Genomic DNA, 461,515 nt, shown 5'->3' on the forward strand with positions numbered 1-461,515 from the left:
CTTCATAATTCTACGAATCCTTTTTAGACCTTTGTATATCGTGAACCTTAAATCTTTGGCATTTGGATAACCTGAACTATGAAATAATCACAGGCAGGATTACTGTCTATTAATGAGTGAAACAGTAGGGACACCCCAAATACCAATTGTGCTTAACTTGGAGACGGTGGCAAAAGAAAATTTTGTGTGAAAGAATTGTGGCAATGAACACCACAGATTTACCACCCTCTGATGACAGAAATTCCTCCTCATCTTCTTTCTAAAGCTACGTCCTTTTATTCTGAGGCTGTGCCCTCTGGTCTTGGACTCTCCCAACAGTGGAAACAACTTTTCCACATCCACTCTATCCAGGCCTTTCACTATTAGATGTTTCATGAGGTCCCCCCTCATCCTTTTAAATCCCAGCGAGTACAGACGCAGTGCTGTCAAACGCCCATTTTACGTTAACCCAAACATCCCCGGGATCATTCTTGTAAAACTCCTCTGGACCCTCTCCAATGCCAGCACATCCCTCCTCAGATATAGGGCCCAAAACTGCTCACAATACGTCAAATGCGGGCCTGACCAGTGTCTTATAAAGCTTCTGTATTACATCCCTGATTTTATATTCTAGTCCTCTTGAAATGAATGCATTTGCCTTCCTTATTACCAATTCAACATGCAAATTAACCTTTTGAGAATCCTGCACCAGTGCTCCCCAAGTCCTTTTGCACCTCCCTGTTTTGATCCTCTCCCCATTTGGAAAATAGTCTACGCTTTTATTCCTCCTACCAAAGTGCATGACCGCGTACTGAGCTGGGTCTTTTTATGACCATTACTAACATTGGCACGGTAGCGCAGCGGTAGAGTTGCTGCTTTACAGCGAATGCAGCGCCGGAGACTCAGGTTCGATCCTGACTACGGGTGCTGCACTGTAAGGAGTTTGTACGTTCTCCCCGTGACCTGCGTGGGTTTTCTCCGAGATCTTCGGTTTCCTCCCACACTCCAAAGACGTACAGGTATGTAGGTTAATTGGCTGGGTAAATGTAAAAATTGTCCCTAGTGGGTGTAGGATAGTGTTAATGTACGGGGATCACTGGGCGGCACGGACTTGGAGGGCCGAAAAGGCCTGTTTCCGGCTGTATATATATGATATGATATGATATGACCAGTTATTCAGCAACCTGTGTCAGTGTCTGGTGGGTTGTCAGTAATTGGCAAAATAGGTTATTCTACATCCTCAGTCTGAACAGTGCTTTGAAGGTTTTATTTGGTTGAGAGGAACTTTCTAAGAGCTATTTGTCTCCATGACAAGTTTTCTTCATCCCTCCATCCTTACTGCAGAATTTGCTGGAGATCGAAGAATTTTCTAGCGTGGCTGTCTTAAGAAGTAATTTTCATGTGACATTTTCCGGACACCATATTTCTATGAATCCTCTTTCTATTCTATCTGAGTGCTTCACAGTCTACCTGATGCCGGTTTTTATCAACTGGTCAGGTGTGAAAGTGCTCATGTTTTCCACCCATTTGTCAGGATTTCTAAGCTTATAGTACAGGCCAAAGTGTCTCAGATGAGATACTCCAACACCAGTGGACATGATGGGGTGGCAGAGTGCGAGATAGGGAGCCACTGCCACAGGAGCTTCCTTTCACTAGAATATTGTTCCAAAAGGAAAGTCATAAAGACTCCAGATCTCAAACATCTCCAACACCACATGCATAGAGATAAGATGCATCCATTGTTAGGGAGCAGAGACTTTGTACAGTCAACACCGAACACAAACAGTGAGACAAGAACCGTGCAATCTTTTCAATGATGTCGGCTGCAGGAGGAAGTTTGCCCGACATGCCTGCAGAACTCGATTTCAAATATCATTCTAACTTAATTCATTTTAGTTTAATTAAAAAAAACAAAAACATTGCAAATGCTTAAAATCTGAAATGAGAATAAACTGCTGGAAACATTCAGCATGGAGGCAGCAGCAAGAAACCATTAGCATTTCACGTTCACAATAGTTTCTTTAGAACTAGGGAAATGTTTCAAGCTGCAGAGAGGGTTGGAGACAACAAGGGAATGTATGTGATGGGTGGTGACAGAGTGGCACAGCGGAAGAATTGCTACCCTACTGCGCCAGAGATCTGGGTTTGATCCTGACACCAGATGCTGTCAGTACGGAATTTGCATGTTCTCCCTGTGACCATGTGGGTTTCCTCCAGGTGTGCTGTTTTCTCTCACACTCCAAAGATGTGCATTTTTGTAGGTTAATTGGCTTCTGTAAATTGTCCCGAGTTTGTGGGATAGAACCAGTGTATGGGTGATCGCAGGTCGGCATGGATTTGGCGGGGTGAAGGGCCTGTTTCCATGCTGTATCTAAAATAAACTAAGCTAAGCGAAACTAAATGACAAAAGTGCTGGGATGCCGTCTCAGAGAGGGTGAAGGCTTGTTAATCACAGCTGGTCCCACATCTGATCAAAAATCACCAACTTCAAACATCTCCTCCCAGGTGCAACCTACATTGCTGAGTATTTCCAGTATTAACTGCTTCTATTGGCAGTTTAATGATCATGCAAAAGATAAAGCTCCTTCACCACATTAGATAAAGTGGTGATGAAATCACTTTTAGCTGACTCTCAGAGTATGGCCAGTTTGCTGCATAGATGATTGTCTCGCGAAGCAGTGAAACCCTTTGTAAATAAAATCAAACAATTCTGTGGAAAACAATTTACTCCAGTGGTAACTTCACTGATACATTATTAAAAACACGCTTACCCAAGGAACATATGGGATACTAACATCCCTTTGGGCAAAAAACATCATCTGAAAGAGAAACAAGGATTGTAAATAATGTGTTGAATTCTTGATACATATCTTTATATCCAGAAAAAGCAATGGAAAAGTTCTGTGTATTTTAAGCTGACCAGGAAGAGAGCGAAATGGTGTAAGTCCTTCTCCATACATCTAACTTCCTGTTTTCATGAATCCATGAAAAGGCTGCTTGGTTACAGATAGATTCCAGGTGGAAAGGTGCTGGCACCTTGCCGAAAGGGGTCATGCTGCAGACAGGCAAGCCTGCTTCACACTCTGTGCCCAGGTGTTGAGGAGTGCAGTGACAGAGTGCTTATCTGGCAGTTGCAGAAGCTTGGACGTCATTGCACGGTGAACCAACTGCAGGAATGGGTTGGCCTCTGCAAGGGAACGGAAAGCAAGCGTTAGTTGGGTCATAGGGGTTTGCGGTGCTACAAGTCACACACCCGCACACTCCAATAGCAAAGAAGAGTGGGAAGACAGAGGATTGGGACTCTTTTAAAGAGCAACAAAAGTTAACTAAAAAGGCAATACGGGGAGAAAAGATGAGGTACGAGGGTAAACTAGCCAATAATATAAAGGAGGATAGCAAAAGTTTTTTTAGGTACGTGAAGAGGAAAAAAATAGTCAAGGCAAATGTGGGTCCCTTGAAGACAGAAGCAGGGGAATTTATTATGGGGAACAAAGAAATGGCAGACGAGTTAAACCGTTACTTTGGATCTGTCTTCACTGAGGAAGATACACACAATCTCCCAAATGTTCTAGGGGCCGGAGAACCTAGGGTGATGGAGGAACTGAAGGAAATCCACATTAGGCAGGAAATGGTTTTGGGTAGACTGATGGGACTGAAGGCTGATAAATCCCCAGGGCCTGATGGTCTGCATCCCAGAGTACTTAAGGAGGTGGCTCTAGAAATAGTGGAAGCATTGGAGATCATTTTTCAATGTTCTATAGATTCAGGATCAGTTCCTGTGGATTGGAGGATAGCAAATGTTATCCCACTTTTTAAGAAAGGAGGGAGAGAGAAAACGGGTAATTATAGACCAGTTAGTCTGACATCAGTGGTGGGGAAGATGCTGGAGTCAATTATAAAAGACGAAATTGCTGAGCATTTGGATAGCAGTAACGGGATCATTCCGAGTCAGCATGGATTTACGAAGGGGAAATCATGCTTGACAAATCTACTGGAATTTTTTGAGGATGTAACTAGGAAAATTGACAAGGGAGAGTCAGTGGATGTGGTGTACCTCGACTTTCAGAAAGCCTTCGACAAGGTCCCACATAGGAGATTAGTGGGCAAAATTAGGGCACATGGTATTGGGGGTAGGGTACTGACATGGATAGAAAATTGGTTGACAGACAGAAAGCAAAGAGTGGGGATAAATGGGTCCCTTTCGGAATGGCAGGCAGTGACCAGTGGGGTACCGCAAGGTTCGGTGCTGGGACCCCAGCTATTTACGATATACATTAATGACTTAGACGAAGGGATTAAAAGTACCATTAGCAAATTTGCAGATGATACTAAGTTGGGGGGTAGTGTGAATTGTGAGGAAGATGCAATAACGCTGCAGGGTGACTTGGACAGGTTGTGTGAGTGGGCGGATACATGGCAGATGCAGTTTAATGTAGGTAAGTGTGAGGTTATTCACTTTGGAAGTAAGAATAGAAAGGCAGATTATTATCTGAATGGTGTCAAGTTAGGAGGAGGGGGAGTTCAACGAGATCTGGGTGTCCTAGTGCATCAGTCAATGAAAGGAAGCATGCAGGTTCAGCAGGCAGTGAAGAAAGCCAATGGAATGTTGGCCTTCGTAACAAGAGGAGTTGAGTATAGGAGCAAAGAGGTCCTTCTACAGTTGTACCGGGCCCTGGTGAGACCGCACCTGGAGTACTGTGTGCAGTTTTGGTCTCCAAATTTGAGGAAGGATATTCTTGCTATGGAGGGCGTGCAGCGTAGGTTCACTAGGTTAATTCCCGGAATGGCGGGACTGTCGTATGTTGAAAGGCTGGAGCGATTGGGCTTGTATACACTGGAATTTAGAAGGATGAGGGGGGATCTTATTGAAACATATAAGATAATTAGGGGATTGGACACATTAGAGGCAGATAACATGTTCCCAATGTTGGGGGAGTCCAGAACAAGGGGCCACAGTTTGAGAATAAGGGGTAGGCCATTTAGAACGGAGATGAGGAAGAACTTTTTCAGTCAGAGGGTGGTGAAGGTGTGGAATTCTCTGCCTCAGAAGGCAGTGGAGGCCAGTTCGTTGGATGCTTTCAAGAGAGAGCTGGATAGAGCTCTTAAGGATAGCGGAGTGAGGGGGTATGGGGAGAAGGCAGGAACGGGGTACTGATTGAGAGTGATCAGCCATGATCGCATTGAATGGCGGTGCTGGCTCGAAGGGCTGAATGGCCTACTCCTGCACCTATTGTCTATTGTCTATTGTCTATTGTCTAAACATTCATTAGCTCCACCAGCAACCAATGGCTGCTGGTGGAGCTAATGAAGCATGGATGTTTTGATTTTTCACCTGTAAATCCCACTGCAGCCAAGTGGAAGAAAATAGCTGAAGAGCCGGCAGTATTATTTTTTTCCTCCCATCAGATACTGCTTTGTCTACAACTTTTAAAATTCAGGTCTTCCTTTAACTTGGGCCAAATTCCTCCTTAATTCACTGATGTTAGTCTTTTTCCAAGCCTTTCTTTAATGCTCAATAATATATTTTCCTTTGGTTCTACACCCAATGTTATTATCACTGTTCCCCAATTGCCTCTTACTGGAAGTAAACCATTTCTCCCACTTCATTCCCCTGGTCCCGTGTTCCTTCCTTATATGTCCTTTCTTCATACAATTTACATGAATTCCTCCCTCTCCCATCCCAATATTTGGTTATCATCCCAGTTGGGTTGCCAATATTTTTATTTAAAAAATAAAGGCAGGTTGCTGGTAGGACAATCTCCCCTCAGTGGTTCCTGAGGATGTGAGGCAGGTTTCAGTCTACTTTGTCAGCCAGAAGGGCTGGTCATGCAGTGCAAAATTCTGGCCACTAGGGTGCATCCAGTATAGATGCTATGGGAGGTTATGTTTCTCTGGATCAGGAGAGGAGGTCCATGGGGAGGAGCGAATGCCACCTGAACACAAGTCGTGGTCTGATCAACCATGGCTGGGTTGTCCAGGCAAGGGTATCTGATGTTGAAAAACCCAATGACCCCAGGTTACATCACTGATGATGCGTTCAGGAGGAACAAGAGATGTATTTATCAATCACAGTCCTCGGGACTTAATGCTGCTAGTAAAATATTCTAACAGATGTTCCGCCCCTGCTTAACAAGTCAAACCTGGTTTCTGTAACTGAACCAGCAGTCTGGCTGCAGTAGTACAAATAACAAACAGCTGTCGATATACAAGAAAGATTTAATCAGCCTGCTGCTTCCAAATAAGCAGGCTGTGATACCTGCAGTGTTCAAAGAGATAAAGGAGACAAAGCATGTTCCTAAAGCAAGTTACGTCTGCAGGATTGTGGGAAGAGGTGACAGCTTTGTGGTCAGCCATGAGGAAATGTAGCTACTGATAACAGACCTATTAAGTTTAAATGCTGCATGTGATGGGGCTGGTAGGATCCCCTTTGGAGGGATGGGAATCTGACTGACTAGTTAATCAAAGGGATATCTTGTTATGAATGGACAGTAGTCTGAGAAATGGGTCCCATCTTGGGTAAGGAAAAGAATAAAAGTTATAGAGTCATATAGCATGGAAACAGGCCCTTTGGCCCAACTTGTCCATGCCGACCATGATGCGACTAAGCTAGTCCCGTGTGCCTGTATTTGACCCATATCCCTCCAAACCTTTCCTATCCATGCACTTGTCCAGGTATCTTTTTTAAATGCTGTTATATTATCTGCCTCAACTACTTTTTCTGGCAACTCATTCCATAAAGCCACCGTGTTACGAGTAAAAAGGTTGCCCCTCAGGTTTGTATTTTGCCCCTCTCACAAACCTATGTCCTCTTGTTTTTGATTCCCCTACCCTGGGTAAAAGTCACTGTGCATTCACCTTATCTATTCCCTTCATGGTTTTATATGGAAGATAACCCCAGCCTTCTGCACTCAACCCCTCAAGTATTGTTTAATTGTTTACTGTTTGTCGCTTTGTTATTTGCGAGCAAAGCACCAAGGCAAATTCCTTGTATGTATACACACTTAGCTAATAAAAATTTGTTCAACGTTGTTCAACTACTGGCAACATTCTTGTAAATCTTCTCTGCACTCTTTTCAGCATAATGTAATAGTTAAATGTTAGTAGATTAGCCAAGAAAATATTTGTCTGTGATGTGTAGCCTTAGAATGGAATGATACGGATAATTAAGTTCAGGATATAACTGGGATTTATATCACTGTAGGGATTGTGATTTTTAAGTCACCTGGACTCTGCATGTGGATGGCCTCCTTGGATATCTTGAATAAAGTGGTGAATGAAGGAACTTGGTTTTTACAATGACTGTGGGGTGTGGAGAGGTAGTCTCATAACAGATACTGTTCTGGATTTATTCAGCATTGGTATAGTCCAGAGAATATTTTTTGCAGGCTGTAGCTTCCCCTGTGGACGCTAGATGGAGCTACCGATTTATTGTTTATGTACGAGCTCTTTCTGAGGCAAGTCTTTTGGCAAACTTCCTCCCATCCTTACTCCTGCAGGAGTACCTATCAGACTTCAAGAACAGATTAAGCTATGCCACAGACTTCGCCAGCTAACTATTGCTGGCATTTAACCAAGGCTGAGTCCATGCCGCCTTTCCTGGCCTCGGACAACCATTGTTGGTTAAAAATATCATACTGGAAATAGAGGAACCCCATTGATTCTGCACGGGACAGATATTTTCTCATAGAAATAACTGTATCCCACAGTTTGGGTTTGTTTGGCACAGTTTGGCAATCTGATATTCCCCCTAAAAATAGTTGCAGTCCCTTGTGTCTTTTTGTATAATGCCTGCAAGTTTGGTCTTTTAACAACCTATTTTGTGGGTATACAGTCTAAAAGCTTTTCTACTGCACCTTAATTCAAATTTCCGACAATTGACATGTGTTCAGCCAAATACATTGACAAACAACATACAAATTAGTGTAATTGATTTCTATTTAGGAATTTGGGGAAAAGGTAAATATTTGAAGTCATGTCACAGATCAGCAATGACCTCACTGAATGGCAGAACCTTGAGGGCTAAATGACTGCCTCTGATATAGAGTACAGGAGTAAGCTGGCAAAATAATGAAACAGGAAGCAAGAACTTCTATGGAAATATAAAACAGATGAGATATTTAGTTCCTTACAGGATGAAAGTGGGGATTTATTGGGGAGTAGAGCGATAGCCGAAATTACAAAGGGAACTGTGTGGCCCTATGCATGAAATACAAAAAGTTAGCATGTGGCTACATCAAGCCATTAGCCAACATTCCAAGCCTTAGGAACGCTAAGGGAATATTGGCCTTCTTTGTAAGGGGGGTGGAGTACAAAAGTATGGAGTTTTGATGCAACTATGCAAGGCCCTAGTGGCCGCATCTGGAATTCTGAGTAGAGTTTTGGTTTCTGTATTTAGGGAAGGATGTGCTTGCTTTCAAGGCAGGGCAGAGAAGGTTCACCAGAATGACTGCTGGAATGAAGAGCTTTGCATATGAAGAATTATTGAACAAGTGAAGCCAAGACTCATTAGGTTAGAAGAATTGAGAGGTGATCAATGAATCACAAGATTCTGAGGGCCATAGATAGGGTGAACACTGAGAAAATATTTTCCCTGGTGAAATTTTAGGAAATCAAACCAGGGCATGATCTTTATCGTGAATAGCAGGGCCCTGAGGAATGTTGTCGAGCTGAGAAATCTAGAGTGCAGGCACATAGTACACTGAAAGTGCCATCCCAGGTAGATAGGGTGGTCAATGCGGCCTTTGATATATAGACCTTCATCAGTCAGGGTATTGAGTAGAGAAGTTGGGAAGTTATATTACAGTTGTCCAAGACATTGGTAAGGCCTTATTTGGAATATTGTTCAGTTTTGGTCACCCTGCCAATCCTCAGACCCTTTTTCCTATTTGTTCCTTGAGTATGTCAGTTACAAATAAGCATGTGTGTAAAATAATGGCACTACAACCACACTACAGGAGACCCATAATTGTACATCCATAAAGGATTGTTTATGCCTCCACTTTGGTAATCAGCAGTCTCTCCAGTCAACTCCATTTTGTAACAGAGTATGAAAAGAAACAACCTAACCCTTCACTTGTTAACTTACCATACTGCTGAGAGTCATCCGTCCATTGTGGGCTCTGGTCTGGGTAGTCAGCTGGAACACTGAGTTGCAGTGGGGGGACACTGGGGAGACTCTTATCATCTGACAAAACAGATCAAATCAATATTAGTTCAAGTCGTGGGAAACAGGCCCTCCAGCTCACCTTGTCCATGCCGATCACGTTGGCTTTGTGAGCTAGTCCCATTTGCCTGGTATGTCATTGGTATTGAAGCCAAGTTCACTCACCCAACTTGCATATGAGGTGGACTGTTCCATTGTTACTGCAATGGGAAGGGTCCAAGTTCACCAGGAATTTAGGATTGAGCCGTGCGACCTCCCCCTGTAAGACATTGGGAATGGTTTGTCTCTCATCATCTTCGTGCCTGCGCTTCCGTGGGGAGATCAGAGGCGCCCTGTGTGGAAGATATCACCGGTCTTTAGCTGAGCAAGATGACTAACATTTTCCATGTTTTGATGTAGAGGAACACAAATCTGGAATGCACTTTTTTTGCAAGATAAATTCAAACACAATATTAGCCATGTTTACCTTGGTCCCATAACCATGTAATACATTACATGCACAGTTACTACACGGACCACAGCCGTGACATGCTATGTCCTACATCTGCCCAAATGTCATTTGAGACCCACTCTCTCATTTACCTTTGCTTTACAGTCACCTCTCCTTTCCATCAACTGAGAATAATGAACACTATTTAGTGTTATTCCCCAATTGGCACCAAGCACTGAGCAGTAAGAATTATCGCACCTTCCACACAGTATGTTACGAGGATGGTGCCAGGATTCAAGGGCCAGAGTTAGAGGGTTGGGCAGGCTAGGACTTTATTCCTTGGAGCCCAGCAGGCTGTGATGGTGCTATTCTAATAGAGGTGCATAAAATCATGAGGGGAATAGATATGGTGAATGCACAGAGACTTTTACCCATTCTAGGGGAATCAAGAACCAGAACCAACAACCTCGTGAAATGTTTTAAGAAGGAGGAATGGAAAGGCATAGACGCCAAGAGAGAAGAATACCCACTACCTCTCCCCTCTGCAATCACTTCCAACCTCAGAATCTTCCAATGTTCCTATCATTCCAGCTTTTTGCACATTCCCAATTTTATTCACTCCAGCTTTATAGGTGTGCCTTCAACTGGCCAAGTCCTCATATCTGGAAATCCATTCCTAAACTCCCCACTCTCTCTTCTTTTAGGAACTGCATAAAACCTACTTGCATAAAGAGAATTGAAAAGTTGTGCAAGCTATTCACAAAGGCAAGTATCTTGCTAGATTAAATCTTTGCATTAATCTGAAACTTACTGGAATGGCGAGGTAAGGAATTGCTGAGATATTACATACGTGATCGGTGGTCCGTGGATGGCAGTCATAGCAGGTCCGAAGGTTCGCTGTAAGGAATGGTTGAAGACCGGGGAGCGTATGTTAGCCAGGACTGCATCCAGGAGGGGCTGGCACAGGTACTGCTGCTTGGTGATCGACATTGGTGGAGGTGGAGGTGTAGGCTGGGGTGGAAAATAAATTTCATTAACCATCACATTTTTCTCCTCACGCACAGAAATGGCAATACAAATGAGGAATGTTACGATCTGAGGAAGATGAAATTCCCGTTTTAATAGAAATATCACACCTTGGTATGAAACTAGGCCACTATGCTAAGGTGGTCATCAATAAAGCACATTTGGCTCACTTGACCCTAAACTACCTCAGACCATTCCATCATCCTATCACCTTAAGATAATTTTTTTGAAACTTTAGAAATGGGAATAATTCTCTCTTTGCAGAATGAACGTAAAGGTCTACAGATTAAAAATGGCTGCAGAATGGTGTTAAAAACAGTGTTTTTGTAAACAGGTGTGAAATTGCCAATTTGACCTGTGGTAATATGGTGCAGCAAAGCTGTTTTTATTTATTTGGCTCAATATGCAACAGTTTGTGTAATCTTGATGTGTTCAATATTTAACGTATTTAACAGTTATTGTAGTGTATCACACAAATTAGCATGCTATTCAGATAAGATCATGGCATTGAAAGTTGTGTGTCAGTGCTGAAAAGTAAGGGAGTCTTTGGGCACCAAGGCTCCTCTGAGCAGACGACAGCACATGCCTCTCCAGCTTAGTCAGAGAAATGGAAACTGAGAAAACACCGGCATACTCGGGAGAAAGAATACCTGGATAGTTGTCTCAAGAGCTCAGCCACACTTATTAAGAACTGCTGGGTTAGAATGCAGTAACAGCATGGGATGGATTTGCCCTCTGGAGCAGGATCGATAGACCCGAGCAGTGTCATGCCTCCTGCTGGCCGCACTGAGGGATATTACAACCAGCTTGAAATTGGAGCAGGAGGGGGAGGATTTTGATCACAGTATAATGAAGACTACTGAGTACTGTCACTGACTAGATGAGCAGTCAAGAGTTCTAGACTAGTGAACTACTGATCCAATGTTACAGGTTCAAATCTCACTATGGCAACTGAGGAATTTAAATTCAAGCAATGAAAGAATAAAGAAATCCGGAATTAAAAATAAACTAGTCCCTATAACGACAAATATACCGATTGTTGTAAAAAATGAATTCATTGACATCCTGTTTAGACAGTACCGGGAGCTCAGATGAATATTAAAGGGCACTTCAATAGCTATGGCAGAAACATTAGCTTAACATAGACATAGCTCGAGGAGTGATGTGGGAGAAAGGAATTTCTAGAAACTCTGACTGGCTATGAAAAGGGGCGAAGAGTAATCCAGTATAATTGATAAGAGACAACTTTAATGGGCCAAGAATGGTGACATGGTAATAACAGATTGCCAGGCTTTAAGCAATAGTCAAAATTTTCCACTCCAGGGGAACGATAGGGCAATCAAAACTAAGCCTCCCTCAGGACATAACAAGTAATCAAAACAATAAAGGTGGGGGATGTGTGATGAACAGAAATGAAGAAGCAGGCTGAAAGCTCGCAAGGAAGGTGAAGAATAAGATGGGTAAAGAGAGTTTATGAGAGAAGAGCAGCAAAATCTGCTGACGTGTTTAATAACATAAACTTGATAAGGCCACACACAAATCATCCTGGAATCAGCTCTGTGGCCATAGAAACACATGGCCATTTCCTTCACTAATGGATCCCCTGTAATACTGTGGCACCATCTACCTTCCTCATTTCCCTCGTGTACAGCTGAAATGACCATGGAGCCATGGACATGACTGACTGAAAGTATGCCCCAGACTTCAGGACTGATACCAGAAATACAAATAAGGAATAGGAGTCAGCCACTCAGCGAGTTATTCTATTATATTATAACTGATCAGAGAGGAACTTTAACATCCCCATTAACCGCAGTAAACATTACTTGTCAAAGATTTATTTAAATATTCAAAGATTCTGATTCCAACACCTTTGAAGAAGAGTTCTCCAAAACCTCACGATCCGAGAGAGAAAAAAAAATCACCATATATTTGTGGAGATATTACAGCACAGAAACGGGCACTACGGCCCAACTCATCCCTGCCAAACAAGATGCCTGTCTACGCTAATTCCATGTGTCAGTATTATGCCCCTATCCCTCTAAATCTTTCCAATCGAAAAAGGCAGGCACGGCTGAGACCTGTGTGAGTGCCCATTCTGTAAGAGGAGGGAGGAGATCGCCAGAGGTGATGAGATCAGAAACAGTTTGGGGCCTGGCGGCATGGTATTCGTCTGTGGGGTCATGGTCAAGGGGTAAGTCTGAGGAGGTGTCCGAAAGCTGGCGCCTGGCCTCAGCACAGTAGAGGTCAGCATATAGGGCCATCGACTGACATCTATTATAAACCTACCGACTCCCACAGTTATCTGGGCTACACTTCCTCCCAAGGGAACACTGCTCCCTTTAGGGGTTCCTCCAAGTCTCACGCCATCCCAACTTGGAAATACAATGCCATGACTTCAATGGTGCTGGGTCAAAATCCTTAACTCCCTCCCACTTTGCCACGGTAACTGGACAGGAGCAGCAGTCCCGGGATGGCAGGATTGACATATGATGAAAGAATGGGTCGACTGGGCTTGCATTCACCGTAATTTAGAAGGATGAAAGGAGATCACATAGAAACATATAAAATTCTTAAAGGATGGGGCAGGCTAGATGCAGGAAAAATGTTCCCGATGTTGGCAGAATCCAGAACCAGGGGTCACAGTTTAAGAATAAGGGATAGGCCATTTAGGACTGAGATGAGGAAAAACCTTTTCAGCCAGAGTTGTGAATCTGTGGAATTCTCTGCCATATAAAGCAGTGGAGGCCAATTCACTGGATGTTTTCAAGAGGGAGTTAAGATTTAGCTCTTGTGGGCTAAAGGAATCAAGGGACATGGGGAAATAGCAGGAACAGGTTATTAATTTTAGATGATCAGCCATGATCATATTGAATGGCGGTGCTAGCTCGAAGGGCTGAATGGCCTACTCCTGCACCTATTTTCTATGTTTCTAATACCTGACACCTGAAATGAAATCAAAACTCACCACTGCCATGTCATTCTTCAATTTTTCCAACGCAATTTCACACTTTTGAAGAGTTGCCAAAGAACACCTGTTAAAATATAGCAGAATTTGAAAGCTCCTTGGAGGTTGCATACATCAGGAGAATCAGACCTTTAGAGTCAGTCATCAGAATGGAAACAAGCCCTTCAGCCCATTGAGTTTTCATCGATCTTCAAGGACCCATTACATAACATATCTTTAATTTCCATCTTTACATCAAACCTGCTGATAGTGTGTGACAGTTACAAAAAAAACTTCTTGTTACCCCTTCTCCCCTCAAAATAAACAACTTAATTAACCAGATAAGGCTTTTCCATAACAAACTAATGTCGTCTTTGATGAATATGCACCTTCCTAATGAAATTTACACCCTCTCTCAAAATTGATTCGAATAATTTCCCCACCAATGTTGAATTAACTGCCTGTAATTCATTGTATTATCCCATTACTATTTTATAGTATTATTTGAATAGTGCCACTACCACAGCGGAAGAAGGAAGTTCCCACAATTTTTTCCATTGATCTTTAAACAGTCTGGAAGATAGTTCACCTAGGCCTGGCAATTAATCTACATTAAACATGCTGAACCTCTTCCTCTATTACTATGTTCATACACCAAATATTTCACACTCATCTCCATTAAACACAATATTTACATTTTCCTCACTTTTATGCAGGCAGCTGCAAAGTAAGAACCTTTTATATTAGATAGTTCAAGGAAATGGCAATGAAGTGCAATTAAGGCCAGCATAAAACAGCCATGAACCCATTGAATGGTGGGTTAGGCTTGAAGGGGCTGGGCCTTCTCTTGCCTCTATTATAGAATCATAGTCATACAGCGCGGAACAGATCCTTCAGCCTAATGTGTCCATGCCGACCCATATCCCTCTAAACCCATATCCCTCTAAACTTTTCCTATCCACGTACCTGCCCAAATGCCTTTTAAATGTTATTATATTACTTACTTCAACCACCTCCTCTGACAGCTATCCATATAAGAAAATGTTTCCTTTCAGGTTTACAATTTATTTTTTAGTCCTCTTAAACCATTGTCCTTCGGTTCTTGATTCCCATTCTGGGTAAAAGATTCTGTGCATTCATCCTATCTATCCCCCTCATTATCTTACACCTCGATAAGATCACCCCTCAGCCTCCAAAACTCCAAGGAATAAAGTTTGAGCCTCCCAGCCTCTTCCTATGGCTGAGTCCCTCAAATCCTGGCAACATCCTTATAAATCTTCTCTGCACTCTTTCCATGTTAAAAACATCCTTCCCACAGCAAGGTGTCCAAAACTAACATACCCTTTGCTTTTCTCATTTCCATTGTCATTTTGTTCCCACAATAGGAATCTTCCTTCAGCTCCAGATAACCCAGCTTGTAAATTCTAGTCAAGTGGAGTTTATTGTCATATGCATACCACTGTACAGGTACAATGAAAATCTTGCTTGCAGCAGCATTACAGGCACATAGACAGCACACAAAATGATAAATCATACTTAAATTACACAACTTCCTCAACAAGTGGAACAATTCTGTGAGCATAAAACCATAAAAATATCCTGTTTTACTTGGTTATAATTGCTTGCACACTCAGAACAATTCCCAAGCAAAACCAAGAGGAACTGCTGGCTTCAAGCATCCACGCAGTGATCCCAATGGTATTCCACTCTACTCTCTAGAATGGCAACAACATAGGTAGCCCTCTGGAACTACTGACCGGGGATGGTGCAAATACTAAAGGAATGCTGACTCCAAAATACCCAGATGCTACAATAGCTAGAGCTTTCGATGACCGAGATAGATTTTTGTTAGAAATAGGGAATTGAGAACTTATGGAGCATAGCATGGTAAACATCAATCACAATGTAAATGAATGGTGGAACACACTTGATAGACACAACGGTCTATCTTTATCCACTGAGACCCAAGGACAGGGAGTAAAATCTATAGACTCAAGCACATAATCTCTGCATATCAATGCAGTGGAGCTCATACCTTTTGTTAGGGTCCGTGAGGATATCCAGGAGGCTCTTCATTTTACTTAGATCTTTCTTTCTGTCTGTCAGAAGAATTAACCTGTTAGAGCTTTTACCTTTGTAATCACACAACAACAGCATGGTCATTATAACACCAAGTGTAGCATGAAGATGGTTCAACAACAGCATGGAGACTGATTACTGGAACTAGAGGGCTGTCCTACAATACAAGTCTGGCCTTCATTTACTGGGGTTTAGAGGGAAAAAAGTAATCTCAGTGAGACATGCAAGGGATTGACATGGTAGATTTTGAAAGCCGTTTCCCCCCTCAGTTTAGATGGCCCCAAGACTACCATTTTGAAGGACCAAAGTTGTTGGTGGTGGTGGATGGAAGAAAAGAACAATGCTGGTGTGCAGGCTTACCTCCCGCACCCTCGGAGGCGCTCTAGGTCAGCTGGGGGAAGCGGCTTGGGTAATGGAGGCTAAACAATGTCCATTGGAGGCGAGGGACAACACGTTCACGGGATGATGTTGAGGCGGAGTGGGCCGCTGGAGCCCTGAAACTGCCTGGAACTACATTGGATCGGATGCCGATCCAAGTGACTGAGTATGCGGGACTGACGCGGCCTGCAGAGGCACGGAGCGGCGGAGCTGCAGTAGAGGAATCGACTCATTGCGTGGGCCAGGACGACACCTGCAACTCCGACCCAGTGTTGTTGCTAGGACAACGGGCCTTTATGGCCATTAAGACCATAACATTTTTTTTTTAAATTTGGACTTAGAAGGATTCAAGATGGCCTCTGAAACGTGTCGACTCTTGTGTATAGAATCAGCATGGTCTACTGTCTTACACTCTTTTACTTAGTATGATTGTACCTAATGTATAGTAGGATTGCCACTGAACTGTATGCAAAAACAAAATTCACTATACTTAGGTACAGTACATGTGATAATAAAGTACCATTTAATATTAACTATTTCTCCCCCTACAGGTGTTACTTAACCCAATGCATATTTCTAGAATATTGTTTTTATTCTTGGATTAGGGGATACTCACATTAAGAGGACTTTTACAACTGAGATAAAGAGAAATATCTTTCTCTAAGGTGTTGTAAATCTTTAAACCTCTCTGCTACAGAGGTTGATTGCTCATCGCTAAGGTCTGAGAAGGCTCTTGTTCATGACATGCTTGGACATGAGGGGATAGCAACGGTATGGGTGACAGGAAGGTGGATGAGGCACAAGATCATTCACGACCTTGCTGAATGGTAGAATAAGCTGAAGGAGCTTCATAACGTGTTCCTTCTTCTGATAAGCTCATGTTCATTCTTGAAACGTTCAAACTCCTTTCGCTGTTCCCAACTTGGGCAGTAGTAAGTTATTAACGCCATCTCCAGTCCACCATCTTTGGCCATCTCAATAAACCCGTCAGTTTTCCTAGTTACTTCCCATCAATGAACCATAAAACCCACAATCAAAGTAATGCAGATGATGGAAATCTGAGACCAACAAGAACTGTCCCACAGCTCCAGTGACTCGGGTTCTATCTGTGTGAAACTTGCTGCTTCTCTCTGTCATGTCAAGGTTTCGACTCAGCCTTCCTGTTTCCTTCCACATCCCAGCTGGTGGCTTGGTCAGCAACTGTAAATTATCCCTTGGTATACGTAAATGCTCAAAGAATTGAAGTGGGAATTAATATGAGAGAATAAATTGCACGTCTATGAGAAAATGAGGGACGAATAGTACTGATGGGACTGCTCTATTGGGAGCTGGAATGGACTCAATGGGATGAATGATCTCCTATAGTAAGTAAACATTCAGCATGTTATACTTCCCACATGATACTGCACTGAGGTGAGGATACCTGTGTAAGCTGATTTCCAGTTTCAAGAGAGCAGAATTATTGAAGGTGGTTTGCCAACTGATGACCTAAAGATAGGGGTCCAATTCACTGAACTGGGGAAGAATGAAAGGTTCACCATCAGACTCACCTTCATTTTTGTCTATTTTATTGATCATCCGCCTCAAAGGGTCGATATACTTGGACAGCTGCTTCAGTTTGTCCAGGTACTGCTGCTCCTCAGTCTGTGTCCGACCAGCTGGGCTTGGAACTGAGCCTGGGTTCACTGTAACACCAAAGGAAGTCACGCAGCTTAAAATGCACGTCCTTTGTAAACCATTGGAAGAACCGGCATCAGAACACAGCAACATCTTCACTGTAGAGGAATGTTTCTGATAGACGTTAAATATGCAACTGGACTCCGAAAGCCTCACAATTGTTCATTCGCCATTGAGAGCAAGTGTCCAGTTGTGGGAGAGCAATATGGTACAGAGAGTAGTGTAGGAAAATAACTGCAGATGCTGGTACAAATCGAAGGTATCACAAAATGCTGGAGTAACTCAGCAGGTCAGGCAGCAACACAGACCTGCTGAATTACTCCAGCATTTTGTGGTACAGAGAGTAGTTCAGTGTTGGTATTTGATCCAGCTGCCTACTGGAGTATATAGAATCTCAGACCTGAACTCAGCTCCAGTGTAGAATGATGAGTGTCAGCTTCGGAAAGGCATCAACAAGTGTATGCAACTTCAAAAGAGAGTGAAGATCACAGCACACATGGAACATTCCAGCTGAGCCTACTGCCTCTCTGCAAAGATCACCATTACTATTCCTAATCAGCCTACCCTGACTATTGGATTCCAGACCATCACTTTGGGTTCCTGCTGGTTACCCACCATTTTCTTCCCCTACTCTCACTCTTTCAGTAGGTTTTTCCACTTCGCTCTCAGCCTCTTGTACTCCCTATCACATGAATCTTGATAGGCATCACATACCTTCCTTTCTCTTTCACTATTTTCTATCTCTACTTTGTCATCCAGGGACCCCTTCCCCCTTGTTGGAACGTAGTAGTCATCTTCAGAAGAAGCATCTGCTCTTTCAAGGTCACACAACATTCTGATACAGTTTTACACTTTTATTCTGCCTTCTATATTCTAAATTTTCCTAAGAAACCCAATCAGGAACAAGTGGGCACTTGCAGTGGCTTCCATTAACTTTCAAAAAGTTTTTTTCAGAATACTGGTCCTATAGTAAAGCATCAATGTGGGTGGCACAAACCTTGAAGTGCTGCTGAGTTAATGACTATCTGAGAATCAATAGAGGGAACACAGTGTCTCTGCATGGCTTTGCATGCCAGGAAATGGGTGTAGTTGTGGTTAAGAAGAACAAAGAGTCTCAACGGACATGCCTTGGAAGTTGAATAGACTATCAATATTACTGAGGTATCAACATTCATAAAATCAAGACTAAAGGAGTAAGCCTAATGAAGGCACCACATCAGAGGAACCAAATTGGAAAGCAATAGAAATCAGGCCAATGTTCTGTCCCAGTTGAAGACCATCTCTGCAGGCATTCTAAATTCTCCTTTCAGTCCTATGCTCATGGTCGTCAGTTCTACCCCTGGCTTTCTCCAGTCGCTGTCTTTGCCATGATTACCCAGTGGGGATGTTCATTGGTCCACCCACAACTCCAGTGTCAATGGCATGGAGACATCATAGGTGAAGGTCAATATCATCAGAATTTTAAAGCTATGACAAAATCTCAGAAGAAAACAGCTTGGAGAACTCTTGCCATTCCACAGCAAATCCATTCTCACCAACTCTATGCAGCAGATATCAGACTCCCTATAGTTAAGGGAGGATATAGCATAGAGAGGATTAGGGCATTTAAGACAATTATTATCCCTCTTCCATGAACTGGGCACCAGCAAACACCATACCTGGAGTGTTGAGAGGGCCTGGGGAAGGGACGCTGAAGTTCTGCGGTGTCCGTGCGGCAGCTGGGCTCTGTGTTGTCTGTGCGGATGGACTTGGTAGGAAAGCACTTGGGGATGGAGCTGGTCCAGAACTGCAAGAGATGATCAGATTGTGGCATGGTTTTAGACAGTCAGTGAAGGTTTCCTAGAACTTATAACCCAGCAAATAGTACGTCAAAATTCTAAGTCATGTAGGAAGTTCAAGAGTAAAATCAACACTTCATAGTATTAATGAATAAAATGAATGAGTCTGGCAGTGAACTGCCATTAAACATCTTGGCAAATGGATATTGTGCAGGAAGCATCTGTTTTCTCATGTTCATGTCTCCCTCACAGTCTCCCTCACAGCCACCATCTCTCCCTGTTTGTTTCTTGAAGTCAATGGCCCCATTCTACTGTATTAATGATAGGCATGCAGATAGCAGAGACAACCACTTTCCATGGTATGGTAACAGAATTAATGTCTCGTCTGCAACATGTCACCTCTAAAGAGGGAGATGGGAAAGGAGGAAGAGACAATAGACAATAGACAATAGGTGCAGGAGTAGGCCATTCAGCCCTTCGAGCCAGCACCGCCATTCAATGCGATCATGGCTGATCACTCTCAATCAGTACCCCGTTCCTGCCTTCTCCCCATACCCCCTCACTCCGCTATCCTTAAGAGCTCTATCCAGCTCTCTCTTGAAAGCATCCAACGAACTGGCCTCCTCTGCCTTCTGAGGCAGAGAATTCCACACCTTCACCACTCTCTGACTGAAAAAGTTCTTCCTCATCTCCGTTCTAAATGGCCTACCCCTTATTCTTAAACTGTGGCCCCTTGTTCTGGACTCCCCCAACATTGGGAACATGTTTCCTGCCTCTAATGTGTCCAATCCCCTAATTATCTTATATGTTTCAATAAGATCCCCCCTCATCCTTCTAAATTCCAGTGTATACAAGCCCAATCGCTCCAGCCTTTCAACATACGACAGTCCCGCCATTCCGGGAATTAACCTAGTGAACCTACGCTGCACGCCCTCCATAGCAAGAATATCCTTCCTCAAATTTGGAGACCAAAACTGCACACAGTACTCCAGGTGCGGTCTCACCAGGGCCCGGTACAACTGTAGAAGGACCTCTTTGCTCCTATACTCAACTCCTCTTGTTATGAAGGCCAACATTCCATTGGCTTTCTTCACTGCCTGCTGTACCTGCATGCTTCCTTTCATTGACTGATGCACTAGGACACCCAGATCTCGTTGAACTCCCCCTCCTCCTAACTTGACACCATTCTAATAATAATCTGCCTTTCTATTCTTACTTCCAAAGTGAATAACCTCACACTTATCTACATTAAACTGCATCTGCCATGTATCTGCCCACTCACACAACCTGTCCAAGTCACCCTGCAGCCTTATTGCATCTTCCTCACAATTCACACTACCCCCCAGCTTAGTATCATCTGCAAATTTGCTAATGGTACTTTTAATCCCTTCGTCTAAGTCATTAATGTATGCAGATGAAAGATGGAGTGAAGCAATATAAAAGCTGTCCAGAACCCACTCTCACCACCAAACACACTCTCCACACATAACAGTTCCATTTGGATAGCACACTTCTTCTAGAAAATCTCTGTTCCCAAATCATGTCTCTTGCTGGCCCTGGTCCAGAACCTTTCTTCCCCTAAAACAGGGATGTAATGCTGAGGCTTTATAAGGCACTGGTCAGACTGCATTTGCAGTTATGTGAGCAATTCTGGGCTCCATATCTAAGCAGGGATGTGCTGGTGTTGGAGAGGGTCCAGTGAAGGTTTACGAAAATGATCCCGGGAATGATTAGGTAAACGTATGATAAGCGTTTGAAGGTACTGGGCCTGTACTCGCTGGAGTTTACAAGGATGCGGGGGGACCTCATTGAAACTTATCAAATAGTGAAAGGGCTGGATAGAGTAGATGTGGAGAGGATGCTTCCATTAGTGGGAGAGTCTAAGACCAGATGGCATAGCCTCAGAATAAAAGGACGTATCTTTAGAGAGGAGACGAGGAGGAATTTCTTTAGTCAGAGGGTAGTGAATCTGTGGAATTCATTGCCACAGACAACTATGGTGGCCGTCATTTGGGCATTTTTAAGGCGATATTGATAGATTCTTGTTTAATAAGGGTGTCAAGGGGAATGGGGAAAAAGCAGGAGAATAGGGTTGAGAAGGAAAGATAGATCTGCCATGATTTTAATGGCGGAGTAGGCCAAATGGCCTAATTATGCTCCTATGATTTATGAATTTACGAACTTATTTATGTCTTCAATGACATGATATTTCTATATTGGTTCATAAGTTCATAAGACATAGGAGTAGGATTTCTTAATCCTATCCCTCTTTAGAAAATAGTCTACGCCTATATTCCTTATACAAGTCCACCGCCGATTTTCCGGCAACTCGTGGTCCGGCATCTCTTTTCATATCATATCATATATATACAGCGAGGAAACAGGCCTTTTCGGCCCACCAAGTCCGCGCCGCCCAGCGATCCCCGCACATTAACACTATCCTACACACACTAGGGACAATTTTTACATTTACCCAGCCAATTAACCTACATACCTGTACGTCTTTGGAGTGTGGGAGGAAACCGAAGATCTCGGAGAAAACCCACGCAGGTCACGGGGAGAACGTACAAAACTCCTTACAGTGCAGCACCCGTAGTCAGGATCGAACCTGAGTCTCCGGCGCTGCATTCGCTGTAAAGCAGCAACTCTACCGCTGCGCTACCGTGCCGCCCAAATCCAAACAAAGTTAAGAGGACACACTTGAAATCCCTGCCCATCGCCAGTCCTCCCAAAAATGTGGCACCATGGCTGCGTGAGCCAGCTGATCTCGTCCTCATCGGGACTTCTTCTGCCGGACATCCGATCAGCGGGTTGCAATTGTCCCCCTGTGGCCGGGGCTCTGGTACTCCCGCCCGGGCCCTGGAACCTGCAGCCCAACCAGAGCGGACTGATCCATCCCCACAGCCAAACCTCCCAAGGCTGACTGCGTTGTATCATTGTTACGTGACCTCCGTGGGTCAGGCAAAATGGTTAATATGGCAAGGGTATGGAACCAAGCGTCCCAGAAAATCGGTGGAGGACCCGTACCAAGTTGCATGACTCCACAATTTGCTACCCTGTTTCCCATCTGCCACTTCTTTGTCCACTCTCCCAAACTGTCCCAAGTCCTTCTGTGGTCCCTGCTTACTCTACATTACCTGCCCCTCCACCTATCTTCGTATCATCCGCAAACGGCCACAAACCTTAAATTCCCTCATCCTAATCACTGATATACAACTTGGTGTAGTGGCCCCAGCACCGACACCTGCGGAACACCACTAGTCACTGGCAACCAACCAGATGGACCCCTGCTTTATTCCCACTCTTTGCCTCCTGCGATTCAGCCAACCTTCTACCCATGCTAGTATCTTCCCTCTAATACCATGGGTTTTCATCTTCTTTAGCAGCCTCACGTGCGGCACCTTATCAAAGGCCTTCTGAAAATCCAGGTAAACAATATCCATCGACTCTTTTGCTTCACTCCCTTCTTGAACAGTGGAGTTACATTTGCAATTTTCCAATCCTCTGGAACCACTCTTGGCTCTAGTGATTCTTAAAAGATCACCACTAATGCCTCCACAATCTCCAAAGCCACCTCTTTCAGAACCCTGGGGTGCAGTCCATCTGGTCCAGGTGACTTTATCCACCTTGAGACCTGCAGCTTTCCAAGCACCTTCTCCTTAACCTCTCCACTAACTTCTGCCCCCTGACTCTCTTGAATTTCAGGCACGTTGCTGGTGTCTTCCACTGTAAAGACCAAAGCAAAAAATGTATTTAATTCATCTGCCATTTCTTTATTCCATTGGTTTTGAAAAGCTTGCCAATCCTCCAGCTTCTCACTAATCTTTGCAATATTATATGCTTTCTCTCTTAGTTTTATGCTGTCTTTGACTTCCCTTGTCAGCCACAGTTGCATCATTCTCCCCGTAGAATCTTTCTTCCTCTTTAGGACAAAAAGATACTGCATCTTCTGAATTATTCCCAGAAATTCCTGCCATTACTGCTCCACTATCATTCCTGCTCAAGTCCCTTACCAATCAACTTTAGCCCTCATGCCTCTGTAGTCACCTTTACTCAACAGTAATACCGACACATCCGATTTCATATTCTCACTCTCAAACCGCAGGCTGAATTTTACCATATCATGGTCAATACCTCCTAGGGGTTTCTTTACCTTAAGCTCCCTCATCACATCCAGTTTGTTACACAATACCAAATCCAGAACTGCCTTTTCCCTAGAAGACTCGACTACATACTGCTCTAAGAAACCAGCTTGTAGACACTTTACAAATTAGTTCTCTTGCGATCCTGTACCAACTTCATTTTCCCAGTCTACCTGCATATTGAAATCCCTCATGACCATTACGATACAATTTTAAAAGGATAGGTCAAAGAGCAAGCTTGCATACTTTCTTGGCCAACTACTTTGGCAATGGCACTAATCCCCAAACGACATGCAGCAGGAATTACTCTTGGAACTTTTATGATTTTTAAAATGACGTGCACCAGAACAGTTCCTAACACCTACAACTCGAACAGGGGGATTCTAGGAAACAGTGCTGTTCTACAGATGAACATAGGTAGCATGGTCTGCCTTATGATGTGTTCACAGATCATCCACAGTTAACAAATAACATTACCTCCTATGAAAATGTGACTACTGAGAGGTAAAGCTAGATAGAAAATAGACCCATATCTCTATTGATAGAATGCATTTAATTAATCTCTCCATTCCTCACCCTAGGTTATCAAGAATTGCTGCCAGAAGCTCCAATCTCGGGAAAGATGGTGTTGTTAGATTTAATACAATTTTCTTTCCTTACCTCACAGAGCTCTGCTGGGATGAAGGAGGCTGGGGAGATGGTTGAGGCTGTGGGGGTGGGAGCATCGGCTGCTGGACAGGAGACGGAATCATGGCAATCATATTGTTAACCTGCTGTTAATCAGACATAAGCAAATTAGACAATGAATATCCACAGCATCAAATCACCTCTGCCTCACCAACCCCCCCCCCCCCCCCCGCTACTTAAGACGCAAAAAATTGGAGGATGCCTCCCAAGAGAGTGTAAATTCTGATAAACTTTATCATTAATTACATCACCACTATTTATCTGTTGCTAGGGTAAAACTACATTGTTTCCCTACTCAATTATAATTTGCTCAGATTCCAAGTCATTCCTGATTCCCATCAACAAAGTAATCGTATTGACTTATTTTGGAATAAGTTAATTTAAAAAATAGATCACAAGGAAACTTTCTCAGCCCCTCCCTCTCCACAATAGACAACAGATGCACTGCTTTGTTTACAATCCAAAACTATTGTCTGCGCGATTTCCTAAGGATGTAAAGGTGGCATATTAGTATTGTAAAGTCAAAACCAAGTAATGTCAAACACAGATTAGAAAAGTCTCTGCAACAGGGGTTGAAGCATGTAGCCTAGGATAGCTATAGGTTATCAGTTAACCATATCAAACCCGCCTGAACGTCCTCACCAATGTCCTATACAACTGCAACATAACCTCAGCTTCTGTATTGTTCATGAGTTATAGGAGCAGAATTAGGCCATTCGGCCCATCAAATCTACCCTGCCATTCAATCATGGCTGATCTATCTTTTCCTCTCAACTCCATTCTCTTTTTGTTTGTAAAAGAGCAAACCATCCCAAGAGATTTTAGGAATGCCACAAAACAATGGTGCACGTTTGAACCTGAGGTGCAACTTTTTCCACATGGAGGGTGTCGGTTGCACGGAACAAGCTGTCAAAAGAGTTAAGACAGGCACTATAACAACATTTAAAAGATATTTGGACAGGCACATGGATAGGAAATGTTTTTTGGGATATGGGCCAAATGTGGGTAGGTGGGAGTAGTGTAGATGGGGCATCATGATTGGCATGGCTAAGTTAGGTCAAACGGCCTGTTTCCATGCTGTAGGACTCTATTTGATTTCTGTGATCATTAACTCTCTTTGGATCAGAATAGTTATTACGTTTGAACAACTAGAAAGTAATTTTATTCCTCTGAACCTCAATTACAATTTTTTGTTTATAAAGGCATCTACCTTTGTGTCAGCTGAGAACTCGAAATGGTTTTTATTACATTATCGGACATCAATAAATGAATTCAATAAATCAGACCTTGTAAGTATGAAGACCCGAATGTTACATTGTTACATTCTAATAATTAAAGAACCCGCATTATGCCTTCTGGCTCTGAAAAAAATCTTGCCTTCAACACTGATTAAAGGAATCTATGTGGGATTTTATCAAATATCTCCTGAAATCTTTATAAATATTAGACATACATTTACCAACATCTATCATATTATTGTAATTTCTTCCAAAAATTATAGTCAGTTCCATCAGACATGACAGTCCCTTTGCAAAATCATGGTGGATTTTTAGTCTTCAGTCAATATCTCCGTAACTCTCAATCTCCTATAATCTCTTAAAAACACATTTTTTAAAAATACAGTAAACCCTCATTATAACGGACCATGGGGGGAGAGGTAAATGGTGTTTATTATTGCCGATTGTCTGCTATAATCGAAATAGGAATTACCAAATAATAGATTATCATTGCACAAACATTGGAAACAAAGAATTGCAGACGCGAGTTAATACACAAAAGGACACATGGTGCTGGAGTAACTTAGCAGGTCAGACAGCAACTCTGGAGATAGGTGACGTATCAGGTCGAGACCCATCTTCAGACTTTCAGTCTGGAACTGGGCCTGGAATCCAGATGAGTTTATGGCCCCAGCCTGCTGGTGGCCTGGGGAGAGGGGAGGATCAGCAGTCATTGGTCATGGGGGGCCAGAGTGCAGGTAAGGGTTGAAGGTGGTGGAGGCAGGTGCTGCCTGGAAGCAGCCGAGAAAGCAGTGTGGCTGGCAGTGGCCGCAGTAGGTCTGGCCTGGAAGCAGCTGGGGAGGCGAAGGGGGCCGGCAGCCCGGCGTGGCGGTGAATGTCTGAGGCGGGTAGGGTGGGTGGTGTGGGTCAGCTGCAGCTTCGGTGGTCCCTGTTCCAGAGGCAGCAGGGAGGCGAACGTTGCCGTTGTCTCCTGGCGTCGCTGCAGGTCTTGGGCTTGTGGCAGTCAGGAGCAATGCAGAGGTGGGTCACACTACAGTGGGAGCTATAACCGAAATCCATTATAAAGAGATCCGTAATAACAAGGGTAGACTGTATATAAGAAACAGAGTATTAATGATCAAATGCACCCATCTACAAAGTCCAAGTACTGGTTCAGCATTGCCCGTCAATAACCCTGCTACTTCTCACTGATAAATGTTGGCCCAAATTTAAAACTGCAAACCCAATTGCAGAAATGATTTGCTCAAGAGAAATATCCCTTGCTCCTGGTTCTATTAAATGATCTAGGGTTAAGTCCTTCCATAAGAAGACATGGTTTTAGAGTCAAAGAGAGATACAGCAGGGAAACAGGCCCTTGGGCGCACACAGTTCACACTGACCACCAATTTACACTAATTCCATATTAAACTAATTGCCCCCTCATTTTCATTAACTCCTTCCTTATTCTACCCAGTCTAAAGAAGGGACCCACTTGAAACATTGTCTATCAACTCCATCCCCAGATGCTGCCTAACCCGCCGAGTTCATCCAGCATTTTGCTCAAGGTTCCAGTATATGCAGTCTCTTGCGTGTCTCTATCCATATTCTACCATACACACCAGTGTAACTGGTCAATGGCCAGTTAACCTACCAACCTGTTTGTCTTTGGAATGTGGAAAGAAACCAGCGGAAAATGGGAAAATCTACCTGGTCACAGAAAGAACAGGTAGATGTTAGCAAATACAGCACTGTGCAGCCCAACTATTCCTTTAACAAAAATTAGAAATCGCAGGCTTAATGCCACCCCATCTCCTCGCCTTCTGGAACAATGGGAGTAATTGGCAAAAATTATTGATATGGCTAACATAGTTTTATTGCGTCTGAGAAGGGTCCTGATCCAAACTGTCACCTATCTATGTTCTCCAGATATAGAAAAAAGGAGATTTGCATATTTGATTAAAGAGAGCAAATCTCAATATCCAACTTGTTCCCTTTTGACGAGCTTGTCTATAGTGATTGGTCTTCCTCTAAATAAATCCTCAAGGAAAGGTTACTGAGGCAGATTTGTGGTGTGGCTGTTCACTCATCCAGCTCATTAACCCAATGGGTTCCAATTGCTCTCATATTAGGGATAGTGATGACTGATCAGTAAAGAATTCCTGAATCCATGAGCTGGCTGCTGTTGAGACAGGAACAGCTGGTGGGTAGGTTGAAGCAACGAGTCTTGGGTTAAGTGGCTTCAAATTGCACGAAAGCATTTAATACAAGAATCTGGCCAGTCCTACAACCTGAGCTAGAATGGGATGGAGTGGAAATCTATCAAGAGTTTGATTGCAGATATATATGAACCACAATGACGATGCAACAGGATTCTGGCAGGACTCATTAATCGCTTGTCTGATTCAAGATAACTTTAAAGCGAATTAAATGAAAATTAATTTCAACTGATGTTACTTATGTTGTACTTGCATGCAATTCATTGTGTGAGCCACATGGGTGAAACAAACCTTTATTAAGCTATATACTGGAAGCATGTTGTAACAAGAACCTAGAAACCTGCCTGGAGATTAACACATGGAGGACACAAGTGCATTCCATATCCTATACAGATGCATTCCATATCCTATATAAATGTTGCCCCAGGCCATCGTCTCAGCTGCAAGAGTATTGTGTTATTGAGTATGGAACGGTCATACAATTACCCACTAAAATGTCTATCAAGAGAGACATACAGATACAAATATTAAAGGTGATTTGGACAATGTTAGCCAGTTCATACCCTCACAATTAAATGTCTTAAACAAATGACACATGTTGTAAAGCACCTACTTTTCACATGAAATTAAAAATAATTGTCATTTTTGCATACCTTTGTGGATGTTTGCTCAGACGGGGTGGGTTGAAAGGGCCACACGGGGTGGGTTCCTGTGCTGCCTTATTCTATTTGTCTTGACTCTACTGTTCAATTTCATGTTTTTATAATGAAATCTATTCAAGCAAAGTTTCATCCACTGGCAATTGAGCAGTGTACTGGCAAATTGTTCTCAGACACCACAACAATACCTATGCCTGATTTAGAGAATCTCAATATGCTGATGTGAGCTTTTAACAAGTTGCAAGAATAAACCAGCCGTAATATTTGGGAACCACCTGCTCAATTTCACCTGGGAAACATTGATATTGCAGTAAAGAATGCGTCTGAATTCTCATGGAACACATCAGCAGCAACAATAATGTTGCACGATAAAGTCTCAAGTGAGCAGCAGAGACATGAACCATGTACACTTGCTCTACATAGAATAATGCTGCAAACAGGCCCATCACCCCACATTGACTGGGCCAAACACGATGCCACATTAATCTCCTCGGCCTGCACATGATCCATATCACTCCGTTGCCTGCACATCTTTGTGTCTCTCTAACTCTTAAATCCCATGATCATATCTGCCTTCACCTGAAGAATCCTTTCCTACAGCATCCCAACCACTGAAGTAAGGCTCACCAGCCTTTGATTTCCTAAATTCTCTCTACTTACCTTTTTAAACAAAGGAACAGCATCAGGCACTCCCTAGTCTTCTGGTCGCTCGCCGGTGGTTTGAAAGGATACAAAGATCGTCATCAAGATCCTTGCAATCACCCTCTTGCATTTCTCAATAATCTAGGATAGATCGCATCAGGCTTTGGGGATTTTTATCCGTGTTACTGCTTTTCAAAAGAACCAATGGCAGGTCCTTCTTGATCTCAAACTGTCCTAGTATATTAGTATATTCTGCACTGATCTCATGCCCTTTCATCATAGTGAAAACGGATGCTAAGTACTCATTTCGTACCTCGTCTACATCCTCTGATTCCAAGCTTTGGAATTTTCTTTAATCTGACTCACCAATGCCCTTTTGGCCTTTCTAATTGCCTGTTCGAGTTCCTTCCTGCTTATTTTATATTAATTAGGCGCCCAGTGTAATTTCATCATCCAAAACCTTACATGTGGTTCCTTTTCCTTTTTTTAAATTTTTTTTAAAAAATCTGTTTATTAGTTTTTACAATTATTTCAACAATGAACAAACAATACGCGTAAAGATACCCCCCCGCCCCATCCCAGACGCAGAGATAAACATTGACATTAGTAAAACAAATACTAAGTTTTTTTTTAAAAATTTAAATAAAAAATTGATTACAGACAAGGGAGGAAGAGTGTAGGCAGACATATAAGCAGTCAACACTTTGGTTTATCCCCATTCTCTAAAACAATCATTAAAGTTTTTGCATAATTTAGAAACGGTAACCATGTTTCTTTAAAGCTTTCCTGTGAACCTTTAAGAGAGAATCTAATCTTCTCTAGCTTTAAGTGATATAACACATCCTTGATCCATCTATTATGAGTGGGTGGCAATACATGCTTCCAATTAAGAAGTATAAGACGTCTAGCCAAAAGAGAAGTAAAATACATAATTACTTTTAGATATCGGGGGGTATTAGTTCCGGAAGGGACACCAAAAAGAGCTGTAAGAGGATTGGGTAGAATATCTATACCGGATATATCCCTAAAGGATTTAAAAATCCCCGTCCAAAATTTAGACAGGCGTGGGCATGTCCAAAACATGTGAATCAAGTCGGCAGGTGTTTGTCGACAACGGTTACATGCGTCACTCGTGCCGGGAAATATTCTTGCTAGTCTAGCATTAGTGTAATGCGTGCGATGCAAAATTTTACATTGTATAAGACTATGTCTAGCACAAATTGAGGAAGTGTGAACAAGTCCCAGCACAGTTTCCCATGTCCGATCCGTCATGCCAAACCCCAAATCCTGTTCCCAAGCTACCTTAAGATTATGGAGAGATTCAGGCTTAATGGAGTCTATTTCAGTGTGTATAATTGAAATCAGCCTCTGCGCATTGGGATTCAAAAGAAGAATAGAATCAATTTCAGAGTAAGTGGGCTGACTTGGAAATTCTGGAAATTGCCTTTGTAAGAAGTGCCTGACCTGAAAATAGCGAAATAGATGTGATCGGGGCAAGTTGAACCGTTCAGACAGCTCTGGAAATGACAAGAAGGTCCCATCACCATACAGATCATTAACAGTTCTGATACCCTTATCAAACCAGGTTTGAAAAGTAAAATCAGTACATGATGGTTTAAACAAATAATTGCGATGTATTGGAGAATAAAGGGATGGCCTTGTAAGACCAAAGTGTCTCCTGAATTGCATCCAGATCTTTAAAGTGTGCGTAACAGTGGGCATAGAACAGGCAATAGAGGTAAGCGGTAAACCTGAACAAACTAAAGAGCAAAGAGAGTACTGGCACGAGGACAGCTCCATTTGTGCCCAAAGAGGAGTGTTTTCCAGATTAGACCAGTAGAGAAGCTTCTGAATATTACATGCCCAATAATACTTAAGGAAATTTGGAAGGCCCATCCCCCCCATTGACTTGGACCGCTGGAGATACTCTTTCCTGATGCGCCATGGTTTGTTTCCCCATAAAAAGGAAGCTATGGTCTGGTCCAATTTTACAAAAAAGCTTCCCCTAATAAATATTGGTATATGTTGAAAAAGGTATAAATTTTTTGGTAAAGTAACCATTTTAATTAGGTTAATGCGACCGGCCAGTGATAAGGGCAGAGTAGACCAACGGTTAAAATCTTGTTTACAACGTTCTAGTAAGGGGAGAAAATTTGCATTAAAAATATGGGAGAAGGATTTAGTGATGACAATGCCAAGGTATTTAAACCCACTATCCTTGCGCTTAAAAGGGAAAAGTGAATGAGGCATTCTTGTGGCTGCGGGGTTTATCGGAAAAAGCTCACTTTTCTGAATGTTCAGTTTGTACCCGGAGAATCTACCAAACTGCTCAAGGATAGATATAATAACTGAAACGGAAGAGTTGGGGTTTGATATAAATAAAAGTAGATCATCCGCGTACAAAGACACTTTGTGGGTGACCCCCCCTCTGACAATGCCTTCGAACCTAACCTCGCTACGGAGCCAGATAGCCAGAGGTTCTATGGCGATTGCGAATAACAACGTTGATAGAGGACAACCTTGTTTAGTACCTCGTTTGAGGGGAAAGAAAGGTGAGTGTAAGTCATTAGTGATAACGGAAGCTACAGGGGCTGAATATAAAAGTTTAATCCATGAAATAAAATCTTCATTAATCCCCATTTTCTAAAGAACAAAAAAAAGATAGGTCCACTCTACCCTGTCGAAGGCCTTCTCAGCGTCCAACGAGAGGACAATTTCAGGGAGTTCAGAAATTGGAGCATGAACTATGTCCAACAGGCGCCTTGTATTAAAAAAGGAGTGCCTCCCCTGGATAAAGCCTGTTTGGTCCGTTGATATTAAATCTGGGACCACGTGTCGAAGATGGTTATAAAGGACTTTGGCCAAGATCTTTTGGTCCACATTGAGAAGAGAAATTGGTCTTTTGCTACTACACAGAAGCGGGTCCTTATCTTTCTTAAGCAACAAGAAAATAGAGGCTTGAGACAATGTTTCTGGCAACAGGCCTTTCTGGAACGACTCATTGTACATAATTTGTAGTTCGGGGCCTAGAAGATGAAAAAATGTCTTGTAAAACTCCACTGTATATCCGTCAGGCCCTGGGGATTTACCATTTTGCATGGCTTTAATGGCTTCTTGGATTTCAATAAGTGAAATCGGTCTTCCGAGGTTGCTGGAAACCATTTCATCAAGTACAGGATAGCGTATACTGTTAAGAGGGTGATCCTGGTCCCAGATATCTGGGGGGCTTTCAGACGAGTAAAGATCGGAGTAATAGTTTGCAAAGGCTTTGTTTATATCTCTTGTATCAGACAGAATAGCACCAGTGGGTGATTTAATTTTAGTAATCAGCCTGGAGGCAGCAACTGAACGAGCTTGATAGGCTAGAAGTTTACTTGCTTTGTCCCCCATCTCAAAAACACGTTGCCTAGACTTAAGCAAAAGTGTTTCAGCCTTGGTTGTTGATAACATGTCAAACTCAGTCTGGAGGTGCAGGCGCCTATTGTACAGAGCAGGAGATGGGGATATCGCATACTGATTGTCTAATTTTAAAATTTCCTCAGAGATTTGAGACAGTTTCTTTGCCTCTGACTTTTTGGCATATGAAACAAAAGATATTATCTGACCCCTTAAATAAGCCTTAAAAGCTTCCCATAGAATTGATTGGGAGACATCAGGAGTTTTGTTAATTTCAAAATAAAATCCAATTTGAGAGGTAAGATAGTCCTTGAATATCTTATCAGACAGCATTGGGGAATTAAAGCGCCACTGCCTCGATGGAACATAGCTTTTTAATAAATTGATCTCCATAGAAGTGGGGGCGTGGTCGGATATAACAATGCTGTGGTACTCAGATGACTTAAGGTTTGATAAAAGTCTGTCATCCACAAGAAATAAATCTATCCAAGAGTATGTATGGTGGGGATGAGAAAAAAAAGAATATGCTTTGGCTGATGGAAAGAAGAACCTCCAGGGGTCGGTTAGGCCGAGCTGTTCAGCATGAGAGGCCAAAACCCTGGCAGAGTTGGAAGGAACATAATCCTTGGTGGATGATCTATCAAGACCTTTTCCTTTTTAACCAAATTTACAACTTCTTAGGTCATCCAAGGTTTTCTTGCCTTGCCATCCTTATTGTTCCTCCTCAGTGGAAAGTGACAGTCCTGAACCCTGAGCTAGTCTTCAAACAATTCCCACATGTCGGATGTCTGCTTACCTATTAACAACTGCTCTCTGTTTACTCTCCCATAGCTCCTGCCTAATAATATTGTAATCAAAAGGAACCTAATGGGACTCGTGCAGTTTGCAACTTTTAAATGCTACAAATGAAAGGCTATGCTAAACACATTCAGGTGTAAATGGAAATATGATTAAAAGAAATTAGTAATTTATATAAGGGTTCCATAAGTTGATAGCCTGAGGCAACCAGTGACTAGTGCAATCACTGACCAAGTTAAGGCAGATTTTTGCCCATTGCTGCTGTGGATTAATTTGTTTTTAATAGCATAAAGACATTGATAAAACAAAGTGCACACTAATCTGAAGCTGCATTTACACTTCAATAAGGGCCAGATTTCAAAGAAACAAAAATGAATCCTCAAACCCCAAACTAACATCAGTTATGGAAGCCTGATGGGGTTTAGTCCAATTCGTTCAAACACTCATTTCTTAAATTCAGTTAATTATTTATAATACCCTTTTAAAAATTTAGATAATTTTCAAAGAAATATTAAATTTAACCCTGGAACATTTTGTTGGAGCAATGTGGATTGTTGACAGTAGTGGAGAGATATTCCTTAAAATACACCTTGTAAACAACTCATCACAGCAAGACACAAATTCTCAAAACTACCGCTCTTTTCTCTCCCTTACTGGCACATAATCAGGTCTGACCCTGACTCCCACTCTCTAGATCCCTCCCACAACCACTTTCCTTATCCATCTCCCCAAACGATCACTAAGTACCTGAAGGTATTTATTCACAAAATGCTGGAGTAACTCAGCAGGTCAGGCAGCATCTCAGGAGAGAAGGAATGGGCGACGTTTCGGGTCGAGACCCTTCTTCAGACTAAGTACCTGAAGTTATTCATCCATGGAGTCACAATCACCATAATTCTGATCCCTGTAGTTGTAAACTCTACAAACTGGTGATTGGAATTTGGGTGGGCCTATGATAATAGAGCAGGAAATGTAGTTAAATTCCCCTCTCTACTAAGGTGTAGTAAAGCTAAACAGTGGATTACTGATTTACAGCCTGCAATCTCCTGGCACATGGATCTCAAGTATCATCTGTGCCTAGCTTCTGACAACAAAATTATCTGGAAATGTGAAAGTCTGCTTTTTACGTGGGGATGAGATGAAAACAATGAATGTTATCTGAATCGACCATATAAATAAAAACATAGAAAATAGGTGCAGGAGTAAGCCATTCGGCCCTTCGAGCCAGCACCGCCATTCAATATGATCATGGCTGATCATCTAAAATCAGTAACCCATTCCTGCTTTTTCCCCATGTCCCTTGATTCCTTTAGCCTACAACAGCTAAATCTAACTCCCTCTTGAAAACATCCAGTGCATTGGCCTCCACTGCTTCTGTGGCAGAGAATTCCACAGATTCACAACTCTCTGGCCGAATTTTTTTTTCTCATCTCAGTCCTAAATGGCCTACCCCTTATTCTTAAACTGTGACCCCTGGTTCTGGACTCCCCCAACATCGGGAACATTTTTCCTGCATCTAGCCTGTCCAATACCTTAAGAATTTTATATTTTTCTAAAAGATCCCCTCTCATCCGTCTAAATTCCAGTAAATACAAGCCTAGTCGATCCATCCTTTCATCATGTCAGTCCCGCCATCCCAAGAATTAACTTGGTGAACCTACGCTGCACTCACTCAATAGACCCTGTACAACTGCAGTAGGACCTCCTTGCTCCTATACTCAAATCCTCTCGCTATGAAGGCCAACATGCCATTTGCTTTCTTCACTGCCTGCTGTACCTGCCTGCTTACTTTCAGTGAATGATGTACAAGGACACTAGGTCTCATTGTACCTCCCCATTTCCTAATCTGACACCAATCAGATAATAATCTGCCTTCTTGTTCTTGCCACCAAAGTGGATAACCTCACATTTATCTACATTATACTGCATCTGTCATGCATATGCCCACTTACCCAACCTATCCAAGTCACCCTGCAGCCTCATAGCATCTTCCTCACAGCTCACACGGCCATCCAGCTTTGTGTCATTCGCAAACTTTGAGATGTTACATTTAATTCCTTAGTCTAAACCGTTAATATATATTGTAAATAACTGGGATCCCAGCATTGAGCCTTGCGGCACCCCACTAGTAACTGCCTGCCATTCTGAAAAGGACCCGTTAATTCCTACTCTTTGCTTCCTGTCTGCCAACCAGTTCTTTATCCATGTCAATACCCTACCCCCAATACCATGTGCTCTAATTTTGCACACTAATCTCTTGAATGGGACCATGTCAAAGGCTTTTTGAAAGTTCAGATACACCACATCTGCTGGCTCTCCATTATCCATTCTACTTGTTATATCCTCAAGAAATTCCAGAAGATTAGTCAAGCATGATTTCCCCTCATAAATCCATGCTGATTTTGACCAATCCTGTCATTGCCTTCCAAATGCGCTGCCATTACATCTTTAATAATTGACTCAAGCATCTTCCCCACTATCAATGTACGGCTAACTGGTCCATTATTCCGTTTTCTCTCTCCCTCCTTTCTTAAAAAGTGGGGTTACATTAGCAAAGTGTAGTATGGTGTCTCATTCCCACATGACAGAAATGAGATCATGGAGGTCGTCTTCAATCACACTCTTAACATGATCCATAAAATATTCAAATCTTTACTAAGATTTGTCCAAACCATATTTTGTTGCTTTCAACCAGATAAAGAGTCTGCCTAACATTATTTATTGCCATTCTCTTTAGAGTTATTCCTCTCTCTGAGAATCTTCACATTTCAAATCGGATAAAACAGGACCTTTCTGATCCCACACATGTCTGTGTCAGGGGAGGAATTGCCAAATTGAATGAAAAGGATACAGTTTGTTTTGGCCCTAATCTTACAGAGCAACAGCAACTGTTTGGCACACAGGAACACGATGAATTAAAAGTATTGAGACAACCAAAAAGAATTTCACAATAGTTCAGTCAAACCTTTAGTTTAAAAGAATCCAAACCTAATGCACTAAAAGCAAGCTATCCACAAGTCAACCTACAGACCAGCCTGCAGTGCAGTTAAATACCTGTGCCATTTGCTGTCCTCCCAGAGGAATGGAGTTTTGAGGCGTGGACGATGCAACAGAGGCAGGTGGGAACCGTGGTCGCACAGTGCGGGTCATAGAAGACATCATCTTTGAGGACAGAGGGACAACAGACAAATAATCGCAAAACAAGAATGCAGTGCTGCAAGGACCAAAAGGAAGCACACACGTCCTCTGTGGGCTCAAAGTCTTCAATGCAGGGCAGCTTGCAGCTGTCACTAACTTCTGTTACATTAAGCATTTCTGTTGTGTGGCATATCTGATAGGGAAAAGCAAAGCTGATCTGAACACACCCAGTATCTAATGGGAGCAATAAAGAGATTCACATTTCTGTTCCCAATGGAATCAATTCACAGACTTGTTTATATCCAAGAAAAAACGTAGCTCAATTTATATCTACTTTTGCTGGGAGATGGAAAGGGATCCAGATTAAACCTCAGTATCTCACACATTTGTTAACTTCTACAATGTTGCTACACATTAGAAATTGGTGGATGATCTCAAATATAGTTACTGCAGCACCATTTAAGTTATATTGGTCTAATTTTAACGGAATTTTTAAAAATCAACTGTTGGGCATATGTAAATGTACCATGCATACATTTACTGAATAAACATTTTGCACCATGGTTAACCAAAGTAAATGTTCAATGGCTAAAAGGTTCGAACAGACACTGTTTTCACCTGAACATTTTAGCAACAAATGCACAGAAAAGTTATAAAGTTTGCATGAGTACGAAATGTAGATGAGAATGGTGACCACATGCCCAATGATCAGGTTGATCAATCATTGTGATTGATAATGTCAGCTATGGGACATCACTGAACTGAGGAATAATGTTAACGTCTGCAGCACGTACATCTTCCACCTCTCCCCAGCAATAATGATGCTTGTTGGAGCCTGGTTTCATTGGTGGTCTCCCATATATTGGTGGTCCAATGAGCCATTCCACATGCTTGAGTTTGTTCTCGTGTGCAGTAGGTTTCCCAGCTCATAAACCTGATTTTCCTTCCCCTAACATTCATTCAAAATCTTTCAGAGGGATGACATTTTAATATTAAATTAAATTTTAATTAAACATTTTGCATCAATGTTGTTGCCTTGGTGATGATGGAGCTGAACCCACACAATGGCTCTGCACGGAGGTAATCGGCCAGTTTTACCAACTGAATTGTGCTTCACCCCTTCCCATGGCTTGATCTTTCATCCCTCTGTGAGATTTTGTTTTTCCACTGACCATTATACCACAGAACAGAAATGGAACGGAGGAAGGGGAAAAGTTATAAAACAAATTGCATCAGAGTGAAATACAGAAAGCATGTTTCCCAAAACTTGCTCTCTTCCAATTTTCTTTTCTTTCAAGGCTGCGGAGTACTCTTGTTTTTCTGGTCAATTTTCACTCCTGACACTTAAAGAAAATTGATGTTATAAAATACAGCACCTTGCAGGTGGAAAATATTTAGATGATAGTGAAACAGAAATCAAACGTCTTCTTTTCCCACCTACTCCTTATTTTTTATAAAGGACGTGTGTGCTTTCAAAAATAAAGTTTATATTCAGCAATACTCAAACAAAAAAGGCAACTCGAGCAGTGACTGCAAGACAGATGATCCAATGGTTCAATTAGTTCACAGAAACACAAACATCCAGCAAAGGGAAATGAGAGGCAATTAAAATGGAAGCATTGCAACATGCAACAGGCTGGAGCTGGATAGAAACTGATCGGGGAAAACTCAGTTTACACTCTTTTATAGAGCTGGCATGAAACAATGGGTTGAATGGACTCCTTTTGTGCTGCAACCATTCTATGATATTATACACAAGTCATAACACATACTTTAAGGACAGGAGATAAGTCTGTCCACCAACCTGGCCAACAGCTCTAGTTGGCGTTATCATGCACTATCCTTGTGTCTAACCACATCTTTGCAGCGTCCACCAGATCTGTTAAGCATGAGGAATATCATCTAATGTTGAACAGCAAGTTCGTCTCCTCAATCTTCCCCATTGGCTAAGTATCTAGGTCACCTTTTTTTCCTCTCCGCTAACTACTTTTTAATTGCCCAATTATGAAGTGCATAACCAGTACCAGTGTCTGGCATCCCACTGCCATGGCAACTGCTCATCAGCCAATGTACTCTCCTAAATGTATAAATAACGCTCTAAAAATACTTTATGGCATGATTTCCAAAATGGACGTGTTCAGTTTGATATTCTGTTCCTGATCTTAGTATCTAAGGGAACTATTATTTCACAAAGCTCCAGCCCTATCTATTACATTATTTCTATGTTCCAATAAACCTTTTCATAAGTTTTTCCAAATGTTGTACTTCACGCCAACCCCAGGTGGTGTGAGTTGGATACTCTCTTGCCACTGCCATCAAAGTCTATCATTAGTGAGTTGCCAATCCCTGTCCTCTTCCATTGCAATTTGAACTTCAGTGAGAACATATAAAATTCCATCTAATGCTCCCGGACCATGGAGATGAAAAACTGCCCAGTGTAGTACTGCAGACATTGGTTTCAGAGAATCACAGACAATTTATGATACCAATAGATCATTCACCCAATTGTGTTTCTTTTGGATTGAAACAAGCTACCAGCCTCATCCAACCCAAACTGGCTCTGTAGCCCTGGAGGCCTCAGTTCTCCAAATATGTAGCCAAGTACTGTTTACACACGATGAGGGGTTCTCCTTCCACCAACACTTCAGGCAGTTAGTTCCAGACCCAATGTTGGAGTGGAATCATTTTCTTCATCTCCACTCGAACCCTTCCATCAATTATTTTAGACCTATGTGTGCTGACTACAAATATGTGAAGCTCAAGCTGAGGTCCAACAAGTGTTCTTTACCTATAACCTTCCTGCTCTTGTATTTTATGCTCAGCAGGAAAAGAATTTCATAAGATTTGAAATGGCTTTTTGGCATCTCCTGTTATTTTGGGTAGACGTATCCTCCAATTTATTCATCTACGTCTCTCTGAATCCTCCCTTTTTATGTAGATGCCCTAAACATTTCACCATTTCTATTTGCCACTTTTCTGTCCCACTGACCATGCTATCTACATCTTCCTGTGGTCCAAAGGTCTACCTCTCACTGGTAACCATATAGTCAAATATTTAAACCATCTGCAATCTTTATTCAGTCATCGAGCCCACTATAATTAAATCATTAAGCATTACAAATAGCAAGGGTCAGAATACTGAACCCTGCGGAGCCCCACTGGATTCAGCCTTGCAGCTGCAAAAATACATGCAAATCATGGCCATTTACCCTTGAGTTCTACCTTCTCCTTGGTTACCCTCTTGTTTTTAATGTAAGTATAAAGAAACTTGGGCTTTTCTTTAATTCAACTCACCAATTACTTTCATGCCCCTGTGTCCCTTCTAATTACCCGCTTGAGTTCTTTCCTGCTTATTTCATATTCCTCAAAAGCCCAGTCTGATTTTACCTAAGGCTTACATATGCTTCCTTTTTCTTTTTCATCAAATTTACAACCTCTTTGGTCATCCGAAGTTCCCTTACCTTGCCATCCTTATCTTTCCTCCTTACGGGAACATGTCATCTCTGGTCAGCTGTCCTTTAAATGACTTCCAAATGTCAAATGCCAATAACAACCGCTCCCAGTTTATTTGCCGTAGCTCTTGCCTAATAATGCTGTAGTATGCCATGCCCCAATTTAGTGCCTTTCCCCAAGGTCCAAGCTTATCCTTGCTCCTAACTAGTTTAAAAGTTATGGAGTTGTGATTACTGTTCCCAAAATACTCTTCCACTGAAACACCAGTCAACTATCCTGGCTTGTTTCCAAGTACAAGGTCGAGTATGCCCCTCCAAGTTGGACTATCCACATACTATTCAGGAAAACCTCTTGGATCCACCTAACAAATTCTGCCCCATCTGAGCCTTTTGCACTGAATAAGTTCCAGTCCATATTGGGGAAGTTAAATTTGCCCTCTAAATTTGCATCTTTCTGTAATCTGTCTACATATCTGTTCCTCTATCTACTGGCGATTGGGACACCTGCAGTATAATCTGATCAGAGTATTTGCACCGTTCTTATTTTTGAGATTTACCTATATTGCTTCAGTGGACAAACCCTTCAGTATGTCCCCTCTGAGTGCCGCCATGACATTCTCTCTGATTAGTAAAGTCAAATCTTCACCCTCTAACTCCTTCCCTATCACATCTGCAACATCAAAACCCTAGAATGTTGAGCTGCCTTCAGTAACAAAGGCTCTGTAATGGCCACAAGACCAGAGTGGCTAGCAGTGATTCATGCTCTAAGTTCCTCTGCTCTATCCACGATACTACTTGTGATGAAATAAGCACACTTCAGACCATCAGTTTCACCATATTCCTGGCCTTCCTTTGAGACTTACTGACTTTAACCTCTGGCTTTCCATCAGCCCTTCCATTTGCTTACTTTCCAACCACCTGCCACTTTAGTTTAAACCTTCCGGAGTAGGACTTGCAAACCTCCCTACAGGATTTTGGTCCCCTCCAGTTCAGGTGCAACCCGTCCTTCTTGTACAGGTCACTTTGGCCTCAGAAGAGATTCCAATGCTCCAAAAATCAGAATTCTAAATGCTCTGTTACCACAGCGTTAACACCAGATTCTAGCACTTTTCCCCACTGCACAGAGAATTTAAACTATATTTTTATTGATGCAGAGTTGAAGCTATGGAATGTATTGGCAAATGAACCGGCCATCATGCAAACATTTAAACAGATTGGCTGCCAGGTTGGCAGGAGTGAAGGGCACACGTGCACAGGTCAAGCACATGGATTTCAACTGCAGTTCATGTGAAAGGTACACAATGATTCATTGGTCTCTTTGTTGTAATGTCTGCCTAATCACCAGCGTGACTATTCACACTGCACATGTTAACTTGTTTCTTTCAGCCAGATAAGCATCAACTGCTGAGATGCAAATCAAACAGTAAAAGTAGACCAGATCGGTCTACATGTGCAAGTAAATTACCTCTCCAACAAGACTCAGCTACCAGACACATCGTCCTTGCTCTGCCCCTTTCAGCACTGAAGGAATCATTTACTTTGTGACTCCCTGGTCTGCTCTTCTGTCCCCAACCCCATCTTACAGTACTTTTCCGTGCAACAGCAGGAGACGCAACACCTGCCCTTTCAGTGCTTCGCTTCTCACCATCCAGGGACCCAAACAGTCTGCAGCAATTCATTTGCACATCTTCTACTGCATTCAGTGCTAACAAGGCGGTCTCCTCTACACTGGAGAAACCAAACGCAGAATGGGCAATCACTTGGCGGCGCACATGGCCTCAGTCTGCATGAGTGACACTGATCTTCCTGTTTAATTCTCCATCTCATTACCAACCTGACCTCTGTCTGCGACTTCCTGTACTGGTACAATGGCATCCAATGGCAGCTTGAGAAACAGGACCTCATCTTCATTCTGGGCATTTTGTAGCCCTCCAGAATCAACACAAATTCATAAACTAAGAATAACCACTTTTCTTTTGGAATCAGAACTGGCCATTTCTGTTGTATCATCCACCAGCACATTTTTCCATCTTCATTATCTCACCCTGACCTGCTACTTGCAAAACATTGCTTTGGCACTCTGTAACTGTCCAGAAATTCCCTACGTTCACCCTCGCTGCAATTTAATATTCTACTTTAGCTCCCTGTCATTATCGGTTGTGATGAATGAAATCCGATCTTAAACGATAACCGTTTCTCTTTCCACAGATGCTGTCTGACCTGCTGAGCATGTGTTTTTGTTCCAAGTTTTCAAATCTGAAACACAAACAGAAAAGCAGGAAGAGTTGACCCAGTCAAGCAGCATCTGTGGAAAGAGATACCAGTTAATGGTTCAGGTCAAATATCCCTCATCAGAACTGAGAAAGTGTCTTCCATATGAAATGTTGAACAGATTCTCTTTCCCCAGATGCTGCTTAACTAACTGAATTCTTCAGACATTACTGTTTGTGTTTTAGCTTCCAGCATCTGCAATGTCTGATTTTCACTGAACCTTTGTTTTCCCTGCCTTCTCAGCTTGCTTGCTTGCTAAAGGTGAAATAAATGTTTTGCCAGCAAAAGCTATCTCTGATTCCACCTCTTACACTGACCATCACCACACCTGGGCCAGTTCTGAATCTGGGGAGTCTGCAAACTAAATCAGAAACAACAAGTTAATAGGGCAAATCTTGCAAAACTGCTGGCCATCTAACCCTGTGCCTAGTTATTGTTCCAATGTGGCCAACAACATGGTCCCCACCAGGGATCCTGGATCCCAGCACTGATACGGCCCAATGCTAAGTTCAGTCAGTCTCATTACAAGGTCCACCTCCGGGTCAGTACAGGCAGACATCACTGAGGCTCTGTCCCTGGGTCAGAATCTCTCAGTACAGTCAGCCACCAATGTTTCCACCCCCAGGCAGACATCACTGAGGCCCTCGACTTGAGTCCTCAACTCCCTGAGTCAGAGACCCTTGGCACAGGCCACCAATGTTGCAATGTACATAAACATCTTGTAAAAAATGAAAAATGTTAAACTTCTTTAAACTGAATTATCTAAACAGCATGACTACATACTAAAAATCATGTAAAATCATTGAAACTAACTCAAACAAATAATAAAACCATATTACATTACTTTTATCCCAGGAACCGATGTCACTAGTCATTGACTAGGGTGGCCATTTTGTGCCAGGTTGAGTCTGGAGCAGGCTCATGGGCAGATTTCCCAGCTCAAGAGCTGAGTACCTGCACAAGATGAAGCTGTCCTGGTGGACTCCATAAGAATTCACCGGAACAGCAGGGAAAGAAGCCAGGAGGTAATGGTGACTTTAGCTCTGGAAACCAAAGTCTGTGTGGGGACACGCAACACATCAGCACTGATTTCAGCAGGAAGTGTGGGATGATCTGCACCCTGGTTCAGAAAAGAACATCAGTGGAATAGCAATAGACCTGCACCAGAAACTAGACCACCTAAAATGTGAAACACATATCTGAACCATGCCTCTATCATTCCTATAGCAAGCTAACCAGCAAGTATTAAATACATTGATGACAGATATACATTTTCTTCTATGGCTGCAAATACCCACATTTGGAGGAGAAAAGAATTGGAGGAAGGGCTGATTTATTATTCAGAAGCAGGTGCTTTACAAAAACGTGCAATTAACAGCCGGGAAAAGAAACCTGCAGAAACAAAGTAATACACCAGAAATCCCACCGCACCCTGATCAATTCATGCACTGAGGCAGGACGACAGACACTCACACTTTCCTTACCTGCCCTCCTGCTCCCGCTCCCATTTGTGCTTGTGCTTGAACCTGGGCCTGGGCTTGTGCCTGAGCCTGAGCTTGAGCTTGTGCCTGAGCCTGGGCCTGAGCCTGAGCTTGAGCTTGGGCTTGAGCCTGGGCCTGAGCTTGGGCTTGGGCCTGGGCCTGAGCTTGGGCCTGGGCTTGAGCCTGAGCCTGAGCTTGGGCCTGAGCTTGAGCTTGAGCTTGTGCCTGAGCTTGGGCCTGAGCTTGTGCCTGAGCTTGAGCCTGGGCCTGAGCTTGGGCTTGGGCCTGGACTGTCTGCCCCTGAGAAAACTGCGCACGGACCTGAAACAAAAACATAAAAGATGTGCCAATTAATTGAATTTGTACTGAAGTTTTGCTCACTTCCACTGATGTACTTCTGTTCTTTAAACCATTTTCAGAATTAAACTGTCAATCAGTGCAGTATCAATGTACAGGAGGAAGTAACATCAAGAGGGATCATTTAACCAGCATAGGCTTGCCAGGTGCTTCAGTTTCCTTCCATGTCCAAAAATGTGATGGTGGGTTAACTTCCCGCTACAAATTGTCTTCAATGCAGGGTAATAACCAAAGAATCAAAGAGGAGTTGACATACACATGAGCGATTGAGTTACTAGACTACAAAGAAGTGATAGGTGGGGAACGGGACAGAAGGGATTGCTCTATTGGGGGAGTGTTTAGACCTGACCGGCTAAAAGCCCTCGTTGTGTGGTAATAAATTCATTATACAAGATTTAAGGTAAAAACTAGATACAAGATGAAACTTAGCCTTTTCACTTGACAAAATGTAATCTGCAATCCACTTTTATTCAGATCCCATAAAACCTTCCAAAAGGGTACCAAATACAGTATCAGGTCCGTCAGGAGAATGGAATTTCTCCTACAGGCCAGGACACAGGAACAATCAACCAGATAGCTCTTATGCAAAATATAAAGTGCTGGAGTAACTCAGGAGGTCACACAGCATCTCATGATGACATGGATAGGTGACGTTTTGGGTTGGGCCCTTCTTCAGATTCCAGCATCTCCAGTTCCTTGTGTAAACCCCTTAAGCGTTGCTTAATTCCAAGATCATTGACAACGTTGCACTGTTAATTCTGCTGCTGTAAATATCCCAGCTAAAGCCAACTGATCAAGGAACAGAAATTAAATTAAGATTGAAATATGCATGTTCTGCAATAACTGAGGTGAGATCATATTGCATGTTGGATACCATATTTGCATAATTATGGCACAAGCCATTGAAACACAGAGGCTCGATTAAGCCAATTCAATGGGCAGGGTTATTCACAGTTGCAGGATCCTCTGGCAATAGCAAGACCTCAGCAGCCATGATCGGTTATGTTGGCTCCAAATGTAAGAGTCTCGATCACACTATTTAGATTAAAATAAAATTATCAGCTGCTTCCTGATTCACTCATTATGTATGCCTTAAGTAGTTTTTATACTGTTAATGCAGCATATTTGGGTAGGGCTCTGGCTTTGAGTAGAGAACCCAAGGTTGTTCACCTTGCAGCAGAGAAGGGCAAAGGCCATAGCAACAGAGCAGATCTAAATTACTGGGGTTAACAGGCTTTGGTAAATGGATTAAACTGTTTACAGTGGTAGGGGAAATGAATCTGCAATTTCTTGAAGAACAAGATAAATATTTTAGAGACCTGCTGTGATCTGACATGAATCTTTTGAAAGGATGGTGGAATCAGATTCAGATAAAAGTTTCAAAAAAGTAGATTAAAAAAAACAATTAACAAGGAAAGATTGGCAAGCATAAGAGAGCTATTTGGAGGGAGCTTTCAAGGGCAGGAACAGATACAGTAGACTAATGACCTCCTGCCTGTAATATCCCAGGATTTTTCACTCCAAAGGTAAAGTTGAGAAGACTAGCACACACGAAAGCTCCACCTGAACTGTACATCAGAACAGCTGATCTTCTGACACTAAATGAAAATCTTTCTGCATCACCACTGAGGCAAGAGATGCCAGTTATTCCACTCCAGAGCTACCCCGTAGCTCAGTACCTGATGCCAACGTCACAGTCCACAGCACGATGATACCCAGTTAATAACACGAGGATGACTACCTGTTGTGGGGCCTGAAGCTTGATCGGTGGTGGCTGCTGCTGCGTCAAGGATGAAGACATGGAAACCTGGCCCGACTGGCCAGGTACCTGTGCAACCATGGTCTGTGGTTGGGATTGTGGTGCCATTTGTGACTGGGGTTGAGACTGAGACTGCAACTGCTGAAGCTGCTGGAGTTGGATCTGTTGATGCTGCTGGAGCTGTTGGTGCATTAATCTCTGTATGGACAAAGAGGATTTTACACTGTTACATGAGCTCAAGAAATTCCTCACACCAACCCTACTTCATTATTGCCAGTGCAATATCCACCAGTTCAGTTCCAAATGCCATGGTGAACATGATTATACCCACCAGCGCCAGATCCAATGCCATATAATGATAGTCCTGTTCCTATCACTACCATGCCTTGCCCACTATAGTGACAGCCAAACCATCACTGGTAGAGATGCCAGCTGTGAATCAACTGTAGCACTCCCATCAGCCCCTTACTATACCCCGTGTTTACTCATAAATATGCAGCCAAATGCTGCCCTAACTCTATGAAATAGTTTACAGATAACACCATCATAGTGGGTCAGATTTTGAACAATGACAAGACGGAGTACTGCAAGGAGATACAGAGCCCAGTAACATGGTGTCAAGACAACAACCTCTCCCTCAATGTCAGCAAGACAAAGTAGCTAGTTATTGACTTCTGGAAACAAAGTATTGTACAAGCTCAGCATCAATGGTGCCTAAGTGGTGATGGTCGAGAGTTAAGTTCCTGGGTGTAAATATCACCAACAATTTGCCATGGACCAAACACATTTTTTCTCTTGTTTATTATATTGTTGACAGTGTACTATGTTTACATTCTGTTGTACCGCTGCAAGTAAGAATTTCATTGCCCTTTCTGGGACATACGACAATCAAACACTCTTGACACTGAAGCTACAGCCATAAGACCATAAGACAAAGGAGCAGAATTAGGCATTTGGCCCATCGTGTCTGTTCTCATCTATTTTTCCCTCTCAACTGCATTCTCCTACCTCCTGCCTGTAACCTTTGACACCCTTACTATTTAGGAACCTCTCAAACTCTGTCTTAAAATACCCAAGGAGTTGGCCTCCACCTGCGTCTGTGGCAATGAATTCCACAGGTTCACCGCTCTATGGCTAAAGAATTTTCTCCTTTGCCCCATTTTAAAGATACATCCTTTTATTCTGAGGCTGCACCCTCTGGTCCTGGACACTCCCACTACTGGAAATATCCTCTCCATATCCACTCTATCCCCGGCCTTTTATTAGTCGGTTGGTTTCGATGAGATCACCCCTTATCCTACTAAACTCCAGCGAGTACAGGCCAAGAAACCGTGTCTCTATTTCCTCAGAAGACCAGAGAGGTTCAGCTTGTCTCCAACCACTCTTACCAACTTCTATAGATGCAACATAGAAAGCATCCTATCGGGATGCATCATTACATTGTTTAGCAACAGCTCTGCCCAAGACCACAAGAAATTGCAAAGTGTTGTGAATGAAGCCCAGTTCATTACATAAACCAGTCTCTCTCCCATGGGCTCCATCTACATTTTGCATGGCCCAGGGAAAGCAGCCAACATAATCAAGAACCATTTCCACCCGTCATTCCCATCAGGTGAAGATACAAAAGCTTGAAACCACCAGATTCAGTAACAGCTCCTTCTCCACTGTTATCAGACCACTGAAGGGTCCTCTCAAAACGTAATCTCCCAAATTGACTTTTTAACATTTGCACTTTCTCTACAGCAGTAACTGTAATGCTTTAAAACTCTATCCAGCACTCTGGTATGGGCAGTAGATCTGGAGGGGACCCAAGGACAATTCCTTTTAGCCACATGATGTTTAAAATCTGGAACAGACAGTTGCACATGCAATATTTCATGATTCTGATGAGCATTTGGCGGCATCATGGCATGGAAGGCCATGTGCTGTAAACTGGGCTATGGGCAGGGAAGTACCTGTTGTTGCTGCTGCTGCAGCTGCAGTTTCATTATCTGCTGCTGTGCCTGGAACTGTTGTTGCTGCTGCTGTTGTTGCTGTTGTTGCTGCTGCTGCTGTTGTTGCTGCTGCACAGCCTGTTGCGCCTGGAACTGTTGCTGCTGCTGCTGCTGAGCAATCTGCTGCATCTGTAACTGGGCTGGGGGATTGGATTGTAAAAAAGAACATCACTAACTTTGTTCCTCTTGTTCAAAGTGCAAGACTGACTCAGGATCTGGCCCGTTGCTTCAACGAGGCAAACTGTGCCTCACGTTACTCACAGGAAGGAACAGTTTGTACAGATCAATCAAAAGTCAGGAATCCCATAAGGCACAAATTTCAGTTGAGTTCTTAATAGCTTCAAAAGAGAACAGTGCCACGCACACTGCACTCAACATGATCACAGGTTTCCTTCCACCCATGTACAATTTCATTTTTATTTCAAGTGACAGCAAGCCATTCTGCTAGAAACCACTGAGAAGCAATGTGGTTCACCAAAAAATTTATAAAAATTAATACCCCAATCTTAAGACCTCATCTGCACCATACAAAATCCTAGAACTGCAGTGATACAAAGTCACTGTGGAGTGTGGAATTGTGAGTTCACAATACATTACCCTTTAGATAGACACAAAAATGCTGGAGTAACTCAGCGGGTCAGACAGCATCTCTGGAGAAAATGAAGAGGTGATGTTTCAGGTCAAGACCCTTCTTCAGACTGAGTCAGGGGATAGGGAAACTAGAGGTATGAAAAGGTACAAATAACAAAACAAAAATCTCCAGAGATGCTGCCTGATCCTTTGTGTTACTCCAGCATTTTGTGTCTATCTTCGGAGTAAGCCAGCATCTGGAGTTCCTTCCTACACACATTACCCCTCAAACACAGTACTGATCCAACCATTAAACCCCATTGGTAAATGAATACATACTGCAAGGAAGCACATGAATTACATCATGACAATATTTTTTTTCCTTTAGTCTCAACAAAGAAGGATTATGAATAAAGCATTAACCTGTAGATCCAGGCTGTAACCATTTCTTCATTATATATTTTCTCTTGCCTCAGCATCCCAACAATGTGACTCCCGCTGCTGCTTTTCCCTCATCTCTAACCTCAGTTCCTCATAATCTCTTTGAACATCCTTTCACACCAGTCTCTTATTATTATTTCCAGTTTCTAACCCATGTGCTCTTATTGCTCCAATTTCTGAAACCAACTTATGAATTGCACCTCCTTCAATCACCAACGCCAGACAATTTTCATTTCCAGCAGGACCTTCTCCGTGTACTCATTCCTTCTCCACCTTCACAATCCATTCCCAGTGCAAAACAGCCTGACAAAAAAATGAGCTCTCCAATCATTGAGTTTCTTCAATGTTCAATCTGCGGTCCTTTATTTTAATCACATTCCTACACAATCGTCTGCTTCCAAAAAAACTCTGAATAAGTAAAATACAAAGTGCTAGCGGTAGCATCCGAGGAGGGAATCCCCCTCACTAATCCCCACCCTCTCCCCCAACCATCCCTGGAAACAGCTCCCCCTCCTTCAATACCCATGCCACTAATGCTTCCAATCTCTTTAATCCACCTCCTTCAATCACCCCAAAGCGTCAAGCTACACAATGCCTCTGTACTCCACAATTTGAGATAGAAAAAAAATCACATGTGGTTAAAGTGCACATTGGCAGATTTCATTAAAGGCCATTTTTATACATTTTGGTTTCACCACGTAGAAATTACAGCTGTATTTATACATAGTCCCCCCATTTCAGGACACCATAATGTTTGGGACACATGGCTTCAGAGCCATTTGTAATTGCTTAGGTGTGTTTAAATGCCTCCTTAATGCAGGTATAATGCACTTTTCCGACAAAGTTACAGAAAGTTAACCGAAGTCTTATCTTAATTCTTCCTGATTTCCCCTCAAAATTTAGCACCTTACCTCTTAACAGCTTAACAGGCGGACAGTTCAAGCTCAGGGAGTCTATTCCAGAACAAAGCTCATCTAATACAGCGGTTGCAGACAACGCTCTCCAATCAATGACTCATTCGTGTGAAGATGATCTTACACTGAACATCCAGAAGACCAAGGCACTCTACCAACATGCCCCCATTGTACAGCACTGCTATGTAAAGGTCCATAACAAGACCTTGGGAAAAACGTGGACTACTTCCCAAAGCTTGGGAGCCATCTCTCAGCAATGGATGATGAAATTCATGAGCACCACAAATGTCAGGACAGCCTTTGAGCATCTGAGAGTCAGGCAGCTATCAGGCAGAAGTGATGCTTCAGAGACAGACAGCCTATCACAAGCACCTTAAAGCTCTGAAGAACTATCACCAATGATGTTGCTGCAAAACTGTTCAATACGTTGGGAGGATAAGGGAATCAACATCAACATCCTCTCCCAGACATCAATTCCAGCTGACCCTGACACACCAAAAACCAAACTTGCAAAACAGGAACTCTTATTCCAAGCTTAGATGAGAGAAATGATTTCACAGAGGGCTGGAAAAACACCTAATATTTTCAGTCTCTTCATTAAATGTATAATTCACATCAACTCGTGAGAACCCGAGGCCTTCGACAACTCCAATGAAAGAGTGCCCAGGAAGGCACTGAGTACCTTTCAAACAACCTGCCAATCAGACCGCCAACCACCTCGTCCCTCTTGTAGCAGTCTGCAGGAAACCCTGAGGAACTGCCCAAAGGGACGGAAAAAGAGTACAACCCAGACAAGGAAATCATGTCAACCATTGCAAACAATAGTTAGGGCCTTAGCCGGAATACCATGTTTCAAATTAGGCGCCACACTTTAGCAAAGATCGCAAGGCCATGGGGAGGGTTTGGCAGAAGATTTGCTCCACGAATGAGTGAATCATTTATGGAAGAGACTGAAGCTATAACGTATTCCCGTTGAAAAGCATAAAGACTTGGTAGAAGTGTTTAAATGCACGAAGCATTTTGCTGGCATAAATAACAAAAAACATAATGTGTAGGAAGGAACTGCAGATGCTGGTTTAAACCGAAGATAGACAAGATGCTGGAATAACTCAGTGGGACAGGCAGCATCTCTGGAGAGAATGAATGGGTGACATTTCTGATCGAGACCGTTCTTTAGAAAAACATGACACTGGCAGAATGAATGATTGATAAAAGATTAAAAAGAACCAGAAGAAGGCTACACTACAAAAGATTGCAGATGCTGGAATCTTAAGCAAAGTAAAAACTGTTGAGGAACTCAGTGGGACAGACTGCATCTGTTGAGGGAAATGGACAGGTGACATTTTGGGTGCGAATTCTTCTGGAAAAACAAGTGACTGCAGATGGTGGAAAATTACGCATTTTTATGATCTGGATTACAATGCCTGAAATAATGCTGGAAGCAGACTTTGATATGTGAATTGTATAAATACTTGGAGACAAAGCTACAGGGCCATGAAGAAAGAATAGACAGTTCATTCAAAAATTCAGCATAAGTACAGTGGGCTGAATGATCAACTTTTCTGTAGGATTCCAAAATAACGGGGAAGATAATTGAAGATTCTTTTCACACATTTTTATTCAGTATTCTCTACACACTGTACAAATACAATGCAAAAACTCATATTTCCTCATAATAGCCCTGAAAGCTTCCTGAACAATCTGAAAAGAGAAATACAAAAGCCTGGAAGGTTCAAATAGACGAGCAGAATGTTTGATAATCTGCTGCAAGACGCCTACTTTGGGCCGACTGGTAAAGTTTAGAAGGCTTCCAAATGGGCCAAAAACTTTCAACTAATATTGGACGTGGGGTGATATGGTGAACAGTAAAATCTACTGTTTGGGACGTTATAATGTCACTGGAATAAGAAGCGCAGTCTACCTACAACTCCATGGTGACACATTCACATGTGCTCTGTAGCCGACTCCTCCAGAACTAGTCAGGCACAGCTGTCCTCCCACAATGTGCCAGAGGTGCACAATGAAGGAACACAATTTCACTCAAGTCCCTCCCACCTTTGAGCATTGGGCATACTGTAATCAATATCAACTCTGTCCAGTAACTGTGTGTTCTAACAAAGACAAAACAAACACAATACATTGTATTTGTGATGATTAATTGAAGAAGGGCCGTGGTACAGAGTAATCTGATTGGCAACAAAATGAACCTGACATTTCCAGACGAAGGTCTGTAATTTAGTCAGTAACTGCTCTTACTGAATTTTTAAACATTTTTTGCCGATGCTCTAAACATATTCAAAACAGTCATTTCAGGTTCATGTGAGCACATTGTATAATGCATAATACATACCCATGTGCTGACAAAAAACAATTTACCACATGTTTAACTTGATTCCATCCCCAATAGCATGTTACTGATTAACTTAAGCTCAGGTCCAGCAAATAGGCAGTTCAACTAAGGAGCTAAAATGTGAAAATGGTAATTTATCCACCGTAATTTATCAACCTTGTTGTAGGACTAAAATAAATGATTTGGTTACTTCCTTCTCACAATCCTTCCCTTCAAGCCAGTGTTCTTATCCAACCCGACACCATTCAAATCAATGGGATACATTCTCTGGGAACTAAGCTACTGACTGATTGGGATATCAGGTAATGGGGTAGGTGTTGAGGGGGAGGTGCAGTCTAGTGAGGAAACTACCATGCATAACGAATTTAAAGTGTTTGCATAAAACGGCGCTACCTACTTCAGGAGTTTGCAACTTCCAAATCCTACTCACACTGCTGCTGGGTGCTTGGCGGGAAGCCAGGCATATGAGGCACCATTCCAGACGTCCCCGGCTGAGGCTGTCCAGGATGTGATATTGATTGATTCACCTGTCCCAGACCTGCCATTCCAGGCAAAGGAGCTCCGGGGGGACGAGTGGCCATCATCCCACTCGAGCTCCCCGTGGGACCACCTTGCAAGTTCTGCAAAGCGTTCATTGGATCTAGGAGGGAGGAAAACAAAACAAAAGTAAAACTTCTGTTGAACTATGAACAAAAGTGCCTAAATAAAAACCAGAAATAATCTCACAGCGCTGATGAAAAACTTTGGCCCAATGTACCCTTGTCAGTGCTTTGAAAGAGATGATTTTTTGTACACTACCCTGCAAGTGTTTGTCCCTTTAAGCAACTCCTTTTTGTAGGCCACAATTAAATCTGCTCCCCTCACCAAGTTAACCGTGCAAAAACAATTCTCATCTCTGGTACTTTTGTCAATGACCTTAACCTTCAGTTGTGTGATTACTCATCCATAAGTGGAAAAAAACACAGAATTACTATCTTTGAGGATGTGAATAGTCAAATAGATATGGAGATACTGGTGGATGTGCGTGTTTAGATTCAAGGAACGGCTTCAATAACGTCCCACCTAGGAGGCTGATTGACAATGTTGGAGCATGTTGAAATGTGCATAATAGTCATGATACAATGTGGAAACAGGCCTTTCGGCCCAACTTGCCCACACCGGGCAACATGTCCCACCGGCTACACTAGTCTCAACCTGCGCCTGGTCCATGTCGCTCCAAACTATGTACTGAGATGGATTGAGAATTGGTTATTAGACAGACAGCAAAAAGTGAGAATACACAAATACATATCATATTGAGTAAAACAAGCTGAAGAAGGGTCTCATCTCAAAACGTCATCTGTCCATTCCCTGCACAGATGCTGCCTGACATCTGAGTTCCTCTGGCAATTTGTTTTTTGCTCAGATTCCATCATCTCCAGCTTTTTATGTCTCCATCTCATGTTGGGAGGCAATTGACCAATATTGTTTTTTTAGTTAGATACATTAATGACCTGGATATGAATCTCAGAGGTATGATTAGCTTGCTGAAATCACAAAATTCAGTGATGTTGTTGATAGTGACAGACATAATCTTCGGCTACAGGACATTACTAACTTGATTAGATGGGCAGAGAAATAACAGATGGAATTTAATCCTGAAAAATATATGGTGATTTATTTTGGGAGACCTAGTAAGGCTAGAATATACACAATGAATAGTCAGAGCTTCAGAAATAGTGAGGAACAGAAGACCTCGGTAAACATGCCCATTGATCCCTGAAGGTATCAGCATGGATAGAAAAAGATAATTTAAGGCGTCATCATCATTAGCCAGGGCAGAAATGTGACAGCAAAGAAGTAATGGTAAAATTATATCAAACATTATTTAAGCAGCAGCTTCAGTGCTGTGTACGGTTTTGTTGCCAGATAAAAAGGATGTGATTGGAATGGAGATGGTATTCACCCGAATGTTGCCTTCAGCTGTGATGTTTTCTTTGGCTTGGTTTATTTTCTTTGCAGCGGAGAAAACCAAGAGTGAAATTGAGGTCTATAAAATTATGAGTCACAGATAGGGCAGATAACAAGCTTTTCCCTTTAGCAGAGGTTTAAGACAAGGGGTAAAAGATTTATCTAAAGCCATTTGCCTGCCAGACTCAGAACTCTCTACTCCTTTCCTGTCTAGGTACCTGTCGAAAGGCCTTTTAAATGCTGTCATTCTACCTGCCTTTGTCATCTCCACTGTTCCTCCGTTGAAAATCTTGACGCTCTTTCAAATTTCCCCCTTCTCACCTGAAACCCATGCCCTCTAAGTCTTAAATAGACCCCCCCCCCACACCTACGAGTAAACTCAGCCTGGAATGTAGGACCTTGAAGGGCGATCTTCAAGATTTTTATAAAATTATGAAGGGCGTAGATTGGGAGATATATACTGGCATTTATTACAAGAGATTTTGAGTATGTCTTTTTGCTGTCTCAAATGACCCCAGTAATTCCATATCAGGGACTGTGTACACCTTGGTATCCTTACCAGAGATAGGATGTGCTTGCTACAGAGGAAGTGTAAAGAAGATTCACTGGACTGGTTCCAATGATGGAAGATCTGCACTATGAGAACACACTGAGCAGACATGGGCTGTATTCTTTAGAGTTTAGGTGGATGAGAGGAAATCTTATTGAAACTCGCAAAATTCTTAAACGGCTTGACAGGCCAGATTCGGGGAAGATGTTTCATAATTCATAGGAGCAGAATTAGGTAATTTGGTCCATCGAGTCTACTCTGTGTTTCAATCAGGGCTGATCTATCTTTCCCACTCAACCCCATTCTCTTGCCTTCTCCCCGTAACCATTGATAATCTAAACTAATCAACAACCTGTCAATTTCCGCTAAATACTCAGACGGCCTCGACAGCCGCCTGTGACAATGAATTCCACAGACTCACCACCCGCTGATTAAAGAAATTCCTCATCTCCATTCTCAAGGTATGTCTGCGGTGGCAGGCAGTAGATAGGACTGTTCAGTGAACCTTTGTAACTTTGTCAACGCCAAAATGCAGCGACACTTGTGTACTGCCTAGGTGAGGTCTGCTATATGTTTTTATCAGGCTGTATGCAAAACAACGCATTTCACTGTACCAAGGTACAGTATCATTGCTCATTGATTGATCATTGATTATCATTTATTCTGAGGCTGTGCCCTCTGGTCCTTGTGACCTGGTGTCGAGTCAACAACCTTTTTCTCAATGTCAGCAAGACTTCAGGAAGCGAAGTGGTACACATACCCTGGGTTGCATTGACTGTGCCGAAGAAGAAATGGTTGAAAGCTTCAAATTCCTAAGAGTAAATATCACCAACAACTTCTCCTGGACCACACATATTGAAGCAATGGCCAAGAAAGCACACCAACGCCTCTACTTCCTTGAAAGGCTTAGGAAGTCCGGCATGTCCCCAACAACTCTCACCAACTTCCACAGACACGCATTTTATCGGGATGCATCACGGCATGGTTTGGGAACGGCTCTATCCAAGACCGTTAGAAGTTGCAAAGAATTGTGGACACAGTGCAGACCATCACACAAACCAACCTCCCTTCAATTGGCTTAATTTACACATCACGCTGTGTCAGCAAGGCCACCAGCATAATCAAGGATGAGTTGCACCATGGCCACTCCCTCTCCCATCAGGCAAAAGGTATTGAAGTAAGAAAATGCACACCTCCAGATTCAGGGACATTTCCAGCTGTTATCAGGCAACTGAACCATCCTATCAACAACTAGAGAGCAGTCCTGAGCTACTATCTACCTCATTGGAGACCCTTGGACTATCTTTAATCAGACTTTACTAGACTTTATTTTGCATTACACGTTATTCACATTATTCCCGTTATCATGTACCTGTACGCTGTGGATGGCTCGGTTATAATCATATACAGGTGCTCCCAGACTAACGATGCTACGACGTACAATATTTCAACTTTACAATGGTGCAAACGCTGGGCAACGGCAGTGACCCTTGGCTCGCTTCTAGCCACGTGATCAGGTGTATTTAAATGCATTTCAACGTACGATATTTTCAGTTTCCGATGGGTTTATCGGAACATAACCCCATTGTAAGTTGAGGAGCACCTGTATTGTCTTTCCACTGACTGGTTCGCACGCAACAAAAGCCTTTCATTGTACCTCGGTACACGTGACAATAAACTAAACTCAAACTCCTGTCATTGCCGCTCCACTATCATCTCTACTAGGGTCCCTTTCCAATCCCGAAGAGACAGACGTTCAAAGGTACCTCCTAACCTCATCTGCTGCATTCGGTGCTCCAGATGTGACCTCCTTTAACATCAGTGAGACCAAGCGTTGACTAGGCAACCTGCCAGCACTCCTGGTTGCTAACTATTTAGACTTCCCTTCTTATTCCCATACCAACCTTTCTATCCAGGCCTCCGTCATTGCCAGAGCAAGCCCATACGCAAAATGGAGGAACAACACCTCATTTCTGCTTGGGTAGCTTACAACCCAAAGGTACTAACATTGAATTGACCAATTGACCCTCCTTTTCCCCCTCTCGTTCCTGAACGCACCTTTCTCTGGTAAACCAACTCAACCCCCCCTCCCCTCCCTCACCTTTATCCCTCCCTCTGGCTTTACATTTCATCCCTCTTCTTTTCTTATATGACACCCCTTTGATTCCTTTTCATCTCTAGACTGTCCACCTATCATTTGTCAAACTCAGACTCGCCCCCATCGCTTTTCCATCTTTTTCCTCCTTCTTACAAAATCAGTCTGAAGAAGGGTCCCAGCCCCAAACATCACATATCCATGTCCTCCTGAGTTTCTGCCTCACGTGCTGAGTTACTCCAGCAGTTTTTGTTTTACTCGCATTCTTTCCATTGCCTCAATAAAGTGAAATTACTCTCCCTTGCCAAGGCCAATGGAAATATGTTCTGTTCTAATTTGCAGATCTGCACCCCCGAATCTTTCAGGTCAACAGTTTGAGCAGCAAGAAACTTTACTTTCCAGGAAAATGCAAAACTTCATGTATCCACACAAATGTTGTAATATTGATGCACCCATTCTTCAAGTTTATTAATTACATTAGTTGAAGTCTTTCTCTGCATGAACCTACCCTTTCAAATGTGATCCAGTTCACAACTTTGAAATGGTACATGAATCAGTGACCTTATCCTGTCCATTTGTGACTTGTTTATCAACAATGTGATTTGACATGATGGAAATATTATAGTTCAGCTGCAGCTCGTCACTGCCCAAATATAAGATAACATGCCATATCCCACCTTACAGCACAAGCGAAAAAACAATATTACTACTGTTTTTTTTCCAGTGCACATGAATCTCTATAGAAAGGAAAACAGTTTGAAACTCATACTCTATGTGTACCCTCAACCTTTCAATCTGTATGAGAAAGGTATAACTGCATTCAGAAATATAGCTTGCTGACCCTGAGCCCATTGGCAACATCCGCATAATGTGTCCTGGGCTCTCTGAACCCAGGTCAGTATTTGAACCTGGGAGATTTCCATGTGAACACGGAATTCTCGTAGGAGCATTCAAATGTTGAGAGCTTTTATAATAGAAATGGAATGCAGTAGTTATGGTACCCTGGTCAAAAAGTTTCATCAAGACATGTTTCAAACTTTGAAGTCCAAACGTAAATAACAAAAGGAAAGCAAATTTTCATTGTCCAAATCACTACTCATGACAAGCACACAGCAAAGTGGAAAGTGCATTTATGTGGCATTTATGCAAATCGTTCTTCAGAGAAGCCAATGTTGTACAAAACTGTACCTACAACTGCAAGCTGTATTTGCATTTAAGCTTTCAGTATCGAAAAAAGAAAAAAAAATCGTTCATCAAAATGTGACAGCAAATCAATAAAGAACCAACTAAAGATGACCAGAATTATTCACAAAATGCTGGAGTAACTCAGCAGGTCAGGCAGCATCTCGGGAGACCAGAAGCTTGATCACAGAGCTAAATGTTATTAAAGAGGAGACAGTATTAGTTAGAGAAGCAGAAGGTGAGGGAAGGAATTCCAAAGACTGAAGCTGCAGCGAAGGTTCAATATCTATCAGGCAAAATAGATGGTCGTAACATTACAAGGAGATGGGAATAATAGCTGAAAAATTAAAACAATGAAGTGCACAAGTCAAACTGAGAGAACCCAAGCTGCCGATGGAGAACAAACTTTTAAAGGACAAGGGAAAATAACAGAGCAGCATCATAACACAGGAGAAGATATAGTGCCAGAGATCAGATGGATACCTAAAATTTATAAGAGAAAAGACTGGCATCCTCCTCTCCAGGAAAACCATCAAATATACCTATTTAAAACCATCATGATCTCGCATGAAAACAGCTTCATCACCTCCCCCTCCCAACCCCACCAAGAACCAATTCTCCATCACCCAGGAAGAAGCACCAGTTCTCCATTCATTCATGAATACCCACTAATTAACATCCAATGGATAACTCCGACCCATTTGAGATCAACCAACATTCACATCTCATATTTTTATTTCCTTATAAAACAGGAAGCCATTGCCCAAATGGAGTCTATGCTGGCTCTCAGAGCAACCTCACTAATCCCATTCCCTGTAACCTATTCATTCAAATGCCCATTAATACCCCACATATTCTCCTCCCACCCACCTTACGGTAGCCAATCAACCCGCAAAATTGTCAGTACACTGGATAACCCCTCAAGGCCAGAGATAGAAGTACAAACTCTATATACATAGCGCCAGAGGTCTGGATCAAATGCTTTCCACTACTAATCCCCTATGACTTTCAGAAATCACCAACTAATGGTGAACACATTCTCACAAGACGAGTTAACAATAATCAGTTGAACATGTTTCCTCACACAAACATTTCAACGAGATCATCTCCATTCTCTAATCCAACAAATCTCCTTTCCTTGGATTTGCCCAAGATCATCCGGGTGTACAGTTTCCCCATCTTCCCTTCCTGTGGGAGAGCAAAGGGTTCCGAAACTACATGTGGAACAGCAATTATTCAGCTGTTAAATTAATGCAAGCTCATCAAAATGAGAGCCATTTAATTAAAAAATAACAGTTCAACTCATAAAGCGTGGGAAAATGTCCTTTGGCCCTCACCAAGTTGCGCTGATTACCAAGCACCTATTTACACATCTCCTGATTTTTTTAAATCAATTTGGAATTTAAATATTACTTACCGCCAGCTCGAGTCTTCTTATCTATGAAAACATAAATCATCAAGCAATTACACAGTGGAAAAAAATTAATTGTGCATCGTCACTATAACTTCAGAGCAACCAAACAATAAGTGTGCAAACTTTTCACCAAATGGTGCTCATTGAACAGTTCCTATGCTGTACAATTCTATTATCTGTCCTCTGAAGTGGAACAAGAGAAAGCACATCTAGATCTGTGCAACATTGGGATATACTGATTGGTACAGATCTAACATTCAGGGTTATGGCAATAATTGATATGATTCTAAATAAGATTGGTCTCAACAGTGTAATGCACCTCTACAATAAAAGCAAGACCAATTAAGGAGAAGATACATAAAAACTGTGTTGAACTGACATAAAAATGACTGCCCCATGATGCTCCTGACATATATTACTCAATAAAACCGACTGAAAAGGCTGACCAATCGTCTGCTGAGACAGATTGGCCTCCAACCACCCAAAATATTTAACACCGATGGGACGCCTGCCCTCGCTCACTTGCCTCCCTCCCCTCACCTCTCCCACGTCCATGCAGCTCCCCACATCCCCCCTTCCATGGAGTCATTAAAGCATGCCAAATTATTTCTAGTCAAGGCAGGGTCGATATAACTAAAAAAAACTCAAAATAAGGGGGCTAGATTTTCAGGGCTGTGACAAGGAGAATTTCTTCACCTGTAGGATGTTGAATTTTTAATTGTCTCACCAAGAAGATAGTGAATTCAGTATAATCATGACTGGGATCATCAGGTGATATGAAGAAAACCAAATATTACGGGGATAGTGTGGGTCAGTGACTCTGGGGTAAATGATTGGCCATGGTCCCACTGAATGGTGAAGAGGGTGGTGAGGGGCTAAATGACATACTCCTGCTATTTCCCACATTCTTATTCTGGTTATCAGCCCATGACTGAATGCTGTCTAGGGCATAGACTGCACATTGCCACTTCTAACATATGATGGGAGGAAGGTCCTTGATGAAGCTGCCTAAAGGGAGCTTAGCCTGGAAAACTGCAAGGAGAAACTCCTGCAGAGACGCCCAGGAGCTGAGGTGATGGACCTCCAATTTGCGAGGGGTCTAACTATGCATTGATTTGTCCTTTGACTAATGACTTCTGTTTTACCAGGACTCCTTGATGTCACGCTAGCTTAATATTAAGTGAAATTGTTCTCTGCTGCAACTCAAGTTTTTGGTGTCTATCTGAACCAAGGCATGATGAGGTATGGAGCCATGTGACCGTTTGGTTATTGGCGAGTAGGTGCCACTTGGATGATAAATAGCCCGTCGTTTTGTTGATGATTGAGAGTAGATAGATTGGGTATAGCCGCTGGATTTTGTAAACAAATTTCCAGATAGATGCTAACGTTGTAACAGCATGAAATAATAGATTGGATTGCTGGAGCAATCTTCAATGCAGAAAATGAGTTGCTGTCTTGTTGCAGCGTTGATGTATCCGGTGCTCACAACCATTTCTTGACATCTCGTGGAATGAATGAAAATGATTGAAAAATGCCTTCTATACTGATGCACACCTCAGAAGGAAGCTGACACTTCTGGCAGAAGATGGTTGCAGATACAGATGCACTGCCTTTGGTATTCACCAACTGAGACCTGCCATTTTCGATAATGGGGATGTTCTTCAAGCATGCTCTTCCCATTGACCCTTTAATTGCTCAATCTGGCAGGTGGGTCCAGAGTGACAATATGGATTTTCTAAACAATCTATTAGTGCCATGGTTTCTAGAACTGAGACCAGTAGATTCCAGATTATTTAACTAATGTTAAATTCTCCATTTGTCTTAGTTGCGTCTGGTGTCTCTGGAAAAGATATTGGTGCAATAAACCCCCTGCTTTGCCTTACTATATAGGGCACTGAGAGAGTGGCGTAAATAAAAGTGCTTATATCTATTAATTAAGTACTTGTTGAAGAGCGGTGGTGAATCTTTGCAGGCTATTTGCAATGAGACCAGATAGTATGGTTTTAAATTGTGAGTTAAATATTAAAAATTCCCCTTACTTGAAGAGGAATTTGGGATCCAGTATATCCACCCGAAAGATTAATATTTAATCTGAAAAATAACATCTCTGGAAGTCCATCAGATTTAAGCTCAGCCTGGATTTTGTGATCAACCTCTAGTTTGAAACTTGAATTCCTGCCACTGGATCGAGACATTGCACTTTTTCCCTTTATTACAATTTCATATCCTTCATTCTTAGCGGAAAAAGGTTTTGGCAAAATATCTCCACACGATTTGCTGTTTGTTCAACAAAGATAAATCCAGCACCTAAGTAACACCAGGACCAGGGATTCCTGTTGAAACAGATTTCTAAATGCTGGGCTTTCTTTAAAAATGGAAAATCTCGTTGATCTGTAGAGTTCAATCATTGTTGCCATTCACTAACTCAGCTCACAAGAGGATAGTTATTTGGAAAAGGCACTAAAATGCAATCATTCCTAAGAGGGCTCCAATCCCACCAACAGTCAGCATCTTCAGAAGAAAGGCAAAAACAGGCAATAAAGCTTCTACACCAATGTTAGGCATCCCGGATTTATACCTAATCGCCCACTGGTGCAGACTGCCAGTTGCTGGAGGTAAGAAATTAGAGAATGGAACAGCATCAAACTGACTAAACATGCTTGGTCCACCAAGGCGGCAGGCACATTTGTAATTCAGTGAGTTAGTTTCTATCAGCCACTTTCACTTCCCGTGATATACTGTCATCTAATGGCCAAATCTATTAATGCATCTTCAGTTTTACAAATATTAAAAGCAAAGACAATGCACGTCTCCACTCTAAGCATTTCCTACACCAAAATCGCACACTTCCTCAAGGAAAGTTGAGAGCAAATTTCTTGAGTACTCACGGATGTCTCGAAAATGCAGAATAAGTCTTGCCACCAGACTGAGATACTCTTCCTGTTGAAACACAGAATAGAATGACAAAGACTCCGCCTGTTCTGATGATATATATATATATATCACAAAATGTTGTTAGTTCCCAAACTGCTTTTCAAGAGTGACAGTGCTAACATTGCCCAATTCCTTTCCAGATTTTTCTGATTCATTTACAAATTCTTGACATTGACATTAGAGACTTGGTTGCAAGAAGGACAAGACTAGCAGCTCAATATTCCAGGGTTTAGATGTTTCCGATACAATTTAGAAGGATGCAAGAGCTGGGGGAGTTGAACCTGTGCTCAGGGAAAATATTACAGCTGCACACAGAGAGGACATCCTGGAGGCCTTAGCAGGGAGGCAATATGGATATAGCTCAAAATGTCCAATCACTATGACGAGGTTGTTCTACAAGCATCACAATAGCTAGTAGGAAATAGAAGAACAAATGTGTAGCTAGATCATGGAAAAACGTAAAGCAGCAGCATTGTAGAGGAGTATTGTAATTTAATTTCCCCAATAGTGCCTGGGACTTCCTTCATGTGAGAGATTTAAAAGGTAGAATTTGATAGTCCAAAGGGAAGGGCGCATACTAATCCTTTTATAGGCACAAAAAGCTGGCGTAACTCAGCGGGTCAGGCAGCATTTCTGGAGAAAAGGAACAGGTGATGTCTCGGGTCGAGATCTTTTTGCAGACTGAAGAAGGGTCTTGATCCGAAACATCACCTATTCCTTTTCCCGAGATGTTGCCAGACCCGCTGAGTTACTCCAGCTTTTTGTGTCTATCTTCAGTGTAAACCAGCATCTGCAATTCCTTCCGATATACTAAATCTTTTGTTGGGAAATGAGCCTGGCCAGGTAACCGGGGTTTTAGTGGGAGAGCATTTTGAAAGTGTTAGTGGGCAAGTCCCACATGGGAATTGTTTAAAGCCCAGCTAGTCAGTATTCAGAACCAGCAGGTTCCCCTGAGGAAGAAAGACAAAGATTGCAGAGTTCAGGAATCTTGGATGAAGTGAGAGATTGCAAATTTAGTCGGCAAGTAAAAGGAAACATCACTGAGCGTTTGAAGCAGAAATCGGACAGAGCCCTTGAGGAATATAAAGGAAGCAGGAAAGAACATACATGGAATCACGAGGGCTGAAAAAAGGGCCATAAAGTGTCCTTTTCAAGTAGGATTAAGAAAAATCCCAAAGCACTTTGAAGATATTCTATAAACAAGAAGGTAGCTTGGGAAAGGTTTAGTCCACTCAGGGGAAAAAAATATGCTTGGAACAAGAAGAGTACGAAATGAATATTTTGCATCAGTATTCATCAAATAGAAGGATATGGAGGACAGTGAGATTAGGTATGATCAGGTAGATCATATTTTAAGGCATGCTAATATCAAGTGTGGTGTTGGATCTCTTGCAGAACAATGGGTTTAACGGAATCTATCCCATATCAACTGAGGGAGGGAGGAGCAGATTACTGGGGGTTGTGACAGAGATTTTTATGTCTACTTTAACTACAATTAAGGATCCAGAGCACTGGAGAATACTTAATTTTGTTGCTTTGTTGAAGAAGAGAGAAAGGGATAATCCAATAAATTATAGGCCAGTGAGCCTTACAATGCAGCAAAGGAATTATTGGAGGAGGTTTTTAGGGAAAGGATTTACTCACATTTGGAAAAACATGGATTTATTAGGGATAATCAGCATGGCTTTGTGTCAGGGAGGTCATGCCTTATAAACTTGTGCTTTTTGAAGAGGTGAGCACAGAGATTGATGAAGAGAGGGAAGTAGATGTTGACTATATGGACTTTTGTAAAGCATTCAACAAGGTCCTCATGGTAGGCAGATTCAGAAAATTAAGTTGTCTTGGATCCATGGTCATTCAAAATTGGTTGCATTCAAAATTGGCTTGGCCATAGAAGGCAAAATGAAGTAGTTGAGGTTTGTTATTCTGCCTAAAGGTCTGTGATCAGCGGTGTAGGGATCAGTGTGAAAACCTTTGTTGCTTGTGATATAAATATAAACAGATAGGATAAAAATATAGGTGGCCTGATGAGAAATGTTGTAGATGACACAACAATTTGCGGAGATGTGGATGGCGAGGAAGGTTGGCAAAGGACACGGCAGGATATAGATCAGTTGGATAAAGAAATGGCAGATGGAATTTAATCTGGACAAGTATGAAGTGTTTTATTTGGGAGGTTAAATGTAAGCGGAGAGTATACAGTAAATGGCAGGACCCTGAGGAACATTGATGTACAGAGGGATCTTGGAATGAAAGTCCACAACTCCCCAAAAGCAGAAACATATGTGGAAAGAGTGGTAAAGGCGGCATATGGCATGTTTGCCTTCATCAGTCGAGATGTTGAGTATAAAAGTAGGCAAGTCATGCTGCAGCTGTATAAAACTCTAGTGAGCCCCATTTGGAGCACTGTTTGAATTCTGTTTGCTACATCACAAGAAAGATAAGGAGACTTCAGAGAGGGTTCTGAAAAGATTCACCAGGATGTTGCCTGGATTAGAGAGTGTTCATTTTCAGGAGAGGTTGGACAAACTTGGATTATTTTCTCTGGAGCTTCGAAGTCTGGTGCCCATTCTGATAGAAGTTTGTAAAATTATGAGGCATAGTCAAAATGTCAAATCTAAAGTTTTAAGGTGAGATGGGGAAAAGTTGAAAGGAGATTTATGAAGCAAGTTTTTTTTTTGCAGAGTCATAGGTATCTGGAATGCACAGCCAGGGAGAGTGGTGGAAGCAGATATGATAGGAACGTTTAAGAGGCATTAAAAAAAACATATACATACAGGGAATGGAAGGATATGAACTACATGCAGGCAAATGGGATTATTGTAAATTGGGGTTATGGTCGACATTGTGGGCTGACATTCCTGCAATACTGTTCTATGCTCTCTTATATGGGTCACCACCTCTCCATAGATAACAAACAGCAGAAGCATGAAATGAGATGTTAATTATGAACATAAACTCAAACACATTTACCTATCATTCCCATTTCCATTTCTCCCCTTTACTTCATGAGGCAATCCAATGTGATCTTGATGCATGATACTGATTGTGCCCCGATATCAGCAGTAAATTTCCCATCTTTAAAACTCTTACAATGTTTCTCCTGCCTTTTATTCTAAGTCTTGGTTCAAAGGCCTGTTGTTGAGGGTCCCTTGGCTTCAGGAAACTTCAAAGAGTTGTATAGACGGAAGTAGGCCCTTCAGCCCAACTCAATTTCCTGTGCACCAGGCTAGTACCATGGCTTGTCTTTCAGCCCTTCTTAAATAAAGGCATAACATCGACATTTTATCTACCCTGTACGAGGGATTGCTTATTTCAAGTCACTCTATCATACTGGCCTTTAATCTTCGTTATTCGAACATAAAAATACCCAAATCCAAACAACCCGAGGCCAGACAAACAAGCTGCTTGAGAAACAGCAGTTCAGGCAGTACACATGGAGAGAAAAGAACAGTCGATGTTGGGTCAAGACCCTTCATCTGAACTGCTTCCAGTGACTGCAGTCTCTTGTGTTCATGGGAACATTAACAGGCTTTGGAAGAAGATGTAACCGACCCAGTGGGGCTTGATAGAAAGTTAAACAGTAACAGATGAGCTATAAGGTGTACAGAGTATAGGAAAGAAACAAGAACAGAGGGAAGTTCAGAAATAGGAGGGATAAGAAACAAGGTCAAATGTGAATCAGTCTACGGTGGGTTTCAACCATACATGTAATCACAGAAACGGGCCCTTCAGCCCAATGAGTTGTGCTGACCAACCAACATTTACCATCCACCATTGTACTGACCATTTACCCTAATACTAATTAATCCCTTCTATTAATTTTCCCACATTCTCATCAACTCCTCCCAGATTCTATCACTCACCTGCATAATTTACAGTGGGCAATTAATTTACCAACCTACGTCTTTGGGATGTGGAGGGAAGCCAGAGCCTCAGGGGGAAACATTGCAGGGATAATGTGCAAATTCTAATTAGACAGAAGTCAGGATTGTCTCTTCCACCTTCTTGTCGATTGGCAGGTTAATTGGCCATTGCAAACTTCCCCTGGTGTGTAGGAGTGGTAGAATTGGTGGATGGCGTTATTGGGAATATGGGACAGTTAAGGAAAAAATAAGGGCGAAAGGGAGTGATGGGGTTGTTCCAAGCGCTGACAGATTCTTAATGAACTGAATAGCCTCCTTCTATGCCTATATAGAAATATGAAAATAAGAGATTGGATTTGCCTTCCAGTTTGTGAACAGATCATATTTGGGCAATGTTGGAGGTAGGAAGACAGAAAGAAAGAAATGGATAACAAATTAAAGAGCCATTAAGGGCAAGGGAGAGGGATTGGCTGCAGAGCGTCATCACAGGCCCACAAGATCGAACAGAGTGTGTGAATCTGTGCTGCCACTGTAATGCTATACAAACTGCCCTCTAAAATTGACTTCCAAGCCCACAATTCATGGCCATTTGGATGGGCATTAATAGCCATCCCTTCCAGCTATGATATAACCAACAAATAAATAACAAAGGAATATAAACCGAAAATGCTGGAAATGCTCAGCAGGTCAGACAGCATCTGTGGGAAGAGAACCAGAGTTTACATTTTAGATCGAGGCCCCTTCGCCTGACATGCTGAGGGGTTCCAATATTTTCTGTACTATTTCACTCTTCTGAGATCAGCAGTTTTGGGATTTTCACTTACCCTGGTCTTTGCCTTCAGGAAGACGTGGTTCTCCATGTCTTTGCTGGATTTGGTGACAGGAGTCCCTGCCGTACGCATAGCTTCGTCTCTGCAAACAGGAAAAAGAGCAATCAGCAGCGCCAGCATGCTAAACGGAAACAGACAAGTCGGGGGAGGCACTACTACTGTGGAAAATGCCAATGCTTTATATTATCCCAATTAAGATCTTCATACATGCAGGGTTTAATCTGGTCGTGGGAAATGGGGCATTTGGTCCAAACTGGGCATGCACGATGTACTGTTAGCCAAGCAGAAGCAGAATGGTAGCCCACCACCATCACAAAGCAATAGATTTAGCTAAACAATCTCATTGCTGAACAGATTAAATCGCTCCTGCCTTCTACATCCTATCGTGAACAATAGCTGAACAATTAATGGTTAACAGAATGAGGTATCTCTCAGAGCATCCCTATCCATAATGCTGCTGAAACTTGGATGTGAACACCAACGACAACATGGTGTCCAGAGAAAACAATCCAAGTTTGTCCAACCTCCCTTTGTATGTTACAACCTAATCCAGGCAGCATTAAGGTAAACATCTGTGCACTCTCCAACGTCTCAACATCTTTCCTGCCATGTGGCAACCAGAACACAATACTCCAACTACTGCCTGACCAGTCTTATAAAACTGCATCATGACTTCCTGACTCTTCTACTCAGCCCCAACCAATGATGGTGAGCATCCCATATGCCTTCTTTACCGCTATCTAATTATACCACTTTCAGGGAGCTATGGACCTGGACCCCAAGATCCCTCTGTACATTAATGCTGTTAAGCATCTTGCCATCAGCCGTATACCCTTAAATTCGACCACCTGAAGTGTAACACCTAACACTTGCTTGGATTAAACTGCATCTGCCATTTCTCTGCCCATTTCTGTAAATGGTCGATATCCCGCTGTATCCTTTGACAGCATTCCCACGCAAATCACAACACAAATCCAGCAATCTTGCTGACGTCTGCAAACTTACTAACCAACCCATTTATATTTACGATAAAGTGATTTATATACATCACAAACAACAACAGTCCCAGCACAAATCCCTGAAGAACTCAACTGGTCACTGACCTTCAGCTAGAATAATTCCACCGCAACCCTGTCTTCTATAAGTAAGCCAATTCTGAATCCATACAACCAAGTCATCATGAAATCCGTGCATCTTCATCTTCTGGATCAGCCTACCATGGAATACTTACCAAATGCCTTATTAAAATCTATGTAGGCAGCATCCATCACCCTACCCTCATTGACTACCCTAATCGGCCCATTAAATGAGTGTAAATTCTCGTGAAGAATCCACTCCAACAGCTTTCCTATCACTGATGTGAAGCTCACGAGCCTATAATTCCCTGGAAAATCTCTACTTCCCTTCTTAACAAAGGGACAATATTGCTACCCTCCAGTCCTGTGAGACCTCGCCTGTGGCTGGAGAAGTTGAAAAGTCCTTCGTCAAGGCTCCTCTAGTCCTTGCTTACTCTTCTTAATAACGTGGGATAGATCCCGTCAGGCCTTGGAGATTTATCCACCATAATGCTCTTGACGTGCCCCAACACCACATCCTGCTTGAACTCAAACTGCCTTGCATATTAATATTACATAAAATATCAAACAGTACAGCAGAGGAATCGACCCTTCAACCCACAATGGTTGCCTATTTAAAAGCCTCTTAAACACCACTAAAGTAACTGCCTCCACCACCACCCTTGGCAATGATTTCCAGGCCCCCACCACTCTCTGTGAAAAAAAACTTGTCCCACACATCTTCATTAAACGTTCCCCCTCTCATCTGAGAGCTATTCCCTCTGGTGTTGGACATTTCCACGTTGGGGAAAAAGGTTTTGACTGTCCACCCTAATTATGCCTCTCGCCATTTTATATACAGACACTCCCCGACTTATGCAAGGCTTACATTTTGTAGACCTTTATGTAAGTCAGATTTTACACAAGTCGGAATCACCCTAAAACGAGGTAGAAACAAAAAACTGTATATGCTGTTTAATACACAAAAGGACACAAAGTGCTGGAATAATTCAGCAATCTGTCTGCGGAAGGGCCCTGCCCAAAAGCGTCACCTATACAAGTTCTCCAGAGATGCTGCTTGACCCAATGAGTTACTCTATCATTTTGTGTCGTTTCACCTTAAAACTAGGCGTTGATGGCACAGGTCTGCACCAACAAGCCCTTCTTCACCAGCTGCCGCACCATCCGATTGACGCGGACATGTTGCTGCCCACATCGTACCCCAGCCTGACCACATTCTTCAGGCCGCCACCACCGACAGGACGTGCTCAGGCACCGTGGGGCTCCCTTGCCATCAAGATGTCCAGAGGAGGAGCAGGAGGTGGCAGTGGAGAGGGGAGCAGACAAAGCGATGGCCGACAGGAAGAAACGGCACCTGGGGAGAGGGAGCCTGAGCGCACGATTAAATCCTCTAATCCAGGGAGCATTGTTGTAAACCCCCTCTGCACCTACTCCAAAGCCTGCATGCAATACTCCAAATCAGGCCTAACCAAATTTTATCGAGCTGCATCTTAATTTTCTGACTCTTATGCTCAATGCCCCCAGCAATGAAGGCAAAAATACCATAGGCTTTCTTTACCACCCTATCTACTTCAGTGAGCTATGAACCTGGACACCTAGATCCCTCTGCACATCAATACTGCTAAGGGTCTTGCCTTTAACTATATACTCTCCACATTCAGTCAACCTCTCAAAGTGCAACACCACGCACTTGCTCGGCTTGAACTCCATCTACCATTTCTCCGCCCATTTCTGCAGCTGATCTTTCTCCTGCTACCTTCTGACAGCCTTCCTCACTGCCTACCACTCCTACAATCTTGGTGTCATCAGCAAACTCACTCACCAAGTCATCTACATTTACGTACATCGTTTATACATATATATCACAAACAACAGAGGTCCATGCACAGATCTCTGCGGAACTTCACCTGTCACAGACCTTAAACCAGAATATCATCCTTCCACCACAACCCTCTGTCTTCTACAAATAACCCAGTTCTGAATTCATACGACCAAGTCACCGTGAATCCCATGCAACTAATCTTCTGGATCAGCAGATCCCTTACTATGAGGGATCTTATCAAAAGTCTTACTAAAATCCATGTGTACAACATCCACCGCACCTACCTTCATCAATCTCCTTTGTCACATCCACAAAACACTCAATCAAGTTAGTAAGACATTACCTGCCATGTACAAAGTCATGCTGGCTATCGCGAATCAGCCCATTCTCTTCCAAATGGGAGTAAATCCTATCTTGAAGAATTCCCTTCAATAGTTTCTCTACCACTGATACGAGGCTCACCAGCCTACTGTTCCCTGGATTCACTCTACTTCCCTTCCGGATCCCAACAGGTCCGGGGATTTATCTACCTTAATGCTCTTCAGGAGCTCAACATTACCTCCTTCTCGATCTCAAACTGCACTAGCATATTTGTATTCTCCACTCTCATCTCACTCTCCTCCAAGTCATTCACCTCAGTAAATACACTGCTCTCTAGTTGTTGGTAGGATGGTTCAGTTGGCCGATAACAGCTGGGAAGAAACTGTTTCTGAATCTGATGGTATGCATTTTCACATTTCTGTATCTCTTGTCTGTTGGGAGAAGAGGGAGTGACTGGATTATGCTGATGACCTTGCCGAGGCAACGTGAAGTATAGGTGGGGTCAATGGAAGGGAGGTTGGTTTATGTGATGGTCTGAGCTGCGTCCACAATTCTCTGCAATTTCTTGCAGTCTTGGATGGAGCTGTTCCCAAAACATGCCGCGATGCATCCCAATAAAATGCTTTTCCACAGCGCATCAGTAGAAGCTGGTGAGAAGCTTTTTTGTGTATTTTTGGAAGGAGATAGAAATGGGCAGTATAGGTCTGGGAAACTAAAAGGCTGGAGGCTGTGGAGGGGAGATCACATCAGAAGGGATGAGATCAGTAACAGATTAGGAGATGGTGTGCTGGTGTTCGCCTGTGCGGTATGAGGAAGTGTCCAAGAGATGGCTCCTGGCCTCAGCATGGTGGAAGTCAGCTTCCAGACTCTGACGACACTTCCCTTGCCGTTGGGTTTGATAAACAATATTTGAACGATGTGCGTTCAGAGGGGGTGAGCTTGGAGCAGATAAAGGGAATACAGAAATAGAGAAGGAGAACCCGGTTCAGTCGAAAGTTCTTATTCCAAAGGTACACTGACACCATCCCCCAACTCTTTCTCCGCTATAATGACTGCATTAGGGCTGCACTCGTACTTGTTGATTCATTATCTTTACCACTATCTTCCACCTTGCCCTCAAATTTGACTGTCTTTGACAACCCTCTCTTTTTTTTGAACTCTCTGTCTCCATCACAGGGGACAGGCTATCGACTGACATCTACTATAAACCCATTGCCTCCCTCTGTTATCTGTACTACACCTCCTCCCACCCTGCCTCTTGCAAAGACACCATCCCCTGCTCTCAATTTCACTGTTGCATCTGTTCCCAAGATGAGGTTTTCAACTCTCAGACTTCCAAGATGTCCTCTTTAGTAAATGTGGTTTCCCACCTGCTGTCGTAGGTGGATCCCTCACCTTCTTTGCCTCTATATCCAGTGGGTCAGCTCTCACTCTCAAGGATAGATTTGTCCTGGTCCTCACCTTTCATCCCATCATTCTCTGATATTGCCATCATCCGACCATTAGTCACATCCTCCCATCCCCAACCCTTTCCACAGACTGCTCCCTCCACGACTCATTTGCTCATTCATCGCTTCCCACCCAAACCACTCCTTCCCCTAGTACTTTCCCTGTAACCGCAGGAGATGTAACACCTGTCTCTATACCTCCTCCATCACATCCATCCAAGACCTAACCTCATCTACTGCATTCTGTGTTCCCAATGAGGCCTCCATTACATCAGCAAGACCAAGCATAGACAAGGTGACCATTTCACTGAACGTGTGCTCGGTCCGCCAAGGCCTGCTGGATCTCCTGGTTGTTAACTACTTTAACTCCACTTTCCATTCTCATAGTGATCTTTCTGTACTGGGCCTCCTCCATTGCCAGGGTGAGATCACATGCAAACTGAACGAACAGCACCTCATATTACACCTAGATAGCCTACAACACAATAGTATGAACATTGAATTCTCAAATTTTAGGTACCTAATCATAATCATCATCATAATCATACTTTATTAGCCAAGTATGTTTTGCAACATACGAGGAATTTCATTTGCCACACAGTCATACCAATAAAAAGCAACAAAACACACAAAATACATTTTAACATGAACATCCACCAGTCACTCCTCTGCATTCCTCACTGTGATGGAAGGCGAAAAAAAGTTCAATCTCTCCCTTCTTTGTCCTCCAGCAGCCGGGGGCCTCTAACCTTCCATTGACGGGACGATCTTACTCCCGTAGCCGACGGCGGACCTTCCTCGTCGGGGCAATCAAGCTCCTGCATCGGGGAGGAACCTCAGCTCCCCCGCACCGGGCGATCTACCTCGGGTCGGGGCTAGTTGAACGTCGTGCAGTTTCTGGAGCTTCCCGACGTCGGTCTCAACCCAAGACTGCGAGCTCCTTGATGTTAAAGTCCGCAGGCCGCGGTTGGAGAGTCGATCCCAGGAAAGGAATCGAACACTCACGCCCCGCGGTGAGGCTCAAAGTCAGTCCCGAGTAACCGGAGATACGATCCGGAAAACAATCGCATCTCCGGCAAGGCAAGAGATTGAAAAAAAGTTTCCCCCAACCCCCCCCCAACATAAAACAAACCAGAGAACATTAACACATACTTTTAAAACTCACTAAAAATAACAAGACGAAAAAGACAGACAGACTGTAGGCGAGGCTGCCATCGAAGTGCCACCCTAACCTACAAACATCCCTATTCACCCCCCCTTCTTCCAAATCTCATTCCCGTGTCCCACCCAGATGCACACCATTTCTCCCTTTTTCATTCCCCCCCCCACCCTTCCACCAATATTCCTTCACATTTCACGCCTCTTCTATCATCTTATAACTTTTTGTCTTTTAATTTCTGCCCTTTGTCCAACCTTCTGCCAATCCAATCTCATTTATATCCGCTATCATTTGCCAGGCTTTGTTCCGACCCTATTTAATGACTATAGCTCTGTCTTTAATACCACAATCTCAACCAAACACATCTTCAAATCCTGGTCCTAGGAGTCAGCATCGCGCCCCCCCCCCCCCTCCCTCCCATCCTCCCGAATGGATCCTTGATGTCTAACCCTTAGACCACATTACATAAAAATAGACAACAAACCATCCTCCATGCAAATTCTCAACAGGGGGCTCCACAAGAATGTGTTCTTAGCCCTTTATGAAACATTATACACTGCTCTAACTCCATTTGCAGGTTTGGATGAGGCACCACTGTAGTGGGTCAGAGCGTGAACAATGATGAGATGGAGTACGGGAAGCAGATATAAAGCTTTGCGCAGCTAGGCAGCACAGTGGCCCAGCTGGTAGAGCTACTACATCACAGTGCCAAAGGTGGAATAACATAGAACTAGTATGAATGGTGATCAATGATTGATGTGGACTCCGTGGGCCGAAAGGCCCGTTTCCGTGCTGTATCTTCCAATTAATTGCAATGGCGTCAAGACAACAACCTCCCCCTCAGTGTTCGCAAGATGAAGGATCTGGTCATCAACTTCAGAAAACGAGATGGTGTACACACCCTTATCAGCATCAATGGAGCCAGAGTGGAGATGGGAGAGAGATTCAAGTTCCGAAACCAACAATTTGTCCTGGACCAACTACAATGAGGCTATGTCTAAAAACGCACAGTAATGCCTCTACTCCCTCAGCAGACTAAGGAAGTCCAGCATGTCTCCAACGACTCTTAACAACTTATATAAAAGTGTCAAACTTAGTTTGGCAACAGAGTGTAGTCCGACTGGAACATTATACAATTTTGCACTTTACACCTGAATAAAAATCCTAATGCATAAAATACCAATGTACTAAGTGCCTTCTCAATAGCCAGTCGAATATTAGCTATGAGCGACTTATGAATAAGGATACCCAGGGTCCTTTTAAAAAAACCATTGTTTGGAAAAATATGCTCAGGTTCTTTGAGGATATAAGGAGCAGGGTGGATAAAGATCGGCAGATAGTGATTGAATTTCCATCATACATTGAGAAAGGTGCATTAAAGATACAGGGAGGACGGGGGTGAGAGGACGGGGGGGGGGGGGGGGAGTGAGAGGGGGGGGAGTGAGAGGGCGGGGGGGGGTGAGAGGGCGGGGGTGAGAGGGCGGGGGTGAGAGTGAGAGGGCGGGGGGGGGGTGAGAGGGCGGGGGGGGGGGGGTGAGAGGGCGGGGGGGGGGGTGAGAGGGCGGGGGGGGGGTGAGAGGGCGGGGTGAGAGGGCGGGGGGGGGGGTGAGAGGGCGGGGGGGGGGTGAGAGGGCGGGGGGGGGTGAGAGGGCGGGGGGGGGGTGAGAGGGCGGGGGGGGTGAGAGGGCGGGGGGGGGGTGAGAGGGCGGGGGGGGGTGAGAGGGCGGGGGGGGGTGAGAGGGCGGGGGGGGGTGAGAGGGCGGGGGGGGGTGAGAGGGCGGGGGGGGGGTGAGAGGGCGGGGGGGGGGGTGAGAGGGCGGGGGGGGGGGGTGAGAGGGCGGGGGGGGGGGGGTGAGAGGGCGGGGGGGGGTGAGAGGGCGGGGGGGGGAGTGAGAGGGCGGGGGGGGGAGTGAGAGGGCGGGGTGGGGGAGTGAGAGGGCGGGGGGGGAGTGAGAGGGCGGGGGGGGAGTGAGAGGGCGGGGGGGGAGTGAGAGGGCGGGGGGGGAGTGAGATGATGGGGGGGGGGAGTGAGAGGATGGGGGGGGGGGAGTGAGAGGACGGGGGGGGGGGGGAGGAGTGAGAGGGGGGGGAGTGAGAGGGGGGGGGGGAGTGAGAGGACGGGGGGGGGGGGAGTGAGAGGACGGGGGGGGGAGTGAGAGGACGGGGGGGGGGGGGGGGAGTGAGAGGACGGGGGGGGGGGGAAGTGAGAGGACGGGGGGGGGGGGGGGGAGTGAGAGGACGGGGGGGGGGAGTGAGAGGACGGGGGGGGGGAGTGAGAGGACGGGGGGGGGGGGAGTGAGAGGACGGGGGGGGGGAGTGAGAGGACGGGGGGGGGGGAGTGAGAGGACGGGGGGGGGAGTGAGAGGACGGGGGGGGGGAGTGAGTGGACGGGGGGAGTGAGAGGACGGGGGGGGAGTGAAAGGACGGGGGGGGAGTGAGAGGACGGGGGGGTGAAGAGGACGGGGGAGTGAGAGGACGGGGGAGGGGTGAAAGGTACGGGGTGGGTGAAGGGGACGGGGGCTGAAGGGGACGGGGGTGCGTGAAGGGGACTGGGGGTGATAGGGACGGGGGGGTGAAATGGACGGGGGGGCGAAGGGGACGGGGTGGGGCGATGTGGACGGGGGGGGCGAAGGGGACGGGCGAAGGGGACGGGGTGAAGGGGACGTTGGCTGAAGGGGAGGTGAAGGGGACGGGGGGGGGTGAAGGGGGGGGGGTGAAGGGGACGGGGGTGATGGGACGGGGGGTGAAGGGGACTGGGGGGGGGTGATAGTGAGGGGGGGGTGGTGAAAGGGAAGGGGGGAGAGAAGGGGACGGGGGGTGAAGGGGACGGGGGTTGAAGGGGAAGGGGGTGCGTGAAGGGGACGGGGGTGGTGATTGAAGGGGGCGAGATGGGGTGTAATGGGGACGGGGGTGAAGGGGAGGGGGGGGTGAAGGGGAGGGGGGGGTGAAGGTGACGGGGGGGGGGTGAAGGTGACGGGGGGGGGTGAAGGGGACGGGGGTTGAAGGGGAAGGGGACGGGGGGTGAAGGGGAAGGGGAAGGGGACGGGGGGGTGAAGGGGAAGGGGACGGGGGGTGAAGGGGACGGGGGTGGTGATTGAAGGGGGCGAGAGGGGGTGTAATGGGGACGGGGATGAAGGGGAACGGGGGGTGAAGGGGACGGGGGGATGAAGGGGAACGGGGGGTGATGGGGACGGGGGGTGAAGGGGACGGGGGTGAAGGGGACGGGGGGTGAAGGGGACGGGGGGTGAAGGGGACGGGGGGTGAAGGGGACGGGGGGATGAAGGGGGACGGGGGGTGAGGGGGACGGGGGGTGAAGGGGACGGGGGGTGAAGGGGACGGGGGGTGAAGGGGACGGGGGGATGAAGGGGGACGGGGGGGTGAAGGGGACGGGGGTGAAGGGGACGGGGGGTGAAGGGGACGGGGGGTGAAGGGGACGGGGGGATGAAGGGGGACGGGGGGTGAAGGGGACGGGGGGTGAAGGGGACGGGGGGTGAAGGGGACGGGGGGATGAAGGGGGACGGGGGGGTGAAGGGGACGGGGGTGTGAAGGGGGACGGGGGGTGAAGGGGACGGGGGGGTGAAGGGGACGGGGGATTTGGGTGAAGGGGGTGGGGGTTGAAGGAGGCGAGAGGGGGTGTAATGGGGACGGGGATCTGAAGCTCCCGCCGTTTTATCTCGGGACTTTCGCCCGCCCGTCAGTGCGGATTTCCCCCTCGGCCTCAGCCCATCACGCTGACGGCTTCCAGTCGCCTGGGAAGCCCCGCGGCTTGCAGGCCGGGTAGGCCTCGCCCCTCGCCCCCCTTCGCCGTCAGTGCCCGGCCGGGAGCACGATGCGCACCGCTGCGCGCCTCCGCACTCACATCTGCGCCACCACCTTCTGCCGGAAAGCAATGGTCCGCCATTCGCTGTCCGTCACGTTCACATCCATGTTGCGGCCACACGAGCGGCGCGCGGCCTGCCGGGCTCAGGCGGCCAGGCGGGGGCGGAGAGCGGGGGAGTGGCGGAGCGGTCCTCCTGCCAGCGGGCGGCGCACTCTCCGCCCCTGGGATCAGACCTCCTGCCTCGGGTGGCGCTCTCTCCGCCCCTGTCCCCGGTGCTCGCACCCTCCTGCCGGCGGGAGGCGCTGTCTCCGCCCCTCCACCTGGGCACCAGACCCACTGCCGGCAGGCGGCGCTGTTCACACCTCCTACAGTCGGTGCTCGCATCTCCTCTCCGCCCCTGGGATCAGACCTCCTGGCTCGGGTGGCGCACTCTCCGCCCCTGTTCCCGGTGATCGCACCCTCCTGCCGGCGGGAGGCGCTGTCTCCGCGCATCCACCCGGGGACCAGACCCACTGCTGGCAGTCGGTACTCGCATCTCCTGCCAGCGAGCGGCGCTCTCTCCGCCCCGGGGATCAGATGGTGGGCAGGTGGTGGGCAGAAGTTGCACCAGCTGCTGATTTTCTTTCTGTCCCGGAGTGTGAGTAAGTGCAAGACCTGAGGAGCAGGTTCTTCACACAGAGAGGAGATGATGGTGACAGTTAAAATAACAATGTTTAAATGGCATTTGGGCATATGCCTGGATAGTAAAGGTAGGGACACAAGCCTATTGCAAGCAAATGGGATTACTGAAGATAGACATCATGGTCACCATGGACGAGCTGTCCTGTACAGTTCTAAAATGCTTAGTATCCATCCTTTGAATACCCCCTCGCCCCCCTTCAACAACAGAGCTTTATTTGTCATTCGGTACCAAGGTATCGAACGAAACTACATAGCAGTCACACACAAAAAAGAACACAAGACACATGACCCCAACACAAACGTCCATCACATTGACTCCAAACACCCCCTCACTGATGGAGGCAACAAAACTTCCACTCTCTTCCCCACGCCCACGGACAGACAGCTCGTCCCCGACCGACCCGCAGTCCCCGCAAGGGGATGGAAGTCCCCGTGGCTGAGTCGCACCGGGCGCTGAGACGTCTCGCGGCCGAACTGGGCGATGGAAGGCCCCGCGACCGAGCCGTGCGCAGCTAAGTCCCGCGGCCGAGCCGCACCGGGCGATGTTAGGCCCCGCGGCCGAGCCGCACCGGGCGATGGAAGTTTTGGTCACACTTATATAGGAAGGATGTCATGAAGCCGGAAAGATGCAAAGATTTACAAAGATGTTACCAGGATCCGAGGGCCCAAGCTATAGGGAGATTGGGCATGCTAGGACTTTATTCCTTGGAACGCTGGAGGTTGAGGGGGTAATCTTATAGAGGTGTATAAAATCAAGAGAGTAGATAGAATTAATGTAGTCATTTATTCACTGTAGGGGAATCAAGAATCAGAGCACATAGGTTTAAGGTGAGAGGGGAAAGGTTTAGTGAAGGGCAACCCGGTAGTTGAGCTGGGTAGTATAACAACATTTAACAATAATGTCGGAATATATAACAACATTTAAAAGACATTTGGACAGGTACAGTTTCAAGGAATATGGGCCAAATGTGGGCAGATGGGATTAGCGAAGATGGGGCATCTTGGTCAGCATGCAAGTTGGACCAAAGGGCCTATTTTCATGTTTTATAGCTCATCTGAAATACATTTTTCTGAACAATTTCTGTTCAATATGGAGATAATTTCCCATGTACATCCAGTCTCTTTGAAGGCAAGGCGTCAGCTCTTGGACACCTTCACATACTCCCTTGACCATGACCGTACATTGGGTCAGTAGGACCCTCGGAAAGGGTCATCTCATCTAGACACTTCCCAATTGCTGTCAGTGACCCAGCTTTAACCATGCTCTATTGCAGCACATTCTTGGTACTCCCAACTCTGGGTGAACAAAGTGTCCCTCAGATCCCCTCTAAATCGCTTCCTCCTTACCCTAAATCTATGCCCTCGAGTTTTTTTTGTGATGAAGAGTTGTGAAGAAAAAGTGGGCCAAATCATAAGGAAGAGGCAACTCAGCCCAATCACTGAGGGAGCCAATCCTAGGATAATAGAGCACTGTCTACACAGGACCAAAAACACATTTTATGGAAAATGTTTATTGTCAACCAGCCACAACACAATGGACTCCGTATACAGAATTATAAAACAACAAATACATAAAGCTCCTGGAAATCCTTCGGCGAGGCGGGAGAAGGACCTCACCTCCTCTTCTGGAAGATGTTCCCTCGCCCCATACCACGGCCTCTCCCTCGCGCAGCCACTGAAGAGAGAGAAACAAACAACATGAGTCAGACCTTCAGTTTCCACCGGCTTCATGCATAGGGAGCAACTATCCCGCTGACAATGAGCCAACCAAGCCCTGGAGTGACAATCAGAAGCCTTCACACGAACCCAAGAAATAGGAGCAGGCTGATCTACCTCAAGGCGGCCTGTCTAACAGTCCTGTCACAACCTGCAGCTTTCTTAGCATCAACAGGTAGTTCTGCTGTAACACGATAGTTGTGCCCCCAAGAAACCCCGCATTATAGAAAATCATGTTATAAAAATAATTGCCTTACTGGGGAAAAGGGGGATCAGAGCAAGAACATTTTAGACTCGCAATAACAATGTTTTTCCCCCAGCAGGATTTTTAAAAAGGGCAATTTTAATATGTCTGTTTACTATTGTTACTTCAAGTAAAAGTATGTAACATAACTGTATCTAACATTTTTAATAGGATATCATTGCACAAGTGCCACAGAGGCAATGCTTGTCAGTATCAATGGCCTTCCATGGTGAAAGTTGCAACTGCATTAGGAAACAACGGTGTCTGATTACTGCTGGGAGGTTACAGTTATATATTCCGACATTATTTTCCCCAAGACAGCTTTTATTCTGCTCGCCAATTTCCAAAATAACTTTCAAGTGGTTCTCCGGTTCTCGATTGAAAATGCGTTCTAGCCAATTCAACTGGCGTAAGAGAAATATTGTTCCCTAATTCATCAATTGCATTATATTCCATTTGCGATGTGGAAGCACGCATTATAGCAGAACTACCAACACATTTCCAATTTGAATCCTCACAGACTGAGCCTCTATAGACCTCCTCGGTAAGGAATTTCAGAGAAGCATCATCCTCAGATGATATTTCTCATCTCTGCCCCAAAGTGCCTTACTTTGAGACACCCTGGCCACAGTCATCCTCATCCTGCATCCACCTTGTCATGCCCTGTAAGAATGTTGTAAGTTCCAATCAGATCACCTCCCTTCATCTGAACTTGTCAGGCCCTTCTGCTTAATCTCTCCCCATAAACCAATGCTCCCCAATCCATGAATCATTCTGGTGGACCCTCAGTTGCACCCCTTCCTTTGGAAATGCATCCTTTCTTAGGCAGGAGGCTTGGCTCAATAATCCCAGCAGAATCTCACCAGGACCCCAAAAGGTGCTTCCATTTTTGTCTTCAAGAATCCTTTCTTGAAAGACTCACGTTCTCAAGGCCAAATGCTTGCTGTACCCCATTTAAATTATCATATCATATCATATCATATATATACAGCCGAAAACAGGCCTTTTCGGCCCACCAAGTCCGTGCCGCCCAGCGATCCCCGTACATTAACACTATCCTACACCGACTAGGGACAATTTTTACATTTACCCAGCCAATTAACCTACATACCAACCTACATACATAATTATCAATGATCCATGTACAAGAACGCTCAGTTCCCACTGAACACTAATAACCTTTCAATCTTTCAAAATACCCTGCCTTTTCTACCAAAGTGGATGCCCATGTTTCCATGTTACATTCCATCTATATTCGTCCTCACAGCCCAAACCATCACATTGGTTTCTGCAGATGCTGAAAATCTGAAATAAAACAGAATGTTGGAAGCACACAGCAGGGAAGGCAGCATCTGTGGAGAGCGGAACAGGTAACAAACAGGTCAATGACTTTTCAGGTTTGAATTGAAGCTGCTGGAGGAATTCACTGTCATCAGGGACAGTAGCCAGGCAAATGACATCAGTTTTGTGACCCGGGTTGGAAAGGCAGAGTTGAAGCTGGTAGCACACCAACCTTGAGCTTTGAGAATGGCGGCCTTCCCTCGGCCAGCCCCAGTGCCCTGGTTTTTGTTCTTCATGCTCTTTAACATCGGAGCATTCTTCAGCATGTCCGGTAGGATGAGGAAGCGGATCTTACTTCCACGGATGTACACCTGCTCCAGCTGTGCCACACGCCCATCCCTGTAAGTGACGGTGATGTTGGACATCTGGGGAGGGAAGGAGACTGGGTCAGTACAGGTAATGGGATCAGAGCACAACCCACTACAGAAAGACAAAACCAGCCAGTCAGAATGCAAACCGCCCACTTTGAGTAAATATCCCTATCAGTGCCCAGCTGGTTGTTTAGAGATTCAGCATGAAAACAGGTCCTCCTCACCCCTCACTACCCTTTTCCTCCTCCCTCGGTCCCTCTCACTACTCTTCCCCCTCCCTCCTTTCCTTCTCTTCCCGTCCTCCCTATCCTGCCTTCTCCCTCCTCCTCCTCCTCACCCCTCACTACCCTTTTCCTCCTCCCTCGGTCCCTCTCACTACTCTTCCCCCTCCCTCCTTTCCTTCTCTTCCCGTCCTCCCTATCCTGCCTTCTCCCTCCTCCTCCCCGTCTCCCTCCTCATCCTCTTCCAGTCCTTTCATTTTTCTCCTCCTCCTCTCCCTCTCTCCTCATCTCCCTCCTCCCCGGCCTCTCCTCTTCCAGTCCTTTCCTTTTCCTCCTCTCTCCTCCGCCCCCCCCCCCCCCCCCCCCCCGGCCCCTCTTTTTCCCGCACTTTCCCTCCCTCCTCCTCCTCGCCCTCACCTGGCAGTTCATGTTGTCCTCAGCCTCGATCAGCTTGCCCCGGTACACCTCCCCGGTGTTGGTCTCGCAGGTCACCACATGGCCCTCGGCTTCGTGCAGCACTTTGATGGGGACGCCGATCGACATGTCTGCGGCAGCTCACTCACAATGCGCCGCGGCGGAAGTCTGCCGCCGGACGTGACGTCGCCGGTCCCTGACACATCCCCTTCCCCCGGCATTCCCGCTGGCGGTGGGGACAGGGACGGTCCGGGTACAACCTGCCGGCGGGGACAGGCAGAGGGACGGTCCGGGTACAACCTGCCGGTGTGGACAGGCACAGGGACGGTCCGGGTCTGCGCTGCACAACCTCCCGGCCGGGACAGGGACGAGACCGGTCCGGGTCCGCGCTGCACAACCTCCCGGCTTGGACAGGCACAGGGACGGTCCGGGTACAACCTCCCGGCCGGGACAGGGACGAGACCGGTCCGGGTCTGCACTGCACAACCTCCCGGCGGGGACAGGCACAGCACAGGGACGGTCCGGGTACAACCTGCCGGCGGGGACAGGCACAGGGACGGTCCGGGTACAACCTGCCGGCGGGGACAGGCACAGGGACGGTCCGGGTACAACCTGCCGGCGGGGACAGGTGGAGGGACCGTCCGGGTCTGCGCTGCACAACCTCTCGGTGGGGACAGGCACAGCACAGGGACGGGTCCGTGCTGCACAACGTGCCGGCGGGGACAGGCACAGGGACGGGTCCACGCTGCACAACCTGCCGCAGGGAGGCCCCGGCCTGGATGTGAGGGACTTCCCGGGGGCGGCGGGGCTGAAGCAGCGGCCGTCACAATGAAGCCCAGTGGACCCGACATCTTGACCAGTGAGTGGAGGGGGGAACGGCGGAAGGTCACTCGGACTAGAACAGTGTCTGTGCCGAACATGATGCCAACTTAAACTGCCTGCATGCGATCCATCCCCTGTATATCCATGTGTGTCTCCCTCAAAACCTCTTAAATGCCGCTGTCCTGTTTGCCCCTACCACTACCCGTGACAGGGGGTTTCAGGCACCCACAACTCTGTATACAAAATGTTGCCCCTCACCTTAAAGCTCTGCGGCGTAGTCTTTGAAGTGTCCACCCTGAGAAGAAAGGTACTGATAATATCTCTGACTCGCGTCATGTTATATATTTCTATCGTCTCCCCTCAACTACTGATGCTTTAGAGGTTTGTCCAACCTCCGTAAAAGCCCTGACCTCTTGTCCAGACAGCATTCTGATAAGTATCCTCTGTAGCTTCTCCAAAGTCTCCACATCCTTCTGGTAATGAGAGGACCTGACAGCACACAACACTCCAAATGCGGCCTAACCAAAGTTTTATAAAGGTACAACATAACTTCTTGGCTCTTGTACTCATGCCCGGACCAATGAAGTCATGCCTAACATGTGCTTCCTTTACCACTCCACCTGCTTGTGTTGCTGTCTCCAGTGAGCTATGGACTTTAAACCCAAGATCCCTCTGTACATCAATGTTGTTAATGATCTTGCCGTTAACTGTTTATGGTCCCCTTACATTCGACCTCCCAAAGTGTAGCATCTCAACACGGATTGAACTCCATCTGCCAATTTTCTGCCCACTTCTGGAGCTGATATACATCCTGCTATATACTCTGGCAGCACTGTCTGCAACTCCACCAATTTTGGTGATATTTGCAAAGTTACTAACCAAGCCGTCAATTTTTCCGTCCAGATCATTTACATATATCACATATAGCTTGACCTTGTTTGTTGAATTGAGAGGCCTGGGCCAGAGGTCAGGGAGTGAGGCCTGAAGTTGGGGGCTCGGTGAGAAGGCTGGAGATTGCAGAGCATTGTCTGGAGCCTTGCTGCAGTCCAAAAGCCACGAGTCAGGGAGCAGGACCTGAGGTTGTGTTTGGAGGCAGCGCCCAGGGCCTGCAGCACAGCACACTTCCACAGTCTGTAGAGATGACAGTTGCACCCTGAGACTCAGACTGCGTGCACGGTGTGCAGCTCCCGGCCTGAGTCGGCAGTGCAAGCTCAGGGTCAGCCTAGTTGATGCTGCTGCTTTTCTCAGGTTCTGTCTTCTGTGGCCCTCCAGGTGACCTGGTGCAGCTGAATGTTCCGGTGATCCAGCAATCATTTCACTGGGACTGTGGGCTTGCCTGCTCCAGGATGGTGTTACAGTAAGTAGAACCATTGACTAGAGGAGGCCAATCGCCCCATCATCTTCACACTGGTTCTGTACTAGTCTTCTGTACCATCGTCATCACACTGGTTCTATACTGGGGTGGAGAGGTTGGAGAGTTGGGGTGGTGATGGGGGAAGTGGGGTGGGTGAGGGTGGTGGGATGGGGTGTGGGAGGAGGGGTGGGTGCAAGGGGGTAGACATGTTTAATGCAGGTAAATATAGAGACTTTTGTAAGGAGCAGGGGCAGGAAGTTTAGCTGTGGGGATTCATAATCGGTGCAGTGTAACACAATGCAGACTGCTCGCTAACCCACGGTGTGGTCAGGGTGACACCAGCTTAGTCACTTCCACCATTTTTATCGAGCTTGGCACCTTGGCCGTCCCTTTTTCTCCTGCATTCTGGGAGAAGGCCCAAGAGCTTGAAAGCTCGGACGTCCAAACTAAAGAACATCTTCCCCACTGTTATCAGGCTCCTGAACCAATCACCTCTTTCACACTAATTTTGTGTTTCCTCACCTTGGCAAGGTTTCCTCACCTTCATTATCCTTGTTCCTTACTGGAACATGCCAGTCCTGACCACACATCAGCTGACCTTTAAATAACTCCCACATATCAGACGTGGACAAGTGCTCCCAATTTACTCTCCCTTTCTCCTGACTAAGAATGTGTAAATAGAAAAAAATAGTCATAAAGGGAATGTAAATTATGTAAATAGAAAAAACTTTGCATACTGTGAATCTAAAATAAATGCTGGAAATACTCAGGCGGCAATGGTGGGAAGAGAAACAGAGTTAAAGTTTCAGGTTGAAAACCCTCCGTCAGAATGTTGCTACCATTACTCTTCCCACAGTGTGGTGTGACCTGATGAGTGTTTCCAGCTTTTAATGATTTTATTTTGGAGTGGTAGTATGTGGTTGTTTTTCTGATTGGGGCTAGGGCAATGTGATGATTACCTCTTTAAAAAAATTGTTAATAACCTACACCAAATCTGGACATGGGCATAACTTCAATTTTTTCACCTTATAAACCTGTGTTGATCTATTCTGGAAGGAACAATTCATCAAATCGTGAAATGTAAAATAAATTGCAGGAATGGAAACAAAAACAGAAAGACTGGAAGAACCTAGTCAGTTGATCAACATCTGTGGGAAGCAAAGCCAGTCAACATTTTGGGTCAATGACATTTCTTCAGCTCGGGACCTCGTATGATGCAGGAACAGAGTTGGGGCTGTGTGTAAAATCCTGCAAGATGACGGACAAAGTAGGAAAGTTTTAAATCAAAACCAATGCTTTATTTAAAGAGAAGAGTTCTCAGCTGGAATAGTGTTTGGAAAGGATGTTACATCCTTGAAGAGGCACGGGATTGATGTGTCCAGTGCTGTCTGATTTTAGAGCAGGGCCTCGATTCTGTTTTCCTGTTCATTCTCCTGGGTTTGGAGATGTTTTCTCTTATGCCTATCCACTTTCTGTTTGAAAATCATGACAGGACACAGTCTTTCCGGCTGCAAGTTCAGGTTCAAAACAACTCTCTGCATCATATATTTATGCAGCTGCCCTGCCTGTCAACTTTGTTCCATTGTTCCTGAACTATCTGCAAACGAGAGCAGTTTCGCTCCATTGGTACAGTGGAAGCCCACCATGATCTTGCCAACTCAGTCAAAACTTCTCTCAACCTTGAAGTCGGATCCAATGGAGGGTCTTGTCCCGAAATGTTGCTGCTTGACCCATTGAGTTCTTCCAGTACTTTTGTTCTAGGTTCCGGCATCTGCAGTGTGGATTGAGGACGCAGCTCGCTTGTGATCTGGAACACTTGCCCAAATGAAATGGTGGGTGTGGAATCAGTGATAACTCTCAATAAAGTGGATGAACATTAAGGGGAAACAAATGGCAGGACTATGAGGAAAGAGTGGTGTTAACTTGACAGCTCCTTCAGCGTTGCAGTGCCAGTGTTCACTTCCCAGCTGTTCAGTTCTCCAATACAGTGTATGGTGCCTTGCATTGTTTTGCCAGCTGTGTTGGACAGGAGGCTTGGCAGACCAGTAGTTTACTGGCACTCTGCAACAGTATGTCCTATCTGCTTTGGATAAGTCTTTCTCTGCTCTTTCAGTGCTTGAGAAAGTTTAGGTCTTTGCACCCTGTTTAGTTATCCACTGCAAGCTTCCTGCAACAGGTATGGAGCTGGGTTTCACCGCTCTCTGTTGTTCAGCTGTTTACTTCTAATTCAGCTGTGTTATTGCTGTCAACACTTCCACCCCGTCTCTCGCAAACCAAAGAATATGACACCCGAGTTTAAAATGTGCCCAGCTGTCCAAAGTAGTGGGTTAACCCTTTTTCTCATCCGTGGTATGCTGGTATTGATTTATAAAGTCTTGTGAAATCAATGCATATTTTTTTAATGTTCTGCTCTACACAATATAAAGAATAGAAAAGATGAATATAATTTGAGATAATTTGTTATGTATAGCTTATTACAGTCATGCCAGCAAACATGCAAAAATATATACTCAGTACTGACTTCACCTACTATTGAGCTCTTTGCTCCCTGTTCACTGGTGAAAAAGATTTGTGAAGGAAAAACACTGCAGTTGCTGGTTTAAATCGAAGGTAGACACAAAATGCTGGAGTAACTCAGCGGGTCAGGCAGCATCTCAGGAGAGAAGGAATGGGTGACGTTTTGGGTCGACTCCTATCACTTATGACCTAGCTGTAACCTTTGCTCTCCTCACTGTGAAGGTACCTCCACCCCGTGGGTGAAGAGGAGTTCCAGACTGCCTGCTGGAGACTGCAGTTCACTGAGAGCGTCTGGACAATTGACTTGGCTTACCTGATGCAGCAGTTCGGTGTCATGCACAGGTTCTGCACACAGACCCTAGGGGTGGACAAGGGATATCGATACCAGGTGAGCTCCCCATTACACTTGGTAGCACTGAATATACCTTGTGTTCCAGCCATCCCTTTTCTCACCCTGATAGTTTTGTCTCTTCCTACGGTGTAATCAGATGGGTGTTCCTTCATTCCTCAACCATGCAGTTCCGCTGCGTTGTGCCCAGTGGCCCGGCTGGTTTTACGTTCGAAGACAGATTGTTCAACCCTGGGAATGGTGGTTTTGCCCCATGTTCACACAAGCACAGGGATGGCTCCTGTATATCTGAGCTCCTGTTCTTTCCCGAACTACAGCTTGAATCCTCCCCTGACCTTTACTCTGCATTTTCCATAGTACTCCGCATAGTTTCCAATGATCTTGCACTCAGCGGTCCCCGGATGCTTGAATAATTTCCAGTTCATTGGTGTTTCATGGAGGAACATTCCCCTGCAGTATTTCACCTCTACATTTAGGAATAAGGTAGAGGATTCCATGCCTTTCACCTGGGTACAAGCTATCGACTGACCTTTGCAGCATGTTATTGCATTCACCCAGTTTATGGGTGAAATCCAAAGTCTGGGCAAAAACTGACAACACTCACTTCGAGCTGAAATGTTTCCTGCAGATGTAGCCTGATTTACTGAGTGTTCCCAACGTTTGCTGTTTTTATTTTAGATTTCCAGCATCTGCAGTTATTTTGATTTTCACGCCTAGGGTTTGTCTTCAGTGAACTGAGGCTTGCCTTTTCCTTTCCTCAGTCGTTCTATCGGAAGCGTTTTGACACAGAAGAAGACCGGGTAAATCAGTTGTTTGCTTGTGCAGCAGCCAGTTGTGTTAACGTGGAGAAGAGGTAGGTTGTGCACGGAGTACGAGTGTAATGACTGCATGACGAATGATGTCGAAACCAAACCGGTGTTTAAATCTCCCACTCAGGGGTCCAAAGATGCAAGAAGAATCTGCGTTTGCTGCACTTTCTGCTTGTCAGCCCAAAATCTCTCCACACAGGCTGCATCCTAATTACTAATTGGACTTCACTGGCTTTATCTTGCACTAACATTATTCCCTTATCATGTATCTATACACTGTCGATGGGTCGATTGTAATCATGTATTGTCTGTCCGCTGACTGGTTAGCCCGCAACTAAAGCTTTTCACTGCACCTCAGTACACGTGGCAATAACTAAACTGACTAAATTGATAATGGTACTCAGTGCTTAGTCTGGACTTCTCTGAGTGTTTACATTTTCTTGCACAATTAAGAAAATCCATCTTAAAAATTAAGATCTTTCAAGAACTTCCCGGCATCATTTTGGACATCAAAGGAAATTATGAATCTGAATTACCTTTGTCATTCAAAATGAATTGAACGAAAATCATTTGCCACGCAGCCAACAGTACAGAGTAAACGACACAAGACACACAATTTTAACACAAACATCCATCACAGTGACTCCTCCAGACACCCCCTCACTGTGTTGGAATGCAATAAAAAGAAAGCACTTTGTGTACTGATCACGTAGGTGCATTATGGGAACCCATGACGACTAGCCAATACATACTTGCATCTCTGCCTCTCACTGATTGTAGTAAGAACATTCACCATTTGCTCTTATGAAAAACAGCCCTTTAGCCCTTTGACCATGTTTTATTTGGGTGGGATGTGATCTTTGGGGGAGAGCTAAATGTGGGGAACTGAAGACGCCAGGTCAATTGGGAGCTGTTCTGGTGCCGTCTCTCCCAGCAGAGTGAATGATGACTGGAAGCCTGAGTCTGTGGGGAGAGATGACCAGGGCCTTTCCTGGGCTGATAGGTTCTGGTCCACTAAACTGGGTGATGTACCGTAGTGACAAGGAACTGCAGATGTGGGTTTACACCAAAGATGGGCTAGAAAGTGCAGGACTAACTCAACGGGTTAAAGGATGGGTGACTTTTCAGGTTGGGACCCTTCTTCAGACTGAAAGTGGGGGGAGGGGGGGGGACACTTAAAGAGCTGGAGGTGATAAAAGACCAGGACCAAGCAAGGCCGGCCACAAATCACCTCTGGCAGAGCAGTGCCTGGTAAGCCCACTGTTGGCCAGAGAAGGTGTGATCCCAAGCTGGAAACAACGTGGACAACTGTGGAACCGGTAAATGACATGGGTGGAGGAAAGGGGGCGAGGGGGGAGGGGAGTAAGAGGTCACTTAAAATTATAGAGTTTAATGTTCATACTGCTGGGGTGCAAGCTACCCAAGCAAAATATGAGTTGCTGTTCCTCCAATTTGTGTGTGGCCTCACTCTGGCAATGGAGGCGGCACAGGACAGAAAGATCGGTATGGGAATGGGAAGGGGAGTTAAAATGGTTAGCAGTCGGGAGACCCCGTAGCTCTATGCGGACCGAGCGTAAATGCTCCGTGAAATGGTCGCGGAGTTTACGTTTTGGCTCACTGATGTACAAGCGCCCACATCGGGAACACCGGATGTAGTAGATGAAGTTAGAGGAGGCACAGGTGAACCTCTGGCTAACTGGAAAAGACTGTTGGGGTCCCTGGATGAAGTCAAGGGAGGAGGTATAAACACCGGCTGCATCTCTTGCAGTTGCAGGGGAAATTATCTGGGGAGGCAGTGGTTTGGGTGGGAAGGGATGAGTGAACCAAGGAGTTGTGGAGGGAGTAGTCCCTGTGAAAGGTGGAAAGGGGTGGAGATGGGAAGATGTGATGAGTGGTGGGATCCCTTGGGAGGTGATGGCAACTCCTTGGTTCACTCATTTGTGTCTGGTCCAGATTGGTCCTGGTATTTTCTTGCCACCAGTCTTGACTCCACCCTCCCCTCCACCCGATACTTTCAGTCAAAAGAGGGGTTCCAACCCAAAACGTCACCCATCCTTTTTCTCCAGAGATGCCCCTGACCCACTCAGTTACTCCAGCACTTCGTGTCTATCTTTGGGCGAAGTACTGGCTGTGCTGCTGGTGATCTTGGGTTGGCTTGGGCTTCAACGGTTGGTTTGGACCTTCTGTCGTGATTTCTCTCTGCCCCAAAATAGGTCAGTCACCATTCAGGAGATCCAGGAGCATGTGGCCCAGGGTCACGTGGTGGTGGTCCTGGTCAACGCCATCCGACTGGTCTGTGATCTCTGCTCCGCTCCGCTCAAGTTCTGCTGCCTCCTTCCCATTGGACAGAAATGCTTTTGCAGGAAACCGGACTATCAGGGACATTTTATTGTGGTGTGTGGCTACAACAGGAACTCGGGCTGCATCTTCTACAACAACCCAGCATATGCTGACAGTAAGTGGAGCTGTGGGTGGGAGGATCTGGATCATAAATCGGTGGCAGGTCCATGCAACCTGGGCTGCACACAATGACCAGACTGTCATTCCAAGGTCTCGCCCGAGATGACAGGGAATGAAATGTGGAAACAGTTGGAGTTTTACTCCATGATTAGCCTATGCTTTGGGGGGGGGATTTAATGGGGGAAAATGGAAGGGAATTGTGCATCTGTGTTACTCCTTGTGTAGGACATTGAGAACTCCTCACTGTCTGGAGAGTGTCCTGGGATCCATTCATCAGTCTGGACACTGGCCACATGAGATGTTGGACATTAAATATAACAAGTGGATAGCAAGGATGCTATCTTTTTCAGTGATGGTTCCTTTCACTAAGTCTCAGTGTGGGGGAAGGGTTTGCACTCTGCTCCTCAGCTGGCCCTCACTGCCTGCTGGGCTCTCATCTCATTTCCGTGTTCAGTTGCCCGCATTGCAGAACCTTCCTGCAGTTGGCCAGACTCTGGCCTGACTGAGAGGTTTCTGCTTGCAGTGTGACCTCCCTCATCAACAAGGGGAAGGATTAGAGCTGGCTCCATTGTCGCAATTTCTAACTTCAAACCCTTGCCCGGTCTCTACTTCACAGGAGTCTGCTGTACGTCCGTGAGTAACTTCAATGAGGCCCGCAGCAGCTATGGGACGGACGACGACGTTCTGTTTGTTTACAAGGACAGCTGATTGCAATGTGGCCCACAAGACCCTCGCTCTAAGAGCACTCCAAGGATGTAGGAACACGATGGTGCCTGCCTGCCTGCATTGCACAAGTGTGCCCAATTCCCACTGCTGCACGGTACCCGACATTGCTCCCCTCATGGATTGAGTAGGATCTTTATATGACCCTCTTTTGGAAGTTCCTTCTCTTCTATTCCAAATGTGCCAATGAATCCCAGCACATCGCACCGAGGAGATGCGATGAGACCCATCTTGCCCATGTCTCACCACCTGCTTCAGCATCTGGTCCCATTGATCCTGTGCCATGCTGCTTACAAACCAATGAGCTAAGTCAGTGTGAAAGGCCAGAATCAAACCTATTTCCTTGTTCTGTAATCTTTCATTCCGAGAAGGAAATCTCTTGAGATGTGGTAAACACTGATTTTGCACGCTTGGAATGCAGCTGCTTGCTTTGTGGGTGGGGGTTGTGGGGAAGGTAAAGACTGATGGGTCCAGGTGTGATGTGGTGGACAGAATCTGCTGCTGGCTGCTGCGCTCGTCCCGTCCTGGTGCCCTCTCGTCGGGCTGGCGTCCCTGTCACTGGTGCGTCTGAGGCCGTCATACTCCGCAGCCACCGGAGTAACTGGTCAGCGGGAAAACACTGCCCCTGCCCCTGTACACGTGATGGAGAACTGCAGAGCCATAGCCATTGACAGCCCCTTGCTGAACATGGCTGCCCATCCAGAGCAGTCTCCGGTCCAGGCTACCAGGGTGTGAAGAGGAGGCAGTGAGTCTCACCTGGAACAGGGACCCCTAGATCCTACACCTTTTTGGTAGATATAAAGTGCTTAATCAGATGCATTCCCATATGTCCAAATCAGTTCAGTAAAGAATATCTCCTTCCATTTCACAAAGAGAAGACGTAACCTGTGCCATGCTCACCACCACTGTTCAGATTCTGCCACATTCCCCACCTGCCAGTCCTTGTCTCGCCTTGGCAGGTGCTGTTGTTGGCAGGTCCTGTCTAACCACTAACGTGACCTTGCCTTGTCAAGAGACAGAGGATAAGATGATGGTTGTGCTTATGAATTTTTCAGATTTGGTTCTGTGGCTGCAATGATGCCATTTATCCCAAAACAGCTTTTTCCTTTATGATTGTGATTTAGCTTTTTGTTTATAATTACATTTATTTCACTGTCAAAAAACAAACTTCTGGAGGAACTCAGTGGGTCAGGCAGCATCTGTGGAGGAAACCTGTGGACAGATGACATTTTGGGTCAGGACCCTTCTTCAGATTTCTGACCCGAAATGTTGCCTGTCCATTTCCCTCCACAGATGCTGACTAACTTGCTGAGTTCACCCAGCACTGTTTTATGATCAAGATTCCAGCATCTCCATTTCATATGTCTGTTTATTTCAATATTGTGGGTTGAATTAAAAGGTGATTTGATAAATATTCCAGGCTGGATTTCTCAATCATTTATATGCTGATCGTCTCATTTTCAGCAGGGCAAATGGGTCTCGTTTGTACAGGACACTCCCTCAAGATCCTGGACCCCATTGATGTCCTTTCACAAAACAATATGGGTCAATTTTGGAAAGGAATCTATCTGTCTTATCTTTTATCACAATTCTTCGCTGCCCCAAATGAAATGCAAGTCCTCTGCCTCTGATTTCTCTGGCCCTTTGCATCACCTCTCCTTCACTTGGATCTTAATGACCAGCCATTACTGCCCTTGAAGCTGATGGTAAACTGCCATGTGAAGGCATTTCCCAAGCAGGACATGGAGGGGGATGGGGCGTTCTCACTTTGAGGATGCTTTTTTGGAATTACATTCAACCATCATATTCCTTCCTGCCTCGTGAATGGTGGAAGGCTTCGGAGTCGGCATGTGTGCAGACGATTGCCTCTGACCTTAGAGTGAAAATAGATGAGCATAGGCTAGTCTCACTGTGTACAGGTAGCTGACAAGTAGCACCATCCTCCTCTGTATCCAGAGCTGTTGATGGGAGTTGGAATTTTAAACAAGGCAACAAAAATGAAGAATCTTCAGTTCCCACCACACTTCTTTCCCAGCCACCAACTTTCATGTGTTTAATTTAGGGTTGAGGCAGACCATCCACAACCAAGGTGCTTCCAACACCATGTAGTCTCTGCCTTAGTCTATGGTGCTGCATTTGGCATCTTCAGCCCAAACCTTTCCACTTGCTTCATCATTAACTTGCCACCTTTTAATGCGAGAGGCCTGACGCGTAAGGCAGATGAACTCTGGGTGCGAGTAGGTACATGTGACTGGGACGTTGCAGCCATTACAGAAACCTGGTTAAGAGAGGGGCAGGACTGGCAGCTTAATGTTCCATGAGAAATAGAGGTGGGTAAAAAAGGAGGGGGTGTTGCTTTATTGATTAATGAGGATGTCACAGCAGTGGTCAGAGATGACATTACTGATGGTTTGTCCAGCAAGGCTAGATGGTTGGAGCTAAGAAATAAAGGGATGATCACCTTCCTGGGAGTGTATTACCAGCCCCCAAATAGTCAATGGGAATTAGAAGGGCTACAGCATACAGAACAAAGTGGATGAGCTTACAGTGTAGTTAGAAATTGGTAGGTACAACATTGTGGGCGTTACGGAGATGTGGCTGAGAGAGGATCTGAGCTGGGAGCTGAATCCAATTACATGTCCAATCGAAAAGACAGACAGGTGGGCTGAGCTGGTGGGGTAGTTCTTCGGGTAAGGAATGAAATTCAATTCTTAGCAAAAGGCACAGAAGCCTGAAAACTAACATCCAGGTCAAGGAACAGCTTCTTCCCTACAGCCATTAGGCTATTAAACATTACAACCTCAAGCTCTGAACAAGACTGTTATTGCACTATTATTGTTTGTTTTGTGTGTACGTGTGTGTACAGATTATACATATATATATATATATATATATATATATATATATCTAGCTCTCTATATAAACATAGCACAAAAAGTAAGGAAATTTGTGTTTGGTAGATTATTTCTTTGTTGTAACAATGCTTCTTGGCAATAAATCTTATACCGTTGGAAAGCCTGTTTATTTCCCTTTTAAATGGTGTCACATTTGTAAGGAACATGCATTTGTGGGATGAGCAGCAGAGCTGAGTATGTGGGTTGCGCCCATGAAAAATCTGCCAAATCTTCTCTGCCAATGCCAAACAGCTTATTCTGCCATTGACTCTTGTTCGGTGTTGTTTGGTGGATTGGATGATTGAAGTCTGAAGAAACAAGACATATTGGCAATTTAACAATTTATTCATTTAATAAACAGGAGCCACAGTAGCGTGTGGAAGAACCATACACAGCCATAACAGCCTGGCACCTCCTCCTCATGCTGGTCACCAGCCTGGTCACACACTGTTGTGGGATGGCATCCCATTCTTGTCAGCACCTGGGGGTACCAGAAGCTCAAAACAAGAGTCAATAGCAACAGCAGAATAAGCTGTTTGGCATTGGCAGAGAAGATTTGGCAAAATTTTCATGGGCGCAACCCATATACTCAGCTCTGCTGCTCATCCCACAAATGCATGTTCCTTACAAATGTGGCACCATTTAAAAGGGAAATAAACAGGCTTTCCAACGGTATAAGATTTATTGCCAAGAAGCATTGTTACAACAAAGAAATAATCTACCAAACACAAATTTCCTTACTTTTTGTGCTATGTTTATATGATTTGTATATATGCGTATTTGTGAGTATGTGTATATAATACACACACTCTGAACTTTCTTTTCTCGTTTATTCTCTTGTTTACATTGTATTGTGTTTACATATTCTGCTGTGCTGCTGCAAGTAAGAATTTCAATGTTCTATCTGGGACATATGACAATAAAATACATGATTAAGGTAAAGGGGAAAAGATTTAATAGGAATCCGAGGGGTAACTTTCTCCACACAGGGTGGTGGGTGTATGGAGGAGGTAGCTGAGGCAGGGACTATCTCAACATTTAAGAAACGGGCAGGTGCATGGATAGCACAGGTTTGGAGTGATAAGGGCCAAACGCATGCAGGTGGGACCAGTGTAACTGGGACATGTTGGCTGGTGTGGGCAAGTTGGGCTGAAGGACCATCTATCTGTATGACTGACTGTGTGGCTGGACACAGTTCCAACTCCATCTTTAACTTTGCTGACAACACCACCGTTGTTGGACAGTCAAACTTTAGGTGGGAGATCGACCGACCGACTGTTAGATGAAGTGAACAGCCCAAATGGTGCTTTCAAATTGGCAGCTCTTTTTTTAATAGCTTTTTGAACAAGACAGAGTGACCGATGCGCAGTGAGTGACTTGGGGAAACGTCAGGGGAAGGACACTGAGCTGATTAAATCCTGCCCCTCTGGTCCAGGCCTCCAGCTTGTGTCAATACTCAGTGATGATGTTGGGCTGGAAGTTGTACTGCACTGCTTGATAAAGCTCGTCCGCATACGTCTCCAACCTCCCAGTCATCTGAGGATGAAAATTAAAATAAAGGAGTTAGGAATACAAGTTACCCAGAGTGAAATTATCACCCTTGTCATGTTCATCCAAATGCAAGGCAGTCTGAAGCTACCAATGAAGCTCCTTGTCAGCTGTAGTTGCATCCTGCCAGACAATTAACAGTGTGCACACCCCAGAACCTCCAGCTCCCACAAGTACCTCTGAGCGCCAGTCTCTGCGTGCTGGGAAGGTTGGGATTACAGGGCTTGCACAGGAGGGGGCACTTCAGCAAGCCCTGGGACAGAGACTGCACCAAACTAGCCTGTCCCACAGTGTTTTCTGTAGCAGGCCAGGTCCCCTCCACTCAGCGTTGCCCCGACCCTTACACGTCTGGGCTCGCTCAATTCTCTGCCCCAATCTGGGCTCATTCCATCCCCATCTCTGGTCAAGAACACTGCTTCAGTACCGAAGGAGAGGAAAAGTAAAGATGCAGCATGGGAAGGGTCGTGAGGAGAGGGCCGAGAAAAGGAACTGACTGGGGCATTTCAAGCCGAGTAGATTGATTTGAGCTGATCAGGGCACATCCTGGTGTGGGGGGTATATCGTGCCGATGAGAAGGGCAGCAAGAATACTGGTGGAGAGGGTGCAGTGGATAATGCAGGTCACGAGAAAGACCCACATATGCTGGAAATCTGAAATAACAAAACAAATACAGGAAACTCAGTAGGCCAGGCAGCATCTGTGGAAAGAGAATGTTTCCATCAGTACTGGGAAAGAAGTGGCAGGGAGAGAATACCTGCGATAGCTTAGGAACTGGGAGCAGTGTAGAGCTGAGTAGCTAATAGACGGTGACAAAGCAGGTGTGATGTGTTGCACCTAGTAGTCAGGGTTCCAAATGAAGAGGGAATTCTGAAGCAACATCACAGGTGGGCAACAGCAAAGATGAGCAATTCTGATACAAACAGAGTAAATTATCGGGGAGAGTTCGGTGTCCTAGGCCAGAAGGTTGTATCTTGCCCAGGGAGCAAACAGGGGGCTGTTCATTACGTTTGTGTAGACGTAGGCAGTCCAAAGGAAAGTGTTGAATGAAACGGTCGCCTAATCTATACTTGGTCTCGTCGATGTAAAGGAGGCCACGTCGAGAGCACCAAATGCATAAGATGACATTAGTGGAGGTGCATGTGAACCACTGCCTCACCTGGTAGAAGTGCTGGGGTCCCTGGGTGGATGCGAGGGAGGAGGTATAGGACAGATGTTGCATCTCCGGTGGTTGTAGGGGAAAGGACGTGGGGAGGGAGTGGTTTGGCTGGGAAGTGATGAGTGAACTGAGGAGTTATAGAGGGAGCGGTCTCTGCGGAGAGCAGAAAGGGTCAGAGAGAGAGCACCAGGAAGCAGCTCCGCTTTTAATTACCTTGAAGCCCCATTTATCGCTCATCTGTCTGCACAAGTTGAGATCCAGCTCAGCAACAAGCAACCCGTCCCTGGTACGAGACAGACCAGGAGTCCGACTACCATCAGGTGCAGCAACGTAGCTGGAGCCGTAGAAATGTCCAAAATCCTTATGAGCTTTCAAAAGGGAACAGAGAAAAATGGATCAATACAACTATGCAACATCTGTGGACAATACACCTGCAACACCTTCCCAAGATCTGCCAGCCATGAATATCAAAGGCCAGCTTAATCAATATTTTATATCTGAGACTGAAATGCTAATAGACATCATCCACAAGCAAAAATGGACACAAAAAGCTGAAGTAACTTCAATCTGAAGAAAGGTCCCAACCCGAAACGTCACCCATTCCTTCTCTCCAAGATGCTGCCTGACCTGCTGAGTTACTCCAGCATTTTGTGATACCTTTGAAGTAACTCAGCGAGTCAGACAGCATCTTTGGAGAAAAGGAATAGGTGACATTTCGGGTCGAGACCCTTCTGCAGACGGAGAGTCAGGGGAAAGGGAAATGACAGATATAGACAGTGATATAGGGAGATATAGAATAAATAAATGAATGAAGGATATACAAAAAAGTAACAATGATAAAGGAAACAGGCTATTCTTAGCTGTGGGCTAGGTGAAAACAAGTTACAGACAATGAAACTCACTAGGATGACATTGAAATTATTACAACGACTAGGGTGGGGGAGGGATAGAGAGAGAGGGGATGCAAGGATTACTTGAAGTTAGAGAAATCAATATTCATACTGCTAGGTTATAAGCTGCCCAAGCAAAGTACGAGGTGCTGTTCCTCCAATTTGCATTTGGCCTCACTCAGACAATGGAGATACTCTTCACCCAAACACTGAAACTATCCCCCCTTGGCCCTCCCCTCTGCGACCGCCTTTCACCCAGGGCCAGACGGCCTGCTGTGGTGACTGGGAGGTGTGCATGCAGACTGGCTGTGGAAAAGGTATCCGAGAACGGGGTTCAGGTTCAGGTTCAGCTTGTGCTTCCGCTGCCAAATCAGCAGCTCACGCGAGTCTGTAGGTTGGAGTAGTTTATACCAGCATCGGCCAAGAGCCAGTGAGGGAAGGAGTTGGGAGTGGGTAAAGGAAAGAGCTACAGGAGAGTGATGGAAGCTTCCAACAAGACTCGGTGCTTGGACAGGCGAGAAGGTTGTGATAGTCGTGACCTGTGTCCCAAAGTTCAGTGTCAATAAGCCAGTCCTTTCAAGACATTATGTTTTTTCTGGTGCGAGCTACAGATCACGAGCTGGAGTAATAAAGACATCAGATTACAAATGAAACAGAAAGTGGTCCTGCTTACCTTTCTTGCCATCACCAGAAGTGAACTCGTTCTTGAACTGTTCCTAGGAGAGAAGGGCAGAAGATAAGGTGCAATTCCAATGGGTGAGCAGCCTAGGGTTTAGAGATGCAGCACAGAAACAGGCCCTTCTTCCCACCGAGACAGTGCCGACCAACATCACCCTTATCACCCTCTGTGTCCCCGAGGGGATGGTTTGGATGGGAAGGGATGAGTGAACAAGAGAGTTGGAGAGGGAATGCTCTCTGCGAAGGCAGAAAGAGGTGGAGATGGGAAGATGTGAAGTCTTGGAAATGTTCCAAGTGAATTTGAGCGCAGAGTGGAAATTAATAAAGTCAATGAGTCCTGCATGGGTGCAGGAGGTCACCCTGGTGCAGTTGTCAACGTAACGGAGATAGAGTTCGGGGATAGGACCAGTGTACGCCTGGAACAGGGATTGTTGGACGTACCCAACAAAAGGGCAGGCATTAAAGAGGACTAGGAATGTAGTCCTGGTCTTCCAGACCCCATTGCAGGCCTTGCACATTTCCTCTATACTGTAACGTTATACTGTTGTGACACTATATTCTGCACTCTGATTTTTTTCTTTGCTCTCTGTTGTACTTGCGTGATTGCACTAAAGTGCAGTATGATTTGACCAGATCCCACGCAGACAAACCTGTTCACTGTATTTATTCACAAAATGCTGGAGTAACTCAGCAGGTCAGGCAGCATCTCAGGGGAGAAGGAATGGGTGACGTTTCGGGTCCCGAAACGTCACCCATTCCTTCTCTCCTGAGATGCTGCCTGACCTGCTGAGTTACTCCAGCATTTTGTGAATAAATACCTTCGATTTGTACCAGCATCTGCAGTTATTTTCTTGTACAAACTGTTCACTGTATTGTACACGCGACAATAATAAGCCAATACCAATTGTAAAAATTGGCCAGTCACATTGCAGCTTTATCAAGCTTTGGTTCAGCAACATTCAAAGTTTTGTTTTCAGTTCTGGGCCGTTCAAGAATTTTGCTAGCTTGAAATGTTGTATGTATTCAATAATCTATTATTATCCCAGAGAGCAGTGCTGAACCACTATCAATCTCTTTGGTGACTCTCGGACTAGCCTTGATCGGACTTTGCTGGCTTTACCTTGCACTAAACGTTATTCCCTTATCATGTATCTATCACTGTAAATGGACCAATTGTAATCATGTCTTGTCTTTCTGCTGACTGATTAGCATGCACCAAGAAAGCTTTTCACTGTACCTCGGTACACGTGACAATAAACTAAACTGAAAAGTTATTGTTTAGCAGATGATCATATCTATGAATAATCAGAACTAATCTTTTTTAATAGTTTGACAATCCTGTGAAATGCTTAGGCTAGTGTTATACTACAGCCTAGTCATCATTGTGGTTTGATTGGGAGGCAATGCTCTTTGTTAATTTTCTGTGGCATTGTTGACATGAATGACAATGAAAGCTTCCCACCAGGGGGCGCTGCAGCTCCATGTATGTTCCAAACACCACAAGGAACTAGGAAGTGGTGTAGACAGCACAATGGCTCCCACCTCTGGGTAGCTACACACTTCCTCAATGGGGCATTCCAGGATTTCCTCAACAACTGGCTGCAGTTCCACTCCCCCCCACCACCACCACCACCTTGTTTTTTCCTCTTACGGCAGGAGCTTTGCCTTCAAGCACAGCGAGAAGGTGGCACGGGCGATGATGAAAATGATCCGACCAACATGAACACCCAAACCCAGATCTCTTCACAGGCCAGCAATCCCCAGGCCCAGAGACCCTGGCCGACCAGTGTCTGGATGCTGGTCCAGTGCTTGCTGTGTGAACAACAGAGGAAACAGCCTTCAGCAAAACCCAAATCCAAACACCCACAAGTATCAGGCAGCAGAATTATGTGCAAGCGTGTGGGACGTGGGTTTGAACTCCCTGATGGGTTAATGCAATCCAGCTGTACCATGTCCCAGCGGTAAGTGTTTTGCGTTAATCATTAACTACAACATCTCCACAGTGAATCCTCTGTGGAGAAGGAGGTCAGCGTTCTCAGAGGAGTGAAGGAACTCGCACAGCCTTACCACAGCCCTATCCAAATGTGGAGCAAGTGCATGAATTTAAGAGGGGAGGTGAGAGTGACAGCCCTCACCCTTTAGGCAGAATTTGACTGGGCGTGGTATCAAGGAGACCCTGTAAAATTAGTTCAATGGATATCACAGGAGTAACACCACAATGTTTGGAGTCAGACCCAACACACTTGCCTGTACTCGCTGAAGTTTAGGATGAGGGGGGACATCATTGAAACTTACCGAATAGTCAAAGGCCTGGATAGAGTGGATGCGGAGAGGAAGTTTCCACTCGTGGGAGAGTCTGGGACCAGAAGGCATGGCCTCAGAATAAAAGGACGCACCTTTGGAAAGTTGAGCATGAATTTCTTTAGTCAGAGGGTGGTGAATCTGTGGAATTCATTGCCACAGAGAAGGCAGGAGAATGAGGTGGAGAGGGAAAGATAGATCAACCATGATTGAATGGCAGGGAAGACTCGATGAGCCAAATGGCCTACTTCTGCTCCTATGAATTTGAACTAACACAAAGGAAGATGGTTGTTGTTGGAAGTCAAACATGCCATTCCCAGGATATTGGCACAGGAGTTCCTCAGGCCAGTCCCCCAAGACCAACCATCTTTAGTTGTTTCAACAAATGACCAACCATCAGAAATGGGGATGGTCAGTCATGACTGCACAATGGTCAATTCCAGTCACAGCCTCGATGCAGCAAGACCTAGACACAATTCAGACAGGGCTGGTAAGTGGCAAGAAGCATTTGTGCCACTGAAGTACCAGGCAATTAGAGCCCAATTCTTGCTTTTTGAGCATCCTCAATCGGGATTGATCCATCATGGTGAACATCACTTAATTTGGCTATTCACAAACCAACTAATCCTAAACCTTGGAGGTAGACACAAAATGCTGGAGTAACTCAGCGGGACAAGCAGCATCTCTGGAGAGAAGGAATGGCTGACGTTTCAGGTCAAGACCCCTTTTCAGACTCGAAACGTCATCCATTCCTCTCTAGAAAAGCTGCCTGTCCTGCTGAGTTACTCCAGCATTTTGTGTCTACCTTCGATTTAAACCAGCATCTGCAGTTCTTTCCTACCTAAACCTTGGAGTGTCTCTTCAACTTTTACTCATTTAGGCCCATGCTTGAAACATATCCCTTTCTTGTTCTTAGTATCAGCTTGTGGTACTGTGAGAAACACGATTTGATAAGGTTTCTGTATGTGACATCCAAAGGCTGTTGTATTGGTTCTGTGGGACAGTTTCTTGACGTCATCCTCCCGTTTCTTATCTTCCTTGCATTGCCTCTCTTACTCAGCCATTCCTTCCTGTAGTTCTAAGAGTCCCATTCAACATATTAGAAAGCTTTTAAAAACAACCAACTAAAACAACAGATTAATAGCAGCCAAAAAGCAGACCTCCCTTGCTGAGACATGAGTAACATCACCGGCTCAACCAACAAGCTCATATCGCCCAGTAAAGCTCCTGCCGGCATTTCACCAGAGCTGAGAGTAGAGTTCCAACCTCAGCTATGGATCCATTCTGGTCAGATTCACTCGGAGAACCGCGCGAACTGATCGATCAATCAACACTCCCGGAAGCCCCACACGCTGCAGGTTCAAGCACCACGTACGACACACAAGCTGATGTCAAAGCAGCGGGACCCCAGAGAGATTCCCCAAGTCACTCTTCCACGGGGAGGAGGTCACTGGTAGGCAGTTAGAGAATGGAGAAACATGGTTTGGAGTATGATGCAGAGGATGCTGCATGGATACCACATGCGACATACAAGACGTGCGAATGGCTGTAAAACGAGTGAAGGCAGTGTCTCATTACATCATACCCTCCTCAGCTGCAATTGCTAGTTTGCCTCTAACCTACCTCCATGGTCCAGCGAGCATCTTCCAGATGTTGGCAGAGGCACTTCTCTGCACGATTCCAAAGTGCTGCTCAGCTGAAAACCACCTTACCCTGGAGCAGAGCAAACCAGCACTGGCAGGGAATCCAACCCGACTTCTTGGTGGATTTCCGTTTGCCTACTTGCCTTTACTCTAGCACAAAAACTTCCCGAAGTGACCTCTGCGACAGTCCAATGCCCAAAGCTCATCTCCAGAGTGGCCTAAAGCTCTTATTTACTTGTACACAGCCAACCTTGTCTTCAAAACCACATTTGTTAAAGGCACTGATGCTGGAACTCATCCTCTCCGAGGTCTGGAAACTCCAATATAACCTCACAGAGGTACTTGGTCAGCTTCGATAGAGGTCAAGGATGACCTATGCCGCATGTCCCATTCTGCTACAAACATCATACTCATGGAGACTGCATCTTCTCTTCAGCCCAGAGCCTGCAGAATGGGCAGGGACATTTGCCTCAACTGCAGGTTCCTAAAGTGCAGGCACTCGTATCTTTCAAAACCTCACTGGCAACTTCACATCAGGAGAGGCGGCTGCAGTCCTGGCAGTCTACCTGCAGTCCTGGCAGTCTACCTGCAGTCCAGGCAGTCTATCTGCAGTCCAGGCAGTCTATCTGCAGTCCAGGCAATATCTATCTTTGGCCCCTTGCAAGAACATGCCTGCTGATGATGCTTACCTATCCAGCTTTTTCCTGTTATCACAACTCCCAGTCACTGGGGCCACGATCCCCTCCCTGTGTTTGGAGAGCACAGCATGCACCTGGATGTCTCAGTGACTACACTCGAGCCCCGAGACCCAGTGCTGTTGCTGCAAACAATGGAGTGCATCACGCTGTACCTGAAACCTGGTAATTACCACCCAGTGATCCGCAAAGGAACCTCTTGATCATAATGGCACATTGATGAGCAGCACTTGGGTGACTGATAGTGCAGTTTCAATGACATGACAAGGCAGTAAAGCAAATTTAAGACCATTGTCTTAAATCCTAAAATGTCCTTGTTTACTATACGACAGGAACGTGCAGTCAGTGTGATGCACTTGGTTAGTGATATGTTTGACACCCTGACTTTGTGGATGTCTGTCGTCTCTGTAGTGTCGCTATGCGTAAATACAAACAGCAAGGGTGCATCTCTTCCTGAAAGCATTAGCTCTCAACTGATGGCAGTGTCGGGTACAAGGCGTAGCAAGTCGTACCAAGTGGTATAATCAGTATCAACACGTATATAAACTTAGGCAGTGTCTATATCTAGTACATTATGCCATGCTAACCACTAACTATAATCTATTTGTAAGAAGAAACTGCAGATGCTGGTTTAAACCGAAGATAGACACAAAAAGCTGGAGTAACTCAGCGGGACAGGCAGCATCTCTGGAGAGAAGGAATGGGTGACATTTTGGGTCGAGACCCTTCTTCAGTATAATCAGTATGGTTATGTTAGGGCTATCAAAGATATGCATTATCCAATAGGCTTGATCATTACAAGGCTCTCTCACAAGCAGAATCTGCCAGAATAGATCCTTAGTTCCTATATTATTTGTGGTATCATCACAGACGTTGGTTCTGGATCTCAAATATGGTTGAAGGGGAGACATGCCCGGAATCTGGAAACAGTTTGTTACACAAAGGGAGGTGCAAATCCAAGACACTGTGCCTTAACAACATTTGGATGCACGGGGATCGACTGACGCTTCTGAGCTTTGGATGGTGGGTGTGTGCTGAGCGAGGGTATCTGATGGATTAGGGGCAGAGGATTGGCTTGAGTGGCTAAAATGCCTCCTTTTACTGAGTACTTTCATCATCCAGCTTTTCCATTCAAGAACGTTTACTTCACTGGTGCCAAGTGATGGAAATTACTTTTCTATGTTGTTGCATACAATTACTGTGGCAGACGCAAGATCGGCCTTCTTGAGAGTGAGCGGAAAACAACTGGCCTCAGAAAAGCAGACAACATAATAGAAACATAGAAAATAGGTGCAGGAATAGGCCATTTGCCTCTTCAAGCCGGCACCGCCATTCAATATGATCATGGCTGATCATCCAAAATCAGTACCCCGTTCCTGCTTTCTCCCCATATCCCTTGATTCCGTTAGCCCCAAGAGCTATATCTAACTCTCTCTTGAAAACATCCAGTGAATTGGCCTCCACTGCCTTCTGTGGCAGAGAATTCCACAGATTCACAACTCTCTGGGTGAACAAGTTTTTCCTCATCTCAGTCCTAAATGGCCTACCCCTTATTCTTAAACTGTGACCCCTGGGTCTGGGCTCCCCCAAAATTGGGAACATTTTTCCTGCACCTAGCATCTCCAATCCCTTGAGAATTTTATATATTTCTATAAGATCCTATAATCAAAGATTTGTCCCATCCTGATCTTTGCTTCTTATCCCTGCTCTGATCTGGAAGAAAGCACAGAAGCTTGAAAGCATGAGCCTCCAGACTCAAGGACAGCTTCTTCCCCTCTGTTATTAGGCTTTTGAATGGTCCTTCCATAAGCTAAGGTATGGAACCACTCAGAATGGATGTCCAATTCATCTTTATTACCCAATTGTGGACATTGGAACCGATGCGCTACAATGCTGAGAACTATATTCTGTACTCTGCATCTTTCCTTTTGTTCTATCTATTACACTCGAGTTTGACTTGAGTGAATTTATGTAGAGTATTATATGATTTGTTTGGGCTTTTCACAGTACCTCGGTACATGTGTTAAGAATGAACCCAAACCTAAACTAAACATCAGTGATTTCAAATTATATTTTACCATTAATAAGGTTGTAACATAAGTTACATTTATGAAGCAAGTTCCATGACTTTAGGGCAAGCACTCTTAAAAAATGCAGTCCGCTGCTTTAATAACTTATTCCTGTAGTGAGTGCTGTACGTGACAGACTTAATGCATCTTATTCCCATGCTTACCACAGGCAGCTTGGGTCCCTCAGGAGGAATAGTTTTCACTTGTGGAAAGAACCTATGAGACTTGGAATGAAAAGCCATCCAAAAAATTCTTCAGAATGTAGAATCTTGGGGTCAAAAGTTAGCCTGGAACTTCCCACACTTATGAAAAGCAGGGGAGCTAAATAACATACGTGGCCCTGGGGAATTCTTCTGTTGTTTCTCTTAGATCCAAATCATTGATCTTGTTCCAGAGAATCTTTATGAAGTTCTGTGCAAAGGAAAGCCTGTCCCCACATTACAACCTCATGAATTCCCAAAGCACTTTACAGGCAGTGAATTGATTTTTATGTTTAGAGTCTGATGTAATGTAGGAAAAACAGAAGCAATTGTGCACAGCACGGCCCCACAAACAGCAGGAACATAACCAGATACTGATCAAGAAATTCAACTGCACTGGAGTTGTGATGCATAAAGGGAGTTGAATCCAATGGCTTGAGTGCAAAATTCCTGCGTGCAGCTCATGAATCCAGTTGCAATATTCGGGCAATATTAATCACCTTGCTCATTGCACCAGTGTGCAGGCACAAGTGCAATCTCGGCAGTCCGCAAGACTGAAGTCACAGCTGCAGTTAGAGGATGAAGGACCCGTCTCCTCGTACTCACCACCTCCAACTTTAGAAGCTGAATGAAAGCTGAGGCAGAATAGTTAATGAACTTGGCGCGTTGGTTAAAAGATTGGCAGGTTGATGTAAATCGCTCCTATTTTTGGTGGATGGTAGAACTGTGGGGATGGGGTGGGTGGAGGCAATGAGAGTTAATGAGCATGCAAGAGTGAATAGGTTACAGAGAAATAAGTGGGGGGATGGGACTGTTAGAATGAGGTTATCCAAAAATTTCATCCGAATGCAGAGCCTGATTGCCCTGAATGCTGGCATGGACTTGGTGGGCCCCTCCTAAGTCATGAGAAGCAGGAGAAGGAGGGAGGTCCTCCATGCCTTGAGAAGGAGGATATTGGCTAAAGAGATCAGTGACAGAAAGAAGGAACTGAAATAAGGGGCTTCCCATAATGTGGTGATGCCTGGCTGATTGCCGACCTGGGTTCAAGGGGATGCCAAGCTGTTCAGCACCCAGAGGGTGGTAACGTGGTGGTTCTTCATCAGACTCACTGTGGGGACTGGGATCGCTGGCAGGTCATTGTATAGTGGTTATCCCATGCGTTTCAGAGTGTGTTGATGTCACCTTCCTGTTCAGCTGTGGGAATCACGCAGCACACAAACCGACCCTCCCACATCGTCCAGGCCAACTGTGATGTCTATCTACACTAATCCCTTTTACTCACACTGGACCTTGCTACTACATCCCTCGTGTAACGTGGTGACCAGAATGGTACTCAGTACTCCAAGTGCGGCCTACACAATGTGCTGTACAGCTGTAACACCATGTCCCAGCTCTTGTACTCAACGAAGCGGACTATGAAGGAAGCATGCGGAATACCTCCTTCATTACTGTATTCACTTGTGTTAATTATTCTCAGGGAACTGTGGACTTGCAGCCCATGGTCTCTGCACATCAACGCTCCAAAGGTTCCTGCCATTTACTCTCTATGTTCTCCCAGAATTTGATTTCCCCGTTAAATTTCTAGACACTGGGAATTTCCCACAGCGATGCATTGACACGGTTGCGCAACGGTAGAGTTGCTGCTTTACAGCGAATGCAGCGCCGGAGACTCAGGTTCGATCCTGACTACGGGTGCTGCACTGTAAGGAGTTTGTACGTTCTCCCCGTGACCTGCGTGGGTTTTCTCCGAGATCTTCGGTTTCCTCCCACACTCCAAAAACATACAGGTATGTAGGTTAATTGACTGGGTAAAAAATGTGAAAATTGTCCCTAGTGTGTGTAGGATAGTGTTGGTGTGCGGGGATCACTGGGCGGCGCAGACTCGGTGGGCCGAAAAGGCCTGCATCCGCGCTGTATCTGAAATATAAATAAATAATATAAAATATGCCCAAGGCAGCAGAGTGCGAGAGGAGGTGAAAGTAGCACCCTGGCATCCCATTCCTAGACCGATCTGTTTCAGCTAGGCAGGTTGGGCACGAGATATTGACTCAGCACAGTTAGACCACGGCTGCTACTCACGGTTCCCACTCGGTTGATGGGGCAGGTGAAGCAGCTGTTGGCAATAGCTGCGTTTCTGGCTTCAATGGGCCACATTGGTTCACTGCAACGTTTACAAGAAGAAAAAAAAGTTAAGACGATAAAATGATTCCATTCAATAAATAAAAGCTGAAAATTGCCCAGCCTAAACTCTCCACAGGGTGTTTGCTGCTGTTCCACCTTTGGCAGAAAGTGCAGGAGTAAGCAACCAACCAGCACTGCATGTTCCTTCTGGGGTTCCATCAGTAACTTTGGGAGACCACGCAGGGACACGCCTTATTATCTATGATATCAATAAAACTTCCTCAAAGTAAAACATCAGGTAGTGCAACTGATAAGTAAAACAGTTATGTACAAGCCATGCCAATTTACACTAAATAGACTGAAGAAGTGTCCCTAACCCCAAAAATAACGTGTTTTTGGCTTAAAAGATGGACAGGTGTAAGAATGCGACCAACACAGGTTGTTGGCCTGAACCTTAGAGGCTGAAGATATAACAGTGGAAATGATGCTTTGGTTGTATCCAGCATTGTTACAGACCTCCTCTGTGGTTGTAAAGTATATTCGGCTTAGGTGGAGGGGCATCGTTTCTCCAGAATTACAACATTCGAATGAAGGGTTGCAAAAATTTGGCTTATATTCCCTTGATATTTCAAGGGAGTATGAGCCAAATTTAAAGAGGCAACCTAACCAGATTTTAAAAAGGAATGGAGGAGGCCAGGACAGAAAGGTCAGTATGGAATAGGAAGGGGAGCTAAGATGGTTAGCAACCCGGAGATCCAGTAGGTCTTGACAGACAGTGTTACTGGGGCATACCACCAACTTGGTGACAAGGGGCAGGGAGCTGAGGGTGTAAAGAACATGTGAAGGGACATGGGTAGATAGGAGGAGAGAAAGGGACAGATTGGATGGGGGTTGCCCGAAATTGGAGAATTCAATTTTCATGTTGTCAGGTTGTAGACTACCCAGGCAGAATACCAGGTACTCTTCCTTTAGTTTACCTTTGGCCTCACCCTGGCAGTGGAGGAGGTTGAGAACAGGTAGGTCAGTGAGGAAATAGGAACTGGAATTAAAATGGCTGGCAAACAGAACTCTAAATGGCTGTGGTGGACAGAGAGCAAATTCTCGCAAAGTGGTCACCCCTCCTGAGCTTAGCCTAACCGATTTGGCGATGTATTCATCCCGATCATTAAACTTCCTTCAGCTTTGCACCCATGTTTCAAACCTGTAGATGACCGTGCCAACCAGCTGCTGCCGAGACTAGACTGGGTCACAGTGGTGCCCCCAGCTCCCTGGAGAACCTCCCCCTGCCATTTAGTGGCATCTGACTGCCACCTTTTATCCTGGTCTGCAAGGCTTGGACCCGACATTTCCCTCCCTGTGGGAGATGCTAGCCGTGGGTTCTGTCTGTGCCCCTCTCTTGCAGCTGTGCAAATGTATGTTGACCAGGGCCGGCAAAGGCTGGAGCCACAATGCGATGTGTGCAGAGACAACGGTGCAGTTCCGCTCCAGTTCAAATCCATTTGTCTATCAGCACAAACAAATTTCTCCCCATAATTATTCAATTAAAAAATTCAGAAAGAGAACCTATCAAAACACTGCGTTCCTGAATGCACTTTTCAACTCCAGCATAAATTGTTGATCCTTCACAGTCCTTGAGCATTTTATTCCCAGAGTGAGCTTCATGCTGTGAAGCAACAGCTGCATTTCTATCAAGAGCCCTTCATGCTTTTAGTAAATAAATACATCCCACAGTTTAGAAGGAAGTGATGGGTGTGTTTGGATCTGGACTCTTCTGCTATGGGTTTGTTACTGCAAAGGCACGTCCAGAACTGAAGTTTAATGTAGGACTGACGCTGTGGAGGGCAGTATTGTCCAAGACTCGGACAAAAGATACTCTGGTACCTCAGCAAGATGATATGACCTTGATATTTATGGCCCTACCCACAGAACGGTAGAACAGGTCCTCTGGCCTACAATGTCCATGCCCCAACACAACGCCCATGCCCCAACGCAACGCCCATGCCCCAACGCAACGCCCATGCCCCAACGCAACGCCCATGCCCCAACGCAACGCCCATGCCCCAACACCCATGCCCATGCCCCAACACCCATGCCCCAACACCCATGCCCCAACACAATGCCCATGCCCCAACACATTAAACTAGTCTGCACGCGAGGGGTTTATAGGAGATGTGTGGGACCAGGAACGCATTGCCAGGGGAAGTGTTGGAGGTAGATATGAACGTGGCATTTAAGTAATATATCGAGATATCTCTCCATTTCCTGCAACTACCTAATAGTCACTTAAATGCCAATTTCATCTCTGCCCCCAATACCGCCCCTGGCAGTGTGTTCCTGGCACAATAGACAATAGACAATAGGTGCAGGAGTAGGCCCTTCGAGCCAGCACCAGCATTCAATGTGATCATGGCTGATCATTCTCAATCAGTACTCACCAGTCTGTGTAAATAAAGGTTGCCCTGCACATCTCCTTTAAACTTTGCTCCTTTCACCTTAAAGCTAATGAGCATGTAGTATGTTTTTTTTCCATACTGGGGAAAAAGTTTCCGACTGTGTACCCTACCTCTGCATCTCATCATTTTACCTATTTCTATAAGGTCTCACTACAATCTCTGGCTTTCCAGAGAAACAATCCAAGTCGGTCCACCCTTTCCCTTTCCCTCAATGCCCTAACCAATGGACGCAAGCATAACTTGCACCTTCTTTACCACCCTGTCTACCTGTGTTGCCACTTTCATGGAATTATGGTCTTGGGCCTCTGTGCATCAATGCTGCTAAGGGGCTTGCCATTAACCATTTACTTTCCCCTGAAATTCAACCTCCAAAAGTGCAACACCTCACTTGCTGCAACACCTCACCCAATCTGAGCATGATCACAACAGCCTGAAAAACATGAGAACATTTAGCATTTGCTCCTGATGCATGCACGGGGAAAGGGACTTTCACACGGGTGGACACGGACAGTGTCCCAATCAGAGCCCAATGCCAGCTAACAGACCCGAGCTCACACTGGGTGAAGCGTGCACAAAACACCCTCTGCCCATCATCACTGAAAGTGACCTCCACTGGCTCCTCAAATTCAGATGTTTGTTTGTTGTCATATACACCAGGGTACAATGGAATTCCTTGTTCACATGAAGCTCAAAAAACAGTCCAGATGTTTTTAAGATTTCTGTGGATCCAGAAGGAACAACAATATATCCACCACAACCCCTGACCCTCAAGGCTCCTCTTCTGGCTTGACTCAGTGTAGGAATCTCTGGCATTATAACTCCCTCCCTCTCACGTTAGCCTACACCAGCCCATTCCTCAGTCCTGTGATCTCCAACAATAAGCACTAGGCACTCTATTTCCTCAGTGTCACCTCCTTCAGCAACACAATTACCCCAAAACTGTAAGTTTATCCCCCCCCCCCCACCTCACTGCCATGATACACAGCTCATTCTCAATCAGTGAATGCTCCAAACTCTGATCGATTAACTGCCAATGATGAAACTGCTCTCCCAACTTCACCGGAAACAGAGATAAATATTGTGCTCTGTGCTGGATTTAAATCTGACGACAAGCTCAGATTGAATTACAAAGGTTCCATCTGGTGAGGACAACTTCCGTCAGTACTTTGCTTTCCAACAAGGTCTTTATTTGGTTAATTAGGTTTGCATTGCAGGCTCATTAGTCCAGATGCGGTTGTAATTTGAAGTGAAGCATTAACATGAAGTGATTTCCTTCCTGCACCCACACCACACTCCCATCCCTTATTCTCAACCTGAAATTGCCAATGTTTAGTAACAGGAGCCATCAGGAAACAGCACACACCTTCACCACCAAATGACTCATTTTTATATGATGTTTGGTGTAAAGTATCTGAAGAATGGCACCACGGGGGGAAAAAAGTATCCCATGTCTTTTGCCCAATGCCAGCATATTGATGTTAAAGACAAAGCAAACTGCTCTTTTAAACCATGGTTTACTTGGTTAAAACACTTTAGGAGTTTGTGAAATGTGGGGCGTGGTTGCCATTAAATTACATAATACCATTCTCTTACCTCAGCTCCCCCACAGTAGCACTAGGGTTGAAGATAATTTCCGCTCCATTAATGCTGTACATTAACCAATTCAACGGGTGGTGTCGACCATAGCAGATATTTACAGCAATCCGTCCAAATGTAGTCTGAAACACTGTGTGACCAGTGTTCCCTTCCATGTAATATGTAGACTGTAAAGAAAGAAATATAACCGTCACCACATTCAGCACATTGAGCCAGCAATTATGGAAGACCCATTGCCACCTTCTGTAGAAGAACCAGAGATTGCAACCGTGTCAGTCTTGATAAGTGTGGCCACATTTTGCCATTTTAATTCCTTCTGTTGAGATAAACAGTTTAAATTTGTGCCTCCTCTGATGTCTGACGATCTAAATGCTATGTCCTGAGCCCGGCACATTGAAGCAATCACAAAGAAAGCTTACCAATGCCTTAGATTCCTCAGTTCAGTAATTCTAACGCTCAAGAATGCAGGAGGCTACAGAAAGTGGTGAAAGATGCCCAGTCCATCATGGATGGAAAGGTACCCAGTCCATCATCCTTCAACAGGATCTACAGCAAGTGCTACCTCAAGGCAGCCGCTAATATCAATGACCTCCACCACCCTGGTCACAGTCCTTTCTCACTATGACCATTCGGAAGAAAGTACAGGAGCCTGAGAAGCATAGAAACAGGTTCAAGAACAGTTTCTTCCCATCAACCATCAGATTCTTGAAGCACCCTGCACAACCTTCCCTCAGCATGGAACCACTGCACAGTTTGAACAACTCTGGCTGTTCTATGTACTTTGGCTTTTGCATTATCATGGTCTGGTTTACTTAGAATAACTGATAATGTATTGTATATTTATTGTTATTGCTGCATCCAATATGCCTGTGAAGCTGCAGTAAGTAAGAATTTTGTTGTTCCGGTTTATATCCCATGCACATGACAAATAAACACTCTGGAACCACTGCTGTTTTGGATCAGCAAGAATAAATGGAAAGACTTCTGACTGGCCCACCAGGTTATATCCAGCTTTTGCTTCGCTTTTTAGATTTCTAGTTGTGTTTATTTACAGGAAAATGTCCTTTCATCCAAAAGCAAAAATGGAAATTGAAGGCAAAATGATGAACATCCTCACAAGGTCACTGGGCTTCTGCTGCGGGAGACCAAGAGAGCAAGAGTTCACGTCACCTGTCAGTCACCTTTTAATTTGAGCATATCCAGCATTTTCCCTTTTTATTTTATACTCAAAAGAAATCTTTGTTCACATGTTTTAAAAGGTTTGAATTTTGTTTAAACAGAGCTCTGTGAGTTTACGAGAGTGGGGGGGAAGCGCTGTTCCTTCAGCTGCCCTTCCCCCAACATTAATCACCTGGATGTTCCAGCCCCTGCCTATTGCTGACTAAAGTATCCCCGGTTCAGGTTCCACCACTCTGTGCTACATTGGGGTTTGGAAACACAACACTGGCATTTGGCCAACAATGATGCGCTGTATTTGCTAGCAGTCACAGACTGTTATACAATGAAAATCAATTTAAAGTAACACAAGACAGTGTTACCTTTTCTCCCTGGGGCCAAGCAGGATGGCAGGGGAGGATCCATGTTGCCACAAGTTTAACCAAACACAGAAGTGGGGGTGGATTTGCAGGAGATGGCACTGCCCCAGTAGACTCCATCAGGATCCACTGGGTGGCACAGGGTATTGACGGCAGCAATGGAAACTGAGGATATCGTTGAGGACACTGGGCAGTGAATCTGCAGAACATCCTTCTCAAATACAGAGACCAAAACTGTACATAGAGCTCACCATACCTCCTTACTCCTGAACTCACACCCCTGCAGTACAGGCCGACTTACCACTCCTATTCATCGCGACAGGAGCTGCCTGACCCGCTGAATGCCTCCAGGACTTTCTGCTTTGTTTTCAGATTTCTAGGATATCTTGCTTTTTAGTTACCGGCCGGTTATTTTTATTTAGGGCATAGGAAAATTCATGACACAATTTATAGGGGACAACAGAAACCTACATTTATATTAAACGGGGGACAATCAACAAGAATAAAAAGCAGAAAACTGCAGACGCTGCAAATCTGAAGCTAAGAGAATGCTCGAGGTGCTTTGCATAGTTTTTACTAATGATTTTAACCTAAATGTAGGAGAGAAGAAAGAAGTCTGTAGATGATGGAAATGCCGATGAATTTAGCAGGAAAGGGGGCAGGTATGAAACTGTAACAAGATAGAGTTTGGTCAATTGGACAAAAGGAAAATGGCACCTAGAATTTACTCCAGAGAAGAGTAAAGTAAAGCAGTTGGTGAGGTGAAGCAGAAGGGAGGAAGTATACAATAAATCGAGGATATGGCATCGTGTGAAGAAACAGACAACTTGGAGTGCACGTCCACAGATTCTTAAAAATAGCAGGGCAGGGAGAAAAAGTAATTAAAAATAAGGAACATAGGATACTTTCCTTCAGTAAACAAGGGAGAGAAAGGAAGGGCAGGGTGACAATGCTTGACCTGTAGAAAACATTAATCACTGCAGCATGAGCACTGCACACAGTCATACAGTCCTGCTCACCACAGTACAGGGAAGATGCAATTGGATGGAAGAAATTTAGGAAGGGGGAAAAATAGTCGCTCTGAGGAAAGATTAGATGGGCTGGGGTTGTTTTCTTTGGATCACAGGAGGTTAAAAGATTTCAAATTATGATGGGCCTCGATTAAAGCAAATATGAAGGACATAGTTCCTTCGACTGAGCAGAGATTTGAAATAATTGGTATAGAATATGAGCGAGGAGAGGGGAAAAGTTAGAGAGACCTGGAAGTCACGATCTGAAAAAGAGTGGCTGAGACAGAACCCAAGATGGCTTTCAAAAATCAGTTATAGCTCATTATTAAGCCCCATGTGAAAAAATCCTTGCAGCGAAACATGTCCTGGAGTCTCCTTTCCCAAGTTATTTAGCCATGCCTTGTAAATAAATGCGTCTTTATTTAATTGTATATGTATAGTTGCGGGTATGGTTCTTGTGTATTTATACATAACCAGATTTTGTATAACAGGATTCCAGGACACGCAGCCCTTTCGTAATGAGCGTGACTGTTCCGGGGGCTGGACAGGAAAAGCCGTGACCTGCAGGGTATAGATGCCATGCAGGAAGATGGGATCAGCCTGGGTACACACACGATGGGCTGAATGTAAATTTGATTGTAGACTTAAAGTCACATTCCTGGAAAATCATACAGGATGTTTAACAAGTTATGGATTCACAAACTGTATAGCCCCCCCCCCTCTCACCGCTATCCATTTTGCAAATGAATGGTCCACTAAAGAGATAAAAGCATCAAAATCACTTTCTGCAGAGCTACAATTGTCAAGCAGTTATCTTGTGCAGTGGTAGCGACGTCCTTCACACTCATCCAGAGGATTTCACACCGAAGAATTAGTTCGTTTAATTGAGTTAACAACTTCTCAACATAAATCAAAGCATAGCAAGCCAATTTTAAAGTTCAGTACAGAAAATGCAATGTTCCGAAAACTGGTTTAATGTCTTCAAGTTTCAAAAGTCTCATGGACACTCATGGGTGATTGTGCAAGAGCTCCAGCTGCTTCTCCAAGACATCTTGCAGCTGGTATTTCTTGGAGAGAAAATCTAATACATGAAACTATTAGCTTTCTTTGGAGAGAACTTGGAAGCAGAAAGCTTGATCCTAATTACAAGGTCAATCGCAGTATATTTATCCAACATTTTAATTTCACAAAATACATGCCAATTCCTTTCAAAGCAAAGTTAATCATTTTAGTTATCATTGGTAGGATGGTTTGCAAAGACACAGCTCACAATAGTGTCGGAAAGAACTGCGGATGCTGGTTTAAAATCGAAGGTAGGCACAAAATGCTGGAGTAGCTTAGCGGAACAGGCAGCATATCTGAAGGGAAGGAATGGGTGACATTTCGGGGTCTGAAGAAGGGTCTCAACCTGAAACGTCACCTGATTGAGATTGATCAGCCATGATCACATTGAATGGTGGTGCTGGCTCGAAGGGCCGAATGGCCTACTCCTGCACCTATTGTCTCTCCAGACATGCTGCCTGTCCCGCTCACAATACAGTATTAGACCACAGCTGTAGTTTACATTGGCCGACCCATGGTGATTGGCACACAGTGCAGACAGGGTATGATGGGCTGTGTGTGAACAATGGTAAGCAGAAATCAGTCGCTCCCTGAAGGGAGAAGGATCAAGGGAGAAATTGGCCTAATGGTTTGATGTTTTCCCTGAACAGCTGCCAACGAAGACAACAGAATAACTCCAGGCAAAGATGTGGGTGCCTCAGTGGTGCAGATAGTAGAGCCTCTCTGACCCAGTTCCTGTGACCCAAGTTCAGTTCTGACCCAAGTACTGTGTGTGTGTGGAGTTTGCACCTTCTCCCTGTAATTGAGTAGGTTTCCTCCGGGTGCTCTGGTCTCTTCCTTCATCACAAAGATGTGCAGGTAGATAGGTTAAACAGCTGTAAGATTTGAGAAGTTTTCCCTCATTCTGCAAGCGACACCAAACCAAAGAGCTGCAGTTTGGACATTTTAAACGGGAGACTGGGGCTGATAGCGGAGAAAGGCTGCGGTCAGTTTACCAGGGGATGTCACAATCCGTGGGTCCTAAGATGGCCGCGGGACCTCGTGACCAGCCACAAAAGCAAAAACCTTACAGCCCAGTCTCTAGGTTTCTGCAAAGCCACGGCCAGAACAATGGATGGATATTGGCCATGCAGAAACCTGCGAAACCAGGTCGAAGTTCAGACACTGGGGCGCTGACATCAGCATACTCACAATGCCCCAAGCCGACCTACACAGTTAATCTCGTTAAGGGGGCACAATAGCCCATAGAAAACTACCTGGTAGGTGATGGGAAACCAGTTAAACCCATCACCTCTCAACGAAATACCAATTAACATACCGTCTGGCCATCCCCGGTACCCCCGGACATAACGCAGGACAAAAGGAAAACTCAATACATATCTTTTAAACAAAGAGATCCCGAGATCTGGCGGGAGATAGGACGGGCCAGAATTAGTATAACTGGCCACGACTTTTGGGTTTTAAACTCATGCAAGGCAGAAGTCGGAAACTGGAAAACGCATGCAAGAAAACCTGCAAGGAACGCAAGCCAGGAGGAAGACGAAAAGACAGGCAAGAAAGACACGCTCGCAGCAGGGACAGCAACGCTCGCAACGACTGGCCAGGAACGCAAGAAACGGAAGGAAGAAACTCAGGGGACAAGCACGACCCTCACAGAAAGCAGCGGAGAAGCAGCACGAACAGCCAGTAACCCCAGTAATAGCCCCATGGTGAGCATGTACCCCGATCCTGCACATCCTGGACATAGTTTAGTGTAGAGGGGAGGATGGTTTGAATAAACGTGGGTGTGTAAATGAATATGTGTTGGTCAATTTTGCGATGTGTCGTACGTTCCCCATCTTAGTCAAAAATATGTCTAGTAGAACTGTGTCTAAGTATTCGTGTAGTTATGCATATGTCGTTTAGAACTGTGTCTAAGTATTCGTGTAGTTGTGCATATGTCTAGTAGAACTGTGTCTAGTAGAACTGTGTCTAAGTATTCGTGTAGTTATGCATATGTCGTTTAGAACTGTGTCTAAGTATTCGTGTAGTTGTGCATATGTCTAATAGAACTGTGTATAAGTATTCATGGACAATAGTCCCAAGCGCTCAATAAAAGCCTTTTCCATTTAAACCCTGGTCTTCAAATCTGGTCTGGTTGAATTTTTCTGCACTATAAACGCTCCTGCATCTAAGTCCAGTGTCTAGAACCGTAGGGGGTGAGTGGGTCGAACCACTCACGGGGAACCAGTGTGCGCGGCCTGGTCAAGGGATCAGAGCAAGGCATGGGGACCTTAGGTCAGGCGAAAGCTCGGCGCAGAAAACCCTTTACACAGCCACTGTATCCCTAATCTATAATTCATAAGTTCTAGGAGCAGAATGAAGCCATTCGGCCCATCAAGTCTACTCTACTATTCAATCATGGCTGATCTATTTTTCCCTCTCAACCCCATTCTCCTGCCTTCGCCCTATAACCCGACACCCTTACTAGTCAAGAATCTGTCAATTTTCACCTTAAAAATATCCATGGACTCCACAGCCATCTGCGTCAGGTGTTAAAATCTGAGGGGTGGGGAGAATATCTGATGGGAGTGTGCGGAAATTAACAAAGGATTGGTGTCGGATTAGAGTAAATGTGTGGTTGATGGTTGATATGAACTCAGAGGGCAAAGTGCTGTTTCAATGCTGTATCTTTCCATTATTCCGAGTTAACTTTTGTTATGCTGCTAAACGGCGGCACGGTGGCGTAGCGGTAGAGTTGCTGCCTTACAGCGAATACAGCGCCAGAGACTCAGGTTCGATCCTGACTACGGGTGCCGTCTGTACGGAGTTTGTACGTTCTCCCCGTGACCTGCATGGGTTTTCTCCGAGATCTTCGGTTTCCTCCCACACTCCAAAGACGTACAGGTATGTAGGTTAATTGACTGGGTAAATGTAAAAATTGTCCCTAGTGGGTGTAAGATAGTGTTAATGTGCGGGGATCGCTGGGCGGCGCGGACTCGGTGGGCCGAAGGGCCTGTTTCCACGCTGTATCTCTAAAAAAAAAATCTAAATGACAGGCTTTGACACACTCTCAACTACTGTTACACCCACGTGCCCTGGTATGTACAGTATGAAGAAAGGTCTCGACCCGAAACGTCACCCATTCCTTCTCTCCAGAGATGCTGCCTGTCCCGCTGAGTTACTCCAGCATTTTGTGTCTATCTAATTACAGGCTTATTTCCCCAAGGGTCCGAAATCCACCCACTCCTGCAGACGCTGAGATGTGGACGGGCAGGTGCTGGCACCGCTGGCTCCTGGACCCAGTGGGTACTCCATGGTTAAGACTACAAGTTGCCCGATTTTTTACTGTACAAGACCAAATGCTGGGGCTGATCTAGTATTCCCTTCGCATCTGTCAATACACGGGATCTCATATCCCTTATTTGAATATTGGGTAGGAATCTGGCAGGCACCACTGACAAAACCACTCTCCTCCTCAGAGAGAGCTAGAGTCCATTCAGCACAAGTCCCAGTGGAGTTTGGATCCAGTGTGCTGGCAAACTGGATCCAAAATTAGCTTGGTTACAGGAAACAGGAGGTGTGGAAAAATATAACAAGTGGTGTGTGGCAGAGATTGGTGCTGAGCCGTTTGTTGTTTGTGATATATAAATACTTGGATTAAAATGGAGGTGGTCTGATTAGTAAATTTGCAACTGACACAAAACTTGGTGAATCATAGCAAAGAAGGTTGCCAAAAGACGCAGGAGAACATAGATCAACAGAAAAGTTGGGTAATGCGGTGGCAGATAGGACCGTTGATGACGTAGATTGTTGCTGTGTTTCTTGCAACTGACCGACCACATGGAGCAGTCCTCTCAGGGACATGAAAAGTGCCCTATAAAACCCAGACTTCGTTTTAGGGGCAGCTTCGTCCCTGCTGTTATCGGACGACTGAACTGACTTATTAGAAGCTAAAAGAGGAGATCTCCTAACCTATCTTTTTGCACCCCTTGCACTTTTAGGTTATCTGCACCATCTCTGTAGCTTTAATATTATGCTGCACTCTATTTTTCTCTTTGTACTACCTGTTGTACTTGTGTGCGGCTTGATTGTAGTCACATATGGTAGAATCTGCCTGGATAGCATGCAAATCAAAGTTTTCATTGTGTGGTTGACATTAATAAATAGACCCAGAGATGTAATCAGTGGACAACAACCATGAGCAAGGTCCCTCCGTTAGTACAGAGATTGTATCAGTAGCTCAATATCATCATAGCAAGTCCTTGTAACACTGAGCAGGAGCTCCCTTCCTCAGTTAGCTCAGCTCAACATCGAAGCCTCTTAGCCTGTGTCTTAGCCTCAGGGTAACTGGACAGCACAATCTCATTAGTTACATGAATGCTGCCACCTAGTAACTAAAGAGACCACAAATACATCTCCCAGAAAATTGCTGGTGCTGTCATCATACTTTACACATTGAAACATTTAACACTAACTCTGCTCTTACCTCATTAAAATCTCCAATCCTGGGAATGTGGTTCTTCCTGGTCTTGCCAAGAATCTTGCCGGTATTGGAAATCACCACTGCAGTGTTCCACAACGTGTCGCCATGAGACTCATCCCGCTCCAAGATTGGAGAGACTACTACCAGGTTGTACTTCTTTGCAAGCTGCAGGGAGAGAGAGGGAAAGAAGTGAGGAGGGAATGAGGATGGGCAGGAAGGAAACATGGTTTTTTTAAAACACACATGTAATGAGAACCAGGTTTCAAGCCAATGAAAGTCCAAAAAGTTAATTCTACTTTGCTTGTCTTTGATGCTGAGCATTTCCAGAATTCCTGGTTTACTTCAGGCATTCCTACACATGTTTAAATTATGATTTCGTTTTAATTGTCTACTGTATATCGTGTTGTCACTTGCGAACAAAGCACCAAGGCAAATTCCTTGTATGCATACATACTTGGCTAATAAAACTTATTCAATTCAATTCAAGTTTGCATCTCCCTGGCCTTTACAATCTTTATAAGCAGGACAACTGACTTATTGCACTTGGTGTAGGAAGGAACTGCAGATGCTGGTTTAAACCGAAGATAGACACAAAATGCTGGAGCAACTCAGCGGGACAGACAGCATCTCTGGAGAGAAGGAATGGGTTAACATCAGATGCCGTCTGTCCCACCCAGCTAATCCAACATTTTGTGTCTATCTCCACTTTTACTTATGCCAGGTATGTTTGACTTACGAGATTCTCACAGTAAGTATGTCGTGGAGCAAGGACAATGCAGGACAATATCAGCTCCAGTACGAGGGTGAGAATGATGGGACCTTGCGGTGCAGAGACAACACAGGACACTCTGCATAGTACAAGATATCACAGAACACCCCGACCTAGCAGGGCTGAGGTATGAGAGGACTATGAACACTCTCCACATTAAGTTCGCTGTTTGACTTCAGCACTTGTGGGAAGGCAACAAAAATACATTGCGCAGCCTGGAGATGCCTGTTCACCTCCGTATCCTTCTCAGGAGGTCTCACCGGTTTTCACGCAGCCCAGGAAAGTCTGTCTGGCAGATGCACTCAAATAGCCACAGAAGACAACTTGTCAGTGCACCAGACCCAGCAGCATTCCAAACCATCTGGCTCACCAGTTGGTGCCACTCCTAGAAACACAGCCAAGGGAAGTGTCAGATCCCTCAGGGGTCAGGTTTACGAGCACAGGTCTGCTCCATCATGGGGTAAGCTGAAGTTCAATGCTACTGAGAACCTGATGTACACTCGGTCCGCGTTGGCCAAACTGGTCTCCCGGTGGCCGAGCACTTCAACTCCCCCTCCCATTCCCAGTCCGACCTTTCTGTCATGGGCCTCCTCCAGTGCCATAGTGAGGCCCACCGGAAATTGGAGGAACAGCACCTCATATTTCGCTTGGGCAGCTTGCAGCCCAGCGGTAGGAACATCGATTTCTCCCACTTTAGATCGTTCCTGTCCCTCTCTTCCCCTCCCCTTCCCAGTTCTCCCTCTATCTTCCTGTCTCCACCTATATCCTTCCTTTGTCCCACCCCCTGACATCAGTCTGAAGAAGGGTCTCAACCCGAAATGTCACCCATTCCTTCTCTCCTGAGATGCTGCCTGACCTGCTGAGTTACTCCAGCATTTTGTGAACAAATACCTGATGTAGCTGCTCGTTCCAGGTTCTGCTGAGCGACGTTCTGCCTGTTTGCTTGAACAGGACAATTGTGTTGCTACCCTGGATTTGCAGACTGCCTCTATCTAATTTGCAGCCTCTTGTACATTCTTGGGTTACTCAGATACAGTCACTGTGATCTTAACATTCTATCCTTCTGAAAGATTGACATACTCTCTTACGATTTCACTAACAGTTGCCCGAATAGCTGCACAAATCCACTGTGACCCAGTGCTTCTCGAAGTGGCAGAACCTGAATCCAGTCAGAAAAGAAAACTTCCATAATATAAACCTTTGATATTTCATATTTTCATATTTCAGATACAGCGCGGAAACAGGCCTTTTCGGCCCACCAAGTCCGCACCGCCCCAGTGATCCCCGCACACTAACACTATCCTACACACACTTGGGACAATTTTTTTAATTATTTTTTATTTTTTATTTACATTTTACCCAGTCAATTAACCTACATACCTGTACGTCTTTGGATATGCGTTCAAACATCACACAGAAACAGAAGTGAACAGCTGCCACAGCAACTGTTTCAAATAAATCCATGGAATGCACCAGTTTAACAACCTCAAGTGGGAGAATCATGCATAATGCGCAGAAACAGGGAATCAGTACGTCTTGCCTGTGCAAAGATCATAGGACTGTTCTGAGTAAAATCTAAATCTATCTGTGTCCTCTAGATTTATCTACCTCTGATAAGGGAAGTTTCCTGCAGTTTATTCAATCTGTCAGCAGAGTCACACAGGATGAAATCATCTGTGCCAACCAGGTATCTATTTAAGTTGGTTCCATTTGCCGATGTTTGACCCATATGTTATACCCTTCGTCATTTTAATTAACAATCATATCCCCTCTCAACCACCTCTAGTCCAGGGACAACACACTTAGCCTCTCCAGTCTCTCCTCATTACCAAAATGCTCCAAGCGTTCAGCATTCTGCTGAATGCCCTCTGCACCCTCTCCAATGCTATGACCATTTCTATAGAAATCATACTGGCATGCGGCAGTGAGTGTTGGAGATAAGGCAGGTATCCACACACAAAGACCTAGAATGAACCAGTGCAATTTTGATAACAATTTGGTCATTTTAAGTCACCTTAACCATGAAAATCGAGGTGGATTGATTAATAACTTTGCAGACAACACAAAAAATCGAACTTTGGCAGAGTTGTGAACAGTGAGGAGGGTTGTCAAAGGAATCAGCTGGATATTGATCAGTGGGAAATATGGGCAGAGAAATGGAAGATAAAGTTTAACCTGGACATGTTAGATGTGCTGCACTTTGGGAGGTCAAATGCAAGAGGATAGTTTAAAGAAAACAGTAGGACCCACAGCTCCCGGAAAGTGGCAACACAAATGGATAGGATAGCAAAGGAGGTATGCAAAATGCTTACCTTCATTGGCCAGGGCACTGGATACAAAAATTGGAAGCCACATTATAATTTCCCCAAAAATTTTGTTAAGCCACATTTGGAGTATTGTGTGCAGTTCTGGTCACTTCTTATGGGAAGGATGGTAGCTTTTGGAGAGAGTGCAGAAGTGGTTTATGAGGATGCTACCTGGATTAGAAGGTATTAGCTATAAAGAGAGGTTGGATAAACTTGGATTCTTTTCTATGGAGCTCATGGAGACTGAGGAGAGACCTGGTACAAGCATCTGAAGTTATGAGACATGGTTAGGGTAGATAGTCAACATTTTCCCCAGGCTGGAAATGTCACATACTAGAGGGCATAGCATTAAGGTGAGAAGGGGATGTTTAAAAATGTACAAGGCAATTCTTTTCATTTTAAACTGAAGGGTAGTGGGTGCCTGAAACATGCTGCCAGGGGTGGTGATAGAAGCAGATACGATAGTGGCATTTCAGAAGCACTTAGACAGGCTCATAAATAGGCAGGGAACGCAGACAGAATTTGGTCATTTTAAGTCACCTTAACCATGAAAATCTAGGTGGATTGATTAGTAACTTTGCAGACAACACAAAAATTCCAACTTTGGCAGAGTTGTGAACAGTGAGGAGGGTTGTCAAAGGAATCAGCCGGATATTGATCAATGGGAAATATGGGTAGAGAAATGGAAGATGGAATTTAACCTGGACATGTTAGAGGTGCTGTACTTTGGGAGGTTAAATGCAAGAGGATAGTTTGAAGAAAACAGTAGGACCCACAGCTCCTGGAAAGTGGCAACACTTAGATTTATTTGGCATCATGGTCAGCAGCCACATTGTGGGCTGAAGGGCCTATTCCTTTACTGTACTGTCCTATGTCCAATGAACAGCTTATTCAATGCAAATTCTTCATTCGAGACCGACATAATGTAAAAGCAACAACTCGCAGACTGGAGCACAATGGTGGAAGATGTTAAATTAAACAACAATAATGTACAACCCTGGACAAGCCATTGAGAGATCAGAGATCAGAGTCTCAGCAGCAGTGGAATTGGTTAGTAAATCATTGGCAGTAAATAATCAGTCACGATGACCATAAAACCACAAAATCACAAATCATTGGATTCAACGTCCATCAAGGAAATCTGCTGCGCTTATTCAGTCTCATCTATTTGTAGGCACAGGGAACTGCAGGTGCAGGTTTACAAAAAAAAACAAAGTAACTTGTGGGTCAGGCAGCATCTCTGGAGAACGTGGATAGGTGACGTTTCAGGAGAAGGGTCCTGTCCAGAAATGTTACCTAATCATGTACTCCAGAAACGCTGCCTGACCCCATTAGTCACGTCAGTACTTTGTGTCTGGTCTAAATGTTTCAGCAAACACAATGTGCGCCATCCCTAAATGGCAGAGGAAATGGTCTAGCAGTCAGGGAAGGAAATAAACATTGATTTTGCCAGTAGGGTCGCCAGCTTTCTCACTCCCAAATAAGGGACAAAGGGTGACGTCACTGCCCCGCGCCCCATGTGACCTCACCCAGCCAGCGGCCACGTGCTCCGGCTCCACCAATGGCGGCCTCCCATCACCTTTTCCCATATTTGGGAGTGAGGAAGTTGGCAATCCTACTAATATGGGACAAGGGTGGTCCCGTACGGGACAAACAAATTTAGCCCAAAATATGGGATGTCCCGGCTAATACGGGACAGTTGGCAACCCTATTTGCCAGCAAGCCCCAGATCCCAAAACAAATGTAAATAAAAAGATATAACATGCACAATTCCTCTAAAACATTCACTGGCCGTTTTCTCTTTTGGAAAACAAAGAGTTAATTGTCCATTTCAATATTTTCTGTTTGTATTTAATGATGGATTTACATCTTTGAACTGTTACATGTAAAAGGATTTGGACTGTAACTGAACAGGAGCTGGAAAATCAATACCCAGAGTCACAGAGAGCACTGAGGATAAAATGTGCAATTAGCCCAGCATAGACAAAGCAATAAAGGAAACCACCCCTACTGGCATCCACAAAACATGCTCCTAACATTGAGTTTACATTTAACTTGAGTTAGTTTCTAATCTCCTTTACAGTCGAGAGATCAAACTGCAATCACACAAAGATTTAATTTTCTGAAAAAGGAAGCTTCGTACGCACTTTTGTGTTTTCATTTGGCTCTGAGCAAAGGGCGTGACCAACATTCATTATCCATCACTAATTGCTCGAGAAGGTAGGTGTGAGACATCTAGAATGGCTGCATAGTCTAGTTGAGTAATTGCGGTGCAAGTGTAGATGGAACACTTTATGCACTGCTGATGAATGGAGTGACTAAGTTAGGGAGGCTGTCTATCAAGTGCTCTCCCAGATGGTTCTGAGGTTTGGGTTTTGTTGCAGCTGCACTTATTCAACTAAATGGAGATTACTCCAACATGCTCCTAACTTTTGTCTTGTAAATGTTGGAAAGACCCTGACAGGGAATGAGGAAATGAGTCACTTCCCACAAGATAACCAACCTCTGACTTAACATTAGTCATAGATACAGCATGGAAATAGGGCCTTCGGCCCAGCAAGCAACAATCATTTTACACTAATCCTACATTAATCCCCTTTTCTTTCAACTGCCCCACTCCCCCGCTCACCTGCATATTTGAGACAATTCATAACGGGAAATGAACCTACCAAACCACACAGACTGATGAAGGGTCTCGACCTGAAACGTCACCCATTCCTTCTCTCCAGAGATGCTGCCTGACCCGCTGAGTTACTCCAGCATTTTGTATTTACCTTCGATTTACACCAGCATTTGCAGTTTCTTTTTCCTGCCTCAGATGGTCTCATCCGAGGAAAGGTCTATATTAAACCTTAAAATTGTTTCATGGAAGACATGCGGATTATTTAAAAGTTCCATTGTAAAAACAACACTTTTGCCCCAATCTTACCTGTCAAAATAATTTAGGTAATATTTCAGCAGAAAATTCTCTAATTCTTTAACTCAGTCTGATGAAGGGTCCCGACCCGAAAAATAGTTCAGTTTAGAGATACAACCTGTCTATTTCCCTCCAAAAGATGTTGCCTGACTCACTAAGTTCTACCAGCAGCTTTTTGCTCAGGATTCCAGCCCCTGCTATCTCTGGTGTCATCATTCTCTATAATTCATAACAATTTAATACACTATGTGCATTTTATCAGATTAGCAATGTCTGAACAAGTTATCTTCTGCCTAAAGGAGCTACCACAATATCCAAAAATTCATACAAAAACTGCAGATGTTGAAATAACAAATAGAAAATGCTGGAAACACTCAGTAGATCAGGCCACGTCTGTGGAGATAAAAGAAGTTAACATTTCCAGTCAAAGCGCCTTCAACAAAACTGGGAAATAGAGAAAACAACTTTGTTTTAAGCTGCATTTCATGCTCACAATGCAATTTATTCTACAAGGAAGAAACAAAACAAACACTGATTTGCAGAACATCTGCATTATTCCACAGAAGCGACCTGATCCTTAGTTGCCTGACACTTTAAAGCTTCATTTCAGTTCAACCAGTCAGTCTGTGGCCTCCTGACATGTGATAACAAGGCCCGATATAAGTTAGAGAACAGTACCTCATCTGGGCACATTATTGATTCACCGCTCTCTTGAGGTAACTAGATTTCTCCGAATCAGAACCAGCTATGTCATTCATCAATGAAACTGGCTGCCATTTTCACTCTCCGTTCAAACTGACACGGCAGCTGGGCAATTCCTAGAGTTCTGCATTTTACAGCTTTTCACACTTCATTGGATGTATATTCACACTCTGCCTTCATCATTTACCCCAACTGTCCCATTAACAGACTGACTGATGACCTCCAGCCATTAACCCTTTAACAACCCTAACCCCACCCTCAGATATTTCCTCTGCCAAACCCATTCCTCCCCAACTTAAACCAACTTTCTTTATCCGAGTTCCAATGACTTTACAAAAGTGGAAACCTTAACTCTTCCCCTTTCCACATTTGCTTCCCAATGTTTCCAGCATTTCATTGTTATTTCCTTCAAAACCGATTTTCCATTGTGTATGTAAGTATTCCTTCCCTCACGTGTATATAACTGAGAATGTTAATTTGAGGGCATATGCCTGTGCCTAATTTGAGAGGTTTACCTGTTACTTCCACGCGTTTGAGACCTGAATTAAAGTGGATCTACTATTCATTTGCCAGAACAAGATGGAGATAAGGAAGCTGGGAACCAACCAGGTGGTTGAGGATCTTGATCCCAGCCAGAATGCTTGCAGCAGAAGGCACAGAAAGAAATCTGAAAAGATTGTGCGCTGCAAATGGGCCGGATGAGAACTGGCATATTCTTCTAAGACCCTGCCATTACCCCAAACAGATTTACCTGTGACCACAAATGAACACCAGAGTGATAAATTCACTGTATAATCTGTCAACATTCAGGAGCTCAGCCACAGAAGATAAAGTCATCCTTAATGAGTGGTTCTGGGCTTAGCACGACAATGGGCTTCTTTCTGTCAGTCTGAAGAAGGGTCTCAACCTGAAATGTCACCCATTCCTTCTCTCCAGATATGCTGCCTGGCCCGTTGAGTTACTCCAGCATTTTGTGTCTATCTTTGGCTTCTTTCTTTAGCACTACTGTATTCTAACCCCTGCCCTACCTGTTCCCTATCCACCACCACCACCCCCCCCCCCCCCCCCGCCCACCTCCTCTGTAGAGGACTGGTGCCAGCTTGCCAGCTCTACCCACCCTACACCAAGTTTCACTCCTGCCAACCCTCTGGTAGATGCTGTACCCTTGAGCCCATAGTCCTTGGAAACACTGGCACCTCTGGACAAGGGTTATTCCAGAGTGTGGTCAACTATGATTAAAAATAAATAAATGGCTACAGACCCTCAGCAGGTCAGGCAGCATGTGTGGAGAGGGAAACAAAGGTAACATTTCAAGTGAAAAGGTCTTCAGTCTGAAACGTGAAACCTGTTCTCTCCACAAGCGCTGCCTGACCAGCCATTTCAGGTATTTTCTGTTATCATTCCAGACCTCCAGCATCTGCAGTTGTTTTGGTTTTGATTAACATCTATGGCAATATAGATTCTGCAGCAGATATAGACCCCCTGCGGCTAGACACCGAAGGGTCACCACAGCACCATGTCCAGGCTCTCTCAAAGATGCACAGCGTCAAGGTGCACAGCTCCATGTGGTGGATCCTCAAACAGTTGTGGAGGTGGCCCAGTGGGTTTGTTATCAGGACAGTAACTATTTGCAGAGTAGGCTCACATCACACCACAACAGCTATGGGATTTATATTTAGTAAATAAACAGACCTGTATAAAGTGACAAAATGTTCAGTATAGCATAGTTACACAACACAGAAGCAGTCCTTTCAGCCTAAAATTTGTCCCTACGGCCATGCCCATCATGGTCCCTATGACCATGCCAGTCCCATTTTCCAGAGTTTGCCTCAAATCCACCCAAACCGTTCCCATCCATATACCAGCTTAACTCTTTTTAAAATTGCAATTGTACCCGTCTCCACAGCTTCCTCTGGCAGTTCATTCCACATACCCAACTGCTTGTGAAAAAGTTGACCCTCAGGTCCTAGATCTTTCTGCTCTTGCCTTCAACCAATGCCTTCTAGTTTGTGACTCCCATACCCTGGCAAAAGCACTGTGGCCATCCACTATCTGTACCTCTCATGACTTTATAAACCTACACTGTCCTTGGAAAAGTAGTCTCTCCTTTAAACTCAAGCCCTGCAGTCCCAGTGACATCCTCACTAATCTTTTCTCCACCCTTTCCAGCATAATCACATCCTTCCTATAGCTGGGCCATTCTGTTATTTTGTTCATAGCATTGGATTTGTTTGAAGGGTCACCTGTCCACATTCTCCAGAGATGCTGCCTGACCCGCTATGTCTTGCGTCTTTTTTTCATAAACCAGCATCTGCAGTTCCTCGTTTCTTCACTACGTTTATTGTTGTGTTTATAGCTACTGTATGTATACGGCTTCAGTTTCATTTGAACAAGGTATTTCATTGCCCCCTGCTGTATGTGACAACAAATTAATCTGAATCTGGTCTCATCAATGACTGTACAGTTATAATTGCAACTCCTGCACTCAATGCCCTGACTAATGAAGGCAAGTGTGCCAAACGACCTCTTCACCAACCTGTCTATCTGTGTCATCACTTTCAGGGTTGGCGAGGACAGGATCAGCTCTGGCTACAAGGGTATCCTGGCATTCCTGACAGGAGACAACACTGTAGATGGCTATGGATCATTCATACGGTGATGAGTAAACAAAGAGAGGTGGGAGCAGGTGGAAGCAAAGGGCTGGAATGATCCGGAGGTTAATGTACCCCTAGGTCTCTGTTCTACAACCCTCTTCAAGGTCCTACCATTTACTTCTTCAGTTTAACTTACCAAAATACAAGAAATGAATGTTTAAATAAAAAAGGAACTATCAAAAAAAATGTGGACCAGAGGAAAAGCTGTACAAACTGCAACGCTGGGAATTACAAAGTACCAGCTCAGGACATCAGCCTGTTTCATTCAGAAGCTCAGCCGGCAGCACACTATCCCAGGGAGAGAAGGGCAGGGCAGGGCAGAAGAAGCTACTGTTGCCCTCTGCCAGAATCCAGCTGGAATCGTGACTTGTGCTCAGGTGCTCATCATGGGGAATCTTAATGGTTTCACCATTTTAAGGAATGAAATTAAACAGTTTAACAAAATATAAATTTGAATGATAATAGCAAGTAGCAAACTGAGAAATACTGTAAATATACAGGAGTGCAGCGTGCTCGATACAGTCACAAGCACAGAGCCGCAAGGAAACCATCTATAGTTCACTGCTCGGCTGTTTCAGGCACAGCCCGATGATGGATTTGTCCCATTGCTGAACCCGACAGTTTAATCAGAGATTCGTTCACTTCCCATTTCACAATAACGCATGTCCTTGTGATCAGAATTATTAAGGCAGCTGGTGGGAGAAGAGCAACAATTTATGTCCTTCAACTACATCCACAAATCCAGCAGTTTTGTGACAAAGAGAAATTTATCAGAACATTAACTTCTTTCAAAACAGACAGCCGCACATGGTGCATTAACAGATCACATCAACTACTGGACCATTGCATCCCTTTGACCCCCCCTGCCCCCATCCGACAGGCCCTGTCACCCAATCTCTCTCCATTTATTCATCACCATGTGAAAGTTCCACAGCCATCTAGTGTCGTCCCTTATCAAGAGTGACAGGATATTCTCATAGCCAGGCCTGATCCTGTCTCACCAACTCCAAGAATCTTCAAGAGTGATGAGCACAGGAGCCCCAGGTAGCCTCAGCATTAATCCCCAGCACTGTGAAGCTGTAGGTGCCAGGCCTGTTCTCAGTAGAACCTCTGCTTTAGTGTCCAGACTACCTTAGTGTCCAGACACCTACATGGAAGATCTAGTGTACACATTGGTGTATAAGATTTGTGAGCAAAGCCTGGTGAAACCAAGAAATTCATTGCTGGATGTGCAGGTTCTCCAGTAAATGCAGATAAGTGTGAGGTGTTGCATTTTGGTAAGACAAACCAGTGCAGAACGTGCACATGGGAGGGGCCTGGACACTATGGTAGAACAGAGCAACATTGGGGTCCAGATACATAGTTCCATGAAAGTTTTTGGAACGTGGGAGGAAACCAAAGCACCTTGGGAAATAGGATGATACAAACTTGAATTATTCACCTCAACCATTCTTAAACTTTGTTTCTGTACAGAGAGCTGCCCACTTATTCCCTTTCCCTGGACTTCAGTGGATTTTTTTTTTTTTTAACACGCAGCCAGGTTTGACTAAATAAAATACATTCCAATACACTGTCGCTCATGAATCTCCCGAGGCTGATGCTCCCATTTCTGAACTCAATGTGCAAGATCAGGCTGGACATTATGAACTTTAAATACGAGCAAAGTTCACAAAATGCTCCAGAGTACAACAGGAAAACAAATAATGCCGCTTTCAAAATGATTAACAAGACCATCAGGAAACAATCACCGAATATGACTGAGGAAGGACCACACTCAGGCAGCACAGTGGCTCAGCAGGTAGAGCCGCTGCCTTATGGTGCCAGAGAGCCGGGTTCGATCCTGACATCGGATGCTGTCTGTGTGGAGTTTGCACATTCCCCCTGCGACTGCATGGGTTTCATCCGGGTGCTCCGGTTTCTTCCCACATCCCAAAGATGAGCGGCTTTGTAGGTTAATTGGCTTCCGTAAATTGCCCCTAGTGTGCAGGGAGTGGATGTGAAACCTCGTGTGAACAGGTGATCGATGGTCGGCGTGAACTCAGTGAGCCAAAGGGCCCATTTCCATTTTATATCTTTAAAACTTAAAACTCAGCTGTAAATGTCACCAAATGGCAGATGAAGATTTGATGGAGGCATATTCCCAACTACATATCATATCATATATATACAGCCGGAAACAGGCCTTTTCGGCCCTCCAAGTCCGTGCCGCCCAGCGATCCCCGTACATTAACACTATCCTACACCCACTAGGAACAATTTTTACATTTACCCAGCCAATTAACCTACATACCTGTACGTCTTTGGAGTGTGGGAGGAAACCGAAGATCTCGGAGAAAACCCACGCAGGTCACGGGGAGAACGTACAAACTCCTTACAGTGCAGCACCCGTAGTCAGGATCGAACCTGAGTCTCCGGCGCTGCATTCGCTGTAAAGCAGCAACTCTACCGCTGCGCTACCGTGCCACATTAACAACCACCACCAATTCAATAATCAGCCACCTTCACTATTGAATTTGTGAGCATAGATTACAGGGTGGCAAATCTGCACATCTTTGGGACACAGAAAGACACTTGTGGTCAACCCCACAGACGGTTACTGGAAGCCAGGATCAAACTCGGTGCTGGAGCTGAGAGATACTGCACGACCTGCCAACCCACTGTGCCTTTATTGAGGAGGATGTTACTTTCCTCCCACCTTGAATCTATTCCTTTGTTCACCAGGTAATGCCTTCCCACGACACTCCAAGTGGAGTGCCTGATTTAGGAGCCTGGTGTGGAGCAAGTCCCCCACCAAACAAAGGCAAGCAAGTATAATTAGACCCTCTGTGGTGGAGACGTTGGCCTGGGAGAGGACACCAACAATGGTTCACCTATCCTGCCAATGTATTTGGGTTTTTTGATGTAGTGCTGGTGATATCTTTCCACTGTTCTACCAAGACTACTGTGAGCAGTCTAGCTATTAGAAGAATGTAGGAGAGCAGGGCTTACTGCTGTCCAGCAGATTAGTGCTTGGTTTACATGGAAAATAGTCCACCTTTTGCAGGTTACATCGTGGAACTTCTTGGTTTTGGTAGTTTATTTAGTTTTTTCCCCCCTAAAGGAGCTTTATTACATAATCACAGTTACAAAGTACTGAGTACTGCTAAGATCAAAACTGACCAGCAGTTCCAAACATCAGTCGTCGTTATAACATTATTCCCCACCCACATGACCCCCCCCCCCCCCCGTGGCGACCAGCATTCACGGAAGGCCTCCAAAGTCCCAGTGGACACAGCATGTTCCATTTCCAGGGATACGAGGGCTCGGATGTATTGGAGATGGCAGCGTGCAGCTCAGACAAGATGGTGGGTGGATTTAAGGTAACCACTCACCTCCTGGCAAAACCTGGTTGTATGCCCTTCTTCTGCAGATTCAGCAAATTCTGTCCATGGCAACTTTTCTCTGGTGCAAAAGGCAAAGGGCATAGCTACAAAACAGAAACAAAACACTGCATTGAGGTCCAGCACTGAAATAGGATGCCATTTTAAGAAGATAGACACAAAAAGCTGGAGTAACTCAGCGGGACAGGCAGCATCTCTGGAGAGAAGGAATGGGTGACATTTCGGGTCGAGACCCTTCTTCAGACCATTTTCAGATTTGTTCATAGAGATAAGGTGGGATTTGCCCAGGGATTCCAGTAAGCTGTTTCAGAGGAAAAGCCAGTTAATACCAAGCTTATCTCCAGCTCTCACCCCAGTGAAAGTCTCCCTCCTTGGCAGTTTTAGCAACCAGGCAGATTTGTCCCGCTGTGTGAAACGTTGCAATATCTGTTAGAGCTACACAGTGGGACAACTCAATGGCCCATCTGAAGAGGCAGCAGGTGCAAGAGTGCAGCAACCTGTTACACACCAAAGATTCAAACCTCTAGAGTTCCTAGATTTGGCACAGATGAGCACGAATGGAAAATCCAATACAAAAATAAAAACCCAAATAAAAAGCATTCACAAATGTTGATCTGGCTATGTAACTCAAACAGAAAATGTCCCCTATCCAGACCAGCAGTCAGAGTTACCTACTGATGGGCCTGACCCAAAATGTCACCCATCCTTTTTTCTCCAAAGATGCTGCCTGACTCGTTGAGTTACTCCAGCACATTGTGTGTATCTTTGATGATCCATGGATACAGGTCCCACTACACAAAAACTGGCCAACTTAAACTCAAATAATTAAGCAGGATTTTAAAGTTGAGACAGTTTCTGTAACATAAACTTCAAATCACCTAGAATGCTGCAAAAAGAGGCACATGGGTCACTGATGAACTCTGCCATCCGTACCCAGTCTAGATAGACACAAAAAGTTGGAGTAACTCAGCGGGACAGGCAGCATCTCTGGAGAGAAGGAAAGCGTGACGTTTCTGGTCGAGACCCTTCTTCAGACTACCCAGTCTAGCTTGTGTACAACTCCAGAGCAACCACTGTGGCCGATCATTAATTGCCTCCTCAGTTCAGGGGCAGTTAGGGATGGACAATATGTGCAAATCCTACAGGGCTGCTTAAATTCATTCAAAGGATTGGACAAACACAACTGAGCTGTCAATCCAATGTGTACTGGAAAAGTAGTGTGGATTTCCAAACCATGAAAGCAGATTTAATGCTTCCATTTTTCAACGTTACTGACATTAAAACAAATTAAGTACTTATCCCAAAATAAACTAATAGACAATTTACACGTGGATGACAAGAACATGTTTCATTTATCATTCCCATGCTTTTAAATCTAGTCACATAGGCATTAAATCACCTGCAATGCTGTGATCCAGCTGAATGGTCTGCAAAGATTAAGAGAACAATCAAACAAAAAAAGTTTCAAACTATGGGCCCGAGGGTGAGAACAGAATAACATGCTCAGTTAAATGTACAATCACCAGCAGTTTCCAATTTGTGTCACTTTCTGAGAATTGAAACAGAACTGATGGTAGGCTGCAGATGAGACTATCTGCTCGTTAAACCAGCTGATTAAAGAGGTGCCTTTCCAGGAACAGGACGGTGTTCAGCGAGCCCTGCAGCCGAGTAATAGAAGGGAAGACATACAGGCCCACACTGAGGGATTTACATGGTTAGCTACCCCAACCACCGAATGCAACATGATTTCACTGGGGGAAAAAGATTAAATCAAAGACTGCAATTACTGAGAGTTTGAAATAAAAGCACTCAGCAGGTTAGGTGCTGTTCGTGGAATTCTGGCTACATCAATGACATTCAGTTTTTTTTTTTTTAAATAAATGTTTTTTTGCACAACTGGTTTGCCATTCACTCCATTATTTCAGACACTTATCTTTGTCAATTTTCACTACATCTTATCAGCAGAGGCAGAAACTGATCCAAATGTCAGGCTCACAAATGTGGAGATATAGCAGGCCATTCAGTCCTTTGTGGGGACTCTATCCCAGTACCCTATACCTGCTCCCTTCCCACAATCCTTCTGTGTCTGAAGGTTCACCGATCTCAGAATCAGTCACATCCACAGAAACCTTGTGTTGCCGATTCCAATTGCAACAAGTGAAAAGGTTTTTCAGCAGATCCCGTCAAACTCTCATACCCTTCACAAAAAAAAGAGGGAAAACGTTTAACATGTTTTCATTATGGTGAAAAGTTTCTCACCATCTTCCTCGTGGATGCCCCTCATAATTTTGTATACCTCTTTCAGGTCCCAACAGGGAAAAACAAACCCAACCTTTCCAATCCTCCCTCAAAACTGAAACACTCTTCCCAAATATATTCAGACACTTGGCCTCCGCCACCTTCAGATTAACCAATCTCTCAGTGAAATAATTTTTCCTGATCCCAGTCTTAAATGTCCCCCGCAATTCTAAACCCCCAAGTTAGGGTAAACATCTCCGGTTGGCCTAATCCTGTCAGAATTTTCTACCATTTCAATGGGATCCCCTCTCAACTTAATAAATGGAGGTCAGGTGCCTCAGGCTCTGCTGGTACGACAGTCTTGCTTTACCAGGAATTAGCCCCCACAATAGGAAGTATCCTTTCTTTGGTAAGGAGACCAAAAATGCATATACTACTCCAAACTTTTTTTGTTATTGTAGTAAGATATTCTTACTTCTGTGCTCAAAACGTTACCTCGGACTTACAGTACAGACATTGTGGAGCCATGCGACAAATTGTATTGCATCAACATTGTGCTGCAATTGGCTGGTATCCAGAAGAACCTTCCCAGGGTGCCTGCCTGATAAGCCGAGCGTTTCCAGCTATTTATTTTATTTCCGATTTCCAGGACCTCAACATTTTTTTTTTCCAAGTGTCAAGGATATTTTCAAATTATCTCTGGGAAAACAAAATAAATTACACCATCCCCTCCAAGTAATGGGAATCCTTGGCCCGTGACCATTTAAATTGGAGCTTTGGGCAATTCAGCACGACATTCAGCACAGAGAACCGCAAGCCTTTTGGGTGTACAGGAACCGGAGGTAAAATAAGGTGGAGGAGCTCATCATTTCTCAGACTGCCCACTAACCTCGCCAAGCATTGCTCATCACTGAAGCAGAATCAGTAGATCCCACACTCCTTTCAACAGAACCTGAGTGGAAGCCCCAGCAACTGTCCGAGAGAAAATATTCCTGACGTTCAGCTGAACCCCATTTTCTGGTGGATTCAGCTCAAGGCTAAATGCTGTCTATGTCTTAATGCTTGCACTGCTTTGTTATTTGACAATACAAATGGATCAGAACTGTGATCATCAACAAACTCCCCTACTTCTGACCTTATAAAATTGAGGAAAGCACATGATGGAAACAGCTGAAGATGTGGAGACCAGAATACCAGTCAGAGAAAGTTCTGCAGTGATGTCCTGTGGCTGCGAATATTGGACACGTCATGTGTGTCATTCTTTGTGCAACGTTTGAGTTTAAACAGAGTAGAGTTTTCCCTTTCATTGCCCACTGACATCAGTTTTACCATTGTTTCTTGTTGTCTCACACTGTCAAATATCACCTTCATGTCAAAGGGTACACTCATCTCTTGTCCACATCTGGGTCATGATTGCAAAGGTGAATGTTAAACAAAACCTGAGCAGTGACTCTGCTTGCTGGGTGGGCACTGGGTCTGCTCATTTTATTGCATTGGACTGTTTGTGAAGAAGCGATAACTTACTCCAAGCCTCCTGCAAGCAGATGATGTTCACCCCACACATGGCAGCAACTTCCACAATGTCCCCGATTCGTTTGTGAAGAGCGGCAATCTACAGTAAAAAAGTTTACAATGAAAACATTGAACATTAGCTGGATTGCTTCAAACGTTTATATTGTACAAAATCAGCGATTTACAAGACCATCAGCATCAATGGCTAACACTCCTCAAACTGCTTTGCTGAACTGCGAAAGTTCTCACTGCTACAGGGTCAGTGGTCTCACTGCGGTTACGTCATATAAAGTCTGAAGAATCATTTCCAACCTGAGCAACGTGCACTTTCACAAATGTTTGGTAATAATTACAATCGAAAACATAACCCCTCCACAGGATTACTTCCAGGTAATCATTCCTATTCTTTACTTTTGAACAAAAGCTCCTGCATCAAACAAAATTAACAAAATGCAGAGACCAACACCAGAAGATGAAGCCAGGAGTGGGAAAGGAGGATACAGGGGGTAATGGGTTATTTGAAACAAAAAAGGGCACCTATTTAGGTGTCAGTGTTAATATCTTCCTGGCAAACGCAAAAGATGCGGGTCCAAGCCTCATTCCAAAATCTTCATGTCTGCAATCTTCCCCGTCTCTGCAGGATTCACCAGCCCCACAACCCTCTGACATTAGCATTACTCCAGTTGTAGCCTCTGAGAAAGCCCCAATTTTAAATACTCCACCATTGGTGGACAGACCTTCAGATGCCTTGAATGAACATTTGGATTCCATCCTTGAATCTCTCGGCATTTGTTTTCTTTGAAAACACAAGTTCAGATTTTAGGTGACCTGCCCTGATAGTCTCTGGTGTTCAGTATCAATTTTTCTTTTGTAATACACCAGAGATGGATTTTAACACATGAATAACATTAAAGATACAACAGAAATATATATGATTCACAATATGGTTGCTTTGGATCAGATAGGTGCGCTCCTCGCCATTATCTCAGAGACTTAATGGATTCCCCATGTCAAGAGTGACCTGGAGACTATTCTAGGTTGGTCAGATCAGTCTCACCCCAACTCCTGGGCCATGATATTACAACTTGGATCTGACCTGCTTTTTGTGAACATCTGGGCACATCTGGGCAATTGTCCACATTGTCAAGCAGCTGTCAGCGCTGCAACTGCACTGGAACAGCAGGGCCAGAGGTGCATCTAGTTCTACAGTGCACGTCTCAATACCACAATCAGGATGCTGCATTTAGTCCTTTCAGCAGCTTCTTGGTATCAAGTGAAGCATATTGGATTGGTTAGAGACTGCCTTCTGTGATGATGGGGGACTCATATCAGATATAAAGTTTATCCAAATGGATTTAAGATACTGGAGGGTACATTGGGTTAAGTCTGCCTCTTCACTGTTGTCTCATTATTTTCAAGATAAGAGCAAAGCATGAATAGCACAGGAATGTCTTTTAGCGAGACATTCCATCTAGAAATAGTTTCAAACAAACAGGGTACTTTAGAATACTCACCAACTGACTATTATATTTCAACTGCGTTCAGCACAAACATTCAGTATAAGAGCAAGGAAGAGAATTCCAGAGAAAATAATCCAACCTCTCCCTATAGCTGAAACCGTCTAATCCAAGCAACATTATGGTAAATCTCCTCCGCACCCTCTCCAAAGCCTCTACATCATTCCTGTAATGGGATGACCAGAACTGCATGCAAAACTCCAAATAAGGCCTAACCAAAGGCAGACCCATTGTCTCTGCCTGCTCATGCCCCACCGAACTTATCTCTACCTACCTCGACTCCATCCTATCCCCCCTGGTCAAATCCCTCCCCACCTACGTCCAAGACACCTCACACGCTCTCCATCTCCTGGATAACTTCCGGTTCCCAGGCCCCCACTCCCTCATTTTCACCATGGATGTCCAGTCACTCTACACTTCCATCCCCCACAAGGATGGTCTCGAAGCCCTCCGTTTCTTCCTCGACCGTAGAACCAGCCAATCCCCATCGACCAACACTCTCCTCCGCCTAGCAGAGCTGGTTCTTACCCTCAACAACTTCTCCTTTGACTCCTCCCACTTCCTCCAAACCAGAGGCGTAGCTATGGGCACTCGCATGGGCCCTAGCTACACCTGCCTCTTTGTTGGGTACGTCGAACAATCCCTGTTCCAGACGTACACTGGCCCCATCCCCGAACTCTACCTCCGCTACATCGACGACTGCATTGGTGCTACCTCTTGCACCCATGCAGAACTCACTGACTTTATACACTTCACCTCCAATTTCCATCCTGCCCTTAAATATACCTGGACTATCTCTGACATCTCCCTCCCGTTTCTGGACCTCACCATCTCCATCACAGGAGAAAAACTAGTGACGGACATTTATTACAAGCCCACCGACTCGCACAGCTATCTGGACTACACTTCTTCCCACCCGGTCCCCTGCAAAAAGTCTATCCCCTACTCCCAATTCCTCCGTCTACGCCGCATCTGCGCCCGGGATGAGGTGTTTCACACTAGGGCTTCCGAGATGTCCTCGTTTTTCAGAAAACGGGGCTTCCCCTCCTCCATTATAGATGAGGCTCTCACTAGGGTCTCTTCTACATCCCGCAGCTCCGCTCTTGCTCCCCATCCCCACACTCGCAACAAGGACAGGATCCCCCTCGTTCTCACCTTCCACCCCACCAGCCAGCGGATCCAACATATTATCCACCAACATTTCCATCACCTACAACAGGACCCCACCACTGGCCATATCTTCCAATCCCCTCCCCTCTCTGCGTTCCGCAGAGACCGTTCCCTCCGCAACTCCCTGGTCCACTCGTCCCTTCCTACCCAAACCACCCTAACCCCGGGCACTTTCCCTTGCAACCGCACGAGATGCAACACCTGTCCCTTTACCTCCCCCCTCAACTCCATCAAAGGACCCAAACATTCTTTCCAGGTGAGACAGAGGTTCACCTGCACCTCCTCCAACCTCATCTATTGCATCCGCTGCTCTAGATGTCAACTTATCTATATCGGCGAAACCAAGCGCAGGCTCGGCGATCGCTTCGCTGAACACCTGCGCTCGGTCCGCATTAACGCAACTGATCTCCCGGTGGCCCAGCACTTTAACTCCCCCTCCCATTCCCAGTCTGACCTCTCTGTCATGGGCCTCCTCCAGTGCCATAGTGAGGCCCGCCGGAAATTGGAGGAGCAGCACCTCATATTTCGCCTGGGCAGTTTGCGGCCCGGTGGTATGAACGTCGACTTCTCCAACTTCAGATAGCTCCTCTGTCCCTCCCTTCCCCTCCTCCTTCCCAGATCTCCCTCTATCTTCCTGTCTCCACCTAAATCCTTCCTTTGTCCCACCCCCGACATCAGTCTGAAGAAGGGTCTCGACCCGAAACGTCACCCATTCCTTCTCTCCCGAGATGCTGCCTGACCTGCTGAGTTACTCCAGCATTTTGTGAATAAATCGATTTGTATCAGCATCTGCAGTTATTTTCTTATAAGGCCTAACCAAAGGTTTAGTTTACAGATACAGCGACGAAATAGGCCCTTTGGCCCACCGAGTCCATGCCGACTGGCGATCCCCGCACACTAATACTACCCTACGCACTCTCGGGACAATTTACAATTATACCAAGCCAATTAACCCACAAACCTGTACGTCTTTGGACTGTGGGAAGAAACCGGAGATCCCAGAGACACTAGAAATACCAACACAGTCCTGTCTCCATCTTGGGGAAAAGACAAAGAGGCACTAGGAAAGGTGCAACTGAGATTGAAAAAAATAATCACAGAACTAACCTAATATCATGTTCGGCACGGATATTGTGGGCCGAAGGGTCAGTTTCTGTGCTGTATTATTCTATAGAATCATACAACAGGGAAACTGGCCCTTTGGCCAAACTTGCCCATGCCAACTGAGATGCTCCATCTACCCTAGTCCCACCTGCCATGTTTGACCCATATCCCATACCATTTCCTATCCATGTACCTGTCCAAATGTCTTTTGATGGTTGTATAGTATCTACTTCAACCACTTTCTCTGGTAGCTCATTCCAGATACCCAGCGCTCTCTCTGTGATAAAATTGCCCTTCAAGATCCTATTAAATTTGGATATGATTTAGATAAGTGGATTGAAGGCTTTGTGACCAAGTTTGCAGAGGATGATAAGATAGGTGCTTAGATAGGTGGAGGGGCAGGCAGTGTACAGGAAACAAGGACTCTGCAGAAGGACTTGGACAGGTTAGGAGAGTGGGCAGAGAAGTGGCAGATAAAATTCAGTGCAGCAAAGTGCGGAGTCATGCATTTTGGTAATAAGAATAAAGGTGTAGATTATTTTATAAATGGAGAGAATCCAGAAATCGGAGGTGCAAAGGGACTTGGCGCAGGATTCCCGAAAAATTAATTTGCAAGTCGAATCAGTAGAAAGGAAGGCAAATTCAATGCTAGCATTTATATCAAGAGGACTGGAATACAAAAACAGAGATGTAATGCTGAGGCTCTATAATGGGAGAGTCTAGGACTCGAGGTCATAGCCTCAGAATTAAAGGACACTAGACCAAGTGGATCCGTTGGACCCAAACCTCTCCTGCATTGGTACAGCACCCTCTCCTCTTCCCCCCCCCCTCCCCCTCGCTCCCACCCTCCCTCCCTCAACCCACCCCCCCCTCCCTCCCCTCCTCCTTCCCTAGGAGATAAATTTAAATTTTAAAATGTGAATAACTAAAAATATAACACCGATTTCAATGAAACTTCTTCCATTAGCACCAAAGGGCGACAGTGAGTAAGGTGGGCCTAAAATTGTCACGCTATCGTGTACCATTTTGGGTGTAGTTCAGGAACAAACAAACAAACAAGAGTTTTAGTATATAGATTCTTTTAGGAAGGAGATGAGGAGAAATTTCTTTAGTCAGAGGGTGGTGAATCTGTGGAATTCTTTGCCACAGAAGGCTGTGTCGGCCAAGTCACTGGATATTTTTAAGACAGATAGATTCTTGATTAGTACAGGTGTCAGAGGTTTTGGGGAGAAGGCAGGAGAATGGGGTTAGTAGACTTGATGCCTAATAGACTTGATGACTAGTTGACTTGATGGCCTAATTCTACTCCTATTCCTATGACCTTTTAAGGCGCTGGTCAGGCCGCATTTGGAGTACTGTGAGCAAATTTGGACCCCTTATCTGAGGAAGGATGTGCTGGCTCTGGAGAGGTTCCAGAGAAGGTTTACAAGAATGATTCCAGGAATGAGTGGATTAGCAGATGATGAGCGCTTCGCAGCACTGGGCCTCTGCTCACTGGAGTTTAGGTTGAAGAGGGGACCTTTGAAACCTACAGGACAATGTAAGACATAGATAGAGTTGAAGTAGAAAGGATGTTTCCACTGGTGGAAGAGTCTAGGACCAGAGGTTATAGCCTCAGAATTAAATTTAGAAAGGAGGTGAGGAGGAATATTTTTAATCAGAGGGTAGTTAATCTGTGGAACTCCTTGCCACAGAGGGCTGTGGAGGCCAAGCCAGTGGATATTTTTAAGGCAGAGATAGACAAATTCTTGATTAGAATTGGTGTTAAGGGTTATGGGGAGAAGGCAGGAAAATGGGATTAGAAGGCAGAGATCAGCCATGACAGAATGGCGGAGCAGACTCGATGATCCGAATGGCCCAATTCTACTCCTATAACTTGTGAACTTGTAAATCTATCCCATTTCACCTTAAACTTATGTCTTCTAGTTCTTGATTCCCCTATTCTGGGTACCCTATTCCTATGTTCTGTGTTTAACTCTAATCTTCAAGCTTCTCTCCCGAGAAAGCCAAGAGGCAATTTCAAAGCCCTCTTTAAAATTACAGATGAACTTTAAGAGGTAGATGCAGAAAATGTGTTTATTTGTGAGGAGCGGAAGGTGAAAAGGGGTTTATGAGTGTTAAAAAGCATAGAGAAACCATATCTGCCTCAGCAATTAATCTGTCTGAGATTCTAGGCCCCTGAACTAGATCCAATGGTTACATGGGAAAAGAAAAGGTCTACTTTCTATAAATATCCCATGTAAACTGAATGTGGGCCAGCTTCAATGCTGCCTAGAGGGATTGAACAGCACACATGCATTTAAGTGTGGATCAGTGTGGAGGTAAAAGGAACTGAGATTGAGCTGATCAGGTGAAAAGGTATAACAAGGGAAGACTGATGTAGTGCCAAACTCCGAGAAAGACACGGAAAGTGCTGGAGTAATTCAGTAGTCAGGCAGCATCTCTGCAGATCGCGGATAGGTGACGTTTTGGGTCGGGACCCTTTTTCAGACTGGATACCCAAAACATCACCTATCCATGTTCTCCAGAGGCACTGCCTGACCCGCTGAGTTTCTCCAGCACTTTGCGTCCTTTTGCATAAACCAGCATCTGCAGTTCCTTGTTTCTACCTTCCGAGACAGACAAGTGGCGTTGTAAATCCTACACCCCTAGTCACAAACATGCCGATCACCGGCTCAATTTGAACATCAACGTAAAACTGTGCATTCCACGCACCTGGTCAGACACCGGCGAGTCGGTGGGAAGGACAATCTTGTTCTGAACAAGCCCCACTCTGACAATGTGCGGCTGGCGGAGCTGCTCTGGGGCTGCCTCAAAGCCAAAACCACGCAGCTCAAAGTCCCCCTCCAGCGATGCGGCCACAACGGCCTCCGGGAAATCCAGCGTCCTGAAAAACACCAAAGCAAACTGTTGCAATCAAAGGGTGAATGCCCATGTTTTATTTGAATGACTTATTTTAATTAACTTGCTTCATCTTCATTTCTTGAATTATCTCGTACAGATTATTGAACCACATTTCAGATGCCTGCTCTTCACCCAACACCTTGCTGTCGTCACGGATGCAAATACTTGCACCTCACCCCGGCACTTGCACCCATGGGTAAAGACCTGCTGCTTCCATAGACAGAGCATGCATGAAGAGCAGCGTTGCAAATCACAAGGATCAGGCCAGTCCAGAGCCCATCCCCTGCAGAAGCCTATTCTTTTGGAACTTGTAAACCTCAGAAGATTGAGTTCCCAATCCTGGTCTCTGATTAAATCAAACTTATTTGTTTCTGTTTGTCCTGTCAACTCAATTATCTTGTTACAAACTCGGCATTCAGATAAAGAGCCTCAAGCTTTGACTTTTTACAAATATTACTTTCTGATTTAATTTCTGATGTACACTCTTATTACATTTCCTGTCCATTTCTGCCATTTTTTAATATCCCCTTCACCGCCCTGCAGTATAGTTTTATTATTTATTTATTTATTGAACTTCTCACTTGAATCCCTTTAATAATGTACTCTCACTCACCCTCACTCACACACAATCACACACTCACACATGTTGTGAAATTCACCAGGACACTGGTCTGTGCAACAGTTCAAAGGAAGCCCATCTGACAGGACAAGCTCTCTCTTCCCCTCGTGACAGCGGCCCATGAATTGAAACCCCTTTCTCCCACACCAATCCTTGAGCCACATATTTACTTTCTTATTCCTATTTGCCCTTTATCAATTCATACAGGAATCAAGTAATAATCCATACGGTTGGATAACCCTTATGTTCTGCTTTTCAAATTTGTCCCAAATTAGTGAAACCTCATTAAAACCTCAGTCTGAGAACCTCCTACACAGACAGTGACCTATTGCCCACACAGACTTCATCACTAACTCTTAACTCATCCCCTCCCAAGTCTGCACTATGCCAGAAGAGATACCTTTAACCCTGATCCCACCGGGTAAGCTAGTTTTCAGGACTCTATCTTTGTGCAGAGAACAATGTCTGTTCCCCAAACTCTACTGTCTGCCAGTTCTCTTTTCCTCCCACCAGAAGTGCCCTCACGACAGGGCACCACACCCAGTTTGTACATCCTCTCTGCTTCCCCACCCTCATCCACACGGGCAGCAAAAACCGTACCCATTAGTCTACAGCAAAGACTGACATTCCTCTGAAACAACCTTCTGGGCCCCTCTTCTTTCCTCATACCATCCATCCTGTACTTGGCCCCTGATCAAATTTGAGAAAATTAACTTCAAGACAAGCACAACCAGGAGATTAATATTGGATGTAGTTCACCCACTGCGGTCACGCCCCATATATATCCTTATTTTTATGTTCTATGTTTATCAATTATACCAACAATAAGCGAGTTCGGTATCTCGATAAACATAAGGAATCAAGGGATCTGTCGAAGGGCATTCGGGATAATCAAAGAGCATTGCTAATGATCGCGAACGCAGCGCTGTATAAACTGTGTGTACGTATTTGGGCGGAACTTTGTAAAAATAACATTTTCGGTCTGAACAACTGGAAAATACATATGAAACGCAGTTCTGTATACACACACAGTAGCTCAGCTGGCGATAATGTTTATCCTGAATGACCCATGACCTGGGCATGCACAGTTGTAATCCCGAACTCGCTTATTTGGATGTGAATGTACAAAGCAGGGTTGCTGAGCTGCAGAGGACACTTAAATAGATGGCATTGTAGACCGTGAGGGACATTATCAAGAATTACAGCAGAGGCTTCGTCAGCTGGGTAAGTGGCAAATAGAGTTTAATTCAGGTAAGTGCAGGTGTTGCATTTTGGGATGTCAAACTAGGGTAGGACCTTCACAAAGAACAGACCAGTACAGTACAGCACAGCAACAGGCTCTTCAGCACATATTTGTGCCAAACATGATGCCAACTTAAACTGACCTCATCTGTCTGCACATGATCCATAACTCTCTATCCCCTGCACTTTCGTGTGCCCTTCTAAAAGACTAAAAAGCCACTATCGCATCTGTTATGACCACCATCCCAGCCAATGTGTTGCAAGCCCTCACCACACTCTGTAAAAAAAAAAACCTGCTCAACACATCTCCATTAAACTTTCCCCACTCACCATATAGTTATTCCCACTGGTGTTGAACATTTCCACCTGGGCAACAGGTTCTGCCTGTCTACCTTATCTATGTCTCTCATAATTATATATACTTCTATCAAGTCTCCCTACAGCCTCTGACATTAGGACCCTGGGACTGTTGTAGAACGGAGGGATCTGGGAGTACAAGTAAATAGTTCCCAGAAAGTGGCATCACAGGTCGACAGCGTTTTGGCACATTTGCTTTAATCGGAAAGGGCAATGACTATATTACTTCAGACATTATGTCGCAGTTATACAAAAAGGTCCTGGCCACACTTATAGTATTGTGTTCAGTTTCCCATGGAAACATTTGCATTAAGCAGAAAAGATTTGAGGAAGTTGCCAGGACTAAAAAGGGACTGATTTATAGGGATTTAAAGGTTGGGCAAGCTAGGACTTTATTCCTTGGATTGCAGAAGAGTTTTGATTGTAGAAGTGTATAAAATCACGAGGGGCAGAGATAGGGTGAATGCACAATCTTTTCAAAGGTTTACAAAATTAAGAATTAGAGGGCATAGATTCAAGGTGAGAGGGGAAAGGATTCACGGAAACACGAGCTGCAACTTTGCCAGAGGAAGTGCCAGAGGAAGTGATTGAGGCAGGTAAAATAAGAATATTTAAAAGATATTTGGACAGTCACATGAATAGGATAGGTTTAGAGGGATATGGGCCAAACATAACCAAATGGGACTAGAGTGGATGGGCATCTTGGTTGAAATGAATGAGTCGGACCAAAGGGCCTGTTTCCATACAGAATGACTATCCCTTTGCAATAAAGGGCAACATTCCACGTGCCTTCCTAATGCTTGGAGTACCTACAAGATAAACTAAGATGCACTCATGTTACAAACCTATGTTTCATAACATTTTGATAATATTGGGGAGATCTCAAGACGATTCAATGGACCACAACGGAAGAGTCGGCTGTGTCAAAAGCAAGGTCGAAGGCGAGGGAAATCCTGCAGAGGTTCCAATCTGGTCATGTTGTCTCCTGTGCCTCCAGATTATCCTCTAAATTCCATCCCTGGAGAATCCTCAACCAGACATCTTCTATCCCCTTTCCACATTACAATGGGTGCATATCCTCCATAATCCCTGGTTTACTCTTCCATTTCCACCATCAACTCCCTTTCTCATACTTTCCCATACAACCAAACCATTACCTAATCCCTTCCCATCTATCAGGGGCACAAAGTTTCCTGTCTGGAGAATCAGCAATTCACTTGGTTTCCTTCCAGTTTGGTGAACTGCACTCAGTGCTCACAATGTAGTCCTCTTTACATTGGGAAAAACAAATCTAGAGACCGTGACTGTTTTGCACAACACCCATGTTCAATCTGCCATGACAACCCAGAGCTACTGGCTGCCTATTGCTTTATGTCTCATTCACACCTCTCTGGCATGCACATACAATATTCCAAATATGGCCTAACAAGTCCGACAAAGTTGTATCATGATATCCTGACTCTTATACTTATTGCCCTGACCCATGAAGCCAAGCATATATGCCTTCTTTACCACTCTTTCAGGGAGCTATGGACTTGGACCCTTAGATTCTGTACATCAACACTACATTTTGAATGTTATCCGAGTCTATGTGCCTGTGATTCTGCTGCAAACATAACTTACATTGTACCCCTATCTCACCTTACTTGTGCATATGATAGATAATAAAAATCAATTTGAGTGTCTAGGTTGAAAGCCATTTCTCAAATACCCCACCAAACGTTCCACCACTAATCGCAAGCAACAAACTGCTTGAAGAACTCAGCGGGCCAGGCAGCGTCTGTGGAGGGAAGTAGACGACCAGGCTTTGGGTAGGGACCCTCCTTCTTCAGACTGAAGGAACAGAGGGAAAGTAGAAAAGGGGAGGTGGGGGTGGGGGGGAGCTGGCAAGTAATAGGTGGATCCAGTTGAGGAGTGGTTGATTGGCAGACGAGCCAGGTGAGGGAGAAAGTAACCAAGGCTGAGAGGAATGTGGAGAAGACAGAAGGGTACAGAATGGTGGAATCTGATCAGGATTCTCAACAAAATTGGTATGAATTGACAACACTTCCTCCTCGATAACCATCAGCACAGGGGCACCTCAAGGGCATGTGCTGTGCCCCCAACTCTACTCACTACTATGTAGCCGCACACAGTTCAAACTCCATCTTTATATTCACTGACGACACCACTGTTGGTGGACGAATTATAGATAAGGATGTCTCAAGAGTATAGGAGAGAGATCAATCATTTCATTGAATGGTGCCCGACAACCACGTTGGTGTCAACGTCAGTAAAACCAAGGAACTGATTGTTGACTTTACAAAAGGAAGTCCAAGGATCCACAAGCCTGTCTGCATCAATGGGTCAGTGGTACAGAGAGCAAACTTTCAAGTTCCTGGGCGTGCAAATGTCTGAAGATTTGTCCTGTCCCCAGCACTTTGATTCAATCACTGACAAAGTCCATTAACCCCTCCACTGCCTTAGAAGATTGAGGAAATTTGTCATGTTGATACTCTCTTGAACGTCTACATGTGTACAGTAGAGAGTTTAGAGATACAGAGTGAAACATGCCAGTCAGTGCTCTGATCGCCCTTACACTAGATCTATCCTGCACACAAGGGACAATTAACAGAAGCCAATTAACCTAAAAACCTGTATGTCTGGAGTGTGGGAGGAAACCAGAGCACCCAGATAAAACCCACGTAGACACAGGGAAAACGTGCAAACTTTGTACGCACAGCACCCGTAGTCAGGATGGAACCCGGGTTTCTAGCGCTGTAAGGCAACAATTGTACTGCTGCGCTTCTGTGCCACCCAGAAGCATATTGACTGGTTGCATCACAGCCTAGTTCAGCAACTCGGAAGTCCAGGAATAAAGGAGATTTCAGAAAATGGGGAACCCCGCCAGGTCCATTATGGGCACTGACCTTCCCGTCGAAGTGATTTACAAGAGGCACCGTCTCTAAAACCAGCCAACGCCATGCTCTCATTTCACTCCTGCCATCGGGAACAGGAGTCTGAAAGTGTCCAGATTCGGGAACAGCTTCTTTCCAATGATCATCAGGATATTGAACACTACGAACTCCAACCAAACTCCAAACTGCCTATGTTGCACTAGGAACTTCAGGCTTTGTTTTTAAAAAAATCTATTGTACTCTTCTTTAATGCTTGTGTATTGTGTAATATTGAGTAAGGTGTTTACAAACGTTTTGTGTTGCTGTAAGTAAGAAGTTTATTGTTCAGTTCCAGTACATACAACAAAACACTCTTATTTCTTGGAAGAAGGTGAGGTAGACAAATCTCACGGGCCAAATTAGATATATCCAAGGTCACAGTGGGAAACTAGAGATGAAATTATGGAAGCCTTAGCTGAAATTTACGAGTCGTCATTAAATACAAGCAAAATGCCAGAAGACTGGAGAATGGCAAATGTTGTGCCTTGATTCAAGAAGGGCTCCAGGGAAAAGGCAGGGAACTACTCCCCGACTAACGATACTTCGACTTGCGATATTTCCACTTTGCGATGGTGCAAACGGCAGCGACCCGTAGCGAGCCGCAGCTCGCTTCCGGCCACATAATCAAGCGTATTAAATGCATTTCAACGTACGATATTTTCGGTTTACAATGGGTTTATCGGAACGTAAGTTGAGGAGCACCTGTACAGGCCAGTGAGCTGAACATCTGTAGTTGGAAATTTACTGGAGAGTATTCAGAGTGATGGGATATACACGCACTTAGATGGTCAAGGGCTGATTAGTAAGAGTCAGCATGGTTTTGTACACGAGAGGTCGTGTCTCACGAATCTGCTTGCATTTTTGAAGATCTGACCACGAGGGTTGATGAGGGCAGAGCTGTAAATGTTGTATATATGGACCAGCAAAACATTTAACAAGGTTCCACATGATAAGCTCAAGATACCAGCATCTGCAATCTCCAACTATCTCAATCCTGCCCTCTATGGCCATGGACATCTCTGACTGGCATGGGGGATTGTACCTCACTATTGAAGGCCCTCATAGGTGTGAACACCATAATGCCACCGTGCCTCTATAACTGTGATGTTGAAGGGAAGGCATGGTCGGTTGGGTGCGGGTGCTGCCGCCCGTGCTCACCTTTTCCTTCACCCTAGCACCTGTTGGTGACACTGGTGGTGCAGAAGGCGGGTTGCACTCCAAGACCGTAGCAAGGAAGGCATCAGGCCTGGCTGCAGGTTGCCCGCGCACAGCCCGCTGGGATTGTAGTTCCATCGCGCCGCGCTAACCCATGCATTCGGCATGGGGGACTACATCTCCCAGCATCGCCCGGGGCACAGCATGGCACCGCTCACCTGAGCTTTTTTCCGTAGAGAATCCTGCAGAACTGCTCAGAGTTCAAGTCGGGCCCCATGTAGCCGTCGACGTCGTTCTCCCTTCCTGATGACATGTTGTCTCAACTCCCCCCCTCACACTCCGGCCGTCCGGTCAGCCACCCACTCCTCTCCAAATAACTGCAACGGCCAACGGATCCTCCCCCTGCCTGCTCCTGATTGGGACGGAGCAGCCAAGGGGCGTGCCCAACAGGCAGGCGACCGGCCACTCGGCCCCTCACATTGCTCCGCCTTTTGTCAAAGTCAATGCAACCACTGGATTTGCAACGCCTATCTTAACTCTTCTTACCATCATGGGACCCAGACAGCCCTTCCAGAATTCTGTTGATCTGGTGTACTCTACTGCATTCAATGTTCACCATGTGGACTGTTTAAACAGTCTTAAACATAGCAACAGCCACCTTACCCAGAGACTTGGGTTCAAATCATGTCCCTGGTTGCTTCGTGCTCCAGGTTTTTTTCCAACGTCCCAAAGTTGTGCAGGTTGGTATGTTAATTGGCCATTATAAATGTTCTAAGTGTGTCGGTGAGTGATAGAATCTGGGGGAAAAAATGAATTGAATATGGGAAGAATAAAAAGATTAATGTAAGATGCGAAAGAAAATCCTGACTATGGGTGCTGTCTGTATGGACTTTGTATGTTCTCCCCGTGACCTGCGTGGGTTGCTCCGGGATCTCCGGTTTCCTCCCACACCCCAAAGACGTACAGGTTTGTAGGCTAATTGGCTTGGTAAATTTGTAAATTGTCCCTAGTGGCTGTTGGATAGTGTTAGTGTTATGGGATTGCTGGTCGGCGTGGACCCGGTGGGCCGAAGGGCCTGTTTCCGCGCTGTAAACTAAACAAAACTACGAGGTTGTGGCCATTATGGAGACTTGATTGAGAGAGGGACATGGCTGGCAGCTCAATGTTCCAGTGTTTCAATGTTTCAAACATCATAGAGTGGGAGGTCAAAAAGGTGGAGGAGTTGTTTACTAATCAGGGAGAATGTCATAGATTTAAAGTGGTGGAAGGATAAGAGGGGAGATAAGGAAATAAGTATTCATCCAGCGAACGGTATGGATCTGGAATCCGCTGCCAAAAAAATGGTGAATATAGATATCTTCTCCACATTTAAACAGTACGTAGATGTGAGCCAAGAGTCATGACCCACAGGTCTAGGTGCAGAAGGTGCAGAAAACATTTATCAGAATGCTGACTGGATTAGAGGGTATTAGTTATAAAGAGACAAACTTGGATTGTTTTCTCTGGAGCGTCATATGCTGAGGGGAAAACTGATAAAAGTATATAAAATTATGAGAGCCATGGATTGGATGGACAGTCAGAACCTTTTTCCAAGGGTGAAAATGTCAAAAACTAGAGGGCATAGCTTTAAAATCAAAGAGAGAAAGTTTCAAGGAGATGTGTGGGCGTGCTTTTTTTTACACAGAGAGTGGTGGGTGCTTGGAATGCACTGTTAGTGGTTTGTGGAGGCAGATATAGTGGCATTTAAGTGGCTTTTTGATAGGCACATGGATATGCAGGGAATGGAGGGATATGGATCATGTGTAGGCAGAGAAAATCAGTTTAGGCTGGCATCTTGTTCGGCACAGACATTGTGGGCCAAAGAGCCTGTTCTTGTGCTGTACTCTTTTATGTTCCAGGAGAGGGTGCAGAAGAGATTCACCGGGATGTTGTCTGGGATGGAGTGATTTGGTTATGAAGAGAGATTGAATAGGCCAGGTTTGGTTTTCTTGGAGCGGGGGAGGCTAAGGGGGGACCCAGTAGAAACTGACAATAGAGTACCAATGTTGTGCAGAATGCCCAGTGCTGCTATGGTAATGTAACATCAGGAAACATGATAACGAAACTGCTTCAGTCTGACTCCCCTCGGACTTGTATCTCCCTGATGTTGAGGAGCAGGAACTGCTGCTTCCTGTGAGGTCGTCGGAGAAGCGGGAAACGTCTGGCACTGCTGAAACCCCATTCCGATCCTCTTGTTGTGGTGGAAATGATGGTGCCATTACATACCCAATGTGGATGCTCGTATTGCATATTTACATGTAACTTTAAACAGATGAGAATGCAGTATAAATGTATGTAATTCCACATGTAGCAGCAGAATCCCAGGTCAGGTCATTCCCTCAGGGACAACGTTTTTCCAAAAGCACCAACGTTCCTTCTGATCGCTCCGTCATAACATGGTCTGCAAATGTGGCCTTACCAAGAATGTGGATCCTAATCTTTGAGGTTCACCAGCCTTCTGAGAGATCAATGCAGAAACTGTTGGATTCTTTGTGATTTACGTCCTTTGAAAGTGGTGAGAATACCAGGTTGTGTTCCAGGAAATGTTAGTTATTCACAATTTATGTTAGTTAATTTTCTGGGCAAGTAAATACAGTGAGACCCGTGACAGCTTTTCTCCTCATTATATTTACTCCATTTTGTTAATATCTTTGCCTGTAAAGTGCTTTTGGAGCTCTGGGACTGTGAAATATGCTTTTTAAATGCAAATCTTTTACTAATCCTAAAATTAGCAGAATAATCTGTTTTAATAATGAAACAGATGTGCTAGCCTGATATCTCAGCTATCTTCCCAAGAATCTTTATATTTTTAAACATCGCTTTTTGCATGATTTTCTCATCTAATCCTCGTGTGTTCTCTATTTTAACCTAATCTCAGAATGCAAAATAAAAAAAAAATCTTGTTTTCATTGGGTTATTGTGCAATCTGAGGCTCAGCCAAAGGAATGATCAAAACCATATGGGAAAGGTTCCCTGGTGCTTCCACAGTTGTCACAGTGCCTGGTGGGAAACTGGCAGAACCAGTCTGACCGCTGGTCATGCAGCTTGCCCGGTCTGCCCTCGACTAACCTTCAACGAAGTGTTGATGTATAGATTTATCTTTTCTAATCTGTCAGCCTTGTCATGAGGGAAGCCCGCTGTGAGAGAGGCCCAGAAGCCTCCGGTCACTTTGCCCAGAGCCAGTGCTGCTTGGAGAGCAGGGTCACACAGTGAGAAGGAGCAATTGCCATGATGACCGGCAGGGCCACTGGCCTGACAAATTAGATGGGGCTGCAAGAACAGGGTGAGCTGGACACACAGAAAAGTTCAGACACTGGAATCTTGAGCGATAAATAAGTGCTGGAGGAAAAGTGCGGGTCAGCCACCATCTGTGGAGGGAATGGTCAGACAATGTTTCCGAAATGTTGTCTGTCCATTCCCTCCACAGATGCTGCCGGACCTGTTGAGTTTTTCCAGCACTTTGTTTTTTAGATCAGGATGAACAATGGGCTAATAGACGTGTACATCTTTAATGAATAAAGGATAAAGGACCATTACATTTGTTAATCAGGAGGAAATTTTGGCAAAAAGAAACACTAGACAAGAGTTTGAGCAAACACTAAACCCTTAGTGGGGTGTGGGAAAGTTGGAGACCTGACGGTGCTGCCTTCTCAAGTCTCCCATCCTTGGCTGAGTGGGTAAAGCTTTATAAAGGCAGCTTGACCTCAGTACTGGTCAGCATCTCAGGAAGATGCACTTCTCAGGAGAAGCACTGAATAGTTTATTAGAACATACAGAGTTAATGGTCTTCAGTTATGTGGGAGACTAAAGAAGTCTGGATTACTCTCGTTAGGGCAGAGTTTATCTGAATAGTATGCTAGTTTATAAAAATTATATGCGGTTTAGATAGCAAACTAGGGAACAGAAAAGTCAATAACTGAACATGGAGATTGGGAGATTACCAAACTAATCAAAGACAACATGAGGAGAAAACCTATTAGCAGTGATCTTTTACTGTCTGCACTTCATAGATCCAAGATGGCGCCAGAGCATGGGGATTCTTTGCCTGCCATCCCCATAAGGGGATCTGCTATCAACCATTGTAATCGTTACACTCTTTTAAATCTTTACTTTTTTTAATCTAAATTTTAAACTATTTATCCTTTATCTGTGCGCTGTGGAGGTTTAGTTTTGTTTAATTTAGTTTTGAGATACAGCCTAGTACAGGCCCTTCAGCCCATCGAGTCTGCGCAGACCAGCGATCCCCGCACACTAACACTATCCTACACACACTAGGGACAATTTACATTTGTACCAAGCCAATTAGCCTACAAACCTGTATGTCTTTGAGTGTGGGAGGAAACCAGAGCTACCCGGATAAATCCCACGCAGCTCACGCTGAGAATGTACAAACTCTGTACAGACAGCACCCATAGTCAGGATTGAACCCGGGTCTCTGGCGCTGTAAGACAGCAGCTCTACTGCTGCACCACCGAGCCATCCATGCTTGATGAAATCCATACATACAATGTTTACAGCTCTGTGCTTATCAAATTGTTTCATCACGTCTTCAAAACACTCAAATCAGATTTGTGAGACACGATCTCCCACTTACAGAAAACCATGTTGACTATCCCTAATCAGCCCTTGTTCATCTAAATGCACATATTCTATCCCTCAGAATATTCTCTAGTAACTTTCCAACCACAGATGTGTGACTTATTGGCCTATAGTTCCCAGGCTTTTCCCTGCAGCCCTTCTTAAATAGAGGTACAACATTTGCCACCCTCCAGTCTTCCAGCACCTCACCTGTATGTTATGACTATTCATAAATCTCAGCTAGGCCACCTGTAATTTCCTCTCCAGCTTCCGACAGTGTCCTCGGATACATCCGATCATGCCTGGGAGATTGTCTACCTTCATACATGTTAGGACCTTCAGTACCTCCTCGACCATAACAGGAATAGGAATAGGAATACTTTATTGTCACATGTGACTAGGCACAGTGAGATTCTTTGCTTGCATACACAAAATATACAAATAGCAGCCACCTCCGTCACTGACAAACTTGCAAAGCACGCCGGCTCCTCCTTTTGTTCCCCCCCCCAACAATTCACCCCCACTGGGTCCCCATTGTTCTTTATCCCCCCCCCATTGTCCATTGTTCTCCCCGCACCTCCCTCACGGCAGTCCCCCCATGCCAGGTCCTCCATTGTTCTTCCCCCCCTTCACGGTGGTCCTCCACACCGGGTCCTCCATTGTTCATCCCCTCAAATACTGACTGCCCTCATTTTCGGTCCTCATGTTCTCCATGGTAAAAATAGAGGAAAAATACTCATTGAACACCTTGCCCGTCTCCAGTGGCAATCTCCACACAGAGTTGACTGCTTTGGTTACCCTTTTTCCACTAATGTACTTAGAAAATCTCAGGATTATCCCTAATATTATCTGCCAGAGCTGACACCTTTTGGCCACCTGATTTCCTTTTTTTGGGTGCTGCTCACTTCCTGAAACCCCTCCAGGGAAACACTTAATCCCAGCTGCTTAAACCTGCTCATTCTTGATGAGATCCAAACTTCCTTACTCTTCCTTGCCCTTCACTCTAACAGGAACATGCATGCCCTGGACACTTGTCAGCACACTTTTAAAAACATCGTACTTTCCGGACATTCCTTTTCCTTCAAACAACCTGTTCCAATCAACTTGAGTGAATTCCTGTCTCATATCTTCAAAGTTGGCCTTGCCCCAATTTTGAATCTCAATTATGGGACAACCTGCCTCTATCCATAACCATCTTACACCTAATAGAACAGGGGGCGCTGCTCCCAAACTGCTCATCCACGAACACTTCATCCACTTGCCCCTCCCAATTTCCTCAGACTAGGTCAAGCATTACCCTCTCCTGTGTAGGGTCCTCTACATATTGCCTGAGGAAACTTTCCTGAACATATTTGCCAACACCGACCAACATGCCCCATCTACACTTGTCCAACCTGCCTTTGGGCCATATCCCTCTAAACCTATCCTATGCATGTGCCTGTCCAAATGTTTTTTAAACGTTGTGATAGTACCTGCCTCAACTACCGCCTCCGGCAGCTCGTTCCATTTACCCATCATCCTTTATGTAAAAAAGGTTGTCGCTCATGTTCCTATTAAGTTTTTCCCCCCTCACAGTAAACCTTTGTCCTCTGGTTCTTGATTCCCCTACTCTGTTGTAAAAGACTGTGCATTAACCTTTCTATTCCTCTCATGATCCTGTACAGCTCCATAAGATCACCCCTCATCCTTCTGTGCTCAAATGACTAACGTTGCAAGGGAAGAATGAGCGGTGTTTTGACAGGGTGGGTATGGCGGGGATTTTCCCTCTGTGAGAAAATCTGGAATGCGGGATCACTGCAGAAATAAAGGGTCACCCATTTAAGAGTGAGATAAGTTGTATTTTTTCTCTCAGGATTTTTAGAACTCTCTTGTTCAAAGGGCAGTCCAAACAGAGATAGATTGATATTTGATAATTGTGTGGCGGGAGCGGTGCTGAAAAATTGCCAGGTCGATCAGAATGGGATCTACCTGGTCATGATCTTATTGAATGGGAAAGCAGGCTGGAGGGGCTGAATGTGCCACTGAGGCTGCTGATTTGTTGTTTGTATTTATGGTGTATGTTGAGTGACCTCCCCAGGGCAGCCCAGTTGGAGGTAGCAGTCACACCCTATTGGCTTCCCAGAGAGGGGGCCTGGTTTGGATCAGAGGTAGTGCTGCAAGGAGACTCTAGCAAACAGGGAGTTGTGCTTCCATGTTCATCCTATCAATTAGATTTGGTAGCGACCTTTAACAAAACGAAAATCATTTTTAAGATGGTTTCCTTCTCGGACCTATCAAAACTGACTATAGACTTTGGAGATACGGCATGGAAACAGGCTCTTTGGTCCTCTGACTCGGTGATGACCAGCGATCCCTGCACACTAGTTTTATCCTACACACTGGAAACAATTTAAAGAAGCTAATTGTTTCTTTACAAACTCCATACAGCGTACAAGAACGTACAAACTCAATACAGCGAACACCCGTAGTCAGGATCAAACCCGGGTCTCAGGTGCTGAAAGGCAGAAACATTCCCTCTGCACCACTGTGCTACCAGCCAGTGGTCAGGTGCAGTTCAATGCCATGACCTTTGAATAACGCTGGGGTAGATACAGGTGATTGGGGAGCCAGGGATCAGCCTGCCCCAGCTTCCTTTCTTCAAACAGTTCTCACCGCACACAAGGAAGCCTGTTTATCTCCTTGCATTTCTCAGGGTCAATAGCTTCCGTCTGTGCTTCCTGCAGGCAAGTGCAGAGAATCTGAGAATGGAGGATAATGGGAATCAGATTTGGCCCTCCCTCGGGAGAAGACGGCTGGTCTGCCCGTGATCCTTTCTCATCAGATGCAAAGCTGCAAACCTCCTCCTCCTTCAGCAATATCTGAGCACCAGCCCGGAGCAACTGTCCACAGTCTGAGACACAGCCTCGCTCAGTATTCCCAGGAACTCCAAGAGCAGCAGCACGCATTCTGACCGGGTGATGGGAAAGGACGAGCTCTGGAGACTGTTGTTCAGCCGCCTGTTGCTCCCCATGTGTTGGGGACACCTGGATTAAAAATAAATAGTTATGTTCAGAAGGTTCGGGAGGATTTGTGGGAATCCTAAAAGCTGTGGCCTTCCTTCTCAACTCCTTCTCTGGCGGCGGCTCCTCTTTCAAAGTTACCACAAAACCCTTCCACATTCTATGTCAATTCAAGGTTTATTGTAGCAAGTGGCCCCCACGGACTTTGTGGTCAATGTAAATGTGTCAGATCGTCCATGTGATGTGATAGCACATCATCAAAGATGTGACATAACGCACATGAGAGTAGCTGTTAGATAACAATGGCATTTTAGATTTAGTTTACTTTAGAGATACAGTCTGGAAACAGGCCCTTTGACCTATTGAGCCTAAGTGTACCATTAATCACCCACACACTAGTTCCATATTAGGCCACTTTTGCATCCTCCACAAGAGGGCCAATTTACAGAAGCCAATTAACCTACAAACCTGCACATCTTTGGAATGTGGGAGGAAACCAGCGCACCTGGAGAAAACCCACATGCGGAGCATTTGGATAGTAGTAACAGGATTGTTCCGAGTCAACGAAGGGGAAATCATGCTTGACTAATCTTCTGGAATTCTTTGAGGATGTAACCAGGAAAATTGACAGGGGAGAGCCGGTGGATGTGGTGTACCTTGACTTTCAGAAAGCCTTTGACAAGGTTCCACATAGGAGATTAGTGGGCAAAATTAGAGCACATGGTATTGGAGGTAGGGTACTGACATGGATAGAAAATTGGTTGACAGACAGAAAGCAAAGAGTGGGGATAAATGGGTCCCTTTCAGAATGGCAGGCAGTAACTAGTGGGGTGCCGCAAGGCTCGGTGCTGGGACCGCACCTATTTACAATATACATTAATGACTTGGATGAAGGGATTAAAAGTACCATTAGCAAATTTGCAGATGATACAAAGCTGGGTGGTAGTGTGAACTGTGAGGAAGATGCTATGAGGTTGCAGGGTGACTTGGACAGGTTGTGTGAGTGGGCGGATGCATGGCAGATGCAGTTTAATGTGGATAAGTGTGAGGTTATCCACTTTGGTGGTAAGAATAGGAAGGCAGAGTATTTTCTGAATGGTGTCAAGTTAGGAACAGGGGACGTATAACGAGATCTGGGTGTCCTAGTGCATCAGTCACTGAAAGGAAGCATGCAGGTACAGCAGGCAGTGAAGAAAGCCAATGGAATGTTGGCCTTCATAACAAGAGGAGTTGAGTATAGGAGCAAAGAGGTTCTTCTGCAGTTGTGCAGGGCCCTAGTGAGACCGTACCTGGAGTACTGTGTGCAGGTTTGGTCTCCAAATTTGAGGAAGGATATTCTTGCTATTGAGGGCGTGCAGCGTAGGTTTACTAGGTTAATTCCCGGAATGGCGGGACTATCATATGTTGAAAGACTGGAGCGACTAGGCTTGTAGACACTGGAATTTAGAAGGATGAGAGGAGATCTTATCGAAACGTATAAGATTATTAAGGGGTTGGACACGTTAGAGGCAGGAAACATGTTCCCAATGTTGGGGGAGTCCAGAACAAGGGGCCACAGTTTAAGAATAAGGGGTAGGCCATTTAGAACTGAGATGAGGAAAAACCTTTTCAGTCAGAAAGTTGTGAATCTGTGGAATTCTCTGCCTCAGAAGGCAGTGGAGGCCAATTCTCTGAATGCATTCAAGAGAGAGCTGGATAGAGCTCTTAAGGATAGCGGAGTCAGGGGGTATGGGGAGAAGGCAGGAACGGGGTACTGATTGAGAATGATCAGCCATGATCACATTGAATGGTGGTGCTGGCTCGAAGGGCCGAATGGCCTCCTCCTGCACCTATTGTCTATTGTCATGGTCAAAGGAAGAATGTACAAACTCCGCACAGACAACACCTGTAGTCAGGATCAAACCCGGGTCCCTGGTGCTGTGATGCAGCAGCTCTACCGCGGCGCCACCACGCCGCTGCAATGTACGTACATGTGCGGTCTCTAGAGATTACGTCAGGCAACACTCAGCATCACCACTAAACTGGATCTGGGATCACAAGGAATCAGTGAGAAAGATGGTCACAACAACTGTCTCTAACAATGTGTCCGAGCAAGGGGAAGACACTCCCCAAGCACAACTGATTGACACCAACTATCCAGGACCATAAGTCCCACAGTCTGGGAGAGGGAAGGCTCAGTCATCAAGGTTTTCCTGGGTGCACATTGTCGCTGAACCGACACAGGGAGCTGTGTGTAAGACAGGCGGCAGTAGTCTGTGACAAGGAGAGAAATGCCCATCCCAGCTGAATTAAACGCACAGTAGTGAACAGAGTAGAGGGCTTTGTGGGCAGAAGTGTCACTGTCTTGGCAAGAGACAGAACAAAAAGGAGCTGTAGGGCAGAAATGGCTGGGTGTATACAATCTAGCACTGGACTTTTGCTGCAAATGTTGACATTAATCATCTAGGTCTTTGTGGATTCCTGGAGTGTGAGCAAAGTGTCTGGTAATGGCCCTCATATTCACAATGCATGTCTGATTCATTTAAACTCCATCTTCCGAGGACACAAGATAACTGTGACCCCACTTCAGATCTCCCTGATCTGTGAGGAGTTCAAATCTTCTACTGTAAAATAGTCACACTCCCCACCCATTGAGAGTTTGCTCAGTTGTTTTTGCAGAACAACCTTCTGTTTTGTCTCTGGTGTCTGTGGCGCTGAATGCAAAGTCTTTGTCTCCAGCTTGTAAAGTAAGAACTTTCAAATCTTATTGATTGACTGTAAACATATTGGCCCAATCAGTGTGTAAGTCTTCGTCAATCTGTGTATAGTATTATCAGCGGCTTTGTTTACTCCACAGTTGGACTTTAGCTGTAGTAGATCTTGTGTTGTATTTGCTTTACAACTTTAAATATTTGATCAAGCATATCCTGAAGCTGACTACATATGATGAAGGTATATGGTCCCGTTCTCTACATAAAGTGCTGGATCTGAGAGTGTCATCTTGTGCTTGTCTCTCTCAGGAAACAGATGCTGGCTATATCCGCACTGGGTTCCCATTGGGATTAGCCTTCCTCACTCTTTCCCTGCTGATTGTTCCCTGTCTCTTCCTGTCCCGGCAATGAAGTTGGCCATGATGATTAGTTTGCCTCTCCTTGGGAGGCAGCCAAGGAATGTTCAGAGTTGGAGGAGAGGTCCTCCTCTACTTGCGCTCACACACGTTACTCGTTTGTCCTTGAAACTGATTTCCATTCCTGCTGCTTCTTGCCTGCATGTTGAAGTTCCTGTGAGTCGCACCTAGAGTTTCTCAGTGGATCAATGGCTTTATTGCTTTGAGCAACGTCTTCTGCCCTGTTCTGTCAAAGGTTCCTGTGGGTTCCTGGTCTACAGTGATGAACAAAGAATGTGCAAAGTTCACAGCAGGAAACATAGAGAGCTCAAGAAGTGTCTGGTTTATTCAAGGTCTTCGTCACACTGTGTACACATACACAATTACAAAATGTCATAATGTAACATCTTATTTACATATGCTACAAACAGTAGGCTTCCTGGAATGCTGTATGTAACGGAGGTACATAGACTACAGAATATAAAAATGTGGAACAGAGAGCATAAAACATAGAGCACCTCCAGTTTAAATTCCATTTGGAATATTTTGGAGAACCAAGAACCAAGAACCAAGTACAGCAAGGAACAGGCCTTTCAACCCACAATGCCTGTGCTGAACATTAAGCCAAATTTGTTCAGTGTTTGTATGTTCTCCCTGTGATCTGTGTGGGTTTTTCCCGGGATCTCCGGTTTCCTCCCACACTCCAAAGACCTTTGTAGGTTTGTAGGTTAATTGGCTTAGTAAAATTGTAAATTGTCCCTTGTGATTGTAGTTAGTGTGAATATGCAGGGATCGCTGGGCGGCACATACTCGGTGGGCTGAGGGACCTATTTCCGCGCGGTATTTCTAAACTAAAGTAAATCTGCCAGCCTAATTGAGTCTTAAAGTTTGCTATTGTATCTGCTTCCATTACCACCCCAGGATGCGTGAGCAGGCACCCACTAATCTCTGTGTAAAAAAACTTGCCTTGGAAATCTTTAAACTTTCCTCCTCTGACCTTAAAGCTGTGCCCTCTATTATTTAACATTTCTATCCTTAGGAACGACTCTGACTGTCAATGCCTCTCATCATTTTATATACTTTGATCAGGTCTGACACTCCAGAGAAAACAATTCAAGTTTGTTTAACGCCTCCTTATGGGATGCTTACCTTCATTGGACAGGAGAACTGGAGAGTGGCCAATGTGGTTCCTTTTTTTAAGAAAGGAAGTAGAGAGAATCCAGGGAAATATAGGCCGGTGAGCCTCATGTCAGTGGTAGGTAAAGTATTGGAGTGAATTATTCGAGATAGAATTTACTCCCACCTGGAAGAGAATGGACTAATTAGGGCTTTGGACACGGCATTAAAGTTTTGTTAAGTTGATTGAGCTTTTTGAAGATGTGACGAAGAAGATTGTTGAAGGCAGGGTGGTGGCTGTTGTATGTATGGATTTTAATAAGGCTTTTGATAAGGTCCTCCATGGTAGGCTGATCAAGAAGATTAAGATGTATGGGATTCATGACAACTAGGTTGTATGGATTCAGAAGTGGCTTACTCATAAAAGACAGAGGGTTATAGCGGAATGTAGATATTCTGGCTGGAGGTCTGTGACCAGTGCAGTTCCACAGGGGTCTGTGCTGAGCCTCTACTGTTTGTGACATATATAAATGACCTAGACATAAATAGAGATGGGTTGGTGAGTAGGTTTGCTGACAACACCAAAATTAGAAGAGTTGCAGATAGTGAAGAATGCTGTCAGAAGATAGAGATGATATAGATTAGCTGCAGAAATGGGCAAAGAAATGGAAGGTGGAGTTTAATCCGTGTAAGTGTGAGGTGTGGAGCTTTGGGAGGTTGAATGTAAGGAGAGAGTGTACAGTTAATGGCATGACCCTTAACAGCATTGATGTGCAGAGAAATCTTGGAGTCCAAGTTTATAGCTCACTAAAGGTGGCAGCACATGTAGATAGGATGATTAAGAAGGTGTATGGAATGCTTGCCGGCGTCATTGCTAGGGGCACTGAGAATCAGGATATTATAATGCAGCTCTTATGTTAGGCTGCATTTGGAGTATTGCAAACATTTATTTTCACCCCATTACATGAAGATGTGGAGGCTTTGGAGAGGGTGCAGAGGTTTACCAGAATGCTGCCTGGATTAGAGTTTCAGCTACAGGGAGAGGGGGAGGGGTTGTATTGACGGATTGTTTTCTCTGGAACTTCGAATGTTGGAGGTCCAACACTAGAGGGCATGGCTATAAGGTGAGAGGCGGGGAAGTTGAATAGAAATGTCCAGGGCAAGTCTTTTACACAGAGTGATGGGGTCCTGGGAAACATTGACACAGGTGGTGGTGGATGTGCCATTTAAGAGATAGATACATGGAAGTGCAGAGAATAGAGGGATATTGGTCATACAGGAAGATGAGATCAGTTTAGCTAGGCATTATGTTCGGCACAAACCTGTGCTGCAATGTTCTATGTTCTACTAAACCACCTCTTTGGGAGTAAGGTGGAGCAAGTAAAGGCCCTGTCCCAGTTAGACGTTTTTTAAGGTGACTGCCGGCGACCGTCATAGTCGTAGCAGGTCGTCGAAAAAACGGTGGTTGGACAATGTCTACGACAAGCTACAACAACCTACCACCTAGTCGACGTCAAGCTACCGAAAACCGGCGACCCAATCGTCGCAAGTAGAACGTCCACCTACGACAACCTACCACCACAGAGAAGATAACTTACGACAACCGAAGTCAACCTACGTCCACCTGCGACAAGCTACGACAAGCTATGACCCTGAAGTCTGAAGACAACTGAAGACAATTCACGTTTCACCCACCTTCCCTATAAAAGGGGGTGTACGGTAGGGTTTCCAATCGTTCTGCATCATGACTATTTGAAAGTGATGCCATGAGAAACTACTCTGAAATACAATAACCATACATCAATTTTCCGTCAAAATGTCAAGAATTTCCTTTATTGACATACAAACAACATTTTTTAAAAGGTTGATAAGAACATACAACAGTGCATACAAAAATATTGTAATAAACTTCAATTAATTTCAATACACTTCAAACTTCAAACTTTAAAATTCAATAGACAATAGGTGCGGGAGCAGGCCATTTGGCCCTTCGAGCCAGCACCGCCATTCACCGTGATAATGGCTGATCATGCACAATCAGTACCCCGTTCCTGACTTCTCCCCATATCCCCTGACTCCGCTATCATTAAGAGCTCTATCTAACTCTCTCTTGAAAACATCCAGTGAATTGGCTTCCACTGCCTTCTGAGGCAGAGAATTCCACAGCTTCACAACTCTCTGACTGAAAAAGTTCTTCCTCATCTCTGTTCTAAATGGCCTACCCCTTATTCTTAAACTGTGGACTCTGGTTCGGGACACCCCCAACATCCGGAACATGTTTCCTGCCTCACGCATGTCCAATCCCTTAATAATCTTATATGTTTCAATAAGATCCCCTCTCATCCTTCTAAATTCCAGAGTATACAAGCCCAGTCGCTCCAGTCTTTCAACTTACGACAGTCCCACCATTCCGGGAATTAACCTCGTGGCAAATTCTTTAGGAAAGACAGACAATTAGCCAGAACTGCTATTCAAACCAGCGCAGGGGAATTTAAATTCAATCATTTTCGTAGGAAGGCCTTGGTTTTTCAAATTGTTCATAATAAACTGTAAATACAATAAAGTGTAAGAAAATAACTGCAGATGCTGGTACAAATCAAAGGTATTTATTCACAAAATGCTGGAGTAACTCAGCAGGTCAGGCAGCATCTCGAACCCTCGGGTCGACCCGAATCGTCACCCATTCCTTCTCCCCTGAGATACTGCCTGACCTGCTGAGTTACTGCAGCATTTTGTGAGTAAATACAATAAAGATAATGTAGTGTATGTAAAATGAAACCCCCACCCCAGATGGGACTCGAACCCACAATCCCTGGCTTAGGAGGCCAGTGCCTTATCCATTAGGCCACTGGGGCTACCTAGTTTTAGAACACGCAGCGAACACCTTTCATAGCACGGCCACCGGGGGCGCAGTGCACCAAAAGCGCCGCTTGATTGCAGAGCGAGCGCGCGCAATGGCGCCGGGTCGTCGCCGGTGAACAAGCTGCAGGGAAGAGGGCCCGGAGCGACGCGAGGGAATGGCCTCCGAGGTCTGAAAGGCGAGGTGAAAAGTGTGGGTGAATTAGGAAAGGGGTTAAGAAAGGCACCGCCGAAAGAGGGGTCGGGGCCAACGTTGGTCTGATGACAGAACAGTGTGGAGAGTACAGGGTCCATAAACAGGGTCCATAAACAGGAGGGTCAGAGTGTGGGATGCAATACCGAGGCTGATGGCAGGACAGTGCAGGAAAAAGACCTGCAGATGTCGGTTTAAAATCGAAGGTAGACACAAAGAAAGTGCTGGAGTAACTCAGCGGGCCAGGCAGCATCTCGGCAGAGAAGGAATGGGTGACGTTTAGGACAGTGTTGTGGGTATAGAAGATCCAATAATAGGTCCAATGATAGATCAGTGTGGGGGTCAATTGATAGGGTGGTGGGGTGCAACAGTTGTGACCATCTTTGGACACGTTGCAACAGTAAATTAGGATGCAGGGACACAGTATGAGGTTCACGGCAGACTTTGAAATGCATGCCATGTGTCAGCAAGTGATTTTGTAAAAGACTAAGTGTAGAGTGGGCAACTTGTGCAGGGTTCAACAAGGCCTGCTGGATCACCAGGTTGCTAACCGTTTCAACACCCCATTCCCATACCTGACCTTTCTGTCCTGGGCCTCCTCCATTGCCAGTGTGAAGCCACAAGCAAACTGGAATAACAGCACCTCATATTCTGCTTGAGTAGCGTACAACCCAATGGTATCAACATTGAATTCTTCAATTTTAGGTAACTAAACTACAAACGCCACCCCCCTTTTTTCCTATCCAAATGCACAACCATTTCTCCCTCTCCCCTTCCCCCTGTCTGCTTTCATCTATATTCCTTCCTCTGGCTTCACAGTTCGCTGGTCTTCTACCCTAATCTCACACTTTTAGTCTTTTCATCTCTGGCATTTGTCCAACCATCTGCCATTCAAAACCCCCTCGCTCCTGTCTGAAGAAAGCTCCGGACCATGTTCTCCAGAGATGCTGCCTGACCCACTGAATTACTCCAGCACTTGGTGGCTTTTTTTGTAAACCTGCATCTGCAGTTGCTTGTTTCTTCACCTATCACTTTCCAGGTTTTGTTCCACCCCAACCTCTCTTACAGCTTTCTACTCTCTACGACAATCCATCTGAAGAAGGGTTCTGACACAAAACGTCACCTGCTTCTGCAAAGTGAATGCAGGCATCTGCTACCCCGGCAGGGCTGCACCCAATAACACGAAGAGGAGGGATTCAGAGGCCATTCAGCCCCTCGTTCCTGTACTGTTTGAGAGAGCTGCCCAGCTACATTGCACCCACCCCATGGGGTTCCTGGCTTTGCAGCAGGTCCATCACGGGCACCGTTCATCTGTGAGGAGTGGGAGGCCTCCACCACCCTGTCAGGTTGAAGCTTCCAGACCCCACACCCTCAAAGGCATTCAACACACTTTTCTCCCCTCTAATCCTTTTCAGATTACTTTAAATCACCACCAACCCCATTTTTTGCGCCTCTGCTAAGGGATGCAACTGCTTCCCATTTACTCCCCTGAGGCCCCTTGCAATTGATCTGATATCTTGCTGGTGTCAGGACGAGTTCCAGGACAAATGCGATTAGTGCTGAAAGGTCACAGTCTTATGGGTCAGGCATGTTACAGCACTCCCAATACTGCTGCACTGGATAACGAGTACAGCCAGTGATGTATTACTCTGAGGCCCATGGTGAGGGATGGTGCCGGCCGAGCCTGGGATGGCCAGGCTCACATAGTGCTGAGATGTGGAGGCCAGGTCCATGCCCTCGTGTACAGTGAGTGTTGGGGACCTGCAACACCTGCTTTGTGTGAGCAGACCGCCCGTATCCTGCATTCACCCTCCACATCTCACCCCCCCCACACAGAGCAGAGTCGGCTGTCTCCTCAGTTGGAGATTTCTCCATGGTAACAACTAGGTGGACAGAGGGGCAGGCAAAGGGAGGGACGGTTGGATCTAGCAGGTTGTCAACCAGGATTCTGCAGTGGCCTCACTCAGCATGGGTTCCATATCCACCCTGAGTCTTCACTCGGGTATTGACCTCCCCACCATCGTAGGAAGAGCTGCCTCAAGAAGGCAGTTGAGATCATCAAAGACCCATGCCACCATGGCCACAGTCTGGCCCGCTTCTATCGCGAAGAAGATACAGGAGCTTGAGAACTGTTTCCTCCTGGTTGAATAACAGGTTCTTCCCATCTATCTATATTATTATATTATTAAAACTGATCTTGTGTGTGAGTATATATATATATATATATGTATCTGAGATTTGTGGATTGAACTTCAGCCAAAACAGTACAAGATAGCGCCGCAATTTCAGCACCACATTAATCTCCATTGTCCTGGGGACCATGTAAAACAAGTTTCATTCAAATTGGTGTTACATTTTTAAAGTTACGGACATGTTCAAACCGATTTCTTACCATGTTCAGCATGTGACGTCACAACAGGACCCGCACGGGGGGGGGGGGTGAGAGTGCGGGGGTGAGGAGGGAGGAGGGAGTTGGGGTGGGAAGGGGAGGGGGGACTGGAGGGGGGGAGGGGGAAGTGGGGGTGGAGGGGACGGGTGATGGGGTGGGGGGAGGGGAGTGGGGGAGGGGAGGGTGCTACACCAATGCAGGAGCAGGGTTGGGTCCACGGGTCGCTCCGGTTGTAGCGCTGGTGGCACGGGGCCGAGGTGAGTGGCACCTTCTCCCCTTCTTTGTCCCCCCTCGCCTGCCAATGGCCCCGGGAGACACTCCCGGCCGGCAACGGGCTTCATCAGTTGGAGAGGATTGCCACGCCCTCAGGATCGTCAAATTGGGGGAGCGATGCCCCAGGAGAGGTCCGCAGGAGAGATTTGGACCCAACGGGTCCACTTCGTCTAGTTATTCATAAAGCTCTTGAATCAACCACATAATCCTAACCGCAACCCTCCCTCAGCACTGATCCACTAAGGATTTTGTATAAAATTGTACTACTTCGCCTTGCGCTATTACTGTTTGTTTACTTAGTATAACGGATAATTTATTGTATTATAGTTTATTATATATTTATTTGTTTTGTTGTGTTTAATGGACTTTAAGCCTGCAAATAAGAATTGTGTTGTTCCGTTCTTGGAGCATATGACCATGTGGTCAGGGAGAACATGCAAACTTCACACAGACAGTATCCAAGGTCACGACCTGACCCTGTTCTCTGACACAGTGAGGCAGCAGCTCTACCAGTTGCACCACTGTGTCTCTCATTGTTTTCGTTGAGGATTGGTAAATCAATCACTGATGTTGCTGGTGACTCCATCAGGAACAAATTTACTTGCTCACTTCTCAAACTCTCAAACAGCAGAACAGAATGAAACACTCCATCTCTCCTGGCCCTGCTAGGAAGCATACCTTTCAAAAACAGTTTCATTCCAACATGTCTTGAGAATCATAACTGAGATAAAATTGTTGAAGCCATACGTGGCAATTTTCAGCGGCACGGTGTTGGGCCTGAGCTGTCTCCGTGCTGCATCTGTCCATTAAAATCCGCAAGACCCACAGCAGCGGACAGAGAGGCAGGTGGCAAGTGAGCAGAGTCACAACACAGACGCCTGCAGTGTCAACTCATGCAATGTCAACAGCACAGCTTAACTCTGGCATCAGACGTGGGTTTCAGCAGAGAGTGTGTGTACACATTGGTGTGTGCCTGGGTCACATACACTGATCAGCCAAAACATTATGACCACTGACAGGTGAAGTGAATAACATTGGTTATCTTGTTACAATGGCACCTGTCAAGGGGTGGGATATATTAGGCAGCAAGCAAACAGTCAATTCTTGAAGTTGATGTGTTGGATGCAGGAGAAATGGGCAGGAGTAAAGACCCGAGCGACTTTGACAAGGGTCAAATTGTTATGGTCAGACGACTGGGTCAGAGCATCTCTGAAACATCAAGGCTTGTGGGGTGCTCCCAGTCAGCAGTGGTGAGTACCTACCGACAGTGGTCCGAGGAGGGACAAACCACAACACAGACGCCAACACAGGGTGTTGGGCGACCAAGGCTCATCGATGCCCGAGGGCAACGAAAGCTATCCCATCTGGTCCGAACCGACTGTGGGAAGACGACAAGCGGGTGGAGGGAGTATGATGCTCTGGGCAATGTTCTGCTGGGAAACCCTGGGTCCGGCCATCATGTGGACGTCAATTTGACACGTGTCACCTACCTAAACATTGTTGCAGACCAGGTACACCCCTTCATGGAAATGGTATTCCCTGATGGCAGTGGCCTCTTTCAGCAGGATAATGCGCCCTGCCACACTGCACACATTGTTCGGGAATGGTTTGCGGAACATGATGAAGTGTTCACGGTGTTGTCGTGGCCTACAAATTCTCCAGATCTCAATTCGATTGAGCATCTGTGGGATTTGCTGGATCGATAAGTCCGATCCATGGCGGCTCCACCTTGCAATTTACAGGACTTGAAGGATCTGCTGCTAATGTTTTGGCGCCAGATACCACAGAACACCTTCAGGGGTCTTGTAGAGTCCATGCCTCGGCGGGTCGGTGCTGTTTTGGTGGCACACGGAGGACCAACAGCATATTAGGCAGGTGGTCATAATGTTTTGGCTGATCGGTGTATTATACCCAAATAAAGGGACAGAACAAAAACCAGTATGTGCCCTTGTGTGGATCGGTAACTTTAAGTACTGCCTGAGAGTTGCTTGCAAAATTCTTGAATTCTTGAACCAACAGCTAGAGATGGGGACCCAGCAACCTGCAGTTTCCAAGTCCCTGCTATCTTGACTAATGATGACTAGAGTAGTGTAGTGATTGATATTGGTTTATTATACTCGCGTGCATCGAGATACAATTAAAAACTTAGTTTGTGTGCTAAGCAGGCAAATCATACTATATAAGTATACAATCAAATTGTACATTAGAACAGGTAGTGGAAAAAAAGAAGGAAAATAGTCCAAAGTATAATGTTACAGCTACAGAGAAAGTGCAGACAAAAAAAAGGTACAAGGACCGCAGTTAAGTAGATTAGGAGATCAGTTATATACCCCAGCTTATGAGAGGTCCATTCAAGTGTCTGACGACAAGCTGTTATTGAATCAAGTAGTCCGTGCTATCAAGCTTTTGTATCTTCTGCCCGACAGGAGAGTGAAGAGAGAATGACCGGGGTGTGAGTGGTCCTTCATTATGTTGGCTGCTTCCTGAGGCAGCATGTAGTGTAGATGGATTTGATGTGGGGGAGGCTGGTTTGCGTAATAGACTGGGCACATTTAATCAGATTTCCCAACGGAAAGGTCAGATCTTCAGTCGATGACTCACCAGCCTCTGACAGATAGCACAGAAGTAAATTAAGTTGCAAGTATAATCACTGAGTCTCACAGCCCAGAGACAATTCTTCAATAGCATCCAGTCTAACAATAGTCGGTTTCCCTGTACGTCCTGTCTCTGGGATGTGGCTTCAGTGCCACTCACAATGCAAAGATGTTCAGAACAGTGGACAGGATGGAGACAGGAAAGAGAAGTTCATCTCTAGAAAGATTGGGGAAGCCTCACTCTTCTTAGAGTGAGATGATTAAGTCGAGATTGAAAGGAACTTTCTCAATCAGCCAGTTGCACAGCAGGTTGAGCCACTTCCTCACAACTCTAAAGACCTAGGTTCAATCCTGACCTTGAGTGCTGTCTGTGTGGAGTTCGCAGTGGAAGTAGTTGAGTAGAAAGTAGACATAGAACAGTACAGCACAGAAAAACATATCTTTTGGTCCACAATGTCCATGCTGAATGCTAAGTTAAACTAATCTCTGCCTGCACATTATTTACATCCCTCCAATCCCTACATAACCATGTGCCTATCTAAAATGCCACTATCGGATCTGCCTTCACCACCATCCCTGGCAGTGCATTCCAGGCACCCATCACTCTCTGTATAAAAAAACCTGCCCTACACGTCTACTTTAAATCTTGCCCCTCTCACCTTTCGGCTACAGTCTTTGACATTTCCACCCTAGGAGAGAGGTTGTGACTCCTACCCTATTTATGCCTCATAATCTGTCAACTTGTATCAGGTCTCCCTCAACCTCTGACACTCCACAAAAATAATTCAAGTTTGACCAACCTTTCCTTATACATGTATTTCCTAGGTGTATCTCTTAATACACTCTAATCTAGGCAGTATCCTGGTAAGCCTTATAGAAGCCTACACAACCCTAACTAATGCAACCTTGCCAAATGTAAACAAGATGAACAACATTTTTAAAATAGGCACAAAGTGCTGAAATAACTCAGTCGGTCAGGCAGCATCTAGACGTAGTCCAGATAACTGTAAGGGGCGGTGTGTTTATAGTAGACATCAGTCAACAGTCTGTCCCCTGTGATGGAGGAAGGGGAGAGGTGACACAGATATTCCAAGTGAATTTGAGTTCAGGGTGGAAGTTAATGGTAAAGTTAATTAAAGCAATGAGTTCTGTATGGGTGTGGGAAGTGGCCCCGGGGCACTCATTGTAGCAGAGGAAGAGTTGGGGGATGGTGCCATTGTATGCTTAGACAGTAACTGACAAAAAGGCAGGCATAACGGGTCCATGCGAGAGCCCATGGCTACAACTTTAACTGAAGAAAGTGAGAGGAGTCACAAGAGAAGTTGTTGAGGGGGAGGGCAAGTTCTCCCAGGCGGAGAAGGGTGTTACTAGAGGGAAATTGAATGGTTCAAGGCAGCACCAGAGGGCCTTGAGACCTTCCTGGTTGGGGCTGAAGGTGCAAAGGGACTGGATGTCCATGGTAAAGATGAGGCAATAGGGGCCTAAAAATTGAAAGTTATCGAAGAGTTGAAGGGTGCATGAGGTGTCTCTGATGTAGTTGGGAAGGGACTCTACCATTGTTCAAACTTTTCCATTACCCCATCAACCTCCCTTGTAACGTAGGTCACCCACCCACACCAAGGTCAATCTGATCATCACCAACATACCTATTTATTCACAAAATGCTGGAGTAACTCAGCAGGTCAGGCAGCATCTCGGGAGAGAAGGAATGGGTGACGTTTCGGGTCGAGACCCTTCTTCAGACTGATGTCGGGGGTGGGACAAAGGAAGGATATAGGTGGAGACAGGAAGATAGAGGGAGATCTGGGAAGGAGGAGGGGAAGGGAGGGACAGAGGAGCTCTCCGAAGTTGGAGAAGTCGACGTTCATACCACCGGGCCGCAAACTGCCCAGGCGAAATATGAGGTGCTGCTCCTCCAATTTCCGGCGGGCCTCACTATGGCACTGGAGGAGGCCCATGACAGAGAGGTCAGACTGGGAATGGGAGGGGGAGTTAAAGTGCTGGGCCACCGGGAGATCAGTTGCGTTAATGCGGACCGAGCGCAGGTGTTCAGCGAAGCGATCGCCGAGCCTGCGCTTGGTTTCGCCGATATAGATAAGTTGACATCTAGAGCAGCGGATGCAATAGATGAGGTTGGAGGAGGTGCAGGTGAACCTCTGTCTCACCTGGAAAGAATGTTTGGGTCCTTTGATGGAGTTGAGGGGGGAGGTAAAGGGACAGGTGTTGCATCTCGTGCGGTTGCAAGGGAAAGTGCCCGGGGTGAGGGTGGTTTGGGTAGGAAGGGACGAGTGGACCAGGGAGTTGCGGAGGGAACGGTCTCTGCGGAACGCAGAGAGGGGAGGGGATGGGAAGATATGGCCAGTGGTGGGGTCCTGTTGTAGGTGACGGAAATGTTGGTGGATGATATGTTGGATCCGCTGGCTGGTGGGGTGGAAGGTGAGAATGAGGGGGATCCTGTCCTTGTTGCGTGTGGGGGGATGGGGAGCAAGAGCAGAGCTGCGGGATGTAGAAGAGACCCTAGTGAGAGCCTCATCTATAATGGAGGAGGGGAAGCCCCGTTTTCTGAAAAACGAGGACATCTCGGAAGCTCTAGTCTGAAACACCTCATCCCGGGCGCAGATGCGGCGTAGACGGAGGAATTGGGAGTAGGGGATAGCCCGGTGGTATGAACGTCAACTTCTCCAACTTCAGATAGCTCCTCTGTCCCTCCTTCCCCTCCTCCTTCCCAGATCTCCCTCTATCTTCCTGTCTCCACCTATATCCTTCCTTTGTCCCACCCCCGACATCAGTCTGAAGAAGGGTCTCGACCCGAAACGTCACCCATTCCTTCTCTCCCGAGATGCTGCCTGACCTGCTGAGTTACTCCAGCATTTTGTGAATAAATCGATTTGTACCAGCATCTGCAGTTATTTTCATACCAACATACCTATTTCTCTTCCCTTGGCCTACCTTCCCTTTCCTCTTCCCCGCTTGGTTCCATCTACCCATCATCCCTCCCTTAGCTGGTTCCAGCGATCACTACCATCCCCCCTGTCCCCCATCTGTCTCTATCTACCCACCATTTTCCTCCTCACCTGGTTCCATCTGTAGGTCCCTCAGTAGGTCCTTTATCACCCCTTTCATCTCACTGCACTGATCATCTCTCTGCTCTCAGTCCTGATGCATGGGCTTAACCTGAATGTCGACCATCCTTCTGCCTCTGCAGATGCTGCCTGACCCACTAACTTCCTCCAGTAGTTTTGCTTTTTGCTGCGGATGTCAGTATCAGCAGTCTCTGATGTCTACATTTCCAGCATTTATACAACAGCCTTGCTAATTACTCAGCTACAGGAAGGACATCATTAAGCAGGAAATGTGCAGGCATGATTCACCAGGATAATTTCAAGTTTGAGTTTATTGTCATATGCACGAGTATGGTCAGATACAGGTCCAATTAAAAGATTTTGCTTGCAGCAGCGTCACAGGCACATAGACAAACACAAATAAACAAGTTGTTCATAAATTATGTGTCAATTACACATAAAATTATAAAAGTTTTTAAAAAGTGCATAATATAAAAGTGCATAAAAAGTGCATAAACAAGCACAAAAACATAGAAAACAAACTGTCCACCAAGTCTAAAATCTACCAATGAGGTAGATTGGAACATTGGGAATGCTTCCTTAACATTTGAGAAGTCCGTTCATCGTTTGATATCAGCGGGAAGAAGCTGTTCTTGAATCCATTGGTACATGCTTTCAACCTTTTGTATCTTCTGCCTTACAGGAGATGAGGGAAGATCAGGGTGTGAATGGTTGTGAATGATTATGTTGAGCGGTTTCCTAAGTCAGTGAGAAGTACACATGGAGGCGATGTGTGGGGAGGCTGGTATGTGTGATGGATTGGGTTTCATCCACAACTCTGCAATTTCTTGCAAACATGGGCAGAGCAATTGCTATACCAAGCCGTGATACATCCTGATCGGATGTTTTCTGTGGTGCATCTGTAGAAATTAGTAAGTCATTGGAGATGTGCAAAATGTCTTTTTCATGCTCTATCTGAAAATACATTGCCAAATCAAATCAGCTGGTCAACAGTGAAAAGAATGAAGTGGCATATTTGTTCATGGTGTTAGAGGTGATACAATGAAATCATGTGAGGTAATCAGAGGGACCTTGATGTCCTTGTTCATGAGGCACTGCAGGCACATTGGAAAGTCAGGAAGGCAAATGGTTTATGAGCTTTTACAGCAGGTGGATTGAGTTCAAGTGCAAAGTTGTCATGCCGGCATCATGTGGGGCAGGGGTGAGCCCTCAGATGGACTACAGTGGACAGGTCTGGTCTCTCTGCCAGAGGAATGGTATGATTGTGAGAAGAAATACAGTGAATGTACTGGACAGTGATTCCCCTGGAATGCGGGAATTGTCCAATATAGAGAGATTTTGGAAGCCTGGCCCGTGCTCTCCAAAATTTAGGAATATGAGCGGTGATCAGACTGAAATTCACAGAATTCTTACAGAACGGCTGGGTGAGATTTTCCTGCTGTGTTGTGTCAGGCATTATGGACTGAGAGGCGATGAAATGACTTTACCCAGAGGATGGTGAATGTTTGCAATTCTCTCCCCGAGAGCACTGTGAAGGATCAGTTGCCGAAAATGATTTAAGAGCGATAATTTTTTTAATATGAAAGGAATCAATAAATATAGTGCAGATAGAAGACTAGCTCCTGTCTGACTGAAGGATGTGGCTTGGATCAGAGCTGAATGGCCTTCTGCTCTTTGTGACATCAACGTGCAAAGAATATAAGAAGATAACTGCAGATGCTGGTACAAATCGAAGGTTTTTATTCACAAAATGCTGGAGTAACTCAGCAGGTCAGGCAGCATCTCGGGAGAGAAGGAATGGGTGACGTTTCGGGTCGAGACCCTTCTTCAGACGTGCAAAGAAATTGGAAATGTCTGAAATCCTGAAATAAAAACAGATTAATTCAAACTGAAGATGTGTTTGAGGTTCCCAGCCTCAGTGGAGAGGTTCTGGAGCTAGACCCATGTGGCACTTCAGTAGGCCTGGCTCACCAGCAAGGTGGCAGTTGGCATCTCCTGAGCCTTCCCGATTAACGTTGAGCAGGCTGATCACACAGTGAGTGAGCTAACACTGCCACAAGCAGGGGCGGCCGGGGAACAGCGCTATGATGGAGCTAGGGTGGGAAGCTTCACATCACTCATCCTGTGCCAGGCACTGCTCAATGCAGATGTGAGACCCCAGAGCTAATTTTTTTTGCAGTGCAGCGGAAGTACACCACCGATCAAAACTGTAAGTACTTGGGTCAGGTGTTGGCTATCGAGTCTTGACTGCAGACTAATGAATCACAAGACAAGCGTGCAAACATTGGAGAGAGTTAATTGGGCCATGAACACCACCAAAAGCACTCCCCTGTCTCTGACCAGTTGCTCCACCCCATGTGCAAACCCTCGGACGTGACAATGAGCAGCTTTGTTGAATGTGTCCCAAGATGAAGCCTGTATATTAAGGACAGGTCCCACCATGACAATAAAGTGGGTGGTATCGTAGATAGTAAAGATGGTTATCAAAAATTACTGCAGGATCCTGATCAGTTGGGCAAGTGGGCTGAGGAATGGTTAATAGAGTTTAATGCAGATAAGTGCGCGATGTTGCATTTTGGGAAGTCAAGCCAAGATAGGACCTTCACAGTGAATGGCAGGGCTATGCTGAGTGTTGTAGAGCTGAGGGGTCTAGGAGTGCTAGTACATAGTTCCTTGAAAGTGGTGTCACAGGTAGATAGGGTGATCAAGAAGGCTTTTGGCTCATTAACCTTCATCACAGGGTATTGAGTATCGAAGTTGGGATGTTATGTTACAGTTTACTGGATGTTGGTAAGGTCACATTTGGAGTATTGTGTTCAATAAACAATAGGTGCAGGAGTAGGCCATTCGGTCCTTCGAGCCAGCACCACCATTCAATGTGATCATGGCTGATCATTTTCAATCAGTACCCCGTTCCTGCCTTCTCCCCATACCCCCTGACTCTGCTCTACTTAAGAGCTCTATCTAGCTCTCTCTTGCAAGCATTCAGAAAATTGGCCTCCACTGCTGAGGCAGTGAATTCCACAGATTTACAACTCTCTGACTGAAAAAGTTTTTCCTCATCTCCGTCCTAAATGGCCTACCCCTTATTCTTAAACTGTGGCCCCTGGTTCTGGACTCCCCCAACATTGGGAACATGTTTCCTGCCTCTAACGTGTCCAACCCCTTAATAATCTTATATGTTTCGATAAGATCCCCTCTCATCCTTCTAAAATACCCAATAGCAACAACTTGTTTGGGGAAGTGACAAGTGAAACTGAACCAATATAGCATGGTGCTAAAAGAGGAAGATATTATTAAAGATAAAGTAATTCTCATGCTTTACTTAATTTCTGAAAGCAGGCCACTCTGGTGTTTTGCAGCAAAGGTCGGTGCCAGGGTGATAGGTTTCCTCTTCCTTCAGTGTGGGTCTCGGGCTCACCAGTGTGGCTGGACCCAGTCTCCCCAGACTCCAGCCCCAGTGTTGAATGTTCTTTCCACCAGCCCAATCACTGGAACATTCCCTCTTCTCCATGTCTCTGTGATGGTGGCCAGGGGACGGCAGAAATCCGCCAGAGAGTGGGTGTTTTGTGGGAAATGCATATTTCCCCAGGTCTCGTGATAAAATTGTTGAAGAGTTACAATGGACGTTCAAACCCAGAACAACATGGCTCTCAGCTCCGACCCACACCCGCTGTCAATGCACCACATGGTGGGAAAGGATGTGAGGAGTCTGCACAGGGGCACCGATAACTGAGCTTGTGGACAAAGTGTTGCCAGATCAGGAAATGCAGAACATTGTTTAAATGGAGAGGCTACAGAATGGTGTTATACAGAAGGGTGTTGCTGCCTTACAGCATTAGACACCCGGGTTGATCCGGATAAGTTTGATGTACAGAGAAATCTTTGGGGGGGGGGGGGGGGGGGCAAGTCTCTAGGTCCCTGAAATTAGCTACACCAGTAGATAGAGTGATAAAGAAAGCGTTTGGTGTGCTTGCCTTCATCAGTTGGGGCATTGAGTATATGTCAGGAAGCCATGATGCAGCTAAATAAAAATGTGGTCAGCCACCTTTAGAACATTATTTGATGTTCTGGTTGCCCTAATTGTTTCAGTTTATCCTCTGGTCAACAATGACCTCCTATCAGGTTAACATTGCAGGTTTTGGGATCTATGCTGCAAACAACAGCCCATGGGCCCAAAGAGTTCATGCCAATATCAAGTCCCCAGCCCTGACCCCTTTACCAGTATTTGGTCCACAGTTATTCAAGTGCTTGTCCAAATGCTTTCGCAATCCCAAAAGAGTCTCTGCCTCCACCTGTCAGATGGTGCGTTCCAGATTCCTAGCACACTCGGGGGGGGGGGGAAAGATTCTTCCTCAGATCCCCTGGTCATCTGAAGAAGGGTCTCGACCCGAAACGTCACCCATTCCTTCTCTCCTGAGATGCTGCCCGACCCGCTGAGTTACTCCAGCATTTTGTGCCTACCGGCAATGGAAGACTTAAACCCTTCACCTCTTCCCTCTCCACCATCCAGGGACCCAAGCACCCCTTCCAGCTGAAGCAGTGATCCACATGCACTTCCAATAAACAATGTAGTGTACTGCACTCAGTGCTCATAATGTGGCCTCAACAAAGAAGAAACTAAATGCAATTTGGTGATCACTTTGTTCTGTCCACAGGGACAACCTTGAGTACTATCAGCAACCTTCGTTCCCCATCCCACTGCTGCTCTGAGCTGTCGATCTATGGCTTCCTTGCTTTTACAATGAGGCCCAACACCACCATCTTCCTTCTGGATACATCGCAGTGTTCTGGACTCAGTGTTGAATTCTACAACTTTAGGGAACTTGGTTTCCTGGACTGTACCAGAATGAGCCATTTCTGTCTATTTTCCCTTGCTCACCCCTGTGATTCACCCTCTTCCTCTACCCCACCCCCGTCTCACCCTAGAACTTTCCCCTGTCCCCTGTAATTCCCCCGACCGTGCCCACTCCCCAGAACACTCCCTGCCCCCAGAACTCACACCACCCACCCCAGGTTCCAGAATGCTTCCCCTCTGCCATAGCTTTCCCCTCCCCCCACCATCTCCACACTGACCGTTGAGTGTCGAACTGGACTCTCTGTGAACCTTTGCTTGGTTTCTCTAAGAGGGCGGAGTCAGAGGGAATCATGGAGGTCACCACAGGAAACATTTTAATGCGGCATTTCCATTTGATACAACAACAAAAAAAGACACAGTTAGGCACAGTCAGCAACATCTAAAGCATTGCGGTGAACAGTCAGAAACACTGGGCTTGACGCGGGACCATCGACCAATCCTGCTGATCCGGAGCCAAGAGTTCGATCAGCTTCGTCTCACAGCCCCTCCACACACGCTGCCCACCGAGCCAATCTCAGTCAGACCTCTGAACCCAACACAATGTCCCATCCCCTCTCACTGCATCACCCTTCCCAGTCACTGCTGCCCCAACCTCTCTGCATGCCCACCCATACCCACTCCGGGTCACTGCACCCTCACATATCCACTCCCAGTCACTGCATTGCCCCTACCCTACTCACTGCCCTTCCTTAACCCAATCATAACCCCATAACAACCCCCCCCCCTCCTCAATCCTGACCACAGCCGGTCACATCTCCCCTCTCCTCAACCCCACAGACCTCCCAGTCTCTGCTCCCCTTCCTCTCCCTATCACAGCCCTCACCCAAACACTATTCATCTCCAGCCATCCTCAGAAGATCCTACCCTCTGCTCAGCCTCATCGCCTTACCCTCACCCCGTGTAATTGCTCCACCCGCCTTTCACTCTCATCTGCCGATTCACTTCCATTTCTCTAACATGCAGAATCTGCTGCACCTGCATCTTCATTCAACAGAGTCCAGTTGATCCCCATCATCCATAATCCTTCATGTCCACAGCGCAGGTCTTGCTCATCAACCCATGCCCCCCACTCCCATGTCATCTTCCAGTCCGACAGGCTACTTGATCACTCCCTGCAGCTCTGACTCTGGGTAGAGAACAGTCCAACAAAGGGGCTAGGGGGGGGGGGGGGGGGCACACCATTCTAACAAATAACTGCAGAGAACCAGCTTCTGAATTAGAGCCCTAAAGGTGAGAGGTTGGAGAAGGAATCAGTAAAGGCAAGAGCCAGAACACGACCTCCATCTGTAGTGGGAGCTTGGGTCGGGTAGGTAGCAGCCTGGGTCGAGCCAGAAAATTCCAGGCCACCCTCACTGGCCCGGGTCAAGCTGTGCTCGAGACTGCGCCTTTGTGAAAGTCATATTGCCAGGAGAAGATGGAAACGTGAAGTATAATCTTCCCAACCTTTCCCAGCCTCTGTGGCTACCTCCACCCTTCCCTCCTCAACCTGACTCCATCTGCCAGTCAATCCCTCCTTCGAAAAAACGTCTTCCTTTTCGCCAGAGATGCTGTCTGTCCCACTGAGTTACTCCAGCTTTTCGTGTCTATCTTCGGTGTAAAGCAGCATCTGCAGTTCCTTCCTACACACCCCTCCTCACCTGTCTTTGCCCATCATTTACTAGCTCTTGCTCCAACGTTGCCCTCCTTCCCTCACCTCTGTAATACTGACTTCAGTCCAGATGAAGAGTCCGGACCTGAATCATGTGCTGTCCATTTCCCTCCACTAATGCTGCCTGCCCCGCTGAATTCTTCCAGCTGCTCCTTCTTCTTCATTCTTAAAGGATACTTTTAGCTTCCTTAATTTTAAATATTAGTGATACAAATAAATTACAGAATTCAGCCAACGTTTGAGAGCTTGACCTGTGCCGGCAACACTAACAGTGGCACAGTTTTCCAAGAAGCCAGCACCATTTCGAGTGTTGTGTTCAGTTTTAGTCACCCTGCCATAGGAAGGATGTCATTACGCTGGAAAGAGAGTAGAGAAGATTTACAAGGATGTTGCCAGGACTCATTGTCTGAGCTATAGGGAGAGGTTGGCCAGGTTGAGGGGTGATCTTATAGAGGTGTATAAAATCAAGAGGGGAATAAACAGGATAATTGTGCACTCTTTTACCCAGGGTAAAGGAATTAAGAACCCGATGACATAGGTTTAAGGTGAGAGGGGAAACATTTAATAGGAACCTGAGGGGCAACTTTATCCCTCAAAAGGTGGTGGGTATACGGAACGAGCTGCCAGAGGGAGTAATTGAGGCAAGTACCTTGAGGCAAGGGCGGCACGGTAGCGCAGCGGTAGAGTTGCTGCTTTACAGCGAATGCAGCGCCGGAGACACAGGTTCGATCCTGACTACGGGTGCTGCACTGTAAGGAGTTTGTACGTTCTCCCCGTGACCTGCGTGGGTTTTCTCCGAGATCTTCGGTTTCCTCCCACACTCCAAAGACGTACAGGTATGTAGGTTAATTGGCTGGGTAAATGTAAAAATTGTCCCTAGTGGGTGTAGGATAGTGTTAATGTACGGGGATCACTGGGCGGCACGGACTTGGAGGGCCGAAAAGGCCTGTTTCCGGCTGTAGATATATGATATGATATGATACCATAACTGCATTTAAAAGATACTTGGATAGGAAAGGTTTAGACGGATATGGGCCAAATGCAGGCAATTGAGACTAGCTTAGATGGGACATCTTGGTCGGCATGGCTGAGTTGGGCTGAAGTGCCTGTTTCCATGTTGTATGACTCTGTGCCTCTAACCACCAAAGAGGAAACTAACTTAGGACAGTGATCTAGAGGATCGATTTGTTCACAATTAAAATACTGGAAGGCAGCAAAAACAATCTGCCGTAAAGCACTAAGGATCCTGGACAGTTGGGCTTAGAGCACCTGAGGTGCACTGAGTGAACAGTCAGAAGCAATGTAGTGAGTCCAGTCTTAACCTGGGCTATGGGAGGAGCTGGATATTTAGTCATGGGCAGCCAACATGTACAGCCCTCAGAGGAGACACAGCACTCTGTGAGTTGTGTGAGGACTGACACCATCCTCTCTCCAGATGAGAGCAGCAGTTCCCCAACAAATACAAGAGGCGTCCAGCGCTGCGGCAAGCCAAGGACCTGTGCTGAGGTGCTCCATCACACACCTCTGCTATTATTCTTCCTGTATCCCGCTCTCCCTCTCTCTGCGCCATGCAACCTCTCGCCTTGCTGTTACAACAACAAGCTGAAGCCTTGTTTGCTTGCCGGTCAGGAGGCATCAGTCAGAGCACTGCAGGAAGCCTTGTGTGGAAAGGCTGTGTGGAGATGTACATGGCAACAACCACACAAACCCCGCTCCTGCGGCAATCCTTGGCCTTGACAAAGAAACTGTTCATTTTTTGGGTGTCCTGGGCTGTTCCCGTTTGTTCGGCGGATTGGAATTTGCTGATGTTGGACAATGTCTCTATCTGCAACACCTCCTTCCTCGCCACCAGTGTTGAGAAGGTCTAGGCCACACCCGTTGATCTGAAGGTTTACATTGTCTCCACTGATGTGAATGGAGCGCCTCGTGTTCTGCCTTGTGAATGTCTGGTCTGTTTTCCTCAGAACACGTGTCTTCAGAATCTTCCGGAAGGTCATTCTGAATTCTCTGATCCTGTAGGCATAAATTAAGGGGTTGATGACGGAGTTTGCGTGTGAGAGGATGATGGCGAAGTAGAGGACGCTGGCTGGCGGGCGGCACTTCTTGCAGAAGAAGCTCACACTGTTGATGATGTGCAGTGGGAGCCAGCAGGCAGCAAAGAGTCCCACGATGATGGCCAAGGACTTGGCTGCCTGCACTTCCTTCTGCAGGGTGGACCTGCTCCTCTCCGGCTGCAGGCTGTTAAAGTCCATCTGCTTGAGTTGATGGCGAGCAGCCATGAAGATCCTCTGATAAATCCCCAACATTAAAAGCAAGGGAACCAAGACACAGGCAAAGAAGTTATAATAGACCATATATTCCATGGTCACCACCTCTTCAAACAGGCAGGGGACCATGCCATCCCTACATCGTAGAGTCCCATTCATTTGCACCGTTATGTTGTGATTGGATTTATTCCAGCCAAAGATCGGGGTCAACCCAATTAGAAAGGACAGGACCCAACAGATACAGATGACTCCCCTTGCACGAGAACCCGTCACCAGGCTATTGTATCTGCAACAAGAAGACAGTGAGTTAATTACACACCTGTAACCTTGGCAAACAACTAAAGCACGGAGTGAGAGTAAAGCCAAAATCAAAAGGAAAAGTTTCTTCTTTCCAGTTATAGCAAGAGAATTGTAAAATGTCAACTCTTGACGCGGTGCCATTCTTTGCCGAGCCCAGTCCTAACCCCTCCATGACCCTGGCCAATGCCCACTCTGGTACCAGTGAGTAGTGGTGTGCAACAGCGGTTGCTGCCCGGTTCCTTGTTATTTGTCAAATATATTAATGATTTGGATGAGAATGTAAGTGACATGAATAGTTAGCTTGCGGATGACACCAAAATTGGTGGTTGAGTGGGCAGTAATGAAGGTTGTCCAAGATTACAATAGAACTTAGAACAGTACAGCACAGAAACAGGTCCTTCGGCTCACAACGTCTGTGCCTAACATGATGACAAAGCCAACCCTTATTTGCGTGCACATAATCCATATGGCGCCATTCCCTGCATATCCTTGTGCTTATCCAAAAGTCTCAAATGCCACTATCGTATCTGCCTCCACCACAACACAACACACAAAAGCACGTTCCAGGCACACACCACTGTTTGTGTAAAAAAAACTTGCCCCATGCATCTCTTTTCAACTTTGCCACTCTCACCTTAAAGCTATGCCCTCTAGTATTTGATAATTCCATCCTGAGAAATAGTTCTGACTGTCTACCCTATTTATGCCTCTCATAATTTTATGTACTTCTATCCAGAATCCCTGCAACCTCAGAGTTTTGGAGAAAACAATCCAAATTTGTCTAACCTATCCCTACAGCTCATCCCCTCTAATCCAGGCATCATTAGTGGCCTCCAAAGCCTCTACATTCCTCCCGCAACACAAATGCAAATGTAGTCTAACATCAGTCCTATAAGGCTGCATCATGATTTCCAGACTGTCTACCCTATCTATGCCTCTCATAACTTTATAAACTTATATCAGGTCTCCGCTCAGCCTTCGACACTCCAGAGAAAACAACCCGAGTTTGTCCAATTTCTCCTATGCCTCAGCCATAATCCTCTGTTAATAGTAATAGGAATTAGCTATAGGAGGTTATTAATAACTAATACACTGTAATCCAGGCAATGGATCTGATCAAGTTATTGGAAAACTCGTAAGCAGTAGGAACAATCCACACTTGGAAAGTGCTACCCTGAAGTAGCCCACCCTGGGTTGTTCTGTACCCCTTTTGCTGATCGAGATGAACTGTGAATCAGGGGAGGACCGGCCCAGATTCTGAGTTACTGACGGGCACACCCACTCGAGGATCGCTCTCCCACCAGCTTTGAGCCTGATGTACCCAGGCCTGTGATGGAGGAGTCAATGAGGTTGTTGTCGGGCCATTCCCCTCGACTCCAGGCCCCAGATGTTTGTGAGGAGAGTTTGCAAGGTCGACAAGGCCGGGTATACATCTGTTCTGTATCTGAGTTCTGTGTGTAGATCTACACCAGATGTCCCGTGTGTGTTTAGGCTTATCCAGAATGGTGGCGATGTGGAGCAGCTCAACAGCTTGATGTGGGTGAGCACCCACAGGTCCAGGTGAGTGAAGGTCGCATATCATTTCCTTATGAACATAAGCAAACCACACCGCAACACCGGTCTTGTTACCGAGCCCGATGAAAGTGTTTCAGTGCCAGATTAAACTCCCTAGTTAAGGCTCCACTAGCAGTGTCAGCCACCTCCATAGGTGGAGCATGGTTTTATTTGGCTTTCAGCGGCTTGAGATTGTTTCCGGTTGCCACACGGGTGGATTCTCAAGAGGCGAGTGGGAGGCAGTGAACCCTCTGACTCCTGTTCACTTGGCATCAAATTTTACTGTGTTGAGTACAAAAGCTTGGGATTAAAATGGAAACTTTAATAAACAAACTGCAAATTCCAAACGCTCCCTTGGGAAAAGGAAGAGACTTTTTTTAAACAGGCACTGACTGTCTCATCCAAGTGTAACGGAATCCCTGTGTATTTACTAACAACAGGATCAGCTCACACTCTTCATGCAATAAACAGATCCCTGGCTGTCGTGGCAACTCCATCATGATGTTCATGTGACCTTCCTTCAAACCTCGTTTCATAACAAAAGGTCTGCTTCACATTTCCACAAGGTTGTTACAAACTCCTCAATTATGGACACATAACTGTCTTGATGGTAGAAAGCCGAGGGTGAAGATGGAAGATTGTTTGGCGGACTGATCTGGGAAGCCGCTCTGGAGGGTTAGATCGCGAGGCATCCCGGGAGAGGTAGCCCACTGGGTAGAGAATTGGCTTCACGGTTGTTTTTTGGACTGGAGGCCTGTAACCATTGCTGTTTGTGGTTTATATTGATGATTTGGATGAGAATATAAAAGGCCTGATGAGGAAGTCTGCAGATGGCCCTAAAGTCGGCGGTAAAATAGATAATGCTGCTTGTAAAAAATTACCGCAAGACCGTGAATAGTTGGGCATGTGGGCCGAGGAATGGATAATGGAGTTTAATGGAGATAAGTGCAAGGTGTTATGGAGAGGTTTGGAAGGATACGGGGTGATGGGACTAGTGTGGATGAGATATCGTGGGCAAGTCGATCCGAAGGGAACCAGGGCAGGGGCTTCATGGTAAATGGCAGGGTACTGGGGAGGGTTGTAGAGCAGAGAGATCTAGAAGTGTGAGTGGTTATTGAGAAATACAATGGGAACTAAATGAAATGAAAGCAAATGGGCCGAGGAATGGCAAATGGAGTTTAGATAAGTGGGAGGTGTTGCATTTTGGGAAGTCAAATGAAAGTAGGACCTTCATAGTGAATGGTAAGATGCTGGGAGTACTGTGGTGCAGAGGGATCTAAAAGGTGTTGGCGAGCTGAAGAATCTAGTACAAGCAGATAGATAGAGTGGTAAAGAATATGGGATGCTTGCTATTATAGTTCGGAGCATTGAGTATAAGAGTCAGGAAGTCATGATTCAGCTTAATAGCACACTGGTTGGGCAGCATTTGGAGTAATGTGTGCGTTTCTGGTCACCTCTTTACAGGAAAGATGTGGAGGCTTTGGGAAGAGTGCAGACGAGGTTTACCAGAATGATACCGGAATCAGGGGATATTGACTACAGGGAGAGGTTGGCCAGATTTGGATTGTTTTCTCTGGAAAGCCAATGTTTGCAGGGAGACCTGATAGATGTAAATAAAATTATGCGAGGCTTAGATAGGGTAGACAGTCAGGATCTTTTTCTCAGGATGGAAAAATCAAATAATAGAGGGCATGGCTTTAAGGTGAGAGGAGCAAAGCTTAAAGAAGATATGCAGGGCAAGTTTTTTTGTGCAGAGGGCAGTGAGTGCCTGAAATACGCTGTCGGGGTTGGTAGTTGAAGCAGTTACATAAGTGGCATTTAAAAGACTTTTGGATAGGCATATTCGATATGCGGCAAATGGAGGGCTATGGATTATGTTCCAGTAGATAAATTATGGTCTTCGATTCATGTTCAGCACAGACATTGTCGGCTGAAGGGCCTGTTTTTGTTTAGTTTAGTATAGAGAGGCAGCGCGGAAATAGGCCCTTCGGTCCACTAAGTCTACACCGATCAGCGATCCCCGCACATTGACACTATTCTACACACTCACTCGGGATCATTTAAATTAAAAAATATATATTTATACCAAGCCAAAGATGCACAGCCTCTTGCCCAGAGTGGAGGAATCGAGGACCAGAAGACATAAGTTCAAGGGGAAAAGATTTAATAGGAATCTGAGGGGTAACTTTTTCATACAAAGGGTGGTGGGTGTTTGGAACAAGCTGCCAGAGGAGGTAGTTGAGGCTGGGACTATCCCAACGTTTAAGAAACAGTTACACAGGTACATGGATAGGCCAAGTTTGGAGGGATTTGGACCAAGCGCAGGCAGGTGGGACCAGTGTAGCTGAGACATGTTGACTGGTGTGGGCAAGTTGGGTCTAAGGGCCTGTTTCCACACTGGCCACTCAATGACTCTATGAAATAACCTACAAACCTGTACGTCATTTGGAATGTGGGAGGAAACCCAAGATTTCGGTAAAAACCTATGTGGTCACGGGGAGAACGTGCAAAGTCCGTACTGACAGCACCCGCCACCGAGCCGCCCTATGGGCTGTATTGTTCTACGTTCTATGATACGCAGGGAATGGAGACATATGGGTTACGTGCAGGTAGATAAGTGATTGTCTTGGCATCATGTCCGGTACAGACATTGTGGGCCTACAGGCCTGTTCTTGTGCCAAATAAGTACTTTGTCGCATTTACCTGCATTTGACCCAGAGCCCACAAAACCCCTCCTATTCATACATCTGTCCAAATTTATTTTGAATATAGTAATTGAATCTGGTTCTATAGCTTCCTCTGGCTGTTCATTCCAGATAAGCACTACCCTGTGAGTGAAAACGTTACCTCTAAAGTCCCACCTCCTTTCTCACCTTAAGACTCTGCCCTCTAGTTTTAGAATGGTCCACCCTGAGAGCTTCATCATATCATATCATATCATATATATACAGCCGGAAACAGGCCTTTTCGGCCCTCCAAGTCCGTGCCGCCCAGCGATCCCCGCACATTAACATTATCCTACACCCACTAGGGACAATTTTTTACATTTACCCAGCCAATTAACCTACATACCTGTACGTCTTTGGAGTGTGGGAGGAAACCGAAGATCTCGGAGAAAACCCACGCAGGTCACGGGGAGAACGTACAAACTCCTTATAGTGCAGCACCCGTAGTCAGGATCGAACCTGAGTCTCCGGCGCTGCATTCGCTGTAAAGCAGCAACTCTACCGCTGTGCTACCGTGCCGCCCAGTATTGACTGACCCAGTATTACAACACCACACCTGACCCAGTATTACAGCACCTGACCCAGTATTACAGCACTACACCTGACTCAGTACTACAGCACCTCACCTGACCCAGTATTAGAGCACTGCACCTGATAGTATTATCGCACCTGACTCAGTATAACAGCACTTCACCTGACCCAGTATTACAGCACTGCACCTCACTCAGTATTACAGCACCTGACCCAGTATTACTGCACCTTCTGAGGCCACGCGGCATAAGCACTATCGGGCCGAGTGACACAAGGATCTTTGGGCCACTTGGCAGGCACCCGCTATGTTCCAACATGCCAGCTCAAGGCTGAATCCAACCTGCCACATTGTGTACTCCCCAAGCACCTTCCAAAACACAGTCCATTAAATGTTGGATGCATGCAATTCCTGGACAGCAAAGTGCAAATAATTCGATTGATTGGTGTGGGTATGTTGGGGGGGAGATAATATTACTGAGGCGAAGACGCATGCTCATCTTCCAATAGTCATAGAGTTATAATGCACGGTAATAGGACTCCAAAGACATACAAGTTTGTTGGTTAATTGACTTCTATTAATTGTAACTTGTCCTAGTGTGCAGGATAATGCCAGTGCATGGGGTGATCACTGGTCAGTGCGGACTCAATGGTCGAAGGACCCGTTTCTACACTGTATATTTAAAGTCTAAACTAAAGGGTCTTTGGCCCAACTTTCCCATTCCGACCACGACGCCCCATCCACACTACTCCCACCTACCCGCCGTTTGGCCCATATTCTCCCTTTTCCCATCCATGTACCTGTCCAAATATTTTTTAAACATTGTGATAATACCTGCCTCAACTACCTCCTCTCTTAACTCGTTCCATCTACCTACCAACCGTTGTTTGTGAAAGTTGCCCCTCAAGGTTCCGATTAAATCTTTCCCACCTCACCTTAAACCTATGTCCTTGATTCCCCAACTCAGGGTAAAAGACTGTACATTCACCCTATCTATTCTCTTCATTATTTTATACTCCTCTATATGATCCTGCACTCCGAGGAATAAAGTCCTCGTAAATCTTCTCTGCACTCTTTCCAGCTTAACGACATCCTCCCTGTGACCAAAACGCATAACTCCAAATGCAGCCTCACCAACATCTTCAACCACTGTAACATAATATCTAACTTCTCTCTCTTCAATATCCTGACTGTTGAAGGCAGATATACCAAGAGTCTTATTTACCATCCTATCTATATGATGCTACTTTCAGGGAACTGTGTACATGCACTCCTCGATCCCACTGCTCTACAACAATCCCCAGGGCCCTGCCATTCACCGTGAAGATCCTGCCCTGGTTGACTTCCCAAAATGCAACACCGAGTCATACAGCACAGAAAGTCCCTTTGGATCAACTTGCCCATGTGAATCAAGATACCTCATCTACACTACTCCCAGCTGCCTGTGCTTGGCCTGTATCCTTCCAACCCCTCCCACCCATATACCTGTCCAAATGCCTTTTAAATGTTATAGTACCTGCCTCAACTACTTTGTCTGGCAGCCCAATCCATATACCCACCACCCTCCGTGTGAAAAAATTCCTTACGTTCCTATTAAATCGTTCCCTTCTCACCTTAAACTTATATTGCCTGATTTTTGATTCCCCTGGCCCGGGTAAAGGTGCCTGTGCATTGACCATATCTATTCCCCTCATGATTTTATGTACCTCTCCAAGATCACCCCTCAGCCTCCTGCAGAGCCTCATCAAATGCCTCGCTGAAGTTAATATAAACTATGTCTACAGCTTTGCCCTCGTTAACCTTTTCGGTTACTCCAAAAATGTCAATCAGATTCTTAAGACACAATCTCCAACGTACAAAACAATCCTGCCTGTGCCTAATCAGCTCCTGTTATCCAAATACATGGATATCTTATCCCTCACGATCGTCTCCATTAACTTGCCTATCACAGATGTTAGGCTCATGGGTCTATAGTTCCTAGGCTTTTCCTTGCAAGAGGCACAAGATACGTTTCGTACCCACATCAGGCTTCAATGTTAAATCTCTTGCACAGGTGGTCTTGACAACCACCACATAAGCAGTACAGTAAGTAGTAAACGATGAAGGAAGGACACGTTAGAAATGGAGGGAGTGAAATAAGCACAGTGCAGAAAAATGATAAAGTGCGAAAGATACAGGTATTATCTGAATCCTGCAATATTCACAACAGAGTGAATGCATTCTGCAAAATTGAAGAAGTTAACATTTGTGATCTCAAAATTAAGAGCATTTATTTATCCTTTGCCCTGGATATGAATGGGAACAGTTATTTTTTAAATTGCTAGTTTTACAGGCACATTGGATGCAACAACAACACTAAATGTACAAAGAATTATCATTTATTCAAAGTAAACCCGACTCTTTTATTATAAAAACCTAAGTGCGTAGACACTACACGCAGACACGACACGCACACACGGACACGCACACAGACATGCACACACAGACACGCCGCACACAGACGCACACACAGACACGCACACACAGACACACACACGCACTAGGCACACAGACACTAGGCACACAGACACTACACGCACACACACACACAAACACACTCACACTACACACACACTACACACACAGACACGACGCACACACAAACACTGCACACACTGACACTACACAGGGCCCAGGCGAGCAGCAAGGAGGGGTACAGGACGTGACTGATAGGTTTCCTGGACCAGGTCACCCACAGGTCAGTTTCTATTAACAGCTCCGCATAAAACACAGCCTCAAGGCCAGTGATTGTAACGTCTGGAGAAGGCTAGTGCTTGTAACCTACCAGGGCAGAGAACAACAACAGAGGCAAGGCAGGGCAGAAATACAGAGGGCAGGGCAGGGAATGAGGATAGAGGGCAAGGCCGGCCACGAATACAGAGGGCAGGGTAGGGTAGGAATGCAGTGGGCAAGGAATGAGGGTAGAGAGCAGGGCAAGGCAGGGAGGAATACAGAGGGCAGGGCAGGGAATGAGGATGGAGAGCAGGGCAGGGAAGGGCACGAATACACAGGACAGGACAGGACATGAGGATAGAGGGCCTGGGCAGGAATACAGAGAGCAGGGTAAGGCAGGACACTTGTGGTGCAGGCTCGATGGGCCAAATGGCCTCCTCCTGCACCTATTTTCTATGACACAGGAAGAGAAGCGGAGTTGGGCACTGGAACAGGGGGCACAGGGAGAGTTATAGGTACAGGTGAGACTGCTCACGTACGAGACCCTCTCACACACAGCTCCCATACATCCACATGTACAACCTTCACTCACACAGCCCACCCATACAAACCTCCCTCCCTCATACATGTCCTGTACGGATCCTCCCTGACACAAACTGCATCAACGACCCACGCTCCCTCACGCACCCCACATACGTGACCCTCCATCATACAACAATGTTTATTTATTGTGACGTTGCATTAATGGGCCTGTCAAGCTGTGGCCAGTATGAATTTCACTCTTCCATCCACACGCATTTGACAATCAACCACTTTTGATTCTCTTGTCACACATTCAACCAGAAAACATCCTCTCAAGCAACCACCCTGTCAATCTGCTCCATAAGACCATCGCTCAGTTTGCTATCCACCAGATCATCTGCACATTCAGCTTGTTGTCTCCTCACAAAACATTGGCCTCACACCAGCAATCAGTGATCAACAAGTGTAAGCTCTCTTTGACGAGAAGGTCCACACTTAGCTCAGTGCTGCAACTGCGTTTGTTTGAACACCTTGCGTTGTATTTTACGCTACCTTTGTGATGCTGGAGACACCAAGCACCAGCACTCCGGTGTCTCGCCACTGAACCGTAGTTTTGTGTTTCTATTCTTCCATCCAACACCTAACCTCGTATAATCAGACACATTTGTAGACTTTAGAGATACAGCATGGAAACAGGCCCTTTGGCCCACCGAGTCTGAGCTGACCAGTGATCACCCCGTGCACTAGCACAATCCAACACAAGCAAGGGACAGTTAACAATTTTTGCAGAAGCCAATTAACCTACAAACCGTCTTTGGCGTGTAGCAGAAAACTGGAGCACCCGGAGAAAACCCAAGCAGTCACAGGGAGCATGTACAAACTCCGGTCAGACAGCACCTTAGTCAGGATGGAACCTAGGTCTTTTTGGGCAGCAACTCTACCGCTGCGACATTGCGCCACCCTGCATCATTTTTGCCACTTCTCTCTGGCATGGCTTTTCTCACATTCACGCAGATGGACACGTCTTACAGTGTGGCCTGCTTTAACACAGAACATAGAAAAGTACAGCAGCCCACTGTGGAACTTCGGCTCACTGTGTATGTGCGGAACATGATGTCCAATTGATCTGATCTCATCTGCCTGTACATGATCCATATCTCTCTACGCTCTGCACTTCTATGTGCCTAACGAAAAGCTTCTAAACGTTTCTAAATCTTATCTGCCTCCCTGGCAATGCATTCCAGGTTACGACCACTCTCTGTGTAAAATGCTTGCATCGCATGTGGCCATTAAACTTTACCCCCCTCTCACCTTATAGCTATGCCCTCTAGTGCTGCACTTTTTCACCCCGGGAAAAAGGTTCTGACAGTCTCTCATAATTTTATATACTGCTATCAACCTCTCACATTCCAGAAAAAACAATCCAACCTCTCCCTGCAGCTGAACCACTCTAATCTCAAACCACTCAAAGCTCAGCCGCATTTCAACCTGCGACCAGCTGGGTGGTGGTCATTGCTACCCCAAGCTCCAGGGTTGGCCAGAGCCATGTTGTTATCAAAATTATTTGGAGGAGAAACGTGCGCACAAGAATAACATCAGAAAACCTGGAAACAGTGTGCAGGTCAGAGAAACCGAGTGAACATTTCAGGTGAAAAACTTTTGCTCAGACTTTGTGCACTGGTCTCACTGACGCTCGTGAGCTCAGGAAATCTCAAGTGTGGTTCACTGACAGGTTTCCTCTGCTCTCAATCTCCAACTATGCGTCCACGTCACTCTCACCCGCACAGCCACAGGCCCTGACAAGGAGACCACCTGCCACTCCTTCAGCCTCCAGAGTCGGCTCAGAGGAGAGCAACATAAAAATCTAACGCTTCCACGGATGTGCAATGCGGCATGGATTAGCTAAACCAAACATGGTTCCCTTACACTCCGAAGCAGGAGAAATCATACTGTGGAATTAACGCAGAGAAGTGCCATCAAAACGGCACAAGGTGCTGGAGTATATCAACTGTCGGGCAGCATCTTTGGAGAACATGGATACTTTTCAGACTCTTTGTGGGGGGTGGGAGGGAGTTGGGAGGGGGTGAGCTGGGAAAGGGGAGAGGCAGGACAAAGCCCGGTCTTCCAAAGTCGCATAGATGAAAGAATGATTCTCACAGATTGGAGGGTAGCAAATATAACCCCATCAGAAGAGAGACGGAGAGAAAGCAGTGCACTACAGACTGGTTAGCCTGACATCTGTGGCAGGGAGCTTGGAAAATGGCCATCGTACCGACCGGAAAGAGTCAATCTGGATTTAGGAGGAGAACATCATTAATCTGGTTTATTTTAAAGAGGATGTAACTAGCAGAATAGACAGAAGATACAGATGTGATACATTTGGATTTTGAGAAGGTCTGTGAAAGGTGCTGCCAGGTCATATTAATTGAAATCAGCACAGGGGTTTAAAATACTGGAGAGGAGAAGACAGACCAGGCAGGGGTCATTGTCGGGCTGGGAGAATGATACGTGGGTGGGGGAGGGGGGTCACAGTGATCAGTATCAGCACGTAACTGCTGCAGCTTCAAGTCAAGACTTGAACGAACAGATGGTGTGGGCTGTGTGGAGAGTGCATCAAGGAGGGTACAATCAGGCAGAGTCGGTGTGGGTGGTGGCTGGTCTCTACCCTCTCACTTCCTGTGCCTCTCTTTATTATCTCACTCTTGATGCCCCTCTCTCACTGACCCTTTCTCTCTTTGCCGCCTCTCTCTGTGTTTCCCCTCTATCCTCCCTCCTTCTATCCCCCTCTCTCTTTCCCCCTCTCCCTCTCTACCCTGTCTCTCTGTCCCCCTCCTCTCTCTGTCCCCCTCCTCTCTCTGTCCCCCTCCTCTCTCTGTCCCCATCCTCTCTCTGTCCCCCTCCTCTCTCTGTCCCCCACCTCTCTCTGTCCCCCTCCTCACTCTGTCCCCCTCCTCACTCTGTCCCCCTCCTCTCTCTGTCCCCCTCCTCTCTCTGTCCCCCTCCTCACTCTGTCCCCCTCCTCACTCTGTCCCCTCCTCTCTCTGTCCCCCTCCTCACTCTGTCCCCCTGCTCTCTCTGTCCCCCTCCTCTCTCTGTCCCCCTCCTCTCTCTGTCCCCCTCCTCACTCTGTCCCCCTCCTCACTCTGTCCCCCTCCTCACTCTGTCCCCCTCCTCTCTCTGTCCCCCTCCTCACTCTGTCCCCCTCCTCTCTCTGTCCCCCTCCTCTCTCTGTCCCCCTCCTCTCTCTGTCCCCCTCCTCTCTCTGTCCCCCTCCTCACTCTGTCCCCCTCCTCACTCTGTCCCCCTCCTCACTCTGTCCCCCTCCTCTCTCTGTCCCCCTCCTCTCTCTGTCCCCCTCCTCTCTCTGTCCCCCCTCTCTGTGTTCCCCCTCTCTCTATCACGATCTTTCTGTGCTCCCCACTTTCTCTCTCTGTCCCTCCAACACGGTCATCCCCACCAAGCTCATCACCAAACTCCACCAGCTAGGCCTCAGCTCGTCGTTATGCGACTGGATCCTGGACTTCCTGCTGGAGCGACCGCAGGCAGTGAGAATGGGCCCGTACCTGTCCTCCACTATCACCCTGAGTACCGGCACACCACAGGGCTGTGTTCTGAGCCCCATGCTCTACTCCCTATTCACACATGACTGTGTTCCTGCATTCGACACCAACACCATTGTCATGTTTGCAGACGACACAACGGTGATTGGGCTGATCACCAACGGTGATGAAACAAACTACAGAGCGGAGGTGCAGAACCTGGCGGACTGGTGCTCCGATAACAACCTGTCCCTAAACACCTCCAAGACCAAGGACCTGATCATCAACTTCCGTAGGTCACCCAACGGGGAATATGCCCCGATCTTTATCAACGGGGACAGTGTGGAGAGAGTGTCCATCTTCAAGTTTCTGGGCACTCACATTTCGGAGGATCTCACATGGTCCAATAACACTGCTGCGCTGGTCAAGAAGGCACAGCAACGACTGTTCTACCTAAGAATACTGAAAAAGTCTGGTCTACCCCAACAGCTGCTGACGACATTCTACCGCTGCACCATAGAGAGCATCCTAACGCATGGCATCCCTGTGTGGTACCTCAGCTGCACGGAGGCAGAGAGGAAAGCTCTTCAGCGGGTAGTCCATGGAGCTCAGAGGACCATCGGAACACAGCTACCAGCCTTGGAGGGCATCTACAACACACGATGCCTCAGAAAAGCCACCAGCATTCACAAGGACTCTTCACACCCCTGCAACAGTCTGTTCGAACTTCTACCATCGGGCAGACGATACAAGACCTTCTACTCCCGCACCTCCAGACTCAGGAACAGCTTCATCCCCAGGGCCATAGCTGCTATGAACCGGTCCTGCTGAGCCGGATGGTCACATCGCACAGTGATCCAGCATAGACTTACTTGCACTTTATTCTGTTTTAAAACTGTTCCAATTTGTTTCATTGGGTTGTTTAAATTAATACTGACTAACTAATTAATTTATTGCATCGTATGGGATTCCCAATCTCGTTGTACCCCTGTACAATGACAATAAAGATATATTGTATTGTATTGTGCTCTCTGTCTCCCTCACTCTCTCTTCCTCTTCCCCCAGCAGCCCAAACCATCAAATGTAACATCGTAGCTCATCTAATTGGCCAGTTCCTATTGGCTTCATCAAGTCATTACAATGAATGCAGTTTGTTCAGCCAGATGTACCCGCACTGGACTAAACTAGATCCACTCTCCTCCTCCCTCTTGCATGCCTTACGAACCTGGGAACTCTACTTTTTCATTTCACAATAAAAGAGAAATGTATCCAAGCATCAGGATTTAGTAACAAAGCAAGGGGGAGGTTGTGTGTTTGTAGGGACGGGTAGAATAGGTCGGCACAGGCTGGGTGGCCGAAGGGCCTGTGTCTGTGCTGCCTCGACTGCACTTCAGTCTGACAAACATAGGGCAGCTTCCTCCACCCCCACCAGCCTCCTGGGTTACTGAGCCCAGCTTCTACACTCTTACAGATGGGCTCTCGGTATCATCCTGCGCACCAGAATGTAGCTGGACCCCATTCCAGACACACACTGCGCCAAACGCCCACTTTTCCCAGGGGACCAAAATACACTTTATGCAGATCGGAGTTGGAATATTGAGAAGTCATGAAATGACCAGCGTTGATCAAGAGCATTGGGAGCTTCCCCCGACGCTCCCTGTCTGGGCTCAAGCTTCCTACCTGAGTGGGATTTTGATGCAAATGTAGCGGTCGACGGCGATGGCGAGCAGGCTGAAGATGGAGCTCTGCGTCAGCACCAGCACAAAGCAGGCGATGAACAGGCAGCCGTAGAAGAGCGAGCAGAAACCAGTGCTGATGGTGATGGCAAAGGGGATGGCGAGCACGCCCACAGCAATGTCCGCCACGGCCAGCGAGACCACAAAGAAGTTGGTGACGTTCTGCAGGTTGCTGTTCAGGTAGACGGCCCAACACACTAGCACGTTCCCCAGCACTGCCAGCACAGCGATCACCACCTCCAACACGATGTAGATCACTCTGTCCCACACCTGCTCCTCCTTCGTTTGCATAGTGCAGCCAGCAAGGTGTTGGAGAGCTGTGGTAGAACGCAGTCCATGTCTGCAGCTCACGGCCAGGGTAAGGGTGTGACGTGACCGACGCCAGAGATCAGGACCATAGGCAGCGGCGCTCTCCCTCCTCAGCCACGGCTTCCCTCCTTACAGAGAGCACGAGTTCATTCTTCACAGTGCTCCGACTAATCCACTCCGGTCCGTGAGTGGGGTTGCTGGGCCAGTTCACCGGTCAGTGCTTCTCCTCCACGCCAACTCCTCACCACAAGGACAGCCTCTGGGCTTCCATCCCCCACGTCGCCAACACACAGCTCTGCAATGCAACAGTTCAAAATGTAAGTGAACAGGGTGGGGGGGGGGGCATAGAATTATGTCGAGTTAAGATGACCGTTCGTATCTTGGGAATGTCACCAAGCAGAGTCTGAGCAAACGTCTCTGTGGTGCATGAGGGGAGGCAGCCACGCGCGCGCCAGGGACGGGCCAGTATTTGTGCAAAGGACGGAGCAGAGAAGGGTACTGCAAGGCCGAGAGGAACGGTGTTCAGATACACAGCGAGGCAGGAGACCGAGCATTCACCTCCAACGGCTCCCTGCTGCCTGTCTCTGTTCAGGGACTACAAGGTGAAGCACTGCTCTAATGGGGTAGTGGAAAGGAAGAGGTAAGAGGGAACTGTAGGGTCAGGAGAAGGTGCACCAGGACCTCTTGGCCCTGGTCTGAGTACACATCACACAGTCCCAGGGCTGTGGAGGATGGTGAGGCTGCTCTGTGTCCACTGGCCACGATGCAGCAGCGGGCACTGCCTGCCTTCTCCAAGGACACATGAACACAACCGTGAGCAGGTGGTGGGCCACTGGACACGGGCCCATCATGACTGACGAGGGGATCACAGGATCCAGCTCGCAGCGGCAGGTCAGGAAGTGGGGCTGGAGGGCAGAATCAATCTCCTTCCTGTCTACTGCCATACCCAGTGGTGGAGTGATCCAGACACACCCAGGGTCACAAATACACCCAGGGACATGGATATCTCCAGGGACACGGATGCACCCAGGGACATGGACATTAGCAGGGACCCAGTCACACCGAGACGCAGAGATCCACGGCACACTAAGTGGCAGCAAAACGCAGGATAACATCCACACCCATAACTTTTAGATCCCAGATTCCACCCCCCACCTAATCTCTCTGCACACACATTCAGTCACAACCCACCCACACACTAACATATACACACCCACACACTCTCTGGGTTATTCTCTCTCACTGGGTTTCTCACTGGGTTACACTTTCTCTGAGTTGTGCACTGTGGGTTACAGTGACTCTGGGTTACAGTGACTCTGGGTTAGTGACTGTGGGTTACAGTGACTGTGGGTTACAGTGACTCTGGGTTACAGTGACTCTGGGTTAAGCGCTCTCTGGGCTATGTCCTGTTGGGGTTACTCTCTCTCTCTCTCTCTGGGTTACATTTACATTGGGTTACTCTCTCTCTGAGTTACTCCCATTCTAGGTTACATTCTCTCTGGGTTATGTTCCCGCTGGGTTATGCTCTCTCTCTGTTACGTTCTCTCTTGGTTACTCTCTGCCTGGTTTACTCTTTCTCTGGGTTGCTCTCTCTGGGTTACTCTTTCTCTGGGTTATGTTCTCTCTCTCTCTCTGGGTTATGTTCTTTGTAGGTGATGTCCTCAAGGGGTGTTCTCTGTCTGGGTTACTCCATCTCTCTGGGTTACTCTCTCTCTCTCTCTCTATCTCTCTGGGTTATATTTTAACTGTTACTCTCTCTCTCTGGGTTACTCTCTCTCTATCTCACTCTCCATGGGGCATCCAGAGAGTGAGGACATTCGGCATGGAAGTGGAGCTTTGTCAATCCTGATCTTTTTGCTCTTCTACACTAATCCCATTTTCCAGCATTAGGACAGTATCCTCCAATGTCAGTGCCTCTTAAACCATGTGAACGCATCTGATTCAACCTCCTCCTGTGCCAGCAAGCTCCACACGCTAGCATCTATTGCATCCGCTGCTCTAGATGTCAACTTATTTACATCGGCGAAACCAAGCACAGGCTCGGCGATCGCTTCGCTGAACACCTGCGCTCGGTCCGCATTGACCAAACTGATCTCCCGGTGGCCGAGCACTTCAACTCCCCCTCCCATTCCCAGTCTGACCTTTCTGTCATGGGCCTCCTCCAGTGCCATAGTGAGGCCCACCGGAAATTGGAGGAACAGCACCTCATATTTCGCCTGGGCAGCTTGCAGCCCCTTGGTATGAACATCGACTTCTCCAACTTTAGATAGTTCCTCTGTCCCTCCCTTCCCCTCCTCCTTCCCAGTTCTCCCTCTATCTTCCTGTCTCCACCTATATCCTTCCTTTGTCCCGCCCCCCTGACATCAGTCTGAAGAAGGGTCTCGACCCGAAACATCACCCATTCCTTCTCTCCCGAGATGCTGCCCGACCTGCTGAGTTACTCCAGCATTTTGTAAATAATCCACACGCTAGTTACTCGTCCGAACCCTCAGATCCCCTTTAAAACCCTTAAACCTCTATTTTTTTTAAAACAACATTTTAAAGACACTTGGACAGGTACATGGACAGGAAAGGTTTAGAGGGATATGGACCAAATGGGACTAGCTTAGGTGGAGCCTCTTGGTCGGCGTGGATGCACTGGGCAGAAGGGTCTGTGTCCAGACTGAATTACTCTGTCCTCTAGTACTAGACACTACAATCATGGAAAACAGACTGCCCGCCCTCTCTACACACCTCAGGGCTATAAACCTCCATCAGGCCTCCTATACTCTAGAGCACAGATCCAGCCTATCTATCCTCCCCTTCCAATTCAACCTCCTTTCAGTCAGAGAGTTGTGAATCTGTGGAATTCTCTGCCTCAGAAGGCTGTGGAGGCCAATTCTCTGAATGTATTCAAGAGAGAGCTAGATAGAGCTGTTAAGGATAGTGGAGTCAGGGAGTATGGGGAGAAGGCAGGAACGGGGTACTGATTGAGAATGATCAGCCATGATCACATTGTATGGCGGTGCTGGCTCGAAGGGCCGAATGGCCTCCTCCTGCACCTATTGTCTATTGTTCTAAATGCCGGTAACATCCTTATGGGTGTCCGGGTTGATCGCGTACTGGCTTGGTGCAAGTGTGGCGCCCACACTGGACAGTACAAGTGCACTGGGACTCCTGGAACAGTGCTGGAGCGTGTCCTGACCCCGTCACTCTGCAAACAAACAACTAACTTCCCACCAATTATCCTCTCCCCGTTTGCCCTTTTGATGTGTTTCAGATCGAAGGTCTTTTCCTTTATGTTGCGAGCCGACATCTCGCTGCGTTAGTTACTGAGTGAGGGAGTGAGGGAGTGAGGGAGGGAGTGAGTGAGTGAGTGAGTGAGGGAGTGAGTGAGTGAGGGAGTGAGTGAGTGAGTGGGTGAGTGAGGGAGTGAGTGAGGGAGTGGGTGAGTGGGTGAGTGGGTGAGTGAGTGAGGGAGTGGGTGAGTGGGTGAGTGAGTGAGTGTGGGAGTGGGTGAGTGAGTGAGTGGGTGAGTGAGTGAGTGGGTGAGTGAGTGAGGGGGTGAGTGAGTGAGGGAGTGGGGTGAGTGAGTGAGTGAGTGAGGGAGTGGGTGAGTGAGTGAGTGGGTGAGTGAGTGAGTGGGTGAGTGAGTGAGGGGGTGAGTGAGTGAGGGAGTGAGTGAGTGAGTGAGGGGGTGAGTGGGTGAGTGAGTGAGGGGGTGAGTGGGTGAGTGAGTGAGTGAGTGGGTGAGTGAGGGGGTGAGTGGGTGAGTGAGTGAGTGAGTGGGTGAGTGAGGGGGGTGAGTGAGTGAGGGAGTGAGTGAGTGAGTGAGGGGGTGAGTGGGTGAGTGAGTGAGGGGGTGAGTGGGTGAGTGAGGGGGTGAGTGGGTGAGTGAGTGAGGGGGTGAGTGAGTGAGTGAGGGGGTGAGTGAGTGAGGGGGTGAGTGGGTGAGTGAGTGAGTGAGTGGGTGAGTGAGGGGGTGAGTGAGTGAGGGAGTGAGTGAGTGAGTGAGTGAGGGGGTGAGTGGGTGAGTGAGTGAGGGGGTGAGTGGGTGAGTGAGTGGGTGAGTGAGTGAGGGGGTGAGTGGGTGAGGGGGTGAGTGGGTGAGTGAGTGAGTGGGTGAGTGAGGGGGTGAGTGGGTGAGTGAGTGAGTGAGTGAGGGAGTGAGTGAGGGAGTGAGGGAGTGAGTGAGGGAGTGGGTGAGTGGGTGAGTGAGTGAGTGGGTGAGTGGGTGAGGGGGTGAGTGAGTGAGTGAGTGAGTGAGTGAGTGAGTGAGTGAGGGAGTGAGTGAGGGAATGGGTGAGTGGGTGAGTGGGTGAGTGGGTGAGGGGGTGAGTGGGTGAGGGGGTGAGTGGGTGAGTGAGTGAGTGAGTGAGTGAGTGAGTGAGTGAGTGAGTGAGTGAGTGAGTGAGTGAGTGGGTGAGTGAGTGGGTGGGTGAGTGGGTGAGGGGGTGAGTGGGTGAGTGGGTGAGTGAGTGGGTGAGTGAGTGAGTGAGGGAGTGAGTGAGGGAATGGGTGAGTGGGTGAGTGGGTGAGTGAGTGGGTGAGTGAGTGGGTGGGTGAGTGAGTGGCCGGGCGGGCTGGGCTGGAGACGGGGAGTGAGCGCATGGCTTCCCCTCACGTCCTGACCGGTGGCTGCAATAACCCACCGCCCGGCTCCCTCCCTCCCTGTCCAACCCGCCCCGCTCCCCGCTCCCCGCTCCCCGCTCCCCGCTCCCCGCTCCCCGCTCCCCGACCCCGCCAGACCGAGCATCGACACCGGGACGTCGCCCAGTCGGGGGTCCCGGTCCCGCTGCCCACCCCGAGACCACCGCAGCCCCCGGGGTGTCCGCACCGTGGACGATACCTCGCTTCTGCCCGAGTGCCTCAGATACAAGACTTCACAACCTTGTCCTCTGCAACTTTGCCCCGTCCCCCGGGATCAGCTCCCCGCCCGCCCGGCTCCGTGCTCCCACTAATCCCCGCTCCCCCCCCCCCGAACCCCCACCCCCCCCCCTCGCTCCCCCCCTCCCTCCAACCCCCACCCCCCCTCCCACCAACCCCGCTCCCCCCCTCCCTCCAACCCCCACCCCCCCTCCCTCCAACCCCCACCCCCCCTCCCACCAACCCCCACCCCCCCTCCCCCTGCACCCCGCTCCCCCCCCTCCCTCCAACCCCCACCCCCCCTCCCACCAACCCCGCACCCCCCCTCCCACCAACCCCGCTCCCCCCCTCCCTCCAACCCCCACCCCCCTCCCCCTGCACCCCCTCCCTCCAACCCCCCCTCCCCCTGCACCCCCGCTTCCCACCCCCCCCTCCAACCCCCACCCCCCCTCCCCCTGCACCCCGCTCCCCCCCTCCCTCCAACCCCACCCCCCACCCCCCTGCACCCCGCTCACCCCCACTCCCTGGAACCCACCCCCCCCAGCCCCAGTACCCCGCTCCCCTCCCTCCCCCCCTGGAGCCCGCCTCACCCCCGGACCAGTTCACGAAGCAGCCAACCTCGTCCCTCTGTAGACTCCGGATCCCGGCCACGTTCCGGACCGCTGCCCCTCCCTCCCTCACCGGGCGCCGGCTCCACACTCAGCTCCAACCCCGGCCCTCCCTTTCCTCTTCCTCCGTCTCCCACCCCTTCCTCCCCTCCCCTCCCCTCCGCTCTCTACCGCCTCCCCCTCCCTCACTCTCCCACTATCCTCCATTTCACTCAACCACCCTCATTCTGCTTCCCACCCTCTCTCCTTCCATCCCCTCTCATCCACCCCTCCCATCCCACCCTCTCTCATCCCACCCTCTCTCCTCCTCCCCTCTCCTCCCTTCCCCTCTCATCCCACCCTCTCTCATCCCACCCTCTCTCATCCCACCCTCTCTCCTCCTCCCCTCTCCTCCCTTCCCCTCTCCTCCCTTCCCCTCTCATCCCACCCTCTCATCCCACCCTCTCTCCTCCCATCCCCTCTCCTCCCTTCCCCTCTCTTCTCTCATCCCATCCCCTCCCCTCTCCTTCCATCCCCTCTCCTCTCATCCCCTCTCCTCTCATCCCCTCTCCACCCATCCCCTCTCCACCCATCCCCTCTCCTCCCATCCCCTCTCCTCCCATCCCATCCTCTCTCACCCCTTCCCCTCTCATCCCCTCCCCTCTCATCCCACCCTCTCTCCTCCCACCCCCTCTCCTCCCATCCCATCCTCTCTCACCCCTTCCCCTCTCATCCCCTCCCCTCTCATCCCACCCTCTCTCCTCCCTCCCCCTCTCCTCTCCCCTATGTTTTGACCCGATCTCCCGGACACTGGGAAACCGTCGCACCCCAAAGTAACAACGCGGGGTCTTCATGGGTGGACAATGTGAGGACAAGCTCTAGAACTTTCCACCTCAAACACTGTTGCAACTACACCAAGAGCATATGATACAATGCTGAAAGTGGCAAACTTTGGAACAAGGACAGTGAACATTAGAGGAGCGGGGCATTGAGAATTGTCCAACCGCTGTGGATCATTGCACATGTGGTCATTCTCCTGCCAAGGAGCCGCGGCTTTCCCCGCCCTGGGGGAGAGGGGGACATCCTATCCAACACCCTCTTGTGCGATCTACTGTCGGGTCTCTCTGCCCCCGCCGGGTGTCCACCCCGTCACCGAGTGTGTGGAGTAACTGCTTGCTGTCTTTACCGTGGTGCCTGGGCTCAGTACAACATGGGATTTATCATTGCCTCTCACTGTGCGTCCGGTGACTGCGGGCTGAACGCACCTTTTTCTATTCAAATCACCAATACATATCACAAACAACAAGGGTCCCAACACCGACCCCCGCAGTGAACCACCGCTCACAAACTTCCCATCAGAAACACACCCTTCCACCACTGTCTGTCTCCTATCACCAGGCCAATTATCCAGTTGAATTATCCAACTGAAGAAGGGTCTCGCTCGACCCGAAACATCACCCATTCCTTCTCTCCAGAGATGTGCCTGTCCCCCTGAGTTACTCCGGCATTTTGTGTCAATTTTCGGTGTAAACCAGCATCTGCATTTCCTTCCTTCACTGACATCCTTGGGCACTGGTTGTGGAAAGGGTTTTCCAATCGGCCATTTGTTAATTTCTGATCTGCTCTCTGTGGCATTGGCCACGTCTCCCTGTCCCACAAACAACGATTGCAATAGAGACGAGCGGGAGGGGGGGGGGGGGGATTCTTTTTGGGCAGAGGATGGTGAATCTGTGGAATTTCGTTGCCACAGGCGGCTGTGGAGGCCAAGACTTTGGGTATTTTAAAAGCGGAGATTGATAGGTTCTGGATTGGGAAGGACGATAAAGCTAACGGGGAGAAGGCAGCAGAGTGCGTTGAGATCATCCACGACTGAATGGCGGAGTTGACTCGATGGACTGAATGGCCTAATTCTGCTCCAATGCCTTATGGTCCTAGAGATGGTGGGTGGGCTGATGTTGGGTGGGTTTCTGCGTTGTTCCACTCGATGACCAGAGTTGGTTACTCTGTGACCAAAGTGCTGTTGTTGCCACCTGCCAACTGCCCCATTTTATTCTTCAGCTTCCTTTCCCTTCAGGTGCCAGTATCGCACCTTTTCGTTCTCCACCTTCCACCCAGACTTACTATCCCCTTCCTTCCTTCCTTCCTTCCTTCCTTCCTTCCCCACCCGATATCCGCCAATCAACCCGGCACGGCGGGTAGAGTTGCTGCCTCACAGCGCCAGAGACCCCAGTGCGATCCAGACCTCGGGTGCTGTCTTGGTGGAGTTATGCATTTGCTACAGCTGCCCGTCCGCTCTCTGGGCCGACCCCCAGAGTTGGCTCCGTCTCCCCCAGCAGCCCCCCCCCCCCCCTCTCCCCCTCTCCCCTGACTCCGGAACCCATCGCTGGCGGTCTCCAAATCTGTCAAACCAGAGACACTCCGGCTGACATTCCTGGCTTTGCGGGGGAAGTAGCAAAGAATCCCCCAGCTCCGGGTTCCAGCAAAGTCCATAAGTTCCTGGGGCAGAATAAGGCCATTCGGCCCATCTAGTCTACTCCGCCATTCAATCATGGCTGATCTATCTCTCCCTCTCAACTCCATTCTCCTGCCTTCTCCCCACAACCCCTGACACCCGCACCAAGCAAGAACCCGTCAATATCTGCCTTCAAAATATCCGGTCAAGAACTGGTAACAAACGACAAGTTTATTGAGATACGGCGCGGAAACAGGCCCTTCGGCCCACCGTGTCTGTGCCAACCACCGAGTCCGTGCCGACCACCGAGTCACACTAATCCTACATCCATCTAATTTATTACATTCTCATAATCTAACATAATTCCCCTGGATTCTCCCAGCCCGCGCGTCTTTACGAAGGTGGCCACGGGGAGGTGCGGACTCCACACAGACAGCGCCCGAGTCAGTCCTGACCCACCCTGCGTCGAGCTGCGACCCGGCGCCGCGGCTGCCCGAGTCCGGCAGCGAGTGCACATGGCCTGGGTGTGTAGTTCGGTACCGTCCACCTCCCCGTGAACAAGGAGAACTTCATCTTCGCCACTTCGCCACTTCGCCACCCCACCCCCTCTTCCCTCTTCCCTCTTCCCTCTCCTCCCCCTCTCCCCCTCTCCCCCCTTCCCTCTCCCCCCTTCCCCTCTCCCCCCTTCCCCTCTCCCCCCCTTCCCCTTCCCCTCTCCCCCCTTCCCCCCCCCTTCCCCTCTCCCCCCTCCCCCCCCCCCCCTCTCCCCTCTCCCCCCTTCCCTTACCCACCACTGCACTGGTCGTGTAACTGGCGTCTTCAGGTCTCCCGTTAGTTCCAGCCCGCGGACCTCGACTGCAAGGTCCACCCAACAGTTCTGAGTTTGGACTGAAGTCTACACGTCTTCGCTTCCTCGGCCACCTCTGACTCCGTGGCTCGGCATCTCCTACACCCTGAAACCAGGCGGCGACCCCAGCGCACAGCACGTTATTCAATGGAGAAGTTGACAAAGTGAGGGCATTTCCTGTTGCTACTTTCCTCTCGAGTCAGACTCCGGATCTTCCGCACCGAGACCTGCAAAGCCACACACACCGAGCAGTGAGTGAGTGGGTCGGTGATGCAGATATTGTCAGTGAACAGCGACCGGTGACAGCAGCCCGGCCAAGCTTGGTGAGCACACACACTCACTCACACCTCCTGGCTGCACGTCCTCTTCCCAGGCTTCCCTAGACAGAGTGGGAAAGAGTCGTCCTGAGTGGGAAAGATGTGAGCGAGGAAAGAAAGGCGGCAACAAATGCACGAAACAAAAGCTTATCCGGATGGCAGGTGGCTGCGGTGGTGGAACGGCAACATGACCAATCAGGAAATTAGTTCAATCGTTGCCGTTCCCCTGAGAGTTTTCATTTAGTTCAAAGCAACAGCGAGTATTAAACAAAAAAATACCCTCCCAAGTTTTCTGTCTAGTTTAACTCACCATCTTTCATTGAACCCATCGAGTCTATGCTGCCTCTCAAGGCAATCCCAATCTATCAGTTCCACCACATGCATTTAGGAATAATTCACAGCAGTTGGTTAACCTGCTCGCTGAAAGTGGTGACACCAGTAGAGAGGGGAAAGGAGGGATTGGCTGCGTTTGTCTTCACGGGGCAAGCTATCGAGCAGAAGAGTCAGAACGAAAAAGCTGGAGTAACTCAGCGGGTCAGGCAGCATCTCTGTACCTCTTTAGAAGGATGAGAGGAGATCTTATCGAAACGTATAAAGATTATTAAGGGGTTGGACACGTTAGATGCAGGAAACATGTTCCCAATGTTGGGGGAGTCCAGAACAAGGGGCCACAGTTTGAGAATAAGGGGTAGGCCATTTAGAACTGAGATGAGAAAAAACATTTTCAGTCAGAGTTGTGAATCTGTGGAATTCTCTGCCTCAGAAGGCAGTGGAGGCCAATTTTCTGAATGCATTCAAAGGAGAGTTAGATAGAGCTCTTAAGGATAGCGGAGTCAGGGGGTATGGGGAGAAGGCAGGAACGGGGTACTGATTGAGAATGATCAGCCATGATCACATTGAATGGCGGTGCTGGCTCGAAGGGCCGAATGGCCTCCTCCTGCACCTATTGTCTAAAAGGAATAGGTGACTTTTCGGGTCGGGACCCTTCTTCAGACCACCGTGTTGCAGCTGGACTAGAGTATTGTGCACAGTTCTGGTCGCCACAACACAGGAAGAAAGTGGTAGCAATATGGACAATGCAAAGAAATTCACCAGGATGTTGCTTGTAATGAACAGATTTAAGGTGAGAGGAGAGATAATTAAAGAATATCTGACGAGTAGGTTTTTTCACACAGAGGCTGGTGGCAATCTAGAACGAACTGCCAGAGGAGGTGGAGGCAGATACAATTGCAAAGTTTAAGCGGTGTTTGGACAGGTACTTGGACGGGAAAGGAGGAAAAAGCAATGCAGGTTTAATGCTGGCAAGTGGGATTAGCATAGATAGCCCTCACAGTCTGCCTGACAAGGTGACCGAAGGGCTTGATTCTGTGCTGCATGATTCTACAAGTTGTATGGTAGTGTGGGATGTAGCGCATGATATCAATCAGAGAACCAGGATGTAGGTAATTAGGGCAATATAATGATCAGATTACAAATTAAACATAGACTGGGGAAATGGACATGGAGTTTATGAGATGGTGGTGGTGGGGGGGGGGGGGTGGTGGTGGTGGGGTGGTGGTGGTGGGGGGGGGGGGGGGTGGTGGTGGTGTGGGTGGGGGAAACCTTTCTCTTTTAGGTCTCTTCCTCACGGCGCGGGGTGCGGCTCGGCCGCGGGGACTTCCATCCCCTTGCGGGGACTGTGCGGGTCATAGAAACATAGAAAATAGGTGCAGGAGTAGGCCATTCGGCCCTTCGAGCCTGCACCGCCATTCAATATGATCATGGCTGATCATTCAGCTCAGTAGCCTGTACCTGCCTTCTCTCCATACCCCCTGATCCCTTTATCAAAAAGGGCCACATCTAACTCCCTCTTAAATATAGCCAATGAACTGGCCTCAACTACCTTCTGTGGCAGAGAATTCCACAGACTCGCCACTCTCTGTGTGAAGAAATGTTTTCTCATCTCGGTCCTAAAAGACTTCCCCCTTATCCTTAAGCTGTGACCCCTGGTTCTGGACTCCCCCAACATCGGGAACAATCTTCCCGCATCTAGCCTCTCCAACCCCTTAAGAATTTTATGTTTCTATAAGATCCCCCCTCAGTCTTCTAAATTCCAGCGAGTACAAGCCCAGTCTATCCTCATATGTAAGTCCCGCCATCCCCGGGATTAATCTGGTGAACCTTCTCTGTACTACCTCTAAGGCAAGAACGTCTTTCCTCAGGTTAGGAGACCAAAACTGCACACAATACTCCAGGTGCGGTCGGAGACGAGCTGTCTGTCCGTGGGCGTGGGGAAGAGTGGAAGTTTTGTTGCCTCCATCACAGTGAGGGGGTGTTTGGAATCACTGTGATGGACGTTTGTGTTGGGGTCATGTGTCTTGTGTTCTTTTTTTGTGTGTGACTGCTATATAATTTCGTTCGGTACCTTGGTACCGAATGACAAATAAAGCTCTGTTGACTGTTGATATTAGAAGCTGAGGAAATAAAAAAATTGAAAATAGTGAACAAGAAGAGAGTGAAATGAGGAACTGAAAGGGATTAGCATGAGTTGTGGACAGTGAAGGCTGTCAAACTATATAGCAGGATATAGATCCGTTACGAATATGGGCAGGATAATGGCAATTGGAGTTTAATCCAAGCAAGTGTGAGATGTTGCACCTTGGAAGACAAATGAAAGACAGAAGTATATGGGCAGGACCCTTAACAACATCATGTGCAGAGGGATCTTTGAAGTCCATAACTCCCTGAAAGTGGTAACACAAATAGAGTGGGAAAGAAGGCATATGGTATGCTTGCATTTACTAGTCGGGGCATCGAATATGAATCAGGAAGTAATTTTGCAGCTTGATAGGACTTTGGTTAGGCCGCAATTGGAGTATTGCATGCAGTTCTGGTTTCCCCATTACAAGAAAAAATGTGGAGGCTTTGGTTTACCAGAATGCTGCCTGGATTAGAGGGTATAACTGAAAGAGAAGTTGAATAAACTTAGATTGAATACTCTGGAGCATCAGAGTTTGAGAGGAGACCTGATAGAAGTGGCTTTTAGATATGCAGGGAATGGAGGAATATGGAACATGTGAGGGTAGAAGCATTTAGTTTAATTTGGCATCATTTTAATTGCAGATATTTTGGACTGAGAAGTGCCAGGATTGAGCAAACGAAAGGAGAGGGGAAGATAGGGGAGAAGAGGTGGGTAAGGTGGTGGAGAGGAGAGGAGGGAGCAGATGTGAGGAGGGCAGAGGAGAGGAAGGTGAAGGAGGAGTATGGGTGGGGAAAGCAAAGGAAGGAGGGCAGAGGACAGGGCAGAAGAAGGATTTTAGAGAGGCAGGAAAAGACAGGGAATGGGGGTAGAATTTGAGGAGGGAGCAAAGAGAGAGGGCTGCGAGTGGGGGAAAAAAGGATGAAGGTCAATAAGAAGGCAGGTAACTAGAAGTGGTGATGTAGCAGTCACTAATACTGCTGCCCCACAGCTCCAATGATCTAGGTTCAATCTGCATGGAGTTTGCAGTCTCTCCGTGTCACTATGCAGTTTACTTCATGTACTCCCGTTTCCTCCCACATTGCACTGATATACGAGTTGGTTAATTGGCTGCTGTCAGTGGCAGGCAGAAGAATCACTTGCTGATGTGGTGTAAGAAATGCGGAAACAATCGGATTGCTTGAGTGAAATTCAACAATTAATCAGTGAAATGGTTAATCTCTGAAGGGATGGAGCTTGTCCCTTCATCAGACCTTCTCGGGAATAAAAGCAAAACATTACTAATGCGAAGAAAAGTGGACCTTTAATGTGTATAATGTTACACTCCTCAAGGTAAATCATGGATGTTCAGCAAACATGACCAAAGAACAACTTGTACATTTTGCAATGAATGCCTGGCTTGGATACTATCACTCTCTGTAGCAGAATGTAACAAACATTCCAAATATATGCAATAAAATACATGATTTTTCTACGAAACATGGTGTGCCTGGCACACACTACTACTGATAAGTAAATAACATAAATAATGCCCATAGCTTTGAATACTGAGCAGAGCTGCAGAATGAAACATTTAATAATACAGGATCTGAATCAAAGTACAAGTAACTGAAGGTTAAAAAACTGCAGATGCTGGAAATCTGAAGTAGTCACGTTAACAGAGTGGTATCTGTGGAGAGAGAAACAGAGTTAACATTGTCATGTCAGGGACCTTCTTCTGACCTGAAATGTTAATTCTGGTCCTCTTCCCACAGATGCTGTTTGACCTGCTTAATGCTTCCAGCATTTACTGTGTTTATTACAAGTTACTGATGTGTATTAATAACATCCATCGCTGAAGATAAAACTTTCAAAGAATGAAGAATGGATATGCTTGGAAGTTCAATCTGCACATTGCGATATTTGTCACATAATGCATTATGGATCACAAGATGTGTAGTGTAATAAGGGGAAGACAACATTGCATAGTTCAGGTGCCTTGCAATGGGATAAGGCTATTTATTGTAAAAAACAGAAAGTGTGCTTGACCAAAAGATCATTGTCCACTGCCTCAGAAAATACACTAGTGAACTTTAACAGCATCCACTGGGGCCAGGAGGAATAACTAGAAGAAAAATGCAAGTTTGTAATGGAAGGCATAATATATTTTAACAGAAATTATGTATGCTAATTGAAAAGGCAATCTTTGTTACTTCAGAGATTAGACAGCAAGGAGTGCTATAACAAAGATGAGTTTAATGTAAACTGGCCTTCAAAATACCTTCAGTTATTACCTGTCTTTCCATTTAGATTTTTAAACTTTTCTTTCAATCACAGTGAGTGCTGAGACATGTAAAGCAAGGGGTATGTCAGAAAGTGAAGGTATAAAGAGGCTGTATTAATATTCACGACAAATGAAGAAAAGATTTGGGGCACCCATTGGGGCAGACCACCAGTTACACAGAGCACACAATGGCCATCTTGGGCAGCCTGGTGGAGTTCCCCAGGAACCAATAACCTCAGCTCTCCGTTGGAGGGCCACTGTGGCAGTGCACCCAATACCTCAAGAAACCTGGCAGAGGCTCTGAGCGTATCACAGGCTAATCCTGGAGACACCATTAGCTCACCGGGCAATCTTATCAAGTCCTAAAGAACATTTCACCGTTTACATAAGCCACAAATCCATCTGGATATTCCATCACTCATCTCAGGAAGTTTGCCAGAGATGTGTCAGGGGATTGCATCAGTTGTACAGGCAGACAGGTTGAGAACCATCAGGATCTACCTCCAGTTGGACAGGACAGTCTGGTAGTGATCCGTCAGGATGTTCCATCAATTGGACTGGGGAACGTGGAAGAGAAGCGTCAGGACATTCCATCAGTCGTTTGGGACAGATGCTAGAGGGCCATTAGAAATCCGCATCAATTATACACACAGTCAGATAGAGGTTCATTGGAATCTTCAACCAGTTTCATAGCACAATCTGGTAGAAGTCCATCAGAATATTCTCCATCAGTTACACGTGGTTTATTTAGATTATAATTAATATGCAAGGAGTAATAAAACCATTAAAATATGCATTGGCAGTCAAAAAGAGATGGGACGCGTTCAGGCAAAGATCTTCACCAGAATGGAGATTGAGAAACTCAAACCTGCATTTACACCTTCGAGGTACTGATGGAAAATTGATGTGTTTTCTACATTTATATACATCCTAATTACTGCAATGCCCTGCTAACATTATCAAGGCAGCACTTAAACTGAGAGCAGCAGATGAGAGATAAAATACTTCAAGTTCTTGTGCTGCATTATTCCTGAATTCCTTGATACATTCCTGCCCTTTATGGAGCTTGGTAAAGTTCATGCAGCAGGTTACTAAAATGCTCCTAGTACAGGTAAGTCATGGATTAGAAAGATTAAATCTTCCCCCGCAGTTATCCATTAGAGCATTCCCAGCACAGATACAGCATACAATAAATGCAGAATAATGCTGCTTCAACACAGCACGATTGAACAATCCCATGGCATCTACAGCATGGTTTATGTGCAGTGTAAATTTACTGCATGTTGTCTGAAGTGCTCAGAGCTGACCTGAGAATAGCGGCAATGTAGCATGCACGTTTAAAAAAAAGTTAATTCTCTCTGCAACCATCATGTGCTAATTGCATTATATCTTGGTAATGGTCAGTTTGTAGTTTTGACCTTTGCCTACAGAAATGGTTTCTGACAAGCTAATGCAATGGAACAGTTCAAATATCAAACTGTCATAAAGATTTACACATTGATTTTAAATCCGGATAATGTAATGTGCCTGATAAGACTGCACAAGATGTGAAATTGATAGATTGTGAGGGTGACATTACAGATCAGATTGGCAAGGCTGTCTTATAATGATCTTAATCCCTAACAAAGTCGTGTAGAATTCAAATATGCACTTTGACAGATTTGCAAGGGAAAGAAGCTGTTTATGATACGAATACTCGTTTTCTGTTAAGAAAATGAAAAACACCATTTTAGGCAGAAATAAAAATTACGGTCCTTGAACTGGTAAGGATCTAAGTGAGGATAGTGATGAAGACACTGCTTTTTGACACAGCGCGCCTCTCCACATTGCACCGGGTTGGATTTGATCTCCATTCCACAAGGGAAAAGAGTAATCCTTGAGACAGCTGATTCTTTGGGGAAGTCTATCAATAAACTATGGAGCATGATTTTAGGATTCGACAGAGTCAATGGACAGTCCAGAGTACCGGCCTCAGGGTCAAGTACTAATACTAAACAGGTCAATTATTCACCTTGACAACCTTTGCTCAGCTGATTTATCTTGGCAGTTTCAAGGCTAATGTTTGAGATTTACTGTGAGCTGAAGGCTTGACAATAGAAATGGCCATTACTGCAGGACAACACTTTGGATCTTACTGGTGAGAATGGACTAACACCTGTAACCAATCTGCCTTTTCCATATAACTTAATCTTTCTTCTCAGCAGCTTATCTGGAACAGATACTACGTTTTCCTGCTGCTGGACGTTGAACATTCAACCCAGTGATACCCCTCAGCAGCACAACACTTTACTAGATGCATTAGAGAACCAAGGGAATATTCTTTCTTTTCAAAGTGATGCTGTTTGAAGTTGTTGGAATGAGACAGTGTCAATCAGCATAGGGTTGTATAATGAAGGGCAGTATCAACACTTCTGCCCAAAGCCAACAGTTGCTCTGCAAACAATGTCTCTGCTGGTCACAGTTGCAAGGTTCATGTTTCAAAGTACTTGTATATTGCTGTCACATACTGCATCAGGCTCTGCCAGTCCGGCCGTTCTGTGCTCACCATCTCATTGATATCCTAGAACAGGAAACATTACACAATTGTATTACAAGGATTGATAATTTGCGCAAGAGTAAACAATCTCACATTTTCCACGGGATTTTTAATTGTGGAATTTCTCAGTCAGCGGAGTTTGTGTTGTTTTACTTATCTCTAAGAAAAGAAAGCACAATGTGAAGAAAAGCAAAATACACCAAAACCCTCACTTTACGGCCATCTGGGAGATGGAAATTCCCCTTAAGAGTTCATAAAATAGTCAAAAATTTGAGAAATGGCATAAAATTTGCTCTTACCGGATTTATGTGGGGAAAAATACCAACACAAAATTAATTTCTTTTCAACTTGTGTTTCTTAACGCAAGTGCTGATGACGCACTTTGCATTACGGAAAATTGTGATATGGCCGGTTTTCTAGAAACGCAATGCTCCCTCTCATAAGGCAGGGTTGCATGAATAAGATTAATTAATATTTATATTAATGTTTACAGCATAGGTTCTGCAGTAAGTTTTAGTTCAATGGCAGCACTTCGTTTATCTAATTTCAGAAACCTGAGCAGTGAACAGTGTTACGTTCTTAAATGGTACTGAGGAAGCACTAGACTGTGCTGTCATTCACATGAAACCTTAAATCAAAGTCCCGTTTGCATCTCAATGTGGACAACAATGATCAAGCACTATTTAAATGCATGCCCTTTTGTCCAAACTGTCCATGCTGACAAGTGCTTACCTGAGTTGGTCCCATTTGCCCAGGTTTGGCTCATATACTTCAAAATCTATTTTCTATCCATGAACCTGTCCAAATGTTTTTAAAAAATAGTGATTGTGTCCACCTCGTTCCACATACCCATCACCCTCTGTGAAAAACCTGTTCCTCAGGTACTCTTTAAAACTTTCACCTCTCACATAAATGCGTTGCCATCTAGTTTTAGACTCCCCTAGATTAACTTTGATTTTGTGAAGAAAAATAATGACCAAATTAACATTCATACTAGAGCTAAAAATCTATACATAAATAAAAAGCAAAACAAATTGTTTTTACCACCCCTGGGAGCATAACAAGGAGAATAATAAAGAATATAAAGAATGAAGTGCCTTGGATAATGTGTTTAACTGCTGACTAGTTAATCCCAGTGTTTCATTGAAAAGCTCACCAGAGTAGACTTGATGCCAACACTTTCAGCTGCCTGGAAGGCAAGAGAAAAATTTCTACGCTGTAAAACAGAAATACAAACAAGTAAGTCTGCTGTCACAAAACATTCAGTGGACAATAACATTTCATAATCTTAAACTTTTTGTTGTGTCACCGCATGGGGAGTTGTTTTGTTAATATAGAATGATCCAGACCAGAACTGTTACCACACAAAAGACCCTGCAGCCTATCACGTCAACCCCATTCAATTTTTCCTCCTGTTCTTTCCTCAAATTTCCCTCAAGGGTAATTTTCTTTTCAAAACCCTGATTGATTCCATTTCTACCAAATACATTTCTTCACAAATCTGTATTTTAACTATTATAGTCTGCGTCCCAGATCTTCTTCTGACAGACACAGCTTCTCTTAAATTACTCCAATTATATCTGGTGTGAGCTTATACACCTCAATCTAATCTCATCTGAACCATTTATTCTGGAAAAGGAACTAGTCCACTGTCTCCAATCCAACTTTAGAGCTGCCATCTCATGTTTGGGATCGATTGAACAAATCCTTCTTGATGCCTAGTCTGGGCTTTTTACTTCCTTCTTAAAGTGTAATGAACAGAATTAGATGGCTGTGATGTTGTGGCCATTGTGGAAAACGTGGCTGTGAGTGGGACACGACTGGCAGCTCAATGTTCCACGTTTTGTTGGTTCAGACGTTATGGAGAGGTAGGCAACAGAGGAGGAATTGCACCACTAATCAGGGAGACTGTCATGTTGGTACTCAGAGAAGAGTACGTCCACTGAGGTGATATGGGTGGATCTTAGAAATAAGTAAGGTGCAAGCACTCTGATGGCATGGTACAATAGGCCCCCCAATAGCAGGTGGGAGGTAGACGAACAGATATGTAGATAGATTTCTGAAAGATGCCAAAGTAACAGTGTTGGCTTAGTGCGCGACTTACTTTGGCATCTGGGAGTTAACTGGGACTTGTTCAGTGCCAAAGGCTTAGACGGGGCAAAAAATTGTGAGGTGTATCCAAGAAGGTTTCTTGAAATAGTATTTGGATATTCCAACCGGAGATGGGAATATACTGGACCTTGTGTTGGAAAATGAGTCTGGCCAGCTGACTGGTGTTTCAGTGGAAGAGCATTTTGGGGATAGAGATCACAACTTCATTAGTTTTAAGATTTTTTTTGAATAGGGAGAAAGCTGGACTGTACTAAACTAAAGTAAGACCAATGAAACTTTATTAGGCAGGAGCTTGGGAGGGTACACGGTGGGAGCAGTTGTTATCGGGTAAGCCTACATTTGGAACTCATTTAAAGGCCAGTTGATTGAAGTTCCAGTGAGGAGGGATAAGGATGGCAAAGTAAGGGAACCTTGGATGACCAAAGAGGTTATAAATTTGGTCAAAATGTAAAGGGGAGGGTATGCAAGATTCAAGACAATGGAATCAGGCAGGACCTTTGAGGAATATAAAGAAAGAAGGAAAGAACTCAAGCCATCAATTAGAAGGGCAAAACGGGGCCACAAAATGGCAAATGGCAAAGGCAGATTGAGATTAAGGAGGAGGAGGCATTACTTTTTTTGAAGAGGATTATGGTGGATAAATCCCCAGGACCAGATGGGCATCTAGAAATGCTGCCTGTGCCGCTGAGTTACTCCAGCATGTTGTGTCTTTTTTTGTAAACCAGCATCTGCAGTTCCTCGTTTCTACTGTTGCATAGATTGTTCAGCGTACTTCAGTCTGTGCAACTTTAGCACGATGAGATATCTGGCAGAGCTGGAGATTTGGAATATTGGAAGAATTATCCCAGGCCCCTTTTATGCACTTAATAGGAAACAGCCGAGGATTTCTATCAGTTATCCATTACACTATGCAATTAAGGCCAAATGAGATGGGTACCAAAATATGTTAAAATAAAACATGTACATTTGCAAATCGTGGAGAGCATTCAGTGTCCACAGTATTACAAAAACAATATTTTCAATTAATGTCGTCATGATGTTGTTTTTACCTTGTCCTGACTGTTCAGCTCCTGATATGGGATGTGTGCTGGAAGATACGTGTGAAGCACAGCACAGAATGCAAGCCCATCATTCCAACTACTGCTGAAATTTGTGATGTCAATGTTCTAGGGTAAGAAAGAAGCAGAATACTTTGAATAATCTAATGCTGTCGGTTAACATTCCACTGAACTGCCACTTGTTAAAATACAAAGTATTGGCTAGGAGGAAAGGCATTCCACCATCTTGTGCTTATTCATGCTGTTTATTTGCTCATGTGATTCTTTTGGTAACTCCAGAAGCTGCGTATCCACTCTTATGGGCACCGACCCACTGTCCCATGACGATGATCACTGAATCTCACTTCCACTCAACAATCTAGACCAATACACCCGAGAAGGTGCTTGTGGGCCTGTGTTAACTCCCGAAGATACACCCTCTGTACTGTTAGATGAGGGTTTGCAGATTTCACTCCAGCATTACACTGATACCGTGGCCAGTTACTGCCCTACATAGCAGCCACTGGACTGGCATAGTGGCACCACAGTAGAGTTGCTGCCTTACAGCGCCAGACACCTAGGTTCAATCCCGACCATGGGTGCTGTCTGTACGGAGTTCATACTTTCTCCCTGTGATCGGGTGGGTTTTCTCCGGGTGCTCCGGTTTCCTCCCACATTCAGGTTTGTAGGTTAATTGGCTTCCGTGAATTGTCCCTAGTGTGTAGAATGCAAAACTGGGATAACTAGTGTATGGATGATTTTTGGTTGCTGCAGACTCGGTGGACCGAAGGGCCTGTTTCTATGCTGCATCTCTACACTAAACTAAACACGGTTTGAAGTGAGTAGTGGAGAGAATGTTTAACAAATGGATGAATATTTAATATTTTGTACATAAGGGCATGGGACTGCTCTTAGCTGCTTCCATTCTAATGTACCAAACAGCACCACTGCATCAACATTTCCTGCAAATACTTCCCCATCCATCAAATACTTAGTTTCCTCTTCAACCGACTTGGCTGAGTTCCACCTTTTCATGCACTTTGGATGAAAATCAGACCCAAGAAACCACAGAAAATATGTTACAGAAGGCCATTCAGGCCATACTGGTCAATAAATAGTTTCACAGTAATTCCACGTTCACACGCTGGGACTCTGGTCCTGCAGATCATGACACTTCCAGCAGACTCTCTGACAGTGAATTTAATGCCTTGCAGCCCCTGACGATCAACAATTTTGTCCATCTTCCCTTTAATCATTTTAATTCTCTTTATCCTAAATCTCGTTTCCTTTTCCCTTGACTTTCAGTCTGAAGAAGGGCCTCAACCCGAAACGTCACCCATTTCTATCCAGAGATGCTGCCTGTCCCGCTGCGTTACTCCAGCATTTTGTGTCTGTCTTTGATTTAGACCAGCATCTGCAGTTCCTTCCTACACATACTTAATTCTCTGCCTGTTGGTTTTTGACTAAGGAAAATAGGTCCCTTTTGATTTATGTAAATTTATACATATTCTTGGGGACTGAAGTTTGGTTGTTGCAAAGTGCTTGAAGATGCAAGGAAGCATCAGTCTCGTTGGTTGGTATGGGACTGATTGAGTTTCTCAAGCCTTTGACTGCTAACATGTTTTTACCTGTCTTTCAGGTTGTTGATAAAAAAAGCAGAAAAGGCTGGAAACACGCAGTAGATCATGCAGAATTTGCGAAAAAGAGCGCATTCTTCACTGTCTACGATATGACCTAGTTTAGTGTCTATTGCAAATTTACTTATCGTGTCTTGCATATTCTCATCAAACTCGTTGATATGCCACAAATAGCAATGGGCCCAACACCAATTACTGAGGCACACCACTAGCCACAGGTCTCCAGTCTGAAGAACAACCTGCCACCACCACCCTCTGCTTCCTTCCATGAAGCCAATTCTGTATCCAGTTGGCTACCTCTTCCTGGTTCCCATGCAATCTTGCAGAGTAGCCCACTATGCAGAGCATTATCAAAGGCCTTCATGCTAAATCAAGCTAACTATCCCTAATCAGGCACTGTCTATCCAAATGTATATATATCTTATCACTCAGAATCCTCTCAGTAACTTACCTGCCGCAGATGTTAGGCTCAACTTTGATCATCCTCCAGTCATCTGACACCTCACCTGTATCTGACAATGATTCATATGTCTCAGTGTTCTCAGATATATCTGATCAGGCCCAGGAGATTTATCTACCTCCATACGCTTTAGGATGTCTAGCACCTCATTGACCGTAATACGGACTGATCTCAAGACATTTACCATTAACTGTCCCAAGTTTCCTCGCCTTCAGGTCCTTCTCCATGGTAAAAACAGAGGAGAAATATTCGTTGAGGACCTCACCCACCTCCCACGGTTCCACACACAGCTGACTGCTTTGATTTCTGAGGTGCCTTATTCTTGCTCTATCCTCTTCCCCTTAATGTACATATAAAATCCATTTGTATTTTCCTTAATTTGATCATCCAGAACTATCTCTTGTCCCCTTTTTGCCCTCCTGATTTCCTTCTTTAATCCTCTAAACCCCTTCAGCGATACACTTGACCCCAGCTACCTATACCTGGCCCATGCCTCCTTCTTTTTCCTAACCAGAGTCTCAATTTCTCTCGTCATCCAGGGTTCCTTACTCTCAGCTGCCTTTCCCTTCACTCTAACAAGAACATGAATGCCCTGAACTCCCACCATAAAGCATCCCACTTTCTGGATGCCCCTTTGCCCGCAAACCTACTCCAATCAACTCTAGCAAGGTCCTGTCTTATACCACCAAAGTTAGCCTTGCTCCAATTCAGAAATTTAATTTGTGGACCCACCCTGAATTTATCCATAACTATTTTAACGCTAATAGAACTGTGGTCATTGGTCCCAAAAGGATCACCCACTGACACTTCAGTCACTTGCCCGTCCCAATTTCCTCAGAGTAGGTCAAGCTTTGCCCTCTTCCCAAGCTTTGGGCTCTCTACAAATTGCCTCAGAAAACTTTCCTGAACACATTTGACAAATTCTACCCCATCTAAGCCCTTGGCACTGTGGCAACGCCAGTGTATATTGGAAAAGTTAAAATCTCTTACAATGACATCTTTATTAGCCTTGCTACACCTATCCATGCTCTCCAGAGATGCCGAGATGCTCCAGCAGTTTGTGTCTTTTGTCAACCAGCAACAGCAGCTCCTTGTTTCCATAGATACTGTTCAGCATACTTCAGTCTGTGCAATTTTAACACAATGAGATATAAGGCACAGCTAAAGATTTATGCGCATCAGTCCTTCGTCCCTGACTGTGAAATCCAGGCCAGTAATTCACAATCCACCATTAGATGTTCAATGATTCTACTGCTGGTTCTTGCCCAGAATCCATTGAACATAGATTGTTAGGTTAGTGTCAGGGATTTTGCATGTGACAATCGCCATTTGAATGGACTGTCTGTCTGTTTCTGTATGGTTGACGCCATTAAATATATAGTCCTTTGACTTTAAAAAATAATTTCCATTTCATTAAGTCAGATCAAACAAACAAGCTAGTATTGTGGTGTTAAAGATCAAACATTTCTGAACTGGTTCATTTCCTGTTCCATTAGAACTCCGTTTCCTAACATTGTCACCCCTTTCTCTGGCTAGAAGTGATGTAATTGTGCGTGTCACGAATCACAGGCATCGTACAAACTATAAACAGCTGACTCAGAGCTACTTGGAATTCAATAGAGGAGTTTTGGCATCGTTAAGTCTTTGTTAAAATGCTTTCAGTGCGCGGTGGGAACATGGTCTTTATATAGTCTCAGCTGATTCAAATCTCAATGATGGACAGCTCCTGGTTTAAGACAGGAAACCAGGCTGCTGCCAGATAGCATGAATGAGGGCTTGCTGAGGGTCACTGCCTGCTAGATATGGTGGTAATGGCAGCATATGGCGTGCTTGCCTTCATTGCGACGGGGAATGAATATAAGAATCAGGAAGTCATGGTGGAGCTCCATAGGACTGTGGTTAGGCCACATTTGGAGTATTGCTTGCAGTTCTGGTCGCCCCATTACAGTAAAGAAAGATGTGGAAGCTTTGGAGAAGGTGCAGAGGTTTACCAGAATGCTGCCTATATTAGAGGATTTCAGGTGTAGGGAGAGGTTGGATAGAGTCATAGTGTGGACACAGGCCCTTCGGCCCAACCGCCCAACATGCCCCATCTACACTAGTCCCACTAGCGGGCATTTGGCCTATATCCTTCTAAACCTATCGTATCCATGTACCTTTCTAAATGTTTCTTAAACGTTGTGATAGTACTTGCCTCAACTACCTCCTCTGGCAGCTCGTTCCATACACCTACAGGTCCCTGTTAAATCTTTCCCCCTTCATCATATACCTATGTCCTCTGGTTCTCGATTCCCCTGCTCTGGGCAAAAGACTGCATTTACCCAATTGATTTTTCTCATGATATTGTATACCACTAATAAGATCACCCCTCATCCTCCTGCGCTCCATGGATTAATGTCGTAGTCTGCTTAACATTTCCCTATAGCTCAGGTCCTCGAGTCCTGCCAACATCCTCATAAACTTGGAGACTTTAATTGTTTTCTCTGGAATGTTAGAGGTAGAGGGGAGACTTGATAGAAGTACATAAAACATGATAGAAATATTTGAGAGGCATAGATAGGTTATAGAGTCAGAACCTTTTCCCAGCGTGGAAATTTCCAACACTAGAGGGCGTACCTAAAAGTTGAGAGGCAGAAAGTTTCAATGGAGATATGCGGGGAAAGTCTTTTTTTAAACAGAGGGTGGTGGGGGGGCTGGTACGTATTGCTAGGTGTGGTGGTGGAGGCAGATACAAAAGTGACAGTTATGAGGCTTTTAGATAGGTACATGGAAGTGCAGGGATTAGAGGGATATGGATCCGGTGCAGGAAGAAGATATCGGTTCAGCTAGATGTTGTGTTTGGCACAAACATTGTGGGTCGAATGGCCCAGCATGTGCTGTACTGTCCTATGTTTCTAGACTCATAGAGCTATACGGCACGTTAAAAGATCCTTCAGCCACCTTGCCCATCCTGACCAATTTGCATACTGGGTCCTATTTGACCTGCGAACCCTTATATGCACATATCCGTTCAAATGTCTTTTGACAGTTGTAATTGTATCTACTTCTCTGGCTGCCACAGACAGCTCATCTTACATACGGACTACCCTCTGAATGATAAAGTTGTCCCTGAAGTCCCTCTTACGTTTCTCCCTTTAAGTCTAATGCCTCAAGTTTTAAAACCCTCTACGGAAAAAAGCGTTAACTTTATTCATGCCCCTCATGATCTTGGTCACCACAATAAGGTTACCTTTCAGTCTCTCCCTCTAACTCAAGCCCGCAAGTCCAGGTAACATACTAGTGAATATCCTCTGCAAGTTAATGACATCCTTCCTATGGCTGGGTGACTAGAAGTGTATACGATACTCCATGTGTGGTCCCACCAATAAGTTGAACAGCTGCTTCTTGATGTCCCAACTTCTATACTCAATACCCTCCCCAGAAAGGCAAGTGTGTCACAAATGCGTTGGACTTCAGAGATATAGCATGGAAACAGGCTCTTCGGCCCAATGTGTCCGTGCCGACCAGCACTAACCCTGTGCACTAACACTATCCTACACACTAGAGACAGTTTATAATTTTACCGAAGCCAATTAACCTACAAATCTGTACGTCTTTGGAGTGGGAGGAAACCGGAGCACCCGGGGAAATCTCCGTACAGACAGCATCCTTAGCCAGGGTCGGACCGGGGCCTCTGGCGTTGTAAGGCAGCAACTCTACCGCTGCGCCATTGTGCCACCCAAAATTTACTGTGCTGTCATAATTTATTTTTAAAAATAACAATATTCAGTTAATATCTTGTTGATTAATTTTTATAACAGCCTGTGATTATTGGCACGACAGGGCAACTATAGAGTTGCTGCCTTACAGTACCTGTCTACAGCTGCTGTCGGTATGGAATTTGTAGTTCCCTCCGTGACCGCGTGGGTTTTTCCCGAGATCTTCGGTTTCCTCCCACACTCCAAAGACATACAGGTTTGTAGGTTAATTCGTTTGGTAGAAATGTAAATTGTCCCTAGTGTAAAGGATAATGTTAATGAGCGGGGATCGTTGGTCGATGTGGACTCAGTGGGCCAAAAGGCCGTTTCCGCGCTGTATCTCTAAACTAAACCATCGTGTTTTCAGCAGTCAGTACAATTTGAATTTACATAGTTCTTTTCTTCAGCCACATTCAATTTCCACAGCGTTTTCCATTAAAGATCGCCATCCAACTAAACATGTTTTGGGATAACAAGATTTTCTTTTTTTTACCATTTTTGACACTTTCTGCAGTACTCATATTGTCCTTTATTGTGACTTTGGCAGCATTGGAGTTACAATGAGTTGTTCCCTTGTAGTCGAAAGTTGCATATTTCAAACGGGATTTAGAAAAACACCGTCAGATCTCATTTACCAACTAAATACCTAGTTAGGGCTAATCTATTTTAAAGACAGTTGTTTTTGTTCATCAGACAGCATGCTTGTGAAATTCAGTAACAATTTCTGTTCAATTTCACATATTTTCTCAGAGTTGCAACACCAACCATGCTACACAATTCCATGTTCCAAATCCCAGCAAAGGGTTTTTTCATCACATTACCTTAATTGTTATTTTAAATTCCCCAAGAATCTAACCATGACTCATTCTCTTTCCTGTATATTATGCATCAGAGGTCAGCTTTCATGACGTGGTTGATGATAGCCAGCTGTACATCACCATCTCTCAATAATGAGACTGCTTCTCCAACGCACAGCCATAGAAGAGCAAACATATGCAGCAAAGGTCGATGGGACCACCTTCACTCGCTGTCTTTGGGCCCAGACCACACATGCAACTTCCTCCCGCGCCAGTCCATCGGCCATGGAGAATCACATCTTTCTCTGCTACAGAAATCTTCTTCCCAGATGAAGAATGAGGTACAGTAGTCATTTTGTAGCTCAGCCAAGTGGTCTACTTCATGACTACATTTCTGTTTTGTCTCTGAACCTTCTCATCTTTCTCTTTATATTTTCTTGCACAGAACCATAGAATTTCACAGCACATAAATGGACTCTTTCAGCTCACCACATTCCAGCTGATCGTGATACCATTCTATGCTCATCTCATTGGCTTGCATTAAGCCCGTGTCTCTCTACTCCTTTCCTATCGATGTACCTGTCCAAAAGCCTTTTAAGCAATGTAATTGTCTTTACCTCTACCACCTCTCCTCTGGCAGCTATTTCCAGATTACCACCACCCACTGTATGAAAGATTTACCCTTGGATCTCCTTCACTTTAAACCCGTTTCCTCTTGTTCCAGACTGCCCTTTCCCGGGATAAAGATTCGTCTCTCATAACTTTATAAACCTGTTAAGCCACACACTTCCTACATTCCAGTGAGGATAAATTCCTGATAACTACAGCCCTTCATTCCAGGCATAATTATTGTCTGAATTCACTCTATTGCTACTACATCCTTCGTGTAGTATTGTGATTAGAACTTCACACAATATTCCAAGTGCAGTCAAACCAATGTTTTGTGCAGCTGCAGCATGATGCTCCAAAACTTATACTCAATGTATTGGCCTAAGAAGGCAAGCATCCTAAATGCCATTTTTACTACTGTACTCACATGTGTCTGCACTCCCAGGAAGCTCTGGACTTGTTACTCAAGGTCTTTCTGATGAAAGCAAACAGGCAGACATGGAATGACATGGACATCAGGAATGCTTTTGACAAAATCCCAGATTGTAGGCTGTCCAGAAAGTTAGGGCAGATGGAGTCCTTTCAGCCCACGTTTGTGCCAAATATAATGCCAAGTAAAACTGATCTCATCAGACTGTACATTCAATGATTCAATGACACCTAATTGTTACATGTACTAGGTACAGTGAAATGCTTTGTTTTGCATACAAAAATCATATAGCAGACCTCACTAAGTCAGTACACAAGTGTCACCACGTTTTGGCGCCAACAAAGACGCAAAAGTTCACCGAACAGTCCTAACTACGGCCTGCCACCATACCAGGCAGCAGGACTCCCACCCCTCCCCTCCCCGCGCCAGTCCCCCGTTCTCGGCCAGGCCCACCCCCCCCTCATCGAGCCCCTTTCGTTCTTGGCGATCCCCCCGCTGCCGGGCCCTCCTCTGTTCTCGGCGCTCCCCTCCCCCTCGCCGAGTCCCTTCGTTCTCAGCAGCCCTCCCTCACTGGGTGATCCATATGCATATCCCTCCGTTCCCTGCACTTCCATGTGCCTATCCAAAAGCCTCTTAAATGCCACTATCATATCTGCCTCCTCCACCACCACCCCTGGCCGTGCATTCCAGGCCTCCACCACTCTCTGTGTTAAAAAGTAAACTTGCGCCACACATGTCTGTTTAACTTTTCCTCTCTCACTTTATAGCTATGCCCTCTAGTGTTGGACATTTCCACCCTGGGAAAAGGTTCTGTCGACCCTTTCTATGCCTCTCATAATTTTATATATTCTTCAATCGTCTTCCCTCAACCTCTGGGGTTCCAGAGAAAACAATCCAAGCCTCTCCCTTCTAATACAGGCGTCATTCTGGTCAACCTCCTCTGCATTGTCCCCAAAGCCTCCACATTATTCCTATAATGGGGCGTCCAGATCAGCACGCAATACTCTAACTTCAGCCTAGCCAAAGCCCTATAGAGCTGCATCATGACTTCCTGACTCTTATATACAATGCCCTTAGCAATGAAGACAAGCATTCCATATGCCTTCTTAACCACCCTATCTACTTCTGCTGCCACCTTTAGTAAACTATGAACTTGGACTCCAAAGACCCCACTGCACATCAATCCTGTTAATAGTCTTGCCGTTAACTGTACACACTTTCCTTACTTTCAACCTCCCAAAGTGCTGCACCTCATTCTTGCCCGGTTCAAATTTCTGCAGCTGGTCTACATTGCGCTGTATCTTCTGACAGCAATCCACACTGTCTGCAATTCCTCCAATTTTGGTGTCGCCAGCAAACTTACTCATCACCCCATCTACTTTCCCCATGCAACTGTGGGAGATGCAACACCTGTCTCCATACCTCCCTCAACTCCATCCAGGGACCCCGACAGTCCTTTCAGGTGAGGCAGAGGTTCACTTGCACCTCCCCCAACCTCATCTACTGTATCTGGTGTTCTAGGTGGGGACGCCTATATGTCGGCAAATGCGGATTGGGCGATTGTTTCGCTGAGCACCTACGTTCAGTACGCCTTGGCCTACGTGATCTTCTGGTTGCCAAACACTTTAACTGGGACTAGTGCAGGTAGGCATCTTGGGCGGCAAGGATGCATCAGGCTGAGGGACCTGTTACCGTGCTGTAAAGCCCAGGGGAAAACCATGCGGTCACAGAGGAATCATGCAAATTCCAAACAGGACTGCAGGTTGGGTTCAAACCTGGTTTACTGAACCTGTGATGCAGTAGCATTGTTTGCCAGAACATTCACTATTCATACTGAAACCCATTGTCTCAATAACCAATCCCTCATCCCTTGAAATCAGCTCAAAATGTATCACACCCTTTCACTTTGACCCTGACTCAAATATCTCTATTCTGACTTTGCTCTCTTTGGGATTTTCTTCGCTCTGCTCCTGAAACATGCCTTCGGCACCGCAACAGAGGGGATCTACCTGCGTACTAGATCAGACGGAAGGCTCTTCAACCTCACCCGCCCCAGAGCCAAGACAAAAGTACATGAAGCTCTCGTGTTGTTTGCCGATGACCCAGCAGTTGTGTCCCACACCCAGCAGGAACAAGAGTCACTGATGGACTGCTTCTATCGGGCTTGCAAGGACTTTGGGCTGACCATCAGCCTGAAGAAGACGAACGTCCTGGGACAGGATACAGAGGCACCGCCTGTCATCACCATCAACGACTACGAATTTGATGCCGTCCATCAGTTCGCGTACCTCGGCTCCACCATCACCGACAACCTCTCCTTGGACAGAGATTGACAAGAGGATCGGGAAGGCAGCTACAACTCTCGAGTGTGGACCAATCCAAAGCTGACAGTGAAGACAAAGATAGCAGTCTACAACACTTGTGTCAACTGCACGCTGCTGTACGGCAGTGAGACATGGACTACATGAGACTGGAGAGAAGACTCAACACCTTCCACCTTAGAAGCATCTGCTGTATCCTGGGTATATCATGGCAAGACAGAGTGTCCAACGCTGAGATTCTGTCTCGCGCTGGCCTTCCGAGTATGTACACTCTACTCAGGCAGCGCAGGCTGCAGTGGCTGGGCCATGTCCACCGCATGGAGGATGCCCGTATTCCAAAAGACATCCTCTATGGAGAGCTGACATCTGGGAGGAGAACCATCGGCTGCCCCCAGCTACGTTACAAGGATGTTTGCAAGAGAGATATGAAGGCGCTCAACATCGATGCGGAGTCCTGGGAGAGCCTTGCAGCTGACCGTACGAGGTGGAGAGGTACCCTGAACCAACATCTCAAAACGGGGGAAGGGAAACTGATGAACGCAGCGGCAGACAAGCGGACACGCAGAAAGGAGCAACTTCAACAGACCAGAGACCACACACAAATGTGACCTCTGCAACAGAGACTGTCACTCCTGCATTGGTCTCTTCAGCCATAAGCGACGCTGCTCTAGCCGAGGTGTGGAGCAAGCAGCCAACTAGGATGCATCACCCATGGTCAGCCATGACCGAGGGGGCCTAAGAAGAAGAAGACTTTGCCCACCTGTGCTGGAGCCAGAAGCCCAACCAACTTCCTCTGCTACCATCACTGGCAGGAGCTTGTGCACAAATGCCCTTAACTGACATTGTCTACAAAGCTTGAGCCATCAGCACAACAGATTTGCACTGGAAGGTGCTGCATACAATTGCTGAAGCTAACACTCCAATAAAGGACAACTTCTAGTCTCCTTTTCCACTTTCAAAGAGAAATATGTCCCCACATAACAATTGTCCTCATTACTTGTTCTCAACACTGACATGTTATTTGATGGTGAAGGGGTGAGTCACAAAGTAAAGATGCAGCCCAAAGCCATGGGATGCATTTTGGACAGGGAACGCTGTCAAAGTACCTGGCAGACAGGGAGGGTGAAAGGGAGCACGTGGACCTGAAAAACGATGTTATCTGCAATAAAGCTTCAAGCACACTTTAAAGTTGTGAAACAAAGAAAATCAACGAAGCTTTGACACGCTCCCCAATTTTCCAGCTCCATTGCTCGAGGAAATGAGCATTATTTGACATTGTTAAAACACAGCGAAACAGCAGGTACATCAAAGGACAGAAAATGCTGTTATTCCAGTAATCAATATTATGAGGCTTGTTAGCCGCAAGCAACATGGTCAACAAAATCTCAGTATAATTCAATGTTCTATCACTGGTTGATGGGACGGTGCACTGGAATAACTGCTTCTCAGACAGTTTTTCTGTCGAGCATGATTCGTCTAGCTTTTTGCTGGAAAAGTCTTCAATTTGCCTGCTGTTAGTAAACAAAGGAACAATTCTTTCAGATGTCCCCAAAATGTTGCAGGGAATTATAGCATCAATTTCAGACGGTGAATTGTTCAAACTGACAGGCAGGGAAAGAGTAAAAGGCAGCAGGAGTACTTGAAAAATATACCATTAGCTGGAATGAAACTCTTTAAACCTGTGAAGCAAAGAAAATCAATTGAAGGAATGAATTGCAGGTTAAATCAATCATTGTTAATTGTTTCTCTGTCTACTATAATGAAATAAATACAGAGTAACAATGCTGCCCCACATCTGACTCCAATTAGCAGCTATTATCCCAGAATCGTAAGGCTATGTCCTTGAGTTTGTAAATTAAATTCTGAGGAATAACAGTGCAAAAACGTGGGCACTTGCTTTTCACAACTACAACTCTTTAAAGACAAACACTTTTTGGCTCTTTCAATTTAATACAATCTCCTTTTCCATTCATTTAATAGTCTCAAAATCTTATTATTTTTGTGCAGTAAACACTTCGCTAAGTTTTTAGAAAAAATGAGTGTCAAACATCAGGTGAAGTCACAAGAAGAACATGTAAACACCATACAGACTGCCCTGTAGGTCAGAATTTAACCTGGGTAATTTTAACTCACAGCTCCAGTGACCTAGGTTCAATCCTGACCTCCAGCACTGTCTGTTTGAAGTTTGTACATTTTCCCTATCACTTCCAGGTGCTCTGGCTTCCTGCCACATCCCAAAGATGGGCCACCCTAAATTAACTCGAGCATGTTGGTGAGTGGGAGATTCTGAGGGAAGTTGATGAAAATGTGGGGAGAATAAAATGGAAATTACATAGAATTAGTATAAATGGGTGGTTTAATCGCAGTAAATATAGATGATTATAGATGAGGCTCTCACTAGGGCCTCTTCTACATCCCGCAGCTCCGCTCTTGCTTCCCCTCCCCCCATTCATAACAAGGACAGAATCCCCCTCGTTCTCACCTTTCACCCCATCAGCCAGCGTATCCAACAAATCATCCTCTAATATTTCCATCACCTACAACGGGACCCCACTACTGGCCACATCTTCCCATCCCCTCCCCTTTCTGCATTCCGCAAAGACCGTTCCCTCTGTAACTCCCTGGTCCACTCGTCCCTTCCTACCCAAACCACCCCATCCCCGGGCACTTTCCCCTGCAACCGCAGGAGATGCAACACCTGTCCCTTTACCTCCCCCCTCAACTCCATCCAAGGACCCAAACAGTCTTTCCAGGTGAGACAGAGGTTCACCTGCACCTCCTCCAACCTCATCTATTTTTTTACATCAGCGAAACCAAACGCAGGCTCGGCGATCGCTTCGCTCAACACCTTCGCTCAGTCCGCCTTAATCAACCTAATCTCCCGGTGGCTGAGCACTTCAACTCCCCCTCCCACTCCGACCTTTCTGTCATGGGCCTCCTCCAGTGCCATAATGACGCCCACCGGAAATTGGAGAAACAGCACCTCATATTTCGCTTGGGCAGCTTGCAGCCCAGCGGTATGAACATTGACTTCTCCAACTTTAGACAGTTCCTCTGTCCCTCTCTTCCCCTCCCCCTTCCCAGTTCTCTCTCTATCTTCCTGTCTCCACCTATATCCTTCCTTTGTCCTGCCCCCCTGACATCAGTCTGAAGAAAGGTCTCGACCCGAAACGTCACCCATTCCTTCTCTCCTGAGATACTGCCTGACCGGCTGAGTTATTCCCGCATTTTGTGAAATAAATGGGTGGTTGATGGTCGGCACTGACAGGGTGGGCTGAAGGGCCTATATGACCCCATTGTCCATGGTCTGATGAATGGCAGAGTAGGCACAAAGGGCTTGGTAACCTAATCTTTGTATTTTTCACTTTCCATGAACCATTCATTCACGCACATTTGAAAACGTTTCTTCTCATGCAGAAACATGGTGCTCCTCACTTACTTGATAACCTTCTGTTTTCTTCTGACACCATTTCAGAAGTGCGTTCCTCTTGGAGCCACCGTATTCACGAGACAATGCTGACAAAGGATCCTTTCTCTCTTCCCTGTACAAAACAAATAGTTCATAGTTCCAATAGTTGCTATATTGGAATGTAAACCCATGCTAATAGATGAAAGAAGAGTATAACTGTTCACTTCAATTTTCAAACAATGAATACAGTTATGAACCATGTAATAACAGAGAATGTATCAGAGTTACTGACTTACATTGAGATCACCTTTTGACTTTTGTCACCTTGGTTCTAGGAATGGACACTGGAGAGTAGAATCGAGAGTGAGGCTGGAAGCCTGATCCAACAATCTGCTCAATTACAATTGTCACAAGTTGAAAGTAGTAGATATATCCAGCAAATCAGTTTCAGAAAAGCTGCTTTTATACTGACGTTCTTTTAGCTGGAGTTCCAAGGACTGAGTCAACTCTGGGGAAAAATGTTGCTGAATCCAGCTTCCTTATCCTAGTGGTAGCACCCTACTCCAGTATTTCATGTTTCTGACAGAGTATCTATGCCAGACCCAAAATGTTATCACAATTACAGTTTTTTAAAATGGTTTGCAGAACAAAATTCTCTGCTCCTTAAAGTCAGTCTTGTGAATTTCCTTTTGGATCTGTTGCATGCTTCATTCTGGTACATTTCTTAAGGAACTTCCTCCAAATTGAACTAATTTCAGCTAAACAAGATAGGTTACACATCAGTTGCTCTCTCAGCTCTGCTGAAGTTACCAACTATGGCTGGGAATAGATGCAAGGCGGCACGGTGGCGCAGCGATAGAGTTGCTGCCTTACAGTGAATGCAGCGCCGGAGACTCAGGTTCGATCCTGACTACGGGCGCTGTCTGTATGGAGTTTGTACGTTTTCCCCGTGTCCTGCGTGGGTTTTCTCCGAGATCTTCGGTTTCCTCCCACACTCCAAAGACATTCAGGTATGTAGGTTAATTGGCTGGGCAAATGTGAAAATTGTCCCTCGTGGGTGTAGGATAGAGTTAGCATGCGGGGCGCGGACCCGGTGGGCCGAAGGGCCTGTTTCTGCGCTGTATCTCTAAATCTAAATCTAAATCTAAACTGGGAGTTCTAAATTATCTTGACTAAGCTGGAGGGGAGAGTCTGAACCTAATGGGCACAGCTGTAACTCAGGTTCATGCTAAAGGTACATTGGAGGAAACCACAAATGTGCATAGTTAGCATGTGTAGCCAACTGATATATGCAGCATGCTTGCATACTGCCCATTTTCCTCAAGAGGGCTATGCATACTTCATGGTCAAACCCTAAGTTTCATTGGAGACACAAGAGACCGCAGATGCTAGAATGGTGAAAAGATCAAACTACTGGAGGAACTCAGCAGGTCTGGCAGTATCTGTGGAATGAAATAGACAACAAGCATTTCGGGTTGGGATACTTCAATTGGACTGGTTGGTTATGTGAGACAAACTGGAGTGGTTGGTTATGTGAAACTTTCCAATTCAGTGTTGTGCCCGAGGGTTGGACTACGCCAAGTTAGAAGGTGAAGTGTTGTACTTCAAGTTTTGGTTTAGTTTTGTTGGAAGTGTGTTTGAAGAGGTCAAAATGGTAGTGGTAGTGGAAGGGGGACTTGAAAGTACTGGCAACTGAATGCTCAGGGTTACCATCGATCCAAACCATGTTAGTTTTTAAATGACCTTCATTACACTGTTCTATTGGAGAGTCATACAGCATGGAAACAGGCCATTGGTCCAAGTCGTCCGTGCTGGCCAAAATGCCCCAACTGAGATAGTCCTATTTGCCTGCATTTGGCCCATACTGTTACCTTTCCTATCCATATACCTGTCCGAATGGATTGAATATTATTATTGTACCTGCCTCAGCTACTTCCTCTGACAGCTCTTTCCATATGCCACCGGCCACTGTTTGAAAAAGTTGCCCTTCAGGTTCCTATTCAATCTTTCACCAAACTTATGCTCTTGACTTCCCTACCCTAGGGATTTGGTGCATTCAACCTATATTATTCCTCTCATGATTTTATACACCTCTGAAAGGTCACCGCTAAACCGCATGTGCTCCAAGGAATGAATTCCTAGTCTGCTAAATCTCTCCTTAGAACTCTGGTCCTTGAATCCAACCAACATCCCTGTAAAATCATCTCTGCACTCTTTCCAGCTTCATGCCATTTTTCCTACAGCAGGTTGACCAAAACTGAGCATAATACTCCAAGAACAGACTCAACAATGTCTTGTACAGTTGAAACATCATGTCCCAACTTCTGTTCTCAATTCCCTGACTGATGAAGGCAAGCAAGCCAAAAGCCTTCTTTACCAGTATGTACCCGTGATGCCATTTTCAGGGAAGTATGTACTTTGTATCCCTTTGCTCTACTATACTCCCCAGGGCCTTATTGTTCAGGGTGAAGATTGTGTCCTTGTGTAGTTGTGCCCTGGTTCAACTTCCCAAAATGCAACAACTCACATTTCAATCTCTGTTCCTCCAAATTCATGCATACCTTACCCCTTTGAATCCTCTCCAGTAACTTTCCTACCTTCGATATTTGGTTTAACTGGTCTAAAGTTCCCAGGATTTTCTTTGCAGTTCTTCTTAAATGGAAAAACAACATTAGCCACCGTTACCTGTGTTTAACAATGATTTATATGTCTCAGTGAGGACTCCTGCAATTTCTTCTCCAGCTTTCCACAGTGCCCTTGGACAGATCTAATCAGGCCCAGGAATTTTTCTACTTTCATACATTTTAAGACTTTCAGCACCTCCTCGATTGTAATACAAATTGTCCACATAACATCTCTGTTAAATTTCCCAAGATCCCTAGACTTCATGTCTATCAGATTCAGTGTGAAAATCAATGCTTCAGGATTCCAGCATTTGCAGTTCTTTGTGTCTCCAAGGTTACATCTGTTACGTGTGCAAGGGTGGTTCAGTGACTTGGCCACGTTTAGCCCTTACCTGAGGCGGCTACGTGTAGTTGGTGTTACTGAGGCTGTAGGGGATGAAGATGTCAAAGTCAGCTGTGGAGATGTAGTAACCATTCCCATCAGTGATGATGGAGAGGAGCTATCTGTGACTGTCATATCACGTTTAATCTCCTCGCTGCTTCTTCGAGACACTACAGAAGAAAAGTCAAAAATATGATCACCAAAATCCCACTTCCAGACATTTCCACCGTCCAATACCGGGGATAACAGTGCAACAACCAAAATGAGACAAACACAATAGTTAATTCTAGCATGGTTCTGAGGATGTCTTGGGCTGCACCTGAAATTCTGGTGGAATTTAGTCATAGAGTCATACAGTACGGAAACAGGCCCTTCAGCTCAACTTGCCCACGCTGACCAATATGCCCCACCTGCCTGCTTGCGCCCATATCCCTCAAAACTTTTTGTATCCATGTACCTGTCCAAATGTCTTTTAAATGTTGTTACAGTACCTGTTTCAACAACCTCCTCTGGCAGCTTTTGCCATATATCCATCACCCTCTGTGTGAAAAAAATTCCCCTTGGGTTCCGATTAAATCTTTCCTCTCTCACCGTAAACCTTAGTTCTTCATTCCCCTACTCAGGTTAAAGGCTTTGTGCATTCAAATCTGAGCCAAAGATTTTAGGGATGTGCTTCTGAAATTTCACTGCAAATAAATACTTTGTGACTCTCTAAGGTTTTAGATTTAGAATCAATTAGCAAAGAAAGTGATGATTCCATGACACAGAAACAGCAGAATGTTCAATGCAAGATGGTGTGATGGTGAGAGTTCAAGGCATGCATGTTCCTGCTCGAGAGAAGGACAGTACAGATGGGAGTAAGAAAGCCTGGATGATGATAGAAATTGAGGGTTTGCAATGAGAAGCAAAATTGCAGAAGCCCTGGCTGAGATATATGAATCATCGTTATATACGGGTGAGGTACTGGAAGACGGTAGTGTGGCTAATGTTGTGTCTCTATTTAAGAAGAGCTGCAAGAAAAAACCTGGGAAATATAGACCAGTGAGCCTAACATCTGTGGTATGCTAATTACTGGAGAGGATTCTGAAGCATGATTGACAGTGCCCTCCATAATTTTGGGGACAAAGACCTATCATTTATTTATTTGCCTCTGTACTCTACAATTTGAGATTTGTAATACAAAAAAAATCACATGTGGTTAAAGTGCACATTGTCAGATTTTATTAAAGGCCATTTTTATACATTTTGGTTTCACCATGTAGAAATTACAGCAGTGTTTATACAAAGTCCCCCCCCATTTCAGAGCACCATAATGTTTGGGACACATGGTTTCACAGGTGTTTGTAATTGCTTAGGTGTGTTTAATTGCCTCCTTAATGCAGGTAAAGAGAGTTCTCAGCACGTAGTCTTTCCATTACATTTGGAAACTTTTATTGCTGTTTATCAACATGACGACCAAAGTTGTGCCAATGAAAGTCAAATAAACCATTATGAGACTGAGAAACAAGAATAAAACTGTTAGAGACATCAGCCAAACCTTAGGCTTACCAAAATCAACTGTTTGGAACATCATTAAGAAGAAAGAGAGCACTGGTGAGCTTACTAATCACAAAGGGACTGGCAGGCTAAGGAAGACCTCCACAGCTGATGACAGAAGAATTCTCTCTATAAGAAAGAAAAATCCCCAAACACCTGTCCAACAGATCAGTAACACTTTTCTTGAGTCAGGTGGATTTGTCAATGACCACTGCCCGCAGAAGACTTCATGAACAGAAATACAGGGGCTACACTGCAAGATGCAAACCACTGGATAGTCGCAAAAATAGGATGGCCAGGTTACAGTTTGCCACTAAGTACTTAAAAGAGCAACCACAGTTCTGGAAAAAAGTCTCGTGGACAGATGAGACAAAGATTAGCTTATATCAGAGTGATGTAAGTCTGGTTTAATCAACTTCAAATCTACTGCAAACAGAGCTACCAGAGGTGCAGCAAGGGGGACTGCACTATCCCATTCAGGAAAACTGCATTTAGCCGGGCTGTCTTTTCCTTCAGAGCATCATATCAATGGAATTCAGTACCACAATCAGTTAGAGATTCCCCATCATATTATTCATTTAAGTGTAACGTCAAGAAATGGCCTATTGAGAACCAACAATGTCAACACTGATGCTAGTTTTATCCAACTTGAACATGACTTTTAAAACTTAAACGTAAAAAATGTAAACTTTAAATTAAGACTGTACTCACACTGTATTTTTACATCTGCTATTTGGGTTTTGTCTGCTCATTTTAATTAACTGCATTGCTTTGTATGGTAATGTAATATGTTTTTAATTATTGTACATATTGGATTGTATTTCTTTTCTAGGATGCCTAACAACATCAGGCTAAGGGACTGTCGATGAAAACTAGTCTCTCGGCTAACTCAAGTACATTTACATTTGTTTGAATGTCAATTAATGTACATTGTCCCTTTTTCAAATAAATGAATAAGAATAATAATGGTAAGAGCAAAGTATGGAGGAGAGAAGGAACTGCCGAAGATCCAAAAGATACCACCCTTCCCCTTATGTCAGAATCTAGAACTAGATTAAGCTACCGTTTAAAAGTAACGGATTACGCATTTAGGAAATTTTCCCTGGTGGGCCTTGAATTTTTGAACTCTTTTCCTTAATGGTAGCAAAGTAGATATATTCTGAACCATCAAGGCGGGGGGGGGGGGGGGGGGGAGATAAAAGGTTATCGGGCTGGGCAGGAATACAAAGCTGAGATAACAATCAGATCAGCCACCACCTTATTAAATAGAAGAGGTTTACTCCTGGTCCTGACTTGCATTTTCAATAATTAATAGTAAACCATACAAGAAATGCTCCAGTGAGTTCTACAATTTTAGACGGTGAAAGATATATTGCTTTGGTGGGGTGTTGAAGTATGTGAGAAGAATTCTTTCTGAAAATAACTACAGGAAGAATCTTGCACAGGAAATGTAGGTTTCTCCAATGGTTCTACCTTATTGCATGGTTCTAATCTGCTATTCTCCAAAGCAAAATGAAGTTTACACATTGCAGTACAGCCAAAATTAGCTGTACTTTGCAGAGATCTTCCAAACTCTGACTCTACTCACCAGACATGGACTTTGCAGAGTCAATGGCCTGAACTCTCTGTAACGAAGCTGGTGATCGATTTGCAGAAGAAGATCTCAGTAAATGATCTGCTAAAAAGCAAACAGGCAACAATGAAAAGTGAGGCACCAATGGAACCAGACTAAACTTAAAATGCAACTTAGTTTCACCTTTAAAAAAAAAAAATTTGCATCCATGATGGAAACAAAAGAGGGGTGGAGGAAGAGAAAGGAGAAGTGGTGAGGAACAGAGAGGGAGAGCTTGGGGAAGGGTGAGGAATGGAGGGAGGAAGAAAGGTGAGAAAGGGGGGCTGGGGCAGGGGGCTGAGAGAGGGGGTGGGGAAAGGTGAGAAAGGACAGGAGAGAGAGGAATTGGGTCAAGAGAAGGGGAAGAGTGGAGATGGGGAGGAAAGAGGAGTGGGCGAGGGACAGGAGGGAAGAGTGGGGGAGGGAGAGGCAGGTCAAGTGGGGACAGGAGAGCGGGAGGAGTGGGGCAGAAGAAGAGGAATGAGAAGTGGAGGAAGGAAGACGAAAGAAGAGTGGGGGAGGGAGAGGAAGGACGAGTGGAGGAAGAGGCGGGAGGAGTGGGGAAGGGAGGGGAGGAAGAGAGAAGGCAGAGCTCAGAGAAGTGGGGATGGAGAGGCAATCTGCATTCCTGTAAATAGACGTGTAACAAAGTGATGGCAGAACAGGAAAGCAGAAGTTGTTAATATTTGTTAACTATTCAGTGCACCTCTAACTTAAAACATACAAGGTACTGATAAAAATATAGTTGACAGTAGCACAGTCAGAAATATATTATGGGAGCAAAAAAAAAACCTGCAGATGCTATAAAGCTAAAGCAACAATGAATACCAGATATGCTGAACGGGTCAGGCAGAATTTGTGGGGTAAAAAAAATCAGTCAACAGTTCAGGTTAACGTGCTTTCAGAAGAATTAGGAAAAGTAACACATAGGTTTATTCTAATGGATGTTACAAAGTTCAGTATGCAGAGGTCAATGTTAGCACTTAAATGATCCAGGATACTTCATTTTGTAAGGAATGAAAAGAGAAAAGGTGGATGAAAACTTGATAATAAAGAAATGAAGTGGAGAAAAAACACATCCCTTTAAGAAGTAAATTTATGGGATGGTCAGATACTCTAGTTAATCTTCCTATCTGAGTTTTAAACCATCCTCCTTATCCATGCCCCTCAAATACCTTACTAAAATCTACGCAGACAACATCCATCGCCTGATCTTCATTGGGCCCCTTTGTCACCTCCTTACAAAACTCGATCAAGTTAGTAACACATACAAGATAGTCGTGAACAAAAATATACGCTTGATAGAAGGTGAGAAATGTAGAAATTATTCCCTATAATGGAGACATTTAAACCCGAGGGCATGGATTGAATGTGAGAAGAGGGTATTTGAAGAAGAAAAAAAACCCCAAAGAGGTTGCAATGTGAAGTGCACTATAAAACATAAAAAAATAGGTGGAGGAGTAGGCCATTCGGCCCTTCGAGCCAGCACTGCTATTCAATATAATCATGGCTGATCATGTAAAATCAGTACCCCATTCCTGCTTTTCCCCATATCCCTTGATTCCTCTAGCCCTAAGAGCTAAATCTAACTCTCTCTTGAAAACATCCAGTGAATTGGCCTCCACTGCTTTCTGTGGCAGAGAATTCCACAGATTCACAACTCTCTGGGTGATTTTTTTTTCCTCATCTCAGTCCTAAATGGCCTACCCGTTATTCTTAAACTGTAACCCCTGGTTCTGCACTCTCCCAACATCAGGAGCATTTTTCATGCATCTAGCCTGTCCAATCCTTTAAGAATTTTATGTTTTCTATACGATCCCCTCTTATCCTTCTAAATTCCAGTGAATACAAGCCCAGCCGCCCATTCTTTCATCAAATGTCATCCCGGGAATTAACCTGGTGAACCTACTACGCTGCACTCCCTCAATAGCAATAATGTCCTTCCTCAAATTAGGAGACCAAAATTGCACACAATATTCCAAGTGCGATCTCACCAGGGCCCTGTACAACTGCAGTAGGACCTCCTTGCTCCTAAACTCAAATCCTCTCGTAATGAAGGCCAACATGCCATTAGCTTTCTTCACTGCTAGCTGTACCTGCATGCTTACTTTCAGTGAATGATGTACAAGCACACCCAGGTTTCGTTGTGCCTCACCTTTTCCCCAATCTGACACCATTCAGATAATAATCTGCCTTCCTGTTCCTGCCACCAAAGCGGATAACCTCACATTTACCACACACACACATTAACCACACTCTAGAACATCAAGGAGGGAGGTGCTCTTACATTTAAAAATCATCTGAATGATCACATGAATCGTGAGAACATAAAGGCCTACAGACCATATAGATGGATATTTGATTGTCAGCATGGAGGGCTTGTAGTTTCTAAACTCTGTATTTGTGCTTAAGCTGCACCATATTTCCTCATCTGTCACAACATTTCGGAGATCACTGAGACACCAGGAGAAGCAACCTCTAAGCTGATCATTGAGCCAACTGATTGCAAATTCTCAGAAATGCGTGACGACTGAGTTGAACCATGCTCTCATTGGAACCAACAGTCAAACAGCATGGATGCTGTAAAAGACTCACCTGGAACTGACATCTCAGTGTAGCTTGATCTTTTGTCTGTAAGTGCTGACATCGGCTTTGGTGCTGATATTGGCCCACTGATGGAATGTCTCTGCAAGCAAACATATGCATTTAAAGATTATTACTTCTACTGGGATAGTATGTTCAAAGTCCAGTCTTCCATTTCAATTATTTTTGCTCTGATAATTGAGTAAAGCTTTTTGTGAACTTGTGCATTTACTTAAAAATAGAATTATCATGAATTTTAAACTATTTTAAAAGGGAAATATATTGTAAGGAGAATTGTAAACATTTGAAATAATGGAATATTTTCAGACAACCCATTTGAGTTGGGATTTTCCCCAAAGAAATATAGCTTGAATCGGGATCTTGATCAGATGGGCAAGTGGGCTGAGGACTGGCTAATGGGAGATTAATGCAGATTAGGGAGAGGTGGTGGATTTCGGGAAGTCAAAGCAGGGCAGCAAATACAAAGTAAATGGACGGACCCGAGGGAGTGGTGTGGAGCAGAGGGGTCTAGGAGTGCAGGTACATTGTTCCCCAAAAGTAGATAGTGGTAAAGAAGGCTTTTGGCACATTGGGCTTCGTCAATTAGGGTATTGAGTATAGTATTTGGGACGTTATGTTACAATTGTACTAAATGTTGGTGAGGCCACATTTGGAGTACTGTGCTCAGTTTTGGTCACCCTGGCATAGGAAAGATGTTATTAAGCTAAGAGTACAGAGCAGATTCACGAGGATGTTAGCAGGAGTCAAGGGCCTGAGCAATATGGAGAGATTGGGCATGCTGGGACTTTATTCTGAGGAGCACGGGAAGCTGAGAGGTGATCTTATAGAAATGTAAAACTCATGAGAGGAATAGATCGGGTGAATGCACAGAGTTTTATTTTACCTGGGGTAGAGGATTCAAGATCCAGAGTACATGGGTTTAAGATGAGATGAGCAAAATGTATTAGGAAACTGAGAGGTAACTTTTGCACTCAAGAGTAGTGGGTATATGGAACAAACTGTCAGAGAAAGTATTGGAATTTATAATGGTTTATTATTATCATGTGAAACAAGATATAGTGAAAAAGCTTGTTTGCATACTAATCAGTCAAATGATACTATATGCAAATGCATCAAGCCCTACACAAGTACAAGTAATAATTAATGCCGAACACAAGGGCTTCCTACAGTGGAACTAGCCAGACAAGCTTTATTGCATGAAATGAGTTGCACCGGGAGCTTGAGTAACTGTCCCAGTGATACTGATGCATGTTTTCTATGCCACACTGTGTAAATTGCACCTTGGAGTTGACAATCACAATGTTTTATGCATCTGTTATAGAGTCATAGACCCTTCGGCCCAGTTTGACACGCTGAATAACATGTTCCATCTACACTAGTGCCACCTGCCTGCATTTGGCCCATATCCCTCTAAATCTGTCCTATCCATGTACCTGTCCAAATGTTTATCATACGTTGTGATAATATCTGCCTCAACTACCTCCACTTTTGACCAAAGAACCATTTTTCAGTACACGTCTGCATTGCAAGTTGACTGATATGGCAGGTGTTTCAGTAAAACTGTATGGTGTAGTAACCTTCGTTTTCACACGAAGCAGCAGGCTGCTCCAGTTCAATGCACACCAATTGGTAACCTGAACTGTGAAGCACAGATAATAAACACAGGGTTCCTCTACTATGTCAATATAATCCCACTCTGTCAATATATAATCTGTCATGTGCACTGGTACATGTCTCAGTGTTTCCTGAATCTGCATTTGTTACCCTCTCACATCATGGATTATTCCGAAAACTGAACTAATGATTCAGAATCTAATGTCAAAACACAAGAAAAAGCAGATGGACGACCTGTCACCAGACTTAAGAATAGCTTTTCCCCCACTGCCATCAGACTGCTGAACCAATAACCTCGTTCACACTCCCTCCTAGGGGGGGTGCCACATACTCTTAACTCTACTTATTTTAATTATTTTGTTATTGTACTTTAATGTTTTTTGCGCAACTCGGACTGCACTACAACCTTGCACCCTTCTGCTGTTTTAGCAATTGTAGTCGTACTATTTGTTGTATTTATCATTACCATACGCAAACTGTTTACTCTGTGAGCTTCATGTGACAAGGAATTTCATTGCACCCTGATGTATAGGACAAGAAACTAATCTGAATCAACTTTATCCCTGGATTCACATATGATGGTCTATCCCAACCGAATAAAACCTGTAAAGTCCCCCAGACAAGCATCTAGAGATTGCTTCAGAATTAACAGAGGTGGCACAGTGGCGCAGTGGTAGAGTTGCTGGCTTACAGCGCTTGCAGCGCCGGAGACCCAGGTTCTATCCTGACTACGGGTGCTGTTTGTACGGAGTTTGTACCTTCTCCCTGTGACCACATGGGTTTTCTCCAAGATCTTCGGTTTTCTCTCACACTCCAAAGACGTACAGGATTGTAGGTTCATTTGCTTGGTATAAGTGTAATTGTCCCTAGTGTAGGATAGTGCTAATGTGCGGGGATCGCTGGTCAGCAAGGACTCGGTGGGCCAAACTCTAAACTGAACCAAACTAAAAGGTGTCCCACGGACCTGCCAAGAATAACCAGACCCGAAACGTCACCCATTCCTTCTCTCCCGAGATGCTGCCTGACCTGCTGAGTTACTCCAGCATTTTGTGAATAAATCGATTTGTACCTGCATCTGCAGTTATTTTCTTAAGAATAACCAGATGTTCTTTGTGGAAACATTCATTCCACCCAATCTAGTCTCAACCTCTAACAAAGTGACGGATAGTTTGGTCAGCATGCTATTATTCAGCACATACCAATAAGTGATGCTCAGTTAATAATAATAATCATATATTCCTTTATTCATCCCACACCGGGGAAATTTACAAACTTATATACTAATATGTACTTAGCTCAGACAATGTCATCATTGGTGCCTTTATATCTTTTGAAATCGCTTACAATAAAGAGATTGCTCAGCTTTATAACTGAAATATATATTCTACATTATTTTTCCCAAAGTTTGAAACTGCAGAAATCCAATAATGTCCAAGAAAAGAGGGATTGCAGATTACATGCCTAAACCATAGAACAAAGCACAGGAATGGGCCCTTTGGCCCACAATGTTTGTGCCATACATGATGCCTAATAAAACTGATCTTATCTGCCTGTATGTGACCCATATTCCTCTATTCCCTGCAATTCTATGTGCCTTTCTAAAAACCTCTTAAACGCCACTATCGTATATGCCTCCACCACCATCCCGGCAAAGCATTCCAAGCCCACGCCACTCTGTGTAAAAAACCTGCCCAGCACATCTCCATTAAACTTATTCCCTCTCATCTTGTAGCTATGCCCTCCAGTGTTGGACATTTCCAGCCTGGGAAAAAGGTTCTGACCGTCTACCCTTCTGTGCTTTTCATAATTTTATACACTTCTATTGTCACCCCTCAATCTCTGACGTTCCAGAGAAAACAATCCAAGTCGATCCAAGCTCGCCCTCTAATTCAGGCAGCATTCTGCTAAACCTCCACATCTCTCCTGTAATGGGGTGACCAGAACTGCACGCAATACTCCAAATGCGACCTATCCAAAGTCCAAAAGAGCTGCATCATGTTCCTGACTCTTCTTTTCAATGCACCTAACAATGAAGGCAAGCATAACACACGCCTTCTTTACCAGGCTATCTACTTGTGCTGCCACCTTTAGTGAGCCATGAATATATTAAAGTGAGGCATTTGAAATAAACTGTGGAATGGGGTACATCAAGATTCAGATTTGAAGCCCGATTCAACCGGCAGTTCCCCCTCTAGTACATTAGAATATTGCCTCTATCACACTCTCAGTTGTGGATTGGCTATTATTGCTTACTTACCTGTATAGGTGACACAGCAGCTGCTGGTGGCGTTTTCAGAGGGCTTGGACTGAGAGGGCTTCTTGGAATGGCGACTGCGGTAGTGTTAGGGATAACTAGAAAACAAAAGTTATCTATAGTCGAGAAAGTAACATCACATTCACAATTTTGAAACATCCAGGTTGAGTGGTATTTTGCAAACTAGTTAACACAAAGTAAGATCAAATTAATTTGTTCTCCCCGTGACCTGCGTGGGTTTTCTCCGAAATCTTCGGTTTCCTCCCACACTCCAAAGACGTACAGGTATGTAGGTTAATTGGCTGGGCAAAATGTAAAAATTGTCCTTAGTGGGTGTAGGATAGTGTTAATGTGCGGGGATCGCTGGGCGGCGCGGACCCGGTGGGCTGAAGGGCCTGTTTCTGCACTGTATCTCTAAATCTAAATACAATAATCTGAGTAACCTCAAAAAGCTAAATATGGAACATTGAATGCAATCAATCCACATAGATCCGTTCTCTATTGCATTAGACAGCACTGTTCCAGGAACCATTCTGATCGGGTTGGCAATGTGTTGTGCTTATTGCTTTGAGAAATAATGTACATACAAGCTTATTTTTAAATACAAATGTTATTGTATTTAAGTTGCATGATAATAAAGTTCATGAGTTACTCTGTTTGGCACATATGGGGACCTAATCTGTCTCACTTAAAATATCATGTGTTAATAAAAATAATTTAAAATGTAAAATATATATATTTGAATTATTGTACTTAGAACTGAAATTAGCTGGTGTGTTGCCTTGCTGTTACATTTTGCTGATGGAAAGACAAAGAGAAGTTGTGTGACACCAGTTTGTTAACTAAACTAATACCTCAGAAAGGAAAACATGGAGTGAAAAGTTTTAAACTTGCAAAGGTAGTAGGATAAAGATGACAATGACATCAATCAACCACTCTATGGGTAAAGTTTAAAGAAGAAAGGTTCAATCACTCTAAAGGGATTATACCATAGCCTCCCTAAAGCCAGTGGGATATAGAGCAACAGATACATAGACAAATTACAGAAAGATATAAAAGCAAAAGGGTGTGTCATAGTGGGTGACTTTAAATTTCCCAATATTGACTAGGACTTACTCAGTGCAAAAAGCTTAGAAGGGGCAGAGTTTGGGAGGTGCATCCAAGATGGTTTCCTGAAACAGTGTGTGGATCGTCCAACTCAAGGGGGGACCATACTGAAACTTGTATTGGTCAGGTGACTGGTGCATCTGTGGAAGAGCATTTTGGCAGCAATGACCACAATTCTATAAATTAGTCAGAGGACCACTGGAAAATGATGCTAGAGAAGTAGTAACGGGGAATAAAGAAATGGTGGACAAACTGACTTAGATTGTTGCGTCAGGCTTCACAGCGGAAGACACCAGCAACACGTCAGAAATCCAAGCGAATAAGGATGCAAAAGTGAGTGCAGTCACTATTACTGAGGAGAGGGTGGTTGGGAAGCTGCAAGGTCTGAAGGTAGATCAGTCACCTGGACCAGAGAGACTACACCCCAGGGTTCTGAAAGAGGTAGCTATAGAGATTGTAGAGGCATTAGTGGTGATCTTTCAAGAATCATTACAGTCAGGAATGGTTCCAGAGGACTGGAAAATTGCAAATGTAACTCCACTGTTTAAGAAGGGAGCAAGGCAAAAGAAAGGAAATTATAGGCCGGTTAGCCTGACTTCAGTGGTAAGATTTAGAAGTTATTATTAAGGAGAAGGTTTCAGGAAGGTTACTTGGAAGTACATGATAAAATAGGCTGAAGTCAGCATGGTTTTGTTAAAGGGTGATCTTGTTTGACTATTCTGTTGGATTTCTTTGAGGAATTAACAAGCAGGATAGACAAAAGAGAGTCAGTGGATATTGTCGATTTGGATTTTCAGAAGGCCTTTGATAAGGTGCCACATGTGAGGCTGCTAAACAAGATAAGTGCCCATGCTAATTAGAAGCAAGGTATTGGCATGGATAGAAAATTAGCTGACTGACAGAAGGCAAAGAGTGGAATGAAAGGGGGCCTTTTCTGGTTGGCTGCCAGTGACTGGTGGTGTTCTGCAGAGGTCCGTGTTGGGTCAGCTACTTTCCATGTTATATGTGAATGATCTTGTTGATGGAATCGATGGCTTTGTGGCCACGTTTGCGGATGATACAAAGGTAGTGGAAGGGCAGGTAGTGTTGAGGAAGCGTGGAGTCTGCAGAAGGACTTGAACGGGTTAGTAGAGTGGGCAAAAAAGGGGCAGATGGAATACAGCACAGCAAAGTGTATGGTAATGCACTTAGGTAGAAGGAATAATGGTATAGACTATTTTCTAAATGGAAAAAATGTTTCAGAAATCGGAGAGGATTCCCAAAAGGTTAATTTGCAGGTTAAGTCAGCAGTAAGGAAGGGAGCAAGGCAAAAGAAAGGAAATTATAGGCCGGTTAGCCTGACTTCAGTGGTAAGATTTAGAAGTTATTATAATGGAGAAGGTTTCAGGGTACTTGGAAGCACATGATAATAAATACGATGTTCGCATTCATTTTGAGAGGCACTGATCAGTCCACATTTCGAATATCGTGGAAGAACATGCTGGCATTGGAGAGGGTCCACAGGAGGTTTACGAGAATGGTCCTGGGAGCAATTTTTTTTTAAACACAGAGAGTGATGGGTGCCTGCTACCCGCTGCCAAGGATGGTGATGCAAGCAGATATGATAATAACATTTAAGAAGTTTTTAGATCGGCTCATGGATATGGAGGAATATGGATCACGTAAAGGCAAAACAGACTTATTTAACGACATCATGTTCTGCATCAGGCCGCGAAGGGCCTGTTCCTTTGTCACGTTGTTCTACATTTAAGTACAAGTAGAAAATTCTTACCTTGGGAAGCACTGTCGAAGGATTTAATTAGTGTTTTGACAGTTGGGGACGGTTCAGAGGACGTAGATGATCTGCGACTCAGACCCATTCCTTGTCTTAAAGCAGCAAGATCTCGCTCTACAGCATTCATGTAATTGTACATACGCCCCCGCTCTTCATCTTGCCTGAAGGTTACATTTAATGATACCGTTCAGTATATAAAACATCTTACAGCTCATCAAACAGACATCTTACAACAATCTCTATTGAATTCAATCAGATAATTTTTTAAATCCTAAAACTTCATTGGGAAGAAGCAATTACGTTTCATAAAGCTTTTATTATAACCAAATCCCAACTTCAACTTTTTCGCCTTTTCTATCTCTCTCCAGAATCTTGAACTAATTTACAGTCTTTTTTTTTTTTCTTTTTTTTTTTTTTGATAAATATTTTTATTAAGCATAAATACATATTAATAAAATTTACTTATTACATACATTCGTGATATTATTAATATTAACAATTGTATCCTACATATTTCTATACTTTTTTTTTAGGAGAGGAAAAGATAGAGAAAAATAAAATAAAAATAAGAGATCCAAATTGGAGAAATGAATGGAGTATTAAAAAAGTTATCTATCATTGGAGATATATCCATAATTTATTATTCATAATTCTTCCTCCATTCCATTATTCAGGCCACGGTCAAGTCCTCGAACCAAGCCATTTTGACCCTTTAAATATACAATAAATGGAGACCATATTCCTCTGAAAAGATTCAACCTGTCCACTAGTACAAGTCTCAATCTTTCCAGATGAAGTGTCTCCGACATTCCTGTAATCCACATTTTAATTGTGGGGGATGTAGGACCTTTCCAGAATTTCAGTATTAATTTTTTCCCAATTATTAAACTATAATCAATAAAAATTCTTTGATTCGTTGTTAATAATTGATCTGTTTCTAATATTCCCAGTATTATTAAATTTGAGTCAGGGATCAGCTTCCTATTAACAACATTCGAAATTATTTTAAATATTTCTGTCCAGAATTTAGTGATTTTTTCACAGTTCATCAAACAGACATCTTACAACAATCTCTATTGAATTCAATCAGATAATTTTTTAAATCCTAAAACTTCATTGGGAAGAAGCAATTACGTTTCATAAAGCTTTTATTATAACCAAATCCCAACTTCAACTTTTTCGCCTTTTCTATCTCTCTCCAGAATCTTGAACTAATTTACAGTCTGCATTTCTCACAGCACTATCCCAGAATCCCTTGAATCGATATAACTGTTTACCTATCCTAAATTCTTCACATTTAAAATATACTAGACCAAGTGGACCTGTTGGGCCCAAACCTCTCCTGCATTGGTGCAGCACCCGCTTCCCCTCTCTCCTCAACCCCCCCTCCCCTCTCCCTTCCCCCCCCTCCCCTCTCCCTTCCCCACCTCCCCTCTCCCTTCTCCCCCACTACCCTCTTCCCTCCTTCCTCCCCTCCCCTCCCTTTAAACTTAAAAATGTGAATAACTTTAAAAACATAACACCGATTTCAATAAAACTACTTGCATTATCACTAAAGTGACAATGGTGAGTAAGGTGGGCCTAAAATTGTCGCGCTATCGTGTACCGTTTTGGCTGAAGTTCAGTCACAAACAAGATAACAAACGAGAGTTTTAGTATATAGATGAATACGATGTTATCTTATTCTTTAGAATCAGAGATCAATTCCTCAGTTTGAACTTTGTTAATTCTTTTCAAAACCCGCAGAACTTTATATAAACTCGAACAAAATCAATTTCCTGAAATTTAAATTTCTGGCACTCAGCCAATACATCAATAAACATTCAGAACACATAATCATCATAATCCGATATACAATGGCCATGAATACTTAAATATTTCATCCATCCATTGGAATTATTTGCCCACTTCCTGACTGATTTTTCATTTGCTGTTGCGAAGCGCAAGATACCACATTTTAGAATGGATTCTCAGTCACTGTCATTATTGTTGAATGCTATTTCCTTCAATTTGGTTACCCTTGAATAAAATGATAGAACGGATATCCTCCACACTAAAAAGAAACCAATCAATTGATCTTTCCTTAAATGTTTCTTCTGACTCATAATATACCCTATCCTATTAACTGTCTGCATTAAATCTATCTACCAGACATGCAGCCATGGGTTGAGTTGGTCCAAATGTGACGATTTTTGCCACTTTAAAAGGCTTAGCCAAGATCTTTTTCTTATTATTCCTTATTATTGGTATTGGTTTATTATTATCACATGTATTGGGATATAGTGAAAAGCTTTGTTTACATGCCATCCAGTCAAATCATACTATACATGAGTACAATCAAGCTGTGCTTAGATACAACAAGGCTGGTTTGTTGGATGGACTGGGCTACATACAAAACCCACTGCAATTTCATGCAGTCTTGGGCAGAACTATTGCCAAACCAAGCTCTGATGCATCCGATTGGATGCTTTCTACGGTGCACCTGTAGAGGTTGGTAAGTATCATTGGAGTTGAATGGATGTCATTAAGCTGGAAAGAATGCAGGGAAGATTTATGAGAATGTTGCGAGGACCAGAGGGACTGAGCCATAGGGAGACGTTGAACTGGACTTTATTCCTTGGAGTGCTGGAGGCTAAGGGGTGATCTTATAGAGGTTTACAATCATGAGGGGAATAGATCGGAAAAATGCGTCGTCTTTTACCCAGAGTAGGAGAATCAAGAACCAGAGGGCATAGGTTTAAGGTGAGAGGGGAAAGATATAATAGGAACCCGAGAGGCAACCTTTTCACACAGAGCCTGGTGGGTATATGGAATGAGCTGCCAAATGAGGTGGATGAGGCAGGTACTACAAGAATATTTAATATAAAATTGGACATCAGTGCTAAGGGACACCAGAAAACTCCCTGACTTCCCACCTCGTGCAGGAGTAGCATACCACTGCCCAAGCTGTCATCTCTAGTACCCTTCACAAAGCAACCTCTCGAGCTAAAGCCTTACCCTTACTCTCCACAAAGCAGCCTCTCGAGCCAAAGCCTCACAATTACCCTCCACAAAGCAGCCTCTCTCGTGCCAAACCTTTCAACTCATGGCTGATCTCCAGGATATCCATCATCCTGTTTATACATCGATTGGGTGCACTCACTTTGGGATGCTAACTGCATCCAGCTACAAATCTAAGTCTGCCTCTGTTAAATGTGTTGACTTTTAAAAGCCTCACTCTTCTGTTCCTGCTTTTCACATTTTTGCTTGTGTTTGGCTGGATTGTATTCATACATAGCATTATTTGATTTGATTGGATAGCATGCAAATGAAAGCTTTTCTATGACGTTACATGTAGTGAATGTACACGTAAATGTACAATGACATGTGACACATGTCACAGTGCATGTGACAATATTAAACCATTAATAATTAATGTTTTTTAATATCAAAGTAATTAAAGAAATTAAAATAATAATGGACATTAATAATAAAGATTAAACCAGGACATCTGAGATGTCCTCATTCTTTAGGGAACGGGGGTTCCCCTCTTCCATCATAGACGGGGCCCTCACAAGGGTCTCCTCGATACCTCCAACGGGATCCCACCACTAGCCACACCGTCCCATCACCACCCCTTTCCGCAGAGACCGTTCCCTCCGCAGCTCCCTGGTTAACTCATCCCTTCCCACCCCCTCCCCAGGTTCCTTTCTCTGCAACCGCAGGAGATGCAACACCTGTCCCAATACTTCCCCCCCTTGACTCCGTTCAAGGATCCCGACAGTCTTTTCAGATGGGGCAGAGGTTCACTTGTACCTCCTCCATCATCTACTGTATCTGCTGTTCCAGGTGTGGAATCCTATACATCGGTGAGACCAAGCACAGGCTCGGCGATCGTTTAGCTGAACTCCCCCTCCCATTCTCACACTGACCTTTCTGTCCTGGGCATCCTCTATTGTCAGAGTGAAGCCCAGCACAAATTGGAGGAACATCACCTCATATTTCGCTTGGGCAGCTTACACTCCAGTGGTATGAATATTGACTTCTCTAACTTCAAGTAACCCTTGCCTTCCCTCTCTCTCCATCCCTCGCTCTTCCCAGTTCTCAGACTAGTCTGACTGTCCTTGTTTACATTTTATCTGTTTGCTTTGTTGTTACCTTCTCCTAGCTACAAATGATCTATTCTACATTTTCTTTGATCTTCCTCCCGTGTCTCGTTTTCACACCCTACACTTCCTTATCTCTGTATCTCCCTCTCCCCTGACTCAGTCTGAAGAAGAGTCTCGACCCAAAACGGCACCCATTCCTTCTATCCAGAGATGCTGCCTGTCCCGCAGAGTTACTCCAGCATTTTGTGTCTATCTTCAACCTATTTCTAAATCTGGGTGGTATGAATGTTACCTGCCACATACCACCCAAAAAATATGACTATGTTTCCCTGTGTGTGGTGGATAAAGACTATGCCATTGTCGAAAATGTTCTAGAGAGCTCTAATTAGTTAACGTCCACACTTTACTCCTAATGTTAGAGGGAAGATCATTGATGAGGCATCTAAATAGTTGTCCTAGAACAGTACCCTGAGGAACAGCTTAGATGAATGGGCTTCAGGAGCTATATAACCAGTGGAGTTTTTCCATTCATCCCTATTGACTAGGCTTTCTGATGGCACACTATGTCAAATGCTGCCTTGACATCTCTCCCCACTTTAAGGGGCTTCTGAAAATATAAACATACTTTTCCACCTACCATGTTGGTAAATAAGCTTAGAGTGTCATAAAAGTACACAGCACGGAAAAATACTCTTTTACCCACTGAATCCACAACATCAAACAACTGGTTTTGCACTAATCCTACCTTCTTTCATTTTATTCCCCCGACATTACCACCAATTCTTCCCCAGATTCAACATCTCATCTGCATATCAGGGGCAATTTATAGTGGCCAATTAATGCAATCACCCATCCATTTTGATGAAGAGGGAGGAAACCGGAGTACTCAGAGAGGCCAATGCAGTCACAGGAACATCGTCAAACTGCGCACACACAGTACTACAAGTCAGGATCAAACCTGGGTTGCTGGAGCTGTAAGGTAGCTCTTCTACTTGGTGCACCACTATGCTACACCAAATATTCTTCTCAAAATGTATACTGCACTTCAATGATTAATTTTCCCAAATGTTCATCTCCCAGATTTTTCAGAACCATTTCAAGTTTCCCCCTACTTTGGTTGCTACATTCAATATCAAGATACCACCCCCCCCCTTCACGCTTTATACTGCTTTCTCTTTGGCTCTCCATTAATCCTATCACAAGAATCATGTATCAATATAAATATTTAAATGCACACAATAACACACTGCAATCACCCAGACTGGGATGCAGTTCCAGCTAATGTACAACGTACCAAATCACATCACAACATCCCACGTACTTGCGTGCCTTCACTTCCTCTAGTTCTTTGGTGAGCTTCTCACTCTTCTCGATTGACTCGTGCAGTCTGCGCCTGAGGTCACTGATCTCTTCTTGTGCTTCAGATTTAATGTCATTAGCGATGACAACAGCAGTCTGGAGGTCGGCTTGAAACTGCCGCCACTCTGCAGACTCCTCCTGTTAAAAAACATCTATTTTAAATAAAAGCAAATGCTACATTCTTCTCTTTTCATAATAGCAGGATGATCACCCCAAATAACACAAATATTTGAGATGCGAACTGAAGAGTGGGTTGAGTGAACATGAGTAAGTAAGAACTGCAGATGCTGGTTTACACTGAAGAAACAGTCTATCACTCATGTACAAACATACATTGGAACAAACAGTCTATTATATACATCCCAATACACACTGATTATAAAATATAAATACGATTTTACTTTGTTCTCACTTACAGTAAGGGGGGGAATCAAGGGGGGGTGTAGTAAGGGAGGGGTTAGTAAGGGGGGCGGTTAGTAAGGGGGGGTTAGTAAGGGGGGCGGTTAGTAAGGGGGGGTTAGTAAAGGGGGGTAGTAAGGGGGGGGTAGTAGGGGGAGTTAGTAAAGGGGGGGTAGTAAGGGGGGGGCAGTAAGGGAGGGGGTAGTAAGGGGGGGTAGTAAGGGGAGGTAATAAGGGGGGTAGTAAGGGGGGAATAGTAAGGGGGGAGTAGTAAGGGGGGAGTAGTAAGGGGGTAGTAAGGAGGGGGTGGAGTGTAGGAGGCGGGGGAGAAAGGAGAGCAGGAAGTGGAGTTTTTGTAGGTTCCTAAAACTGGAGAATTCAATGTTCATACCATCGGGTTGTAAGCTACCCAAGCGCAATATGAGGTACTGTTCCTCCAGTTTGCCTGTGGCTTCACTCAGGCAATGGAGGAGGTCCTGGACACTAAGGTCAGTAGGGGAATGGGAATTACGGTGGTTAGCAACCTGGTGATTCGGTAAGCCTCGGTGGACCGAGCGCAAGTGCTCGGCCAACGATCGCTGAGTGTACGCTTGGTCTCGCCAGTATATACAGTCTGAAGAAGGGTCTCGACCCGAAACGTCACCCATTCCTTCTCTCCGGAGATGCTGCCTGTCCCGCTGAGTTACTCCAGCTTTTTGTGTCTACATACAGGAGCCCACATTGGGAACACTGGATGCAGAGATGAGGTTAGTGGGATTAGTACACATAAGCATGTTGCTGGGTTGAACATCCGGTTTCAATGCTGTACAACTCCATGACTCCATTATGTTTCACTGAGGGGGGAAAATGATCTTCAGCATAAAGCTGAAAGTAACAGCAATCAAGTTTCTAGCAAACTGGTTTGGTATAAGGATTGAAATACAATCTTCATTTTGAAAGAAAGCAATTCAAAATGCATTAAAAATAAAATTACCCTGAGTCTCCTGTTAAGTATTTTGGTCTCCCTATCCATGTCATACTTCTGGTCGTGAAGCTTTTTCATAGAGTCTGTGGAGAGGAAGATTCATAGTAAGTATCATTTCATGAAATTTCCAATTGTTCTGTTATTTAGCAAGGGGCCAGATTTATAGTCAGTTCATAAAGCCCGAGACCTCAAGCACTGTGTTCACAAATCATTGAGAATTCTCAGACATCTCCAGAAACACGCTGATGTCCAAAGATAAGTCCCAATGTTCATAATTCTCTGCAGCTCACACAGCGTGCTCAAGAATCCCAGAATACTTGCAGTCACAAGTCTCAGAGCACACTTTATGTTCATGAGCACATCTGCAATAAACAGCAAATGGGAGAGGGAAGGAGAGAGATGGGGGGGGGAGACAGAGAGTGGGGAGCCAGATTGTATGTGGGGGAGAGACCAAAAGGGAGATCAAGCAGTTAAGGAAACAGCTTGAAATGAAGAGAGCAAATATAGTAAAAGAGAGGGAGGGGATTTGTCAACCTCCAAATAAACAATTAGTATGGAATTTTGTTGCGCTGATTAGATTTTACTGTACTTACTTTCCAAGTCTGAAATTATGAGGTTGTCATGGAGTTTGACTGTCCGATGCTGTTCCACTTCATCTTCAAGTTCAAAAATGGTCTCTTTCATGTCATTTACCTCAGTTTCCTTTTCCTCCAGGTCTGATCGCTGTTTTTCAACAGTCAGGCTAAGTTCGTCTACCTGTTTTTTGGCTTCTTCCTGGAAGATTCTGTATTCATCTTCAACCTAAGATAGCAGTTTAGAAACTATCAACGTTGCAACACAGGACTAAATCACAGCAAATGGATATTAGCTTTAAGGAGTTTAGCTTGGACTTGGATTGCTTTCTCTGGAACACTGGAGGTTGAAGGAAGACCTCGCACAAGTATATAAAATTATGAACAGCATAGACGGGGTAGGCAATTAGAACCTTTTTTCCAGGATGGAAATGTTAAGGACTAGAGGGCATAGCTTTAAGGTGAAAGTTTAAGGGAGATCTTCAGGGCAAGTTTATTACAAAGAAGGTGGTGGAAACATGCTCCAGGGATGGTGGTGGAGGCAGATACAATAGCGGCATTTAAGAGGATTTAAGATCAGCTCATGGATATTCAGAGAACGGAGGGATATAGATCAAGTGCAGGCAGATGAGATCAGTTTATCTTGGCATCATGTTTGGTTGTACATTGTGGGCCTGTTCTCTGTTCTATGCAAACGAGACTCAAAGATGGTGTCCCTGGTGCCAGGGTGCAGGGTATCTTGGAGCAACTGCAGAACCTACCCAAGTGGGAGGGAAAGCACCCAGAAGTCTTTATGCACGTTGGCACAAAGGACAAAAGTAGGGAAAGGGGTGAAGTCCCGCGGAGTGAACATAGGCAGTTAGGTCAAAGATTAAAAAGCCCTCAAAGGTAGTAATCCGTGGACAACTCCCAGTGCAACATGCTAGTGAGGGCAGGAATAGGAGAAAATGACTGATGATTGTGTGCAGTAGTTGGTGCAGGTCGCAGGAATTCAGATTTTTGGACCATTCTGATCTCTTCTGGGGCAGAGATGACCAGTAAAAGAGGGACGGGTTGCACCTGAACTGGAGGGGGCGCAACATTTCTTATACAGGAAGGTTTGGTGGTGTTACTTGGCTAGTTTGCTAGTTTAAACTAGAGAGGGTGAGAACCAGAGTAGTTGGAAGGATTGATGGAAAGGTAGAGGTTTGGACCAGTAAGTCTCAAAGGAAGGACAGGCAGGAAGAGGTTAAGGAATATGTTGAAGTGTGTTTATTCCAATGCAAGGACAATTGTGGGAAAAGCAAATGTTTGTTGTGGCCATTGTGGATACTTGGTTGCAAGGGGGACATGACTGGCAGCTCAACGTGCAGAGTTTCCATGTTTCACACATGGTAGAGATGCCAAAGCAACAGGGTTGTCTTAGAGGGTGACTTTAACTTCCCCAATATTGACTGGAACTTGCCCAGTGCCAAAGGCTTAGACAGGGTTGAATTTGTTAGGTGCATCGAAGTGGGTTTCCTGAAACAGGATGTGGATTGTCCAACCTGAGAAGGGAACATATTGGACCTTGTATTGGGAAACGATCCTGGCCAGGTGACCCGTGTTTCTATGGAGGAGCTTTTTGTGGATCGTGATTACAACATAAGTTTTAAGATTGTTTCGAATGGGGAGAAGTCTGGATGTTGCAGAAGGTACTATATTGGAGTAAGGCAAATTACAACATTATTAGGCAGGAACTACCAGAGTAACTTGATTGCTTTCACCAAGGAGCACATGGAGGACAGCGAGATCCGTGTGGAGAATACTAATATACAAGGGCAGAACAACAAAGTGCTAGAGTAATTCAACAGGCCAGGCAGCATCTCTGGAGAATATGCATAGGTGATGATCTGGCTCGAAATGCCTTCTTCAGACTGATTGTGGTGGGAGAGGTGGAAAAGGGGAGAGGCAGGACAAAGCATGGCAGGTAATAGGTCAATCGAGTGAGGGAGGGTTTTGATAGGCAGATGGTTGGAACTGAGATAGGCAAGGAAGGTGTGAGACAGATTTGAAGAGATGCGGATTGTGAAGCCAGAAGGATGAAAGTAGCAGAGGGGAGAGGTGGTGGGTGGAGGAAAGAAATGGTGGTCCATATGGAACACAGGGGAAGGAAAGAGGATGGGGAAGGGGCTCGTGAGAGGTTACCTAAAATTCGGAAATTCAATGTTTATGCTGTTGTTGTAAGCTACCCAAGTGGAATATGTGGTGCTGCTCCTCCAGTTTGTGAGTGGCCTCAATCTGGCAATGGAGGAGACCCAGGACAGAAAGGTTAGTGTGGGAATGGGAATTGAAATGGTTAGCAACCGGGAAATCCAGCCGGACTTGATGGACTGAGTCCCCCACCCCTTCCCTATTTTCTTCCTTATGGCTTTAAAATCAGCAACTCTACAAACCTATCTCACACATCCCATTCTTATATCTGGCCTTTGTTCCAACCATCTCCCTACCAAAGGCCTCCCTCGTCTATGTTGCCCTCGCCTATGTCGACCTAGTACCTGCTACACTTTGTCCTACCTCTCCCCTTTTCCAGCTTTCTTCTCTTCCTCTACAATCAGACTGAAGAAGGGTCTCAACGCGAAACATCACCTATCCATGTTTTCCAGAGACGCTGCCTGACCTGCTGAGTTACTCAAGAACTTTGCATCATTCTGTGTTTAGTTTAGTTTAGAGATACAGCAGGGAAATAGACCCTACGGCCCACTAACGATCACCCGTACACTAGTTCTATCCTAGACACTAGAGGCAATTTACAGAGCCAATTAACCTACAAATCTGCATGTCTTTGGAATGTGGGAGGAAACCGGATAAAACCCATGTGGTAACAGGGATAACATACAAACTCCATACAAACAGAATCCATAGTCAGGATTGAACCCGGGTTTCCGGCACTGTAAGGCAGCAACTGAACCGCTATGCCACGGTTCCACCGCTGTATATTAAGCAATATCTGCATTTCTTTGTTTCTGCAACATGCAAGGGCAGTTTGAGATTATGTTGGAGGAGGTGTTGGGACTCTTGAAAAGCATTAGTGGATAAATTTCCATCACCTGATGGGATCTATCCCAGCTTACCGAGAGAGGCAAGAGAGATTGCAGGAGCCAACACCAAGATGCTGGCATCTTAATTAGGTACAGCCACTTTTTATAGAGCAGCTCATATTCCTTTTGCAGCAAACAACCTAACGGTATGAACAATAAATTCGATTTTAGGGAACATACAAAAGTCCCCCCCATTTTCCCTCTCTTCCCTGTGCCCCACCTGGATGCACACCTATTTCTCTCTCCCCCCGCCCCTCCCCCCCCCTCTACCTATATTATTTGTTCTGGCTTCACAATTCACACCGTCTACTATCCTTATTTCACACTTTCTTGTCATTTCATCTCAGGCCTTTGTCCAACCATCTGCCAATTAAAAAAATTGAATAAAAAACCCTCATCTGGAACCACTTAGTCTTGTCAGACTTTGTCCTGCCCCCAAACTTTGTCCTGCCCCCAAACTCTTCCAGCATTCTCTCACACCCTGCCACAATCAATCTGAAGAAGAGTCCCGACTCAAAACATCCCCATCCATGTTCTCCAGAGATGCTACTTGACTCGCTGACTTTGTGTCTTATTTTGGATGTAAATGTAAATGGTTTAATTAATAAGCAGTGACACCCAGATTGCTGGAGTCATGGAATGTGAAGCGGACTGTTAAAGTATACTGCTGAATGTAGATTAGCTACAGAAATAATTGGAGAAATGGCAGACACAAGTTTAATCCGAGCAAGTGTGAGGTGTCGCATTTTGGGCGGTCGAATGCAAGGGGAAAATATACAATTAACAGCAAAAACCTTAATTAACAGCATTAATATACAAAGGGATATTGGGGTCGAAGCCAATAACACCCTAAAAGGGGCCACACAAGTAGAGTAGTAAATAATGCTTGCCTTCATTGGTTGAGGCATTGAGCATTACAGTCAGGAAGTCATGATGCAGCTTTACAGGACATTGATTAGGCCATATTTGGAGTAATGCGTGCAGTTCTGGTGGCCCCAATACAGTAAAGGCTTTGGAAAGGGTGCACAGGAGGTTTACCAGAATGATACATGGATTAACAGGTATGAGCTACAAGGAGAATGGGCAGACTTGAGGGGAGACCTGACTGAACTATGTAAAACTGTGAGATGCATGGATATGATAAAAAGAACCTTCTAAAATTACCACAAGTGCCACTGTTATACCTGTCTCCATTACCACCACAGGTAGCGCGATCCAGGCACCCACCTCTCTATATGTAAAAGAACTTGCCCAGCACATCTCCTTTAAATTTTGCCCCTCTCACCTTAAAGCTATGCCTTCCAGTCTTTGATATTACCACCATTACAAAAAGAACGTGCAGGGAACGGAGGGATATGGATTACGTGCATGCAGGCAAGATGAGTTTAACCTGGTATCATCATGTTCAGCAAGGACATATTGGGCTAAGGGGCCTGTAGCTGTTCCGTACTGTTCTATGTAAGTTCCTGCGAGTGTATAACTCTGAAGATCTATTCTGGGTCTAGCACAATGATGCAATCACAAAGAAAGCTATATGAATCACCGATGGACACAGATGAGGTGTCAGACGATTGGAGGGTGGCTAACGTTGTGCCTCTATTTAAGAAGGCTGCAAGAAAAAGCCTGGAAACTACAGATCAGTGAGCCTAATATTTGTGGTAGGCTAGTTTCTGGAGAGCATTCTAAGAGATAAGATACATATGCATTTGGATAGATAGGGGCTAGCTGATTAGGGATAGTCAGCATGGTTTTGTATGTGGGAGACCATGCCTCACAAATCTGATTGAGTGGTAGACTGCTCTGGAAGGTTAGTTTGCAAGAATCCAGGGAGATCTAGCAGACTGGATAGAAAATTGGCCTCATGGGAGAAAGCGGATGGTGATGGTGGAAAGTTGTTTTTTGAACTGGAGGCCTATGACTAGTGGTATGCCTCAGGGATTGGTGCTGGGCTCATTGCTGTTTGTGGTTTATATCAACCATTTGGATGAGAATGTACAAGGCATGATTAGTAAGTTTTCTATTGACACTATAATGGGTGGTATCGTTGAGTGCGAAGATGGTTATCAAAAATTACAACAGGATCTTGATCAGGTGGGGAAGTGGGCTGAGGAATGGTTTATGGGTTTAATGCAAATTAGTGCGAGGTGTTGCATTACGAGATATCAAACCAGGGCAGGGCCTTCACAGTGAATGTCAGGGCTCTCGGGACTGTTATAGTGACAATAAATTTTATTGATTTTGGAGAGAAATGTTCTGAGACCAAAAACCATTTTAACACAGCGATAGAGCAAAGAAGAATCTGTTTCCAGGAGCAGGTATACGATCACAGATTAAAGAGAGGGGGTTAAATGACAGAAGATGTTTTTAGGAATATCTGATGCAATTTCTGAAAGTGCAGGTAAGCTGATTCAATAACGATTCTGAGGAATATTTGTACAAAATATTTGAAAGGAAAAGAAAATCTGCAGAGTTACGACAAAGTACCAGGAAAGTCATGGGCGGTCATGTTGCAGTTATACAAGACGTTGGTGTTCAGTTCTGGGTACCATGTTACAGGAAAGATGTTGTCAAGCTGGAAGAGGTGCAGAGAAGATTTACAAGGATGTTGCCAGGACTCTAGGGCCTGAGCAATAGGGAAAGGTTGAGCAGGCTGGGCCTCTATTCCCTGGAGCACAGAAGGATGAGGGGTGATCTTATAGAGGTGTACAAAATCATGAGAGGAATAGATCAGGTGGACACATAGTCTTTTGTCCAGAGTAGGGGAATGGAGCACCAGAGGAAATAGGTTGAAGGTGTGTGGGGAGTTGGGGGGGATTTAATAGGAACCTAAGAGGTAACATTTTCACACAAAGTGTGGTAGATGTATGGAATGAACCGCCGGAGGAGATAGCTGAGACAGGTACTATCGCAATGTTTAAGAAACATTTAGACAGGTACATGGATGGGACAAGTTTAGAGGGATATGGGCCATATCCCATGCAGGCAGGCGGGACTAGTGTAGAAAGGGCATGTTGGTTGGTGTGGGCAAATTGGGCCGAAGGGCCTGTTTCCACACTGTATGCCTCTATGACTCTAAGTGGGATAATTTTTAAAAAGCACTGTAGGGAAGATTGAAAGGCTTCCATCTGTACTGTACCATTCCTGTTGCTTAATCTATTGACATTAAACAAGCATTGCTTCCAAGGACATTTGTCTCTGGTTGTAAAAGTAATCTTCGATTTAAAAACCAACACATCCCCCACAACTGGGCAGGAGCAGAGGCTGAAATCCAGCCTTTGTGCTAACTAGCAGCAATCTTAGGACATCTATGATGATTCTTTCTGCTCTCTAAATCTCTTGTGCAGACTTTCATGGGTTTTACAGCAGTTGAGTTGGAAAGAAATGGTGTAGAAGGAACATTAAGTAGAAGTTGGATTATTTCCATTATCACAGAAGAACAGAAAACGTGATGGGAATGTAGAAAACTGTAACTGGGCTACAGCTTGAGTACTGTGTACAATTTTGGACAGGATGCATCAGAGAGGAGAAATGTCTAAATGTTATGAGTTATGAAGTGAATTTTGCCTTAGCTGGGAGTAATGCACAACTCAAACATCAGGAAGCATTTCAGGTCAGAATTGTTTATACAGACTGCTAACTGATAAAAAAATTCATGAGCTTCAACCCAAAATATAAGCACTAACAAGTCTACAGACAAGAATTTAAACACTTGGTGCCCACGGATATATTTCACGTAAGTAGAAAACATTTATACAAGCCCTTTTGCTTCCTTCAGAAGTGATGCTTGTTGACAAGTTTAAACCATTATACCTTAGCTAAGGTATCCTGTAGTCGATTAGCATCGTTACGAGTATGGGCCAGTTCCTCCTGGAGGTTGTTATACAAGGCCTCAATTTTCTCTTTGTCCAGTCGTGTAGCCTCCAACAGTTCCTGTAAATCTGACTTGTTACCTGCATTGTGAAAAGCATACAATTCGGTGACTTTCTGTTTCTCATGTTCTAACAGTGCCTTGAACCTGTTCAGCTCAATCTGATCATTTGCAACAGTTACTTTGTATTCTTCCAATGCACCAGCAAGCGCTGTTTTGGCCTTTTGCTCGGAATCCATGATCCGTTCCATTTGGTGGTTTCGTTCTTTCAGAGCACCTATCAATTCCTGTGCATCTTTGTTGTCTTGTTCTGCCATTTTTAGAGTGTTGCTTAAATGTTGTTGTACTCCAAGGAGCTGCTCACGTTCAAAACGTGTATTTTCAGCTAGATCCATATAACGCTGCTCTAGTTCCATGTAGCGGCCACTTTTGACATCTTCATCTAGAACGTAAGAAATATGGTGCTCATCCAGCAAAGAAAGGAAATACTCATTCTGCCTGCTGAAATGTTCCAGTTTATCACTTTGCTGGCATAAGGAGTCCATCAGAATGACTTTTTCCTCCCCTAACCTCTCATTTTCAGAATTCAGCTCCTGTGTAATCTGTTGGAGGTCTGCAAGTTCCTGAAGGGTGGCCTGGAGCTCCTCCGCTGTGCTGTGTTGATTCTCTTCCATCTGGTGAATGCGCTCTGTTAAACAGGCCACCGAGACTTCACTCACATTCCCACTACTCCCCTTCCTTGACCGCTCCCTGATTGGTGCGCCCTCAGATTCAGAAGACGATGAGGGAGCATCTAATGCATCATCGCTAGAGGTCAGGGGCTGGTAGACCTCACTAGATTCACTGTCCAGATTGTCAAGAGAATTGCTGCGGTTGTCAGTTAAAGTGTTCTCATCCTGACTCAGGAGATCTTCCATAGAACCAAGTGCTGATCCCTCTACTGAGGAAGTTAATGTGCCGCCATCACTTTGGTTGCCAGCAACTACCTCAGGACTTGAGGACTGAAAGCCAAATAGCTTCTCTGCATTGTCGATCTTTTGCTCCAAAGAGAAACCTAGAGCATTTAGTCGATCTTTTAGCATTCGGTTCTCACTTTTCATCTGGTTCAGCTCATCCCGGAATGTACTGTTCTGCTCTTCCAACTGGAGCAGATTTGATTCTGTATCTCTGGACTGATGGGGTACAGCACCCTCTTTTGTCTCAGGCTTTTCCTCACCCACGAGCAAATCATTGCTCAGTCCCAGTTGAATACGCATATCTCTCAGTTCGTTTCTCAGGTGCAGAATCTCCATGTCCTTATTTTTAGCTAAAGCAAGAAGATCTTTTACCTTTGCTTCCAGAGCAACTTTATCACTGATCTGACCATCCGACTTGGATTTACTAATTCGAGTCTCAGATTCTGCTGCCATCCGACCATGTGTGCGTTTAATGACATCGTTACCTCCCTGGCTGGAAGATGACATTTTTTTTATTGTGCTCTGTCGTGACCGCTCACGAGTTTTATCTCTACTACAATTGATCTCTTTATTTCCTGGAGCTGGATTCCTTTTGGAAGTTGCACTCGGACCTGATGATAAAAATAAACAGAACTCTTAATCCTCCACAGATAACATCTGAAAAGTTACATGTCAGACATTAATATTATTCTCTACTTAGTTATAGTTTCATCACTAGAGATTGTGAAAACAATTCTAAATTGAAGTCACCAGTGATACTGTTGTACCGAATAAGAAATCTTGATTCATGAGGTAGAGAAAGTAAACATGCAAATAGAATAACCATTTGGCATTAATTGTAAAGGGTTAGTAGTTTTAGTTTAATTTAGATATACAGTGCGGAAACAGACTTCTCGGCCCACCGGGTCCGTGCCGACCAGCGATCCCTGCACATTAACACTATCCTACACACACTCAGGACAATTTACATGTGTACCAAGCCAATTAACCTACAAACCTGCATGTCTTTGGAGTGTAGTTCAATATTAAATCTTCCTGAGTTTGTACAGGGACTTGATGAGATGAGATTTGGAGTATTGTGTAGTTTTGGAGTCCAAACAGTGTAAATTCACTGGTATAGTTTCCGGGATGCACGTTAATCCCAAGTGGAGAAGAGTGTGTGTGCAGAAAAATGACAGGGAAACATTGGTTTATAAACTCTATTGAACATAACAGGTTATGCTCCATAAATGTTAAAATGATAAACCCAATGACTGTTTTGAGATAGCAATGACTTTGTGGGAGTACTTTTCACTAGCGTGACTACATTTGTTCAATATTTTCTCATGGCTGGGCAATACAAGTTGGCCGTACCAACAATACCCACATTCTATCAAGGGGAAATTGTGCCGTTCATGGCAACTTAGCTTTAGTTTTAGAGATGCAGCGTGGAAACAGGCCCTTCGGCCCACCCACCAGCGATCCCCGACCAGCGACCCCTGCACGTCAACATTACCATACACACACTAGGGACAATTTACACTTATACCAAGCCAATTAATCTACAAACCTGTACGTCTACGGGTGTACAACTTGCCAACTATTATACTTAATGTCCCAACTGATTAAAGCAAGCCTGCCTCATGTCTTCTTTACCACCCTATGTACTTGTGTCACCACTGTCAGGAATCTCATTGAAACACAAGATTCTGATGGGACTGGACAGATTGGGTGCAGGAAATATATCCCCAAGCTGAGTGGCCTACTCTTGCCTGTCCCCTTGATGAAAGAGTCAGGGACCGGAGATCGCAGCGATAACACAAAGGGGAAGAGAGTTAAAAGGAACATGAGTAAAAACACTCTCAGCAGCATGTTACTGGAATCTGAAATGCATTGCCTGTGGATGTGACGGAAGCCTTCAAGAGGAACTGGATAAATATACATTGAGGAAAAATTTGCAGAGCAATGGAGAAATAATAATAATAATAATAATGTATTTTATTTATATAGCGCTTTTCATATACTCAAAGACGCTTTACAGAGATTTAGAGAACATAGGGAAATTAATAAATAGATAAATAAGTAAATAAATAAACGAACAGAGAAAGGAGACAGAAGGTGAGGTGACCTTCAGTGGTTGAAGGCAGTACTGAACAGGTGAGACTTCAGCGATGTTTTGAATGTGGTGAGTGTGGAGGAGTCTCTAACGTTTTGGGGTAGTGAGTTCCATAGGGTGGGAGCAAATGACCAAACAGTGGAACTTGTGAATTTGTCTCGTGGAGAGCCAGTGTGGTCATGATGAATCTTCTCTTGTGATGTGAACATTGTACTATTCTATGAGAAATGTGCATGAGCAGGGACAAACCTGCAGTATTCTTTATTTTGCTATCAGCGTTGCTGCTTGATGCAGTTGATGCAGAGCCCATCCCTGCAGAGGACGGGAGGCAGACACCCTTCTTAGCTTTGGTCGTGTTGGTCACCGTCAATCCACCAGGGCCCCCGGCCAACAGATCATCATTGCTTCTGCTCTTTGCCTATTGTTCAAGGAGAAATCACAAACTGTTACAGGAAATTAAAAAAAAAACATTATTCCAAATTGCTCCAGATTAACTCCAAAAATATGGTAATATACTAGCATATCCAGTTACAACGATCTCATTAAATAATGCACGTTGAGTTATGCCGTAATCTACCACAATTTTGGGCAAAAGCAAATTTCAAACCATCTGTAATGTTATTCAACTAAGATGGAAAGCAACAAGATTATTTGGTTGTTATTGTTAAAGAACTCAGCCAAACTCAAGACTGCTCTTTTCATTCATTTCCTTCCACTATTTTCATTTTTAGTCATTCTGTTGACCAATTCTTAGATATGGCCCCGGCTGACTCTTCTATATCATTGATGATGGCGAACAGAATGCCAACGAGGGAGAAGACATGTAGAGCAAATGCAAAGAACGGAGAGGATGAGGAAAGACAAGCAGAGATGACAGAAGGAAGAGAGATGCCATAAAAAGAAAAGACGAGGCAGCAAATCAGGAAGAGAAAAAGAGAGCGAGGGAGAGAGAGAGAGCACAGTTGGGGTAGAGAAAGAGAAATGGCAGGAAAGGGAAAAATATTGCAGAATGAAAAAGTGGAGGAAGAAAACAAAGGCGACTGAGTGAAGGATACATGGCAGACAGACGTCCCCTCTCTCTCCCCCCCCCTCCCAGGTGAAGGCCAAGGCCACTGCATACAAGTCAAACAATCCTGAAGGGTACAAGAAAGCTTGCTATGATCTTCACAAAGCCATCAAAAATACCAAGAGATAATACCGGCAAAAACCCGGACACCCGCAGAATGGGGCATGGCCTGAATACCATAATTGGCTGCAAAGTGAAGTTAGGTTACATCGCTGGTGATAGTGTGCCCTAGCTGACGTACTTAATGCATTCTAAGCAATAAATCCAGCCTACCAAGCAAACTTAGTCCATCCCATTTTGTCTCCCACAACAGGTCCACGCTGATGCCATCTCCCTAACCCTACACTTATCCCTGGAACACCTGGATAAGAGTGACAGCTACGACAGACTTCTACTCATAGACGTAATGTGTAGGAAAGAACTGATGATTTAAAGGTTTAAACCGAAGATAGATACAAAAAGCTGGACTAACTCAGCGGGTCAGACAGCATCTCTGGAGAAAAGGAATGGGTGACGTCAACCCAGCGGTATGAACCAAGTAACCCTTGCATCCCCTCTCTCTCCCTCCCTCCCCCACCAAGTTATTGCACTAGGTTCAAAGTCATCTTGTTGAGTTTCATTGTCTGTAACTCGTTTTCACCTAGCCCACAGCTAACAATGGCCTATTTCCTTTATCATCGTCATTTTTTTTGCAATCATTCATTCATTTGTTCTATATCTCTATATATCACCGTCTATTTCTCTTGTTTCCCTTTCTCCTGACTCTCTGAGTCTGAAGAAGGGTCTCAACCCAAAACATCACCCATTCCTTTTCTCCAGAGATGCTGTCTGACCCGCTGTGTTACCAGCATTTTGTGTCTATCTTCCATTCATAGTCTACAGCTCTGCTTTCAATACCATTATCCCATCCAAGTTCATCTCCAAACACGTGGAACTTGGAGTCAGCTCTCAGCTCTGCAACTGGATCCTCGACTCCCTAACCAACAGACCATTGAAGCAACGACCAAGAAAGTTCACCAACGCCTCTACTTCCTCAGAAGGCTTAGGAAGTACAGTAAGTCCCCAACAACTCACAGGAGCTTCTACAGATGAGCCGTGGAAAGCATTTTATCGGGACGCATCACAGCATGGTTTGGGAACAGCTCCATCAAGTCCGCAAGAAATTGCAGAGATGTAGACATTGCCAGACCATCAAGCAAACCAACCTTCCTTCCACTGACTCCATCTGCACATCACACTGCCTCGGTAATGTCACCAACATAATCAAGAACAAGTCTCACCCGGTTCACTCCCTCTTCTCCCCTCTCCCATCAAGCAAGAGGTACAGAAGTATGAAAATGCACACGTCCAGTTTCTTCCCAGCTGCTATCAGGCAACTGAACCATCCTATCACCAACTAGAGAGCTGAGGTATATTGAGGTATACCTCAATATACCTCAGGTATATTGAAGTATCCTGACCTACAATATACCTCAATGGATACCCTCGGACTTTCTTTAATTGGACTTTACTGGACTTTATCTTGCACTAAATGTTATTCCCTTTATCCTGTATCTATACAATGTGGTGGCTTGATTGTAATCAGAGTCATAGAGTCATACACCATGGAAACAGACCCTTTGGTTCAACTTGCTCACACTGACCAGGTTGTTTGTGAGGGGCTGTTCTGTTCTGATGACTATATAATGCTGCTACTGGTCCAGTCTGGGGAGAACTCGCCCAACTTAGTCCCAAAGCAAAATAAAGAATGTCACTGTATCTAGGTACATGTGACAAAGTACCATTGATTATTTCATTAAACTGGATAGACTCATCAGTAATGGTCCACTTGCAGAATATAATGTACTTGTTATTCGCTTCACATTTAATATCTGCCCCATTTAACTGAAGACCAGTAAAATAATCTCCCATTAAATTCTGTTAAACCCACTTTTAAATATTTTTTTAAAAATTGTAATGACCAATTATTGTCACCAGATGGCAATGCATTCTTTCTAGACATTGGAAGATTATTTTACAGCAACACAAGACTTTGGTGAGGCTGCACTTAGTAATATTATGTTCAGTTTTGGACACCCTGCTCTCGCAAAGATACCATTAAGCTGGAAAGGGTGCAGAGAATACTTCTGATGGTCTGTATATGCCCAGGTATCACAAAATGCTGGAGTAACTCAGCAGGTCAGGCAACATCTCTGGAGAGAAGGAATGGGTGACGTTTTGGGTCGAGACCCATTGACACAATCACAAAAAAACCTCATCAACACCTCTACTTCCTTAGAAAAGTGAGGAGATTCAGTCTATCCCTTCTATCATAGATGAGGCCCTCACATGTGCTTCCACGGTATCCCGTAATTCCGCTGCTGCTCCCCTCCACAGAGTGGTAACAGAGACAGAAGGCCCCTAGTCTTCATCTTTCACCCCATCAGCCGTCGTATACAACACATCATCATCCAACATATTTGTCACCTCCAAGGAGATCCCACCACTAGACACATCGTCCCATCTCCCCCCTTTTCTGTTTTCCGCTAAGACCGTTCCCTCCGCAACTCCCTGATTCACTCACCCCTTCCCACCCAAACCACCCCCTCCCCGGTACTTTCCCCTGCAACCGAAGGAGATGCAACACCTGTCCCTGTACCTCCTTCCTCAACTTCATCCAGGGACCCCCAGCAGTCCTTTCAGGCGAGGCAGAACTTTACTTGTACCTCCTCCAACTTCATCCACAGTATCCATTGATCCCAATGTGGTCTCCTCTATATCGATGAGACCTAATGTAGACTCACCGGTCGTTTCGCTGAACACTTATGTGCTGTCCGCCAAACATTTTAACTCCCCTTCCCATTCCCAGACTGACCTTTCTTTCCTGGCCCTCCTCTATCAGAAAAAGGCCACAAGCAAATTGGAGGAACAGAACATATTTCATTTGGGCAGCTTGCAACCCAACTTTGATTTCTCTAAATGCAATAACTCCTGCATTCCCTCCCCTCCCCCACCCTACTTGTCCTTCCTAACAATATTCCTTTGTTCACATCCTTGTATCCTTCTCGTTAGCACATCTCCCCCAGCCAACAGAGAGCTATCATAGACACCACCATTCCTAATGTCATCTGTTGCCAGCCCTGATTTGTTCTAGTCTTTTCTCGCCTCCAGTCGCCACCCCCCCACTCGATCTTTCAGTCTGAAGAAGTGTTGTTCCAACTCGAAACATCATCTATAATGCACTGTAAGGAGTTTGTACGTTCTCCCCGTGACCTGCGTGGGTTTTCTCCGAGATCTTCGGTTTCCTCCCACACTCCAAAGACGTACAGGTATGTAGGTTAATTGGCTGGGTAAATGTAAAAATTGTCCCTAGTGGGTGTAGGATAGTGTTAATGTACGGGGATCGCTGGGCGGCACGGACTTGGTGGGCCGAAAAGGCCTGTTTCCGGCTGTATATATATGATATGATATGATATTCCTTTTCTCCAGAGTTACTGCCAGCATTCTCCACTGTTACTCCAGCATTTTGTGTCTATCCTAACAATGCTGTACCAGTATAAAGTTTTAAAAAAAGTGGGCATCAGAGTGATGCTGCTGTTAGTGCCACAGTCTCAGAGCTGCACAGACCCGGGTTCTATCTTGACTTTGGATGCCATCTGTGCAGAACTTGCACTTTTTGAACACTGCCATTTTTACATATAGATGCAGATGTACTGAGTTTAACCCAGTGCAGACACATTGTTTGTGTTTACCAACCTGGAAGCTGGGAGTGCCGAACCAGTGAACATGATGAGTTGGACAGTCAGCAATGCACGGGCAGAAAATGCTACTGCTGAATAAATCCAATAGCAGCACTGGAAAATAGGATGTCCTTGGGTTTTCACAATGGTAAATTGCAAACTAATACAGAATAATGCAATCAAATGCATTCCCATTCCTTACACACAATAAGGACACACTGAGGAGGGAAACGTGGCCCATTAATCAAGTGCAGCGCTAAGTAGATCCATTAAAATTTTAGTCTCCTTGTTCACAGATCAGTCCATTCTCTCAAGTGGATGTGAATAATTCCATGGCATTAATCAAGATGGCAGGGTAATTTTCTCATCTTTCAACTAATATTTTTCATTTCCTGAGATTTACTATTCCTAATTTGAATGTCATATTTCCAACAATACTTTAAAAGTACTTCAATGATTGCAAGGCTCTTTGGTAATCTAAAATGAACAATCAATTAAGTTGGTTAATTGCTGGGCAGAGCTACAAGACTTGCCCTTTGGAAGGTAATGATGAACTAGCATAATGGACCACATCTAGTCCACCCGTGGTAGAGGCATCTATACATGATAGAAACTAAATTGCCAAATAATAGAAATTTCTTTATAAGTCACTAACCAAGATACATTTTTCACAAGTTTAATAGTGATTAGATCCTTCCTATATTAGAACTCTTCCTTACAACGATGATTAGCTGCATCGACATGCCGTTCGTGAAGTTCATAAATTATTCTATTGCATATTACATCTGATCGGATGGTAATGCTTACATAACCCAATCTTTTATAAACAGATCCAGCATTTATTTTTTTTTTAACTGAAAAGAGCACAGAACTAGTTGATTTTATAATTTTCACATCCCTACTGAGCCCAGTTAAATCATAATACCAAAGCCACATGCAATCAATCACTAAGCTATAGCCCTGTTCACTTGCTGTTAGCAGAAACAGTCAGGAAATGCAGAAGTGCGGTTAACTTTCCAGACACGCAGTCACCAACTATCAGTCAGCAAATAATCCTCAACAACTCTGTGGCTTAACATTGTTCCAATTTCAACAGAATAGTACAAACTGTAGGTTTTTAATGTAACATTCACTTCAAGCTAGTTATGAACACTGTCGTGTGTTCATAGTTTTTTACTGTTTGGAAAACAAAAATCAGATTATGGTAAGATCCAGTACAGAAATAAAACCGAACCTAGAGCAAGCATCTGATGAAAAGAAAATGCAAATACACTTGCTGGTGCTGCAGCAGTTAAATTAATAGACTAATATAGTCAAGCGCATACAATGACAAGGCCCTAATAAATCCCACTGCAGCAGACGTGGGATTTAAATTCAGTTAATAATCCAGATAAAACAAAGAAACAAAGATGACCAAAAACTATTAAACCATCATAAAAAGCTGTCTGGCTCACTAAAAACTCTTTATGTTAAATCTGATGTCTTTATACAGTTCTGGTATATGTGACTTCAGACTACCAATGTAGTCAATACAAACGTTCTTTGAAGAGGTTCATTAAGCTACAAAATTGTACCACATAGGAAGAATACAACAAAATAATCCTCCTGGCATCAAATTCTGTCACGGCAAAGTCCACCTTGCAAAATCCTCCTTGCAAACATTTGAACTGGTATTAAAATTGGACAGCTGTCTCACATCTGGTCAACAGCATGCTGCAGTTATCCTCACAGAATCATGTTATAATGTGCCAGTCTCCTCCAACACAATTCCCGAGTATATCCTTGTTCCAGTAAAAGCACAGTGATAACACATAGGGAAGGGAGTATCCCTGGAAGACCTTAACGTTGACTCTGGTCCCAATTAATCCCAATGGGTTAAATCTGGATAAGGAAAACCTCCTCCTGATTAGTGCCATATAACCATATAACCATATAACAACTACAGCACGGAAACAGGCCCGTTCGGCCCTACCAGTCCACGCCGACCACTCTCCCTGACCCAGTCTCATCTACCTGCACTCAGACCATAACCCTCTAATCCCCTCTTATCCATATACCTATCCAATTTACTCTTAAATAATAAAATCGAGCCTGCCTCCACCACTTCCACCGGAAGCCCATTCCATCCCATCCCATGCCCACCATTATCCCTCAACTGATGAATCAGTATTCCTCCGTGTTGATCACATTTGGAAGAAGTACTCAAAGTAGCAAGCGCAGAGAATGTATGCACCTTCATTGGAAAAATTGCTGTGGTTTAATAATGCAGTTCACCATCAACAAAAAATGAGTAAATCCAGGTCAATGTGACAAGGTTCTCTTCCCTCAGTTCCTTTCTCCTGCCCCCTAACACATTTTCAAACTCCCTCTTCTGCTTGACTGTACAATTCAATGTGTGTCTGAATGCTATAATTTAGTCAATACTATTCAGTGTCAGTGGCTACATCCTCGGTCAGTCCATTAAGGTTTTGGTTTCTGACAGCTGAATTAATTTATGTTGCATCTCCATACTGCATAACTCTCTGACTGTTTAAAATTGGGAGGCAAATTCACATTTTCTGGCCAGGAGCAGGAAAGGTCCAAATATGACTGGACCATTTGCTTGCAGTCTCACCCGCGCACTATGTGTGTCTGAGCTATTGCTTGCAGCCTCTTGCAGACTGGGCTGGACAAAGAGGAGAGGATGCACTGGGAACACTGCTGCTATCTCTAATTAAAATTTGTCCCATTTTATTACCCATGTGCTCGTGTACACCAGTATTGAAAATCCAAGATTTCTTTTTATAACAGTCATTTAAGTACATATAATTCTATTTCAAGTGCTAAGTCTAGGCTTGCAGAGATGCAGCCCTAAATAGGGAATAGACCAAAGAATAACAGAGAATGAGCGAGGAATAAATAGATGCAGCAATTTTTTGCAATCCACTAAATTGCAACATCAACAGACAAGTTCTTCTACAACCAAAGTGCAGTAAACAAGTTACCTTCGTCAATGCTGCAGTTGCCCCGGCTGTTTTTGAGGCCTTTGTGACTGTATTCAGTGAAGAACAGTTGTCAGATTTAACTTTCTCAACGGTCTGCATTTTACAAGTGCCCTGGACTTTGGATGCCGCAGAAGCGGACCTGCTTGCCTTCTTCATGCTGTGTCTGCAGTTTGTGATGCATTTACAACAAAATCTGGAAAACAAAATGCACCTGTACAGTAACAGAAGTGGACGAATACGGAACTTTTGACAGTTGAAATCGACTCATAATAAGTTAATTTCAAATTCTTCATGTAGCTTGAAGCAATAAAATGTCAATATTGTTAAACTTCTCCAACAACTCAAGATTTAAAAAAAAAATAGGAGCAGGGTAGGCCATTAGATCCCCCAAGCCTGTTCCCCAATTAATATGATTGGAGCCAATCTATTCTTCTCAACTGTCAAAATATTTTTACGACACATTAGAACTTTATTGATCCCAGGAAGGAAATTGGTCTGCCAACAGTCATAAAACACAACAAGAGATATTAAACATGAAATGAAATGTACCTGAAATATATCTAATGATCTGGCCACCAAAAAAAAATCATTTTAATGTCACTCCTTTCCTCTATTTTATCATTAAGGCTCTGACTTGCAGGTTAATCTACGCTTTTATCTTTAAAATTTGAATCTATCCTGTCGCACCCCCTTTATAATTGTGACATTGTCAAATGAAGTCAATTAATTATAGCTGATTGGACAACAGCTTATTGAGTTGATAAAAAGTGCAAACAGAATCACTGCATCTCAGGGTACTTAAGGAGGTGGCTCTAGAAATAGTGGAAGCATTGGAGATCATTTTTCAATGTTCTATAGATTCAGGATCAGTTCCTGTGGATTGGAGGATAGCAAATGTTATCCCACTTTTTAAGAAAGGAGGGAGAGAGAAAACGGGTAATTATAGACCAGTTAGTCTGACATCAGTGGTGGGGAAGATGCTGGAGTCAATTATAAAAGACGAAATTGCTGAGCATTTGGATAGCAGTAACAGGATCATTCCGAGTCAGCATGGATTTACGAAGGGGAAATCATGCTTGACAAATCTACTGGAATTTTTTGAGGATGTAACTAGGAAAATTGACAGTGGATGTGGTGTACCTCGACTTTCAGAAAGCCTTCGACAAGGTCCCACATAGGAGATTAGTGGGCAAAATTAGGGCACATGGTATTGGGGGTAGGGTACTGACATGGATAGAAAATTGGTTGACAGACAGAAAGCAAAGAGTGGGGATAAATGGGTCCCTTTCGGAATGGCAGGCAGTGACCAGTGGGGTACCGCAAGGTTCGGTGCTGGGACCCCAGCTATTTACGATATACATTAATGACTTAGACGAAGGGATTAAAAGTACCATTAGCAAATTTGCAGATGATACTAAGCTGGGGGGTAGTGTGAATTGTGAGGAAGATGCAATAAGGCTGCAGGGTGACTTGGACAGGTTGTGTGAGTGGGCGGATACATGGCAGATGCAGTTTAATGTAGATAAGTGTGAGGTTATTCACTTTGGAAGTAAGAATAGAAAGGCAGATTATTATCTGAATGGTGTCAAGTTAGGAGGAGGGGGAGTTCAACGAGATCTGGGTGTCCTAGTGCATCAGTCAAAGAAAGGAAGCATGCAGGTACAGCAGGCAGTGAAGAAAGCCAATGGAATGTTGGCCTTCATAACAAGAGGAGTTGAGTATAGGAGCAAAGAGGTCCTTCTACAGTTGTACCGGGCCCTGGTGAGACCGCACCTGGAGTACTATGTGCAGTTTTGGTCTCCAAATTTGAGGAAGGATATTCTTGCTATGGAGGGCGTGCAGCGTAGGTTCACTAGGTTAATTCCCGGAATGGCGGGACTGTCGTATGTTGAAAGGCTGGAGCGATTGGGCTTGTATACACTGGAATTTAGAAGGATGAGGGGGGATCTTATTGAAACATATAAGATAATTAGGGGATTGGACACGTTAGAGGCAGGAAACATGTTCCCAATGTTGGGGGAGTCCAGAACAAGGGGCCACAGTTTAAGAATAAGGGGTAGGCCATTTAGAACGAAGATAAGGAAGAACTTTTTCAGTCAGAGAGTGGTGAAGGTGTGGAATTCTCTGCCTCAGAAGGCAGTGGAGGCCAGTTCGTTGGATGCTTTCAAGAGAGAGCTGGATAGAGCTCTTAAGGATAGCGGAGTGAGGGGGTATGGGGAGAAGGCAGGAACGGGGTACTGATTGAGAGTGATCAGCCATGATCGCATTGAATGGCGGTGCTGGCTCGAAGGGCTGAATGGCCTACTCCTGCACCTATTGTCTATTGTCTATTGAAATGATTTTCCTACAATGCTTCTTGAATATGGGCTGTGGTCAACGAGAGTTATGGTGGTGTTTTGTGGGATCTTCTCAAAACAGGCCTTTAGTTGTTCAGTGTGACATCGGTACTAGTCAGGAAGTTGTTGGTGAGCATTTTCCCTTCTTTCAGCTACGTAAATAGCCTAGAACAGATTAAGGGGCCTTTCTAAATTAAAAAATATCACAGAGTATTGTTTCATGTGTGGTACGCTTTACTCATCTGGGAATTCCAGGACACTACTTATTGTTTAGATGACAATGTCTGCAGGTGGGGCCTTCAGTTTGACCAGTGGGAGTGTTGCGTATAGGGGCTAGAGAAGTGGATGGGTACACCCACATTATGTCGATAGACACAAAATGCTAGAGTAACTCAGCGGGTCAGGCAGCATCTCAGGAGAGAAGGAATGGGTGACGTTTTGAGTCAAGACCCTTCTTCACGCCCTGCATATAACATGGACAGAAGGCAGTGAAGGACAATTCACTGGATGTTTTCAAGAGAGAGTTAGATTTAGCTCTGGGCTAAGGGAATCAAGGGATATGGGGAACAGGGTACTGATTTTAGATGATCAGCCATGATCATTTTGAATGGCGGTGCTGGCTCGAAGGGCCGAATGGCCTACTCCTGCATCTATTTTTCTATCTTTTCATAAGCAGTCACAGAAGTTTAAAGCAGGGAAAAATGCCTTTCAGACCAACTAGTCCATGCCGACCAAGTTGTCATCTGACCCACTTGCTTGTGTTTGGCAATATCCCTCTAAACGTTTCCTATCCATGTACCTCTCCCTAACTCTCTCTCCCTCCCCTCTCTCCCCATGTCCAACTCTCTCTCCCCATGTCCGCCACTCTCCCCATGTCCAACTATCTCTCCCCTTGTCCAACTCTCTCTCCCCATGTCCACCACTCTCCCCATGTCCAACTCTCTTTCCCCATGTCCACCACTCTCCCCATGTCCACCACTCTCCCCATGTCCAACTCTCTCTCCCCAAGTCCAACTCTCTCTCCCCAAGTCCAACTCTCTCTCCCCATGTCCAACTCTCTCTCCCCATGTCCACCACTCTCTCCCCATGTCCACCACTCTCCCCACGTCCAACTCTCTCTCCCCATGTCCAACTCTCTCTCCCCATGTCCACCACTCTCCCCCCCATGTCCACCACTCTCCCCATGTCCAACTCTCTCTCCCCAAGTCCAACTCTCTCTCCCCAAGTCCAACTCTCTCTCCCCCATGTCCAACTCTCTCTCCCCATGCCATGTCCAACTCTCTCCCCATGACCACCACTCTCCCCATGTCCAACTCTCTTTCCCCATGTCCACCACTCTCCCCATGTCCACCACTCTCCCCATGACCAACTCTCTCTCCCCAAGTCCAACTCTCTCTCCCCAAGTCCAACTCTCTCTCCCCATGTCCAACTCTCTCTCCCCATGTCCAACTCTCTCTCCCCATGTCCACCACTCTCTCCCCATGTCCACCTCTCCCCACGTCCAACTCTCTCCCCCCACGTCCAACTCTCTCCCCCCACGTCCAACTCTCTCTCCCCACGTCCAACTCTCTCTCCCCACGTCCAACTCTCTCTCCCCATGTCCAACTCTCTCCCCCCATGTCCACCACTCTCCCCACGTCCAACTCTCTCTCCCCATGTCCACCACTCTCCCCATGTCCACCACTCTCTCCCCATGTCCACCACTCTCCCCACGTCCAACTCTCTCTCTCCCTATGTCCAACTCTCCCTCCCCATGTCCAACTCTCTCTCCCCATGTTGTCCACCACTCTCCCCATGTCCAACTCTCTCCCCATGTTGTCCACCACTCTCCCCATGTCCACCACTCTCCCCGTCCAACTCTCTCCCCATGTCCAACACTCTCTCCCCACGTCCAACTCTCTCTCCCCATGTCCACCACTCTCCCCGTCCAACTCTCTCCCCATGTCCAACACTCTCTCCCCCATGTCCAACTCTCTCTCCCCATGCCATGTCCAACTCTCTCCCCATGTCCACCACTCTCCCCATGTCCAACTCTCTTTCCCCATGTCCACCACTCTCCCCATGTCCACCACTCTCCCCATGACCAACTCTCTCTCCCCAAGTCCAACTCTCTCTCCCCAAGTCCAACTCTCTCTCCCCATGTCCAACTCTCTCTCCCCATGTCCAACTCTCTCTCCCCATGTCCACCACTCTCTCCCCATGTCCACCTCTCCCCACGTCCAACTCTCTCCCCCCACGTCCAACTCTCTCCCCCCACGTCCAACTCTCTCTCCCCACGTCCAACTCTCTCTCCCCATGTCCAACTCTCTCCCCCCATGTCCACCACTCTCCCCACGTCCAACTCTCTCTCTCCCCATGTTGTCCACCACTCTCCCCATGTCCAACTCTCTCTCCCCATGTTGTCCACCACTCTCCCCATGTCCAACTCTCTCTCCCCATGTTGTCCACCACTCTCCCCGTCCAACTCTCTCCCCATGTCCAACTCTCTCTCCCCATGTCCACCCCAATCCCTTCATAGCTCTCTCTTTATGGCTGTAACTCCACCCCCTTTCCGTTTTGTCTACCTGCGGCGCTCCTGGGCCTTTCATTCCTCGCGCCGCCTCGGTTACCTGTTGTATCGGTGAGTGAGGAAGGAGCCGAGCGGCGGCCAGCGCCGCACCGCGCCGCATCCAATGCCGCCGCCGCTCCGCCAACGCCACCCCGCAGTGGAAACTACGGCGCGCTTCTGACAGCGAAGGCCCCGCTGCTTCCCCGCGCATGCGCGCCTGTCGAGACACCGCGATGCACACGCGCGCCGACTGGGTCTGCCACTGCGATGCGCATGCGCGACAACTGGCCTGCCACTGCGATACGCATGCGCGCCGACTGGCAGCCATACGACGCAGAAAGGTGGATACAAAATGCTGGAGAAACTCAGCCGGTCAGGCAGCATCTTGGGAGAGAAGCAATGGGCGACGTTTCGGGTCGTGACCCTTCTTCAGACTGAATTACTATGTAGAAACACAGCTGTAATTTCTACATGGTAAAACCAAAATGTATAAAAATGGCCTTTATTGAAATCTGACAATGTGCACTTTAACCACGTGATTTTTTCTATTACAAATCTCAAATTGTGGAGTACAGAGGCAAATAAATAAATGATGGGTCTTTGTCCCAAACATTATGGAGGGCACTGTACATATATGGACCAAGCTACCAGAGGAAGTGGCAGAGACAGTTAGTTAGGGTTGCCAAACGTCCTGTATTAGCCAGGACATCCTGTATTGTGGGCTAAATTCGTTTGTCCCGTACGGGATCACCCTTGTCCCGTATTAGGCCCAGGGAGTGCTGTAGGCCCAGACGCTATAGGCCCGGAGGCCGCCTAACGGAGGAGGTTGCGTAGCAACCCACCTCCAGGATCGGGGCAGCCGCCATTGTGGAGCAGGAGCACGTGGCCGCTGGCTGGGTGAGGTGACGTGGGGCATGTCGCCTTGTCCCTTATTTGGGAGTGAGATAGTTGGCGATCCTAGGTACAATAACAACATTTAATAGACAGTGGGACAAGTACTTGAATAGGAAACATTTTGTGAGATATTGGCATTGCACATGCAGGCAGGACTAGCTTGGTTAAACAACTTGGTTGGCATTGATGAATTGGGCTGAAGGGCCTGTTTCCATGCTGTAGAGCTCGATGACCTGGCCAGTTGTGGTACTTGAAGATTAAAATGTTACTCTCTACTCTGGGCCACTGATTTTTTATTAGGCGAGTGTGGGAATGCACTGCATGGATCAGGGCCAATAATTTGCCTTTAATTTCTGACACTTCAATTTCAACCATTTTATGAGGTATTACAAAATATCCCTTGGGGGTTCAGATAAACAAAACCTAATATAAGCATATATTACAATACAAGCATATATCTTTCTTCACAAATCCATGTTGATAATCTTTGCTGTGCTTAGATTAACCAATCTTACTTGGTTGACTTGAGTGCGTTAACAGTTTTTGTAACTTTATAACAAATCCTCTTCACTCACCAGCAGCTGATTAGATTGGGATTAAATGAGAATTACCACAAAACTTCAAAAATATAGATAGATTTTTTTTTTAATTTCGCATTGCTGTGTACAAACAGGAGTTACAAATGCCTTGGGATTTCTTCAAATACACATCCCTCTCATGGTGAACCACCTTTGGAAAGTGACAGAAACGTAAACCAACAGTTGAAAGAGAAATCAAAATTGCCTGTCTCTTTCTTCTTTCCATCTTCTCCCACAGACAGTGCATTTCATACAGAATAATCCTTCAAAATTAGAAGAAATGTACATGAAACAAATAGTCATAGTAAGCAGTGCTACTGTAGGATGCACCAACTCTAATGGAATACACCCACAAAATTTATGTCAATTCAACTGACAATCAAAAATGCTTGGAACCATTGGTTTCTACACAAGACGTGAGTAAGTACTAATTACATAATTTAATCCTGATTATTTTAATAAATAACTCTAACCCACATTCCTGAACTGAGCAGGTGTCTGAAAAATTACAATACATCAAGAGTGGGTAACACGGGTTTACAGTCATTTAATGAAGGGGATAACCATGTCTTTTAACAATATTATAATACAATGTTTTAATTAACCTTTGATTTCCCATTCCACAACTTTTAAATTATTGGCAAGTCTCATACAATGCCTGATAATATTCCCATTGTTGATTTTACTTCATAATAGATCATCGCTGGCAAGTTGAAAAGTAACAACACTGGATAATCTCCAGTAAATGTTTAACACCAAAAAATATCAATATTTAGAAATGACTGAATCTGCATTCACCTGAAAAACATTTATGTTGGCGTAGAAATGTTGGAACGTTTCAGCTGTTGAAAGCAAACAGGTTTCAAAATTTTCCTGTTTCACTAATCCCAGCATTACGTTCTAAATGCTATTTCAACAATACTGACAAGATAAGGAGTGCTGTTATTTGTCTTAAATATGTTGTAGCTTTAATTTCTGCACTCATGTCATGAGGCACTTCAATTGTACAATAGCTGAGCATGGATTTTCACCTTTCCATTAAAAAAAAATTAATGATCAAAAGTGGCATGACGGATATTTTAGAGCAAAATATATATGGGCAGGTCACGGCTATAGACACACACTTGAAGGGGAGAACATATATTTTAAGAAAGGCATGTTGAAGCTGCTGAATGAATTGTAGAATATATTTGCATCTGACTTTAGACATCGATGGTACTAACAAAATATTTCACAACAGAGAGGGGATGAAAACTGATGAAAGATCTATATTTGAAACATCAGCTTTTCTGTTTCAGGTCTTGATTCTTCTGAGATCCACTGATACATATGCTGTCCATTTATTCTACTGTCTTCTAAATTTCTTTCTCAAACATTGTCTCCTTATAATGCACAATTCTTTTTCTGATACTTGAGCAGATGTGAGATGATATTTCCAGTTGAGGCAGGTCAATGAAACTATACTAAGTTGATCCCTAGGATGCAGCTATCGTCTTATGAAGAGAGGTTGAACGGGTTGAGGCATTGGAATTTAGAAGACTAAGTGGTGATAAGATTCTGAGAGGATGTGTCCCTTAATGAGTGATCAAGAATTAGGAGGCATTGTTTCAGAATAAGGAGTTATGCAGTTGTTCATGAATCTGGAATTCTCTACTCTGGAGAGAGGCAGTCATTGATTTTATTCAAGGCCAAGGTGCACATATTTTTAGACTGAGTATTTGTAGTCCAGGACATACGGAGCTGCCAGGAAAGCAGTAACTGTTGCAAGATCAGATATTTTGCAATTTTACTGAGGACATGTTTCATACATTCATGTAACGTATGGTTGAAATGGATACTGATGAAACAAAATGCTCCTGAAATAAGGGCAGTGTTTTCTAGTGATGTACATTCCCTATTTAAAGCAGATTCAAATAAAATCAAATTGTTAAGACTTGCAGACATTCCTGCAGGAATGACTTGTTTCTTATACAATTGGTCCCAAAAAATAATATATTCATCATGGATCCAAACAAGTTCAATGCCCAACTAGCTAACATTATGTTGTTCATGATGGAATGAATCTTAGTAACCAACATTCATGACCTCATGATTGATCTGGCTGCAAAACCAGATTAAAAATAGTGAAATTAACCACATCTGATTACATACATTGGAAAATATTCAAAGGGAACTGAACCAACCAGAACAAACTTTTACTGATATATAGAAACCCTGGAAATACTCAACTAGGTTCAGTAACATCTGTGGAAAGAGAAACAAAGTCCATGGAAAAACTTCACTGAAGGAATGTGTCTAGAGTTGACCCCACCAAATCAACCCTGTTGATGTGTGTTTGTGTGTGTGTGTGTGTGTGTGTGGGGGGGGAGGGAATTAAACTCCCGTGAGAATTAAAATCTGTGCAAATAAATCAGTCATCCATGAGAAGTTGCACCAGGGAGCTGATCTCAGATGGCTGGTGGACCATGGAATTGAACACCAGCAAGAATTGACAACAGTTTTCATAAACAGCCACTGTACGAATAGTAATCTCTTTGTTTCTTCACAGCAAATGGCTTACATCTTCTCAGTCAATTGCCATCTGATGGTTGAAATAATGCTGACCTTCTAACTTGAAACAATACCAGTTTGTAAAGTGGAAAAGGAGATTGGTATTTGGAAGGCCATGCATCTCAATCAGAAATGCATGGATATCAGAGAGCAAGTGGCAAATGTTTATTGTACTTCTATGAAGATAACGTATTTCAATTTTCTTAAATATCTCCTGAATCAGATTTAACATCAGTGACTGGAATGGTCAAGAGTATTTTTTTCAGATTTTCATCTTTACAGATTGATTACTTGGTAGGAAAATATCAACTCCACTGGCCTATCGCCAAACAAGTTTCACTCATCAGAAACTCTGATAAAGCACAATAATGCCAGCTTCAAGAAAAAACATAACAGAAATGAATAGTAGGAATTTTAGTATCTAAATGTATTCAACATGCCTGCATGTTAAATTCTTTTACTTTTATTATGAGCGCAAAACTAATATTTACTGCCTATTTCTAATTACCCTTGGTGGTAGTGAGCCATCTTCTTGAACCTATACAATAACAGTATATTAAAACTGAATGGCCTGCTAGGACATTGCAGAGATCAGCCCAGCTGGTGTGAGATTGGAGTCATATGAAGGCCAAATCTCCTTCCCTGAAGTTCACTAATGAACCAGATGAGTTTTTAATGACAATCTGACAGTTCCACTGTCACCACTGATACGGGACTGGAATGTTTTAATATGGCAAGAAATTGGTGCTGTTGGTTGAAGAAAGTTGCAACAATCAACTGCACAAAGGGAAGCACAACTGTTGGCACTGTGCTGTATGCTCTGGCGTTATTTAAACCTGTATGCTGCCCTCAATAGATAAGAGAACATAAAATACATGAATTACACTTCTGGCTTTCAAGAGCATTCATAAAACAAATGATCAAAATTTTACAACTGAATTCTTGAGTTAGTTAATGCACTGGTACAACTCAGGCAGCATATTTGTCCGAGGAGCTTCTCTGTGGAAATGGTCTGCCCACAACTTAAATAAGGTTGAGTCCCATCCACATTTGTTAATTTCAGGTCACAAACTGAACAGGAAACAGTGATTGGTCCCCTATTCATAAAGGGACATATAATTAACAAAAAATCTTTAGATTTTCCATCTCCTTCATTCTTGTACACCTCATTATAGATCCTTATAGCATAAGGGGTGCCTTTAACTGCCTAGTGAAAATGAATACCTCAGCTTGTAATAGGTTAAAAAATAAACCGTACTCGTGCTTTCCACATTCAGGTTTGCTGTAAAACACAGAGCAAAGACGGTAGATCAATCAGCACAAGGGACAATGATTGGATATCACAAAGAATGTGTGATGGAGGTGAGCACTATTTTGTCGTGTTAATGGCTTTCTGCTGCATTTGCACTTGGCCACCACCTCTTACACTTCAGTTGAAAAGAGGATGCTCTGTCGTTTGCTGTCCGGAGTAGGAATGGTTTCTAGCTGCAGAAAGTAGAGCAGAACTTGCACCTGCAAGAAGATAGAAATTCTTACAAATTAATCGCAGAGACGAGTTTATCATAAGGTGAAATTCTGACATTACGTCAGCAAGTACTGAGATTCCAATTGCGCAATTTGTCTAATATTTCAAGTTATTATGACAGTTATTACTGCTGATATAATTAATGGATATTATGGCATAATTCAGCCCCATCAGAAAAAGTTGTTGGCTTTCAGGACCAATAAGGTCATAGTAGGGGATTTTAACTTTCTCAATATAGACTGGGACTGTCATAGTGCAAAAAGTTTAGATGGGGTGGAATTTAACAAATATGTTCAGGAACATTTTCTTTGACAATATGTCGAGAACCTAACACGGGAGAGGGCAAAGCTTGATCTACCCGTAGGAAGATGGGAAGGGCAAGTGGCTGATGTGTTCATGGGTGAACCTTTTGGGACCAGTGACGACTGTTTTATTAGCTTTATTTAGTTTAATTAGCTTGTGCTATTTTTAAATTATAATTAGCTTTAAGATAGTTATAGATGAAAACAGACAAGATAAAATTCTGAATTTTTATGATAATAGACAGGAACTTGCTCAAGTTTATTGGAGTATCGACTCCCACCCATGCAGGACACTGTCACTGCACTGAGTAGCTCCTTCAGTGACAGACTCCTTCACCCCAAGTGCGTGAAGGAGAGATATAGGAGGTCCTTCCTTCCCGCTGCTGTGAGACTGCACAACCTGCACTGCTCCCAGCAGACGAGTCAACAATAACAGCTAAGAACACACAGAAAACTGATAATTTATGTATCTTTTATTTATAATGAATGATCTCTTGCTATCCACTTTGCTGCTGTAACACTGTAAATTTCCCCGGTGTGGAATGAATAAAGGAATATATATATATATATATATATATATATATAGGTTGTTTGCAGATAAAGGAACAATCAACAGTGAACGTGCCATTACCTGTGACATCACCTCCAATGACCAGCTGTCTGCCATTGTGATTGCTTGTGTTGGATTGGTGGGTATTTTGCTGTCTTTATCCGAGGGCCTCAACAGAGTGGGTCCGAAAACAGTGGCCAAGTTATGCAATGACATCTTGTTGATCTGTTCCTTCTCTGCCACCCTGTGGCAGAAAAACTTGAGTGAACATTCGAACTGACAAAAAACAACAATTATATTGTCCCTTTTCACTTTGGGGAGTCACTTTTAAGATCTTATTTAAATATGTTATTTCCAGTTCTATGGCTACTACAAATAGAAACAAGTTTGGATAGGTCAATATACAACTTTAAGAGAAAAAAATAACTAAGATTCTGTCACAGGGAGAAATTATCAGGTGGACAGAGGAAAACATACAATCATGTCCTCAAGTCCTCCTTGAGGAAATGCAACATCCCTACAAATTCCTGGAATTATTGACTCATTACTGTTCAAAGTGGAGATGGAACACTTTGGATGGTATTGAGAATCACGAGGCACAGAAAGCCAAGAGTAAAAAGTGATTCTTCCACCCTGGAAATAAAATTAATTTCACAATTTTGAGCTAACTAAGTCAACAAAGATAGGGGAAATATTCTTTCTAAGGGAGGAGCATAGAATAGTACAGCACAAGACAGGCCCTAAGGGCCACAATGTATGCATTGAACATGATACCAAGATAAATTAATCTCATCTGCCTGAACACGATCAATACACCTCCATTCCCAACACATCTATGTGCATATCTGAAAACCTCTTAAATAGCATGTTCCAGGCACCCACCACACTCTGTGTAAAAAAGCTTGACCCACGTCTCCTTTAAACTTTGCCTCTTTCACCATAAAGCTCTGCCCCCTACATTTACACCTTTGGAAAAGGATTCTACCCGTTTACCTTATCCATGTCTCTCATATGCGGCACGGTAGCGCAGCGGTAGAGTTGCTGCTTTACAGCGAATGCAGCGCCGGAGACTCAGGTTCGATCCTGACTACGGGTGCTGCACTGTAAGGAGTTTGTACGTTCTCCCCGTGACCTGCGTGGGTTTTCTCCGAGATCTTCGGTTTCCTCCCACACTCCAAAGATGTACAGGTATGTAGGTTAATTGGCTGGGTAAATGTAAAAATTGTCCCTAGTGGGTGTAGGATAGTGTTAATGTACGGGGATCACTGGGCGGCACGGACTTGGAGGGCCGAAAAGGCCTGTTTCCGGCTGTAGATATATGATATGATATGATAACTTTACATAGGCGAGTCTTGAGCAGGTTTCGACCTGAAATGTTGACCACCTATTTGTCTCCACAAATGCTGCCTGACCCACTAGAGCAGTGGTTTGCCCATTACTTGATAGTAGATGGGTTCCATAATGGTGAAGGTCACAGAAAAAAACTGAGGTAAATCACTCCTTCAGCACTTAAGGCTGAAGATATTTGCAGATGCTTCATTGCACTCTTTGAACTCGTGTACTGGTCTCCATCAGGACTGGTAAAGGTACATTTATGGAGTTTCCACTTTCTATTTTTATTTAATATTCCACACAATTAGATGAGACATAGTTTTGATCTGAAGTATTGGATGTGACATCATCATATCTCTTGATTCCTTTAGCCCTAATAGCTAAATCTAACTCTCTCTTGAAAACATCCAGTGAATTGGCCTCCACTGCCTTCTGTGGCAGAGAATTCTGTGGCATCTAGTTTGTCCAATCCTTAACATTTTTTATATGATTCTATAGGATTCTCTGTCATCCTTCTAAATTCCAGTGAATACAAGCCCAGTCGACCCATTCTTTCATTATATGTCAGTCCCGCCATCCTGGGAATTAATCTGGTGAACCTCTGCTGCACTCCCTCCATAGCAATAATGTCCTTCCTCAAATTAGGAGACCAAAATTGCACACAATACTCCATGTGCGGTTTCACCAGGGCCCTGTACGACTGCAGTAGAACCTCCTTGCTCCTAAACTCAAATCCTCTCGCAATGAAGGCCAACATGCCATTAGCTTTCTTCACTGCCTGTTGTACCTGTATGCTTGCTTTCAGTGACTGATGTACAAGCACACCCAGGTCCCGTTGTACCTCCCCTTTTCCTAATCTGACATCATTCAGATAATAATCTGCCTTCCTGTTTTGCCACCAAAGTGGATAACCTCACATTAATCCATATTATACTGCATCTGCCATGCATCTGACCACTCACCCAACCTATCCAAGTCACCCTGCATTCTCATAGCATCCTCATTGCAGCTCACACTGCCTCTACTCTCTCACTACTGCCATTGAACAGTTCAGGCACCAGGAATCTACATATTTTAGATTCACACAGCTGGTGGTTGTGTGGTAGAGGAAGTATTGGTGAAGATAATTTGCTCTGACTCACCTCTTCAAATGATCCAACAGGAATGAGAAAGTGGTGAAATTGGGTTCTGGCAGAGAAAGTAGGAGGTTGAGCATACAGCTTTCTTTAGCAACCGGGTCAGACAACACTGAAAATGAATAGAAATACAAGTCTCATCACTTCAGATCACCACTCCAACATTCTACAGTGAGCAGGTCATAGCTGTTCAGGTGGTATGAACATCAAAACATGATATTATTGCTTTCACAGAGTTGTGGTCAAAAGATGTGCTGGACTGGAAGCTCAACATTCCAGAGTATAGAATCTTCAGATGTGAAAAGGAGGGGATTTAAAAGAGAAGGTGGTATTGCAATATTTGTCAAGGAATCCATCCATCACTGCAGTAATGAGGGAGAATATCCTAAAAGATTCTTCAAATAAGGAAATGTGTGTTAGGCTTGGAAAGAAAAAGAGGGTAATCACTTTGCTGAGAGAAATAAGTCTCCCATGGAACATACAGCATAGAAACAGGCCCACCATGTCCACACCCATGAGTGGCTACTCATCTGTATTAATCCCATAATGAGGAGGTGGTCTTTGGTGACAGAATGACTGATCGGCTGATAATATGGGCAAACCAATGGCAGATGAAATTTAATCCCAATAAATGTGAGATTATGCATTTTGAAGGACAAATGTAGCTAGAATATATCCCATGAATGGAAGGTGCAGAGAAAGGTGAATGGGGAAACCTGATAGATATATGCAACTCAGGCAATACATAAATCAGGCAAAAAAATGAGAAACATTTCCATGTAGCAGGGGCCTCCACAACCACAGATCAAAGGTTTAGGGCAAGGGGCAGGAGATGCAGAAGGAATATGAGAAAGACTTCTCATCCAGAGGGGTCTAGAAATCTGGAACACACTCCCTGAGGAGTTACTGAAAGCAGATACTCTCACCATATTTACAGAATATTTGGGACAGCATTTGAAATGCCACGGTATTGAAAACGACGAGCCAAGTGCAGGAAAATGGGCCGAGAATAGGAACTTTTCATCAGGAAGGGGGAAGTGCCTGAAATGTTGCACATGAGTACATTAGGAGGGATCAACCCCCAGGACCAGACAGATTCTATCCCAGGATGCAAAGAGAAGCAAGGGAGGAGATTGCTGGGGCTCTGACGGAGATTCTTACATCTTTGTTAGCCTTGGGTGAGGCAGCAGAAAATTAGTTTTACTTCAGCGGGAAGGAAATTGTTGCAGAAGACTCTGAAGGATACCATTTATGGTCACTTGGAAAGGGAAGGAGGAGTCAGTGTGGTTTTGTGAAGGGGAGTTCATGTCTCACAATCTGATAGATTTTCGAGGCTAAAATACCACCAATTACCCAACCTTTTTTAGGCAGCCGCCTTTACTTTACTCCTGAAGGGTCTTCCCCCTTTTCAGTGCTCCAGTGTTATGCTTCCCTTTTTTCTTCACCAACCAAAATAGGTAACATTGTTAGAAATCAGTTTTTCGAAGACAAGAAGCAAATATTCCTTGTGACTTACCAGTTCCTTCAGCAAAGTTAGGGTACAACTCATCTGTGAAAAGAGGCGCTGGCAGCTCTCGGAAATATAGTTTTAATGTTCCTGCGATGGCATTAACATCCATTTCACTCATCATCACAGAGACGTCTTTATTATCTGTAATACATTACACATTTAAATACATTTAAGACAACTAAATAATCTGAACATGTATGAAATAACCACAGAAAATTTTCCAGACCAACAGAGATCACGTGACAATGAAACGACAAGACACCCCTCGCCGGCTAATGACACCCCTCCCGTGTCTCTAAAGCACAATGGAGTGCCAGAAACTTAAATAAAATATAAAATGTAAACTGAGAGTGAATAAATGACCTGTCCACCCATCCCTGGCTCCCTCCATTTCCCCGGCCGTTTAGAGCTCCAGCTTCCGACCCCACTCCAGGCTCGCAAGGTTCACCCACAGCATGGCACGGCCATTGTTGCGGCTCACATTGTAGCCCCTGGGGACAGCGCTTTCTCACTGTGAGGCTCCCTCCCCTCTCACCTGCTTCTGTTTCTTGCTGTAGGCGGTGGCTTTGTCCGCTGCATGCTTGATCGCCGCCGCCTGCTCCCGTCGCTCAGTCCAGTCAGCCTCTTCACCCATCCCCCTCCCTCCTACCCTGACCACCGCTTCCTCCTTCCCTCCTGGAGTCACCGGCATGCTCCACCTTGGAAACAACAGTAGGTGAGAGGGGAGAGAGCCTCACGGTGAGAAAGCGCTATCCCCATGGTGAGCAACGCATCTTGTTGTTGGCAGCGGCCTGAAGAAAGCACGTCCTGTGGAAGGCTACAACGTGAGCTGCAACAACAGCCGTGTGAACCGGTGAAGAAGGGCTCACTGGAGCAGGTCGACGGTAGAGGCGCCTAGTTTTAAAGTGAAACGTCACAAAGTGCCAGAGTAATTCAGCTGACTGAATTAGTCTGAGGAAGGGTTCTGATGTCATCTATCCATGTTCTCCAAAGATTCTGACCCGCTACTCCAGCACTCTTGTGTATTTGCCACCATCTGTAATCCTTTGTTTCAAATACATACGATGATAGCACCTTACTCGGTTACAGCGAACAATTGGCAATAACGGACACCACTCACTCCACCATGGTCTGTTATAATGAGGGTTTACTGTAAACGGACCAAAGCAGAGGGAGTGTTGTCTGTTATTGCCGACGACTGCAGATGATGGTTAATCGACAAAATGAATCAAAGTGCTGGAGTAATTCAGCTGATCAGGATCTCTGGATGATATGGATAGGTGATATTGGGACCCTTCCTAAGACTGATTCAGTCAGCTGAGTTACTCTCCTACTTCGTGACGTTTCACTTTAAAACTAGACGTCAATGCCATTGGTCTGCATCTTTCTTCACTGGTTCACACGGCTGTTGTTTCAGCTCATGTTGTAATCTCTGACAGGATGCGCTTTCTTCAGGCCTTTGCCAACGACGGGATGTGCTCAGTCACCGTGGGGCTCCTTCCCTTCTCTCCTGTTGTCGCTTCCAAAGTGGAGTACGTTATGTCGGTGATTCCGGGAGAGAAGGAGGTGGTGGGAAAGGGGACAACTGGATAGAGCGATGGGAGAAGCAGGCGGTGGCAGTCGATGTTGGGAGGGGACAAAGCCACCAGCAGCAGGTGGGAGGGGAGAGAGCTAACGGTGACCAAGCCATTCTATCGGTGGTCTGAAGAAAGCGCTGTCCCCAGGAGCCACAACGTGAGCTGCAACAACAGGCCTATCACGGGACCAAGCGGTGGGTGAAGAAGGGCTCGCTGGTGCGCCTTGTGAGTCAACAGTGGGTTGGAAGCCTGGGCTCTAAACGGTCGGGGAGGTGGTGGGAGCCGGGGATAGGTCTTCAAGTCCATCCGTCATATCCGAAATTGGTTATAAGTTAAAACAAGGGTTTACGGTATTGGCTTTGTAAAACAGTTAGGAGAGAATATTGAGAGCATAGTTGAAAAGGGATTTCGGGAAGCAACCTTTTAAAGGTGGCCACTAAATAGAAAAGGCTTGACAGGAAGAGCCCGAAAGAGCGCTCGCCACTCGCAATACCACCGTGGATGGTATTGAATACGCAACTTCAACTGAGTTCTCGTAATTTTGTCTGGATTACAGGGAGGGGCGGACCATCATTTGCCAGAAAAACAGTGTTCAACCTGTATGCTGTTCCTAGTAATGCCCCATGAACAGCAATTACACACTCACAGGTGCCCCATGGTCCACTTACATATTTACAGAGAATTGTAATTGAAAAATGAGTTACCTGTAACAACGTCTGAATACTTACTAGTCTGAATACTTACTAGTATCAAAGGAAGCTTTGAGGGTTTGAATGTCTGTGGCAACTCCTGATACTCGATAGATTCCAATTTCCTCCATTCCACGCCTTTCAATCTCTTCCACACATTGTCGTACAATGTAAGGTACCTTTGACCGTTCTCGCCTGGTGAGGGAAAACACTGTCTAAAACTGAACACCAACATCTATTAGTTTTGTAATTTATAGCTGAGAGATTACATGAGAGCCACTTTTAACCCTTTCTTTTTACATGTTCTACTTGGGTATTGGATTTTAATTTTTGCACTCTTATTGTTTGTTTATTTTTATGTGTGGGTGTGTGTGTGTATATATATATATATATATATATTTATCTATCTGGGACATATGACAATAAAACACTCTTGATTCTTGAATCTCCCTCATCATCCAAGCTTCCTTACGCTCACCTGCATTGCCCTTAACTCTAACAGGAATATGCATGTCCTGGACTCTTACCAGCACACTTTTAAAGGCATCCTACTTTCCTAACATTTCTTTACTTTCAAATAATCTGTTCCAATCAACACAGGGTCACATGGAGAACATACAAACTCCGTACAGGCAGCATCCATAGTCAGGATGGAACCTGGGTCCCCGGCGCTGTAAGACAGCATCTCTACTGCTGTGCCACTGTGCTGCCCCATTTTTGATAGGCAGACAGTTGGACAAAAGCCAAAAGATGATAGGTGTGAGATAACAATAGAAGAGGTAGGAATTGTGAATCCAGAGGAAGGGGTACAGTTGAGATCCAATGCAGGTCTGGATGAGTGAGGCCCAAAGCTGCAGGAAATACAGAATGAGGGCCTGCTGGTGATGGCGCATGGCGGAGAGTAAAGAACACAGGGCACAGAAGAAGGGCCATTGTGAGAAGTGGTGGATTGAGTGTCAGTACCTGAAACCGTGTTGGGCCCCAACTGGGAACCCTGGAATATTCCTTCCTCAGGATTCACACCTCTTCTATCTTTATCTTACATCTTTTGTTCCGACCTCAAATGTACTGTAGTTATCCATGTTCTCCAGAGATGCTGCCTATCCTGCTGGGTTACTTCAGCACTTTTGTCTTTTTTCATGCATAAACCATAATTATTCTTGCCATGCTACTCACATTTTGTGTTAGGAAATTGTGAAGACAATTCCATTAAAATATTCTACTTGAAAGGAAAGGCCACCACCATTATTCTGCCTCTTATTATCAATTTCTCCAGCAATTCTATGAAGGCTTGAGATGTTTTGTTTTACTTTACTGTTGAATTGTTGAAATACTCTTTTTTTAGCGAGATTCACCCCAGCTAATCAGTCTTTGTAATTAGGCCCAAAGAATGGCCATTTATGCTCACTATATATCATCTGATGGCCAAACTAAAACACATCACCATTTGATATTCAATGCTTTTCAGGAGTGGGAACTGCAGATTAAATTGCTCTTCTCTCGTCGAAGTCATAAGAAATGAAGTGACGCTTTCGCTTAAATCACAGTGTAAAAAACGAACATTCAACAGTGATCTTTATGACAGGAGATATTATTCAATGATCTATCCGGGACGTGCAGTTTTGTCATTTAGCACATTGTACTGCCAAGGGACAATAAAAAGCTCACTTACTTGGTAACTATTGCAATGCTCACACCAAAGACACCCGTCTGCTTCCGGGATGGCATTCGTTTCAAGCTGAACTCACGACTGGTGAATTTCATTGATAGCTTCACCTCAATCTAAGAAGGAAAACAAAAGGAATGAACCTTGTTTGAATTCAATTTAAACATGCACAGCATATTTAGTAAGGGCTGATGAATTGTTCAATTAAATTCCATATTCTATGTTCTTTAAGAAATATTGGATTCACAGGATCTGCATTGACGTAACAAGGCATTGGGTGAGGCTGCATTTGGAGTATTGTTCCGTTTTGGTCATCCTGCTTTCGGAAGGATGTTATATAGGAAGGATGTCATACTGCTACAGGAAGCTGGAAAGAGTGCAGAGAAGATTCACAAGGATGTTACCAGGACCAGATATAGGATAAAATATTTAGTGAAAGATAAAGCTCAATTAAAGATAGATCAAAGGTCTCCAATGAGGTAGATGGGAGGTCAGCTTTGCACTCCAGCTGAGAAGACTGTTCAGTTGCATGATTACAGCTGGGCAGAAATTGTCTCTGAATCTGGGAGATATGCATTTTCAAACTTCTGTACTTCTTGCCTGATGAGAGCAGGGAGAAGAGGGAGTGAGACTGGGCCTTGATTATGCTGATGGCCTTGCTGTGGCAGTGTGAAGTGTGGATGGAGTCAACGGAAGTGGAGTTGGTTTGCGTTGTTTAAGTCCACAACTCGCTGTAATTTCTTGCAGTTTTGTTTGGAGCTGTTCCCAATCAGGCTGCGATGCATCCCGATAAAATGCTTTCTACGGCGCATGTGTGGAAGTTGGTGAGGGATGTTGGGGGCATGCTGAAGTTCCTAAACCTTCTAAGGAAGTAGCGGCATTGGTGTGCTTTCTTGGCCATAGCTTCGATGTGGCTGGTCTAGGGCAAATTGCCGGTGATATAAGGTGCCAACGAAGGTGTACAACATACTTGCCTTCAATAGTTGGGGCTCTTAATATAAAAGTTGGATAGTCATGTTGTGGCTGTATTAAACTTTGGTTTGGCCTTTCTGTTTGCTGCCATACAGAAAGGATGTGGATACCTTGGGCACTGGGCCTGTACTCGATGGAGTTAGAAGAATGAGGGGGGACCTCATTGAAACATACAGAATAGTGAAAGGCTTGGATAGAGTGGCTGTGGAAAGGATGTTTCCACCAGTAGGAGAGTCTAGGACTAGAAGTCATAGCCTCAGAATTAAAGGATGTTCTTTTAGGAAGGAGATGAGGAGAAATTTCTTTAGTCAGAGGGTGGTGAATCTGTGGAATTATTTGCCACAGAAGGCTGTGGAGGCCGTCAGTGAATATTTTTAAGGCACGGGTTATGCAGAGAAGGCCGGAGAATGGGGTTGGGAGAGATGGATCAGCCATGATTGAATGGCGGAGTAGACTTGATGGGTCGAATGGCCTAATTCTAATCCTATCACCTATGATCTTGTGGCCTTGGTGAAGATGCAGAGGGGGTTCACCAAGACGTTGCCTGAATTGGAGAGTATTAGCTGCAGGTGCGGTTGGACAAAGTTTGATTGTTTTCTCTGGAACGCCGGGAGGCTGAGGGGTGACTTGATAGAAATATACAAAATGAGAGCGATACATAGGGTAGGTAGTCAGTCTTATTTCTCCAAGGAGGAAATGTCAACTACTAGAGGGCATAGGTTGAAGATGAAAGGGGGAAAAGGCTTAAAGGAGATTGGCGAGCAGGGCCGTTTTTACAGCATTATGGGCCCCCGGGCAAAGCAGTGTACTGGGGCCCCTACCGTTACTCTCCCCCACCCCCCTTTCCCTACCAGCCCACCCCCCTTTCCCTACCAGCCCCCCCCTGTCGTGCCGGCGAAAAGCACTTACCGAAAAGCACTTAGCGATGGACTTAGGGTGCTACATTGTTGTGAAAAGCACTTACAGATCGTTGTGAGAAGCACTTAGTGACTGAAAATGTTGCGAAAAAAGCACTTATTGAACCTACATTTTTAAAGTAGTATTTATTTATTGCAAGTCACTTAACATACACAGATCAGCATGGGGCCCCTATGCTCGTGGGCCCCCGGGCAAGTGCCCATCAGGCCCATGCGTTAAGACGGCCCTGTTGGCGAGGCAAATTTTTTTTAACAGAGTGGTATGTGCCCAGATCACACTGCCAGGCAAGGTGCCAGAACTAAAAACACTTGTAACGTTTAAGGGACATTTAGACAGGTATATGAACAGACAGGAAATGGAGGGATAGCGACCGTGTGCAAGCAGGTGAGTTTAGTTTGCCATTTAGTTTAAATTGGCATCATGGTCGACATGAACCGAGCTTGTTATTTTGCTGCATTGTTACATGTTATTAGAAAATGAGTCTATAAAGATTGCCAAACATTAATTTGACCGGTGCTTGAGCATGAAAAACTTGGAGGGTTGCTGGCAAATGTATGGATGTGGGACTCGTATGACTACTACAACAGACAACCAGCATATGTTTGATGGACAAAACCACCTCTGATGGCCAAAACCACCTCATTCTCTGCTGTGATATTTTGCTTGATGCTATTGTTGATGTTCTGGGAAGATTGCTACGTAAAAAAAAGCATATAAATACCCATTTGTCTTTTTGTTTATTTAATCTGAATTATTTTATTCTCCTTCAGATAGTCCTTTTGTCGCATCGTCACCATGCCCTTTTATTCAGTACTTAGGAAATTATTTTCTGTTCAACTTTATAGAATATCATTTTTTTCCTATTTCCCCAGCAACCCTATGCATTTCTGTTTTCTGTATTTCTTAAAATACATTTCTTAAAGGAGTTCTGTATTAACTCCTGCATTTATATTCTGTCCTAACCTTGAAATTTACTGGCCAATTTTATCATTCCTCAATTTAATTCATGTTTGCTTGTTTGTTTTAACACATTTCAGCAGAAATCTACTTTATACTCCCCTAAATTTGAATAAAAAGAATTAAATCTGTCTAATCTTATAGAAATAAGTAAACCAATACCAAATGAAACCTTGTCTTCAAAGTTGTATCAATAACCTTGCTTCATTGTGTTGGATTATATTTGACAGAAAAACATACAAAATGTTATACATTAGCTCTGTGTCGCAACTTAACATTACAACTTACACCGTTCATTCCTATGACAGTTCTCTGCCAGTCCTTATCTTGCAATGTTTGTGGTTCCAGCTGTAAAAAAGACAAGAATTTTATTTACCATTCTTCTTAACAAACAGTGTGCACTTGTGTGCGTGCAAGTGTAACTGGCGTGTGGTCAGGCCCCGTAACTGGAAGGTTTGGGCAGCAGGCTGAATCCAGGACAATGCAGATCTTTGCATTGCAAGTTGCATGATTATACCATTTCTGAGTGAAAATAACAACAGAGGGTGGCACAGTGGTGCAGCTGATAGTGCTGGTCGGGTTTGCAAGTTCTCCCTATGACTGCACAGGTTTTCTCCGGGTGCTTGGGTTTCCTCTCACACCCCAAAGATGTGCAGGTTTGTAAGGTAATTGGCCTCTGTAAAATTGCCTCTTGTGTAGGGAGTGGATGAGAATGTGGGATAACATAGAACTAGTGTGAACGGGTGATCGATGGCTGGCGTGTATTATATCGGCTAAAGGGCCTAGTTCCATGCTGTATCTTTAAACTAAACAGCATGCCTATTAGATGCTGAAAATTTAAGTTTGGAAGTGAAAATTATTAAAAAACTTACAGCCAAAAGTTTAAGTCATAAAAAGTTTTAAAACTAATTTTAAATAAAATTACAGTTCATCTGCATTTTAAAAAATCTTGTGGAAGAATCTGTAAATGGTAATCTGACAAGAATACAACAGATATTAAACAACTGTAGTGCAATCACAGTAATGGCATTCAAGTCCATCATTAACTGCTTCAAGCTCTGTGAGCTGAAGAAAATGTACATTAAAAATAGTTATATGACGGTTAAGAATGCGAATATTTCCCGTGAACCTACTAAGTATTCAAAGAAAGAGTTCTGCGGTTGTGAAAACATGGACCTACCTGAATCTGTCCTTTCCCCATGATATTATCTGTAATTTCTGCATCTTCTTTGGGGAACCTGGTTTTGTTGTAGCATTTTTCATAACTCAGAATTCTTAGAGTCTGAGAGCCTTCTAATTCTATCTCAAATTCCTGTTAAAAAATGATAAAAGTAGGAAAACTATGTTTGGAGTGTAGGAAATGAATTTTTACGACTATTTTCCCATTTCGATATGTCTGATTACACTTAAGAGTCATTGAGTCACAAGAGCCATACAGCACGGAAACAGGCACTTCGGCCCATCTTGTCCATGCTGACCAAATTATCAGTGTAGAGTATAACCTCCTTACTTGTGCATTTAAAGCCCCAACTAATGAAGGCCAGTATCCCATACATCTTCCTGCTCTACGTACTGTTCTATGACCTCTCTTTGCCACCCTAATTTATTTTTAAGCGCCTCCCTTTTTATATTTATGATAGCCCCCTCTTACCATTAGTTCCCTAAGCCAGACCTCCCAACATTTGATTTTACAAATTGATCATTTATGTCCAAATTTCAAAATGTTACATCAAAATTCGTAATATGGCGCGTAATGCAGCTTTTCAGCAAAAAAAAGTATGCACGCCAAATACGCAAACGCGTTGCGCTACATTCATGTGTGAAAAACAACTATTATTTCCAACAGTCTGTAGTTCTTGGACTACATGTAGAACGTCAAGTCTATCATGTAGAACGTCAAGTCTATATTCTGCTATTTATAGAAATATTATTGAACAGAGATACTTTTTGCAACACAAAGAAAAAAATGTTTTGTTTTGTTTTTTCTATTTTGCTTTTTCCTTACACATCCCAATTTTCTTGGTATTGAATAAAGAACAATGGTCATAAAATGTATGACTAAGTTATGAAGAAATTGATATATGCGACTCGACTAAGCATACGGAAGTACTTGGTGAAGTAAATTTGCATATTAATTGTGCAAATAATCAGCCCAAAGAGGTGGTAATTGGTTTTTCTGCTGTGTTTTGTATTTTAACACGGTCTTAATTAATTAATATAGTTATATAATCTTGCACTTAAATTTAATATTTACTCATTACAGTTCCACCACAAATTTTCTGGCACTCTTGGTTCCAGAGCTTTGATGGTTTATCCAGCCGGAAGTTGGCTATGGGGATAGATGTGCCAGCTCCAGCTGGGCTGAAGTTCCAGAGCCCCGGCCGCAGGTTGCAAATTCAACCCACCGATCGGCCATGGAAGTCCCGATGAGGTCGGGATTGGCTGCCTTGCCCAGCCTAGGTGCCACATTTTCAGGGAGACTTCCAGGGCAGGGGATTTCTTGCGGAACCCCTAGCGACCTCTAGTGGCTGAATTGACAAATTGCAATTGCCGACTGTTTTGCAGAAAAATGTGAGGCGAAATCGGAATGGCAGAAATGAAATAAGAAAGCGGAAACTTGCCGCCAAATTTGGAAGGGTTGGGAGGGGTGCTAAACCTATCCTATGCTTCTTTATTTCTCTTTATTAAATTGTCAATATCAGGGTTTGCTACACTTGTTATTCCTGTCTTTTGCCCTTTACAGAAACATGATGGCCTTGAACTCCTTTGAATGCTTCCCACTCTGCAGATGTAGACTTACATGTAAGTAAGATGCTCCCAATCTACCTTTGCCAGGTCCTTCTTATGTGAATGAAATTTGCCCTCCCTCTGTGAAGCGTAAGAAAACTGCATGCATCCACTACAATCTCGATGCAATAGTCAGTTCCATGTCAAGTTTGATGAACAGAGCTTCAGTGAAGACTCACCTCATTCCAGTTTGGTTCCAGTGTGTCTCTGTAGACTCTTGTCTTTGCTTTGTTAACAAAGTAACCAAATGAATCTACTTCTAAAGTACAGTATAAATCTGTTCAAAAACAAGCAAAACAGATCCATAAATAATTGTAAGCATTTAAGCAATAATTACAAGCATGTAGATAAGAACTGTGAAAATACAAAACATACTGTAAAAATACAAAAGAGAAGTCAGTCAAGCACACTTGTTCTCATTAGACCCACTGTACAATGCAATGTCATAAACAAACCTCTTTAGTGTTTGCAATATTCACACATGGGGGAGGTGAAATGGAGAATATGTAAATTTCCCCCCTGCAGGAATAATGCAAATCACCGACACAATAGATATACATGTGGTATATCTACTCATTCAGCATTCATTAACCCAATTCTTCTCCCACTCTGATCTAATTACAGAGTACAATGCATGGTTGACACAGATAGGTATGTTCACTGAACTGCTCTTAAAGGTCAATGACTCAGGCCAGATGTTATTTCTCTCATCCCCATAACTTTCAAAAGGTGCACCCATCACTTGAAAAAAATTAAACAATGTCTTTATAATCCTCTTGACAGATTTTCCACATATTCAACAAAGTTTGATGTAATTGCATGGTAATATTATTTCCTCTCAACTGTGAATCAACATATTAGTATTCCAAATCTCCTTGAGACACCACTTATCTATTCATTTCATCTTAACCAAGATGTTTCTTTCAAGCTGATTTTTAACATGTCTTGAATACTCCCAGAGCTTTCTACACCCTCTTAACAGAAGCATCACAAACTCATTTATTACCTTAGGGATCCTCTATGTACTTTTCCCAAGGCAATTATGTCAATTTATAAATTCCTGCCTCTTTCTTTCCTCTCTCCGGCTACTTTGATTGCCTTCCCCTTCTCTGAACCCCTCCCCTTTCTCTCTTGCTACTGTTATCCTATCCTCTCTACCCCCACCCCCATTCTCTTTCTCTAATGAAACGAATAATATTCCTATGAACTAGTTATCTCCTTCAAAGCATTTGCATCCTCCACCAAATTCTGTCCTCTGATGGCGAGAAATAAGTTGATTCTGGAGGTTTGCTGTCCTGGGATAATGCTCAGCTGAAAGAATGGAGGATCATGCAAAGAGCGTCAACTCATCTGGTTTGATTCTTTTCTGTGCAGTCAAAATCACAAAATTACCTACAATGGGCTCTCCGCTGTCCGCCTAAAGTGGCCTTCAAGGATTTACCTTTGATCTCCTGTAATTCATGGTAATTCAGACTTGAATGGCAAAAACACATCATCAAGCTAACCATGAAGACCAAAGGCTAATCTTTCTTACATTGTAAAACATTGAATAAATATATTTGAACAAATTGCATTAAAAAGAGACTGAAAGAATGAAATAAGGATAATTTCTTTTAAAATTGCAGGATGACGACTGGAACAATCATGGAATGGAAACTGACCACTGAGTTACCCTCCAGTATATTACCCTGGTGTTTGTACATTCTCCCTGTGATTGTGAGTTTTCTCCACATACTCCAATTTCTGCCCACATCCCAAAGATGTATGCGTTTTTTAAGTTAATTGTAATATTGTCCCTGGTGTCATGGATAGGAAAAGTGAACGGGTGATTGCTGGTCGGTGTGGACTTGGAGGGCCGCAGGGCCTGTTTCCACACTGTATCTCTAAACTAAACAAAGCTAATTAACCTACCGAGATGCATCTTTGTAATGTGGGAGGAAACCTAAAGATCATCAGGAGCACGTGGAAATTCCACACAGACAAAACCCAAGATTCAAGTTAAATCTGGGTTTTTGGTGGTGTGAGTCAGTTGAGATTGAAAACAAACCCTGCATGCAGAAGTTGGTCGGCCATACAAAGAATCCCCTACAAAGAAAGGGGTTTGAAAAGAAAGATTATAAAAAAGTTTTAAAAAACGAAACTTTCGATTACTCACTAGCATGCATGTACATTAAAATTTACAACATTCATTATTTCCTGTTTACTAGAATTTATTATTGACAGGACCGTGTGTCTCGTAAACAAGCAGAGGAAGCCCATTATTTAAAATATTATTCAAAAGATTTAAGTAAAGCATAAGCATGAATAACTCACTTGAAATCTGTTTGAATCCAGTGGCTGAGTGAACGATCACATTCAGAAACCCATAGAGGCCAGGAGATTCATCATCTGTGAGCAACAAATTATCAATGAAGTGAATTGGAGAGACACGAAAAACAGATACACCACCGATACACAAACAAACAATTCTCTACTTTCATTATTATTTAAATAAACAAAATCATCTAGTTAAATTATTTAGCGCTATGATACTGGATAATTTGTCAGCTGTCAATGCTACCAGGTATCCTCGGTAGTGGTGAAGGATCAAAGAACTGAATGATCTACTCTTGTTCCTATTTATTATGGTCCTAATGAAGCATAGTTCAATCATTTCACTGCGGATGTATACAAGTGTTTCAGGCCTTATGTAGAAAATACATTGTTTCAGTCAAACTGATGAAGTTTACTTATACTGCCAAAGTTCCTTTTTAACTGGTCAACTTCCAATCAAATCCAGACGTCCCAAAGTTTAGTTTACGATTATTCTCCTCACTGTTAACAACACTATCAATTTTCATTCATGTGCAAATTTACTAGTCATACTTCCTACATTCATATCCAATTATTTAATACAAACATTAAGGGACCCAGCACTGATCCCTTTGGTAAACCACTGGTCACAAAAACAACACCCCCATCACCACCCTATTAACAAGCCAATTTAGGACCCATTAGATAGATACAAAATGCTGGAGTAATTCAGCGGGACAGGCCATTAGACAACTTGCCATGGATCCCAAGGGCTCTAACCTTCTGGATCCATGTGGAACCTTGTTAAAGACCTCAAAGTCCAGGTAACCATATCAACCGCACTCTCATCAATATATTTTGTTACGTTTGAAAAATTCTGTCAAATTGGTCAGACACAATCTCCCGCAAACAAAGCCAATCTGGTCATTTTTGCTTAATCGCTGCTTTCCAAATGCAGAGTGATCATGAACCACAGAGCATTTATCCACTTACTTGAGCCTCGCAAGCCTGTAATTATTTTGTCCTTCAGTTATCTTGCACCTCTTCTGCAGCCACAGACAATTTGAATTTCTCAATGCCTCTGTGATCTCCTCTTTGCCTCACATGGGGACACATCTCATCAGCCCCTGGAAATGTATCCACCTTTCAGCTAAGACATCTAATACCTCCTCCTTATTAATGATAACCTGGTCTAGAATTTCACCACCCCTTCCTCCCTTGCTCATTTCTACACATTCCATGCACCTGCAGGGCTTCTGTGTTTCCAATTCTCCAAATCTGCCATTGCTTCTTTTCTTTATCCAGTCCTTGAAACCCAGGGTTCCTTGGACCAGCACCTTGAACTCTCATTATTTAACTTTTGAATGACTCCCATTTGTCAGTGTAGATCTACCTGTAAGTAGCAGCACACAGTCTACTTAAGGCAAGTATAATATCAACATTGGACCTTTTCTACTCTCCTATCAATCTGAAAGTTCCATATTCTGGAATGTTGAATGCCCCCCTGCTGCCCTTCTTTCAACCATGTCGCTGTGATGGTAACAGGATCACATTTCCACATGTTGATCAACACTCTGTTTATCTGCCTTATTCACCAGCCTTTTTCAACAGAGCCTTATGTTCCTCCCATGAGCTTTATCACACCCACGTTTGCTCTGCTTACTTGGCCAATTTTTTTTCTCTTTTGGATTGCACATTCCTCCAAACTGCACATCAATTCCCCTGTCAAATTATGTTAAACCCATCCAAACAACACTAGCGAAACCTTCCCTTCAAGGATGTTGAACCCAGTGCAGTTCAGGTGCAACCACCCCCCCACCCCGCAGTTTGCACAGATCCCATCTTTCTTTGAAGCAATCTCAGTAATCCAAATATCTAAAGTACACCATATGTAATGGCCTCCCCACCACTGAAGTGATCTAAACGAGGCACCGCCTCAAAAAGACAGCCGATATCGTCAAAGATTCACACATTTCACTCCTACCACCGTGAACAAGGTATAGGTGTTTGAAAACCATGGCCACTAGGTTCACGAATAGTTTATTTCCAACAAACTATTAGGCTGTTGAACACTTCACCATACTAACCACAACCATGAACTTCCATGGACTGCCTCTGGTTGCATGAAGGGCCCATGTGTTTTTCTTTTTTGCACTAGTAATGGGGTTATAAATTCATTGAATTCTTGTTTATATATTATCTATGTGTATTCTGTTTAGAGGCCTGTTATGCGGCTGCAGGTAAGAATTTCATAGTTCCATTGTTGTTACATATGACAATTAAACAATCTTGATTTGACTCTTGACTGTCTGCCTGTATTACCACTTTTGGGAACTACATACATGTACCCCTAGATCTCTCTTCTATGTCAGGATGTGTATGACTTAAGAGAGGAAACCTGCCCTCTTCCTGTTCGTATTTGGAGCAGTCTAAGCAAATAACTGAACTACATTTGTGGATGGTACAGTGCAAAGGGAATTAATGTGTAGGTTTATTATTTGATTTGCAACTAAGCTCGTTAATCTAGGTGTTAATAGTCACAGGATACTTCTAAACATTCAAATACTTGGGGCAGGTTTGAGAGAAATTGAATCTGTAGTTAGCTGCAGCCCCTAGCTCCATTAGTTCGAAAGGAGCACAGAGCCATGTATTTGAGTCTGTTGTTGGAATGAGAGAGACAGATTGAGCAGCCATGTGAGTGCCAAATTCCAGGAATCAAAACTAACACAAGCTCCAGAAGTAAAATGCCAGATGTCTATTGTACATAATATACGAAAGAATTGTATGAGCTTGGTCTTAGTATTTGTTCCAATTACCACTTATTTAAGTAGGAACAAAGATCACCAAGCAATATTGATCAATTTTGTAAATACAAAATTGTTATTATAAAGTATGAATCACCTGAGAGAATGAAAAGATTTAATAGGGTAAATGTAGAGCAGATATTAACACAAGGTAGAGGCTAGAGTTGGGAAGTATAAATGTAATACTTGCCATCACATGCTGCAAATGAAGCTAGCACCATCAACCCAATTAGGATGTCAGAAAAGCATGATTTTAAAACGTATTTTAACAGGTTTTAGTAATGAGAGGGAAGACTGGTGTGGTCATTATTGTGGAACTACTGAGCCAAATGTTTTAATGGAGAAAATTTTGTTGGGAGAAAGTATGACATGCAAAACCAGACACAGACATTCAAAAGCAGACATAGTAGCACAAACAGAATCCTTGTTGCTTACCTTCTTTATTGATTGTTAGTGGAATGTTATGGACAGTTTGCAGCTTTACACATGAATTTGTGAGCATTTGTAGCTCAACAGTAGTCAGAGAAAAGCTCTTAAAGGCTGAAATAAAGGAAATACATATTATTCACTAGATTCAACATATTATTTGGGGCAAGATTTGGAAAAATAGCAAAAATATCTGTTTTGTGCATGCAGTATGAACAAAATAAATGTCACTGAAATAGTCAAGCAACATATACAGTAAGCCATCTCACAGGTAGTGGAGGTCAGAGAAAAAGGACAACATAACAAGTTTCAAAGAACAAATGTATTTCTGAATAGTGAAGGAATTGAGAAGCATTCTGAGAAGCCAAATAAAGAGCACTGATTTCTGACTAAATTTGCAACTTCCTTGGTCATCTATGGTTCCCTTACATTGCCAACCTATCCTTCCTCCTCACACGGACAACGTGGACCTGAACTCTGATCAGCTCGCATTTAAACAGTTCCCACATATCAGATGTCAATGAACAAAATAACAAGTGCTCCCAATTTACTCTTTCTCTACTCAACCAGCCACCTGACCAGGCTTGCTTCTAAGTACAAGGTCCAATATGGCTCCTCTTGGAGTTTGTTCTATCCACATACTGTTTCAGGAAACCCTCTGGAATATTCCTAACTATTTCTGTCCTGTCTAAGCCTTTTGTACTAAGTCCCCACTAAATATTGTAGAAGTGGAAGTCACACACTATTCTCGGTGTATAGGAAAATAACTGCAGATGCTGGTTCAAATCGAAGGTATCACAAAATGCTGGAGTAACTCAGCGGGTCAGGCAGCATCTCAGGAGCAGGTCAGGCAGCATTCTCTTTAGTCTTTAATGTCTATTCTTTAAATTTAATCAGTTAAGGTGACAACACTGTTGACTTGGGTGCCAAACACCCTGCCCAGACAGTTATCAGATCGCACTTCCAACAATTTAGGGGACAATATATTTTGAGCAGAGAGATATGGGAAACTTATATTTTCTGCTATACTGAAGCATATTCTAGCTGTAAATATTCATGCCAAAACTATTTTCATTCATCTTGCACAGACTCAAGAGTGGTAATTGGAAACAAGGAATGGATGAAGGAGTGGGCGAAGAATGAGTGCAAGGATGGGGGGAGAGGGCGTGGATGACGATGCGGGTGAGGATGAGAGAGTGGGGTGGAGTGTCGAGCGAGGTGGACCGTCGAGAATAATGGGGTAGACCCGGCTGAGATCAAAGGAGGACCGATGTAAATTTAAAGTAGTATAAGAAAATAACTGCAGATGCTGGTACAAATCGAAGGTATTTACTCACAAAATGCTGGAGTAACTCAGCAGGTCAGGCAGCATCTCGGGAGAGAAGGAATGGGTGACGTTTCGGGTCGAGACCCTTCTTCAGACTGACTGAACTTCAGTCTGAAGAAGGGTCTCGACCCGAAACATCACCCATTCCTTCTCTCCCGAGATGCTGCCTGACCTGCTGAGTTACTCCAGCATTTTGTGAATAAATACCTCAGATGTAAATTTAAAGATAGTTTACATGGTGTGAACATTCTCTCCTCACCATATCCTGATGGCATAGATTTAGAGGGGACATGAGGAAGTTTATTTTTTACCAAGAGGGTGTTTGAAGTCTGAAATGCACTGCCTGAGGAGGAAGTGCAGGCAGGTAGCCTCACAATGTTCAATAAGTAACCAGAGAGGCACTTGGGACAGCAAGACATAGAAGACTATGGATCAAGCACTGGTAAACATAGAAACGATGACCATGGTGGGCAAAAAGGCCGGTTTTTGTGCTATATAAGATTAAGACGTTGACTTGATCTTAGATAAATAAAATAAAATCACTTACATTTTTTTTGTTGTTCTCGGATGATTTCTCTCCATTCAGCTCTTTCATAATCTGATGATATCAGGAATATATAACTCTAGAGATAAGAGAACAGTTTTACCACATTCAAAATTTGAGAGTATTTCTACATATGAAAGAGGCCAAACTGCAGACTTCTGTTTACTCAGACACACAACTTAAGTCATTATTCTGGAAAGAGAATGCCTCGCATGTGGGAGACAAATAAGAAATGGGGAAATGGACTGAGGAAATGAATATGCTATTTGCTGAATTTTTCTCACGTGTCTCCTTATCCGTTTCCATTTATCTCAATTTTGTTCTGTTGTGGGGTCATATTTAGAAAATTCCAGGCTCAACCAATTAATTATATTCAAATTTGACTTTTAGACTGTGGTTGGGTTATGGATTATGCCAATAATGTGCTGAGTTCCTGATTTAATTGGTGGTACAGAAAATAATATGGTACCCATGCTCTTATTCAAAGAAAATATACTACATTCCCAGACTAATTGCGTACATTCCAGCGAGTGGTTCAATAGCAATAGAGAGAGAAGGGTGGCTGCTTGATATTAGCATTGTGTTGTTCAAAATCATTTTATATTACTGGGATACTTCAACTTGTGGGGAAACAAACTCTGTATGAAATAGTCGCAGTGATTTGTGGACACTCACTTTGCCATGCCTGTTATGCACTCTGAAAGCCATGCTCGGAGACATTAGCAACAACAATGATTCTTGTTCCGATAGTTTCTTTTTCAGTCGTTCAATGACTTTGCTGCCCTTGTTTGCTCTCTATGAACAAAAACAAAGAATAAAATTAAGATCAGCATCTTTAGAACTGCAGCTCATTGATAGGAAGAAAGTAATATTCACAAATCAGTTTATATTAATTTCAGATATTCATTTAATATGAAAATCCCTGGTGACTCATCTCTACCTTACCTCAACCGCTTGTGCTGGACCGTCTGCCAATCTTATTCAAACAACATGTGCAGACAGAATAAGAGTTTTGTACCATGGGGTCATAGAGCACAGCAACAAACCCTTCGACCCAACTAGTCCACGTTGACTAATTTGCCTATCTGAGCTTGTCCCATTTGCCTGCATTTGGTCCATTTCCATCTAAACCATGGCGGCACAACAGATTGGAAATGCTGGAACTGTCGATAATTCCTTCCCCCATTGATGCTACCGCATTCCTCCAGCGGATTGTTTGTCGCTCCTTCTAAACCTTTTCTATCCATGTCTTTTAAATCTTGTAACTGTGCTTGCCTCTACCACCGTCTCCAGCAGCTCATTCCACACATGCACCACCATCTGTGGAAAGAAATTGCCCCTCATATTACCTTCAAATCTTTCTTCTCAAATCTATGCCCTCTAGTTTTGGGCACCCCTATCCTGGAAAGAAAACTGTCAATAACATCCACCTTATCTAAGAACCTCATGATGTTATCCTGAACCACTATTAGGTCACCCCTCAGCCTCCCATGGTCAGGGGAAATTAAGTTTAGCGTTTTGAGATACAGCATGGAAACAGGCCTTTGACCCACCGAGTCCACATCGACCAAACACCTGTACACTAGTTATATGTTATGCCAGTGTCACATCCTACACACTAGGGAGAATTTTACAGAAGCCGATTAATATACAAACCTGCACATCTTTGGGATGTAGGAGGAAACCGTAGCACCAGCAGAAAACCCACGCAGTCATGGGGAGAATGTACAAACACCGTACAGGAAGCACCCGCAGTCATGATCGAACCCGGGTCTTTGGTGCTGTAAGGCAGCAACTCTAACACTGCGCCACTATGCCGCCCTAATCAATCGAGTCTCTCCCTATACCTTAAGCCCTCTAGTGCCAGTAACATCCATGTGATTTTTTTTCTGCACCTTTTCCAGCTTAATGACATCCTCCCAATTGCTACGTCACCAGGGATGTCCCAACACTTCAGTTCAATGCCCTGACTGATGAAGGCAAATGTTCTAAATGCCTTCTTCATCGCACACTATTACTTGTGTTGCCAGTTTCACATAACTGTGCAATTTTACCCCTGGTGGTTCTGTTCTACAACACTCTCCAGGGCCCTGCTGTTTACCGTGTAGATCCTGCTGTTTAACTTCCCAAAATGCAACACCCTACTTGGCTAAATTCCATCTCCCAGTCCTCAGCTGACTTCCCCAGTTGATCTAGCTGCTATTGTAATCTTGTTAACTTACTTCACTGTCTATTATTTCACAAATGTTGATGTCACCTGCAAACATGCTAACCACGTCAATACATTCTCATCCAAATCATTATTCTAAATGACAGGACAGACAGTGGGCCCAGCCTTGATTCCTGTAGTACACAATCAGAAAATTAACCATCCACTACCACCCTCTGACTCCTGCCACCAAGGTAATCACAAAATTCAAAACATAAAAGTGCACGAAACGGGCTAAGAGTGGAATCAGAAATCGACAGAATTAATGCCAGAGATGGGGAGATGGAGGGCAGATGGGAGTGCAAAGGACAAATGTGAGTAATTTTTTAAAATACTAGTAATAAAACCTGGCTTTTCCGGAGTGCCCATCAAAAGGCACTCCAAGGACAGCATGCTCCAAGATTCTAAGCATTGTCATTTTTTGCTGTGTCACTAGGCCAATCACTATGCCATATCAAAGGTTTCATGGCAGGATTTTGTAGTGCCAGGAAAACATCATTTTTATTCTGACAGAACAGCTTTCTGCTTCCATGAAGTACTGGGAAACTACTTCAGAGATCTGCTATGAGTGGGCAGCCTTAATTTAGTCTCCAGTTTAAGCAAGGGAGGAACAGAGAAGTTGCTCACAGTTGCTCAGTGCAGCTTTCAAGCTGCAAACATCAATTTTCCAAGAGGTTTTGCTTGTGTTGGCAAGGAGCTACATGAGTCATGCAGTTCAGCTGTAGCATATCTGCACAATATTTATTTTGTCAGGTTCTGGCACAGTAGAGTTTAAAAGTCCTGACTTCATTCTGCACATACAACACACCTCACTTGTGCCTCACACCTATTTAATCTCGAATGCCATCTTCCCTGCGGTGGGAACTCAGACACATCGACCAAAATCACTCCTTTACACCTCCAGGAGAGCTGCCACAATGAAGCAGCACTAGGAATTGTCAAATTATAATTTGTACAGTGAGTTTCATTTAAATTCATATTTTATTTTCTCTTTAGAACAGTATAGCCCTTCGGCTGACAAAGTCCATGCTCAACCTGATGCCAAGTCTTTGACCAAAATGAAAAGCCTTTTATGTTCAATGTTTAATATTTTTTACTAAAAATATTATGCCAAATAAAGCATTTTTGTTTAACCTTCACTTTAATGCAAAAGGCAAATATTTTGCAAACTATTCAGTACAAGAAGGGGGACTAATGAATTGTGCAATTTGGGCAGGGTGATCTAAAACACTAGGTTAATCATCACAACTTGAAGATCATACCCAGAAATTCAACTGTGTAATACTGGGAACAGAGGTGAAAAATAAACATGTATATTTCTGCGTGTTAATGCCAATTGTTAATATCATACGGGGCAAGATTTGCTTGTTCCCTTAATCTGCTCTTCTCAGAGATCGTCAAAATGATATTAACAGTAGTACAATGCATTAAAACAGACTCCAGTGAGATCCCTCCCTCCCGCTTTACATTTCACTCCTCCTCTTCCTTCCTTACTTTTGGCTCCATTTCACCTTTGTTGCTATCTCACCCAAGCCGACACAACAAGGTCGCATTTCTCAGATTTTGATAATCATTTGAATTTAATAGATTTCTAAGGACTACAGAGTGCATGGCCTGAAGAACCTGCTCCATCATGTATTTTTCCAGACCTGCCATAAACAAGAACACTAATCCGGACCCTGCATTACTGTGTACCTTGGATCAGAGAATCCGAGAAAGAGAGAAAAGGAGAAAGACAGAAAGAGAGCAAGAGAGCAAGAGTGAGATAGAAAGAGAGCAAGCGTTATCTCACAAACGTTTATGTTTCAGATTACCTTTTCTCTTTGAATCTCGTTCTTGATCTGGGAGATCTTTATTTTCATGATGTCCAATTCTTCATCTGGTACCAGTGGAATGTTTGGAGAGTCTGTTTCATCTAGATTTTGAAAAATCAGGTCGGCGAGAGGAATGTACCATTTACAATCATATTGCTGGCTCTTCCTAAGATACAAAGAAAAACAGTCCTATATGAGGGACTGAGAATGACAACATGAAGACGCATATGTTCTTGATATTTATCCTATTTGGAATTGTTAAGTGCATTGCTATGGTGTCATTGTCATCAGCCAACATACTGACATGCTGAATGAACTGAGTTGACATGCTGAACAGACTGATATGCCTCCCTGGTGCCTGCATGTCTCGGAGCTGCTGCAGACCATTCTCAAGGGGGATGGAGAGCACCCAGAAGTCGTTGTGAATGTTATTACAAATAACATTCGTAGGAAAAGAAACAACGTCCTGCAGGATGAATATAGGGAGTTAGGCAAAAGGTTAAAATACAGGACCTGAAGGGTAGTAATGTCTGGATTACTAATGCTGCCATGTGCTAGTGAGGTAGCAACATGAGGAGAGGACAGATGAATGTGTGGTTAAGGATATGGTGCAGGGGACAGGGATTCAGATTTCTGGACCTTTGAGATCTCTTCTGGGGCAGAGGTGACCTGTACGAGAGGGCCAGGTTGCACCTGAACTGGAGGGTTACCAATATTCTTGCAGGGAGTTTTGCTAGTGCTACCCAGGAGGGTTTAAACTAGAATGGCACGGAGTGTGAACCAGAGCAGGAGGTCAGCAAATGGAAAGACTGATGAGAAAATGGAGGTTATGACAAATAAGTCTCAAAAGGATAGGCATGGAGAGATTCATGAATACGGGGATAATGAAGTGAGTTTCCTTCAACGCATGGAGTATTGTGGGTAAAGCTGAAGAACTTAGAACCCGGATCAGAGCTTGGAATTATGATGTTGTGGCCATTACGGAAACTTGGTTACGAGAGGGAGACGACTGACAGCTCAATGTGCCCAGGTTTCGATGTTTCAGAGAAGATAGAGTGGGGGGTAAAAGAGGCGGATGAGTTGCTTCAGGCAGAATGTCACAGCGGTACTCTGAGAAGACATGCTGGAGGGTAGGTCTACTGAGGCATATCTAAAATAAGAAAGGAGAAATTACTCTAATGGGATTATATCATTTTCCTCTTTGAAGAATAATGCAATGTATTAATTTAGAAGTAAACATTTCTTCTACCACGACACTTAGTCAGTGATTTAGGACTCTTTATGGACCGACTTTTTCCCGATGGACTTATCCAACAACTTGGGTCTTCTTTAGTTATACCAGCCAATATTTTATTGTACATCTTCTCTGCCTTCAGAATTTCTTTGCTGCAGAATAAGCTGTCCATATTTGTCTTTTGCGTACCTTTTTCATATCCTGTGCTATATTTTCATCAACATCCAGGGTGCAAGGATTTGGGAGCTCTTCCTGGAGAAATATTTGTTCTGGACCCTCCTCCAACAATGCCTCCCGCTACCTTGATTTACTTGGTATTAAATCAAACTGACCAAGAAAACTTGGGCACAATCCTGTGTACGAATTAATTAATCACAGGCAGACCATTACTTAAGATGTTGCAACTAACCGAGGGAGAGCGAAATGCGCACATGATTGCTGCATGAAAGCTGAGATAGCTTCACAGTATTCTGTGTTACCATGCACAATCATAAAGATTGATTCGTTTGATGAGGCCCCGTCAGCTACCATCACCATCAGGTATGTTTATGTTGTAATTAAGTTACTAGGCTATGATCCAATGGCCTGAAGTTTTGATCTGGAGACATGTAGACATCTGGAATCATGGAGCTGGGGATTTTAAGTTTGAGTCACTAGAGAATTATGATTAGGGTTAGGGTGAAAGGGGAAAAAGTCATAAAGCAAGACCATCTATTTTGCACCTTCATATTGTATCGTGTCTATTCAGTGTCAAATTATTCATGCAAAATAAAACCAATTTCAAAGACATTTTACTTTGTTTTTAACACAAAAGGAAAGAAAATATGAACTGGCACACACTAATTTATTGACTTCTTACCCTGCGATTTGCTTCTTCATTTTTGCACAAAGGAAGAGATCACTGAAGAGAAAAACATGTCGGATTTTCCTAGCACCTTCCACAAGTTCAACCAGGAAGCTGTCCTTTATTAGTTGCCGGTGCTGCAAAATAGAAAGATTTTTAGAAATAGGATTCTTAGCTTTATTTCTACTTTATTTATTTCTACTTTGTTAATATTTCAGCTGTTTAAATAAACAAGCATGTTTCAGCTGTTTAAATAAACAAGCATTTAATTTTAATTATTTACCTCCTTGGAAGGATTTTACAAATGTGTTATTTGTTGGTTTAAAGTTTTGGCTTAATGCATCCCCAGTTAAATGCAAAAGACAGTCAACATTCAAACGATCATTTCAAAAGATTTCTATTTGATCCCATGATCTTCCCATGGGTTTAACAGATATTCAGCAAATGCAATCCTCAAAAAAAAAAGCAGTGGATATCGCAGGCAAGAGAGAAACTAAATGACTAATCCTTTGAACAAAGAATGATACGCAGACTCAAACTATCCTTGCATGTGCAAAACTATAATCTTCACATGCATTTTCTTTTCAATTTCAAATTAATGCCGATACTAATAATTCAGAAGGTATCACAAAATGCTGGAGTAACTCAGCAGGTCAGGCAGATGCTGCCTGACCTGCTGAGTTACTCCAGCATTTTGTGATACCTTCGATTGGTACCAGCATCTGCAGTTATTTTCCTAATAATTCAGAATATCATCATGACTGTAACATGGCTCTTACAGTTAAGTAAGAGCCACGTTTTACTATCAAATGAAATACATTGAACCAGCTGAAGTTGTAATGGGTAGGAACTCAAGGACAAAGATGAGAAAATCAAAGAGTCAGCATATCTGGCAGAAGATTGCTTTAAGGGTTTCAGCCTTGCCTTTTGCAGCCATGTGTTATGCTCCAAAATAGTTTATTAGTTAAACGGATCTAGTTTGATGGAATCTGTTGTTTTGAATGGAGGTGGTTTGCTGTTACCTGCTGTTTACAGAATCACAGGACTCTATAGATAGCATGCGGTTCTATCTAGAGCATGATGCTTTTGCTACTGTGAATGCATCTGAATGCAGGCTGGAACTGTCTAAGATTTGCTGAATGATTATTCGGAATTATCCTACATTCCTCACAAAGTGAAGCGGTTCCCCTGACATGATGGTATTGTCAAGAGTGGAGAATATGCTGGGTTAGGAGGCCAGATTGTTGTGGAATATAATTCCGCTGCTGCTGATAGTGCAAAGCATCTCATGCATGCTCATTTTAGTTAATTAGATGCGTCCCGAATCTATCACAATTAGAAACTAAATGATTATTCAGTGTTAAATAAAGGCTTTATCTCAACTAGGAATTGTGGTTCGATGTGGATGGATGCAACTGTGTGAGTTGAACCGATGAGGCTGGAGGTCAAGCAGATTTTTCCTTCCTCTTAGTCTCTCTCAACCCCAGTCTTCCGTCTCCACTAAGTTTGTCACAGATGGAGCTACAGTCGCATATGGCATTAATAATTCATCTCATCTTCAGAGAATTATGCACCCTGCTAATCTTAGTGCTTCTTTGAAGTGGCATTCAACATGGAAAAGTATTGATACCGAGGGAGAGCATTCAGTGTTAATCAGTGGGATCATTTATTGTCCATTTCTGAAACAAAGCTTTGAAAAGACATGATCCAGAATCAATGTTGAGATTACTCGGAGATTTTTCTGACTAAATGTATAACATTGTTCTGATATCTTACCAATACCTGGGTTACTTCCACATGTACAAACAAAGAACCGCAGATGCTGGTTAATACTCAAAGGACACAGAGTACTGGAGTAACTCAGCAAGTCAGGCAGCATCTCTGGAGAACAAGGATAGGTGACGTTTCGGGCTGAAACCCTTCTTCAGACTTCCACATGTGCAATTATATTTTATCATTGTTATTTGATTTTGTCTGTGCTCGGGGAACAATCAACCTCATCTGAAGTCAGAATTACATATAATACAAGCAAGATAAACATGGCAGGTTTCCTTTCCATGATGATCAGTTTTGCATACAATCTAGTGCTTTTATGATCATTATTTCACTAGCCTTCCAATTTCAATTTATGTAATTAACTGATGGGCAAATTCATGGGCGGTAATGGGTAAATTGCTGGGAAAAAAGGTTTTAATAAGGTGTTTGACAATATCCCAAATAGCAGACTGATCCAGGAATGAAATGAAATGTATTAAAACATATAGAACATATAGCAGTACAGCACAGGAATGGGCCCTTTGGCCCACAATGTTTGTGTCGAACATGACGCCTTAGTTAAACTGATCTCATCTGCCTGTACATGATCCATATCCCTCTCTTCCCTGCACTTTCCTGTGCCTATCTAAAAGCCCCTTAACCGCCACTGTCGTACCTGCATCCACCACCGCCATTCCCTTGTCAAAGCTTTCACCATTCTCTGTGCAAAAACTTTGCCCTGCATATCTCCATTAAACCTTTCCCCCTCTCACCTTATATCTATGCTCTCTAGTGTTGGACATTTCCACCCTGGGAAAAGGTTCTCACTGTCCACCCTATCTATGCCTTTCATTACTTTATATTCTTCTATCAAGTCTCCCCTCAGCCTCCGATGTTCCAGACAAAAACAATCCAAGTCTATCCAATCTCTCCCTGTAGTCTGGTTAACCTCTTTTCCCCCACTCCAAAGCCTCCATATCTTTCCTGTAATGACATAGATAGGGAAGACTTCCTTTTTATACACATCCTATGAGCAGTCACTCAGGGATGCTACCTGCATGCAGCTGCAAAACTGAATCTGCCAGTGCTGAACTCTGATCAACTAGTCTTTAACATATCAGATGTGGACTTGCCTAATAAAGGCTGCTCAAGAAACAGTCTGTGAAAATGTTACCTCATCTTCACTAATCCCAAATGTGGGCAGATTTCCTGTGTACGTCCAGCATTTTGCTTTTCAGATATTTATAAATAGAAAAATGCACATTTAAAGGTAAGTGCCATCAAGTTTTTCTCTATCGTTATGAATGTGCAGAAAATTAAATATCCTTTCACCTATTTTAGGAAAGTATCCAGTATTCTCATGCTCCTAAATTCTTTTGATTCATTTTTATTCTCTCCTTACGGTATCCTGTTCACTTTTTTCCTGTGTGATCCCAGTGAATTAACTATCAGGCTTCCCAATTTTCCATGTGTGTTTAAATTGTTCTACTGTTTTACATTAATTAATATATTGTTAATATGTTATGAGCATGATATGTTCACATTTTCACTGCTTTAATCTTTGTTTTTCTGTGAGTGAGTAATGACAACATTTTGTCTTGGCATAGAAACAAAATAGAGGTAATAAAATCTTTCAGTTGGATCTGCATCAAGTGATTCCACCCTTCCTGAAACGTTAATCATCCTGGTGATTAAACCACTTTTCCACCACTGAGCATATTTATTGAACCATAGTAACATGTCAAACGCAGAAAATTATAGATACATAAACATACAACTAGTAAACAGTAAAATCCATAGTGGATGTAGCAACTTGAAAAGGAACAAGAAAGCAAGATTTTTTAAAAACTAGTACATCCAAGTCTGATGTCAAAGTCAGCCGCGACTAAAGGAAAAGGCATCCAGTTACTTGCTTCTAAGTCAACAGTTTAAATGAAATGGTTTTCAATTCAGTGACTGGCTGGAACAATACTTCAAACCAAGAACATATGAAATGAGAGCAGAAGCAATCCACTTAAATCATGTGTGTCAATTCTGCCATTCCCTATGGTCACGACTGAGGTTAGCAACACGGACGTTAGTCTACACTTGGTCTTGCCGATGTAGAGAAGCCCACATCGGGAGTGCTGATAGCAATAAACAAGATTGGAAGTGATACAAGTGAACATCTGTATCACCCGGGAGGGTTGTTGCGAGTCCTTCGATGGACACGAGAGAGGAGGAAAAGGGACGACTTCCTGTTCTCTTTTTTCCAATACCCCCAGCCCAATTTCCCTCCCCACCTGACCTTCCCCTTGCACGCACACTTTTCTCCTGTTCCTTCTTTCCCCTTTTCTCCGCCTCCTTCTGTTCAACTCCCACTCGTCCCTTCTCCAAGTCCCCTATTTCCCTAGTCCCCTTCCACTCATATCCCTCCCTCTGGCTTTACATTTCTCTACTACTCCTCTTTCCTTATCTGACACCTTTTGGTCTTCACCTCCAGACTTCGTCACTAACTCCACATATCTGCCCATCACCCACCTGTATCCACCTGTCACTTGCCAAGCTTTTCATACTTTTTCTTTTATTCAGCTTTTTCTCTCCAACTCCATCAGTCTGCACAGGGTCCCATCCCAAAACATGGTCTGTCCATTTCCCTCCGTAAATGCTGCTTGACACTTTGTTTTTAGCTCAAGGTTTCAGCATCTTATGTCTCCAAATTCCTACTCGCCTCTGACCAGAATGTCAATCCCGTATATTTAAATTGTAACTCTGGGTTTAGACACCCAGCTAAGGAAACATCATACCTGCATCTACACGATTAAACCCTGTAAGGTTGTTTATGTTTAATGAGATCAGCTCTCCTTCTTCCAAACTAGCTCAATAAACTTAATCTAATTTGAAAACCCCCACCATCCAATGAATCCATAATAGTATAGATACACAGCACAGAAACAGACTTTCAGCCTAACTTGTCCATGTCAAGCAAGGTGCCGACCTGGGCTGATCCCATTTGACTGTGTATGGTCCATTTCCCTCTAAACCTTTCCTATCCATGTACCCATCTAAATGTCTCTTAGGGAAGGACTTATAGAAGTAAAAAGAGACCAAAAGACACATAAAACATAGAAGGGTAGAGCAAAACACAAAATGCTGTACAGAAACAGACCTTATGGCTCAACTCGTCCCTGCCGAGCAAGATGCCTCAACTAAGCTAGTCCCATTTGCCGAGGTTTGGCCTATATCCCTCTAAATCTTTTCTATCCATTTACCTTTCCAACTGTCTTTTAAATGGTGTTTTAGTACCTGCCTCAACCATCTCTTCTGGCAGCTTGTTCCATATATCCCACCTGCTGTGGAAAACCTCTCTGAGCTTCAGGCTAAAGTTCTAGCCTGCCCAACTTCTCCCTATTGCTCAGACTCTCAAGTCCTGGCAACATCTGCATAAATCTTCTCTGCACCCTTTCCAGCTTAATGGTATTTTTCTTATAGCATGGTGACCAAAACTGAACACAATACTCAAATGCAGCCTCATCAACGTTTTATACAACTGTAATATAACATCCTAAATTTTATACTCAACGTCCTTACTAATAAAGGCCTGCATACCAAAGGCCTTCTTCACAACCCTATCTAATTACGAATTCCTTTCAAGGAACAATGTACTTGATTCCTTGATCCTTCTGCACGACAACACTTCCTACCGTCCTTCTGTTCACTGTGAAGGTCATGCTGTGTTTGACTTCCCAAAGTGCAACACCACAAATTTATCTGAATTAAACTCCATTTGCCATTTCGTGGCCCCCTTGGCTGATCAATATTCTGCTGTAATTATTGCTAACTATCTTCAATGTCTACAGTATATTAACAAATACTCTCTTGACCTTCCACAGGTGTACAGTAGAGAGCACATTGACTGGTTGCAACATGGCCTGGTTTGACAATTTGAATGCTCAGGAACAAAGAATATTGCAAAAATTGGTGAGCACTGCCCAGTCCATCACGGTACTATCGTGATAGTGCCATCGAAGGATCTATTGGAATCGCTGCCTCAAAAAGGCAGCGTGCGTCATCAGAGACCTACACCACCCAGGCCACGTTTTCATTTCACTCCTGCCACCTGAAAACTGTTATGTCCAGGTTCAGGAGCAGCTTCTTCCCAACAACCATCAGGCTATTAAACAATACAACCTCCAAATTAGTTCCAAACTCCAAGCACAATTTCAATATTTGCAGCATACACCAAACGTGAGGATTACTATAGCAGGATACAAAGAGAATGGTAGAACGGGCAAACACACAGCAGATGAAATATAATGTGGAGAAATCTCAAATGAAGCATTTTGAAAGGAAAAATATTTAGTGCTGTTGGTAGGAGCACTGTAACCATTTTTGAAAAAGTCTTTAACTTCACTTATTTCTTCTTTCCTTTAACACAAGGGTCTTGGGATCTTTTTATGTGACACCAGCTGGAAGCCTCTAACCAATGAATGCAAACAAAGGAATAATGAAGTAAAATCTTAACATTCAAGGCAGTTCCCCTCATACTCAGCTGCCAGAGTGAGCCAGATACTCACTCAATTCCTCCTATGAATTTTACACAGCAGTCCAAATTGCACTGAAAAATATTAGTGGAACCTGGATCGCTGCCAGTGGACGTCATCCAATTCAACGTTCAGGAGATTGCTTTTTCCCAATGGCATGGCAAAGGGATTAGGAAAATAACTGCAGATGTTGGTACAAAACAAAGGTATCACAAAATGCTGGAGTAACTCAGCGGGTCAGGCAGCATGTCTGGAGAGAAGGAATGGGTGACGTTTCGGGTCGAGACCCTTCTTCGGACGGGTCTCAACCCGAAACGTCACCCATTCCTTCTCTCCAGAGATCCTGCCTGACCCGCTGAGTTACTCCAGCATTTTGTGATACGTGGCAAAGGGATTACTTCATTTGAGAGAGATGGATGGGAGGGAATTGAAAAGGTCACCAAATTGATGAGTGAGTCCATCAACTTAACCATTTTGTGACTTTAATCAAGGAAAAAAAGTACCAGTCTGTGAGGTGGGTGTGCCAGCCCAACATATTGTTTTAACAAAATGTCCCAATATTCACTATCATCTCATCCTCCAGGATACATTTCCAATTTAATTTGTCCTAGTTATATGACATTGTCACCTTCAATTATTGCAATTTCTTCTAACGCCCATGCATTTCTTGACTTGTCCATTGTCCTCTGGTTTAGCTTCTGCTATGAGGCTTAAAGAATGCTCCAATCGGCCACTTCTTGCCTTTTTGTTTCTTATTTCAAGCCAGTCTGAGTCAAGAACATTTCTCCCAACTGTACTGATCTCATCATTACTAAATAGGCTATTTCTATTTCTTTCTGCCTAAGTTACAAAATCGTGAAGTAGCCTGGAACTTCTGAGTTCCTGGCCGTGGCTGTTTTCCAACCACGGCTGCAAGAGTGATCAGATCACACGTGTTTATCTCCACATGCGCAATTGACTCATCTTCTTACAAATGCTGTTTGCATTCAGGTTTAGAATTTCTAATCATTTTTTGTTTCTCTGTTTGTATGAATTGTTCCCTCCTGTCACATTGAAACACAGTTAACATCTAATAATTTAAGACGAATTTAACACCAAAAAAAAACATGGTAACTTTATTTCACCGAACATGTAACATATGTAATTTATGTTTGGACCGGCTAACTCTCCCCCAGATATATTTTTCCTAAAAGTATACATGGTGTCTTAAAATTGGCAGAATGGTGATCAGGATAGTTTTGCGCAAAAAAAAAGAAAACATGCTTCTATTTATGAGCAACTGGAATTTATTCTCAAAATTAAGTTATATTAGACGGGTGGTCCTGTGGGCGCGGCTGAGGGAGGGGGGAGTGATAAGGGGAGTTGGGGAGGGTTGGAGTGGGTGCGTGGATGAGGGGGGGAGGGGAGGAGGGTTGAGGGGGGATGGTGTGGATGAGTGGGTAAGGGGAAGGATAAGGGGGGTTTGGGGGGATCGAGTGGGTGTGGGGGGGAGGGGGAGCGAAGGGGAGGGGGAGGGGGAGGGGGGAGGAGAGGATGCTAGACCAATGCAGGAGAGATTTGGGACCGGAGTCGTTGAGTGGAAAGCTCTCCTTCGGGCTCAGCAACTCTACCGATCCATGGACCCGCTGTCGGGTGAGGAGTGTTCCCCAGGGCCGTGCCGGGCCCAGCAACCCTACCGATCTGTGCACCCGTTGGCGGGTGGGGAGTGTCCCCAGGGGCCGTGGGCGGGTGGAGAGTGTCCCCCGGAGCTGATCCGGGCCCAGCAACCCTACCAATCCGTGCACCCGTTGGCAGGCGGGGAGCTTCTCCCGGGGCCGTGGGCGGGAGCCGGTGACGGGTGGAGAGTGCCCCCCGGGGCCGTGCCGGGCCCAGCAACCCTACCGATCTGTGCACCTGTTGGCGGGCGGGGAGCGTCCTCAAGGGCCATGGGCGGGTGGAGAGTGTCCCCCAGGCCGTGCCGGGCCCAGCAACCCTACCGATCCGTGCACCCGTTGGCGGGCGGGGAGCGTCCTCCGGGGCCGTGGGAGGACAGGAAGATGCCACTGACCTCGGCCCCGTTTCTCCTGCGGGCCGGGAATCCTCCCGCAACTGACCATCCTGCGGACCCGGCAACCCGTGGACCCGTTGCCAGGCGGGGAGTGTCCCCCGGGTCTGTGGGCGGGCGAGGGGGGTCAGGGAAAAGCCACTTATCTATGCCCCGTGCATGCAGCGCTGATCGGTGGCGAGCGTCGGGCCGGCCATCTTGTTGGACTCTCTGCTGCCGCCTCTGGCGCCGCGCTGCACCACGGGAGGAAGGTCACGAGCGAGGCACGCCGGGACGGGTGCAGGTCCTCCCGGGGGGGGGGGGGACGCATTTGGTAAAGTCAGCCCTACCCCCCTCCCCTTCATTGGCCACGACTTCCTGGGCCCCTCACTCCCTCATTGGCAGTCACTCCGGCGGGTCTCATTGTGATGTCATACACTGAACATGGCAAGCAATCGGTTTAATAAGGTAATTTTTAATCTTTAAAATCTCTCTAACTTTAAAAATATGACCAATTTGAATGAAACTTGTGTTAAACACTCCCCAGGACAATGGTGAGTAAGGTGGGCCTAAAATTGTGTGGGTCGAGTACTGTTTTTTTGTGGATGAGAAGGGCACAACAAAACAACGGGACACAGAAATAACTACGGCACAAACATACAGAACAACAACGAAGATGAGAGTTTTAGTAATATGTACATAGATATAAACCTTATAAGCAAACAGACAATCTCACCTCTCCTTTCTTTACAGTCATAGATTGTCTCCTGGGAGTGATTTCCTCATTAATGCTGGACAGGAAGTTTTGTGAAATACGGAGAGCATCTTGTAGCGAAGGATGATCTAGATGATTGACTGGAGTGTGTTTTAACAGATCCTGCAGAAACACGAGACAATTGTTCAATCTGCACGAACTGAACCAGGAGGAAACACAATTTCTATACGCACATTAGCCTTTTCATTGACATGCAAAGTAGATCCCGCTAATATTACTATTTCAGGGAGAGAGTAACATTATATATGTGCATAAAAGGATCCAGGAGTTTTGAGGAATAGGTGACAAAAGCACAACAAGGAGGAACAAATTTCCCTGATGGAATGAGTGGGAATGGGAAAAGATAATTCCTTGACACTCCGCACATAATTCTTGCAGTGAAGGAAGTAAAGGATTTTCTGGAAGTTACGCAGCTGAGATTGGTCAGTGAGTGTGCAAGTAACCATGACCGATCCATTGAGAGGGGCAGATGCATCAAGACAGTCTCTCCAAAGTTGACTCATACAGAGAGGTGCAGAATCAGAATGGGGTTGTGGTTTACGTAGTTTAGGCCTGGGTGAGTGCCGGAGGCTGGACATGCCTGCGGTGGATGGCGGAGCTCAGTCGAGGATGCACCACCGAGAGAACAAAGAGGGACCTGGTGTGGAGGGGGGTCGTCCACTGAGTACAAAGAGGGATCCAGCATGGGAGGAGGGGGAGCTGCCAAGAACAAAGAGGGACCCAGCATGGTGGGGCTGCTGAGATCATAAAAGGGACCATTTGGACTACTTTGAACACTTTGCAGGCGCCCTATATGTGGTGGCTCTATTATACGGTAATACTTCACTTACATGGAGAACAAGTGTGCTTCGGGTGACACGGTCGACAGGCTTATATAGAAGAGCTGCAAAACGAGGAAACAACAATGTAATACACAACAGCAAAGGTTCCAATTTCATACTGAATCATTTAAACAACTTCTCTCTCCATTCCCAGACCCGCCAATATTCTCCTTCACTTTATGCTTAATATTTCATGAAAAATACAAAAGAGCAACCAATGGGAAAGTGGGCCATGGAATAGCGGATGGGATTTAACTCTGACAAGTCCAAAGTGTTGCGTTTTGGTAAAATAAACCAGGGCAGGAAGTACACAGTAAATGGTAGGACCCTGGTGGGGTTGAGTTACAAGGAGAAACTAGATATGCTAAATGTTTTGTTGCATAGGAGCCATACAAAAATATATATAATCACGAGGGCCAGAAATGAGGTGAATGATCCCACTCTTTTGATTCGGGTAGGAGAGTAAAGCTACAAAGCATAGGTTTATGGTGAGAGGAGATAGATTTAAAAGGGAACTGAGGAGTATGTGTTTCACACAGAGGGTGGTGGGTAGGTGAAACAAGGAAGTGGTTGGGGCGGGCCCAATTACAAAGTTTAAAAGACATTTGGACAGGTACGGAGAAAGAAAAGATTCAAAAGGGCCAAACTCAGGCTAATAGTCATACAGCATGGCAACAGGCTCTTCGGCCCAACTCGTCCATGATGCCCCATCTAAGCTCGTCATTTGTCTGCATTAGGCCCATATCCCTCTAAACTTTCCTATCCATGTACCCATCCAAGTGTCTTTTAAATTCTGTTATCATAATAGGACTCGCTCGGGTGTCAACTTGGGGGGCAGTGGGGGTGGGATGAGGGGTATCCGTAGGATTCTTGACAAATTCCCTTCAAAAGCTATGAGTTCTGAGATGTCTCAACAGCCTTAAAAATGGATGAATCAATAGGATCTGATGAACTGTATTCCAGGCTACAATGGTGCACAAGAGAGGGACATTATGTTACAGTTGTACAAGATGTTGGTGCTGTCCCATTTGGAGTATTGTGTTTAGTACTGGTCACCCTGCTATCAGAAGGAAGTCATTAAGCTGGTAAGAATGCAGAGAAGATTTATGAGGATGCTCGACCCTGAACTTGAGTGCTGTCTGTGTTGAATTTGTGACTGCACGAGTTTCTTCTAGGTTCTACGGTTCCTCCCATTTCCCACAGGTTGCCTGTTTATAGATTAATTGGAAAGTGGGTATATGGAAGAGCTACCATAGGAGGTAGTTGAGCCTGGTACTGTAACCAGGTTTAAAAGACATTTGAAGGCAGATACAAAATGCTGGAGTAACTCAGCGGGTCAGGCAACATCTCTGGGTGATGTTTCGGGTCGAAACCCTTCTTCAGACTGATGTCAGGGGAGGGGGTGGGGCAGAAATAGAACGTGGTCGGAGACAGTAAGACAAGTGGGAGAACTGGGAAGGAGGAGGGGATAGAGAGGGAAAGCAAGGGTTATCTGAAGTTAGAGAAGTCAATGTTCATACCTCTGGGGTGTAAACTACCTAAGGGAAATATGAGGTGCTGTTCCTCCAATTTGCACTGGGCCTCACTCTGACAATGGAGGAGGCCCAGGACAGAAAGATTGGATTGGGAATGGGAGGGGGAGTTGAAGTGCTGAGCCATCAGGAGATCTGGTAGGTTAAGACGGATCAAGTGGAGGTGTTCAGCAATACGATCGCCGAGCCTGCGTTTGGTCTCGCTGATGTAGAGAAGTTGACACCTGGAACAGCGGATACAGTAGATGAGGTTGGAGGAGGCACAAGTGAACCTCTGTTTCACCTGGAAAGACTGTTTGGGTCCTTGGATGGAGTCGAGGGGGAAGGTAAAGGGACAGGTGTTGCATCTCCTGTGGTTGTGGGGGAAAGTACCTGGGGAGGGGGTGGTTTGGGTGGGAAGGGATGAGTTGACCAGGGAGTTTCGGAGGGAACGGTCTCTGAGGAAAGCAGAAAGGGGTGGAGATGGGAAGATGTGGCTAGTCGTGGGATCCCATTGGTGGTGGCGAAAATGTTGGAGGATTATATGCTGTATGCGACAGCTGATGGGGTGGAAGGTGAGGACAAGGGGGACTCTCTCCTTGTTATGAATGGAAGGAGGGGAGCAAGAGCAGAACTACAGGATAGCGAGCAGACCCTAGTGCGAGCCTCATCTATAATGGAAGGGAGAACCCCGGTTCCTTAAAGAATGAGGACGTCTCCGATGCCCTGGTATGGAACACGTCATAGATTTGGACAGGTACATGGATAGAAAAGGTTTAGAAGGATATAGGCCAAATGCAGGCAGGTGGGACTAATGTAGATGGGCATCATGGTCAAGATGGGCAGAAGGCCTGTTTCCATGCTGTATAACTCAATGACTCTAAATTTTGCCAGTTGTGTAAGGAGTGGATGCAAAAGGGGGATAACATAGAACTAGTGTGAATGGGTGATAAATGGTCTCAGTGAGCACAATCACATCATTTAGGATGGTCTTAGATGAGCACTTGAATTACAAAGGCATAAATGGCTGAGGCCCTGGGGTTGAAAATAGGGTTAAATGGACATTTGAAGGCCAGTACCATTGAGCAGGGCCAACGGATCTATTTAGGTGTTGTATGAAGCACTATGACTCGATTTTAAGCAGCACCTTGTTTGCTTCAATATTTATTTTTCAAATGTTTTCACCTACAGTTGCTTCAAGTACATTTTTAGAGACTGACGACTATCTCACACTTTGCCTAAGTGGTATTCTTTAATGTTCAGCCCTATTAACGTCCTTGCCTGATGGTCACGGGCACACACTTCCATTACAAACAGTGCCACAGCACTTGATTTCTTTGCCAGAATGCAAAATGAGAAATGTATATTGTTGAGCAGAAAGTCACCTTAACACAATTACTTCTCTATTGGAGTTTTAAAAGACTTAAGGGAACTGATAGATTCCCAGATACTTCCAAAGCAAAAAATCAAATGTGATGTCACTTTCAAAGTAGTAAACCGCTTGTTCTTCTTTGACAATCAGGAATGTCCTACCTTCGAGAGAGTTCTTTGTGTTCTGATCTTTTGTGTCTTTTGTATTCCTGATCTTTAAATTCTGAAATAAAAGTAAGGCCACATTAAATGGGTCACACCTGTGGATGTGTAATTTTGTAAAGGGTTGATACTTGAACAATGGCAACTTCAAATGTAAGCATGAACAGTGGGGACACAAGAGACTCCAGATGCTGGAATCTGGGTGCTGTCTGTGGAGTTTGAACATTCTCCCTGTGACTGCATCGGTTTCCTCCGGGTGCTCTGGTTTCCTCCCACATTCCAAAGACATGCAGGTTTGTAGGTTAATTAGCTTCTGTAAATTGCCCCAAGTAGGTAATAAACAAAAGCAGGATAACATAGCACTAGTGAACGGGTGATTGGTCGGTGTGAACTCGATAGGCCGAAAGGCTTGTTTCCACACTGTATCTATAAACTAAACTATGAATCAGGACAGAGTGGAGAGGGAAGATGGCCAGTCTAAAGAGAAGAGGAGGAAGGTTGAGGCAAGGGCCAGTAGGTAATAGCAACGCTGATGGAGCCAGGTGGGTAGAGGGTGCAGATGGATACAGAGCTAGAGGGTGATAAGCGGGAACACAAAGGCTTACCAGTGATGGGAGCTGATAAGTAAGGAAGATGACAACGGGATCTATTAGGGGAGCAATGAAGGGCAGAGAGAACCAGGCAGGGAAAGGAATCCAGTGGCTGAAATATATGGGTAGAAGGTGGTTGCAACCAGGAAGGAGAAGCATGAAAATGGGTGATGCAGGGCTGGAGGGTGGGAAGTTATGGGAAAAGGAACTAAATGGGCACTACTAACCTGGAAGAATCTCTAGTTTGCATTAGGCCTTAACCTCACAGGGGAGAAGGCTGAGGATGGACAGAATGACGTAGGAAGAGAAAGGGGGTTGAAATGGCATAACAACTGGGAGCATGAGATGGCCATTTCAGGCAGAGCACTATAAATTGGTCGCCTAATCTAGCACTTGGTCTTGGCAGTGCAGAAGAGGGCACATAAGGGGGCAGAACAGTTGCACAGCTTGTAGAGATGCTGCCTCACAAGTTTGATCCTGACCTCATTTGTGTGGAGTTTTCATGTTCTCCATGTAAATGCGTAGGTTTCCTCTGGGTGCTCATCCCACATCCCAAAAACATGCGGGTTTGTAGGCCTCGATAAAAACTGCCCCAAATCTGGAGGGAGTGGATGAGAATTTGTGCGAACGGGTGATCAATTGTCAGTGTGGACTCAGTGGGCCAAAGGGCTTGTTTCCATGCTGCATCTCTGAACGAAACTAAGTAGCACCAAATGCAACAAAGTTGGAGATTCACTGATCACCTCTTGGCCCTTATTTCACTCCTCCCCCTCACCTCTTTATACTAGTTATCTCTTCTCTACCTTTTTCATCATCATCATATATATACAGCCGGAAACAGGCCTTTTCGGCCCTCCAAGTCCGTGCCGCCCAGCGATCCCCGTACATTAACACTACACCCACTAGGGACAATTTTTACATTTACCCAGCCAATTAACCTACATACCTGTACGTCTTTGGAGTGTGGGAGGAAACCGAAGATCTCGGAGAAAGCCCACGCAGGTCACGGGGAGAACGTACAAACTCCTTACAGTGCAGCACCCGTAGTCAGGATCGAACCTGAGTCTCCGGCGCTGCATTCGCTGTAAAGCAGCAACTCTACCGCTGCGCTACCGTGCCGCCCTTTCTTCCTTTTGGTTTTAATACACACTAGTTCTATGTTATCCCACTTTTGCATCTACTCCCTCCACACTAGAGGCAATTCACAGAGGTCAATTAACCTATACACCACACATCTTTGTTCCCAGAGGAAACCCACGTGGTCACAGGAAGAACGTGCACTCCAAGGTGGAGAGAGAAACATTCAATATTTTCGCTCAAGGGTCCTTCATCAGAAGTGGAAAAATGAGAAAACAACATGTTTAAGCTGCAAAGGGATTATGGTTAGAGATTACAGAGGGAATGTTCTGTAATAGGATATTGACCAAATTGGTCAGGATAACTAATTTAAAATTTGGAGATAGAAGTGACAAAAAAAACTGAAACTTACCTCCACATCTGTGAAGAGGGAAAAAAGGACAGTTACTTAAAGTTGTTGAATTCAGTATTGTTCTAAGAATTGTAACGTGCTTGAATGTAAAGTTCCTTAAGTTTACATTGGACATTGTAGGAGTAACATAGTAGCCTGTAGACAGAGAAGTCTTGGGATGATACAGTGGCACAGCAGTAAAGTTGCTGCCTTACAGCGCCACAGACCTGGGTTTGATGCTGACTACGAATGCTGCCTGTGCTGAGTTTGAACGCTCGCCGTGACCATGTGGGTTTTCTCCGGGTTCCAATACATGCGGGTTTGAACATTCATTGTCTTCTGTAAATTGTCCCAAGTGTCTAGGATAGAACTAGTGTATGGGTGATCGTTAGTCGTCGCGTACTTGGTGAGCCAAACAACTCATTTCCACTCTATATCTCTAAACTAATATAACTAAAATTAGAATGGAAGAGAGAATTAAAGCGGCAAGCAATAATTACAAGTTCAGGGTTCCACTTGCAGACTGAACTGAAGTCTTCTACAAGCAGGCACCCAATCTGTATTTGTTTCTCCACTATAAGCATGACTCTGAGCTTGCAGTCTTTATTTACCCAAGCAACGTATGAGCTGCTGTTCCACCAATTTACGTGTGGCCTGACTCTGACAGTGGAGGTGGCCCAAGACAGAAAGGTCAGTATGGGAATGGCAGTTAAAATATTAAAAGTTAAAATGTTTAGCAACCAGAAGCCTTAGGGCAAGGTGGACTGAGCGAAAGTTTTCAAAGAAATGAGTACCTACGATCTATGCTTTGTCTCGCCGGTATATAGGTGTCCATAATGTCTTCAACATCCCAGTCGCACACACCTATCCATGCCGAGTTCATCCGCCTTACCTGTCAATCCTCTTGCTTTAAAATGAGTATGCTTCAATCCATTAGTCCTTCCTCACTCCCTGCCGTGCTCCTGCCTATTCTGACCACTGACAATGGAATCAATCATATCAAGAGTCGATCATATTGTGAGAGTATTTGATAGTGAGCCTGTGAGGTTAATGTTATAGACTGCTTTATCAAAGGACTTATAATGATGAGAAAGACAACCATTCTGTGCTAAACATTTTACTCTCATCTCAAGAACCAACTTTATTAGCATGTTTACATAGTTTCATTTGTATATTTATCAAATAATTAGTTGAAAGTAATACCTCTGATATTTCAGAAAACTGTGTGTTAGCTTGACAGCATTTCTCTGCTGTCTCTACGGCAACCTCGTAGTTATCCACAAAAGCTCGATACACACCAAGCTGGCTGGCCTGCAATAAATAAGCAATAATTAATAAATAAGCTGCTTTTGCTTTCACAATGTGTCAGTCAGAAGATAGAATGCGATTTAATTATTGACATTTCAAAACACTTGCCGATCAATGGATCGTTTTTGAAATAAATTACTTCTGCTATGTTGGGAAATGTGGTGGCTAAAGTATATTTAGATACTATATTTAGATTATGAACACAATCCCACAGATGGAAAATGTGAATGAATGAACTGTTATCCGTCTTGGAATTAGTAGAGGAATGTTGGCTGAGAACACTGAGGGAAGTCTCTCAAAAAGAGAAATGTAATTTTGTACGTTGATCTAAATTAATCAGCGTAGTTTTTTCCCCCCAAATGATGAAATCCCCAGCAACACTGCATTGGTCATTACTGGAGAGGGGTGGATGATGACAGCCTTCTGTGGATTCCTGAATTCATTTATGAAATCACTGAAATGATTATTGCCCATCTGGTCAAAGCAGTGAAAATCAAAGTGGACTAATTGTCACCTGGGATGATGTCTACCAAAACTAATTATTTAACAAATTACTGTTATGGATCTATGGATCTAGCCACATCCATTTGAAATATTGCATCCTTTTTGTTGAAAATAATTTTAAAAACTGGGTCTTTGATAGGTTTGATCGACAAAGAAATAAACCTTTTGAGGGGGATGGGTTCGTAGGGTATGAACATGCGTGGAGTACAGGAGGATGAGGGGTAATCTTATAGAGGTGTATAAAATCACGAGGAATAAATCATGCACAGAATCAACATGCTCACAGATAATTTATATTATTTTTCCAATTTTCCAGGTTACAGGATAATAATTTCCCATGTTCCATACTACAACAAATAAATCAACCCCAATAAAAACATATATATGTTACATTCAATCAAAACGATATTAGTGAGCAACGGGAAAATACTAAAAAAAATACAAAGGCAAGTAAATGAAGGCTGAGGAAATGGAAAATATTAACAAATCTACCTCAACACTTGTCCTGCAAGGATAAAATGGTGGTATTTAACCAAGCAGTACTTGGAATAGTTGCTACAGTGTTTTAAAAAAAATTAAGCCTCTGCTAATATTTTAAAACATTTTTAGTTTCTCTAGACGCAATGTAAATCCTAGCAGTTACCAGTGTGGACAGAAACCATGATATAAACAAAATACATTGTGATTATAAATTCTATATGTTGAAAATCATGATTTACAGTGCCCCCCATAATGTTTGGGACAAAGACCCATCTTTTATTTATTTGCCGCTGCACTCCACAATTTGAGATTTGTAATAGTAAAAAAAATCAAATGTGGTTAAAGTACACATTGTCAGATTTTATTAAAGGCCATTTTTATACATTTTGGTTTCACTATGTAGAAATTACAGCAGTGTTTATAAATAGTCCTCCTTTTTAGGGCACCATAATGTTTGGGACACAGCTATGTCATGTAAATAAAAGTTGTCATGTTTAGTATTGTGTTGCATATCCTTTGCATGCACTGACTGCTTGAAGTCTGCGATTCATGGACATCACCAGTTGCTGGTTCTCTGGTGATGCTCTGCCAGGTCTGTATTGCAGTCACATTTAGCTTATGCTTGTTTTGGGGGCTAGTCCCCATCATTTATTTATTTGCCTCTGTACTCCACAATTTGAGATTTGTAATAGAAAAAAAATCACGTGGTTAAAGTGCACATTGTCAGATTTTAATAAAGGCCATTTTTATACATTTTGGTTTCACCATGTAGAAATTACAGCAGTGTCATTACACTGAAATTAGAGGCACGACAGATTGATATGGTCCACTGCCCACTCCAAACACCACTTGAGATAGATGACTCTAAAGAAATGGGAAGGACACTACATGAATGCACAAGATGCACTGAACACCAGGTCTGATGTTGCTTCTGCAAATTTCCATTTCTGATTATTCTTTAAAACCTCTGAAGGCAATGGCATTACCCATGTGTCAAGTTTGAGGGTATTTGCTGGCACAATGACAGGCATTATAAAAAAAGTGTAGAACATGATTTAAATTTGTCCACAAAGATCATTTGCTGTCATGTCAATGACCCTATTGGTTTACTTAAATCACAAAGACTCAATAACCTGAGAATGACAAGCACCAATAAGGCATAGTCAGTTAAAACTGATTTACATTAGTTACATTAGCTACCCTCCAGTCCACAAGAACTGATCCAGAGTCGAGAGAACATTGGAAAATGATCACCAATGCAGCCACGATTTCTAGGACCACCTCCTTGAGTACTTTGGGATGCAGATTATCAGGCCCTGGGGATTTATCTGCCTTCAGTCCCAGCAGTTTACTTAACACCATTTCCTGACTAATGTGGAATCCCTTCAGTTCCTCCCTCCCATTAGATCCTCGATCCTCTAGTATTTCTGAGAGATTGGTTCTGTCTTCACTAAGGAAGACACCATCAAAGTACACTTTTAACTGTTCCACCATGTCCTTGTTTCCCATTATAAACTCACCTGTCTCTGATTGTAAAGGACCTACATTTGTCTTCACTCATTTTTTTCCTTTTTACATATCTAAAGAAGCTTTTAGTTAGTTTTTATATTCCCCGCAAGCTTTCATTCATGCTCTTTTTTCCTCCTCTTAGTTAACCCCTTTGTCCTCCTCTGTTGTGTTCTAAATTTCACCTAATCCTCCAGTTTGCTGCTTCCTCTGGCCAATTTATATGCCTTTTCCTTGGATTTAACACTATCCTTGATTTCCCTCATTGTCCACAGTTGAGCCACCTTCCCCATTTTATTTTTTCGCCAGACAGGGGGGGGAACAATTTTTGGGGTTCATCCATGTGCTCTTTAAATCTTTGCCATTGCATCTCCACTGTCAACCCTTTAAGTATAATTTGCCAGTCTATCCTAGCCAATTGGCGTCTCATACCTTCAAAATCTCCTTTCTTTAAGTTCAGGACCATAGTCTCTGAATTAACCGTGTCACTTTCCATCCTAATGCAGAATTCCACCATATTATGCTCACTGTTGCCCAAGTGATTTTGCACAACAAGATCACTAACTAATCCTTCGTCATTACGCAATACCCAGTCTAGGATGGCCCGCCCTCTAGTCGGTTCTTCTACATGTTGGTTTAAAAAACCATCCCCTATACATTCCAGGAAATCCTCCTCCTCAGCGCTGCCACCAATTTGGTTGGCCCAATCTATATGTAGATTAAAGTCACCCATGGTAAGTGCTGCACCTTTGCTACACACATCCCTAATTTCCTGCTTGATGCTATCCCCAACCTCCCTACTGCTGCTTGGTGGTCTGTATACAACTCCTTCTGCCCTTGGCTATTTCGCAGTTCTACCCATGCTGATTCTACAGCCTCTAAGCTAATGTCTCTCTTTACTATTGCATTAATGTCTTTAACCAGCAATGCCACCCCACCTCCTCTTCCTTTCTGTCTATCCTTCCTGAATATCAAATACCCCTGCATGTTTAAGTACATTCTCACCACATTCACCCTGTCAAGGCCCATTAGGATCTTAATGTTTCATTCTACACATTCTTCTAAAATCCAGTTGATATGAGCCTCAGAGACACAAGGAACTGCAGATGCTGGAAACCTTAGTAAAACACAAAGTGCCGAAGTAAGTCAGCTGGTCAGACACTGCGTGAGTTAGTCCAGCACTTTGTAATATGAGCTTAGTCCATGTAATCTTTCCTCATAAGATAGATAACCCACCCATTTCACATACAAGTTCAGTAAATCCCACTGCTTCCAATGCATACACCCTTGGATTAGAATGCATTAGCTTTCAGGAGAATTTGAACTAACTTTGAAGAAAGCAAGAACAGACAGGAAACAGAAGTATACGAACCATGTGCAGATGGGATTTATTTAGATTGGCATCATGGTCAGTGCAGACATGGTGGGCAGAAGGGCCTGGTTCTTGTGATGTACTATTTTATGTTCTATTAACATTGTTGTTTAAAGCTTTTCACTGTACCTCAGTACACGCCGCAATAAACTAAACTAAAATAAAAAGGACATACACTGACCAGGACTCCAAATGTGGTCTCACTAGATAACCGAAGCATGGACTCCCTACTTTTGTATTCAATTCCCCAGCAATAAACAACAACACTATGTTAACTTTTCTAACTGCATGCTATACCTGCACAATAACTTATTGTGAATCATGCATGAGAACAGACAGATCCCACTGCATCTCACAGCTCTGTAATCTCTCACAATTCAGGATAATATGCTTCTTTAATGAACATATGAAGTGATGCACTATGCCTGGACATTCTAGCCCCCAACTGTCTGTGTAAGTTTCGTTTTATCTTCCACAAATATTTCCCGCCAGTTTTCTGTACGGAAATGGAAAATATGTACAAGATCAATAATTAACATAATTCCTACAATATTTGTAATGTGTCTTGTCTCTCATTACTTACAACTGTGATTCAAAGCATAAATTTCAAATATTCTTTATAGATTCTGATGGATTCATTTAACCTGCATGTTGTAAATAGCTGACCATATTTTAAATTGTTTATTTAATTTAATAAACACTAAGTATATATTAATTCAACCCAACAAGGGAACACCTTTAGTTGACAGGGAAGTAAAAGTGGCCAGAACATTATGGTTCATCTAACCTATCACAGATATTAGAAAACGCTTAGATTATATTAGTTTATAATTTCAATATCCATCTATGCAGTGCAAAGCTCCACAAATGTTTTGATATCGCAGGTCAAGCCTCATAGATTTGTTGAAAATGTTTGCGCTAAACAAATGGCAACATGTCAAAATCCAATTTGTATAACTTACATGCAACTTTAGAGCAATTTTATAGTTGAGGCTAATAAAGTTTACCAGTTTTTGAAAAAGATCTCCAACACATTGATGGTGACTCCACTGCTGAACCCTGGGTAACAGGCCATCATAGAATTCCTTGTGTATTTCATAAAGCTCAGGAACCTTGAAGAAGATGGTCTCTATTTGTTGGTTGGTGAGAACGGGTTGAGATGTAGTGGCAGCTGCTTTAAGAGGCTTCATAGGCTACAAGATAAAGGATAAATTGTCGGCTTTCGTACTAATAAAGTTGTGATCAACAATCTTTCAAAACAAAGATAGACACAAATTGTTGGAATAATTCAGCGGGTCCGGCAGCATCTCTGGAGAAAAGGAATAGGTGACATTTCTGGTCAAGATCGTTCTTCAGACTGAGAGTCAGGGGAGAGGGAAACTAGAGGTATGAAAAGGTACAGAACAAGTCAGAGCCAGCCAGCCCAAAACATCACCTATTCCTTTCTCCAGAGATGGTGCCTGACCCGCTGAGTTACTCCAGCAATTTGTGTTTATCTTTGGTGTAAACGCATCTGCAGTTCTATCCTACATAAAACTTCCAAAAATATAGAACCATCACAATAAAATGCAGGATGCAAACAGCAGCAAAGGTGATCAGAAAAGTAATTCAATTTTAAGAGATTCTCTTATACTGTGATTGTATTTTCTAATATTGATTTTAAATATTCCAGCTACAATAAACATTGCTTTGAACAGTAAAAAAGTTAAATATTACAAACTTTAAACAAAAATCCCACCATTCAGTCAGATTTAAAACTTTGAAAGATGAGAGTAGTCTGCTCAACCCTCCCCAACCACCTCTCCCTGACCCTTAGCACTCTCCCTGCAACTGCAAGAGGCACAACACTAGTCCTAGCACCTCCTTCCTCACTACCATCGAAGTACCTACAAAGAGCTTCGAGGTGAGGCAAAGATTCACGCGCAGCTCCAACCTCATCTATGCATTCAGTGCTCCCAATGTGGCCGGCTCAACATTGACAAGACAACCGACCAGGCAACCGATTTGCAGAGCACCTGCGCTCTCCCCGCAGTGGCCATCCCAGCCTCCCACTTGAATGATATTCCACTATCCCTTCCCCTTCCACACTGACCCAAGGCTCAAAGCTAACTAGAGGAACAGTACCTCATATTTGACTGGGTAATCTATAATGCTACACTATGAACATTGTACTTTCTAATTTTATGTAACACTGCCTTGCAGCGAGTTTCCTTCATTCCCCACCTCCTCCACTCACTCGCTCCCTCCATCTGATCCTCCTCCAGTCCTCCCATTTTTGCCCCCTCCCCCATCTGTTCCAGTTGCATCTCTCATTCATCTCTCCCCTAATGGTTCCTTTTTATCATCACCATCCTTAAGTACCACAGATTCCAGTCCTGGTAGCATTTTGTTCCCAATTATTACCCTCCAGCCTGAAGTCTGACAAAGGGACCTGGCTCAAAACATCGGTTGTCTCTATCTCCCAAATCCATTCCTTACCGACCTGGATCCATCTGCCCATTATCTTTCACACGTCCTCAGTCCACCAATCACCCCTCCTTGGTTTGCCAATGGTCACCACTGGTATCTGTTTCACCACTCTCCCTCTCCTCTTTATATTGGATATTGGCTTTCTCCCCTCCCCATGTTAATCCTGATGCAGGGGTTGGACCCAAAATGTCAATAATTCCTTTCCCCTCCACAGATGTTGCTCGACACACCAAGTTCCTCTCACACATTTTTTGTTGCTCTAAATTCCTGCATCTGTGATCTTATGCATCTCTCATTCCTACTTAACTGGACTATATTGCGTGGTTGAATGAATATCAAGTGGTTTTGTTTTGTAGAAAAAGAGTACACCACACATACCAATAAAAGAGCCTTCAAGTGGTTCAAGTATGTTTCCTCGCTGGCCAGGATTCCAGAAAGAACCCATTTTCGCATCTCCAACCCTTTTTCCAAATCAGGTTCACTCTATAAGAAAATAAAAATATCAATTCTCCAAAGCCGAGTGTATATAAAATTAGTTTATTTCATCTTCACAAAGTCAAGATTATGACGTGATAAAATTTCCACGACAAATTAATATATTTGAATACGACCTGGAGAGTGACGTAGAGCAGAGGGATCTAAAAGTGTAGGGTGACAAAACTGAACACAACATTCCAAATGCGGCCTCACCAATGTCTTGTACAACCATAAAATAACATCACAACTTCAATACTCAATACCTAACTGACGAAGGCCAATGGACCAAAGGCTTTCTTGACGATTCTACCTGTAACACCACTTTCAGTGAACTATGTACTTGCAATTGTGAGGGGTCCTGCCATTCACTGTGAAGGTCCTACCCTGGTTTGACATCTCAAAATGCAATACCTCGCACTTCACTTCATTAAACCCCATTAACCATTCCTCAGCACACTTGCCCAACTGATCAATATCTGGCTGTAATGGAAAGTCAATTCAAAGCCAATTAATTTTCTTTTGCAATTTAAAATGGATTTTAGTTACTCTCGTTACGCAGATTTCTAATGTATGAAATTGTGCCATATATATTACAGCTTCGTCTGTCCTGATAACTCCAATATGCAGTACCAATCGAATTTTAATCTATGCCTACGTAAAAGCTTTTTACAGAGCTGTGTAGCTAGCAATAACTCAAATTACAATTAGAAGTAACTTCTTCACATCCTTTCATTCTTGTCTGTGTAGTGGCAGGATTTATTGATTTACAATTGATCAACTCACTGATTTACTTGACTCCATGGATCCAGATGATACGGTGTCCCTGCTGCCTCGACTTTTCGAACTGAGCTGCGGTGATGAGGAAGGTGAATCATCTATGTAGGGCATGGTATCCCGGTTCCTGCTTGGATCTTCCCCGATCCGATCCGCATCATAGCAATAGGTTGGTGGCATATTGTTGTAGAGTGTTTCTAGAGAGTAAGGAAGCAGCAAACAGCCAAACGTCAATGCAAAGGGAGATAATAAAGCATGTGGCATATTGTTGTGGAGTGTTTCGAGAGAACTAGTAAATACCAAACAGCCTACTGTCAATGCAATGGGAGATAAGACAATTAATTCGCAGCACACACTGGATTTTTATGAAACACACCGGCTTTATGAAGACCACTATCATGGGATGTCAAAGAAAAGCAAGGTCGCGTGCCTTAATGGCTACCATCTGGTGACTCTGACATCCACCATAATGAAGTGCTTCAAAAGGCTAGTTATGCCGCATATTATCTCCAGTCTTCCAGACAACCTTGTTCAGTTATCATTGCAACTTGATTAGCAAGTTAGCCGATGACACTTAAGTGGGTGGTGTTGTAGATTGTGAAGATGGCTGTCAAAAATTGCAGCAGGATCTTGATTAGTCGGTCAGGAATGGTTGTTGGAATTTAGTACAGAAATGTGAGGTGTTGCATTTTGGGAAGTCTAACAAGGGCAGGACCTACACATTGAATGGCAGGGCCGTGGGAGGTGTTGCAGAGCAGAATGATCTTTGGTCAAAAAGACTTTTGGCACATTGGCCTTCGACAGTCAGAGTACTGAATATAGAAGTTGGGAGGTCATGTTACAGTTGTATAAGACGTTGGTGAAGTCAAATTTAGAGTATTGCGTTCAGGTTTGGGCACCATGTAATAGAAACGACATTGTCACGCTGGAAAGCATGCAGAGACGATTTACGAGGATATTGCCAGGACTCGATGGTCTGAGCTACAGCGAGAGCTAGAGAGCAGGTTAGGACTTTATTCCATGGAGCGCAGCAAGATGAGGGGTGATCTTGTAGATCATGAGAGGAATAGATTGGGTAAATTGCCCCGAGTTGGAAAATCAAGAACCAGAGGACATTGGTTTAGGCTGAGGGAAGAAAGATTTATTAGAAACCTGAGGGATAACATTTTTACAGAAAGGTTGGTTATATATCTGGAATGGGATGCTGGAGGAGGTCCCCGAGGCAGGTACAATCATAACGTTAAAGAGATATTTGGACAGGTACATGGATAGTATAGGCCTAAAGGTTACGGGCCACTGCGGGCAGGTAGGACTAGTGTAGTTGAGGCATATTGGTTGGCGTGGGCAAGTAGCATGAGCAAAGCCTGCCAGGATATTCGTTCTAGTGCAAAACGATTCATGTGATTGCATTCCTGCTGTTTTCTAACCATTAACTAATCCTAAATATATATTTCTCAGTTGTTTTCAATGCATTTACATCTGTTTTCAATTAAGGAAATCAATACAGTGAACTACAAATGTGTGCTCACAATGGAAACATAACCCTGTTATTTTATGATCTATTCCTATTGCAATAAATAATACTTAACATTCTTCATTACTTGCTGCATGTGCTCAACAAACCTTTTTGTGAATCATACACTCGGACACCCAGGTGACTATCTATCACATTTCATCAATTTTTTGTCAATCAGAATAAAGCTTTCTTTTATTTTTTTTGCCAAAAAAAGCAAATGTACCCCTTTTCACTTAATACTTCTATTGCGGGAGCTTTTCACACTCAATTGGCCTATCTCTATTGTTTTGTAGTCTCCTAATGGCCATTTCACAACTTATATCCTTCTCATTTTGTGTCATCGGCAAAGTCATATCTTCCATCTCTTTGCCAATTTGTAAAAACTGTGAACTGCTGAGATCAATGCAGCACACCACTCATTATATAATCCTTGTGATGTCTTACTTTCCGCCTTCGGGCATTGATTGAACTGTTGACCCATGTCTCCACTTGGTCTTGGATCCAGTCAGCTCTTCCCACAGACGGGGCCTGGCCTGCTGAGCATTTCATAAATCTGTAGATTTGGGGATTTTCATTCCCTTTTGATGCTCTTTTACTGCCTCACACTGTAAACGGTGACACAATTTTAAAAGCTCTTTTGGAAATATAGGTGAATTATACATGCTGCCTTAATCAAAGGACACAATGAGATTCACCATGTAATTCATCAATGAAATCCATTAATATTTTTGGGTTCCAAATGCTTTTCTTTATTCTTTGGTGTGAACTTCAATATTTTCTCCATCACTGTTGCAAAAGTAATGGATCGCAGGCCGCTTGCCTTATCACAGCTCCTTTCCTACATGGATGCAAGGCAGCAAGTTCCCTGTCAGTTACAATACGATACGATAGAACTTAATTTATTCTAGGAGGGAAATTGATCTGCCAACAGTCATAAAAACACACAATACATGAAATTAAAGTGATGAGTGGAAAGGATTGGGGATGTGCAAGGATTGGGGAGGAGGGGAGTCAGTCTCAGTCTACCCCACGACAGAGGGGGGAGGAGTTGTACAATTTGATAGCCACAGGGTATGGCGTTCTGTCCTGCATCTTGGTGGAACCAGTCTGTTGCTGAAGGTACTCCTCAGGTAGACCAGTGTGTCATGGAAGGGGTGAGCTGTATTGTCCAGGATGCTCCGCAGTTTGAGGAGCATCCTCCCCTCCAGGCCAACCTCCCATTAATCCAACTCTGCCCCAAGGACAGAGCCAGCCTTCCTGATGTTTGTTCATTCTGTTGGCGTCTGCAGCCTTCGCCCCGCTGCCCCAACACATGACAGCGAAGAAGATGGCACTGGCCACCACTGATTGGTAAAACATCTGCAGCATCTTACTGCAGACATTGAAGGAGCAGAGCCTTCTCAACAAGGTACAGCCGGCTCTGCCCTTTCTTGTTCAGGGCATCAGCGTTCCTGGACCAGTACAGTTTATTGTCCAGCTACACTCCAAGGTATTTGTACTCCCTGGTAAACTACACATCCACACCATTGATGGAGACAGGGGACAGGGTTGTTCCTCTTCTCCTAAAGTCCATTTTCTGGCATGACACCTTTTTGCTAATCCTTTTTGATAAATTTTCCTAACCTATTGCTCTATCTCCCCAGTTATTACTGAACAAAAGCAATTATTCAATGTTTTCCAGTTGGGTTGCACAATAGCGATATCATTTCATTTTTTTCCATTCACTTCTCCGGAAATAAACCCAAGAGATAATTTTGCAAATCAGAAGCAAGACTGAAGAAATAAACCATTGGTGCTAAGAATGGATTATAGTAAACATCAACAAACATTGATGAGATGTTAAAGTATAAAGCATTGCTACATCGTGATGTCAGTAATAGAACTTCATTAGAATCAAACCCAAATCAAATAAATCTGTAACGTGCGGATGTGGACACTTTCAAATCCTTACGTACAAATGACCACTGCACTTGAGTTGATATCTTGCAAGTAATTTTGTGAAATTTAAAAACAAAAGCAGCAAGACATGCTTGTTAAGCACCGAAGATAGATACAAAAAGCTGGAGTAACTCAGCGGGACAGGCAACATCTCTGGATAGAAGGAATGGGTGATGTTTTGGACCGAGACCCTTCTTCAGACCCACCAGCAACGTCACCCATTCCTTCTATCCAGAGATTCTGCCTGTCCTGCTGTGTTACACCAGCATTTTGTGTCTATCTTCGGTGTAAACCAGCATCTGCAATTCCTTCCTACACATGCTTGGTGAGCATGACCGTGTCTCATCAGTTTCATCTATCAAGGATTATTTGTTAATAAAAAAAAGACAAAAATAAAAAGTCACAATGTTCTATACCGAATTGACCAAACTGCTTCAATCAAGTGAATATAAATGGCCGCTGATGCATGGCAAGATCCATACAAGTAGTGTTGCTGTACACAATTACATTGAAGCAAGTTGCGGTGGAGTTTTCAGCTTTCTGGAACTGTATGTTCTCCATTAAATTACCTGAGCCAAAGCAAATTTGAAATATCAACTCTACATTGGGCTGTGTGGCAATTTGGCCCCATTTGACTTTCAGTAATGAAAAGCAGTTAGTCATGAATATACTCTGCCAAATCAAGAGTTTATTTTGAAGGGTGGACACAAAGTGCAGGAGTATCTCAGCGAGTCAGGTAGCTTCTCTGGAGAATATGGATGGGTGACATTTCAGGTCAGCATCCTTCTTCAGACTGATTATGATGGGGGGGGGGGAAGAAAGTACGCAGGAAAAGAGAAGGGAATGGACGAAGTCTGGAAGGTAAGAGGCTGACACAGATGAGGAGAGTTTTTTGACAGGCAAGATAGATACAAAATGCTGGAGTAACTCAGCGGGACAGGCAACATCTCTGGAGAGAATGGGTGACTTTTCGGGTCAAGACCTTTCTTCCGACTGATTTCAGGGGAGTGGGCGGTACATAGATAAGTGTAGATAAGGAAATGTAAGGTGTGAAAACAGGACCAAGGGAATGGAGAGCAAGGAAAATGTAGAATAGATCATTATTAGTTGGGAGAAGGCAACAAAAAAGCAAACAGAAATAAAATTGAGTCGGAAACAGTAAGACTGGTCGGAGAACTGAGAACTTCTACGCCCGCACCTCCAGACTCAGGAACAGCTTCATCCCCAGGGCCATAGCTGCTATGAACCGGTCCTGCTGAGCCGGATGGTCACAACGCATAGTGATCCGGCACAGATCAACTTGCACTTTATCCTGTCTAAAACTGTTACAATTGTTTCGTTGGGTTGCTGTTGTCTAAATTAATTAAATTATTACATCGTATGGGAGGCGCATTCCCAATCTCGTTGTACCCCTGGGTACAATGGCAATAAAGATATATTGTATTGAATTGTATTGTAAGAGGGAGAGGGTGGAAAGAGAGGGAAAGCAAGGACTAGAGAAGTTAATGTTCATACCGCTGGGGTGTACGCTGCCCAAGCAAAATATGAGGTGCTGTTCCTCCAATTTGCACTGGGCCTCACTGTGACAATGGAGGAGGCCCAGGACAGAAAGGTCAGTGTGGGAGTGGGAGGGGGGGTTAAAGTGTTGAGCAACTGGGAGATCAGGTAGCTTTAGGCGGACTGAGCGGAGGTGTTCAGCGAAACAATCGTCGAGCCTGCGCTTAGTCTCACCAATATACAGGAGTCCACACCTGGAACAGCGGATACAGAAGATGAGGTTGGAGGAGGTGCAAGTGAACCTCTGCCTCACCTGAAAAGACTGTTGGGGAAGAAAGAAGAGAGGTGGGGGGAAGAAAGAAGAGAGGTGGGGGGAAGAAAGAAGAGAGGTGGGGGGAAGAAAGAAGAGAGGTGGGTGGGGGAGGAGAGAGGTGGGGGGGAATGAGAGAGGTGGGGGGAAGAAAGAAGAGGTGGGGGGAAGAAGAGAGGTGGGGGGAAGAAGAGAGGTGGGGGGAAGAAGAGAGGTGGGGGGAAGAAGAGAGGTGGGGGGAAGAAGAGAGGTGGGGGGAAGAAGAGAGGTGGGGGGAAGAAGAGAGGTGGGGGGAAGAAGAGAGGTGGGGGGAAGAAGAGAGGTGGGGGGAAGAAGAGAGGTGGGGGGAAGAAGAGAGGTGGGGGGAAGAAGAGAGGTGGGGGGAAGAAGAGAGGTGGGGGGAAGAAGAGAGGTGGGGGGAAGAAGAGAGGTGGGGGGAAGAAGAGAGGTGGGGGGAAGAAGAGAGGTGGGGGGAAGAAGAGAGGTGGGGGGAAGAAGAGAGGTGGGGGGAAGAAGAGAGGTGGGGGGAAGAAGAGAGGTGGGGGGAAGAAGAGAGGTGGGGGGAAGAAGAGAGGTGGGGGGAAGAAGAGAGGTGGGGGGAAGAAGAGAGGTGGGGGGAAGAAGAGAGGTGGGGGGAAGAAGAGAGGTGGGGGGAAGAAGAGAGGTGGGGGGAAGAAGAGAGGTGGGGGGAAGAAGAGAGGTGGGGGGAAGAAGAGAGGTGGGGGGAAGAAGAGAGGTGGGGGGAAGAAGAGAGGTGGGGGGAAGAAGAGAGGTGGGGGGAAGAAGAGAGGTGGGGGGAAGAAGAGAGGTGGGGGGAAGAAGAGAGGTGGGGGGAAGAAGAGAGGTGGGGGGAAGAAGAGAGGTGGGGGGAAGAAGAGAGGTGGGGGGAAGAAGAGAGGTGGGGGGAAGAAGAGAGGTGGGGGGAAGAAGAGAGGTGGGGGGAAGAAGAGAGGTGGGGGGAAGAAGAGAGGTGGGGGGAAGAAGAGAGGTGGGGGGAAGAAGAGAGGTGGGGGGAAGAAGAGAGGTGGGGGGGAAGAAGAGAGGTGGGGGGGAAGAAGAGAGGTGGGGGGAAGAAGAGAGGTGGGGGGGAAAGAAGAGAGGTGGGGGGAAAGAAGAGAGGTGGGGGGAAAGAAGAGAGGTGGGGGGGAAGAAGAGAGGTGGGGGGAAGAAGAGAGGTGGGGGGAAGAAGAGAGGTGGGGGAAGAAGAGAGGTGGGGGGAAGAAGAGAGGTGGGGGGGAAGAAGAGAGGTGGGGGGAAGAAGAGAGGTGGGGGGGAAGAAGAGAGGTGGGGGGGAAGAAGAGAGGTGGGGGGGAAGAAGAGAGGTGGGGGAAGAAGAGAGGTGGGGGGGAAGAAGAGAGGTGGGGGGGAAGAAGAGAGGTGGGGGGGAAGAAGAGAGGTGGGGGGGAAGAAGAGAGGTGGGGGGAAGAAGAGAGGTGGGGGGAAGAAGAGAGGTGGGGGGGAAGAAAGAAGAGAGGTGGGGGGGGAAGAAAGAATAGAGGTGGGGGGGGTGAAGAGAGGTGGGGGAGAAATACAGTGGATATTTCCCCCCCAAAATAGAGCTAAAAAAATAGATGAAAAGGAAATGAATGACTAAGATATTTATAGAAATTATCCCAAAATATCTCCCTCTGTATAATATTTTATACATGGGAGTGGCTGAAGCCAAAGTGGTGCAGCATTGTGCAAGATGAGAAAACATGCTCTTTGGGTGTTCGTCGAAAAACTACACCAGAAATGATGGTGGAAAATAATAAATCATTGTTTACTAGTTTACCAAATACTGCTTTAATTGGCAAGATTTGTTTTGCCTTTACCAGATGTATAAACCACTGCAACACAGGCCTTCATCATTTGCTTAGCAAATATTGCACTAACTGCTTTGCAAAAGTGTTTTGTCATCAGCTTCTGACGCATGATTAAAAATATAAATAAAAGCAGAAGCAGGCCACTTGATCAGCCTTCTCTCCTTAATATCCGTTAATCTATTGATCTCTGTCTTGAATTTACTCAGAGGAATACCAGTGCCCCAACTGCCATCCCGACTGAATTTAGACAAAAGAGTTACAAAAAAGATCTTGCCCTTTACAAAAATATCTTGCCTATTTTCTTTCATCTCAATTTAGCCGCCCGTCAAATCCTTGAGTCAAAGCATCAATATTTACCCTCAACCATATCACTTCACCACACACAGCCTCACCCCAAATTTCCGCTGCCAAATGGCCGCCCCGCTAGTGATTTTCTTTCTTTTAGATACATCACCAGGAGCAATCACAAGATAGTAAAGCTGCTTTTTATAACTCCTGTGCTGCCTCGTCATCCCTGCAGCTCACTCACTACAGAGAAAGGAGACCTGTGCACTATGTTCCAGCTGCAATCTCACTGGAATCCTGTAGTAATAACATAATTCGTGACTTATTCTCTGCTGTTTCTTTCTTCCTCTTGAGGTTCCAATACTTGTGTGCCTCTTGCAAATATGACTACCAACACACAGGTCAAATCAATGCATATTTGTTATTTCAGGTTGCACTGTAGATGTTAACAGTTAACATCCCGGGATGATCTCATTAGCTGCAATGTCCAAACAATCCTTCGCATAAAACAAAGAACAATATGGCATTGGAACAGGCCCCTTGGGACACAGTGTCTGCCCCAACCAGGATGTTAATCTAAATTAATCCCAAATGCCCACAAAGTGCATTCCTCTGTTCCCTAATTGCACATGTGCCTGCCAAAATGCCTCTTAAAATGCTGCCATTAGACAATAGACAATAGGTGCAGGAGTAGGCCATTCAGCCCTTCGAGCCAGCACCGCCATTCAATGCGATCATGGCTGATCACTCTCAATAAGTACCCCGTTCCTGCCTTCTCCCCATACCCCCTCACTCCGCTATCCTTAAGAGCTCTATCCAGCTCTCTCTTGAAAGCATCCAACAAACTGGCCTCCACTGCCTTCTGAGGCAGAGAATTCCACACCTTCACCACTCTCTGACTGAAAAAGTTCTTCCTCATCTCCGTTCTAAATGGCCTACCCCTTATTCTTAAACTGTGGCCCCTTGTTCTGGACTCCCCCAACATTGGGAACATGTTTCCTGCCTCTAATGTGTCCAATCCCTTAATTATCTTATATGTTTCAATAAGATCCCCCCTCATCCTTCTAAATTCCAGTGTATACAAGCCCAATCGCTCCAGCCTTTCAACATACGACAGTCCCGCCATTCCGGGAATCAACCTAGTGAACCTACGCTGCACGCCCTCCATAGCAAGAATATCCTTCCTCAAATTTGGAGACCAAAACTGCACACAGTACTCCAGGTGCGGTCTCACCAGGGCCCGGTACAACTGTAGAAGGACCTCTTTGCTCCTATACTCAACTCCTCTTGTTATGAAGGCCAACATTCCATTGGCTTTCTTCACTGCCTGCTGTACCTGCATGCTTCCTTTCATTGACTGATGCACTAGGACACCCAGATCTCGTTGAACTCCCCCTCCTCCTAACTTGACACCATTCAGATAATAATCTGCCTTTCTATTCTTACTTCCAAAGTGAATAACCTCACACTTATCTACATTAAACTGCATCTGCCATGTATCCGCCCACTCACACAACATGTCCAAGTCACCCTGCAGCCTTATTGCATCTTCCTCACAATTCACACTACCCCCCAGCTTAGTATCATCTGCAAATTTGCTAATGGTACTTTTAATCCCTTCGTCTAAGTCATTAATGTATATCGTAAATAGCTGGGGTCCCAGCACCGAACCTTGCGGTACCCCACTGGTCACCTTGCGGTACCCCACTGGTCACTGCCTGCCATTCCGAAAGGGACCCATTTATCCCCACTCTTTGCTTTCTGTCTGTCAACCATGTGCCCTAATTTTGCCCACTAATCTCCTATGTGGGACCTTGTCGAAGGCTTTCTGAAAGTCGAGGTACACCACATCCACTGACTCTCCCCTGTCAATTTTCCTAGTTACATCCTCAAAAAATTCCAGTAGATTTGTCAAGCATGATTTCCCCTTCGTAAATCCATGCTGACTCGGAATGATCCTGTTACTGCTATCCAAATGCTCAGCAATTTCGTCCTTTATAATTGACTCCAGCATCTTCCCCACCACTGATGTCAGACTAACTGGTCTATAATTACCCGTTTTCTCTCTCCCTCCTTTCTTAAAAAGTGGGATAACATTTGCTATCCTCCAATCCACAGGAACTGATCCTGAATCTATAGAACATTGAAAAATGATCTCCAATGCTTCCACTATTTCTAGAGCCACCTCCTTAAGTACCCTGGGATGCAGACCATCAGGCCCTGGGGATTTATCAGCCTTCAGTCCCATCAGTCTACCCAAAACCATTTCCTGCCTAATGTGGATTTCCTTCAGTTCCTCCATCACCCTAGGTTCTCCGGCCCCTAGAACATTTGGGAGATTGTGTGTATCTTCCTCAGTGAAGACAGATCCAAAGTAACGGTTTAACTCGTCTGCCATTTCTTTGTTCCCCATAATAAATTCCCCTGCTTCTGTCTTCAAGGGACCCACATTTGCCTTGACTATTTTTTTCCTCTTCACGTACCTAAAAAAACTTTTGCTATCCTCCTTTATATTATTGGCTAGTTTACCCTCGTACCTCATCTTTTCTCCCCGTATTGCCTTTTTAGTTAACTTTTGTTGATCTTTAAAAGAGTCCCAATCCTCTGTCTTCCCACTCTTCTTTGCTATGTTATACTTCCTCTCCTTAATTTTTATGCTGTCCCTGACTTCCCTCGTCAGCCACAGGTGTCTCTTACTCCCCTTAGAGTCTTTCCACCTCTTTGGAATAAATTGATCCTGCAACCTCTGCATTATTCCCAGGAATACCTGCCATTGCTGTTCTACCGTCTTCCCTGCTAGGGCCTCCTTCCAATCAATTTTGGCCAGCTCCTGCCTCATGCCTCTGTAATCCCCTTTGCTATACTGTAATACCGACACTTCCGATTTTCCCTTCTGCCTTTCCATTTGCAGAGTAAAACTTATCATGTTGTGATCACTGCCTCCTAATGGCTCTTTTACCTCTAGTCCCCTTATCAGATCAGGATCATTACACATCACTAAATCCAGAATTGCCTTCTCCCTGGTAGGCTCCAGTACAAGCTGTTCTAAGAATCCATCTCGAAGGCACTCTACAAACTCTCTTTCCTGGGGTCCATTTCCAACCTGATTTTCCCAGTCTACCTGCATGTTGAAATCTCCCATAACCACCGTAGCATTACATTTTTGACACGCCAATTTTATCTCCTGATTCAACTTGCACCCTATGTCGAGGCTACTGTTTGGGGGCCTATAGATAACTCCCATTAGGGTCTTTTTACCCTTACAATTTCTCATTTCTATCCATACTGATTCAACATCTCCTGATTCTATGTCACCCCTTGCAAGGGAATGAATATCATTCCTTACCATCAGAGCAACCCCACCCCCTCTGCCCACCTGTCTGTCTTTTCTAGCAGCACCTCCTCTAGCAGCATCTTCCAGTCACCTACCAGCCTGTTTAAAAAAAGATCACTTCCCCTCACCTTAAATCTACAGTGCCCTCCATAATGTTTAGGACAAAGACCCATCATTTATTTATTTGCCTCTGTACTCCACAATTTGAGATTTGTAACAGAAAAAAAAAAATCACATGTAGTTAAAGTGCACATTGTCTGATGTTATTAAAGGATTATTTTTATACATAGCCCCCTCATTTCAGGGCACCATAATGTTTGGGACACATGGCTTCATAGGTGTTTGTAATTACTCAGGTGTGTCTAAATGCCTCCTTAATGCAGGTATAAGAGAGCTCTCAGCACCTAGTCTTTCCTCCAGTCTTTCCATCACCTTTGGAAACTGTTATTGCTGTTTATCACCAAGAGGACCAAAGTTGTGCTATTGAAAGTCAAAGAAGCCATTATGAGACTGAGAAACAAGAATAAAACTGTTAGAGACATCAGCCAAACATTAGGCTTACCAAAATCAACTGTTTGGAACATCATTAAGAAGAATGAGAGCACTGGTGAACTTATTAATCACAAAGGGACTGGCAGGCCAAGGAAGAACTCCACAGCTGATGACAGAATAATTCTCTTTATAAGAAAACTCCCCAAACACCTGTCTGACAGATCAGAAACACTCTTCAGGTGTGGATTTGTCAATGACCACTGTCTGCAGAAGACTTCATGAACAGAAATACAGAGGCTACACTGCAAGATGCAAACCACTGGTTAGCCACAAAAATAGGATGGCCAGGTTTCAGTTTGCCAAGAAGTACTTAAAAGAGCAACCACAGTTCTGGAAAAGGGTCTTGTGGACAGATGAGACGAAGATTAACTTGTATCAGAGTGATGGCAAGAGCAAAGTATGGAGGAGAGTAGGAACTGCCCAAAATCCAAAGCATATCACCTCATCTGTGAAACACAGTGGTGGGGGTGTTATGGCCTGGGCATGCGTGGCTGCTGAATTAATTCTGAAGTGTATAGACACATCCTATCTGCTCAAGTTCAAACAAATGTCTCAAAACTCATTGGCCGGCGGTTCATTCTACAGCAAGACAATAATTCCAAACATACTGCTAAAGCCACAAAGTTTTTCAAAGCTAAAAAATGGTTAATTCTTGAGTGGCCAAGTCAATCACCCGATCTGAACCCAATTGAGCATGCCTTTCTCTGCTGAAGGGAAAACTGAAGGGGACTAGAGCACAAAACAAGCATAAGTTAAAGATGGCTGCAATACAGGCCTGGCAGGGCATCACCAGAGAAGACAACTGGTGATGTCCATGAATCGCAGACTTCAAGCAGTCATTGCATGTAAAGGATATGCAACAAAATACTAAACATAACTACTTTCATTTACATGACATTGTTGTGTCCCAAACATTATGGTGCCCTGAAATGGGGGGACAATGTATAAACACTGCTGCAATTTTACATGGTGAAACCAAAATGTATAAAAATGGCCTTTATTAAAATCTGACAATGTGCACTTGAAGCGCATGTGATTTTTTTCTATTACAAATCTCAAATTGCGGAGTACAGAGGCAAATAAATAAACGATGGGTCTTTATCCCAAACATTATGGAGGGCACTGTATGTCCTCCAGTATTTGACATTTAAACTTTGGGGAAAAGGATTTGACTGCCTCCCCTTTCATGATTTTATAAACTTCTACCACATTGTCCCTCAGCCTCCAATACTCCAACCCCTCTTCATAGCTAATACTCTCCAATCCAGGGAAATTCATAGTAAACCCTCTCCGCACCATCTCCTCAGCCTTGACATAGTTATACAACATCGAAATAGGCACGTCGGCCCAACTTGCACATGCTGACCAAGACGCCCCATCTACACTTGTCCCACCTGTCTGTGTTTGGCCCATATCCCTCTAAACCTTTCCTATCCATGTACCTATCCAAATGTCTTTTAAATGTTGTTATAGTATCTACTTCAACTACCTCCTCTGGCAGCTCCTATTAAATCTTTCCCCTCTCACCTTAAAACGTTGTTCCCTGGTTCTTGGTTCTCCTACTCAGAGTAAAAGACTGTACGTTTGCCCTACCAGTTTCCCTCAAACTTCATATGGTTTGTCGATCAGAACTGCGCATAGTGATCCAAATGTGGCCCTAAGTTTTATAGGGCTGCCACTTAACATCCCATCGTCAATGCCCCAACGAAAGGCGGTGAGCGTGCCATGTACTTTTTTACCACCCTATCCATTTGTGTGCAACTTTCTGGGAGCCATGGACTTACACACCAAGTTTCCTCTGTACAGGATGCTAACATTTACTGTACACTTTCTCTTGCATTTGATCTCCCACAATTGGGAGGGCCAAATGGATGAAATGTCCGTGGATGAGCCTTTTGGGACCTGAGACCAGTGTTCTATTAGGTTTATGATAGTTATGGATAGTGACAGAGCTGGCCCACGAGTTAAAATTCTAAATTGGAGCAAGGTCAACTTAAGGTATTAAGACAGGAACTCACTCGGGTTGATTGAAGCAGGTTCTTTGTCAGAAAAGGAACATCCAGAAGGTTGGATGTTTTTAAATGTGTGCTGACAAGAGTCCAGGATCTGCCTGTTCCTATTAGAGTGAAGGGCAAAGCAGGTGGTCATAAGGAAGCTTTGATGACAAGTGAAGTTGAGGTTTTGGTCAAGAATAAGGAGGAGGCATGGGGCAGGTATAGGCAGCTGGGATCAAGTGCATCCCTGGAAGAATTTCAGGAACTGAGGCGCAAACTAAAAATGGAAATCAGGAGGGCAAAAAAGGGAAAGGAGACAGCTCTGGCAGACAATAATCAGGATAATCCCAAGAGATTTTATAAATACATTAAGGAAAAATGAGTAACCAGAGAGAGAATCAGGAATCAAAGTGGTAAACTCTGAGTGAAGCCACATGAGAGGGCACAGAACTACATGAGCATTTCGGAAGGGCTGCAGGGAAGAGCCTGGGAACTATAGGCCAGTTTAACATCTGTGGATAGAAAGTTACTAGAAAGTATTCTGAGGGATAAGACAAATATATATATATATATATACATAAAGACATTGGCTGATTGGGGATAGTCATCATGCTTTTGCACGTGAGATTGTGTCTTACAAATCTGATTTAAAAAATTTGAAACAACCATAAAAGTTGATGAGGATAAAGCCTTAGATGTTGTCTATATGGTCCAGCAAGGCATTCAAAAAAATTCTGCATGGTAGGCTGCTCTGGAAAATTAGATTGCATTTGATCCAGAGATACTGGATAGAAAATTGACTTCATGGAAGGAAGCAGAGGTAAAAGATTGTTTTCAGACGGTGTGTTGTAGGGCATTGGGGTCTAGGAGCGCAGGGTACATAGTTCCTTGAAAGTGGCATCACAGGTAGATAGGGTGGTCATGAAGGCTTTCAGCATATTCATCTTCATTAGTCAGGATATTGAGTAGAGAAATTGGCATGTTATATTACTGTTGTGCAAGTTATTTGTGAGGCCACATTTGGAGTATTGTGTTCCAGCTTTGGTCACCCTGCTGTACGAAAGGTTGTTGTTAAGCCGGAAAGAGACCAGAGAAAATTTCTGAGGATGTCATCAAGACTTGAGAGCCTCAGCTGTAGGGAAAGATGGGGACTTTATTCTATGGAGTGCAGAAGGATGAGGGGTGATCTTATTGAGGTATGTACAATCATGAGGGTAGAGCCATTTCTCCCAATCTGAAGAAGGGTCACAAGCCAAAATGTCATCTGACCATTCCTTCCACAGATACTCCCTGACCTGCCAAGTCTCTCCAGTACAATTTCAATTTTGTTCAAAATTTCAGCATCTGCATTTTCTTGCGTCTCCATGCTGGTTAATTGCAGGTTAATTGGCCTCTGTACATTGCCCTAAAACCACACCAGAACAAAACCACCACAGACTTTGCACCGCAATGGTTTCTCTACGTACTATCATTGTCTGGTTTACTGGGAATAACTGATCATTTATTGTGTTTCTATTTTGTATTCATTGCAGTTAATGTGCCTGTAAAGCTGCAGCAAGTAAAACTTTCATCGTTCCAGTTCAAATCCAGAGCATATGACAAATAAACACTCAACTTCTCAACCAAAGTTATTTGTAGTAATTTGTTGCGACATTTACAACATTACTATGGTTTACTCCAATTACATGAAGCCCTGATGACACTGCATCTAAGCGCAGATCTGAACATACTTACAAAAGAGGAAGCTCAGCCAAACTACACCAGCTCGATTCCAGGGTTGATGGGTTTGTCACACGAGGAGAGATCAAACAGATTGGGACTATATTTTTGAGTTTGGAAGGACGAGGTAAAACACCAAATTCTCGTCAAGTTAAAAACAGAATTGATGTCTCTTCAGGAGTTAATGTAAAGGAGACACAAGAAACTGCAGATGCTAGAATCTTGTGTTCTAGGCAAAGTACAGAGTTGGCCACTCAGGAGAGAAATTAGCAGAAATTTCTTCACATAAGATGGTGGCGAATCTTTTGCATTTTTTGCCCAAGTGGGCAGGGGAGACCAGCTTGCAAAATAAAGTCGAGATTGAGATGACATGTTTTTAGATATTGTAGGAACTGGGAAATCTGAAGTAGTGCAGGAAAGCAGCACTGATTCTAATGAAAGGCAAAGCAGACACCAGGGGCTGTCTGTCTGAATCAGCTACTCTTGTTTCTACTTTTAAACCCCAAAATACCCCCAATTTCCTTTAAAATGTTTTGGGATTTCTTTGGCATACACAAAATGCTGGAGTAAATCAGTGGGTCAGGCAGCATCTCTGGAGAGAAGGAATGGGTGACGTTTCGGGTCGAGACCCTTCTTCAAACTGTTGGGATTTCTTTAGGCTGTCGAATATAATAAAACATTTCTAACCTTAGAATGCAGGCTTCTTTTTCAGGAGTCCCAGTATTTTCACCAAATACTCAAACATTGTCAGAGGTCTGCAACTTAATTGTGCTAATTAGTTGCTAAGTTAGTCGTTTGTTAAGTAAGCAAATCATGAAAATGTGAACTCCCATCATTGAAGGCCACTGGCACTGGAACAGAAGAGTCATCATTGGAATATAAGACAAGCAAGTCCCTGAAGCATACCCTGATATTAACAGATTGTGGCTGATAATTCCAATTGTACACCCAAATTCCCAAAACATAATATCCTTGCTACCATCCAGTTTTTAAATTTTCAATGGACCCATTTCAATTCCATTTTGGGGGAAGAGCATTCCAGGTTTCCATAATTTATGTGATGAACTGCTTTTTGATGTCATCCTTGATTTTAAGATTGTGCCACTTGTACTGGACTCGTCACAAAATTATTTCCATCTTAACAGCTCTTTCAAATATTATCACAGCTGGATACTTTGAAGCACAGCATCTGGAATGTGGTAGATTCACTAGAAATAGCTCCGCCCAAAAATCTGGCAAATGGGGATTAAGTGTTGCAATTCTTTTACGGTAGAAGGATCCAACTCAGCCATTAGAAACAGTTAAAATATTCAGAAGCAATAAGTTGTAATACAGTAATAATTCATCATTTTTAGAATATGTTTGTCACATCGCATTGTAAAACATTTAAGGATCACCGGGACTGGGATAGAATGGCAGCAGCCAATTTTGGATATCTGTGCAACAATTAAAAGACTGGTTGAAAAGGCAAGAAATTCAACCTTAATGTAATTTCATTCACCATACTTAACAGCTTTTGTACATAACAACTTCCTGTGCATATCTTTCCAATAGCTGTCAATTTCCCATCCAACATTGGTCAAAACTAACACTGCACATGCAGTTTATTTGAGCCATCCTCAACAAATCAATGGTTTGGATGAGAATGTACAAGACATGATTAGCAAGTTTGCAGATGACACTGAAATAGGTGGTATGATAAACAGTGAAGATGGTTAACAAGAATTACAATGGGACCTTGATCAACTGGGCAAGTGGATGGATGAATGGCCAGGAGTGTTTATTTCAGTAAAGAAGTCACCATTCATTTGAGCTCCATCAATACTGGCGAGTGAATCAGCTTTATGGGTGGGGTGATGTTAGTTTCCAAATACACAGGACAAGATGTTAGAAATCCAAAGTGCCAAATGTCAACTTGCTCCCGGTGGTAATGGGAGGCTTATGCACTCACCTATGCTCCTCCGATGTTGAGAAAGGCTAGGCAGACACGTCATTGGGGTTATCAAGTGGGCACCTACTTTCATCGACGTTTCGCTGATTGGACCCACGACGTCTCCAGTAGGCTCAGCAGTGCATTCTGGCGTCCCAGAACCACCCCCTCTGCATCTGCCTAGCCGGCTTATTTGGGAGACCAGATGGGGTCTTTCCTCTTCAGCCAGAGCCACTGGCTACTCCGCTCTGCCACCTGTGATGTTTCCTTGATAGCCTGGCATAGGGCTTGTCCGCTGATCCCCAGGTCCTTCATCAGTCTTACGGTAGATGTTGCCACAAATCCTCGACATCCAACTTCTACCGGGCAGATCTTTGCTGTTCTGCCTCCGCTGCAAGGTCTGTGTAGCGCAGTTTCTTTCTTTCAAAGGCTTCCTGCACAGCATCCTCCCAAGGGACTGTGAGCTCCACAAAATACACCATGCGCTGAGAGTTGGACCAGAGGACAAGATCAGGCCTCAAGTTGGTGATGGCTATCTCTGGTGGAACTGTAAGCCGTTGGCCCACATCCACCAGCATCTGCCAGTCCCGGGCTGCCTCCAGCTGTCCAAATCTTGTCCTTGGTGGAATTTTCCGTTGCTTTTGTTCCCCCTCCTGAACAAAGGCAATTGGCATAACTGGGTTGGTTGTTCTGGGCGGCAGGGCATTGTTGGTTGTTCTCCTGCTTTCCAGAGTCGCTGCCAGGCATTTGAGCACTTGATTATGTCTCCAGGTATACCGTCCTTGGGAGAGGCTTACTTTACACCCAGTGAGGATGTGCTTAAGCGTGGCTGGTGTTGAACACAGGGGGCATGATGGATCTTCGCCCAGCCATCTTATCTGTACCTTCGTGGACATGATATGGTCCCAAGGTATATACGGGAGATTGCACTCATTCCTAAGAAACTTTCTATTAACCCACTTTTAACCTTCCTTCATTCTGTAATTTACCAGCATCGCCAAGCATCAATGGAAAGGGAACTAGACAGCTCCATGAACTTGGTGCTCTTTTGGCTGCTCATCATCTGGACCCTCACCTGGAAGTATGGAGGACAAGTCTAGGGTACCGAGATGACTGGCATATGTTTCCTGGGTCTTAGCAGCCTCCATGCGTGCTCAGACCACCACCTAATATGGGCGAACCACGTTGCTATTAGAGGGCAGATGATCTGGTTTTGCGCCATCTGTTCTGGGCCAACTTGCTGCTCACACATTGAGGTAATGTAGGACACAGACATGAATCACACGATCTCCTGTCAGGATTTGCGAGTGGGGTTGAGCAAGATATGGGAATCCAAGATTAGGCACCATGAAAGGCAGGTTACCTATTTGGAGTCCTGTCTTGGTCAAACAATCTGGGATCAAACCCTATGGGAGATAGACAAGGCACCGAAGGGATGTGCTGAGAAACCTGCTGCTTGTTAGGTCCCAAGGTATATACGGGAGGTTGCACTGATTACTGAGGAGCCTTCTATGAACCCACTCTAAACCTTCCTCCATTCTGAAATCTATCCATTCACACAAATGCTTTGTTCCTGGTACATGGCCATTTTTATTTAATCCATGCAATCACTTCCTTCTTATACCACTCGTTTTGGCTTTGCTGATACGAAAGACATTCTGCAAACCCACGTAAACTCCGTTGATGCATTACCCTCATCGACCCAATAATCTTTATCACAAATTGTTCATCACCTTGGAATGATCACCTTGTCGGGAATGTACTACAGGCCCCCAAATCGTCAAAGGAAGTTGGAGAAGACTAAATATGCCAGGAGATTGCAGGCAGCTGCAGGACTATTAAAATTGTCATAGTAGGGGATTTTAACTTTCGCAATATTGACTGGGAGTGTCATTGTGCAAAAAATTTAGACGGGGCAGAATATGTCAAATGTGTTCGGAAATTAGTTATTCCAACAATGGATATTCTCTTGTTAGGTGCTAATGGATAGTGCTTACTGACACGATGCAGTTCGGAGCAGCCTACGACAGGTAAACATTCCTCAGAAGACTGCGGAAATTCGCATGTCTCCAATGACTTCTACCCATTTCTACAGATCACTATATCTATCTGGATATAGATCCAGCTTTCACAGCTTTGCATGGCAACTGCTCTACCCAAGATCACAAGAAACTGTAGTTGTAACAGAGTTGTAGACAGAGCCCAGTCCAACTCACAAAGCAACCTCCCCCACCATCAAAACACCATCTATACCACGCTGCCTTGCAAAGCAGCCAACATAATCAAGGACCACCTAGAACCTGGCCATTCTCTCTTCCCCCCTCTCCAGTCGGGAAAGCACAACCAGTCAAAAGCTTGAAAGCACATACCACCAGATTTAACAACTGCTTCTTCCCACTATTATCACTCTTGAATGAACTTCTGATATGCTAAGGATGCATTCACAATCTATCCCTGCGGCTCTTGCACTTTATATTTAATCTGCACTTTCTCTGCAGCTGTAAGACTATATTCTTCTCTCTTTGTCCTTTGTCTTTATGCATGGAAAATATTTGATTATATATTACTGTATCTTTGAGAACTGAATAGTCAATGTGTTACGTGTAGGAAGGAACTGCAGATGTTGGTTTATACAGAAGATACAAAATGTTGGATGACCTGAAACATCACATACTCCTTTTCTCCAGATGTTGCCTGGTCCGCTGAATTACTCTAGCATTTTATGTTTATCTTCAGTCCATGTGGTATGATCTTAAAATATCAGTCCAATTGACAGTTACTACCTCCATTGCAAAGTGTTCTGCTGATAGCTTTATTAAATCACCTATGCTCGTATCAATATGAAGAAACCCACAGGAATAATCGACAAGTGTTGCATTAATCACATATGTTAAAATATATTTTACTCAATTCTTATTTCATTCAAATACATCACAATTTGAATAGCAACCATCTCTTTTCTTCTTTGTTCAAAGGAAGGAATTATAATTGAAATTTGAACTTTAACTTTCTTTACGGAACAACCTGCATGCTGACTCTGGTTGTGCATCCTCCATTATGGTGCAAAAAAAATCAAAGCGTTTACCTCTTCATCTTAAATAAAACATGTTCTCCTTGGTTTAACAAAATAAATGCAATCTGGTTAGCAAAAAGAAACTTATAGGGTATCAGCCAAATCTGCATATAAAACCATGGCTGAGGCATATCCTTCAAAATGATTTTTATGATGTCTGTTGTGATGTTTCTAAAATAAAAACAACTAAAAAGATGGTTACCTGGATCTCCGTGGAAACTATCCACTGCAGCATTCCGACGGGAAAGTTCAGCTTCAGTTGCCCAAATCTGTCCCGGCTTCCGGAGACCAACTATCGTTGCTTCCTGTACAGTAACGTGGTGCTTGCCTCTTTTTTGTGACTGTGGTGTGGGTGAACTACTACTTTCAAATGACTGCTGAGAATTTTGAGAGGGAGATCGATTTTTTTCTCTGAAAATATGATAGCTGGTGGGGCTGGGGGAAATGTGGCTTGACTGACCAGAAGAAAAGTCATCCTCACTTGAAGTTAAATTTTCATTTGAACTACAATCTGGAGTATACCCTCCACCAACATCGTCGGCACTTCCAGGTGAATAAGACCTCCGAGGCCACGTTAGATGTTTCTCGTGATCTGTAGTACTCTGGAGCTTTCCAGAGTCTCGCAAGTCACTACATGGCTTACCATCATTATCACGCAGCACTCCACCAATAAAAACACTTTCATACGGTTGAAAATCTTGCTGCCAGGGTATCTTGTCTGGTTTGCCTCCATTGGCAGTGGTATGGATAAGATTATCCTTCAAGAACCTTGGATTAAGATCCACATCATCATATTCTGGGTCATAGCCACAACTGCTTTCTGTGGACCTACCTCTGTAAACAGGCATTTGATACTCTGCCGTTTCTGCAGTAACTGACAAAAAATGCAATGACTTCTTCCGCTCCATCTGCATGGCCTGGCTGCCAATTGTACTAATCTTGTCAGATACCTCCTTGTCATTGACTTTCACCAATCCTTTCTCATGGTGATATTCCACATTGACATACAGAGGCTTTTCGATACCATTCCCATCTCCAGAGGAGTGGGAATTGGCTCTTTTGATCCTTTCAAAATTGGACCTCAATGCAGCTACATTTGTGCCAGGTGTGGCTTTGTCCTTCCTGTCCATCTGTTCACAATCCTGGCTGAAACCTCGTACAGCATCCCTGTCCGGCACTGCCACCGCCTTCCTCAATGAAGATGCCCTCTGCCTGGCTGGTGAGCTTTCTACTTCATCCCGAGCATCCACCTGCCACTCTTCACCCCCGGGGTGCCTCTTCGAAATATCCTCCGCAGGAAGATACTTGGTTCTTTCCCCCTCCTCCCCTTCTCCCGGGGCAGCTTCCTGCGGTTGTTCTGTGCCCACTTCTTCCGCAAACACCGAAGATTTCCTGAAGCCCCATCTTTGCTTGTCATAGCTCTTCTTCTCCTTGGCCAGCAATGTCTGCAAGTAGATCATGCGGAACCGTTCCTTGTTCACCTCCAACTCCAGCCTCCGAATGCTGCACTTGCAACTCTCCAGCTCCTGCTCGATATCGTCAACACTCCTCAGCTCCATTTTGGGCGGCTCGGACTCGGGAAACTGCGCCTTCCAGGCCTCCGCGAATCCCACCGTCTCCACCATTTTCATATCACGGGAATGGCCGAACAACGGGGTCAAAGGCAACTCATACACACACAGAATGACCCAGACTCGGCACCACAACCGACTGGGCAACTCGCCCGCCCGCCCGCTCGCTCGACCTCCCCCTCCCCCACCCGCATTTGCCTCACGCGCCGCCGCCGCCGCCACCACGACGGTTACGGGCGACCGTTGGTGTGCCTTTGCTGGAGACGCCCAACCGCGCCGCCACTCCACTGCCCGCTGCCATTCTCCTTGCGCGACAAACAAAACACCGCCCACCCACACCTCACGGGCAGCGGAAAGCCGAGTTGATTGATCGCACGTTTTGCCAATGAACTGCCAGCAACCTTCTCCCCCTTCCCATCGGGACGAGCAGGAATTGCCTCACGTCGCTCGCCCTTCTCCCTCGGCTGCCAGTTGCCTGGCGGTCGGACCGATGCTTCAGCAACCCTTCCAATCGTCATCTCATGTGAGGATCTGGTTGGTTATATTAAACAACACTTTTCATAGCCTATGCATTTATTAGGAATCGGAAGGGTCACTTTTCCCACACAAACGGTGGCGGGTGTATGGAACGTGCTGCTGGAGATGGCTGGGACGATCGCACCGTTTAAGAAACAATTAGACAGGTACATGGTTTAGAGAGATATGAGCCAAACGTAGGCAGATGGGACATGTTGGTCGGCGTGGGCAGATTGGGGCGAAGGGCCTGTTTCCACGCTATGATATGTCCCTGTACAAATATGTGAGGATACAATGAAATCCCAAGTATTTGTTTACAAATACTGTGAATTGTAAATAGGAAATGTTTGTCAGCAGTCAATTTATGCACAGAAAAGTCAACGGTAAGGAGATACTTAACAGCGTCCACAGATAATCTGTTTCATTCGTTAAGGGGAATCGTTAACTGTTTATTAGTAAACAGATGTCGCCTGCCTTAATATTTTTTTCTTGTTACTATTCATTCCCAGGGTTGCAACATTTAGTTTCTGTTTTCATGAGAGATAAAATTATTCAAACCGGCAAACAAAATGACCCCTACCATTCGGAACTTAATTTGAATGATTTGCATCTGTTTGAGAATACAGGATTTCAACTTAATTGAGACACAAGAAATTACAGATGCTGGAATCTTGGACAAAAGAACAAACTGCTGGGGGGTAGGAAAATAACTGCAGATGCTGATACAAATCGAAGGTATCACAAAATGCTGGTGTAACTCAGCGGGTCAGGCAGCATTCCTTCTCTCCTGAAATGCTGCCTGACTCGCTGAGTACCTCCAGCATTTTGTGATACTGCTGGGGGAACTCACCAGGTCAGGTAGCATCTATACAGGGAAATGTTTCAACCTTCCTTCAGACCAATTTGGAGTAGGTTTGGTAACAGCTCCATCCAAGACCACAAGAAATTGCAGAGATTTGTGGACCCAGACCAGGCGATCATACAACTCCCTTCCATTGGCTCCATTTACACTTCACGCTGCCTCAGCAAGGCCACCAGCATAATTAACCCCAGTCACTCCCTCTTCTCCCCTTTCCCATCAGGGAAGAGTTATAGACATGTGAAAATGCACACCTCCAGATTCAGGGACAGTCGTTATCGGGCAACTGAACCATTCTATAAATAACTAGAGAGTCCTCAGGCACTTCGACTCAGACAAACACACAAAAAATTCTATCTAAATGACACTTAAAGTTTTTAAAAGAAAGAAGATCGTGCAAAACAATTCAGAACAAAAACAAATCATGGTAATTAATGCAAGGGGTGCTTTGCATTGTTGAAGTGTACTTTTCGAAGATTTTTATTTGTCTGAAATTACAGCACTACATGAAATACCTTTTGTGATATTATTGTTAATCCACTGCCTAGAACAGTACACATAAGAACAGACCTTTCATCCCACAATGACTGCCAAACATGATGCCAAGTTAAACTAATCTCCTCTGCCTGCACATGATCAATATATCTCTATTCCTTGCACGTCCATGTCATAGTCATAGAGCCAGACACATGAAAGCATGTGGTCTAACTTTCCCAAGCTGACCAAGATGCCCATCTACAACTGCTAGCGTTTGGCCCATATCCCTCTAAACCTTTCATATTCATATACCTGTCCAAATGTCTTTTAAATGTGGTTATAGTACCTGCCCCAACCACCTCCTCTGGCAGCTCATTACATATACCCACCACACTGTGTGCCAATGTTGCCTCTCAGGTTTCTATTAAATCTCTCCCAAGTTAAACATATGTCCTCTGGACTCTCCTATTCTGGGTAAAAGGCCATGCATCTACCCTACCTATTCCTCTCATGATCTTGTAGACAGACTAGAAATACAGAGTAGAAACAGGCCCTTCGGCTCACCGAACCTGCGCCGACCATCGATCAGCCCATACACTAATACAGTCCTACACCACTAGGGACAGTACAATTTTACCGAAGCCAATTAACCTACAAGCCTGTATGTCTTGGAGTGTGGGAGGAAACTGGAGCACCTGGAGAAAACCTCTGTGGTCACAGGGGGAATGTACAAACTCCGTACAGACAGCACACGAAGTCAGAATCGAACCCGGGTCTTTGGTGCTGTGCTGCCGTATACTCCTCTATAAGATCACTCCTCATCCTCCTGTGCTCTAAGGAATAATGTCCAACCTCTCACTGTATCTCAGGCCCTCAAGTCCTGGCAACATCCATGTATATATTATTTGCACTCTTTTCAGCGTAACGACAGGGTGACCAACACTGAACACAATATTCCAAATGGGGCCCTACTAACATCTTATACAAATGTACCATAACATTCCTACATCTATACTGAGTACCCTGGCTGATGAAGGCAGAAGTGCCAAAAGCCTTCTTGACCAACCTATCTATCTGTGATGCCACTTTCAAGGAACTATGTACCTGTACTCCTAGATCCCTCTGCTCTACAACATTCCCCAGAGCCCGACCATTCACTGTGAAGGTACTGCCCTGGTTTGACTTCCCAAAATGCAACGCCTCACACTTATACTCCATTAACCATTCCTCAGTCCACTTGCCCAACTGATCAAGATCCTGTTGCGATTTTCAATAACCATCTTTGCTATCTACGATACCACCCACTTTACTGTCACCTGCAAACTTACATTCTCATCCAAACCGTTGAAATAAACCACTAACAGCTCAGCAGCAGCAGAGCAATGGGCCCATCTAATTATTCCAGCACTTTGTGTCTTTTGTTGTGAACCAGCATCTGCAGTTCCTTGTTTATCGGGCTTTCTGTTGTCCTTCCACTGTTACATTGACTGAGCTACGAAGAAAGCATGGTGCTTTGCAGTATATTGTGCCATCTGGTGGCTCTGATACAAACTCAGCCTTGTTAATGCAGTTAGAGTGATAGAGTGCCTATACAGTACAGAACACTGTTCTACCTTGTCTGTAGTACCTTGTCCTACCTTGTCCATGGTGACTAAGTTGAACATACTGGGCTGCATCCAAGTTGTCTGCATTTGTCACATAGGCCTTTACACTCTTCCTATCCATATATCTATCCAAATGTCTTTTAAAAATCATAATTTTATCTGCATCCATGGCTTCCTCTGGCAGCTCAATACAGATATAGACAACCATCTGGGTGAAAAAGATGTCCCTCTGAAATCCCTCCCCTCTCACAAGCCAAAGTCCTCTAGTTTTAGAATCCTCTACCCTGGGAAAAAAATAGAGCCTTCACTTGATCCATGCACCTCATGACCTTGTACATCTCAATATGGTTCCCTGAGCCTCCTAGGCTCCAAAGATCTCTGGCATTGTAAGGCAGTAGGTCTAACGTTATGCCACTGTGCCACCCAATTGGCCTCGTAAAATTGTCCTTGGTGTGTAGAATAAAATTAATCATTGGTCGACATGGACTCTGTGGGCCAAAGGACCTGTTCCACGTTGTGGCATGTTGGCCTTCATGACAAGAGGAGTTGAGTATAGGAGCAAAGAGGTTCTTCTGCAGTTGTACAGGGCCCTAGTGAGACCACACCTGGAGTACTGTATACAGTTTTGGTCTCCAAATTTGAGGAAGGACATTCTTGCTATTGAGGGAGTGCAGTGTAGGTTCACTAGGTTAATTCCCGGAATGGCGGGACTGTCATATGTTGAAAGGCTGGAGCGACTGGGCTTGTATACACTGAAATTTAGAAGGATGAGAGGGGATCTTATTGAAACATATAAGATTATTAAGGGATTGGCCATGCTGGAGGCAGGAAACATGTTCCCTTCTTTTTCTTCTTGCGTTTGAGGCAGCAGAAATTATGTAACGCCCTCCAGGCGCTGTAGCCAGTGCAATGTGCTGTTGTCGAGGGCCGTGAGGTCTACCCCTCCACCAGGGGGATGGAGGACAGTGCAGTCGAAAATGAGGTGCTACGCTGTTTACTGGTCTGCTCTGCACACGCAGGCTGCTGATGAACGCAACCCCCAATGATGCATGTTGGCATTGAACCGGCGGACCCCTGTGCGGAGCCGGTTCAGGGTGACCCACTTTGCGGGGCATGTCCGAGCCTGGTGGGGCTGTGGTGTTCGGTGCGACAGTGAATTGAGGAGGTTGCGATGTCTGTTCCCAGCTGGTTCTCCATGCTCCTAGTATGTTGAAACCGGAGCCACAGAGGGTCGCTGCATGACTGGAGAAAGGATGATTAGATGACAGGCGTTGAGGTTCCAGTTGCTGTGAATCCTGGGCGAGGTGGTGCAAAGGATGTTTGGCGTCCAATGGGGCCTTGCACATCAGCCTATGAGTGAACAACTCTCTGCGAAGCTTGGCGGGTGCGATACCTGCGAGCACCGGCAGGAGATCCGTTGGAGTAGGGCGTAGGCAGCCAGTGATGATCCGCATGGTGTCGTTGAGGGTGGCGTCTAGCTTGCTGGTATGAGCACTGCGGCACCATGCTGGGTGTACACGAGTGTAAGAGCACTGGTTCAAAGAGTAGATGTCCTGGCGCCCCATGACGATCCGGCCAAGCAACGCAGGTGGTTGTTCTGTGCCGAGACTTTAGCACGGAGAGCTTCAAGGTGTTGCTTGGAGGTCATCTGCCGATCTAGTTTCACCCCGAGGTATGTAGGAAATGGGTTGTCGGGTAGGGGTGACCCATTGAGGGTGACGGTTAGCTGATGTTGAGCTTCCTTGTTTGTTGTTCAGGTGAAAGGCCGTTGTGGTGGTTTTTGCCATACTGATTTTTAGTCTCCAGGTCTTAAGGTAGCCCGCGACAAGTTCCATATCCGCCGAGAGCACATCCTCAACATTTGACTAGCTCTTGTCCGAGTGCAGTAGGGCCAAGTCATCTGCGTATCCATACTGGCGCGAGGTCGTGCGTGGCGGATCGCTGATATAGAGATTGAAGAGCATGGGGGCCAGTACCGAGCCTTGGGGGACTACGTTTCTTAGGCATCGCAGTTGGCTAGATTGTCCATCGCTGGTCTTGCCACCACCCTTGCTACCCACCAAATAGTTAAGCTGACCAATGACATCGAAGACAGTTTCGAAAAGGGTTACAAGGTGGGCATCACACTGGTGGATCTCACCGCCGCTTATGATACTGTGTGGCACCAGGGCTTGATCTTGAAGCTCCTCCGAACCATCCCTGACCATCATTTAGTGCGGTTCCTTGCCAACATCCTTGCCAACCGCAGTTTTGTACTCAAAACATGTTCCCAATTTTGGGGGAGTCCAGAACCAGGGGCCACAGTTTAAGAATAAGGGGTAGGCCATTTAGAACGGAGATAAGGAAAAACTTTTTCACTCAGAGAGTTGTAAATCTGTGGAATTCTCTGCCTCAGAACGCAATGGAGGCCGGTTCTCTGGATGCTTTCAAGAGAGAGTTAGATAGAGCTCAATGATAGCGAGGTCGGGGTGTATGGGGAGAGGGCAGGAACAGGGTACTGATTGTGAATGATCAGCCATGATCACATTGAATGGCGGTGCTGGCTTGAAGGGCTGAATGGCCTACTCCTGTACCTGTTGTCTATTGTCTCTAAACTAAAATTTGACAAATTCCACTCTGTCGAAGCATATTGCACTTTGTCAGTCCCAGTCTATATTGGGAAAGTTAAAATTCCCGACCATGACAACATGACTAGTGTTGCAGCTGCCTGAAATCTCATGGAATATTTGCTCTTCTAATTCCATTTGACTATTTGGGGGCCTGTAGTACTATCCCAACAAATTGATCAGCCCCTTTTTATTTCTCTGCTTCATCTTTATTGCCTCCTTGGATGAACCATCTCATAGTGCTGCCGTGCTCCTTCTCCATTCTCCTTAATCAATTAAGCAACAACCCCTCATTTACCCCCACCTCTATCTCTCCTGTACCTGGAACATTAACCTGTATCTTGGAACATAACATTGTCGGTTCTGTCCCTCTCTTAGCCAGGCTGCCATTATGCTACAACATGCCAGTCACATGTACCTATCTACGCCCTGAGTTCAAACAATGATACTTTATTGTCACATGTACCTAGGTTCAGTGAAATTCTTTGTTTTGCATACAATACACAATATAATTTACATAAAGAGCCACCACGTATCTGGTGCTGATAAAGTTACAACCTACTATTAAAGTTCTGATGGTCCCTCTTTGTTCCTCCCCCCCTCCCCCCTCCCTTTCCCCAGGTCCCTCTTTTTATTCTCGGTGGGCCCCACACCACCCCGCCGGATCCCTCTTTGTTCTCGGCGGCCCCACCCCGCCAGATCCCTCTTTGTTCTCGGCTGCCCGCTCTCTCCCTGCGACCCGTCCTCGGCCTGAACGCTTCTCTCTTTTATATGGTTCACCCGCGAGTTGTCCCTCTCCTCTCTGCTCCTTCAGCCTTCATGCCCAAAGGGGGCACCACCCGCAGCCGACCTTGAAGGCATGGGAGGTTAGACACCCCCGGACCTCCTCCCACTGCCCCTTTGTCCAGCATCAGCCGGTCTAAACAACTCTCTCCTCCTTCTGCTTCTCGGTCTTTGGGGTCGAGCTGGACATGACCCACTCTAGGCAGGGTTCCTTGGCCGACTGCCTGTCAGGATTTGGCAGCCGACTGCCTGTCAGGATTTGGCAACCACCTGCACGGTCCCGTGTCCGTCGACAGGCCGCGCCCCGATGGTCCATTTTCGTTCGGCCACGGAACCCGATGATCCTTTGTCCTTATCCATCAGGCTTCTCACATTAAACCAAGTTCAATTCAATCCATCAGTCTTTCCTCGTTCCCTGCCAATTCTGTCCACCAACCTTTCTTTCATCACTATCCATACTGAATTCCATCTGGTTTCTCTCATGACTTTCCTTGTCAGAAACTAGCCTTTTGCTGTTTCCACATCATTTGCCATCTCCACACCTCCCTCCCATACCTGCACATCAACCCATCACTTGGATCCACCTATCACTTGCCAGTTTCTGTTTTGTCACTCCCTCTCACCTCTACATACTAGCTATCTCCAATACATTCTCAGTCACAAAGACGTGTCTTGACCAAAAACATGAACTCTCCTGTGGCTCCACAGATGCTGCTCGATCCGCTGAGTTTCTTCAACGTGTACAGGTGCATCATGATGTCGCAAGTTTGTACTCATTACACTTCCCAATGAAGGCAAGCATGTCAAATATCTTCTCCACCACCCTTTCCATCTGAACCACCAATTTCAGGGAACCATGGACATGTATTCTTAGATCTCTCTATTGAACAACACTCTCCAGGGCTCTACCATTTACTGTGCAAGTCCTGTCCTGGTTTGACATACAAGAATGCAACATCTCACACTTGTCAGAGTTAAATTCCACTTGCCATTCCCCTTCCCAACTGAATTAAAATTCTGTTGCTAACTTAAATACCCTTCCTCACTGTTTACTGTACCACCAATTCTGATGTTATCTGCAAATTTACTAACAATGTTAACATTGTCATTCAAATTGTTAATGAGAATAACAAACAACAGTGAACCCATCACCAACCCATGCAGCACCCCACTGGTCTCAAGGTTCCAATCAGAAAAAAATGCCCTTGACTTCCTCCTCCAAGCCAATTTTGAGTCCAATTGGCTAGCTTACGTTGGATTTCATGCTATATAATCTGCCAGACTAGCCTCCCATGCGGGACATTGTCAACATCAATCATCTTGCTGATCGCTTCAAAAAACTATCAGATCCGCAGAGACGCTGTTTCCCATTTTGTCGAGACCCAAGAAGGGGTAAGTCTTGTTGGAGGAAACAGGAGCTCCCAGTCTTGGGACTGAAGAAGGGTTCAGATTCGAAACATCACCTATTCTTTTTCTCCGGAGAGGCTGCCTGTCTCGCTGAGTTCCTCCAGCATTCACTTGTCTATCTTCGGTGTAAACCCGCATCTGCAACTCCTTCCTACACATGATCTTCCACAACCCCGCTGACCGCTTATCCCAGCCACATTGCAGCACTTCACACGGCCTCCCATCCCGCCCGCTGAGGAGCCCACCGGACAAACTGCTTTTCGCCGTTCCTATTGGTCGACTATGATGATCATTCGTTGTCCTATTGGTCGGTCAATAGGTACGTGGCTCCAACTACGGCCGCCCCCCCGTAATACCGCCATCTGATAGGTTGCTCGCAGCTTCCTGGTTCGGTGATTGGAGGGGCGGTGTGTGAGTCGGGCGGCGAGGCTGAGAGGGGTCGCGGCGCCGGGGAGAGGTGGGCTATCGGACCATGGCGTACCACAGCCTGCTGCAGGAGTACCGCCACATACCTGTGGTGACGCGAGCCTACACTACTGCCTGCGTGTTGACTACTGCTGCCGTGGTAAGTAAGCATTCCACGTCCCTGAAGGACGCTTCGCTGTGCAGGCTGCGGGAATCCGCAGGGTGCAAGCAGAATTCGCTGATCGGGCATCCGGCTCAGCGGTTGCGTGTTGTTTCGCTCGCGGAATCTATCCCTGTCTCGCAGCTGCGAGAACTGAAACAGCCTAGAGAAACTCAGATAGCATCTGTGGAGAGAGGACTGTTTCATATCGATTACCCCTCGTCAGCGTTGAGAATAGCGACTCAAGCAACAGCAGTGATGCTTAATGTTGAGTGCAGTTCCTTTGGTATTTGTTTTCCTGAAACAGCTTTACAGTCAAATGACTTTGGAAGTCAAACCAGGGCAGGACCTACACAGTGAATGACATAGCCCTGGGCAGCGTTGTTGAGTAGAAGGATCTAGGAGCACAGGTACATAGTGCCTTTAAAGTGGCGTCACAGGGAGATCGGGTGGTCAAAAAGACTTTTGGTACATTGGCCTTCATCAGTCAGTGTATTAAGTATTGAAATTGGGATGTTGTGTTACTGTGTATGAAGGAACTGCAGATGTTGGTTTACATAGAAACATAGAAAATAGGTGCAGGAGTAGGCCATTCGGCCCTTCGATCCTGCACCGCCATCCAATATGATCATGGCTGATCATCCAGCTCAGTAACCTGTACCTGCCTTCTCTCCATAGCCCCTGATCCCTTTAGCCACAAGGGCCACATCTAACTCCCTCTTAAATATAGCCAATGAACTGGCCTCAACTACCTTCTGTGGCAGAGAATTCCACAGACTCACCACTCTGTGTGAAGAAATGTTTTAAACCAAAGATAGACACAAAAAGCTCAGCGGGACAGGCAGCATCTGGAGAGAAGGAATGGGTGACATTTTGGGTTGAGATCCTTCAGGCTGAAAGTCATGAGAAAACGGAAGCGAGAGTTATAGACAATGATGTAGAGAGATAAAGAACAATGAATGAAAGATATGTAAAAACGTAATGATGATAAAGGAAACAGGCCATTGTTATCTGTTTGTTGGGTGAAAACAAGAAGCTGGTGCGACTTGGGTGGGGGAGGGATAGAGAGAGAGCGAGGGAATGGCCAAAGTTGACTGGAAAGAGACCCTAGCAGGGATGACAATGGAACAACAATGGCAGGTATTTCAGGGAATAATACAGAAGGTGCAGGATCAGTTCATTCCAAAGAGGAAGAAAGACTGTAAGGGATGTAAGAGGCAACCTGTGGCTGACAAGGTAAGCCAAGGACAGTATAAAAATAAAAGAGAAGTATAACAGAGCAAAGATGAGCAGGAAGCCAGAGGATTGGGAAACTTTTAAAGAGCAACAGAAGATAACTAAAAAGACAATATGGGGAGAAAATATGAGGTACGAAGGTAAGCTAGCCACGAACATAAAGGAGGATAGTAAAAGTTTCTTTATGTATGTGAAGAGGAAAAAAATAGCAAAGACAAATGTGGTTCCCTTGAAGACAGAAACAGGTGAATTTATTATGGGGAACAAGGAAATGGCAGACGAGTTGAACAGGTACTTTGGATCTGTCTTCACTAAGGAAAACACAAACAATCTCCCAGATGTACTAGTGGCCAGAGGACCTAGGGTGACGGAGGAACTGAAGGAAATTCACATTAGGCAGGAAATGGTGTGGGGTAGATTGATGGGACTGAAGGTTGATAAATCCCCAGGGCCTGATGGTCTGCATCCCAGGGTACTTAAGGAGGTGGCTCTAGAAATCGTGGACGCATTGGTGATCATTTTCCAGTGTTCTATAGATTCAGGATCAGTTCCTGTGGATTGGAGGGTAGCGAATGTTATCCCACTTTTTAAAGAAGGAGGGAGAGAAGAAAACAGACCAGTTAGGCTGACATCGGTGGTGGGGACGATGCTGGAGTCAATTATAAAAGATGAAATAGCGGCGCATTTGGATAGTAGTAACAGGATTGGTCTGAGTCTGCATGGATTTATGAAGGGGAAATCACGCTTGACTAATCTTCTGGAATTTTATGAGGATGTAACTAGGAAAATGGACAAGGGAGAGCCAGTGGATGTAGAGTACCTGGACTTTCAGAAAGCCTTTGATAAGGTCCCACATAGGAGATTAGTGGGCAAAATTAGAACACATGGTATTGGGGGTAGGGTACTGACGGATAGAAAATTGGTTGGCAGACAGGAAACAGAATAGGGATTAACGTGTCCCTTTCAGAATGGCAGGGAGTGACAAGTGGGGTATCGCAAGGCTCGGTGCTGGGACCGCAGCTATTTACAATACACGTTAATGATTTAGATGAAGAGAATAAAAGTAACATTAGCAAATTTACAGATGACACAAAGCTGGGTGGCAGCTTTGTGTCTGTGAACTGTGAGGAGGATGCTATGAGGATGCAGGCTGACTTGGCAGATGCAGTTTAATGTGGATAAATGTGAGGTTATCCACTTTGGTGGCGAGCAGGACGGCAGATTATTATCTGAATGGTGTCAAGTTAGGAAAAGGGGAAGTACAAAGAGATCTGGGTATCCTTGTACATCAGTCACTGAAAGTAAGCATGCAGGTACAGCAGGCAGTGAAGACAGCTAATGGCATGTTGGGCTTCATAACGAGAGGTGTTGAGTATAGGAGCAAAGAGGTCCTTCTGCAGTTGTACAGGGCCCTGATGAGACCACACCCTGGAGTATTGTGTGCAATTTTGGTCTCCAAATTTGAGGAAGGACATTCTTGCAATTGAGGGAATTAGGTTCACTAGGTTAATTCCCGGGATAGCGGGACTGTCAAATGTTGAAAGAATGGAGCGACTGGGCTTATATACACTGGAATTTTGAAGGATGAGAGGGGATCTTCTTGAAACAGATAAGATTATTAAGGGATTAGACATGCTAGAGGGGGGGGGGGGCAGTCAGGCTGATAGGTGGAGTCAAATGGGGAGGAGATGACGAGCTGATGGAATCAGGTGGGGGGAAGAGGAATGGAAGGAATAAACAAAAGGAGGAGAAAATTAGATGGAAAGGTCACCGTGTGACAGGACTCGTGGTGTAGGTGGAGGGAGTGTGGTGAAGATGTCACCGCATGCTTCTGCCCCGATACTTCTGAGTTGTAACGTCACAGATTTTGGAAGTGCTGCTGGCGTTGCATGGCCAAGTACAATAAACCCTCAGAACATTTACGTACAATAGAAAGTCCTGGTACATGGAACTGTAGATGCTGGAACCTTAAGCAAAAAAGAAAGTGCTGGAGTGGGCCAGGCAGCATTTGTGGAGCTTTGATATACAGATGGATCCTGGAGTCCAGGTTCATAGCTCACAAAGTGCCAGGATAAAGAAGGCATATAGTATGTTTGTCTTCTTTGCTAAGGGCATTGAATATAAGAGTCAGGGAGTCATGATGCCACTCAATAGGACCTTGGTTAGGCTGCATTTGGAGTATTGTGCGCAGTTCTGGTTGCTACGGTACAGGAAAGATGTGGAAGCTTTGAGGAGGGTACGGAGGAGGCTTACCAGAATGCTGTCTGGATCAGAGGGTTTCAACTACAGGGAGAGGTTGTATGAACTTGAATTGTCTTCTCTGGAGCTCGGAGGTTGAGGAGAGACTTGTTAGAAGTATATAAAATTATGAGGCATAGATAGGGTAGACAGTCAGAACCTTTTTCTCATGGTGGAAATGTCCAACACTAGTGGGCATATAAGATTTAAAGTTTAATGGAGATGTGCGTGGCATATTTTTTACACAGCGGGTGGTGGACTCCTGCAACACATTGCCAAGGGTAGTGGCAGACATAATAGTGTTGTTTAAGAGGCCTTTAGGCAGGCACATGGAAGGGCGGGGAATGGAGGGATATGGATCATGTGCAGGCAAATGAGATCCGTTCAGCTAGGCATCATGTTCGGCACAAACATTGTGGGCGGAAGAGCCCGTTCCTGTGCTGTACTGTTCTATGTTTTATGTGCCAGATGCTGAAACCTTGGGTTTTTAGAAAAACTGGTGGATTAAAGGAATTTTACTGTATTGATATTAAATAAGAAATTAATTTCAGCTAGAAAGTGGTGCAGCGGTAGAGTTGCTGCCTTGCAGTACCAGGCACTCAGGTTCGATCCTGACTACGGTTGCTGTCTGTATGGAGTTTGTATGTTTTCCCCGTGACTGTGTGGGTTTTCCTTGGGTGCTCTGGTTTCCTCCCACATTCCAATGGCACAAAGGTTTGTAGGTTAATTGGCTTTGGTAAAATTGTAAATAGTCCCTGGTGTGTGTAGGATTGTGCTAGTGTATGGGGATTGCTGGTTGGCATGGACTCAGTGTGCTGAAGGGCCAGTTTCCGCCCTGTATCTCTAAACTAAAACTAAACTAGAATACAACTGCTATATTCAAATAATATGAAACCAGAGAGTACTGTCCACTGTGTGCCACAACTCTTTGTAGAATTGATGGGATGTTAAAGCTGTAGTTTCTTTGCTCTTTCCTGTCATACATGTGTGTTCTCCAACACAACAGGTACTATTTTTATGTATCCCATCATCTCACTCAGAGTCCAGGCATGGTTTGAGATTATGAACTCCAACTAAGAATGAAAATTGAGGATCTTTTTACTTGTCCTGCTTCAAACTATGCACCCTAATAACCCATATCAAATTTGGCCTCTTTGAAAAGCACGAAGCACAAGCTCCAGCAGGGTCTAATTCCTCTCCACCTATTTCCTTTGTAAATTGTCCCTGGTCCCTCTCCACCTATCTGTAGTCTGCTGAGTAATGTGTGCCAGTTTGTTTGTTTGGACTTTGGTTCAAAAAGCTGTGTCATATGATGAGATGGTGCTTGCTGCTTTAAGTTCTTGTTTGTCTTTTCACAGCAATTGGAGTTCATTACTCCTTTTCAACTATATTTCAATCCTGACTTGATCGTCAAGAAGTATCAGGTAAGTTGTAAAATTCTTCATTCCACATTCTTCAATTTATTTACCAGTGCCAGAGTCCTATAAATCAATCTAAACTAAAGCAGGCGACTGACTGAAAATTAGAGTTGAGGTTAAGATCGAGTCAGTCATGATCTTGTTGAATAGGCTTGAGGGGCTGAATGGCCTGCTGCTCCAACTTATTTTAGAGTGAGCGTCATACATCTCAGAAACCAGTCCTTGGCTCACCATGTCCCTGCAGCCATTTGTACCAATCCGATTTACCCACATTGGATCCATAACCATGTATTCCTAGGCGATTTAAGTGCTTGTCTAGATGCTTCTTATTGTCTATTCTTAATGAGAGCAGAGTCAGGGGGTATGGGGAGAGGGCAGAAACAGGGTACTGATTGTGGATGATCAGCCATGATCACATGGAATGGCGATGCTGGCTCGAAGGGCCAAATGGCCTACTCCTGCACCTATTGACTGTTGTCTATTGTTGTGAGAGGACCTTCACCATCTCGTGCAGCTCATTCCAGTTTCCAGCCTCTCACCTTAAATCTGTGCCTCTTCCTGTACAATACCCCACCACAATAGAAACACATTATCTACATGACCTATCCCCCTCATAATATTGTAACCCTCTATAAGGTCGCTCCTCAGGATCATTCATTCCAGGAACACAAACCTAGCCCATTCAAAATGTAATAAAAAGGAATTGCAGATGCTGGTTTATACCGAAGGTAGACACAAAATGCTGGAATAACTCAGCAGGTCAGGCATTATCTTTGGAAAATATGGACAGGTGATGTTTTGGGTCTCGACCCGAAACGTCACCTATTTTCACCAGAGATGCTGCCTGACCCACTGAGTTACTTCAGCATTTTGTCTATATCTTAGTCCATTCAACTTTCTCTTTCTAACTGAAATACTCTATTCCAGGCATCATCCTGGTGGATCTCCTCTGCACATTCTCTAGCACCATTGCATCCTATGCTGTGGCAACCAGAAGTGCATACAATATTCCAATTGAGGCTTAATCAATATTTTCTAAAGTTGTTACGTGACATTCCAGCTGCTATGTTCTCTGCCATGGGTAAAAATGACAAACATCCCATATGCCATCTTCACCCTCTCCACCTATGCTGTCACTTTCAGGACTTTATCCCTTTGTTCGTCAACACTCCCCAGGGCTTTACCATGTACTGTGTGTATCCCACCTTTAATTGCCTTCCTTAAATTGATTTACCTGCACTTTTGGGGATTAAATTCCATCTGCTCTGCTCAACTTTCCAGCCGATCTGCTTCATGCTGTATCCTTGAGCAACCTTCCTCGCTCTCAACTATATATTGCCATGTCATTAACAAACTTACTTATCACTCCTCTTGCACTCACATCCAAGTCATTAAGGTACATCACAAACACCAAAGGTCCCAACACCAACTTTTGTTTTACACCTCTGGTCTTCGGCACCCAGTAAAAAAAAAACAATCCTCACACCACCTCTAATTGGATATGCTAATTTTGGATCCACTTGCCCAGCTTTGACTAGATCCCTTGGGCTCTAATGGATGGAAGGAAATGCAAAACCTTGAGTATGCCATTTATTGAGATATTGGCTAATTCCTATTGTCTCCCCCATATTCCTAAATTTTTGTAATTATCAAAAATCTCACAGTTAATGATAATAAACCTGGACATCTGTAGAAGGGAATTGCCTACATCTGCCATTTGCAGTTATCTTTTTCCTAAATTTGCTCCTAATAGTAGATATGTTTTAAAAGGCTTTTAGATAAGAACATGGATATCAATCACGTGCAGGCAGGGGAGATTAGTTTAATTTGACATGTTCTGCACAGAGATTGTGGGCCTGCGGCTTCTTTCTTCTAAGGGCTTGGTTCAAATTATTAGTGGTGGTCAAACCACTGTGCATTGGTACACATGACAGTAATGATAAACCAAACCAATACCAATCCAATGCATGCTACCCTCCACAAGTGGCAATGATTTATATTTTAATAGTTGTTTACTAGCACCTTGAATTTGAGTCAAAGCGCCTTTAAACCTAACGTCTCCCTAGTTTATCCCTAATTTATGCTATTCTTAGACTTTGGGAATGATTTTAATGTTTTGTGCTGTGCTCCTTGTGTAATAGTACCAGGAACTGCCACCTTACTCTGTTTAGTCTAACCATTTCTTAACCCTTGTGTCTCCTACTCTGGCTGCCAAAGCCAGCACTTCATGAGGCTTTGTTTATTTTCTTTTATTGTGGTTAAATGCTGTATGCAAAAACAAAAATCAAATTTAAACTGCCACTGATTCTAGTTTTTAATTATTTAGGAGGTACTGTGTTCTGTCTCATTTTAGGTTCAAACTTGGCAGTTGCCTGCATTAAAATCCATTGCTACATATTTGTCCATTTACTCAGTTTGTCGATATTTCTCATTTGCTGCAAACTTGAATTTGTGGCTTATTATTACTTCATTTAGGTCTTTAATAAATGAATGGAATGACTGAGGCTCCCTCGAACACATTGTAATCACTCTGCTTCCATTTCAACCAGGATAACAATATGTCTATTCCACGAGTTTCAACCTAAACAATCTCTTGTCATAACGTACCATACACCAACGTAAATAATATCAATGGACAATCCCCATTCAACATGTCAGGTACAAAATGTTCCATCTGATTCATCAGCTATATCTTGCCCTTTAATCCATGCCATTAGGTCAACTGAAAACTTTAAGATATTAATTCACTTAGTCATGAAATAATTCAATAATTTCTTATGACAGGTAAAAGGCTGATTGGACTAGAGTTCATTGGATCCCCCTCCATGCCCTACCTTTACTTTCACCTTTAGTACCAAGGGGCACCATTTTCCAAACTATGGTAATAATTCCCAAAGGCTAATAATAAACTTGTAGTTCTTAATTTACGAAATCAAACCACTGAAAATAGAAATGTTCCCTAATCTCTTCACCTCACTGAACATCTCTTTACTGCTGTGGTTTAAGGGATTGGGTTAAATTAAATCAATATTCTATTTGTGATTTTAATTAATTAATCTCTTGTTTTTCAGGTTTGGAGACTACTAACTAATTTTCTTTTCTTTGGCCCTCTGGGGTTTAGCTTTCTGTTCAATATGATTTTTTTGTATCCTTTTGTGAATTATGGATAGGAATGTCAAATGAATTTGGCTTGAATAAGTCTTGCAAACAGAGCCAGTTGGTCAATACTGACCTGGAACTGATGTAATTAAAGTTTTGGAGCAACAATGGTTTTGGGTCTATCACAGAGGATATTTTACTACATTATATAGATATGAGTTCTGAGCCAAATTTAGTAAACATCCTAACAGTCAGTGAACATTTGCATCATGCAATTAGAATATAGTTTAGTATAATGTTTAAAAGGAAGAACATATAATGGTTACTAAGATTGAAGAATTTATACAAGGCATGTGAGGAATCTTCATACCTTTATTCTTCATGTCGATGTACAATGAACAACGATGTTAATCAGTAAAATGTCAATGTTTAGTGGGAGGTGTTTAAAATTTGTCCACACACCTGATGATCAAGTGCAGTGCACCAAAAGAAACCAAAGTCATGAACAAGAAGTAGTAAGTAAGCAAGATAAAAATATAAACGATGCATACAGAAAGGCAAACACTAATGCATATGGCATTTGAGAGAGATGCCAGGAGCAAGAAATAGTAACAAACTGAAACGCTGCGATAACTGAATGTGAAATGTTTACATGGGGTTGCAAAATTAACAGACTTATTTTTGATAGTTGGAGAAAGAGCTAACAAGTACAATGTGGACTCATTGCTAAATGACAACAGTATTGGCCAAGATTTGGCATGCTTGCTTTCATCCTCTGGAATGAAAGGAATGGACAATATAATTTTTATAGAATTATATGGCATAAAAATAGGCCCTATGGCCAACAATATCCATGCCAATTTATTGGCCCATCTACACTCATCCAATTTGCCAGCATATGGTCCAGAGCCCTGGCGTTTTAAATGCTCTTCCAGAGACTTCTGAAATGTTGTGAAAGTCTCTGCCTTCACCACTCTACCAGGCAGTGTATTCCAAAGGCCAACCACTGTCTGGGTGAAAATGATTTTCCTATTATCTCCTCTAAACTTCTTTCTCCTTTATCACTTACTGATTCTAGGCACCTCCGTGGGGAAAAGTTTCCGACTCTCTGCTTAATCTATGCCCATCATAATTTTGCACACCTTTATCAGGCTGCTCCTCCGCCTTACTCATTAAGGGTCCCAGCACCTATCCTTGTTCACAGGCCTGCACTCACAAAAGCAGCCTTCTACAATCATTCTCATTATCTTATTAAAAAAAGAAAAATTTGATCCAGTTTGCCTCTATCCTGCCTATTGGTGCTGTGTGTATGGTGTTCGTACGTTCTCCATGTAACTGCATGGGATTCCTCCAGGTACTCCGGTTTCCACCCACATTCCAAAGATGTGCAGGTTTGTAGGTTAACTGGCTTCTATAAATTCTCCCTAGTGTTTAGGACAGAACTAGTGTAAGGGTGATTGCTGATCGGCAGAGACTCAGTGGTCCGAAGGGCCTGTTTCCACACTGTATCTCTAAGCTAACCTAAACTAAATGCCTTGCTGAAGTCCATCAACTGCATTGCCCTCACTGCTAACTGCATTACAACTACAAAAATCTCAATCAAATTAGTCAGACACTATCTCTCACCAGCAAAGCCATATTGATTATCTCTGATCATCCTTGGCTTTGTAAGTATATATTGATTTTTGTTTTCAATAACTTCTCTACCTCTGATGTTAGACCACTAGTACTTACCTGGCATGTCCTTGCTAAGCTTCTTCAATAAAGGAACCATGTTGCTGTTCTCCAGTTTTGTGGTGTGCAACCAGTGGCCAATACACCTCTATACAATCACTTCTCGTGCTCCTGCGCTTCAAGAAAAAAAGTCCTAGCTTGCTCAACCTCTCCCTGTAGCCCAGGCCCTCAAGTATAGAAGTTGGGATGTTATGTTACGGTTGTGCAAGATGTTATTATAAAGCCCCATTTGGAGTATTGTGTTCAATTTTGGTCACCCTGTTATAGGGAAGATGTCGTTAAGCTGGAAAGGGTGAAGAGAAGATTTAGGAGGATGTTGCCAGGCCTTGCGGGCCTGAACTACAGGGAGAGGTTGAGTAGGCTAGGACTTTTTCCATGAAGTGCAGGGGGATGCGGAATGATCTTATAGAGGTTTATAGGAACATGAAGGGAATAGACAGGGTAGATGCACAGTTTTTCACCAAGAGTAGGGGAATAAAGAACCAGGGGGCATAGGTTTAAGATGAGCGGAAAAATATTTAATAGGAACCTGAGGGGCAACTTTTTCACACACAGGGTGATGGGTATATGGAATGAACAGCCAGAGAGGTAGTTGAGGCAGGCACTATCACATTATTTAAAAGACATTTGGATGGGTACATGGATAGGAAAGTTGAGACTGTGGCGAAACAGGCAGGTGGGGCTAGTGGCAGATGGGCCTTCTTGGTTGGTGTGTGCAAGTTGGACTGTCGGGCCTGTTTCCATGCTGTATGACTCTGTGACTCTATGAGCAGCTTTGTTCCCCAGGATGAGATCTACCACTGTCCCATTCCTTATAAATCGATCTATGTACTGGCACAAGAGGTTCTCCTGAATGCAATTCAAAAATGGATTCAGGCCTGGGGTGGTCTTTTGCATAAATAAATATCACGGTTTAATGAACCTGATAGCTAAAAGGTCTGGTGTGGAGAAAATAAAATAACAGTGCAGAACCTAACAAAGCGAATAAAACAAAAAGATGAAACAAAGAACAGTGCAGCAAAGGAACATTGTCGGCCCACAATGTCTGTACTGAATTAATCCCCTCTGGCTATCCAAAAACCTGTTTAATGGCACAATCATATCTGCTTCCACCTCCACCCCTGGCAAGTGCATTCCATGTACTGCGCATCTCTATTAACATTCCCTCTCTGACCTTACAGGTATGCCCTCCAGCCTTTGTCATTTCCACCCTGAGAAAAAGATCCAGATTGTTTACCCTATCTATGCCCCTCATAATTTTCCAAACTTCTATCAGATCTCCCCTCAACCTCCAATGCTCCAGATAAAGCAATCCAATTTGTCCACCCTCTCCTCATAGTGAATACCTTCCAAACCAGGCAGTACTCCAGTAAACCTCTTCTGCACCCTCTCCAAAACCTCCACAACCTTTCATGGAAACTGCACACAATACTCCAACTGATGGTGATGGAGCTTGAATGATTTCTAGACTCACACAGCTCACATCACCGCCAAACTGAATTGCGCTTGTGCCCGGGATGGCCAGTGCTTACTTAGTAAATCCCCGTACCTGGTTGCTGTGTGGGTAACTGGAAGGGTTGATGTTTGGTTTCCAAACCTTTGTTGGGTTGGATCAGAGACACAGTTGCATGCTATCTTCTTTTACCAGTATTCCAGATACAGATATTGTCGAATGTTGGAAGAAGGATCGTTCAGGGGAAGAACGGCTGATTTTCTGCTCATGTTTATTTTTGGAGGTATTTTAATGACAGTATCCTTTTGTCAAGTGTTATTTGTCTTGTCGTCGCTGACATAAATCCTAGGCAGTCCCTCGGGATCGAGCATGATTTCCTTTCAACTTAAGTTTGTGGCTGTTGAAGTGACTGATGAGCCTAATGTGGAACCCACAAATTGTTCCACAGATGGAACAGTGTGGAAGGCGAGTGAGTAGCCTAGATGGTGCACTTCTTCCACCACATAAGGTGGGCCTCTAGGTGCTGTATCTTACATGGACTCTAGATTCTGGTGCCATACCAAATGCTCCTCCATTATGAATGGTCATGGGCCAAGGATTCAGCAACCCCTTGCACATACCTGCAATTCTTAGTTTTAGAGATACAGCATGGAAACAGGCCCTTTGGCCCACCGTCCGCACTGACCAACAATCACCTGTGCATAATAGTTCTATACTTCACACTCGGGATAATTTACAGAAGCCAAGTAACCTACAAACTTGCACGTATTTGGAATGTGGGAGGAAACCAGAATACCCGGGGAAAGCTTTATGTCAACAATGAAGATTGTCCCTGTCGATCGCATATCTTCCCCAGCCAACAATGGGCCATTATGAATTCCACCCTTCCCGAGGTCGTCTGTTCCCGGCCCCGGTTTGTTCTGACATTTTCTCGCCTTCAGTTCCCACCCTTCCCACCTCTATCAGTCTGAGGAAGGGTTCTGACCCGAAACGTCACCTATTCCCTTTCTCCAGATATACTGACTGACCCGCTGAGTTACTCCAGCACTTTGTGTCTATCTTTAGACTGCGATATATTGTTTAAATCTTGAAGAGAGCAATGAAAGAGCATACTGACGAGTGTGTGTGTGTGTACCCCTCGGGCAGCCAACTGGCTTGCTTTGATTCACTGCAGGAGAACTAATGGACACCCTAGAACATCCTATGATCCTTGACTCTGGAGCACTCAGCTGTTTGGAATCTTTGCAAGCTTGTTCTTCCTGGGCCAGGCCTTCACCATCATGCTGGTTTACATCTGGAGCAGGAGAAACCCATTTGTACGAATGAATTTTTTTGGCCTGCTGAACTTCCAGGCTCCTTTTTTGCCGTGGGTGTTGATGGGATTCTCATTGCTTCTGGGAAACTCTGTCATCGTTGACTTGTTGGGTAAGCTATAGCTATCAGGCATACGTGTGTTTAAATGGGTGTGAAATCTGCTGAATCGTTCCATATTCTTTGATATTTAAATGGGGAATATCAGATTGATGAGAGCCACTAGAGAGCTAATGGTTAATTCAAGGTACATCTTAAGTTCACATTATGTTATGTCCTTGAGTGACAATACAATAAATATACAATCTACCTTTCTATTATGTCTGCAGCGCACACACACTATGACAGTCCTTTCTGTACCTTAAAATGTCTTATAAAATTCTTCAGTCCCGCCCACAGCTGGAGATTAGTCCTTGCACATGCTGATGATATGTCAGCATTGAAGACTAATCTTGCCTTCCAAGCATTTTATTGCGTGCAGTTCTGGTCACACCATTATGGAAAGGGTGTGGAGGCTTTGGTGAGGGTGCAGAAAAAGTTTAACAGAATGCTGCCTAGATTAGATGGCATTTGGATACAAGAAGAGATTGGTCAAACTTGCATTGTTTACTCTTGAACGCCAGAGATTGAGGGGAGACCTGATAGAAGTAGATAAATGTTGAGGCATAGATAGGGTAGATGGTCCTTTTCCCAGGATGGAAATGTCAAAGACTGGAAGGCAGAGCTTTAACGTGAGAGGGGCAAAGTTTAAAGGAGATGTAAAGGGCACGTTTTTTCACACAGAAATTGATGGGTGAGTGAAACACACTGCCAGGAGTGGTAGTGAAGGCAGATGTGTTAGTGGCGTTTAAGAGGCTTTTAGAAAGACACATTAATATGCAGGGAATGGAGAGATATGGATCAGGGGCCACAGTCTTAGAATAAAGGGGAGGCCATTTAAAACTCGGGCGAGAAGGAACCTTTTCACCCAGAGAGTTGTGAATTTGTGGAATTCTCTGTCACAGAGGGCAGTGGAGGCCAAATCACTGGATGAATTTAAGAGAGAGTTAGATAGAGCTCTGGGGGCAAGTGGAATCGAGGGATATGGGGAGAAGTTGGGCACAGGTTACTGATTGTGGATGATCAGCCATGATCACAATGGCGGTGCTGGCTCAAAGGGTCGAATAGCCTCCTCCTGCACCTATTTTCTATGATCAAGTGCAGGCAGATAAAATTAGTTTATCTTGGCATCACGCGTTGCACATTGTTGGCTGAAGGGTCTGTTCCTATACTGTACTTTTCTATGTTCTAAGTTCCCCCCACCAAAAACCAAATTTCAACATATCTGAACAAAAATGAAGAGCAGCCTCTTGTCAGAACAAGTCCCTTCAATTTGACCTGAAACGTCAACTGTCCATTTCCCTTCACAGTTGCAGCTTGACTTACTGAATTACTTCAGCATCAGTCTGAAGAAGGGTCTCGACCCGAAATGTCACTCATTCCTTCTCTCCAGAGATGCTGCCTGACCCGCTGAGTTACTCCAGCTTTTTGTGATACCTTCAGCTGATCTTTTTATGCTTCTGATAGCAACATTTGCGGTTTCTTGTTCCAGTGCAACTTGTCTGAAGCCTGACGATAAAATGCAAGCATTAATTGCAGAAGTTCAGATAAATCAATTGCCATTGTCACCAATATTCTGAGTGGAAAGCGATTATAACCTATCCTGTTACATATTGGAATTTTAAAACTAAAGGTGCAGTTATAATTCAGTCACTCAATTCTGTTCCCGTTTCTGGATTTAGTGTTGTGTAATGATCCTGATCTGATAAGGGGACTAGAGGTAAAAGAGCCATTAGGAGGCAGTGATCACAACATGATAAGTTTTACTCTGCAAATGGAAAGGCAGAAGGGAAAATCGGAAGTGTCAGTATTACAGTATAGCAAAGGGGATTACAGAGGCATGAGGCAGGAGCTGGCCAAAATTGACTGGAAGGAGGCCCTAGCAGGGAAGACGGTAGAACAGCAATGGCAGGTATTCCTGGGAATAATGCAGAGGTTGCAGGATCAATTTATCCCAAAGAGGCGGAAAGACTCTAAGGGGAGTAAGAGACACCTGTGGCTGACAAGGGAAGTCAAGGACAGCATAAAAATTAAGGAGAGGAAGTATAACATAGCAAAGAAGAGCGGGAAGACAGAGGATTGGGACTCTTTTAAAGAGCAACAAAAGTTAACTGAAAAGGCAATACGGAGAGAAAAGATGAGGTACGAGGGTAAACTAGCCAATAATATAAAGGAGGATAGCAAAAGTTTTTTTAGGTACGTGAAGAGGAAAAAAATAGTCAAGGTAAATGTGGGTCCCTTGACAGAAGCAGGGGAATTTATTATGGGGAACAAAGAAATGGCAGACGAGTTAAACCGTTACTTTGGATCTGTCTTCACTGAGGAAGATACACACAATCTCCCAAATGTTCTAGGGGCCGGAGAACCTAGGGTGATGGAGGAACTGAAGGAAATCCACATTAGGCAGGAAATGGTTTTGGGTAGACTGATGGGACTGAAGGCTGATAAATCCCCAGGGCCTGATGGTCTGCATCCCAGGGTACTTAAGGAGGTGGCTCTAGAAATAGTGGAAGCATTGGAGATCATTTTTCAATGTTCTATAGATTCAGGATCAGTTCCTGTGGATTGGAGGATAGCAAATGTTATGCCACTTTTTAAGAAAGGAGCGAGAGAGAAAACGGGTAATTATAGATCAGTTAGTCTGACATCAGTGGTGGGGAAGATGCTGGAGTCAATTATAAAAGACGAAATTGCTGAGCATTTGGATAGCAGTAACAGGATCATTCCGAGTCAGCATGGATTTACGAAGGGGAAATCATGCTTGACAAATCTACTGGAATTTTCTGAGGATATAACTAGGAAAATTGACAGGGGAGTCAGTGGATGTGGTGTACCTCGACTTTCAGAAAGCCTTCGACAAGGTCCCACAAGAGTTGCTGCTTTACAGCGAATGCAGCGTCGGAGACTCAGGTTCGATCCTGACTACGGGTGCTGCACTGTACGGAGTTTGTACGTTCTCCCCGTGACCTGCGTGGGTTTTCTCCGAGATCTTCGGTTTCCTCCCACACTCCAAAGACGTACAGGTATGTAGGTTAATTGGCTGGGTAAATGTAAAAATTGTCCCTAGTGGGTGTAGGATAGTGTTAATGTGCGGGGATCGCTGGGCGGCGCGGACTTGGTGGGCCGAAAAGGCCTGTTTCCGCGCTGTATATATATGATATGATATGATATGATAGGAGATTAGTGGGCAAAATTAGAGCACATGGTTTTGGGGGTAGGGTACTGACATGGATAGAAAATTGGTTGACAGACAGAAAGCAAAGAGTGGGGATAAATGGGTCCCTTTCGGAATGGCAGGTGGGGTACCAGTGGGGTACCGCAAGGTTCGGTGCTGGGACCCCAACTATTTACGATATACATTAATGACTTAGATGAAGGGATTAAAAGTACCATTAGCAAATTTGCAGATGATACTAAGCTGGGGGGGTAGTGTGAATTGTGAGGAAGATGCAATAAGGCTGCAGGGTGACTTGGACAGGTTGTGTGAGTGGGCGGATACATGGCAGATGCAGTTTAATGTAGATAAGTGTGAGGTTATTCACTTTGGAAGTAAGAATAGAAAGGCAGATTATTATCTGAATGGTGTCAAGTTAGGAAGAGGGGATGTTCAACGAGATCTGGGTGTCCTAGTGCATCAGTCACTGAAAGGAAGCATGCAGGTACAGCAGGCAGTGAAGAAAGCCAATGGAATGTTGGCTTTCGTAACAAGAGGTGTTGAGTATAGGAGCAAAGAGGTCCTTCTACAGTTGTACCGGGCCCTGGTGAGACCGCACCTGGAATACTGTGTGCAGTTTTGGTCTCCAAATTTGAGGAAGGATATTCTTGCTATTGAGGGCATGCAGCGTAGGTTCACTAGGTTAATTCCCGGAATGGCGGGACTGTCGTATGTTGAAAGGCTGGAGCAATTAGGCTTGTATACACTGGAATTTAGAAGGATGAGGGGGGATCTTATTGAAACATATAAGATAATTAGGGGATTGGACACATTAGAGGCAGGAAACATGTTCCCAATGTTGGGGGAGTCCAGAACAAGGGGCCACAGTTTAAGAATAAGGGGTAGGCCATTTAGAACGGAGATGAGGAAGAACTTTTTCAGTCAGAGAGTGGTGAAGGTGTGGAATTCTCTGCCTCAGAAGGCAGTGGAGGCCAGTCCGTTGGATGCTTTCAAGAGAGAGCTGGATAGAGCTGTTAAGGATAGCGGAGTGAGGGGATATGGGGAGAAGGCAGGAACGGGGTACTGATTGAGAGTGATCAGCCATGATCGCATTGAATGGCGGTGCTGGCTCGAAGGGCTGAATGGCCTACTCCTGCACCTATTGTCTATTTCCTTTGGCCAACAAACTCGACTATAATTTGTTCAAAGTATTTTTTTTCTTTGATTTTTGAAGATAATAATATCGTTCATTTGGTCAGTGGATTTGGCCAAAAAATCAACAATATTCAATGCATATTTAAAAAGGTAACCCAAAGTTCTTTCAACAGTAGCTTGGGAACATTTTTGCTTATTCTAATTTTTTTAATTGAATTACTAATAGCTAAGATGAACTGTGAAGGAGCTGATAATTATTTGGCAACATTTTGATGAGCACAGAACAGTACTGCATTGGAAAAGGCCATTTAGCCCACAATGTCCGTGCCATATATGATGCTAAATTAATCTTCAACAATATTTAAATTGAACATTTTGCCAGAATGACACCCTTCCAACACTACCTTCTCTTGGAAACAAAACCATCAAGTCAAACTGATGTCGTAATCATCTGGATCAACCTTCCTGGAGGAACATTATCAAATACCTTTCTAAAATCCATGTAGGCAACATTCAGTGGTCTATCCTCATCAATCACCTTCTTCACCTCTTCAAATAACAAATCAAGTTAGTAAGACATGACCAGCTGCTGACAAAACCATGTTTATTGTTCCTAATTTCCCATTTTCTTTCAAATGCAAGTAAATCCTATACCATAGAATAGTTTCCCTAACGGTATTGTGAGGCGCACTGGTATATAATTTACCAAATTACCTGGTCTTCCCTTCTCAAATAGAGGAACAATGTTGACTACCCTCTAGTCCATCAGGACCTTGTCTGTGAGACGGCGATACCAAGATCTTTGTTAAGGCCGCAATAATCTCATCTCTTGCCTCTCTCATAAACTGGGATAGATCCCAGCGAATGTATCCACAATGTTTTTCATGAGACCCAACACCATGCCAAACTGCCCCAGTGTACTAGTATATCCCACACATGCCTTACTGTCCTCCTTGGTGAATACAGATGCAAGGAGCTTGTTCAGTACCATGCCTACATACTCTGACTCCAACGTTGTTCTTCCTTGTGTAGGAAGGAACTGCAGATGCCGGTTTACACCGAAGATGGGCACAAAATGCTGGAGTAACTCAACAGGACAGGCAGCATCTCTGGAGAGAAGGAATGGGTGACGTTTTGGGTCTCTACTAAAAGTCACCCATTCCGTCTCTCCAGAGATGCTGCCTGTCCTATTGAGTTCCTCCAGCATTTCATGTTTAACTGCATCCTTCCTACCTTCTGCCTATCTTTTCCCTAATTATAAAAAATCTTGAAATTTTCTTTACTCTGATTTGCAAATGACATTTCATGCCCCATTTTGGCCCTTCCAATTCCCTGCTTGAGTTCTTTCCTGCTTGCTTTATATTCCTCCAATGCCTTGTCTCATTTCATTATTCATACTTACATATGCTTCCTTTGTCTCTTTCACCAAATTTAGAATCTTTCTGGTCATCCAAGGTTTACCTTACCTTGGCCTCCTTATCCACCTTGCTGGAACATGTCAGTCCTGAGCCCTTATCAATTAGCCTTTGAACAACTCCCACATTTATATTGAATACTTTTCAATTGTTTGATCATCGCTCAATGATTAGTTGATACCAGCCATTTATAATCACAATACATTAATTTCTTTAATATATTATCTATGTTATATATCCTATATGTTTTGTTTTTTTAGGATCTCACATGTGTGTTATTATTATGTCAGGTGAAGACCTGAATACCTATCATAGCTGTTTGAAACTGATGTAGTATTCCAGTGGTAGTTGAGACATAGAATGTATTAAATATATTGCACTTCTAATAGCAAAAAATCTTGTTTCATCTGGTAGTGAGTGAATATGGGCAAGGGGCTGGTGCGTGATGATATACAACTTTGTAAATGTCCATTTCCACATTGACATAAGATTGTCTAATGGAGGTCAGCAGTGGGAAGCATGAATAAACCAGCTGAATTTTCCCTTGTTGCAGGGATTGTGGTCGGCCATATATATTACTTTCTGGAAGATATATTCCCAAACCAACCTGGGGGAGTGAAGCTGCTGGTGACGCCAGGCTTTCTGTAAGTCTTGCCTCTTCAGGTATTTTGTTAAAACCATGTACAGGTTTGAGTGGAGTATTCTCTGTCCGAGTAGAATATTCCCCGTTTATGGCCATCATCCTGTCTTCTGCTTGATATTGTTTCATTCCTAACATGTACCTGTGGAACATTTGTGTCCCTAAAGGCCTTGCTTGATGCAGGGTCATGGATGGATGTGGTTGGGGTGGGGAGTCTTCAGCATGCAAGTTCATTTGTCTTGTGGGCTGATCATTTAATTTTCAAATCATTAATCATGACTCCTTCTCCAGTGAGTGCTCTGTTACTTGAAGATTCTCCTCACCTTGCACCACTACCCTTCCATCCCATCTCCTGACCAAACCTGTTTACAGGCACCATGAACTAACAGGAGCATCTTTTTTTCAACTATCTTATTAAAACCACCTACAACCATGCACACTCGTGTCCTGTGCTCCAAGGAGAACAACTCCAGTTTTTCCAAACTAGTGTTTTAACTAAAACCATTCTATTCCTGAGCATTCCAGATCTCTTACACATTCTCCCCAAGATTTTTGCATCCGTTCTAAATTACTGTGGCCAAACCTATAATTCTCGAGTTGTGACCTAACCTGTGATCTTCATAAAGTTTTAGCATAACTTTTGCACTTCAAACCTCATTTTTATGAAACCATAGAGCCCATATTGTCTTTCATCGTTTATATCCATGTCCTTTACATGTATCTCAAACAGCACAGGTCCCAGCACAGATCCCTGTAGAGCTCCACTGGTTACAGACTTCCAGCCAGAATACTGTCCTTACACCACAACACTGCCTTCTATCAGTAAGCCAGCTCTGAATCCATACGGCTTAGGTCACTGATAATACTGTGATCTTAATCTTCTGTATCAGCCAACTATGGGAGACTTCATCAAATGCCTTACTAAACTCCACGTAGACACCATCCGCCCCTCATCGATCACTTTTGTCACCTCCTGAAAAAAACACGATCAAGTTGGTAAGGCATGACCTGCTATTTGCGATGCTATGCTGACTGGGAGTAAATCCTATCACAAAGAATCCTCTCCAATTGTTTCCATACTTCTGCCCTGAGGCACACTGGCTTATAATTTCCTGGATTCTCTCTATTTCCTTTGAGCAGAGGCGACTCATTATAGCAGCTAAAAAAAGATTAAAAACTCAATAGGTTAGGCAGCATCGCTGAGACATGGATAGGTGACATTTCGGGTCGAGACCCTTAAGAATGATTGAGGTGCCTGATAACTTGCATTATTTCATACTTTTTGTGTCTTTATCTCTGGCCTTAATCTATCTACCTATCAACCCCCCTCGCCTGTATCCACCTATTAGAAGTAGAAACAAGGAACTGCAGATGCAGGTTTACAAAAAAATGACAAAGTGGCAGTATCTCTGGAAAACATGGATTGGTGACGTTTTGTGTGTGGAGATGACCCAAAACTTAATCTATCCATGTTCTCCAGAGATGCTGCCTAACCTGCTGAGTTACTCCAGTACTTTGTGTCCATCAATCAGTTGCCAGGCTTTCTCCTGCCTGCCATCCCAACTTTCTGGCCCCTTCCTACCACCACAGACTGACCACCTACCCATGTTTTCCAGAGATGCTGCGTTACTCCAGCTCTTGGGAGTCTTTGGTAGACCAGCATCTACAATTCCTTGTGTCCCCTAGTTACACCGGCTACTGATTGTGTTTGTAAAGCTGTCTCTGAGTAACAAGTTCCCCATCACTGCATTCCTTCTCTCCAGAGTTATTTCAGCATTTTGTGTCTACTGAATAATGTAACTTGGGATTGGCCAGATCCTGCAATCACTACCTTATCAGTCTCATATTTTGTTTGTTTCAGCTGCTCTGCAAGTTGCCATCTGACACCAAAATTAATTTGCCTCATCAGCCCTCTACCTGCACCTCATGATGTCTTCTTCTCATGCACTACTCCCTCCCTCACCGCCACCCTTCCATTTTTTCCCTTGTCGACCCCTTTCATTCTAGCTCACTCTGTAAAAACTCGACAATCCCCAGGGCTCTAGTCTGCGTTCACTGGAAACTCGCAGCAGTTGTAAAGATCATTTTGTAATTCACACAAGTTGCAATTACCCCTGCTCACTCTGATTTACAGGAAGGCGATATTTGACGTTGCAGAGGAGGATCCCAATTACAACATGCTGCCTGAGGATCGGCCTGTGGGATTCAACTGGGGTCGTGAGCAAAGGTTTGGGGATCCGAATGAACAGAACCCTGATGCTCACCAATGACACTTCGTATTTTGTAAGACTGGATGTTGCTGAAATGGAGTAAATTTATTTTCAATTTTATTTTGCATAGTGACTGAGATGCTTTCACAAAGGTAGTAATTAAAAGTAATAATTGTTTTCAATTCTTCAGCATCAAAGTGACAAATATTTGTGGAAAATTATTGACAGTCTTGAATAGGTTTATATACCAAGCTCTTATAATTTCCAAGAGAATCTCTCATTTTCTCAATTGTGCAGTGTGGATGCAGCAGGCTTCCTGATGAAGACAGTTCTTCTGATATCCACAGTAGTATTGCTGAGTGTATTAATAATGTTTTATGTGGTGTACAGCAAAGGGTTAGAAGTTGCTTTGTGGGAGTCAAATCAAACAATCGGTGGCATGGAGCCACAAAAACATTAAAGCAGAATTGCATTGGTCTTAGGCTTTAAGGAGAGCATAGGCAGAAAGGGTATGTGTAAAAGAGGAGGTGGTGTGGTGAGGAAAGAGCCTTAGGGAGGAAATTTGTGGTGCTTAGTCTTGGCTGGAGCTCATGGTGCAATCATTTCTCACTATGACAGAAGCCTGAATTAGAGTGTGGATATCATTGAGTTAGAAAAGGTTATAAAGATATTAGGGTGTAAGATTATGAATAGTTTGAAAACCACGATGAGTATTTTGTAGTTCAGTAGTATTTGGTAACGGTCACAAAGTGTAGAGTAAAAGGAGTACAAGCAGTCGAGTTTTGTATGATCTGATCTTGTCATCGCTGAAAATTCAGATCCAGTTCAAGACAATAAGGTGCAAGTAGCTTGATTCAATTTCAAACAATTTGATTGTGAGCTGGAGTGTGTACACCACCTGCAATGCTTTCAGTTGGCCTGACCTTTGAACATAGACCATAAAACAGTACAGCACAGGAACTGGCCCTCCAGCCCACAATGTTTGAACCAATCATGTCTAGCGGAACTGATCTCATCTTCCTGCACATGATCCATATCCCTCTATCCCCTGCACTTCCATGTGCCCGTCTAAAAGCCCCTTAAATGCCACTAATGTATCTGCCTCAACCACCACCCTGGTAATGAGTTCCACCACCCGCTGTAAAAAAAAATTGCCCTGTACGTCCATTAAACTTGCTCCCTCTAAACTTATAGCTAAAACCTCTTGTGTTGGACATTTCCACCCGAGGGAAAAGGGTTCTGACGGTCTATATGTGCCTCTCATAATCTTATCTACTTCTATTGTCTCTTCTTAACCTCTGACGTTCCAGAGAAGATGGTCCAAGTCTATCAAACCTCTCCCTGTAGATGAAACCCTGTAATTCAAGCATCATTTTGGTAAACTTCCTCTGCATCATCTCCAAAGCTCCTCCATCTTTCCTGGATGGGGCGACCAGAACAGCACGCAATACTCCAAATGCAGACTAAACAAAGTCCTATAGAGCTAGTGATGTGGAGCTCACATTGGGTCCCAAGATCCAATGAAAAATGAAGTGAAGGAGAAACAAAGTTTTACTCTCCAGCTGTTGCTGAAGATTTTAGGTATCTGATAAATTTGGGATGAGAAAGGAAGAGATATGCGACTAGTGCAGGATATGGTACTGACAATGAAAGATAAATCATGATCTTATGGAATGGCAGAGCGGACTGAAGGAACCCCATCCAACTCCCCCCCCCACCAATCCCCACCTTCAACCTGCACATTGTCACCTTATTCTTTCACTCTATTCCCTTTACCCGCACTTTGTGCTTTCAATAATGGAGTCATAGTCATGCAGCACAGGAACAACTTGCCTATGCCAACTATGGTGCGCTATATACATTGGTCCCATCTGCCTGTGTTTGGCCCATATCCCTCTAAACCTTTCCATGTACCTGTGTCCAAATCTATTTTAAATGTTGTTACAGTACCTGCCTCAACTAACTCCACTGACAGTTTGATATATATATACACTACCCTCTGCGTGGAAAAGTTGCCCCTCAGGTTCCTATTAATTTTTTCCCTTCTCACTTTCTACCTATGTTCTCTTGATTCCCTTAATCTGGGTAAAAAATCTCTGCATTCACCCTGTCTATTCCCAATCATGATTTTATACACCTATATCCAAGGATTTTATCCAGCTATAGGGAGAGGTTGAGCAGACTGGTACTTCATTCCTTGGAGCGCAGGAGGATGAGGGGTGATCTTATGGAAGTGTAAAAAATCATGAGAGAAATAGATTGTGTAGATGCACAGAGTTTCTTGTCCAGAAAAGGGGAATCGAGAACCAGAGGACAAAGGTTTAAGGTGAAGGGGGAAAGATTTAATAGGAATCTGAGGGGTAACCTTTTCACACGAAGGGTGGTGGGTGTATGGAACGAGCCGCCAGAGGAGGTAGTTGAGGCAGGGACTATTGCAACATTTAATAAACAATTAGACAGGTACATGGATAGGACAGGTTTGGGCCAAACACAGGCAGGTGGAACTTGTGTACATGGGACATGCTGGTTGGTACGGGCAAGTTGGGCCGAAGGGCCTGTTTTAACACTGCATGACTCTGACCTCAAAAGATTCACCCTTCATCCTCTTGCACTCCAAGGAATAAAATACTAGCCTGCCCAACCTCTCCCTATAGCTCAGGCCTTCAAGTCCTGACAACATCTTCGTAAATTTTCTGTGAACTCTTTCCAGATTAACAACATCCTACCAATGGCATGTTGACCAAAACTGAACACAATATTTCAAATGCAGCCTTGCTTGTACAACTGTAACATACCATCCGAAATTCTATACTCAGGGGCGACACGGTGGCAGAGCAGTCCAACTATTGCCTTACAGCACCAGAGACCCGGGTTCGATCTTGACTACAGGTGCTTGTCTGTACAGTGTTAGTATGTTCTCCCCGTGACTTACGTGGGTTTTCTCCGAGATCGTCGGGTTCTTCCCACACTCCAAAGATGTACAGGTTTGTGGGTTAATTGGTTTGGCATAAATGTAAAATTGTCCCTGGTGCGTGTAGGATAATGTGCGGGTATCGCTAGTTGGTGCAGACTCGCTAGGCTGAAGGGCCTGTTTCCACGCTGTATCTCTAAACTAAACTACTCTTGACTGATAAAGGCCAATGTACTGAAAGCCTTCCAAGCCATCCTATCTACCTGTGCTGCCACTTTCCTGTGTACCTGCACTCCCAGATCTCTTTGCTCGACAACACTGCCAGGCCCCATTTCTCCTTTATTCCCATGCTTTGCTTTTCCACACTCATCCCCAAATGAGATCTCCATGCATGTTTGCCCACAACATCAGGAATGAACATGAATACCTTGCAAAGCCCACGCTTTTGTCATTGTGAGCATACCTGTCCAACTCGCAATCTCTGCTCTTGCCATCTCCCACACTTGGAAACTGCCCTTATTCCTTTGCTCTGCATTCTGCTGTCTCCTGGATTGTTCTCACTGTCGCCCATTTGTTTCAAGGATCATTTCCTTTGCTTGCATGGTTCTGGATTTCAGTCTATGTGCACTGCACATTATTACCTGTAAAGCTGCAATAGTATCATTGATAGTTTCACTGCCTCTGATGCAACAGTAACGCTTCAGACAAGGCCCCATCGTGAGTTTGCCACTGTTTTTTAAAAAACATTACAGCTAATCTTATTTATGTGAAGCAACCTTGATAGTGAGACCGCAGCATTGAAATAGTTATTAGATTTCTGTGACAGAACATCACTATGGGATACAGTGGTAATTTGAGAGACTTGTACTTTTCCAGCAGCAATAGCTACCATTATCTCACAACTCTGCTGGATGGTAGAGGACAAAATGGACGGAGATTAATCATCTAGTTATTCCTGTGGAATAGTTCTTAATTGCCTGTCTCTATTGTACGTCTTGTCCGGAAATGATTGGAAACTCCAGTTTATCTGTTAATAAAGACTTGACATCATTTAAGATGAAGATTTTGTGACAAGCAAAACAATACACAAGGTAAAAATAACAAATAACTTCCTCTTTCTTGGTACTAGTTACCTTCTAAGTATAAGTATCAATTTTTAAATGCAGTCTACAGTGGAAAGAAAAGGTGCAGCCCATTGTCACGTCTAGCTTGTGACTTCAGCTCCATACTTCATACTGTAATCACATGCCATTCCTCTTCTCCAATTAATATACAAGGGTTGCACCTGATGTGCTAGTTGTGTAAACTAGACTGTCGGGGGGACAGGGTCCAAAGAAGTAGTGAGGCAGGTGGGAGGGCTAGAAGTCAACGACATCAAGTTCAGTGCACAGGACAGGCAGAAACATGGCAGGGAGAGAGGAAAGATTGTTGGATTAAATTGCATTAATTTCATTGTTGGGGCCTGACAGGTATATTGAACTTCATCAGATATCAAAAGCCTGGAACATTGAGCTGCCAGTCATATCCCTCTTGCAAACATGCTTTTGCAATGGCCACAACATCATAGACCCAAGCACTGACCCAGGCTCTAAATTCATCTTCTTTCTCCACAGTACTCCTTACATAGAAATAAGGACACTTCAGCTCATCAGATCATCATATTGCTTCACCTCATCCTTGACTTTCTTTCTTTTAGGAATTACTGTCCCAACCTCTACCTTCCCATCACTTCTTCCAATTTCTGACTTACTGCTCTGGTTCCCACCACCCTGCCTCTCTATTTCAAACCCACCCGAGTGATGTGCTGGTTGAGAGAAACATACAGCACGTGGTTTACAACTCCCCCCACCAACGCCCAATCAAATCAGATAGGATTAAAAAGCTATTGCAGGATAGATAAAATTAAGACCTTTATTTAAAAAAAAGAACTGCTCTAGAAGTGCAATGAGCATCTATACAAAAACAGATTAAGGCAAGACATCTGTGCACTGACTGTAGGGAATGGACCTGCACATGAATACATCTGATGAGCACAGTCTTAATACACAGTGTGAGGACCTGCACAAGTCTTATTACAAGGTCTGCCACAAGGCCGCTGTGGGGAATGTCTATTTTCTCTCAGAACTAGCACTTGCAATGGTTATCCACTTGTCATCATCTGAACCTGACTGTTGGCCAGTCTGGCGATGGGGCCACACACGGCATCAGTTCACATTGGAGACAGGACCGAGCAGAGGAGCGGCTCCCAGCACATAGACCGGAGGACTGAGCATAGGGACAGGTACCAGATGCACGATCGGACTGAGCATAAGATCAGTTAGCAAGTTGGAGGCAAACTGAACATGAGACCAGTTTCCAGACCGTCAATAACAGGATCAGTTACCAGGCCGGAGCTGTGTTTGCAAGACGTCTCATTCGCCTGTAAAGCAAAAAAACAATGCAAATAGTTAGGTAGAACAAGATACCCCAGATAAATGGTCCAAGTCTACAGGCCACACCCACCTCCTTCCTATTCATTTTATACATTTCACCCAATTTAAGTGTGCAGGGAAAGGGGGGTGGGGATGGTGTAGACATGTTGGGAGGATGTGCATTGTGTGGGGGTGGGGAGGGCGGGTAGAGAAGGTGGGAGGGTGAGCACTGTTGAGCAGGGAAGGTGGTGTGGATCGATTGTGGACGGCAAGCGAGCTGTATCATCACTATGTCCATGTGCTGGATAAGGGAACCTACCGGGTATTTCGGTCCTGATCACGGATCTTTTTGTCCATCTCCGCGTCCGTCAGTGTCTCCAGGAGTGGGCACCACTGGTCTGCATCGCCTGTGTTCCTGATGGCGATCTCCACCGTGGGCAGGGGATTCTCACTGCAGCACAAAAGACAATTAGTCACTGTGGCACAGGTGGTTGCCACTCCACACCGCCCCATGACCCCCTCAGCTGCGAGACCTGGCCCCTGGCATATGTTCATGACAAAAACGTACTGGTGTTGGTTTATTATTGTCACGTGTATCGGGATACAGTGAAAAACTTGTTTTGCCTGTTATCCAGACAAATCATACCATACATGTGGTACATAAAACAGTGCAGCAGAGGAATGTTTGTGCCGAACATGATACCAAGTTAAACTTATCTCATAATCCATATTCCCTGCACTTCCATGTGTTTATCTAAAAGCCTCTTGAACACCACTACCATATGTACCTCCACCACCACCCATGGCAATGTGTTTCAGGCCCCCACCACTCTTTGTGTTTAAAAACTTGCCCCCCACATCTCTATGAAACTTTCCCCCTGTCGCCTTATAGCCGTGCCCTCTAATATTGGACATTTCCACCATGGGAAAAAGTCAGATTAATCCACACAAGTTCAGCAGGTAGTGCAAAGAGAAAAATAGACAAAGTGCAGAATATACAGCTACAGAGAAGGTGCATATAAAAAAGTGCAAGGGCTGCAATTAGGTAGATTGACAGATCGGGAATTCATCCCTAGCATATGAGGCCATTCAAGAGAATATGATGCAGTCTCCTGTCCAGGCCTCCCAACATTTGATTTTACAAATTCATAATTTTAATGTCCAAAATTCAAAAATTTACATCAAAATTCATAATATGGCATGTAATGCAACTTTTCAGGAAAAAAAAGTATGCACACCAAATGCGCATACGCGTTGTGCTACATTCATGTGTGAAAAACGACTATTATTTCCAACAGTCTGTAGTTCTTGGACTACATGTACAATGTCAGGCCTATCATGAGTATATTCTGCTATTTATAGAAAGGTTATTGAACTGAAATACTTTTTACAACAAAGAAAAAATTGTTTTGTTTTGTTTTTTCTATTTTGCTTTTTCCTTACACATCCCAATTCTCTTGGTATTGAATAGAAGAACAATGGCCATAAAATGTATGACTAAGTTATGAAGAGTTTCATTTAAAATTGAAGACATACTTGCTCCAGTGGTCTTCAATATAAAAAACACAACGGTGCATGTCCGTCCCCCCACCCCCCTGGCACCCCCCTCCCCCCCCCTCCCTTTCCCCCACCTCCAGTCCCCCTCCCCCCCCCCCATTCACCCACCCCATCCCCTCTCAGCATCGACGGGCCTCGCTACGTAGCGAGGCGGGGCGAGCGGCAAGGCATGTGTTTTAGGCAGGAAATATGTGAGGCGAAATCAGAATGGCAGAAATGAAATAAGAAAGCGGAAAGTTTCTGCCAAATTCGAAAGGGTTAGGAGGTCCGCCTGTCCATTGCGAAAGGGTAGGAGGGAATGCCCAGATTGCAAGTGATCCTAGACTATGTTCGCTGCTTTCCCGAGGCACTGTGAAAGTCAATGGGGGGTAGGGGTGGCAGGCTGATTTGTGTGATGGACTGGGCTACTTGTACAATTCTCTGCAATTTCTTGAAACTCCAGCATGTTTACCATGGAGAAAGTCATGGCGGGGCGGGGGGAACTGCTAAGGAATTAAGGATATTAAATGTGTTTTGAAACATGTCCACATTACAAAAGAGGTGGTGTGGCAGGCATTAAGAGTAGTAAGGTGGATAAATCTGTAGGTCCTGACTAAGTATATCATAGGACATGTGTGGGAATCTAGGGAAGAAAGTGCAGGAGTCCTGGCAGAGAGATTTGTATCATCTTCAGCCACATGTAAGAACATAGAACATAAAACAAGCATAGAAATAGGTCCTTCGGCCCACAATATCTGTGCCAAACATAATGCCAAGAAAAACTTTTATCTGCCTGCACATGATCCATATCCCTCTCCAAATGAGAACAGGGAGGTTTAAGAGTCAATGAACAAGTGCAAAATACAATTAGAATATATTAACCTTTGTCAGTAGAGAGCAGGCCTACCTGAAAGCATATGTGCGCTGATGCCAGCTCAGCTGGCCTCTGATGCTATAAGCGATGGTGGTGACAAACTCTCCTCCCAGACCCAACTCGGAGCACAGCTTCAGAGCAAACTTCTCAGGTGAATTCTCCCTCTCCGACATGTCCCACTCAAATTGATCCACCAAAGATATATTCCCAACATGGATGTTGAGCTGTACAAATGCAATAGTTCCGTTATTATCCAGATTCAATCAGCCCACAGCTTCAGGGAGCCTCAACCTGCAGACTGAGTGTGCTTAACAACCCAGTGACCAGACCACAGGCTTCAAGTGGTGAGCAGCAATTCCAACACTAGTTATCTCAACCAAGTCTATGGTCTAGTCAACAACTAAACAGAGTCATGAAGTCATATAGCATGGAAAAGGCCCATTCGGCCCATCTCGTCCCTGCCACCCAAGACACCCCATTTGCCTACTCCTGACCCATATCCCTCGAACAATTTCCTATCCATGTATCTGTCCAAATGTCCTTTAAATGTTGTTATTGTGCCCGTCTCAACTATTTTCTCTGGCAGCTCGCTCCATATATCCACTACCTACTGTGTGAAAAAGTTGCCCCTCAGGTTCCTATTGTCGTTCCCTCTCACCTTCAACTGATGCCCACTGGTTCTCGATTCCCCTTCCCTGGGAAAAACACTCTGTAATCGCCTTATCTATTACCCTCATGATTTTATACACCTCCATAAGGTCATCTCTCAGTCTCCACTGCCTCCAAGGAATAAAGCCCTAGCCTTCCCAACCTCTCCCTATAACTCAGGTCCTCGAATCCTGGCAACATCCTCATAAATAATGACTATGTTCATAGTGGGTCAACAGGACCTGATTTGTATCTATCAACTACACTACTGTGCAAACATTCGAGGACAATTACTCTTCCTGACGTGCCATCCCTGGTTGAGATTGGCAAGCTCACCACAGAGGTCTGACCACAGGCCTCTTATTTTCACTAGTCATCCCTGATCCTACAATAGAAGAAAAGATGCAGACTTCCACTGAACCAATGAAGCAAATCTATTGAAATCTGGAGATGGAAGGTCATTCCAGCCCAGTGCAGCCTACAATGTTTAATTTTATCCCCCCTCTAGGCTATTCTGAAGAGCTTCCATATATTAGGATGCTTACAGGACTCAACTGGAGGCAGCCTCCTTTACAACACAGCCATAGAATGATACAGTGTGGAAACAGGCCCTTCGCCCCAACCTGCCCACACCGGCCAATATGTCCCAGCTACACTAATCCCACCTGCCTGCGCTTGGTCCATGTCCCTCCAAACCTGCCCTATCCATGTACCTGGCTAACTGTTTCTTAAACGTTGGGATAATCCCGGTAACAACTACCTCATCTGGCAGCTTGTTCCAAACACGCAACATCCCTTTGTGTGAAAAAGTTACCCCTCAGATTCCTATTAAATCTTGTCCCCTTCACCTTGAACCTTTGTCCTCTGGTCCTCAATTCCCCTACTCTGGGCGAGAAACTCTGTGCATCTACCCGATCTATTCGTCTCATGATTTTGTACACCTCTACATGATCACCCCTCATCCTCCTGCGCTCCAAGGAATAGAGACCCAGCCTACTCAACCAGTGAGTACTCAGTGACACAGACCCAGCATTCATAACGCACCAACAGTACAGGACAGGAATATGCCCATCGGCCCTTGAAGTCTTTGTTGAACATAATGCCAAGTTAAATCTAATCTCTGCCTACATGTGAACCATTTCCCTCCATTCAATGGTTCAATAGTACTTTATTGTCATATACACCTAAGTACAGTGAAATTCATTTTTTTGTATATGTTCAATAACAATCTTACGACACATGTGCCACCGGAAATTGGAGGAACAGCACCTCATATTTCACTTGGGCAGCTTGCAGCCCAGCGGTATGAACATTGACTTCTCCAACTTTAGATAGTTCCTCTGTCCCTCTCTTCCCCTTCCCAGTTCTCCCCCTATCTTCCTGTCTCCACCTATATCCTTCCTTTGTCCCGCCCCCCTGACATCAGTCTGAAGATGGGTCTCGACCCAAAGCGTCACCCATTCCTTCTCTCCTGAGATGCTGCCTGACCTGCTGAGTTACTCCAGCATTTTGTGAAATAAATACCTTCGATTTGTACCAGCATCTGCAGTTATTTTCTTACACATTGGGCATAATCATACAGTACACAAGCGTCGCCTCGTTTTAGGCGTCATCCTGTACCTTTCAAGTCTGAAATTTAGAAATAAACGTTAAGAGTCTAAACTTGGCTGTAAAGGCCTATTGTCCTAGCGGTGGCACTGGGTCAGAATTGTGAGTCAGCTTGGCCAGAAGATTTGTTGATGTACGCTAACGCTACCCCATGTTCCGTGCCACTGTAGGTCACAGCTGTTCTGCGTGCTCAATCTAATGGAACCCCAAGCTACTTCAGGGCCTCCAGCGGCCCATTGCACCGACTCGACCACTCCGGAATCTCCTCAACATGGGCCCCTGAATGCTCTGACCTTCTTCTCCAACTATCATCGCTCAGCCTCCATGCCCTGTGGTGCCTCCCACACCCGACCCAGAATACCTCCAAGAGCACAGGAAGTAAGCCCCCAGCATATCTTTTATTCTGTTTTATGCCGCTGCCATCTTGAAGAATATCTACAGCCTCCCATGTGGCCATCTAAAAGCCTCTTCAATGCCACTATCGTATCTGCCTCCACCATCACCCATGTCACCACGTTCCAGCCGCAACTCTGTGTAAAAAAAAAACTTGCCTAGCACATCTCCAATAAACCTTGCCCTCTGACCTTAAAGCTATGCCTCTAGTCCTTGACATTTCCATCTTGGGAGAAGGATTCCGACTGCCTGCCTTAATTCCAGTAAGTGAAAGCTAGGACTGGAACATCAGTACTTCAGTCCATGCTGAGATAAACCTTGGAAGGGGTTTGCAGCCTTCTTGCTCATGCAAGGAAACAGGCTTGCAAATGGATGGTGAAGGCAGCGTTTGCCTTCATCATACAGAGCAATGAATATAACATTTGGAGTGTCATGTTGTAACTGTACAAGATATTGGTGACCCAGCACCAAAAGTGCTATGTGCAATTCTTATTGCCATACCATAGGCAGGATGTCATTACGTTGGACAGGGTGTAAAAAAAGATTCACAACGATACTTCCAGGACTAGCTAGTTTGAGTTATAAGGAGGGATTAGATAGTTTTAGTCTATCTTCCCTGGAGTGAAGTAGGTGACCTCACATAAGTTTATAAAATCATGAGGAGCACAGATATTGGCAATAATTTGTTTTCTCGAGGTAGGTAGTCTAAAACTAGTGGCATAGATTTAAGATGAATGAGGAAAGATTTAAAGGGCACCAGTGGTACAAGCTTTTCACACAGAAAATGGTAGGTATATAGAATAAACTGCAAGTGCAAGTGGTAGATGCAAGCACAATTGTAAGATTCAGAAGACATTTGGACAGGTTGTTGGGGCGAATGGGACTAGCTCAGGAAGACACTTTGGACAGCATGAATGAGCTAGGATTAAGGGCCTGTTTGCGTGCTGCACGTCTCTATGACCCAGGAACAGGGTGCAGTGACTGAGATGATACAGGTCTGGAAGTTCCATCACATCTGCCATTCCAGGCCCAGTAGTTCCAATAGCACAGAAAAACCATGATGCATCAAATCCTGGCAATGTTCACTTGCTATTTAGTGATGACATTCAGCTCCCAAAGCGCTATGAAACACGACATGGAATTTCATTAATTAGACATTTTCTAAAGCCTAGAGAATTGAGCTGCGCACACCACTCCAAGCATGGTGGCATAATGATTTTGAAACACTCACTCACCTTAATGATCACTCTCTGATCAGACTGATCGTCCAGTATGCTGTCCGTCGGATAGGAATCAATCTGTTGGCGAATCGCTGAAGCAATGGCAGGGACAAAGGTCAAAGGATTCAAATCCAGGTCATCACACAAAATCTCAGCAAACATCTCTGGGGTCATTAACTTCTCTGCAAAGGAGACAAATAGGTGGTTGTAAACTGGAAACCCATAACCCAAAACCTGCTACTAATCCTTTGCTTACTTCATAAATAATCAGGCAATTTGCTCTTTCAGTCACCCTCACTTCTGGCCCTGCCATTGCCCTCAGGCAAGCAACAAAATCCCTGCAGCTTTATTCAGGGGAACAATGGTACTTTCACTGTGGTGATTTTAATCTGTAATTCAACATCATAGAGTAATTCAGCACAGAAAAAGGCTCTTCAATGCAACTTGCCAATGTGGACAAAGATGCCCCTTCTACACTATTTCCACCTACATGCGATTGGCCCATATCCCTCTAAATCTTTCTTTTCCATGCACCTGTCCAAATGTCTTTTAAATGTTGTTATAGTACTTGCCTCAATTACCTCCTTTGGCAACTCATTCCATATATGCATCATCCTCTGTGTGAAAAGGTTGCTCCTCAGGTTCTATTAAAGCTTTTCCCTCTCACCTTAAACCAATATCCCATGGCTCTTGATTCTCCTACTCTGGATAAGGACTGTGCATTTACCTTATCTCAGGGGTCGGCAACCTTCATATCATATCATATCATATATATACAGCCGGAAACAGGCCTTTTCGGCCCACCAAGTCCGTGCCGCCCAGCGATCCCCGTACATTAACACTATCCTACACCCACTAGGGACAATTTTTTTACATTTACCCAGCCAATTAACCTACATACCTGTACGTCTTTGGAGTGTGGGAGGAAACCGAAGATCTCCGAGAAAACCCACGCAGGTCACGGGGAGAACGTACAAACTCCTTACAGTGCAGCACCCGTAGTCAGGATCGAACCTGAGTCTCCGGCGCTGCATTCGCTGTAAAGCAGCAACTCTACCGCTGCGCTACCTTGTTCTGCAAAGCGGCCAGGACCCATGTCTGTGAGCGGATGGCGGGCCACATCTATCGCCATAGTTAATAAATGGAGGTAATAATAATGCATACTAACTAAACTTTGAATTATATTTATATATTTAAGCAATATTATGTTTACTGAACATAGCAGTTAGTTTGACACACTGGCATTGAAACTACCCTCACCCCTCTGTCTGTCTGTCTATCTCATAGCAGTTAGTGTGACACTTGGTGTGGTTTTTCGCTCGACAGTCTCTCAATATTAGGTGACAGGCTGGAAGAGGCCAGATGCAAGATGCCATCTAAATGGGCATCAGTTAGTCGGTTTCTTAATTTACTCTTCGTGTATTTCATTTTTGAGAAGAGTTGCTCGCACATGTAAGTACTGCCGAACATTGATGTCATTTTTTTCGCGTGATCTACCAAGTTGGTATACATACCAGTTTCAAGAAGACATTTCTTGTAGAACTCTAGTAGAGATACGTCCGTTGCATTAAATTTAGATCTTAATACATCATTGCACTGCATCTTAATAAGTTCCATTTGAACATTTTCTGGTGCAATGTCGATGTCCACGTCAAATGGAGTGGCAAACAGCCTGAATTTGCTTGTGCGAGAGCGAATGTCAGCGAAACGTGAAGAAAACTCACATATCACAGTCACAAATGTGTTGGTGTCTGTCGGTTGGGTCTCCTGGAGTTTAAGGAAATGAGCGTAGCATGATTTCTCAAGCTGGCATTCCCACAGTCGTAGTTTTGTTTCAAAGGCGACGATGTGCCCACACATCTCATGTATGAGTTGATTTCTTCCCAGGTTGCAAGTTAAGGTTGTTTAAATGAACTGTTAAATCTACCAGAATGTTAGACTCGAAAGCCATTTAGGATCGCAAAATTCTGAGGCATTCACATTTTTACCTTCGTTGCTATTTCTTCCTGCAGAGCGTATACTCTTTCTAACATTGCACCTCGACTGAGCCACTGAACGTCGCAGAAGTAGAGCAGGTCTCCATACTGGGCCTCTGCTTCCAACAAAAGTTGTTGAAACTGACGATGGTTTAGTCCCCGAGACAATATCAGGTTTACTGCTCTTCCCACTTCGTCCATCACATCCTTCAAATTTGAAGACTTGGCACACAATGCCTCCTGGTGGATTAGGCAGTGTATTTTTTTGTATTTTGTGGTTATTTCCAAGGCATTCCATGTGGTTTTGAAGCAGCGCCACGACACCTTTCCTTTCTCCAACCATCGCTGGCACTCCATCAGTTGCTACGCATACTAACTTAGACAGATCCAGCTCCATGTCTGTAGTACACTTGAGCAATGCTTCAAGAATGTCTGCTCCGTGGCAGTACCCTTCATAGGTACCAGTTGAACAAACTCCTCAACAGTGTCGAAAGCTGCATTTACTCTGCTGAAACACTGTAAGCTGAGCGGTTTCTTTGGTATCTGTACTCCCATCGAGCGGTATTGAGAAGAACTGGAAATTTTTGCAATAGTTCTTTAAACAGTTTTTCACATCCGCTGACATCTATTCGTCGTGCAACTGTTCTTGCAGAGAGACTGACATTTGAAAATGAAATATTTTTCTCGGGACACAGAATGTCCACAACTGCCATCAAACATTCTTTCATGAAATCTCCATCAGTGAAGGGCTTCATTTTCTCTGCTATTAACTTAGAAATCGCGTAGCTAGCATGCGTGTTACTTTCTGATTCTACACTTTGTTTATTGAACATCAGACTTTGATTTGCCAGGCTCCATTTAAGGTTATGAACTTCATGCTTCCATGCTTGCCCACTAATTTCACTGAATTTTGGGTGTTTTGTTTCATAGTGCCCCCTGATAGACAATAGACAATAGGTGCAGGAGTAGGCCATTCAGCCCTTCAATGCGATCATGGCTGATCACTCTCAATCAGTACCCCGTTCCTGCCTTCTCCCCATACCCCCTCACTCCGCTATCCTTAAGAGCTCTATCCAGCTCTCTCTTGAAAGCATCCAACGAACTGGCCTCCACTGCCTTCTGAGGCAGAGAATTCCACACCTTCACCACCCTCTGATGTTGAACTCTTTGTTCACAGTAACACGTGCGTGGCAGATAAGGCATGTGGGCATGCCGAAGTGCTGTATAAAGAAGTATTTTTCTGTCCAAGTGCCTTGGAAGACTCGGCACTCAGCGTCCACCTTCCTGCATTTTGTAGCTATTGCGGTTTGCTGGATATTTCTATGTGTTTAACATATAAATACGTATGTAGACTTATATATGGGCTTGTAATACCGCTGATACTAAAAAAAGTACGAGAGGGAGAGTCGTTTTCCGCCACAGCTAATCGTAGTTTTGCCACACTCACTGTCTGCGCTTGTTCTAGGATTCTAGATGTCGGAAGTCCTAGATAAAGTCTAGATGACGGAAAAAAATGGCGGCAGTGTAGATGACGGAAAAAGAATATGCCTGCAGGCCGGATGATTTCAGGTTACAGGCCGGATCCGGCCCGTGAGCCATAGGTTGCCGACCTCTGCCTTATCAATTCCCCTCATTGTTTAATACACCTATAAGATCACCCCATATCCTCCTGCGCTCCAAGGAATACAATGCGAGCCTGCCCAACCTCTCCCTATAGCTCAGGCCCACAAGATGTAGCAACATCCTTGTAAACCTTCTCTGCACTCCTTCCGGCTTAACTACTGTACATCTCTCCAATAACTGGGTGAGCAAAACTGAATGCAATACTCCAAATGCAGTCTCACAGACATCTTGCACAACTGTAACTTAACATCGCAATTTCTATACTCCATACCCTAATTGATGAAGGCCAATTTAACCAAAAGCCTTTCATGACCACTCTATATGTGACGCAACTTTCAGGGAACTATGTACTTACATTCCTAGATTCCTCTGCTCTGCAACACTCCCGACAGCCCTGCCATTCACTGTGAAGGTCCTGCCTGTATTATAGCAACATTTAAAAGACGTTTGGACAGGTACATGGAAAGGAAAGATTTAGAGGGATATGGGCCAAACGCATGTAGGTGAAAATAGTGTGCAAGGGGCATCTGTACAAACTTCATAACCTCAACAAAACAGGAACAAGTTGAGGCAAAGCTGAAAGCTGTGCAGCACATAGACATTTCTACACATATTGTTTCAATCGTTTTACTATACAGAAATGAAATCGATTTGAGATAGCAATGATAAGAAAGGGGAATGAAAGAATGAAAGAAAACAAGGAGAAGGCAAGTGGAGTGGCTATGTAGTGTATGACAAAGCTCCACAGAATGCACACACACTGGGGAAAGTCAACTTCAAACTACTCAAAATAAGTTTGTGCAAGAAATTCCCCGTTGGTCGTAGAGTCATACAGTATAGAAACCAAGACACCATGCTGACCAAGATAGCTTATCAAAGCTAGTCCCATTTGCCCAAGATTGGCCCATATCCATCTAAGTCTTTCCTGTCCATGTACTCGATCTATGTTGGCCTCTACTCCTTTTCTGTACCAGTTCCCCATTATCCTGAAATCTTCAATCTTTCACATTTTTAAATGCTGTCAAGAAAGATGGGTACTGAACCCCTGCTATCTCACCGAATCACCATAGTTTTCTGAGCAACAGATTTTGCACCCAATATGAGAGTTGCAATTGCAAATTATCAGGTAATGCGTTTTGTGGAAATTTCTCTCATCAAAAATAAATCCAATATATTGGAGTAGACAGGCTGAAAGGGTGAAAATTGACATAATCACAAATTTAAAAAGAGAATTAGATTAGTATACATAATTTGCACAGTTATAGGGAAACTGCAGGAAAATTGGTCAATGCATAGGTCTTTAAAAATCAGTTGGCACATGCAGGTGGATCGAAGGGCCACTTCACAGCGCTTTAACTTTGAACATTCAAGGAATGATTGGAGAGGCTGCAACACTGACACATTCCTTGCAGGTGCACAAAGACAAAAGTTAATGTGATCCAATCATGGCCACCAACAGAAGTGAAGGACATTGTTAATGTAACCCTGGAAAGAGGAGGGCCCATTATGGATTAAAATGGCAATCTGTGCATGAAACCAGAAGATACGAGTGTGGTTTTAAATGAGAACTTTATTAAGGAGAAGGGCGTTGTAGTTGGAACATTCAGGGAGAGAAATATTGATATTCTAGAACATGGAGACACAAGGGATTACAGATGCTGCAATCTTGAGAAAAGGGGCTTGACAGGGTAGATGTTGAAATGTTTTTTACTCATGGGAGAATCAGAAACAGGGACATAGCTACAAAATATGATGTCGGTTATGCAAAACTGAGTTGTGTAGAAATCTATTCGCAGAGGGTAGTGAATCCCAGGATTTTTCTGCCTCTAAGGTCAGCTCGTTGGATGCATTTAAAATGGAAACAGATAAAAATTTGAAAGATTGAGGATTATGAAGAACAGGTACAGAAAAGGAGTAGAGGCCAATATACGTCTGCCGCGATCATATTGAATGGCGGGGCAGGGTTAAGGGGTCAAGTAGCCTATTTCTGCTGCTGCTCCTATTTTCATGTGTTCATGTGATACAAATAAAAAGATGTCTTAGATTTCTGAGCGGATTTGAAGGTTAATAAATCCCAGGACCTGATGAGATGTACCCAACAGGCATGGAGGGAGACTGCTGCTTAAAAAAATCTTCACTAGACACCTGTCAGGGGCCAGATGACTAGAGAGTCACAAACAGAGTCTCTTTATTCAAGAATGGCAACCAGGTTGCCACTGAGGGCAGCACGGTGGCACAGAGGTAGAGTTGCTGCCTTGCCGCGACCAGGGACCCCAGGTCGATCCTGGCTACAGGCGCTGTCTATACGGAGTTTGTACATTCTCCCCGTGATCTATGTGGGTTTTCCCTGGGAGCTCCAAACTCCCACACACCAAAAGCGTACAGGCTCGTAGGCTAATTGGCGTGGTAAAATTGTAAATTGTCCCTAGTGTGCATAGGATAGTGTTAGTGTGCGGGGATCACTGGTCGGCGTGGACTTGGTGGACCAAAGGGCCTGTTTCCGTGCTGTATCTCTAAACTAAACTAGTTATTATATAGATATGAGCAAGTCTACTGTCAATGGTAGGTAAATTAATGGTAATAATTCTGAGGGACAGAATTAATGTACATTCGGAGATGCAGGGATTAATCAAAAATAATAGCATGACTTTGTTAGAGGGAGATTCTGTGTAAAAGTTTGATTGAATTTTTCAATGGTGGTAAAAAAATGCAATGAAGAACTTGCAGTTAATGAGTCATGTGGATTTCACCAAGGCCTTTGACAAAGGAACTGGTAACTGGTCCAAAAGGTTGACAAACCTGATTCAAATCTGGCTTTGTAATAGGAGGCAGAGGGTGATGATGGAAGGCTGTTCTTGTGATTGTTAGCCGGTGACCTTCATTATAATGTGCCTCAGTGCTTGCAATAAAAATTGATGTTTTGACTGAATGTAAGAGGTATAATTAGTAAGTCTGCAAATGGTGATAAAAAAGAGAAAGTTAATCACATACCATAGTATGATAATGGTGAGTTGGTAAACTGGGCAGAGCAAGTACAGATGGGATTTAATCCTGATAAGTATGAGATGGTTCATTTTGGGAGGACTAAAATGGGTGGGGCATTCACATATAATGGTGGGACTCGATGGAGTACGGACAAATACAAAGACTCCTGTGTTGAAGTCGAAGGGTTCCTTAAGCGTCAACACAGGTAGATAAAATGGTGAAGGTGCCTTGCGGGACCTTACTGTTTTCATTAGCCAAGGCACATAAATTAAGAGCAAAATGTTATGGTACAGTTTTATAAAGCATATAAAAGCAAACATGCAGGTGCAGTAAATAGTTAAGACAGCAAATGATGTGATGGTTTTCACTGAAATATTTTGAGCACCGAACAAGGATGTCTTGCTGCCATTAGACGATGTAAGACCACACCTGGAGAATTGTGCACAGTTTTGGTCTCCTTCCCCAGTGAAGAACACTTGCCGTACAGGAGTGCAGCAATGATTTGCCAGACGTATTCCTGGGAAGGCAGAACTAGATTCATAATTATACAGTGCAGAAACAGGTCCGTTAGCCCAATTCGCTCATGCCGACCAAGATGTCTAGCTAAGATATTTCCATTTCCATATTTCCATTTTACTGCACTTGGTCTATATCACTGTGCATTAAATCATCAATTTTGCAGTCATCTGCAAAACTACTAACAAAGTTAACTACATTTATCCAAATCGTTAATCCAGATTACCTTCCAGACCTTACTATGGTGTATATAGACAACATACAATTCCCTGCCTTCAACAATCCTCTTGGTGCCGACTTAAAAAAACTCTGTTAGATTTGTGAGAAACATAAACTGCGCACCAAGTTATGCTGACTATCCTTAATCAGTCCATTCCCAACCAAATGCTGGCAGATCCAGTCCCTAAGAAACCCCTCCAACAACTTTCCCATCACTGACATCTGGCTCACCATGTTGGTCTCTGGCTTGTTCTTGCTATCCTTATTATATAACAGAGCAACATTAGCCATATTCCAATCTTCATTTATTGCTAAAGATGATGCTAGCGTCTCTGCAATTTCTTCCCTAGCTTCAACAAGGTCTGAGGATGTACTTGATTAGGCCCTAGCATTGATCCACTTAATGTGCTTTAAAACCACAAATACATCCTCTTTGGTAATCCGTATATGATCTACGACATCACGATTCAGATGTCTCAATTCCTTAGCTTCTGTGATCTTCATCTCAGTTAAAAAAGATGGAAATATTTCTGTAACATCGCCCCCATTTCTTGTGCCTCAACAGAAAGCCGGCAAACTGATGTTTACAGCGACTTATTCTTTCCCCGGCCGCTCTTTTACCCATAATAGATCTGTAAAATCTCTCAGGGTTTTCCTTTATCTTGCCTGCCAGATCCATTTCAAGTCTTCTTTTTGTCCATCTGATTCCATTCTTCAGTTACTCCTATTTGCCAGCCATCCACTTTCCTGCAAACAAACTCTCCCAATTGACCTTTGCACATTCCCACCTAATGCCCAGAAGCTTCTTCCCTTGCTTGTCACAATATCGCAGGATGTACCTGGTCTGACCCAAAGGATTTATCCAGATAAACGCACTTCAATACTGCCAACACTTCCTCTATCGTAATGTCAACATGCTTCAGTATATCGCTCTTCTCCCAACTCACTAGCTTCCATTGCCATCTCAACAGTAAATACAGATTAAAAAATATGCAAGTAAAACAAGACTGTCATCTCCCATTGGTCCACACATGGACAATCACACAAATCCTTAAGGGGACTGACTGCCTCATTAGTCACCATTTTGCTCTTAAAATTATTACATTTTTCACACAGTACGGTATACGGAACGAGCTGCCGGAGGAGGTAGTTGAGACAGGTAGTATCGCAACGCTTAAGAAACATTTGGACAGGTACATGGATAGGACAGGTTAAGAGGGATATGGGCCAAATGCAGGCAGATGGGACTAATGTAGATGGGACATGTGGTCGGTGTGGGCAAGTTGGGTCGACGGGGCCTGTTTCCACACTGTATGACCGTTTTAAACTAACCCATTCTGTCTGCACATGGTCCACATCCCTCCATTCATGTTGATGCCTGTTCATGTGCCTTTCCTCATGTCTCTTAAATGTCTTTATCGTATCTGCTTTCACCACCCACCCTGGCAGAGCGTTCCAGGTACTATTTGAACATAAATAAAACTTGCCCCACACATCTCCTTTAAACCTTAATTCTATGCCCTCTGAAGGTTCCGAATGGCTACCCTATTATGCTTCTCATAATTTTATATAAATCTATCAGGTTGCCTCACAGCTAATGACAGTCCCGAAAAAATGATCCATGTTTGTCCAACCTCTCCTTTTGGTTTTTACTCAAATCCAGGCAACATTCTTGCAAACTTCTTGTGCACCATCTCCAAACTCTCCACCTCCTTTCTCTATATAATCCAAGTTTTACAACTGCTACATGACTTGTTATGTTTTATCCTCATCTTTTATATTTAGAGTCCATAAAGTCATACAGCATGGAAACAGGCCCTTCGGCCCAACTTGCCCACGACAATCAAGATGCCCCATCTACCCTGGTCCTATCTGCCCGCGTTCGGCCCATTTTCTTCTAAACCTTTCCTATTCAGGTAGCTGTCCAAATGTCTTTTAAATGTTGTGATAGTACCTGCCCGAACTACCTCATCAGGCAGCTCGTTCCATATACCAACCATGCTTTGCGTGGAAAAAGTTGCCCCTCAGGTTCCTATTGAATCTTTCCCCTCTCACCTTAAATCCATATCCTCTGTTCTTGATTGCCCAACTCTGGGTATAAGGTTCTGTGCATTTACCCTATCTATTCTCCTCATGATCTCATACCCCTCTGTAAGATCACCCCTTATCCTCCTGGACTCCAATGAATAAAGTCCTAACCTGCTCAACCTCTCCCTATACACTAGTCCCACATGCCTGCGTTTGGCTAGCTCTCCATGGATCCCATGTGATCTAACCTTCCAGAGCAGCCCATTTATAGAATATTTTAGGATTCTTCTTTACCTTATCTGCCAAGGATGTCCCATGTCCCCTTTTTGTCTTTCTAAATTTCCTTTTAAGTGTACTCCAAAATCCCTTATACTTCAAGAGGGACCTGATTGATTCAAGCTGCTTATGCCTCTTTCTCTTTCCTGACTAGCGACTCAATAGCCATAATCCTGCCAACCTGTCTTTCACTCTGATAGGAACCTGCTGACCCTAAACTATTCTTCTCTAACTTCCCCTTTACACTGCAAATAGGAAATCCAAACAAACATATTTAACCTTTGGTTAAACTGAACTTTAGCCCAATACACATGAGCATAAGGTGGCCTAGGAGCATAAAAGCTTGAATAAGATACTCTTAGAAAGATCTGTCAGGACATTCATTACCACAGGATTTACAGATGAAGTTACCCCAGTGTTACTCACCATTCATGTTCCAAGTGAAGGCATCCCTCAGTTTTTGCCCATCTATCTCCATATCAAGACGAATGGGAACCAGCACCTCAGACTGAGAAGCATTTTCATGGATGACTGCTGGATCATGATCATCAAAACTGGGGGAAGGGGTGGTAAACAGAAGATTAGAGAGAATAATGAAAGAGACAAGTCAAGTAGAGCCTAATGCCTGCTCAGTGTATGGTCACGAATGGAACATTCAGTAGTAAAGATAAGATCCCCTCTCATCCTTCTAAATTCCAGTGTATACAAGCCTAGTCGCTCCAGTCTTTCAACATATGACAGTCCCGCCATTCCGGGAATTAACCTAGTAAACCTACGCTGCACGCCCTCAATAGCAAGAATCTTTGTCCCGTCCCCTCCCCTGACATCAGTCTGAAGAAGGGTCTCGACCCGAAACGTCGCCCATTCCTTCTCTCCAGAGATGATGCCTGACCCGCTGAGTTACCCCAGCATTTTGTGTTTACCTTCCAATATATTACCTCCTACATAAGTTGTTATTTTCCACAATATCCTTTGATTCAGTACTATCTGGAAATCTAAGCGTAGTTTGTCTTTTTTCCACAGTATTTCACTTCTTCCAGGAATTCCAGTAAATTAGTCAGACGTGACTACCCTTTACAAAATGATGTGGACTTTATCTAATTACGTGTCATTTTTCTGAGTTCTCCGACATGACATCTTTAAGAAGTTTTTTTCTCAGTGAACTGCTACAACATCTTAAATAACCAGATCACCCGTGGCATGGCGAGTCAGGGCACCTTCCATTATTTGCAAACAACGCTGCTATCTACATGGGTTTTTCTTAGTATCCAGCAACTTGCAGTCATCTTCCTTGAGACATTTACAAATTACCAACTTACTCTATGAATCATAAGTTGTGTAGCATAATTTAAATGCAGACCTTTGTGTTTCATGTTCGGAAGAACCAAGCCACGGTAATACAGGAAAACAACTCAAGCACTTGACATGCTCAGTGGAAAGTCGATTGATACTCACCAGAGAGGGAATATCCTCTTCTTATCCCGACGCATTCGGTTTCGGTTGATAGTTGTGGAACATGGCACTGCATCCAAATGATGTGAACTGTTGGGCAGGGTGGGCACCCACTGATTGTTGCGTTTTGCCTTTGGTTCTCTGTACAAGCATAAAGGGGGGAATTCCCATTACGAGGGAACAAGAATTATCCAGGTAATTATCCATAGAATTTATGATATGCACCGTGTGAGGATGAATTCATTAAGCAAGAAAGAATACTAACCACCTTTAACCCAACTAATTGCTACAGGACAAATTAAATCTAGTAAGCAAATATCCAGTCAGCCCTACATAAATCCTGTCAGTACGCGCCTGCACTAATTACATCATTTAAAGAATTTAAAAGGCAAGTCTCAAAGTTGGTTAGTCTCATTTGTCAAGATTTGCAGGAAATTGTCACAGCTTTTATGCAGCTGATCTATATTCCAATGTATCTTCTGACAGCCTTTCTCATTCTCTGCAACTCCTCCCATTTTGGTCTCATCAGCAAACTTACTCACCAACCCATCGGCAATTGCATCCAAGTCATTTATATCTATCACAAACAGCAGAGGCCCATGCACAAGTAATGCAACTAAACTGCTGAAGTTGCAATGGGATAGGCTTTTGTGATTGATTGGAAGATACAGCATGGAAACAGACTCTTTGGCCTGACCCGAGATCATCCGTTCACACTTTCTCATCCACTCCCTACACACTACGGGCAATTTATAGAGACCAATTAACCTGCAAACATGCATATCTTTGGAATGTGGGAGGAAACCAGAGCACCGGGAGAAAACCAGACAACCCAGAGGAAACCGAGGCATTCACTGAGAATGTGAAAACTCCACACAAACATCACCCAAGGTCAGGATTGAATCCTAATCTCCGGCACAATGACACAGCAGCTCTACCAGCTGCACCAACTGAGTTCCCGACAGGAAGCAATCGAGGGAGTTTAATTGGTTCTGTGGAATAGTTTCCTTATGTATGTAGTTTATTTGAGGCAAAATGCTAAATTGTGCCAAAAAAATTTGAGGGGACATGTCTAAGATTTTATTTCCATGGACCTGTTGGTTAGCACGGCAGCTTGCATATGAAGCAAATATAAAATGGCAACAACCATTGGAAACAGACAATATTCAAGATTGATATAAGGCCACATGCATGTCTGGTGCTGTGTAACGTAGAGACACAAACTGATGTGGATCATAATAATGTACTGTCTTGGGAATCCGAGTATGGAGTACCCAAGCCTGTGACGTTTGATCCCTAACCTGACCAGCACCATCTCTTTATAGCCCAGACTAAACACACAACAACCAGTAAGCACCCACCTAACAGTAATGCAGGTCCCCTGAGCAATCTTTGGCTAACATGCCAATTTGTACTTTGAAAAATCAAAGTATTCGTGTACTTATATAGATCAGGCCTAGCCAACTGCCCAGAGAACATGCAATATTTTTCAAAGCTGACCTAAACCCAAGACACAGTTACAGGTGCCTTAGAGTTGGAGTCAGGCAGGCTCATAACAAAAAAAGACAATTCTCCAGGCAGACAATGAGCCAGGATGGGAAAGTGTAAGATACAAGGAATTGCAAGACGAATTATTTTTATTAGATATTTCTTTTACTGAGGCAGCTAAATGGAATAACATTGTGTGTGAATCAGTGTATTGCCCTGGGACATTGTACAAGATAATTCCCAAGGTACCTGATAGATCAGAAAGAAGATTTAATATGCTGTGCAAGAGAAAACCGATTAAGATGAGTGGTGAGATTTATGCCGCTGCTCTGTGAGCCACCAAAGACTCAATTGGCCAAATGGGATCTTTCCAAACCATAAGGAGTTATGGAGAAGACAATGCATGAGAAATTACTTGATCTAGGTAATGGGCTTTGTGTGTCTGTGCATGTATACTATACTAGGACAGTGTTAGACATTGACATCACCCGAGACAGAGCAGCATTCACTGTGTGCAAAAGTAAGACTATGCTTAGAACAAACAGTGCCTGAGATATAGAGTCATACAGCATGGAAACAGGCCCTTCAGCCCAACTTGCCTATACCAAACAACATGTCCCATCTAAACTAATCCCACCTGCTTGCATTTAGCCCATATCCCTCTAAACCGGCCCTATCCATGTACCTGTCTAAACGTTTCTTAAACGTTACGATAGTAACGTTTGATACATCATATGTGATGCATCAGTCTACAGTCTATTGGGATTGTGCTAGATCCAAACAAATCCCCAGAAAGAAATATGTAGGAACAACTGCAGATGTTGGCTCCAGCATTTTGTGTTTATCCCAGGATAGAAGTCAAGATTGGGTATGTGGTGTACGACAATATTATTGGATGACATCAGTATTTGAGAAAAGTCAATGTACCATATTGTGGTAGTGTTGGTGACAGCAACTGAGATGTTTCAGTCAAGGCTGCACCAAGATTGGAAGCAGATAATGTTTCAGATAGAGACTACCTGGGATAGTGATGGGGTAGACAATGTTAAATACCAGCTGTACCTGAGGTAGGAGGGGGGTTCCGTGCTGATTGAGATCGCCTTGTACTTCTCATCATTACCTTCCAGGATGTCTTCAACTTCCTCAGCCTTAAGAAGCGTTACACTGGTAGCTAAAGTGGTATAACCATGATCTGATCAATTAAAAAAACATAATATAAATACTTGAAATTCACCTTTTAATCTATAGCTCTAAGATTGAAAGTTTTGTAGAGATGGCTATTTCAATCCCTCAAATGTACTTAATGCCTTTTTTCAGTGACTCAGAATAAACAGCATATCCTACTTCAAGGTTCGAGGACTACAAAATGTGCAGCAGACAACAGTGACAATCTCTCTAATGTTCCCCTCCGCAAAACTCCCGTCTGTGAAGTGGTCTTTTGTTCCCTGGCAGCAGTGGATCACTGGCCAAGTGTAGCAGCAAAGTACTTGCAATTTCGGTGTCACAATTTACACAGAGAAAAGCTGCCACATTTCCACCAATTCATCTTAGTTGCCAATCTGTATCTGTGATATCATCTTACCCCATCCTTTCCTCACATCACCAAGTGCAGATCCACCATTCATGCCTTGTCACCTTTAACTTTCAGTTTGCCAGTGCATTCCTGGCCAGCTTCACTCATTCTAGTGATCCCACTTGCAAAAAGACCATGCACTTGACATGATTTGAAAATTCCCACTCTTGTTTCAAATCCTTTCACAGGCCTCCTCACTTCCAGTCTCCATCAATGATGCCAACCCTACACCCACCTAACTTTGCTGATGACACAAAAGATGATGGTGTTGTGGATAGCAAGAAAGGTTATCCAAGGCTCCAGCAGGATACAGATCAACTGTAAAGTTGGATGGAGCATCAGCTAATGGAACTTAATACCAATGTGCAAGGTGATGCATTTTGGGAAGTTAAATAGGGTAGGACCTACACTGTAAATAGTAGGGGACTAAAAATGTCGATGAACAGAGATACATTCTCGGATTCTCTGTCTCCATTGCATCTATTCTTAAGATGAGGTTTTCTGTTCCAGGATATCTGAAATGTCTTTTTTTTTTTAATGTGGATTCTCCTCGACTGTGGTTGATGCGAGTTCTCTTCTGCATCACTTCCATTTCCCCACATATTCTCTCACCCTGTCTCCCAGACAGAACAGGGGGAGAGTTCCCTTGGTGCTGGCCTTTCACCCTCCACATGATTCTTTGTAATTTCCACCAGCTGTAATGCAATCCCACCACGAGTCACATCTCGCCCCACCCTTTATTCCTCTCCATTCCTCCCATCATTACCCCCTACATCCGCAGGTGTAACACCTGCTCCTACACCTTCCTCCACCATCCAGGGACCTAAACAGCCCTTGCAGCTGAGGCAGAGATTCACATGCACCTCATCCAATCTTCTCCATTACAGACACAAGAAACTGCAGATGCTGGAATCTTCAGCAAAAATAAGTGTGTGAGAAGCTCAGCAGGTCAGGCAGCATCTGTGGAGGGAAATGGGCAGACAATGTTTTGGTTCAGGACCCTTCTTCAGAATTAGCTTTTTGCTTATCTGTTGCATTAGGTGCTTGCGATGTGACCGCCTCTAGGTCAGTGAGATTATGTACAAAGTAAGCAAATATTTTCTACAAAATTGCATTCTGTTGACCATGGACAACATGAACTTTCAGTTGCAAGCTATTCCAACTCTCCTTCCCATTCTCAACCGAGCTGCCTTAACTTGGCCATCTGCACTGCCAGGGTGAGACCAAACATACATGAGATGAAAAGCATCTCGTGTATTTGGGTAGTCTTAACCCGACATTAAGGTAATTGCGGAGACTTTAAACTAGTACGGTTGGGGGGAGGGACTCAAACACAGATAGCTAATAGGCAGTGTGTGAGGCAGGAGGCAGAAAAGGGAAACACTCAGACCCAATATGTAGGAGAGAAAGAAGTGAAAAGAAATAAACTGAGAATAAGAAATGATGGGTCCCTTAAATGTGTATATTTTAATGCTAGGAGCATTGTAAGAAAGGTGGATGAGCTTAGAGCCTGGATTGACATCTGGAAGTATGATGTTGTGGCGATCAGTGAAACATGGTTGCAGGAGGGTTGCGATTGGCAATTAAATATTCCAGGATTTCATTGTTTCAGATGTGATAGAATCGGAGGGGCAAGAGGTGGGGGTGTTGCATTGCTTGTCAGGGAGGATATCACAGCAGTGCTTTGGCAGGACAGACTAGAAGGCTCAATTAGGGAGGCTGTTTGGGTGGAACTCAGAAATGAGAAAGGTTTAGCGACACTTATAGGGGTGTATTATAGACCGCCAAATAGGGAACGAGAATTGGAAGAGCAAATATGTAAGGAGATAGCAGATATTAGTAGTAAGCACAGAGTAGTGATTGTGGGTGATTTCAATTTTCCGTATATAGACTGGGAATCACATTCTGTTAAAGGGCTGGATGGTTTGGAGTTTGTAAAATGTGTGCAGGATAGTTTTTTGCAGCAATTCGTAGAGGTACCTACCAGAGAAGGGGCAGTGTTGGACCTCCTGTTAGGAAATGAGACAGGTCAGGTGACGGAAGTATGTGTTGAGGAGCACTTTGGGTCTAGTGATCACAATGCCATTAGTTTCAATATAATTATGGAGAAGGTCAAATCTGGACCAAGGGTTGAGATTTTGGATTGGAGAAAGGCTAATTTTGAGGAGATGAGAAAGGATTTAAAAGGAGTGAAATGGAACTTTTTGTTTTATGAAAAGGATATAATAGAGAAATGGAGGATATTTAAAGGTGAAATTTTGAGAGTACAGAGTCTTTATGTCCCTGTTCGGTGGAAAAGAGAGAATAATAATTTGAAAGAGCCGTGGTTTTCCAGGGAAATTGGACACTTGGTTCGGAAAAAGAGGGAGATATACAATAAATATAAGCGGCAGGGAGTAAGTGAGGTTCTTGAGGAATATAAAGAATGTAAAAGGAATCTTAAGAAGGAAATTAGAAAAGCGAAAAAAAGATATGAGGCTGCTTTGGCAAGTAATGTAAAAGTAAACCCCAAGGGGTTCTACAGATATGTCGATAGCAAAAGGATAGCGAGGGATAAAATTGGTCCATTAGAGAGTCAGAGTGGACAGCTATGTGCTGAGTGTTGTGGATAGCAAGAAAGGTTATCCAAGGCTCCAGCAGGATACAGATCAACTGTAAAGTTGGATGGAGCATCAGCTAATGGAACTTAATACCAATGTGCAAGGTGATGCATTTTGGGAAGTTAAATAGGGTAGGACCTACACTGTAAATAGTAGGGGACTAAAAATGTCGATGAACAGAGATACATTCTCGGATTCTCTGTCTCCATTGCATCTATTCTTAAGATGAGGTTTTCTGTTCCAGGATATCTGAAATGTCTTTTTTTTTTTAATGTGGATTCTCCTCGACTGTGGTTGATGCGAGTTCTCTTCTGCATCACTTCCATTTCCCCACATATTCTCTCACCCTGTCTCCCAGACAGAACAGGGGGAGAGTTCCCTTGGTGCTGGCCTTTCACCCTCCACATGATTCTTTGTAATTTCCACCAGCTGTAATGCAATCCCACCACGAGTCACATCTCGCCCCACCCTTTATTCCTCTCCATTCCTCCCATCATTACCCCCTACATCCGCAGGTGTAACACCTGCTCCTACACCTTCCTCCACCATCCAGGGACCTAAACAGCCCTTGCAGCTGAGGCAGAGATTCACATGCACCTCATCCAATCTTCTCCATTACAGACACAAGAAACTGCAGATGCTGGAATCTTCAGCAAAAATAAGTGTGTGAGAAGCTCAGCAGGTCAGGCAGCATCTGTGGAGGGAAATGGGCAGACAATGTTTTGGTTCAGGACCCTTCTTCAGAATTAGCTTTTTGCTTATCTGTTGCATTAGGTGCTTGCGATGTGACCGCCTCTAGGTCAGTGAGATTATGTACAAAGTAAGCAAATATTTTCTACAAAATTGCATTCTGTTGACCATGGACAACATGAACTTTCAGTTGCAAGCTATTCCAACTCTCCTTCCCATTCTCAACCGAGCTGCCTTAACTTGGCCATCTGCACTGCCAGGGTGAGACCAAACATACATGAGATGAAAAGCATCTCGTGTATTTGGGTAGTCTTAACCCGACATTAAGGTAATTGCGGAGACTTTAAACTAGTACGGTTGGGGGGAGGGACTCAAACACAGATAGCTAATAGGCAGTGTGTGAGGCAGGAGGCAGAAAAGGGAAACACTCAGACCCAATATGTAGGAGAGAAAGAAGTGAAAAGAAATAAACTGAGAATAAGAAATGATGGGTCCCTTAAATGTGTATATTTTAATGCTAGGAGCATTGTAAGAAAGGTGGATGAGCTTAGAGCCTGGATTGACATCTGGAAGTATGATGTTGTGGCGATCAGTGAAACATGGTTGCAGGAGGGTTGCGATTGGCAATTAAATATTCCAGGATTTCATTGTTTCAGATGTGATAGAATCGGAGGGGCAAGAGGTGGGGGTGTTGCATTGCTTGTCAGGGAGGATATCACAGCAGTGCTTTGGCAGGACAGACTAGAAGGCTCAATTAGGGAGGCTGTTTGGGTGGAACTCAGAAATGAGAAAGGTTTAGCGACACTTATAGGGGTGTATTATAGACCGCCAAATAGGGAACGAGAATTGGAAGAGCAAATATGTAAGGAGATAGCAGATATTAGTAGTAAGCACAGAGTAGTGATTGTGGGTGATTTCAATTTTCCGTATATAGACTGGGAATCACATTCTGTTAAAGGGCTGGATGGTTTGGAGTTTGTAAAATGTGTGCAGGATAGTTTTTTGCAGCAATTCGTAGAGGTACCTACCAGAGAAGGGGCAGTGTTGGACCTCCTGTTAGGAAATGAGACAGGTCAGGTGACGGAAGTATGTGTTGAGGAGCACTTTGGGTCTAGTGATCACAATGCCATTAGTTTCAATATAATTATGGAGAAGGTCAAATCTGGACCAAGGGTTGAGATTTTGGATTGGAGAAAGGCTAATTTTGAGGAGATGAGAAAGGATTTAAAAGGAGTGAAATGGAACTTTTTGTTTTATGAAAAGGATATAATAGAGAAATGGAGGATATTTAAAGGTGAAATTTTGAGAGTACAGAGTCTTTATGTCCCTGTTCGGTGGAAAAGAGAGAATAATAATTTGAAAGAGCCGTGGTTTTCCAGGGAAATTGGACACTTGGTTCGGAAAAAGAGGGAGATATACAATAAATATAAGCGGCAGGGAGTAAGTGAGGTTCTTGAGGAATATAAAGAATGTAAAAGGAATCTTAAGAAGGAAATTAGAAAAGCGAAAAAAAGATATGAGGCTGCTTTGGCAAGTAATGTAAAAGTAAACCCCAAGGGGTTCTACAGATATGTCGATAGCAAAAGGATAGCGAGGGATAAAATTGGTCCATTAGAGAGTCAGAGTGGACAGCTATGTGCTGAGTGTTGTGGATAGCAAGAAAGGTTATCCAAGGCTCCAGCAGGATACAGATCAACTGTAAAGTTGGATGGAGCATCAGCTAATGGAACTTAATACCAATGTGCAAGGTGATGCATTTTGGGAAGTTAAATAGGGTAGGACCTACACTGTAAATAGTAGGGGACTAAAAATGTCGATGAACAGAGATACATTCTCGGATTCTCTGTCTCCATTGCATCTATTCTTAAGATGAGGTTTTCTGTTCCAGGATATCTGAAATGTCTTTTTTTTTTTAATGTGGATTCTCCTCGACTGTGGTTGATGCGAGTTCTCTTCTGCATCACTTCCATTTCCCCACATATTCTCTCACCCTGTCTCCCAGACAGAACAGGGGGAGAGTTCCCTTGGTGCTGGCCTTTCACCCTCCACATGATTCTTTGTAATTTCCACCAGCTGTAATGCAATCCCACCACGAGTCACATCTCGCCCCACCCTTTATTCCTCTCCATTCCTCCCATCATTACCCCCTACATCCGCAGGTGTAACACCTGCTCCTACACCTTCCTCCACCATCCAGGGACCTAAACAGCCCTTGCAGCTGAGGCAGAGATTCACATGCACCTCATCCAATCTTCTCCATTACAGACACAAGAAACTGCAGATGCTGGAATCTTCAGCAAAAATAAGTGTGTGAGAAGCTCAGCAGGTCAGGCAGCATCTGTGGAGGGAAATGGGCAGACAATGTTTTGGTTCAGGACCCTTCTTCAGAATTAGCTTTTTGCTTATCTGTTGCATTAGGTGCTTGCGATGTGACCGCCTCTAGGTCAGTGAGATTATGTACAAAGTAAGCAAATATTTTCTACAAAATTGCATTCTGTTGACCATGGACAACATGAACTTTCAGTTGCAAGCTATTCCAACTCTCCTTCCCATTCTCAACCGAGCTGCCTTAACTTGGCCATCTGCACTGCCAGGGTGAGACCAAACATACATGAGATGAAAAGCATCTCGTGTATTTGGGTAGTCTTAACCCGACATTAAGGTAATTGCGGAGACTTTAAACTAGTACGGTTGGGGGGAGGGACTCAAACACAGATAGCTAATAGGCAGTGTGTGAGGCAGGAGGCAGAAAAGGGAAACACTCAGACCCAATATGTAGGAGAGAAAGAAGTGAAAAGAAATAAACTGAGAATAAGAAATGATGGGTCCCTTAAATGTGTATATTTTAATGCTAGGAGCATTGTAAGAAAGGTGGATGAGCTTAGAGCCTGGATTGACATCTGGAAGTATGATGTTGTGGCGATCAGTGAAACATGGTTGCAGGAGGGTTGCGATTGGCAATTAAATATTCCAGGATTTCATTGTTTCAGATGTGATAGAATCGGAGGGGCAAGAGGTGGGGGTGTTGCATTGCTTGTCAGGGAGGATATCACAGCAGTGCTTTGGCAGGACAGACTAGAAGGCTCAATTAGGGAGGCTGTTTGGGTGGAACTCAGAAATGAGAAAGGTTTAGCGACACTTATAGGGGTGTATTATAGACCGCCAAATAGGGAACGAGAATTGGAAGAGCAAATATGTAAGGAGATAGCAGATATTAGTAGTAAGCACAGAGTAGTGATTGTGGGTGATTTCAATTTTCCGTATATAGACTGGGAATCACATTCTGTTAAAGGGCTGGATGGTTTGGAGTTTGTAAAATGTGTGCAGGATAGTTTTTTGCAGCAATTCGTAGAGGTACCTACCAGAGAAGGGGCAGTGTTGGACCTCCTGTTAGGAAATGAGACAGGTCAGGTGACGGAAGTATGTGTTGAGGAGCACTTTGGGTCTAGTGATCACAATGCCATTAGTTTCAATATAATTATGGAGAAGGTCAAATCTGGACCAAGGGTTGAGATTTTGGATTGGAGAAAGGCTAATTTTGAGGAGATGAGAAAGGATTTAAAAGGAGTGAAATGGAACTTTTTGTTTTATGAAAAGGATATAATAGAGAAATGGAGGATATTTAAAGGTGAAATTTTGAGAGTACAGAGTCTTTATGTCCCTGTTCGGTGGAAAAGAGAGAATAATAATTTGAAAGAGCCGTGGTTTTCCAGGGAAATTGGACACTTGGTTCGGAAAAAGAGGGAGATATACAATAAATATAAGCGGCAGGGAGTAAGTGAGGTTCTTGAGGAATATAAAGAATGTAAAAGGAATCTTAAGAAGGAAATTAGAAAAGCGAAAAAAAGATATGAGGCTGCTTTGGCAAGTAATGTAAAAGTAAACCCCAAGGGGTTCTACAGATATGTCGATAGCAAAAGGATAGCGAGGGATAAAATTGGTCCATTAGAGAGTCAGAGTGGACAGCTATGTGCTGAGCCGGAAGAAATGGGGGAGATATTAAACAATTTCTTTTCTTCGGTATTCACCGAGGAGAAGGATATTGAATTATGTGAGGTAAGCGAAACAAGTAGAGTAGTGAGGAGGTACGGACACTTTTGAAAAATATAAAAGTGGATAAGTCTCCAGGTCCTGATAGGATATTCCCTAGGACATTGAGGGAAGTTAGTGCAGAAATAGCAGGGGCTATGACGGAAATATTTCAAACGTCATTAGAAACGGGGATGGTGCCGGAAGATTGGCGCATTGCGCATGTTGTGCCTTTGTTTAAAAAAGGTTCTAAAAGTAAACCTAGCAATTATAGACCTGTTAGTTTGACGTCTGTGGTGGGAAAATTAATGGAAAAGATACTTAGGGACAATATATATAATTATTTGGATAAACAAGGCCTGATTAGAAACAGTCAACATGGATTTGTGCCTGGAAGGTCATGTTTGACTAATCTTCTTGAATTTTTTGAAGAGGTTACCAGGGAAATTGATAAGGGCAAGGCTGTGGATGTTGTCTATATGGACTTCAGTAAGGCATTTGACAAGGTTCCACATGGAAGGTTGATTAAGAAGGTTAAATCGTTGGGTATTAATAGTGAGGTTGCGAGATGGATTCAACAATGGCTGAATGGGAGATACCAGAGGGTAATGGTTGACAATTGTATGTCAGGCTGCATTTTGGTAGGACAAATCAAAATAGGACGTACAGGGTAAATGGTAGGGAATTGAGGAATGCAGTGGAACAGAGGGATCTGGGAATAACTGTGCATTGTTCCCTGAAGGTGGAATCTCATGTGGATAGGGTGGTGAAGAAGGCGTTTGGTATGCTTGCCTTTATAAATCAGAGCATCGAGTATAGAAGTTGGGATGTAATGTTAAAATTGTACAGGGCATTGGTGAGGCCGAATCTGGAGTATGGTGTGCAGTTCTGGTCGCCAAATTATAGGAAGGATGTCGACAAAATGGAGAGGGTACAGAGGAGATTTACTAGAATGTTGCCTGGGTTTCAGCACTTAAGCTACAGAGAGAGGTTGAACAGGTTGGGTCTTTATTCTTTGGAGCGTAGAATGTTGAGGGGGGACTTGATAGAGGTTTTTAAAATTTTGAGAGGGACGGACAGAGTTGACGTGCGTAGGCTTTTCCCTTTGAAAGTGGGGAAGATTCCAACAAGGGGACATAGCTTCAGAATTGAGGGACAAAAGTTTAGGGGTAACATGAGGGGTAACTTCTTTACTCAGAGGGTGGTGGCTGTATGGAATGGGCTTCTGGTGGAAGTGGTGGAGGCAGGCTCGATTTTATTATTTAAGAGTAAATTGGATAGGTATATGGATAAGAGGGGATTAGAGGGTTATGGTCTGAGTGCAGGTAGATGGGACTAGGTCAGGGAGAGTGGTCGGCGTGGACTGGTAGGGCCGAACGGGCCTGTTTCCGTGCTGTAGTTGTTATATGGTTATATGGTTATATGGTTATTAGGGCCATTGAATTCTCCAGTTTCAGATAACCCTCACATGTTTCTTTTCCCATCTTCCTCACACTGCCCCTCTTCCTTTTCTCTTCTTCTGCTCCAACAAGGTGCTCTTACTCCATCTCTCCTTTCCAAACTCCCTCCAATTACCCAGTTTCCTTTCTCTACCCTACTGTTCCCATCTGCCACCATCCCTCTCTTGTAGAAACATTAGCCATTCCTCAGCCCGCTTGCTCAGCTGATTGACAGTCTGCTGTAAAACAGCAAAGGGCCCAGCATTGATCACTGGTGCATACCACTCTACCCCTATTTGGGGGGGGGGGGGGCTTTAATACCCTCCTAGCAAGGTGATTATCCCTTTCATATTTCTCAGCTCCACCCATGTAACCTCACTGGACAAACCATCAGTAATGTCAATCAGTAAGGCTGTGACATTCTCCTTAACCAATAAAACAACTTCCCCATCTCTTTTAGTTGGTAAGATGGGTTGAGCAATGGCCGATGGAATTTAGTAAATGCAGGTAGGGCGGCGCAGAAGTGCAGCAGTATAGTTGCTGCCTTACAGCGCCAGACACCAGAGTTCGATTCGGACTACGGGTGCTCTCTGTACTGAGTTTGTATGTTCTCCCTGTGACTACATGGGTTTGCTCCGTGTGCTCCGGTTTCCTCCCACGTTCCAAAAACATGCAGGTTTGTAGGTTAATTGGCCTCTGTAAATTACCCCGAGTGTATAGAATAGATTCAGTGTACGGGTGATCGTCGGTCAGTGTGGACTAAGAGGGCTGAATGGCCTGTTTCCACAATGTATCTCTAAACTAAACTAAAATAAACAAGTAGTTCTGCTATAATGCGCGTTTCCATAACACAAATTGGATATAACACGACTGATGATAAAGGCAACACTATTTGTATCACACAAGCTGTATTGGTTATAACACCATTTATAACACCATAGTTACTTTGGAAACTGACAAGCAGAAAAAATCTCTTCGAAGAATAAGTCGCGAAAAAAACCCCGTTATCATGCAATCTCCCCACAGTAATCAGATATCATTATCTCAAGAAAGAACACAGTCTGCAAGTTTCACTGCACGAGGCCAACGGAAATTAACAAGCAACCACTTCTGTTGTCACTCGTGCAACCACTCTATGAAACAATGTAACATACAGCCTTTAGTATTTCAAGCTTGCGGCCAAAAAAATAAACATAGCTATAAAACATCTTTATTTTTGAAAATCCTGTATAAAAATAATTTTGATATCACGAGTCTGAAATTCACTTGCCTTATACTCGCTTTTTCCCATTGACACCATCTTGATACGCGATTGTTAATCATGGGTGGTGTCTTCGGAACACAACAATTGCATTACAGCAGAACTACCTGTGTGAGCGGATGGACTTTTGGAGAACAAATATGGGTAGGACATACACTTTGAATAGCAAGGCCTGGGGGAGTATTGAGGAACAGGTGTATGTTCAAGGATCCCTGACAGTGACAGCATAGGTAGCTATGGTGGTAAAGAAGCCATATGGGATACCTGTCTTCATTAGCAGGGGTAGAGCATTTAAAAGCAGGGGATAGACACAAAATGCTGAAGTAACTCAGCAGGATAGGCAGGACTTCAGCATTTTGTGTCTATCTTTAGTGTAAACCAGCATCTGCAGTTCCTTCCTGCACATAAGAACAGGGGGATCTTGGAACAACTTTATAGAGCATTGATTGGGCCACAGGTGGAGTACCACGTACGGTTCTGGACACCACAATATAGAAAGGACGTAAATTACAATGGAGAACATGCAGAGGAGATTCACCAGAAGGTTGCAATGCACATTAATATTGCAATGTTGGAATGGAATGTTTCAGTAATGTGGAAAGACTGAATGGGCTGTTTATTTTCTTTGGATCACAGTAAGAGAGTTTTACAAAATTATGGACGGGGTTCGAATGAGTGGTTCGTGCGCAACTTTACCATTTCGCAAAAGTATCCAAACGCTTGAGTCAAGAGCAAGTGGTGAGAGGTGTAGAGGGGTTCTGAAGAACTTTTACAATCAAAGGCTGATTGTCTGGAACACTGTCTGAGGGGTGTTAGAAGCAAGTATTCTTATAACATGAGAAGCTTCTACAAGAGCTCTGAAATCAGTAACATAAAGAAGGTTACGGGCAAAATGCAGGTAAATGGTTTGGTATTGATGGGCTTCTGATGGTTGGCATGGACAACGAGCCTGCTTCTTTGCTTTATGACGCTAACTACCTACCAAGATAATGAATCTACTGGCTGTAATAGCAGCAGTCAGATCACATCAGGAAGGATGTGGAGGCTCTGAAGAGGGCGCGGAAGCGGTTTATCAGGATACTGTCTGTATTAAAAGGTATTAGCTACAAGGAGAGGTTGAACAAACGTGGATTGCTTTCTCTGGGGGGGGTCAGAGGTTGAGGGGAGACCAGATAGAAGTTTATAACATTGAGAGTATAGATAAGGTAGATAGTCAGAATATTTTTCTTAAGATTGTCATATACGAGAGGGCATATGGTCAGATGGAGAATAGTGATAGTGGCATTTAAGACACACATTAATGTGCAGGATTATCCAGCATGTGCATTCATCGCATTTTGTGTCGGCCTTCGATTTAAACCAGCATCTGTAGTTCTTTCCTACACATAGAACTAGCTTGCTAGATTTCAGGGAGGACACTATTCTGCATAGAGTCAGTATCTTCAGGAGTTGGGGGGGGGGTGGGGGGTGGGTGAAGGACAATGGAGAGAATAAATAAAAATTGTAGCAAAGCTGTTCCAACCAGAACAACTCATTCCAGCTCTTTCAGCAACATTCACTGTAAAAGTCAGCATTTCAATACAACTACTGCTGTTGGCTGGAAGTATCACAGACCTACCATGTGAAGATGCTACGATTTTCTTCCTTTCTTCAACAGTGGCCAGTCGCCGACAAAGAGATGGATACCGCTTGTACAGGGAGCCCCTAAACATGCGCAGGTAGTTACCCACCTAAAACAGAGAGGAATTTAGCTCATCCATAAGCAAGGCAAGAATAAAGAGAAACAGACAGATCCGAAAGACTGTACACAAGCCCAAGATGTCCCGAGACAGGGGAGCGCGGGGGGCGGGTGCGCGGGGAGGGGTGCGCGGGGAGGGGAGCGCGGGGATGGGGAGCGTGAGGGAGGGGCATTCGGAGTGCGGGTGGGCGGGGGGCGCGGAGTGTGGGGGATGGGAGCGCGGGAGACGGGGTGCGCCGGGGGGCATGGGGGAGGGGGCGCAGGGGGAGGGGGAGCATTCGGGGGCGGGGAGAGGGGAGCGCGGGGGGAGGGGAGCACGGGGGGAAGGGAGCGCGGGGGAGGGGATCGCAGGGGGCAGGGGAAGGGAACGCAGGGGGCAGGGGAGGGAGCACGTGGGGGGCTCAAGCGCAGGGGGCGGGGAAAGGGAGCACAGGGGGGGAGCACAGGGGGTGGAGAGCGCAGGGGGGTAGGGGGGTCGGGGGGTGGAGAGAGCGGGGGGGTGGAGAGGGCGGGGGGGAGAGCGCAGGGGGGAGAGCGCGGGGGGGCTGGGGGGGAGATCGCGGGGGGGCTGGGGGGGGGGAGATCGCGGGGGGGCTGGGGGGGGGAGATCACGGGGGGGCTGGGGGGGGGGAGATCGCGGGGGGGCTGGGGGGGGGGAGATCGCGGGGGGGCTGGGGGGGGGGAGATCGCGGGGGGGCTGGGGGGGGGAGATCGCGGGGGGGGCTGGGGGGGGAGATCGCGGGGGGGGCTGGGGGGGGAGATCGCGGGGGGGCTGGGGGGGGGAGATCGCGGGGGGGCTGGGGGGGGGAGATCGCGGGGGGGCTGGGGGGGGGAGATCGCGGGGGGGCTGGGGGGGGGAGATCGCGGGGGGGCTGGGGGGGGGAGATCGCGGGGGGGCTGGGAGATCGCGGGGGGGCTGGGGGGGGGAGATCGCGGGGGGCTGGGGGGGGAGAGCGCGGGGGGGCTGGGGGGGAGAGCGCGGGGGGGCGGGGGGGGAGAGCGCGGGGGGGCTGGGGGGGAGAGCGCGGGGGGGCTGGGGGGGAGAGCGCGGGGGGGCTTGGGGGGAGAGCGCGGGGGGGCTGGGGGGGAGAGCGCGGGGGGCTGGGGGGGAGAGCGCGGGGGGCTGGGGGGGAGAGCGCGGGAGGGCTGGGGGGGAGAGCGCGGGAGGGCTGGGGGGGAGAGCGCGGGAGGGCTGGGGGGGAGAGCGCGGGAGGGCTGGGGGGGAGAGCGCGGGAGGGCTGGGGGAGAGCGCGGAGGGGCTGGGGGGGAGAGCGCGGAGGGGCTGGGGGGGAGAGCGCTGGGGGCTGGGGGGGAGAGTACAGGGGAGGGCGGGGGGGGAGAGCGCGGGGGTGGGGGGGGAGAACGGGTGGGTGGGTGGGGGGGGGAGTGGGTGGGGGAAGGAGTGAGTGGGAGGAAGGAGTGAGTGGGGGGTGGGGGAAGGTGGGAAGCAGGGGGTGTGGTGAAGGAGGGGTTTGGGGGGAGGGGGAAGGAGTGCGTGAGGGAGGAGTGAGTGCGGTTGCATTGAATGGGCGGCGGTGGATGGGAGTGAATGAGAAGGGGGCGAGTGGAGGAAGGGAGGGCAGGGGCAGTGTGAGGGAAGGACGGTGTTGGTCGGTGTCGGAGCGGCATGCCCGAGCCTCGCACTCACCTCCGAGCCGATCATGTACCACTCGCCCGCCTCCTCCAGCTGGAACTTCACCGGCTTCTGCCCGAACGTTTTGTTCAACGCCATCTTCCCTGCGCGCTCACTGGCGCGCATGCGCCAAGGCGCACGAGCTCAACAGAGGCCGGGGGGACACAACACTCGGACGCACACACACCCGGGGGGCGCACACACACACACACACACCCGGGGGGCGCACACACACACACACACCCGGGGGGCGCACACACACACACACCCGGGGGGCGCACACACACACACACACCCGGGGGGCGCACACACACACACCCGGGGGGCGCGCGCGCACACACACACACACACACACACACCCGGGGAACGCACACACACACACCTGGGGGGCGCACACACACCCGGGGGCACACACACACACACCTGGGTGCACATACACACACACCCGGCGAACGCACACACACACCTGGGGGGCGCACACACACCCGGGGGCACACACACACACACCCGGGGGCACATACACACACACCCGGGGAACGCACACCCGGGGGCGCACACACACACACCCGGGGGCACATACACACACACCCGGGGAACGCACACCCGGGGGCACATACACACACACCCGGGGGCACATACACACACACCCGGGGAACGCACACCCGGGGGCGCACACACACACCCGGGGGGCGCACACACACACACCCGGGAGCACATACACACACATACACACCCGGGGGCACACACACACACACACACACCCGGGGGCATATACACACACACCCGGGGAACGCACACACACACCCGGGGGCACACACCTGGGGGGCGCACACACACCCGGGGGCACACACACGCACCCGGGGGGCGCACACACACACCCGGGGGGTGCGCACACTCACACACACACACCCGGGGGCACACACACACACGAGGGCACACACACACCCGGGGGCACACACACCCGGGGGCACACACACACACCCGGGGAACGCACACACACCTGGGGGGCGCACACACACACACACACACCTGGGTGCACATACACACACACCCGGGGGCACACACACACACACACCTGGGTGCACATACACACACACCCGGGGGCACATACACACACACCCGGCGAACGCGCACACACACACCTGGGGGGCGCACACACACACCCGGGGGCACACACACACACCCGGGGGCACATACACACACACCCGGGGAACGCACACCCGGGGGCGCACACACACACCCGGGGGGCGCACACACACACACCCGGGAGCACATACACACACATACACACCCGGGGGCGCACACACACACACACCCGGGGGCATATACACACACACCCGGGGGCATATACACACACACCCGGGGAACGCACACACACACCCGGGGGCACACACCTGGGGGGCGCACACACACCCGGGGGCACACACACGCACCCGGGGGGCGCACACACACACCCGGGGGGTGCGCACACTCACACACACACACCCGGGGGCACACACACACACGAGGGCACACACACACCCGGGGGCACACACACCCGGGGGCATATACACACACACCCGCGGGCACACACCTGGGCGGCGCACACACACCCGGGGGCACACACACACACACACACACCCGGGGGCACACACCTGGGGGGCGCACACACACCCGGGGGCACACACACGCACCCGGGGGCACACACCCACCCGGGGGGCGCACACACACCCGGGGGCACACACACACACACCCGGGGGCACACACACACCCGGGGGGCGCACACACACACACACCCGGGGGCACACACACGCACCCGGGGGCACACACACACACCCGGGGGGCGCACACAACACACCCGGGGGGTGCGCACACTCACACACACACCCGGGGGCACACACACACACGAGGGCACACACACCTGGGGGGCGCACACGCACACCCGGGGGCACACACACACACACACCCGGGGCGCGCACACACCCGGGGGGGCGCACACACACACACACACCCGGGGGGCACACACACGCACCCGGGGGCACACACTCACACCCGGGGGGCGCACACTCACACACACACACCCGGGGCACATGCACACACGAGGGCACACACACACCCGGGGGGCGCACACGTGCACCCGGGGGGCGCACACGCGCACCCGGGGGCACACACACACACACCCGGGGGCACACACACACACCCGGGGGCGCACACACACCCGGGGGGCGCACACACACACACACCCGGGGGCACACACACACCCGGGGGGCACACACACGCACCCGAGGGCACACACACACACCCGGGGGCACACTCACACCCGGGGGGCGCACACTCACACACACACCCGGGGGGTGCGCACACTCACACACACACCCGGGGGCACACACACACACACCCGGGGGGCACGCACACACCCGGGGTCACACACACCCACACCCGGACACATGCACAACACCCGGGGGGCACACCCACACACACCCGGGGGGGGCCACACACACACCCGGGGGGGCCCACACACACACCCGGGGGGCACACACACACCCGGACACATGCACAACACCCGGGGGGCACACACACACCCCCGGGGGGCACACACACCCCGGACACACATACACACCCGGGGGCACACACATTTGGCTGCACACACACACGGCTGCACACACACACACCCGGGGGGCACACACACACACTCGGCTGCACATACACCCGGGGGGCACACACACTCGGCTGCACACACAACACACCCGGACATACGCACACACACAACACCCGGGGAACACACACAGCACCCGGGGGCACACACACACCCGAGGAACACACACAACACCCGGGGGCACACACACACACATCCGGGACACACCACACACATGAAAACATATAAAATAGGTGCAGTAGTAGGCTATTCAGCCCTTCGAGCCAGCACCGCCATTCAATATGATCATGGCTGATCATCCAAAATCAGTACCCCGCTCCGGCTTTTTCTGCTGCACAACCGCCAGCAGCTGGCCTATCTCGTGCAGGTTTCACTCGCGTGGCTACTGGTTGCAAGAGGTTATTAAAATTTTTATATGGGCAAGTTTGGTGAGATGATCCATGTCCAAGTTAGCGAGCTGTGACTTGAAGACTGACAAGGTTGGTGCACATCTGGTGGTGTCGGGGAGGATGTTCCACTCTGGGGTAGTCCATGGATATAGTGACTGTAGGTAGCAATTTTTGTTTGCTCTAATTCTAGTATAAATGAAGTGACCTGAGAACTCTCTTGTAAATTTCTGAGTATTGGATTGAATGAAGTGAGATATGTTACTGGGGATGATGCCATGAATCACTTTGTAGACAGTACATAAGCGGGCTTTGGTGCGTCTTGACTCCAGCGACTCCCAGTCAAGGCGATTTAACATATCGGAGACGCTTGACTGTCTTGAGTAGTCGTCACAAACAAACCGTGCTGCACGCCTCTGAACCTTGTCAAGGGTGTCAATGTTATTTTTCTGGTGAGGGTCCTATATTGTGTGGCAATATTCCAACATTTGTCAGACAAGTGTTTTGTACACTACCTCCTTTGTTGGTTTGTCACGACCGGATAAATTTCTCCAGAGAAGGCCCAAAGTTCTGTTAGCTTTTGTGGCAATCTGGTTTATGTGTCTGTTCCAGGCCAGGCCAGATGTGTCTGTTCAAGGCTAGGCCAGATGTGAGTTCAACTCCCAGGTATGGGTGGTGATCAACTTCTTTAAGCAGGTTGTCTCCCATCTTGTACAGGTTTATGATCAGCTTGACTTTATGAGTAACTCTCATGGAAAAGCATTTGGTGTAATTGAAACCCATTTGCCAAATGGTTTCCCAATTGCAAAAATAGTTTATGTCATTTTGAAGAACCTTGGCATCTTCAGCAGCTTTGATCTCTCGATACACAATAAAGTCATCTGCAAAAAGTCTCACTCTCGAAGACAGGTTGTCAGGCAGATTGTTCATGTAGATCAAGAACAGCAAGGGTCCCAACGTTTCCTGTGGCACGCCAGACTCAACTGGAGATTGTTGTGATGACTCACCATCTACTACAACCTTTTGATGTAGTTTGGTGCGGAATGAATCAATCCAGCAGTAGATGTTATTTTGGATGCCAACGTGGTGAAGCTTAGCTATCAACCTACGGTGGGGAATGGTGTTGAAGGCCTTGCTAAAGTCCATTATAATAAGATCAGCCTGCCCACTGTTATCAAGGATTGTTTGCAGATCATTAACCAGGACAGAGAGCGGGGTCTCGCATGTCCTGCCTTTGCAGAATCCATGCTGCTGGTCAGCTGGCATATTGTGTATTTCAAAATGCCTCATAACATGGCCATGAATAATATGTTCAAAGAGTTTGCAGACAATTGAAGTCAAGGATACCGGACGACAATTGGCTGGATTTGAGCGGTCGTTCTGTTTGTAAATTGGAGAGATGTTTGCATTACGCCAATCACTCGGTAGTTCTCCAGTAGAAATTGATTTCTGGAATAATATCTGGAGGATTGGAGCAATGCTTGAAGAACATGATTTCAAAACTCTGGCAGTTAAGCCGTCTGGGCCACAGGCTTTATGAGGATTCAATTCAGACAAAAGCTTTTCAGCTCCCTCTGGTGATGAGCAAGTCACCAATATCTGGAATGCTACTAGGGCCAAGATCTGGATAATCAAATTGTTTTTCTCTGGTAAAAACCGAGCAAAACTGACGACCAAGAGCTTTGGTTTTATCCTTTGCAGCTGAAATGATGGTATTGTGAATGTGTAACGGTGAAACTCCACAGACTTCCTTTTGCTTGGATTTTATGAAGTTCCAGAATGGCCGGGTGTTTGCGGTCTTGAGGCTACCACCAATAACATTTTGGATGTAGGATTTATGAGCAATACGAATCTTCCTGTCAATGTGCCTGCAAAGTTGTCTAAAACTAGCCCAGCAAGCAGCAGAGTCTTTTTTTTTTGTTGCATTATTATATAGACGTTTCTTTCTGTTAATGTCTCTATGGAACTGTTGACCCATGGGTAAGAAAAGCGACTGGAGCTCATCTTAGAAGGGATATGAACTAAGGAGAGCACTTTTAAAAGAGGTATATAATTCTTCAGTTGAGTTACTTTTAATCAAGTTATCAGTCAAATTGTCACAAAACTTTCCCATATCACTATCAACTCCTGCAAAGTTGGCTTTTGCATACAGGTAAACTTTGCGCCTTGGTGGTCTGGTGATCTTAGGTTTCAAAACCGCTCCAACGCCAACCATTTCATGGTCGCTGATATCACATTGGACATTAACAAAGTCTGCAGCAGCAGGGGTGTTGGTAAGGCACAAGTTGAGAATATTACTCTCTCTAGTAGTCTTTTTTACACGCTGGTGGAGATTGTGATCATTAAAGATGTCTATCAAAAACTTACTGATGGCAAGGTGTTGACCACAAGGTTTAAAGGCTACGGTTTCCCAATCGATGTCAGGTACATTAAAATCGCCCAGTTTTCCCCATGTCCCCTGATTCCCTTAGCCCTAAGAGCTAAATCTAATTCTCTCTTGAAAATATCCAGTGAATTGGCCTCCACTGTCTTCTGTGGCAGAGAATTCCACAAATTCACAACTCACTGGGTATAAAAGTTTTTTTCTCATCTCAGTCCTAAATGGCCTACCCCTCATTCTTAAACTGTGACTCCTGGTTCTAGACTCCCCCAACATCGGGGACATTTTTCCTGCATCTAGCCTTCCCAATCTTCCAAGAATTTTTATATGTTTCTATAAGATCCCCTCTCATCCTTCTAAATTCCAGCGAATTCAAGCCCAGTCAACCCATTCTTTCAAAATTCGTCAGTGCATCCATCCCGGGAATTAACCTGGTGAACCGAAGGTATCCTACGCTGCTCTCCCTCAATAGCAATAATGTCCTTCCTCAAATTAGGAGACCAAAACTACACACAATACTCCAGGTGCGGTCTCACCAGGCCCCTATACAACTGCAGTAGGACCTCCTTGCTCCTACATTCAAATCCTCTCGCAATGAAGGCCAACATGCCATTGGCTTTCTTCACTGCCTGCTGTCCCTGCATGCTTACTTTCAGTGACTGATGTACAAGCACACCCAGGTCTAGTTGCACCTCCCCTTCTCCTAATCTGACACCATTCAGATACAGCAGTTTGAAGAAGTGTCTCGACCCAAAGCATCACCCATTCCTTCTCTCCCCCAAAGCATCACCCATTCCTTCTCTCCCGAGATGCTGCCTGACTCGTTGAGTTACTCCAGCATTTTTTTGTCTACCTTCGATTTAAACCAGCATCTGCAGTTCTTTCCTACACCATTCAGATAATAATCTGCCTTCCTGTTCTTGCCACCAAAGTGGATAACCTCACATTTATCCACATTAAACTGCATCTGCCATGCATCTCCCCACTCACTCAACCTATCCAAGTCACCCAGCGGCCTCATAGCATCTTCCTCGCAGCTCACACTGCCACCCAGTTTTGTGTCATCCGCAAACTAAGAGAAGTTACATTTAATTCCCTCGTTACACACCCGGGGTACACACATTCCCGGTACACACACCCGGGATGCAAACACACACCCGGGGACACACACACACACCAGGGACACACACACGGGACACACACACCCAGGGGGAACATAGACTCGAGTGACACACGCACTCGGGACACACACACACTCGAGGGGGGACACACACTTGGGGGGCACAGGTTTGGACAGAAGATGGCCCTGGTAATGCTGGGCTGGACGGAATACAGAATCGGGGGAGACGGGACTGGCTGGCTGGAACACAGGTTCGAGCGGAACACAAACCCAGAGGACCGGGAGTGAAGAAGGATCTCAATTCGGAATGTCTCCAGAGACGCCGCCTGAGCCGCTGAGTTACTCCGGCTTTTGCGTCTATGTCCGAACTATAAGTATTTGGCTGGACCGAACTCGCAATCACCTTCACGGGCGACACAGAAGCGGCCGGATCACAGCATCGGGAACTCATGATCATCCCGTGACTCATCGTCACTCTCGTACACTCACTATCCTCGCCCCACACACAGTACTAATGAGACATCGGCCGTCCATTTCCCTGTATAGATGCTGCCTGACCCGCTGTTATAGTGGAATCAAGGGATATGGGGAGAAGGCAGGCACGGGGTATTGATTGGGGACGATGAATGGCGATGCTGGCTCGAAGGGCCGAATGGCCTCCTCCTGCATCTATTTTCTATGTTTCTATGTTCGTCTAGCACGTAAAGAGGCGTAAATCTTTGTAGCGATAAGACGATGATTAAAAAAAAGGGTCAAAATGCAGACATATTCTTTATAAACTATCTTTGTAGTATTAAATACTTATGAATATATTAACATTATATGGGATCATAGAGAACATGAGAGTAAAGAGAGGCATCTAGAAATAGTTACGAGAAACAGGATGAAGGTAGTTGGAGTATGAAATTCAACTAACAACTTTCACACAGAATACAGTGAACTCACAGCTGAAAGAAAAACAGGCTTCCTTATCTGATTAGAATGTTGGGTTTGTACCCATATCTCTACGCAAGCTGAAAAAGGTATCCCTTTGCGAGATCAGGATGGGTTCCAACCAAATTATAATCGGACACGTATGCCTCCATTTTTGCAACTGATTAATGAGAGAAAATATTAAAATCCTTTCTTTCTATGTGTGTTGATCATAAAGAACTGTGGAAGAAAATATTAAAATAATTTCTTACTTAATTTTGAGTGGAATTGAACAAGGTGACGAAAGGGTGTTTGGATGTGACAATTGACATCTCTTGTCAACCAGGTGTAGAAGAGGTTCGTGGGAATCGGCAAAGTAAGATTAGACGTATTACCTCTTGTCTAGGAATGTGTTGAAGGGTGGATGGTAAATGTAAACATGCAATAATAGATGGAGATTGTTTCTCTCAGCAGTGTGTTACAGTAGACCACCCGCGCCCCCTACCGCTAGTAGCGTAGATACGTTGCAGTAAATAGGAGCATATGATTGGCTCAGAGAGGGGATGGTGGTGCAGGCCGCCTAAAAGGTGAGATAAAATAATGTCAAGATGCCCTTGTATTGTTCACAAAATCCTGGAGTAACTCAGCAGGTCAGGCAGCATCTCGGGAGAGAAGGAGTGGGTGACGTTTCGGGTCGAGACCCTTCCCTTGTATTGTGTTTGACTTGTATTAACCATCTGTTGTTGAATAAGATTGACATAAACAAAAAGTATGTTCTAACCATTGAAATAATTGGTACCCTTGAAGTAATTGATATATTTTCGTATGGTGGTATCTAACAAAAACAAATGTTGTTTACTGCACAGTATAACTGTCGGCTAATTCTGCTGTGAAGTCAGAGAACTGGTGAGCAGTTAACTGCCGCCATCTCTCCATGATATCATGCAATAAAGTCTCTTGAAGCAAACCTGCAAAGTCTCTGGTTTTCATTTTCCTTTAATTTCCCTCTAAATTAATTTCTTTCACATGACTGTTACATGGATATGATGGGTTTGAGGGGATATGGGCCAAATGCAGGCAGGTGGGACCAGTGTAGATAAAGAGTGTTGGTTGGCATGGGCTAGAAGGGCCTGTTTTCACACAGTATGACTCTATAACTATGAGCTGTGATCTGTTGAGCTGTGGTGGGGATGAAGCTGGAAAATCTTTTACCCTTTGACAGAGACATAAAAGGCCCAATTTCTGGGATTCGATGCTTCACTTTGGGTCTCACCTATAGTATGGGACTATAAAACGTATTTCCTTATAGTTTATGAACATGAAACATTCGTGTCTAATCTGTGACTCCACTAACCTCAACTGATGTGTGAGATAGTTATCACTTCTTTCTGATGTGTGTGATTTTGTATTTGCCTTCAATGGGATAATTTCCTCTCCTGACCGTAGGGAAAGTACAGAGAAAAGATATGCAAGACTGGTTTCAGGGAAGGTGGGTTTGCCTTACGAGAGATTGAGTGAACTGTACTCTTTACAGTTTACAAACACGAGAGATCTTGGAACATACAAAATTCTGAAAGGGCTTCACAGACTGGATACAGAAAAGAGGTTTGACCTGATTGAGTTTAGGATTTTGAGGACACAATTTCAGAATAGGTGATTAAGAACTAAAATGAAGAGACATTTATTCATTTATAAAATAACAATGCTTTGGAATATACCTACCCCAGAGGGCAGAGATTTAAATGTTCTGCTAATACAAAGGCGAGATCATCAAGTTTCTGGATATTAAGAGCATCAAGTAAAATAGGGGTAGATGGTGCTGAGGTAGAAAAGCAGCCACAGGTATAATGAACGGCAGTGCAGGCTTGTAGAGCCTTAGTTTCTTATACTACACGATGAACACTGATTTTTTGGTACCCTCGGTTCCACAGCCGTTCTGCATTATGTTATTCCGGACCAACAGAGATCACATGATAATGAAATACATCCCTGGCCCACTAATGACACCCCTCCCATGTCTCCAAAGCACCATGGAGTGGCAGAAATCTAAATAAAACTATTATAAAAGGTAAACCCGACTGTGAATACCAGGTGGCACCGACGATGGCTGCCTCATCATAGGTCTGTCTCAATTTTTTCCTTCTTTGTGTTTAGTTTGTTGTAAAATGTATGTTTTAGTGTACTTTTAGTTTTGTATTATGGGAAACTTTTATCTCTGCTTGACGGAGATGCGACTTTTTCCATGTCGTATCTCCGTCTGCACTGCGGCCTAACATCGTGGAGCTGGCGGCCTCTGCTGGGGACCGACTTCGAGAGCTCCAACCGCGGGAGCTTGCGGGACTTAACATCATGGAGCTGGCGGTCCCTTTACCAAGGATCGACCTCGGGAGCTCCAACCACGGGAGCCTGCAGACAACATTGTGGAACTCGCGGTCCCTGGTTAGGGACCGACCGTGAGCTCCAAGTCGCAGGAGCTTTGACTGCCCCGACGCGGGAGCTTCGATCGCTGGCTGTGGGAGCTTCGATCCGACTGTGGATGGATCAACTCCCACGACTGCGGGAGAAAAATGAGGAACGAAGATAAGACTTTATTGCCTTCCATCACAGTGGGGAATGTGGAGGAGCCGCTTTGGTGGATGTTTATGTCAAATTTTATGTAGTTACGTGTCTTGTTGCTGTTTTGGCATGACTGTATGGCAAACAAATTCCTCATATGTTGCAAAACATACTTGGCTAATAAATTACGATTATGATTATTGGAACGACCTGCCGACTCGTCCCTGGCTCCCATCGTCTCCCTGGCTGTGTGCAGCCCCGGTTTCCGACCCCACTCCTAACTCGCAAGGTGCATCAGTCCCCCTCTTCACTCACCGCACGGTTGTTGTTGTTGTTGTAGCCCCAGCTTTATTCGGACCCCCACCACCAACTGACACGCTCGGTCCACCGTGAGGTCCCCTCCCCTCACCTGCTGTCGCTTCGAAGGGGTGGAGTATGTCGGAGGCGGTGGTGGGGGGGAGGAGAAGGAGGGAAGAGGGACAGAGCGACGTGGAAGCAGGCAGCACAGCAGCGGCGGGCGAGTGGACAAAGCCACCGCCAACAGCAGCAGGTGAGAGGGGAGGGGGCCCCACGGTGACCATAAACGTTAGTGTGTGGCCAAGGCATGAAGAAAGTGCTGCCCCCAGCCCACAACATGAGCAGTGGCCATTGCCATGTCGCCGGACTGTGTCTGTGCGGTGGGTGGAGAATGGCTCACTGATGCACCTTGTGAATCAGCAGTGGGGGTGGGAAGACGGGTCTCTATCAGGGGATGTGTTAAAATGAGGGGTTACTGTATTGTCTTTGTGGAACAGTTAGGAGAGAAGATTGAGATCACTGTTGAAAAGAGATTTAGGTGGGGGGGGGGGGGGGGGGAAGAGCATTTTAAAGGTGCCCAGTAAATTAGAGAAGGCTTCTTGACAGGAAGAAGTTCTGAGTTCCAGAAGGTAAGGCTAAGGGGGAAATTAAACAGAATGGCGGGAGGAGGGGTCGTGCGGTGGTGTGTGGAGCCAGGCAGAGTTGAAATGCAAACATCTTTAGAATTAGACTAGGTCAAGGAGGGATTTTATTTAGATGTAAACAAATGAATCTTTCGCGACGAACGGACACCATCCAAGAGTGTGCTCGCCATGGACAATGCCACCTGTGGCCGTTTATGGAATTTCAACTGAGCTCTCGTAATTTTGTCCGGATTATAGGTGGGGGGGGGGGGGGGGGTTGGACTTCCCTAACCCTGTTATCACTTTTCTGTGAGATGTTTCTCAGTGCTGCTCCTGGTTCACTGCCAAAACTCACTTTTTAACAATATGGATGATATATGCAAAGCAATTTCTGCTTAGATCGAGTCTTGTACTAATTCTGCGGCTTAGTATAGGAGGGTAGAAAGTACTGAATGAAACAAGAGGTTCCCATGAAACACCTATTAAATCATTAAGTTTTAAGTAGTAGTCATGTTGATGGAGGGTTTGCAAGAAAATACTTCTGTATTTAACAAGGTTAAGACACGCAAACCTTGTCTTAACAAGGTTAAGACACGCAAACCTTGTGTCTTATCTTCTGAAAACCCGGCCCTGATCTCAGAGGAGAATTTGACCAAACGCAATTTGAATTGCTGCTTTTTGAACATTCCCACCTAACAATCCCACAAAGTAGCCCACGCTGACCATCTGACCACTTAGCAGGCGAGTTCGTTTCTCCCATCATTCTTGTCCCTGTGTAGGCCCTTCCAGTGGGACCAAGATGGGTAGCTTCGAAATCACATTTAAGCCTTTCCATAAACAGTGTAGTCCTTCCCCCACGAATGTTACTCCAGAACCAAAACAATGTTAAAATTAGGGGCAACACAGTAGCCTCTACCTCAGAGCATGAATCAGGATTGAACCCGGAAATATCGGTATGGAGTTTGAACATTCTCCCTGTAGCCATTTGGGTTTCCTCCAGTTATTTTAATTTCCTCCCAAACCCAAATTTGTGTGTGTTCCGTGGATAATTGACCACTGTAAATCGCACACAGTATGTAGGTGAGTGGTAGAATAAAAGGCTAGTTGGGAATGTGTGGAGAATAATTCCACCGGGTGGCGCCGTCAGTGATGGCAGCCTCGCCAACAGTCTGTTTTTTCGTCTTTTTGGTTATTTTTACTGTGTTTTAAAAGTTTGTGTTAATGTTCTCTGCTTTGTTTTATGTGAGGGGTGGGGGAGGGGATCGGGGGAAACTGTTTTTCAATCTCTTACCTTGCCGGAGATGGAATTGTTTTCCGAATCGTATCTCCGGTCGCTCTGCGGCCTAACCTCATGGAGCTGGAGGCCTTGCTCGGGACTGACATTGAGCCCCAACGCGGGGCTGTGGACTTACCATCAGAGCGTACGATCCCTTGCCTGGGATCAACGCTAAACTGTGGCCTGCAGATCTCACCATCGAGGAGCTCGCAGTCTCGGGTTGAGACCGATGTCAGGAAGCTCCAAGCCGCAGAAGGTTTCGACCAGCCCTGATCAGGGGTAGATCGCCCGGCATGGAGGAGCTGAGATCCCCCCCCCCCCCCCCAATGCAGGAGCTTGATCGCCCCGATGTGGAGGGCCCAAACGCCGCCGGCTACGGGAGCCAAGATCATCCTGTCAACGGAAGGCTCGAAGTCCCCGACCGCGGGAGAACAAAGAAGGGTTGAACTTTTTATCGCCTTACATCACAGTGAGTAATGTGGAGGTCACTGTGGTGGATGTTTATGTTAAAATGTATTTTGTGTGTTCCGTTGCTTTTAATTGGTATGACTGAATGGCAAAACAAATTCCTCGTATGTTGCAAAACATACTTGGCTAATAAAGTATGATTATGATTATAAAATGGTATTTGTGTAATGTGGGCTTGGTGGACAGCACAAGCTCAGTGGGCTAAGGGCCTTTTCCCTGCTGCAAGACCTTCTGTGGTACAGTTGATATGTAAAATGCCGCCAAGGTGATGAGGCCTATCAGTAAATTGCTTTATCAGTTTGAACATGGAACTGTATCTAGGACAACAGTCCTCCAGGTGCTCCGGTTTATTCCCATAGTCCAAAGACGTACAGGCTTGTAGGTTAATTGGCTTGAGTAAAATTGTAACCTGTCCCGAGTGTGTGAGATAGTTTTAGAGTTTGGGGTGATCGCTGGCCAGCATGGGCTCAATGGCCCGAAGGACCTGTTTCTGCACTGTATCTCTCGTCTAAAGTACAGCATAGGAACGAGTCCTTTGGTTCACAATGTTTGTGGTGAACATGATGCCACATTAAACTGATCTCATCTGCCTTTACAAATCCATATCCCTCTATTTCCTGCATTTCCATGTGCCTATCTAAAAGCCTCTTAAATGCCACTATCGTATCTACCTCCACCACCACCCCTGGCAATGCATTCCAGACCCCCACCACAGTGTAAAAATATATACCTTGCCCCGCACATCTGCATTACTTTTTCCCCCTTTCACTTTATAGCTGTACCATCTAGTGTTGGACATTTCCACCCTGAGGAGAAAAAGAGAAAAATTATCAAGTAGATATTCTTTTTTTTTGATGGGCAAACTTGAGATCTCTCAGAACTGTGGATTTTGTACTTTGGTAGGTGGATGAGGAAAGAATGAAGAGAGCTCTCTTACATAGGTGAGCTCCTTCCAACACTCAATTTTACTGAATCCTCCTTCCATCTTGTTGAACCCCAAGGGTCAATCTAATTTGGCTCATTGTCTATAACAAATCCCAGAAAAGTAAGTGGGAATAGAAACATCCAGAGTGAAGAGTAAATAGGATGCTCACGATCAGTATTGGAAAGGCAGACACGGGAGCGTTAACCTGAAGAGTCACGTGTATGACTGAGTGAAGAAGGACATCCAAAAAAGTCTTGGCCTATCAGCCTTGGGTGGTCTTCTTGTATCTTAACTTGAACAGCGTCAAACATCCAGTAATTCCTTCCTCGAAGAAAGTAAGCATAGCCTGTCAACAAAGGGTTCAGAGTTAGCACACAGAAAAAGCCCTAAAGGTTTCTCTAATCTGATTTGCATTAGGGTTTAATTTTAAAAAAATGTGCATATCACAACATCAATTGACAACATTTCCCAATACTTTCTTCATCTGATGGCAGAGGGCTGGCTGAATTTGTTTTCTCTCTGTTATTCAGTTCAACACAGTTCACCCAGTCCTCTCGTTTGTCACTCTGATTCCTGCTTCATCAGAGGCTCTTTTAAACATAAATTCTATGTTTCAATTTTCTCTCTTTTCTTTGCTTTCCTACTGTTTCGAGTTTAATGCACATGAGATATAGTTCTGCAAGTGTTAGACATCAGACACCACTCTTCCGCAACCCCCACCAATATCACTTTTAAAGTCATTTTGCTAATGTGTTCATTGGTGACAATGCAAACATTTATGTTGCCCTAGGAGAGTGAAAATAAATCCCTGTGTGGGAATAAACAAGACATGAAGGAAGGAGTGGGTTTCCTGCTCTGGGGAAAGAGGTTCCCCAGCTGGTGTACCATCAGAGTTAGTAGGCTTGGGTTAGCACATAGAATAGTAGAGCAGGAGAACAGGCCCTTCGGGCCACAATATCTGTGCCAAACATGATGCCAATACCATATCAACCTGCACATCATTCCCTGCATACCAATATATCACCACATTGTAGGCTGCTCTGGAAGTTTAGATTGTTCAAGATCCAAGGAGAGATAACTGATTGGATAGAAAATGAGTTTAGAGGGATATGGGCCATATGCAGGCAGATGGGACTAGTGCAGAATGGGGCACGTTGGTCGATGCGGGCAAGTTGGGCTGAAGGGCCAGTTTCGAAGCTGTATGACTCTATGCCGATCCGAAATCTGGACACAGTCTGAGAATTTGGATGGACCATTGACGAGCGAGTTGAGGAGAAATGTCTTCATTCAGAGGGTGGTAAACATTGAACGACAAGGCTGTGGACATTCTGTCTTCAATAAAAACAAATTGATAAGATTTCTCGATATTAAGGGAATCAAGGGAACTGAGGAAAATGATGAAAATGGCAGAGGCGGGTGATCAGTTGTAGATGATGAATGTGTGCAGGTCAAAGTGCCCAAGGGCCACTCCTGCTCCTATTTCTTATATTCTTAAACTCTGTTAGAAACCTTTTATGAGCCAGCTCCTAAGAAAAGCCAAATAGGAATCACATGAAATAATCTATCTTCAAGATCGCACCCTCCAGCACCCAAAGCTTTGCCAAAGATTCCCGGAAGAATTCCAGTTTCACTCCCGGAGAAAACTCACCGTGCGTATCCTGGAATGCCCCATCAATGCTGGGAGGAAGACCTCGCCAATCACTGATACTGTGTGGGTAAATACTCTCCACAGAATTTGTGTTGACATTGAGTTTCCAATAATAATTTCCTTCAAAGAGATAGATCTTATTCTGTTCTTCACCCCACATCAGAGCAGCCTGCACACCTCTTGCAGGAAGTCCTAGGTCAGAGATCAACCTGGGGCCCAGTACTCTCTTTTCTCCATCATAGATCCAGTAACTGGAGCCTGGAAGAGAAAAGAATCAGAAATTATGTAAAATTGTTAAGAATACTGCATATTATGAGCAAATAGAGTCTATAAGGAGACTGACCTTTACCTTTGGTGACAGAGTTAAAGCCATCCCAGCTGAACACACGGGAATAACTTAAAGACAAGATGATTGCATGGAACCTTGTGATTCCTTAAATAGACAATAGACAATAGGTGCAGGAGTAGGCCATTCGGCCCTTCGAGCCAGCCAGCCAGCACCACCATTCAATGTGGTCTTGGCTGATCATTCTCAATCAGTACCCCGTTCCTGCCTTCTCCCCATACCCCCTGACTCCGCTATCGTTAAGAGCTCTATCTAGAGCTGATAATATTTGTATAAATCTGTACTCTTGACTTCTACTTGGTACTAGAATCAAGGTGACTTTAAGGTTATGTTAGGAAAAATACATAGAAACATGGAAACAAAGAAAAATTGGCCCTTCGAGCCAGCACTGCCATTCATTGTGACCATGGCTGATCATCCACAATCAGTAACCTGTGCCTGCCTTCTCCCCATATCCCCTGATTCCACTAGCCCCTAGAGCTCTATCTAACTCTCCCTTAAATTTATCCAGTGAATTGGCCTCTACTACCTTCTGTGACAGAGAATTCTACAAATTCACAACTCTGGGTGAAAAAGTTTCTTCTCACCTCAGTTTCTTTATTCTTAGAGTGTGGCCCCTGGTTCTGGACTCCCCCCACATTGGGAATATCTTTCCTGCATCTAGCTTGTCCAGTCCTTTTATGATTTTATACGTCTCTATAAGATCCCCTCTCATCCTTCTAAACTCCAGTGAATACAAGCCCAGTCCTTCCAATCTTTCCTCGTATGACAGTCCCGCCATCCCGGGGATTAACCTCGTGAACCTACACTGCACTGCCTCAATAGCAAGGATGTCCTTCCTCAAATTAGGAGACCAAAACTGCACACAATACTCCTGATGTGGTCTCACCAGGGCCCTATACAACTGCAGAACGACCGTTTTACTCCTATACTCAAATCCTCTCATTATGAAGGCCAACATGCCATTAGCTTTCTTCACTGCCTGCTGTACCTGCACGCTTACTTTCAGTGACGGGTGTACAAGGACACCCAGGTCTCCTTGCTCTTCCCCTTTACCTAATCTGACACCATTGAGATAATAATCTGCCTCCTTGTTTTTGCCGCCAATGTGGATAACATTAGTGGAGACATTAAATATATTTAAGAAATGTTTAGACTGCAGGGCATAGCTAGCTGGAGCAAAGATAAACATTGGATGTTGTAAACCAAGCTGAGGGCCAAAAAAATGATTATTAGAAGAGTCACTTCATGACATCATTTTCTAAACAACAAGAAGAAAAGTCCTAGCTGTCACTTTGCTAGAGGCAGCACCCAGTAGAGATAAAACAAGAATCAAAGACTACAAACAAATGTGAAATGCTAGTGAATTATTTCAAAAAGGTGAAATCTGCATGTAACCATTGTATTGGTATTAAATGCCTGTGTTGTGAATCAATCAAGCGCTCTGGATCCACTGAATGCTTCCCAGTATATACTGATGAGGCCGTGAATAAACCAACTTGTTGGAGAAACTCCCCACTGCTCTACGAGATTTTCTTATTGTGCTGTCCTGATCTGAGTCATAATTAAGAGGGCAACAAGCCCCATGTGAAAGCCAGATTGAAAAAGTACATATTTCAATAGATATACGATCAGGAAGGTTTAGAGGAATATGGGCCAAGTGGGCCAAAGAGCCTGTTTCCATAGCTTTATGACTCTATAGCTCAATTATTTAATCTGAAAACAAATGTAGATGCTTTACAGTGCAGAAACTTCAAAATTAATAATCGGTGGCAAAGAAATAGGAGTAAATAAAGAAATGCCTTCACAGAAGAGTCACATAAAGCTCCCCAGAAATGCCAGGGAACCAAGAATCTAATGAAAAGCATTAAAGAAAATAAGTACAGACAGTGTTGACAGACAGAGGAGTGTTGGTAGAGGGGAACTAATTAGGTCTCTGTTCAAGGATGGAATCGAAGGCTCTGAGGCTTACCTGATGAGGATGGAGGTTTAAAGGGACAGGATGTCAATGGTAAATATTTAAGGCAATTGGCCCAAGGAATTGGAAGTTATTGAAATGGTGGAGCGGCTACATGTCCCAGATGTAAGTGGGTAGGGACTGGACAATGGGGGTCAGGATGCAGGCTGAAGCAAAGTAGGACTTTCAGCCCCATGTACCTGCTCTGTAGTTCAAACAGATTAGAATCATAGAGTCATACAGCACGAAAACAAGCCCTTCGGCTCAGTTTGCCCATGACGATCAGGGTGCCCCATCTACATTATCATATCATATCATATACATACAGCCAGAAACAGGCCTTTTCGGCCCTCCAAGTCCGTGCCACCCAGCGATCCCCGTACATTAACACTATCCTACACCCACTAGGGACAATTTTTACATTTACCCAGCCAATTAACCTACATACCTGTACGTCTTTAGTCCCACCTGCCTGTGTTTGGCTATTTTCCTCTAAACCTTTCCTATTCATGTACCTGCCCAAACATCTTTTAAATGGTGTTATGACCCATTATGGGTGATCCTTAACTGCACTTTCCTGTTCTGACTAGTAAAACTCTATTGATTTTCTGCTTGATATACTCAGCAACAAAACATCTACAGTCCTATTTGGTAAAGGTCCAAAGACTCATCACCCTTTGGGGAATAAAACTCCATCACGGTTCTGTCCAGAATGGCTGACCCCTTTTGTTGAGACCATGGGCCTGCCAGGGCACCACCCTGCCTGAAGTCATTTGTGGCTGACCCAGATTGGTCCAGGTCTTTTCTCGCCTCCAGCTCCTGACTCCCTCCACCCCCTACGTTCAGCCTGAAGTAGGGTCGCGACCCGAAACATCATCTATCCTTTTCCTCCAGAGATGCTGCCTGCCCCGCTGAGCTACTCAAACACTTTGTGTCTATCTCTGGTATAAGCCAGCACCCGCAGTTCTTTGTTTCTCCAGTCTGTGCTTTCCCTCCATTCCCTGCTTTCTATGCCCTCCGCCACAAACTCATTTGTTTAGCGCCGGCTCTCTGTCCATTGCTAATCAGTGGTGGAACGCAATCATTTAAAAATAATAGTTCCCCCCACTTTCTTTTCCAACAGCTGGTCTGGTGCAGTCACTTGAAGGGTTAGAATAGAAGACGTTAAAAAAACAAAGGATATTGAACCTTGAAAGATCCAGAAATTGCCATCAGCATCCTCGAACCCTGCGTTGATATGGTCAGGGAACTCCCACCAATGCTGAGAGGCCAGAGCTGGGTAGCCGGGCTGAAGCTGTCGATTTCTCAACCTCCACACATATTTGGATTTAAAAAAGAAGAGCTCCCCACGGATCATTGAGACTGCATCAAAGTCTGTCTCACAAGCAGCTGGCTGCAATGAAGGAGGTAATAATCAGTCAATGATCATCACAAGACCCAGGAACTTCATCAGGGCTCTGGCCATCTTGTCTCCAGCCAGTCACAATGATAAACTCACCACATCAACACATTCCAAGCAATGACCAGGGGAAAATCAACAACACCAGCCCAAATCCACCTTCATCACTCATCAGCACGGATTACAAACCTCACAAAATGGCTACTGAATTAGAACAGCGCGTCTTTGGTTGGGCTGGGTGATATTCAGAATTCCCAAGAAGCATCTAGCTCAGCAGTTTGTTTGTTATCTTTACAATAGGGTTGAACATTTCACTTCACTCCATCATCATAATCACAGTGTATCATCAACATGACACCAAACACTGCAGTGCCTTGCAAGGAATTCTTTGTCTGCACTTGCTCAATTCATAACCTCACCTGGTCAGTACTCTGGATCTTTGATCTGAAAGCAGGTGGGAGATCTTCACCACACTGACTTCAGTGGTTTCTGTATTACCAAATTCCGGGGAGGAACCAGAGATGTGGCATCCTTACCAATTAGTAAGTTGGCCAATCTGCTGGGTCACAAAGATATAATTGAAACTGTAAAGGATACCAGGCTCTTCCATCACAGGGAGCATCACGTGCAAGTTATACTCAGCATCTGGCTGATACACTCCAGCATAGCTTGCAAATTGGAACTGCAATCCCAGTCAATTTACTCATATAGTCATACAGCATGGAAACAAGCCTTTCAGCCCAACTACCCATGCCTACCAAGATGCTCTAAGCTAGACCCATTTACCTGCATCTGGTCAATATTCCCCTAAACCTTTCCAATCCATGCACCTGTCAAATTGGCTTTTAAATAATCTTATAGTATCAGCCTCAACTACTTCCTTCCTCTCGCAGCTCATTCCATATAGCCACCACCCTCTGTGTGAAGAACCTCAGGACCCTACCATTCTCTGTGAAGGTCCTGCCATGATTTGACTGACCAAGTCACAGTCATAAATAATTGAGCCTTTCGCAGTTACACTACACTCCTTGGGCCCAGACTCCCCCTTGAGGGAAAACAGCCTCCCAGCATCAATTAAGTTTCTTAATCATTTTTACATGTCAATTAAATTAATATTTACTTTTCTAAACTCTAGACACAGTCTACTCGATGCCTCCTTAGGGGGTAATCCCCTGATCTCAACAATCAATTTAGTGCAAACTTAATTATCTCTCTCACACACACACACATCCCCAGGAGATTTATCCTGCTTCATATGTCTCTTAGGACATTCAGCACCTCTTCGATTGCAATGCAGACTGTCCTCAAGGTATCGCCATTAATTTACCCAAATTCTTCCTCAGTGGTAAAAACGGAGGAGAATTATTGATTGAGCACCTTGCCTCTGTCCTGCAACTCCACACATAGATGGTTACATTGGTTTCTGGGAGGCCCTATTCTCTCTAGTTACCCCTTTTTTCTGAATGTACCTATAAAATATCTTTGTGTAGGAAAATAACTGCAGATGCTGGTACAAATCGAAGGTATCACAAAATGCTGGAGTAACTCAGCAGGTCAGGCAGCATCTAGGAGAGAAGGAATTGGTGACGTTTAGGGTCGAGACCCTTCTTCAAACTGATGTCAGGGTGGGCGGGACAAAGAAAGGACATAGGTGGAGACAGGAAGACAGTGGGAGAACTGGGGAGGGGAAGAAAGAGACAGAGGAACTATCTAAAGTTAGAGAAGTCAATGTTCATACCACTGGGCTGTAAGCTGCCCAAGCAATAAATGAGGTGCTGTTCCTCCAATTTCCGGTGGGCCTCACTATGGCACTGGAGGATGCCCATGACAGAAAGGTCAGACTGGGAGTGGGAGGGGGAGTTGAAGTGCTCAACCACCGGGAGATCAGGTTGGTTAAGGCGGACTGAGCGAAGGTGTTGAGCGAAACGATCACCAAGCCTGCGTTTGGTCTCGCCGATGTAGAGAAGTTGACATCTGGAACAGCGGATACAATAATGAGGTTGGAGGAGGTGCAGGTGAACCTCTGTCTCACCTGGAAAGACTGTTTGGGTCCTTGGATGGAGTCGGGGGGGAGGTAAAGGGACAGGTGTTGCATCTCCTGCGGTTGCAGGGGCAAGTGCCTGGGGAGGGGGGTGGTTTGGGTAGGAAGGAACGAGTGGACCAGGGAGTTACGGAGGGAACGGTCTCTGCGGAACACAGAAAGGGGGGGAGATGGGAAGATGTGCCACCTCCCTGACATCAGTCTGAAGAAGGGTCTCGATCCGAAACATCATCCATTCCTTCGCTCCTAGATGCTGCCTAACCTGCTGAGTTACTCCAGCATTTTGTGATACCTATAAAATATCTTTGGATTCTCCGTAATCTCATCTGCCAGAGTTATCTCACACTCCCTTTGTGCCCTCCTGATTTCCTTCTTATGCTCCTTAATCACCCTCTTACCTCCAGGGATACTCTTGATCCCAGCTGCCTATACCTGACACAAGCCTCTTTCTTTTCTCTGACCAGAACCTTAATATCTCTCGTCATCCAGGGTTCCTTACTTCTACTTGACTTGTCCTCCATTCCTGCAGGAATGTGCATACCTTGAACTCTCACTCTCACATTTTTAAAAAGCATTCACTTTGGGACATCCCTGCTCCACTCAACTTGTGCAAGTACCTGTCTAATAAAATCAAAGTTGGCCTTGCTGCAATTTAGAACTTGTGGACCTGACCCGTCCTCATCCAAAGCTAATAGAACAGTGGTCGCTCGTCCGAAAGTGCTCACCCACTGACACTTCAGCACTACCGATTATCCTAACTGTACTTCCGCATTTCTTACACTCTTCAAGGAATTTGCCAGGTCCTGTCTGGCTGACATAAGCTTCTGTGTCTTTTCCTGACCAGACCCTCAATATCCCTTAGCAACCAGGTTTACCTAATCTTGCAGCTCTTCATTCTAACCAGAACATACTAGTCCTGAACTCACCCTATCTTAAAATCCTCCCTCTGCCAGATATCCTTGTACTGTTAACAGTCTCTCCCAATCAACCATTTTCAAGTTAGAAACATAGAAAATAGGTGCAGCAGTAGGCCATTCGGCCCTTGGAGGCAGCACCGCCATTCAATATGATCATGGTTGATCATCCAAAATCAGTATCCTGTTCCTGCTTTCTCCCCATATCCCTTGATTCCGTTAGCCCTAAGAGCTATATCTAACTCTCTGTTGAAAACATCCAGTGAATTGGCCTCCTCTGCCTTCTGTGGCAGAGAATTCCACAGATTCACAACTCTCTGGGTGAAATTTTTTTCTCCTCATTTCAGTCCTAAATGGCCTACCCCTTATTCTTAAGTTCCAATCTAAAGCTATCAAATCAGTAGGTTAATCCCTTGCTTTAGTTCAATCACAATTTCCCCAAATTCAGAGGTCCTACAGGTCTGAAACATGGTGGTTCACATCGAAAACATGGTGGTTCGCATGGTGGTTCCCACCCAGAGACCTTACTGCTCCTGAGTATTGTTCAACAAGGTCAAGCTTAGATTCGTCATCTTGAGGAGTTGGAGGTTTCATTGCTCACATTTGACCTGACACAATGATATCTCAAGAAGTCTGGAATCAGGGCAACTCCAACCTATTTCCATGGAGTCCAGCCTTGCAACATGATGCAGTCAGAGACTGTGATGGTGGAGACTGATGAGTGGTCTGCAGGCACAATTCTGAGATGGTGACTATTCTAACTGTTGCTTGATTCACCTGTTGCGTTGCATTGCTTTCCCAATGTGGACATCAGGCCCATGCATCTGCACAGAGCTGTTTGGAAGGTTGACTGGACTCAGAGCAAATTGATGTCAGTATTTAGTGCCTGGTTGACATGGTTAGTCCCACTGGTCACACTCAAGTGTTTTGATGCAACTGCATGGCGTGTGGGGGCTTGCGATCATGTGTGAAAGTGATCCAGGTCACATAGGTCAAATGCTTTACTATAATACATTAGCTTCTTGAGCTCTGTAACTGGCTCCAATTTTTTTTTTAAACTGGATTAATTAATTGAAATTATCTCACTATAATAATAGGAGGTTATCTCGTACCATTGGATTATTACCGGAGTAATTTACACAACATGTGGCTCCTCCTGACAGACAAAGTCAAATTGAGAAGCACATTTTTCACACAAACCCTGGTAGAAATGTGGAGCTGCCACAAGAGCTGTGATTACTGGGAACTAATTAAAAACTGAGATCAATAGAGCTTTTTGCGGAGCTGGTGGGTTGAAGCAAGAGTTAGTAATGGGGTAAGTACAGGACAACTTGAATGAATGGTGGGGAAGAGAAAAGTCTTGGTTGATAATAATAATAATAATGTATTTTATTTATATAGCGCTTTTCATATACTCAAAGACGCTTTACAGAGATTTAGAGAACACAGGGAAATGAATAAATAGATAAATAAGTAAATAAATAAACGAACAGAGAAAGGAGACAGAAGGTGAGGTGACCTTCAGTGGTTGAAGGCAGTACTGAACAGGTGAGACTTCAGCGATGTTTTGAATGTGGTGAGTGTGGAGGAGTCTCTAACGTTTTGGGGTAGCGAGTTCCATAGGGTGGGAGCAGCGATGGAGAAAGCCCTGTTCCCCCCAGGATCTGAGTTTGGTCCGGATGTGGGGGGATAGGAGATTGGCAGCAGCAGAGCGGAGGGTGCAGGTGGGAGTGTGCCTGTGGAGGAGGTCGGTCAGGTAGGATGGGGCCAGGTTATGGAGGGCTTTGTAGGTTATGAGGAGGATTTTGTACTGGATTCTCTGGGGGATGGGGAGCCAGTGGAGTTTATAAAGGACGGGGGTGATATGGTCACGGATCGGGGTGTGGGTGAGTAGACGGGCAGCGGAGTTTTGAATGTATTGAAGTTTACTGATGATTTTTGAGGGTGCGCCATAGAGGAGGCTGTTGCAGTAGTCCAGACGGGAGGTGATGAAGGCGTGGATGAGGGTTTCTGCAGCTGTGGAGGAGAGGGATGGACGGAGACGGGCAATGTTTTTGAGGTGGAAGAAGGCTGTCTTTGTGATGTGTTTGATGTGTTTGTGATGTAAAGTTTGTCCCACAGTACCTCTTTTCCTGCAGGGTGAAGACGAGGCAACTCATTGATTTCGTTGTCCGGATTGAAGAAATTGTGGTGAGACTGGCCATACAAGTACTGTATCCCTTGCTTGTCGTCCTCTGCCAAACTTAGTGGGTAACGGAAAGTGTAGAAAGGCGCCATCAAAGATTTTGAGACTTGTGAGTGCTGCAGGCCGAGGACATGGCCAAACTCGTGAGCTGCTACATGCAGGAGATCAATACCTGTCCGCAGAACAGAGGCAAGAGCATCAGGTCTGGTCCCATTAGGATATGCACAGTAATGTTTACAGCACTCTTCACCCTCCATTTCAACAGTCCCCAGCTTATCCAAGGGCAATACCTTTACCCAGTTGTCACTTTGCACACCCATTATCTCCTCATACCTTATAAGACATTTCTGTTTAGCAATTTATATCCTCCCCCTAAATATTCAGTGACTTGGCATCCACCACATTCTGCGGAAGAGAATTCTATGGACTCAGCTGAATTAATACGTTTTTCTCTCTCATATTCTGCTTGGTTTGCTTACAACCTAACGGTGTGAACATTGAATTTTCCAATTTTAGGTAACTAACATGGAAACAACATGCCCCCCCCCCCACTCTTCCCCGTCTCCACATGGATTTACTCTAATCCCTTCCCCTTCCACGTTCACATATATGCCTTCCTCTGGCTTCACAATTCCAACCTCTTCTGTCGTCATCTCACACCTAATGTATTTTTATCTCTGGCCTTTGTTCTATCATCTGCCTATCAACCACACCCCCCCCTTCCAATTCTATATCCACATATCACTTGTCAGGATTTGTTTTGCTCCACCTCTCTGTCCCCCTTCCAATCATTCTGAAGAAAGGTCCCGACCTGAAACATCACCTAACCATGTTCTCCAGAGATGCTGCCTGACCTGCTGAGTGACTCCGGCACTTTATGTTTCTTATTGTCTATTTCACTCGTGGATGACTTTCCCGGCATCACAAAATAATTTGCCTTTGCATTCGACACCACCATTCCAAGGAAAGCCTCCCTGCATTCTGCCTATCAGAAATAAGTGAGCTAGATTTCAAATAATAATGAGATGAAGTACAGGAAGGAGAGAGAGGGAGCTTCATAGCATGGTGTCAATACCACAACCTCTCCCACAATGTCATCAAAACAAAGGTGATGGTCATTAATATCAGGAAGCGGGTAGCAGTACATTGATATCAGGAAGAGGGTCGCCCTGGTTTGTACGAATGATGCAGAAGTGGCAATGGTCAAGACCTTCAAGTTTCTAGTTGTAAATATCATCAACAATTGGTTCAACCACATTGATGCAATGGCCAAGAAAACACACCAACATCGTTAGAAGGCTATGAAAATTTGGCATGTATCCAATTACTTTTATCAAGTTTCTACTGTTGTGCCATAGAAAGAAAGCATCCTACATAGATGTATCTGGGTGGGATGCTTTCTTGCTTGCTATGGTGCAACAGTAGAAGTTGGTAATAGTATGGGATTTACTCTGCCACGACTGCATGAAATCACACAAACAAGCCTCCTCCCCATCGACTCCATCTATCTTCACACTGCCTCAGGAAAGCAGCCGACATAATCAAGGCTACTCGCACACCAATCATTTTTCTTCTCCCCTCACCCATGAGGCAGAAAATACAAAATCTAGAAAACATGCACCACCAGAAAGAAGAACAGCATCGTCCCCATTGGCAGACTCTAGAACAGCCCTCTCATATAATGATCACAACTGCATAACTTCTCAGATTGTTTTGAATAGATAAATCTGGATTTTGTAGGAATGTACTAAATTTGAGAAAGGCAGATTACAATGTTTTTAGGCAGGAGATAGGGTGAGTAAATTGGATGCTGTTGTTATTGTGCAAGTCCACATCTGACATTTAAAGGCCAGCTCGTCAAAGTTCAGGACCAGCATATTCCAGTAAAGAGGAAGGATAAGGACACGGATGGCAAGGTAAGGGAACCATGGATGATGAGAGGTTGTAAATTTAGTCCACAGAATAACTGAAACACTCCATCCCAAGTAACATGCTGGTAAATCTCTTCTACAAATATCCTCACATCATGAGCCCACTGCAAGAGAGGCTATGCCTTATGTTAGGAGGATGTTGAAGCAGATGTCAGCGTGTAGGCTGTTTTTCTGCTGAAGCAAGTGCAGCCAAGCCAAGGCTTGTTGCACCAGGCTGCTACAGGAGAGGGAAGAACCCGCAACCTGCCTCTGCTACCTGGAGCAGACTGGAACTCCCCCCAACAGATCTTTGTGTAGTTCTGGATGCATCGCGATGCTTTTTGATTTTGCCTACCCTTATCACTGTCAGTGGTCCACAGTTCCTCATAGTCAAAGTGAATTTCTCCTGCCTGAGGAGTTTGAGGGTAGAAGGCATGGGCCAGGACCCCACCAGGGCCATCAAACGGCAGGTGATCTCCATGCCAGTACCTGTAACGTGAAGAGGGAGAACCTGATGTTATTAATTTGGGATGCAGAGAAAAAAAATCCCAACACTAAAATAGGGAAAGCACAGGGATACGAATTTCTACAATACTGTGATTCAATGAGGCCATTAAACAGAATATCCTCATTGTAGATACATGGAGTTAAAACACAGATTAGCATTGTATGGATTTAGGGGGAAAGAAGAATAAAGGGATGAATGGCCTGCGCACATTTCTGATAGTGCTCTGAAGATATAAAGCAAAACAGCTCCTCTTCCAAGGTAAGGATAAGACGATGTCTTTGAAAAGGTGCCACATGGATTATTTTCCTGCTTCAGTATGGAAGAAGAACCTCTACAGAAGGTAGAGGAGCTAGAAAGGTGAGTGAATGATACACAAAGCTCTATTATATGAAAATTAGGTTTGTTATCAGAAAAAGAGTCTACTTCTCACTGCTTTGAATGGTGGCACAGTGGTTGTCTGTGTGGAGTTTGTATGTTCCCCTTGTGACTTCATGTCAGATGTGGACTTACCCAATAACAACTGCTCCCAGTATACCCTCCCAATCTAATGCCTAATTACACTGTAGTTTGCCTTACTCCACTTCCCACATGGTTCTCCCTGTTCAGCACAATGTTAAACCTTTGGAATTGTGATCTCTCTCCCCAAAATGCAGTTCCACTGAAATACCGGTCACCTGGCCAGGCTCATTTCCCAACACAAGGTCCAATATATTCCCTTCTCGAATTGGACTATCCACATACTTTAAGAAACCCTCTTGGATACACTTCACCCAACCAAGACAACTTTGTTGCTTTGACATATTTCAGTAATCTGTCCACATATCTGTTCCGCTATCTTCCACTTGCTATTGGGGGACCTGTAGTACAATCCCATTCAGAGATCTTGCACCCTTCTTACTTCTATGCTATCCCCACATTGCCTCAGTGGACAACCCCTCCAGTATGTCCTCCCTAAATGCTGTCATGAGAGACTGTTTAATTAGTAGCGCAACTCCTTCACCACCTTTGCCTCCCTCTCAATCACATCTGAAACATCGAGATCCCGGAGCATTGAGCTACCATTCGTGCCCCTCTCGCAACTTCATTTCCACACTGGTCACAACATCACAGTCTGAAGCATTTGTCCAGACAATAAGTTTATCTGCTTTCTCCAAATATTCCTTGCATTAAAATAAACATATTTCAGCCCACCAATGTCACCATATTCCTTCACCTCTTCCTGTCTGTCCTTTCTTTGAGACTTACTGGTCCTAACATCACCTTCCAATTTCTGACCTCCTTCTCTGGTTCCCACGCCTCTGCCTCTCTAGTTTAAACCTTCATGAGTAGGACTCAGAAACCTCCCTCCTTGGATTAGTCCCCATCCATGATAGACACAAAATGTTGGAATAACTCAGCGAGACAGGCAGCATAGCTGGATAGAAGGAATAGATGACGTTTCCGGTCGAGACCTTTCTCAAACTCAGTCCCCATCCAGTTCAGATGCAACCGGCTCTCTTGTAGAAGTCACCTCTCCTCCAGAAGAGATCTCAATGACCTAAAAATCTGTAATCTTGCCCCGTGTACCAACTCCTGGGCCACGCATTCATCTGTCCTATCTTCCCATTCCTATCCTCACTAGCACATGGCACCGAGTAATCCGGAGATTGCTACCCTTGGGGTCCTGTTTTAGTACCTGCCTGACTCCCTACATTCATTTCGCAGGACCTCATCCCTTTCCCTACCTATGTCATTTGTGCCAACGTGCACGACTTCCCCTTTGAGAATGTTCTGCAATTGCTCAGAGACCTCTGGCACCACGGAGGCAACGAGCTATCCTTTGCCTTATTTGCTGCCACAGAATCTCCTGTTTGTCCCCCCCAAACTAACAAGTCTCCTATCATCATGGGATTGTCTGACCTTTCTCTGTGCTGCTGTGCCTCAGAGCCAGGACCAACACTGCAGACTGGACCACTGCTGCTGCTCTCCACTGACTGGTCCTGTGCCACAACAGTATCCAAAGCAGCGTACCTGTTGGTGAGGGGGACGGCACCTGGGCGTTCCTGCACTCTCTGTTTGCTCTCTTTCCTGCTTGTCATCCTGCTACTTCCTACCTGTGCCTTAAACATGACCATCTCACTGTCACACTAAGATAATCCTGTGGTCATTGAGTTTCAGCTCCAGTTCCTTAATATGATCCGTAAGGAGCTGCAGCTGAACACACTTACGCAGGTGGAGTCCTCAGGGGAACTGGAAATCCCCGACTTCAAACAACGTGCAGGAGGAGAAGTTGACTATCCCACCTCCCGTTTCTATGACACCAAAACCTAGGAAAACTTACATGACAAAAACAGGCTGTACCTTAACCTACCTTCACCCCATGTTTCACCTGTTCAGCAAAGCCTCTTAAGCCAAAGCCTCAGTATTGCACTTGCCCTGAAACACAGCTTCTATATTTGCCTCAACCTTCTCATATGCTGCACGACTGCTTTGGGTCCCATCCTGTTGTCACACTAGTTTAAACCCTCGAGTGGCTCTTGCAAATTTCCCCACTAGGATATTGGTCGTCCTTCAGTTCAGGTGCAATCTGTCCCTCTTGAAATGTCACTACCTCAGAAGAAATCATAAATGTCCTAGTGAGCTCTTATCAGCACTTGTTCAATTGTGCTGAGAAGGATTGGCAGGATATTAGGTGCCACTTGTTTAGTGCCACTGATCACTCATAGAAACTAAACACTTGGCAGAAGGGTTTTCATCAGCCTGATATAAATTATCGTGAGCAGTATTGAAGAGGGCTTTCCCTCCACTTTTCTTGCTCCCAACTTACCTTGTGAACTCAATGATGATGTCAGCACTTGCATCCTGTACCTCTGTGAATGTTAAGGGCGTTACATCACTCCACACTCTCACTGCTTCAGCAATAATGCGCCTTACTTTCACTTGACTTAGTTGCCAAGGGAAACGTACAATTCTGAAGGGGGAAAAAAGAAATTACAGTTTCCAAGGGGGCAAGAAAGATTCTGAAAAGTACACGGTTGGATACACAAACGTTGAATGGTCATGATCTCAGACCCAGAGCATAGATTTATGGTGTGCGGGGAAAGGTTTAGAGAGTGCAGCAGAAATAAGCCAGGTATGGTGAGGTTAATATCAGTAGTCTGGAAATTATTGGAAATCATTGAGGGACAGGATTTAAATTCACTTGGTAGTACAGGGACTAATCAGTTAGTCAACAAACTGTACGTAGTTAGTGGGAGATTCTGCTTGACCAATTTGAAGGATTTTTGAAGCAAAGATGGAGACATTGCATTTGGTGTCGTTTACAAGGACTTTGATAAGTTCCCACATAAAAAACTGTTTCAAAAGATTCCAACTCATGGCACATTGGACCCAAAGTTTGTTCATAGGGTGCTAATAGAGGGTTGTTTTTGTGAATAAGGGATTGAAGTTGCAACCATCACTATTGTCATATGTTGTATGATTAATAACTTTGCAGATTATATAAAAATCAACAGCATTTTTGTTATTGAGGAGGATCATCATAATTGACATTGATGAATAAGTGAAATTGCAGATGGAATTTAATCTCGGTAAGTATGAAGAGATCAACTTTGGAAGGCCTACTATTCGGAAGCCCTACATCTATTGTTAGTACATTGGCACATCAGTAAGAAATGCTTATAACGATTACTCTAATGTACAAAAGCATTTCTGAAGCCCCTGGAATCCGAGTAATCTCCTACTTGTAGGTCAGGTCAGTTTTCTTCCATCTTCCTCCTGCAATTACAAAGCGTCTCCGGCGTTTGGCGTTGCCATGCCATCTGCGGCCATGTTTCCCTGGGGGTGGATCGGGGACACCACATCGGACAGGGTTCAGCAGACCTGCCCCTTCTTCAGCACGGAGACGGAATACAGGAACCGTCGAGCGGAGCAGATCATTGACCAACGACAGCGACTGCTTTCTCTCACCCTTCTGCTTTGGAAAATGGAAATTCAACTTCTGCAGCCATTCCTACAAAGTTCAAGAGGTCAAAATTTAGTAAGAGTCTGATTCAGGTTTTTGAATAGAATGGTTGAATAGAAGAAATGAAAAGGCAATGGCAGTGGGAAAAGTAACAAGGGGATTACGATCAAGTGAACATCGAGAGATCATGAGAGTGAAAAGAGTAGTACTTAGATTCAAAACTGGCGTACTGATTGTAGAGAAAAGGTTGTGGTAGAAAGACAATATTTGGGCTGGGGGTCTGGGACCAGTGGAGTTTCAAAGGGATCTGTGCTGGGACCTCTACTGTTCGTGAAATATATAAATGTTGTGTTAATAAGATGTTGCACTTTGGGAGGACAAATGTAAGGGGGTAAAAATACAATAAATGGCATGAGCCTTAACGGCATTGATGTGTGAAGGGATCTTGGGCTCGAAGTCTATAACTCCCTGAAAGTGGCAACAAGCTGATAAGAGTGGTAAAGAAGGCATAATGTATTCTTGCCTTCATTGGTCAAGGCATTGTGTATAAAAGTCAGGAGATCGAGATGCAGCTTTACAAGACTTTGGTGAGGCCACTGTTGGAGTATTGCATGCAGTTCTGGTCACCCGATTACAGGAAGGATGTGGAGGTTTTGGAACGAGAGCATCAGGACTGAGACGGGTGGTTGCCAGTATAAAAAGTGAGAGGGTGGGTGAGCCGGAACTGGCAGCTGATAGATGGGACCAGATGAGGAGGGGAATGGTGTGGAGATGGAGCCAGGTCGGGGGAAGGGTGGGTGGACACAGAAACAGAGGCAGAGGCTGGAAGGTGATGAGTGGACACTCACACGTAACCTACGGTTTCCCTTCCTCCCTTCACTGGTTCCATCGCTCCATCCTCCCTCTCTCATCTGGTTCCTCTGATCACCAAACCTACTGATCAGATTCCAGAATCTGCAGCTCTTCGTTGTTTCTATTTTGCGCCCAGATTGCCGATAATCCCCGGCATCCACAGATGACGCCTGATTCTGAGTTATGTTAGACTCCAAACCCAGTCTGCCTGCACCAGTTACGAGGAGAGACTGGATAGACTGGGTTTGTATTTCTTGGATCACAGGAGGATAAGGGAAGATTTGCTGGATGTACGAAGTGATGAGGAGCATAGATAGGGTGAATGGTACCAAACCTTGCACCCTCGCTGGTCCACAGTGTGTGGTTGGAATCAGCAACGCGTAGCTTGTGGTCACAAGGAACTACAGATGCTAGTTTACCAAAAAACAGAGATCAGTGGTGGAGCTCAGCATAGACGTGGTGCGCCAAAGGTCTCATCCTTCTGCTGTTGATTCTGTGACCTGACAGCCCTACCCACACCCACCCCCTCTCACACTCAAGACCACGCGAGGTCACACCACTCAACCCGCCGCCACCCCGCCAGGGGAACCTTCGATGCTGCAGATCCCTGCCAGATGCCTGGGGAACCGCAGCCCTGCGTTCAGCAGAAATCCGGCGCATTTGTCGGACTTGCTGGTATCGGCTTCCAAAGTCAGCGGGAACCGCTGTCTCTTCCTTCACTGTACCTGCATGTTCTGTTGAATACCAGGGAGCGTGTCGACACTTGTCCTCCTGGAACCCACACTCAAAGCTGTGCTTCCATCAGCAGAAAGCCACAGGGAAACAAAGAACGGCCGAGCAAATCGCAAATAGCAAACCAACGGGGTAACTCAGCGGGTCGAGAAACATCCGTGGAGAAGAAGCAATTGTCGACTTTTCGGGTCGAGACCCTTCGTCACGACAGATGCTGCTCGACCCGCTGAATTCCTCCGGCACTTTGTCTGTTTTAGCTCCAGATTCCAGCATCCAGGTCCCTGGTGTCTCAAACAACGGCCGATCTGCGCGACGGTCAGGGACGACCAGGTCCGGGACAACAGGGAGTGGGACCCACGGCGACAGTGGAGGGGAAGGCTGGATGGCCAGGGGAGGGGGGGGGAGGCTGGATGGCCAGGGGGAGGGGTACACAACGGGATGGCACAAAGCAACTTCTCCACCGCTCCAATAACGGCATCTGACGGAAACATGGGGTTTGATTGTGATCAGAAGTGTAATCTCTCTACACCGCCTGTCCCACCATCCCGCAGCTGAATGCAGCCCGGCTCAGACAGAGACTGTCTCAATGCTACAGGTTATATTTCCCCCTGAGCCGCTGCCTTACCCGTCGCTGGCGCTGCTCCGTGCTGGGAGCGGGGAGGGTGCTGGCACAAAGGAACAGGGCGACCACACTCATCGCCCACATGTTGCCCGGCTCCTGCAGCCCTGGCAGCCCCAGTGTTTGCTCGGATCCGGCGTTGCAATCGGGCCAGCCCATCACGTGGGGACGTCCCGGGGGAGTCTCCGCTCCCTGGGGGCTGCCATTTCCCTGGTGTCAGTTTCCGCTGCGTGGATGTACATCACCGCCGCACGCCACTGGTTTCAAACACTTCTGCATCTTCCCCTCAGCATCAGAACCATCGGCAGCCTCCCAGAGGCCGCCTTCCCTTTAACGTTACCTCTACCCTCTTTCCACAGAAATACCACTCACTGGTCTTATTTCACCCCCATCTCTTCCTTTGACCTTTTCGTTACAAGTGTTACCTTTCAAACATTGACCAGCAACCTCCTAATCTACTATTCTTACATTCCTGTACTTAAGTATGATTGTACAGTAACTTTTTTACTGAACTGTATGCAAAGAAAATGAATTTCACGGAACCGGGTACATGTGACCATAAAGTACTATTGAACCAAACGTCTTACGTCTTTCTAAATTGGGATCTGCTCGCATTGCTGATATCATCTGTGTGCTTTTCACCATTAAACATCTGTGTATTCACTCTGTATATTAATTTGGAAAACCTCGTATACAATCTTTTCTATAATTATCGGTACAAAAGAAGTTTACCGGATGCCTGCCTTCATGTTATTCTTAGCATAGCTTTATAAAACACTTGTTGGGTCACAGTTTTCCACACACTACAATTGTGTGGAGTTCTGGCCTCCATGTTACAAGAAGATGTGGACATCTCGAATGTTGGGGGTGCAGAGGAGATGCACATGGATGTCAGCTGGAATGGAGTGTCTCGATTATGAGGAGAGACTGGATAGGCTGTATTTATTTTCTTTAGACTTGAGATACAGCGTGGAAAAAGCCCCTTCATCCCCTCCAGTATCCACCAGGTGCCAGGTTTTGCTCCACCCCAAGTCTTTTCCAGCTTTCCCCCCTACTCGAGTCTGAGGCTTTCAACCGATACATCTGCCCATTTCCTCGAAGGATGCTGTCGGACTCAGTTGCTCCAGCACTGTTTTGCTCAAAGTTACAACACCAAATTATCAGAACCTTTACCTAAAAAATTAAGCAAAACATTCGAGATGTCCACATTCTTTAGGGAACGGGGGTTCCCCTCTCCCATCATAGATGGGACCCTCACTTGTGTCTCCTCAGTACCCCACAGCTCTGCCCTTGCTCTCCTTCCCCCTAGTCACAACAGAGACAGAGTCCCCCTAATCCTCACCTTTCATCCCATCAGCCGTCACATACAACACATAATCCTCCAAAATCTTTGCCATCGCAAAGCTAGATAGAGCTAGATAGAGCTCTTGAGGATAGCGGAGTCAGGGGGTATGGGGAGAAAGCAGGAACGGGGTACTGATTGAGAATGATCAGCCATGATCACATTGAATGGCGGTGCTGGCTCGAAAGGCCAAATGGCCTATTCCTGCACCTATTGTCTATTGTCTATCTCCAACGGATCCCAATGCTAGCTACATCTTCTGATCTCCTCCCCTTTCCACCTTCCACAGATACTATTCCCTCTGCAACTCCCTGGTTAACTCATCCCTTCCCACCCAAACCACTCCATCCCCAGGTACCTTCCCCTGCAACTGCAGAAGATGCAACACCTGTCCCTATACTTCTTCCCGCAACTGTCCTTTCAGGTTAGGCAGAGGTTCACTTGCACCTCCTCCAACCTCATCTACTTTATCCGTTGTTCAAGATGTGGACTCTTATACATCGGTGAGACCAAATGTAGACTGGGCGATCGTTTCACGGAACACCTTCACTCAGTCCGCCTGGACCTACCTGATCTCCCAGTTGCTTCTCCTTCCCATTCCCACACAAACCTTTCTATCCTAGGTCTCCTCTATTGTCAGAGTGAGGCTAAACACAAATTGGAGGAACAGCACCTCATATTTCGCTGGGGGAGCTTACAGCCCAGTGGTATGAATATTGATTTCTCTAAATTCAGGTAGCCCCGTCATTCCCTCTCTCTCTATCCCTCCCCCACCCACGTCGCACCAGCTTCTCATTTTCACCCAACAAACAGCTAACAATGGCCTGTTTCCTTTATCATCGTTACTTTTTTGCATATCTTTTATTCATTGTTCTTTATCTCTATACATCTATCTCTATATCTATCGTTTCCCTTATCCCCAACCAGTCTGAAGAAGGGTCTCGACCCAAACGTCACCCATTCCTTCTCGCTAGAGATGCTGCCTGTCCCGCTGAGTTACTCTAGCTTTTTTTGTGTCTAACTTAGGCAAAGCTCTTGTTAATCTTTCCCAATGATTTGTCCCCATGAAACCCGACAGGATTCTAAACCTTCATACCATCTCCATAAGGACCAAATACTTGAACAAATATGTGGCAATGGATTTCAACTTTTTAGGGATGCGTTAATGTAATTTCTCTGTACAACCTGAAGTCTTCAGGTTCTGGTGTTTATAAAGTTGGTACAAAGGGCAAGGCACCTATTTGTAACCCTCTTGGGTTTCAATAGTAAAATGTTTAGGAAAGATTCATGTTTTTCCTAACTGTGGGCTCTGGCTCTCTTGGCTTGGGGTTCACTTTAAAGACTGCATCCACCCTCTGATTATTGTCACACCTTTATTCTCTGTAATTGTGGTCTACCCCTACTTTAAAGTGTTCATTAAGGACCACTGCTGTGTGCTTTGGGTGTCCGTTGAATCGCCAGAGTTTCTGCCTGAACCTGGGGCTGCCAGTCAAGGCAAGGCCAGGGGGAGGTGCGGGACGGGGAAGGGGTTCAGAAGATAATACAATTGGGTTCCCACTCGCTCTGGGGCGACACCAACACTTGCAGTGGTCACACAAATTTAACCATGGAATATAGTTGTTACAATAAGAGGGTGGATCATCCTGTCTTTAAATTAAAGCGGATCCCAAGCCAAGAGGCAGAGACCACAATTAGAATCTTTCCCAAACATTTATCCCCACCAGAACCCGAGATAGTTCTAAAACAGCAGCCTTACCTTCGTACAAACTCTGCAAATGTCTCACATCCAGAGAGATCTCAAAAAGTGATCCATTAAATTAAATTTCAATCATTTCAATTTGAAGTCTACTGACATACCCCTCATCACATCCTCAAATTGGACAGAGGGAGAAGAGGTCCCAATCTAAAGTGAATGTCCTGAGAAACAGCACCAGCCACAGAAAGGATGTCCACAGTAAACGATAGGTGCAACCTCATGAAGAAAGTGAGGCCCCAACAGAACACAATAATACAACTGACCAGGCCCTTCGGCTCACAATATCCATGTGGAACATGCCAGATTAAACCAAACTCAGATTAAACTAAGGTCAGCCTGCATATGATCCATATCGCACTCCATTCCCCACATGTGCATGTGCCTATCCAAAAGCTTTTTAAATGCCACTCTCAGACTCCACCATCACCCCTGGTAGAGCTTCAGGCAGCCTGCATCTCCTTGAACATTTGCCCATCGTACCCAAAAGCCATGCCCCTAATGAGCTGTGTCACCCATTCCTTGGGACCTCCCATTCCTTCTCTCAGTGGGACAGGCAGCATGTCTGGAGAGAAGGAATGGGTGACATTTCAGGTCGAGACCCTTCTTCAGACGCCACCCATTCCTTCACTCCAGAGATGCTGCCTGTCCCGCTGAGTTACTCCAGCATTTTGTGTCTATCTTCATAGTCAAACAGAAAATACCCAAGCAAGCAGCAGCTCCAAGTTTACATAGTCCCAAATTCAAAAGCATTTGGAGAGTAGCTGGTTAGACAATAGTAGCAATTTCACGAATGTAGAGCAGTACATTAACTTCATCCTGAGCAAGGATACACAAGCCTACATTTGAATCAGCTCATTGACTCCCCCCCCCCCCCCCCTCTTTTCCAAAGATGTCACTATTGAAAGCTTGTGCACAAATTGAGAGAATGGACATATGCCAGTAAATATCATGGGAAAATGCTCTTGATTTCATGGTCAACACTAGTAAATGCAATAACATTCAATTAATGAACGCTGAGAATAAAGACAATGACATTGCTGACCACAGAGCAGAATATTTAGTGATAAGATTAAAGATTAACTGTGCTGCTACATTTCTGCGCACTAAGATGGTTAGTTTGTACGCCACAGGGCGGCACCCTGCCGATACTCAAAACCAATAAGGGAATGTTTAAATGAATCGCAGCCCGGGTCCCGACGAAGTCAGTGGATCCCCGATGAGAAACGCGTAGCAACAATAAAGTTGTGACATCAAGATCTGTTTGACTTCTTGTAATGTTACTCGCTTTTACTTTATAAAGCAGAGAGTTTCATGCCTTCATCGCCCCAAAGCAAAAACCATGCCAAGTTACCATTCATAAACGCACTAACTTCAATGTTGGAAAATAAAACAATGCTCACATACCTTCTGCTATTCCATGTGCTGACACTGCAAGTGCATCCATGCATTTCAGTTTTGTTCATCCGCAACACCGCCCAGTCGAAAGAAGTTTACTCTGTGAATAACAAAGAATTTATACACATGACAAATAGCTTCGTCACCTAACAAGTCCTTTCTCATAAGAATTCACATAAACAAGCTTTAATTCTGACATTTAACACATTAACCATTATCTCACCAGCAGTTTAACAATTTTAGTTGCACTATACAACACAGTATGGTTTCTATATCAAGGGTCAAGAGTGTTTTATTGTGTTTTATTATCAAGTAGAATGCTAACATTCACGATTCTAAACCATTTTAAATTTCTTGTTGTATTCCCAATTATAATACAGAGCTAATCGGCACCAAAATGGCAACGAAACTTTGCTCAACGACTTTCACTCGCACAATTTTTTACTTTGAAAGCCAAGGCCAAAGTAGAGTTCCATGGGCTTGTAAAGCCACGGCTAACAAACTACCACAAACACGAGGTGCCAGGATTAGGAGCAGCCAACAATCTTTGCTACAGTTAGTATGTTTACACAAAATATGGTTTGGACGCAAGTAACATCGCATAGACAACGTATTCAGGTGAAAGGGGACGGGCGAAAGACGATAGAGGGGTAGAAGCAAAGAACTGCAGACTGGTTAATACACAAAAGGCAGATCTGTCTTGTGGAAGAAAGAACATCGTTTACAAAAAAAGTCACACGGAAAAAATAGGATAAACAGGGGCTAATGTCTGAAAGTGGTTGCCCAAGGACAGGGGAAAGGAGAGGTCGGTAGAAATTTGACAAATAGTTGTCGCGTTTACGTGGGCATGGGGAGGAATATTAAACGGAAACCAGCTATGATCCCATTGCCTGGTCAACTCGAGGCTAGGGGCTTCTCAGCTCAAAATATCCCCCAAGTGCATTTTGAAACGTGATTTAAACATTTCACTTTGCTTCCGAATAGACATCATCTTGCCCCTGCTGAAGAACCTCTGCCCGAAAAGTTTGCTCAGGGTAGAAACAAAATGCTGGAGTAACTCACTGGGACAGGCAGCAACTCTGGAGAGAAGGAATGGGCGACGTTTCGGGTCGAGACCCTTCTTCAGACTGAGAGTCTGATCGGTCAAAGTCAGCATGGAATTATGAAGGGGAAATCATGCTTGACTAATCTTTTGAGGATTTTTTTTGAGGATGGAACAAGTAGAATGGATAAGGGAGAACCAGTGGATGTGGTGTATCTGAACTTTCAAAAAGCCTTTGACAAGATCCCACACAAGAGGTTATTGTGCAGAATTAGAGCACATGGTATGGGGGTAGGATATTGATAGAGAACTGGTTGGCAGACAGGAAGCAAAGAGTATGAATTAACGGATCATTTTTCAGAATGGCAGGCAGTGGCCAGTGGGGTGCCGCGAGGCTCGGTGCTGGGACCCCAGTTATTTACAATATATATTAACAATTTAGATGAGGGAATTAAATGTTACGTCTCCAAGTTTGCGAATGACACAAAGCTAGGTGGCAGTGTGAGCTGCGAGGAGGATGCTTTGAGGCTGCAGGGTGACTTGGATAGGTTGGGCGAGTGGGCAGATGCATGGCAGATGCAGTGTACAGGTGAGACCGCACCTGGAGTATTGTGTGCAATTTTGGTCTCCTAATTTGAGGTAGGACATTATTGCTATTGAGGGAGTGCAGCGTAGGTTCACCAGGTTAATTCCCGGGATGGCAGGACTGACATATGGTGAATGAATGATCGACTGGGCTTGTATTCATTGGAATTTAGAAGGATGAGAGGGGATCTTATAGAAACATATAACATTCTTAAAGGATTCGACAGGCTAGATGCAGAAAAAATGTTCCAGATGTTGGGGAGTCCAGAACCAGGGGGGTCACAGTTTAAGAATAAGGGGTAGGCCATTTAGGGCTGAGATTAGGAAAACCGTCTTCACCCAGAGAGTTGTGAATCTGTGGAATTCTCTGCCACAGAAGGCAGTGGAGGCCAATTCACTGGATGTTTTCAAGAGAGGGTTAGATTTAGCTCCTTTTCTGGCATCCGTCCACCTGCGGGAGATGATGGAGCGGCTTGGCGTTGTCCTGCTTGGAGAGGGGGATTTTTCATCCGTGATTACATTTCCTTGTGTGACTGACTGGGCCTATCCGTGACAGATAGATCCTTCCACAGTTTCCGCAGGTGAGTTCGTCTCTGGTCGTTGTTCTGGGGAGCCCGTGGCTGCTATCTTTGACCATATTGCGGCGTTGGCGCCTGTGCTCCAGGGTCTTGAACCACACGCTGTGGTGATGTTTCATGTCCTCCTGGAGGTCCTTCCTCCACCTGCCACAGTCCTCGGCAGCGCGCTTCCCAGTTGTCAGTGTGGATATTGAAGCTTGTCATATCCCTTTTAATTGTGTCCTTGTAGTGGAGCTTTGGTCATCCTCGTGGTCTCTGAGCATTGGCAACCTTCCCATAATCATTGTCCGTCCTGTGGATATGTCTAAGCCAGCGGAGACGTTTCTGCTTGAGGATAGCAGGGATGCTGGGCATGTTGGTTAGAGAGAGGACAGATTCGTTGGTGATTTTTGTCCTGCCAAGATGCGGCGAAGACAGCGATAATGGAAGTTACTCAATTTCCGCTCTTGATATTGATAGGTCTTCCAAGCTTCACTACTGTAATGTAGCGTGCTCAATACGCAGGCTTTGTAGACAGTGACCTTGGTTTTGGTTGTGAGTTTCCTGTTCTTCCATGCCCGCTTGGTTAGTCTTCCAAAGGTGGTTGCTGCCTTTCCTATGCGTGAGTTGATTTCCGCATCCAAAGAGAGGCTACCAATCACCGTGGATCCCAAGTAGGAGTTTTATTTTGACGGATTCCAGTAAAGTGGTGTTCAGGCTGATTTGAGGGGGGAGTGGAGCGCCCTGACCCATGACACCAGTCTTCTTAATACTGATTGCCAGTCGATATTCATTGCCGCATGAGACATCCTGTTCATTAGCCTTTGAAGTCCACCTTCCGTTGGGGCGACGAGTGCAGCATCATCAGCTTAGGGCTAAAGGAATCAAGGGATATGGGGAAAAAGCAGGAACGGGGTACTGATTTTAGATGATCAGCCATGATCATATTGAATGGCAGTGCTGGCTCGAAGGACCGAATGGCCTACTCCTGCATTATTATTCTATGTTTCTGAGAGTCAGGGGAGGGGAAACGAGAGATATGGTAGTGCCAGGTGTGAAAAGGACAGATTAAAGCAGACGCTGCTCAAGGAAATGTAGTGTGATTCATTACTCAGGGTTTCGCCCGGAGCGCGTCTCTTGCCCTTCCAGATGATACCATTGCAACTGATTTACAAAGGCCGATGAATGCTCTGTAAATTATATGTATCCGTTCAGGCAAGTTTGTTCCGACCCACGCTGATGTCTCTGGCAGATTGTGCGGCATTCATTTTCAAATACGCTCCAAGCTCCTATAATTTTAGGACTTCTCACCATATCAACTTTCGCTGGCGTGGAGAGGCCGAGCCTGGAGGAGTGGGGAGCGCGGGAACGGGGAGAGAGAGGTGTCGGGAGCGCCGGAAGGGAGCTGGAGACACGCTGATGGGAGAAGACCAGCCGGGCCCGCTGCACTGAAAGCCCTGCTGTTATTTGAACTTAAAATAATAATTTAAAAAACAATATTTTAAAGTTTCCCCTTTGTCGGTTGCTTTATTATGGTAGAAGTGTAAACTCAAATTAGTGAACAAAACAGGGTGGGGGTAAACTTACTTTTGAACAGTTGCCAGGGGTAAACGGGACGAAGAAGGTTGGGAGCCCCTGCCCTAGTGAGTACTTGTCTCCAGTACACGGCCTGCCCCCTGCCCTAGTGAGTACTTGTCTCTAGTACACGGCGTGCCCCCTGCCCTAGTGAGTGCTTGTTTGCAGTACACGGCCTGCCCCCTGCCCTAGTGAGTACTTGTCTCTAGTACACGGCGTGCCCCC

General features: G+C 44.8%; 10 protein-coding genes and 1 non-coding gene across 22 annotated transcripts; 2 read left to right on the forward strand and 9 right to left on the reverse strand.

Moving 5' to 3' along the window:
* Positions 1 to 2,007: 2,007 nt before the first annotated feature.
* med15 (mediator complex subunit 15) lies at positions 2,008 to 76,590 on the reverse strand. Of its 3 annotated transcripts, XM_078421367.1 has the most exons (18): positions 76,448 to 76,590; positions 66,757 to 66,844; positions 62,021 to 62,072; positions 59,136 to 59,156; positions 52,372 to 52,581; positions 47,628 to 47,806; positions 45,655 to 45,870; positions 43,560 to 43,877; positions 36,269 to 36,376; positions 24,260 to 24,372; positions 19,338 to 19,465; positions 17,553 to 17,687; positions 15,581 to 15,644; positions 13,567 to 13,633; positions 10,423 to 10,583; positions 9,308 to 9,474; positions 9,065 to 9,163; positions 2,009 to 3,166 (listed from the first exon to the last, which is right to left on the reverse strand). In XM_078421367.1, exons 1-18 carry the CDS (start codon positions 76,513 to 76,515, stop codon positions 3,030 to 3,032), a joined length of 2,331 nt encoding a protein of 776 aa, XP_078277493.1. In that variant the 5' UTR covers positions 76,516 to 76,590; the 3' UTR covers positions 2,009 to 3,029. The 3 variants fall into 3 exon arrangements, with proteins under 3 accessions (XP_078277494.1, XP_078277493.1, XP_078277495.1); XM_078421368.1 differs by lacking the exon at positions 62,021 to 62,072 and having other exon boundaries at positions 2,008 to 3,166; XM_078421369.1 differs by lacking the exon at positions 36,269 to 36,376.
* A 1,541-nt stretch (positions 76,591 to 78,131) lies between these two features.
* On the reverse strand, positions 78,132 to 81,522 carry LOC144605807 (small nuclear ribonucleoprotein Sm D3). The gene is made up of 3 exons (XM_078421372.1): positions 81,340 to 81,522; positions 80,563 to 80,755; positions 78,132 to 78,764 (listed from the first exon to the last, which is right to left on the reverse strand). Exons 1-3 carry the CDS (start codon positions 81,463 to 81,465, stop codon positions 78,703 to 78,705), a joined length of 381 nt encoding a protein of 126 aa, XP_078277498.1. The 5' UTR covers positions 81,466 to 81,522; the 3' UTR covers positions 78,132 to 78,702.
* gucd1 (guanylyl cyclase domain containing 1) lies at positions 81,362 to 91,755 on the forward strand. Its single transcript, XM_078421373.1, is given in 9 exon segments — positions 81,362 to 81,527; positions 81,529 to 81,578; positions 82,051 to 82,102; positions 82,104 to 82,195; positions 83,431 to 83,515; positions 86,252 to 86,417; positions 87,140 to 87,231; positions 89,401 to 89,642; positions 90,264 to 91,755. Coding segments are annotated over 9 exon segments (981 nt in total). The 5' UTR covers positions 81,362 to 81,417; the 3' UTR covers positions 90,356 to 91,755.
* A 2,260-nt stretch (positions 91,756 to 94,015) lies between these two features.
* Positions 94,016 to 148,572, reverse strand: upb1 (ureidopropionase, beta). The gene is made up of 10 exons (XM_078421062.1): positions 148,387 to 148,572; positions 141,671 to 141,842; positions 135,177 to 135,264; positions 131,406 to 131,500; positions 118,690 to 118,851; positions 110,612 to 110,781; positions 106,524 to 106,605; positions 97,532 to 97,574; positions 96,182 to 96,336; positions 94,016 to 94,800 (listed from the first exon to the last, which is right to left on the reverse strand). The coding sequence occupies exons 1-10, from the start codon at positions 148,479 to 148,481 to the stop codon at positions 94,714 to 94,716; spliced, it is 1,149 nt and encodes a 382-aa protein (XP_078277188.1). The 5' UTR covers positions 148,482 to 148,572; the 3' UTR covers positions 94,016 to 94,713.
* A 14,195-nt stretch (positions 148,573 to 162,767) lies between these two features.
* On the reverse strand, positions 162,768 to 162,840 carry trnar-ccu (transfer RNA arginine (anticodon CCU)). The gene has a single exon. It is a non-coding gene; the product is annotated as a tRNA-Arg (tRNA).
* A 14,217-nt stretch (positions 162,841 to 177,057) lies between these two features.
* On the reverse strand, positions 177,058 to 203,168 carry adora2aa (adenosine A2a receptor a). 2 transcript variants are annotated; one of them, XM_078421501.1, is made up of 3 exons: positions 202,752 to 203,168; positions 193,712 to 194,371; positions 177,058 to 180,435 (listed from the first exon to the last, which is right to left on the reverse strand). In XM_078421501.1, the coding sequence occupies exons 2-3, from the start codon at positions 194,056 to 194,058 to the stop codon at positions 179,508 to 179,510; spliced, it is 1,275 nt and encodes a 424-aa protein (XP_078277627.1). In that variant the 5' UTR covers positions 194,059 to 194,371; positions 202,752 to 203,168; the 3' UTR covers positions 177,058 to 179,507. The 2 variants fall into 2 exon arrangements, with proteins under 2 accessions (XP_078277627.1, XP_078277628.1); XM_078421502.1 differs by lacking the exon at positions 202,752 to 203,168 and adding an exon at positions 199,540 to 199,584.
* Positions 203,169 to 206,883: 3,715 nt separating this feature from the next.
* specc1la (sperm antigen with calponin homology and coiled-coil domains 1-like a) lies at positions 206,884 to 272,642 on the reverse strand. Of its 6 annotated transcripts, none has more exons than XM_078421389.1 (16): positions 272,512 to 272,642; positions 267,567 to 267,759; positions 260,047 to 260,215; positions 256,689 to 258,313; positions 249,841 to 250,048; positions 249,257 to 249,330; positions 247,847 to 248,022; positions 242,435 to 242,598; positions 239,560 to 239,654; positions 235,680 to 235,770; positions 233,061 to 233,147; positions 229,947 to 230,106; positions 226,961 to 227,063; positions 213,543 to 213,659; positions 211,538 to 211,597; positions 206,884 to 210,405 (listed from the first exon to the last, which is right to left on the reverse strand). In XM_078421389.1, exons 2-16 carry the CDS (start codon positions 267,720 to 267,722, stop codon positions 210,316 to 210,318), a joined length of 3,375 nt encoding a protein of 1,124 aa, XP_078277515.1. In that variant the 5' UTR covers positions 267,723 to 267,759; positions 272,512 to 272,642; the 3' UTR covers positions 206,884 to 210,315. The 6 variants fall into 6 exon arrangements, with proteins under 6 accessions (XP_078277515.1, XP_078277513.1, XP_078277512.1 ...); XM_078421387.1 differs by having other exon boundaries at positions 233,061 to 233,150; XM_078421386.1 differs by having other exon boundaries at positions 247,820 to 248,022.
* A 1,357-nt stretch (positions 272,643 to 273,999) lies between these two features.
* LOC144605828 (breakpoint cluster region protein) lies at positions 274,000 to 351,804 on the reverse strand. Its single transcript, XM_078421422.1, has 23 exons — positions 349,932 to 351,804; positions 329,786 to 329,973; positions 328,904 to 329,008; positions 327,064 to 327,249; positions 322,090 to 322,197; positions 318,829 to 318,889; positions 315,794 to 315,846; positions 314,925 to 315,065; positions 305,903 to 306,024; positions 303,810 to 303,975; positions 300,462 to 300,581; positions 299,790 to 299,865; positions 297,925 to 298,029; positions 294,707 to 294,781; positions 292,573 to 292,670; positions 290,787 to 290,918; positions 289,895 to 289,954; positions 286,766 to 286,875; positions 285,149 to 285,288; positions 282,834 to 282,968; positions 281,324 to 281,429; positions 278,931 to 279,093; positions 274,000 to 277,984 (listed from the first exon to the last, which is right to left on the reverse strand). The coding sequence occupies exons 1-23, from the start codon at positions 351,358 to 351,360 to the stop codon at positions 277,895 to 277,897; spliced, it is 3,969 nt and encodes a 1,322-aa protein (XP_078277548.1). The 5' UTR covers positions 351,361 to 351,804; the 3' UTR covers positions 274,000 to 277,894.
* Positions 351,805 to 351,949: 145 nt separating this feature from the next.
* On the forward strand, positions 351,950 to 385,240 carry derl3 (derlin 3). The gene is made up of 8 exons (XM_078421423.1): positions 351,950 to 351,983; positions 359,872 to 360,117; positions 364,950 to 365,015; positions 368,081 to 368,154; positions 371,499 to 371,592; positions 372,525 to 372,720; positions 378,983 to 379,073; positions 381,204 to 385,240. Exons 2-8 carry the CDS (start codon positions 360,025 to 360,027, stop codon positions 381,337 to 381,339), a joined length of 750 nt encoding a protein of 249 aa, XP_078277549.1. The 5' UTR covers positions 351,950 to 351,983; positions 359,872 to 360,024; the 3' UTR covers positions 381,340 to 385,240.
* An 853-nt stretch (positions 385,241 to 386,093) lies between these two features.
* smarcb1a (SWI/SNF related BAF chromatin remodeling complex subunit B1a) lies at positions 386,094 to 420,532 on the reverse strand. 4 transcript variants are annotated; one of them, XM_078421424.1, is made up of 10 exons: positions 420,422 to 420,532; positions 418,654 to 418,765; positions 406,506 to 406,635; positions 403,959 to 404,096; positions 402,930 to 403,057; positions 399,894 to 399,995; positions 392,896 to 393,062; positions 389,045 to 389,235; positions 386,921 to 387,052; positions 386,094 to 386,609 (listed from the first exon to the last, which is right to left on the reverse strand). In XM_078421424.1, the coding sequence occupies exons 1-10, from the start codon at positions 420,530 to 420,532 to the stop codon at positions 386,570 to 386,572; spliced, it is 1,251 nt and encodes a 416-aa protein (XP_078277550.1). In that variant the 3' UTR covers positions 386,094 to 386,569. The 4 variants fall into 4 exon arrangements, with proteins under 4 accessions (XP_078277550.1, XP_078277551.1, XP_078277553.1 ...); XM_078421425.1 differs by having other exon boundaries at positions 406,506 to 406,614; positions 420,422 to 420,529; XM_078421427.1 differs by lacking the exon at positions 399,894 to 399,995 and having other exon boundaries at positions 406,506 to 406,614; positions 420,422 to 420,529.
* A 13,652-nt stretch (positions 420,533 to 434,184) lies between these two features.
* On the reverse strand, positions 434,185 to 453,280 carry mmp11a (matrix metallopeptidase 11a). Its single transcript, XM_078421876.1, is given in 9 exon segments — positions 434,185 to 434,330; positions 435,633 to 435,890; positions 439,124 to 439,328; positions 444,414 to 444,646; positions 446,740 to 446,873; positions 449,699 to 449,842; positions 450,615 to 450,883; positions 453,045 to 453,214; positions 453,217 to 453,280. Coding segments are annotated over 9 exon segments (1,623 nt in total).
* Between the last annotated feature and the right edge of the window lie 8,235 nt (positions 453,281 to 461,515).

This window comes from Rhinoraja longicauda, chromosome 25, assembly GCF_053455715.1.
Source record: "Rhinoraja longicauda isolate Sanriku21f chromosome 25, sRhiLon1.1, whole genome shotgun sequence".
NCBI lineage: Eukaryota > Metazoa > Chordata > Chondrichthyes > Rajiformes > Arhynchobatidae > Rhinoraja > Rhinoraja longicauda.

What these genes read in the sequence shown, in the direction of transcription:
- med15 (XM_078421367.1), bottom strand. Translation starts at nt 76,515, where the DNA reads ATGGATGTGAACGTGACGGACAGCGAATGGCGGACCATTGCTTTCCGG. An exon ending in TGAAGAATGACATGGCAGTG is followed by an intron (nt 10,584 to 13,566) that starts GTGAGTTTTGAT and finishes TTTCCACCCCAG; the next exon opens with CCTACACCTCCACCTCCACC. An exon ending in CCACCTCATATGCAAGTTGG is followed by an intron (nt 9,164 to 9,307) that starts GTGAGTGAACTT and finishes CTGTTTTGTCAG; the next exon opens with ATGATAAGAGTCTCCCCAGT.
- LOC144605807 (XM_078421372.1), bottom strand. Translation starts at nt 81,465, where the DNA reads ATGTCGATCGGCGTCCCCATCAAAGTGCTGCACGAAGCCGAGGGCCAT. An exon ending in AGGACAACATGAACTGCCAG is followed by an intron (nt 80,756 to 81,339) that starts GTGAGGGCGAGG and finishes TTCCCTCCCCAG; the next exon opens with ATGTCCAACATCACCGTCAC. An exon ending in CGCCATTCTCAAAGCTCAAG is followed by an intron (nt 78,765 to 80,562) that starts GTTGGTGTGCTA and finishes CTCTCTCTTCAG; the next exon opens with TGGCTGCGCGAGGGAGAGGC.
- upb1 (XM_078421062.1), bottom strand. Translation starts at nt 148,481, where the DNA reads ATGTCATCAGGAAGGGAGAACGACGTCGACGGCTACATGGGGCCCGAC. An exon ending in CAACCAGGTTTTGCCAGGAG is followed by an intron (nt 118,852 to 131,405) that starts GTGAGTGGTTAC and finishes CTCTCCCTGCAG; the next exon opens with CTTGCAAAGAAGTACAACCT. An exon ending in CCATCAACCGAGTGGGAACC is followed by an intron (nt 97,575 to 106,523) that starts GTGAGTAGCAGC and finishes CTTCTCTCCTAG; the next exon opens with GAACAGTTCAAGAACGAGTT.
- adora2aa (XM_078421501.1), bottom strand. Translation starts at nt 194,058, where the DNA reads ATGCAAACGAAGGAGGAGCAGGTGTGGGACAGAGTGATCTACATCGTG. An exon ending in TGCATCAAAATCCCACTCAG is followed by an intron (nt 180,436 to 193,711) that starts GTAGGAAGCTTG and finishes TTCTTGTTGCAG; the next exon opens with ATACAATAGCCTGGTGACGG.
- specc1la (XM_078421384.1), bottom strand. Translation starts at nt 267,722, where the DNA reads ATGAAGAAGGCAAGCAGGTCCGCTTCTGCGGCATCCAAAGTCCAGGGC. An exon ending in TACTTAACAGGAGACTCAGG is followed by an intron (nt 248,023 to 249,256) that starts GTAATTTTATTT and finishes GTTTTTTAACAG; the next exon opens with GAGGAGTCTGCAGAGTGGCG. An exon ending in CACTGAGATGTCAGTTCCAG is followed by an intron (nt 233,151 to 235,679) that starts GTGAGTCTTTTA and finishes TTTGCTTTTTAG; the next exon opens with CAGATCATTTACTGAGATCT.
- LOC144605828 (XM_078421422.1), bottom strand. Translation starts at nt 351,360, where the DNA reads ATGAAAATGGTGGAGACGGTGGGATTCGCGGAGGCCTGGAAGGCGCAG. An exon ending in CCATGGAGTCAAGTAAATCA is followed by an intron (nt 329,009 to 329,785) that starts GTGAGTTGATCA and finishes ATTTTCTTATAG; the next exon opens with AGTGAACCTGATTTGGAAAA. An exon ending in TAACTTTGCTGAAGGAACTG is followed by an intron (nt 281,430 to 282,833) that starts GTAAGTCACAAG and finishes ATTCATTTTCAG; the next exon opens with TGTTGTCTGACCCGGTTGCT.
- derl3 (XM_078421423.1), top strand. Translation starts at nt 360,025, where the DNA reads ATGGCGTACCACAGCCTGCTGCAGGAGTACCGCCACATACCTGTGGTG. An exon ending in CTGTTCAATATGATTTTTTT is followed by an intron (nt 368,155 to 371,498) that starts GTATCCTTTTGT and finishes CCAGTATTCCAG; the next exon opens with ATACAGATATTGTCGAATGT. An exon ending in TGTCATCGTTGACTTGTTGG is followed by an intron (nt 372,721 to 378,982) that starts GTAAGCTATAGC and finishes CCCTTGTTGCAG; the next exon opens with GGATTGTGGTCGGCCATATA.
- smarcb1a (XM_078421424.1), bottom strand. Translation starts at nt 420,532, where the DNA reads ATGCGCGCCAGTGAGCGCGCAGGGAAGATGGCGTTGAACAAAACGTTC. An exon ending in CTTCACTTGGAACATGAATG is followed by an intron (nt 399,996 to 402,929) that starts GTGAGTAACACT and finishes TTATGAATCTAG; the next exon opens with TTCTGCCTTCCCAGGAATAC. An exon ending in GATCAGGACCGAAATACCCG is followed by an intron (nt 386,610 to 386,920) that starts GTAGGTTCCCTT and finishes TTTGCTTTACAG; the next exon opens with GCGAATGAGACGTCTTGCAA.